A 559,982-nucleotide genomic window follows, 5' to 3' on the forward strand; every position below is an offset into this window, starting at 1 on the left:
GGATTTAATGGTGGTGTGTAGCTGTTCTGATTTTCTTGGGAGCTTTTAGTTCTGTCCTACATATACATCAAGGGAAAGAGAGAATTCTAATTGTAAGATGCTCTGGTGGTGCTGGACATTCAGTTTCATTATTTGGTAGGAAGGTAAAAGGTATTGAATTGCCTGAGCTGGACACTTTCGAGCATCTTCTCTCCCCCTTTCTCTTACTCTTCACATTTGATCAATCAACACAGCCAGCCACTCTGCTTCCTCTCCATCTGTGTCCATGTCCTCACCCTATTAGCTTCTCTGGTTCAGGCTGTCATCACTCTTCACCTGAACAAATGCAATAGCCTCCTAACAGATCTGTCTCCAATCATCCTTCACATAGAGCAATCTGTCTAAAGCCGTGTCATCTTCCTGTTTAAACACCTGTAAGGACGCCTGATTGCCTACAGAATAAGAATCATGCTCTTGATCCCAAAGATAAGGGTATTGTCTCTTCCTCCTGCCACTACTGCTTCCTTTCTATCACCCTGGGCCTTATACCTCATAAATAGCATGCTATTTACTGCCCAAACATCATTCTATTTCTTGCCTCTAATTTGCTCATTCCCACTACCTAACACACCTTTCCTTCCTCTCTGATAATGATGGGGTTACACCTTTTTCCAAAAACAGTAATTGCCCCTCCTTGGGATCCTATCACATATCAGGTTTGGACATATGATTTGTTTTGGCCCATAACATGTGAACAGAAGTTATATTTGTCACTTCCAAGTGGAAGTTTGAAGAGTCGCAGTGTGGCTTGCCGTGCTCTCCTCCCGCCCCACTCCTGCTACTGTGAGATCAGCAGTGTTCCAGGTAGAGACTGCATCATCAGCCTGGGTGCTAAAGTGAAGACAATATGGACAGTCTGCAATGGACATGAGTGAGGGATAAACTTTTGTTGCTGTAAGCCATGGGGAGTTTGTACTCATTTGTCACTGCCTCCTACTCTGAATGATGAATCCTACTCTGACAGATACAGTAGCCATCTCCTAATTATCCTTCACCCCAGGTACTACCTCTAATGAGGTTCTATAGTACATGTATGGCTGCCATATTTGATGATGCAAATAGACTTCCTATTTGGGAACCATCATCACATGAGTTTGGGCAGAAGGCAGTGTCGGCCACCAAGGAGGCCGAGAAGAACCAATACTTGTCCCAGATTCCTCACAGCTAGGGAACAGGCTCGTGACCTAAGGTCAACCATCTGGGAACTCCCTACAGGATTTGGAGTCTTGATACAAGGAAGCAAGAATGGCATATTACAGCTTTAATTCTGGTGCTGGTGGCAGCATCCGGTGGAGTGACAGCAGTGAGAGCAGAGTTAAGGGGTGAAGCAGTGAATGTCCACTAGCCACAAGATAAGCAGACTGTTCCGGTGGTATGAGCCAGCTGTGTTCCAGACTGTCCCCTTAGTTCCTACTCATTTTCAAAGCTCATTTTGCCAGTTTTCCTACCAATTCTTTGATGTACCCCAAATGTCCTTCCAATCAATCTATTTTCTTAAATTATTTACTGTTTAGTATATTGTCTTCAAGAATCTTATTCTTACTCATCCCCAGGGCTCAAAGTGACCTGGTCTCCACATGGAGTCACAATATAAAAGGCCAGTGTTGCATCCAAAAAGAACTTTAAAAAGAATTCCAATATTTAATTTCTCTGAGGAGTATTAAAAGGAATCCCATTTCTGATCCATATTCACCCACACTTACTCATGCTTTTTCCTCACCCACCTCCGCCCTGCGAAGGGTTCTCACTCTTGGAGTGTCTCTGAAGTCTCAAACTCACAACCCGCCTACCTCTTCACATCCGGATTGCCCAACTCCAGCATCTCTTTTCCTCTTATCCTTTCTCTCTCCCAGCTCTTTGTTAGCTAGATCATCTTACCTCACTTGCTGAGGTCCTTCTGTATTTTATTTTACCACCCAGACCTTGTACCTCTCTACTCATTTTCTCAATTCTGCATTGTCAGTTCTGCAAAAAGGTCTGTCGCTGTTGTCTTAATATTTAGAATATTTAGTTGCCAACATTTAACAGTGGGAGAATTTCAACACAAAACCTAGATTTTTCAAAAGACCTGGCAACATTGGGATCCCATTGTTCCACAGTAAGAGTCAAACTGAAGTTCAGTAGCAGCTGCCCCCTTTGACGGGGCATCACTCCAGGTCTCCATGATCTCTGCCCAGTCTTCTCCACTCAAATTATCCTTCTGGCTCCTACAAGCATTTGGATTTTCAATCCCTGCTGTATAATTGTCCAGCACCAAGGGCAGGAAGCCTCTGTGAGATGAGCGTGTATTTCCTTTAGGGATGGAGGCATAGAGTGAAAAGAAAGACAAAAGAAGGGACTATTTCACATATTGTAGATCCAGTCCTTTTACAATAGGACTGATGGAAAAAGAAATGCTCAGGAGAAAGTAAGGCAGCTGCAGGGGGGCCAGGAGGCAAGACAAATGGATTAAGGTGGCTTGTGGGTGATAACTAAAAAAAGTACCATATTTACAACCTTCCAGGAGCTTATATTTTGTTTTGTTTTCATTTTTTAATTAATTTTTTTATTTTAATTCCAGTATAGCTAGCATACAGTGTTACATTCATTTCAGGTGTACAATACAGTGATTCAACCGTTCCATATATTAGTGCTCATCAGGGTAAATGTACTCTATAATCCGCATCACTTATTCCCCCCCCCACCCCACCCCCCCATCATCCCTCTGGTGACTATCAGTTTGTTTTCTGTAACTAAGAATCTATTTCTTGGTTTGTCTCTTTTTCTCCCTCTCTCTCTCCCCTTTTTCCTTTCTTAAGCTTGTATTTGGGAGGCCCTCTCTCTCTCCTCCCACTCTCCACCCCTACCAATCCCACCCCCTTCTCTATACCTGAAAGGCATCATCCTTGATAGTCCTCCAAGCTGCCAAGGAAGACATATAGTGCCTATAATTTAGTAGCAAACTACATTTGATTCCACGTTAAGAGTATACAGGGTTAAGTTTTTGAAAGGAATCAAAATATTCTAAAAGGAATACTTATTTTCCAAAGTTTTCTCATATTTCTTTTAATCCTAATTTACATATGTTAAAGTGTTAAATTTGTTTAAAGGTAGATGGATCAAAAGTACCAAACAACTAGGACTAAAATTTCTTATACCAAATTTATTGTTTTCTTGTGTTTTTTTTTTTTTAAGATTTTATTTATTTATTTATGAGAGACACACAGAGAGAGAAGGCAGAGACACAAGCAGAGGGAGAAGCAGGCTCCATGCAGGGAGCCCGATGCAGGACTCGATCCCTGGACTCCAGGATCACACCCTGAGCCAAAGGCAGACGCTCTACCGCTAAGCCACCCAGGTGTCCCAAATTTATTGTTTTCTTATGACTGTATCCTAGTTCTTCACTGAGAGAACTTACCTGACATCTATATCTCTATATTGTATCTGTATTTGTATATAAAACAGAGTTTCAACTCTTTAATACTCCATGGTTGAGAGTGAAAATAATAAAGTTTGGGCTAGTAGAGAAAAACCTATGGCAATACTTAAGGAAGAGAAGGTCAATGAAATACTAGATTATTAAGGAACTCCACCTTAGGGGCACCCGGATGGCTCAGTTGGTTAAGCATCTGCATTCAGCTCAGGATGTGATCTGGACTCCTGGGATCCAGCCCCTGCCCCCTCATCCTACCACTCACCTCCCCCCACTTCCCCACCCAACGCCACCCTGGGACAGGCTCCAGGCTCAACAGGGAGTCTGCTTCTTCCTCTTCTTCTCAACAGGGAGTCTTGCCCCTCCCTTGCCCATTGCCCCCACCTCCTTAAGTGCACTTTCTTTCTCTCTCTCAAATAAGCTAGGGAAATAAATAAAATCTTAAAAGAAAGAAAGAAAGAAAGAAAGAAAGAAAGAAACTCTACCTTAACATGATTTGCCCTTGTAGAAAGAATTCAAGGATTTTAATATTTATAAATAATATATCACACTCATGCTTTTCGTGGGAGAGCTGAGAGTTCAATACAGCTTAGAAGGAAAGGAGAGCTAAGTTGAGGAGAGGAGAGAATTACTGCTTTATCTCTGTTGCATACACTTAAAAGAGAGAAGTTACAAATGGCAGATTTGGGTTACTTTACTACTCTAGTTTTCATTTTTAGTCACTTCCTTCTCTTATAGTATTTGGTTACTTCATACATTGTTAATGTGGACAGCAGAATTTTTTACAAACCGATTTCTTTTTTTTTTTTTTTTTAGGTTTTTTATTTATTTATGAGAGACACAGAGAGAGGGGCAGAGACATAGGCAGAGAGAGAAGGAGGCTTCCTGATGCGGGACACAATCCCAGGACCCTGAGATCACAACCAGAGCTGAAGGCAGGACGCTCAATCACTGAGCCACCCAGGCATCGCTACAAATTGATTTCTTTTTTTTTTTTAACATTTTATTTATTTATTCATGAAACACACACACAGAGAGAGAGAGAGATAGGCAGAGGGAGCAGCAGGCTCCATGCTGGGAGCCCAATGAGGGACTCTATCCCAGGACTCCAGGATCGCACCCCGGGCGGAAGGCAGGCACTCAACTGCTGAGCCACCCAGGGATCCCCTACAAACTGATTTCTTAAAAATAAATGACACAACATTTTGAAGGATGGCTGGGAATATCCAGTTAAATTGAAGATACACATGCTATGTGACCCAGAAATTCCTCCTGTATGTATATACCCCTAGAGGAACCCTTACATATGTGTACAGGGAGACCTGTACAAGAATATATGGTTATTTTTTTTAATTTTTTTTTTATTATCTATTTATGATAGTCCTACAGAGAGAGAGAGAGAGAGAGGCAGAGACACAGGCAGAGGGAGAAGCAGGCTCCATGCACCGGGAGCCTGACGTGGGATTCGATCCCGGGTCTCCAGGATCGCGCCCTGGGCCAAAGGCAGGCGCCAAACCACTGCGCCACCCAGGGATCCCAGGATATATGGTTATTAGAAAATAAAAATAGTTAGTACTAAAGTGCTAAGATAAATACATGGTACCTGGCACCTGGATGGCTCAGTGGTTGAGTGTCTCCATTTGGCTCAGGTCACAGTCCCGGGGTCCTGGGATTGAGTCCCACATTGGGATCCCCACAGGAAGCCTGCTTCCCCCTCTGCCTGTATCTCTGCCTCTCTCTGTGTCTCTCATGAATAAATAAATTTTAAATAATCTAAAAAAAATACGTGGTACTATTTTTCATAAAGTGTATATTGAGTTAAATTCATGCAAAAAAGACTATATATTCTGTAAGACTATATATATATATATATTAGTAAAAGCAAATATATATGAATGGAAATGAAAATACAGATTCATAATAGTGGTTATCTCCTGGACAGAGAGATATTTCTGGAGCTGTGATGGGTACACGAGTTGTTTTTTTTTGTGTGTGTGTGTGTGTTGTTGAACTATTTCATGATACATTTTAAGTCAAATGAATGAAATATACTTTTAAAACTATCCACACAGTATAACCAAATTTCTTTTTTTTTTAAGATTTTATTAAAGATTTTATTTATCCATTCATGAGACACAGAGAGAGGCAGAGACACAGGCAGAGGGAGCAGCAGGCTCCCCACAGGAAGTCCGATGAAGGACTCAGACTCAATTCTCAGACTCAGGATCATGCCCCGAGCTGAAGGCAGACACTCAACTGCTGGACCATCCAGGTGTCCCTATAACCAAATTTCTGAAGATTTGGAAAATAGAGGGGAAAACACCCCAAATTACACCATCTTAACCCTCAATTTAAAAAATTAAATAAATCTTTGAACATAGTGATGTTGGTGAATACAAATGTTATTTCTGCAGCTATTCATAACATGCAAAATCAACTCAAATGACCATCAATGAGCAAATGGATAAATAAAAAATGTAGTATATCCATACAATGGAAGGAAATTCAGCAATAAAAAAGGAATGACATGCTAATATATGATACAGCTTGGATGAAACTCAAAAACATTATGCTCAGTAAAAGGAGCCAGACACAAAAAAACCACATGTGGTATGATTCCATTTATATGAAATGTCTAGAAAAGGCCAAAAAAGTGCCAAAAATAGATTAGTGGTTACCTAGGCCCGCAGGGGAGGGAACAAGGAGTGACTGCAAATGAGCACAAAGGTTGTTCAGGGGATGATGGAAATATTCTACAATTCAATGGTGGTGATGGTTGCACAACTTTGCATATTTACTAAAACTGATTGAATTGTACACCCCAATGGATGAAAGTTATGTGGTATGTGACTTATATGTCAAAAAAACTGTTTTAAAAAACAGTCACTTAGGGCCACCTGGGTGGCTCAGTCAGTTAAGCACCTGACTCCTATTTTCAGCTCAGGTCATGATCTCAGGACTGTGACATCAAGCCCTGCTTTGGTCTCTTCACTGAACGTGGAGCCTGCTTAACTCTCCTTCTCCCTCTGCCCCTCCACACACTCTCAATCTTCCTCTCAAAAAAAAAAAAAAAAAAAAAGAAGAAGAAGAAGGAAAGAAAAGTCATTAGAGAAGAAACAGTTATGCTTGAGGGAGGAGAAGAAAGGGAATGTTATTTCAGTTTATGGACATGAAAGTGATAGAATATAAACTTGAAAAAGGACCCCGAATCCTAGCCCATTAAACTACGTCGGTTGGAACCTTCCAGGCAGGTGGAGGTGGAGGCTGAAAGCAAAGCTTCCTTTCATCAGTCAGGGACTCTGGAAAGAGGCGCCCTTTAAGGAAGACCCTTACCAACATGAAACAGTCATGGTAGAAAAAATAGTAATGGTGGCCCCGTTGGGTAGAGAGAGATCTGGAGACCGTGTTACTGGTTCTCCAAGTTCTGCGGGTGGTTTGCTGGAAATTCAGAAGTTCCTGCATACCCCGAATTGCGGAAGGTGGGCACTGAGGCTTAGAAAGAGAATAAACTGAAAGAAGACTTAAAGATTAGGAATCCTGGAAGCAAATACCATGTACATACCAATGACCTCCCCCCACCCCACCCCTCACCCAATTTATATGTCTAACTTGGATCTTGCATCTAACTCAAGGCTCCCATCTTTAGTGGCCAACTTGATATCTACCCTTGGGTACTGCCCAGAAATATCAAACTAAACATAGCCCAACATGACAAATTTGATTTCCACAGACCCATACTTCCCTACCCCACCCCCAGTCTTCCGGGTTGCCACTCCCACCCACTTCCATTGTTGCAGTCTCCTCAGGACTTGGAATCTACTTTCACGATCTCTGCTGCCACCACTTGTCATTGGCCACCATCGTTTCTCTCCTGAACGAAGCAACCACCTCTGAAGTGGCCTCTCCATTTCCGCTTTTGCTTTCCCCCAACTATCCTCCACACAGCAAAAATCTCTTAAGTGTATTTATTTTTTTAGTAAACTCTACACCCACTGTGGGTCTCAAACCCACAATCCCGAGATCAAGAATCAAAGGCCCTTCTAACTGAGCCAGCCAGGTGCCCCGCAAAAATCTTTTTTTGTGTGCGTTAACTTGGGTCCTGTCACTCAAGGGCTTAAAACTCTTCAATAGCTCTTCATTGGGGGCATCTGGGTGGCTCAGTAGTTGAGCCTTCAGCTCAGGGCGTGATCCTGGAGACCCGGGATCGAGTCCCGCATTGGGCTCCCTGCACGGAGCCTGCTTCTCCCTCTGCCTGTGTCTCTGCCTCTGCGTGTGTGTGTCTCATGAATAAATAATTGAAATCTTAAAAAAAAAAAAAAAAAAAAAAAAAGCTTCTCATCATACACAGAATAAATCCAAACTCCTCTGTTGGATGGTAAGGCCCTGAATAATCTGGCTCTTGCCTTAAGTCGCCTCTGTACCACCTGGCATCGGAAGAATGCCTACACTACACTTACTCACATTTGTTCTTTTCTCAATTTTCACATTTCTTAAGCTTTTCCCATGTCAAGGCTCTTACTTTTCCTTCCATTTGTACCGATCGTCTGCCTTCTAATCTGCCTCATTTCAGCTTAAATCTGCCCCTCTCACAGTCACCAGTCACTCTCCGTAAGGTGACTTCCCTTTCTATTCTGTCTTTGGCCCGGTTTTGTTTTCTTCATAGCACTTTGTAGTATTTGCAATTATTATGGTTTACTTATATTCTGGGCTGCTCCTCTTCTGAGAATTGAAACCCTATGAGTCATATATGCCGTTTACTACCGTAGCCCCAGCGTGCAGCATAATACACAGAACGTTGTAGCCGCTCAACAAAGATTTGTTGAATGGAACCACTTAGAAAACCACTTGAATATTTCCTCCTATTGTTCAATTTTCAGAAAGAAACACGTTTTCTTGGCGGGATCAGACTGTTTTTGATTATAAGGAATGGGAGCCCTTTTAAGCCTCACTAAAAGGAAGATGTATTGTGCAGACACAGAGTTCTCTCCAGAAGCTGAAGGGGAAAGGTACACATGTGTCTTAAGAAAGAAGTCAAACAAATACCCACCATTTGCTTCAACGTGGATGGAACTGGATGGAGGGGATTATGCTGAGTGAAATAAGTCCATCGGAGAAGGACAAACAGTATATGTTCTCATTCATTTGGGGAATATAAATAATAGTGAAAGGGAATAGAAGGGAAGGGAGAAGAAATGGGTAGGAAATATCAGAAAGGGAGACAGAACATGAAGACTCCTAACTCTGGGAAACGAACTAGGGGTGTGGAAGGGGAGGAGGGCAGGGGGTGGGGGTGACTGGGTGGCGGGCACTGAGGGGGGCACTTGACGGCATGAGCACTGGGTCATTCTGTATGTTGGCAAATTGAACACCAATAAAAAATAAATTTATTATTAAAAAAAAAGATTAAAAAAAAAAGTCAAAGCAGAAACTAGGGTAGTGTAAAAAACTTATGGATTTTGCTCTACGAGCAAACTAACAAGTTAGCCTGCCACAGCTTCATGGACACTAGCAGAAGACACAAGACTCCTGCATTAGAGAGAGAGAACAATATATCATTCAGACCAATAGTAGTAGCCAGAGTCCCAGCGTTTGCACTGGCTCTAAGCTCTGCTTCCCACAGGGTGGGACACTGAAGAGAGCCACGTGGTGCTTGCACATCCAGTGAGCTGTGGTACAGGTGAGAACCCCTGAGTAAGGGGAGCTAAATTTTTTTATAATGGGTAGTACACACGCCTGACCTTGACTCTAGGAAGACGGGTTGGCTTTATCATGCTGGATAGTAAACAGACCTACTCTTTGTTCCCCAGAGACACACCATCTCTATATTCCAAGGCTGTTTGCTGTGTAAACATTCTTGAAAAGATAATACAGAACAAGGGCAACCAGTGCCTCACTCACAAGCTATGCAGAAATGCGAAAGATCTAGGGAGAAACATCTCCCACCAAGCAGGCAGGTGGGGCAGCGGGAAGAGGATGAGCTAAGCAGAAAAAACAACAGGCATCCTCTATATATACATCTCTGGAAAATGCTTTCAGAATGGTGAAGGGAAAAAGTGCAGCACTTTTTACAAGTGAATTTATTCAAATTTATTTACTCATTTGTAGCTTGTAAAACCTCTACCTGCTTTTCTTTTCTTTTAAGATTTTATTTATTTATTCATGAGACACAGAGAGAGAGAGACACAGGCAGAGGGAGAAGCAGGCTCCCTACAGGGATCCCGATGAGGGACTGGGTCCTGGGACCCCAGGATCACATCCTGAGCCAAAGACAGACGCTCAACCACTGAGCTACCCAGGTGTCCGTAGACCTGTTTTTCCTAAGAAAAACATTGATACCTCTTTCTAAAAGGTAGGGAATATTTTGAAAACAATATTGTATTTTCATAACAATTGGTATGGAGAACAATTTAAATTCCTGGCAATGATGCATTTGAAATAATTCTTTAAAAATAGTTTCTCCGTTTTTAAATTTTCTGTGTGTGTCTGTTATTTAGAGCAGATTGTGGCCAAGGGTCAAGGTGGGTATTGTTTTGTTTTTCCTGCTTCAGGGAATGTGAACTATTTTGATACTGTGTGAATAAAAACAAAACCTGGAACATTTATAACTATCTTTCAAAGAAATCCAAGGCAGTAATGGGTGCCTGGGTGGCTCAGTCGGTTAAGTGTCTGCCTTCAGCTCAGGTCATGCTCCCAGGGTCCTGGGATGGAGCCCCTTATAGGGCTTCCTGCTCAGCAAGAAGTCTGCTTCTCACTATGCCTCACCTTTTCCCCTGCTTGTGCTCTCTCCCTCTCTCTCTCTCAAATAAAGAAAATCTTAGAAAAATAAAATAAAATAAAAAAATAAAAATAAAAGAAAGGTAAGGGAATACTAAGGGAGTTAAATGTTCCCTTCTAATTCCCCACAACCATTTCAGATATTTTTAAACTACATCTGTGTATGAATTTAAAAGTCTGGTTACCCAGAATTCTGTGGATAAAGAAAGTCATATAGTCTTGGGAAATAAACCAATAGTCAAGGCTTGCTGCTACCAGAGTAATCTTATTCTATGATTTCTCTCAGATCGATGATTGTAGAGAGGTAGTTTGTAAAGAACTAAGATTTATTTATTATTCCTTATAGTAGTTGTTACATTTGTCTTAGATGATGAATCTATAAAATATTGGGCTTAAACCAGTTTAATTCTCTGTATAGAGAACTTAGCATTACAATTAAGCTTAACTACTTGCTAAACTAAGAAAATAGTCCTAAAAAAAAGAAAGAAAGAAAGAAATGAAGAAAAAGAAAATGGTCCTCAAGTCAACTACAGAATCAGGATTTTAGATCTTTATGAAAGATGAATGTTTAGAAACAACCTTCCTGTAATTCAGTGTGAATGCTTTTTCTTTGTCTTTCTCTGAAATTTAAGAAAGATGATTCCTTTTCCCTTTGTTTCTCCCATTTCTAACCCAAGAGAAAATCAGACCTATTTCAGGTATAGTTAGCGGTGGAGCTAATCTGTAACAGCAAATCTAAATAGAACAAATTACACATTGTTGTTCCTGTGACAAAATATGTCCTTACCTAGGGAACTACTTCAATCAACAAGGGTTCCTTAGAAACTACATGCAGGTCACTAAACCTATCTGCTGGGAAGAGTGAGGAAAGTACAAACAACAACAACCTAACTTCCTTTCTTTAATGTACTCATTCAGAATATGAAATATCATCCACCTGCTGCCATGATTGCAAAATGTAGCTACTATTTGGATAAATGAGTGTGCTATTTAAAGTGCGGAACTGCTTGTGACTAGTGCCTAGTAAGTGCACAGAAATGGAGACCACGCATTCAGAGACTTTTTTAGCACTTTGACAGAGTAATTTTCTGTGTGTTGAATCTAATTAAAAAAAAAAAAGAGGTTTCAGTTGTGTATGTCTTCTTAAATTTAGTTGTTCTAAGAATTCAGCTTCATTATATTTTACAAAAGTATTATTCTCCTTACGGTTTGAAAGTAAAAAATAAGAGAACTGGTCCTTACCACAAATAGTTTTAGAAGCTGTTTCAGCACAGGGCATTATAAAGTCATCTATTATTACTACTCCCTGTAAGCGGTCACTGAGCACTACATCAGTATGATGTGATTATAGGTTTGCTTACTAAATAAGCTAGATTTATTGACTGTTAGGTATGGACTAAGAACCCAAAATATTTGGGGTACCTGATGAAGTTGATGCACCAGCCATTACCTCTCGGTCTATAATCCCTTCTGGGAAATGTTGTGGGATCCCGTTCACATGTGAGAGCTGGCCTCAGCTTGTTCTACCACAGTGGACTAATATTAGTTAGACTAAATAATATGTGAGTCTAACATTATGTCACCCAAGAATCTGGAATTAGGACACTGAGAGACTGAGTGATTAGGTCACAGTTGGGCATATGAGCTGAAATGTCAACGGTTGTTACAACACCAAACCACATGGAAGCTGATGTTATGAAGGGAACACAGAAGCCATGAGTAAGCAGAAGTTTTGCAAGAGAATTGGGGGAATGAGAAGCTGGCAAATGTGCAAGAAGCAGAGAAGAGAGGGATCTTATTCAAATATAAATCAGGTTATATTATTCTTGGCTCAAAATCTTCCCTCTTTCTTCTCTTTTAGGTAAAAGTCAGTCTTTACAATGGCCTACTCAGCCCAATAGAATCTTTCCTCCATCTCTCTGACTTCATCTCTTCTGATTCCCCCCACTCCCCGCTCTTCATTCACTCCAGTTTAGCCACAAATAACTTATTCTTCCTTAAAGCTTGCACATTATGGCCTCAGGGCCTTTGCACTTGCCATTCGGTTCTATTTCATGTTCTTCCCTAGTTACCTGTGTATCTTGCTCCCTTACCTTCTTCACACTTTTGCTCAAGTGCCATCTTCTCAGTGACAGTTTGCCTGGCCACTCTGTTTAACATTGGAATCCCATCCCCACCCATGCCTCTAATCCTCTTTCCCTGATTCATTTTTCTCCATAGCACCATCATCATAAGGCATACTCTACATTGTGCTTATGTGTTTATTGTCTGTCACCTGTCACTAAAATGTAAACTCCATGAGGTCTGGTCTGTTTGGTTCTTTGCTATATGTCCAATTCCTATGCCTGGTTCCTGGTAAATGGTAAGTGCTCAATAAATATGGGGATTAAATAACTGAATAAATCACTAATGGAAACGGAGGACATTACATTGATTTCTTGCTTTGTAGGTCTAGGCCTCAAGGGGCCTGGTCGCACTCTATTTCCTAACATCAGATGTTAGAATACTACCTTTTAATAACTCTTTTCTCTTTAGGTTTTTAAGTCATGTAAATATTTACACGGTTCTAACACCAGAACTATGTTACAAGATGAATTCAAGGTAAATTCTAGTTCTTTTTTCTTTTCTTTTCTTTTTCTTTCTTTCTTTCTTTCTTTCTTTCTTTCTTTCTTTCTTTCTTTCTTTCTTTCTTCTTTCTTTTTTCCTTTGGTAAATTCTATTTCTATGCCCTCTGCTCTGTTTCCTCCTTCCCCATTTGGTTACCATTTTTATTCATTATTTATTGCACTGTTTCTTTTTACAGGTAAAATATGCATGTCTTACATCCCTCCCTGCTTCTTCTACTAAGCTTGGTTCTGAATCAGGTATTCTGGAGACACACGGAGATCTTCTCTCCCTTTCATCGAAGCACAATCCTCCATTGTGTGGACGTAGTATAGTTTTCTCAACTAGTCCCATTCTGATAACATTTGGGTTGCTCTCAATCTTTGGCTGTTATGAATAACGGTATGGTAAATAGCCTTGTGCTGGCTCTTCATATTTCTGCCAGTTTGCTTCTGGTATACATTCTTTGAAGTGAGAGTGGATAACTCCCTCTTTTTGGTACAGGATTTCTTCTCCTTTGGTGCCCACTGTTCTTGGGGTCACACCCCTCCGAAGCATGAAGAGCTAGACCAGACTGAGAGTGGTAGGCAGCAAAGCAAATTTATTGAGTGATAGGATACAACGCTCCTGAAGAGGGAAGGGACCCAAAGGGGTTGCCACTGGAGTTTCTACGTCTAGGGGTTTTTATGGGCTTGTTGGCAGGCTGTTTTAATCTGATGAACCTTCCCTGCGTCTCTCATCCAATCAGGTTTTTGTCATCAATCTATCTCATGGGAAAGGGTGGAGGGCTCCTTCCAGGGTGGGTGTAAAATCCTTTCAAGCGTGGTTTCCTCTTGGTGGTGGTGGGGAGGTGGGGGCAGGGGCTGGTCCCTGCCTGCTTTTCTTCCAACTATCCTTCATCATTTTTATTGAGATGATTCAAGTGGTTTTCTGTTCATTACAACCAACTACCTATTCCTGAAGGCTCATCCCAAATCACACTCCTTCTGGGAAAACTCTTATTATTTCAGGCAGAAGGAATAGATTTCTATTCCCCTAATATTTTTTCAGAGGAAAAAAAAAAAAACATAGGGAAAAAAATCAGAGGAAAAAACACAAAAAAGCCCTCGTAGTCTCTCTTTTCTATGTTGCTCATATGGCACTTTTCACAGGCTGCTTTATATGTACAGTTAGTTACCTAGGTACGCTCATCTCCTCAAATGGATAATAAGCTGCCGCAGAATAAGGAGCACATTCCTTATGATCTTTATCATCTCTGGCCCCAAACAGTGTACCTTGAACTAGCAACAATGACCAAATGCATAAATGTTGACCCAGCATACAATAGTGCCTTATATGAACATGTCCATTTAGAGGTAGGCCTCACATAACACACCAGAGTAAATCTCAGATGAACTAAAGAGTTGAATGTAGGAACTATAGGAAAATATAAGAAAAAGAAAAAAAGAAGTGGTATTTGCCATTTGTTTGGAGGCTAGAAAAAGGACTGTCTGAACTTTGCATGATTTCAACTGGACTAACCCAATAAAAATGAGCCCGGAGCCTCATTTTGGATCTTTTTTTTTTTCTGCTGCCCATATTTTCTGCTCCTGGTACTAATCCTGACTGGTGCCACTGCTAGGCTGACCCTTTAAGGGACAACTGGATGCTCTTGCCCAAATCTAAGGTTCCAGGATCAAGCCCATTGCTACCATTATGTAGAAGAGGTGACAACTACATTATTGTGTTCAGTGAGGACGTCAGCTTCTGCGCGAAGGTGGTGACCTTTGTTAGTCTGTTGACTAAGTGTAGGAGGAGTTGTTCTTTTCTGCTTGTCCTCTAACAGGCCACGCCCACTCTTGGGGGGCACTTTGTGCAACATTATGATGTAGGTCTGAATGCATCTGAGGTGGGGAAGTAAAAAGGCATCTCTTTACTCTGCCTTTTGGGAAAATTCATTGCCATCCATGCAGCCTGCAATCCCATCTTTGACAGCAGCATGCACTTCCAGGCTATCGTATTATATACATACCCTCTCCCTGCCAGGATGATTCTGGTAAACACCATGATCTGTCCTGCTGCCAGTGCACAGCAAAATTTGAGCTGTCTATAAATGATACCGCATCATAATTTGGGTCCAAGAGTCAGAGGATACCTATGCAGAACTGCCCATAGCTGCGTGTGACCTTGTCTAAATACCTGGCCACACCACACGATCAAATGACCTGGGCTGGAAAAATAGGCAAAGGTGAAAGCTCAAAACAATTTGGGAGAATGGTGTTGGTAGAAAAGAAGAAATAAGTCCTGCAGTAACGCTGGTAGACAAACATGCCAGCAGACAGAGGAGCTCTATTTGAACTCTGAGCCACCATGTCGTGTTCAGGTGCCCTATTTGACGAAACCGTCCCCGCTGATAACAGAGGAACCGCCTGTGCCATGCCCTACTGCTCAGCCCTTCCCTGCTCTGACCAAGAGCCTACCCTCATTTCTCTGGACTAAAGCACGGATGTGAGATGAAGGGCTATCTGGTTTCCAAGAACTTTGGGGAGATAGAATCTGTTTACAGATCAACACAATGCTGGACTCTTGTGCATCAGGGAGCTTCGCAGATTGGGCCCTAGTCCAGCATATCTGGTTTCCAATGTGTCTCAAGGCTAGAAGCTCACAGTCCTGCCAGGCAACAACATCAATGGCCCTTTAAATGCAACTGTTTCCCCTACACGTCTCGCTACAAAGGCCGCTACAAAGGCCGTAGAAAGGCAAGTGCCTGCTGTCGCTTAGATTTAGCATTTGCCAAGGATCACCTTCTCATGTGCTGTTGAGACCACTGTTCCTTGCTCTGCTTCCCTGGTTTCTATACTTACTCTTTTGATATCTGCTTTTAGTCTTATGTCAGGACTGGTTCAAATTTTCCTTCTCTCAATTATAGGCCTAGGACTCTTGCCAGTAAATCCCCTTATATATCTTCATGCTTGGTTGATTTAGGTGTACTACTGCTGTGGGTAAGAGACTCTCCCTACTAACTCCTTCCCCATTAAACCCCTACAGGATGGATTAATCCACTAGCTTTTCCCAATGAGAAGCTCAGATGCTGGAGCTTCATCTTAGCAAACTGCTGACTGCGGGAAGAGGGGTAGTTCTTAAGGATTCCTGCATCCACCTCTCAAATACCTGGAATACTGTCCAAGTAAATAGCCTACTAGAAGTCTTTTGAGCAAGAGTTGGAGGAATTGTCTCCCTCTTTAAGGAATGGATTGTTTCAAAGTGTTGGGCTGAGACTTCAAAACCGGCAAACATGCTCTTAGAGCAAGAGGATTGAGTCATTGGGTATCATAAAGGCAATAACCCTTGCCCCCAGTCTCCACTCCGGATGGTAGCTGACTGATACCGGTACACCTATAAAGAAAACATGGGAGAACTCATTTGGTCGTGGATTGTTGGGGGTTGTGAGTGCAGATTCTGAAGTCAGACCACCTGAGTTCAAATCTAGCTCTACTACTTCCTGGCCATGGAACTCGGGAAATTATCTTACCTCTCTATCTCAGTTTCCTCGTTCATAAAATGGAGATGATAATACTAACAGCAGCAACCTCAAAGAACTATTGTGAGTTTTAAATGAATTATTATGTTCTTAAAAGTGGTAAATAATTGTTAGCTACTCTTATTATTGGGCCAATTCAGAAAGACCTGGATACTTACAGAATTAATATTCTAGAGTACATATAACTGTATTTTCATAAGGATGATGATAAATAAGAAGTAACCTTCTAGGCATGCTTGGACAAATTGAATAGTTGATGATGTCTTTCAGTCTGTAATATTCCAGGAGTATCTTACAGTCTCAAGAATGGAATTGTCACAAAAAAAAAAAAAAAAAAGAATGGAATTGTCTACAACTTCTGAGATAGAAGAATATGTAAATATCTCAATGACAGCTTAATTTACTTTAGCCTAATATAAATCTCTATCCATAGTCTACTATCTCTATAGCATCTCTAAGTCAATACTCAGAATAATATTTTTATTTTATTTTATTTTTATTTTATTTATTTTATTTTATTTTATTTTATTTTGAATCATATATTTTAGAGCCCAGATTAGATTACTGGGACTTGTATAATCAACCTGGAGATTTGGATGATTCTTAATAAGTTTTCTCCTTTCCCTAAATGGTAGGTTTTCTAGATCATGGATGCTCAGAAGTAGTTCAAATCTCACTTTTCCAACTATACTGTGCTGCTGATGTACTACTTACAGAGGAAATAGTAAATGTTATTTAGCAATTTTATCTCCCTTTTACTACCACCAAAAGGGTGAGAGATAAGGTATTGTTTCCTTCAGGGCTAAGATAGAAGCCTCTTAAGAGTTTAAGAGAATGTTCACCTCTGCCCTGATCATGAACCTCTTCACCCCTACATCAATACAATACAGGCCTCCAACAGTGTGATAGGGGGCCACCCTCTAGCCAGAGGACCCTCTGGAAGGAAGTGATGCTTGCCATTATGGTCCCTTTTGAGATATCCTGTAACAGTAAGACCTGATCAATGCTGAGTAAAAAAATTCTAAGGTCCAAATCCTTGGTCCCTCTTCTTTTTGCCCCCACGATTTCAGTCTAGAATCTCATCTACACCTAGCCTTTGGAGTTCCTGAGATTCCTTCTTAAAATGGCACGTGCTAAGACAGTGAAGAAGAGGCCCCTTGATAGACCTGAGGAGGTACACCTGGGAGAAGGATGCTGGTGAAGAACAGGTGAGAGAGGACACATAGGAAATGACTAGCCAAGTGGGTGCGTGTGAGGAGAAAATGGATGTGTTGGACAGTAAAGGTTTCTTCAACAAATCTGAGCATGTCTTAAACAAATGTAAATATTTCTCTAAGGGCCTTGTAGTTTCTAAACTACTTTTGGGCATGTGCTCAGTTACACATACACACACACATGCATATACATCTTGATTTAAGATTTTAGGACTGCCGAATACCTTTAAGCCGTTGAGTAATAGTTTTTCACTCTAAATACTTACAGTGCTTTGTAATATTTTCCACTTTGTCAGGAGTTTTGGCAGGAGCTAGCACACAAGTGGGAGCAGGTTATGGAAAGGGCCACACCTGCTGAGAAAAGAAGCAACTCCTTCAGCCAGAAACAAAGCAAGCTTATCATAAAAGACAACACCTGAAATAATCTAGTTGTGATAACTGTGATGCACACTGCAGACACCTACCAGCTTAACTTCTCATATCTCCATGTGAGGGCCGCTTTTAGAGCAACTTTTTAAAAAGATGCTCTGACACTTCTGAGTCATCAGAAAAGACAGTATTGGAGTTAACCTGAAAGAGAAGGATCCGTGCAACATTTAGGACAGGATGGAAATATTCTTGTCCTCATACTTTTAAGTGAGAACCCGAGACTTTCTCTCCTCAGCAATTCTGAAGGGCTGTTGGCACTCAGGAAGTGGAGGATGACCTAGTTTTGAGGATGACATATATAATGTGACATGTTGCTCTTGGGAAGAGAAATATATAATTTTAAAAAACCCAACCATTCAACATTATTAGGAATTTCCACTTTAATGCCTTGAGACCTAACAGACACACTTATCTGAAGTTCTCTGTTAGAAGGCTTCACTTGACCTAAATCCTTCATTTATTCAACATTTATGGAACATCTACAATAGAGTAGCCACTGTTCTAGGCACCAGGGATCCTGCAGTGGACCCTATTTTCACATAGTTCATATTCTACTGGGGAGAGATAGGCAACAAAGAAAAAAGTAGACGATGTGTCAGAGGAAAAATGAAACAAGCTAAAAGCTTGGGGAGGGATCCCTGGGTGGCGCAGCGGTTTGGTGCCTGCCTTTGGCCCAGGGCGCGATCCTGGAGACCCGGGATCGAATCCGACATCGGGCTCCCGGTGCATGGAGCCTGCTTCTCCCTCTGTCTGTGTCTCTGCCTCTCTCTCTCTCTCTCTCTGTGACTATCATAAATAAATAAAAAAATTTAAAAAAATAAATAAAAGCTTGGGGAATAAGGATTCTGTTTTATGAGGGTCATAATCATGGGGATGGTGAACTTAGTTGGTGATATATGAGCTGATGCCTGAATGGAGAGTTAGTAATGTGACAATGTGGAGGAAGAATGGATCCTAGATAGAAGGTATAGCAAGTATAAAGTTCCTACAGTAGAAACATGTTTGGCATGTTTTTTTATTTTAAGATTTTATTTTATTTTTGAGAGTGAGAATAAGCATAAGCCGAGGGAAGGGGCAGAGGGAAAAGCAAACTCCTCACTGACCAAAGAGTCCAATGTGGGACTTGATCCCAGAACCCTGGGATTATAACCTGAGCTACAGGCCGATGCTTGACCGACTGAGGCACGCAGGTGCCCTGGCATGTTAAAAAAAAAAAAAAAAAAAAAACATCAAAAAGGCCAGTGTGGCTGCAGTGGGTGATGGTGGGGAAGAGTGATCAGTAGTCAATGAGATACTTGCACAAGTTGCCAAGTATCCAGTCTTAAGCCAAGAAAAGGACTTGGTATTTTAAGTATGTTGAGAAGCGAGTGGAGGTTCCTAGCAAGGGAGTGACCCGATGCGACTAAGCAAGGGATCATCCGATTGCTGCATGCATCACAGATTATAAGCAGCAAAGTGGCACAGCCCATTAAGAGAGTACTATAGTTAGCGAGACAAGAAAAGATGGGAACTTGAATGGCAGCGGTACCAGTGGAGGTGCCAGGAAGTGTTCAGATATATTTTAATTATACAGCCAGTATGACTTGCTTAAGAATTAGAGATTAAGTTCAAGCATCACATTTGTGGTATAGCTAGTATCTGCCACTGGGCCTTCTTGATTCTCCATTCATTGCCCCATGTCACACCGACCTCTTCTTGTTTCCGTGAAATATTAGTGTTTAACTTCATAATGTCATATGAACTATTCCTTTCAAGGAATATATTTGAGGTGTTCTCATTAGAGAACCTGGGTCGCTGGAATCTATTGCTCAAGCTGTTAAATGCAAGTGCAAAGTGCTATATGTGCAGCAGTCATGATACTGAATCCTCTGGCAACTAGTTCAGATGTGTCAGGGACAGTGATGATATTCAGATGTGCATTATATAGATAATACACAACTATTGTGTAACCAAACAAGACATCTTTTGACCAAGTATACATATCTAGGAAAATACTTCTTTATAAGTAGCAAACTTTGAAAATACTCAATGCTTCTTTTGCTATAAATAAGCATCTAGTCTTTGATCTGTCAGAGTTTACATTCTTCTCAACTTTCAACTAACCAGATATTGAATGTCCACTTATGTCAGACACTATACATGAAAAAAACAAAAATAAATGGTCCCTTTTCATCAAGTATACAAAAACCAAAAAAAGAAAAAAAGAAAAACAGTTTTAAATAAAAACACCTGTTGAAAGCTATTGATCAGGTAATGCTAGAGTAAACAGAAGGGCTAAATCCTGTGGAATTGTCAGGAAAAGTTTTCTTGGATATGTGAGGGTGGGTTTTAAGAAAAGGAATCAGATTTGACAGGTGGAATATTCTAGGCAAGGAAAATACAGCACCGAGAGGCTGAAAGGTAGAAGTAAGCCACGACATATGCGTGCACACCCAGGTGAAACAGGACTGGGTCATTATTAGCCAAGGGTGGAGGAGGCAATCAGAGGAAAGCTGCAAGCGCAAGCCAAATAGTTCACAGCTGACATCTGAAAAATAATGAATGTGATTTTAAAAAGCATTTAAATTTTTTTTGGGGGGGGGGTTGTTCTGCAGTTAGTACTACACATCATAAATGGGTGCGGCTGAAGGCAGATTTTTACATTCACACGTCTCTCAGCCTTCATCAGCACACGTCAACCTATTTATTAAGGTCTTTTAATACACTTTTTAAGAAGTCAAGACACACCACGAAAAAGCTTTTCTCAAGAAAACGATCCAAGGAGATTACGCATCCGTTAACAAAGGCGAGAGGAGTGGTTTCCTACGCCCCCGCCGCCAAGCCAGTGTGCAGCAAACTAAGTCGGAAAAACTGTTTTAATCGATGAGACGCGCCTAAGGCGCTTAGCACGGGGCGCCCGGGGGGCTCAGTCGGGTGAGCCGCCCACTCTCGGCCTGGGCTCAGGTTTTGACCTCGGGCTTCGGGCTCCACGCTGGGTGTCCAGCCTACCTTTACAGAAAAAAAAAAAAAATGCATTGCATAGCGTGGTCCATAGTAAGCACCCAACAACTTCTGGTTATTATTTTGACCTTAGACCTCCCAACCATTTGGGATTCCGTTTTCTCATTTGCAGAGGAAGAAACAGGTCACCCAGGGTCCCTGTGGCTCCTGCCAGCCCTGACAATCTATTTTTTTTAAAGATTTTATTTATTTATTCATGAGAAGCACAGAGAGAGAGAGAGAGAGAGGGGCAGAGACCCAGGCAGAGGGAGAAGCAGGCTCCCTGCAAGGAGCCCGATGCAGAACCCGATCCCGGGACCCCGGGGTCACGCCCTGGGGCCCAAGGCGGGTGCTCGACCGCTGAGCCCCCCAGGCATCCAAACTCCTATTTCAGGCAGGCATCGAGTCATATTTCTTGGACAAAAGAGGCAAAATAAGGGGTCCGGCTAGGCGCCCGCCGGAGAACCAGCCCGGAGAGAGGACAGGACGGGGCGCCGGCTCCACCCGCCAGGGTTCGGGGGTGGAGGACACAGCACACGCCCCTCCCCCAGAGCAATCGGCGGAGCGGACTGAGAGCCGGAGCTCGCGATCGCAGCCGCAGCCGCCGCGCAGCCAGGCCGTCACCCGCCCCCGCCGCCGCGAGCCCGTCTCCCCGCAGCGGCCCCGCCCGCCGCCAGAATCGCCCCTCCCCGCCAGCCGGGCAGCGCCCCTCCTCCGCGGCGCTCAGGGCACGCCCCTTCCGGCATAGGCCCCGCCCACGCTCGTGGCCACGCCCCCCGCGCTCGCCGCTCGGTCCCGTGAGCGCCCGCCGGCGGCCGCGTCCAGCCCCGACGCTCTGAGGTCACGGACCGGGCCGGGCCGCGGGGGGCGGAGGGACGGAGGGAAGATGGCGGCCGCGGCCGGATATTGGCGCCGCCTCCCCCAACGCTGGAGCCGGCGCAGATGAGGCGGCTCGGCTGGGGCCAGCGGCGCTTGGGAACCGGAGCCGGGGGGACCCTGGCGGCGGGGCCTGGCCCTGCTGCATGCCGGCGCCTCGGCTAGAGTGAGCGGCGACGCCCCCCCCCCCCCGCTCCCTCCGTGTCGCTGTGAGTCCGGGCGGGCGGCCGGCGGCGGCCGGGATGGAGGACGTTAACTCCAACGTGAACGCGGACCAGGAGGTGCGGAAGCTGCAGGAGCTGGTGAAGAAGCTGGAGAAGCAGAACGAGCAGCTGAGGAGCCGCTCGGGCGCCGTGCAGGGCGTCGGCTCCCTGGGGCCCGGCAGTCCCGGCCGCGCCGCCGCGTCCGCCCCGTGCTCCGGCGCCGCGTCCCCCCGCGCCTTCCCCTCGGGCCTGCACGCCAAGCCCGGCGGCGGGGTCGGCTCGGGCCCCAGGCGGACGAGCAGCGACGAGCTGCGGGACGCCGCCTCCCTGCTGGCCGCGGGCGAGGGCGGCTTGCTGGACGAGGTGGAGCCGCTGCGGCCCGACGAGCTGGAGCGGCTGTCGGGCTGGGAGGAGGAAGAGGAGAGCTGGTGAGCGCGGGCCGCCGGGCCGGGCTGGGCGGGGACGGGCCCCTGCCTCCCGGGTGCCTGGCTCGGTGCAGCGGGATCGGCCCTCCGACCCGGGCTGGGCGGGAGGGGGGTTGGGGGCAGCTCCTTCGAGGGGCCCCCTGCCTCCTGGGCATCTCTCGCGGTGCAGCCGGATCGGCCCTCCGGCCGGGGCTGAGCCGGCACGGGCCCCTGCCCCTGGGCACCTCCCTCGGTGCAGCGGGACCGGCCCTCCGACCTGGGCCGGGGCTCGGCGGGTGGGGGGGCTGGGGGGGGAGCTCCTTCGAGGGGTCCCCTGCCTCCTGGGCATCTCGCGCGGTGCAGCCGGATCGACCCTCCGACCCAGACCGGGGCCGGGGCGGGCTGGGAGGGCGGGGGAGCGCCTTCCGAGGGCCCCTGCCTTCTGGGCACCTCGCGCGGTGCAGCCGGATCGACCCTCCGACCCGGCCCGGCCCGGGGTGGGGGATGGCGGGGGAGCGCCTTCCGAGGGCCCCCGCCTCCTGGGCGCCTCGCGCGGTGCAGCGGGACCGGCCCTCCGACCCGGACCGGGGCATGGGGGGGGGGAGTTGGAGGGTGGTTCTTGCTTTAGGTCTGCGGGAAGGTCCGCGGGGTTGGGGCTCCGAGGGGTGCAGGAGCAGCCACCCGGGCGCTGGGCCTGCGCGTGTCGGGCCGCGTCCCGGGTCTGCGGTCCGGCGCCGCCCGCGGAGTCGGCGGAGGGAGAGCGCTTTGTAAGGAAGGGGGATCTCGCTTTGTGTGAGATGACTGGCGTGCGTTCGGAGGGTGGCCTGAGCATCCTGGGTGTCGGAGGGGGGTGCTACCGGGCGTGGGGAGCCGACCAGAGTGGCCCGTTGCGGTGGTCGGAGGTTTGGACCCAGTGGGAGGTGATGCGGCGGGGGCCGCGGCGGGGGACCGTGTGATCCGCGCTCCCCTTGGGGGTGGCGGGGTGAAGCTCGCTTTGTGCGAAGAGGGCAGAGGATGGCACCGCTTTGTGTGGGAAGTCGGGGGTGGAACAAGAGCCTGGCTCTTCTTTTTTAAACAAGAATTGGGTCTATCTGGTTTTGTTTTGTTTTGTTTTGTTTTGTTTTTCTGGAGCTGCGGAGTGACAGTGATCCATCCCATCCATCCTTAATTTCCATGTCATCCTAGGGGCCCGGAGAAAAGGGAGCCCTGTTTAAAAAGAGAAACCAAAGCCGTATCGTGGTGAGCTACTTCTTGGTGGAATTGTGACCTGTACCGCAAAACCACCTACATAAAGAGAAAAGTCACAGGAGGGCATGCTCCCTCGTTTTGTCGCAACCCCAGAAAGGTGTATATGAGAAATTGTCTTAATTTGTCCTCTTCTAAAGTCCCGATTTGTAGCTAAAACGTGTCAGCTTGTTTGTTGAAATCGGAACTTTTAACCCAGCGGCGTGGGGATTCTTCATGGGCTCTGATATCACAGAGGTGCGACTTTACGGTCACCGAGATAGTCAAGACCTTTGCCTGGATCCAGGCCCCGGCTCTGCCACACGAGCTGCATGACCTTGGGCAGGTTACTCTGAGCTTCACTTTCTTCCTCGGTTTGATGAAGAAAATAATAGTTCTTACCCGCCTGGAGTTGTGAAGATTACAGGAGATAATCCATCTGTGCTTTTAGCACCGGCTCTGGCACATAGTAAACTCTCCAAAACTAACCAGTTACTCTTAAGCATAGTTATTTAAATCATGAAATATTCAGTAAGCTCTTACAGGCTCTTGTGGGAAAGTCTAAAGATTCGTAACATGTTGATCCTTGTTCATCAAGACAGTTACAGTCTCCAGAGCCAAGTTTTATGCAGTTAAATGGCTAGGACATATACAATGAATTGCCCCTCCCCCCCCAAAAAAGAAAAACAAAACAAGAAGAACAAAAGTACTGATAATGCTTAGAAATTGAGAAGAAAATAATGGTTCAGAGTAGCTGAGGCAAACTTGGGAGGAGAGGTGGATTAGGAGCCTGGAGATGGGGAAAGAGTGGGAAGGGCCTTTATGCTGTGACAACTGCTGGAGCAGAGTCAGATATGTGTAACTCCCAATTAGGAAGGTTTGAATTACAGAGATACACGAATATATGATATCAAGCTGTTATTTTATTTCCAAGTAATACGAAGTATTATTAGAGCTGTCTATGGTAGTGACAGTTTTTCATATTAGTGTGAGATCACGTCCTCCCAAAGGAATCTTGGGTGTGTGTACACTTTAAAAGAATCCAGAATCACTTAAATATCATCACATGCCTCTTCCAAGTGATGATAATGATGCTCTTAATAATGAGGATTAGCTGCACTCATGAGGCCATTTTAGATTATGTATTATTAGAACACATTGACTCCACTTGGGGAAGCTGAATACATATTTTGCTGCTTTGGTTTCTGAGCATAGAGTTCAGGTAAAGCAAGTCTTTTTTTTTTTTTTAAGATTTTATTTATTCATGAGACACAGGCAGAGAGAGAAGGCGGCTCCATGCAGGGAGCCCAATGAGGGACTCTGATCCTGGGACTCCAGGATCACGCCCTGGGCGGAAGGGAGGCTCTCAACTACTGAGCCACCCAGGCATCCCAGGGTAAAGCAAGTCTTAAATACTATGCAGGAGTTTACTTTTGACGAGCCGCTTCCTGTTTACTCTTTTGATTCTGGCTCCATATCTTGATCCTGTCCTTTTTCTAAAAAGATTTGTGTGAATTGAAAATTTTATAAATCATTTAAAGTGCTTTAAAGTATGTTTTTGGAGTACAACTGGGAAGAGGTGGGTGTTAGTGGCAAGGGAGAGGAAGATTTCAAAGAATCAAGAATTTTTTCTTAGCACACAAAAAAATCTACTTTCTGTAATTTACACCTATTGTACCTTCTTTTTCATCTAGAGTAATGTTTTCCCCCAAGTATATACTATAAAATAATGGTTCTGAAGATGTTAATAGATACTGTGTGAAAAATAATGGTGGGTCGAGGTTAAATATATGTGAGAAAAACAAGATCTAACAAAAATAAACAGGTTTCTTTAATACTGGATTTGTTTGATATGCAAATTGTATGTTGAGTATAGTAAATTTCTAAGTGGTTAACGTTTTTGAGCTTCCAAGGAACTAGTACCTACAGAACACACTTGGAAACACTACTTCTAAGCACTGGCTTTCACAGCCTTTTTGTGGGTTTATTTATTTATTTTGGATCCTCCATAATAAATGCATTTTACATCATAGCCTATTAGATATGTATATGTATAATTGAAACAAATGTTTCACAAAACTAGTTACTTTTGGTATGTGTGGTAAGCTCTAATATTTTGTTTCTTTAGGGGGGAAATGCTAGTTACCCATTCAGCTGATTTTGTGACCCATTAATGGGTTGTGTCTGAGTTTTGGAAATCACTTTTCTAGAATAATTTAGAAAAGTCTAGAGAAAGCAACATCATTGTACATCACAGTGTATTGGGCTCTCCCAGGTAGCTTGTAAACATTTTTGCATTTGATTTTCATCCATTTGTGAGTCAGGTATAATATGCTGTTCCCCCTGTATTTTGCTTTTTCCAAGTTTAATCCCTTTTCCACGTGAATGGCCCCTCAAAGTATTTGAAGACTACTATCATGATCTTGCTGACTTCTTCTGCCCAACCATACACACTGAGCATTCTCATCTCTTCTGCAGAGTAAAACAGTCCCAATTTATTTCATCTTTCCTAAGATAATATAATTTTCTAATCTTTCAATCAGGATCATTTTTTTTTCTTAATTCTAAGAGTTGTTCATTGTCATTAAACATGGTACTCAGAACTGTACTCAGCGGGTTTTTTTTTTTTTTTAAGATTTTACTTTTTTTAAATCTCTGTACACACTATGGAGCTTGAATTTACAATCCTGAGATCTAGAGTTGTATGCTGTACTGCCTGAGCCAGCCAGGTACCCTTGTACTTAGCGTTTTAGAAGTTACTTGACCAGATAGCATATTGGTGGATACACCTTGCGTGAGATAAATGTTGTTATTTTTGAAACCAAATATTTCATTAACAGTTTTGGTTTCTGTTTCTTAAGTTTAATATGATCCAGTAGTATCTGTTACACTCAGTATCTTTTATACATAAGTTGTTAAACTAAGTCTCCCTAAACCTGTTTTTGTGTAGTGAATTCTATTCTTTAGGCTTCTCTCTCTCTCTCTCTCTCTCTCTCTTTACATATATTTATGAAATAGGCTTTTATACCTAAATTAGGTTTTTATATTTCATTTGTTAGTCTTGAGTTAGACATTTTTTGTCATTTTCGTATTTCGTATAATGCATCTTCATTTAGGTTGTTGTTAAAAATGTTAAAATGACCAGAGTGAAGGGCTCTGAAATGTGCATTCAGCTAGAATCCCTCCAGATTAACATCAGTCTATTAGTACACATTGTGGTTGTTCAGTAACTGTTCCACTTGTTATTATCAAGCCCATATGCCATTGTGTATGGATATTATGAAAGATTTTGCCAAATCATTTGCTGTAACTAAGCTATACTGTGCCTACAGGGTCTTACCTGCAATGAAGTAAACCTATCAAAAGAGAAATTGCATTTTATTTGGTTTGACTTGTTCATAGTGAATCCTCCGGCTTTTTCCTTTTCTAACTTTACAAATATTTTGCTTAGGGGATCCCTGGGTGGCTCAGTGGTTTAGCACCTGCCTTTGGCCCAGGGCGCGATCCTGGAGTCCCAGGATCGAGTCCCACGTTGGGCTCCCAGCATGGAGCCTGCTTCTCCCTCCTCCTGCGTCTCTGCCTCTCCCTCTCTATGTCTATCATAAATCAATCAATCAATCTTTAAGAAGAAAAAAAACCACATATTTTGCTTAATTCAGTTTTGAATTTTGCAAGAAATAAGTTTGGTCTGGAAATTCTAGACCCACTTATTTTTTTCTTTGGAAATTATATTTCCTTTTACCTACACTTTGACTTTGACATGTTATTTTATTATTTTTAAAATTTTTATTTAAATTTTAGTTAACGGACAGTGCACTATTGGTTTCAGGAGTAGAATTCAGTGATTCATCACTTACGTAAAACACGACTGTTCATCACAAATGCTGTCCTTAATACCTATTACCCATTTAGCCCATCCCCTACCTGCCGCCTCCCATCAACCTTCAGTTGTTCTCTATTGTAAGAGCTTCCTGTGGTTTGTTTCCCTCTCTTTTCCTCCCTCCCATATATCCATCTGTCTTGTGTCTTGAAATTCACATATAAGTGAAATCATATAGTATTTGCCTTTCTCTGACTTATTTCACTTAGTACAATACACTCTAGCTCCATCCACATCATTGCAAATGACAAGATTTCATTCTTTTTGATGGCTGAGTAATATTCCATCGTGTGTGTGTATGTCGCATCTTCTTTACCCATCACTCGATGGATGGGCTCTGTCTATAGTTTGGCTGTTTTTGATAATGCTGCTCTAAACATCAGGGTGCATGTACCCCTTTGAATCTGTATTTTTGTATCCTTTGGGTAAATACCTAGTAGTGCAATTGTTGGATCACATGGTAGCTCTAATTTTAACTTTTTGAGGAACCTCCATACTGTTCTTCAGAGTGGCTGACCAGTTTGCATTCCCACCAACAGTGTAAGGGTTCCCCTTTCTCTGCGTCCTCTCCAACACCTATTGTTTCCTGTGTTGTTAACTCCAGCCATTCTGACAGGTGTGAGGTGGGATCTCATTTTGTTTTGATTTGTATTTCCCTGATAATGAGTCATGTTGAGTTTCTTTTCATGTATGTTAGCCTTCTGGATGTCTTCTTTGGAAAAATATCTGTTCGACCTGACATGTTATTTTAGATTGACATATTTTGAATCAACAATAATTCAGTGATAACATTTCAATTCTTTTACATTATCTGGAGGGGTAGGGCTAAACCTGTTTCAAGCTATATTCTAGGTTATATTCCGACTTACTGTCTATCACCTTGCCTCATTTGAAATTATTTCCTTTGGAGAGTGTTTATTCGGTCTCTCCATTTGAACAAAGTATTGACAGAAATACAGAAGCTAATGAGTATTTCTGCCCATTCTTTGTCATTTAGTATCTTTGTATATTTTGCTCCCATATTATGGTCTATCCCTTTTTTGATACTAATGATCTCAGTATACTTTTTTTCTTCATAAATACTTATTTTCTCCATAAAAATTCACATTCAATAAAACTTGCCCTTAAGTGTGCGATTTAGTGGGGTTTTTTTTAAGTATATTCAGAGTTGTGCCGCTGTCACCACTATCTATATCCAGAACATTTTCATTAGTACCCTTCCCACTCCTCTGCTAAAAAAAAAAAAAAAAAAAAAACTCACCAAACTCATTATCAGTCACTTCCCATTTCCTGCTCACTCCAGCTCCACTTATATACTTTTTGTGTGTGTGGAACTGCCTATTCTGATCATTTCATATAAATGAAGTTATGTAATATGTGACATTTTGTGTCTGGCTTCTTTCATTTAGCATAGTGTTTTCAAGGTTCATGTTGTAGCATGTATAAGAACATTTTTTTTTTCATTCCTTTTTCTGCCTGAATAATATTACCACTTTTTTTTTTCTCCATCCCTCAGTTGATGAGAATTTGGGTTCTTTCCACCTTTTGGTTTCTATGAAAAATGCTGCTATGACTATTTACAGGTTTTTATATGGTCATTTTTTTTGAGTGTATACCAAGGAGTGGAATTACTAGGTCAAATGGTAACTCTGTGTTTAGCTTTTTGAGAAACTGCCAGACTGTTTTCTTTTCCATGGCTGTACTATTTTACATTCCCATCAGCAATAGACAAGGGTTCCAATTTTACCACATTTTCTCCAACACTTGTTATTGTCTGTCTTTTTTGTTATATAGCCACTCTACTTGTGTCTCATTGTGATTCTAATTTGCATTTCCCTAATGACTAATGGTGTTGAGCATGTTTTTAGCTATTTATTGGCCATTTGTCTATCTTTGGAGAAATGTCTATTTAAACCATTTACCCATTTTTAATTGTTACTTGTCTTTATAGTAAGTTGTAAGGGTTCTTTATATATGCTGGATACTAATCCTTTATGAAATACGTGATTTACAGATATTTTCTTTCATTCTCTGTTTTTTCATTTTCTTGGTGGAGTCCTTTGAAACAGTTTTTAATATTATGAAGTCTTATTCTTGCTTGTGTTTTTTATTTCATGTCTAAGAAACCTGTACCTATCCAAGATCACAAGATTTATTCCTATCTTTTCTTCTAAAAGGTTTATAATCTTATATTTAGGTCTTTGATCCATTTTTTAAAATCGTGGTAAAATATACATAATATCAAGTTTCAAGGTTCATTCATGTTATAAAATGTCTCAGAATTTCCTTCCTTTTGATGGTGGGGGGTGTCTCTAAAGCTTTATCTAGTCTTATAATCCTCAGTGGGCAAGAGAAAGCAACACTTAAATCTTTCTATCCCAAACCTGAGATTGTGTGATGCATATGATTTTCATATTTAAATATAGAATTTATATGTATTTTCTATTTTTTGTGTCAAAAACCCCCCACAAAAGTCAGGCATCAAACAGTTTCCAAGTATATAGTTCATTATCATCAACCACATTCTCACTGTGCAAGAGATTCCCTGAACCCTTCCATCCTGCATGACTGAAACTCTGCACCCACAGAATAGGAACTCGTAGCCTCCCCTTTCCCCAGCTCCTGGCAACCACCATTTTAGTTTGTTTCTATGAGATTGGATGCCTCATAAGTGGAATCATATAGTATTTATCTTTTTATTGCTAGCCTATTACACTTAGCATATGTCCTTGGGGTTCATGGTTCATTCATGTGTAGCATGTGATGTGGTTCTTTTTTTTATGACTGAATAATATTCTATATATACACCATGTTTTATTTATCCATTCATCTGTCAGTGGACGTTTGGGTTGTCTCCATCTCTTGGCTGTTGTGAATAATGCTGCTGTGAGCATGAGTGTGCAAATATCTGCTCAAATCCTTGCTTTCACTTTTTTTGAGTATGTACCCAGAAGTGGAATTGCTAGATCAAATGGTAATTCTGTAGGGTTTTTGCTTTTTATTTTTATTTGTTTTTAAGATTTTATTTATTCATGAGAGAGAGGGAGAGACACAGGCAGAGGGAGAAGCAGGCTCCATGCAGGGAGCGTGACGTGGGACTTGATTCCGGGTCTCCAGGATTAAGCCCTGGGCTGAAGGTGGCACTGAGGTAAACTGCTGAGCCACCCGGGCTGCCCCATTTCTGTGTTTAATATTTTGAGGAGCCACCATACTGTTTTCCATAGCAGCTGCACCATGTGGGCAAAAGGGGAGTGTATACGTGAAATACTTTTCTTAATGAGTTTTACATTGTTTATTCATCTACTCTGCTGCACTTTTGAGAGAGTTTAATATTGTATATATATTCATAAAGACTGCATTATCTAATCAGTATTTGTTAGTTGACATTAGTTGTTAGTATCTAGGAGTTTGTCATTTTATTTTTTCCTTTTTTTCTTCTAGAGATTATTGTTGAAATAAATCTTACCCTGTATCTGTAGTAGAGAGAACAGATTGAAAATAGAGATGTTAGGAAAAATTGATAATGAATTGTCAGGCTCTTGGCAGGGCCCCTAGGAAGTTTTGCAGAACATGAAATCATAAAAAATGAAATTAAAAATAGACTTTGAGAACAGGTGTTCATACCTCTTGTTTTAAGCAGTTTAATATTCAAACTGGTGAGGTGGTTATTTCTTCTTAAAAATGTTTGAGGGACCCCTGGGAGGCTCAGTGAGTTAAGTGTCCAACTTTCGATTTCAGCTCAGGTCATGATCTCAGGGTTGTGAGATCGAGCCCCATGTGGGGTTCCACGCTGGATGGAGAGCCAGCTTTAGAGTCTTTCTCTCCCTCTGCCATTCCACTCCCCCCTGCCCTGCAAAAGTTTGAGATTGGAAATCAAATAAGTTCTTCATATCTTGTTAAATCCATTTTACTTTAAATCCGTTTTCTCTTAAGTTTATGAAGACATGTTAAATTCAGTCTGACTTCTTATCAATCAGTTTTATTGATAGACTTCTCTTAGAGGTAGATAGCATGTGGTTTTTACTTTTTTTTTCACTAATAGACCTTCACATCTAAGAATGAACTTTATTACATGACCTCTTTGTTTTATGTATGCTTTTCATGGGAGACCATTGGTTGAATTTACCTGTAATTTTATTTGCTAAGCCTAGATTAATAAAGCAGTTTGATTTGTACAATTATCACTACTTATCTGAATGGTTTGGCAGTTATTTGTTGATTAATATCTTGAAGTTTGTTTTCTAGATTTTTCTGTATGAAGGAGATGTTGACTTTAACATGGCTCGTGTGTGTGTGTGTGTGTGTGTGTGTGGTAAATGAATTATACATCTAGATGAGCATTTTATTCCCTTCTTAGTGGTTTTCCAGTTATAGTAATGTGACTTAAAAATTTTTTTATTAATAGAACAAATACTTGGAACCCTTATGTGTGAACAGCGTAACATCGGGGACACTGAGAAACATGATAATACAGGTTCTTGCTTTCTTAAAAAATGGAATTTGGCCAAGAAGGACCACATAATTTTTTTTTTTTTTAGGACCACATAATTGGTAAAATATACTACCATCACTACTGCTTAATTATGTTCTATATACAAAGTATTGTATAAGGCATTATTTGCATGGCAAATCATTTAATCACAATTTTAAGTTATTATCTACATTTTTTATTGTGGTGACATATACAAAACAAAAAATTGCCATTTTAACCATTTTAAGTGTACATACAGTACAGTGGCATATATGCTGATTGTTATACACTCATCACCAGAAGTTTTTATCTTTCCCTGTTGATACGCTGTATAAACAATAACTCTTCATTCCCCTTGCCCCCGGCCCTTGGGAACTATCATTCTCCTTTCTTTGTCTGTGGATTTGACTACTCTAGGTACCTTATATTAGTAAAATCATAAAGTAGTTGCCCTTTTCTGTCTGCCTTGTTTCATTTAGTATTGTGTCTTCAGAGTTCATCTATGTAATAGCATGTGTCATGTTATCCTCAATTTGCAGGTAATGAAGTTAAACTCAAAGTCACATCACTAATACAGTGAATAGAGATTCATGCTAAGCATGAAAATCCTGTCTCATGAAAAACATTTGATCTTGGTTTATTTAACCTATGGGTATTTAGCTTTCAGAAGAGAATGTTTTTTAAATATTTGAAGGAGAATAATTATTAGACTTATTCTATATAACTCTGGAGATCATTATTAGATCTAATCATTATTAGATTAGATTAGGTATAAATTAGAGACAGGTAGATTTTTAATTGATATAAGGTAGGATTTTCTAATAGAGTTTCTAGATGGTGTGGACTGTCTTTAAAAAGTGTAAGTAACCTTCAGGGGCACTTGGCTGGCTCAGTTAGTAGAGCATATGACTGTTGATCCTAGGGTCATGAGTTCAAGGCCCACATTGGGAATAGATTACATTAAAAAAGTAAAAGCTTAAAAAAAATGTAATACTTAGCAGTGAAAACTGTTGAATAGTCCTGTGACAAAGGATGTTACAAAGAGGTAAAAATTAGTTGAATTAGGTTACCTCTGAGTGGTCTTTTAACTCTCTTCCTGTGATTAGAGTATTGCAGTCTATTAAAATATTGCAGAGTATAAAATACCTTCAAGACAAAGTGCTAAACTTAAATGTGGAAGAGATCTTGAGCAATGGGAGCATCTTAGATTTAAAAAAAAAAAAGATTTATTCATTTTAGGGTGAGCAAGCTTGGGAAAGGGCAGAAGGAAAGAGAGAGAAACTTTAGCAGACTCAAGCTAAACTCAAACCTAATGCAGGGCTTAACCTCACCACCCCGAGATCACAACCTGAGCTGAAACCAGGAGTTGGACGCCCAACAAACTGTGCCACCCAGGTGCCCCTAGAATTTTATATATATGTGTTTGTGTGTGTGTGTGTATGGCACATTTCTTTGGATATCTTCCGTAGTGGAAGATTCTTTTCTTTGTGAGGGTGGGTATGAGTTTTGAAAACTAAAGTAATTATTATGCACATGAATAAAAATGATTAGCAGGATATTTAAAGTCCTGAGCAGTCCCAATTCCAATTCTCCTTTTTCTTATTTTTACTTTTGTCAGCACACTTCATAGACATTTATGCCTGGTGGCATGCATGTTCATTCTGCAACAGAGCAATTTTTTGTTGTGTGTGAAATTCTAAATATCCTACTTGGTTTACTTCCTTTGCAATATTACCTATCACTGTTTATACACCATTTTTAAGTATATAACAGGACAGCCCTGTACTTTGGTCTCTGAGTCTAGATTGTGAGCAGTTTAAGCAGAGAGACCATATCATATTCATCTTCATGTGTCTGAACAGGCTATCAGTATCTTGTATGTAGTAAGACTTCAGTTACATTAAATTATGTTGAATCAATCTGGTTGTCAGTGATGTTAGGCTGAAATGAGGTGAAGCTGGAAAATTATGAGACCAAATTTCTTGCCTAATTTGATGAGCCGTAGGCTAGTTGAGATGGGTTTCCCACACATTCTGAATATTGGCAATACTGAATCTATACTTTCTCATGAAGACTTAAGAAAATACTATATAGATACAGTGCCTTATATTAAAAATCAGCTTTAAGGGACACCTGGGTGGCTCACTGGTTGAGCGTCTGCCTTCAGCTCAAGGCATGATCCCGGGTCCCAGATCGAGTCCTGCATCTGGCTCTCTGCAGAGAGCCTGCTTCTCCCTCTGCCTTTGTCTCGGCCTCTTTCTCTATCTCGCATGCATAAATAAAGTCTTTTTTTAAAAAAATCAGCTTTAAAATTAAAATACAGTGTCTCTTTGGTAGAATAACAGATGCACTTTGTTTTAAACTTTTGTACTTTTTGTCATTTCTAAATTTCCTGTTATGAACACAAATTGCTTTTTTTTTTTTTTTTTTTAAGATTTTATTTTTTCATGAGAGACACAGAAAGAGAGGCAGAGGCAGGGAGATAGGCAGAAGGGATAAGCAGGCTCCCTGCAGGGAGCCTGATGTGGGACTTGATCCCAGGACTCTGGGGATCATGACCTGAGCTGAACGCAGACAGTCAACCATTGAGCCACCCACGTGCTCAAATTGCTTTTATAATTTAAAAAATCCTATTTATGGGGCTCCTAAGTGGCACAGTTGCTTAAGAATCCAACTCTTGGTTTCGGCTTGGGTCTTGAGATTGAGCCCTGTTGTGCACTCAGCAAGGAGTCGGCTTGAGAGATTCTTTCTCCCTCTGCCCCTCCCACTCGTGTGTGCATGTGCTCTCTCTTTCTCAAATATTTTTTTTTAAATCCTATTTATAAGATTTAAGTTAGTTTCATTACTTTGTGGTCAAATAGGTAATATAACATGATACATAAAAAAGCCATTGATGTTTTCCTTATAACTTAGTATAGTAAGATTATATGTCACAGATGAAAAAATTTGGTTCCAATAAGTTTAGATATGTGGGGTTTTTTGTTGTTTTTTGGGGAGAGGTTTAGATTTTTATTTGACAGAGTACAAGCACGGGGAGCAGCAGGGAGAGGGAGAAGCTGGCTCCCCACTGAGCAGAGAGCCCAACATGGGGCTCCATCCCAGGACCCTGAGATCATGACCTGAGCGAAGGCACATTTAACTGAGCCTCCCAAGAGCCCCTAGATATGTGTTTTTGGAAGAACTAGAGCCCAAATCAGCTGATATATATGATTTTATCTATTATTCTTGTTTTTAACTTTGCATTTTAAAAATGAAATTACCCAAGTGTAAATTTTCTTTTTAATTTTTAAAAATATTTTATTTATTTTTGAGAGCTAAGTGAGAGAACATGAGCGGGGTGGATAGGGTGTGCAGGAGGAGGAGGAGAAGCAGGCTTCTCACTAAGCAGGAACGCTGATGGGGGCTCTGTCCTGGGACCCTGAGAGACTTAAGGTAATATAAATTCTTATTTTGCCTGTTGCATTTGCTCAGAATCACATTCTCTGGCATCTTTCATTTGAGAACCTAAATTATGGAGGAAATGGACACCTTTAGGAACAACTTAGCTTATTTAAGAGGAAGGCTTTTAAAAACTAGGTCTTTAAACTGGGTGTGGCTCAAAATGCAAAACCTACAGTTTGCTTTGACTTTGAAAAGCTTCAAAGGCTGGAATAAAAATGGAATTTCTTAAAATTGATAAAGGTCTATAGGGAGAAAAAGGAAAAGGGGCTGTATCTTCACGAAATGTGAAAAAAATAATAAAAAGATAATGAAATTTGTGGAAGTATTTGGAAAGGTAAGGTGAGGAGGGAGATACTGTTTAGTTAAAAATTAGAGGTTTAGAATTCTTGAGGATGAATCAAATTATTTCCCACTGCTACAGTTTTAGAGGGGAACTCCTCCCACACACAGCGCTCCATTCAAGCGCTTTTGCTCATTTTTTTGTGAGAGAGTAAAAAAGTATCAACTATGTGTGGCTGTTAAGAGTTTTGTTTGAAAGATGTGAATAAGAAGCAGGGGTGGGCCAGGCTAAGTTTGTAAGTGATCTCTACGTATGATAACATTAAGGAATGGAATTTAATAGATACTATCAAGTTAGGAGGTTTTAGAAGTATCTATTTAATGCCTAATTAGTATTGTATTTTATAAGTATAATGTAATTAGAGTATGTGTCTTTATTAACATTAGATACAGAAAGAATAATTTAGTAATTTAGGATGTGAATATCTTTTGAGTGGGCTTGCTAATTTCCTTTCCAGGAGGGAGATAATTGACTTGTGTTGACTTGTCATAGTAAAATTCTTGTTTGCCATTAGTTATTCTTAGCTAGGTCTGTTCTGGAGAGGATTAAAAAATAAAATTTAAAAAACTGATGAATCCTAGAAACCTGAGTCCGGAGGCTTGGAACTTGACAAGCTGGCACTGTAAGATCTCAGTGGTAGTACGGCAAGTGAATGAGACAAATAGCACTATGTATTATCTAGTTTTGTGCTGTTTCATCTTTAAATTCCTCTCTAGAACTATGCCTGGCCAATGGTTGCTGCTATGTTAATATTTTTTTAAACGACTAAGTGGAACTTTATAGTAAGCCTTCAAAGTACTTGCAGTTTAATTTGGAAACAGAATGAACACGGAATTTGGTTCTCTCCGAAACCAACAATAAGAGTTCATAGAAGAAGGGCTTATATGGCCTTGAACATGACAGCTGGGACAAAGGATTTAGGTACAGGTGGAAGGGTATTTCTTGCTGTTCTGTCAGAATCAAAAAGGATAAGGTCTGTATTTGAATAGGGTAAAGAGAAAGCCTGTGAAGATACTTTAGTGAAGTATGTTGGGAAACAAGTGAGAAACAAAGTTGAATCATTGGGTTGGGGACCATATTTGTAGGCAGCCTGTGAAATCTAGGAAGAGATTTTTTTGAGTGTTGTAATATTACCAAAATGGTGTTTTGGAAAGACTTGTATGGCAATAGTATTAAAATGGGACTAGAAGGCACAGCTATGCTTAAAGGTTAGAAAACTGAGCCTCTGAGTTTTATCAACTTCTTGCACCCAGAGGCACATGCGACAACTCGAATTCAAGCCAAAGTATTGAGTGATATTCTTTCCATTTCATCCCAAGTATTCATAATTGATTACATAAAAATCATATCAAACTACTAAATGATCAAAGATCAGATTAGTTTTGTTCCTCTTATAAGACATTTACATTGTTTAATAATAGCATTTTGGTCTTACTAGCTTTCTTATATGAGGATATTGACATTTTGGGCCAGATAATTCTTTGTTATGGAGGCTGTCCTGTGTATTGTAGGATGTGTAGCAGACAAAAATGCCTCCAGATATTACCAGATGTCCCCTGGAGGCAAAATCCCCACAAGTATTGCCTTACAGCATACTTATGATACAGCCTCAACTTAACCAGAAATATTTAATGCTATATTGCAGGAATAAGTATTGCATTTTAGTGATTTAGTAATACTTCACATTTCTAAGTCATAAAATGGTAATGTTCTGAAAATTAAGAAAAACTAATTTATTGTACAAACCTGGACACTATTTGAAAGTCAAAGAAGTGCTGGGATGCCAAAACAGGCTTAAATTAGGATTCCCCTGGGCAAACGGGATGTGACCAGTCATCCTAGGAGTCACGCATACTTTGGGTACTTACTATGAGTAGAGAAGTATGTTAAGGTGATAAGAAGTAGGCATGAGAATTATGGTGTTTGGACAGCCTCATGAAAAAAGATAAGCCTTGAATTGGTCTTGAAGTAAGGCTTGAATTAGACTAGGAAAATGGAAAGGAAGTTCTGTCCCCCGCCCCCATAGTAAAAAGAACTAGGAACAAAGACCTCTATGGTTTAACTGTCCAGGATACATAAAATGAACATTTATTTGGGCGGTTTGGCAGGATAAGAAGTTTTTTACTGGTGTACATGGGAGAGAAGATCAAAGGATGTAGTTTTGGATGAGATAACAGGATCTTAAAAATTAAGCTGTAGGCTGTATCCGATAGGAAAGTTTTTGAGCTGTGAAACAATGTTCTACTGATCTGTACTTTAGCTAAATGGTAGTGGGTAGAGGATAGATTGGAGGAGTAAAAGTCTAGTAGGTATGGGGAAACTACTTGAGATTATCATAATTGCTTATGTTGGGTGAGATGAGTGTCTCGACTTGAGTGAAGTCAGCGGAAATGAAAAGGGGGATTTTAGGGGCATGAATGAATTGTTAGGATGTGTTGATTGAGCACATTGAGTATGTGGAGAGAGAAAACAGTCAAGGTTAACATAAAATTTTTCATTCATTGAAAAAAATAGTGGTGCTATTTTATGTTTGTTTAGAGGTACTTGATTTTGGGGGGATATTTGTAGGAAACCCTTGGAGTTCTGTGATACTTAAGAGAAAAATTAGGATTAGAACTATTTGAAAATCACATATGTCCAAAGAATAGCTGATTATGGTGAAACAAAGACTTCTTCAATTTAAGTTTCTGGTAAACTATAAAATAGTAGGAACAAATTTATTGCAATATCTTGTGAGTCAGCAGTTGATAGAATAACAAAAATCCTGTGATATAGAAAATGTGTGAAGAAATAAAAAAGCTCAATTTTTACACTTTGTAATGTGTATTTTCAGACCCTTACGTCATCACTTCTAGTTTTGGTAATTAAACTTTAATAAGTGATACAGAGAAAAACTGATGGGAAAGGAAGAGAGTTAAGGGACTGAAGAATAGGCTAAATTTATCCGCTTGAAGACCCTGGGATAATTTGGTTACTGTCATTTGGGAGAGATCCTGGTTAGTTTTTTGTTATGAGTATTTTGAAAAGGAATGGATATGAATTAAAATAGAAAAAAAATAGTTCCCATCTTGCAACTAGAGTTACTAAGTAGAACAATCAAGAATAACTATGGACTTTTTGTATAATTTTTCAAAAGTACAGTGCCCTATTATGGATTCTTTATAGTTATTTCTATCATTCATTCTGCAGTATTGAGTTCCTTCTGTGTGTGGGGCAGGTTTCTTTGGGGTTGAGAATAGAGCATAAGAAATGGGAAGAAAAAAAAAGAAAGAAATGATGGGGAAGTACTATTCCTGCCTTTGAGATGCTTGGAGTCCCATATGAAAGACAGTTATATAATTATATATAAATTGTATATACGTACATAACTATAAATTCTAACAATTGAGGACTAGATTCAGTTTTCTTTCTAGGACAATGCCAGTTCTAAAAATACTGTCCCTCTCGCGCCTCAAAAATATTTTATGTGTTTTAACCATTTCAGTATACAGTATATGTCCAGGAATCCTCACATAGCCACTCTTATCTTTCTTCTTATGTAACTCAAAAAGAGAAGAGAATGTCTAAGCTGGTCTTAATATTAACTTTAATTCTATAAACCGAGTACAGTGTATCATTCTCACTTCTCTGGCATGTGACATAAAAATATTGCCAGATCTGGGATCCCTGGGTGGCGCAGCGGTTTGGCGCCTGCCTTTGGCCCAGGGCGGCGATCCTGGGGACCCGGGATCGAATCCCACGTCGGGCTCCCGGTGTATGGAGCCTGCTTCTCCCTCTGCCTGTCTTTAACACTTCAGTTACCTGATATTTTAGGCTAATCTATTGTTGGGGATAAACACATATATCTAAATACAAATATTTAAACATATATATAATATATATAACATAAATTGATAAATATGAATAAAAATGAAATTAAAAAATGAACATATATAACATATAGTATTTAGATTCCTCCTATTTTGTTCATATTTTCACAAAGCGGATAAAATATTTTAAATTTATAATTCAAGAAACTTATTTTTAAGGATTTTATTTATTCATGAGAGAGAGAGGCAGAGACACAGGCAGAGGGAGAAGCAGACTTCCTGCGGGGAGCCTGACGTGGGACTCGATCCCAGGATTGAGGCAGGCGCTCAACTACTGAGCCACCCAGGCGACCCAAGAAACTAATTTTAGAACCAGTAGGAATACTGCAAATAGAAAATTCTCTGATAGAAGGGTGTTTAATCTTTTTTTTTTTTAATTTTTATTTATTTATGATAGTCACAGAGAGAGAGAGAGAGGCAGAGACACAGGCGGAGGGAGAAGCAGGCTCCATGCACCGGGAGCCTGATATGGGATTCGATCCCAGGTCTCCAGGATCGCGCCCTGGGCCAAAGGCAGGCGCCAAACCGCTGCGCCACCCAGGGATCCCGGGTGTTTAATCTTTATTGTATTAATAAACCTTTATTACCAGCATATTGTGGATTCTAAGTTTATGCTCTCATATCTTTTCTCAGATATTTGTGCAGGAACTTTCTTCACAATAAGAGAAATGTATTAATTTGTAAAACGTAACCTTAGTTGACAAACTGTTAAAAGTCATTATAGTATGCATTATGATCTGGAACTTGAAGGACATGTCATTTGCTAAAAGTTATGACTCGTTAGCCTTAAGTACCATGGCTCCTATAGATAAAGTCTTGTTTAAGGCATTTCACCAATAAAGTTAGTTATTAACAAGCAAGGTACTCTAAAAGAATCAGTGTGAATTAACATACACTCTCCATATACATGTAACTTATATATGTAAATATATACACATGTAATTATGTTATCTTTTGGCTGAAAAGTTCTGCTACCAGTAGTAATTGTTATCTAGGTATGTGGTTGTGGCTGAAATTCTATGTTTAGTCAGTATACTAAGGACTGTCTTGCTTTTGCAGCTATTGTCAAAATTTGCAGTCTGGTGTAGTTTGAGACTCTCAGCCTTTCTGATATCTTTTCTTAAACAAAACAAAACACCAAAAGAACCTTCAGTTTTTGATTGCTGCACAATAGGTTGGTCTCACTATAACTATTGTTTCTAAGCAGTACGTGGCTATGCCTCAACAGAAGATTGTGTTTTTGAAGAACTAATTTCCAACCTCACTTTTGTGAATTCCAGTGAATATCAAAACTGTTTTGAATTTCTTAAAATTAAAAAACTCTTGCCATGCTGGAATGAGAATTAAGAGAGTGGTACTTCCAATGAAAATGGAAGTATAGAGTGTCACTGTCTAAAACTGGAATTCACCATTTTAAAGCTTTTTTTCAGCCTTTTTGGCTTGCTTGCGTGCTCTGCTCTGTTTTTTGATTCACTGTGTTGTATTCTGCTGTCATACTTTCTGTTTATATGTGTATCCTACCTACTCTGTAGCTAGTGTCACTTTAGTGCTTGTAAACTGTTGTAAAAATTTCTCAATGAATTTGCTTTGCTAATAATTGCCATTATTAGTAGCAATAACAATGATAATTTTCTAAAAACCAGAAGAGTATTTTATATTTCTTTATATAAATGTAGTATATATGTCTTTAAGTCGGCTAATGGGCCAAGTATAATAGTTAATAGCATGATCAATCTAAAATTTCAAAAAGACTGCTATATATATGAACTGAAGATATTTTTCTTCAATTGAGAATTGAGTTGTGATTTTTTTTTTTTATTGTAATAGTGGGATCGATTACAACTTTATATTTTATGGTTGGTAGGGCTTAGGAAAAGAGAACAGAGAACAGCAGGAGCCATTAGAATGATACTACATTGGAGCCTTTTTTTTTTTTTTTTTAAGGCAAATTCTACCCCCCAATGCAGGGCTCGAATTCACAACCCTGAGATCAAGAGTCACTTGCTCTACTGACTGAGCCAGCCAGGAGCCTCATTAGACAGTAAAATATAATAGTTAAGAACACAGGTCCTGGAGTAATCCTGTTTGTCACTTAATAACTTTGTCACTACAGTGACAGGTCATTTATCTCATTGTGCCTCAGTGACCAGATTTATCTGTAAAATGGGGATTACAGTAGCACCTATTCAGGGGTTTATTGTGAAGATTGAAGAGTTAGTATATTTAAAATATTGAAACTGTGCCTAGCATGTAATAAACATTTGATAAAATATGAATAATAACACTTCCTATTGCCACATTGACTAGGAAAGCTTGGTAAATCATTATAAAGTGATGTATTCTAAGAATTTTAGAATTAAATTATATTTAGTTTGGGGTAAAACCAAAGATACTTCTGTTATTGAAAGCTTTTAAAAAAATCATAAAATTATAAAAATAGAAACAAAATTATAATCTCAAAATAGTCACTTTGCTGTTTCCTTTACCTTTCTTCATGTGTATTTTTAAATATTGTAATCATGTTTTATTCAGTCTTCATTCAGATGGCAGATACTTAATCATCTCTAAATGTCAATCACTGTACCAGAGATTATGCATTGAATTTTGTGAAGACTGGGATCCCTGGGTGGCGCAGCGGTTTGGCGCCTGCCTTTGGCCCAGGGCGCGATCCTGGAGACCCGGGATCGAATCCCACGTCGGGCTCCCGGTGCATGGAGCCTGCTTCTCCCTCTGCCTATGTCTCTGCCTCTCTCTCTCTCTGTATGACTATCATAAATAAAAATAAAAAAAAAAAAAATTTTTGAATTTTGTGAAGACAGAGCCTCTGCCTCAAATATGCTTTAATAAATAGAGAAGGATGATTTTGAGGTGTTAAAATCTGATTATTTTCCTTGGCCTGTAAAAATTTTACACACTAATCTAAAATTCATTCCAATAACAATTTTAATGTAACTTTTATTTTTACCTTTAAGTTAAATCTTTGCTGCTGTTAGTTTCACTAGCTTACTTTCAGCTGACTACAATATGAAAAGTGATGATTACTATGGTTACCATAAATTCAGCAAAGTAACTCCAGTTTCCCTTCCTGTCCATTATTTATTTATTTTTCCATCATTTAATTATATGTCTACTATTTATCAGAAAATCAGGAGAGACACATTCCAAATTCTAAATAATTTGGGAGGATAGAACTGGTAGTGAGAGGGAGGTTATTACCACTCCCTACATTTGTACATTCCTATATTACTGAAAGGCATTGTTACTTTTTAAAAAGTAATAAACTTATATCCTTAGCTGTTTTTATCACCAATCATATTATATAGGCATGTGTGACATATGGGCCAAAATACGATTTATTACTGTCAGTTTCATAGTACTCTTGTTTACATTTTTACTAGTTCTCTCAGTCTTTATATATATAAATTATATTTAATGGTGTTCAATTCTTCTGTAATGGTCCTTCTAAGAGAAAAAGTATCTTGAGGGCTGGTTTATTTCTAACAGATTTTTAAAACAACTTTATTGAGATAATTTACATACTATAAAATTTGCCTGTTTAAAGTGTACTGTGGGGTGGCTGGGTGGCTCAAAGGGTTAAAGATCTGCCTTCAGCTCAGATTATCATGCCAGGGTCCTTGGATGAGTCTTGCCTTGGGCTCCCTTTCCCTCTGCCTGCCACTCTGCCTGCTTGTGTTTGTACAATCTTGCTCAAGCTCTGTCAAAAAAAAATATATATATATTAAAAAAAATAGAAATAAAATGTACTATGGTTTTTAGTATTCATTGATTTTTAGTATATTCACAGAATAGTACAATTATCACCATACTCTTGTTTCAGAATATTTTCAACATCTCCCAAAGAAACCATGTACCCATTAATAGTCACTTCCTATTTCTCTTCTCCCTGCCCCTCTCCCATCCCTAGGCAAACACTAATCTATTTCTTTGTCTCATAGATTGGCCTATTCCAGACATTCCATATAAATGATATCATATAGTATGTATGTGGTCTTTTGTGGCTGGCTTCTTTTACTTAGTATATACTATGTTTTTGAGGTTCATCCATATTTTAGCATTTTTATTCCCTAATACATTTTTAAATGTCTCTTTTCAGCTTATAAATACCAACTTAAAAACTTCAAAAGGACAGAAGTGAACAAAGTTGTAAAGTAGGTAATTTTGTAATTAGAATGAATATTAGAGGAATTTCGTTTTTGATAGGGCATGTTTAAATGACTGCAAAGATGCTCTTCTGAGAGATGTTGAAGAAAGATTTCCCTGATGAAGTGACATTTAAGCTGAGATGCAGTGAAAAGTAGGGATGGGCGGACTGAGGTTGGGCAGAGAAGGATGAGATAAGCAAAAAGTAGAATTGAGCTTATTTCAGGCAAAAGAACGACATGCACATGTGACCTAGAAGCAAAAGTGTTGGGCTTTCCAGGAATAGAAATTAGTACCATATGGCTGTTATTAAGATTTGGGTGGTGGAGGAGGATGAGAATTGTAGCTTAAAAAAAAAAAAAGTACCACAACAGATCACTGCTCATGCCTCAGGGGCTGTGGGGGCCATTTTTTGCGGAGGACTCAATCATAAGAGCAAAAGGAATGTGGCACAGAATTTTAGTGCAGGAGTATTAAGATACTCAGATTCATATTTTAGAAAAACAGTTAGGTTTTCTTGTATAGAAGAGATCAAAAAGAAGTAAGACCAGAGATTTTCAGGGTTTTTGTTTTGTTTTGTTTTGTTTTAAGGATTTCTCTTTTTCAAAATTGTTCTGGCCATACTTTGCCCTTTACATTTTCATATAACTTTTAGAATTAGGTTGCCATATCTATAAAAATGCCTGCTGAGATTTTTTTTTTTTTAAGGTTTGTGTTCAGTTTTGTAGATCAGTTTGAAAAAATTGACATCTTGACAGTATTGAGTCTTCAGGTCTCCATTTAAGTCTTCTTTATTTTATCTCAGCAATGTTTGCTTTCAATGCACAACTCTTGTACTTCATTTATTATAACATATTTGAATTGTTCATTGATAAGGTATAGAAATACAATTGATTTTTTGCCTATTCATCTTACATCAACCTTACTAAACACATTTATCCTAGTTGGATGTTGTGGTTTCTGTAGATTCCTATAGAGGTGTTACTAAATACAGGACCATATCACCTACAAAATAAAGACTATTTGACTTCTTTCTTTTCAGTATATCTTTCTTTTTCTTGACTTATATTTGCTACACACTCCAGGATGGCTTTGTTTAGAAATGATGAGTTTGCATCCTTGACTTTGTTCCAGTCCTAGAATAACTCAGCCTATTCACCATTAGATCTATTTTTCTGAGTTGTGTAGAATTGGTATTATTTTTTTCCTTAGTGTTGATAACACTAATAAGTGAATCTGGGCATGGGTTTTTTTCTTTGCAAGATTTGTAATTACTAGTTCCAATTTCTTTTTGTAAACCTCTTTGGATTCTTTTTCTCTTTGTGAGTCCCATTTGGTAACATATCTTTCTATAGAAATTTGCATATCCAAGTTACCTGTTTGCATAAAATTGTTCATAGTATTCCTTTATTATCCTGATCATAGCAGTGTTCATTCTTTATTTCTAATTTTGGTTATTAGTGTTTTCTAACTTTTCTTTGGTAAATGTAAAGATTTACCATTTTTAGAACTTCACAATGCAACACCTTTGGGGTATTTTCCCCCCTCTATTTTTCTATTTCACTGATTTTTGCTAATATTTGTATTTTCTTTCCTTCTGACTGCCTTGAATTTCATTTGTTCTTATTTTTTTACATTTTTTATGTTGATTTGAGATCTCTTTTTCCTAATGTTTAAAATTATAAATTTTCCTCTCCTGTCTTCATTACATAGTATTTGTATATTTTTGTTTTTATTCAGTTCAAGATATTTCCTAACTTCCCTTGTGATATAATCTTTGACCTGTGGTTATTTATAAGTGTTGTTTAATTTCCAAATATTTGGGATTTACTAAATTTCTTTGTTGATTACTAATTTAATTGCATTGTAGCCAGAAAACAAATTTTGAAGAATTTCAAGTATTTTAAATTCAGAAAAACTTTTTCATGATTGAATTGGTCTGACCTGAAAAATGTTCCATGTGCACTTAAAAAAGAACTTGTATTCTATTATTGATGGGTGGAGTGCCCCTTAATTGTCAGTAAAGTAAAAGTGATTGATAATGTTCAAGATTTCTGTATCCTTACTGATTTCTCCAGGTAGCTCTTTTTTCAGTTAGCAAAGGGGAGCTATTGAAAACTCCAAATAAAATTTCTCAATTGTCTCTTCTTTTATTCTACTACTTTTATTAAGTATCTTTATATTTGATTGTTATACCTTCCTGCTGTTTTTTTTTTTTATGTTTCTCTTTGTTACTAGTAATATTTCTTAAACTCCAGCTCTCTTATGGTTACTATTCGCATGGTATATATTCTCATCTTTTAGTTCAACTTACTTGTGACTTTGAATCTAAGATATTTCTTCTATAGATAACATATAATTGGGTCTTTTTTTTTTAATCCAGTCTGACCATCTTTGTTTTTTGAGTAGATTATTTATGTCTGTTCACATTTAATGTAATTAATCATGTCTGCCATTTTACTTTTTGTTTTCAATTTGATTCAAGTATATTCTGTTTCCCTGCTTTAACATTTTTTGGCATAATGAGTGATTTCTAGTTGCATCCTGGACATTCTGTGTGTTATATTGTGAGACTCATAAACATGTTTCTTCTTTTTTAGACGACAGTGTTGTTTAGATGTAGTGAATGGGATAGATGTTGAGCTCCCTGCCAGGTCATGCTGGCATCATGTCAGTAAAAGTGGAGCCCTGGCTCACACTCCCTTCTTCCAGATAGATGGGGTGTAAAGTAAGCTCTATACTGGGCTCTACTGACATGTAGAGGACTGGGAAAGGGAAATGAGGTGCTCATTTCCCCTTGCCTCCTACATTGTTGATGCTGGTTAGGGCTGGAGGCCTTATGACTTAATTTTAGCAGAATTAGGGTAATGAAGTTATAGGTTTTGAATTTTCTTGGCAAGTAAAAGCTTGACTAATCTCAACATGTTGTAAATTGCATTAGCCATCGATACCCTAGCAGTGTCCATCAGAACTAAGTCTCTCTTAATTAAACCAAATATTATTATTCAAAACCTTCAAAAGTGCCAGAATGAGAAAAATGCTTTTAGCAGGCAAAAGTTATTTTGAAGTCTATGTGTTTGTAATAAACAGAAATAATATGTATAGTTACTGAAATGTTTTTTATTTGGGATTTTCTTTAAAATTCAGGGACTAAAACACCTTGGTCTTGATAAAAGAGAATCCAGTTACAAGTTAGAACCCAGTTTATGTGTTTTCTGGTAGGCTTAGAAGTACGTCAAAGATTCCTTGACTGAAGAATAATTTTGTGCCAATACCGTTTGGGCCACAACCCTCCGTTTTTAGATTTCAGACACTAAAATAAGAGGAGAGAGTGATAGGAGATAGTTGGCATACTCAGGGTTAATTGAATCAGTCTTCCTCTTTTCATCACTCTAGGAATGTACAGGTTGCTACATTAACTTTTATCTGTTAGTGGAGGAAAGGGGCAGTCTCTATTGCCAGTTAGGGAAGTAAATATAGGAACAGTGGGTGAAAAGGTAGTTTGTGCATGTAGTATTAGCAAGACTTGGTGACAGATTATTGAAGGTAGGAAATAAAACAAGGAATCCAAAATTGCTCTTAAGCTTTTAGCTTTTATAACTGAAAGAATTATGATGCCATTGACAAAAATAGGAAAGCTACCATTCATGGGGTATAGGAGAAATGATGATACTTCATCATCTGTGATTTATTTTGAATTATTGTTTTATTCACTTAGTTTATAGTAGATTCTGTCTTTTTAAAGATTCTAAAAGCACCTTAAAATTTTCTATCATTTCTAGAGAAATGATTATTTACTCTATTAGTCTTAATTATCTTGATCAGAGCTAAATAGTTGATGTGAGTGACACACCTAAGGGGAGATGAGAAAAGGGATAGAAAATGTATATAGTGTCACTAGAAAGTTCATCAAGTCTGGTGCAGATATATTTAAATATTTACATCAGAAGATGCTTCATTTTATTGCCCTAATTTGATTAATGTAAAATGTGAAATTGCTAACTCCTGATCTTATTGAGATATTTAACTATGTGGGTAAATCAAAGTATACTTTTGTTTACTTCATTAATTCCACTTAAAGTATCTTTTTTTTTTTTAATTTTTATTTATTTATGATAGTCACACAGAGGGGGGGCGGGGGCAGAGACACAGGCAGAGAGAGAAGCAGGCTCCATGCACCGGGAGCCCGACGTGGGATTCGATCCCGGTCTCCAGGATCACGTGCTGGGCCAAAGGCAGGCGCTAAACCGCTGCGCCACCCAGGGATCCCCCACTTAAAGTATCTTAATTTGAAAACCACTCTGGTTAAAATTCAAGTAACTTCACATTTTTCATATGGCATCATACTTGAAATAAATCACTATCAATTGACATAATCTAGATCAATCTGAGGAAAAAACTATGAAGTAGAAAATTTAAGTGTTTACCTCCCCTGTCTTCTCACTTTTTTAAAAAAAAAAACCTTCCACAGGAGCTTATAAAATACTGTCCTATTCTTTCCCAAGACTGAAGTGAATTTTATAGATGGAGTCATACTGTTACCAAGGATTTAAAGTATTACTTTTCTCTGATGTATTATGGTTTAAGAAGAGGGCTACAGAGTGGGTACTGCTTAACTAAAAGGAATGAATTACTAATGGTATGTTTTTGTGTGGTTTGAGGTAGGAAGAGAACTGGGAAGTGGAAAACTATCTCTTCATTCTGCCTCCTAGATAATATTTAATAATATGGTTGTATTAGGGAGTTGGTCCAATACTACTGAAAACAGAAAAAACTATTGTAAAGACACGTTTGTCCATAGTTTTTGTAATGAGGGTAACAGAAAAATAAGATATTTTAGGATTGGACAGTCGGTTTCATTTGGGTTTATTTAATATTTGAAATTTGGGTTAACTTTGCTTGTTTTAGTATCATTTTCTTTTTATGTATAAAGTAAAATATGGATGATTTTAAAGATACTCCTTGGCACCCTACAGTGCTGCCCCTCCCAATTTAAATCTGTCCGAAAGGATCTCTCCTATAACCTTGTGCTTAATAATGAATGTTACTCTTTTTTTGTTTTTGTTTTCTTCTAGGCTGTATTCATCACCAAAGAAAAAACTAACACCAATGCAGAAATCAGTCAGTCCATTAGTTTGGTGCAGGCAAGTTTTGGATTACCCAAGTCCTGATGTTGAATGTGCTAAAAAGTCTCTTATCCACAAACTTGATCAAACTATGTCAGGTATGTCTGTAATTTTACTTGTAAATTCATCTCTTTTCTTTAATCAAAAGCAGGTAAATGATGAGCAGGTATGTTTTTAGGAAGGCACTTCTTTGGTTGGTAGTGTTTTTTGAGTCTCATTGTGCAAGCATGTCATGTACATAACCCTGTGCTGTTACTTAATAGCTTTTTCCTCCCAATCTTTTCATTTTTATTTTTCTTCATCCTAAAGAATAATATCCATGGGGGCACCTGGGTGGCTCAGTCAGTTACGGCCTACCTTCAGCTCAGGTCATGGTCCCGGGGTCCTGGGATTAAGCCCTGAGACAGGCTCCTTACTCAGCTGAAAGTCTGCTGCTCCCTCTGACCCTCTCCCCTGCTTGTGCATGCACGCTCTCTCACTCTCTCTCTCTCAAATGAATAAATAAAAAATCTTAAGAAAGTAATATCCATGAAATAATGGGTTTTATAAAGTAGGTTTTCTTCTACCAATACAAGCTAAAACAAGTAACTATGAAAATATAGGCTTGGTATCATCTAAAATCATCTCACCACCTTTGGGAAATTCTGATGTGATTGGAAGGTACAGGCCGAAAACCTAAGAGACCTCATTCTCATTCTAGCACTTTGTTACCGAGTGACTCTTAGCATTATTTAACTTCTGTGAGCTCAATTTTCTCATAAGAATGATGAACCTTGTAAGGTTATTTTAAGGAGTAGATAATAATGTTTATAAAAGAGCCTAATAAGTTTCTCTGGCTCATAGTAGGTGTTTAGTAAATGTATTCATTTTCCTTCCCTGTTCATATATTACTGTTTTTTGTTTTTAGCTTGGCATTTTAGTTCAGATTGCTTTTATGCTCTTTTGTTTAATAGCATTCACAAAGCTGACAAAATGTGTCTGTCACTATGGTATTTAATATAGCATGCCAGTGTGGATAGAAATTAGGAAAAGTATTATTGACTCCTTCTTGGAATTTCTTTCAATCTCTTCAGAATGTTACTATTTTTTTGGAATACTTATATAGTGAGGAATTGATGTTACTAATCTTAAATAGGTTTTCTGTTTGTTTTGTTGGTTTTGTTTTGTCTTGTGTCTACTTGTGTCTACTTGACAGCCATGTACTTAAAAATTGCTTATTTTGCTTATTAAAACACATGTTCTCTGTGTTATTATTTAGACCTTTAGAACACAGTGTGTTCTCTATGTGTCATTATTTAGACCTTTATTAAAAATATCTTTAGGAATAATTTTCCAGTACTCTATCTCATCTTAGAAATAATTTAAGTATATTTTACAGTTAGGAATTTTCATCATTCAGTACTATATATTCATAACCTACTATATGCTAGTTATTGTTCCCTCTGAGGATATTGCAATGAATAAAATAGACCAGAGCTTATATACTAATGGGGTGGCAGACAATAGATAAATAAACATACAAAAAAAAACATATTTCAGGAGGCACATGAATGGCTCAGTGGTTAAGCATCTGCCTTTGGCTCAGGTTGTAATCCTGGGGTCCTAGGATCAAGTCCTGCATCATGCTTCCTTCAGGCAGCTTGCTTCTCCCTTTGCCTATGTCTCTGCCTCTCTGTGTGTGTGTCTCTCATGAATAAATAAAATATTTTTTAAAAACCGTATTTCAGGAAAATATGAATGATTGAAGGGGAAAGGTGAAAGAGGAAATAAGGTATTCGAGGTAGAGAAGACAGCATGTTTAAAGGCTCTGTGGGAGCATGGGAATGGCCCACACATGAACACCTGGAACAGGCCAGAGTGGTGGCTGGAGAAAACTAAGGAAGGGAGAGATGTGAGATATGACCAGAAAGATAGGTAGGAGCCAGACTTTGCAAGGCCTTATAGGTTATGTTAAAGGTTTTAGACTTTATTCTAAAAACAATGGAGGGGATCTCTGGGTGGCGCAGCGGTTTGGCGCCTGCCTTTGGCCCGGGGCGTGATCCTGGAGACCCGGGACCAAATCCCACGTCGGGCTCCTGGTGCATGGAGCCTGCTTCTCCCTCTGCCTGTGTCTCTGCCTCTCTCTCTCTCTCTCTCTGTGTGACTATCATAAATAAATAAAAAAGTAAAATAAAAAAAATAAAAGCAATGGAAAGATATTGGAGGGTTTTATTCAGGGGTGTGGTGTATATGGTCAGGAAGACATGACCAGGTTTACATTTTGGTTAAGGTCCTGCTTAGCTGTACTATGGAGCTATGGAGGGTAAATTGGAGAAAGCCAAAAGTGAATGAACCTAGGGTGCTTTTGTGGGGAGTTGGTAATGACAGCCAGGCAGCGTGTGTTGATGGTAGTGAAGATGAAAAGATGTAGTAGGAAAAATGAATTGAGGAAATGAGGGAGAAGTATCAACAATGATCTAGTTTTTCTAGTTTTTTCAGGAAGTATCAACAATGATCTAGTTTTCATTGCTTTGCCAATGGTCAGAAATATTGAATAAGCTAGGGATTTTAGAATAGAAGAAAGAAATACTATTTTAAGTATTGATTTTTCTTGTATATAATTACACTCAATATCTTCTACTTTTTATTGTTTCTGTAATTTTGCATGTTGCATGAATGTTATTAATTATTTTGAGGTAAGAAATTCAGGAAGAGAATTCAGTGTTAGTGGGAAAATCATGAATTCAAATTTGGAAATTTTGGCCCTGAGGTATATTTGCCATAGGGGAGACATTAAATGGGCATATTTACCCATAGGGGAGACATTAAATGGGCAGCACACATGAGACCGAAGCCAGGTAAACTTAGGACTGGAGATATAAATAATAGGCTGTTTTTGGAATAGAGATAATTGATGTCAGGGGTGTGAATGAGATTTCTTAGGAGAAGGAGTATGACACAGGATCAGAAGATAAAAGGGCTGAGGACCTCAAATGCTATTGATTAAACAAGTAACCAAGGAGAACAGAATAAGCTTAAAAGGAGATTAAAGAGTAAAGGGAAAGAAATTAGCACCCTAATTTGTGCTCAGGTTGGTATTGCTGAGATTATGCTACATATTAAATGTGTTTAAGTGTGACATACTGTCTCATGGTGAATATAGACAAAACCATAGTGTCCAACTTACTACACCATCCAACTCAACAGAAAACGTTTCCTCCTCTAAAGCACTGCTTTGCCTAGTAGGCAAACCAGAAACTTTAGTCATCTTTTTTTTTCCTTTAGCAATCCTTTTAGTTTTTAATACCCATTTTTTTTAATATTGTCACCTCTGTTGCCTAGTTCAGTCTCACCTATTTAACATAAAAATGTCCATCAGTTTTCTTCCTAAACTGATTGCATCATATTTCTCTTGCTCAAAATTCACTGATGGTGAATAAAATTCATTTTCCTGAGCATTGTTTCCAGGACTTCCATGAACCTAGCCCAGCCGTGTTTTCCTATTTCCTATGTGCTTGACCTTTCTGTGTTACTCAGTCTTATTCCCTGAACACATTGTGTATTGTCAAGGCACTGCTTTTGTTCCTGTTATAAACACAGGTGAAAGTCCACACTTGCCTCATTTTCAGTGGTCTGTCAGATTGCTGGTCATCCTCTCAAGATTGCTCCAGCACCTCATTCCAAAAGGCCTTACCTAGTTTCTCTGTTATAATGAATTACTTCTATCTCAAAAGTTCCACAGCCCTTTGCACCTTTATGATTGTACTCATTTCACTTTGTCCCGAAATCATTGTTTGTTTGTTTTTTCTGCCTGCACTAGTTGGTTGTAAGCCTTCTGAAAAATAGTGCCATGTCACATTTGTGTAAATGTTCTACATTTTGCTTTGCCAATGGTCAGAAATATTGAATAAGCTAGGGATTTTAGAAGAAAGAAATACTATTTTAAGTATTGATTTTTCTTGTATATAATTACACTCAATATCTTCTACTTTTTATTGTTTCTGTAATTTTGCATGTATAGTATACTTTTTTTTTTTTTTCCTTTTTTGGCAGAAGTATTCTCTTTGGGTCAGAAAACTAGGGTAAAGGGGAAACTTTTTATTTTTAAAAAGAGAATTCTCACATGTTTGACGTTAACCTGGACTAAGTAGTCAGTATTGCTTGAGTTTTTCAAAAAATCCAAATTTTGGAAAGACTGTTTTAAATCTTATTATTTCATAGAGGGTTTTCCCCCCTTTTTCTTTGCAATACATGTTTGTTACTGAAAAATGAGAAAACACAAATATACTTTTTTCATTCATTTTATTTTTTAAGGCTATTCAGGGTTGATACAGTTGGAAGAAACTTTCTAACAAGACAGGAGTAAATTAATGGCTCATAATTTGTTGAGATGATATCCTTGTGATACTATTTTTGTTTTTTGTGGTGGCTGCTGTTTTGTGTAGTACAATAGAAGATATTGTTGGAATTCTTAATATGATGTATTTTCTCCCACTACAATAAGGTTTCTGTATTTAAATTGAGATAGATAATGACTTAATGAATTTCCCATTAAGAAAAGTTTTTAAGTAAAATATTAACTTTAAGTAATTAAGTAATATTAAGTAAAATATTTCTCCCCTTCTCATTAACACAGCTCTCAAGAGGCAGAATTTATATAATAATCCTTTCAACTCCATGAGTTACACGAGTCCTTACAGTCCAAATGCAAGTAGCCCATACAGCAGTGGTTTCAATTCTCCATCCTCAACCCCAGTCCGACCTCCAATAGTCAAACAGCTAATACTTCCTGGAAATTCAGGTAAGGAGAAAATGATATGGAATAATTAAAAGAATTTACTGCCCTGCCTCAAAAAATAACTTAATCATCGGTTGTTTAAGTTCTTTTATTTATGAAACTTTTAAGTGGTTAGAGAAAAATATCAGTGAGGAGCATTAGGTACTATTCTAGGCACCAGGGATACAGATAAACTAGATTATGTCCATAAAGTTTTCTTTGGCATGCACTTAAGAGTTTTTAGATATTGCTTGATTAGATTAACAAGTTTGATTCTTTAAACAAGTAGATGTTTACTGAATAGTTTGATTGGGTTATAAAAACTAAAAATAAGAGCTCTTATTTTAACTCACTTTGTTAAACAATTTAAGCTTTATTTAATAAGGTTTAATATCAGACTGAAATAATAGTGTAAGACAGTATGTGAATGTGCTGAAAGAGCAAGCCTTAAATTATAGGGGAAGGATAGACTGCTGTAATTGCGGGAAAGAATGTTTGCTGTGGTTCTGTGACCTGAAAGGTTACTCTCTAGCTTACTGTTCTTCAGAAATCACTCACTAGTAACTAACTGCTGCTGTCATTGGGGCTAATTATTACAACTTCTTTAAAAATTAAGGTTATTGTTAGCCACCTCAGATTTTTGACCTGTGTTTTCTCTAGTCTAATGACTTTTTTGAGCCTGCTGTTTGCTTTATATATTTGTTACTCGCTATTATTTCACCTCTGACTGTATACTAAAAATATTTGTTGAACTTAAAGAATTTTATTTGGACACTATTTGAGCCTGGCCTTGTAGTACTTTTCTTTTCATATCTACTATGTTCTTTTTGATAATATAAACATTAACGATTTTGTTCTTCTTAATGTTCCTTTCATGTTGGAGCTGACTTTTTCAAGTTTTTATTTAAATTCTTGTTAGTTAACATATTTAAAAAATTGATTTCAAGTGTAGAATTTAGGGGTTCATCAGTTACAACACTCAGTGAAATCTGAGTTTTATGATAAAAAATTCTGAGAAACAAGCATTTCAAATACATCTGTATTAGAAATATTAGTGATAGGGCACCTGAGTGGCTCAGTCAGTTAAGCATCTGCCTTCGGCTCAGGTCATCATCCCAGGGTCCTAGGATTGAGCCTGAGTTAGGGCTCCCTGCTTGGTGAAGAGCCTGCTTCTCCCTCTCCCTTTGCCTGCCAGTCCCCCTGCTTGTGCTTTCTCTCTCTCTCTGTCATATAAACAAAATCTAGGAAAGAGAGAGAGAGAGAGAGAGAAGAAAAGAAAAAAGAAAAGAAAGAAAGAAAGAAAAAGAGATATTAGTGACAGTGCTGGAATTTTATTCTTCATTAAAAGTTGATCTGGTGAAAGCACTTCGTTACAAATAAGTTAGACTCATAGATATATATACTATATATCCTTTATTCCTCTGACCTGTCTTCTATCCCCTTTTGTTTTGAGTGATTAAATGCTTTTTTTTATCTTGTTATTTTTCCATCTTTGTGCTTCACTAAAGAACTTCAGAGGATTCTTTGGATCCTCATTACTAGTTTGACAAAAGAATTTTGTAAACATGGCATAATGTAGGAAAAATGAACCTAGTATTCTTTTTTTGTTTTGTTCCTAAATCTCTAAAGAATCTTGATTTTCCTCAAATTATAGTTTTCTTGCTTAGGAAAAGTAGATGCTTTTATTCAGGGGAAAAAAGATGATAGTGTTGGCTAATGACAATGAATTTGAGAGGAAAAAACACATCATAAATTCATCTGTTTATGAGCTTTTTTATTGGCTTTCTTATAAAAGTTCGAATCCTCTAACATGTTATTGAACACCACCTACTTGCAAGGCACTATGATAAAAATGTAATTGTTTCATAAGAAGACAGATAATTCATAGTTAAAATGAAAATATGTTTTGTTTTTATACCATGACAAATGCAGGAGTCCCTGCAGCCCTCTTTGCTCTTTTTTTTTTTTTTAAGATTTTTTTTACTTTTTTAAGTAATCTCTTCACCCAAAATGGGGCTCGAATTGTACAACCCTGAGATCAGGAGTCACACATTCCACCACTGAGCCAGCCAGGTGCCCCATCCCTCTTCATTCTTAATAAGGTCAATTTTTTATTTCAATATTTGGGAATTATATAAACAGAAACGGCAAAATATGGTGAACTAAATCAAAGATTTAGTATCAAGTTAATTAGAACAGATATTTATTCAGTTTTTGTTTCACCGAAGTTCGAATCTTTTTTTTTTTAAGGTAATTTGAAAAGTTCATCAGACAGAAATCCTCCACTCAGCCCACAATCCTCTATAGACAGTGAGTTAAGTGCTTCAGAATTAGATGAAGATTCTATTGGATCCAATTATAAGCTAAATGATGTAACCGATGTACAGATTCTAGCTCGGATGCAGGAAGAAAGTAAGTATTTTAATTGTTAAAGTTGAGGTCCAGCTGAGGTGTAATTTTGTTGGGGTTATTAAATAGGTCTTACGGTGTTGTGGAATAGTAATAGAAATGTGGAAATTTCAGAGGCTTATTCAACATACAGACTTGCTTGTTAATTAACTTATTTTCGGACTTCATTTTATAGAGAAGAGTTTGTTGGGTGAGGAGCAAAGAAAGACAGGTAATAGCTTCAATGACTGGTAACCATACCCTGCATGTCACTTGCGCAGGAACTCTCTAGAGTAGTTATTACTCTATTACTCTGTGTTTTCTTAGTATAGACCAGTGTTTCTCAACCTTTTTCCATTATTGGCCCCCCAAAGAGCCTTTTCAGACATTTTTTCCCCTTTTTTGCCTCCCACCCCCCACCATAAAACTTTGATACCACAGATAATACTCTGCATCTTTTTATGTACATGAGGACCATAAATTACTATGATAGCTAAGATTTTTTTCATACTCAGGAAACAATTTTTCCCCCTTTGGGGGCAAATGTCACCACTCTTAGAATATATGGTATAGACTACAAAAAAAAAAAAAAGAGACCTTTCTGAGAAAACTGGAATTACGATATTAAATGAGGTAAAGCATATGATATTGCTTTGCAGAGTTGTCCTTGCAACTTTTTAGGTCACAGATGCCTTTGAGAATCCAATAAAAATTATATCCCTGTCATCCCCAGAATGTACATATGCACAGAATTTTTCATACTATTTTAAGGGTTATGGATGCCCTGGCTCTCATTGTAAGTTGGTGGTGATAGTATTATTCTTGCCTATACATTTCTTTTTCATACAAATGACCATTTATTCTTATTTATATAGTTGCACTTTTCACATTTGTATATAAAATATTTGAAAAAATATTTCAGCATACAAAACGTGAGTACATAAAGATGAGGAATGAAAAGAGTAAGTGAAAATAGGCTAAGAAAATCGCAGTGTCATCCTTAGGAGATCATAAAAGGATTCTCAACCTGAAGAAACAAAAAAACTTGAACATGTAAAGTACTTTCACAAACTCTACTAAAAATGGTACATATTTTTAAAAGACTTTTAGAGAGGATGGACGTGTCTCATATATTTAATAAAGTATTATGGTTTGCCTGTACATTTGAAATACCACAAGCTTAACTGTGAAGTAAGCAGTCTCTCTGAAGTGACCCCTTTAACCTTGACAATGAAAAGATTCTTGAAGCACTCATTTCAGAGTGTTGACCATTGGCTGAGAGTGATGGAGCATAGCTATAATTTAGTTGAAATACTTTGTTTTAGGCCTTTTTATATAGATATATAGTAAGTTTTAAGTTATTTAGCTATAACATTAAGAAACTGCAGAATGTTATTCTGCAGATTCATTTTCCATTTCTACACAGCTTCTTTTAGAAAAATAGAAAGATTTGGTGCTTCCTTTATTTACCTTGAGCCCTAAAAGCTAATAATATGGTACCCTTTTCTTCTGTAATTTTGTATAACTTCTCATTGAGACTGTGGCATTGTCAGCTAGTGAGGAGCTAGTTTTTATCAGGGATGTGAAAGAACAAAGAATGCTTCCTCACTATGACTTTGAGTTAATTCTTTCATTTCTTCTTTGAACTCTTAACTTTTTAGACCCCAGTATTTTGTTAGAAACTCAACCAGCTATTGGCTGTCACTTTCATACTATGTTTTGGTAATAAGTAAAAGACATTTTAGCCTTATTAATCTTTCTTTTAAGCCATCCACATGCACAAATATTTCTTTTTCTAGCTAATAAAAAACAGGATGCTAAAAATATGTCTGATACTCCTTGAAAATGCTAGGTTTTTTTAAGTGAATGATTTTAGTTTTAAAATACTGTTTCCTCAGAGTTGGGGGTTTTTTGTTTTGTTTTTAACAGAAATGTAGAATTACAGATTTTGGCTGTTGCCTCTTATTTTTAATATGAGAAACATACAATCCTATGGCGATTGTTGCTTCCTTAGGATCCCCCTAGTACTGGAGGGTCTGCTTTGGGATCTGTGTTTTTCTTAGCTAAAACAGTGCTCTTCTTCAGTCTGCTGTCTTTTGTTAGGTGAGTTTACTAATACCATGTTAGTTGTAATGAAACACTAACTTGTCAGTTACTAGTGAAACTTGTAACTTGACTGAAGGGCCAGAAAGGCCCCAGGAATCTGCAGTTTTATAGATACCCTGGTGTGATTCTCAGCCACTACTGTGGGTACCATATTGATAGCACTATCTGTATATGAGTGCCCATCATAATTGTTTGAATACTACTCAAATAGTAGAGATATTTTAAACTAGATTGTCCATGGTTAGCAGGACTTGCTCAAAATATTAGCTAAATTCTCTATTTTTCTTGAATAGCAATTTTTTTCTTCATTAAATATATATCAACATTTGTTTCTGTTTTAGAAGTTTTTATACTATTTGAAGGGCCTAAATTTCCTTGGGTGTTTCTGGAGGTGTCAAGATTCATAGGGGACTGCTCTGAAAATTTGTACTTGATGGCTTAGAGTTTAAGCTTGTTTTACAGAAGTCTCTTGAGTCATGAAGCAATTGAAATTCATTTATGCCCAAGTATTGAATTCCTGAGGATGGGATAGAAGTTTCCTTCATCGATAGTATCAATTCCAAGAATTCAGTATCCAGGGAGTTTATTTATCCACTGGTATATTCTTTTCTTTGGTTGGATAGTATTTATTTTCACTCAGCATTTCTTAAATGTTGATCTCAAATTTCAATTATTGTTTTTAGGAGTAGAAATATTTTTAAATTTATGAGTCTACCTCTAATATAGATTTCAAAATCAAGAAGAAAATGTTGGATTGGAAAAAAAAAATGTTAGATTGGACAAAGGTTTATAGAATTTCATTCATTTTAAAAATATAAGTATTTTAGGCATCATTATGTGGGAGAATGTGTAAGGATGATTCAAGTGGAAAGTGATTTTCCTTTACACTTTATACTGTTTGGATTTCTCAGGGATACTCTTTTGCTTTTAAATTTCAAAAATATTTAAATGTTTAAAAATATACCTAAAGAAATAACATATTCATTGTTGTCAGGTCTCCGACAAGAGTATGCAGCCACTACATCTCGGCGCAGTTCTGGTTCATCTTGCAATTCTACAAGACGGGGTACTTTTAGTGATCAGGAACTTGATGCGCAAAGTTTAGATGATGAAGATGACAATATGCATCATGCGGTATACCCTGCTGTTAACAGGTTTTCACCATCACCACGCAATTCACCTCGACCATCACCTAAGCAGTCACCCAGAAATTCACCTCGTTCACGATCTCCTGCTCGAGGAATAGAATATAGTAGAGTGTCCCCACAGCCTATGATTAGCCGCTTACAACAACCTCGCCTTTCACTTCAAGGTCATCCCACAGATTTACAGACAAGCAATGTTAAAAATGAAGGTAATTAGAATGTTTTTGGAAAAACCATTGTCCTTCATATTTCATATGAAAGTAACACAATTTTTATCAAAGTTTTATATTTCAGAAAAGTAAATCAAGAGTTTAATCAGTGTACTATTTTATTACTACTAGTGAATGAATACACAAAGAAGTGAATTTAGTTTTACTTGATTATGTTAGCGTTGCTTTGTCCTACTCATGAAGTGGTCTGTATATAGATTTTGATTTAATTTGTGGTTCTTTTTAAAGGTTCTACCCATTTATAGAACCTAGGTTGAGTTGTTTATTTTTATAAGACATGTACTTCCTGTTAACTGTACTAAAGTATGCGGAATGCTTAAATAATTTGATTTGTGAATCCCAATTAGTATTTTAACTGTTTTCATCTAAAAGAATAGTTTGATTTTTTTTTTCATTAAATTCTATTCTAGAAAAATTAAGACGCAGTCTTCCAAACCTGTCCCGAACATCTAGTACACAAGTTGACTCAGTGAAAAGTAGCAGAAGTGACTCAAATTTTCAAGTGCCAAATGGAGGAATACCTCGCATGCAACCTCAGGCTTCAGCCAGTAAGTATCTTTTATGTATCAGTTATTTAAAGGAAAATGAAAATTATAGATAGTAATTTTGTGTTGAATAGCTGTATTAAACCATATCTGTAGTGAAATGTAATGATTATTTTCTATAATCATAGCTATATTCAAATTTAAAATTTGTTTCTATAAGATACCTACTTGTATGAAACTAGTTTCACCAGAATTTTAAAATAAGCAAAGTCTACCTGTTTTAAAAAAATAATTTTATATATAATATGTGTGTGTATGTATATTCCTTAAAAACCTACATGTTAAAAATGATAAGATTTTTGTGGGAAATAGTCCTGGAACAGACAGCTTAAAACCCAGTCAGCTTTATTACTAGAACATTAATAAAAAGCAATAATGATCCTGCAAAAAATACTAGCATAATCAAAAACATGTTAAATTTCAATGAATAAAATTCTCCAGCAAATATAGAAATTCATTTTTAAAAATGTTGAAGGTTACCTGATGGAAAAGAAGGGTTGAATCTATTGAATGAAGGAGACATATGCACCATAAACAAAAATCAGAGAATCATGCAGAAATAACTTCTAAGACAAAGTAGCCAGACTGAGCCAAGATGTGATATGGGAATAGATGGATACTGTATACTTTAGTGTACAGGTGATTAAAAAAGAATTAAACACTTTCCAAAGAATGTTACTTGTTAACTCCAGTAGATACGAGCACGTAATCAAAGCAGGTTTAAACAAACTATCACAGTTATTTCTCTAATTTTAAAAGTGCTCAATATGCACCCCTGGTATCCCAGCGCTCACATCAGTGTTGTGGTCTGATTGACCCAGCTCCTTTGTCACCATTTAAAATGGTGGCTGTGATGTGTTCCTTCATTTCCTCAAAGCTATAAAGAAGTGGCACAAATACAAGGTTATTGATTGTTCATTTATGTAACTCTTTTATGGAGTAATACAACTTTGAAAACATTTATTTTTTTAATTCCCTTACACTCTTCCTTGGCTTTATTGTGTTTAGCTGACTTTGTGTATTTTGTGTTAAACTGCTGTTACTTGGTGACTCAAAAATAGGCCAGGAAAAAATACATTTGAACACAAATGATTTGAATTTTTCCTTATTTTCTATTGTATATGATATTATTTATATTACAGAAACTCACATTGTGCTGTACCATACATAGTCCTGTTTAATCCTCAGAACAATTCTATGAAGTAGGTACGATTATTAAAACATTTTGCAAATTAGGAAATAGAAGTTTTGAATAACTTACCTATGATCATACAACTTACAGGTGGCAAGTTAGGATTCACACCCCTGTTGATTGTGCTCAAGAATCCAAGTCTACCAAGAGAGATTTGTCACATCCATGATTTAGAACTAAGATTTAAAACTATCTAGAAATTAAAATGAACCCTAAAATTTAAGGCACTGTGGAAAATTGTTACCTAGAGATTTTGTGTACCTCATTTATTCAGATGGATGTGTGCAACATGTTTTTGAACCAAATCAAATTAAATTTTAAACTAGTATTCCAGGCCTTGCGAACTACTTTAAGTAACATTGCCATTATGATGCTCATATGGTATATTTCATAAATGCTTAAATGGTATAGAAAATAGGGAATCACAAAAACTTTAAAAATAAAATTACAATTTGAACTCTTACGTTATGTTGAAATGGTGAATGATAACTTCTGTGCCTCTAAGTCTGCAAATTAAGTTAATTTGGCCCTTGAGGATATTGTGTTTCTGTTTTTTTCCTCCCTTGGTATATTTGCCTGAAACAAAAAGCAATCCACGATGTTAATACAACAGGAAAGAAAATTTCATCTCATTAAGGAGAGTAAGCAATAAAAATCATGCATATTATAAGCTATACTTTTATAGCCTATGCCCAGAAAATCCAAAACATCATTTGTATTTGTACTTTTATGCTTAGTTTGAATTGTTCTGAATTTTTCAAAACTTTACATGATTATATCTTCAGACAGCTTACCTGCTCTTTGTTAAAGGTAGCTAAATCCATATTCTCTTTACTTTATTCAATAAATTGTCAGCACCAACTTTTTACTCAGGTTTGTTCCCTTATGCTGCCATGTCTGTTCTTAATTTGAACGATTCTAGCACCTCAAAGCTATATGGAAATTAAAAAAAAAAATCTTCACAAAAATAGAAGAAAATAGAAAAGGTTGAGAACCTAGATTAAAAATGTTAGTAGAAAAATATATTGACTGTATCTTAAACTTTGTGATAACTACTTGCCTTCTCTAATGGTAGCATTACCATTGTATTTACTTGCTGATTCCCTAGAATTTTTTTCTGTGGAGAAACTATTTTATCTTTTTCCCCAGAAATTGATAAATAAGGAAAATATATAGGGAAAAATAATGAGATTCTAATCACTAATTTACTTTAAATAGAAAATATGTATGCAGTTACATAGTGTATTTCAGTATTTGAACAGTGTTTAAGTAAAAGAGAAAGTAAGGTACCATATTTTTTTTTCAGTTACATATATTTGTTTATTTTATATTTATAGCTATAATGAAGCTGATTTACAATTAAAATGCCGCAGACACTTATTTTAGTGTAAAATCACACTAGTCACAAAAATATTTTTGGAAAATAGTAAACCTAGAATATTATCAAGTTTAAAACTTAGTAAAGTTATTTTATAAAAATATTTTAAAGCCTTTTGTTTAAAATTAACATTTTACTTTGTAATGTATTATGTTTTACTTAAAATTTTACATTTATCTTTGATCCATAGAAATGTATTTATGTAAGTGTTCTTTTAATTACTATGAGTGTGTGTGTGTATTATATATTGTTTTCATAGTAGCCTTTTTACTTTAATATAGAATTATTTCTAAATATTATAATAGCAAGTCTTATTTTATCCGTGAATTGGTATTTTTTGTTTTTTGTATAAACCGGTTAGTATAATAGATGTTGCATTTTTGTTTTCCTTTAAGTTTTTATTTTTCCAGCCCTTAAGTGGTAAAGCTTTGGTTCTTACCTGCTGGTCTGCATGAACCTAACTTTGCAAGGTTGCTGTTATTTCCACCTATGGGACCACTTCTTTTGCCTTGTACTATGCCAATCACTGTTTTTATATGCTTATTTGCTATGGCTGCATTATTGTGGATGCTGATATTCAAGTATAAATATTATGAGAGTTCTAATATATTTTCATTTTTATAACTACTACCAATTTCTTTTATATTTGAAATGTGAGTAACTTAAAAAGTTTAAGAAAACCAGAGCATTGCAGAGGTCATGGATATATGTCATTTTCTCAGTTTCTCCATTTAAAGGAAGGAATGCTTGTCAGGAACAGTTTTTCAAAAGACTAATGCCTTGCTTTCTAAGACTACTAGAGTAGAGGTTCAGTGGGAACTTTAGTTTTTAGAAAGATACAGGAATTACTGGTTCAGAAATACAGGGAAAAAAACCCAAGACAACTGCTGATTTAAAAAAATTAGTACTCAAACTCTAGTTAGTATTTTTAATTGTTTACTTTCACATATATTATCTCATTTGAACCTCACAACAATCCAGTTCTTATAGAGAAGCAGAGATCCATATGTATTATATGTGCAATGGCATATAACTAGAAAAGTGCAAAACCAAACCAAATTACTCCCTGCTTCCCACCCCTCTTTGAGTCCCCTGATTCCCTCCCAATAATTATTTGGATTACATCATGCTGACCTAACTACAAATGAGTAGGCATCTTGGAAAATATTCCTGGATGACTCTGTTGGAGCATTATTGAACTATAAATACTTGTGATTTGTGAACTACCACAAAAGAGTAATGCAGTGTAATATTTATCCACGTACTTACATTTAGTCAAATGGAAGAATATTTTTTGCTTAGGATACAGAGTATTCCTCCAGAAAAAAGATATATGGTCAGTTTTCTACTCTGGACTACTCTGGACTCCCTCACTGAAGAGGGAGTAGCCAAGGCATGACCAGACTGCCCTGGGGCCCATGAGGAAGGAATTCTCATGCAGATTTCACTTGGAACCAAACATTAAAAGATTACACTTGAATTTTACAGAATTATGAGATATAAATTCAAAAGAAATAAATCATGATAAGTCTGTGTAATGGGCTAATCTAAGAACGAATGTAATATTTGTAAAATTTCTTTTTAAGAACAAGCAGTCTATGGTGGGTCGATTATCTAATTATAAAGAGATTTTATAAATGTAGTTTTTCTGGTACTTCTGTAAATTCTGAGTGAATACATCTGAGATGGATACCCAGAATATATATTTTTTAGAAGTGTCTCACTTAATTCTGGAGTATATTCAAGTTTTAGAACCACTAGATTAGATCTCTACTATGGAGGATCTTGAATGCTTAGTTCAGATCTCTGGATTTTATCCAGTGATCACTCACTAGTGTCCTTAATTATTCAGCAGATATTATTGGGTATATGCTATGTTCTAGGCAATGGGATTATAAATATAAATGAGACAGCACGTGCCCTTCAATAGCAGGGAATGATTGGTAGGAACTTCTGTGGGAACAGAAGAGAAACATTAAACTCAGCAGTGTAAAGAGGTTTTCAGGAAAGAATGAAGATATCCCTCTGCTGGCTCAGGAGGAGCTCATGAGACCACATGAAGAAAAGACAGACAGGTTTACCTAACAGTGGAATTGGTAATGAAGTCTTAAGAGTAGCACCCCGATTGTAGTGGTTTTGTATGACTAGAGTATAGGGTGCAGCAGAAGGTTAGTGGGTACAGTGATGGAGGATGAGAGAGATACATAGGGCACAGATTGGGAGTTTTCTTAATATATTAAGGAATTTGAATTTTATCCTATAAGTGTAGAGAGCCATGGTAGACTTAGTCAAGGTTACTTCTTAGGAAATCCATTCTGGTAACAATATGAAGAATGGGTTAAAGTTGAAGACTAGAAACCATTTAAAAGTCTATTGTATAGTCATGGAAGAAATGAATATCTGAACAAAGGCACTGGTGCAAGAGGTGATGGATATGGATGAATTCTTTTAAATGAAGTAAAAGATACGTGACTTGGTAACACTGAGAAGATGGGAAGTGGAGAGGAGGAGAGGACTGAAGGGTGACTCTGAGAATTTATAGGCAATAAAAGTTTCAGAACAAAATGTCATTGTAGGGTTAGGGGGAACAGGGGACATTTTACCTGGCAGTGATTAATGTTCTTTTATAGTGGCTTATGCTTGCTTAATATTTGGTATCTGGAGATTATTTTTAACATCTCCCCAGATGACAAAATTATATTCAATAGTAATGAAATAGAATGAATTCTAATAATAATGGCTGGAGAAATGAAAAATATTCTTTTGTTGAACTTTATTTTGTAACTGTCAGTAAAAAATAATTACAGTACAAAAAAGATAGGTTAGTATTTTTAAATCATTTTTATTTTAAAAAGGAAAATGTTTTTTACATATTAGTCTGTCATAGTAATGAATAGTACAGCTTTAGTTTCTAGCAATTTGTCAATAATTCTTCAGAATTGATTTTGTATATTGAAGCTCAAGACAAGGTATAGCCAGATTTATCAATTTCTCTTCAGTCATATTGACTGTAGAGTAGTCTTCAGTTTTTAAATTGAGGAAGTTTTTATTCCCCACAAAGCAACTGCTGTACAAAGGGAAATAATCAACATAATAAGTTTGGCAGAAATTCATAAAATTCCATTTTACAGTAAATTTCAGAAATTGCCATCTTGTCCATATCTCAGTTCCTTTGGGAATCAAATCTATTTTTAAATGTCTTCAGAGTTGAAAATGTTTAATCATGTTTGACAGAATTGAAGTGACTCACATTCTGTTTCATTGACTTTATAATCACTGTAACATCACTGTTTATTTTTAAGCTGTGTTAATATAGGAATATATTTACAGGGTATTGTACCACAGGACTATATTATTGTCGCACATACTGTGCTAAGTGAGCTAGATTTCACATCTCTACGGACTTACTCTGGAAAGAAACACGTAGCTGAACCCACCCATGTTAGGGGAGACCATATAATTGGGAATTCTCTTTATTATTTTTCATGTGAAATGCAATTTACATTAAAAGATAAGTATTAACATTTGTTCATTTAAATCTTACATGTATGCTATGAAAAGGCAACAGTATCTGCAGCAGTTGTTTATAACTTAGGCCAACGAACTATTTTCTTCAGGGAGGAACATTTTATCACCAACATTGATTATTAATCCTGGAACATTGATGATGATTTTTAAAAAAGACCAAGCTGGTTTTTTATTCTGAATTCCTTACAGACTGATCACTCACTCACTGTCTGCACTGCAGTGGGGAGGGGGACAGCACTTCTACTCCTCCTCCCTTGATGTATATGAAAAGTGGAAGGATTGGATGTAGGGAAACCCAAAAGGACACTGTTCTAATCCAAAAATATGGTGATGCAGATCTGGATTAGGTATTTAGGAGACAATAGGAATGTAAAGCAACTGCAGGGATGACAAAATAGAATTAAAGTAAGAAAACTTTGAGCTAAAATGACTTGGGAAATGGTGGTATATGTTTAACAAAAATACAGAGGCTTTTGGAATTGGTTTGTGGAGGAAGACGTTGACCTAAATAATGGTAGCATGAGAGAATAATATTTTTATTGTACCATCTTTACTTTTCATGATAGGGTCTTGCTAATTTGGAATTATGTAAATATTAGAGAAACCAGGGAAACCATGAGTATCTTTAAACAGCTAACACACTGAATTCTTATTAGTGTACTTTGGAGACTTTCAGTTTACTACACTTTATCATTTAAAAAATGATTTTTGTTTTTAGAAGACTGATCAGATTAAGAGAATTCAGATAAAAATTTAGTTTTCTTATTTGGGTAATACACAACTATGTGGTATCTTATGAAAATCACTCATTTCATCAGGTTTATCAGATATGTTGTATCAGACAAATTTAGAGTATATTGCCTGATTCTTTTTGCAGTCTCATTCTTCAGAGTACCATTGCATAGTTTTCACTTGTTATAGATACTATTATTGTGACCCATGAAACTTGAGGGAGAAAGTCCATTAGCATAGCTATTAATATAAGAAGGACCTTTCCAAAACAGATTATAGGTGATATTTGATGTTAAGCCCTCACTAAAAAAAATGGTTAATAGGTACTGTGGATTGCCAGCGTACATACAGATGGTTACTTTTTACCCTCATTTATTCTATTCCAATCATACTCCACTTCCTGTTCTTCAGATAAACTAGATAATCTTCAGATAAACTCTTACCTCAAGTCCTCCACCATTGCTTTTCCTTTTGTCTGTAGTGCTTTCCCCAGATATCTGTATGATGTACTTCCTTTCTTCCTTCAGATCTTTGCACAAATATCATCCCAGGGAAGTCTCCTGATCACTCTATTTATAATTGCAACTTAAATCTCCCATTTCCTCTCTCCCTTCCCTACTTGGTTTTTTCCATAGCAGCTATGACTTTCTGACTATTTGACTTTATTTCCCCTTTCCTTTCAGAATGTTCCATGAAAGTAGGAATTTTGTCAATCTGGTTGGCTACAGAATGAATCCTTTGTACCTAAAACAGTACCTGAAGTAAAGTAGATAATTAACTATTTGAAAGAATGAAAATAAAGCAGCAGTAAATGAGTGACACTATGAATGGTTGAAAGCATGTATATGAATAAATATACAAATAGAGAATATTCAGTGATGATAGGATCCTATATTTCTGTGGGATAGATATGAGGTAATTATAAAACTGATTTTTTTTCAGGTTTGGAGAAGTTTTTAGTAGTCTTCTGGCAATATTTAAGCTGAATTGCTGTATTATTTAGCTAAGGAATGTGTGGAGTACTGTAAAATTTGAAATCAAATAACATTTATTACTCTTTAAAAATATTTGCTATCAGGCAGTGAGAAAACAATAGTTTTTTAAAAGCATTGATAGAGTTAAGCAGTAGAGCAAAAGAGAAATTCTCCTTAATTCTCTTTGATGATATTATCAAGTATTCCTTTGTCAACTCAATGATTGTTTAAATACTGGCCGGATTATGGTTGTGGGATCTCTCTCTCTCTCTCTCTCTCTCTCTCTCTCTCTCTCTTAAATCCTAGAGGTATACAGAGTCCAACTTTCAAATCAGTAAAGTGACGTTTTAGAACCTCTTAAATAGGTAACTGTACTGGTAGGTGTGGGAGTTTTCAGTTCAATGGATCTAGTGAGCTGTAACTCTGGATGGCTCTGAGCTACAACTTACAGCTCAGTTTTGAGAGTTTCATTGCAGTTAATAGGTTAGGAGTTTTAAAGAAAGCTTAGAATTCCTCACTGATCACTTTAAGAAGCAGAAGCTCTGACTCCTCCAACACATACTATGCACCACCCCCCGAACACACACACCCTGTCAGGCCAGATATGTTACATCTGCACAGCCCAGATATGTTACTTCCCAAGGTCTCAAGTACCAATTGGTTTTATTCTATAGCAAGATGATGAGTATATTAAAGCAACTGGATTTCGATTTCCTTGAGGACCTGCCTGGTTCTGAGTTTTCTTCTCCTTTTTGAGTATGGAGATTACGGTTTTATGTTAGGGCAGTTCATCTAACAATAACTGCTTTGCCAAAGTCTGCTTTTTTGCATTGAACAAGTACTACTTTTATTTTATTCTATATTGTGTGCTTGTGTTCATCACTTTTACTTAATTAGCTTTATATTCTTTGCATCCTGTAGCATGTTTGCTGGTGGTTTGTTTTCTCTTTGATATTTTGATTGGTTTACATTTGTAGATTTTTCTCATCTTTAAAAAACTATTTCTGAAAGTATGCACTTTGCACTAAGATTTCCATCCCTTTTCCTTTCCAACTTAATGCACTAAGCATCACTTTCAGATTCCTCTGCTTCTGGGATTCTAACATATTTTCACCGTACGTACGGTTTCTGTTCCTTGATAAATTTTCAAGTATGTATTAAAATATTCAGGTTTACAGAAGCTATAGCCTTTATCTTGTGCTTCCAGGCAAATATTACAGTTCCTTATTTTTCAACAGCTTCGCAAAGGCTGAAAAATTTGCCTCGTACTTCCCTCAAAGCCAAACAGTTGCTTCAAACTTCATCTACAAAAAGAGGTAACTACAGCCTCTTCCTAAATTTTAAATTTCAGGAAATAATCTAACAATTAAATCTTATGCCTTTTGGCATACTGAGTCATTGATGTCTGTAGGGCATGTTTTAGTCTTTTTTTTTTTTTTTTTTTTTAATAAAGTGGATTCATTCTCTGTTACTTGGATAAACCCAGAAGAAACTAATTTTCTGCAGAGGTATGTATTGGGTTGCTCTTCTGAAAGGAATAAATGATAATGTAACATTTTCTATTAGAGAATTAATCATTTTTCTTAACCTAAAACTGAAGGTCATTGTTTTAATGTAGATGAAATAACAAGTGCTTTAAAATGAACCAAATGCCAGACACTTTATATGTGAATTCTTTTCTTCTGACTTTTGAGTTTTAGATTTACTTAACAGTAGGATGAAAGGGGAATGCTTTCTCATTAGAAGTTGATAAACGTTAAATCACAAGTTGTTGTGGTTAACTGATAATGTTTGAACTATGTAATAAGGGAGTGGTAGCTTTTTTAAGAACTGAGACTTGACATATATGAAGGTTGGACACCAAAGCCATCATATTATTTTGAAGAGTTTGGATGTATGGGCAGCTAGAAAGAAGTAGATTGGGGAAAAGACCTTAGAATTGGATAGGACCAGCAGTAATAAGAATGATGAACAGAAGCCTCAGAGGAAATGGGATATAACCAATACAATGAGGAAAAATATTTTCCCTATCCAGGATATGTAGATTTCTTGACAGTTTCAGAACTCAATAAATAACAAAGATATATGAGGGGGATAAAGTATTAAAAGACAATTATGTGGAAAGAGAAGGTTTGAGATTTGATTGTTGAATAAAAAGATTTGGTTAATATGGGTCCAAAGGTCCTGAAGTACACATTTTAGGAAGTTTGTTAATGTATAAATGTTTTAGCAATGATTTGGTGGATTAAATATGATTTAAGGAAACAGTTTTAGATAATGGAATCTGAAGGAAAGAGAATAGTCAAATGGAAATGTTGGATGTGTGAATATTTGCATTTTGAATACTGGAAGTTGATCATAGCCCTCCAATACAAATGTCTTTTGGTGCCACTGTCAGAAATAAGACTGGATGGTGTATGTTCTTTTGATAGAAAAGAAGATGACTTATTTGGAATCACTATAGAAAAAGGTCCTTATAGAAATTATTTGAGGACCATGGGCTTCCTTTTTTTTTTTTTCTTTTTTCTTTTTTTTTTTTTACGTCCAGATATTTTTGAGTACTTGGTGAGAGGTAGGTGAAAACAGGAGCATCAAAGGATTGTGGTGTCTAAAACAGGACGAGAGATTACTGTACCATAATAAAAACAGGGTTTTAAAAAAAAATGGGATTTTAAGTTCATATAAATCTTATTTGTTGTGTGCCTCTATAAGCTGCTTCATAATTTTGGGGGAGGATCGGGTAGGTTTAAATAATTTTAATTTTTTTTAAGATTTTATTTATTTATTCATGAGAGAGAGAGACAGAGACACAGGCAGAGGGAAAAGCAGGCTCCATGCAGGGAGCCTGACGTAGGACCCAATCCCAGGTCTCTAGGATCACGCCCAGGGCTGAAGTCGGCGCTAAACCGTAAGCCACCCAGCCTGCCCTAATTTTAAATTTTTACTTAAGAATTTTTTTTGCTATTTATTAGGTTAAGAAGATCTTAACTTCTGGCTGGTTGGTTTTGGGTTTTGGTTTCTTTGTTTTGTTTGCCTGTGTGGAGGTTACATATTTTTGTTAATCTGAGCCACCAAACTCCCACCCTCCATGATAAAATAGCAGAAAAACCAATCTTATAATTCTTGGTACCTCTGGCTGCCTCGTTGATTTATGGTAAAGGGAAAGAAGTTTGTATGTTTCTGTATTAGGTTTTGTTGTTTTGTTTCTTTTTGTTTAATCTGTTAACTTAATCCAGACTCATATTTTTTTTGGTTGTTGGTGTGATTTGGAGATGATCATTTTACACTACTAGAAGTTCTGAACCAATCGAAAAATGGACACAGATATACCACGGGATTTAAAATATTAGGTTAGGGGTACTTGGCAGGTTCAGTCACATAATTTTTTTTAAAAAGCGTTTTATTTATTTACTTGACAGGGAGAGAGAGAGAAAGAGCAGAAATGTGGGAAAGGGAGAAGCAGGCTCCCCACTAAGCAGGAAGCCTGATGTGGGGCTCAATCCTAGGACCCTGGTATCATGACCTGAGCCTACAGCAGACGCTTAACCAACCGAGCCACCAAGGTTCCCGGAGCATGTAATTCTTGATGTTGGGGTTTTGAGTCCTAGCCCTATGTTGGGCATACAGCCTACTTTAAAAAAATAAAAATATTAGGTTAATTACTGGTAAAATTGAATCAGAGAATACATCTTGGATCCAAGGCCAAATGGATTTTCTAATTTCCCCACATAACTAGACTTTGAAAAAGAGGAGTCTTCACTGAACTGTGGAATTCTCTAATCTTGTTTGGGATGTGAGGCAGATGAGATTCAGACACCATGCGGTAATAGGTACCTTTGTCACTTTAAATTTGGACAAGAGAAACATGGAACTAGATAGCAAATTGCCGCAAAATCCATTGTCCCATCCTGGGGATGAACCTCTAACGTCTTCTAGAAAGTTGAGGTACTTATTTTAAGGACTGATAGAATCGTGGAAAGAGGAAGAAGGTGGTTCCCTTGACAATTGGAGATATGGTCACTATGTTTTAGAGAGAGAGAGAGCCAGCACATTCGAGACTGGGCGGGGAGGAGGAGAGAGGGAGAGAGAGAATCTTACATAGGCTCCATGTTTAGCATGGTGGCTGATGTAGGGCTTGATCTTTTGACCCTGAGATTGTGACCTGAGCCAAAATTAAGAGACACATGCTTAACCAACTGAGCTACTCAGGGACCCTGGTCACTTTGATTTTAATTGCACTTAGTAGTAGCTGGAGTTTGAAGATGAGAAGGGAAGTAAGAACTGTGTTGCCTGGGACACACAAAGGGACACACCATAAACATTTATTGAATGAACATAGTCATGCCACTAACTCAAGCAAGGCTGGACACATTCCCCTTTGCATTTTCTTCTTACAAGGTTTATTGTTTCTTCAGCCCATCCCTCTCTTTGAAGAAAAAAAAAATCCATTGTGTATTGTTAAGGCTTCATAGGCATGATTGCTTAAACTGCTGTGACAAAGAGAGATTCATTCCTGTTTGTTGGGAACTCATTGAAGTGGAGGTAAACAAAGTAGAGACCTCACCAAGTCAGAGGGAAAAACTGAAGACTACTTAGAAAAAAATGAATGCATAGATCAGGACAAATTAAAATGTAGAAGCATATGTTAGAAGGAAAGAGGCAACTAAAGATAAGTTAGCTAGGGATGGTAGTTGAATATTCACTGTATTTTGAATATTCAAAGTGAGATAAACATTTATAAAAGGCCATATTGATAGGAGGTTAAAGTGCTATATGATATCACTCTTGGAAAATGGAGAACCTAGGAATTTTGCCATTACCTTGGATCCTAAATTTAAAATTTCTTGTTTTCCCTTTTCATTAACAAATATTTATTGAATCTATATCATAAACAAGATACACTCATTATTATATCCTTCCCTTTTTTTCCTGCCTCTGTGTCTAGCCCCTCTTTACTTTTTCTTCTATTATAGCTGTGGTCAAAGCCAACCTCTTGTATGGTGTTTTTCGATACAGTTAAAATGATCGGAGTTGGTCCTGAAAGGAGAGGGTACAGGTCCAAACCTACAAATTCCTATTAGCCATTTCTGGTTTTATTGGAACGATAATTGAATAGACTTGACTTATATTTAGAGTTCAAGAGAAATGTAAAAACACATATATTGTTCTCATTCATTTGGGGAATATAAATAATAGTGAAAGGGAATATAAAGGAAGGGAAAAGAAATGTTGGGAAATATCAGGAAGGGAGACAGAACATAAAGACTCCTAACTCGGGGAAACGAACTAGGGGTGGTGGAAGGGGAGGAGGGCGGGTGTTGGAGGGGAATGGGTGACGGGCACTGAGGTGGACACTTGATGGGATGAGCACTGGGTGTTTTTCTGTATGTTGGTAAATTGAACACCAATAAAAATTAATTAAAAAAATAAAAATAAAAAAAACGACACATATATTAAAGAGGCAGATCTACAGTTCCATTACCTGGATGATAAAATCATAAGGAAGTGATTGCTATAAAAATTCAAATGAATGGATACTCTGGGGGAGTGGGTCAAGTGAGGATTGTGTTTGGAAGCAGACAGGTAGTTTCTGAAGTAGCAAGTTATAGTGTCCTGATATAAATGGTGGTCACAAGGGGGTTGTCTTATAAGAATTCATTAAACTCTCTATGCACTATGTGGTTTTCTGAATTTGTGTTATATTTTTAAATAACAAAGTTTAAATAAACAGGTTCATAAGTTAGAAATCCTAAATTTATTAATCTTAAATTCTTAGAAAAATGCATTAGAATATATGGGAAGGACAAGTCAAAAAGTTCTACAATCTCAGAATATGGAGAGAAATATTTTAACAAGGTCAATGTCTCTGCCTCTCTCTCTCTCTCTCTGTCTCTCGTGAATATATAAATAATTTTTAAAAAATTGTTTTATCCCATATTACACACAAAATCTGGGGAAAACATTAGCATAACACCATACAATGTGATTACTGAAAAGTCTATAAAACCTTTTGCCCGGGCATCTAGATGGCTCAGTTGGTTAAACGTCTGCCTTCAGCCCAGGTCATGATCTCAGGGTGTCAGACTCCTTGAGGGGGAGTCTGCTTCTCTCTCTCTCTCTCTCTCTCCCTCTGCTCCTCCCCCATTTGTGCGCTCTCCATCGTGCTCTCTGTCTCTCTCTCATAAATAAAATCTCAAAAAAAAAAAAAGAAACTTTTGCATTTGATTGCCTTTTATTTTTTTATTTTTTTAATTTTTATTTATTTATGATAGTCACACAGAGAGAGAGAGGGAGAGAGGCAGAGACACAGGCAGAGGAAGAAGCAGGTTCCATGCACCGGGAGCCCGACGTGGGACTCGATCCCGGGTCTCCAGGATCGGGCCCTGGGCCAAAGGCAGGCGCTAAACCACTGCGCCACCCAGGGATCCCTGATTGCCTTTTTTTTTAGTAGATACACTGCATATCCATTATCAAAGAGTTATTTGTACTCTTTTATTTAGTCTTAGTTCTACACTTAAATATGTATTTGATGCTTACCTTCAGTCTGTACATTACTGTTTCACCATTTTTCTTGTTTGAAGCTCATTCTCTAGTAGATTTCATATAAAGGAGTTATAGGAGCAATATCCATTCACTCCAATTTTTGTGTATTGGTGACAGTTTGACCTTTTTATTTTTGAAATTCATTAGCTGGATATGAAATCTTTGCTTCACATTTTCTTTCCTTGAGTGTCTTAAATATATTTCTCCATTTTTGTCAGGAATAAAAAGTTGTTTCTCTTACATTCATTTGGTTTTTGATCTGGATGTCCAAAGGATGTTTTCCTTTTCTTTAAAGTTTAATAATTTATTTTTTTTAAGATTTATTTTAAAGACTTTATTTATTTATTTGAGAGAAAGAGCACAAGCAGGGGGAGAAAGGCAGAGGGAGAAGGAGAAGCAAACTCCCTGCTAACCAGGGATCCCAACATGAGATTCGGTCTCAGGACCCTAGGATCATGACCTGAGCCAAAGGCAGATGCTTAACCTAGGAGCCCCTTGGATTTTAGAGAGCGAGGAAGTAGGAGGAGGGTAGAGAATCCTGAAGCAGACTTCCTGCTGTGTGCAGAGCCCAATGTGGGGCACAATTCCAGGACCCCAAGATCATGGCCCAAGCCAAAATCAAGAGTCAGCCACTTAACTAACTGGGCCATTTAGGTGCCTCTAAAGGTCAATAACTTACAAGAATATATCTTAAAAAAAAAAAAAAAGATTTTATTTATTCATGAGAGACACACAGAGAGAGAGGGGCAGAGACGCAGGCTCCATGCAGGGAGTCCAATGCGGGACTCGATCCCTGGACTCCAGGACCACGCCTTAGGCTGAAGGCAGGCGCCAAACCACTGAGCCACCCAGGGATCCCCTGAGAATATATCTTAATGTTGGTCATTCTGAGTTGATTTCCCCAGATATGTAGTGTGTTCTTTCAGTGTGGAGTTGCACATAATTTAAAATGTCAGACGAATTCTTTTGAATCATGGTTTTTAGTATTCTGTTCTCTTGCTTTCACTTTCTTTTTTGTGGGGGCTCCTATTGCACCATTGTTGGATATTCCTTACCTGTCTTCTGTATCAATTACCTTCCCTTGAATCCTTTTTTGTATTTCTTCATTTCTTTTTGTTCTGTAAAAGTTTCATTTTCTATTTCATTTTTTCATTTTCTATTTCTCTTAAAGCATTATCTATTATGTGTGGTAACTCTGGTGTTCTTTCTATCTTAGACTTCATTTTAGAATGATTTAGGTCCAGTTCTTTTCTCTGTTCCATCACCTCATTTTTGAGGTGCTTCCCATTCTAATTTATGATGTTCTTTCATACTTTTATCATCTTCTTGAATGTTTTTAGGATTTGAAATATTATAAAGTTTTATCTTTTGTATGTGTGCGCATAGTGGACATAATTTCTGGCAAGGTTTTACCATTATTAGAAATGTTATTCTCCTTTCTTAATAGTAACTTCATGTGGGATTTGGCCTCATTCCTTCTCTATTACGCATTTTTCTTTGGAATTGGTTTTTCTAAACATTTGGTAAGGGAACTTGATTTAAGATCTTCTAATTTTGTGTCTGTAGAGATCCTTCTTCTGTTTTGGGAAGCTTAAAAAATATAACTGCTTATTTTCTGAGATTTCTTACCTTTGCTTTTCTTCCCTACTTATAAAAATCATCCTTTTAAAGTGTACAAGTCAGTGTTCCTTAGTATATTTACAGAGCTGAGCAATTTTTTTGACGTTAGAGATTTTCATCACTCCCATAACCCATTTCCCACTCCTTCCACCCCCTGGCAACTACTAATCTTTCTGTCTCTGGTTTTGCTATGCTTCTGGCATTTCATGTAAATGGAATCCTATAATATTGATCTTTGTGCCTGGTTTGGCATAGTGTTTCCAAAAGTTCATCCTATTACAGCACATGTTAGTACTTTGTTCCTTTTTGTTGTGATACAGTATTCAGTGTATAGATATACCAAATTTCGTTTATCCATTTCTCAGTCATGAGCATTTGCATTGTTATCACTTTTTGCCTATTTTGAAAATGCTGTTAATGCTGCAGGATTTGCTGGTAGCTTATTTATTCATATCTACCAATCTTTTTTGTATGTAAGGAAGAAAAACTATAGTGAAGACCATTCCCAGCGGGTGTCTTCTGCCTCATATGTTTAATCTCATGATAACTGTGTGCTTATGAAAATAACAGCGAGTCATGTATAGTAATGCAAGAAGAAATCAAAGGCTTCCTTGTCTTTTTAATTTTTTTGTGTGATTACTTGTCAGTCTTCACAAATTTAATAGACCTTGGTATCATGTATTATGAAACCTGCCTAGGGTAGTAGCCTCACAAACATTCTAAGTCTAGTTGAAAATAAACTGGTGAAAATAACATTTTAATTTCTACTCCCAGAGGTGTTTCACTTTCCCAGTAAAGAATACCAGTCTGGGAATCAGGAGATGTAGGTTCAGGTTCTGATTTTCTTGTTTGCTCAGTTGATCTCTGTAATTGTGACAGTTTTTTTTTCTCTGCACAGTGAAAAGGTTGGCGTAGATAATCACTAATAACTCTTGTAGCAAGGTCTTTTGACTCTAATGAGAGAATCATATTTACATCATCCTTGCCATCTTTAATAACAAGGAATTATTTTTAAGTTTTTATTATGTCAGTAACCTGTTACTCTCCTTGATGTGTGTAGACCTCACTAAGTAACTGGGATCATGTAACTTATTGTAGTAAAGGAGAGTAGACAAGTATTTTTGTTCTTAATCTTTTTAATAGGGGATTCCTGGGGGCTCAGCAGTTTAGCGTCTGCCACTGGCCCAGGGCATAATCCTGGAGTCCCGGAATCAAGTCCTACATCAGGCTCCCTACATGGAGCCTGCTTCTCCCTCTGCCTGTGTCTCTGCCTCTCTTTCTCTCTGTCTCTCATGAATAAATAAAATCTTTAAAAAAAAAAAAGTCTTTGCTAAATAATTGAATGGCATATCTATTTTAATAAATGTTTTCTCCCATTGGCCACAGTGGCCAGTATTTGGCAATGTGTATATTTTTATTGTATACTATATATTTGATATTTATATGTTTTAAACAATTATACAGTTAATAGAATTTATAGTTTGGACATATCACTGTGAAGACCCCCATTTGGAGTATCTATTTTTTTCCATACTGCTATGTACATTTGAGATATATTATTTATAAAACATTCTCTGAATATTTATCAGCCTATGTACATTTGAGATATATTATTTATAAAACATTCTCTGAATATTTATCAGCCTAAAAACAGTATAGTTTACTCAGTTTTTCTCATTCTAAAGTGCCTATTGTATTTTCTAAATTTCAGTTAGAAAACTTACCATTTTTATTAAATGCTTGTTAAAAGACAAAAATGAATGTTTTAAAAATAGGAATCCTCATATCCCCTATCATTTCATTTCAGAGGTGACTTAACTTAGACACCAAGGTTAGCATTCTTAGTCATGTCAGTTTTATCATTAGAATTCTGATTCTTGCTCAGAGTAGATAGCACAGCTTCATTTTATGCCTCGATTTAAGTGTAATTCTCGGTATCCAGAATGAGTAAAGAAAAATTATGACCGAGGTGCCTGGGTGGCTCAGTGGTTGAGTGTCTGCCTTTGGCTCGGGTCGTTAGCCCGGGGTCCTGGGATTGAGTCCCACATTGGGCTCCCCACAAGGAGCCTGCTTCTCCCTCCTTATGTCTCTGCCTCTCTCTCTCTGTCTCTCATGAATAAATAAAAAAAATCTTTAAAACAAGGAAAAGAAAAATTATAACCTACTGTCATAATTAATTTGGTCAGTAAAGCCTAATTAATCCCTATGGTTTAGTTAATTTATAAAGACGGCCTAGGAGATAACTGTCTTGAGTAGCATTGTTGAATATCTCTCCAGAGAACTCAGCTGCAACAGACTGAAAGGCTCCAGTATTCCTTAGATAAGGAAGGCACAGGTGGTAGTATGCCTTATAGTTTGCATAATATTATACATGTACCAACTATTTATACGTTACTCATTTGATTTTCACAGCTAACCTGTGATATTTATTAGAATTACATCTATAGATTTCTCTTTTAGGGGAGCAGTACAAATGGTGTTGAATTTTTTGATTTCTGTACATTCATTACTACTATATAGAAATAGTTGTTATGTGTTAATCTTCTATCTTGTGAATTCGCTGAACTCAGTATTTCTAGAAGTTGGGTTTTGTGTGTGTTTATGTGGCTTCCTTCAGATTTTTGTTTTTTGTTTTGTTTTGTTTTTTTGATTTTTTTTTTCCTTCAGATTTTTGATGTAACAATCAAGAAGACAGTTTCTTTCTAATCTAGATGCCTTTTATTTTTATTTTCTATCTTGCACTGACTAGAACTTCCAGCACTATGAATAAGTGGTAAGAGCATGTATTTTTGCTTTGTTCCTATCTTAGAGGGGAAGCATTCTTTCACCATTAGGTATAAGGTTATATTTTTGTAAATGTTCTTTATCAAGCTCAGGTTCCCCCATTCCTGTTTTTCTCAAAAGTTTTATTGTGAATATGTGTTGAATTTTGATGCTTTTTTGCATCCATAGGTGTGATCATATGACTTTCCTTTAGCCTGTTGCTGTGGTGGATGACATTGATTTTCAAATTTTGAACCAATTTTGCATCCTAGAATAATCCCCATTTGATCATGGTATATGATTTATATATGTATGTATATCACTGAGTTCTATTTGTTAATAATTTATTAAGGAGTTTTATGTCTACATTCATGAGAGAGATTGGTCTATTTGATACTTTGATACTGTTCTAATTTTGTTTTTTTCTGGCTGCTTGTGTCTTTCTCTGACACCACTCAGGCATTTGGTAGATGAGGCTTGGGGGCATTTCATTACTGATACATGGGAATAGAAGCCCAGGTTTTCTACTCAGTCTCTGTTGGCATCCAAGGGAAAGGGGCCAGGTGGTGGAGGTGGGGTTTCTGGCTCCCCACTTGGTCTCCACTCACACTGTGGTGGAGGTGGTCTTGATACCACTAAGTGAGCAATCATCAAAGTCCTGACTCTCTACTGGACCTTCTCTGGCACCAACCCATGACGAGAGTAAAGAACATCTAATTACTGTCTTCTCTGACCCCTTCCTAGAGAAGATATTAGGGCACCTTGTTAAACATCACAAGAACAGGAGTCTGGGCATCCCATCAGCCAGCCCTTACTCATGTGGGTGAGAGTAGGACTATAGTGTTTCTGTGGTGTTTGGCTAGAATAGAATAATTATCTGAAAATTTTCTTTCCTAGTTCCTTGGCTAGAGAGAGCAGACTTTTTTTTTTTTTTTCCTCTGTCATACCTGATGGCTTTTTCAGGTTTCCAGTTTCTTCAGCTCCAATTTGGAATATATGTAACAAGAAGAAAAACCTAGCAACTCATTATCATGTCATCCCTTAGGTTGTAACGTCCCTAGGCAGTCTTCCTTTTTCCTCTCCACATCAGAATTTTATGTCTGTTTTGTATATCATGCCCAGGGTTTTAAATTATACTTAAGGGATCCCTGGGTGGCGCAGCGGTTTGGCGCCTGCCTTTGGCCCAGGGCGCGATCCTGGAGACCCGGGATCGAATCCCACGTCGGGCTCCCGGTGCATGGAGCCTGCTTCTCCCTCTGCCTGTGTCTCTGCCTCTCTCTCTCTGTGTGTGTGACTATCATAAATAAATAAAAATTAAAAAAAAATAAAAATAAAAAAAAATAAATTATACTTAAGTGGGTGAAATAGGGAAAAATACATCTGTCCCATTTTCCCAAGTGGAAGTCTTAGAGTCACATTTTTTTTTTTAATTTTTATTTATTTATGATAGGCACACAGTGAGAGAGAGAGGCAGAGACATAGGCAGAGGGAGAAGCAGGCTCCATGCACCGGGAGCCCGACGTGGGATTCGATCCCGGGTCTCCAGGATCGCGCCCTGGGCCAAAGGCAGGCGCTAAACCGCTGCGCCACCCAGGGATCCCTAGAGTCACATTTTTAAAAAATGTCAGGAGACAGTCATTTCCCTGGTAGTACTGTTAATAGTTTAAAAGGTGGTCAGAAGTCTTTCCAGAGGAAAAGATGCCTTTCATAAAGCCTATTTTCAAGATGATAATTGGGTAAGACATTCAAGACATTATAGATATATTCCAGTATTTGTAAGGCTATCACGTAGAAATGAAACACTCTTAGCCTCATTAGTGTAAATGCCTGATTTCACCATGTGCTTTACATAAGTCACCATAAGAAGGAAGCCTAGGATTCTTCCGTCATTCCTCATCTAACAGATTGTCATTTACAATGTCTTAGTGGATCTCTTAATCTGACCTCATTGCCATTTTTCCCCAACTCCCTAGACTTTTCCAGAATACTCTTTGAAGCTTATGATCCTCTGAACTTTACTGTTCTTGCTCCTATGTGAAAACTGTGTTCCTACCAAAACGAAAGGAAAGACTACCAAATATGGGAAAAGCTAGGACTGAAGATGGCCTTTTTTTGGAGTTGGTACTAGAAGGAGGAGGTCCAGACCCCACCCTCATGAAGAGGCTAGATTAGTGCTATGGACCCTTGATTAACCAGGAAACCTCCAGGAAGCCACTGTAACAACTTGGGTAGAGACTGGTCTGGCAAGGGAGACAAAGGCTGGGTGTAGTGAATGGAGTTGTGAAGATATATTTGTAGTCATCTATAGAAAAGGGAATACAGATTATGTAAGGTAAAAAATAATAATCTGTGAAGATCATGGAATTTGCAATTCAGTAGTACTCAGGGCCTGTGGATATCTTCGGCTTTCTACCAGAGGAGACTAACAATTGTTGAGGACCAGGATATGATTGAGTTGAGAGCCATTATTCTCTGCCTTGGCTCTACTATAGAGTCACCTATGGAGGTTTTTTTTGTTGTTGTTTTTGTTTTTGTTTTTGTTTTTGTTTTTTAACATCAACTGTGTATTCAATTGGAATTCTAAACACAGAGTTTGAATTTCAGCAAAAATTCACACTCATGATGCACCTGGGTAGCACAGTTGGTTGGGTGACCAACTCTTGCTTTTGGCTCAGGTTGTGATCTCAGAGTCTTGAGATCCAACCTCCCATCAGGCTCTGCACTCAACTTGGTGTCTGCTTGGAGTTTTTCTCTTCCTCTGCCTCTCACTGCTGTGTTCACTCTCTCTCTGTCTCTCTAACATAAATAAATCTTTAAACACACACACGTTCATGTAATCACCAGTATAGTAAAGTCATAGAACATATCCATCATCCCCAAAAGTACTCCTTCCTAGTCTGTCTTTCAACCTCAAGCAAATATGTGACCTGCTTTCTGTTACCATAGAGTTGCCTTTTCTGGAATTTTATATAAATAGAGTCTTTCAATATGTGCTCTTTCATGTCTGGCACTTAATTCACTGAGCATAATTTTTAGAGTCATCCTTATTGTATCAGCAGTTTACTTCCTTTTATTGCTGAGTAATACTTTATTGTCTGGATACACCACACCTATTGAGAATGATGTTTGCTGTGGGCTTTGTCAATATGGCTTTCGTGATATTGAGGTATTTGTTTACTCACTCACCTACTGATGAAAGTTTGAACTGTGATCAGTTGAGTGGAGTGTTCTGTAAATGTCCAGCCAATCTGATGGTGGTGTGTGTCTCTGTCCTTTCTGATTTTCTACCTATTTTATCAGTTACTGAGAAGGAACAGTGTTGAAATATCTAATTGTAGACTTGTTTCCCCTCGGCTTTCAGTTATGTCAGTTTGTTTCATGTGTTTTGTACATCTGTTTTTGGATACAAACAGTTGGAATTCTTACATTCTTTTCTGAATCGGCTGCTTTAACATATGAATTCTTATCTCTCGTAATAATTTTTTCTGATTTTATAGACATTTCAGCTTTTTCATGATTGGTTTTGTATGTTGTATCTTTTTCTGTCCTTTTATTTTAAACCTGTGTTTTTCTGACTAAAATGTGTTTTTATTTATTTATTTTTATTTAAATTCAATTAACATATATTATTAGTTTCAGAGGTAGAGTTCAGTGATTCTTCAGTCTCATCTAACACCCAGTGCTCATTATATCACATACCTTCCTTAACACCCATCACCCAGTTACCCTATTCTCCCACCCACCTCCCCTCCAGCAACCCTCAGTTTGTTTCCTGTGATTGAGTTTCTCTTTGGGTTGTCTCCCTCTCTGATTTTGTCATTTTATATTCCCCTCCCTTCCTTTATGATCCTCTGTTTTGTTTCTTAAATTCCACATGTAAGATCTTACATGATAATTGTCTTTCTCTGTTGACTTATTTCACTTAGCATAATACCCTCTAGTTCCATCCACATCATTGCAAATGGCAAGAATTCTGGTTTTGATGGCTAAGTAGTATTTCATTCTATATATATATGGCATATCTTCTTTTTTTAATACCATATCTTCTTTATCCATTCATCTATTGATGGACATCTGGGCTCTTTCCATACTTTGGCTGTTGTGGACACTGCTTCCATAAACATTAGGGTGCAGGTGCCCCTTTGGATCACTACATTTGTATCTTTGAGTTAAATACCTACTAGTGCAGTTGCTGGGTCATAGGGTAGCTCTATTTTCAACTTTCTGAGGAACCTCCATGCTGTTTTCCAGAGTGGCTACACCAGCTTGCATTCCCACCAACAGTGTAAGGGGGCTTCCCATTCTCTGCATCCTTGGCCAACATCTGGCATTTCCTGACTTGTTAATTTTGACTATTCTGTGTGATGTGAGGTGGTATCTCATTGTGGTTTTTGATTTGTATTTCCCTGATGCCAAGTGATGCTAAGCATTTTTTTCATGTGTCTGTTGGTCATGTGTGTCATCTTTGGAGAAATGTCTGTTCATGTCTTCTCCCCATTTCTTGATTGGATTATTCTTTGGGTGTTGAGTTTGATAAGGTCTTTATAGATTTTTGGGTCCTATCCCTTTATCTGGTAAGACATTTGCAAATATCTTCTCCCATTCTCTTGGTTGTCTTTTGGTTTTGTCAACTATTTCCTTTGCTGTGCAAAAGCTTTTTATCTTTATGAAGTCCCAGTAGTTCATTTTTACCTTTGTTTCTCTTACCTTACTTCTTAAACAAGAAGTTGCTGCGGCCAACATCACACAGATTGCTACCTGTGTTCCCCTCTAGGATTTTGATGGATTTCTGTCTCATATTTAGGTTTTTCATCCATTTTGAGTCTATTTTTGTGTATAGTATAAGAAAATGGACTAGTTTCATTCTTCTTTGGCTGTCCAATTTTCCCAACACCATTTGTTGAAGAGACTATTTTCTATTGGATACTCTTTCCTGCTAAGATCCATTTCTGGGTTCTCTGTTCTGTTCCATTAATCTGTATGTCTGTTTTCATGCCAGTACCGTACTGTCTTGATGATTACAGCTTTGTAATGCAACTTGAAGTCCGGGAGTGTGATACCACCAGCTTTGGTTTTCTTTTTCAGCATTCCTTTGGCTATTTGGTGTCTTTTCTAGTTCCATACAAATTTTAGGATTTTTTGTTCAGGTCTATGAAAAAACTCCATGGTATTTTGATAGGAATTGCCCTGAATGTATAGATTGCTCTTGGTAGCATAGACATTTTATCAATATTTTTTCTTCTAATCCATGAGCATGGAATGTTTATCCATTTCTTTGTGTTTTATGTTTTTTGGTGCTATTGTAAATTGGATCAATTCCTTGGTTTCCCTTTCTTCAGTCTCCTTGTTAGTGTATAGAAACACAACTGATTTCTGTGCATTGATTTTTCTATCCTGCCACTTTGTTGAATTCCTGTATGAGTTTTAGCAATTTTAGGATGGAGTCTTTTGGGTTTTCCACACCGAGTATCATGTCATCTGCAAAGAGTGAGAGTTAGTCGTCATCTTTGCCAATTTGGATGCCTTCTTATTTCTTTTTGTTGTCTGATTACTGAGGCTAGGACTTCCAGTACTATGATGAACAATGGTGTAAGAGTGATATGCCTATCATGTTCCTGGCCTTAGGGGAAAAGCTCTCAATATTTTCCCTATTGAGAATGATGTTTGCTGTGGGCTTTGTCAATATGGCTTTCGTGATATTGAGGTATATATTTCCTGTTCCTACATTTTGAGGAATTTTAACCCAGAAAAAATGCTGTACTTTGTCAAATGCTTTTTCTGCGTCTGTTGAGAGGATCATATGGTTCATGTTCTTTCTTTTTTTTTTTTTTTAATTTTTATTTATTTATGATAGTCACACGGGGGGGGGGGGGTGCAAAGACATAGGCAGAGGGAGAAGCAGGCTGCATGCACTGGGAGCCCGACGTGGGATTCGATCCCGTGTCTCCAGGATCGCACCCTGGGCCAAAGGCAGGCGCTAAACCGGTGTGCCACCCAGGGATCCCTCTTGTCCTTTCTTTTATTAATGCAGTGTATCCCATTGATTGATTGATGGGTGGATGTTATACCATCCTTGCAGCCCAGGAATAAATCCCACTTGGTCTTGGTACATTAATTCTTTTAATGTACTGTAGGATCATATTGGCTGGCATCTGTCTGCTTATCTATTTATTTATGATTTTATTTGCTTACCTGAGAGAGCACACAAGCAGGGGGAGGGGGAGAGGGAGAAGAAGGCTCTCCACTGAGCAGGGAGCATGAGTCAGGGCTCAATCCCAAGACCCTGAGATCATGACCCCAGCCAAAGGCACCACTTAACCTACTTGAGCCACCCAGGAACCCCTGTATTAGCTAGTATCTTGGTGAGAATTTTTGCATCCAAGTTCATCAGGGACACTGGTCTGAAATTCTCCTTTTTGGTGTGGTCTTTGTCTGGTTGGGGGATCAAGGTAATGCTGGCCTCATGGAGAGTGTTTGGAAATGTTCCTTCCATTTCTGTTTTTTGAAACAGCTTCAGAAGAATAGGTATGAATTCTTTAAATGTATGGTAGAAATCCCCTGGGAGGCTATTGGGCCTTGAACTCTTTTTGGTTGGGAGAGATTTGATTACTGCTTCAATTTCCTTGCTGGTTATGGGTCTGTTCAGGTTTTCTATTTCTTCCTGTTTCAGTTTTGGTAGTTTATACGTCTCCAGGAATGTATCCGTTTCTTCCAGTTGCCTAATTTGTTGGCTTATAGTTGCTTATAATATGTTCTTAAAATTGTTTGTATTTCTTTGGTGTTGGTTGTGCTCCTCTTTCATTCATGATTTTATTTATTTGGGTCCTTTCTCTTCTTTTAGATAAGCCTAGCCAGGGGCTTATCCATCTTATTAATTCTTTTAAAGAACCAGCTCCTTGTTTCGTTCATCTATTCTGCTGTTCTTTTGGTTTCTATTTCATTGATTTCTGCTCTAATCTTTATTAATTCTCTTTTCCTGCTGGGTTTAGGCTTTCATTGCTGTTCTTTCTCTAGCTCCTTTAGGTGTTGCGGTTAGGTTGTGTATCTGAGATCTTGTTTTTTAGGAAAGGTTTATATTGCTATATGCTTCCCTCTTAGGACTGCCTTTGCTGCATTCCAAAGGTTTTGAACAGTTGTATTTTCATTTTAATTTGTTTCCGTGAATGTTTTAAATTCTTCTTTAATTTCCTCATCGATCTATTCTTCAGTAGGATGCTCTCTAACCTCCGGGAGTGTGGTTATCTGAGTTCTTCCCAAATTTCCTTTTGTGATTGAGTTCAAGTTTCAAAGCACGGTGGTCTGAAAATATGCAGGGAATGATCTCAGTCTTTTGGTACTGGTTGAGACCTGATTTGTGAACCAGTATGTGATCTGTTCTGGAAAACGTTCCATGTGCACTCAAGAAGAATGTGTATGCTGTTGATTTCGGGTGGAATAGCTCTGAATATATCTGTGAAACCCATTTGGTCCAGTCTGTCATTCAGAGCGCTTGTTTCCTTATTGATCTTCTGCTTAGATTATCTGTCCGTTGTAGTGAGTGGGGTGTTAAAGTCCCCCTCTCTATTATTATCAATATGTTTCTTTAATTTTGTTATTAATTGGCTTATATAATTGGTTTATATAATTTATCCCATGTTAGGAGTATAAATATTTATAATTGTTAGGTCTTCTTGTTGGATAGACCCTTTTATGATATAGTGTCTTTTTTCATGTTTTATTAGTGTTTGGTTTAAAGTCTGATAGAAAGATTGCCACCCCAGCTTTCTTTTGATGTCCATTGGTGATAAAATGGTTTTCCACCTCCTTCTTTGAATCTGGAAGTGTCCTTGTGTCTAAAATGAGTCTCTTGCAGACAGCATATTGATGGGTCTTGCTTTTTTATCCAGTCTGATATCCTGTGTCTTTTGGTGGAGCATTTGGCCCATTTACATTCAAAGCAACTATTGAAAGATATTAATTTAATGCCATTGTATTACCTCTAAAGTCACTGTTTCTGTATATTGTCTCTGTTCCTTTCTGGCCTATGTTACTTTTGACCTCTCTCTTTGCTTAAAGGATCCCCTTTCTTGCAGGTCTGGCTTAGTGATCCTAAATTTTTTTAGTTTCTGTTTGTCCTGGAAGCTTTTTATCTCTTCTTCTAATTTGAATGACAGCCTTACTGGATAAAGTATTCTTGGCTGCATATTTTTCTCATTTAGTATCCTGAATATATGCCAGTCCTTTCTGGCCTGCCAGGTCTTTTTGGATAGGTCTGCTGCCAGTCTAATGTTTTTACCCTTGTACATTACAGACCTCTTGTCCCATGCTGCTCTCAGCATTTTCTTTGTCTCTGAGATTTACAAGCTACACTAGTATATGTTGAGGTATTGACCTATGTTTATTGACTTTGAGGGGGATTCTCTGTGCCTCCTAGACTCGAATGCCTGTTTCTTTCCCCAGATTAGGGAAGTTTTCAGCTATAATTTGCTCCAGTATGCCTTCTGCTCCTCTCTCTCTCTTTCCTTTTCTTCTGGGATCCCAATTATTCTAATATTGTTTGGTTTTATGTTATCACTTATCTCTCGAATCCTCCCCTTGTGATCTTATAGTGTTTATCTCTTTTTCTCAGTTTGTTTATTCTCCATCATTTTGTCTTCTATATCAATAATTCTCTTTTGCCTCATTTATCCTAGCAGTTAGAGCCTCCATTTTAGATTGCATCTCATTAGTAGACTTTTTAAATTTTAACTTGATTAGATTTTAGTTCTTTTATTTCTCCAGAAAGGGATTCTCTAGTATCTTCTATGCATTTTTGTAAAGCCCACATAGTATCTTTATAATCTTACCTTACATATATCCATACTGATTAGGTTTCTGGCAGTTAATACTGCCTCTAGTTCTCTCTCTCTCTCTCTCTCTAAGATCTTATTTATTCATGAGAGAGAGAGGCAGAGGGAGCAGTAGGCTCCCTGCAAGGAGCCGGATGTGGGACTCGATTCTGGATCCTGGGATCACACCCTGAACCAAAGGCAGACACCCAACTGCTGAACCACCCAGGTATCCCTCTAGGTCTTTTTTTTGAGGTGAGTTTTTCCATCCTGTCATTCCTGCAGAAAGTGATCACTTTTCTATTTGTAGAATTGCAGCGATTCTTAGATCACCAGTTGAGTTCACAGGTGTTCAGAATGATTTGATGTCTGACTAAATTCCTGGGACCTGATGAAGCTGAGGTCTCCTACTCCTCCACCATCTTGGAAAGTCCTCTCTAAAATGTTTCTTTTAGATGGCATGTTGCTCTGGCTTTTCTGTGGGTACCAACAATCATTACCTTTTCATTTTAGTGATTACTATTCAGAGTTAATGCAGTTATCAATATGGTTGGCTTAAAATCTACCATCTTTCAGTTTGTTTTCTCTCTGTCCTTTCAGACCTTTGTTCCTTTATTCCCTCCTCTTTTATTATTCTGGAATAGCTGAGTACCTTTTAACATTACATTTTATTTTTATTGTTGGCTTATTTTTCATATATCACTTTTTTTTTTTTTTTTTTTTTTTTTTTGCAAATTTAGCTCATTAGTTTATTCTCAAGTAATAGGCTACTTCATTATCATGTAAGAACCACATAACAGGGATCTCTGGGTGGCGCAGCAGTTTGGTGCCTGCCTTTGGCCCAGGGCGCGATCCTGGAGACCTGGGATCGAATCCCACATCGGGCTCCCAGTGCATGGAGCCTGCTTCTCCCTCTGCCTGTGTTTCTCCCTCTCTCTCTCTCTCTCTCTCTCTCTCTCTGTGACTATCATAAATAAATAGAAGTTAAAAAAAACCACATAACAGTATACTTCCATTCCTTGTGCCACTTGTCATTTATTTTAATTCTACATAGGTATTAAATCCCAGAGTATTTTTTTTTAGTTTTGTTTATTTATTCATGAGAGAGGCAGAGACCTAGGCAGAGGAAGAAGTAGGCTCCCTGTGGAGCACAGAGCCCAATGTAGGACTCAATCCCGGGAGACCAGGATCACGACCTGAGCTGAAGGCAGATGCTTAACCATATTATCACCCAGATGCCACCAGAGTATGTTTTTATTTTTATTTTAAACTTATCTTTCAGCAAAACTTTAAAATGATTTGAAACTTATTTTTTAATGATCTTTATATTTCCTAATATATTTACCATTCCTGGCACTATTGGTTTATACAGATAGCATTTGGTATCATTTTCCTTGTGCTGAAGAACTTCCTTTAACATTTCTTGTAGTGAAAGACTGCTGGCAATCACTTTTGTCAGCTTTTGTTTGTCTTTAAAAGTCTATATTTTGACTTTAGGGTTTGGATTTTTTTTTTTTAAGATTTTATTTATTTATTTGACAGAACACAAGTTGGCAGAACAACAGGCAGAGGGAGAGGGAGAAGCAGGCTCCCCACTGAGCAGAGAGCCTGATGGGGGCTCAGTCCCAGAACCCTGGGATCATGAGCTGAGGCAGATACTTAACTGACTGAGCCACCCAGGTGCCCCTCGACTTTAGTTTTGAAAAGAAATTTTGAATATATGCTCTCCAGTGTTTATAACAGCATTATCTACAATAGCCAAATTATGGAAACAGCCCCAGTGTCCATTGACTGATGAATGGATAAAGAAGATGTATGTATATTTACAGTAGTATATTAGCCATAAAAAGGAATGAAATCTTCCCATATGCAACATCGTGGATGGAGCTAGAGAGTATTATGCTAAGCGAAATAAGTCAGAGAAAGACGAATACCATATGATTTCACTCATATGTAGAATTTAAGAAACAAACCAAATGAACATGGGGCAAAAAAGAGAGACAAACCAAGAAATAGACTCTTAATTATGGGAATAAACCAATGATACCAGAGGGGAGGTAGGTGGAGGGATGGGTTGAATGAGGATTAAGGAGTGTACTTGTGATGACCACAGGGTGATGTATGGAAGTGTTGAACCACTATATTATACACCTGAAACTAATACAGTATATTAACAGAAATTGAAATAAAAACTTAAGATAATTTTTCTGGATGTAGAACTTTATTTTTTGAATGTAGAACTTTAAAACAGGCTTTTAAGCACTTTAACAATGTTACTGTATTGTCTTTTGGTTTACCCCATTTCTTTTGAGAAGTCCGTGATACTTTATCTTGGTTCCTCTGTTTAAAAAGAAAAGGTCCTTTAAGATTTTAAAATTTATTATTCATCTTAGAAACTTGGCAACAGTGTTCCTTGATACGGTGTTCTCTGTGTTAACTTGTGCTTGGAGTTTTTTGAACTATTTAAATATGTAAGATTATAAAATTTTTACCAAATTTGGAAGATGATTTTCAACCACTCTTCAAATATTTTCTGTCCCTTTCATACCCCTACTCCATCTGAGACCCTGATTGCATATATTAGACTGTATGATCTCAACCTAGGTTACTGAAGTTTTTTGGCTTTTATTTTTTTTTTGAGTCTTTTTATTTTCTGTATGCTTTTATTTAAGTAATTATGTTGTATCTTCGGGTGCTTCTTCTGTGGCATCTAAATTGCTCTTAATTTCCATCAGGTAAACTTAGCATTTTGGATATATTTTTCATCTTAAAAATTCTGCCCAATTCTTCTAAAAACTTTATTTCTCTTTACACTTTTCTTTATATCCTTAGAAATATATATATATTACTCTTGGTTTGGGCTACTATGCATATTATATATAGTATTTATTTTCAAAGTCTTTACCTGCTAATTCAGTCATCCTTATGACTTGTCTGTGTTGACTAATTTTTATCCTGGTTTTGGTTATCATATTTCTTTTTTTTTTTTTAAGATTTTATTTATTTATTCATGAGATACACAGAGACAGGCAGAGACACAGGCACAGGGAGAAGCAGGCTCCCTGCGGGGAGCCCAATGTGGGACTCAATCCCAGGACCCTGGGATCATGACCTGAGTCAAAGGCAGATGCTCAACTGCTGAGCCATCCAGGTGCCCCTTTCTATTTCTTTGTGTGTCTATTGTTCTTTTATTGGATAGTAGACATTGTTGTGAAGTTGTATTTTCTGTGCTGGATATTGTTATTTTCTTTTAAATAATTTTGGGCTTTGGAGCACCCGGGTGGCTCAGTTGGTTAAGCATCCAACTCTTGATTTCAGCTCAGGTCATGATCTCAGGGCTGATTGAGCTTTGCATTAGACTCCACACTGAGGCGTAGAGACTGCTTAAGATTCTCTCCCTCCCTCTGACTCACACACATGCATATGCATGTGCACCCTTTCTGAATAAATAAATAGTGTTGAGCCTTATTGTGGCAAGCATTTATTTGTGGGTCAGTTTGGTCCATGATAGCAGGGATCAACAAACATTTTCTTAAAGGGCCGGGTAGTTAATATTTTAGGACTGTGGGTCATATGGTCTGTGTTATAACTACTCCTCTCTTCTCTTGTAGCTGGAAAACTGCCATAGACAATATATAAATACCATGGGTATTGCCATGTTCTGACAAAACTTTATTTACAAAAACAGTTAACTTGCCTATGAGTGATGGTTTGGTGACCTCTGCTTTAGAGGCTTATTTTAAGTTTTATTAGAATAGATTTTGAGTAGCTTTATTCTAGGACTCAGTTATTCCTTTTGGAGTGTCTCCTGATTGCCCTGGATATTCAGCAAGGATTCTTTAACTGGTTGAGACTCAAATGCTTTTTAGTGAGCTTTGTTTAGTTTATAATGTGTCAGTCTTCCTCTGGTCAGTCTCATGGAGCTTCACTTGGTATATATATATATATAGCACAATATTTAGCCAAAGATTCAAGCAGACACTTCAGCTGAGTTATAGAGGTCATCTGGAGCAGCTCCCTCCTCTAAGATAACTCTGCTCCTCAAATTCCAACTGTTGTCTTCTCAGCTCAGCAAGATAACTATGATCTGCTCAGGATCTTCCTTCTTGTTCTGTATTCCAAAAAGCATCTCCTTCCCTCCCAAAAAGCCAGTGTGCTCACAGGGCTTATCACATTTACGTTCTTTTTCTAGGGAATTATAGTTCTATAACTGCCTGTTGTCCAATATTCGAAAACTTTTGTATATTTTGTCCAGTTGTATAGGTGTTTACAGCAGGAAGGTAACTCCTTCCCAGTTTTGCCCTCATGGCTTAAAGTTCCTGTGGTGGCTTTAATATAAATCGCTGAGTTGCATTCTAGACTAGACTTTCTGGAGGTGGTGCCTGGGTTTCTGTATTCTTTTTTAAAAAGCTCCTTGGGATTCTGATGCATAATCAATTATAAGAATCATGGCTCTAGAGTTTTGGATCCAAGCAGAGATTATTTGAGCCCATCAAGTACTGAGGCTTAATATATCTTAAGCACAGAAAAGCTGACATTTGGGACTTAAACAGGAGGCAAGAAACGTCAATCTTATCAAAAGAAAGGTGAGGGATCCCTGGGTGGCGCAACGGTTTGGCGCCTGCCTTTGGCCCAGGGCGCGATCCTGGAGACCCGGGATCGAATCCCACATCGGGCTCCTGGTACATGGAGCCTGCTTCTCCCTCTGCCTGTGTCTCTGCCTCTCTCTCTCTGTGTGTGACTATCATAAATATAAATAAATAAATAAATAAAAAATTCAAAAGAAAGGTGAGAGGAATTTTGCCTATTGGGGAGTTTTGAAGAAGCTGAAATTTATCCTCTCTTCTTTCAGAGAGAAGAAAATAGTGACCAGATTCATCCATTCTTTCCTTTCCTACTAGCTACTGGGTCAGACCTTACTGTTACCCACAACATTTAGACAGATTAGTAGAAGTGAGGAAGATAGAGTTGTGTAGAATAATCTATTTCTATAGTCTTAGGACCAAGGCTTTCCCTTCAGTCATATCCTCCTCAAACTAATGGAGGGTGAGAGAGAATAGAGTGACCTGAGTCTCCTTCTCATCAGTCCTCCCTTTCATCTTCCCCCTCTCCATTTTCTTCACTTCTCAAATTATTTGTTCAATAAGCAAGTCAAAGTACATTTTTTATTTACATTGTGCGTGTGTGTAGCCATCCAAAAACACTTGAAAAAAGTAAAATTGATGCCCTTTTAGAGTTGACTAGCTAAACCGAATAAACAGGGGATGATGAATTTGTCCCCTAGGAGATCTGAACTTATAACAAACATTAAGGGACAATTGCAAGAATAAAATTTTTTTGAAGTCCTATTTTTTACTTAAAAATTGATGCAAATTTTATATTTTATCCTTTCATATATCAGTATTTAATTTAAAAGTTAAAATTTTAACTTAAAGAATTGCCATTCCAGAAGAATGTACCATCTGTATTCTGTACATATCTTGATATGCCCTTAGATTTATAACTTCTCTGCTTGGTGAAGTACAACAATAGAAGCTGTTTTGTTTTTAATGTTTTATTTACAAGTCTTAAGTTACACTGTAAGTGATACAGGATTTTGAGAGGTATAGTGACCAGATACTTGATACTGTTTACGTGTATTTTTTTTTTTTTTGAAGAGATTATGTTTCAAATTCTAATCAACCATGTGGTAGTCAACCATTTTTTCATTTCTACAGTATGGCCCAGGTTAGTTGCTACAGTGAAGTAGAATCCTGCAGTGCCTTTTCTAGTGTTGTGGGTTCCTAGACACATTTTGTGAAAGATAGTTGCAGTCCTCTGAATAAAGATTTGGTTATTTAGTACTTACCAGTTATCTTGTTTTGTTAGCCCAGAAATACTCTTTATTCCTTGCATTTCTGTAGAGTGAGTTTTCATGAATACAGATGTACTGGTAGCCTAGTCATCAAGTGTAATACAAAGCATTGGTTTCACCTACACTTGGTTCATACTAAAAACATTGATTTTTCTTTGCCATTCTGCAGTACCTTCTCCAGGCAAATTCCGCTCCCCTGCAGCACCATCTCCTTTGGCTCTCCGGCAACCAGTAAAAGCATTTAGTAACCATGGCTCTGGTTCTTCTGGTAGCCAAGAAACAACACAGCTCACACAGACCACCTCCTCACCTGGGCCTCCCCTGGTTCAGAACACAGTCCCAGCAAACCCTCCCAACAATATCAACAGCACTACTCTGACCAGACCTGCAGGGACAACCGCGATGAGAAGTGGCTTGCCCAGACCCAGTGCCCCTTCTGCTGGGGGTATACCAGTGCCTCGCAGCAAACTTGCACAGCCTGTTCGCAGGTAAGTGACACATGTTCTCTTTCAACAATCTTGAGCATAGGAAAGTGAGTAGGTTGGAATTATGTTCATCACTGCATGTGGTAGCAAACCCAGAGAGTCTAAGTAGAACTGGAATAAAACATTACTTTGGGGGAAAAAAAAATTGTTGTTTTAAAGAAATCATCACTTAAGACACTAAGGTATCATACCACTTTGTTCAGCTAAAATTCGCCTGGGTACCTAATGTCATCAGGCATCTGCAAGAATCCCTAGGAAAAATTGTTAAAACGACTCAATTTGGTTGTGATATTTGTTCATTTTGAAAATGTTATTCAATAAAGATAAGCTTATTAGAACTTAGAGTGAGATTTAAGATAAAACTTCTAGCTATCAAATCTGAGTATTATCTAAGAGGGTGGTTTTCAGACTTTGATTATAACACAGAATCTTCTGTACAATTTATATAAATGTAGAGGCCTAAATTTCACCCCCCAGGAAACAGATATAACTAATATGAAGGCCAAAATCTGTGGATAATTTTTTTGTTGTTTGTTGAATCTTCAGGTGATTCTGAGGCCAGCCAGGTTGGGAACCATGCGTCTGTGTAATCGTAGTATCTGCCTTTCAGGATGTGATTACCACCATAACTTAGGAGTCCAAACATAATCAAACTTTAAATATTTATTTGTATGGAAAAAAAAAATGGCTTTCTTCTTGTAAACACTTAAACTGAGTTACCCATATCTCTTTCATTGTAAGATAAATGTATTACAGTTCTGAATTCAGTAGTAGTATATAACAGCCTTTTGCTGTGATCTCTGCTGAATAACTGATATGTATCTTATTGAATTTTTACATTAACATTAAACATTACAATAACAAACATTAAATCCTTATTATCTCTCTTTTTCAGAGAAGAATATTGAAATTTAATGAGGTTAAGTAAATTGTCTGAGATTAGACAACTAATAAGGCTTCAGTTCTAAGTATGTCTGACTTAAAAGTCCACATAAGCCCTATGCCATTTTACCTTTCTAGTGATGGTGACACTAAGTGTCTACTCTTACGTTCATAATTCTGCCCCCCTCAAATTAAGTAATTAAAAGATTGGTGATCTGTGCTGTTGGAAGAGACGAGACAGTCTTTTCCTTTCTTTCTTTCTTTCTTTTTTTTTTTTTTTTTAAGAGAGAGAGGCAGAGACATGGGCAGAGGGAGAAGCAGGCTCCATGCAAGGGAGCCTGACATGGGATTCAGTCCCGGGTCTCCAGGATCAATCAGGTCCTGGGCTGAAGGTGGCGCTAAATCGCTGAGCCACCCGGGCTGCCCTCTTTTCCTTTCTTTTACTATAGTAGCTGTGTTAACAAAAAAAGCTGTTAGTGAAGTCACCTGATGCCCAGTAAAACTTGAAGATTGTGGAAATGCCAAGTGTGGTAAAATTGTGCTAATAGGCTGTTTAGAGTTTTGACCTCAGTAGTCCCCTGGAACAGCCTTCATTGGATCGGGATGCCACTGCAAAGTAATTAATATATGTGGGAAATTGTATGGTAACACTTCATAAAACCTTGCAAATCACCGTATAAAATTGCTTTATTTCAGATCCTTGCCAGCTCCTAAAACCTATGGTAGCATGAAAGATGACAGTTGGAAAGATGGCTGTTACTGACCAGCAAAGATGAGAATGCAGAGATCCACAGCTTCTTGGATACCCCTTCACCAGGCTAAAAGACAACTTTTATATGCAGACTGTTCAGATAAGACTCTTGGGATTTATAAATCCCAGCCCTCTCTGTCTTAATTAGCACAAACTGACAGAGATGATCAAGCAGCACTTTAATGACATTTAACATCAGATGTGTTTGGTAATCATACAATCACTCTTCATGGAATCACATTTAGTTTTGTTTAATAGAAACTAAGTTGATTTTTTTAATATTTGACAGAGGCCAATATCTGGGCAAAAAACTAACGGATGCCAAAGAGAAATGCCCATTTGTAAGTGAGAGAATACCTTTGTGCACAAGAAAATGGTGAATTCAAGCTATCCAAAACTTCACATTCAACCTAATTTACTGTATAAATAGTATCAATAAATATTTGTGTTAATGAGAACTAATATTCTGACTAATTATCTAAAACGTTTCACTAGTGTTTCACTAGTACTCCAAGAAACTAGACTGAGATGGAAGGGAGCATGGGGGTGGGAAGAAATCTAGGCTAGAGATTTCAAACATAATACCTAAATTTGTGAGCATTCTACAAATTATTTTTGCAGATTCAACCGAAAAATTGTCATTTTGTTTAATCTTGAGTTTTGGATGTAGCTCATATATCACCACCACCAGATAATGTTACACCGTGCATCCACCATGTTGCATTGACACATCGGACTTCTGTGTGTTTGTTTTGATTGCCAAAAGGGCTTACTATCAGTTGTACAATCTTTCTAAACTTTATAGCTCCTGGCTCAGGAAAGATAGCCTTTGCTGTTGAAGCCAACTTCTTCACATGCTATTATATCTGTTACAGAACTAAGAGATCGTGTTTTATTAGCAGGTTTCCATGATAGGAAAGAGCAAGTAGTAAGTGTCTTTCTTCTTGATACGAACAACACCGCCTCAGTGCTTACAACCTGGAACAAAACTATGCCATCAGAGAGAGGGGGGAAATCTATGCACTTAACTTACAAAATCTCTGGTAATGACAGTTGTATTGTTACTGTTAATTGATGCAACGGTCTGTTAGGTGGTAGGAAGCTATAGCCTGCTGAATCCTACTTACATTGATCCGCTCTAACCTAGGTAACTGTAGAAAACCTCCTTTGGAATTACTGTCCCTTTTGACTTTGGATTCTGCCTTACATTAATTTTTACATTTTTGGTAACAAGTGAAACCCACTACGTTTGACTCTAACCTGTTAAATGCTTGCTCTCCAGTGGCCCTTAAGTATATCCTGGAAATCACTTATTTCGGTTTTATTAGACAATTACCAGACTAAAACTTTCTTCAGCAGACTTCTCATTTTTCATGGTGAGGTCTGTTTTAAAATATTTTATTTGAATGGCTCTGAAATATTGGCAATCAGGTTACTACCCTAAAGGATTTTAGAGATTTGAACATAAGTTCATTTCCTTTTAGTCAAAGACATTCTGTAAGTTGGCAAAAGAAACCGAGAGACAAATGAGAGACTTAATATTCAGGATAGCATTGATAGGTTGAGAGAATGACAAAATCTTTGAAGCCACGACCCACATTCTGCTATGACACCGTGGTATTTTTTTATCAGCTTGATCAATAGGGAGTCATTCAGTTAGCACACGCAGCTGGAGATTTAAACTGCCAGTGCTAGTGTATTTTGGTGTATAATGCAAGGAAGAAATTTTATCCTTGAATTTGAGGGTGATGGGTGTGGGTCAGGGAAGGGTGGCACCAGAATTCCACATGATGATGAACGTGTTGCTTTTCAGAGGAAGATAAAGAAAGCACCTGCTTCAGGTGGGGGGTATCTCATGTAAAAATCTAAAAGAACTAGCCACTGTCTCTTTTGAAAACCATATATACCCAAAACAAAAATAGGTCTCCGTTTCAGTGCAACATTGCAAAAGAAAAATATGCTGCAATCTAATAATTACAAGGAATTTTTAATTCTATTTGAAACACCCATTACATTAGGTTAGATTTTCTGTTTCAGACGGAGTATTCAGGTTATTTAACTTTGTTTTTAAATGGCTGCATCAGAAAAAAAAAGTATTTTTTTTTTTTTATTAAAATACTTCATCACTTGTTAAAAACATACTTGGATCTGAGTTGGGTAAAGCATTATTTTACCTGCTGTTGTACTACCACAGACTATTGGCTTTTAGGTTCCTAAAGAGAAAAATTGCCTTTTTACTAGAAAGCCTTTGTGTATTGCCAATTTTTCTGTTTGGGAAAATCTAAGGATTCACTGTGGTTAGTCTTACAGAAGAAATGTGGATTTGATAAACTAGTGCCTATGATTTTAACTTATGTTTGATATATAGTAGTAAGGGTTTTATGAATGTTGATTATTTTTCTGTGCCAACAGCCCAGAATTGTCACTTATATGTAAGCAGAAAGCTTTGAGCTCTGCTTCCAAAGTTATTTAATTTTTCTCAGTGTTTGAATGTTATTTTTTTGTAAGTGTGTTAATAAAAGTGTAAAAAATTGGAAAAAATATAAATATTCTTAACTCAAGCATTTGCTGGATCATTTTTCTACAGAACTTGTTTGTATAATATAAAACACTCTCTGAAGAGTTGACTTTTTTCAGTTTTCATTCCCTGGAAATCACATTTTGTAAAACTGGGGACCATTCATAATTGTCAGATACTTTTTAAAATTATCTCAATACATCACTTTTATAAAAGAGTTTTTTTGAAAGGAAATTAGATACATATGTGTCCCCAGACATTTGTATAACTCTAGGATGATCTAGACTATGTATGTTTAAATTTTTATTGAATGTACAGACATCCATTTTTGACATTACGCATGGTCCTTTTAGATCACATGAAGTTTGATTTGCAAACATTTCTATAGCTGAACTTGTATGTGTGGTTGCCTCCTTAATAAAACAGCCTGACCATAATGTTTATCATTAAATTTATATTTGTTTTTTCAAGTGTTTATGAATTTCTGGATATGGTAAGATTTCCCACCCCAACTTGCCTACAATTGGTTTTAATAAATTTCTCAGTTGAGGTTTTTAAACACACACACCCAAGTCATACTGCCCTTTCAAACTTGATCTTCAGGATAGATGTATTCTCCTTGTCCTAGTTATTTCATATTTGAATTATTTGGAGTATATAGTTTACTCAAAATTGGTATGGAAACTTGTCACCTGCTGTGAATTGATACCTACTTTTAAAAAGCATTAAAAAAAAATGCATATGTAAAACAAGCAAAAAGCCATTATGTAAGAGTTTCCAAAAGGGAAAATTAATACATTGTCAAACCAAATATATTTAATTAATCATGTGCATTTTTCTCTTATGGATAAATGGGAAAAAATCCAGAATTATACACTGTTTAATTGGTTCCGACATTCCTTTTGGAAGTTTTTACTGTCCTTTACATTACAATTAGTTTCATTATTACAGCATAGAGAAATGATATCATGTTTGAATTTTCCCTCAAGCCAACCCAAAAACTTCTAAGAACTGTTTGTTTGGTTTTTTAAAAAGATTTTATGTATTTATTCATGAGAGACAGAGAGGCAGAGACCTAGACAGAGGGAGAAGCAGGCTCCCTGCGGGGAGCCGGATGCGGGCCTCAACCCGGAATCCCAGCATCACGCCCTGAGTCAAAGACAGAAGCTCAACTGCTGAGCCACCCAGGCGTCCCTAAGAACTGTTTAAAATTAAATGTCAGTGTTCTTGTAAGTCAACAAATGAGAAATTTTCTTAAATTCCTTACATACCCAGTACAACGGAAAAACCCACATGAGGGTTCTTGTGAGATATTTGCTGTATCAAAGTTTAGCTTTGAGTTACAAAAGCAGAATAAATGATGGAGAAACTAACTTTGAGGTAGGTAGTGAACAGGATGTTCACATGAGCATGAGGCCACAGTTAGCAACCCCTAATGTATTTTTAATGATCCTAAATATAGGATCCTAAATATAAGTCTGAGTGGACTAAGTGGTCCTCTGGTTACTAGTCTGAAAATGGAACAGATTTCACTGTGGACTTTATTTAATACAACTCAGTTTAAAACTGTTAAGTGCATGCCAATTTTAAACCAATTCTTTATCCAAACTGGCTAAACTTAGCATTTTCTCTTTTTAAAGAACAAAAAAATCTTTATTTGATTTTGAAAGTAATAGAGACTCATTGCTTCAAAAACTGAAAAAATAAATATAAATGATCCCACTTTTTTCACCTTGGGTCCTGCAATCCCACCATCCAGAAATAAATATTGAAGTGCTGACATGCTTATAAAATGCTAAATGGAAGAGTAAAAAATCTTCTGTTTAGGATGAGAAAATATTTCAACAGGAATTTGCTTTTGAACAGAGGTGTACATAAACTGATATTGAGAGCTTGACCCACATTTCTCCATTCCTGATTGCAGATATTTCTTGCTGATTTTAAAAAAATCTGTCATATATATTGCTTGTATCTTTATAATGTTGGTTTTTCTTACGAAAAATTATGCTTACTGTAGAACACCAGAGAAATATAAAAGAAGAAAAAGCACTTAATTCCACAGGTAATCAGGCCACTTAAATTTGAGGATATTGTCTTTTGTTTTTTCGTCTTACGAAATTTGGATCATGTTCGTGGTTGACACTGTAAATTTTTTTTAACTCTGGGGTCACTGCCAACATTTAGATGGATTCTGCTGGGGGAAGAGTTCTAGAAAGAATATACAAATACTAGTTCCAAAACTTCAACAAACCAGTATCATAGTTCTTCACATAGTATCTTGTATTGACACTCGAACTGCCCCCCCCACCTGCCGCCAACAGTCTACCAAGCTGAATTGAGAGTATTTATTGAATACAATTCGTTTTAAAACAAAATAGCTTTTAAAAAATAATAGGCACAACCAAATAAAGAATTGAGATAATCTAGATTAGAGTTCTCAATCTTCAGCATCACCTGATTGGCTGTTAAAACACAGATTTCTGCACCCCACCCCAAGCGTGCCTATTCAAAAATAGGATTCTGGTCCTGAGAACAAAACTTCTAGGAATAGGATTCCTCAACACAGTCAGGTACCCATTTCTGGACTAATTGACTGTGGTCAAGTGATCAGGGCTAATTAAAAGCCATGCAGCTCCTATGAGAACATGGATGGAATGAGGGAGGAAGACCATTTTCCATGAAAGTGGTGCTGTCCCCAGTAAGTGGGCTGAGTCTTGGGCAAACAAAACAATAGATGCATCACAAATATCTCTGCACTTCATATATGACACCTGGGTGGCTCAGCCGTTTAGCGCCCCCTTCAGCCCAGGGCCTGATCCTGGAGACCCGGGATCGAGTGCCCCATCGGGCTCCCTGCATGGAGCCTGCTTCTCCCTCTGCCTGTGTCTCTGCCTCTCTCTGTGTCTCTCATGAATAAATAAATCAAAATAACTGAAGTCCGTGGTTATATTTTCCTGGAGGAAAAATCTGTAGTGACAGAAGGCTCTGACAATATTTGAGCCCTTGGCTCAGTTGTCCTCAAAGCCCAGAATCCTTTATCATGTGACCCATGAGGTACCACAGTCCTTCCCATATGATCCTCTTGGTACATAGGTCAGTCTAAGCTAAGATTCGGTCCATTCCCTTGAGAAGGAAGAGTGCATTTTTCAAATGTTTTTTGAAGTTGGTACACAAAATACAGAAAAGTACAGAATGTTCAGCTCAGAATTACTACATATGTAATGCATGGGCAAGAAATCGACTGTTAGCACCCCAAAAGCTCTCCTAATGCCACCTACCAATCACCACTTCCTTCACCTTGGGGGAACCACCCTGACTTCTAACATTTAGTTTTACCTATTTTTGGGCTTTATATAAATGGAACCATCTCCCATATGGTTTTCTTCTGCCTAATTTTAATTAAAAATAGGGCAAAAAATAGAGCTTCTGTCAGACTCAAGCACTAAACAAAAGTGACTTGAGATTCACCCATGTTGCCGATGTCACTAGTTCATTCTCGTTGCCATATTATATGCCATTGTATAAATATGTCACAGTTTGTCCATTCTAATGTTGAAGGACGTTGGGTTGTTTCCAGTTTGGGTCTCTTAAAAATAATGCAGCTTTTCCAACTAAGGCATAGTCAAGATGGAGTAAGCCCTCAAAATCCTCTCTCCCACTTACAACTAAAAATTTTGGGGAAAATGCAAAAGGCAACGACCTGAAGACGGTGAAAAATAGATAAAAGCAGATGGAATGGGAGGAGAGTCCAGCCTGGAGAAGAGATCCATACAAGGGTGAGTTTTCACCCCTGCTCCCCGCTCTTTTCTCTCTTGGCCCCAAGCCAGAAAAGGGCATCCAGGAGAGCTGTCATAAAGGGTCCTCAGAGGAAACTGAGGAAAAATCCATGAAAGAAAATTCCAAAAGACCAGAAAAAATGAGCTCCTGGAAGTAGAGCCTATGGAGGGGTTTTCTTTTCTTTTCTCTCTTGACATGTCACTGGTGAGCTCCTGTAACAAGCAGTGCCAACAGCTAAAACTGATGGAAACTCTCTGGATAAAAGAAATGGATTTTCTGATTATTTTTATTTTTATTTTTTGGTCTTTTATGGTAGACAGAAGAAGTGGGAAGAGAGCACTTGACTTGCAGTCTGAAGAATGTGAGGGTAATCCTCGTTTTTCTCTGTTTACTCTTTGTCCTGAGGGTGGGTTATGCTCTGGGAACTGCACAATGATGGTGGTAAAGCTAACGTTCCAAGAGAACCCCTATGTATCTGGCCAAAGGACAGGCAAAGGAGCCCTGTGTGGCAAGGGGGGATACCAGAGAGAAGAGCGCTAGAAAAGGGACTCTTGTGATTGGCACAAGCTCTAAACTGAGCCTTGAGCTGCACATGCCCAGACCCAAAGCAGCACAGCCAAAGTCTTGGAGAACTGAACTACAGGTTAAAGCGCTATGACGCACCCTAGCTGCTGAGCAGTGCATGTGTGAGGTCGATCCCATGTAGCCTAACAAAGCCTTTGTAAACTGAGCTCACGTTGGAACCACAGCTGCAGAGGATGAAACAGAACTTGCTGTCTGATCCTGTCGTGGTTGGTTATTCAGCAAAAACCAACATCGCCCAGAATAGTGTAACGGGACCTAGAGTCTAACATTAAAAGTGTCCTGCTAAAAAAATAAATAAATAAATAAAAATAATAATAATAAAAAATAAATAAAAATAAAAATAAAAGTGTCCTGCTTATAATCTAAAGTTACTCAACATATAAAGAACCAGGAAGTCATGATCAGTTCTCAAGGAGGACAAGTGTCAATACCAAGATGACCCAGATATTAGAATTATCAGAGACTTTCAGGCAGCTGTTATAACATGAGATAAAGGAAAACGAGATGAACTTTAGAAGTTCTCAAGGGTGGGGGCGGGGGCACCTGGGTGGTTCAGTCATTGAAGCATCCAACTCTTGATTCGGCTCAGGTCTTCTTTTTATTTTTTAATTTTTTTATAATTTATTCATGAGAGACACACGCACACAGAGGCAGAGACACAGGCAGAGGGAGAAGCAGGCTCCATGCAGAGAGCCAGACATGGGACTCAATCCCGGGGCTCCAGGATCACGCCCTGAGCCCAAGGCAAATGCTCAACCCCTGAGCCACCCAGGCATCCCAGCTCAGGTCTTTTAAAGAACCAAATGGAAAGTTTAGAACTGAAAAGATACCTGAAATTTTAATAATTTACTAAATGGATTCAACAGCCGACTGAAGATGACAAGAGTCAGTGATGTTGAAGAAAAATCAGTAGAATTTGTCCAATTGAGAACAGAATAACAACCCCAAAAGATGAGCAGAGCCTCAGGAACTTGAAAACCAATATCAAAAAGTCGAATATTTGTGTCATTGAGAATAGTAAACTGACTCTCAAAAAAAAAAAAAAGTCCTGATTTGTGATGTTTTCCTATGTCCAGATGTAAATATTCCCACCATAGCCATTTTCAGGCTATCGATATGATGTCACTGAATGTGGAGTTGGGAAGAGATATGCAGAATCAACCAGCTGAATTCATACCAATGTTAATCCCAGAAAAAAGAGGAGAAAGAAATAGGACAGAAAAATTATTTGAAAAAATAATGATTAAAATTCCCAAATTTGATAGGCATAAATGTACAGATTCACGAATCTCAATGAGGGCAGCCCAGGTGGCTCAGCGGTTTAGCGCCACCTTCAATCCAGGGCCTGATCCTGGAGACCCGGGATCGAGTCCCACGTCGGGCTCCCTGCATGGAGCCTGCTTCTCCCTCTGCCTGTGTCTCTGCCCCTCTGTGTCTCTCATGAATAAATAAATAAAAATTAAAAAAAAAAAAAAAAAAGAATCTCAATGACCCGAACTGATCTGTATTGATAACCAGATAAACTCAAAGAAAACCACACCCAGACACATCATAATTAAATTAACTCAGGGGTTCCTGGCTGGCTCAGTCAGTGACATGTGACTCTTGATCTTGCAGTTGTAAGTTTAAGCCTCATGTTGGGTGTAGAAAGTACTTAAAATCTTAAAAAATAAATAAATAAACTGCAGGGCACCGGGATGGGTCAGTAGGTTAAGCAATTGCCTTTGGCTCAGGTCATGATCCCAGGGTCCTGGGATCGAGCCCCGCATTGGGCTCCCACATTGGGCTCCCCACTCAGCGGGAAGCCTGCTTCTCCCTCTCCCTGCCACTCGCCCTGCTTGTGCTTGCTCACTCTGTTAAATAAATAAAATCTCAAAAACATAAAAATAAACTGCTTACCTCGAGAAAACAGGATAAACTCAAACACATATCCAGTCAGAACCTAATCAAACTGCTGAAAACCAACAATTAAATATTAAAAGCACCAAGATAAAAACACAGTATATATAGTGGAGCAACAATTCAGTTGATCAGACTTCTGATCAGAAACTCTGGAGGCAAGAAGAAAGTGAACAGCATTTTTAAAGTGCTGGAAAATAAGAATTATCAACTAAATTTTCTATCTACTGAAAATTTTCTTCAAGAATTGAGGCAAAATACAGACATTTTCAGATAAAGGAAAACTAAAAATTTGCTATCTATAGACTTGTTTAAAGGAAATGATGCTAGAGTGAAATTTAGAACTGTAAGAATGAAGGGAAAACAATGTTTAATATACGGGTAAATAGAAAAGGCAATTTTTCTAAGTTCTTTAAAATATTGTGACTGTTGGGGCACCTAGAAGGCTCAGTTGGTTGAGCATTGGACTCTTGGTTTCAGCTCAGATCATGATCTTGGGATTGTGGGATTGAGCCCACGTCAGTCTCCATGCAAGGAGTCTGCTTGGGATTCTTTCCTGCCCTCTCCCTCTGGCCTTCCCCCATTCACATTCTCTCTCTCCCTCTCTCTCTGAATAAATAAATGAAATCTTTAAAAATAATAATAAAATACTATGACTTGATAGCAAAAATGATAACTTTGTCAAGAGAAGTTCTCAGTGTGTTTAGGAAAAATACATATGATTATAAGAAGAATAAAGGCATCTATACTTTACTTGCAGTTGTAAAATATTAGCTCTAAACAGACTGAAGGGTTAGATACATAGTAATTCCTAGTGTGTGTATACTGAAACTGCAATTTAAAGAAAGAATAGATAAATTAAGTTATGAATATGTTCAAATAATCCAAAAGAGGCAGGAAAGGTGGAATAGAAGAATAAAAACAGAGGACAGAAAATATATTAAAATGGTAGATCTAAATCCAACTATACCACTAGTTTCATGAAATGTAAAAAAATGGCCTAAACACATCAAATTAAAAGAGAAGTTTGCATTTAAATAAAAATGATATCCAACTATATGCTGTTATAACTATATATAAATATTTATATTTAAGTATAAGTATGAAGATATAAGTTAAAAGAATGAAAGAAGATATACAATGTAAACAACAATCAAAAGAAAACTAGTGGTTGGAGTGCCTGGGTGGCTGAGTCAGTTAAGCATCAGACTCTTGGTTTTGGCTCAAATCATGGTGTCAAGCCGTGTTGGGCTCCTCACCAGTGGGGAGTCCTCTTTTCCCTTTCCCTCCCCCTCTGCTCCTCCCCACCGTCTCTCTCAAAGAAATAATCTTAAAAAAAAAAAAAAACTAGTGACAATATTATCAAAGATTTATGAACAAGGAACATTACTAGGAATAGAAAGGGAAATTACACAATGATAAAAGGTCAATTCACCAAGAAAATGTAGCCGACCTAAAAAATGTATGCGCTTAATAACAGATCTTCAAATTCATGAGGCAAAAACTGGTAGAGCTAAAAGGAGAAAGACAAATCTACAAGTGTAACGGATAGAACAAGTAGACAAAATTAGGATATGGAAGACTTGAACAGCAGTATAAGCCAACTTGACTGAATTGACATTTAAAGAAAACTCAACCCAATGACAGTATAAAACACATTCTTTTTAAGTACACATGGAATATTCACCAAAACATTATATGCCGGGTCAAAAAACAAAAGGAACACATTTTCTTTTAACAAATTTTATTTGCTGAATGAAAGGGATGCAGATTACAGCAAGATAGCTATCTGGAAAACATAACAGATTTGGAAATTTTAAAACCTTTATTGGAAATTAGAAAATATTTTCAGTTGTATGAAAATGAAGGTTAAAAACATTGAAATTTGGGGGGAACAGCTAAAGCAGTAGAAGATTTATAGAATTAAATCAGTGCTTATATTAGAAAAAAAATGTGGTTGGTAGAAGAAAAGCCTCCCCAAAGATGTCCACATCCTAATCCCTGGAATCTGTGAATATGTTTAGTCACACTGCAAAGGAAATTTAAAGTTGCAGAAGGAATTCAGTTTGCTAATCAACTGACTTTTAGATAGATTATCCAGGTGTGTACGATGAAAAAGCAAGGGTCCTTACTCCTGGAGCAGGGAGGCCAAAGAGGGGGAAGCAGAGAGAGGCAGCATGAGAAGGACTCGGCCTAACAGAAGATGCTGGTTGTGATGTGAATGTTGCTCAGTGATTTAAGCCCAGTGCTAGAGTCCACGCTATGCTCTGTGTTTCTTCCCTGGCTACCAGCTGTCAGCCTTGCTGCCAGAGAGCCGGCTTGGAGGCCGTCCTGACCAGCGTGGTCCCTTTTCTCCTGCTCACCTGAATCGATCACCCACCGATGAGAGTTACACCTACGGGTAGCCAGTGAGCGGAGTTTATCCACTGCGTCTATTTTGCTTGACTGTCTTGGGTCAGCTCTTTCGCAGCCCCTTATGCTTTTGGATTTTGCACTATGTTCGAATGTTTGAATATGCCCTTAGGTGGGCGGGGGTGGGGGGTGCAGAAGGGAGCGGGGCAGAGCGCTGCAGAGCACGGGCCTCATCAGGACCGAGATGCTGCGGCATCTGCGCCCGGGGCCCAGAGGACCACAGGGACTGCTTCCCGCAGGCAGTTTGCAAACAGAGCTCCAGAGAAACAAGAGCTGCTTCAGCAGGATCATGGAATTCCGGGGCACCTAACGGGTGGGGTGGCTGAGGCCCTCCTGTGCCAGGATGCTTACTGTTGGGCGTGTGCGCGGGCCAGCTCCTGGGCCTTCATTTCCCAAGAAGCAGGCCTGACTTCAGTTCATCTCCGCAGCAGCTGGTTCTGTTTCCTCCAGCTCTCCCTGGACCGCTCATCGATGAATTCAATATTTATAGACTTAGACGGCCCCCAGTAAAGCAGTGTTTAGCATGGAGGGAAAATAAAGACTCGTGAAGTAGAGAGACAGCTGTTAAGGATGAAATGGTGCCCACACATTGAACGACTCAGCTTCTAGCTTCACCTGATGGCCACACGCCAACCTCACAGGCTTTGGACATTGACCCTGTCGTGGCCGAGGCCCTCTCTGTCTTCATGGACGTTTTATGAAAAAAAAAAAAAAAGGACGTTTTATGGTTGAGGTTGTTTGCCAAACTTATCCTCCTTTTCTTTTGATGATATTTATTTATTTATGTATTTATTTATGTATTTATGTATGTGTTTGTTTGTTTGTTTGTTTGTTTATTTATTTATCTATTTTAAAGATTTTATTTATTTCAGACAGACCCACAGAGAGCGAGCATGAGCAGAGGAGAAGGGCTTCTGCGGGCTCCGCGCTGAGCAGGGAGGCCGAGGCCGGAGGGGAACCCGAGCCCCAGGCAGCCACTCACCCGACGGGGCCACCCGGGGGGGCCTCTCTTCTGGTGATCTTTAAAGCCTTTCCACAAATCCAACTTTTTTAGGAAGGTGAGTTCTTCCCATGGGCCCTGCCTTGGGAAGTCAAGATGCTATTTTCTACTCTGAACACTAGGGGGAAATCTTGCTTTCTCGTGGAGAGTCTTAAGCCCTCCCTCCCCTCAGCTGGCTCTCAACTCCTTTATTTTCAGTAGAAGTGCATCAGTGTGGGATGCATCAGTGTGGGATGCATCAGTGTGGGATGCATCAGTGTGGGATGCATCAGTGTGGGATGCATCAGTGTGGGATGCATCAGTGTGGGATGCATCAGTGTGGGATGCATCAGTGTGGGATTTTCATATCTATCAAAACCAAACGAGGAGACATGAGGACTAAAGGTAATGCGTTATCTTAGAAGGGATCCTGTGACCCTAAAAGGACCCTGGGCAAAAACCTAAAGGAATCCGAATAAGGGATGGGTATTGGGGGATCCCTGGGTGGCTCAGCGGTTTCGCGCCTGCCTTTGGCCCAGGGCGCGATCCTGGAGTCCCGGGATGGAGTCCCACATCGGGCTCCCGGCACGGAGCCTGCTTCTTCCTCTGCCTGTGTCTCTGCCTCTCTCTCTCTCTCTCTCTCTCTCTCTCTCTCTCTCTCTATGTCTACCATAAATAAATAAAAATAAATCTTTAAAAAGAAAAGGGATGGGTATTAGTTAATGTGTCAATATTGGTTTGTCGGTTGTGGCTAACGCAGCTACTGACGCAAGATGTTAACAGTAGGGGAAACTGGGCACAGGGTACGTGGGAACTCTGTACTCATTGTCTTTGCACGCTTTCTAGAAGTCTACACTGTCAAAATAAAAATAAAAAGGTATATTCTCCCTTGAAAACAGTAGTTCCTCAGGATGTCAAAGGGATTCCTCAATAGTCTTCAAATAACTGGGGTTATTTGGTACTGAAACTCTTGTTTTCATTCTATTTGTGTTCTTTTGAACGTGGACTTTTCCCACTTCTCTCTTTTTTTAAAAAAAAAAAAAGTATTTTCTTTGTCCCAAGTATTTTAATATTTTATTTTTTTAAAAAAATGGGCTAGGGGGCAGCCCGGGTGGCTCAGAGGTTTAGCACTGCCTTCAGCCCAGGTCGTGATCCTGGAGTCCCGGGATCAAGTCCCACGTCAGGCTTCCTGCATGGAGCCTGCTTCTCCCTCTGCCTGTGCCTCTCTCTCTCTCTCTCTCTCTCTCTCTCTCTCTCTCTCTGTCTCTTGTGAATAAATAAATAAAATTATTTTAAAATGGGCTAGGGCCTCAAAAATGTGTTGTTCTGGGCCCAGAGTGGGAATTTCCACCATGGAGATTCATGTTCTTCAATTAAGAATTGCAACTGAGTATTGCAGTTGAGTATGCAATTGAGTATTGCACAACTTATGCACTTAGGAGTATACATTATGCACTTAGGGGCATACTTTGTCGGGCTAGAGGCCCTGTGAAGGCAGGCCCGTGGGTGTCTTCTTCATGGTCATCTGTGGTGCCTAGTGTAGGAGAGGACCTGGAACCCCAAAACTGCCTGACTGCACAGATGAGAGGGCGAGTGGGTGAGTGGGTGCGTGCAGGAGGACATGGTGCTTTGGGGGGAGATAGTGAGCTGAGTCTTGCACATGGGCCTCTGGAGGTGTGAGCTGGGGGTGGGAGCCTGGATCCAAGGACAACCTCAGGGCTGTCCGCGAGGCCCAGGGAGTGAGAGCCCTGTTTGGTAAGGGCACCCTCTCGGGTCATGAAGCGGGCTCCTGGAAAAGCGTAGGGAGAGACAAGAAAACGGAGTGATTCCTTTGAATAAGAAAAAAACTGTGTTCCCTAAATCCTCTAAACACAAGTAAAACTCGAGGAAGATACTCCCCTTTCCCGCAGCTTTGGGGGGGGGCCCCCACGGGAATTCCGTGTGGTCCTGGGGCACCCTGGTCACTGGGCCCGCCTAGGAGTTCACCCCGTTGTGGACCGAATAAGCCGGGTGGTGGAGACACACGGGGGGCGGGAAATGGAAATGGGGGAGAGGGAAAGCTGGGGCCAGTAAGAGTTACAGAAGAGGAATGTAGGCGGACAGTCCTGACCCATCGAGCCCTCAGTCTCCCCTGGGCTACCCAGACCCTTGTCCCTGGGCCCCTGCCCCTGAAAACATCATGCTCTGCCCCCGGCCCCCCAGGCCCAAGTGCCCCCTGCACTCCACCCCTCCCTTAGCAAGTATTTGTATGGCACACGCCCCCCCCTTCCCCTTGCCAGGGTCCCCTTCCTAGTCTAAGGCTCATGTCACCTGCGTGGTTAGCCTTTGTTGAGGTGAAAGCCGTATCCTTAATTCTGGCTGAAGCTAACTTCTCCAAGCCCTGGGTCCCTAAGCCCCCTTGAACTGCCTGTTTCACCAGCCGAACCACCTGCATTGACCCTACAGCTGAGGTCCTGTGTCTCTGCTTCTCCCCCTTCGAATTTCTTGGCAGGCCCCACAACCAGGAGCCCAGCTGTCAGGGCCCCCCGCCCTGGGCTGGGCTCCTGCCAGAGCGTGCCTGCAGATGAGCTCACAATCGTTTTTTTTTTTTTTTTTTAATGCTCAGGGTTTGGGCACCTGCGAGCTAAATTGAGAAGACGCATTGCCCGTGGGATGAGAGGACGATGAAGCCCACAGCCAGCACGCAGGCCTGCAGCTCCACCAGCAGACGGCCTGGCTCGAGTGGTCAAGTGGAGTGGAAAGCTGGAGCGCACACTGCAGCATTTCATGCAGACAGAAATCCGGTTTCCATTAATGATGGCCTAGATAATACGGACCCACCTGTCCTCTAAGATGAAAAACGTTGGATAAAGTCACTTTCAAAACAACAAAGAACTGGAAAGATAGTGGGACCTGCCATGCTGCATTTGGGGGAAAAGCCTAAACCTAGAAGTCAGGGGAAGGTATCTGGGCACCAAAACCACTTTGTGCTAAAGATGTTTGGTGATGGCCAACACTTAGTCTTGAGTTCTCCAGCCCCCTGGCTAAAGGAGACAGTCAAGGCCAAGGTCCACCCAAGAAGAGGAGACTGAGTGGGTAGCATTTCCTAGAGCATAGGGACCCCAAAAGGCCGCTGTGAGATTGTGCTTTACAATAGGAAGTATACAGGTGGTTTCCCTCCCTGTGTCTGGCACAGTTTTAAAAACCCTTGGAGGGATCCCTGGGTGGCTCAGGGGTTTGGTGCCTGCCTTTGGCACGGGGTGTGATCCTGGAGACCCAGGATCGAGTCCCACATCAGGCTCCCTGTATGGAGCCTGCTTCTCCCTCTGCCTGTGTCTCTGCCTCTCTCTCTCTCTCTCATGAATAAATAAATAAAAAATCTTTAAAAAAATTAAATCCTATAAAAAAAAAAAAAAAACCCTTGGAATTTCCAAGGTGGTGGTGAGAGCATAAAGGTATCATTTGTGATATCGGATGGCACCTAGCCTGGGGCTGGTTGCCAGGAGACCCAAATAGGAATAGAGAGCTGGAACTTTCGGTGCCATCCCCTGTTATCTGGGGAGGGGAGAGGAGCTGGAGGTTGAAGCAATCACTGACGGCCGGTGACTTAATCAACCATGTCTATGAAAGCCTCCAAAGGGGGGAAAAAAAGGTACAAAAGGATGTGACTTAGAGAGTTTCTGGGTTGGTGAACTTAAGATTTGGGGAAAGCGGGAAGCTCAGACGGCATGAGAGCTTCGCACCTTTCCCCAGGCCTTGCCCTGTACATCTTTTCATTTGGCCGTTGATTCAGATCCTTCTTAGTAGGCCTGTAATCTAGTGGATAAGCGGGTTTCCTGAGTTCGGTGAGCTGCTCTAGCAAATGAATCACCCCGAGGAGGAGGGAGTCCTGGGAATCTCTATGTTTAGCCAGCCAGTCAGAAGCACAGGGAAGGCCCTGGGCTTGGGAATGGCATGTGATGCGGGACCGGTTTTGTGGGACCAAGTGCCTAACCTGTGGACCTGATGCCATCTCTGGCTAGAGAGTGTCACACCTGAGGTCAACGGTGCGACACCCAGCTTGCACAGGAGGATTGCTTGGTACAAGGGGGTGGAGGGAACCCCCACAATGTAACTGGAGGCAGAAGATTAGCTACACAATAAAAGAAATGGTAAGCCAGTACTAACCCCCCCCCCCCCCCCCAGTAACACAACAGGAGAAAACAAGAAAACAAGCAAACAAAACCAGAAAGTTAAGGGGAGAAAAGTCTCCAAGAAGTCATGGCCGTAGATTCGTCCTTAAAACTATTTGCACCCTAGAGAGGCATAGCCTGGGTGAGCCAGGGCACCTCCGGAGGAGATGGTTGATGACTGTTTTGTCCTTGCACTTGGCAGAAACAAATGTAAAACCTCTGTGAAATCGGGCTCATGTTTCCTAGGCACCAAGGAACCCACCAAACTTCTCCTAAGGGCAATAATCAGTAGGCAAAAATACCCAAGAAGGTGAGGCAGCAAGTCTGAAAACCAGTAGAAAAAAAGAAAGAAAAGAAAGGAAGAAAGAAAGAAAGAGAAAGAAGAAAGAAAGAAAGAAAGAAAGAAAGAAAAGAAAGAAAGAAAGAGAAAGAAAGAAAGAAAGAAAGAAAGAAAGAAAGAAAGAAAGAAAGAAAGAAAGAAAGAAAGAAAGAAAAAGCTAAAACAGACACATCTACATTTCAAATATTAGAATGGTCCAGCACAAAACGTATAGATGACAAGCTTGAAAATATCTGTAGAAAGCCATGAAAAGTAACACAGCAGATCTGGAAAAGAACAAAATAGAAATTCTAGAAATGAATAAATACTACAACAACCAACATGAAAACTCAGAAGACGCATCTGCTTACAGAAGAAGCCGTGAGCTGAAGGATGGAATGACTCAGAACGTGTAACGCAGGAGAGGATGGGGAATACAGGGGAGAGGCAGGAGCCTGGGAAGACTCTGGGGCCTGGAACCCCAGAAGGAGAGGAGAGAGAGGATGGAGCAGACACAATGTCTGCGGAGAGAATGGCAGAGCATTTTTCAGAAGAAAGTATGAAAGACACCAATCCACAGATGCCAGAGGAATACCTTTGCATTCACGTTGCTTAGGCTCTTCACTCCTAAGACATCGTAGTAAGACTTGGGGAAAATAAAGATAAAGGCAGTGAGAGGGGGAGGGGAAGAGAGCATCTTCAAAGCAAGAGCAGCACAGCTGAGCTCTGGCAGAAATAATGGAAACTAGGAGACAATGCCGGGATGTCTCTTAAAAAAAAATTAAATTAATTAGCATATAGTATATTATTAGTTTCATAGATAGAGGTCAGTGATTCATCAGTTGTATACAACACCCAGTGCTCATCACATCACATGTCCTCCTCCACACCCATCACCCAGTTACCCTACCCCCGCAAGCCTCCCTCCCCTCCAGTGACCCTCAGTTTGTTTCCTAGACTTAAGAGTCTCTGGTGGTTTGTCTCTGTCTCTCATTTCATCTTGTTTAATTTTTCCCTCCCTTTCCCTCTTATCCTCTGTTTTGTTTCTTAAATTCCACGTATGAGTGAGATCATATGATCATCATGGTGCAGGTTGTGATCTACATTCCAAGTTTGTCACCAGTTTCAATCAGGCCAGTGAGCACTCATGTCTATATGATTGAAAAATGACGAAGACCTTTGAGTAACAATGTTTTAAGTGTGGGAATAAAGATTGTATTTCAGGAGGCAAAGAAGTCATTATGAGCAAAATAAATTATGATTAAAAAGAAAGAAAACCGGGATCCCTGGGTGGCTCAGTGGTTGAGCACCTGCCTTCGGCCCAGGGTGTGATCCTGGAGACCCGGGATCGATTTCCACGTCGGGCTCCCTGCATGGAGCCTGCTTCTCCCTCTGCCTGTGTTTCTGCCTCTCTCTCTCCCTGTGTGTGTCTATCATAAATAAATAAATAAATAAATAAATAAATAAATAAATAAATAAATCTTAAAAAAAATATTACTCTGGCACTGGTTTTCTGTTATCATGTCTCTATGGCGTTTACATACTCCAAACTCAGGACAATTGCTTATGAATGGCCTAACTAAAAATATATGGTTACTGTTAGGGGCGTAAGATGCCATCTCACATGCAGGATTTCCTCCAAGGGAAGCTCCCCTCCCTTTCAAATGACATTTCTGGTCTTCTCTTTCCTGCTCTAAATACTACATACCTAATACCACCCTTTAAAAATATTTATGGGCACATCTTTCTGATTTTGTCATGGGTGGAACGGCATGCGATTGCTCTTTTCTGCAGGTAATAAATGATCCGATATCAGCGATTTCATGCGGCTTGACCGATGGTAAGCGCAGCTGTTTTCTTTCTTTCGTGAACCACCGGGGAGTTACTAGCATCTTTTGTTTTATTCGGTAAAGTGAACTGGATCACCCTCCCAGACCGCGTACTAGCAACGCGAAGAACCAGAAATTGAGGATGAATCCTGCCTCCTCCACGGTTCAAACTCCTGGAGCTCCTTGACTCTTCCAAGGGGATTGGCTTCTCCGTCTCTGGCCCTCCCTGCAATGATGTAACTGCCAAACCGCTGAGCCACCCAGGGATCCCTAAAGATTTTATTTAATTGATTAATTAATTTATTAGAGAGCATGAGCAGGGGCAGGGGCAGAGGGAGAGGGAGAGAAAGAATCTTAAGCAGGCTCCGCACCCAGTGTGGTGCCCGGTGTGGGGTTCGATCTCTTGACCTGAGCCACAATCAAGAGATGCTTAACTGACTGAGCCACCTACATGCCCCAGTAATGCTTTTTTTTTAAGAGAATAGTCAAGAGCAGCCCAGGTGGCTCAGCGGTTTAGCGCTGCCTTCAGCCCAGGGTGTGATCCTGGAGACCCAGGATCAAGTCCCATGTTGGGCTCCCTGCATGGAGCCTGCTTCTCCCTCTGCCTGTGTCTCTGCCTCTCTCTTTCTCTGTGTGTCTCATGAATAAATAAAATCTAAAAAAAAACAAAACAAAACAGTCATAAGAAGGTTGCCTCCAAAGTCAAAAATTATCTTTTTCTCAATTTGTTTCATGACAGAAACAGAAAGAGGCTCGGAACTCCCCAGACCCGTTCTTTCATCGTGGACACATAGCCAACCCCTTTCCCAGCCCTCTGGCCACTATTCTGGAGGGCCATGTGACTCTGTGGTGTCCCCCAGATGGGAAAAGGCTTCGTCTGCAGTATTTGCCTATTTCCGTGGTGTCCGTATCCCCACAGAGGCCTATTTCAAGCCACCAACAGGATGCCATTGAATGCGGAGTTGGAAAAAAATGCACAGAACTCTCAGAGGTGGAGACCAGATGGTGACAGCACACCCTGGGGTGGCGGCGAGGTCCTGCCAATGGAATGGGAGAAGTGACGTGTCACTTAACAGGCAAGGAATGGTGAGCCCAGGGCTGTTTCCACTGTCACTCTCTCACTGTCTCACAACTTGGTGGCCCGCTGAGGAAGATGGGGAAGCCGTAGGATGGAAGGAAGAGAAGTTTTGGAGTCCCTTCCTTGAGGAGCCATTCCTTCGGTGCTTAGGGATGTCTGCCCTGGACCTGACATGAGTGAGCAGTAAACTTCTACTGTGTCAAAACTCTGGGATCCGGGGACAGTTGTTAGAGCAGTCAGCCTCTCCCCACTGACATACGGCCTTTCGAGAAAGCACGACTACACTCTAAAATCTCTGTTTTTTGGTCAACGGCATGTCTTCCTTCAACTCAAACTCTAACCAAGGAGATCATCATTTAAGTCATGTACCTTATGTGATAATATAAGAAGAAATAGATACCCTGGGTCTCTCCTGTTTCTGGCAAAGAGCTCCTACAATTGTTGGAATTTCCTAAGGGCGGAGTGATGAGGTGTCCTCTGTTAGGTCAATGAGGTGACTTTTGGAAGCTCCTGGTCACCTATGGTTGAGAGCTTTGAGGGCTGGTTGCCAGGAGAACCAACCGACTGATGAGATGGGTGGGACTGAGAGGAGGGAGGCCAGGCCAGAGTTGGGGGGGGGGCAAGAGGGAGGAGGGGCCAGAGATTGAATTCCATCACCAGTGGCCAATGGTTTAATCAATCAGGCCTGTGTAATGAGGCCTCCATTGGGGCCCAGGGCTTAGGAGAGCTTCCTGGTTTGTGAACACCCGGAGATCCCGGAGATCCCGGGAGAATGGAGGAGGCTTGGGGACTCCACGTCCTTTCCCGACACCTTCCCCTGCACACCTCTTCCATCTGGCTGCTTCGAGTTACAGGCACTTATAATAAGCCCGTCAGCTAGTTAGTAAGTAAAATGGGCTGTTCTTGTTTGTTTTCCTTTTTTGAGTCCTGTGAGCTGCTCTAGCAAAGTAATCAAACCTGGAGAAGGGGTGGTTGGAACCTCCAATGGGAGGTAGGCAGTTGGCCAGAAGCCCGGGTGACCCCTGGGACTGAAGATTGGATGTGAGGTGAGGAAAAGTGGGGGTGCAGCCTCACAGGGCCAATCTGGGGAATTTGACCCTATTTGAGGTAGAGGGCGTCAGAAGTGAGTGCAAGTGTGGAACCCCCAGCTGGGGTTGGAGGGTCGCAGGGTGATGCGGGGACCCCCACCACCTCAGAATTGGTGATCAGCATCATCAGCCTCCACTTGCTGGTCTTGCCTTAAGAAAACAAGTCTTCCCTTTGAAATAACGCATTGTTGTGGGGTTTTAATGAAACAGCAAAGTGAACATTTCATAGTTTTGATGAAAGACTTGAAGGAAAACATCCAGAAGAGATATTTTATTTCATCTCAACTTAAAACGACTTAAATAGTAGCACAGTCCTTTCCGTTCTTTAAAATAGCGGGGTGTCAATTAGCCAATAACGATCCAATTCGGTTGTGTAATCACTCTAACCCCTGAAAGTATAGATGGAAACAGATTCACCTGGAACTGTTTTCCCTGCAAATTCCCAGCCAAAGCATAATAATGGTGCGCAAATTGCGTGGGTTGGGGTCCCATTAAGTCACTGACGACTGCAGTAGAATTTCTTGGCCGAATGTCTTCCAAGGGCATGGGCCCCCCAGAAGGAGCTGGTGCGTTGGTGCTGGTGCTTGGTCCTCCCGGCTTTGGCACGCTGCTGAGTGCCCTGGGTCACCCGGAGACAACAGAATGCTGTGACAAACGTCAGCACAGGCTGACATCATGAGCTTTATTTCCTGGAACTACTTGAATCATCAACTTCTAAGCAGCCAATCAGACAAGAGGGGGAAACCATCCTTTCACTGTAGTGTTTTTTTAAGACTTTATTCATCTGAGACCCAGAGAGAGGCAGAGACACAGGCAGAGGGAGAAGCAGGCTCCCTTCGGGGGAGGGACTCGATCCCAGGACCCCGGGGTCACACCCTGGGCCTAAGGCAGGTGCTCAACCCTGAGCCCCCCCAGGTGCCCCTCAGGGTATGTTTTCCAACAACTGATGGAGAGCTTGAATTTTTTTTTGAGGGGGGGGCAGCAAGACAAGGTTTATGGAGCGATGGCATAGCAAGCTCCCAAAGAGGGAGGGGACCCAAGAGGGTTTCCACCCCTGAATTTTTTATGAAGCACCCCTTCTCCCCCACAGAAGTAGCCCTCAGTTTGATGGCAGAGATTCCCAGGAACACAGTGACAGTAGGCCTCCTGCGGCGCGCTTGGCATTCAGCGTGGGGGTGACATCCCAGAGAGTCGGGCTATAGGGCCACTAGCAGACCTCTCTCTGGTGATACCTTCTTGTTAGCAGACCCCCCCCCCCCGGCTTCACTCCCCCCACATCATGCGGTGCAGCCTCTCAATACATGTTCCAGCTGGAGTTGATAAGGAAAAATTTGTTTATGTCCCCAAATCCAACATTGTAAACAAAGTGATACATAGGTAAGGTCTCAGATCACCTCCAAAACCGATTAGGAGGAGTCAGAAGGACGGAGGGTGGTGGGACAGGCGCCAAGGCTGGCAGGCTTCGATGTCGCTGGATCTCACAAGTCCACTCTGTGTGTGTCACTGATTCTAAGGTTCCCGTGAGGGCTGTTTTTTTCGTTGTACATCCTCACGTGGGAGCTTGGCACTCACGGGGAGTGAGCAGGTGTTTTACTCAGTTTGATGTTGGGAAACTGATTGAGTTCTGGGAACTTTTAGGAGGAGAGAGTTCTGGACAACAGCAGACTGACCACAGTTAGGGCCTCGGGCAGGGGCTGGGTGGGACATAGAGATCATCATAAAAAGTAGTATCAAAGGGAGTTGAAAGTCCTGTATTTCTTCTAAAATCATATGGCCTGGGGCACCTGGGTGGCTCAATCGGTTAAGCTTTCAGCTCAGATCAGGATCCCAGGGTCTGGGATCAAGCCCCATATCTGGCTCCCAGCTCAGTGGGGAGTCTGCTTCTCCTTCTGCCTCTACCCCTCTCCCCACGTGTGTCCACTCACATTCTCTCTCTCTCTCTCTCTCAAATGAATACATAAAATCTTTAAAATCATGACCTAACTTCAGCTCTTAGGGGTAAGTCAAAATAACTTGGAATAAATGAGCATCTTAGATGATCCAAGGAACCGGACATGGAGGGGAAAACAGGAAGTTTTGCAGCAACACTTAAGAAAGGTCACATCCATATAAGAATATGAGCAGGCATTTTGTCTTCAGGTAAAAAAAAAATGGGGGGGGGGTGGGGAAGAGTCTAGAATGATGGCAGCAATCTTGATGATGACAGCTCTTCTCAATGTGTCCTCGAATCCTACACTCCCCTGTAGACAGCTTTCCCTTCTATTTGTGCTGGTACCTCTTCTTCACTTTCCTCTTTGAAATTCCCTTTGCCTCCCTCCTATGTTGGATTTTTTGTTTTCCTTGTCTTACTGGTTTACTATGTGATTTTAATGGGCCGCATCCTCCAGTGATTTCATCAGAAAGGGTCCATGGGAGGTAGGGTTTTTCAAAGTTTGCCTATCAAAAACCTCTTTATCCTAACCCGGTAATTTATTAATAATAGTTTAGCAAGGTATAGAATTTCAGTTTAGCCATCATTTTCCTCCTGAGCTTTCCTTTTTTTTTTTTTAATTATTATTATTTCATGTATTTTTCATTTCCGGAAATGATCTTTAATTCTTTTTCCAAACTGCTCTTTCTCACAATTCCTTGTTTCCTAAAGATATTTTTAATTCTTTAGCCCTTTAAACTTGGTAGGCCTACTTGTTTAAAGTTCATGACTGATCATTTCAATATCTGTGGTCATTCAGATTCAGGTTTTATTTTCTGGTGCATGTCTGCTGGCTGCCAGATATTACCTTAAGAAAAAAATCCAGGAAAAAAAAAAGAAAAAAATCCAGGAAGGCTGGATGTGCCTTCCTGAAGAGCTTTCCATTTGTTTCTTCCAGGTACCTAAGGACATTGTCAGGAAGAACCACATTATGGTTTGAGAGTTCCTGGCCCACCCAGGTTATGTATGCACTGAACACAATTTCATGACAAGACCCTCTGTGGGCACAACTTCCCCGGGTTAGCTTCTTCCCTTTTCTTCCCTTCCTGCTCCCCACAGCAGCACCAAGGCCATCCTCCCCACAGTTCTCTGGGGTGCAGGGGAGGGGGAGAGCAAGTCTAGTCAGGCTTGCTGTTACTGCTCTGGTGTTCCCCTTGCCTCTCTGGTTACAAGCTCTAGTCCTGAGAATTCCCAACTGTCAGTGTCTTGGAGGCCTTTGAGGTATTTTTATCTTGAAAAAATGTATTTTATCCAGTGTTTTTCACTGTTTTCAGCAGGGAGATAGCAAAGTTTCCTAGCCTGCCTTTACTGGAAACCTAAATGCTTTGTTGATTTCTTGCTTCCAGTATTACTGTTGAGTCCAAAGCCATTTGGATGCCCAATCCTTTATATACGATCAGGGTAGTTATTGTTTTTACTTTCTCTTTCTGTGAAAGCTAATCAACTTTGATGCTAGTTTTGTGAAATTTCATAATAATGTGCTTCAGTATGGATCTGTTTCATCCATTGGACTGGGCTTCATCAGTGTGACCTTTCAGTCTGCAAATCCCATCCTTAGATTCTGAGAAATGTCCTTGAAAACCTGCACTAATTATTTACTTTGCTCAGTTTTCTTTGTCCTTCCAGGAATGTGTAGTAAATATTGTACCTTGGGGACTGGCCTTCTGTTATGGACTGAATGTTTGTGTGCCCCCCCCAACACACACACACACACACACACACACACACACACACACAATTCATAGGCTAACATCCGATCTAATCTAAGGCAATGGTATTAGGAGGTTGGGGCCCTTGGAAGGTAATTAGGTCATGAGGGTGGGGCCTTCATGAATGGGATTAGCGCCCTTGTAGGATGAGGCTAGAGGCTAGTTTGCTCTCTTTGTGCCATGTGAGGATATAACTATATGTCTGCCGCCCTGAAGAGAGCTCTTCGAAGCTGACAGTGCTGGTACCGTGATCTCGGACATCCAGCCTTTTGAGCTATGAGACACATTTCCGTTGTTTCAAAGCCACCCTGTCAGTTTGGTACCTTTTTATAGTTCCTGAACTAAGATGTCCTTTAATTTTTGTAATCTTTCCAACGTTCTGCCTCTGTTTTTGCTTTATTTTGTAGAAAATGTTAACTTTATGATCCAATTCCATGATTGTTTCATTTCTGGTGTCATATTTAAAATTTTTGAGACCTCTTCCTATTGTTGTTTTCTAAGTGTTCCTTTTTGTGGCATCCTATTCTTATTTTGCAATTGCAATACCTATGTCTGAAAGGGTCTTTTTTAACTTTAAAAAGTTTCATGTCCCTTGCTGGGTCTCTATTTTTGTAGGTTGCTCACTTGTGTGCTTTTTTTTTTTGCGCGGGTCTTGATCTTCCACAATGGAAGTTTTCCATGGTTGTCTAGTAATCTTGTGCATTCATTCATTCATTCATTTATTCAATCTTTTTTTTGTAAGTAGGCTCCATGCCCAATATGGAGCCCAATGCAGGGCTCAAACCCACCACCCTGAAATCAAGACCCAAGCTGAGATCTAGAGTTGGATGCTCAACTGACTGAGCCACCCAAGCACCCTTGGTTGTGTGTTCATTCTTAAGAGAGGGAGACTAACCCCCTGAATAGAAGCTCTGAACAGCCTTCAGGGTGATCTGGGATACACCATTTTATTAGGGAAACCCCTGTGTCCTGCTTTCACTCTAGCTGCCAAGTTTTGGGAACCAAATAGGGGACTGAAGGCTAGGGTGGCCAGTCACATGTGTATCTCATGGGCACACATTCACTTATTATTTTTATTTATTGTATTTGTGCCCTCAGGTATGTCTGGTGTTCCTAGTACAGAGAATCTTTTATCCTCTCTAGGGAGGAAACCAGTGGTCTAGGGGAGGTTGTCTAGAGACATAAACTAGGGAGTCAGTCTGGATATTTAATTCCTCATCCTTCTTCCCTTCATCCTGCTCCCCCTTTTCTCCTTTGGAAAAAAACATCTTTATTGAAATATAATTTACATACTGAGCAATGTCCAGACTTTCAGGGCGGACCTAACTGCTCCATGAACAATCCTCATTTTGGGACACCTGGGGGGCTCAGCAGTTGGGTGTCTGCCTTTGTCCCAGGGCATGATCCTGGAGACCCAGGATCAAGTCCCACATTGGGCTCCCTGCATGGAGCCTACTTCTCCCTCTGCCTGTGTCTCTGCCTCTCTCTCTCTCTCTCTTTCTGTGTCCCTCATGAAAAAATAAATAAAATCTTCAAAAAAAAAAAAGAATAATCCTCATTTTAGTCCATCCTTTACACTATTGTTCTGAAGCACATGGTGCCACTCGCTCTTGGTGAGCCTTGGGAGATTCTGTGGAGTCAGTGGTGTAATCAGACCCTGACTTGAGTGAGAGAAGGGTCACCTGTGGTAATGAAGTCTCTCAGGAGATAGATCTTTTCTTTTTATTCCTGTCCTCAGCACCTAGATGGAAACAGTCAAGTTAGTCTTGACATGGCTTTGCCTTTGCTAAGGGGCCAATAGCTTTCTCTCCTGTCCCTCTTAAGAGGATGTGGGTGACCCTTCAGGACCCCAGACTTTTTGTCGAGTGTCTCATGTCCAGTGTCTGAGTCTCTGTCTCTTGTGTCCTGTCCCCTACGTGTCCCCACCCCATCCTCCCCCAGGACTCTGGGTTCCTGGTACTGACAGACACCCTCAAGACAACACAGGGCTTTGGCATTAGTTCACCATTATACTTTCCTGGTTTTCAAAGGATATTTATTGTATTTAATTCAGCAGTTCAGTGTTTTGTAACTGGAGGATTTTTCAGAATATCTAGTCCACAGTATTGCTGGGAACAATTCATCTTATTAAATCCTATTCGTCTTGAAGGGCTCAACTCAAAGGTCACCTCTTATGTAAAAGCTTCCCATACTTCTGGAGGAGTGACACCTTCCTCCTCTAAGCCTCCACAGCCCCTCATGACACTCCTACTCCATTGCTGCTTGGAAGGTGGCATTAACTGTGTGCTTATGTATTTGTCTCCACCACCAGTTTTTTTTTTTTTTTTCCCCACCACCAGATCTGAGCTCCATGGGGCAGACACTTGCAGATGCATCTCTTATCTTCTGCATCTAGCAGCAAGCCTGCCAGCTAGAGGCCGGTGGGGGCAGGGAAGGGGAGGTATTTAATACTTATTGAATTAAAAGAAAAGTCATTGAGGGGCACCTGGGTGGCTCAGTCAAGCATCCAACTCTTTTTTTTTTTCTTTAAAGATTTTATTTATTAAAAAAAAAAAAAAGATTTTATTTATTTATTCATGACAGGCACACAGAGAGAGAAAGAGGGGGGCAGAGACACAGGCAGAGGGAGAAGCAGGCTCCATGCAGGGAGCCCGATGTGGGACTCGATCCCGGGACCCCAGGACCACGCCCTGAGCTGAAGGCAGATGTCCAACTGCTGGGCCACCCAGGCGTCCCCCAACTCTTGATTTCAGCTCAGGTCCTTATCTTAGGATTGTGAGATGGAACTCCTTGTTGGGCTTCACACTCAGCAGGGAGTCTGCTTGAGATCCTCTTTCTCCCTCTCCAATGGCTCCCCCATCCCCACTCTCTCACTCCCTCTCTCTCTAAAAAAAAAAAATAGATCTTAAAAAAAAAAAAAAAAACAGAAAGTAATTGATAAGGTGCTAATGCCATAGTTCAAATTCTACTGAGGCTCCCAATCATGTCTGCTAGATATTTGCTGTCTATTTATTTCTTTATTGAAGACTACTTTTTTTTATAAAGGTTTTATTTATTTAGTTATTTTGGAAGGAGAGAGAGAGTACACACATGAGCACAAGCAGGGGGAGGGGTAGAGGGGGAGGGAGTAGGACAAGCAGACTCCAAGCCTGACCTGGGGCTCAACCTCACGACCCTGAGATCATGACCTGAGCTTAAACCAAGAGCCAGATGCTCAACCAACTAAGCCACCCAGGCGCCCCACTGATGTTCACATATTTAATGTAAACATGTGTTGGTGCCTTCATTCTGCCCCTGAAAACATGCCAAGTTTTTCTTATCCCAAGGTCTTTGCGCTACTGTCTTGCTTGGAATGCTGTTCCCCTGGATGTGTACATGACTACCACGTTCCCCTTGTGTACATCTCAACTTGAATGCTACTTCTGGGGACAAGTCTCCCCTAACCAACCCCCCCCCCACGTGGCACGTTATTCTATTTTCTCTTCTTCATAGCATGTATTACAGCATATGGTTCTATAATCACCTAAAATTAACTTATTTATGTGTTTAAAAAATAGACATATAAATGCAGTCTCTGCGGTAGCATCCCAGAAACTAAATTAAGCCTGCCACGTGACAGATATCTAATGAGTAATTTGTTGACTGCCTAAGAGGTACAGACACAAGAGATTTTAGAAAATGAATAATTGGTCCCCACAGGTTCATTGAAAAGTTCATTTGATCAAAAATGGATATTCTTGTGAACCATTTTTGAGATTTATCTATGACAACTAGTCATATCTGCCTTTTTCTAGGGCTAAAGTTATCTAAGTTATACTCTGAGGTTCTGGGGACCCCAATGGTCATGCAGTCATGTGTTAGAGCAGATCTGACCTTGCTTCCTAAAGAAAGTCCCGGCTTGGCCTGTAAGTAGTGCTAGCTTTGGTCCCCTTCCAGAAGGGACTTGGTTCGGCCCACCATTTTCTTCTAAAGGATGCCCCCCCCCCCCCACCTATCCCTACACCTCTGCCAAAGTAGTTTGCAAGGTAGGAAGGAAGGGTGAGATTGTAGATGAGGGAGAGAAGCGCTGCAGCAGGCACGTGAGGAGTAGGTGGCACAGGCACCAGGGAGTTAGAAGAGAAGGTGGGTCTAAAAAGGATGGGGCGGGGGCGGGCAGCAAAGAATACAGGCCTCAGAAATAAATAACTTGGGCCAACTTTGATATTCAGTCCAGGGTCAGCTTTGCCCAGAATTGGTTTGAAAAGCTGCAGTAGCTCTTATTTTGGCCAGAAACCTGCATGACAGCTGGGGAAGGAAGGAGGCTCAAGGTCCTGGGACTGAGCTTCTTACCGGGTAAAGAATACAGTGAAGCAGGACATAGGTGTCTTCTTTGATTCTAAAAATTTTATAATCTCGGGTGTCTGGGTGGCTCAGCTGGTTAAGCATCTGCCTTTGCCTCAGGTCATGATCTCTGGGTCCTGGGGTCGAGCCCCGAGGTGCGCTCCCTTCTGGGCAGGGCATCTCTTTCTCCCTCTCCCTCTGATATGCTCTCTCTTTCTCTCTCTCTCTCAAATAAATAAATTAAAATCTTTAAAAAAAAGTTATAATCTCTGTAGCCCAATGACCACGCTGCCTCTCACCTGCTACAGGAAGCCAGGTCATGGTGTGAGCCAAGGTTTGGCTCTGCACGCTAAATAAATGTCCTTCAGAGGTGGCTTGGTCATGTGAGCTGTGCATGCACGTAGCTGCCAGCAGTGTCCTTAGGCTGTGGTGCCCGAGGAGATTGGTTAAAAATGTCCATCCTCCCTCAGATTTGACACAGGGTCCAGGTGTCAGCATTTTAAACTAGCACCACGGTGGTTCTGATAAAGGTGATTTGTGGATCACTCTTATAAAATTGGCTTTTGGAAAATAATAATCTAATATTTACTAAGTTGTTGCTATGAGCTGGGCATTGTGCTGATACCTTATATTGTGGTATTTCTTAATCCCCACAACAGCTCACCAGTTAGAAGGTACAATGGTGAGATGAGGAGATGGGCCGAGAGGTCAGTTATGGTGTGTAAGTGGTGATCCGGACTTAAATCTAAGGATCTTGGACTTCAGAGCTCCTGCTCTTTCATTGGGCTAGGGACATTTTTTGAAATCTTAAAATTATTTGTAGGATTCGGGGGGCACCCAAGTGGCCCCGTGGTTGAGCGTCTGCCTTCAGCTCAGGGTATGGTCCTGGGATCAAGTCCCGCATCAGGCTCCCCTGCTTCTCCCTCTGCCTGGGTCTCAGCCTCTCTCTGTGTGTCTCTCATGAATAAATAAAATCTTGAAAAAAATTATTTGTAGGATTCTGTGATGCCTTGCTACTCAAAGTGTGGTCCTTGGAGTACACGTCTCCTGGGAACTTGCTAGAAATGTAGAACCTCAGCCCTGCCCCAGACTTTGTGAATCAGAACCTCCGTCTTAATAAGATCCCCAAGTGATGTCTGTATACATTAAAGTCTGAGAAGCACTGTTACGATATATTTTATTTATTTATTTGTACCCCATCACATGCCACAATAAATTAGTATAGTTTCCTGTTATATATACTATGGAAATACCTTAGATCTTGAGCATTGTGATTCTGTTATGAGCCTTAATTTATCCATTCAACTAGCTATAGTTGAACTAATTGCAATATTTTGCACCCAGACTATAACAATTATTTATTTGATTTACCTGCCTCCAATCTCTCCCATCTTCTATCCATTGCAAGCCATCTTTTTCAAGGAGCGGAATATCTTATTGAAACAAGATTTTGGTGAAAGGCCTACACTAATAAGATAAAAATATGCTTCCTGTGGTTGAAATGTGGACTTTAGGGTTGAGGGGGCAGGTATCAGAGCTCTGTCCTCTTAGCTTCCCTCCAGTCCCCAAGATATCTCCTGTGAACCCCCAGGTGTCTGTGGAGCACAGATGACCACCTTTGGTCTAGTAGTTCTGAGGCATGGCATCATGCCTCTTTCATGATCAATTAGGTGCACTGCACATAATTTAGTAATAACTGAAGTGCCAAAGTTTGTGATAGGTTTAGTTTAAAATAACAGGAGTGGATTCAAGTCACGCTCTTGCTTGCATTTCATTCTGCTTTTTTGAGGCTGGAAACCCCTGTATTAGTTATGTGTGGGAATTCGGAAGACATGAACATGGTTGTCATGGTGGAAAAGGGCCAAGAGTCACGGATTTGGGCTGGCCTCCCTGTCGCTGCCTTAGAAATATCACCCTCTTTGCTTAGCAGCTCATCCCTCGCAGCCTACAGAATGAAGACCAATCTGCTCACCCCTGTTGAACCCTCTTGCCTCTTGTCATTCCTCCCTCAACTCCTCCAAGAGCCCAGTCCCCTCCTACCTAAACGTAGCAGGCCTTCCATGGTTCTGTGTCTGCGCAGGCCCTGTGCCTTTGCCCTGGAAGTAGGAAAAGAAGTGGAGAGAAAAGCAGATTCTTGACATTCAGTGCCTGCCTCTGATCCCTCCTGGGGTCCTGTTCTTCCTGCCTTTGACTCTTCGGTGCCCTGATGTGGGGCTCTCTCTGATCCTTTACACTTGTCTGTGAGATCTCTTCTTACCTCTGTACCTGGGATCTGGAAGGCAGTGAGACAAGTTAGTCCTTCCTTTTTTTAAAAAAAATATTTATTCATGAGAGACACAGAGAGAGAGGCCGAGACCCAGGCAGAGGGAGAAGCAGGCTCCCTACAGGGAGCCAGATGCAGGACTCGGTTCCAGGACCCCGGGGTCATGCCCTGGGCCAAAGGCAGCCTCTCAGCCCTGAGCCCCCCAGAGGCCCCAATCCTTCCATTCGTAGTGGAGCCAACCCAAGAAAGCTGTCTCACTTGCTAGGGTTTTTATTTTTATTTTTATTTTTATTTTTTAATTTTTTATTTATTTATGATAGTCACAGAGAGAGAGAGAGAGAGAGGCAGAGACACAGGCGGAGGGAGAAGCAGGCTCCATGCACCGGGAGCCTGATGTGGGATTCGATCCCGGGTCTCCAGGATCGCGCCCTGGGCCAAAGGCAGGCGCCAAACCGCTGCGCCACCCAGGGATCCCCTTGCTAGGGTTTTTAGATCCTTCTTTTCCCCTCTTGCTCAAGGTGACACTGGAAATCCTCCTTTGAGTAAATGTAGAGTGCAAGGTGCTCTGCGGGGCTTTAACCTGCCCTGAAGGTTTCCCTGGCTTCCAGTTTTCCTGTAGCCCAGAGGATGATTTAGGCTGATTCCCCCAAGAGGCCGCAGGACTTTGTCACCTGATCACTTTACATTCACGGGAGGGTCACATCAGGAATCTCCCCCTTGGGGAGAGTCTGCAGAGCCCCGGCTTTGAAAAAAGTAATTGAAGAAAGTAATTCATGGGTTTGGAAATAGGAAGCGACAAGAGGTCACTGGTCTGGGGCAGCGGCCCTCCGGGGACGCGGCCTGTATGTAGTTGCCCCACTGCCCCTTTTGATTTACTGTGTATATATTGTCTAGAAAATTTGTATTTTATTTTATTTTCCAATTCAAAGTGGAGGGGGGGGGACAAATTTTAGACCGTTTTAAGCCGCAGCTGTGGAGCCCTGGCACCTTCGGCTCTGCTCTCCCGCTGGCACAAAGGCGCAGTGGGGCCCCCGGTCCCAGCCGTCCCCGCTGTCCCCGCCGCCCTTGCCGCCCGCCCTCCCCAGGCCTCGCGTGTCCTCCCCCCGGCCTCCCCACGGAGGTTTTAATTCTGTTAAAAGGCTCCCACGGCGGCCGTGACTCAGGCAGCTCCGCTCGCTGCAGAAACCCAGCGCCACTTAGTATTCCAGCCGTTGCAGCCCGGCTCGGGGTCACCCCAGGTCACCTGCAGCGGGGACGCACCTGCTGCCGCTGGGAGATGCCCACATCCTGGCCCGGCCACAGCGTGACCCCAGGCCGCCCCCTGGGCCCCTAGGCACCACAGGCCAGGCCACCACCCCAGGGCCCGCAGCCCCCCACCCCACTCATACCCCATCGCCCCCTGGGGAGCCGGACTTCAAGAATTATTTGCAGGTGCAAGTGAGGCCCAAATGGTGACCTGGGAAACTGAGGCAGACAGCACCCGGCTCCAACAGGGGAACAGAGGGGGCTGCTGAACAGAACAAGCTAAAGGGGCTCAGAGGGGAAGAGACACTGGAAGCGAATTTTAAGGGACGGACTGGATGTGTCCCGATGCCGGAAAGGCGTGGATATCCCAGCCCCAGAAGCACGTATGTAGGGGGAGGGATCCCTGATAGCAGCACCATGAACCAAGGTAAAGGCCAAGAGGCACAGGATTGGGGTGCATGGAATGAGCTGCTTTAGGTCATGTGTGCAGCACCTGGGCGGGCGTATGCCTCAGATGACATTTGGGGTTGGAAATAGGAACTCATGAGTCAAGGGTGCCTGGATGGCTCAGTTGGTTAAGCAGGTGCCTTGGGCTCAGGTCATGGTCCCAGTGTGCTGGGATCGAGCCCCGCTCAGCGGGGAGTCTGCTTCTCCCTCCCCTCCTCTCTCTGACCCCCAGCCCCCCGGCCCTGCTCATGCTCTCTCACTCTCTCTCTCAAATAGGTAAAATCTTAAAAAAGAACAAAAAGAATTTCACGAGTCAGTGTCTGCAGTTCGTGGCTAAAGCCAAGTGAGTTAGTGAAATCACCTAAGAATGTGCAGAGTGAGAAGAAGGAGCCTGTGACTGAATCCCAGGAGCAGCAACATTTAAGGATCTGACCAAAGTAAAGGAACCTAAGGGAGTCTCTAGAAGGACTACAGAGCCGAAGTGCCTGGTGGGCAGGAGGCCCTACTCCGCAGAAGCCATCTGTTTCATTTTTGCCTCCCTCGTACCTGACGTTCATTCTGATTATCCAGTTTATCTTAGAAATGAGAAGTAAAGCCAAAAGTTGATGTGTGTCCAGGTTTAGATTTATTTCTCTTTATCCGTTTTAAGACTCATGACACTGCCTGGATCTGGATTCATGTCTTGCTTCAAGTCTAGGAAATTCTTAACTATTACATTTGAAAATACTATTTCGTGTACATTCTTTCCTTCTGGAATGCCCGCCAGGTGTACATGGACGTTCTCCACCGACTCTCTTGTGGATTTGCATGTGCCTTTAAAAAGATGCTGGTTATCCTTTATGCAGCCCGTCTGGGTATTTTCTGTACAAGAAGGATTTCCAGTTTGCCAAGGCAGACCTATTACCAGCAAGTGGAAGGGTAACAGTCCCCTAAGTGTGACTGCGTAGGTCCCTCCATTCCCCAGATCTTCAGAAGGGAGGTCATTTGCATACCAGACTCCAACTAGACATTCCAAACATCCGATACCCAGCACCTCTGACACCTTTGCTACTTGGGTCTCAAACTTGCTCTTTTGCCTCTGTTCCACATCTCAGTTAATATCGTGCCCAACCGCCCAGTCTTCCAAGGGAGAGCCTGAGTTTGCTTTGTCGTCTCTCTCCTTCACCACGAATGTATCTTCTCCTCTCAATTTCCATGCTAATTCTGAATCATAAGCTGCCACTCTTTGCCATTGCCCCAGTCAGTCTCCTTCTTGACTGTCTCCTTATTCTTTTTTTTTTTTTTAAGATTTTATTTATTTATGAGAGACACAGAGAGGGGCAGAGACACAGGCAGAGGGAGAAGCAGGCTCCTCAAGGAGAGCCTGATGTGGGACTTGATCCCAGGACCCCGGGATCACGACCTGAGCCAAAGGCAGACGCTCATCCACTGAGCCATCCAGGTGTCCCTGTCTCCTTATTCTTTCTGCTGTTCCTACCCATTTACCCAGAGCTTGTGAAACCATCTTTCTGAGACTTGAATCTGGATATGTCACTTCCCTGCATGGAGAATTTAGCTAAGTCTCTGCTATCACAGAATAAAGCTCAAGCACTTTACATGGCAGTAAAGACCCTAAAACATTTGCCTTCACTGCCCACTTTGTCCCATCTCGTTTCCCGGCCTCATCACTGTGTATGAATGCTCTGTTCCCCCTGTGCTCCCAGGGGAAGCAATGTGCTCCCACGACTTTGTTCAAGCCATTCTCCTTCTCTACAATATCCTTTGTCTTCCTTTCCATGTTGGAAATCGAGTACTCATTGGTTATTAGGTTTAGGTGCCACAACCGAATTCATCTCTCATCTGGTGTGGACCTGAGTCTATAGAGTTCATCACAATACGTCTTGCATTTGCACACTCATCTCTACACGTCAGTGGAGCAGCAAGGTCCTTGAGAATGTGAAACACCCTATATTCACCTCTATCCTGTCTAGCAAAACATTGGGAGATTAATAGGCAGGGCTTGAATTGAGTTGCAGGGACCCATGTTTACTAGTTACAGACAACTCTGAAAGGTCTAGGGAAATAGAAGAAACTCTATATTTATGCACATTTTGCATATATACGTATATGTGTCATATGTATTCTGAAATACCGGATTTTTGGGAAAAGTATGTGGCCAGGTAAGAGGAAGTCTAGTGCCAACTTTCAATCCCCCCACTTCCAGCCCCCAGGAAGTCCTCTCAGCATGATTTTGCAGAAGTGATGGGGAGAAAGCCGTGACCTTATCCATTCTCTCCCAATCAATATTCTAGACAAAGCAGGGCAACTGACAGCAATGACAGATACTGGTAAGCAGCGGCCATGGGTAATCATTCTCTGATCTGTTGAATGGAAAGACTGATTCAATATTGAAAGTAAGGAAAGAATGAAATATATGAAATAGAAAATATATGAAGTATAAAATTATTAACAGACCCTAGTCTTTCTTAGGATCCTATGAAGCCAGAATTCATTACTATTCTCCAACACATATCGTTACTAAGGATAAATGAGTGAGCAAGGGGGTGATTTTTATCTTTTTGCTTCTCGTGTAATGGGCAAGAAGGTTTCTTTTCTTTAATTTTAATTCAATTTAGTTAACATATAGTGTATTATTGATTTCAAGGGTAGAATTTAGTAGTGATTCATCGGTTGCATATAACACCCAGGGCTCGTTACATCACCTGCCCGCCTTCATGCCCATCACACAGTTATCCCCTCCAGCAACCCTCAGTTTGTTTCCTAGAGTTAAGAGTCTCTTATGGTTTGACTCCCTCTCTGTTTGTATCTTACTTTTCCTTCAATGGGCAAGAGGTTTTAAATTATTCCAAGAGAAATCCACCTTTAACGACTCTTTCAAAATAACATTTCTTAAATTAAAAATGTTAATGGTTTGTCTGCTTTGTATGGGGTGGTATAAATTTAAAAAAAAAAAAAACCACCCAAATCTAAACCAATTAGTGGAATCTAATTTTTAAAAAAACAACTCCTTCTTCTTTCTTCTTCTTCTTTTTAAATAGAACTTCTTTTTATTTTTTTTAAAGATTTATTTTTATTTATTTATGATAGACAGAGAGAGAGAGAGAGAGAGAGAGAGAGAGGCAGAGACACAGGCAGAGATAGAAGCAGGCTCCATGCAGGGAGCCCGATGTGGGACTCGATCCCGGGACTCCAAGATCGCGCCCTGGGCCAAAGGCAGGCGCGAAACCGCTGAGCCACCCAGGGATCCCCTAGAACTTCTTTTTAAAAAAATCATTGTTCCTATTTATTGTATTGTTTGGTAACTTAACAAGAGGCAATTTTTCAGTTGGGAGACTTGAAAAACATCTGGAGATCTTTTTCATGTTTAGATCAAATAAATTCTCAGTTTAATATCCTGCTTGAGCTTTGTAGATATTGTTTCTTCCTTTGCAGGTTATCAGACAACAAATGCCTCCCGATACAAGCCTTATGCCCTACAAAGATCGCTCTGCGATGTCCTCGGGACAGTCTTTCGTGCATCCAGAACACGTTGAAACGTTACAACTTCAAGAAAGCAACGGACCTCTCACCTTTCAGGTTAGTTGGTAGGGACAGGAAAGTGAAAGCAGAGGTAAAAACAAGGATGGAACAGGTTAAAGAAGAGATGATGAGCAGAAAAAAAAAGAAAAGAGGACAATCTTTCGGTACAAAGCACATTCTTGTTAAGTCATTGAAGGGATGTGTGGGAAGCTGAGGGCTTCCCTGGTGTAGACTTGGAGATAATGCAGAAAAAGGAGAATCTGGATTAAATCAAATCTCTCCTGATGGCTTTTTGGTGATCACTCCGAAGCGTGCAGTTCAATCATGTGATTCAAGAGCCACGAGATGGTACTTCGACAAAGATGACTGAAATTTGTTGTGTTAGAAAACACATGGGGAAGGTCACAGGTCAAATTCATCCCAAGACTGTTCTGGGAACTATTGGAAAGTAGGCATTTTCTCCCCATGGGTGGCTGAGAGTGGTAGGATATATGGGAATCCCTCGCTATTCCAAAGTTTGCATTTGGCCACTTCACTTTTAAGAAAGAGCTACATTAGCACCTGTTTCAAAAGACATCTGAAGAGGGTTTTCACTTTTACAATAAAAGGCAAAGGCTAAAATAGCCTTCGGGGTTTGTTTCGCAGTGAGTGGGGCTAGAAGCTGCTCTCCTCCAGCAGTGAGGGGCGCCCTGCCAAGCTCCTTCCCAGAACTAGGCTTGAGCATCTCAGCAAGCAAGCCTCCGTGGCTTTGACCTGCGTCTGTGAGCATCTCTGCTTTGTCTCCATTCACAACGTGCATCTGTCAGCAAGATGTGTCCTAAGGTATCAGGAAAGCCCAGGAGAGGCTACTTGGTTGGGGGGAGATGTCTAGGAAGGCTCAAAATTTTTTTCTTCTTCCCTTCATGGTGTTCCAGGTTGCGAAAGATTTCACAGGAACGCTCTAGTTTCAGATACCAGGGGAATGGGCAATTTCCCCCATGCTGAGCCTCCCTATGGAAAAAGTATACGTGACCATGAAGATAGCAATAGAGGAAAGCAGAGCTGAGAAATGGAGAGAAACTGAGTCCTCATTTTAACTTGGCAGGCAGCCACACCTGGACACTTTTCATTTTCATGAGTCAGTAAATGTCCTTTTTGGCCTTAAACCCATGTGAGGTAGGGTTGCTGGCACTTCACTTGAAACAATTCTAATTTTAAAAAATTTCCAGAAGCAGAATTGCATCATCCAATTGCTTTCCCCAGAAGCTATATCAAATACTTCACCACCATCAAACGTGTTCCGGTGCTTCTTCCATTGCATTTCAGCATTAAATGTTGTTACTCTGAGGATCTTTGTCTATTTAATTTTAAGTTTTGTGTTTATGTAACTACTAGTGAAATAAAACTTTTACTATTTAACAAATAGCATGTCCTTTTTCTATTGCAAATTATCTCTGTCTTGTTTTTCTTTATCAACCAATGGCCTAGAGGTTGATTAAAATGACTTACCCTTTGACACTTGTGGAATTAATTTTTCCTCTGGATCTGATACTTTAAAAAATAACATTTGTATTTTTCTGATTATAAAATACTATTCTGGCAGAAATTCAGAAACACGGTAAAAATAAAACATAGGAGAAAAAACTAAAAGTCGCTTTTTTAAAAACATTTTATTTGAGAGAATGTGCACAAGTGTGAGAACGGGGAGGGGCAGAGAGAGAATCTCAAGTGGACTCCCTGCCGAGCATGAGCCCAACTCCGGGGGGGGGGGGGGGGGGGGGCTGGATCTCACAACCTTGAGATCATCTGAGCCAAAACCAAGAGTCAGGCACTTAACTGAAAAAGTCACCCAGGTGCCCTAAAAATCACTTTTACTGCTACTGCTCCAGTATACTATACATTAGAGAAGCTCCCTCTAAATTTATATATTTATTATATTTAGTAGAATATAAATGTATGTGTGTGTTTATTGCTTTTCAACTTGTTTTATCACTTAAGATTTTATCACAGGAATTTCTCCCTTATCATTATTCCTTTTTTTTAAGATTTATTTATTTGAGAGACAGAGCACAAGCATGGGAGGGGCAGAGGGAGAAGCAGACTCCCCACAGAGCAGGGAGCCCGATGTGGGGCTCGATCCCAGGACCCCCGGATCATGACCTGACGCAAAGGTGGACACTTAACCCACTGAGCCACCCAGGCGCCCCATCATTATTCCTCTAAATGGGTCTCGGACTCTTATCATTGAAGAACATTAAAGAAAATGTTCGTATTGTTTCCTTATACTAAATACCTAGAAATAGAATTGCTGGATCAAAGGAGCTGCACGTTCTTAGAGCTGTTGTTATCTACCAAGTTTCCTTCTAGAGAAAGTAGAGTGTCTAGTTGATAGTGTCTTTGCCAAAATAGCATTATATTTATTTCAATCTTTTCCAGTAGTGAGAAAGTGGCATCTAACTGCTTTATTTCTTTGGTTACTAGTGAGTGTGAATAATTTTTTAGTTAAGTATATTAGTGATTTGCATTCCTCTCTGTGATCTTCTGTGTCTATTCATTTCATTTGCCTTTTTCCCCCCACTGTGTTGTTTTTTCTCATTAAATTGTAAAACTGGGACACACCTGGGTGGCTCAGTGGTTGAGCGCCTGCCTTTGGCTCAGGATATGACCCCGGGGTCCCCGGGGTCCATGCAGGATCGAGTCCCGCATTGGGCTCCCTGCGCATCTCTCCCTCCATGTCTCTCAAGAATAAATAAATAAAATCTTTAAAAATTTTTTGTAAAACTGTTTCATACATTAATATGAGCTCTTGATTTTATGTATGTTTCAATTTTTTTTTTCATTTTATAATCTGCATTTTTTTTCAGTGCTGTTTTGTTTTGTTTTGTTTTGTTTTGTTTTTGCTATGTTTAAAATGTGTGGCCATATCTAGTGAGATTCCCATTAGGATTTCTTCTGTTGCTTTTTTTGCTTAGGAAGATTTTCCTTATGCAAAGATGAGATAAATACTAGCCAATATTTTTCTCCAGTATTTTGTTGCATCATCATCATTTTGTAAAAGATTTTATTTATTTATTCATGAGAGACACAGAGAAAGAGGCAGAGACACAGGCAGAGGGAGAAGCAGGTTCCATGTAGGGAGCCCAATGTGGGACTCCATTCCAGGACCCCGGGGGTCACACCCTGAGCCCAAGGCAGACGCTCAACCACTGAGCCCCCCTGGGCGCCCCACATCATCACATCATTATAGTTAACCTTTCAATCTATTTGGAATTATTTTTGGTATATGGTGTGCAACAGGTTCTACACTTATTCTCACCCCCACCCCCACCCCCAGGCGGCTCCCACCGCACACTTTCCGGGTGCTATGTTGCTGTCTCTCCGCCCTATGTCTTCTTTCCCCCTTGGTGGCTGCAAGAGTAAAAGGAAGGCAATTGAGGCTAAGTGACCCGTGGCAGTGTCATACTTGGATTATAAGCTCTGTTTTCTGCTCGTGGGGTTTTCTCCTCATCAGTGAAGGAGATGGCAAAGAAGAGGGGGGGCACGAACACCCGGCTTTCTCCACAGTGACCATAACCACAGCAGCAGGGAGAGACACATCTGCGGGCCCCAAGGAGCCCTCAAACTGCAGGTTTACGGGGAGCCTGCTGATTTGCAAAACAGATCATCCCTTCCTGCTCCTTGCTCTTTGCCCATTGTACACAGCAGCTCCCAAACCCTTCCCCAAACCAAGAGAGGAGCTGGTCGGAGGAGCTGGCCTGCCTCTAATTACCGCTTATTGAATTTGATGGTGGATTTTAATATCATTAACACGAGGAGGGGAAAACAGGGGTGGTGCCTGCACAGTTCAGCTTTGCCATTAGTGTTCTTGGCTTAGCTCATCTGTGGTTTGACGAATGCACAGGCTCAGCACCCCCCCCCCCATCTTGTCTGTTTCTGCAGGTCTCCCCGATATCCTTATCTAATCACACTGTTCGGGCTGCATGTGTCATTGCGTATCTGAGCATCCTTGCTTTGCTTATGCTTACATAAATGTAAATGAAAACTTAGGTTCTTTTTCATCACCTCCCACTTCCTTCAAGGCTTCATAGATGTCACCGCATAGTTTTTCTCGGCTCGACTGTTTTTGGAACGCACCCGAGGGCACATTAATTATCCTAAGTGCGCAGCTCTGCCCCCATGGGATGTATGGTCGAATGGAGGAAAAAAAAATGATTTGTGCCGGAGAACGCAATACGCTGTGAATGTAACCTTATTTTCCATATCCTCATTTTCACGGGACGTGGGGGAGAGATGAGACAAACGCGGGGCGCGGGCCGCCACTGGGCAAGGGACGTTACACTTTCTCCTCCAGCGTCCGAAGATGGGGGGAAGGAAGGACGAGTCCCAGGAGGGGGGATCCACTCCCGGGCCCTGGCCCCACCCACACGGGCCCTGAGCTAAGCCTGCGGCCCAGGAAATCCTCCCGTGGGCTTGGCACCTCCCCAGCTAGGGCTTCGGGACCCACAGACGCCTGCTCGAGCGGCTCCCCGCCCTGGGACGCGGAGCGGTCCCTATCCCGCGTAGACGCCTGGGGGGGGAGGGGGGCGGCCTCCAAGCCCGTGAGCCCCCCCCCCCCGGGGAGCCCTGCACTTGACCCGTCTGAGGCCGGGAGTCCCAGGCTGTATTTCTTTTCAGTCCTTTGATCCGAATGCCCGGGCTGCGCTCCTAACACTTCGCCGATTTAGGGCCGCTGCAAAGTCCCGAAGGCGGTTCCCCGGAGCCTTGCACGCCGCGCCCACACCTGCGCCGCCGCCGCCCGCCGCTGGGTCCGCGCGTGACAGGACCGGGTTCCGCGGCGTGGGTGGGGCGCGGCGCCGCGGGGGGACTCTCCCAGTCCGCGCACCTCTTACTTGCAAACTCGTAGCTCGTTATTCATTTTACTTAAAACTAAAAAAAAAACAAAAATCATTAAAAAAAAATTGTGCTGTCACATTGAAGCCGGGCTAGTGTGTCCGGCGGGCGGGGAGCGCGGGCGGTGGGTGCGCGCCTAGAGGAGCGGCCCCCGCGCCCCCGCGCCCCCGCGCCCGGGTCCCCGCGTGTCACCAGGGAAGGGGCAGCCGCGTCGCTCGCCTCCTCGTCCTTTGTCAGGTCTTTGTTCCGCCCGCGGCTACACTCGCGCAGAACCACTCACTGCGGCTGGAAAGGCGGGCCCGGGCGGCGGGGCGGGGCCTGCGGGGCGCGGGGGGCGCGGCCACGGGGCTCCCGCGGGGGAGGGGGCTGCGCTCCCGGGACCCCCCGCCGCCCAGACGTCAGCGCCGCGCAGCCCGCGCCGGGACGGGCGGACGGACGGACGGACGGACGGGCGGGCGGACGCGCAGACCCGCAGAGGCGCCATGGACGGCCCCGCCAACGCCACGCTGCTCCCCGGCGCGCCCGCGCCCGCGCCCGCGCCCGCGCCCACCCCGGGGGCGCCCAGCCCCGCGCCCAGCCCCGCGCCCAGCCCCGCGCCCAGCCCCGCGCCCCCCGCCGGCGGCGCGGCCACCCTCGGCCCCGCGCGGTTCCCGCAGCCCTGGGCGCACCCGCAGACCCCGTTCTGGGACACGCCGCTGAGCCACGGGCTGAACGTGTTCGTGGGCGCCGCCCTGTGCATCACGATGCTGGGCCTGGGCTGCACGGTGGACGCGGGCCGCTTCGCCCAGCACGTCCGCCGGCCCGTGGGCGCGCTGCTCGCCGCGCTGTGCCAGTTCGGCCTCCTGCCGCTGCTCGCCTTCCTGCTGGCGCGGGCCTGCGCGCTCGACGAGGTGGCCGCCGTGGCCCTGCTGCTGTGCGGCTGCTGCCCCGGCGGCAGCCTCTCCAACCTCATGGCCCTGCTGGTGGACGGCGACATGAACCTCAGGTACGGGCTCCGCGGGCGCGCCGGGCTGGGGCGAAGGCGGGGAGGGGGACCCAGCGCCGCGGCGGCCCCCGACCGCCCCCCGCAGCGCAAAGGCCACCGGGCAGCTGCGGTGGACTTGGGCCCGCGAGCGGAGCTCGGCAGCCTGTGCAGGAGCGCGCCTGGGAGGACTGAAAACGAAGACCCGCTGCTCGTCGCCCTCGGCATCGTCCGGGCTGCGGCCAACAGCCCTCAGATGCCCCCGCCGCGCCCCCGGGTTCGTGCTCCAGTGGGGCGCACGGGTGCAGCTCTCTGGGCACCCACCTCCCGGGATGCGCCGGGCCCGCGCGCGCTCCAAGCCGCGGCCTGCGGCCTCTTTCTCTCTCCTCCGCCCGACGTGCGGGGCCCCCGGGGCGCGCGGCCCGCTCTGAGTTCTGTGCGTCCCCTTTTCTGCAGCATCATCATGACCATCTCCTCCACGCTTCTGGCCCTAGTCTTGATGCCCCTGTGCCTGTGGGTCTACAGCCGGGCTTGGATTGACACCCCCCTGGTGCAGTTACTGCCGCTCGGGGCCGTGACCCTGACCCTCTGCAGCACTCTCATCCCCATCGGCCTGGGCGTCTTCATTCGGTACCGGTACCAGCGGGTGGCGGACTACATCGTGAAGGTGAGCTCACTCTTCCTTCTGTGGACTTTCACCTCTTTAGAGAGCCCTTGGCCTCCGACCCCTTGCTGAAATGCTAAGAAGTGTGGGAAAGGGAGAGAAGGAAGGAAACTCGGCCGCCTTTGCGTGGGTAAACTTGAAAAAAAAAAGTTTGTGCCGCAAGGATGACCTTTATCTTTCGGAATTTCAAAAACTCATAGCTTTAATTAAGACACGGCTTAGTGAAAAATAGCCCAGGAGAACTATTCGTATTCAGGGGAGGAAACCTATCACAGGGGAAAGAGATGACAGTGCTGTCAATCGGTGACGTATTTTCCACCAGCAAATTGTGCATTACTAAAAATCAGAGCAGGTGAAAAAAATTATATGAATTGAATTTGTCCTGTGTTTTAGAAATGCATTACTATGGTTTTAAAAAGTGGAACTCCAACTTTGAGAAACTCTGTAGAAGTTTCCTTTAAAATGTTTTATTAACTTTCTAAAAATAAGTGGACACTAATCAGACCAAAAGCAATTGAAAAATCACATTAAGGCAATAGAATACATAAAATATTGGCTCTAAAGCACAAAATAAGATTGGGCCCTGGATAAATAATGCAGAATGTATTACCATTCCTAAATTGGTGTTTCCTTTTCCTTCCCCATTGCAGTATTGCATGTGGTTTCTAAAGCTAGTGAAAGGCTGAGAATTCCTATTCTTTCGTGCACTATTTCCAGTATTGCTTTATGATTATTTTTTTAAATTGGTGCTTGTTGAGGAGTAGAGAATTTGTAATAGTTGACTGGAGAAAAAAAACATTTAAAGAATTGTCAACTAAGCTGTCTTTGAAAACTCCAAAACAGTAATAAGAGTAAACCACGAATAGGACTCTTATTTTAGGAAGTTATTCAGACAAAATACATAAGTAATCACTGCTAATGCACAGGCAAATTCATTTGATAAGTGAAATGGATTTCTCCAATGTTTCAATTGTGTAGATTTAAGAAGACGTAATCTTTTGTGTTTTACTTAGATTAATTAAATAAATTTTAGATAAATAATAAATCTAAAATCTGATTATTCAGGGGAGCTAACTTTTATTAATATGAAAAATTAAGAGTGCTTTTATACACATATATCCAATTTTGACTAAAAAAGTGTACTCTAGGGATCCCTGGGTGGCGCAGCAGTTTGGCGCCTGCCTTTGGCCCAGGGTGCGATCCTGGAGACCCGGGATCGAATCCCACGTCAGGCTCCCGGTGCATGGAACCTGCTTCTCCCTCTGCCTGTGTCTCTGCCTCTCTCTCTCTCTCTCTCTGTGACTATCATAAATAAATAAAAAAATTATAAAAAAAAATAAAATAAAAAACTGTACTCTATAATAAACATGTATTTTGGATGTAATAAATGTATATGTGCATATAAATATACATATATGTATAATATACCTGCCAATCATCTTGAAATGCATTAAGAACTTACTAAGCTTAATCATTAAGCTAATACTATTAAGCTAATACTATAAGACCGTAGGAATTCTAAGAGAAAGTCAATCAAATAAGCTATTCCCATGCTAAAAACAGATTAAGTATTTTTAAGTAGTAGATAACTGGTAAGATTGGCTAACTTTGAATTTAAGGTGAACCTATTCCTACTCCTTAACCAGAACACTCATAAAGTATGCTTTCTGACACATCTGCAAACACTTTAAGATGATTTATTCAATGTCGATGTTCACCCCCAAATCACCAAATGATTTAAAATTGTTCAAAAGAAACTTTGGGGCCATTATTTTTACAATAAAGAATCAGATTTCCTGTCAAAGCTTTTAATGGGGACAGATATTTTAATATAAGAAAAGCTTCCCGGGGGTGGGGTGGGGGCTGGCTGGCTTAGTCAAGTAGAGCATGCAACTCTTGATTTCCGGGTCATGAGTTCAAGCCCTTCGTTGGGTGTAGAGTACCTAAAAAGGGTTTTGATTTATAATGGTTTGTTTGGTTTCTGCCCATTGCACCCTCTACAGCATGAGGACTTTACGTAATAATTTCGGCACCCTCTAGCAGACTTTTTGACCAGCCCAGATAACTTTTAAGTCATTTCTCAAAGAGTATAAAGTATATGCCAATCCCACAGACTCCAAAGGGGTTTCCCCTAGATATCCAGCAAACCAGAAGCAACACTTAAATTGTTCTTCTGGATCTCTGGCTTCCTTCAGACACCTCCCCACCCACACCCCCACTCCCATTAAAAAAAGACGAGACAAAACAGAAAAAAAAACTAGCTAACTACTAATCTGAAGGAGAAGTAGGAGAGGAATTTTTAGGTTTCCACATTACCATTTTCAGTTTGTCTTACTTGAATGAGTGAGACGTACCTGTCAGACATCAAGATGATGCAATGTCTTGTAAGAGTCAGTTGTGCTCTATCTAAAATCCATCTATTGAATGTCAGAATTCCTACGCATCATTAGAGATTTTATAAATGGTAGGTTTCTCATGAACAGATGAAAAAGAGGGTGTTCAGAATTGCAAAGAATTCCTCACATCCTCTGATCACACTTTTCACTCACATAATCTAAGAGTTGGTCATTGTTTCAATATTGCTATTTCTGATACAAAGTATTGTGAAGTCTGAAAATATCACATAGTAAGTTTCATACGTTTTTAATAGCTTTTTATCTCATCCATAAAACCAGAACTAATTTCTTATGGAAAACGTGGGGTCCTGTTCAGGGAAGGTAATGTTCATTTGTGCACCTGGGGTGTTGGGCCCCATTCTGTTTTTAGGAAGTACATTCATAAATTTTTTAAAATTAATTTTTATTGGTGTTCAATTTACCAACATACAGAAAAACACCCAGTGCTCATCCCGTCAAGTGTCCACCTCAGTGCCCGTCACCCCTTCCCCTCCAACACCCGCCCTCCTCCCCTTCCACCACCCCTACATTCATAAATTGAACACATGTTCACAACAGTCAGACTCCCACCACAGAGATATGTGAAAGTCTGGAGACCATCAGCCTGAAGAAGAGTAGCCTTCCCCCCCTGTTGTTTGTTTGTTTAGAGAGAAAAGGGGGGCAGGGCAGAGGGAGAGGGAGAGGCCCAAGCAGGTGCCACTGTAGGCCTGGATCCCTGAGATCATGATCTGAACTGCAATCAAGAGTTAGATGCTCAACGGACTGAGCCACCCAGGTGCCCCTTCCTTCTTCCTTTCTTTTTTTTTTTTTTTAAGATTTTATTTATTCATAGAGACACACAGAGAGAGAGAGAGAGAGAGAGAGAGAGAGAGACAGGCAGAGGGAGAAACAGGCCCAATGCAGGGAGCTGCCCTTTCCTTTCTGTTTTTTAAACAGGAGTCTGGCCTGTGCTGCTTCTGGGGGTCTATCCGAGATAATGGCTAGTTGTTAGGGAAGGCAGACTGCCACTAGACGTAAGGACAGGCCTCCAAACAATTAGAACTGTCCACCCAGCCTGGACTCCTGAAGAGGTGACGTACCCATCCCATCCGCAGAAGTTCTCTGTCAAAGACTGCTTATGGCAAGGATCTTCTTCGTTGTGTGCGAGGGGAGACCAGATGGGCCTCTTCTTCCGAGAGCCTACGATTCGCTGGCCTCAATTCCCTTTCAGCTCTCCTACTTCTGACGGTCTGTCCATTTTCTATTACCAGGTTTCCCTGTGGTCTCTGCTAGTGACGCTGGTGGTCCTTTTCATAATGACTGGCACTATGTTAGGACCTGAACTGCTGGCCAGTATTCCTGCAAGTGTTTACGTGATAGCAATTTTTATGCCTTTGGCAGGCTACGCCTCCGGCTACGGCTTGGCTACTCTCTTCCGTCTCCCACCCAACTGCAAGAGGACTGTGTGCCTGGAAACGGGGAGTCAGAATGTGCAGCTCTGTACTGCCATTCTGAAGCTGGCCTTTCCACCGAGGCTAATAGGGAGTATGTACATGTTTCCCTTGCTTTATGCCCTCTTCCAGTCTGCAGAAGCAGGGATTTTGGTTTTAATATATAAAGTGTACGGTAGTGAAATACTGCACAAGCGAGATCCTCTAGATGAAGACGAAGATACAGATATTTCTTATAAGAAACTAAAAGAAGAGGAAATGGCAGATACTTCCTACGGCACGGTGAAAGCCGATAATTTCATCATGATGGAAACCACTCAGACTTCCCTCTGAACGCGGAGATACGGAGCAGCTTCTGTCTGGCTGAGATATTGCTACGTGTTTATGTTCTGTGGTAGTGAATCTGGTTTACGTAAAGGATGACAAATGGTTCACATTATCCTACGTGTCACAATTGTGATCTTCCCAGTGTAAGGGTGCACTGGTGTATCAACCAAGTGTTTTCACAAATTACAAATCAATCTCATTCTATAACTTGCACCTGGGATGGTTCATTGTGGAGCCTGAACATGTTAAATGTGCTCTTTGGTTTTTACCATCACCGATTTCTAGGACTGCTTCAGGTCTGTGAACTCTTAGAAAACAGGGTCTCGGAAATGTAGAATTTTGGTGCACTAGCTCATACGAGTAAAAACAAGCTTTTTTTTTTTTTTTTTGTAAAGCAAAATTGAGTTTAATGTAATTGTCGTAAAAAAAGTGCTTGCTCAATTTATGAATACCTGACAGTGTTGAATTCTGAGCTGTATTGAAAAACTCCCAACACAGTTAACCAATGAAATACAGTATTTTATTGTCAATCCTGTATCCAATCAGAAAAAAAAAAAAACAAAAAACCACCAACCTTAATGTATATCTGGTATCTATTAGTAATGGACCGCTAACATTTTTCTGGGGAAGGAGGCATTTTCTTCTCAGCTGGGGGCTGACTTGGTTTCTGGATTTAGGTAGACACACTGCAAATCAATGATCTTTTGGAGGGATAATTTGGTTAGGAAAATTCGTAGTGCTCTCCACCTCCGAGGAGAACAATAGACGCCATTAGCTCCTGCTATTCACTGGGGGTGGGGGTGGAGGAGCGGGTAAGGGAGAGGGTGGGGTGGGGGAGGGGAGGCCGCGCTCCCGGGGAGAAAACCTTTAGCCCAGGGCCCTCCCGGGTTCCGCCGGGCGCCAAGGGTCGCCTTCCGGGGCGGCTCCGGGATCCCTGAACTAGAGTCCGAGCTCGCGGACACCAGCCCCGAAGCGGCTCCGCGAGGCTCCGCAGCCCCTCGCCGCCCGCGTGGGGCTTCCCGGCGGCGCCGCCCCCGTCCCCCCCCTCCCCCGGCGCGCCCCGGGTCTGCGGAGCACCTGGGGGCACCCGGGTTGCACCTGGGGAGCACCTGGCGGGCCAATCGCGGAGATTGCCCGGGGCTGGGGGCCCCTGCGGCCGGCGGGCGGGCGGGCGTCCCCGCCAATCGGCTCCCGCCCGGGCCCCGGGGTATTTGGGGCGGCGTCGGGGGCGGCCTCGGCCCGGGATGCGCGGCGGGTGGCGGGTGGCGGGTGGCGGATGGGGGGCCGCGGGTACCCGGCGTGCGCCCCGCGCGCGTCCCCGTCCCCGTCCTTCCCCGGCTGCGGGCAGCTCCCGGCCGCCGCGGGCCTCGACGGCTACCAGCGGGCGCAGCTCGTGGCCCTCCTGTCGCAGGTGAGCCCGCGGCCGCGCGGCGCCGGCAGCAGGGACGCGGCCGTGCAGGTGAACCCGCGCCGCGACGCGTCGGTGCAGTGCTCGCTCGGGCGGAGCCGCCTGCCGCGCGGGGCCCGCGACCCCGGGGTCCCGGCCGGGCCCGGCCTGGGGGGGCGGGGGGCGCCTCGCCGTCCCCGTCCCCGTCCCCGTCCGCGCGGCCCGAGCAGCGCCGCCCCCCGCGGCCCCCGCGGCCCCCGCGCCCCCCGCGCACCGCCGCCGTGTACTCGGCCGTGGCCTCCCGCCGCCTGTCCACCTGCCCCCACCGGCCCGGCGGCGCGGAGGACGAGGACGGGGAGGGCGAGGGGCACGGGGAGGGGGAGGGGCGCTCGGCGAGGAAGGCGCCCCCGCGGCCCGCAGAGGAGGCCGGGGGAGGCCAGGCGGACCCGGACGCCGAGGGCCCCAGGTCGTCGCCGCGGAGCCCCGAGCCCGCCACCGAGCGGCCGCGCTTCCAGGTGAGCCCCGCGGCGCGCCCCTCCCCCTGCGGGGCTCTGCTGGCGGGGGGGCCTTCCCCTCCCCCTCCCCGCCTGCGGCCCTGCGGGGGCTGTGCTCTAGGGGGTCCCCTCCCCTCCTCCCCTCCTCCCCCTCCCCCTCTCCTCCCTCCCCTCCTCCCCCTCTCCTCCCCCTCTCCTCCCCCTCCCCCTCTCCTCCCCCTCCCCCTCCCCCTCTCCTCCCCCTCCCCCTCTCCTCCCCCTCCCCCTCTCCTCCCCCTCCCCCTCTCCTCCCCCTCCCCTCCTCCTCCCCCTCCCCTCCTCCTCCCCCTCCCCTCCTCCTCCCCCTCCCCTCCTCCTCCCCCTCCCCTCCTCCTCCCTCCCCTCCTCCTCCCCCTCCCCTCCTCCTCCCCCTCCCCTCCTCCTCCCTCCCCCTCCCTCCTCCTCCCTCCCCCTCCCTCCCCCTCCCTCCCCCTCCCTCCCCCTCCCCCTCCCTCCCCCTCCCTCCCCCTCCCCTCCCTCCCCCTCCCTCCCCTCCCTCCCCTCCCTCCCCCCTCCCTCCCCCCTCCCTCCCCCCTCCCTCCCCCCTCCCTCCCCCCCTCCCTCCCCCCTCCCTCCCCCCTCCCTCCCCCTCCCTCCCCCCTCCCTCCCCCCTCTCCTCCCCCCTCTCCTCCCCCCTCTCTTCCCCCCTCTCTTCCCCCCTCTCCTCCCCCCTCTCCTCCCCTCCTCCCTCCCCCTCCCCTCCTCCTCCCCTCCTCCTCCCTCCCCATCCCCCTTCCCCCCCCCACCCCCCGACGGCCGCCTTCCTTCCTTCCGCAGCCCTGCGCCGCCCGCCTGGGTCCCGGCCCCGCAGCTGCCCGGTGAACGCTGCGGCGGCCCCACGGCCGGGGGCGGGGGCGGGGGCGGGCGTCCCGCGGCCCCACGGCGGGGACCCGGTGGCGGGTCGGTGGCCTCCGGCTGCCCGTCGCCTCTGAGTTCCGTGTGGCCGGAGCCCCGCGCCCCGCTCCCCGGGTGCTGACCCTCGCCCGGACCCGCGACGCCGCCTCTGGCAGCCCCTGCAGCCCCGTGCAGGGGGGGGGGGGGGCGGCGCTGCTGGAGCCGGGGCCGCTGCGCGCCGCAGGTGCAGGGCCGAGGCCGGGTCCCGCCGGTCCCCCTGCTGGCGCCGAGGGCCTCCTGCGGGGTCTGCCCTGCGGGGGCCGCGGGGGGGGGAACGACGGAGGAGGGAGTCGGGGCCGCCAGAAGCCGGTGTGTCCGTCCGTCCGTCCGCGTGAAACGTGGATTCGGGTTCCTCGGCCTCCCGGCTCCTCGCCCTGTTTGGAGGCCGCCCCAGCGCCGCGAGAAGCGAGTCGGAACCTCCACTCTCCGGGCTCCTCCCGGCCTCTGCGCTCGCCCGGCTGAGCCACCGGGTCCCCCGGGTCCCCGTGACCGGCCCCAAGGACCGCAGGGGCGAGCTGGGCCTCGAGCCCGCTTTTCTCCAGGAGCTGGAACGAAGCGGCCAATCGAAGTAGCAGATGGATCCCTCCCAGCCTGTGAGATGAAGGGGACTCCGGGGTCCCAGGAGCCAAACCCCGGTGTCTTGTCTTGTCCAGTTCTTAGAGCAGAAGTACGGCTACTACCACTGCAAGGACTGCAACATCCGATGGGAAAGTGCCTACGTGTGGTGCGTGCAGGGCACCAACAAGGTAAGAGACCCCGTGGAATTGGCACCTTCCCGGCCTAAGTGTCCGGAGGGGTTTTGCTTCACTTTTTTTTTTTTTTTAAAAAAAAAAATAAAAACTTGGGAGTTTGTCATGTAATATTAATACAGGCTACATATGTAGGTGCTTGTAATAGGGGATCAAGTCTAAACCTGAGGTCAGAAGGTTTGCTTGAAAAATAACACATGGGCTAACCTGAAGTTTGGGTAAGTTGAATTAGGAGGAGGAGAAACTTTTCAGACCAAGGTAACATGTGCAAAGGCCCAGTGGTAGAGCAAACCGGAGGAAACTACAGTAGTAGAAAATTCGAGGGACAGGGGTGGGCGTGACGGCGAGTGAAACTGGGAGGACTGGTCTTTGTCCTCGGAATTCACTGAAAGGTTTTAAAGCTGCAGTGGGATGCCAACAGATTGACCTTTAAGAGGAAATAATCACAGTGGACGCCTGTAAACCAGTACGGAGACTTGCAAAGATCAAATGGTGGTGGGGCCAGAGATGAACGACAACTCGAGGCGTGGGGGAAGGTGATGTTCTAACACCTGTTCCTACTGGTTTGGTTGAGGGTAGGGGCAGGGAAAGGAAACTCGACTCAGGTGGCACGCAAACCCACGCCCTAAACACTGGTGGAGCGAGTGAGGGAACAAGAGAAACACCTGTAGGGAGCCCTGAGTCTATGAACTTGGGTGTCAGTCATTCTTTAAACATGAGAGCTTGTCACTACGACTGCTGAGAGAGTAGCTGAGCGGTTTTACAGCCGAGGGAAGCCAGCATCAAAACAGGTTTTACTTTGTTCATTACACACTAAGTGGCACAAAAACATCTCATGTTAAAAGTTGTGGCAACATCCTAGCAATTAGCACTGTCAAACTACAAAGGAAATTTTATATATATCTCCCATGTATTTTTTTTTTTTAAAGATTTTATTCATTTATTCATGAGAGACAGGCAGAGGGAGAAGCAGGCTCCATGCAGGGAGCCCAACGTGGGCCTCGATCCTGGGGTCTCCAGGATCACGCCCCGGGGCTGCAGGCGGCGCTAAACCGCTGGGCCACTGGGGCTGCCCCATGTATAACATATGTATGTTTAGCAAGAGAGACTTTGACTAGAAGGAAATATCCCAGAACACTGTTACCTCTGGGTATCAAGTGATTCTTTTATTTGTTCAGGAGAGACCCACAGAGGCCAGGACAAGGGCAGAGGGAGGAGCGGACCCCCTGCGGGGGGTGGTGGTGGGGACTTGATCCAGGGATCAAGACCTGAGCAGAAGGCAGGTGCTCAACCCCTGAGCCACCCAGGGGCCCCTCTTGGGTTCTTTATATCCTGCATTTGCTAAGGTGACAGTGGATTACTTGGAAAAAATTTTTTAAATGCCATGAAGTGCAATTATGATTACATTGATTCTAGTATTTCTTTTTATTTAGATTATGAGGCATGGTGTAGGAGCAGTTCTCCGGGACCCAAATGAGGAAAGCTTACTGGCTTTGGTGAGTTTGTTCCAAGAGAGTGTTTATTTCTTAAACTTATGGTAGGTTGTACCATGCCCTCTATATCACTGAAAGGAAATATTTTCTAAATTGTGTAAAAGAAAAAGCCAGATCTCTTCTCTGGGTGTTATTTTACAAGCTTACTATTTATTTACTTAAGATTTTAATTTATTTACTCTTGAGAGACAGAGAGGCAGAGAAGCAGGCTCCCTGCGGGGAGCCCGATGCGGGACTCCATCCCCGGACCCCTGGGTCACGCCCTGAGCCAACCACTGAGCCACTGGGTGTCCCACAAGCTTACTATTTAAAAAATGATCAACCTCGTGGGCAAAAGAAAGAGGCCTACGTGAGCACAAACGGCTCTGTGTGGAACTACGTAGGGTATTTAATAAACTAAGCATTTGATATACTTTGTTAAATGCAAACGTTGGATTCAGAGGAGTGAACTAGTGTAGGTTTTAGGAAAACTCAATTGCAAAAGGACAACCCTAATGACTTTATATTTGCATTTTGCTTTCTGTAGGTGCATTCATCTTGTTAATCAACTTAGCTACATAAACAAGAAAAGGAAATTTCAACTGTTCAAAGGTATGGTTTGGGTAATTAGTCAATCTAATTTGTTCTCAACTTTGTTCTTTTGGGGAGAGTTATGTTTAAGAACGAGGGCAATATTTGAAAAGTCACTACATAACAAGAAAAAAAAAAAGAAAAGTCACTACATGATGCACACTATAATCATTCATCCTTAAAATACAACACAAATCAACAGCTACAATGCTTCTTTATTTTAACAAAAAGGATATAAGGAGGGTGAGAAAATAGGGGGATGGTAAGGTAGGATGTAAAGTGTGGGGTGTCTCTGGACACCATCCTGCTCTTCCTGCCCCACACCCAAAAGTTATTAAATAATTTAAAGGACACCATTTACAGTACCAGAACACCATCAAAATAATTTTTTTTTTTTTTATCAGGGTCAAAAAATACAGTGATTATGAATGTGCTGTGACCAGTTATGGAATTTTACAGGTAACATAACTATAGTCAGCAGTCCAACGGCGTGCACAGTGCCTTCAATTAATGCACTTGAGCATAATTACATTTCTGGCAGGGTCCACACCCCCAAGAAAAGGCAAAGCTAAGCATTTCATTTCTACATTCTAAACTCTGGAATCACAGAGCCCAGTTTAAAAGTCACAGTGGATAAGAGATGCCTATAAAAAATACAAGGTGTTCCTTTCAAATCAGAGGAATTGTGGGACTACATTCATTTCTTTTACAAAATGCTATTTAAAAAAGGACAGAGAATCCAGTTCATTGTTATGCTACAGGCTGAGACAGGAGTGAGTATATTGCGTGTTTTGGTAGTCGGTCTTCAGGCTTCCTTTCATTTTCCCCCATAGCCCCAGGTTCCTTTTGGGTGAAACACGTGAGTCCTGAATGAAACATATAAAAATGTGTTTGCATCTCTCTTCTTGAATTCTGCGGACTTCAGAGCCCGCAAGTCATGTATCCTACCATCAGTGACCACGATCTTTTCTTTAGCTTTGTATACCTATTCTTGTAGAACAGTGCATTGCACGAATGTACAATACTGGTTTTCATCTATACAGTTTCTGTAATAATTATGGAGTAAAATAAGTTAACTTTTCTAATGAGAATAGCTGACGGGCAGCATACATCTTTATTTTACATTTTAAAGTCTCTGCAGGCATCTACTTTGGTTAGTTATCAACAATCGTAACGTAAGCACTGATCAGAGAACTGAGCAGCATTCCAATAACATTAACAGATATATTATTTCTTTTCAAAATACCGGGAAAGCCCAGCTTTAAAATATTATTAAAGTGTTCTAACATTTACACACTATGAAGAGTTAGATCTAATAAAATAAAATTTCTTCAAAAATAATCTTGCAGTGCTCTTTTAGGCATGCTCTGACATGTTATCACCAAACATCCATACCTTGAAAATAGGACTATCACATACTCACACATCCCCGCTCACACACACATAATCCCTTATACAGACTAAAAAACAGAAACACCCACGCCCTTATCCCACGTGTTGGGAAAAAAAAAAAATCCAATGTTTTTTTTTTTTTCTTTTTTGCAAATAAGTCTGTGTATATCTATCCGACTGAAGGTTCTTCATGTAGATGATTAAGCGTCAGCTGTAGAGTATGCTTCTGGCTGCTGGAAATCTAGGCAGCTTGGCAGGTCTTCAGCTAAAATGAACGAGCCTGGATTTTAGCCTCATGTCACCTGCTTTCCAACGTCTCAGTATTAGAGGCCATTATTGCAAACAGTCTTGGAATTCTCTTCTTTCTCCAGAAAGTAATGTATTTGTATGCATCACTTTTAGCCCTTTTCTTTTTCACATGGGTTAAGTAATTTAAAAATTCCTTCTTCATATAGTTAATTGTGGGAGGTACTGGCAGCCGTTAGATTTCTTTTCTTCAGATCTTGGGTTTTGCCGTTCTTTATCTTGATAAAAGCTTGGCATTAGTTATACTCTGGTTCTGGATGCTGCCAGGAAAAGTTATCAGTGAACTGCAAGGGTTTATAAAAGGTGCCCGTTAATGTTCTTCGTCATCTTCCCTAAATGCCTGAAGTTTCTCAGAATCCAGTGCTCACCAAATTTCCAATTGGTTTGGCCCGTGCTAAAAGCTGGTATGATTGCACTATGCGTAGAGACTCTCTTATTTCTAGATTAAGTTCCATCAGTTTGTAGTTGGCTTCTGACATGTCCAGGTCAGAGCCTATCACTGCAAAGCTTCCCGTCTGGCCCAGTGTCTGATGATGGAAATATATGTGTAACAGCGTCTGCACGGGGTCATCTTCACAACTGCCAAAGATATCATTGGGCCAGAGAGACCTGAAATACACAATATTTTTAAGTCCTGACACTCAATCGAACAATTATTAAAAGTAAGTACATTTTAAATTAATACCTATAGCAAAATTTCCTTGTGAATCATTGAAGGTCTGTTTTGATATTTGAGCAAATGTATTACTCAGATTAACGAAGCCTGACACCTAAAATTGGTGTCATTTCAGTGATAACTGTAGAAAATATCAAAGTCATACTTTCATAAAGACATACTGAAACATTAAATTGAAAGCCCAAACCCAGTCATTGTAAAATCCCAATCTAGGTTTAGAGATAGGAAATCCCTTCACATTTTACCTGAAAGCTTTTACTTGTGCTACAGCAGATATAAATTCCTTATTTTTCAAGGTTTCAATTAAAGAATGAATGGCAGTTTCTATAGTAGTTTGTGCGGCTTTGGAGATGTCAATTTCTTCATTTTCTGAAGCCGACTCTGCTTCTTTGAGGATATTTTCCAGTTGGGCAAGTTCCTCAGACATGTTGATGACCTAAAACAAATCAGTATCCCTTGAAAGGAGGATCTATTTGTATATTAAGTAACAAAAAGGGCATTTAATTGGCGGTAAAGATATATCTGATGATAGGCATCATTTCTCTTAAAGATTTGCAAATGTTAAACTTAGTGGTTTAAAGGCAGTTAATATTTCAAGTTCTTGATTGGTAGGCTACCAAAGAGTAGTCTTCAAATACTCTTGATAAAGTAAAAGGATATAGGAGCGCCTGGCCGGCTCAGTTGGTGGAGCATGTGACTCTCCATCTTGGGGTCGTGAGTTCGAGTCCCATGTTGGGAAATGTTATGATAGATGTAATAAAACTGGTCATAACCAATGTTTATACTGGTTTTAACGTGATCCATGTTGCACCTTGGATAGTAAAAATCATTTACTGTTATGGGGGGGAAGTTGTGAATTTTTTTTAACATCAAAGGAAAAGTACATTTTAAAAGATTACTTATCCAACGTATTTTATATAAACCAGTATGTATTTTTAAAATTGATTTAACCATTTAACAAAAGTGAAAGCATTTCCCGTTTCAGGACCAGCTCTGACAAGGGGAGGGATAAAAGACTAAAGTCCCTGCCTTTGAACCTATTCATTACATGATTTCCAACATTCAAAGAGTTTTTGACCTGTTGATTCTTATGTACGTTAGTAGAACTACAAAAATATATGGACGAGATGTTAGGGGGGGAATTTCATAATTTAACTGTGTCTTTATTCAGCTGATGTGCTTTCCTTGACTTCTGGTTACAGATGGTCTGTTGTTGCTGCTGTGACCTGTAAGGTCTTGAGCCTGTCAAGACCGCTGGCTATGTGCTGTTTTATTTACTGACAGGTCTTGAAATAGCGCAGTGTTTCTAAAAAGACAATCCTGAACAACAAGATTCCCTATTAAGTGACTTTTGACATCAGCTCTCCTACAAGAACACATTTATGATATTTTAGTATTCTAGAATCAGATTCCTATTAGAACCGAGTATTTACCTCTGCTTCATTTTTTATTGTATTTACTTGGCTGATCAGTTTGCAGTAAGCTTGGAAGAGAAGCAGCAACTGAAAATGCAGTTTGTATAACCTTCGGCAGAGCTCCAGTTCCTAGAAGTAAGTAAACACTGCATTACATTCAGGTGCCACTGTCCATGGTGTTTGATTAGACAGTACATTTCCAATACAAATTTATAAGTAATTATGTTAAAATTGTCTTGGCACTTATTTCTCCACCAGTAAGCAAGTTAATATAGTGTGAAGCTGATGAAAGATGCTTTTGAAGACTGGGATTAAAATACAAATTTAAAGACTGTTGGTTACATAATTCATTTAGTGAGAGGCACATTTTCACATTAGAATTTTTCGGCAGGCAATATATAGAATGCTTTAAAAAGGATTCACTTTAACTCAAAATTCATAATGAAAAAAATGTACAAATACATATACTTTCACCCCATTGAGATGTATATCTCACTGCATTTATCAACAAATGTTTGATAAAGCAGTCAAACTGGATTACCTCTTACAACCTAAAAATGAATTCATTTTTCTAAAAAAAAAAACACACACAAAAAACACAAAACCTTGTAATCTCATTGAAATTAACAATGAAATTAACATATGCACTTTGATTTTTAAAATTAAGTTTAAAAGAGGTTAGTTTATAGATGTATAAAAAAGGTGACTGCTAGTCGTACATATCATAAAATCTCCTCTTTAGAGGACCAACATTTCACGGATTAGGGCTTATGCAAAACTGAAGCACACTTTTACAATAGTCCATGATAAAACACTGCTAGCTCACAAATGGCAAATGAAAATCAGTTTGTCTGACATGGATAAGTCTATAAATTAAGACAGGTCACTTACTGCTAGAATTTCCATTTGCTAAGCAAGAAGGTGATCGGGTCACAAAAAAATACAAAGGAAGAAAAAGACCAAGAATTAGTGTAAGAAATCATTTTAACTAGGGTCACAGATGTCCCAGGCAAACTGAAGAACACTTAATTGCATCTAAAGAAAAATCTAATATTTCCAGAATAAAACTTTTTATACATTTAGAGTAACACTCCGGGGTGTTGTTAACTCTTTGCCAAATAACTAAATTACATTTAGGCTGTAATTTATTTTTTGTGCGAAAGCTACACAGGACAAAACTGAACTAAAGCAAATGTCATAAAATTTCCACAAGTGGAAAATTTCTGATTAGAAATAAAAAATAAATTACTGTTTTTAGAAAAGAATTGGCTTATAATCTTATAAATACTTAACAGAGGATTATATTTGGTGTGGTCTAGGCTTCCCACCCTTACTAATTAGGTCCTATGTTGCCATAATTGGTGCAGTGTCAGAACATAAGCTATCAAAAGCAGATGTGTGTTTTAAAATGCATTCCAAAATGCAACTTGGTGAACTTCAGAAGTTACCCAGCTAGGTTTGAGTCAAATGAGATGATGTGTGTATGTAAAATACATAGTCCATAAACTAAATGTTTTGCTATTTAAAAATTGTTACATTAAAATATTTATAGCAACTTGGCCCTAGTCTCTAGTCCATTCTAGAGAAAGAATAATTTCTAATTAAAATAGCAATCGCTGTAATGTAAATATTGCTTCTAAAAGTCCCTCTGAAGTCTGCTTCTCTAAATAGTGTCCTCTGAAGGACTGTTTATATAACATTTATTCCTATCAATTTAGAAGGGATTTGCTAAGCAAAGGTGAACTTTAGCTCCATACCGCTTCCCATAAATTACATGGATAGTCATTCAGTGAATATCAGTTGAGCATAATCCAATGTTAAACATATTAGCATATCTACATTTGAGGTTCTACTTCAGTTTTATATGGAAATGAACAACCATTTGAGTTCCAAATACATTTTCTCACTTCTATTAGCATGAATAATGGAACTGGCTCTATATGCATACACTTACAGCTTCTACTTTGGGATGTAATGGAAAAGAAATCATGATACGGGCATCTGGGTGGCTCAGGCGGGTTACTGTCTGACTCCTGATTCAGGAGTCAGACAGTAACCCTCAGGTCATAATCTCAGGGTTGTGAGATCGAGCCTGGCGTTAGGCTCCAAGCTCTGTGGGGACTCTGCTTAAGGGTCTCCTCCTCCCTCTGCCCCTCCCTTGCTCTCTCTCTCTCCCTCAAATAAATAAATCTTTATCATACTATTTTTTAAAGTTTATGATCACAATTATAGGAGGTAAGTAATTGTGTAGCTCTCAATTACCAGGAATATGCGCCAACTTTGCAGGCTTAAAATTCTTGATTTTTAAGTATATTGAAATTAGCAGGTATATATATTTTTTCACTTATTTAAAAATTATGCAAAAGAATTCTGGTACACAGGGACAGAACTAGTAAGGTTGTATAACCAGTGTCTCCCATCTCAAGGAGCTGAATATAAAAGGAGAGAGAAGATATAAATGAAATTCTTAAATGTACCATTTTCAGTTTTCACTTAGGAGAAAGCCTTGAGCTGTATTAACTGACCTAGACTCTTGGAGATGGAACTCATCTTCAAGGCAGAGGGCTATAAGAAATCACTTAGTCTAATCACCTAATTTATGTAGGAAAAAAGGGAGTTTATATTATATACTCAAGCCATGCAGTTAAATGGTGGCAAAGATAAAACCCACAGGCTCCAATTCTAGGTTAGGGTCAATTCCTTATTTTCCCTTGTTTCTTTCTTTACACAGGTGATTTGACCATTTCCTTGTTACACAGTGGAGGATTTGGAGTCAGCCTGCCTGGTTTGAATCTTAATTCTCTTTTCTTACTGGTTTTAGATACATTGGCTTCTCTGAGCCTCAGCTTCCTCATCTGCAAAATGGGGATACTAAGCATCTATTAGACACAGCTGTAAGGACAGAGATAAGGAATGTGAAATGCATACTATTATTTTCTCAACATTTCAGTTTAAAAAACTTCACATTTTTATTATCATGCTATAACTTTTACAGGACTAGAAATCCAGAACAGTGCAACCAATGTTGGAAAAGATTGGAATTCTGATGTCAATGCAGAAGTTAATTGATGACTGCGTCTTCTGTGTATGAAGCTGTATTCCTATTAGAATAATTTGTAGGGCTTGATTTACCCTCACGTAGTGTCTTATACACATGTACTTTTCCCTAAGAAAACATTGCCCTTATTTTCATTGACTTTTTATACTATAAAAAAGTTAGTTTATCCAATCAGCATTTCACCTTTAGAAAGGCTACCATGAATGGATATGACATTACTGTGAAGTTTGCTTTCCTGACCAGTCTAATTTTTCGAAGAGGCAGATGCAAGTAGAGTCTAACTTGGCCTGTCCAGATAGCCATCAAGCTTATCTCCTGAATGTTATTAAGCTTCAGTCACAAGCTGGTCGTTCATTTTTATTAAAGTGAATTTTTCATTACTAAGCCAATATTTCACTGAACCTTTGACGAAGGTTGTTCTGATAACAAAAATGAAAAGTGTTATAAATTTCATTCCTAGGATTATCAAATAGGGACACTGGAACACATGCATGGTTTTACCTGTCACAGAAACAGAGCAGAACTAAGAAGAGGACACTTACCTGTGCATCTGTGTTTATCCTATACAGGTCTCCTTTGGCACCAAATGTCCTCTTACAGTTGTCTAACCACTAAGGAAAGAAGTAACCGTAAATTTTAACATAACATTTATATAACGCACAGTGAAATTGGTAACATAACAGCCTGTGTGTATAAGGTCACTTTAAAAGTTAACTTGAAGTTCTGGGATTGGTTCTAGGCAGAGCCTTCAATCTCCACTCCACTCGAGCCTAATTATTTGTAGGCAACAAACCAGAGCAGGATGACATGTGCACAGTGTGGTGGTGTGCTCACAAAAACACAATAGTCTGCTCTTCTAGGGACTTGTGCTCCATTTCAGTAAGGAGAACTCTTCATTCTGCAGATTTTATTGGAAATCTTCACAACGCATACCTGACCTTTGTCTAATGTAAGATGGGGAAATGAAAGATGTGCTTTCCCTTTGGAAGTGCAATTTAATAAAGGCAACTTAAAATTAACCAGGTCTGTTTGCTTATCAGAAGTGTAATTCTCAGAAGACTGGTGTCAATTTTAATTAGTGAAACAGAAACCAAAATCCATTTTTTTTTTTTTTTTTAATGATAGTCACACACAGACAGAGAGAGAGAGAGAGAGGCAGAGACACAGGCAGAGGGAGAAGCAGGCTCCATGCACCGGGAGCCCGACGTGGGATTCGATCCCGGGTCTCCAGGATCGCGCCCTGGGCCAAAGGCAGGCGCCAAACCGCTGCGCCACCCAGGGATCCCCCAAAATCCATTTTAAATCTTGTTTTTACTTCTATTCTTTTTGGAAAGTTAATGAATGACAAACATGTTATCTCCAAAGAATATTGGATATAGATGCCACGCGTGTTTTTTTTCCCTTATCCAGGGACTATTCCTAATATTGGGTATTTATTTAAGGTATTTTTTTCTTTAGTCAAATAAAAAATGAGAGCATTGTAGTTTAGTTGGGGGAAAAAATGTTGGAGTCATGGAATGTCCTAGCAGAATGAAGAAAAGGGCCTCCAGGTGAAGAAATTAGGTTTTAACAGTTTGATATTATGTATTCTTTTTACTTCCTAGTTCTTTATGTGTGTGATAAACATAAAACATATATATGAAATCATTAAGACTTTAAGAAAAACTAGCTCCATTAAGCATATTCACTGAAAATATCTCAGTACAACTAGGCATTTAAAACACTCAACTGTAGCTTAACGTCGTACATGCAAAGAATGCGAATTAGACGTCTCTGTTATTTCAAAACAACTCTTTGACCTTATGTTGCTTTTATTCCAGTCCCTTAGACTGTACAGGCCCTTAGGCTTTTGCTTGACAGCATCTCTGAAGAAACACGTTAAGCTTTCCCTAGTGAGATGAGCCGCTGGCAGCCACTGTCAAAAGCTATCCAGCGGATTTCTTTATATCAGCAGCATCCGGCTGAAATCTATTGTAGGATGCATGTGCTCGTATTTACTCACACAGAATGTTAAAACGTTTATACACCTAATCCTCCTCCCTAATCCAGTCCAATTTGTCCACGTGTACTAATAAATTAGAAGAAAATAATTGAATATCTAAAGGCTTATTGTTACTAAATAAAATTTTTTCCAGTCTATGCCCAGTGATAGAACATTTTGGGAGCCTTATTCAACAAATTATGTTTTTTATGTTTTTACTGTTAAAAAAAACAAGCCCCAAGCCAATAGTCTCATGGCTGCGTACTGGCCTGAACAGCACAGGTCCACACGATTGCAGCCAGCGTGCATAAGACACAGTACTTGGTGTACAGAATGTCCCCCCGTTCACATCCAATCGGTCATCATTGTTTCTTTAGTCAAGGCTAAAGGGAAGGTAAAGGTTAAAAGGGAACTGGAGAGGTTCGGCTTCTGGGCATGAGGGAGCAGCCCGTAGAGCGCCAGCCCTCCAAGGACACCCACAGAAGCAGAATGCGGTCTTCCAGCAGACAGGGAGCCCTGCACAGACCCCAGGCTTAGCTCTGGGGCCTTGCTTACCCAAAGCTTTGCTAGCTGCTCAGGCAGGCAGACAGCAGTGACCTGGGGGGGGGGGGGGACCCACAGCATCACTGAGCTGGGAAAACAGGGTCACCAAAGGTATGCTGGAGGGAAGGGGACTGTAGAGAAGGGCACCCAACAATCTGTGTGCAGCTTCCCTCGGGACACTGCCACTCTAGCATTTAACACGTGCAGGAGGAGAGGCTAGACAACCAAGCAGCAGCACCTGGGAGGATAAAAATGTAAACAGATTTCTGGTCTCCTGGTGTTGAACTGTTTATTTCCTGCCAGGATGGCAGGGGTCCTGATGAAGAACCCAGGCTGTCACTCGTGACTCGCAAGGCAAAATGGAAGAATGTGTTAACTATGATACTATAACGGTAAAAACCATTAGAGGGAAAACCCAAAGAACAAAAAACACTTGGTTGATAGATGAACACAAGAAAGGAGAGTAAGAAAAGTAACAATACGGGACAAGAAAGAGATGACAGCTTAGAAGGAATCCTTTTTCTCCCCTATACAAATATTTGATTCAACACAATTTATCGAAAACATTCTTTTCCCACTGCGTTATAATAGCACCTTTGCTATAAACTGTATGATGACCATACATACACATATGTACCCATGTACATATGGGTCTGTTATCAGATTCTCTATTATATTCCAGTGGTCTGTTTTTCTATTCTTAAGCCATATACTCTTGAATTTTTTAACAAGTCTTACTGGCTGGAAGTCTAACTCTGTTGTTTAGACTTTGTTATTGTTCTTCATGTACAAACTTGGAAGGCTATTTCTGTGAAGGGCAAGGAGTAAAGATTTGCAAACTATTCTCTGTTGCAACCATTTTAACTATGTTGCAGTACAAAAATATGCATAAATATGCATAATATGCATAAACAAATATGATGACTATGTTCCAAAGAAAACCTTTATTGACAAAAACAGGGAGTGGGCCAGATATGACCTATGGGCTATAGTTTGCTGACCTGTGTTCAAGAAGGTTGTTTGTCTTATACTTAGATCTTTGTACTTCCACATAAACTGTAGAGTTAGCCTATCAATTTCCATCAATAGAGAATCTGAGATTTTGAACCTTCTGATTCATGAACATGGTATACAGTCTTACTGAGATAGCCTTTATTTTTATTTTTTTTTAGAATTTAAAAAATTATTTTATTTTATTTATTTAAAGATTTTCTTTATTTATTCATGATAGATGGAGAGAGAGAGAGAGAGAAGCAGAGACACAGAGAGAGGGAGAAGCAGGCTCCATGCAGGGAGACTGACGTGGGACTCGATCCCGGGTCTCCAGGATCATGCCCTGGGCCAAAGGCAATGCTAAACTGCTAAGCCATCCAGGCTGCCCACTGAGATAGCCTTTAATTTCCTTCATTAATATTTTAAGTTTTCTGTGTGAAGGTGTAGCACATCTTTAGATTTATTTGTAGGTGTTTGATTTTTCCTATTGTAAAAGGTACTTATTGCTGTATCATCACTAACCTCTCTAAAACTTAAATGGCTTAAAATAAGACTAATCTGGTTGGGAGTTCCTTCTGGCCTTGCCTAGGGTCATTCCTGAGTCTGCAGTCATTGGATGACTTGACAGGGGCTGGAAGCTCTAAACTGGCATCACTTAAATGCCTGGCATGCTGTCAGTTGGGATGCCTCCATTCTGCTCCACGTGGCATCTAATTCTCCAGTAAATAAAGGGTTTTATTAGTTTTCTAGAGTTTATCCCAATTTACACTGGGACTGGCATGATGGCAAAAGCAGAAGCTGCAAACGGCCTAAGTGCTAGACTGAGAAGTTGCACAGCATCGTTTCTGAATTTGGTCAGAAAAAGGCAAGGATGTCACAGACTTAAGAGATGGGAGTCCAGTTCTCCACCTCTTGATGGAACAGCAAAGCCAAGTTATGAAAGGGTGTGGACACAGAGAGCAAAATATGTATCAAGGTCCTTAACTGTAACTCTATCACAGCTTCTAGGGTAGGCAAATATTTATGAAGACACGAAAGGCACTAACCATAATGGAAAAGGGATGGATAACTTACTTAGTCAAGATTAAAAACTTGTTTTCATCAAAGGATGCTATTAAGATAGTGAAAATGCTAGCCACAGAGAAGGGAAAAAACTTATAAACGTATCCAATAAAAGGCTTGTGTTTAGAATAACTCCTACAAATCAATAAGAAAGCCATAAACCCATTTGCAAAAATGGACAAGATACTTGAAGGCACAATTCAAAAAATATCTAAATGAAAATATCTATTTGAGCAGGTGCTCAAACAAGTCATCAGGGAAATGCAAAATACTATCATAAAATACCACACACCCACCAGAATGACCAAAATTTTAAAAGTTGTAAATACCGAGTGGTGGCAAAGATAGGAAGCGAATGGTAATTCTTGTATATCCTAAACTGATAAAGCATCTTTTAGAAAACCACAGAATCTACTAAAGTTGAACATAGGTAAGACTTCAGAACTGCTGGGGCAATTCTCCTCCTACTCGAAAGATTTGTGAACATTAGTACACAAAAGACATGCTTATAAGAACATGCATGGCAGGGTCACAATCTTCCACCCCCATCTGGGGTTTCAGGCACCCAAAGTCAGTGGTAACCCGGAAGCAGTGATCCTCCTCTGACCTATTATCAGGAGGTCACCAGAGCCTGATGCTCCATCACAAGGCCTGTATCATTCATCTCTCCAGCTCATCCTGAAGGCACAGGGTCATCTCACATCATCCCCAGAGGGTGAGTCCAGTACAATAACATATTTTGATAGAACGAGAGACCACCTTCACACAACTTCTATTACAGTCTAATTGTTATAATTGTTCCATTTTATTAATTATTGGTGTTAATCTTTTACTGAGCCTGTTTTATAAACTTCACCACGTACAGGAAAAAGACTAGTATCTATAGGGTTCTGGTACTTTCTACAGTTGTGGGCATCCACTGGGGGGTCTTGGAATGTGTCCCCCGTGGATAAGGGGGGACTGCTATATTTGTAAGATGAGCAGATCTTGCCCAATACCTTCCCGATGTTGAAAACTCTTCCCTCCTTATCAATCTGTCATTATTCTTTCAGCCCAAATTTGAGATTCCCTCCTTCTTTATAAGGAGAGAGAGCCTTAATGTAAGTATTTTCTCATATTATATTCTTTCCCTGAAAGAATCCCCCAGATTAAAATTACCATCTGTTAAGGGCTGAGGTCTGATCTCTATTCTATGGATTTTTCCTAATAGCTGAAAGTGACCTCTCTTTGGAAATCACAGTAGATTGCATCAGGTCTGTTAGACCCTTTCAATTTTGTGAAGTCTCTAGTTATAGCTATAAATGGATACTTTACTTTTTTTTTTTTTTTTAAGATTTTATTTATTCATGAGAGACACAGAGATAGAGGGAGAGGCAGGCTCCATGCAAAGAGGCTAATAATGTGGGACTTGATCCTGGGTCTCCAGGATCACGCCTTGGGCCAGGGGCAGGAGCTAAACCACTGAGCTACCCAGGGATCCCTGACACTTTACTTTTGCTACTATTTGTACACAGTGTTTGTGCTTTATATTCTTAACTAGTATATTAAGGGAATAAGAGCCAGGTCTTATACTTTTCATAGCCCTTTGCATGTGATCGATACATAGTTTTTTGATTAAATAATTTTTTAAAGAATTAGTTTCAGGTGAAGAATTTAGTGATTCATCACTTGCTCTTAATACCTAGTGCTCATCACAAGTGCCCTTCTTAATCCCCATTACCTATTTATTTCTTGTATTATTTTTATTTTTTAAAAGATTTATTTATTCATGAGAGACACACAAAGAGGCAGACACACAGGCAGAGGAGTCCCCACACTCCCTGTGGGGAGCCCGATGTAGGACTCGATCCCAGGACCCCAGGATCACGCCCTGAGCCAAAGGCAGATGTTCAACCACTAAGCCACTCAGGTGTCCCATAATTTGTACTTTTTAACAACTGGTCTATTTCATCTAAATAATTTGAATTATGTAGCAGTGATGGACATTAATTAGACTTTTTGTGATCCTTCCACAATATATACAAATACCTCTCCTCCAGCAACCCTCAGTTTATTCTCTATAATTAAGAGTCTGTTTCTTGGTTTTGCTCTCTTTTTCCCCATTTTCATTTGTTTTGCTTCTTAAATTCAACATGGGTAAAATCATATGGTATTTGTCTTTCACTGACTTATTTCACTTAGCATTATACTCTCTAGCTCTATCCATGTTGTTGCAAATGGCAAGGTTCCATTCTTTTTTTATGATTCATATTCTGAAGAAATATATTTGTGTGTCATCCTTGCACAGGGACCAAGCTAATCTTCTCTGTATTGTTCCAATTTTAGTACATGTGCTGCCGAAGCAAGCACTACATATGATGTATATTTAATGCTAATTAATGAAAGATCCATCTATTCCAGGAAAAAAAAATGTCTACTATATACATTTTATGTGAAAAGGAGAAAAAAATTTTTTCCTGCCCCTACTAATTGAAAACATTTACTTTCAGGAAACAGAACTAGTGTTGTTGTGCAGTGCCAGATGGGAGCTGAAGAAACATTTTTTTGCAAGTAATATCTATAATCTACTATGTGCTTATTTCTCCCTTTGTTTGCCTACATACACATCACAGGAAAAAGATCCTTGCTCTGTCGCAGGTTACAGATTTTCTAGATCACAATAGGACAGGGCACTCTCAGAAATAATGCTTTTATTTCACCATTTGCAATGTTGACAGCAGCGATGTAGTCTCCACATAGAAGCTTTTTATAAGGCTATTCGTGTTCCATTGTGTTCTGAGGCTCTTAGAGGGCTGATTTCTAAAAGCCAGAGATAGGAATTCACTGGACAGAGAGTTCAGAGGGAGGCCCCACGTTTCTCAGTAAAACCCTGAGGCAAGTGCTAAGAGGTCCTCTTTTCTATCTTGGCTGTTTAGCTGCCAAGTTAACATTCCTAGCATCAAAAGCAAGCTACATTTTTCACATGGTAAAAATAAATAAATAAATAAATAGATAGATAGATAGATAGATAGATAGATAGATAAATAAAAGAGAGAGAGAGAGAGAGAGAGAGAGAGAGAGACTGACCTGCTCAGCTGCTTCTCTTTTGGCATTGTATGTATCCAGGTGTTCTTGCAACTCCAAAACACTGAACTTGAGTGTTTCCAGCAAACCACATGACATCAGCTGTCAAGTCAGAAACATTGATCCAGGTTACCATTTCTCATCAGTCCTAAGACTGACAACTTTTAGGTCATGGGATTTCTGTTAGTTGGTTTTTGGCCTGACTTAGTGCTTAGTGCTAGCGTCCCTTTCCTGCGCTCTGTCCCATACTGAGGGCTGACCTTTCATGGAAACTGAGTAGGAATGTAGTGGGATTTCAGGGATGCCAGCAAGGACAAGCGTGCCTTCAGATGCTTTCAAGAACCGTCTGAGGTGAGAAATGGCACACCAGTATACATCTTAAAGGTAACACCCTTGAAGCTTCTTAAACCTTAATTCTCTAAAAACTATTTTTTTTAAAGAGAGAAAAAGAGGGAGAGAGAGAATCTTAAGCAGGCTCTATGCCCAGCATGGAGCCCAATTCAGGGCTTGATCTCACCACCCTAAGATCATGACCTGAGCTGAAATCAAGAGTCAGATGCTTAACTGACTGAGCCACCCAGGAGCCTCTCTCTAAATATCTTAATACATAATCTGTGTGTTTGGAAACAAAATGGGAAGATTGAGCTCTGGGTTCTTCATGGGAGTAGGTCTAGCCCTCTCCTACCCACTTTTATTCAAGAATCAGGGAAAATCAGAGTACTCATCTCTAGAATAGGACTCTGGCTTCCCCATCTAGGACTCTGGGAAGGGTGAGGACAGGGAGGGCTCAGAATCAGAAACAGACACAAGTTACTGCATATAGATACACTGGAATTATATTTTGCTAGATATTTCTAGCCAAATTGAAAATATAAACCTTTAAACACTTCAAAATTCTGAATTGCCTTAAAAAAATTTACTGACTGGTGCCATTCAAATTTAGTCTTCATAAAAAGCCTTCATATAAAAACTTACTGTTTCAGCATCCACAAAGACTGTTGGGCATTCTGAACACATCATCATCACTTCTAGTGAACTTTTAAATTTGGTACCAATGCGTTGAAGACTTTCACCAAGAAAGCTGACTGCCTCATTAGTTATATCTCCAAACTTTCTTTGAATTGTCTATGGAGAAAAGCATTAAAAAATTTTAGTGTTTCATAAGAAGGCCTTTTTTTCATCGTTAAGATGCATGATTTATAAGTAGGGCAAACTTTATTATAAAACTATTGTAGTGATATACAGAATTCTAATGGCTGGTCTGTAAATCCATGTTTTTAGGCTCTTCTTTAGGAAATGTTAACTTCCCAAAAATGATCAAAAATTTACAAAATAGTACTACTGAAAAAAGCAACTAAAGATACGTGCCATTCATCTTCCCATTCCTGAGTGGTTTTTTTTTTTTTTTTAAATTAGGAGAGATAGAAGGAATATATGCTGCACATCATTAGAATTAAAGTCCTTATATGTTTGAAGAATTAGCTCTTCAAGAGTTGTACCTGAAAGAAACTTTCAGGAAATGTAGTTTACTATGCTTGGCTATGGGCTGCCAGGTGATTTAATTAAAGTCATAAAAATGCATTAAGAGCAATATCTTCTCAAAACTCAAGAATACTCATTAACATAAAATAGATAGTGCCTTACCCATGGTGAGCACTCAGTGAATTAGACTAAATCATCGATGGTATAATTATATGACTAGTTAATGTGTACCTGCCTGTGTATATGTAGCACTGTTAGGTATCACTATGATTTAAAAATAATAAAAGCATAAGCTACAATCTTAGGCATCAGGAAACAGTATCTTTGGAAAGAAAAAAAATATGAATGGGAAACCAAGGAGCAGTGCAAAAGTGCAGAATAAATTAAATGCTCCCATTGATGAGCCTAAAGAACTTTCAGGAGGGAGAGACTAGAGGGTGGAGTGGCTGGGAAAGCTCCACTGAAAAAATGCACTTAGCCAGGTCTTCCAAGATGGGCAACATTTGCTTGGGTCAAGGGTGGTAACCTACCTAAAAGTGGTAGCTAGTTCAGAGCATAAGGACTTAAATGGCATTTCTCTGTGCCTTAGTTTCCCTGGCTACAGAATGCTAAAAATACTCTATATTTCATAGGTCTGTTTTAAGAATTAAATAATGTAAAAGCATTTAAGCCACAATGCCAATACCTAGCATGCAGTGAGCACTCAATAAATGTTACCTCATATTATTATTTCTACAGTTGGAAGCAACCTTAGCTAAAATTTTTAAGGTGTGTGGAGACAAAGCCAATTAATTTAGTACTTAATTATAAGCTGTTTCATGATATTGACTGTAAACTTTTTGAAGGCAGGGACCATGGTTCTTTTTTTTTTTTTTTTCTTGGCATCCTGGATGGTGCCCACTCTACTGCAGAATATTTAGCAGATGTTGCTTTCAAGTTTTATTTTAATGATCTGAAGGGAGACATCTCTACTAGTTATTGTATAAATTATCAGCAGTACTATAGTGTCATAAAATTAAGTAGTATCACTATCTTTGGGAAATTTTTTTTTAAAGATTTATTTATTTTAGAGTGGGGAGGGGAGAGTGAGAGAGAAACCCAGACTCTGCTCTGAGGGTGGAGCCCAATGTGGGGCTTGATCTCATGATCCTGAGATCTGAGTCAAGACCAAGAGTTGGACGTTTAGTGGACTGTGCCATGAAGATGCCCTGGGGGGAAAAAGAGAAAAAAATTCTCTTTTATAGAGAATTGGCACGTATCTCTTTTTATATATATATATATATATATATATATATATATATATATATATATATATAGGCTGCCAGGTGATTATGCCAGCCCATAAAAATATATATATTTATATTTTTTTAAAAGAAAATCGATGGGAAGATTAAATTTTGAGACACTAAGAAAAATAAAAGTAGAAAATAGAATTGGAGATACTCATTTTAGATTAAAAAAAAAATAACCCATAACCTCATCAGGTAATTGTTAATATAAATTCAGAAAGCTTTAAAACCACAGACCTGAAACAGCCTGGAAAACACATGAAAAGTAAACACTGCACAGGACCCATCAGTGTCAGACAGCATCTGGTTGACATGGCAGCGCCAGGCCTCTTCCTCATCATCACATGCTACTGGCTGAAAAGCAGCTATTATGGCAGAAAGAAATGGTGATGGTAGAGGTGATGTCTGGACTTCTGGAAAGCCATCTTGCTCTTCTTCATCTTGACTGTTAATATACAATATCACATAATACTATCTTAAAATAGTTTAAGTCACCCAACATAGATTATTTTTATTCAAGTTTATGCACTGATTTAGAAAATATACAACAACCTAAACTTCATAAAGAAGTACAAATAGCAAGATTTCTGTGTTCTTTCTTAAGACTGTTGCAGCCCATCTTTATAGCAACTCTGAAGGTTAGGCTAATATTAGCTCAGTTTTACCATGAGGAAACAAAAAGGTCAGTGAAATTAAGTACTGTGCCTACAGGTTATTGAGTAGGAAATGACAGTCAGAATTTGAACCCAGAACTGTGGGTCCAAACCTACTATTATCAGCTTTGACACATACTGGCACCTCAGCTATTTAATGAGTATATACTATGTGCCTTGCAGTGTGTCAGTAATGGATTGTGGACTCAAAAAGAAAAAAGACCTGGCCATTTTTTTTTTTTTGAGCAATTTATAATCCCAACATATCAGATAATACAAAAAAAAAAAGGGACAGTGAAAAGAGATGAAGACATGTTTGGGTTGGTTATTCTATAAAGAAAGGGTAATTGTGGATCTTAAAGATGAGGTCGTGTCTGAGTCAGACACTCCATAAAGAAATGCATTACTCAAGGTCTTAAGATTGTGTGTTTCCATGACCACGTAGCTTTATAAGGCTTTACAGAAATTGTGGAGCAAGCAATTCATGTGGAAGAGAGGGATCTAAGTAAAGATGGGGGAAAAGATCAAAATAAAACAGACATTTGAAGTGAAAACTTAAGATATACCTCAAAAATGTATATTTTTATAATGTCACTGTGGTGACTGATTTTTAAAAAACGTGTTTCTTGGAAGCTTGGGCAGCTAGCTATTCCTCTGTATTTAGTAGAAATGCACTATATTTCATCTTTAATACTTGACCGAAGGCAATTATTTGGCTTCAACCTTTTAGAAGGCCTAGTAGTTGAGGATCTACCTCCACATCATCTCTGGCACCCTGACTTCGCGTGTGATGAATGAATGAGTGACTGCACAGGCTACTGCTGTCCCGACTGGTAACATGAACAAGGCATATCACCAAGGTTAATGTCTGAATATACACTTTCGAATACAGGAAAATATTCTAGATATCCTGAAGAGTGAAAGTCTCCTGTGTGTATGTTAAAACTCTATCATCACTTGAGGGGGTGCCTGGCTGGCTCAGCTGGAGGAACACACAGCTCTTGATCTCAGGGTTGTGAATTCAAGCCCCATGTTGGGTACAGAGCTTACTTTAAACACACACACACACACAAACTCTATTATCACTTGAAATACAAATGAATGATTTTTCTTGTAAGACTGAAACTGAAATATTTGATGATTACTAAATGTTAATTTTTATATAAAAATAATTATCAGGAGGCTTGAAATTACTGAATGGGGCACAGATATACAGTGTATTAAGCTACATACCTTTATAAAAAACACAACTTTGAACAACAAATATTTATAAAACTTACATAAAAGAAAAATACTAGGCATTAGATTACATCATAATTCTAATCATCACAGAACTGTTTGCTGGACACATTTCATAATAGCTACCAAGATTTCTTCTAAGGACTATATGCAATAATCGATGATTCAATTTTGTTAGCTCATGCGTCAAGAAAAGGCCCTCTTTGGGAATTCTTGATACTCTGTGGTCATTTTGAATGTATAGAGCTGGAACATTTTAAAAGGAGTCAGCTAACATCTGACGGTACCAAGAAGTGATCACTTCTGCCCATTGTATAAGTCAAACTTTACAACCTCTGACTGCTGATGAGTAAACTATAAAATGATTTTTTGGATACATTTCAGATTCATTTTACTATCACAGAAGTTCATCCCATGATTCATGATTGGTTTTAACAACTGGCCATTTGGCATTTTGCCGAAATAGGTATTTGGTGCGTGTGCTTCTAAATGTAGAATGTTCCTCACTATGCTTTTTCTTTAGGCAAACTGAAGGTCAGTAACAGAGAATAAACCCATCTTAGTCATTTTCTCTTTTAAAATGAAGGTGGTAGGATTATAGGCTAAAACACAGAAATGAAAGTAAGTAAACTGGAATAGAGAGTCCTATTTGGGAAGGGCTGGGAGAGAAGAGGTCATATTACTCTAGTGTTTGTGAAACCATATTCTCACCTAGACAGTCCAGAGAAATCCGCTTCTTCTTCTTCACATCGTTCATCCAATTCTTTCAAAGCTAAGGTAACGTCGTCCTCACAGATGGACTCGGGGTAGCTTTCAGGAGCGAGAGGCTCTGGTATGTCGGTGTCTTCTAAGTCAAGAATCCCCCGACACACAAGAGAATCCTGTTCTTGAATTATATATGAACCTTCATCCTCAAAGGCTGTAATAACTTGTTCCTCCTTTAATACTGAACTTGTATCCTGTAAAACAATCACATTTTTTATCAAGTTTAAAAATACTAACAGTTTTTTATTTATTTATTTTTTACTTCAAGTATTTAAATTCCAGTTAGTTAACATACATGGTAAAATTGGTTTCAGGTGTAGAATTTAGTGATTCATCACTTACATTTAACAACCAATGCTCATCATAACAGGTGCCCTCCTTAATACCCTCCATCCATTTAGTCACATCCCCCACTCACCTCCCTCCATCAACCTTCAGTTTGTTTTCTGTAGTCAAGTCTCTTACGGTTTGCTTCCCTCTTTCCCCCCCTTCATTTATGTTCCTCTGTTTTCTTTCTTTTTGAAAAATATTTTATTTATTTATTTGACAGCACAAGCAGGGGGAGCAGGGAGCCCGATGTGGGCCTCGATCCCAGGACCCCAAGATCATGACCGGAGCCAAAAGCAGACACTTAACCAACTGAACCATCCAGGCGCCCCTCTCTGTTTTGTTTCTTAAATTCCACGTATGAATGAAATCATATGGTATTTGTCTCTCTTACTTTATTTAGCATTATACCCTCTGGCTCCATCCACATCATTGCGAATGGCAAGATTTCATTCTTTTTGATGGTCAGGTAATATACCATCACACACACACACACACACACACACACACACACACACCCACCCACCCACACACACCTTCTTTATCCATTCATCACTTGATGGACATTTGGTCTCTCTCCATAGTTTGGCTGTTGTTGATAATGCTGCTATAAACATCAGGGTGCATGTACCCCTTTGAATCTGTATTTCTGTATCCTTTGAGTAAATACCTAGTAGTGCAATTACTGGGCCATTGGGTAGTTTTATTTTTGAGGAATCTCCATCCTGTTCTCCAGAGTGGCTGCACCAGTTTGCATTCCCACAACAGCGCAAGAAGGTTCCCCTTTCTCTGCATCCTTGACAACATCTGCTGTTTCTTGTGTTAATTTTAGCCAATCAGACATTGTGAGGTGGTATCTCATCATGGTTTGGATTTGTATTTCCCTGATGATGAGTGATGTTTAACATCTTATGTGTCTGTAAGCTGTCTGGATGTCTTCTGCCCATTTAGCTGGATTATTTTGGGGGGTGTGAGTTCTTTATAGATTTTGGATATCAACTCTTTATCAGATTTGTCATTTGCAAAGATCTTCTCCCATTCCGTAGTCAACACTAATTTTAATGTGAATGGATATTAATCAGCTTGAAAATAAGCACTAATGGTCTCAGTTTTAAGAGTGAAGATCAGCTCCTTTTAAAAGGTGCTTAGTCCTAAATTACTAGTTAGTTGTATAGTAGTTTCTTTTCTTCTTGGGTCAAAGTAGAATTTTTCTTCCAAAACATGGAAAGTAGTGAAACAGCACCTCACCTCAGATCAGTCTGGGCCTCAGTTTATACATTTGTAAAATTCAACTAAAACATAAATGAAGGATTTTGACCAGATTCTGGGCTGCGTGCTCTGGAATAAATCAATATCTACAATTAGTTTACAATCTAATGGTGGGGTTAGCCTAATATGCAAACGACAATAGTCTAGAGTACATTAAGTGTATGGTAAATATTATGAGCAATACATAAAGGACTACTGGTACTCAAAGAAGGGAAAGATCACATCTGGTTGAGGCATGGAGACGGGTCTCTTTGGAGGAAACATCACTATGATGGGTTTTGACAAAGATGGGTTAGTGATAGTGTCATGGACTGAATGTTTTTATCCTCTCAAAATGCCTATAGTGATACCCTAACCACCGATGTGGTGTATCAGGAGATGGAACCTTTGGGCAGTGATTAGGTTCCCATGAATGGGATGAGTGCTCTTGCAGGAAGAGGCCAGAGAGCTAGCTAGTTCATTTTTCTACCATGTATGGACATAGCAAGAAGAGCTACCAGGAAGACAGGCATCACAACAGTGAACCAGCTGGTACCCCCTGATCTTGGACTCCTTGGCCTCTAGAACTGTGAGAAGTAAATTTCTACTGTTGATAAGCTACCTGGTTTCTGGTATTTTGTAACAGCAGCTCAAGCTGACCAAGACAACAATTCAGGAAAAAGGACTTCGAAGATAGGAATGGGGGACACCTGGGTGGCTCAGAGGTTGAGCACCTGCCTTTGGCTCAGGTCATGATCCCAGAGCCCTGGAACCGAGTCCCACATTGGGCTCCCTGTAAGGAGCCTGATTCTCCATCTGCCTGTGTCTCTGCCTCTCTCTCTCTGTTTCTCATGAATAAATAAATAAAACCTTAAAAAAAAAAAAGAGGAATGGCATAGAAATATGGGGGGAAAACAAAGTATATTAAGGGAACACTGGTCTGGAGTTAGTTAAACAGGGAAAGCAGCAAATTCTGACTTGGCACAGAACAGCACTCTTTAAATAATATAGTACAATTCATTCCTTAGTCATTTCAAAAACTTATATTCAATATACTGTATTTGCATCTGAAATTTTTAAAAAAAGATTTGGCCATTAAAGTGGTATGCATTAGTTATTGGAAACAGTTTGTAATAGTGCTAGAGATATTTCTACACCTAGAAATTTTATTAGCATTAATTTTTCCTTCTACATCAGTTTGAATATATCATGTTGATTTAACCCACCAAACTTCTTAGCTTAATGTTCTCACTTTTCTTTAGTTTCTACCTGTATTAGGTTGACATCTGTTATTGAATAATACTTAGAAAATAGATGTTTTATCTATAATTATTAACATATACTATATGCTGGAATTTTCTAGGCCACCTAGATTTCATGAAGAGGGTGCTTTATGTACATTATAAGAATTGAATTTTCTTGAACTTTCTTATTACACACTGCTGCGTATGTGTGCATACAGACCACACATACAATTACATTCAAAGACCCATATCCTATAAGGAATAATTTCTGCTATCTATGAAGTGGTAACTATTATAAATACTAAAAGTTGTTGAAAAAAAAATAAATACTAAAAGAAATTCCTCTGTGAAGGTTTCTCTAATAAATGCAAGTGAAGAACTTAATCCTTCACAGCTCAGGGTATAATTTGTATATATTAATAAAGACGAAAGGAGCAAATGGGCCTAAAGTTTCTGTCATGACATGACATGCTTTAGCCTATTCTGTTTTATCTTCTTGATATTAACATAATTTAAGGGGGGGGGAACCCCTCTCAATTCTAGGAATGGATTCTCCCTTTAATTCATGAAATATTTCATCTATTGAAATTAACTCTTCCTCTTAAGAAATTGGTTTGAAAAACAGAATTATGGTTTTATTTCATTATCTTGGTGTTTTCATGCTTTTTTTTTTTTTTTTTTAAAGGGCAGTTTGAGGTCATTTGCTACTGTTTGGCATGCCAGGGTAAAACAAACTAGGCTAAAATTCCTAATATATTCCTGTGGACAGCCATTCTTTGGTGATAATTTTAAAGTCAATAGAACTGTTTCTACATGAAATACTATGGTTTATGAATATCTCCTTCCTCCTCATTCACCATGCCACAAAGCTTATACTGAAAATGAAATCCACGACTGGAAAAGGAAATAAACCTAATAGAGTGAAGTGTTTTTCCTTTATATATATAAAAAATATCATCAGGATCTTAAGAGTGCCTTGGAAACAAAACATAAAATACAGTCCTGTTGCATAAATGGTTGCCCCAACTGAAATAACACAGTTTCCAATATATATGGAAATATATGTGCATTTCCAATTTATCTCTAATAAATATGATTTATCAGTAGTTTGCTGTGATTATAGTTATTTAAATAACCAAAAATAAAAGACTTCCTATTTGTCAAGTAAGCAGAATGACAACAGGTAACCATTAACCTTACTGCTTTCGTTACGAAGGTATTTCTAATATCAACCTGTTTTCCGTTGTTTCTAATGAGACCTTTTCACAGGCCACGATCCAGACCAGACACAGACGACAGATTAGGAATTAACACTCCCGTGACAAGTCTTCCACCAACCAAAAGGAACAGTCTATTTAAGGTGCATCTCTAAGTCAGCCGGTTCTCTCCCAGAAACACCTCATTTTGTGCACTCTTCCTCCGGGCCCCCTCATCTTTTGCCGACACTCTTCTGGTCCGTCTCCCCATCTCAGCCCCCCCCCCCCCCCCCCCGGCCCTGGTCCACCCTCCACACCTCTGACCTCACTGAAACACAAAGCAGACCATGCCTTCCCCTGACCACAGGTGCCTGGCCTGCAGGCTTCATGTGACAGGTACTAGATACTAGATGCTAGAACCTACTATCCTTTTTCCACACACATGCAAAAGAGAGATTAAAAAAAACAAAAACAAAAACAAAAACAAAATCTGATCGTGTCCCTCTTCTGCCTAAAATCCTCCGATGGTTACAGACAGTGTGGCTCTAGGATCGGCCCTCGAACGTCTTGATCCAGCCCCTCCTGCTCGCTATGCTCCAGCTCAAGGGTTGGCTTGTTATTCAGCTGCATGGGGGGTTGGGGTCGGGGTGCGGACGGCCCTCTGTCACTGCTGCTTCCTGAGCCCCGATCATCTTCCGTGCACATCTTCCTTCCCTTAGGTTTCACCTCAAACGCCCCTCTCTCCCTCACCAATCTCACATTACTGTCAGAGTTTCTTGGTATGACTAAGAGGATGATCACTTTCTGATGTATTATTTATGTTTTATTTGTTTTACTGGTTTATCATTTCTTTTACTAGAATTAAGCTCCATAAAGCCAGGAGCCTATGTTCCACATAGTGTCAGGTGCCCAGTGCCTAGAATAGTGACCAGAGGCAGCAGGGGCTCGGTAAGTACTGGTTCAATCACTGACTACTTGCGTGCCCTGTATTCTCATCTTAGGTGCCTGGTACGGTGCTTGTCATGGAACAGCTGTCTCTTGAAACAATGAGAAGTCATGACTTTTGAGCATCTTGAGGTAAGGTCTAAGTCTTCAGTGTGACAGGTAGGAGGACCCTTTGCATCTTAGACCTGCCCAACTCTCCTTTCCCTCCTCCTCTTTCTCCCATTTCGTTCTCTAGAAATACTCAATTTCCTGCTGTTGCCTGAACAAACCATGTTATTTCACGTTGCCGTGTCTTTCCACAGGGTGTCCCGGTTGCCATGAAGCCTGTCCTTTACCACCTTCACCTGAAGGTACAGATGATCAGTCTCTCCTGAGGTTTCACAGAGCCAGACATGGCTGTTACTAAGTTGTTCGTATGGATGTGTCTTTCCTTTTTTTAACCTCGTCGGTCTTCCTTAATAGCCAATGCACCCCCTGAGAGTAGGGGTCACCATGGCTTAGTCATCTTTCAAGCACCTAACTCAATGCCTGGCATGTAGGAAAATCTCAGTATTTGCCGAGTTATATAAATGTAAGCCATACTAGCCATACATTTAAAAATGCTTTCATCTCAAACTCTGATTGCTGTTAAAAAATGTAAAATCCACTGTAAGCTCGATAATATGATAATTCAACTAACTAAAGTAATGAGATCTAATAATATTAGTTTGGTTAACCATAAAAAATGAATATTTTCCTAATATTTACCAAAGCATTAAAGCACATGACAACTATAACAATTACAGTAAAAAAAAAAAAAAAAGAAAGAAAGAAAGAAAGAAAGAAAGAAAGAAAGAAAGAAAGAAAGAAAAGAATATCTAATAATCTTAACAACAACAACAAAAATACCAAGAAAACTAATACTTACTTATTTTTGGTCAGTCATTAGCTTGGAATCTGGCTCACTTCTCACAGGCCTTTCCAAAAATCATAAACTAGTAGTTTTGAAAGGTTTCATTTAACCCACTGCTAACACAGCTGGCCTGAGGTTTTAATCCCAATCATAGCACCAATCACATAAACCCAAACACAAAGCAAAAAGTGAAAGGAAAACAAAAGTGATCCTTTGAAGAAGATACAGCACCAAGGAAGACGCTCACCATCCCCAAGGAAGCGTCTGCACATTGACCTAAATCACACTCTGCAACACAAAATGCTCATTAAAAACACTCCAGATTATTTTTAACCTGTTGGAGGTCATTGCCCTGGTCACTCAACTTTTTTTTTTTTTTTTTTTTGAATGATCAGATTTGACATTTCATGTAAAACAACCCCACAGGTTAGAAATACTGGAAACGAATCAAATAATCAGTATGAGCTGAAAACCCCTCCGGAGGAAAGCGAGGTCGGCAGCAGCTAGAGCGAGCCCGGATTGGCCGTGCCCCCGCCCGCGCCTCGCCCCACCTCAGGCAGCTGGCTGTTAGCAGTATCTAGAGGAGCCTCCACGCTCGGGGTCCCAGCTCTCGGGGTCCCAGCTCTCGGGGTCCCAGCTCTCGGGGGAAGCGCGTCCTCTGCCGAGGCGCTGCCCGTGGAATCCTGCGACTGAAGCAGCAAATCGGGCAGCTCGGGCGAGGCCTCGTCCGCGGCGCCGTCGCTGGTTACCTGCAAGGGGAAGGGGAGGTGAGGCGGGGACACGGCGCTGCGGCCCAGCTGCTCACCTGGCCACGGCCGCGCACCTCCCGCTCCCCCAGCAGAAGCCACCAGCGGAGGAGCTCCACGGCGCCGGGCCTCCTCGGCAGGCGACAGGCGCCGCTCTGCAGTCACCCTGGCGGCTTCGGGTGCTGCGAGGCTGCGGGCGCGGGGCTCGTCTGTGGCTGCAGCGCCCAGCAGCGCCGAGAAGCACGAGCAGCGCCCGGCAGCAACGAGCAGCACCGAGCAGCACCCAGCAGCGCCCAGCAGTACCGAGCAGCACCGAGCAGCACCCAGCAGCGCCCAGCAGTGCCCAGCAGCACCCAGCAGTACCGAGCAGCATGAGCAGCGCCCAGCAGTGCCCAGCAGCACCGAGCAGCATGAGCAGCACCCAGCAGCGCCCAGCAGTACGGAGCTGCATGAGCAGCGCCCAGCAGCACCGAGCAGCGCCCAGCAGTACCAAGCAGCATGAGCAGTGCCCAGCAGCGCCCAGCAGTACCGAGCAGCATGAGCAGCATGAGCACACCCAGCAGCACCCAGCAACACCGAGCAGCATGAGCAGTGCCCAGCAGTGCTGAGCAGTGTCCGGCAGGACCCAGCAGCTCCCAACAGCATGACCAGTGCCCAGCAGCACCGAGCAACCAAGCAGCACCCAGCAGTGCCCAGCAGAACTGTGCAGCGCCCAGCAGCATGAGCAGCACCAAGCAGCACTGAGAAGCACCAAGAAGGACTGAACAGCGCCCAGCAGTGCCCAGCAGCACTGAGCAGCACCCAGCAAAACCAAGCAGCACCCAGCAGCACGAGCAGCACCAAGGAGTGCCAAGAAACACCGAGCAACACCCAGCGGTGTCCAGCAGCACGGAGCAGCACCCAGCAGTGCCCAGCAGAACCAAGCAGCACCCAGCAGCACAAGCAACGCCCAGCAGCTCCAAGAAGCACCAAGCAGTACTCAGTAGCGCCCAGTAGCACTGAGCAGTGGCCAGCACCAAGCAGCACCATGCAGCGCCCAGCAGCACCAAGCAGTGCCCAGCAGCATTGAGCAGCACCCAGCACCTAGCAGATTCTCAAGCAGCAGCATTCACCAGCAAGCAGCCAAGTAAGCCCGAACGGGCACCAAACAGACAACTTTCCATTTCGCTGAAAGCCCCCGCCATCCACCAGCAGATTGAGCACACCCCACACGGAGCCGTGGGGTTCCAGTGACCGGAGTGGCGCAGGTGGGCTCCGTGCGAAGAGGGTACGGCCTTTGGGCTGTGTCAGGGTGGCCCGCCCGATTCCTGCTCACGGGCATCCTCCCCCTCACTCTCTGCGTTTCTGAGCAGACACCCTACTCCCACAGCCTTGGGCACTCCCTCTGTGGTCTCCCCCACCTCGCCGGGGGGCTCCCAGTTGGAACCCCCACATAACTGACTTGATCTGGAAAGGCACCGAAGTTGTGCTCCATCCTTCCGCGCTAACTAGGAAAGAAAAGCGGGCGGCCAAGGAAGCAGTGCTGGTGTCCACACTGATGGCAAAAGCATGTGTCATTCAAGACGAGGGCCTCTAGAAGTGTCCAGAAGGACTTGCCATCACTAGAGGAGGAAACCGTCTTAGCTGCGAAGGGGTGCACAACCTCAGTGTAAATGTGGAGTTCTGTTACTAACAGAACGCTCCGTTAGCGGGGCACTTCTGTATTTTTCCTTTCAGCGTGTGCCCTTTACCCAAAGTGAAAGGAAAATCAGAAAATCGAGAAACGCTAATTACTAAGTTGGAAGTTTAAGAGGAAAGTGAGACCAACTGTCGCTGTATAAGAAGGTAGGGAGCCGTATACCATCTGCGTCCGGGAGAGTATCTGGCTTGCTGTGAGCGCCGCCTCCTCTTCCGAGGACTCGTCTGTATCCTCCTGGTTGGTCAGGTTCAGGCTGGGGGTGCTGCTGGAGCACTGGTACTCCTGGAGGGAGGGGGTGTCCCCTTTGTCAATACTGTCCAGCGAGCGCCTGCGGACTCCCCAGTTGAAGTTGTCCATGCTTTCACCCTGGAAAGGAAAGACGTGATTTCTAAGACCTCAGATACATGTGCATATGGCGAACATAATACACCAGGAAAACATAAACCGAGATGAAAAATACTTAATGCATCATCATAAGCAGAGTTTCAATCAGCCCTTCAATTTCTCAAAACTTTTAAAACATCGTTAAATATTTATACTTAAAGAAGATCAAAATATGTGGTTGATCCTGCTGTAGCTAAATAATTTTCTCGACTTTCTATCTTGTATGACTGGGGACCAACTGAACCTACTACCTAGGCCATTTCTATTCTAAGACACAAACACAAATGAGACCACGAAGAAGACAAATACGTCACAGATGACAACACATAAACATCCACAACACCAGGCTGCAACTTACCTGCAGTTCCTGGTTAGCAAAAAGGAAAACACACAGAATTAGAAAGAACGAAGACAAACATTTAAATATACACTACACTTTGGGGGAAAACTGTGATTTCTCAAACCCAAAGACTGATTCAAGCTCTGGATTAAGCTCTGAGTAGGAAGCCAACATGTGATTCAGATTACTTTTTTATGCAAGATATATTATGAAGAAGTCAGAGACAGACACTTAGAACAACATTTCTATGATACACTCTGGCAACACGAACTTTAAGAAAATCTTCAAAATTTACATGGATTTAGTACTTGATACGATGCAAAACTGACTTAAAATACCCACATTCAGTTGACAACATACAGGGTCACAATTATTTTAGTCTGGAGGATGGTTCTGGCTAAACCCATTTTTTTTTTTACTACAAAATAGTTAAAGCTCAAAGTTACCGAGACATAACCAAGAGGAAATAGGGCAGATTTCAACTGCACCCTACTTAGGGGATTTATAGAAGTGATGGTTCTATTACTCTAAACTGATCCTCCTTTTACAAGGATATAGTTCTTATATTGTCTCTTAATCCCTGTTATGACAAATTTCAGGGAGTTGGGCAGCAAAATAGGATTTGTGTTCCGTTTCTCAAGAGGGACTGTCCAGAATAGAGACTCTCAAAGCTTTTTTTTGTTTTTAAATAAAGCAAAGGAATACTTATTTCAAGTGAAATTTAAAATGGAAATCAACCGTGCAAAAGTGATGAACAAAACCCAATCTGCTCTCGCTGAGAAAAGGTAGCCAGGAGCTCTGCCCATTTGTCTCTTGATCTTTCCCTGTTTCTCAGGGTATTAGAAGCCCTGCAGGTCAAAGTTTGAAAAGTCACCTTCCTACAAGATATCTCAAATATTATTACGTAGCATACCAATGGTAATGGCAATAGCCCTCCATATTTATTTGGTGAATGAATGAATACACACTAGGAGCTTTCAAGATTGGGGGGTATTTTAGAAGTTTAATTAGCGGTTCCATTTGTTTTGTAGCAAAGTTATTTCCTGAGACCATGTTTTAAGCAAGACGGTATTTAGGTTTTTAAAAACCCCTATTATTTGATTTGCCTAATTCTGAGGCATCAATTAACACTACCCTCTCCAAATCACTCTGACTTGAATTAAAGACAAAACTACATTAAGCATCTTTAACTTAATTTGACTAAGGTTCTACTCAAAAGCCTTATTTATTGGGGCGCCTGGGTGGCTCTAATGGTTAAGCATCAGACTCTTGATTTCAGCTCGGGCCATGGTTTTAGGGTCGTTGAGATCAAGCCCTGCACTGGGCTCCGTGCTGGGTGTGGAGCCTGCTTAGGATTCTCTCTCTCTTTCCTTCTCCCCCAACTCTCCCTTTCAAAACAAAACAAAACTCAACCATATTTATTACTACTGACGTATTAGGGTGTAGGATAAACTTGGAAGCATTTTAAACTTGGAAAAAAAAAAAAGCAAATGAAATAAATAACCTTACCATTATACACAAGTCAAGAGCCTATCTGCTTTTAGAAATTTTAAACTCTCAAATGAAAAAAGCAAATAATTGCAACAGAATTTAGAAACTGCTCATGCCCTTGAGGTAGGACAACAAGCCTCTTCAATCCATCATACTTTCTGCCTCGTTATTCAAGTCAGTCCTATTACCTACAACGTGTTTTTCAAACTGGGGATGTGAAATCAATTTTAGAGGGTGATGACCTGCCATATTGGAAAAAAATGAAAGAGAATAGGAAATATCAGTGTGCACAACAGATAAAGCAAGGCAGCTTTTTTTTTTTTTTTAAATATAATCTCTGTGCCCAGTGTGCCCAGACTCACGACCCCAAGGTCAAGAGTTACACACTCCACTGACTGAGCCAGCCAGGTGCCTCACAGCTGCATAGTCTCGAAACTTTAATTTAATTTTTAAAAATAGATTTACTTATTTTATTTAACAGAGAGAGAGAAAGAGTGCACACGAGCAGGGGGGAAGGGGGGGGCAATCTTCAAGCTGACTCCCCACTGAGCACAGAGCCCCACACGGGATTCCATCCCATGACCCTGAGACCACGACCTGAGCTAAAAACCAACACCTGGAGGCTTAACCGACTGAGCCACCAGAATGCCCAGGAACTTTCATTTTAATGCTGTTTGGATTTAGATACTTGGACATGATAGAAAAATATTAACTATGGATCACAGTTTAAAAAAAAAAAAGTTTAAAAGCCACTTCCCTACGAGGTGCTGAATAATTCTGGTTTTGGGGCTCCTGCAAACTGGGTCTTTGGGAACATGTACACAGTGAACCATCCCACGGAAGCCTGCACAGCTCCCAAACTAGCACAAAGGCTTTTGGTCCGACCCCGAGCCACCATGTGCATATCCTCCCATGTGTAAGGGAGGCTGAAGCATATAGGAGGACCCCCCTAACTGGTCTCCTCTCAGCAACTAATGTACGACATGGCAGTGTTCACTTGCTTTGAACACTGCTAAATGTGGACAGAACCATCTGCCAGAGACTCGCATAGAAGGGCAGAGCCTCGCCAACTGCAGAGAAACATCAGAGACCTCGCTGAGCCATATCTAACTCTGGGCTATCTCAGCTCTGTAAGCTTATAAATCCACCTTTTGAGTTAGATTTTCCATTTCAAATCATCTAAAGTGACACACAACTATCAACTTAATCTAGATGGAATCAATTTAGAGGAGAAAGCCCTCCGGTGACTCCGGCTAAATGAAAATGAGTCACTTGAGGGAGCTGGCTACATCATGATGAAGAAAATGGTGAGGATATCGCAGGTACAATCTTGGTCATTTGCCACAGGAGAGAGTTCTAGAGAGCCGAAGCTTTTGTAATCACGTAAGTTCATTTTACTTAGTGTGTTTGTACATATATTTTTAAATGGTGTTTGATAAATTTTAATATAACTTTTTACCACTTTGCTGCATATTCATTTGTTTGGCTCATGCAACACATTTAAGTCTGAGCACACCCTAAATTAAAGACCTACTTTGGAAGAAACCACTTTTCACTTTTTATTTTTTGGGGAAAAAATTAAAAATTAAGATTTCCTCTTTCCTCTTTTGTTTCAGACTATTTCTATTGACTAATGGTACTGGTCACATTTAGTTGCCAATTTAGATTTTTACTTTTTTTTTTAATACTTATGTATGTACATATATGTATATAGTTTCAAGTTTTTGTTTAAACTCCAGTTAGTTAACATACAGTGTAATAGCGGTTTCAGGAGTAGAATTTAGTGATACATGATTTCCATACAACACCCGGTGCTCATCACAAGTGCCCTCCTTAATTCCCATGACCCATTTAACCCGATTTTTACCTTCTTGACCTTACACTGACCTTAATAAGTAAGATCCTATGGTCAAATCCTTAATTCTCATACACTTGCAACTGTAAACTATAAATATGATAACGGAGAGCCCACATCCTTACCTCTGCATCTTCCAATTCAACATCTAAAAAGTCAAAGTCCTTAAAAACGCCAAACTGTTGTTCACTGCTATTATCCTCCACAGCTACTTCTTCCTCTTGAATCATGTCTTCTGTTGTAGAAATTAGGCTGGTCTGTTGGTCACCAACTTCCAAATCCTCATTAGAAGAAAATACAACCTGACCACCAGCCGAAAAAAAGAAAAAGAAAAAAAAAGGCCATCCATCAGCTTTGTCACTGTGTAGGAGACATTGGTGTCCTAAAAGCCACCGCAGGCCTCATCTGTTAGTGAACTCAGAGCTTTCATCTGGTTTTCAGGCTGAAGTCTAACTGGCTAAATACTTAGCTAACATAACTGCCAAGTGCCACACAGACAAGTAGCGTCTTTTTCATTCTTAGTTAATGCTATAAAGTAAGGGGAGTTAGAAAGGCAAACAAGGAGACAGAAGAATTTCCATTTCTTCATGGGCTAACAGGATTTTTAACAGCTTTCCACATGCTGTCATGATTACTCACTGATGGGTTCTTTGGAAGGCCAGATTCTGGACCACAGAGAGATAGCACATTCATTAGCTTTTCTCTTGTTCTTCGCTAAGGAAAAGAAAAATAATTCAAATGTTAGGATTACCAGTAAATAAGACAAATTCTCAAACTGTCATACAACAAAATGGATTCTTCTATAAATGTTCAGTTTTGATGCTGTTTCCATGTACCTGTGATAACTGTGGCCTTTTCCAACTGACAGGAACCAAGGCATTAGAATTAGAACCAGAGGAAGTGGAGGAGGTACTCCTAGTAACGGCGATAACTTTTGGTTTCCCATTTCTTCCAGCTGCGCTATGCTGATCACCATATTTATTTCCAATAATTGGTGTCTGCAGAGAAACAAAAATGGTAGTGTTTCACTCAGATATTTCAACATAAAAGGATTAGCAGTGTATCTACCTATAAGGACATTTTTATTTATTTATTTATTTATTTATTTATTTTATTTTTTTTCATTTTTTTATTTTTATTTACTTATGATAGTCACAGAGAGAGGGAGAGAGAGAGGCAGAGACACAGGCAGAGGGAGAAGCAGGCTCCATGCACTGGGAGCCTGATGTGGGATTCGATCCTGGGTCTCCAGGATCGCGCCCTGAGCCAAAGGCAGGCGCTAAACCATTGCGCCACCCAGGGATCCCTATAAGGACATTTTTAAAAATAAACAACCAAAAAACAAAAGGTGAAAGACACTAAGCATGAAGTAGATGTTACAAAAAGCAAAGATAATGATGTTCTCTTCTTATATGTATTTTTTAAAGTTTATTTATATACTATAAATATATATATTTTATATAAATATATATAAAGTCATCTCTATACCCAACATGGGGCTCAAAATCACAGCCCCAAGATGAAGAGTTGCATGCTTCTCTGAGCCAGCCAAGCATTGCCTGTGAGGTCTTTTTTTTTTAATCAGGAGATTTGACTTTATTGAAAATGACTCTCTGAGAAGACTATCAGAGACCTTATTCCTATTTTAAATAGGGACTGCTTTCTTTAAAATCAACACCTCCACGTCTCCCCCCATGATTATAAAATATATCCTCTTTGAAAGCTCAGAAAATATGAAAATGATTTTTAAAGAATCACTTGTAGTCTTATCACTCAGATTGAACGTCTATTAACATTTTGGTGTTTTTTTCAATGTGTATTGTTTTGTTTTTTTTTTTAAGATTTTATTTATTTATTCATGAGAGACACATACACAGAGAGAGAGAGAGAGAGAGAGAGAGAGAGGCAGAGACACAGGCAGAGGGAGAAGCAGGCTCCATGCAGGGAGCCCGATGTGGGACTCGATCCCGGGTCTCCAGGATAACGCCTGGGCTGAAGGCCGCGCTAAACCGCTGAGCCACCCAGGTTGCCCTCGGTGCGTATTGTTATATGTGCTTCAGTGTTGTGCTTCTGCAAATATTCAAGCTAAGTAACAACTCCAAAGAGGAAGATATCTGTGTAGCCTCTTACTACAAATCTGGTGTATAACAGTTCCAAATTTATATCAGTAAAAAATTCTATGATTATCCAAAACTCATTTATATTTATTTTGGCTTTGTGAAGTGTCTTGAATTTGCATTTGAAAATAATATTGAAGCTCATTTGCATGCCATACGAGTCCCTTTATGATGTGGTTCCTGCTTACCTCCCTAAACCTCAACTTCTATCACACCCGCCTGAACTTCACATCCAGTAAAACTGAACTTGCTATTGTTTTCCAAACACACCATGTTCTTATGGACCTATGTTTTGGCACATGCTGCCCCCCTTTGCGTGGAATATTCACCAACCGACCAAGCCCATGATCATCTTTTAATGGGGACTCCAGACTTCCAAGGAGGCTTTCCCTGATATCACACATCTGGGTAATTATATGTTGACATTTGGCACGCGTTGATTTGTTTATGTGGCCGTCTTCCCTATTACATGTGAGCCCCCTGGACTTTGTGTATTCATCTCTGCTCTTCCACTATGTCTCTACTGCCTGTACATAGCAGGTACTCATTTTTGATGAAACAAATTGAAATTAAGCATATCAAATGTTTTGAGAATTCTTATCACTGCTCTAGACAAGATTAGGAAAAGAAAAGCCTGATTTCCTCATCATATTCCTATGCTATGTGCTCCACGACAGAATTCTGATATTAACTAAAAAGTTAGCAATAAACAGTTTTCTTTCTATCTTAAAAAATAGAGCCCATAAAGCCTTGGATAAATTCTAATACCAAGGCTAAACAGTAAAAAAAAACAATTTTTAATCTATGTGATCCTAATCGACACAAGAGTGATCAGATCTTCCATTTTTATTTTTCTCAACTTCCTTACAATCCTTATTCAGTAAGTTCCTTCTTGAAAAATTCCTTCTTTGGCTTCTAAAAGATGATTTTAATGGCTTCAAGGCCAATAAGAATGGTTTCAGGTACTGGAACAAAAATTGGGGGTTCCCAACAAGGGCAACAATTTTTATGTGAGATTTATGTTAAATATGTGACATAATAAAGGGTCCAGGTTCCGTTTTCACTGGGGCCTTGTGTCTCTCTTTAAAGTTTTGGGTTTCTCAGGTCTTAGTTTATGCTAGTTTTATTTTTCCTTTCACAATTTTAACTGTCCATTTATAAAACACTAAAGACCTTAAATTGTTACTTCCACCCGTTTTCCTCTAAAACTTCAGATCTTAAAATCTAACTGCCTACTAGGCAGCTCCATTGTTGTCTTAGTGCCAGAGTTAGTCAGTGTACCCAAGACTGACCTCATCACCCTCCACCCTCCCCTTCCTGCTAAGATCTGTTCTCCTTGCCTTCTCTTCTCAGTCTCTCTGAAAGGTCCCAACATTCATCTAGTTGTCAAAGCAGCTGTCCTCAATGCCTCTTCCTTAGTACCTCCTCTCCTTCCCATGAAATGCCATTTATGACTTCTTAGTCTTTCTGAAAACCATCCCGACCCTCTTCATTTCCCGTGCAATTGCCCAGAGACAACCAACATTATCTTTTCATTATTCTAACAGATTCCTTATTGACTTCCCTCTCCTCCACCCTGGTACTCTTCCATCCTGTTACCAGAGTAAACTTTCCAAAATGCAAATCCTACAATTTCCACTCCAGTTAAAAATTCTTTTTAAAAAAAATTTTTTTTTCAGTTAAAAATTCTTTAAGAGCTTCTACTGTTTCCAGATAAAACCATCTTATTAAAATGCATGCAAGATCCTCATGATCTTGCTCCTTCCTGTGCCTTTGTTTCATCTCCCGTCATACCCTATACCTCCATTTTCTATAGTCAGCGCTCAAAGTATATTATAAATTGGAAATTTCTAGAACACCAGGCTTTCTCACACTTACAAGGTTTCATTCATACATGCTGCTTTTTCTTGCATTACGCTTTCCTCCCCAAACATCCATATATGCCTGTCTAGGGTTACTTTATCTTTCAACACTCAGATTAGGGTAGATGTGCATGCTGTATTGTATCTTCCTATAGTACTTCTAACTTGACTTCCAACCAAGGCACTTATCACAATGTTTATTTACCCATTTCCCCAAGAGTCTGTAGGCTTTCCCTAAGGACAGGGCTTTCCCACACCCCACCCCATTTTCACAGCACCTGTCACGTGTCCTAGTGAGTTACGAGCTTAATTGACACTTGCTGAATCAGAGAATGAATAGATGAACAAATGAAAATTTCTAATAGAAATTACCTCAGATATATCAAAATGAAAATCTAAAGTCTTCCCAGGCAACTCCTTTGAGACATTATTGAAAATCTTGGTGAAGGATATTTCAGGAGAACCTATATCTCCTCCATAGGTCTTGGGGATATCATTGGGTACAACAAGACTTGCAGAGCGAGACACCACCAGTTTTAATATGTTAAGGGCTTCCTTCCAATAAGGACTCTGGTTTAAAAAAATAGCAGACATTAAGAAGTTATGAATATATATTTAGTATACACTGTAAACAATGAAAATATTGTTTCTATAAAAACTTCTGTAAATCATTTTTACTTTAAGATCCTTAACAGAAGGTCTGAGTTAAAACAGGTAAGAAAATTATTTTTCTATTGTTAGATTTATAAAATATCATATATACCATAATGCTACCAACTCAGGATATCTTGCATTTCTCCTAGTAAATGCTTTGTAAATACTAACTTAGAAAGCGTAATATAGTAATCTGGCAGTCGTGGTAAACAAAGGGGTAGTATATATATGAACTTTATGGATGAATGGAGACAAGACAATTTTTAATGCATACTTTCTTTTTTAGACATAAAAATATTTAAAAAACTAAAATAGTTTTAGATGTTTTTTTGATGACCCAAGCTTAAATCTGAATGGTAGGATTGGTATGATTCCTCATTTTGATTAATCATATCAACTAAAGTGATGTTCTCGGGGTTTACTGATTTGCATAGGGTGAGGTTTTTCCCCTGCATATGTAGCTATATTGCCCTCTGATTTGCCCAGTGGACTACAAAGAGGCCAGGTTGTTTGAGTTATTGAGGTCTTTGAGTTATTTTTCTTTTAGTTTTGTGTATTTCTATCAACATCATTTCAAAATGATTTACATGACCATAACAGATACTTGTAGAGAAGTTTGTTTGCTTGTTTGTTTGTTTCTTTCTTTCTTAGAGTGCAAGTTGGGGGCAAGGGGTGAAAAGAGAGGGGGGGAGGGAGAGAGAGAGAGAGAGAGAGAGAGAGAGAGAGAGAGAGAGAGACACAGAGGGAATCTTAAGCAGGCTCCACACCCAGCATGAAGCCCCACACCAGGCTCAATCTCATGACCCCGAGATGGTGACCTGAGCCGAAATCCAGAGTTGGATGCTTAACAGACTGAGCCACTCAGCACCCCAAGAAGAATCAATTTCTAATAAAGAACGTACAGTTTTTTTTTTTTTTACCATCTATTACAAAGCAGATACATTTTAAAAAAACTTTCTTTTTTCCTGACTTATGGTTAACAAAATCACATGTTAACCTTGTGTTCTATATACTGTGTCACAGCTGACCAGTCTGAGGGGGAAAATGCCACTAAAACAATAACAAAAAGCAAGTAAAATCTTTGGTAGAACTGAGTTATCCAATTTATTTAATAACATCCTGATAGGAGGATACTTAAAGCACAAAATATTTAATAATTATAAAAATGTCCACATAGATGTGACATTTTAAGCACACCATTATAAAAAAAATAGTTTAAGAAGTGACATTTTCTGACAGATATAATTAGAAGCTATGGGCATTGTAAAAAGTTAAAACGTATTCAAATACATTTCTATGAAATATACTGGTAATTGTGCATGAGATATAAAAGATTATCAAGAGTGCAATTCTTTTTTTTTTTTTTTTAAAGATTTTATTTATTTATTCATGAGAGACAGAGAGAGAGAGAGAGGGGCAGAGACACAGGCAGAGGGAGAAGCAGGCTCCATGCAGGGAGCCCGATGTGGGGCTCGATCCCAGGACTCCAGGATCACACCCTGGGCCAAAGGCAGGCGCTAAACTACTGAGCCACCCAGGCGTCCCATCAAGAGTACAATTCTGTGAAATGGTTAATGTCTGAATAAAGCAGAAGTCACAAACTGTGATGGCCCATTAGCTAAAGATACACTTCAGTTCATACAATATTTAAAAAGAAACTTGAGTCAACATTTTGAAATTAGGAGATTTTAGAGAAAAGCCCACATTTCTAGCTTCTCTTCAAAACTTAGAAGTTCTTGCCACACTGGATCTGTCCTGGCACACTGGCAGCCACTAGGGGAAGCTAAGTTGTGCTGTTCCTTATATTTTATTTATTTTTAAAAAGATTTTATTTATTTGAGAGAAGGAGGGTGAGCAAGAGTGAGAAAGAGGGACAGAGGGCAGGGGGAGAAGCAAGCTCTCCGTTGAGCAAGGAGACCAACACAGGGCTTGACCCTGGGACTCTGGGATCATGACCTGGGCGGAAGGCAGGTGCCTAACCAACTGAGCCACCTAGGCATCCCTGTGCTGTTCCTTTTATTTATTTATTTTTTAAAATTTTTTTTTTTAATTTATTTATGATAGTCACAGAGAGAGAGAGAGGCAGAGACACAGGCAGAGGGAGAAGCAGGCTCCATGCACCGGGAGCCCGATGTGGGATTCGATCCCGGGTCTCCAAGATCGCGCCCTGGGCCAAAGGCAGGCGCCAAACCGCTGCGCCACCCAGGGATCCCTGTGCTGTTCCTTTTAGATGGGGAATGTGCCATTCACTAGTCAGAAATCAATGCCCTCTTTTTTTTTTTTTTAAATTTTTTTAATTTTTATTTATTTATGATAGTCACACACAGAGAGAGAGAGAGGCAGAGACACAGGCAGAGGGAGAAGCAGGCTCCATGCACCGGGAGCCCGACGTGGGATTCGATCCCGGGTCTCCAGGATCGCGCCCTGGGCCAAAGGCAGGCGCCAAACCGCTGCGCCACCCAGGGATCCCGAAATCAATGCCCTCTTATGGTTAGTTGCTTGCCCAGTAGACATGTGAGCTTGTGGTTCTGAACATTAAAAAAAAAAAGGCATCTACATCTTATAATTCAGCAAATATCTGATTAGTTAACTTCTTTTTGTAAAAAAAAAAAAAAAGTATTTATTCATGAGAGAACAGAGAGAGAGAGAGAGAAAGAGAAAGGCAGAGATACAGGCAGAGGGCGAAGCAGGCCATCTGTGGGGGAGCCTGATGTAGGACTTGATCCCAGAAGCTTGAGATCATGACCTGAGCTGAAGGCAGATGCTCAACCACTGAACCACCCAGGTTCCCTTGGTTAGTTAGCTTCTTTATATCTTAAGAAGAAAAAGAAATGTGCTTTAGAAAAAGAAAAAAAATGTTATTTGGTGAAGCCTTGCTTATTGAGAGAGAGAAGATAGAGAAGATGAAGAGGGTCACTAAAGAATCTTAGTTTTTTTTTTTTTTTTTTTAATATTTGCATCCACTGATTTTCAAGGGAATATAAAAAGAACCTAGATTACCAAATAGAATAATGGAAACCAACCCAGCTTTATTACTTTCAGATATGGGCTAAGACAAACTCATTGCTAGCCAAGTATTTCCACTTGTAAGTTCTGCTTTAGCGAATGCAAATATAACTGGATAGAAACAATTTTTTCATCTGTTAAGGTTCTCAGAGAGTTTGCTCTCTTTGATAAATTGTATACACAATACTGATCTGCTCAGCAAGGGCTTTCTTAGCAGATAAATCAAAGGTGAAATTCAGTACAGACCAGACTGACTTGTCATCATTTACATGAAGCCAAGTCTGATTTTCTATTTTCTAAATATCTGGGCTCGTTTTATCAGACACAGAGAGCAACTCTAAAATACAGACTCTACAAAGAGCTCTTCTGTTTCTAAAAGTAGTAGCTATTTATTATGTAGAATCTGGTTAGTAGCAGAAAGATACAAAAGAGTCACAAGTGTACTGTTCAGAGGTGATAACAGCTGCCATTCATATACATTCTTTCCAGTCATTACTGAAATGCATATTCATAGATATAATGATTAATCAAAATTAAGAATCATGCCAACCTACCATTCAAATTTTGTTTTTTGTCACTTAAATTAAGAACATGCTTTCCATGTTGTAAATATTCCTGGAAACATGACTTATGGACTAATAACTACTTCCCTACTCTTGGACTTTAAAGTTTCCTTTTTATGATTATAAATTGTTTGCAGTGAATAATTCTATACATAAATGGCCAAATTCTATATATTTATGGTCACTCACCTGTACATATTTGCCAATAATCTTTATGATTTCCAGATTAAACTGCTTGACTGGGGCAGCAGAGAGGTCAATGTGACTCAAAAGACTATAGATGATCTGTAGTAATGATTGTTGCATGCTGGACAATCCTTTCTCTAACAGCTAAAGTAATATTAAAAAGTAAACTTTCATTAGGTTAAGGAAAATTCAATTATTTATATTTACGATGTTGAAAAACATAATAGATTTAATCCATGATTTTATGGTCAGATGATTAGAAATCCAGAGGCTAATAAATAATAAACATAAAAGATAATTATTTCTATTAGCTGTCCTTGGTTCAGAAACGATCAATAATCAGTTTTCATTTTAATCTTAGTTGTTTTCTTTCATTTCCTTAACTAATTTAAGTTGACCACCATTTATTCTAGGTTAATATACCAACCATCACCAAATTATAACTGTCTCCAAACCATTCATACCAGCCACCCTATTAGCTACGAGATCTTGGATAAGTTTCTCAACCTGTGAACCATTTTTAAAAAAATAATACAGTAATCATACTAGCTACTTCATATTGTTCACAGGACAATTAAGGTAAATATACGTAGTTCTAAATACATGTAAGTAGTTTCAGTACTGTGGTTCGTCATTTCAGAATTAACAATAATAATAAAACAAGGAACATTTACATACTGAGAACATTTGGGACAAAGCATTCTCCCTACAGAGTGAAAAAATGTCACTCTATGAGGTGCCCACAGGCTATCCTATGCCACTTCCAACTCGATCACCTCGACGAGAGAATTAGTGCTACCTTAGCGGTGAGCTTGATGGTGGCACCAGTGTGAAGCTGGTCTAAGGAGCTGGAATTCAAAACCAATTAAAGAACAGGCTTAGGAAGTTAGCCTTGGTTTTATGTTGGCTTCTGTCCTAAAGGTATAGGAATGAGATAAGCCTAGAGACTTGCATTTATTCAGGTTAAGAAGCTGCTATACAGATAGTTCCCATCATCAACTTTTTTTTTCTTTCTTTTTTTTTAAATAATATTTTATTTTTTAAAAGTACTCTCTGTACTCATCATGGGGCTCAAACTCACAACCCTGAGATCAGGAGTCGCAAGCTCTACCAACTGAGCCAATTCTCCAAAATGTAGGGCTGATGGGAGCAAACCAGTCAAAAGCCAACACCTTAAAATTGCACACCAGTACTAAAGCATTTTATGATAGTCAACATCAGTGACATAGCTAGGTTAAACAGTGTTAGGAGCAATATTTAAAATGTTTATTGAGTTAAAAATAATTTCTTTTAAGCTTATACAGTCTTTTAGGTTTAATTTTTAGAGTCAATTTTTAAAAAGGAAGGTGTCATTTGATTGTAGGCTGACAAACATTTTTAGTTTTTAGTGACTAGGACTTCTTCCTTTTGAGATTCTTTTTAAGATTTTATTTATTCATGAGAGACACAGGGAGAGGCAGAGACACAGGCAGAGGGAGAAGCAGGCTCCCTGTGGGGAGCCCAATGTGGGACTCGATCCCAGGACCCTGGGATCACGACCTGAGCCGAAGGCAGATGCTAAACCACTGAGCCACCCAGTGTCCCTCTGCTGAGATTCTTTGTGGATATCTACTTAGTACTTTTTTAGGCATGAAGTTACTTCTTCAACAAATAAATATTAACTTTTTATGCTGTTTTAGGGCTGATTTTTTTTTATATAATTCCATCGTTAGCCACTCAAATCATATTTTAGATCAGGAAGCAAATGTATGATCAAAATAAGAACTTACTCAGCAGAAATGCCTTTACATGCTGTATTATTCTAGAATTGATTTCAAAGTCAAGAACCAATGTTTTGGAAGCAAAAATTATGACTATTGTCTAGGATCAAGATCCCTGAAAACTCATTTCTTTAATATTTGAAATAAAGGTGAAATTTATATTATTTTGAGTTTCAGGTCACTAACAGACAGTGAATGAGAAAAATCTATGTAAAAACCCATTTTTCACTTTTTTTAAAAAAAATATTTCATTTATTTATTTGAGAGACAACATGTGAGTGGCTTGGAGGAGTGAGGGAGAGAGAGATGGACAAGCAGACACTGTGCTGAGTGGGAAGCCTGACACGGGGCTCACGCCCAGGACCCTGAGATCACAACTTGAGCCAAAACCAAGAGTCCGACACTCAACTGACTGTCACTGACACTCAATCCAGGTGCCCCAAAATGCATTTTCCATTTTTAAAAAAAGTTGAAGTTTACCTTATTTTGAGTTTCTATCACTTAGGGACAGTGAATGAGAAAATAAACATGAAAATGAAAATTTAAAAAGAAAAGAAACTTCATGCTTAAAAGTATACTTTAGGGGATCCCTGGGTGGCTCCGCAGTTTAGCCCCTGCCTTCGGCCCAGGGTGTGATCCTGGAGACCCGGGATCGAGTCCCACATCAGGCTCCCTGCACGGAGCCTGCTTCTCCCTCTGCCAATGTCTCTGCTCTCTCTGTGTATGTGTATCTCATGAATAAATAAATAAAATCTTTAAAAATATAAAATCTTTAAAAAAGAAAGTATACTTTATACTTGAAAGGAATTAACCATTTTTTCCTTTAAAAAAATAGATGAGATCTATATTCACTTTCAAAGACAACTTGAAGATTAGTATCAAGACTGCTTCTAGAAATAAGTCTATCAGAAAATTTTGCCACAAAACTGTTAAAAAGTACTTTTGTTTTCTTTTGGTAAATTTACCTCTGCAAGGTAAGTCACAAGATTAAATGTAGTATCTGAGAAGGAGTCATGTAGGTATCTACATACTACATTGATCCAGTTAGCACAGTCTCTGGAATATGTGTGTGTACTGTACAAACTCATCATGTGAGCCAGATTGACGAGTGCAGGGCATTTTTCTTCTGCACACACCTGAAAAAGACAAAGACGGTTTAAAGTTTAAACCTGATTTTACACTTGAACGTATTTATTTAGTAATGTAGTGGTAGAAGCTTTAATGCATTTTGTTTCAATACAGTAGGAAAGTTAAATAAGAGAAGAAAAGCCCAGGGCATCCTGAAGAGAGGAGTTCAACAGGTACCATGGAAGGATGATCAGTAGGTCGAGCGCTTCCACAGGTGTTAGGGCTTTTGGCGGTCCAATGCTTTGTAAGGCTGCCTCCGGTAAAACCCTACATGGTTTCTACCCATAGACGCTACATGTCATCTTGTAACTGCTTTGTAAAGAGTTGTGTGCAGTAAAGTCCCTATGGGGCTCAGCGCGCAGTAACTAGGGGGCAGGCTCTGCCGGCCAAGAGAGGGCCAGGGACGCTGGGCCAGAGGCCACATGCTCTAGTCTCAGGCTCCCCTGGTTCTGAGGAGGGGTCAGCAGCACTGACGCTGCCATGTGGGACACATGTGGGGAGCTCAAACCCTTGAGTCCCGCATCTCGGGTGAGGGACCACCTGCAGGAAGGACCCCAGACCGCTCTTCAGGAGATTGCCCCAAGCTCCCCAAGTCCTTGGCCAGCAAGTCACGGCCACTTCCACATGTACTGACTTCGAGAGTCTGTTTGCTACGGCCTTATGGAACCCGAATCAATAAATGTTCTGGGAGGATCTTACCACGTGCACACCTTGTTGGTCACCCAGTTCCTGGTGAGGAAGGTCTCTGGCCTGCTCTGGGGGAGCCTCAACAGGGCCACACTCCTCATTTCCCCCTACATGTCAGAGCTGTGGTGGGAATCTCACCTAGTTTTTCTTTTCCTCATTTATCCTACCATCTTACTGATGTTTTGTATGTATTTTCAACAAAGTTCCTGAAGCATTTGGTAAAGAAAGTACCGCAGACCCTAGGACACCATGGGATTCAGCTGTGCGGGTCCACTTACATGCAGATCCCATAAATGCAGGGCAGTACTATAAGCGTCTTTTCTCTTCCTTGGGATTTTCTTAGGAACATTTTCTTTGCTCTGGCTTACTTTATTGTTAAGAATACAGTATATGATACATACTGTACACAAAATCCATGTTCACCAGCCTGTTTATGTTATCGGGAGGGCCTACAGTCAACGGTAGGGTATTGGTAATGATGTTTTGGGGGAGTAAAAAGTCACAGGTAATTTTCAACAGTGCAGAGGGCTGGCGCTCCTAACAAGGTGTTGTTCAAGGTCAACTGCAGAATTGTTACCTTTTCAAGTATATGTATGTTTCAACTTTCAGAGGAACAGAACTGTTACTTTGATTCATCGTGTGGACATTACCATTGGATAGGCCTGAAGTAGGAAGGCAATGCAGGACTCTACAGACCATTTAGCAGTACCTTGGAAGTCATTTTATAAAATTGTTAAAAGCAGCTGATTTCATGCATTCCCCTTTTACCCATACAACAGACGGCAGGAAGAAAAAAAATTTTTTTGTCGATGTTTATTTGTATTTCAAAATATAATAATATTATTTTGTTTAAAAAATCACATAACTTTATCATTCACAACTTGTTATTTTCTAGCAATCACTTTAATATTTTAAAGTAAGTTCTTTTCAATTTTAAAGTATTTTTTTCCTGAAAAATAAAATATTCCAATAAAACTCTTATTTCTTTCAAAAATATATTTTTCAAAGCATGATTTTTTAAAAAAAAAACCTGTTGTTGAAGAGGAAGAAAATCCGTAGGGATAGAAGCAGTGTAATTTTATAGTAAGGAAAATGGCTAAGGTTTAATTTTGGAATTTCTGAATTACCAGGTTAAAGTATGACCCCAAAAGAGTGTATCTTATAAAGCAAACACTTTCAGCATACTATTTTTGTTATAATGAATAGCTTAAAAAGACAATATTTGTCCTAAGTGTTGCCTCACTTTGAAATTCTGTACTCTCCAAGGGCACAAACAGAACCAGGGATATTTGCATAATGAGGAAGCACATAATGGCATAAAATTACTCTCAACAGTTTAAGTGAGAGGATAATTAAGGAATCAATTTAATTCACATCCTGCAGGTTTCTGAAAGCAGACTGAGGGAACCTTTGTGTGCCGCTCAACAGGAAGAAAACAGACTTAAAAACAATTTATGACTCATAGAAAACCATATTTGATTTCTTAAAAACAGAAAGATATCTGGGAGTGTCCTGTGCTTTGCCTTGGTCAAGACGGCAGAGGTTTGACCATCTGCAGGGCCACATGCCCTGGACTGGGCCGGGCTCCTCTCTCACACCTGCATTCAGCAGGAAGTTCTCCAACACGCTTCTCTTGCCATCCTGAATGTTCCTACTTCTTTACTAAAGGACTCCTGCTTTTTAGGTCTTGAAATACCAAAGTAAGCCAATATACTTTTATCCTCTTCCATACGGAAAAAAAATACTTATTTACCACATTTTTCAAATGATGGGTCATTAGAATATTAAAATGAAAGGTATTTTAACAAGTTATTTTATACCAGTTTTAGACCTCACTAATGCAAATACATGTTGTTGGGTATTTTTTTTAGGCAGTCATTTTCAAGATTAAGATATGTTTTCCACTAACTGTAATAATGGTTCTTTTTAAAAATGTGCTTTTTAAAACGATTACGTTAAAAAAAAATAAAACGATTACGTTAAAAAATCCCTCCATATCTAATTTATTTAGAAGTTTAACCACGGATGGATTCAACAGCATGCTTTATTAAATATTGTCATTTATTAAATATTACCTATCAAGATAACAGAAAGGTTTCTACCTCTGTGACTATTAATGTGATTGATTAGTTGGGCTGGGATAACTCAGAGATAAATCTGCACTTTCCAGCCTTGGGATTTGGGTACTGGTGAAGTGGGTGTTATATTTGGCTTTCCGCATGCTTGCTCTTTGCATATACTGTTGTGCTACATGTTAAATGACCATCAGCTTTTAAAAGTTTGCTTATATAAGAAGCTCTTCCAGAGAATTTCAGTTATTCCCTTTTGTTGCAAATTTTTCTGATTTTTCTCCCTCTGCTTTGGCTAGGTTCTCTTATTCATACTGCTAACTCACTCGTCTCCCCCAGTTCACCTAATTTCCTATTGTATGTACAGGACTTGTAAATTTATATAACTCCTCCTTATAATTGTTTCTATTTTCAGTCGGTAGAGGCTTTTTTCTAAGAATCAATGACTGACCAAAAAAAAAAAAAAAAAGAAGAAGAAAAAAGAATATTAGGAATTAAGTTTAAGCAGAGGCATGTGGGTTCTTTGTTCTTGAGAACAAAGATTTAAAAAATCATACTTTTTAAAAATTATGATTAAGAGCTCTAACATGTTCAAACAAATGTCAACAGATGATCTAAAAATAGGTACATTCCTGTTTCAGAAATGATCAGAGGGAAAGAGCCAAACAAGGAAAGAAGAGAAAAGAATGAAGCCAGCAAAGAGAGATGAAGAGAACATTAAAAGGAAAAAGGCAAAGTAAAAGGAGAGACAACTTTTGGAGTTACAAAATGTATTATGCCCTCTTCTTTTCAGGGCCTTTACACATGCAGTTTCTCCTGCCTGGAAACCTACCCTCACCCTGCTCTTTGTTTCTCATCCTATTCAGCCTTCAGAGCCCAGGGCGACTTTTGCTCTCTGTTCCCTTAGGGTCCTGTCCTTTCTTTGCCCTTACTTACCAGACTCAGTGGCCACTGTTTACTGACTTGCTTGCCCCTACTCCAAGGCCCACTAGGCAATGCAGTGATAATCACTGCATTTCTGGCATGTAACCCAGTGCTCCACGATATTTGGTAGTAAACGAATGAATGAATTGGAGATTCACAGAAAGGTAGAAGATAAAGTGGGGAAACGGAGCAGAAAAAGACTCAGACTCAGAGGAGCATTACTCTAAAGAAATAATTTTATTCTCTGTGATGTGAACAGTGGTAGCTTACATCATTACTGTAAAACTCCTTCATATGCATGAGAAGAATAAAAATTTAGATGTGAAATGCATAGAGGAAGTGAGAGTAAAAAGATTTAAAAGATTCCCCCCCTTTAGGATAAACTCCAGAAAAATTTCCCTCTGGCGTTATCTGTCAGCATAACATTTGCTTACCTTTGCTATTCGACTAGCTGTGTCTTTGCAAAACTGAGTTGGGCTGTCAAAATGCTGGATTAAGTGAGGCAATAAGCAAAGGATGTTAAGAGGAAAGCCTATCAAAAAAAAAAAAAGCAAACAATAACCAATTTTATTGCACATTATTTTTAAAATTAAAGTTTGTTTTTTTTTTTTTAATGGTTCACAAAAACCATTTTCTTTTTCTTTCTTGGAGTACCTGGTCTTCTAAATTCTATTGTTGCTTTTACCAAAGAACTTAAGCTATCTCAACATATTAAAACCAACCAACCAACCAACCAACCCATGACTAATTGGGGAAAAGCAGAAATTAGTAGACTTCAAAACAAATCGGTTTACATTTCACTACATTAAAAAGCAGAGAGTTGGTGCAATTCTATTAGCATCACCTGACAGCTGGGAAGGATCCACCAGCGTGTGTTTGGAGACAGCGATGAGCTTACTGAGAAGGTGCACGGTCATCTCTTGTGTAGATACTGAGGTAAAACCCTTAAGGAAGAGCTGCTGAAGGCCTGGAAAGTTACTCCATTTCAATTTGCTCTGCACATTTTCAATCTTCTCTCGACTTTCTGATTTATCCAAAGGCAAATGGATAAGCAGTTTGTTGAGAAGCCTGAGAGCCAGGAGGTATTCATATTCGTAATCTGATTCTAATAAAGATGCTGCTATCCAAAAAATGGTGGCCATCAAGTTGGTAGGCTCAGTAGTGGACTGCACATCATACATTCCCTTCTCCCTAAGGGAGGAAAGGCTTCTAGTCCTTGCTAAACTATTGCTATGGTTTATCCGTCCATCCATGATATCCAGTGTGTTACTCCGCCGCCGGTCACCTCTTCGGTCACCAATTAAACTTAATCTTAGAGAGTTACTTCTTGCATTACTGTTATAGCCCAAGTAACTGTTACTATTAATGGGACTTGTGCTTAGATTGAGTTGTCCAGTGCTTTTCCTGTTAGCTGCATACTTGTTTCCCATTATAGGATCATGGTATGAGGTTCTTTACAAAAGAAAAAAAAAAAGAAGGAAAGATAAATGCATGTACAATCACTTCCTCTGCTACATTAATTTTACTCTTGAAAACACTGAAAAAAACAGTCACCAGGAAAAATTATGCTTGAGTATATCTGACTTCGCTTCCTCAAATTTCAGTTCTTTCCTCCATATTCAAGCCAAACACACAACAGTGTCTTTCCTACGGTGGCCAACCCGCTTCCCGTGAGTTGGAGGACGTTGATTGGAAGTGAAAACTCTGCCACAGTTATCCCTGACAACTTTCACCTCTGGGATTTAGTAAACAGTACGTCCAAAGCAGACCTCATGGGTCTTATTCCCAAACTTGATGGTCCCATGTCCTTATTTTGGTCAATGCACACGCTTTCTCTACGCCCCCCTCCCCCCAAAAATCAAGCTACAAAATTTGTTCCATTTCTCCTTCTCCCTCATTTCCAATTATTGTTGATTTAAAAATAAGGACAGAATGCTGCCCGCACGTGCCAGCAAAATGCAAAGTGCTAGGAATATGAACTCTGCTGGGGGAGATACAGATGTAAAAATGGACAGCTTGTTAACTACTGTTATTAAAATATGGAGAAGACACTGCTAAGAATCCCCCCCCCTCCAATGGAATAATTTGCACCGCCTTTGGGAATTAGAAATGCTTAGTGAGGTGGTGATATCTGAGGTGCGCCCTGAAGGATAAGTCAATCTGGGAGTCACAAGGAAGAGAAAGTGGGAGGGGAGGAACAATTTGCAGAAGACGTGGACGCGGGAGGGGGCTGGCCTGCTGGGGGGCAATGGAATCATAGTGAGCGTAGCAGGAATGGAGCTGAAGCCGAAGCCCAGTGGAGCAGAAGCAGGATCTCTGACCAGGACCTCAGGGGAACAACCTCTGAAAACCTCTTCACACGCCCTCACTCTCTGAGGCTCCTTTTCCCCACTGGAAATCCATCTGAATTGTTTGGTATTACTCCCACTACCAATATTAGAACAATACCACGTCATAGTTATGCGTATTTAGCTGTGGAAATTCTATATACAAATCTACAGTTTGGCTCAAATTCTTACTGAGAAAGGGCAGAAAGAAGATCATAATGCTTCATGGTTTCAGCCAAAGTATCAATTGCAGATTCCAATGTGAGAAGAAGCTCAATCACAAATCCCTAGAAAAAAGGGCAGATTTTAATTATGCTCTGAAAAAAAGAAATTGCAATGGACTTCCCGACGAGATTTAAAATTAGAACCAACTCGACATTAATATTACAAAATGATTAAACTCTCGAGCAACATGATCTTGCTGATTGATGAAAACTCATCAAACTAATGGCTATAATGGCACCACAATTCACCCAAAATTGCTTGGGCCCAAAATCTGAGAGTCATTTTGGTTTCTCTCACATCTAAATTAAACTCCTCAGCAAGTCTCGGAAATATTACTTTTAAAATATACCTGAAATCTGACCCCCTCCCTATACCTCCACAGCATCCCTGAATCAAACTACTGACATTTCAGCATGGACTTTCACAACAGCCTCTTACCTGACCCCTACTGCCCTCCTGAGGACTCCACCCAGCCTGTGGAGTGAATTTTCTAAGTAGCAAATTATATCCATCACTTTCCTCTCAAAGACTATATGGGTATCATTTGCCATGAAGTAGACCTCGCACCAGGGTCCACTAGACCTCACATAACCTGGACCTGCCCAGGCAGGTTTCCTGACGCTAGACCCCCCCATCCAATACACCAGCCATACTGGTCTGTGTCATGCTCCTCGCAGAGAGGCCTGTTGCTTCTGCCCCAGTGCCTTTGCACTTGTTAGTCCGACTTCTCTGCCTCAGGTGTTCTTGCAGATTATCACAGGGCTCACTTCATTTACCTATATGTTTACAACTCACCTTCTCAGATGATCATATATAAAACCACCCCTCTCCCCTGCCACTCTTTAACTTGTTACTCTACGTTATTACTTTCACAGCCTTAATCACTAAATAAAATCGTGTTACATATTATTGCTGGATTAGAAGCTTATTTCTCCAATAGAATGTGAGTTCTAGAATGCCAGGAACCTTCTCCTGTTCACTACTCTCTCCCCAGGGTCTAGAACAGCATTAATAAAATCACGAGTCTGTATAGAGTTAAGTTCTCAATTGCATTATTTCACTTAATCCATCTTAAAAATTCAACATTCTACATTTAAATTTAACTTCCTATCTCTTTTACCTTGTGGTCATCCCAGGATAATATCCCTGTGTGTGTGTTTATGTCAATGTAAAGCTTTCTCGGATAGGCACTGAATATTTGATTCAGTTAGTATGTTATTAAATATTATTTACAACACTTTGTTTCATAAATCTTTGCCTGCTTGTTAGCATTTGACACGCTTGTAACCATTAGACCTGCTGTGCTCTGTACTTGGCAAATGAGTCCTTGACAATCAGTAACTGTTCAATGGCTGCTGAAAAGAATTTAATGCAGTACCTGTGCATCTTCCCCTGGATCCCCTACGGTTTCTACAAGTCTGGAGAGAACATCAGAAAGTGTAGTTGCAGATAGAGGCTGCTTTAGGGCCCTGAAAATCTGGAAGGATCTCCCAGCATAGTGTCGAGAAGAACAAGAAAGTGCTGTTTGCAGAGCAACTTCACTGAGATGATGTTCCAAATGCATTCCTTCTGTGAAAACAAAGGATACAGTGAGTGCTTCTTGTGGCTTGGAATGCAGGGTTAATGTCAGAAGTTAACCAGTTTATTTTATTTTTTTATTATTATTATTTTTTTAACCAGTTTAAACCCAGTTCCCAGCACACTACCTGGCAAACTGGCATTTTATAAGTGAGTGCTTTTTCTTTTCGTTAAACTCCATTTGCTTGCCATCTCTCTCTCTTAAGATTTCATTTATTTATTTGACAGAGAGAGAGAGAGAAGAAGCAGGGGGAGTGGCAGGCAGAGGGAGAGGGAGAAGCAGGCTCCCCGCTGAGCAGGGAGCCCAGCCTGATGTAGGGCTCCATCCCAGGACCCCTGGGGGATCACCACCTGAGCCCAATGCAGACCACCTAGCAGCCTGAGCCACCCAAGCACCCCCATTTGCTTTTTAGATGGCTCCTCACTCTAATCTAGAGGGGAGTCATCTTTGAGAGCAGAGTTTCTCAACCTCAGCACTGCTGTCATGTTGGCTATTCTCTGCTGTGGGTTGTGAAGGTGCCCATGCAGCGTACTTGTCTAGCAGCATCCTGGCCTCTGCCCAGCTGGATGCGGATAATCCCTTGCCCCCCAGGTTGTGACAAAAATGGCTCTGGACATGTCTCTGGACATTGCCCAAGGGGGCAAAATCACCCCTAGGTGAGAATCAGTGCTTTAGACACATACGTTTTTACTACAATTTATAGAATGTACGTTTTCACTATAATTTACAGAATGTGTTAATTTTAGATCATAGAAGCTTGTTACAGTATTAAAAAAAAGAATTCAAGTTTGTCATTTCCACCCATGTTCCTTTAATGTAACTTTTTCCTAATACATAACTGCGTTGTAACTTTATGCTGTAGTATATGAAACAAAGAACCGCAGAATGTCACAAGTGGCTTCCTACTTTTATAAGGAGTAACTTAATTTTTCTTGAGCCAAAACAAATCTGTTATCACAACTAAGTTGAAAAAGAAAACCTGTCTCGGGGCATCTGTGTGTGGCTATGTCGGTTAAGCGTCTGCCTTCTGCTCAGGTCATTATCTCAGTCAGGGTCCTGGGATCCAGCCTTGAGCACCATCCTGCCTCCTCTTCCCCTCTGACCCTCCCCCTGCTTGTGCTTGCTTTCTCTCTCTCTCAAATAAATAAAATCTTAAAAAAAAAAAAGAAAAAAACCCGTCTTAAACTTTTTAACATGGACATGTCAACTCTTTCACGTCAATTCTTTGCTAAGTATTATCAGAAATTTTCATATCATATTAAAATATCTCATTAAGGGCAACCCCGGTGGCTCAGCGGTTTAGTGCCACCTACAGCCTAGGGCATGATCCTGGAAACCCAGGATCGAGTCCCACATTGGGCTCCCTGCTTAGAGCCTGCTTCTCCCTCTGCCTGTGTCTCTGCGTCTCTCTCTCTCTCTCTCTCTCTCTCTCTGTGCCTCTCATGAATAAATAAATAAAATCTTTAAAAAATATATAACTCATTAAAAGTATTATCTGAAATATTTAATAAAATATACCTGAGCTTGACTGCTTAAAAACAGAAACCACATGTTTCAAAAATGTAGTTAACTGCTCAGCACTCTTTATGCTAGGATTCTTGGCAGAGACATCCTCATGGTTCCAAAGAGGCCCTCTTTTTCTGAAAACAGAGAACAGACATAACTCCTTTGGTTTTAAACTTACATTAGCAGTTTTACTCATAGTCACGTAAAAGGGCCGTAGCGGAATAAATCAAATAGCAAATAAATCAAATAGCATCCCCTACAGCCTACTACTCTTTATGTACTTGAATGTGTGATGGTCTGTGTCAAGTAGAGGAAGATCCAGGTTACATGTAATTTCAGCTTATTACAGTTAAATTCTCTCAGAGATGGTAGGAAAAGATGATAATTTTTGCCCAAGTGAGGAGAGTACTGGTTACTGCTTCTGTGTTACAGGTCACAACATTATGATTTGGAGGCTAGACCATTATTCAGATTGTAATGCAAAGAAAATAGTTTACTAGCTAAAAATATAGGGCAAGTTTAAGACAGAACAGTTTCCTGTTGATTCTTTCTTTAAAATGCCTTTGTGTTCTCAAGGCTGCGACCTTGGTTAGCAAGGGGTAAACTCCCCAAGTGGCCTGAAAACCTCCTAGGTGGTCACCCAGCCACCAGTCTCCAACACCTTTAATTCATTCCGTTCACTGTCATGAGACTGATTATTCTCGAAATATTTAAATGTGCCTCCCACTCATCCCATCCAGCTCAAGGATTTTCAATGATGTCTGTTTTCTGGAAAGATGAGAGATCTGTAGCCCATGGCCTAGGTTTCGTGGCCCTCCAGTTTGAATTCTCCCTTGCCTAACAAAGTTTTCTTGTCAAGAAACATCTCCCTCAGCATTATAGTCAGACTGGATTACTCACCCTTTCCAAGCACATTTTACTTCTCATGCCCCTGATGATTCTGTTCTTACCATGGAACACCAGCCCCCTCATCCCCGCCCAGGTTCTTCTTTACTTATAGCGCCTTGTGAAGAGTAGGCCATAAATAGACATTTGATGACTGAATGACAATATAGCTAATGAAGGTGGAGTATGTCGTGGAATAGAAGAAATAGTGAGAGGGATTATAAGGGAAAGGAGGGAAACAGAGTGGGAAAAATGAGAGAGGGAGAGAAACCATGAGACACTCCTGACTCTGGGAAACAAAGGAAGGGGAGGTGGGGGGGGTTGGAGTGACTGGGTGACGGGCATTGAGGTGGGGGCTTGATGGGATGAGCACTGGGGGTTATACTATATGTTGGCAAATGGAATTTAAATTTAAAAAATGTTAAATAAATGACTGAATGAATAGATAGAAAGGAAAGGAAGGGAAAGGAAGGAAGTGAAGGAAGGGAATAAAGGGAAGGGAAAGGAGGAAAAGAAGGGAAGGAAGGGAAGGGAAGGGAGGGAAGGAGGGGAAGGGAAGGGAGGGAAGGAAGGAAAAAGGGAAGGAAGGGAAAGTAAGGAAAGGAAGGAAGGGAAGGAAGGAAGGGAAGGGAAGGAAGGGAAGAAAGGGAAGGCAAGGAAGAAAAGGAAGGGAAGAAAGGGAAGGCAAGGAAGAAAAGGAAGGGAAAGGAAGGGAGGGAAGAGAGGCAAGGAAAGGAAGGAAAGGGAAGGGAAGGAAGGAAGGGAAGGGAGGGAAGGGAAGGAAGGAAAGGAAGGGAGGGAAGAGAGGCAAGGAAAGGAAGGAAAGGGAAGGGAAGGAAGGAAGGGAAGGGAGGGAAGGGAAGGAAGGAAAGGAAGGGAAGGGAAGGAAGGGAAGGGAAGGAAGGGAAAGTAAGGAAAGGAAGGAAGGGAAGAAAGGGAAGGGAAGGAAGGGAAGAAAGGGAAGGCAAGGAAGAAAAGGAAGGGAAAGGAAGGGAGGGAAGAGAGGGAAGGAAAGGAAGGGAAGGGAAGGAAGGAAGGGAAGAGAGGGAAGGAAGGGAAGGAAGGGAAGGGAAGGGAAGGCAGGGAAGGGAAGGAATGGAAGGGAAGGAAGGGAAGGGAAGGAAGGGAAGGAAGGGAATGGATGGAAGGAAAGGAAGGAAGGGAAGGAAGGGAAGGCAGGGAAGGCAGGGAAGAGGAATGTATTTGGCTAATCGGTGTTCTCTCTGGGCCCTACCTGGTAGCAGACGCATTGAAGGCCCTCCTCAGGGAGGGATAACTGTGTGAGCACAAAAGAAAGTCTTCGGGGGCGTCAGATTTCTCACACACCTGACCCAGACCTGTGTTCCGAATGGATGGCACCCCAGAGTGGAAGGCGGGCTTCACCACTGCAGCTGCCCCGGGAAGACCCCTCAGCACGGCTCGGCCACCAGGATGGCGAGTGCCACCACTTACCTCGAGGTGATGAACTCCATGAGGGTCTTGACTTTTCCGTCCTGCTCTACTGTGATGTCAACCTCGTTGAGGATAGTGGTGTGCAGATGGGACACGGCGGCGCTGTTGTTTCCCAGGCTGATGCTGGAAGAGGTAGAACTTGAGCTGAGCCCTGAGTCGGTCATCGGGGAGGGCTGGTAGTCAGGGACGAAGTCACTCAGGCCTGCTGGAAGACAAGGACGGCCGTTGGTTCGCGCAGAGCCCACCGCACACGCTATACGTTTTGAATCTTTTCTTTTCTTTTTTTTTTTTTTTTTTTAAGGATTCTATTTATTTATTTGAGAGAGAGAGAGGGGCAGGGAGTGATGGGAGAGAGATGCAGACTGGCCTCACAGGGAAGGGCTTGTCCCAGGGCGGCCGCTGAGCCCAGGGAGCCCCCCAGGCACCCCCTCGCTCACTACTCGGGGTAAAACTCACCCTCCTCACAGCTGCTAGGGCCGTGGGGGTGGGCCAAGGCCGGTTCCCATGGTCTAGTTTTAGGACCTCACTGTCTGATCACTGCGGAGCCTCCTGCTGCCTTTCATCCTGTGGTGGGGCTTCCAGAAGTTGAGAGACTTGTTCAGGATCACATTGTACAGGATGGCAGCTAGAACCAAGACCCCTTGACTCCTGGCTGAATGCAGTTTATCCTGATTGTAAATGAAGATTATTTCCACAGCACTTCCAGTGTTCTGAGGATTCCCTTCTCTAGAGTTTACAAGTGACAGAAGAAAACCCGTCACACTGCTTTGTGGTCTTACTTTATATTTTAAAAGGCTTATCTAAATACAAAAAAAAAAAAAAAAGAGTCCACAGTGGCTCTTCCCCAACATCCGGGCCCAGGGCCTCAAACCGGTGGGGAGTCTGGCGTTTCCACAGCCTGAACGGATTTTTTTTCTTACAGAAAGGAGTCTCATTTTACTCGAAGACAGAAAGTGTTCAAATCTTTGTAATATTTATATGATTCTGACTATTAAACTCTTTTACAGGTTATTAACTAACACCTACCTTCACAAAACGGCAAAGGGAGCCTAGAGAACACAACGGAAACAGATATGGAATTTTAAATGAAGATGCTTTAACGTAAAAGAGGCATGAATTTTATTCTATTGATATTTTAATCACATTTTAAAAGGTGCAGTGTTTCCTAATAATTGTTTTCTTGCTAACTGCATGGTTTTAAGTAAATAACAAAGTTTTAACTAAGTGACTTGAACCCTGTGTCTGACATTATATGACCAGCAAAAGATGTAATTTTATTTCTTTTTTAATAAACAATTATTACCTAGATCGTCTATTATTAACCTGATGGTACAAATGTAGTGAGGGCTATTATGAAAGATGAAAATATAACTTGCAAACAAAAAAAATTTCACACCAATGGTGAAATAACTCTTATATTAAAGTCTCAGTAAGTTGGACCTCATTACTTCAAAATGTGTAATTTGGAACTTACTACACTTAAAAATGCATAACATCCTAAATACAGCAAATATAGGGGCACTGGGCTGGCTCAGCTGGTTAAGGGTCTAACTCTTGGTTTAAGCTCAGGTCATGACCTCAAGCTCCTGAGATCGAGCTCTGTGTTGGGCTCTGCACTCAGCATGGAATCTGCTTGAGATTCCCTCTCACTCTTCCTTTCCCTCTGCCCCTGCCCACATGTGCACACTCTCTCTCTCAAATAAATAAAACTTAAATAAATAAATATATGAATAAAAATCCAGTAATGGAAAATTTTTAATGTCTTCCTTCGTCCATTTTTCAGATCTTGAGAGTATGAGGAATCTAATACACGTTCATCATCTTTTCCATTAACTGTGCTCAATAAGCTAAGCACTCATTCACTGATCTTCAACTTATTTGTTGAGAACTTAAAATTTTAATGACAAAGACCCTTAAAGGCAATATAGACTCAAATACTCCCAGCTTAATTCCTTCTTTTACTAGTTAACAAATAATGTAAATGGTAAACTGATACAGTAAAACTATACTTAAGAAAAAAGGATTTCAACTTCTATGTAGGCGGTTTTCCCCATTGCAGATTTCAAACTAATGAGGCACAATTCCACTGTCAATCAAATTCGACATTTGAAGCCAGTACCTGTGAAGGTGTAATCTAAGTGTGCAATCTGTTTGACTGTAAGAACCCTGGGCTCATTAAACTCCTTGTTCCTGAGAAGGACAGAAGCAACAGTGCGGATGTTACTGTTGGATCCCATCACTATTAGTAAGTGCAGAAGCAGGCGTTTACAATGCTCATACACCTCAGGGTGGCAGTGGTCAAACCCTAAAAAGGACAGTAGAAAACAATCATCAATAAAGAGAAATAATGAGTACTCTTGCTCCCAAATACATATTTTAAAGAAAAGCAGAGATTACAGAAAAATACTTTGTAGATGATGTACCACGCGAATATACTTATTGGCCCAGAATTCTCATACCCTTTTAACAATAGCCTATTGTCAGAGTTGCAGGGAGAATCAAGACAAGTTTTCAATGTGTTTTATGTGTGAAATTTAGTAATTTACTAGAAATGATTACTCTGGAGATGCCTGGGTGGCTCAGTTGGTTGAGTGTCTGATCTTGGTTTCAGCTCAGGTCAAGGTCTCAGGGTTGTGAGATAGAACCCCACTTCGACCTCTGTGCTGGGTGTGGTCTGCTTGGGATTCTCTCTCTCTCTCTCTCTCTCTCTCTCCTTCTCTTTCCCTCCCTCCCTCCCTCTTTTTTTTTTTTTTAAAGATTTTATTTATTCATGAGAAACACAGAGAGAGGCAGAGACATAGGCAGAGGGAGAGAAGCAGGCTCCATGCAAGGATGCAAGGACTCAATCCCAGGACCCCGGGATCATGACCTGAGCCAAAGGCAGACGCTCAACCACTGAGCCACCCAGGTACCCCCTTTTCCTCCTTCTCTTAAAAGGAAAAAAAAAAGGTTATTACTGTGTTACATTACTGTGCTACATAAAAAGGTTATTACTGTGTTACTTGCTATAAATAAATTTCATAAAGGCAAACATTTTTTTGTGTCTAGTGCATAATAGAAAGTCAGGGGATATTTGATTACTGAAGAAATGAAGTAATATATATAATATACGTGGATATCAGGAAAACTTTGGAGATGAGGACTACCTTGACTTGCTTCAGGAAGTCAATTCTATGAGCATGGAAAGTACTGGCGATGTGATGGATCCCACGTGTCTGTTACGGAGGGCCCAGTGGAGTTTCAGCTGTAATAATGAGACTATCCAAAAATCCCATTCTTTTGGGAAACACTTAGAATCCATTCTAATTTTCCATTTACTCTGAAAGTTTCCAGTTCCAGAGATAAATTAACTTTACTCTTCCTATAGCTACCAAATTTTTCCCGCTAGAGAGTAAGTATGTTTATGAGCAGCGGAGGGGCCGCAGGACAAGACTGGGAATGAAGACAGAAGACCTATTTGTGGTTAAGAACGAGTGAGGACTAGCTCCCTTCTAGACCATGAGAATCACTGTAAAAAGTGTCATGGAAATAACACACAAAAAAATGGTAACAGAAACACCGAAAAACTAGACTGTCTTTAAATTATCACAGAAACATATTGCGACATTGAGTTAGAAGCAATATTTATTACCTATAAAAATTGCATGAAGAAGAAGATGGAGGTAGCTTCCCCATTCCACCTTCACACTGTGATCAATGATCAGATCAGTCAAAAGGATCACGGCTATGTTACACCTGTGACAAATGAGAGTGCTATTAATGTTCTATCAGAGTAAATGTGGAGAAACTCTTATGCCAGTTACTTGAAGACTTTAATATTGTATTTTGTGGAAAAATACAACTTCAAGAAAAAAAGAAGAGAAGAAATATAGCTGAAGAAACCATTAAGTGATAGTTTTAGGAAAAAAACATTACCTGCTAAGGCTCCCCAAAGTCAAGGGCCATAATTTCTTCCACCTAGCACACTGCTTGCCACATAGTAGGTGTTCAGTATGTGTTTGATAACATTAATCAATTTTGAAAGAATGCGGTAACTGTTCTATTGTGATTTTGCTAAGTAGAATTCAGTTTAACATAATTCAAAGTAATAGTGCCTAGTACCAGAAAATATTTTTCAGATGTAGTAACTGGGTCCCAGAAAGGTCAAGTAACTATGCCAGACACCCAGAAAAGCAGCAGCAGAAGTAGATTTAATGATATTAATTGTAAATAGAATTCTGAGTTTGTAGATTTCTTGGAATCTAAATACATGGATCTCATTTACTACAGTATCTAAAGAAAGAAATTGCTTTTATTCTGTGTTGTCAGATAGCATAAAGAAAGCTGAAAGTGTTAAGCAGCAATTTGGCTCATATGAAATAGGAATGACACTGTAGTCCACCTGTGAAGAGGTAATCCAGGTGATGACGTTTCAGGCAAGTAATCCACCAGTGGTGACCAGCAGCCTCCAGCTGGTGGGAAGGGTAGTGGCTCTCCTTGATTATGCTCCATCACTTTCAGTCGCCAATTAGAATAAAGTGGCATTGAATCACCTATCAAAATAAAATGATCTCATTTTCTACACCATCTATTTTCTGCCGACATAAGCAAACTCTAGTTAAGACACCAACTATTCATACCATTGGAAAGTGATAAAAAAAAAAATAATACCTTCCCACTCTTTTGACATAGGTTTGCTAGGAAGACCTGAGTACAAATATTGTCAAGCTACACAAATCAGAGAGAGAAAGAGCTTATCAATTCAGGCTCCAGTCTTTCTATCAAAGCAACACTACAGTCGCGCTCCATTAGCTTCCATATGGATGTCCAAGCCACAAAACCACATCACAGGTAAAGCTGCCTGTAACAAGGGCCTTCTGGTAAGTTACTCAATTCTAAATTTCCTGCGATAGGGCCACCATAAACCCATGTTAAAAGGAAATCTGCTCTACCGCAGTGGGGCTGCAGGGTGCAGTAAAAAATGACATCAGGAAATGTGAATTCTGTGTGACATGGGTAAGTCACTTAACCTCTCTGGACCTCAGTTCCATCATGTGCAAAATGAGGAGATTGGACCAGGTCATCTTCAGAGTCCCTTCTTAGCCTGAAGGTTTGCGCCTCTGATTCTACTCTACCCCAGCGTTAGAGTGAGACCTGGAGAAATGATCACTTTGCGATTTTAAGGGAGAGCTTTTCAGTAAAATGTGAATCCACAGAAAAAGACCAAACTCGTTTTTTTTTTTTCTTAAAAAAAAAGAAAAAAAAAAAAAAGCAGGCTGTAGCCGGTGTCTACAGTGCTTCTTGAGAGCCAATTCTTATGTTCCTTTTGATTTCTCTATAGGGAACCTGTGCTTTTAAAAACCAATTTCCCCCATTCCTGCTGCTGCTTAAAATCAGGACATTTCAGATTACGTTGGAACACCACTAGTGGCAGTTAAAATACTCTTCTTAAAAACAATTTATCAGAAAAATACATTCACTAACATTAATATAATTAATAATACACCTCGCCATTGTAGTTATAAAAAAAAACATTTGGAATTTATTACTTTTTTCTTCTTCATAAGATCCTCCAGAGCTGCTACTGTATCGAGATTCTAGTCTGTGATGTTGACGATTTAAATGACTGCTTAGTCCACTGTAGATGTCTAGGTGCGCATAGCTATGGGAATGATCATGGTGGTTAGTCACAGGTCACAGTCAAACAGTATTTGTACTTTTGGTTTCACTTTCTACATTTAAAAAAGAACACGGTACATAAGATATTAACAAAACTCCCTATGACATATATTAATTGCCACCTCACGGTTCAAAAGCTTAAGCTTTTAAGTCAATCATTTCTACTGGAAGACTTTTCTTAAATTGTTGTAGTAATCATGTTCCAGTGAAACCCAGTTTATAAAAATACCGGGCAGAGTAAATAGCCGTTCAGAAAAGTCTAAAAATGTCAATAACACAAAGAGGGGCTGAACATATTCCATTTATTCATCCATTAGAGTACAGGAAAGAATCTAGCACATCAGCATGGTGATGATGAAACAGTTAATTGTGGAAAATTTCCAAAATGGAAATGTATTTTTTCACTAGAATTTGGAGATGCACATTCAATGAAACATATAATTCCAGTGCAGAAAGATCATTTATTCTGATGATAATAAGTATCTGTCAAACTGAAAGGCTGATGAAGAACAGAGAGGTACTTACCTCTCTTCAATATTCTCTTTTATGGGCTTATTATCGGGATTGCCATCGATGGGAGCTACCATTGTATTGCTACTGGAAGTAGTTCCTGCAATCAGAAATAAAACAGTAGCTGTGAACTTAAAACCTGAAATAACTCGGTAACAACAAAAGCTTTCAAAATGATAGATGCTACTACTCCACTAAAATGAGAGCAAGGTGATTTTTAAAAAGGAATGTACTCATATAATGACCCAGAAGGAAAGGAGAGAACAGCAACAAAATTTTAGATGCTTAGAAACAAATGGACAGGAAGCAATTCAGCTATAAGAAGGCTGAATCTATATTGCTGAACCCCCAAAAGACTCAGGAATCAGCAGCTCTGAGTACCCCCTGGGAGTAGGGATAGTAGGGGTTGAAACTTGCTAAAATGGCAGGCATGGTTGAAAATCTATTTCAGAGGTAAATGGTCCCCAAGATCTGTGCCCCTCCCTCTTGTAACTGGGTGGCTGTGTCTCTCTACTTCCAGAAATCTTTTTTCAAGTTTATTCATTTAAGTAATTTCTATACCCAATGTGGGCCTTGAACTCATGACCCCAGAGATCAAGAGTTGCATGTTCTTCCAACTGAGCCAGCCAGGTGGCCTTGGGAATCTTTTCTTGTAAGTGTAAATCAAAGATTTCTAGACTAGGTTACATTATGTACAGCTGAAGGAGGAAGAACTTCATTAAGAATAGTGGGATTGTGTGAAAATACACATACTAAAATTGGAGATTGTATCCCCTTGAAAGCTTCTCACCCCATAAGGCTACCAGAAGACCATGTTGTGTGTGTATGTGTATCTATGGATTACATGTATTTGTACATTCTATGTATGTATTTGTACACACACACAGCTCTGCGCCCTCTACTTTGGGTAGATGACTCATAGAGTTTTGTCTGGGGAATCTGATCAGTCCAAGAGAAGAGACCCATAGACATCTTCATCGATAAAATCATGGTGTGACAAATGACAAAGTCAACAAGCTCCATCTATACCTACAAAACATCCCATCAATATTCCACTCTCTTATCAAAAAAACAGATCTAGAATTGGTAGGCTTTTGAGGAAAGCTTTTACTAAGACAAATCAAAACAGAGCAATATAGAGAAAATAGGAACATCTGCCAGGAGAAGCGAGTCAGATATAGAAGACAGTCCAACCATGAAATAGAAATAAGATGCTCCTAAGAAAAAAAAAAAAAAAATCAAAAAACCAACTCTTTGGAATTTAAAATGTTCTGGCAGATATGAAAAACCCAATGGAAGTGTTATTAGAAATCCCTTAGAAAGTAGAACAAAAAGAGCTAAGAGATGAAAACCGATGACAAAAAATAAACTATAGAAGATTTCTAATTATACAGATGTTATTAACGTGTCAGAAACATTCAGTATAAACTGAGTGACATTCTCATGGAAATGTAATCTAAAATAGTCCCAATATTATACTGATTTTCAATGGCAGTTATTCCCTCAGGGACATAGTTTCTTCAATGCAAAATATTACAATAAGTCTATCTGTATAGACATCTAACACTCACATGTCTGGATATCCTGTATAATATATACCCAACTAATTATAATAATAAGAAATTACAGACTAAGTCAGTAAGTCTTTTCTAGATTTAAGCCACCAACTCTATTTATTTTAAAAATGCTTGTTGTATAAGGATATCTAAATCTATATTCCGGTTCCAGACACATAAAATTTTCCCTCTGTAATACTCAGAAACCTGACATTGTCAAACTTCTTCACTCATATGAGGATTTACAAAGTCCTGTCGGGGTGATTACCACACGTGACTCATGTTGGCTTTTGTGTTTCTTGATGCTGTTTAAAGCAAATGCTTGCAGAGATAAACAGTTATCCAAAACTTCTCTTTTGAGACAAAGTTATCGGTTTTCAGTAACTTCTCACCTGAGGTGACAGAAGGGATTTTGCAGCTGGAGGTGATGCGGTAATACGGGGGGTTATCCATGTGAGTGACCCCGGAACTGACAGGATCGGTCAGCTGCAGTTCACTCACCAGCTCTTCCAGCAACTGCATTGTTTTGTCTCTACCTAAATAGACAATGACTTTCTTCACCTGTCACAAAAGAAATTGTTCAGAAAAAAAAAAGCAAAATTTTTACTTCATGAATTTGTCTTGAAAGATTTTATCAGGTAAGATCAATCTGAAATGGGAGATGAATAAGCACAACTTCAATTTGAATCTCGGGTCAGCAGCACGACATTAGTTGGCTTTAATTGGGATGACTTAACTGTTTAACAGTTTCCACATTATTGACTTCTTTAATATTTTGCTTTTTTTTTATTTTTAGGAAAGCAAAAGATAATTGCTTTCCTATAAATCAGTTTCTCTTTAATGGAGACATTTCAATTAATAATGTCATCCCAAATTTTTCTCTTAGACTTCAAACAATTAAAACTAAATTGTTTTAATTCTGCTTTCTCTATTAATACTCTATACTTAACCCAGCAGGTACAGAGCAGTGATTAAAAGCAAGGAATCAGAACTAAACTCGAACCCAAATCACACAACCTGGATCGGAGGGTAGATGCTTAGTAGCTATTCAATTGGACAGTTACTCTCTGTTTTCTCTTCTGCAAAATGAGGACAAGAGCACATACTCCAACAGTTGTTAGGATTAAATAAGACTTAATATTAGCTCTTTAAACACGGATGGCATGTAGTATGAATTAAATATGTGAAAAAAACATTTCAGTAGTACGCCTAATAATACATATTAATGAACCGCTTACTAACTAATCAGCCTATGTCATTTTTTTTCTTTGTACTTCAATCCTTGCAATGAAAAAAAAAATGTGGTCCTGCCAGCATTAGACATCATCACCGGGAGTGGCCAGAAATCTAGAATCTCAGGCCCTGTCCCAACCCCTGACCACCCCCTCCCACCAGAGCCAGAACCAGATAGCCTGGTGATTCGCCTGTATACAGACAACTGAGCAACTCTGCTTTACATGACCCCTGGGAAAACTTTTTTTTTTTTTTTTAAAGATTGATTGATGGACTTGTATTTGGGGGGGGGGGGGGGAAGGGCAGAGGAAGAGGGAGAGAAAGAGAAATTTTCAAGCAGACTCCCAGTGAGTGCCGAGTACTATATCTTATGACCTGAGCCAAAAATCAAGAGTTGCATCCTTAGCCGACTGAGCCATCCTGGTGCCCCATCCCTGGGCAAATCTTAAAACCTGCTTTATTATATCATATCAGAAATCTTATAATGACTACCCAATTATAACTGACCTACCCACAGCACTGCATCTACCCAACCTGCTTGAACCATCTGCTAGTTCTGTTCTCAGATCCAGGGTACAGTCCTGCCTCTGTGCCTTTAATGTGTCTGACTGTGAGGACCGACCGCTCTCTAATCCTGTTGTGTCTTCAAGCCCCAGCCCCGCCCCAGCTGCACTGCCTTCTCCACAGACTGGGAATTCCACTCTAAGTGACAGAGCCAGTGGCTGTGTAACACTGAAGAAGTCCCTCTTCTCTCTGCCCTGTTTCATTCACCCGTAGAACTGCCGGCGTCTTCACATGCTCAGACCTGAGAATTCAACGAGATGGTGTAGGTGAGGTGCTTACACCATGCCTGGCCGACAGTAAGTGATCAAGAAATGATAATGAAGAAATTATGCCTGGCATTCAAAGTAGCTCCTTTTAAGTTCCTGGCAAACGGTTATTCTCTGAATTTCATCTTGGCTTCTTGGATTTCTTACTTCACGCCTGTCTCTTCTTTCAGCCCAACTCGCGTTTATCCATCCAATTATTTGGTACCTTCTCTGTGCTGGGCACTATTTCGGATTCCGGGAAGAGGGTGATGACCCAGACAGAAAAATTCCTGCCCCTGAGGAGCAGCATCAACCGTGCTGACCGAGGCCAAAGCAGTGAGGCAAAGAGGTAAAATACGTGTTGGATGATGGCAAGTGCTGGGAAAACCAACAGGGCAGGGAAAGGGGAAAAGAGAGTACGTGTCGGGACAGAGCATCTGCAGTCCTCACGGGAGGACCAGCACAGGTCTCAATGAGAAGGGGCACTTGAGGAAAGATGTGAAGGAGGCAGGGGAGGGAGCAAGGTGGCAAGGCCCTAGGGCAGGGCAGCGAGGCTTCGGGTAGGGGGCTCTTGGGGGAAAAGAGGAGGAGAGGAGCTCAGAGAGGTAAGGGGGGGGCCTTCTTGTTTCCCACCACACCTTCCTCTCCCTAACTGCTAACAGAGTATTAATCCTATGGCAGGCCTTCAGAACAAGGCTGCCAGTAATCGAGGTAAGTGGGGGGATGTTAGGCCAGGCAAAGCCATTCAATGGCTTGTTTAAAGTAGGACCTGTAACATTCTGCAGAGCTAGTCTCCTGTGGAACAGTCAGGACACTGCTGTGGGCCTGACGTCCATGTCTGGACACACACGTGTGCACTTGCACGCCTGTGTGAATCCTGTTTGACCCTCCTGTCTCATAATCTACCCTCGTTGAGAATGTGAGACTAAGTATTGCTTTCCCCTGTAGAGGGTAAAGACTGTGACATTCCTCGCTGAGTTACCTCTTCCTCTGCTTTCCCTTGCTTCTGGAGGTACAGTTCTGCAGGCGCTGAGCTCCCTCCCTCACCATTCTGCTCTAATATCCAGCTCCTGCCTTGAAGAAATTATAAACATTCTCAGTTTGTGGTCTCACTTCTCTGTCACTTCCTTGAGGTTCATCTCTAGTCCTCCCAGAGAGCTGTGGTTCCTCAATTATTTGCCCTCCGTACTCTGCAATTTTCCTTTGTAATCCTTATCAAGACTGGGCTTTATTAACTTGCTGATTTATTCATTAAATAGATTAGGTGAAGGTTCAAAGAATAAAATCTCCATCTCCCCCAGGACTGAAATGTCCAGAACCTAGAAGAGCACCTGGCCTGTAATAACAGCCAGATGATATCGGTAGACATAAAGCAATGAATAAAGGCATGTGTGATTTCCTGGCAGGGTCCTCACTCTAGCCCTTGCTTTGCCTCTGCTGCTTTCCTGCTGCCCATACTCTGGTACCACAACAAACCAAGTAAATACTATTAAAAAAAAAAAAAGAAAAGAAAGAAAGAAAGAAAGAAAAGAAAAGAAAAGAAAGAAAGAAAGAAAGAAAGAAAGAAAGAAAGAAAGAAAGAAAGAAAGAAAGAAAGAAAGAAAAAATTAAATGAACCTGAATACGTACATAAGGCAAGAGGCTTGGTTCACTATTCACTCCACAAATGCTGATCAGAAAGTGCAAAATTATTTTCAGGTTTTTCGGCCAGCCATCTGCGAGCGTGGTCCACACATTCTCCACCTCCGACCAGGCCAGCTCATCACCATACTAGACGCGGTACACACAACGCACACTTCAGTGATGGTTGCTTATTGAATCCCCAACTTGTCACACCATGAAATACTAGAAAGTCATGTTTTTATAGACAACTTCAATCTCTTCCATACTCTAGAGGAATAGTCATTTCTTTGAACAACTCTAAACATAAATATAATTAATCATATATGATTTTTATCTTGTCTTCCATAAGACATATTTTCTATTTAATGAGAAGTATCTAAAAGAAAGGAATTTGGTTTTTTCAAACCAGTATCTGTTTGGCGAGCCCAGGATTATCTGATCTCTTCATCCACTATTTCCAACCTTTTCTCCTCCCCTTAATTCTGTGCAGTAGGGGTGAACACAAGCTCCACTTTACCTTTGCTGTCATATACATCAGGTTGTTCAAAACCATCGCAGTGGCTTGTGGGGACCCCCAGCCCTCTCCTCGCAACCAGCGCCTGCTAGTCACCATCAGTTCCCGGTCCTTTAAGGAGTCGTCTTCATCATCATGCCGCCTCGCCGTGGGCAGAGGTTTTAGGTCCACCAACTCGATGTTGTTCATCCACGGCAGGAGATAGTGCAGCATTACTTGCCTCCCGGCGGGGTGGGCAGTCTGAATTCTCTGGCTTATCTCTGCGATCAAAAACAAGCCAAAAGAAGGAACAACCAGTATCACTTTGGTTTCCTTTGATTTGTAATTAGTATTTCAACATCTCATTCTTAAAGAATAAGGAGTCAAGATTTTACTCATTACTTTAAAAAGATTTTACCCATTTATTTGAGAGAGAGGCAGCGAGTGTGAGCATGGGGGGACGAGGGGCAGGGTGGGGGGGGAAAGCCGCCCCCCTGCTGAGCAGGGAGCCCCATGGGGGCTCGACTCCTTAACCAACTGAGCCGTCCAGGTGCCCCTTGACTCACTGCTTTAAAAAATTACGAGTGCTGTTTCCCCTTTTAATAAATTTCATCTCGATGACATCATAAAGAAAATTAACAACAAAAATCACATGCTTTTATATAACAATACTCTTGGTGGTTAAGACATATAAATGCTTATGCATTGTTGCTGGGGTTGGAAAGTGGCGCAACCACTACAGTAAACAGCATGGCAGCTCCTCCAAAAGTTAAAAATAGAACTATACCATATGATCCAGCAATCCCATATATATATATTCCAAAAGAACTGAAAGCAGGGTCTCAGAGATATTTGCATACTCCTGTTCATGGCAGCACATTCACAATAGCTAACAGGTAGAAAGCAACCCAAACATCCATGGACAGATGGATGGATAAACAAAGTGGTGCACACAGAGACAGGTTTGCAACGGAATACTATACAGCCTTTAAAAAGGACATCCTGTCATGTTACAACATGGATTAACCTTGGGGACATTATGCTAAATGAAACAAAAACACAGATACTATATAAGAGGTATCTAAAATAGTAAAATTCATGTAAATACAACTACAGTGGGGGTTTAGCAGGAGGTAAGGGGGTAGGGGCAAAAAAGGAGTTGTTTAGTAGATGGTTCCAGTTCAATAGGATGAAAAACTTCTGGAGACCTGTTTCACAACGATATAAACATACCTAACACTACTGAACTATTCACTTAAAATGATTACAGTGGTAAATTTCATGATATGTGTATTTTATCTCAATAACACATAAGTACATGAGACAGTCCTTATACATAGATTAATTTAAACTGACCCATGAAAAACCTCACCTATGTTGGTTCTCTGTAGGGGAGACTCCTAGGAAATGCTTGTTACTTTTACACTCATCTTATTTAGTGCTCATGATAAATGTGTGAGGTGGCCAGAGGCAAAGTAACCTGCCTAAGTCAGAAAAGTACCGAGTGGCAGAGGATCCAAACACTAGGTTGATTCCAAGGCCCATGTACTTTGTGCTTTTATAGTTTATACCCTGTTAAATTTCTGTAAGTCACTTTTAATAAAAACCTTTTTTCTCCTTGGCCCCCTCTTGCCCGCTAGGCTTTGTGGTTATTTACTCATTAAAAGGAGTAAATCTAGAAGTGTAGTGATTTGAAAGGTCATTCTGGAACTGCACACACATGGGTCTGAATCCCAGCTCTACCCGGTATAAGCTGCTTGACCGAGGGCCAACCTGTCAACCTCTGATCCTCAATTTATTATCAGTGAGAAGAGGGTAACAAAAGCAGTTGCCTCATGGGATTATCATGGCACATTGGAAATAGCGCTGATGAAGTGCTCAGTCCAATGCTTTCTGGTTATATTTAATTCTCACTTTTTACAAGAATCCCTTCTATTAACACATTGATGTTACTGCCTCCGGTATGAAAGGAAAGACCTGAAGCTCTGTGAGTAGTTGGCTGAAGAGGTTCTGACCAGGGGAGAGGTGGTCATTTGTGGGAGCTGGGGCCACAGCAATGGCAGTGACCTCTCTCTGGGAGACAGGGTCTCCTGAGAAGGAGGCCTGGGAACACGAATACTTAAGATAGAAGGAAAGAATCCACCAAAAGTGACAGAAAAGGAATAGCTCACAGCAGAAGGACAACCAGGAAATATTAAGTTTCTAGAAATCAAGAGAGGTCGGTATTTAAAGAAATGTAAGGTGACAAACATTAACTGCCTGGAAAAGTAGCCAACAGACTGAAGACCAAATGTTGATGATTAGACTTAGCTGTTAGAATGTCTTCAGTAAGTTCAGAGAGGAAGCTCACACGAATGGAGTCTAAAGGCCATTTATGAAGACGTACGAGGGCTGAGAACACGGAAAAAGTGAATGTGGATAGTCAGGCAGGTAAGGGGGGTGGCGGATGGGCCTGGGGTGGGTGTAAAGGAGGAAAAGGACAGGAGGAAGCCAGAGAGCTAAAGACATTTAAAGATTACCACAACTGGTTCCAGAGAAAGGAAGGAGCAGGACCCTCAAATTTCAAAGTGGGGCAAAGCTTATATCGACAGCGATCCCATACGATCCCCAACAAATACTCTGCTCATCTTGCCTTGGAAACAATAAAACAGAAAACTGCCCTGAGCAGGCTTACAGGCTATATTTTGGTTTAGAATAAACCATTTTAAGCAGAGGAGTTATAATTGGCAGATCCTAATGACAAGTGTCTGTAGACAGAAGCGAAGGACACGGCATCTGAGCTGTGGGCATGGGCCACCCCCACCAATTTCTTGAGCATTGAGCCTCAGTTGGATGGCTTCGCCTTCTGCGTGGGAGCCTCGAGAAGCAGCCCAACTGCAGCATCAGTGATCATGGCAGCCACGGCTTTGCACTGCTGCATGGCTTTCCCCCATTCGGGTCACTGAGGGACGGGAAACTGTTTCTACTGTGGAAATGGGTGCTGTGGAAAGATGCTCAAGGAAGGTTCAGGTGACTAAGTCTCTAGGCCAAATGAAAGAAAGGAGCCACAGCAGGATCCTGTCATCTCCTAGATGCCTGTTTTGGTGCGTGTCCAAGTTTCAAACTAAAATAAGATCTTGTCACAAGTGAAAGGCAGAAAAATGACCTAAGGGTTAAAATTAAATTTTCAGGAAAAGGATAAAGCACATTAGGAGCACTTGCCATAGTGTGTTCACTGGGCAGAAGGTTAAACTAGATTTTAAACAAAAACTCCTAAATCTGGGTCCTGGGAGATCCAGAGAGAAAGGACACCTTGCCTGACCCATAGTCCTGCTGTTTTAGAAACCCCTGGAAGGAACTGTTGTCGGCACAAGAGAAGGAAACTGGAACGGAAAGCAATGTGGGATCCTGGCAGGAGTTTTGCTCAAGGCAGTACAGGACCTTTCCTATGATGAGAGGTTTCACTTACAGAAAGAAACCTGTATCTTTATCCCTGCTCATTTTTATTATTAAAGATAGACCAATATGCAAGATAAAGTGTATGGCAAGATTTAGGAAGTTCTGTGTCTACTGAAGAAACTTTTTTTTTTTTTTTAAAGATTATTATTTATTCATGAGAGACACAGGCAGAGGGAGAAGCAGGTTCCCTGGGGACTTGATCCCACAATCCGGGGATCATGACCTGAGCTAAAGGCAGATGCTCAACCACTGAACCAGGCATCCCGAAGAAACGTTTTTAAGTTGCATGTGAAGCCCCCTCCCTTTTTTTCCCCCCTGGGGTGGAGAAGAGAAGGCAAAGTGAGAAGCCTTACAGTAATAAGAAATGTATGTATCAAGATAGATTAGTATTAAATCTTATTAAAGGAAAAAATTCTCTTTCATAGAGACACGTTCTGTTTTGAATCAGCCTCAAATTTCTTATTTAAGCAATAAGAAATTTAAGATTTCCTAAAAGTAGTTTTTTTTAGAAATGATTGCTAAAGAAAACCCAATAACCGGTTCAACGCTCATACCTGAGAATATGGCGAGAGTGAGCTCAGGATAGGCCCTTGCTAATTCCTCAGACAGCTGATAATACGAAACAGAATACAGATGCGGGAGAGGAGACAGCTGGCTGAGCACTCCGTCTGTTCTCTGAACTTCCAATTTGTGAGCATAGCGAAACATCTTCGGTTCCAGGATCTGCAGGAAGGGAGATTCAAGATTTTATGAGTCCTCTACATTTCAGCTATAATTCAAAAATAAAATCTCCTGAGAATTATTCCAATTTAAAGGCTATATAGTTATGTATCTCGTAAAGTATCTCAGATGTTAGTTTCTAATTCCCAGGAATGTTTGCAAAAGATCTCTAACTGTTTACAAGGTTTACACTCCTTGGGCTTAATGCCAATGGTCTGGGTTAGTGACCGTCTGAAAATGACTTTAGCAACTTACTATACAATTACTTGCAGAAGATTGACCACTTTCCAGTTCAAAAACAGGATTATATGAAAAACATGTGTAAGTGAAACAAAAAAATCTTCAAGCAGATCTTGGTGAAATATAGATTAAATATGTAATATGAGCTAAAAATTATTTTAACATTATACTATGTAAAGAGACAGCACTGAACTTTCTTCTCAGTTGATAAAGACATGAGGGTATAATTCCTAAGATGACCACAAACCGGCATCAGTACCACTTCAAACCCTCTGGAAATATCTGCATCTACTGGAATCTTGCTTTTAACTTGGTTAAGAGTGAAGAACCTTATCCTATCATCAACTAGTTAGGTATTGGATAATAATGTTATCTCCAGGCTTGGTAAGTTAACTTTCTTGGTTCTTTTTCTTGGTCTAATAAAGAAAAATTATACAAGCTCATCATAAAGGGGCTATTACTTTTTACTTGGTTCTCAAAAAAAAAAAAAATTGGCTCACATTATTCTTACCTGCTGAACAGAAATAGTTACATGCACAACGTAGGTCCCGACTGCTCGACATTCATTGGTACATACACATATGTGGGAGTATATACATAACTCCTCTGTAACACACTTCTGAATACTCTGTATTATTTGTAGACTCAAGTGATCTATATTATCTTTGTTTTCTATTTGTAGTTATAATTAGGAATTGATACCATGCCTCCCTATTAAAAATAAAGCTGAGGGGCTCCTGGGTGGCACAGTCGGTTGAGCACCTGACTCTTGGTTTCTGCTCAGGTCACGATCTCAGAGTCATGAGATCGAGCCTGTCAGGCTTTGCACTGAGAGCAGAGTCTGCTATAGGTTTTTGCTCTCTCTCTCTCTCTCTCTCTCTCTCCCTCTGCCCCTCCCCACCTTGTGCTCTAAAATAAATAGATCTTTAAAAAAAAGGCTAAATATTTACATGCTTTATTAAATTGTCAACAAGAGATATTTTGACTAACATTTGCTTACAAACCTGTAACAGTTGCATGGCAACTTCATAGATACTTCGAGAAGAATCAGCTGCTTTAAACAGTATCAGATTCAGGAGCATCACTGTGTCACACTGATAATCCCTGGGGACAAATTTTACACGTTAGAGAAATTTTAGAGGCTTTCATACCATTAATAAATACAACATACAAAGGGCAAGGCTGCAAACCAAGTTTTTAAGCCTATGACTAGGTGTTTTTTATTGTTGGGTTTTTGTTTTTGTTTTTTAAAGGCAAAAAGTCCAACAACAGATGCATGGTACTCATTATTTTTAGTCTGGTCCAATTTCATTAGAGGTCAAGGAAAGAAAATACTGGTTTCTTACTATTTCTGAATTCAAAAGGACACATTTTCTTAAAAACAAAAAAAGAAAAGCTAAATAAAATATGGAAGACAGTAGCTAGAGTACCTGTTCTGGAATACATTAGCTATGGCTTTAAAGCAGCCAGCTGCCACTCTGGTGGAACCAGTGTAACATCGATCCACAGCCCAGTACATGAGGTTGCTCTGATCCGGGTTCAGCTCCAGCAGTAATGTAACTGCTTCACAGCCCAACTGATGAACCTAAGTAAAGGTCACAACATTGCCCAGGATAAAGAAATTTATACATTTTACATATAAAATAAACTACTATATATATACATAAACATATATATATATATAAAACTACTTTTATATAAAACTACTTTTCTATAAATATATATATATAAAAAACTACTTTTCTACATTTTCATTAACAAACATGGTATATGCTTATTTAATGTATTTAAGCACAAAACCCCGTCTCCTTTTGTTCAACTTCTTCTCATTTTATTCAGCCAAAAGAAAAAAAAAAAAAAAGATGGCATGGATAAATTATACTTGGTCTCCTGCTTTTTACACAACATTCTAAGTAGTACAATTCTGTCCTCCAGCAGAGCCCTGAAGGCAGTTGATGAATATGAACGGTGATTAAGTGCTTTCAGAAAAGTGAGTTATTAACCTCTCCAGTTATTTTTATCAAGCTTCATTCTTGTTTTTGATAACCCAATAGAAAAATTATTCTGAGGGGGAAAAAATGTAAGTCCTGTTCTAAATTGTGAAGTCTGTGCATGTACAGAATGAGAACAAGAAAAAGGGAAGGCAAGAGTCATTGGAGAGGGGTCAAAAAAAGAAAAATGATATTAAACATAAAAAATAACAGATTTCTTCCATGGAGCTCAATGCATTCCATCTTAATATTTTCTTTATAGATCAAGAACCCTATCATGAGAAATATATATATTATATATATATGTGTTATATATAATATATATGTGTGTATGTATATATATACATATATACACACTACTGTATTAATCTTATAAAAAAAGAGGAAATTAACATTTAAATAATAAAAATTAGAAATTTCTTAAATTACTGCATCCTTTAATTTCACATAACATGCTTTTTGCATATAATTCTAAACCTATCATACATATAATATATATGTTATATATATAAATATATAAAGACTTGTGTTCAGTGGATCATACTGTAATTCCAGATAATGCAGAGCGATTTATGTGAAATTTTAAAGGAACTGTCATAATCACCTTTTTGTCCAGAGAGTCCAAAATGTTATCCAGCCATTTGTACAAATAGCCATCTGATGAAAGTCCTACATTATCTGCAACAGGGCCACAACATAGGACAGCAGACATAGCCTTCAAACAATAATATTAGAATTACATTTAAAACATTTAAGAGGTTATAGGTTGGCTGCTTAATGAGAAGAGGCAGGATATTTTTATTCATGCTCAGGTAGCCACAATATCTTTAACTTTTTCCTTTATAAAGAAGAGTATAATAGCAATTTTTGAAACTAAGTCATTTATTAGGAGTAATAAGTAAATACATGATACTGGGTAAGGCATGGAGTTTGAATGGTACTGGAAGAGAAGAGGAAAAAAAGGACCCAGAGAAAGTACTTAAGTGGGGAAAAAAAGAGGCATTTCTCAGTTCTTTAAGAAGAAAATGGCATTTAAATTTTGGGTAGATTCTGTAACTTTTTTGCATTGTGTTTTATGTAGTTAAATAAACGTAGAGTATAAATATTTGAATATAGCAGGCAAACATATATTCTAATATTTGCCGGTACTCAGAAGAAGTCGATCCTTTTTATAATAATAGGCACCAAGAGACAAAGTTAACTGCACTCTTCACATAAGAAAAAAACTCAGATTTCTAAGTAGTACCTTTAGTGCACAGTACTGATGTCTGTTGATTTGCATATTTCTGTCACTGTATCTGTCCAAGGGTGTAAACATGATGCTAAAAGGACCTGCCCAGTGACTGAACAGCATAAACAAACTGTGACGAAGGCTCTGTTGAGGGAAGATACTTCTTCTCTGGTGCACTGAAAAAAAAAATAGAAGGGAAAAAAATTTATTTCCATTTCTTTTCATTTTAACATGCACATCAACTTACTTGGTATTGAAATGTAATATTACAAAAAAGAAAGCAAAAGTTTTCCTTTGAACCTACCGAAAACCTCCTCAGTGACAGCAATCACTGACACACACATGCAAGACCCAGAAAGAGGGTTGCAGTCTATGACACCACGTAGCGCAGCATCATGAGAGACACAGGTTCTCTGCAAGCAGAATTTCGAGGCAGGCACGGTACTGGGAGCCAGGACCCCGCTCCTCCCCAGCTGTTGCTGGCTACATGGTAAGCTTGGCCAAGACCTCAACATAAACACAACTCGATCTTGGTTCATTGCCAACACAATGCTTTGGACTAGGTAGGGCATCTCTGAGCTTTGTCTGTGTTCAGCTACACAGGTGTCTTTATAAAAGAATCCTTATGTGAAATCTTGATATACAGAACAAAGGAGTAACCAGTCTACTTGAGGTAAGAGGTGAGGCCTAGAGTTAAATCCATCCTGCTGCCTCTTGCTGCTGTGACCGGAAGAGAAATAACATACTTCGAAGACCCCTGGTTGAGATGATCTCCAAGAATTCTTTCCACTTGAAAAATTCCATCTACAAGTTCTCTGCATTTAATCCTTGTTGAAGAAACTCAACAGTATCCTAATGAACCAAGGCGGAAGCTATGGAAGAATGCTTAGTGATGGACTAAATTATATCTTTGTGTTAATGAGCTTCAGATCAGAAAATATGGAGGGAAAGAATACTCTTCTTCTCTAAATAGCATCATTTCCCTCTAAAGTTCAAAACAGGGCTCCTGTATTTGAAATTAATGTGCCTAAAAAAATGCTTACAGGTTTCTCTTATAAAACACAATCCATGCTCTCACTTTAAGGAGTCACCTGTTTGCATGTTCTTTTAAAGGTAACAAAATGATTCCTTTGCAGAAAAGAGAAAGAAACATTTGCATTTACATTGTATACCCAAGAACACAGTCACATTTTTATATCTATACTTGCAAACAATTTCTGTCTTTTTAAAATGTAACTGCATAGACCAATATTTCTGGAGCCTAACCCAGTACCTGGCATATAGCATGTACTGGAATCATAGGTACACACACCTTAAAGGAATCAATCAATAACACTGTATACCCGCTATACTTTGTACTGTGGTCTAGGCCCTTCTTTCATTATTCAGAACCACCTGGTTAATTCTACTTTCAATTACCATTTGGAACAGAATTGTGTTTTGCTTACTGCCTCTAGAAGGAGTTTGTCTAAAGTAGCTTCTATTGATTTCTTACTTTTTTTGGTGTTAGTGTCTTATCATTAAAAAAAAATCTATGTGGGGTCGCTTTCTGATTTCTACTCACAACGCTAACTAAAGGTAAAACAAACTCTTGCCATCCATGTTATGCTGACATACGTTTCCACTATGCACATAAGCTGCTTTTTATCACCTTAGACTTAAAACCCTCAGGGGAAAGAAATACATGATGGTCCCTTAATATTCAATAATGTTTTACGAAACTGAAATTACCTGGAACATTCTGAATGATATTCGCCACTAAGGCACTAAAATGGCATCGTATATCCTTCAGTGTGTCAGAGTCTTTTTCATTTTCTGCTTCCAGGAGTTGTCTAGTTAAATCTACATATTCCAATAAAGTGTTGTTGAGGAAATGTGTTTCATTATCAAGGCCACCACTTGCACTGAAAATAAGAAAGAAAAGGCGATTTTAAATTATAATTTAAATCAAAATAAATTCCTAGTAATCAAAATCAGAATAATATACAGACCCTTGAACAATGTGAGGGTTAGGGGCACCTACCTCCGCTACCCCAGCATATAACTTTTGACTGCAAAACTTAGCTACCAATAAAGAGCCTGCTGTTTGCTGGAAAGCTACTGATAAACTGTCGATTAACATATATTTTGTATGTCACACGTATCATATACTACATTCTTAGAATGAAATAAGCTAAAGAAAGGAAAATGTTATTAAGAAAATCAGAAGAGAAAATACATTTCCAGTACTCTACCATTAAAAATCCACATACCAATGGACCTATGAAGTTCAAATCCATGTTCAGGGGCAATTGTATATTAAACATGGCACAGTTATGGTAGTGTGCAACTTAATATACAAAAATCAAATGAACATGATTTTGGCTTACAAATATAAAATAGATGGTGCTTCTTAAGAAACTGCTACTGTAATATGTATTATTCAATTCCATGCATACCTCTAATCAACTACTCTGAGTGTTAAATGTTATTCCCTCCCTGGCAAAATTTATAGCTTCTTAAAATAAGGAAAAAAGGAGGCCTCAGCAAGAGGCCTGATAGGGAGAATCAGTTTAGAATCAGGTAGAAAGAGGAGGGGCGCCTGGGTGCCTCAATCGGTTAAAAGCAGCCGACTTTTGATCTCAGCTCAGGTCTTGATCTCAAGGTTGTGAGTTTAACCCCCATGTTGGGCTCCACACTAGATATGGAACCTACTTTAAAAAAAAGGATGGGTAGAAAGAGGAAAGACTAGTTGTATATATTCTCAGAGATGCCATGCAAATTCACATTATGCCTTTAGCACAACTAATCAAATATCCATTAGGTACTTATTCTCAGCAAGATTCTAGATAGGAGTACTTGGGATACAAAAATTTAAGAGCATTCAAGTAAGAGTTCTGGTTTTCAAGTCTTCTATCTATAGCTATAGAGTTGCCTTAAAAATCTCTGTAGTAATTTTTTGAGGCAAGGGTTCTGTGCCTGGAAACAATGACCTGGAAGAAAGGAGGTCATTTGGTTAGTCAGAAGTCTTAGATTCCAGTTTTGTTCCCTCCCTTGACTAGCAGCTACTTCAGAGCATTTTAGTAAGAATATGTTAGTTACTATATAAAAAAGGATTAAACTGTAAGTACTATTTAAATGGTTAGCTATTATTTACATTTATTTTGATCAGTTTTTCCTTGTTATATCTGAAAAGTACTTCTAAAATATATGACTTTTTAAAAAATTTTTTTATTTATTTATGATAGTCACACACACAGAGAGAGAGAGAGGCAGAGACACAGGCAGAGGGAGAAGCAGGCTCCATGCACTGGGAGCCCAATGTGGGATTCGATCCCTGGTCTCCAGGATCACGCCCTGGGCCAAAGGCAAGCGCCAAACCGCTGTGCCACCCAGGGATCCCAATATATGACTTTTATAAGCAAAAATAATTTTTAGTAGTTGAGGCCATGAAAACAAGAGTAAGTACAGTGGTACTACAGTATATTAAAAATATCAGTCTACAACAGTAAAATATGTTGAACGAATTCATAATGAAATGTTCTCCTTCATTCTTTAAAGGAATGTTTTTAATTTCTGACTAATGATTTATTACTGGATGGGAAACCAATTTAATAGATTGCAACCTGGCTTAGAATAAAACATTCATTCATTTAAAAACTACTCATTGAATACCTCTTATGCATCAGGCATACCGGAGTAGCTGGGTGAACCCTGCATCTTGGCCTTTGGAATTTATTTTTCCCCCTTAATCGAGGAAATGAAAAGTCCATAATACTAACAGCCTTACAATATTACCTTCTCTTAAAAAAAACAAAACCAAAAGCAAGACACATAATTGTGTTCAAAACCATTACTGCTCAATAGTGACTACAGCTTTTGTAGTTAAATTTTCAATATATCAACATTCCGCAGTTCCTCCAAATAGTACCATTCAAAGATTCTTCATTCACGAACATTAAAAGCAACACAACAGAAGAAAAAAAGATACAGATATGTACTAGGTTTGATTTTTTGCATTAAGCCCAGCATGTTTCAAATTCTCTCTTCTTAACTTCCACTGTTTTATTTCCATGTAGGACCAAGAAAAAAAATGTTTCTTTTTCTCTTTCTTTTCGTTTGCTTTTCAGCTACTATAAAAGAAAAGGTAAGTCAGCGGTCTAAATTCTCTTTAATTAAAGCTCTGTTTTGAAAGCACTCGTCAAGAGCATTTGATGCTCACTGTGGAAGGTATGAGGTACATTAAGAAATAATCAAGACAGGTGCCAGAGTCACAATACTGCATTTGTTTATTAACACTCTTTTTTCCTAAGATCTCTGTTCAGTTACCTTTTTTTGGAGGTGATCAGATCTACCTCCCCACCGCTTCCCCCCACTTCTTCTATAGTCAGGCAATACAGTTACCCCTCCAAGGGAAAGAGTTATTTTCTCAATTCACAGCTGATGGGGTTTTCCTGAAGGAGCTGGTCTTAGTGTAAACATGCCTTTATTCTAGCAATAACTCCAGGTTTTATGTTCTCATTGGTGAAGGGTGGAAAGTTACAGACTATGACTTATGTTCACAGATTTCACGATTTTCCCCAACAGGAGAGATTAACAGTTGATTGGATTAATCTGCAAACCTTCTAGTGTTTAGCCTTTATGTATATGATTTTACAATCCAAAGGAAATAGATCTTTAAGATGAGGTAAGAAATTGTTGAGTCAGTCACACAAAAAAGGCTACTGTCCACTTGCTTGAGCTACTAGATTCCTACAAATATCAAAATCCCAGGAACATTATAGCCAATTTTTGCCTGAACCAGTCTAGTACTGGAGGTAGATTTTCTTCAATACAGTTTCTGGCCACGGATTAATGTACTGGATGCATCTTTGGTAAATAATGCTCAGAGCGTAGCATTTTTTTTTTTGTCATTGTTGCAAAGGCGCTTTTCTGTTTTTATATGTTTCATAAGAGAAAAAATATTATATCTAGTTCATCCCAAAGTTTTAAAAACCAAAATCCATTACTGACCTGTGACTAATGACACCAGCATCTGCCAGCAGTTCAAATATTCGTACCAGTTGTACTCGTAAAATATCTCGACGCCTGCGCCGTTTCATATTCTATTTCAAAGATAAAAAGGTAGTAAGTAAAAGTCCTTCAGAGAAGTTGATAGAAAACTTTCTGGCATAACTTGGAAAGAATAAAAGTACATATCTCTGGGCATTTAGGGCTCATCACAATTATTTTGCTTGTGCAATGTAGACTTCGAGCATTTTAGTGGCTGCTAAATCGAAGAGTTATGTGTGGAACTGTTTGAAATTAATGAGCCAAATAAAATCACATGATGCTTTATGTGGCAATACTCCTTGTGTGGGGAGAAAACAGAATCCTATAGTTACTTTACAGTTACTTTAGGTGATTTGCTAACCTGACAACTTAGAAGAACTGAAACAGCTAAGTAAACTGTTCTCACTGTATCATTAAGAATCCCTAAAATATCCCCCCAAATATAACACAAAGGACAAATAACTAAAGGGGGTATGAAGAAATCCCAAGGATTTTGCTCTGCCAACATTTTCCACTCAATAATTTTGACATAAAAACTAAATACAAAAGAAAAAAATTCTCTGATCATTACAATACGAATAAATCTGTCTTACTAAAGCCAAAATAGTAATGGTTAGCATGGGAGCCATAATATCTCTACCGGATTCAGATTCGGCTTCCAATTCCCATTGGAAGGAAAAAAAATGTTTTTCTTATTGTAGGAAGTGACAGATCTGCTGTATCACTTTCTTCTATGGTCATTATGTCACTATGATGTAATTGTCACGGTACAGAGCAACTGGAAACTTCCTTACTGGTCTTTCACTTTCAAGTCCATAATCCAATTTCCTGCCTTCTGCAAGGGGGCCAATTTGCTAATGACTAACTCATTACATTTTATTATGTCTCTTTTTAGCTCTTTATAAAGTTTATGGCAATTTGTACTGAACAGGATGGTTTTCTAAGCAAGGTTTGAGGATTTCTGCAAAGTTTTAGATGACTTGTTTCCATTTTGTCTCTACAGAAGGATTCTGAGTTAAAGCACTAAAAATAAATCTTACATTCAAGGCACATCACTGTACTTATCTATTCACTTGCTACGATGACTTCTTTCCCCTGAAATTCTGAAGTATAAATATTGCTACTTAATTTTGTTTCCAGTTCCACATCCCTCTAATGAATCATCCTGTACTGTAATCAACATACTCATTCTGAAACAAAAGTCTAATCAATTACTAAGTGGGGATACTATCACTACTCGACAGGGCTGAATTAAAGAAAGGAAGTGAAGAATGACAGATGCTGTCTTCTGCTCTTTCTAAAAGAGCAGCTACTGTCACCATGTCCTTCTGCTTTAACTCCTCTGTGACACTAACAGCAGTGATTCTCAGTCTACTACACCAGGCTCATCTAAGATGGTTTTTAAAAGACTTCTGGGCTCCATTTCAGGGATTCTCTCTCTCTCTCTCTCTCTCTCTCTTTTTTTTTTCTCCCCATTTCAGGGATTCTCATTCAATAGGCCCTAGAATCTTTAATTTTTTAAGAAGCTCCTCCAGGTAGTTCTCAGATGCCCACGCGATATGATCACCACTGGTCTACTGGATAAAGCCAAGACCAGGACAGTCTCCTGGACCGCTTTGCAACCCAATCAATCACTTTCTCCATAATATAATCTTGCACAAGAATCTGCAATGTCCAAATTCTTTTATGAAGTTTGCAAATGCTGTTTCTCTTCCTAGAATGTCTTTCTCTTGCTTGTCCACTGGGCAACACGCTTCAAATTTCACCGCAAATATTGGTGCTTCGTGTCCACTTTTTCTCCATGGACAGAGCCAGCGGCTTTCTTCTCTGCAGTCTGCAACCTCTCACCTATGATTTTATTCCGGTGAGCAGTACATTGTTGTAATTATGGTTTGCATATCTGCCTGTCCCACTAGACCTGTGGTTTCTGAAAGTGGCTCAGAACCTGACACAGATCTATGGATTTGGGGACATAGACCCGGGGTTGGCAAAATACGGCCCTCAAGCCAACCCTGGCACATGGTTGCCTAAAAAAATTTTTTTTGGAATATAGCTACACCTCTTTGTTTAGTAGTCTATGCAGACTGAGTAGTTGCAACAGAGACAGTAGGGCTTGCAAAGGTGAAAATATTTACTATCTGGCCACTTACAGAAAAGGTTTGCTGACCCAGATCTAGACACTGACTGTCCCCACTTTAGTTAGAGTAGTTTGTTTTTTTGTTTTAAAAAGATTTTATTTATTTGAGAGAGAGAGAGAGAGAACAAGCATGGGGAGCAACAGAGGGAGTGGGAGAAGCAGACTCCCCACTGAGCAGGAAGCCTGATGCAGGACTTGATCCCAGGACCCCAGGTTTACGACGTGAGCAAAAGGCAGACGCTTAACCAACTGAATCACTCAGGCTCCTCCAATTAGAGCAAGTTAATGTTTTATACAATGAATTTCTGCCTAAGATCTTCTGTGAGGAGGAAAAGAAAATATTAAAAAATTATTGAGGAGCACCTGGGTGGCTGAGTAGGTTGAGTTTCTGACTCCTGATTTTGGCTCAGGTCATGATCTCAGGGCCATGAGATTGAGCCACAGGATGGGCTCTGTGCTGGGTGCGGAGCCTCCTTAAGATTGTCTCTCTCCCTTTCCCCCTTCCCAGCCTTGTGTGCGCTCTCTTAAAAAAAAAAAAATGTTGAAAACTGCTTCAGACGATCTTTTGCATATTTATTTCTTAACTTCTAACTTTTGGTATAATGTATTGATACAGAAGGCAAATAAGTATCTGCCATATAAATATTTAATGATTGAAAACTACACAGCTTACCTCTGGCCTTCTTTCGAGTGCTTCTTTTATTATGGGGTGCAATTCCTCTATTAGTTCCCTAGAAGGAAAATTATACACATTTTTAAATTAATAGCTGAACAGATAATCTGATATGCAAATATGTAAAACTAATATAATGATGTGAAATGACGAGTGTTAACACTAATTTTACTGTTTTAAACACAATCTTTATTATTTTGGATTTATTTTATTTATTTATTTTTTTAAAGATTCTATTTATTTATTCATGAAAGACACACAGAGAGAGAGAGAGAGAGAGAGGCAGAGACACATGCAAAGGGAGAAGCAAGCTCCATGCGGGGAGCCCGATGTCGGACTCAATCCTGGGACTCCAGGATCAACCCTGGGCCGAAGGCAGGCGCTAAACTGCTGAGCCACCCAGGGATTCCCTACTTTGATTTTAAGTAACATGTGCACACTGTAGAACATTGGGAAAGCAGAAAAAAAATGGTACAGGCCACCTATTCTATTTTATTTTTTTTTTTTTAATTTTATTTATTTATGATAGTCATACAGAGAGAAAGAGAGAGAGGCAGAGACACAGGCAGAGGGAGAAGCAGGCTCCATGCGCCGGGAGCCTGATGTGGGATTCGATCCCGGGTCTCCAGGATCGCGCCCTGGGCCAAAGGCAGGCGCCAAACCGCTGCGCCACCCAGGGATCCCCCAGGCCACCTATTCTAATTTGCAGAGGCAAATACCATCAAGATTGTTATTCCATCATTTGGCAACCCACATACATCTTATATAGTTGAAATCCTACCATATATGAGATGGTACCTATTTCCCTTTAACACTAGAATAACTTCCACATGCCTTTAATTAACTCATAATACTCTATTATAGGGTAGGATACCATAATTCTTCTAAACATTTATTACTGGTTAATTAACTTTAATCTATTTTTTAAAAATGATTTTAAGTATAATCTCTACACCTAATGTGGGGCTCTAGCTCACAATCTCAAGATCAAGAGTCACATGCTTCACCAACTAAGTGAGCCAGGTGCCCCAATTTTATCTAATTTTGTTATTATAAATACTGTCTCAGTGAGCATCTTCATTTCTGATTATCTCCTTAGGATTAATTTTTTTAAATGGAATTAATGAATCAAAGGGCATCAACTTCATGAAAATGATAATTTTATCTTTGCTTATATTCTGATTTTAAATAGAAAATGTGCTCATTGTAGATGACTGGGAAAATAAAAAAGGATAATAAGAAAATGAATCTATAATTTCATCATCTATAAAACTACTGCAGATATTTAAAGTATTTGCCTCCGGATTGTTTCTATTTACAATAATTTGTTTTTTAAGAGGCCGAGATCATTTTTGTAACCCATTTTTTTCTATCAGAATAATATATTTACTTGCCATAAAAGAAACTTCTAAAACTTCACTTACGATGATGCCATCCCACAAATATAGACCTATTACAATTCACTAACCTAGTCTCTGTTGTATGTGTTATCTCAGAGATGAAACATCAAACATCACCTTAGTTCAATAGAGGACAATGTCAGAAGAACAAATAACAGGCTCAGCAGGGAATAACAAAGCAGAATCTCAGGTAAAAATGAAGGATTTGCTTTGTTAATATCAAAAAAACATCAGGATGTTTTTGATGGATGCCTGGGTGGCTCAGTGGTTGAGTGTCTGCCTTCAGCCCAGGGCGTGATCCTGGAGACCTGGGATTGAGTCCCACATCGGGCTCCCTGCATGGAGCCTGCTTCTCCCTCTGCCTGTGTCTCTGCCTCTCTCTCTGTCTGTCTCTCATGAATAAATAAAAATAAAAATCTTTTAAAAAACCCCAAAACTTCAAGGATGATATAAAATATGTATGTTAATTATTATTTTTTTACAATCTAATTCTCTTGAACAAGGAGGGGAAGAACTATAGTTTTGTTTTGTTCTTTTTTTTTTAAAGATTTTATTTATGTATTTGAGACAGTGAGTGAGACAGAATGAGAGTTAAGAGAGAGAGAGAGAGAGAGAGAGAGAGAGAGAGAGAGAGAGAACAAGCAGAGGGAGGGGCAGAGGGAGAAGCAGACTCCCCACTGGAGCAGGGAGCCTGAGGCGGGGCTGGATCCTAGGACTCTGGGATCATGACCTGAGTGGAAGGCAGACACTTAACCGACTGAGCCACCCAGGTGTCCAAAAAACTACAGTTTTAACCAAAAAGACAACACTGTAAAATAATCCCATCACTGTATAAATAAGTATAAAAATATTAAAAATGTACCCGGCATTTTATTATTTTTAGAATGCATTTATACATAGCATAAGTGATTTTTATAGTAATCCTGTGAAGAACACTGGGGAAATCTTATTTGCACAATCAAAAAAAATAAATAAATGATTAAATAAATTAAATGACCCGTTAAATGTTACATGGCTGGTTAACTGGTAAATGTCAGGACTGATATGAACTGTCCATATTCTAAGTACTCTATCACAATTTCTCTCCAGTAGTACATTTACTATTTTTGTGCATAGAGAAAACATATGAAGATAATTACCTAAAAGCTCCGGGGTTGGTCCTGCCAAGACCTAGAACAAGGGATTCTGTGATTTCCATGCTCTCAGAGCGCATCATTGGAACTATGTGCTTAAACAAGGATGAAGGGGATGGGATGCCAATAATCTGGAAAAAAAATACATTTATAGCAGCCAGTAATCATAGCACATGCAACTAAATAATTTGGCACTCATGAATATTTCATCAAGGGCAACAGATAGATGAAGTTTTAATGTGAATAGGACTTCAAAATTCACCTGTGAGGACATAATCTAAAAACATTTAGGGATCTGTCCAATGGTTCACTGAAAGTTTGTTAAGAGAATTTGGGCTCTGTGGCTCTCTGAATTTCTTACAGATATTTACCATGACATAACAGGCTGACTTCCCTCATTTGATATTCTATGTCTTTTGATCCATAAAAAGGAATTAAACAAAATTATTTCTAAGTCATTGGTGTTAAAGTAAGACACTCAGATGTTACTCAGTTTTCTAAATTTTCTTCAACCACCTCATAATATTTTGTGTCAGAGCCTGAAGACTATAGAATGGTTCTTATCAAGTATCAGATTGCATCACTACATAATTTAGGGAAATTCTACAAAGGTATTTAATTATTTAAATGATTTCTTTCAGATACTGAGAAGTGTGAGAACTATAGGAAACCAACTAAGGAAAAATGGGGATGAAAATGCCTCTAAAAATATTATGATGTATTTAATAAGCATGACTCTCTTTTCACCAAACTCTCTCTATATATAATATGTGTGTGTGTGTGTGTATGTGTGTATACACACATATATATATAAATAATTGATTCCAATCAGGAATCCATAGTAATAGAACTCCTTGAACTATTTTTATCACTAATACAAGTAATACACTTTTCAACCAAATTCCTTCATTGTCCTGGAAAAGAAATTTTAAACATTATTTTATGGTGCCATTCAGATTCAGTGGTAGACTGGGAATTCTAAACTTACTTTAGAATCAATGCTATAGCCACTATCAGGGGTAGATGCCAGCGTCTCAGGAGGAGAACACCTCACAGAACCTGTAGATGTTGAAGATGAGGTGGATGTCGCCGCACTGCAGCAAAGGAGCAGATAGTTTCTCCATAGGCCAATGTAGGAGTCACTGCTTGTGGTAGTATTTACTTTCTTAGCATTGATGGGGCTACTAGGGGGAAAAGAAGAGAAATAGGCAGATGTAAATAATACAGTGTGTTTTGAAGGTTTCTTTTAACTAAAGCTAAAGATCAGGTAAAGTCAGGAACTCAAATTCAGGTTCAAAAACTCTCTAATTATATTTAAGAGCAAGAAGAAATAAACTGTACTTCATGAGGACGTTGTCCCACACTATCACATCATCAGTTACTCCAAATCTTTACCATTATCCTCCAAATGAAAACCCAATGCCATTTTCACTAATCTCTATTGACAGGTGGCCTTCCTTATAATGTCATCCTGAAAAGTCAGGTCACTGAGCTTGGCATCTCTTCCCTTTGCATACTTCTACAAACCCACCTATATTCATATCCACACTCCTCTTTATTAATTCTTTCCTCTTTCAATAGATTCCCCAGACACATACTATGCACAAAGCACTTTGCTATGACATAAACTAACAATTCGGTGAGACTGAATTACATGAAAACGATGAAGGAATTATAAAACTACATCCTTTACATCTTTCATCTCCCTCTTTAGTACATCAATACGTTGTGGCATGTTATTTATTTGTGGAATTTCCAACCTGTGTGACTTTTTCAAATATGTACTTGTAAAAACTGACAGTCTACACATTTTTATTATTTACTTATTCATGAGAGACATAGAGAGAGAGGCAGAGACATAGGCAGAGGGAGAAGCAGGCTCCCTGAGGGGAGCCCGATGTGGGACTTGATCCCAGGACCTGGGGATAACGTCCTGAGCCGAAGGCAGATGCTCAATTGCTGAACCACCCAGGTGCCCCACATTTTAAGATTTATACTAAGAAAATAACTTACTTTATATCAACCTGTGGGGATAACGACTGGAGCCTCGTGTATGCAAACATCCAAGCATAGCTCACAGCTGTACAGCAGTGTTTGGGAAGGTTTTCCTGCTTTAAAAAACTGGAGAGACTTATAATCCATGGGTCTTGGCCTTGGGTCACATGTGCAAATATCCATATGTGTGATGGACTAATCACATCAAACTGGTGGCTGATGGGAGATGAGTTCCATTCTGCTAATGTCTGTAAATCTATTGAACTAGGGCAATACAGCAAAGTAGTCTACGTAGAGAAAAAAAACAATGGATTATCACACATTTCAGTAACTTTCAAAGTTCCACCATCTGAATTGCATTAAACTGTAAGTGGCCTATTGGTAGTTTCTAGGACCCCCCCCCGCCCCCCCGTCCAAAAAAAAACCCTCTGTTTTAGAACCCAAGATGGTTTAAGGGAGTAGTACGTTCTTGAAATTGCATAGAACTTTTTTTTTTTTTTGTACATATGTGCACATGTGTTTTTCTGGAGAGAGACTGCATAGCTTTCACTAGTCTCAAAAGGATCTATAAACCAAAAAGGTGGAGAATTCATATAGGAATATGTAACTTTCATGGGTGTACTAGAGCTGCCAAGGAAGTAGAAAATGGACCATTAACTTCATGCTGACGTGCTCAGAATAGGCATAGGCAGAAAACAGACAGGAAAATGATCTCCTCCACAGAGGTACATATTCTTAATATTTGTTCAACAATATTCTAAGCTCTTATACTGAAGAGATGAAGATTTACCTTCAGAGTAAATTATATGTCATTCGAACAACAAAAACAAATCGAGTCTTAAACTGAACAGAGGCTCAATTCACTCTCCTAGCCAACAGATATTTACAAAGCACCTGCTATGAGGCAGGCATGGTTTTAGGCACTAGAAGAGAATCATTCGTTAGTCTTTTTTCTCGTTGAAATCATAGTTAATATTCTAAACCAGAATTCTTTAAGTTGTACAGATTTATAATCATCACTTAGGTTTATACAGTCTTTTTATTATCTCCCTTGGTTATACATTAAGTTGTGAGTTACAAGAGTCAGGTGTTACAGAGAGCCCAGACACCTTGTCCATGTATTCCAAATAGGGAGAAAAAACTTCAAATAGTCAAGTTTGATAGTTACATTTATGGCCATACTGAATTTTTTTTTTTAAAGATTTATTCATTTATGATAGAGAGAGAGAGAGGCAGAGACGCAGGAGGAGGGAGAAGCAGGCTCCATGCCGGAAGCCCGATGTGGGACTCGATCCCGGGACTCCAGGATCGCGCCCTGGGCCAAAGTCAGGTGTTAAACCGCTAAGCCACCCAGGATTCCCCCCTACTGAAAACTTGATGTATGACCTTTCTAAAAAAAATCAAACCCGACTAAGAAGGCTAAGTGTTTGCTGATAAAGTATTATCTTTATCTTAAGGAGTTAATTACTTATGACTTGGGCATAAAATACTTTCCGATGCATCAAATTTATAAGGGAAATTCATACACGTATGTCTGTCTGAATTTCAAAAACAAGACTAAATAGCATGAAATCATTACAGTTACCTGATCGGCCCCAGTGAGATGTATGAAGCTCTCAAGAATGGATGGGCTCAGCCTGTCCATCACATCTATGGCTAATTCATCATCACCCTATAAAAAAGTTATCATATGTCTAAAAACACTTAGGAATGACTAAGAACAGTAGCCAAACCTAAGAAAACATTAACAAAGTTCACATTAGTACTATTTGTTACAAATAGAATTGAGGGTAGGTGGGTTAGTTTAGACCCCATGGAGAAGACTCTGTTACTTTGTTATAAAGGTAAGTTCTATCTGCATGGTAACAAGAGAAATGGGATAAGAGTGAACAACAAGATAGTTTTTAACTACTTTCATTAGATAATTAAATGATAGATCTAAATCTTACCTTAGGTATTTCCAAAAGTGCAAACAAAGCTCGTATTTCTCTAAGGACACTGACGGCTAATCTCCTAGTGGCAGGTCGACTGCTACAGAGAATGACAAGTGCAAACCCTTCAACCACATGGAATACATTGGAATACGGGCTCCTTTCCAGAGGAGGGGGGTGAGAAGCTCCATTAGCCACACCATGCTTGAAAAATAAACAGAAGTTAAAAATAAAATAATATGTGTAGACACTCCAGTACAACCATCAACAAAGAGTACAGCAAATCATATAAATTATAGCTACAGGTCTGCCTCAGCTTAAGCAATTTAAATCGTATTTAATTTATAAAAAATTTTAAAAGTATACACAGAGAAAACAAGCATTTAGTTAGCAGTCCAAATATGAATTCTGTACCGAACTTCTACCATCCTCTGGCTACTTTGTAACCTTGGAGCTGACACTGTTAATCACTCTTGGTCTAACTTTTCTTTGTGGAAAATGAGGGGATTGAATTGGACCGTCTGAACTCAAAGTGTAGACCAGCAGTATGGCATCACCTAGGTGCTTGTAGAAAACAGAGACTTTTCAGGCCCCTGGTGATTTCTTTTTTCTTTTCTTTCTTTTCTTTTCTTTTCTTTTCTTTTCTTTTTCTTTCTTTCTTTCTTTCTTTCTCTTTCTTTCTTTTCTTTCTCTTTCTTTCTTTCTTTCTTTCTTTCTCTCTTTCTCTCTTTCAGATTTAATTTATTTGTTTGGTGGGGGGGATGTGGGCAGGGGGTGGGTGGCCAGGGAAGGACAAGCAGACTCCCTGCCCGGCAAGGAGCCCGACTTGGGACTCAATGCCAGGACCCCGAGATCATGACTTGAGCAAAGTCAGACACTTAACCAGCTAAGCCACCCAGACACCAAGGCCCATGTTGATTTCTATGCTCACTGAAGGTTGAGAAGCTGGACAACTTAGATGATCCAGTTCTAAAATTCCAAGGTTCTAGGACAATATATTATCTTAATCAATAATCTGAGCACCTAGTAAAGAGCCATACCAACTGTATATGCGAGGTAGGAACTAGTGCCATGGATAAAACAATCAAATAACTCAAATGGAATTCTACCAAAAATTATTATATCAGCTTTAAATATATTGGAAACAGCCTAAATGTAAGCTAGCATTGCCACTACTCTCTGTGTTCATTCAAAACTAATTGTTACTAAAAAAAAAGGGGGTGTGTGTGACTGGGTGGTTCAGCAGTTGAGCGTCTGCCTTCAGCTCAGGTTGTGATCCTGGAGTCCCAGGACCGAGTCCCACATCGGGCTCCCTGCATGGAGGGAGCTTCTACCCTGCTTCCAGGGAGCATCGGGCATGCTGCATGGAGACTGCTTCTCTCTCTGCCTATGTCTCTGCCTCTCTCTGTCTCTCTCATGAATAAATAAATAAAATCTTAAAAAAAAAATAAACTAATTGTTACCAAAGGAAGGTTGGAAAGGTTGGACACACAAACACTATGTTTAATATCTGAACTGCACGAAGATTCAGTTTAAGGGATTATGAATACTTCCAAAGCAAACAAAACTAATCAAATGTTTAGTTTTCAAGAAATCAATATGTATTAAAATCACTGTTGGTCATTCACCACCAACCACATACAAACGGACAATACAAAAGAATTTGGTACCTGGGAGTCCTGGTTTTTGTTATGCACTTGGGTTGCTTGTTTCCACTGGTTTATTAACTGTACCAACATCTTTACAGCATTATCAAGAAGCGTGGGATGGACATCAGTCACCTCACGAACAATAAAATAAACAAATCCTGAAAGAACATCCTCCCGCCAATCTGGAAAATCAAGCATTAGTGCCTGCAGGGTATTGAAAGCCAGAGCACGCAGTTCTTCATCCATATGAATTGTGAGCCTACCAAGAACAAAATTCCATTAGGAAACCTCAAAACCTTCTAAGTAGTTTATCATCTACACCTTAAAACTAAGAACTCAAAAAAAAAAAAAAATATATATATATATATGTCCTCTTCACTGGTTTGTAAGAACTATGAAAATAAGAACCAATGTTCACTTTATGTTTATATTCACCCCTACGTTATTCTATATTCACTTGTTTAAATTCATATATGAATCTATGAATATTAGTTGTACTTTTACTATAATTCAGATAATAAGTTTGATCATAATTAATTTGGTGAATTTTTAAAAATACAGATTGACATATCAGAATTCCATTTAAAAAATTCTTTAATCCTTAAGATGCTGTATGTTACCTTGTAATCAGTCAAAAATTACATCCAATCATATCCTAGCCCTATCTCACATTTATTTAGTCCTTTACTATCACTAGAAAGAACATGATTTATCTGTCATTTTTTTCATGCTGCTGAGGTTACAGTTAGATATAAGACAGCTGATTGTAAACAAGAAAAGAGAATAAACCAAGATGAAACCAATTTAACAGAAATAACTCCAAGGTATGAGAGTAAATTTTGGAACAACATCATAAATAGGGTGTACTTAATAAAGAATGGGGAAAAAAGTGTTGATTTAACACAGAAGTCCCTAAAAAGACTTAAAGGAGAAGCTATGTAAAATTATCTTTTAAAGATATCAAAACAATAGGAGGACATGAAAGTAATATTAGCTAAAGGATTTTACCAAAACATAAAAAAGGGACTGGTAAACAAGAAAACCATAAAAGATGGTCACAGTAGGACACTGCCAAGATATAATACTCTATGAGCAAGAGTTTCTGATTCGGGGCTGAAGAGGATTCTTTTAGTGACTGACCATTCAAGACACACGCATCAGAGTTAGGAACAGCCTGAACGAATAAGGGAAGCAGGTAATATTAACCACATGTCACAATGACGTGCTCAGAAGTTGGGAGGGTGGGAATGATCCTCCCTGACAGAGGAAGAAAGCTGTGTGGTTTAGGTGGAAGGAGATCTCGCCGTCTCCACCCTGATGAACTCAGCTCTGGTCTTCATGAAGCCAGCCTTCCACTGACAATGACACCGAACAGAAAATTTATTACAGCTAGAAAGTCCTGGAAGCAAGCCACGAACCCGCACAGCAGCAGCAGCAGCGGCAGCAGCACATCAGAAATATCATATGGGGCCAGATTAAGGATCTCTAGCCCACCGTCTGTCTCCAATAGTGGCACCAGGGGAGGTGCTGTGGAAGAAGAGTGACTATCCCCATGATGCTGACTTTAAAGACTTCAACAGCCCTTAAATCCAAATGTACACATGTCCATCTTAGACCTATCTATGTAACTCGGCAGATACCCATAGGAGTTAACTACGCACTGTGTAGACAGCAACAACGTAACCTGGCTAATTTAAGGCAGAGGAATTAACTTTCCTTATGTCTACTACCTAGCATACAGGTCTACAAATGCATCTTTGTTTTACTTGCTTTAATGAAAAAAACAAAAACAAAAACAAAACGAAGATTTAGAGATCATTAATTCCAAATGATAGGAGATGGGGACAAAAGAGAACAGACCCTAGAATCTTCTTTCCTGCTGAAATAAATTAATTGGTAAACAAATCTCACAGGGGAAAGAAGCAAAGGAAGTCACAAGGCGGTCGTTCACAGTTCAGATGTTTGCTCCCTTCCTTCACTGGGCTCCCCCATCCGTGCCCCCTACACATACAGTTTCACTTTGGTGGGGGATATGGGATCACCATCCGCAAAGGTGTAGGTGAGGTAAATTAAGGGGAGAAATAAGAGTTCACCCGAATGAGAGCTGCTGATTCTTTCTCCAAGGAATAACATTACAAATCATTAAACTCCTTTTCCTTCCCGAACGCTGACATGAACTTTGTAACCCTTTAATCCGATTCACAGCAAAAATTAAGAGACTGGAAAGGGATGAATTTATCTCCTGGTGCAAAGTCTCAAAGTAACTCCTTTTCTCCCCTCATGATCCTGAATGGAGACAAATGCCATCCTGTATCTTGATGGCAACCTGCAACGGCTGAGGATAGGGGAGCGAAGGATATGGGAAATGCTAGGTGTTTTCCAGGAGGAGGTAGAAAAGGTTGCCGAAGGTCCATTAACTGTTCACCATGAATTTTAACTTAAGTCTTAGTGATAAGTGCTTGGCAACGTCTTTCAATACAAGTCAAGTGTCCCTCCTCTGTGATAATCATGATACTTGGGTTTTTCATTTACAGCAGAAGTCAGCAAACCATAGCTCAAGGGCCAAACTGCAAAGGGCACCATGGGAACACAGCCATGCTCCCTCCTTTACATGTTGTGCGTAGCCGCTTTGGGGCTCCACTGGCACAGAAGAGCAGTTGTGATGGAGACCATATGAGCTGCAAATCTTAAAATATTCCCTCCCTCATCCCGTCCTTCACATAAAAATGTTTGCTGACCCCTTCTCTACAGAATCCCTAAGTCCAACAACAGAAAAGTAGCTATTTCTTCCTTTAAAAAAAAAAAAAAAAAAGATTTTACTTATTTATTTATTTGACAGAGAGAACTAGAGAGCACAAGTTGGGGGGAACGGCGGGGGAAACAGAGGGAGCAGGATAAGCAGGCCCCCCGAGGAGCAGGGAGCCCAATGTGGAGCTCAATCCCAGGACTCTGGGATCATGAACTGAGTCAAAGGCAGATGCCTAATGACTAGAGCCACCCAAATGCCCCCCCAAAAGTAGCTTTCAACAAGCCTTCACCCTCAACTTCGAATTAGCTTTGGGAGCAAGTATTTAAATTTGGTTATCATGTTCTTTCTTATTTTATAAAGCTATGACATGCCCAACAGAGGAAAGAGAAGCAAAAACTTGAACCCAATAGTCTCTACCATAGGAGAAACAGTGACAGTGAGATCTGGTCACCACCTCCAGTGCTACAGAAATGACTACAAGAGTTCAGCCAACAAGTTAACTGCCCAATGGGCAGCAGTACACATCTGTTAAGGAATAGTGTGTTATCTAAATTCTAAGAAATATACCAGATGGAAAGCTCGAAAAGAGAAAGATTTGTAGAGGAATCCAAAAGAACTTTAAAAAGTTAAAAATGAATGGGAAGAATGTGTTTAACAAAACATAAAAGACAAAATGGAAGTTTAGAAAGTATATCAAGAAAAAGAAAAAAAAAAGAAAGTATATCAAGTAAAGAATTGAACATGTCTTTATTATTCTGTTCCTGAGAACAGTAACAGGGGTGTATTCATAATTTCAAGGGATTGAAAGAGGTAAAAAATAACATAGCAAAGAGTAATTCTCATTTACCTTGCTAACAGTTCAATGAGGTCAGTTCTGCTCATACCATCAGGAATCAACCTTGGAATAGCAGCAATACAAGTCCTAAACAAATCAATTTTGGGTTTTCTTTCCCCCCTGAAAAACACATTAACAGGATTTAATAAGCTCATTACATAAGCTAGACCATGAAAGCAAAGTTGGAAAAATAACTGTAGAAAATAGGCATCTCTTCCCCCTCAAAAAGTTTACTGTATTTAATATAAAAAGAATTCATACAAATCCAGTAAATAATTATCAGTTTATAAGTAGACAAAAGAATAAAGAGAAAATTCAGGAAAGAAAACACTGCTAGCAAGCAAAAAAAAGATTTTCAGTAATTAGAAACCACAGGAATTACTATGTTTAAATAATAAATAGTATTTATTTAGAACACAAATTAAAAATTAAATATAATTCAATCAACACCTAACCTTTAATAAAGAATATTTAATTATTAAACCATAATAAATAATATTGATATTAAGTAACCAAACACTGTTTATTTTAGGAGCCTAAAAAATTAACAAAAAAATGCTTTTCATTTAATATTATACATTACCAAGAGTTTTAGAAAATACATTCTCATATTCCTCTGTTGGTATTGCCTGTTCTTTTTATTTTACTTCAGAATATACAAACATAGACATATGCAAATATACATATTTAAGTTTTTATATAATTAAACATCAATTTTGAAAATCTTGGCTCCTTCAATGACTCGATACAATTTATTTCTATTGTATTTTCTTCTAGTTATTCAGTGATTTTTTTAAATTTTTACTTTACCTAATCTTCTTAATGCACCAGTTTTTGTTTTTATTTTGGTCTGTGTTTCAAAGTGAGGATTTTAGTTTATTTTATCCACCTTGTTCTTAAGGTCGCTAAAGAATTCTCATGTAGAAAAGAATTTAGATGTTTTAAGTATCTTGGGTCGTATTCATTATAGTGGCAAAAGACTTGCTACCAACTGTTAGAGATTTTATATAGTCAGTCTCCTCTTTAAATGGTTCCAATATGCATGAATTTCAGTTACAATAATTTAGTTAAATAATATCAGTTTCCTTCCTTGCTCTTCAACCAACAAATCACTACCTAAATAACAGATGTACATCATAATCCCTGACTAATCATGTCACTTTTTCCTTTTTAAGTTTTATTTATTTAAGTAATCTCTACATCCAACATGGGACTGGAACTCATGACCTTGAGATCAAGAGTCACACCCTCTTCTGACTAAGCCAGCAAGGGGCCCCCAACATGTCACTTTTTCAAAGTCTGTTGTGATTGGTTACTGTACGCTTGTTACTCATTCACACAGACAGCAAAGTGTGGAACCATGTTGCTTCCTTGTCTCCAGTAATAAACGCAGATGACATTTTACAAACACAGATAATCAGAAGAGGACACTGGTCGACAAAGACTCAAGTGCAGCAGAGAAAGAAAGTGAGGTCACTGGAAGTGAAACTCAAAATCAAACATTGATGGAGTTACAGAGGAAAGAGCTGCAGGAATGCTGCCACTGTGGTGTTTGCACACCCCACATGTACAGCCAGAGGAACCCACTGAGGGCAAATTCATTCACACAGTAAGGAAGGTAGTTGTGATGAAGAGGACAGAGACTTTCCAGGGAAATGAAAGCAAAGGGGACAAAATGTCAACACTGGAGAAGTTCCCAGAGATGTTAGTATATGCTGGTATATAATAACTGTATGTTAAATAAATTGAGATCAAATATCCAATTTAGTGTTCTAAAATCTAGAATCCAGATATTAATATCTAACAAAAAATGTCCTCCCTTATTACAGGATATATAGATACTTTACTAGCAAATAAAACAAGTTATTGCCATACAATTCACCCTCTGGAGGAGAAAATCTCTAACAAAAAGGAAAAAAGATGCTGGGATGACACGCAGAGAAAAGCCTAGGGGGGTAGGGGTTTGAGGTACTATTTCAAAAAGCTACTCATATTTCCCTCTGTACTTCTTGTTACAGGGAGGGGTTTGTTTTTTTTGTTTTTTGTTTTTTGTTTTTTTGGTTTTCTTTTATATTGGGGTCCTGGGAATTAGAATATGTGTTTGACGTACTAAACCAACCACATCCACACATATGGAGTAACCAGGATTTATCTGTTGGTCATGGAACAAGTAAAGGGCCTTGTCATTGACAACTAGACTTAGATCCAGGATGACTTTTGCTATTTAGTTTGGTAGCATTTTTTAAAGAATAAAACTGAGCACATGGTAGGAAACACTGTATTAAAAACTGCAGCAGATGGCAACATGGGAACACTCCAGAGGAGAAAGGAAGGAAGCAAGTGGGAATCAACCACATACACTTTTTTTATGAAAACTGAAACAGCAAGGAAGAGAAATAGTTTACTACATACGTAATCATGTCTTCAGGCTCCTTATTGGACATCTGCACACTAGTCATACACATTGGTCTCCCGACTTCTTTGTCCAAATGTCTGAGAATGCTATCTAATGCTTTTCGCACTTGAGGATAGTACACTGACATTCCTAGGGAAAAAACCCACAGTTATCAGATGTCAGAAGTTAGATAAGGAATAACCGTGCTGACTTTCCATAAAAAAATAAAAGCCCATCTTTCAATGATGTCAGCTGTTATTGTCGCAAAGGAAGAAATTTCAACTGTGAATGCAGTGACTAGTATCATGTAAGGAAATAAAGACTGAATTGGAAGACTCTTAATATGATTTTGATATTACCAAAATTGTATTGATTTTTGTATCACTCTATATGGGAATAATAACCGTATTGAACAAACATTCATTTTAGATTTGATCATAAACTTTCTTTTTTTCTTAAAATTCTTTTTTTTTTTTTAAGATTTTGTTTATTTATTCATGAGACACACAGAGAGGCAGAGAAGCAGGCAGAGGGAGAAGCAGGCTCCCTGTGGGGAGCCCGATGTGGGGCTCAATCCCAGGACCCTGGGATCATGACCTAAGCCAAAGGCAGACACTTAACAACCACTGAGCTACCCAGATGCCCCTTGATCATAAACTTTTTCAAAAGTATATTAAACTGTATCACAAAGCAATTTATTTGGCTTAGTTAGCACTAACCTATGACTTTTGCTTCTTCATCTGTCAAGGTTTTGTTGAGAAAAATTTTCTTTACACGTAGAGTGTTTCCTGAGGGAAGAATAACCCCCGTTGTGGGCATGGGTGGCTCCCCATCTTTCTGCTGCAAGCTGTCTGCTATTACAAGGAAGACTCTGAGGCCTATGTTCATTCTCTTCAGGAAGAAAAACAAGTTACAGAATGAAATCTGAGTGTCAGAAATTATCCTTTTTTCATGTTAAAAACATCTCATCAATTAACACTGGGGGGTAGGGTGGGAGGGAGGATGACAGGAGGAAAACTAACCTTTCTGTCCAATGTTTTTAAACTATTCTGGCATTATTGTTATTTTCAAATATGGCCCCTTCACTTCTGAGGCCAACTGGCTCTCCTATTCTTGATAAAGCCTATTTCAAACCCCTTCCCTCAGAACCCTACCCTCCCTCCCATCCTCGCTCTTCTCTAAGCAGATGATCTGTCTCCTACTCCACAGAAGGAAAAACTGTCAAATGTCCTCAGTCTCTCACTAGGTAACACCTCCTTCTCCCTCTCCTTTGCTCTTCTGACAGTCAAGGGGGTGCCGGGCTTCCTAGTTCTTAGGATCCTGTCTGCTCTTGCTTTCCCCGGAATGGTACACCACCAATTATCCCTTCTCTTGCTTTCATCTTCAACATTTCCCTTTCAACTCGATATAGTCTCTTCATTTCCGTTAACTATGCTCAATTATCTTAACGGAGGAAGTCCTCCCCATAATACTTCCCTGAAGCAACTCTCACTCATCAGTGACATTTCAGCAGCCTAGGACACCGTGGACCATTCCTTGTTTCCTGAAGCACTCCCTTCCTCTGACTCATCTGTGTCACGGCTGGCTGGCTGAGTCATCTCTGCTGGCTCTTCAGGTTCAGCCTCCTGCAGCCACACAGTCAATGACAGACTGCTGCAGGGCGAGGCCTTCTCTGGTCATTAGGTTTTCTCTCCTGAAGTGACTCTGTTTATCTTACGTGGCTTAAGTGACCACCCACACCACGTATCACTTGCCAATGTGAAGCCTCACTTCTCTGCACTCGGACCCTCAGACCCACTTGACAGCTGTACTTGGTTGTCACAAAGATGCCTCAGGTTTGACTTGTTCAAGCCAAATGCACTTTCCCCCCTAAGGCTGATCCCCTCTCAAGGCTCTTTTCCACAGTCAACAATCTCCTCTCCTCTCCACTGTTCTCAGCCTATGCTGCCATTTCTCTGCCCTAAGAGTGGTCTCTAAAGTGGCCCAACGGGCATGCAAGATAGCTCACTGGAATACAGGAAGAAAATAAAACTTGTATTTATATATTTTTAATCTAAACAAGATTAAAGTTTTAAGCTTTACTCGTTTTCACATACGATACAACATAACAACAGTGTCCTCCCTTAGTCTAAACATCACATGGTCGTGTCCCACAGTCATAGAAAATATCATGACCAAGAGGAAAAGCTCCATAATATACTTGGGTTCACAAAAGTATCCCCACTTACTCATTCTTCTAGTGTATTGCAATTTGCATGTATTTGATTAAATGGGTAATTTTTTCTGGCTTTAACTAAACTCGTTCTCATAAGCTTAAAAAGATTCTGAAAATAGGGATTGAAGATAATCCTAATAGAGTACGCCTTTGGAATGAGAAAACAAAACAGCAGAACTCATCCTTTTCCTACTACTCTTATGAGAGCTTCAGTGAGGAAAAAACATATTCAGAAATAAACTTGTTCAATGGAGAGGGCATTTTTTGAAAATGGATGTTCAAGAAAGTCTCTGTCATGCGATTTTTGACACTGGAAACTGTATTAAGTATGTCATCTATAAAAACACTCATTTCTGCTCACTTTATAAACCTAGAAATAATTATTAATTTATCTTAAAAATCTTATGAATGAGAAGCTTTAGTAACCTTCCAACTCCTTTGTTAACTACATGAATATATATTTTAGGATTGAATTATGAAAAGGAGCAGCACAACAAAGAAATAAGAAGCGATCACCTTTTTATATTCTCCAGTATAATTTGATTCTAGTAAGTACTTAGTTTGTAAAATACTTTTGAACAATCTGAAAGTGTAATGTCTAAAGAGTGAGAGTTTACCACATGAATAGCGGCCACAGAAGTGGGAAATGTTTAATATTTAATTCTTTTGCCTATTTATTTATTTATTTTTTTATTTTTTTATTGTAAACTCCATCTAGGGAAAAGGATTTTTGCCTGTTTTGTCTATAACACCTAAAATAGTGCCTGGCACATTTTTGGTGCTCAGGAAATGTTGAATGAATGATATCTATTAAAAAATCTGATATTGATGTTGATAAAGAAACCTGAGCTCATATCACCAACTGTAGAAGTCAGCTGAGCTGACCAGTCTGGAAAACTTCCCTCTCTTGTTTTTCAACCATGCTTCAAGCTACTAAACCATTCAGCTGGCCATCAGAAGGGTGAAGTAACTGGTCTCAGATCTTACTGGTAATTAAGAGTAAAGCTTCTAACTAGCAATTTCAGTAAACCTAACAGCTCTGATTCCATTAACTGGTCTTAGAAAAAAAAAAAGAAAAGAAAAAGATTACATAGGATAGGGTATTACTACATTATATATATATATATACATATATATATATATATATATATATATATATATATACACATATATATATATATTTTTTTACCTCTGGATTAATGGTGAAAGTTTTAGTAGATTTTCCAACACTGAGAAGATCAAATATTATTTCTTTCATTGCAAAATCCAAACGTTCCTAGGAAAAAACAACAATAAAGAAACCCTTGTAACTTTCTACTTCTGTGTGCTTGGTGGTATGTTCAAAGGTATACACATAATGTTAACAACACAGGTCTATGCCCCTAAGAATTTCATAAATCTAGCTGGACAAAAGAAAAATACCTATGAATTAAGGTTAAAAAATACGACTATAAATACATTACTTAACTATTAAATGATTTGTTTCATATCCCAACAAATAGGATATACATTTTAAACTCATTTTAAACTCATTTACCAAAATCACATCCAAAAATCTAAGTGAAGGAATTCCCAGAATGCTGACAAAAGGGACTCCCAAAGCAATGGCTATGCAGCAGGCCTAGAGAGCAGTGAGTTCATATTGAGACATGCAAATTGGTCTCCAGAAAGGAACCCTCCAGGGGGGAAAAAAGATTAACAAGATTAACTGAGGTTTTAGAGGAGTCACACAGTTCTCATGGAGTGTTGATGTGAGCTGATTAATCCAAGGCAGTTGATAAGACCAGAGGGGAAAGAAAAAAGAAAGATGCGCACCAATGACAAAAAGTTCTGAATACAAGATCTAAAGCACAATTTGCTTTCATTCACCTTATGGACACATTTATACCCATCTAATCATCATTAGTTCTGTGCTCCAGTAAATAGAAATGTGTTCATTTTATTGAAATACTCCTTATTTCTTCACAGAAATAATTGCATTATAGATGATCTAAGCTGTCAATGGATATTCTGAAATCACAATATTTTCCTTAGTCGAGGAGGTAACCCTATGCTTCTCCAAGGCTGATGTCCCCATAGGGAATGTGACCAAAACCTGGGATTAGCTTACTCAGCACCTGCTGAACTCCCCTTCTAATCACCTTCCTTTATTGCAGAGACTGGAGAGCTAAAATCATATTTCCCAGGGTTCCTCAGAACAGTGGGCTTCAGGGTGTGATTCAGACCCTGCCAAGTGGAATACTCATGTGGGAGTATGGCATACATGAGGAAGAGGACAGGACGGAAGGAAACTTCTACGGATGGAGACCATGGCAGCAGCAGGGTTTTTTTTTTTTTTTAAATACTTTATTTATTCATGAGAGACACAGACTGAGAGAGGCAGAGACACAGGCAGAAGGAGAAGCAGGCTCCATGTAGGGAGCCCCATGTGGGACTTGATCCTGGGACTCCAGGATCACACCCTGGACCGAAGGCAGGCGCTAAACCACTGAGCCACCCAGGGATCCCCAGCAGCAGGATTCTGAAGCAACTGTGGTGACTTTCTAATTTGGCAGCTTTCTGTTTGTGGCAGATGCAGCTACCTTGAGAGCCTAATTCTGCAATTTCCTCTTAGTTGATGCTGGAAACCATCCAGATTCCTTCAAAGATCCCTTTGGGGTCAACTAGCTACAGTGGATTCTAGTACCTGTACCTAAGAAACTAGACAAATGCACGAGAAAACACTTCATCAAAATCTTTCGGAAAAAAAAAAAAAATCTTTTGAGATACTCAAGAGGTAGTCAATGGCTTAACAGAAGGATTGAGAGAGACCTCCCTGAGCCTTTGTAAACTACGTGCTCTTTCCACCTGTGGGTCTCACTGCCTTCTGCAAGGGTGTGAATCAAAGACTTAAACAGACTTTGTCACCAAAAAATGGTTAGTGTACTTTCATTTTTCACTATTCAATATTAATAAATGTTTTGATATCATGCTTTTCAAGGTGCAACAAAGTTTAAATAAACTCCAAATTAGAATAACAGATTACCCATAAATTACACATCTATGTGTACTATGAGGGAAAGCAACTCACCTGAGCAATGAACTGAATAATCTTCACAAATATATTGAGAGGTGTATCACGAGGAACCACACTACGTGAACCTTTTGGAAAAAGTGCTGACACTATGCTCATAAGACGACTATACAGAAAAAAAAAAAAAGACTGAGTCACAAAGAGATAATGACATTAACAACAAATATTCTTCTTATTCTTCATAAGACCTCAAGAGAATTCATATCCCTTCTTAAGGTCCTTATAATATTAACTAAAATTCCATCAGTGTGATATTTTTTTACCATGATTTTTTTAAAATACACTTTAATACAAAGGCACTTACCTTTGAGTTACAGTGTTGCTTTCACATTTTATTCTAATTACATAAACCCACAACAATCTATACAAAGATTCCAGTGCAACTCGAGACATTTTAGGATCTTTATTCTGTTTAAAAACAAAAGAGAATAAAAATAAATTTATTAAGCTACTTGTAATCATTTAAGATCAAAGACAGTCTATCAACTAACTGCCCTCACCCTGTTCCTTTCTGTCTTCAATCTAAAGCAGGTTTAAATATGTAAATATCTGTTCGGTATACAGGAAGTACAGAAGGTTGAAAGGTAACCATAAGTTGGGAAATTCTGAGCCATTCCTTATACTCTCGAACAAAATAGTGAAATATTAGTATTACAGTAATATTTTAAAGAACTCCTAAATTATATATGCATCAACTTACTTGAAAGTAAATGGTTCACACAGTACTGACATCATGATGGAAGGATTACTTATCTTTGGAGTAATTCACTGCAGCCCATGTACATTTAAAATTTAGAACATCAAAAGTTATTACAGATATTTGCATTTATGAAGTAATGAAAAATATTACTGAGTGATTATCCTTTTAAGAGGGAATACTGAATAGAAGGTGAAGAGCATGGACTCTGAAATCAGGAATGACTGGCCAAACCCCATCTTTGGGCACTGTTATATCACTTGGTGCCACAAGTGGTTTGTCATCTCTAAAACAGAGATAAAATGGTACCTACCTCACAGACTAAGGACGTTATTATATGTGAAAAGCACTTGGAACACTACCTGGCACATGTTAAATGCTCAATGAATGTTAGCTCTTATATCGTTAATTTTATTTAGAATGAGAAATTATTTAAATTAGCATTTAGAATGAGAAAATTATTCCGTTTCAATCATAATTTGATCTGTAAACTTTTTCTTCATACTACTTATTAAAAAGTAAAGTTCTCAAATGATCAGAGTCATGTAATGAGATTTAATTGTGAATTTTGAAAATGTAGCTAATGATCACCTTCATTAGGAGCATTTTTTAAGGGAGGGCAGCAGAGGGAGAGGAGAGAGAAATCCTAAACAGAGAGAATCCTCCATGGCCAGGGCAGAGCCAGACATAGGGCTTGATATCATGACTCCTACATCATGACCCAAGCCAAAATCAAGAGTTGGATGATTAACTGACTGTACCACCCACGCAACCCTAAGAGTATTTAGGCATGCTCATTGGTTGAGGATGCACTGATTGTTATAAATTAGCATTCATTTAATTTGGTCTGAGGGACTTGTTATTGTTAAACAATAAGCAACCAAAAAAAGGTAGTTTAAAAATACTAAGTAGTTTAGCCAGTCTATTTTATGTTTTCTTAAGATACATAAAAATGGACAACTACATGTTTAAAAGCAATGCAAAATGATAACAATTGAGGATTTTTTTTAAAAGCCACTAGAAAATATAATTTTGCACATCTAGGAAGAATTGATATAACTGAGAATGAAATATTGAGTGCCTGGGAGGCTCAGTCGGCTAAACAACTGATTCTTGATTTTAGCTCAGATCATGACCTCAGGGTCCTGAGATCAAGCGCCAAGTAGGGCTGGGTGCTGGGTGTAGAGCCTGCTAGGATTCTCTCTCTCTGCCCCCACTCTTAAAAAAAAAAAAAAAAAAGAATGGAGTATCCATTATTCTATTCTACTGGGTCAGTGTCTCAACATTAATTCCTCCTTCTGGGCAGCCGGGGGTGGCTCAGCAGTTTGGCGCCGCCTTCAGCCCAGGGCGTGACGTTGGAGACCCAGGATTGAGTCCCACGTCCAGCTCCCTGCGAGGAGCCTGCTTCTCCTGCCTGTGTCTCTGCCTCTTTCTCTCTTTTTTATTTATTTATTTATTTATTTATTTATTTATTTATTTATTTGCCTCTTTCTCTCTGTGTACACATTCTCATGAATAAATAAATAAAATCTTTAAAAAGAAATTCCTCCTTCCATTGCCAAATCCATAATGATACCAAATTTCAGATACACTCCCCAGTACTTACTAATTTGTAACTAATGTAACTAAAGTAACATATAAAGTATTATGTAATATATGCATGTTACTAATAACAACCAAGCTTTTTGTAGTACTTACTTTTCTGTCACATAATTTTTTTGTTATTTAAATACAATATATCAAAATGTGTACATTTCAAATAGTATTTTCACAGTATTAAATTATGTTTCCAAAAAAATAATGTTTTCAAAATACGACTAATACAAATTAATATATGTTATATGTTAAAAAATATTTAAGTCCAACTCCACATAAAAAATGTTCTTATATAAATGGTTAATAAAGTATTTGGGTTATTTTATGTTAAAAGTTGAGGTATCTGGAATGAAAAACTTGATTTTCAATTTTTCTAAAATGGACTATGTTTACAAAGCAGACTTACTCTATATTGAACAAACCCAAAATCAGATGAAAAATGACAAATCAATGATCACTTATTCAATCACTAAAATGCTGCTATACATGTCTGAACAATAAAAATACCCTAAATTGATCTGAGCCTTAAACAAAGATATATATATATAATTCCCTAGTCATAATTTTGGTATAATATGAATAATCAGATTGTTACATAAATTAAAATCCAATAAAGTTTTGATATGTCCAATATGTCTGGCAGCAATCATGTTACTGTTTCTTTCCCTTTTCTCTACTGTGAACCAAAACCAAAATATTTTGTTTAAAACCCAAACCAACAGGATAAAACTTTTAAAAAGTCATGCATCATAAATCATACTCAAAATCTAAGCTAGTATATCTCCTTGCTTTCACTGGAAAATGTCTTTTAAAGTTGCATTTGTAACAATGTAATTAAAGTTGATTAGAGAATAAATTAAATAGACTATTTTAAAATTGAGGATTTGGGTTAAGAATCAACATTCATTATTACTTCCAGCCCATAAATTCATCTTCTTGGGGCCATAATATTAACCCTGTAGAGTGTCCCTTTTGTGTGCTAGTCTTTTACAGGAGGAAAAGCAGGTTGGAATAAATACATTAGACATGCAATGCAACAATGGGTAAAGGAAAAAAAAAAGCCACACTTAAAGGAGATAAAGCAGTATTTTACTTTGTAACATCAACACAACTCACCTGGAGTGTTTCTATTTGTTTTCTGATACTGTTGTTAGATGGCATCTAAATAAAGCAATGTGAGACAGCAAACATAAACATGAGATGCAGCACATGCATGTTAGATGAAAATAAGCACAAAACAAGACAGCTCTTCACCAAGGTCTCTATTTAGAAGAAATTTGAAATTTCCAAGACAGTGGCCAGAAACACTAAGGAAAAAAAAAATCCTATAACTCGGACATCATAGGATATATCTACAATACTCAAACTAAGAGAAAATAGTCAAAATTTTAACTACCTATTATATTCCTCTCAAAGCACTGCATTAAAGTTTGAGCAAGTTTAAATTTTTAAAAGAAAATCACTATGCACTGTAGAAAAAAAAATTCTTCAAATTATCACTACAGGAAATCTATTCTTATTATTCCCTCCACCCCTTTCTAATTATTCTTTAGAAACTTTACAATAATTTTTCACGCAATGACTTTAGCTGATATAAAGATAGGGAAATAGGAAACTATCAACTTCTGTTTAGGACAAAAATAACAAATTTAACATTTTCTGTAAATACAAGTGTATGCTTTCTCATGCTGTTTATGGGCCTATAGGACTAAACTCCACTTCTCATGGTCACCAACTTCAAAAACTGGTATGGTAATTAAAAAAAAAATATCGGACAATTTTAAAGTGTTTTGAAAATGTGTCATATTTATTCTTATTTTTAGGACTCTAGAGAATGATGCCTTTTTTAATATCACAGAATTATAGCCAAATATTTTCTGAAGATATTCAGTACAGCAAAATTCCTTACAGTCCATTAAAAGGTAACAACAGGTAGACCTCGAAGGCCAAAGTTATGAACTGACTACATCTAGATGCAGATCCCATCTCTATCACTTTTTGGCTCCCTGAACATGGGTTACTTATTTATCTTCTTTCAGCCTCAGTTACAGTAAGAATTAAATGAGATACTAGAGCATCTAACATATGGTAATGATTTTACCTATATATAAAACAAATAAATTACATCTGTTACAACAGGTAACTAGTATAGTTTTTTTTCCTGAATACTCAATGTCTTACTTCAACTGCAGTGTAGCCACAGTATCTAAAACTTAATAAACAGGAGTCAATTCATAAAATTTCTGCTGAATAGAGCCTTAATGTAAGTTAAGTGTTAATGGCCAAGACAACTATATTCCAAATATTCATGCTAAGGTGGCTCTTATCTCCTTTAGCCTGGCAGACTGACATTGCCATTAATGAAAATGGACAATATGCCAGAAATATTTAACAGGAGGTAAGGGTTCAAAGAAAATAGCATTTTAAATGAAAGCCTTAAGACAAAAAATAAAAGTTAAGGTACTGCGAAAGAATTGCAAATATGTTAGGTGAAAACGTATATATATAAAAAAATTCCAACAAGCAACAGAAAAGTATGAATTGTAATGAAATAAAGCAACCTTTCAGAAAACACTTAAGTGCATGTCTTAAAATATTTTATTAAAAGTATGGAAAATCATACCATCCAGAAAATGATCAATTCCCTTTCAGTACCTATATCTGTATGAATTTTTCAAAATGAGGACAGAAAACAGTTTAATGTGATTAATTAAAACATATTCTGGTTGCATGACATAAAAAATTTAATGAACTTGATTTGGTCCTGGGAATTTTCATAAATAAAGCAAAGAGAGTATATCAATTCTTGTCCAAGTGTGAATAAATCAATGTGTATCTACGAGAAAAATAACCAAAAAATGTTTCTTGAAGACTTTTATTTTCTGTATACTTCTTTAACTAATCAAGGCACTTCTGAAAATGATAAAGTCATGGAAAAAATATATTGGATAATGCTGTTCAGTGGACCATTCTCAAAGTGGGAAAGAGGAGTTGGTCCTATTTCTCAAATACCACAATGACCTATAGGGCCTGGGAAAAGTCATTTAATCTATCTGTGCCTTGACAGTGACAAGGAAAGCTTCCAAGTATAAGATTTTTCAACGTTATCCCTAACTTGGAGGAATAACAGGAAATGAAATGTCATGTCTGTTATGTTTCTAGAACTTGGAAACAAATATTCAAATATATTCAGCTATGCATCAAAATAGTATTCAAATCAAGCATTTACACGACATGCAGGTGACGAATAGTCCCACATTCATGAACGGAGCCCCTATCCACAGAAGAAAAGAGTATCCTGGGAAGATAAAGACCCTACCATCGCACAGGTTGGTTTACAACATTAAGAGAGACTAGACATGGATGTGCCAAATAGTGTTAGTAACAACTATCCCTTGATTCAAGGCAGAATCATTTCAGGAACTTTTGTATCCATGTGGATCCAACATCAGGCTTTTAGATTTGGCTGGGCATACTTACATTAAATGTGCTTTTAGGGACATTTTATTATCAAGGCTTTTTTCATTTTCAGGCTTGAGCCAACATTACTTAATTTTCTCAAAATGAAACACAAAATAAGTATCTGAAGGGTTCTGTAAGACTGTAAGATTAACACTCTGCAATTCTAAAGGAATTTATTTATTAACAAATATTGCTAGATCTAAGATAATGTAAACAACAGTTGTTTAAAATGTACAATTTCACGTTAAGACAAACTAAATTTTCAATGAAAAGTTTATTCATGTCAAGACATGATTCCCCTCAGAAAGAATAATGTATAAGAAAAGCAATATGGTCAAGCATCACTATTCAAAGATACCAATAATAATGAAAGTTGTATTACATATTGTTTAATACATATGCACAAATGGATATGCTATGGTTAAAATATTTACAGATCAGAAATGTGATTACATCTTACCTTTAAATGTGACAAACAGTTCTGTAGGAAAATATGCCAGTTATTTAAAAAAAATTGTTTCTGACTGACACATAAAAGGCAGGTAATTAGTGGATATAGAGCCTATAGGAGACAGGGAAAAGGGGAATTAACATTTTTTTTTCATGAAAAAGCACTTGATTTGTAAATTACATTTATTCTCATAAACAAAGAGAAGTAAATTTTTGAGGCCATGTTCCCATTTGTCATGAGAAATACGATCTCAGAGTAATGTAACAAAAAATGATAAAGGGCAAATTTTCTGCAAGAATAATTGCTGAATCTATCTCATCATGTGCTTTTATTCTTCCTCAGACCCATGGCTCCTTCACCAAGCACAATGGTTAGGAACGAGGCCCTGGGATCAAGGACAGATTGGCATTAACATTTCAGCTATTTTTCTATGTATTTCCTACAGGGTTGTGTGGATTAAAGCAAAACAAAGAATGCAAAGCACTTAGGTTCAACGCCTGGCACAATCACTGTTTAGTCACTATTAGAACTCTACCTTAAGTGGTCAAGTATTTGTGTAATTCTCCACACTCTCTCCAACCTGCATAAAAATTTACAGAAACTCCTTCAAAGTTGTATGAAGTGGGTGGTTGAGTGATAAAAATAAAAGCCTTAAATCTCTGAGTAGAAATGATGTAATTAGATGGGACAATGGTTCCTAAATAATCTAATACTTCTGAGTACAATTTATTGTAATGTAAAATAATTTATGGTTTCCTATGAGCATCCTCAACCTTTCACATGGTATAATACATAATGTAAAGCATCTGTCAAACAGGTGAACACTTAGGGTGAAGTCTGAATAACCTATCAAATGTAGAGCTAGTCAAATTAGGAATAGGAGGTTTTAAAAAAAGAGCAGGAAAAAGATATAAAACTTGCCCTTATGTTGCATTTTGGATATTTTAAAACTTCAGTTTTGATAATTCTTTTAAATTTCTCCTGAATTCATAAATTAATTACTATAACTCCTAATTAAATATGTAAAGGTTGGAAGTGTTTTTCAATACCAATGAATGCTTCTTTCTGGAGCTCAGTTCAAAAGTAGTCTGATAAAGCATCTCCACAAAATTTTTCAAACAGGGAACATTCACTTCATTTTTAACAGCCTAGGTCAAAAGATAATACAAAAAGAAAGAGAATGGTTACACACACTAGATGAGACTATACAAGAATTACAAGAAGTTTCTGTAAGGTTTGAAATCAGTTAATAATTCACAACCATTTAGCTCAGCGAAATGCTATAAACTGCCAAATAACCAGATGCTAAGTAAATACGATAAACTCAGTCCCTGCCCTGAGAACACAGGTAAAGGAAGAGGCAATAAGCATGTGCTACAACAAACAGATGCTGTAAAGAGGAAATTCTCTGTGCTCTGGGCAGACACAAGGGGCCGCTATAGAAAAACCCTACAAGGAAGTAACACCTAAGCTGAATCCAGCCCCTCTTCCCTGAAAGGCTGCAATAGTTCCCCATGTAACCTCTGGCCTTGTCCTTCACTGGATCCAGCCACATCAGCTAGCTTCCTTGCAGGTCCTAGGACATTTTCGTACATGGTCTTGCTTCAGGGCATGTGCTGCACTGGTTTCTTCTGCCCCAGAAACCCTTCCCCAAGATACAGCACACGCCTTACTCCCTCGTTCCTTCAGTTTTTGTTCAGTGGAGACCTCAGCTGATCACTTTATCTAAAATTCCCACTTCCTCATCCCCTCAGCAATTCTTTTTTTTTTTTTTTTAATTTTTTATTTATTATTTATTATAGTCACAGAGAGAGAGAGAGAGGCAGAGACACAGGCAGAGGGAGAAGCAGGCTCCATGCACCGGGAGCCCGACGTGGGATTCGATCCGGGGTCTCCGGGATCGCGCCCTGGGCCAAAGGCAGGCGCCAAACCGCTGTGCCACCCAGGGATCCCCCCTCAGCAATTCTTATCCCCCATCCTACTTGACGTCTCTCCAGAGTACTTATCACCATCTACATACTATGTGTTTTACATCCTAGATTACAATCTCTTTTCTGCACTAAAAGTAGCTCCATAAGAGCAGGGAGTCTTTCCTAGATTGATCATTCTTGCACTCCCTTTGCATAGAAGAGGCTCTGATACAAAGAAAGTACTCCATACGCGTCATGAACAAATAAGTAGAGTCCAACCAGGCAAAGGGGGGAAGGAGGCCATTAAAGAGGCAAGAATGTTCCAGACAGAAGGAGCTCTATGTGCAGAGTGGATGCTACGGATTCAAACGTCACCTCTCCCGCAACCCAAATTCAGATGTTGAAGTCCTAGCTCTATGTACCTCATAACATGACCTTATTTGGATGTAATCTGGTCACTGCAGATGTAATTAGTTAAGTCAGGAGAAGTCATATTGAGGTAGGAGGGCTCTACTCCAACGTGGCGGATATCCTTAAAATTTTTTTTTGGACAAAGACGTACATAGAAGAACACCATGTAAAAATGAAGGCAGAGCTCAGGTGATGGTTCTATACGCCAAGTAATGTCAAAGATGTCAAGAAAGGAGGTGAGAGGCACGGAACAGGTTCTTCCTCCCAGCTCTCTGAAGGAATCCACCTGCCACCACCCTGGTCTCAGACATCCAGCCACCATAACTGTGTGGCAATAATTTTTGTTGTTTCAGCCATCTAGTTTGGGATACTTTGTTAGGGCTGCCTTTGCAAACACACTGCAAAAGCAAACATGACATAAAAGAAAAATAAGGCAACAAAGCATTAATAGACCACAGTCAAGGATCTTTCTTCCTGAAATCTGCTCCTTTTAATTTTAAAAATACAACCTAATCCCAGTTAGGTACCTGGCAGGAACTGATTTTCAGACTAGGGGGAAGAACAAATGACAGTCTGGGATGGATAAGCAATAATTCTTTTTTTTTTTTTTAAAGATTTATTTTTATTTATTTATTTATGATAGACATAGAGAGAGAGAGAGAGAGAGAGAGAGAGAGGCAGGCAGAGACACAGGCAGAGGGAGAAGCAGGCTCATGCTGGGAGCCCGACGTGGGACTCGATCCTGGGACTCCAGGATCGTGCCCTGGGCCAAAGGCAGGCGCGAAACCACTGAGCCACCCGGGGATTCCCCAGATAAGCAATAATTCTAACCACTTCTAGAAAAATAAGTTGGAAGTACATGTACTAATGATAATAGCCTAAAACTGATGGTTTTATAAATGATTTTATAAATTATACCATCTTGGCTAGGAAAGGAAGTTAATAACTTTCCATTTATCCAGGCTTTATTTTAGTTGAAAATTTTAAAGGAGAAGAAATTTATTTCCATGGTGAGAATCAAATTGCAGTTTAGATTTTCATTGTATAGTACTGAACTAAATGCCTGGTGATCTATGTAATCATAGGAATGATTTGTGGTGTTCAGGTCCTGACTAGACCGTGTGTAGGAAAGATGGACAGGGAAGTGAAGAAGTTCAAACATTAATGACAGTGATTGGCAGGATTTTTTTTACACCGGTCTTGAATATTTACTTATGAATATTTGAAATTTTTAAAATAATGGCTATGAACAAAAGTCATGAATTACAGATTTGCAGGTAGTTTGAGTCAGATAGATTCCCACTCCAGTTTTTAGCCATGTGAATAGTCTGTTTTCTTTTTGATAAAATAAACCTATCATTTATAAAACCATTATGGAACATAACAGAATCAGATACATAGACCCCCACACATACAGCCAACTGATATTTTAAGCAAAAAGCTAAGCTACTTGGAAAGAATTATTTTGTCAACAAATGGATAAATGGTGCTAGAACAATTGGATGTCAATATGTAAAAACAAAACAAAAAATTAAATAAAACAAAACCAATTCATACTTCAACCGTATACAAAATTAACTCAAAATGGACCTCTGACCTAAAATTAAACCCTAAAACTGCAATATGGGAGAAAACCTTTGTGATCCTGGGTTAGGCAAGGCTTAATATAAGAAAAGCACAATTTATGAAAGAACAAATTGATAAATCAGACTTCATCAAAACTAAAAACAGTTTTTAAAGACAGTTAAGAGAATGAAAAGGCAAATCATCGATTAAGAGATAATATTCACAGAGCATATATCTGATAAAATATCTGCAACCAAAACATATTTTTAAAATATATTAGGGCACCTGGCAGCACAGTTGGTTAAGCTGACAACTCTTAATTTTGGGTGAGGTCATGATCTCATGGGTTGTGGGATGGAGCCCCAGTTCAGGCTCTGTGCTCAGCACAGAATCTGCTTAAGACTCTCTCTCTCTCTCTCTCTGCGCTTCTCTACCCCACCTCCCTTTCTTTCTCTCTCTCTCAAATAAATAAGATCTTTAAAATATATATATATATATATATATATATATATATATATCTCAAAATATATACCTTTATTTTTTTTTATTTTTTTTATACCTTTAAAACTCAATCAGAACACAACCTCCCTCCTCCCCACCCCCCAATAAAGAACACAACCCCATATAAAAAATGAGAGAAAAAGATTTCAAAAGACATACTGCCAAAGAAAATATATGGACAGCAAATAAAAGACATGAAAAGATGCTCAAAATCATTAGTCATTATGGGAATGCAAATTAAAAAAACCACAGTCAGACACCACGCCACAGTTAGTACAATGGCTAAGACAACTGGCTAAAGCAGGAGGTGGTGAGGTTGTGGACAAACCAGAACTCTCATATACAGCTCCTTGGAATGCAAGATGGTGCAACAACTTTGGAACATAGTTTGACAATTTCTTTAATAAACACATAGCTACCATTCGGTCCACCAATTCCAGTGCTACACATTTGCCCAAAGGAAATAAGAGCATATGCCCCATACACAGAGTTGCTCATAAATCTTCAGAGCAGCTTTATTTCTAACAGCCAAAAACTGGAAACAACCCAATGTCCAAAAACAGGTGAACATGTAGGGTATCTATATAATGAAATATTACTGAAAAAAGGAAAAACCCACTGACATATTCCACAACATACTTGGAACTCAAGATAATTATGTAGAGTAAAAGAAGCCAAAAGATGGTTTTGTACTGTAAAATTCCATTGATATAAAATTCTAGGAAAACCAAAACTAAGGTAGGGTGATAGAAGATTGACAGTTGCACTATCCAAAGATGGGGTGAATGGAAGGGGGGGGGCAATTAAAAAAATAAAAGGAAACTTTTAGGGTGTGACAGATATATACATCATCTTTTTTTTTTTTTTAAAGAGAGGGAGTGGGGAAGAGTGGAAGAGAAAATGTTAAGCAGGCTCCATGCCCAGAGCATCAGAGTCAGATGCTTAACCAACTAACCCAGTCAGGTGCTCCAGATATGCACATCATCTTGACTGTGGTGATGGTTTCCCTGATGCATACATATGTCAACACTGTATACTTGATGCATAGTCACTACATGTCAATTTTACCTCAACTTTAAAAAAATGAAATAATGATATATATGAAAAGAATATTTATGCAGCAGAGTGTAGCATACTGAAAGTTGAGTAGCAATATCACATATACAGAATGACTGAGTTGGATTTAAGACAAAAAAAAAGTGGGAAAAAACCTGGCATCTAAGTATTATAAGATCTCTTAATCCTATTTATAGCAGGCTGTTACTAGTAACTGCAAAATTATTTTCAGATAACACACTGCTTTTATACCAAGAGAGGCTTTTATAAATTGGCTTCCCTAGAAGTTAGTGCAATCGTATTTATAGTAACCCTATTTCTAAATAATTTAGAATAGATGTTTGGATAAATATGATGATGAACATCAACAGCATCTACAGAAATGAACATTTAAAATCGAAACAGTTCTATAAATTCCAAGGTACTTGTTACAGTACTTTTCATTTCCTCAGAGGCTATTAAAATGGCTACCACATTGCAGGAAGCTAAAGTCCTGAGTAAACATGGCATGTTGCCCTGAGCTACTTCGGGAAGCCATTACCTAGAGGCATAACCTAGACTCAAGGTTGCAAATTCTCTGCCCTCCTAACAGACTCCGGATTTTAAGGGCCTGGGCCTATTCTTTTAATGACAAGACTAATCAATGTTCTACCGGCATTTGGCTAATAACCATTTTCCCTGAATCCATGTTACATTCAAGTTTTCCACTTAGGAGTCTATGAAATTACCAGAAAGTAAGAATATTTCACGTAGCAACTTCTTCAGCAAAAAGGTACTTTTAACACATTAATACAAAAATTAAAAGATACTTACAGCAGCGACAGGGATAAGGATCTCCACAAATAAACCAGCAAGTGCATGTTTTATGTCTTTATCTTTTACTTCCAAGAAATACTGAGCACATTCCTTGAAGGAGAAAGAGGTATACATTAGGTTAACAAGAGAGGAAGATTTAAAGAAATTTGAAGATCATGATGATTTTGTAAATACTGTCCTTTTACCAAAAAGCTAAGGTCAAAACATGCTCAAATTAAAAAGGAAAGTTAATTCACACTTGTTACTACTTAACTAACACTCAGAGAAAGGAATTGATAATGATGTCATTAATTTATACACATTTTGTTTCTTTTAAAAAGTCGCGAAGAGCAAGAATAACTACTGTTAGGCTAATTCTAATCCCTGCAATAGAGAAGATAGATCACCTGCATGAACTGAAACGATGCTTCAAAATCTTCTACAGGATACATTTTTACTCGAAAAAATTTCATTCCCATTATTAAGCTGATGATGCTTTGTACCACATGTGGACTTTGCTCCTTTTGCCGTAGTTCTTTCAACTCTGTCACAAACTTCTTCCTCACAGCCTGAAACCTTTAATATATGTGAGTACATAACATATGAATTCAAAACACTAATTTCGAAAAATAAAAATAAAAAATAAACACTAATTTCCCATATGATATTCAAGGTGGAAATCTAAAGATATTTTACCTAAATATCATCTCTTTTATCTGGCCTCATTAAAATTGCCAGAAAAGCAGAGAGAAAAACAAAGTTATTTGTTATTCTAAATCTGCTGTTCATTTATTTTAAAATGGGAAGTTCCATAAGGACAGAAAGTAAGATTTCTTTATTCCTACAATAGCATCAATGCAGCTCCATTATCATTTAATAAAGATCATAATAAAACCAAATAAACCACCCATAAAACATCCCTCTGTAAATCAGAGTGTCTCTAATTTTTAAGGCTGCTTTTTATATAATCTGTAATTTGAATTATAAGGAGAACACATTAGGGACTACAAATTTGTTAAAAGACATGAACCAGTCAATTTTAGACTACCATCACTTAAAATTAATTTCTCCTTACACTGGAGAAAAACCTGAAGGAAAGGAATTTGAGGACATGGTTTCATATAATGTGAAGAAAAAGAACTGAAATGCTTTCAAATGTAAGCACCATCCTGGATTCAAATGACCACAACTGATAAGGTGACTAGGTTTCTTCTCTGCTTATGTTGCAAACCGAACAGGTTAATAACCAATAATACTTAATTTCCTCCGCCTATATAATATGAAATAGCTAAAGTATTTTACTATTAATGTTACTTGGCAAAACCAGTTCCTAAAAGCTACAATGACGAATGAAGCATATTTTCCAATTATCACTGACTATAGGAGGGAAAAAAAAATAGTACATATTCGTGAAATACGGATACACGACAGGAAATACTATTTATCCACTTCTATTTGAGTCTTGGAGAGTATAATACCATTCTCCATGAATGTATTCTTTTGCATTTGATAAAGAAAATATATTAGATTAAAAATCTTCCCATTACAATAACACTAGACTCCAAGGGTTTTTCTCCTTTATTAAATTCCTCATAATAATTATTAGTCACTATAATCATAGGAACTAAACATTCACAAGAATTGTACTTGGCGGGCAGCCCCGGTGGCACAGCGCCGCCTGCAGCCCAGGGCATGATCCTGGAGACCCGGGATCAAGTCCCAGGTCAGGCTCTCTGTGTGGTGCCTGCTTCTCCCTCTGCCTGTGTCTCTGCCTCACTCTCTCTCTATGAATAAAATAAAATTTAAAAAAAAAAAAAAAAGAATTGTACTTGGCTTCTTAGAATGATGGTTCAAAATGATTCAATGAGTTTAGCTCCTAATGAACAACACCCTTATGAAGTAATCTATTATCTCCTTTTTCTTTTTTGGGATCTCTTCTACCTACCCAAAACTCTGTTTGGTGCTAAAACAAATAAGATAATTAGGAGGAAGACACTGAGTTGCTACCCCAGAAATGAAAGTACTCAACCAGAAAGTATTAAAAGTCATTATTAGCTCTGTAGAGTTCTAAAGAAAGAAAAAAATGACTTAAAAAAGAAAGGCACTTCTTACAGAAGAGTTAAAAATAAGAATAAGGTAATGTCCTTGGCTATTCCTGGTCATTTCCAACTTCCTCAATTCAGATATTTATGGAAAACCCCAAATAAATGAAAAGTTGTGAAATTAATGTATGGATGTAACTTTAAAATCCCCTAAGGAATAGAGCAGCTAAGTAATAAAAGGTGGAGTAGACTTCAAAATAACTATGAAAAAGAAATAGATCTAAAATGGTGTCTACTATATTAGCAATGAAGCATTCTAAAACACAAACTGAGGTCAGTGATTTATAACACTTACTTTGATTGGGCAAGAACCCCTATCACCTCCGCATATAAATCTGCAATAATATGCACATTCCCAGTGTTGGTTCCTGAATATCTAAAACAAGAGAACAAATGTATTATCAACTTTTTTTCTATAAACTCTCCCTAATAAATCTGAAAATTTCTTATTAGGATGTTTCACAGCTTTTTTTTTTTCCTCTGATGATTCATTGATAGGACAATAAAATCCACATGAATTTTCTTCTATCTCTGGATTTTACTTTGTCATGAGATTTAACCTTCAAATTCTTATAAATCCAATCAATAGTTTTAAGAATTATTTCAATAAAATATTTCCTATGGGGGCACCTGGCCACCTCAGTCAGTATAGCATGGGGCTCTTGGTCATGACTTCAAGCCCCAAATTGGGCACGGAGCCTAAGAAACAAAACATAACACCTTTCCTACAAGCATTCTGTGTGGATTAAAAAAAGAAAAAAAGATAAGTGCTCTGACTCTTTTAAAAACAAATGATCAATGAGAGTTTGAATTATATTTAAACGTAGAGAAAATCAATAATCCCCAACTAGTATTTTACTTACCCTTCCTTATGTTTAAAGTGCTTAAAAGCTAAGTTTAGAACTTCGTGGACTAAGGGATCGGGCACAGGATGAACGGGAATCTAGAACAAAAAAAAAAAAATCAAGTCAGCAAGAGCTAAGTAGGTTACAAATCTTTTCTGAGTATTCTCCACATTTCAACTAATTAAATCAATAAGCAGTTTTCATTTCCATGATGTGATCTATTACCATTTAGTCAACCTTCCCCTTTTCTAAGGATGTTATATTTTCCCTGAGAATTCAGTTACCCATCTAATTTAATAAGCTCTAAATTTAAGAACGTTAAGCTTCATAGTCACAAATCCTTGAACTATGGCCCAGAAAGGGGAAAAAGTAGCAGTTGTTGCTGATGTGACTGTCATTGTTACCGTCGGGAAATTAAGACAACGACCACATGTACTTCTCTGTAACACTTGATAGGCTGAGCCAGCCACACATTCCATTAGTCTGATTTTCTATCCTAAATAGTAGGCCAAAACGACACCAACTTTTCCAACAATTTAAAACTATTTGTGAAAAAATAAGAGTAAAACTATTTGTGGCCTTATTCATGTTAGAAATTTGTCATTTAAATATTTTTGTTTTGTTGAGTTCTTCAAAAATTATAAGCTACCTCCTAATATGGGAAACAAATAAAAATTTTTAAGCCAGAAAGTAAAATCCTTGCCCCTTCCCCCTTTTATAATCACTATTAATAGTTTGGTATATATCCTTCCAGATTTTTTCCTACATGCACCCACACATACCTTATTTTTCTTAACAGGATGATTCATATTTCTTTCTTTTTTTCTTTTTCTTTTTCTTTTTTTTTTTTTTTAGGATTTTATTTATTCATGAGAGAGAGACAAAGAGAAAGAGAGGCAGAGACACAGGCAGGGGGAGAAGCAGGCTCCATGCAGGGAGCCCGATGTGGGACTCAATCCCAGGACTCCAGGATCACGCCCTGAGTCTAAGGCAGGCGCTAAACCGCTGAGCCAACCAAGGGTCCCTGATTCATCTTTCCATGTCAGTACTTAGAGCTCCTCCTTTCTTTTCAACGGCTGTATAATACTCAGTGTATTAAAATGTATTTAATGAGCTTCCTATTGACAAACATTTCATTCCAGATTTTCAATAACCAATATAGTGTTATACAATAAGTATCTTGTACACTTAATGTTATATACTTGCATAGTCCAAAAGGACTATGGGAAAGAGTCCAAAAGGAGGAACTGATGGATCAGAGATTATACAAGTCACCACTGATAAGTAATCAAGTTCTATATATGTGTGGGTCTGTTTCTGAGTTCACTATTCTATCAACTTTTATATGTTGGTAGTGAAATCATACAGTCTCCATTATTAGACTTTCTGAATAAGTTCTGATGTCTGGTCCTGAAAGTCCCCCTTATTTTCCTTCAGAGAGAGCGTAGCCATTTCTGGCTCACTGTTCCTCCATATTCAACTTTGAAGGTACACAAAAACCATCAGGATTTTTATTGGAGTTGCGATCAATTTGGGGATAACTGTGCTCTTTCACATTTACATGGAGTATCTTTTCACTTCTTTGAAGGCTTTTGGCCAGGCTTTATAATTTTCTGTTTTTGTCCTTTGTTGTGCTTATTCTTAATAAACATGAAGATTTGCTTGATTTAATTAGTTATAAGGAGAATGAAAATATACCTATTCAATGGGGAAAAGTCAAGTCTGATAATACCAAATAGGAGAAAAAATGTAAGTGAAATGATGTTTCAGAGACATTGCTGGTGTGAGTTCAATTTTTTATAAAGCCCACAACCTAGTGAAGCAGATCAAAGTATGCCGCCACAAAATATGGCACTTTGGCATGAGAATTATTTTGAGCTGAAGGCAGCTGAGAAATAGCAGGTGCAGGCAAAGCTCTTCACCCTCCCCCTTTCTGCCTCTAAAAGCAGTCTTTTCTCCTCTTTCCCATACCAAGAAAAGGGCAACTGTTATCATCAGAAAGTTGACAATAAGGTAGGTCTGCACAAAGCTTACTAAACAGCCCTTATCTCCCATTAGTTTCCCCCATATATTTTCCTTCCCCCAGTTTACTACCCTTTGCCACTTTCCCTTTCCTTTGTCTGGTCACTTCACAATGTATTGCTCTTTGTTAAATTTTAGGGTCTAACCATTCTTTTGTGTCTTCGACTTCTTTTCCAAGAAGGCCTCCATGTGCCTTTGCAATAAACCTTTTCTCCTGTTAATGTGAGCTCCAGCAGCTTAATTTGCAGGGCTCCAGGAATGAATTTAAGAGGGTGGAGCTCCGCTACACTAGCAATTATATGCGTAAGAAAATGATAACGTATAGCTATACATTTCATGGATTAATCCCTGCAACATAATGTTGAGTGAAAAAGTAAGTCCCAGAGGAAAAATATACAGTAGGATACAATTTTTTTTTTTTTTTAGGAAATTCAAAGATGAGAAAAACTTACTATTCAAACATATATGAAAACATTTTTAAAAGAGAATAACACAAAAATAAGTATAATGGTAAGAGGATAGAAAGGGAGTAAACTAGGAGAGATTTACATAATTAGGCGTAAGCTATGGTATTTTGGGGCCTCACAGGTAACCATTATATTGTAAACAAAAACACAGGTAGCCACATAGACACCAGTGATAACAGTGTATCTTGAACCAGGATCATGATTTATCCTATTCTGTGGCCCTGAAGTCCAATTAAAACAAAACACACAGGAATTCCACACTTCCTTAAAATTTGTAACAATATACAGTAGAGAACATCTTATCAATAGGATAAAATTGTAATAGAGATTTATCAAGAAAGTCACAAACTCAACTAGGGAAAAGAATAACAGGAAACTAATTATTCAGAGATGGTCAGAGAATGTTTCTTGAGGGTTTCATAAAGGAGAGATTTTTATTTAAAATAAAGATATTTTTTACAAAGGTAAATCCGGAATCTATCCATGAGGAGCTGAATTTAGTTCTGAATAATGATCAGGAGCTGGTTCAAACCTAGTAAATAGGAGAGAGCCATTAGAAACAGTAACTACAATTACATTGTAATGAGGGACAAGACAAGAAATCCAGTAAGTAACTACTCATTGGACTGGTACTCAGCTCAATGAGAAAGTGACTAAACTTGCACAACATAGGGAGAATCCTAGGACCATTTTTAAAATGCTGTCTGAGCAGAGGGAGGCAGGCAGCTAACACAGCTTCGAAAGGCTCATGGTGAACTTCTACTCCAGGATGGAAGGCTAGAGCTTTATCTTGGCTAGGCATATTGATATTTGCTGTTGACCAGAGGAGGATGAGAGAGAGCATTCATCTCAGATTTCCTAGAAACTGAGACCATCCTCAAGGCCTGCACCCAGAATCCAATTTGAAGAAAATGTGCTCCGTCACAAAATCAAATAGGGATTAGGTGAGGAAGCAACTGTAATCCAAATGCTACTTTTCTTAGTTCTCAGTGAACCTTGTACTAGTAGTAGCCTGATGATATAAGAAAGAAGTTTATTTGTCTGTTTAGAGAAGCAGCGATTTGAAGATCCCACGTTAATAAACTGCACAGAAACGGAATTTACTCTGCTTAGTAAGGTTCGAGAATTCAGACCCCACAAGAATAATCTTAACCTTTGTCCCACACACTGGAAGACTGAACTTTAAACCCAAAATTTCTTTAGCAATTAGAAATACTTAACTATGAATTTTATGCTTGACTATATAATTACAGAAAGCTTTTCAATCTTTTATAGGCAGACACATCCTCATAAAAGTATAACATCATGTTTTATTCATATAGGAATTTCAGAATATTGGCTGATCAAATAAGCAGAGGCATCTTTTACTTGGTACCCTGAACACCTTTTTGGGACAATAATGTTATTCCATATTAATAAGGAACTCAAAACAGTATCCCCAAAGCGCTCCTTGTATACACATCAAGATGATGAGTTTATTATAAGTAAACTATACTCAAACCTTTATACAATAAATAAAAATGTTTTCTTCACTACAATAAAAAAGTGTAGAAAGACCATAGATTTTGGTTTATTTCAATCAAGCCACAGTTTCTCTTTTTACTAGTTATATAACCTTGAGGAAGTTCCCACTTCCCACCTATAAAACATAGACGACACACCGGAACCCTATAATCACTAGCCCCAAGAGAATGAAAAATCGAGTATATTACAATTGGAGATGGATTCTTTTGTCTTCTCACCTTTTCTTTTTCTAAAAGGGACACCAAAGTTCTTATCTCCTGAGAATGTAGAGAACGTGAAAGGACTAGAAAATATGGATGGAGATACTGAGGAGAAAGCTTGATAGGAAAAACGGCAGGAAACAAGGGCCCATTGAGAAGCAAGGAGGGAGATATATTCCCCCAGCCTGATCTCCCCTCCACTGAGCCCATAAATAGGCCCTAAGGTAACAACAACAACAACAACAACAATTACTATCATCAATGCTTCTGTCCTCTACATCCCATTTAGCCCTGTGGCTACCCACTGATGGTTAAAATGGAGTCTACATCTACCACCAGTGGATGACAAACTTTGGTCAGGAATAGGCTGTAGGCTGTACCTGGAGCCTGCAGCCTGCAGCCTGACTTCAAGAACCTATTCCAGAATTCATGGCGCTAATCATACAGGCTGGCCCCACACATTTCACTGACCTTGCAATAATAATGCAACACTGCATTTTATGTGATTTAATTGTTTATATTCCACTTACTGTGCTGTGTTGTGGTTTTACCATATTGATTTCTTCACAGGGATGTTTAATGTACTCTAGGCTAGAGAGATGAAATGCAAGCTAACTTAGACCTGAAATTTCTCCTGAACTGTCTTATTAGGTCCAGCTGTGTCTGAAGTCTAACAATGACAGGTAGGGCACTACGCCACGCTGTATACTCTTTATTACTACCCTACTGTTGCCACTGTCAACGCTTTTTATGTGTTTATGTGTCAGGCATTAGGTAGGTATTTTTGTAACACTTCATCTTACAAGGTAGATACTTGTTCCCTATTTTACAGATGAGGGAACTGAAGTTCAGAAGCTGATGTGTCCTTCTCTAGAACATACTGTATGCCCAGTTTCTGACATATAAAAATGCATTTAATAAAGGAAACAAATAAGAAAGCTTTCAATTTTATCATATGGTAGTCAGAAGAGAGACACAAATAGAAGTGAAAGAAGAAATATGTCTTATCCTTAATTTTTGGAAGGTAAAAGTAAAACTTCCAAACATTTTAAGAATGAACGTTATCAGGATGCACATTCTTAATATCCCTATTTTCCCCTTTATTTTCAATAATAGTAATAAAAATGAGAACACTCCCGAATTGAATCTCAGAAAACGGACATGGAGCAGAATCCCATTTCGGCTTATAGATAAAAAGCTCTACTTTCAGGGAGTAATATCCCCACCTACAGTATCAAGACTTTTTCAAGTCTTGTCATCTGTGATTTTAGAAGCAGCTCTAATTCTACTTCAACATTCCAAAAGGCTATATACCTAATAGACTCTAAAGAATACCAAGGGATGCTCAGCTGGCTCAGAGGATCTCGACCTCTGGGTCATGCATTCAAGCTCCACACCTTGCATATAGAGATTACTTAAAAAACTTAAAAAAAAAAAAAAAAGAATACTCAAGTTTTATTTCAAGGCCATTCCCAGCATTGCCTCCCAAACTTTATTATTTTTTTTTTAAGATTTTATTTATTCATGAGAGACACAGAGAGACAGGCAGAGACACTGGCAGAGGGAGAAGAAGGCTCCCTGTGGGGAGCCCAATGCGGGACTTGGGACTCAATCCTAGGACCCCAGGATCACGATCTGAGCCAAAGGCAGATGCTCAACCAATGAGCCACCCAGGTGCCCCCTCACCTCCCAAACTTTAATGCTTTTATCACATCATGAAAGTGAAAAACAACAAAATCAGGTTAAGATATGGATATTGTAGAGTCAGTGAGGCTCATTCATTACCACATAGATCAGCTTTCAATGGAAAGGGGAATGAATACATTTAGCCTCAGAAAAATAACAAGTATTTGCATGAACCTTCAGGGAACTCATCTACATCTACAACAAAAATATTAAATCTGAAAATACTAAGGATGTACTTACTCCACCTTCTGATACTTCACAATAGCAGTAGTAAAACTAAGCCAAGAGCTGGAAGTGGCTCACAAACCAAGTTTCCCAATGAGTAAATGTCTGACTAAAATTTACATGAAAAGAAAATGGTTTCAAACTTTCTAAATGTTTATGTCACTGTTTAAACATGCTTTTACATGAATTTGAAAGCCTTTGGTATTAACATGCTAAAATCTGTGTTGGTCATGACCCTCAAATTATGTTTGACTTTCTTGAAAATAAAAAAAAAAAAAGTCCTCCATCATCTTGAATTAATTTTGTTCCTACAGTGAATCACACTAATTTCATCACATTTATACAAACTCAATTCTTTGTCCAATTTGTTATGATCAAAACTTTAGTTTTCCAAGATGCTGGTCCTCTCACCTAATTTTGTGTCACTGATTTTACCAATATTTTGGTAAAACTTGGAGTAAAAGAGTGAACTAGCTTTATGATCATCAGCAAATCACTAAATTAAGGACATTTCTTCATCTGCAAAATGAAAATAACAGATAACGTTTATGGAGCACTTTCCATGTCCCAAGCATTACTGTATTTAATGCTCATGATTCTACAAAAATAGATACTATTATCATCCCTCTCTTACAGAGGAGGAAAGAAGTGATGGATAATAACTCACCCAAGTTACACAGCAAGACAATGGCAGAGCTAGGATGAAAACACTTGCCCTGGCTGTCTCCTAGTTTTATTACAATGACCAGCTGATACAAAGGATATAGAGACTTTATGCATCATGAAGAGTTCTAAACATGAATGAAAGACATGAAAAATTATTCAAGACAAAAAAATTGTAATATATGAGGTCAAGGACTAAACCATAAGGAAGATTTACTCCTCCCTAAGACTGACCCAATCATGTATCAATACTTTAGTACTCCTGGGACTGTCCATCTCATCAAAATAAAACTGAGTCATGTTTTAATATGTGTCTTTTATGTGGGGCAAAAGTAAAAGTCCTATTAAATTCAAGATATATTACATTGATTAGTCTCTGGATCTATTAAACTCTACATCACTTTGTCATGGTAGAAAATTGGTCATGATATTTTAGAAAGTTCTATTGATTTTTACTTCATTTTCTCTGGTTTTATTAGTTTTGAAGAAGCTAAAAAGACTTCCCTTTTACTAGAGGGGGAAAAAAAACCTCATGTAAGATTTTTAATAAATAAAGCATCTCTGTGTTCTTTGGGATAGATTGTATTCTTTCATAGGTGCATTTGAGTGAAAGTATGAGGATAATGGTAAAGAGAGAAAACAGGAGGTGGAAAGGCCACTGTAGACTGGAACAATACGGTGACAGAACCAAAAACAAAAATTAGCTGTTAAAGCTGTTGTATTTCTTTTTTCATTTTCCCCCCCACACTTTAAGAGTTCAGGTGAAAGTGGATCTGAAGGGATTTTGTGGAATGGACTTGAAAAACGAGTCCAATGGAAATTTACAGATCCTATGGTTTTCTCCACCAGAGGAGCTATCTGGATTATTTTTGAGAGGAGGAGGAAGGAAGGAGGATAAAGAGGATGGGGAAAGGTAAAGGACAGGGAAGAGGAAGGGGAAGAGGAGAGAGAAAAATATAGGGTTGTCTGTGCACAGAAGCTCTGAAATTGCAATGAGGAGCAACTTTCAGAGGAAACACTGATTGGCAAGTGAAAATGGAACCATGATCAGAGAGGGAGAGAGACCTGAATGTCTAAGGGAATTTATAATCTCTCCTGCTAAAAAAAGAAACCCTGTATTTAATTAAGCAAAGAAGTGCAGATGGTGGTTACCAAACCACTCACATGATCTACATCAGCAGACAGGAGATGCAAGAGGTCAACCACAAGGAGTCCTAGGCAAAGTCCAGTCATGGTCAATGGCGGCTCTGGTCCTAAATTCTTCTATCCCTAACTACTCTGGCCTCAGGGTCTCTGGATACCAGCAAAACTGACTTCACAGAAAGCAAACCTCGCTTGTTAGCACAACTCTCAGAGGAATTTTCTTTCATACATCTAAAGAAAGACCTTTATGAAAGGTACCAATTAATTTAAATGATTTTCACCTTTGATTAATTCATTCATCTGTTTTTCATTTTTCAAATTGTTGTGGATTTTAATGATTTTTCACATACATTATAAAAACATGCAAAGTATAAATACATAATTCAAATAATTTAGCCTCTGTCAAAAAAAATAGACTATCAGTTAACTTTTACATCTTACATTTGTTGTTTTCATATTATATATTCTATTCCATTTTGTGTAACAAAAACAAAACCCCTGTCCAAACATGTTATATATGCAGAATATGATTTTTTTTTGTTCTTTTAGGTTTCCTAACTTTTTCAAAGCGTTACAATGTACATGGTTGGAAATATGTGGCTCATCTTTGAATGATAGGTAACTTTTTAAAGACTACAAACTATAAAGAAACACTTTCATGAATTTGAACAAAGTAGTTGATTTTAGTAAATAAAAAAACAAAAATTGACACACTCCCCCCCCCCCCCAAAAAAAAAAACCTTTCAAAATGAGTTCAGGTATTTATATGTATACCTATACTAATTTTGAATAGTAAAAATATACATAATACCAGACATTATATGTTTATAGCTTTACTGCTTATGTTATTCAGATGTTAAACCCATGAGTGCAGTATGAGCACAATGCCATTATCCCAAAGGTCATTCAATAAAAAATGTATTATCCTGAGGTGTTTTCCCATTTACACTTGACAATTTGGTGCTACCGAGGTCAAACTGCCCCTCTTCCTTAATTGTAACTGTGCAATTATTACATGTTGGAATGTAGGCTTGATGGCTTCAGAAGAGAAATTCTTTGAAAGTAGACTGAAGTAGATGAATGACAGGCGGACTACATTCATAGCTAAAAGCCCAGATGTAACCCAAATTCTGTTCAGCTTACTTTTGCTAACAAGATCTCCTATCTTAGATGGCATGCAAAGGTAAAAAGAATAGGAAATGATAGGTAAAGGCCATGAAAGCCCCAGGCAACTGAAAGAAGTGCAGTTATATTGCAGAAATCTAGCTAATGTGGGCCAGAATTTAAGACATAACATCCTAAATAAGGTAAATGAAATGTGAAGGCAAAATAAGAATAAGAAACACAAACACTACAGACAAAAGAGCTTCTTACCTGCTTTAGGACTTCAACTAAAACTAAACAAAAAATGAAATCTACTGCTAAGTCTCTCCTTTCAAGAAGATAATCTCTTTCACGTTGCTGTTCATCCCTGAAACAAGAACCCCAAGTTAGGATTGCATTTAAGACCATGAATTTTAAAATAGCTTTTGGTTAACAGTTCGGTTACTTACGGAGTTCAACTGTATGGTGTCCTATAGCAACTGTTAATACAAGTTGTTTTTAAATTATCCAATATATGTACACTCTCATTTTCTTTCTGTTGTTGTATATTTTATACAGTCTTTATAAACATGTCACTATTCTGACAGAAATTAAACCCATTCTAAAGGAATCGGTTAAGAAAAATGTTTTAGATTTTATTTAGAAAATCTAACATTGCTCCATATTTGATTAGTATTTTTTTAATTAAGAACCAAAAGTAATAACTTTTCTGATGAAAATACAGTGTTGGGTAACTTTTTTCATTTATCTAAATTGAAATATCACAAGTGGCATCAATGAAAGTCCAATTCCAAACTATGGACCATCCCAAACACAGATAGAGGTTTTATGCAAAGCCAATACCTTCCTGGAAAATTTGAAGGAGGGGAAGACAAGTTCTGGGATTTGAGCACCAAGGATAGTCTCATGGTAACAATATAGGGTTTGGCAGTCCTCCTGTATACCAATTGCTTCTCTTCACAAACCATATGAATGGAACCTTCTTTAAATATTTTTCCTAACTTCTAGAATTATTAAAGGTCCTCACTGAACTACCAACACGGCACTCCTGAAATTCATTTTTGCATGATGACTATGCGCTTGATGAATACCGTGGAGTTCCATCTACCTTAACTGGTACCCTCCCTTGATTTACAGGTAAGTATGGACTATGCTTTCCCTTTACCATCAGTTTCACAACAAAAGTAATCAATATTTTTGCTTAGAAACCAAACAATAACTGTCTTTGGTTGAGAACAGTATCACCCCCTTCAATGAAAGTGTTTCCATTTTGGGTAGAAGAGTGGACAATGAGCTACTTACCCCTTAGACTTTGTGCTAGATCGAGGCCTGTACTCGTAGGATTCATCTTCAGTTCCATTCTGGCGTCTGTACCAGTCAAACAAGGTGCGAAGTAAAGAAGGGAGACAGTGCTCTGCTACTGAGCTCATAGAGCTTATCAACTGAAAACACAAGATATTACCAGAAGATAAAATACATGGTCGAAGTATCACACTCCTAATTCTACTAGCCATCATTTGGAAATGATTACCATTTCTAGGATAAACATGGCGGGATGAGCAACTGCTATTCAATTTAAGGCATTACTCAAACTATCTGAATTCTAGGTGAATATCAGACTCATTTCATGAAGGAAATCAGTGTTCCTATAGTGGCAGTAAGAGGCCCACCAGCTATCATTAGCAAGCAGTCCCTAAGATCTCTCTTCATCTGGAGGATCTCGAGAAAAAAAAAAACCAAACCAAAATAAAACCCCCCCAAAACAAAACTCTCCAAAGGAATTTCTGTATCTGATGCAACTCACTTCTCATAAAATTAATATCTTAAAGTATACAGTCAAACATGCTTCACTTTGTTTTTCTTAACTAAAAAGTGATGGGTTGCAGGAATACTCAAGGTCTTGTTCAGGTCCTGGATTATAGAAAGCATCAGTTGATGAAGATAAATTGATACTTCCAGGAATTAAACATTTAATTTTCCTCATATTTTATATTTTTCATATAAACTTCAAAATGTACTTCATCCAGGGAAACAGAAAAGAATAAAAGTTTATTTGATTGCATAAGCTTTTTCCCTTTTTCATTATCTCTGCCTTCCTTTAATCATGCTTTTATTTATAATTACCATAATTTGACAGGTAAATAGTTTTTAATATAGGAAATTAAAGTAAAAACAAGATTCTAATTTTATTTAACCAATTTTTCAAACTTATATTAACAATGATCAGTATTACTCAAAGGAAATCCTTTTAATATCTAAAGAAGAAAAAATAATATACCATCTTCTGATTTAGATGTATACTAAAACAGTTTCTACCACATTTGGCTCTTTACTCTGGAAAAAAAATGAACTATGGGGCATGATCATTTAAAGTTTTATTAATCGTTTACATAAAAAATGGAAATATTCCTTAAAATCACCGTTTAATAGGATTTCAAATTCTGATTATACATTTATTCATCATTAGTGGATTTAAGACCTGAATATCTTTCTTTTTTTTTTGAATATCTTTCTTAAAAAAAAAAAAAAGACCTGAATATCTTTAAAACAATATATTAACAAGTAAAGATTAATAATTAGTAATAATATCTTTTACAGTAACACTGAGATTTGAAGAGCCTTATATAAAGTGTCTTAATATTGCTAACAGAGAACTAGCCTTTCTATCTATGGTTTCTTCTTAGGCCAGTGGCTACTCAGTAAGTGTATGCGTCAGAATACCTCGGGAGTTATTGTAAAAAACAGATGCCAGAGCACTGCTCTTGGTAATTCTGATTCAGAATTGGGCTAGAATCCAAAAACACAATATTTTGTTAAGTCTCTACCAGGTAATTCTAGCCAGTCACCTTTATCTAGTCAATTAGACTAATATGAACATTAATTTGTTTCCTATACATAATTATGAGAAAAGCAGTACAGGAAAACTAGATACCAATAGAGAGCTAATCTGGGTTATTGGTTTTTGCAAACAATCAATACATAATAAAATAATTCTTGAATGAACTGAATTATGATAAAAATAAACTTGATTAAACATTTAATCTCAGCAAGAGGAAAGAATTAATGCTATAGGAATATCACACTCAATTTTAGATATTAATGTTCTATTTTAAGGTTCTGATAGCCCCCACAAGAAAAAACAAAATGTTAAAAGGTAAAATATTATGGGGTGCCTGGGTGGCTCAGTCGATTAAGCATCTGACTCTTGATTTCCGCTCAGGTCACGATCTCAGGGTTGTGAGACCAAGTTCCATGTCAGGCTCCACATTGGGCATGGAGCCTGCTTAAGATTCTCTTCGGGGCACCTGGGTGGCTCAGTGGTTGAGCATCTGCCTTCAGCTCAGGGCATGATCCCAGGGTCCTGGGATTGAGTCCCATTTCAGGCTCCCTGCATGGAGCCTGCTTCTCCCTCTGCCAATGTCTCTGCTTCTCTGTCTGTGTCTCTCATGAATAAATAAATAAATCTTTAAAAAAAAAAATCTCTCTTCCTCTCACTCTGCCCCTCACCCACCCTCCTTCTCACTTAAAAAAAAAAAGGTAAATTATTATTCTGTTAAATTTGTATGATTGGTACACAAGGAAAGATTGAGGCATGTAATTGGAAACATTTTAAGAAAATTTCAAAGGGCACATAAAGAGATTACCAATGAAAAAAAGTTTTAAGATGCTAAATGAAGAGAAACCAATCAACTTCACAGATCATTCCATGAACTATAAAGCTCACAGTTAATAGCTCCTTCAATTTACTCTGTTTAAAAACAACCAATTTCAGACAGAATCTAATGTGTAATGACAAAAAGGATCACTAAACAAAATAATTGCTTAATATTGGATGTATTTGGACCAGACTTAGGATAAACATTTTCTTTTCAGGAAAAAATATCCCTCCAAAATTGGCATACCTGGTCAAATTGAAGATCTTCACCTCTTTGAAGAGATCTAGACAATGGCTTCTCCTATGATTTAAAAAAAAAAAGGCACATATACAAAATATTAGAAATCTTATATATGATAAGTAGATACATTAATTGGTTTTGTTTTCATTTGTAACTAGGTTTGTTTTAAACACAGGTAAGACTCCCTCTTCCCCAGGGTCACACAACTAGGATTCAAGCCCCAGCAGTGTGGCTCCAGAGCCACAGCTCTCTCTCCATGATACCCTCCCAAAGAGTAATCACATGATTGGGGGTCAAGGCAGGAGATGCCCACAGGGGACCGAAAACAAATGTTGGTGGATGATTCCTAGGTTTCCAGTTTGTGCATGGATGGATGGATAGTGGTACCATCCTTTGAAAGTGGGAACACAATGGGAAGACAAAGCTTGGGTGGAAGAATGTATTTTGGTCATGTTGAATTTGAAGTCCCTGTAAGCCACAAAAGAGAAGATGTTGACTAATAGGGGCTTGAAGAACATGGGACAGATTAGACTGCAGATATACATTTGGAAGTCATTCGGTGTACAGAAAGTAATCAAGTTCATAAAACAAAGTCAATTAACTAAAAAGATGTAAGAAGAGGCCCTAGATGTGAGTTTTGAAAAACTCAGTTAACATTTGTGCACTCAACCACATGAGATATCAATGTTCCCTAAACTCTATCAATTTAATATGATCCATTTCTTAAAATAGAAAGTTCATATGGAGAAATGATCAGGAATAATAAGAACTTACAACACTATAGATCACTATATCAGAAAAGAAAACACACACAAATACACATGGGAAAATAGTAAGGGTAGAAATTCAAACACTGAGGGAAAGTTTTAACAAACTGTGTGGGACAATTAGGTTTTCTGAAGGATAAATTAAATGGGCTCATTACCGCAGTGAATCCTAAATGTTTTAAAGACTTAAACATGAGAAATAAAATCACTAAAACACTAGAAGAAAAAGAAGTCCTAAAAGATGGTAGTTTTTTTTTTTAACAAACTCAGATATTTTTAAATATGACACCAAAAGCAAGATCAAAACAAAAATATTAAATTCAACCACATAATGAAAAAGTATATGCATAGTTAAAATAACACGAAAAAAGGAAGTCAAATGACAAAATAGGAAAAAAACCCAGATTTTTAAAAATTGAAACTCAATTTGCCAACATATAGTACAACACCCAATGCTCATCACATCACATGCTCTCATTAATACCTATTACCCAATTACCCCATCCCCCCCACCCCCCTTTCTGCAACCCTTTGTTTCCCAGATTTAGGAGTCTCTCATGGTTTGATCCCTCTCTAATTTTTCCTGTTTCCCTCCTTTCCCTTATAATCTCTTTCACTATTTCTTATAATCCACGTATGAGTGAAACCATATGATGATTGTCTTTCTCTGACTGACTTATTTCACTCAGCATAATATCCTCCAGTTCCAACCACGTCGATAAAAATGGTCAGTATTCATTCTTTCTGATGGCTGAGTAATATTCCATTGTGTGTGTATCTCAGTTTTCTTTATCATTCATCTATCAAAGGACATTTCAGCTCCTTCCATGGTTTGGCTATTTTGGACATGCAATTTAGACTAAGGGCATAGTTTCCTTAACATACAAAGAGTTCCCACAGATCACTGGGGCAAAACCCAACAATCCAACAGGAAAACTATACAAAGAATCAATGGACAGTTCACAAAAAGAAAATGTTTAGAGCTCATAAATGTCTGTTCATATACTTAACCTCACCCACAAGAGAAAGACAAGTTAAAAACACAAAGAAATACTACCTATCAGCCCTTTAAAGTTCAAAAAGTCTGATAGCACAATGTGTCGGTGAGGTTACCTACTAAACAGAACTCTCAAATGATGCCAATGAAAAGTCAATAGGTAACAATGTCCTTAAAAAACTATTTGGCAATATTTGCCAAAATGTTGAAATGTATACATCCTTTGACCCAGGAAAAATTTCACTTACAAGTATTTGTCTTATATAGTCACAAATCTACAAAATGATGTTCATAAAAGAATATATGCTACAGCTTCATTTGCAAAAGCAAAATTAGAAATAAATAAAACCCTGTCTGTATTAATATACATCTATAGAATACCATAAAGACTTTTAAAAGAATGGTACGGTTCTGTACGTATTAACATGGAAAAATCGGCTATAATGAGTGCATAGCACACACACACACACACGCACGCACGCACTTGTGACTACATATAAAATACCTCTTTAAAAAAATATATGTGCTTGCAAGTGGGGAAAGAAACTATTTAGGAAGAGGGGAGGGTTGGGGGCTGGGAGTGGAAAGTTTTTACTATATAGATTTTTGTACCATTTCAACTTGCACATCACAGAAGCCAAGGGAAAAGAGCACTACTGAAAGAAACAGTGTATTGACAGTGAAACACAATACTTTCATGAAGTGACCTTTCAGTGTGTGCTTCCTATTAATTTAAATGGCATCAGGAAGAGCTTCCAATTTAGTGTTGTGTCTTCCTTCAGCACACAACAGTACTGGAATCTTTTTTTTTTTTTTTTAACTTTCCATTTGTTCTGTTAATTTGTTTGATGAAAAAACACGTACTGAGTTCCTACTATGAGCAAGCAAAAATTGTGAACCAACAAGGGTTCAAAGGACTTGTTAAGGAAAGCACAGGTCCTTTACCCTTCAACCAATGGGTCTGGGGGACATCACTGATAGTAAATTCTCTCCACCCTCTCTCACCTGCATGTGCACTCCTTGCTATATGAAGAAATGACCCAGAAAGAGGTCAGCCCAGATCACTGTCTAAAGTTATACAGAAAAGTTATCATGGGGTGGGGGGTGAGGGGCACCTGAGTGGCTTAGTCAGTTAAACATCCCACTCTTGATTTCAGCTCAGGTCATGATCTCAAGGTGAGAAGACTGAGCCTCACGTTGGGCTCCCCCCAGCTCTCTCTCTCTCTTTGGAAGGAAGGGAGGAAGGAAGGAAAGAAGACGGAGGGACGGAGGAGTCAGTCAGTCATTGGGCCATAAAGGGGTCTCCACTCAGTAGAAAACAAGGGGGTGAAGGAATGGGTTGTGATACTATGCTGCAATGGGCTGAGGGGAGGGGAACAAAGAAAATCCTAGTCAGAAAGAAGTTTTGATGGGCACTGGCTACTGTGATGGTTAATTTTATATCACAGGGTACCCAGATATTTGGTCAAACATTTTCCGGGTAAGGATGTTTTGGGATGACATTAACATTTGAATTGGTAGTCTGAGTAAAGCAGGTAGATGAAACTCCCTAGTGTGGGTGGGCTTCATCTAATCAGTTGAAAGCCTGAGGAGAACCAAAAGGCTGACCCTTCCCAGAGTAAGAAGGAACTCCTCCCTGACTATACTGGGACATCAGTCTAGCCCTACCTCTCTTTCCACGTCAAACTGAAACATGGGCTTTTCTAGAACTGGCTTGCATAATGGAACTTAATACCATTAGCTCTCCTGGGTCTCCAACTTGCCCACTGCTGATCGTGGGACTTCTCAGCCTCGGGGATCATGTGAGCCAATTCCTTCTAATAAATCTCTTTTTATACACACATACACTATTGGTTCTCTGGAGAACCCTAACAACTAATAAAAACATCACTTCAGATTTTATTTCCTCTTTGATCCAAAGAAAGAATATGTCTGGGGCAGGGAGGGGGGAGTCCCACATTCACAAAAGACATTATAGAAGGGCATTAAATAAGCAATTTTAAAAAAGAAGCAACAGCAACATCCCCCAACAATGGGGAATTTGGGTCAGAAAATCATCGTACAGCTACACATTAGAGTATTGTGTAGCCAGTAGAGTGATAGGTAGAACTAAATTTGTAGAATGACTGATATAATACTCTTATAAGGATAAAATGTATATATGGTAGTATATACACATCGATACATTTACAGCTCTAGAAATCTGTTTACCACACACTAGTAATAAGAAACAGAATAAGAGGTTGTTTTGTGGTTGTACCATCAGCTTACTTTTATTTTCTGAATTTTCTACAAAGAATGCAGATTACTTTCTCTCATTCTTAAACTTGAGGGTTATTCTTGAGTTTCCTGTGCTTGGTGGCATCCAGCAAATCCATTTAAGCTTAGAACAATGGATGGAGAAGATGAAGATTATGGCTACAGAACAGACATGTTTTAAAATATGAGAAAGAACAATGTAACTAAACAAAATCATGAATTGTGAAGAAGTGGTTTAATTTCCTCATTTTCAAATCTAGTTGTCACCAAACCTCCATGTATACATGACTGCATATTTGCTTCTTTACACTTAACTTTAAAGATTTAAGAACTATTCTCTCTATAACAGAAGGCATTACCTGAAATTCAGAAATTAAATCATTCTAGTTTCAGTTTTTGTTCTGTTTAATGCAAACACAATTTAACATAATTAGTTTAACTTAAAATAGCATACACAGCATGATCCCTTTCGTTAGTCTTCCTACTGCCTTGCCCTGCTCGAGACCCCAAATATACTCACCTAGGTTATCTGTTGAATATAAGAGATGGCTGGGATTATGTTCATACAATGACTTTGTTGAGATTTTTAGGATGATTTCCTAAACTGTTATGCTTTTTAATTAAATTTAATATTAAGTATGTATCAAAGAAAAAGGAACATCACCTTTCTATGAAAGAAACGAGAATTTAGAAATACATATATTTTCAAGCTTCTTTTTCCGGTAGAGTCCCATCTCCTTCTGCCATTCATTACTCATCTCTATGAAAACAAACCCACAAATGTATTTGCCACTGAAACGTAAAAAATGTCCAGTGAAACTTGTCTCCAACTAACTTAAGTGGGATCAGGAAAGCACCTGTGGCACTTTATTTTCTTAACAAGGATAGGTTTTTGGCATGTCTGTGGCACCTGGGCCCTCACAGGCTAAGCATACTTAGGTGATTATCTTGCAGAACAAGTTTTGTATTTCTAAAACCAAGATACACATCATTTACAATGCAAAATGATGATTCTACACAATATACATGTCCAATTAGCTCTAAAATTTAAGTAAATCACAAAGTCCTGTAGCAAGTTCCACAGAACACTATTTCTAAAAGTTTGAAAAATAGGAAGTTAAATAAAGAACCTTTATTATCCTAATGTGAACTATAGATTTAAGATGAGAGGGTGGGGGGCACCTGGGTGGCTCAGTGGTTGAGCGTCTGCCTTTGGCTCAGGGCGTTATCCCAGGGTCCTGGGATGGAGTCCCGCAACAGGCTCCCTGCAGAGAGCCTGCTTCTCCCTCTGCCTAGGTCTCTGCCTCTCTCACTATGTTTATCATGAATAAATAAATCAAATCTAAAAAATGAGAAGTTGGAGGAGACAATAAGCAGCTTTGTCTCACTCATGTCAGCCCCTTTCATACTGTAAGTCTAAAAGTCTTCAGTGAGGGGCACCTGGGTGGCTCAGCAGTTGAGCACCTGCCTTTGGTCCAAGGTGTGATCTTGAAGTCCCAGTATCGAGTCCCACGTCAGGCTACCTGCATAGAGTCTGCTTCTCCCTCTGCCTGTGTTTCTGCCTCTCTCTCTCAGTCTCTCATGAATGAATAAATAAAATCTTAAAAATAAAATAAAAGTCTTCAGTGATATTTTGAGGACTGCTGATCTAAGTGGTTTATGACTCAGAAAGCATGTTTATGCATTAGAGTAATGGCCAAGCAGAATCAAGAGCAATAAACTTTTCAGAAACACCTACATATTGTTTTATCTTTACATATTTTATTTCTCAACAAACTCATGCTTCCTCAAAGATTTCTAAAGATCTGGAATCCTCACTGAGCTTTCCCTAAACCTGGAAGTGGTGGCAATATTTTTTCCATAATAAAATGCAAAAGGATGCTCAAGTTACCATAAGTACAAAAACAGAAGTGTACTGCACTAAATATAGATTACTAATCAAGAACTCTGTACTAACCTCTCAATTTAATTAAAGTGTGATTGAGGATGCCCTCATCATTGCTCAAGCAGTTGTGGTATCTTCCAATATGACATTTTGAAAAGGTACACCATTTAAAAATGCTTGAATAGAAATTATTCTCTGAATTTACATATACATGTATGCAAAGACTCCTGTGCAAGAACATTTACCACAGCATTTATTTTCACAGTAGCTCCAAATTAAAGTAGCTCCCAAAGGGCCTATCAATAGGAACTAGTAAAGACATTGTTACATTCTTTTATTAAAATAATATTCAACTCTTAAGAATGAGACAAATTTATACAGGGTAATATAGAACAATCTCCAATTTACATTGCTAAAAATATCTAGGTACAGAAAGACACACACACACACACACACACACACACACACACCACACATAAAACCTCCCATTTATGCCTTAAAAAAAGGTGGCAGGTACTACAGACTTGGGTAACAGACATGAAAAATAATCGACTGAAAAACTGTGGACAGTGTTTATTTTGAGCCAAAATGGAAGCAAGAGTCATTACTTTTGTTATATAAAATGCAGAACTATTTCCACTTTTTATAACATCATTATTTCATAATAATATAAAAAACTAATAATGAGGGGTGCCTGGGTGGCTCAGTTGGCTGAGCATCTTAATCTTGATTTCGGCTCAGGTCATGATCTACAGGTCATGAGATAGAGCCCTGCATTGCTCTCTGTGCTCAGCAGAGAGTCTGCTTGGGATTCTCTCTCCCTCTCTTAGGCCCCTCCCCCACCTCAAATCAATCAATCAATCTTTAAAAAAAAAACTAGCAATGATTTAAAGGCTACAATCCAAGACACCTGGGTGGCTTAGCGGTTGAGCGTCTGCCTTCAGCTCAGGGTGCGATCCTGGAGTCCTGGGACCGAGTCCCACATCGGGTTCCCTGCATGGAGCCTGCTTCTCTCTCTGCCTGTGTCTCTGCCTCTCTTTCTGTGTGACTTTCATGAATAAATAAAATCTTTAAAAAATAAACAAATAAAGGCTACAATCCTTCTATGTTCTAATTTGATTCTTCAACTAGTATATGTGTAGAGTACCAACAGCAACATGTAGCCTCCAGGGAAAGCAGAGCATTTATTGAAAAGATTTTGGTAGCATAACAATGATGTGGAAATAGCTCAGGAATCTGCAATTAAAGAGAGTAGGTTGGACACACACATAACCTCCATTCTCTCTTAAACCACGACCAGGACAACAGTGAAAGAATTTTTAGAAGACTTAACACCAAGAAGGCAGAGAGAAGGGGAGATGGTAAAGAGCCAATGGAAAAGCCCAACCAACACATTTTTCACCAAACAAGAACTAGTCCTAAATAGGCAAGGGGAAAAGTCAGGCGTCTATTCATCCACACAGCCATTCACGCATTTATCTAAATGATTTACTGAGCGTACAGTATGCTGGGCACAGTTCTAGGCTCTAGAGACACAACTATGAGCAAAATGTCAGACAATCCCCGTCCTCATGAGGCTACAAGTCTAATGAGAGAACAGCTAAAGTAACTGTTATCCTACAAAGCAATTGGGCTCGATCCCAGGACCCTGGGTACCATTTGTCCTTGGCTGCTACAGTCCATAAACCATTGGTATGTCAGGAAGAGTAAGTAGGGAGTGCTGCTCCTCTCTGAGTACAATGGTGGGGTAAAAACATCAATTTTCTGATGGAATCCTCACCACTACTCACCAAATTTTATCATCTCAGATTACACAGCAGAGGTCTCTGAAAAGAGCTACAGAATTACAGGATAAAAAAAATATAGTCAGCATCAGGCTGTTCTGAAAGGACTATTAAACACTCCAGCTAGAGCATTGACAGTATTATGTTTTGGTGGAAAGACAAAGGGCACAGGCCACAGCGATGCTCTTTAAGGCTAAAGTCAACTTAAAGGACAAATCTTTACTAAGCATCTACCACCACAGGCAGCGCTATAGACCTGGCTCCTGGTATCATCAAGTAGCTCACATCAGAGGAGATAAACATGCAAGCAATTAATAGGACAATGTCAGAATCTACGAGTATGAAAAATTAGTATCATAAAGATCCGTACAGCTTGAAGAGGACTGCTCCATGAGAGGGAACATGTGGGAAGTCTGGAAGGATGAGTACAGGCGTAAAATACAGAAGACTTAGAAGTATTTTGGATCAAGAGAAAAATGAGGGCAAATACACCAGGACAAAAGAATATATAGAGAATTCGTTAAGTGTCATATCACACATCAGGATAAGAGAATCATGAGACATTACACAAACTGTGAAAAGACTATGAAGAGGCTGGAATGACCCACAGGACCTTGAATTCATTCCACAGCAACAAAAAGCGAGCAAGATTTTTAAAGGAAAAAGGTAATAATATTTATTTTTTAAAGACTTTTTTTAAAGATTTTATTTCATTTATAAGAGAGACAGAGGGAGAGAGAAGCAGAGACACAGGAAGAGGGAGAAAGAGGCTCCATGCAGGGAGCCCGACGTGGGACTCGATCCCCGTCTCCAGGATCACATCCTGAGCCGGAGGCAAACGCTCAACCACTGAGCCACCCAGGCGTCCCAATATTTATGTTTTACATGAAGCAAAGTCTGGTGAGAGCAAGGCAAACAGAAAGGTGATAAACCACTTATTTACTGGTTATTGCAATGATCTAATATGAGTGAAGCTGCCTCTGAATTAGGACAATGACAATGGCATTGGAAGAAAGAGAAAGAAGATACAAAATCACCATTTTATAAACTCAGTCAAGTTAGATAATTTCACCCATATTTTCTTTTAATGCCTTTACCCTCAAGAACTTAATATTTCAAAATAAAATTCCTTTAAGAATACATAATATTTGAGAGCTGACACGACCATACCATGTGTTGCTATTAACTAAATATTTTTATAAAATAAATATTTTATAAAATAGGTAGTTAGGTTTTGTTTTGTTTTGTTTTGTTTTGTTTTTTTAAGTGCTGTGTGAGTTGAAAGTTGCTGAAGGCAGGAGCATCTGGCTGGCTTAGTCGGTGGAAGGTGTGACTTTTGATCTCAGCGCTGGGAGTCTGGGCCCTATGTTGGGAATACAGATTACTCACAAACCAAAATCTTTAGGGGCGCCTTGGGTGGCTCAGTCAGTTAAGTGTCTGTCTTCGGCTCAGGTCATGATCTCACAGTCCTGGGATCGAGTCCCACCCTGGGGCGAGGAGTCTGCTTCTCCCTCTTCTTTTGCTCCTCCTGCCCCCACTCATGCTCTGACTCTGACTCTCTCTCTCTCTCTCAAAGAAATAAAACCTTTAAAAATAAAATAAAATCTTAAAAAAAAAAGTTGTTGAAGCCAGGTGAAGGGTCTTGGAGGGTTCATTACCCTATGATACATACTTTTATACAAACTTGAAATTTTTCATAAACATTTTTTCAGTTTTATTGATATATAATTGACAAACGCAAGTATAATATATAGTACAACGTTGATAATTTGATGTATATACACATTGAGTTAACCTGTCCATCACTGTAAACATTTACCCTTTTTTGGGAGAACATTTAAGTCCTACTCTCAGCAAATTTCAATTTTACGCAGTATTATCAACTAGTCACTTTTTTTTTTAATGTATTTTTTTTTAAGTGTTTCCCTCTCTTACTATATGCTGGTTAAGCAGCATATAGTATTTTTTTAATGTATTTTTTTGTATTTTTTTAATGTATTTGTTTTTTAATGTATTTTTAATGTATTTTTTTTAATGTATTTGTTTTTAAGTGTTTCCCTCTCTTACTATATGCTGGTTAAGCAGGTTAGCATAGCACAGCATCAATAATTCACAGACCACTGATGAAGAAAATAACACTTTATAGATCAAGCGTATTTTATAATCAAGCTTCATGATCATTAATTCATATCTATGAGTTCTTGTAATCCTTATTTCTAAGGCAGAACTTTACATACATGCTGTAAATATATACACACTGATAAAACCCAAATCATTAATTTGTTACATAGAAAGCAACTATGGAATGATTTAAATTGAACATAGTGAGTGGCACAGTTTTAAAACATCCATTTTCACTAATGATCTCTTACGTATGATTATTTATTAGACTGCAAGCACGTCTGGCAGAGATGCTTTCTTCACAGTAGTTTCTTCTCTACGTAAGGACAGCAGGAAATTCACTCGCAAGGCATGCACGTACCCACTCAAAGGGCTTTGCAATCTTAGCAATGTTAATTTTCTTAGTGAAGTAGGACTTCAGAACACAGAACAATACCTCCTTCAACTTCCCACCTTTCTTAGGTCATCACCTAGTCTGTCTTCTGTTCCTTTCACTCCTTCCTTCCTAGAAGTACAGCAGAGTGAGTAATCATATAGGCTCTGTAGCCATTTCTGTGCCAAACTCCTCATGCTGCCACTCAAGTAAGCCCCTGGGTCCCCCATCCCTCACCCAGCTGCTCCATCCTCCACCTTCCATCTTCATTATGATCGTTCTGCTTTTAACCGACACGGTGATATGCAGCCCCTCCAAACTCCCAAAGTTATTTCCCAAAGCTGTATCACCCTAATTCTGCTCTCAGGCTGCTTAATTCCCAAGTCCAGTAACTTCTGGTGTTGATTGTACCCTGCCTCTCTATAACATTTGACAATAACAATGCTATTCTAGACTCTCTTTCTCTTGATCATCATCTGCTCTTTTAGCTTTATCACCCTCTTGTAGACGATGCCAAAATCTCTACTTCTGGTCACCATTTCTGACAAAGAATTCCCAGCTACCAATAACATAATTCCACATGGTTTAGATTACAGGTATCTCAAGTTTACTACACACACAAGAAAAATGATCTTATTCTTCTTTCCTACCCCATTAATAGTCTCATGTTCTTTATCTAATATCATCTCTTCTAATACTGCAAAGAACGTTTAACCTTCACTTTCCCTCAAAACACCTACTTCCATTTGTTGAGTTCTACTAATTCCATTATCTACCTTACTTTCTTCTCCAAGCCCATCCACTGTTAATGTCCTAATTCAAGACTCTTTTCATTCCAGCCTGAATTATATAAAATAGTAAAATGGTAGTCTCTTGCCTTTAAAGACTTTTTTTTAAAAGTAATGTCTACCCCCAACATGGAGCTCAAACTCACAACCCAGAGATCCAGAGTCACATGCCGTTACCCACTGAGCCTGCCAGGCGCCCCTCTAGTCTCCGCCTTTAATCTCTTCTCCCTGAGAGGGTTCAACCACTGTGTTGTCTCTCACAACATCCTTCCAACCCCTTAGAATCTGACTCAAGCATTTGTTTTCAGTCTTTTTCTTCCTTCCTCCCACCCGTAAGCTCTAATCACATGGAACTTCTCTCACCACGTAAGTATGTCTCATGCACTATCTGTCTAAAAATAAGTTTATTGCTTTTATTATAAGTTTGGTGACTACCATGTCATCAACTTGCAGAATATTCTAGATTTTCCTTTATGTTCTCTTATGTTTTATCTGTCTCCACAATTCCGCCCTGGTGAAATCCATTTCTATTCTTTGGTGACCTGCAGTAACTTACCAAGGTGGATTCTAAAGCCATTACAGCTTTCTAGATCACCATGTTACTAACCTCTCTCTTAGTTTTTAAGACTTAATTTTTTTGAGAGCACTTTTAGGTTCACAGCAAAATGGAGTAGAAGGTACAGATTCCCCATATACTCCATCCCATACTTGCATAGCCTCCCCACCAGAGGGGTACATGTGTTACCACTGATGAAATGACAGTGACACTTCCTCATCATCCAAGTTCTATAATTTACATTACGGTCCACTCTTGGGGTTGTACATTCTGTGGGTACGGGCAAATGCACGATGACATGTGTCCACCACTGCAGAATCACACAGAGGATTTTTATTGCCCTACAAATCCTCTTTTTTGGGCCTATTCATTCATCCACCCCCAGCCCCAGGCACCACTGGTCATTTTACTGTCTCCATAGATTTACCTTTTTAAAAATATCATAGAGTTGGAATTATACGGTATGTAGCCCATTCAGATTGGTTTCTTTTTTCTTTTTTTTCCAAGTACTTTATTCCCTTTGGACATTTTGTATTATAATGGTTAATACAAAAGTTAAGAAAATATTTCAGATTTATAGGTCACCTCTACTCACCAAGGGTTCAGCCATTACAACTTCAATTTTCTTTTCAGCCTGAACAGCAAATTCTGCAAAGAGGCTCTTGATGACATATTCACCAGGCTTGACATCTGGGTCAATTGTAATGCTTGACATGATGATATTCTTTTTTCCCAAAGTGGAATGAAAGTTAGAGGAAGCACAGTACTTATTCACTTTGCTGACTGGTGCTGAAGCTAAAAGTAAAAGAAACAAAAGAACTCTAATTATCAACACAATAATGAGACCCATCATAACCACCCTATCTATCTACTTACTTATTTTCAAATATTTTATTTATTTATTTATTTGACAGAGAGCACAAGCAAGGGGAGTGGGTGAAGGAGAAGCTTGGTGGGGAGCTCAATGTGGGACTCAATCCCAGGACCCTGGGATCATTACCCAGGCCCAAAAGCAGAAACTTAACCAACTGAGGCACCCAGGTGTTCCATAACCACCCTATTTAATATGCATCCTGTCCCTAAATCCCATCCCGATCTCCCAATCTGTATTTCAATACTCTATTTTTGTCTATTACACTTGCTACTTTCTAACAAATTGCCCAACTATAATTTAGTTATGTGTTTTTTTTATTATGTACTGTTTTTCTCTTGATCCTACTAATGTGAATTTCCTAAGAAAAGGGATTCTCTTCTGTGCATTTTGTTCATCAATGAATCCCAAGTACCTAAAACAATGTCTAGCATATACTGGGTATACAATAAATCCATAATGAATAAATGAATATGAATTCTAAAAGTTATATGTAATGAAGGAAATAAAACAAATGTGAATAAGGAATAGAGACTGGCATTGATAGATACTATTTTGGAAAGCATGAGCATGAAAAGGCCTCACTGAAGAAGCTACATTTGAACTCATCCAGATGATGAAAAAGAGGCAGCAAGGCAAAGCACCAGGAACAGAAAGCACTAAATTGAGTGTGCCTGTCTGATAAACTAAAGGACCAGTGTGGCTGCAGCTCAAGGGAAGAAGCAGGCAGGAGTGATGGGTAATTTGAGATAAGGTCAAGATCATTAGTCAGGGATTTAAAACCTTGTGGGAAAATCAGATCTTATTCTAAATGAAATTAAAATTCAGTGGAAAGTATTAACTTGGAGAGGGATAGGATCTGGCTTCTCTTATCCTCCCAAGAGAGAATGGATGGGAAGAGGGCAAAGGGAGAACCAGGGAAGCCACTATGCAGGTCCAGGAGAGACGATCCCACCTCAGGCTAAGAGGATGGAATGGCACAGGAGAGGAGAGGACCTGACATTTGTCACGTGTTAGTGACTTTGGCATCAAGGTAAAGGAAAGGAATGAACAATGACTTGTAGGACTTTCGTTGCAATCATACAAAGGACAGAGGTGCCATTTATTCAGATAGGGATGTCACAGTGCCTGGCATATAACACACTGCACCAGCTGTGGCACAAAAAGAGCACACGCTGACTGCTACACGCTTTTAATCTTCATAGGTTTTGTTCTCTTGACTGCCTGGCTTTCCATCTGTGGTTTATCTGATCACCTCGCTCTTTCAGCTAGCTGCTTAATACAGACCCTTCCATTCTCCTACTTCAGCTGATGTCATCCCCTGTGGCCTAGACTATTCACTGAAAACTTGCAAGTTTGCACTTCTCTACCCCAACCTGATCTCCAAGTAATGCCCTTTTGTATGCTGTTCTCAAAGCAAACCCTTCCATGAAGGGGGAAGCAGAACACAATCGAATGCGAAATATCTATTTGTGTGTGTGTGTACATAATTGCAGTACAACAAATTTATTCTAAATATATACTCTCCAAAATCATAAGTTGTTCTATCAAGGAAACAAAAAGCAACTAACCGTACTCTACCAAACACAGTGTGCAAAGATAAATAAAAGTGACCTGTGATAACACCAAAAGAAAATTTTAGAAAGGAATACAAAGTCAGATTACAGCAGTTACTTCAGAAAAAATAACTGCAAATTAAGAAAAATATTTTTGAAAGACAGCATTTCCAAATAATTGGCTTCCTTTCATGCCCTAGTCATTACATTTATTTACTTATTTTCCACAAAATGGAGTATTTTTCCTCCAAAATTAAAATGAAAAATTATTTTTTAATATCTAAGCATCATGTGTGACTAATCTAAAGAATATTACAAATTGTTAATATTGTGCCTAAAACTTAATATCTTTGTATCACAAATTAAAATATGGTATGTATTGTATTCTAGAACTAAAATTATATAATAAGAACAATTCAAAACAAAAATTCACAGTCCTTTGAACACAGTACACACTATTTATTTTAAACAATGACCTATTTGTTTACTCTGTTTCATGATCCAACATTGTGTATTATAAAAGAGAGAATCTGTTAACTGTTTTTGTGCAAAATGGAGATCTTAAAAGAAATTATTTTGGATCATTAAGAGAACTCTATATATTTTTTTTTTTAATTTTTATTTATTTATGATAGTCACAGAGAGAGAGAGAGAGAGGCAGAGACACAGGCGGAGGGAGAAGCAGGCTCCAAGCACCAGGAGCCTGATGTGGGATTCGATCCCGGGTCTCCAGGATCGCGCCCTGGGCCAAAGGCAGGCGCCAAACCGCTGCGCCACCCAGGGATCCCAGAACTCTATATTTTATATCCATATGATGTTGGATAACTTTAGGGAATCATAAAATAGTAAAACAACTACTCAGAATTTTCAGAAGTTTTATTTACATTTGAGACATAAAAAGGAAGATATAATATTTTCAAGACTTCGACCTAAGGTCATGGTTACAAAATATATCTTTTCTTTTAAATAAGATTTGTAGGGATCCCTGGGTGGCGCAGCGGTTTGGCACCTGCCTTTGGCCCAGGGCGTGATCCTGGAGACCCGGGATCGAATCCCACATCGGGCTCCTGGTGCATGGGGCCTGCTTCTCCCTCTGCCTGTGTCTCTGCCTCTCTCTCTCTCATTCTGTGTGACTATCATAAATAAATAAAAATTTAAAAATAAATATAAATAAATAAATAAGATTTGTAAGCCCTGAAATAAGATTTATAAGATCATAACAGTTACAAAGTTTCCTTGGGTTTACTTTACAATAAAAGTGACCAAAGAAGTCGCCTTGTAATAGACTTGGTACTTATATTTTAGGTGAGGTATAACCTCTAGGTATATTGATGAGGTATAACCTTTTTTAAATGACATTATTTTTAACAATTTTCTTCAATAAAGAAAAAAAAAACTTTAGTTAAAACCTCTCAGATAATTTGCCTTTACCATCTTATACTTCCTAAAAAGTATAAATTAAGCATAAATAAATATTCCTACATATCAAAATTGCATATTTGCCAGTTGAAATTTGCCAATAAAGCCAAAAATTTTAGGAAAACCTGCACCTGTCTTCCAAATAAAGATTTCTCTTCCAAATAACTGCACTATCTTCCAAAATAAAAATATTTCAAGTTTGGAAAAAGATCCAATCTTTATTGGATTTTTAAATCAAATAAAATCAAATTAATTTATTTCAATTGTATTTCTATTTATTTATTTATTTATTTATTTATTTATTTATGATAGTCACAGAGAGAGAGAGAGAGGCAGAGACACAGGCGGAGGGAGAAGCAGGCTCCATGCACCGGGAGCCTGATGTGGGATTCGATCCCGGGTCTCCAGGATCGCGCCCTGGGCCAAAGGCAGGCGCCAAACCGCTGCGCTACCCAGGGATCCCTCAATTGTATTTCTTAATATTTCATGAATGCTGGTTGACTACTCCTACCAAAAAGTAACACAGAACAAATCTACTGATTGAAATTTCAGGTCATAAAACAATCTAATGTTGATGTTATGGACTGGCAAAATAAATCATCTTTATAATCTAATAAACAGAATGATCTATAGACTGTTGAAATGGCATTATCAAAAAATACTGAATGACGTGGGAAAATGTTCAATATATAGAATTAAGTGCAAAAAGGTCATAAGACAGTAAGTATATAAAACCAAAATAAAATTAAAAGGCAGGAAGATTATCTGCAGCATAGAACAGAGTTAATCAATTTACTTCCATCCAGAAAGCACTAATGAAGTCAGTTAGAAAAAGACCCTCACCCTCAAACTGAAAACTAGATAAAAGATGTGAACAAGTTAAAATACTTTGCCTCGCTAATGTTTTTTAAAGAAGTAAAAATTAGATAACATTTTTCAAAGTGGTCTCCCTCCCCCTAATTTTGTGTTTCACTATAATGTTCAGCTTCAATAAAGATGTGTGAATTTTTCTCATATTCTGCTAATAGTTAAAAAAATAAGGGTGATCACTCTAAGATTAAAAGACTAGTTTCCACATAACTAGATTAATTTGACATCACCTGACCACTTGAATTAAATATTTTATAAATGTAAAGTAGCAGTATTTCCCTACATATTATCATGAAATTTTGAAAACTTTATGTAAGCTTATGAGAGAACAAAGACAAAACTGTTAGAGCATAATTCTTAAGAACACAACTCAGGCATTGAATTACAAATTGTAAAAACCCAATGTCATATTAAACACCCTTGGAATATAAATCTGCTAAACCCTAAATGCTAATAATGAGAATAAAGTAAGACCTGAATAATTAAAATATGGGAATATAAACTAGCATGCCTATTCTTTCTTTGGGATAAAATACAGGTAAAAAATCATTTATTTTTGTATTTTTGTACAGCTCATTCTATATAGCACTATATTTAGCATATTTACTAAAATCATTATGTTTTTCATGCTCTTAAGACTCCTATGCCTTTATAAAATAAATTTAAGTTCAAAGAGAGCAGACAAGTGAGAAGAGACATAACCTCTAAAATGAGACATGTTTGGATTTATTACTTTATAGCATTGATTCTCAGACTTTTTTTTCTGCCTCCACTGTTATTATGCAAGCACTCTCAACAGTAACATCTCTCAAAATATAGATTGATTCTCAACAATTGGGATATTTCAGATAGGGACTGGTGGGGGCAGGTAGACGTAGTTTAAAAAGATCCCAGTGGAGTCTGTGAAAAATGTCTACAGCATCCTTACCCCCAAGAACAGGTCTTTAAGAATAAAGATTGTTACTTTATAGTCAGTCACAGCCTATATATGTACATGCATATGTTTATGTATAGAAATGCAGAAATATAACAAAGTTCCATACAACTGCTTACTATTATAAGTATTACTTACTCTGTGGGGCATCTGGGTGGCTCAGCCTATTAAGGGTCTGACTTTTGGTTTTGGCTCAGGTCATGATCTTATGGGTTTTGAGATTGAGTCCCACCTCCATTCTCTCTTTCTCCTCCTCTCCCCCAACTCATTCTTTCTCTTTCTCTCTCTCTCAAATAAATAAATCTTTTAAAAATTATTATTACTATTATTACTTAAACTGGCTAACAATAAAATTTTTGATGGCCACCCAAGGAGGGAAAAAAACGTATGAGGTAAATGGCCTTGGAACAAGGACAAATGTAAAAAAATATTTCTGCATTAAAAAAAGCAAAACCAAAATTCTCAGTTTAAAAAGCAAGCCTATCTGGGATGCCTGGGGGGGCTCAGTGGTTGAGCGTCTGCCTTTGGCTCAGGGCATGATCCCAAGGTCCTGGGATCGAGTCCCACATCAGGCTCCTTGCGTACAGCCTGCTTCTCCCTCTGCCTGTGTCTCTCATGAATAAATAAATAAAATCTTTTTTTTTAAAAAAAAAAGGCAAGCCTGTCCCAACAAGTTCTTCTGTGGATAGCAACCAGCTGATTCTAAAGTTTATATGGAGAGGCAAATGACCCAGAATAGACAACACAATCCTGAAAGAGAACAAAGAAACTGGAGGACTTACACTATCCAACATCAAGGCTCACTTTATAAAGTTAAAGAGACAGTGTGGTATTGGTAAAAGAACAAATAGATCAGTAGAACAGAACAGAGAGCCCAGGAATAGACCCACACAAATCAAGTCAACTGATCTTTGACAAAGAAGCCAAGGCAATCAATGGGAAAGGAGACTTTTCCACAAATGGTGCTGGAATAACTAACTGGACATCCACAGGCAGAAGAGAAAGAAGAGGAGTCATTTACAAATGACAATGTAAAGAGAATGAAAAAACAAGGACCAGATGGGGAGAAAATCTTTACAAAACACATATTTGATAAAGGATTGGTATCCAAAATATATAAAGAATTATTCAAAGTCAACAAGAAAATAACCCAATTTTTTAAAATGGGCCAAATATCTGAACAGACCTCTCAAGAAAGAAGGCATAGAGATGACAGATAAGGATTTGAAATGGTGCTCCAGATAGATCCTCTGTCTTCAGGGAAATGCAAATTAAAACAACAATGAGGGCAGCCAGGGTGGCTCAGCAGTTTAGCAACGCCTTCGGCCAGGTCATGATCCTGGAGACCTGGATGGAGTCCCACATCGGGCTCCCTGCATGGAGCCTGCTTCTCCCTCTACCTGTGTCTCTGCCTCTCTCTCTCTCTGTGTCTCTCATGAATAAATAAATGAAATTAAAAAAAATAACTTAACACTTACCACTTTAACTTACCTCTACATGTCTATTAAAATAGCCAAAAATCCAGAACACTGAAAACACCAAATGTTGGTGAGGGCACAGAACGAGAGGAACTCTTTCCTCATTGGTGGAAATATGAAATGGTACAGGCATTTTGGAACATGGTTTAGAGGTTTCTTACAAAACCAGACATCCTCTTACCATACAACCCAGCAACCATGCTCCTTGGTGTTTACCCAAACGAGTTAAAAAATACGGCCACACAAAAACCTGCATATGGATGTTTATAGCAGCTTTATTTGTAACTGCCAAAACTTGGAAGCACCCAGGATGTCCTTCAGTAGGTGAATGTGAAAACGCAAACTGTGGTACATCCAGACAATGGAACATCGTTCAATGCTAAAACAAAATGAATGATCAAGGCAGGAGAAGACTTAGAGGAAACCTACATGCGTAATATTGAGTGAGAGAAGCCAGTCTGAAAAACTACATGCTAATGATTCCTGATGTGACATTAAGGGAAAAAGCAAAGTAGGGAGGCAGTAACAAGATGCGAGATTGCCAGGGGTTGGAGGGAGAAAGGGATGAAGAGGGGAGCACTGGTGATTCTGACAAACCCCAAACTCTTCTGTATACTGTAAAGATGGAAACATCATCCTATTTGTCAAAACCCATAGAATATACGAGACAAAGAGTGAACCCTAACGTAAACTACTTTCGGTGATTATATGTCAAGTAGGTTCATAATTGGGGTGGGGGCAGGATAAAGGGGTACACAGGAACGGTCTGTACTTTCTGTTCACATTTTCTGTAAATGTGAAACCGCTCTAAAAAATACAGTCTGTTAAAAAAAAAAAAATTTTTTTTTTTTATAACACAGAAAGAAAAGCCCATTCTATCCCTGTCAGCCAGAACCAAAGATGCCTGGGAAGAGTCAAAACAAACAACAGCTCAAGCTAAAGCTTAAAACAATAATGTGCTTGGATCAAGCTCAGAGAAAGGAAACGGATTATAAGTCAATTAAAAATAAAATGTCAAAAACACAAATCAGGTTACATGGTGGACTGCAAGTAGAAACAAAGCCAGCAAAATCAGTATCAGGGAATAGCAGCAAATTTCAACTTTCAGGGAGGCCACTTAGGTTGGTACAAGCTCTCAAAAAACTATCCAGAGAAGAGCTGCACATTTGGAAGCAACTATATCTGAAGAAGAGATAAAGAGAGAGAAATAATATGCACCCGCTGGGTGCTGAGAGGTGCAATACGAAAGCATTATTTGACGACTTCAGTGCACACACAGTGTGTTGTTGGGTGAGGTAACCTCAAAATTTCTTCATACATGAAGAAAACCCATACCTGGGATCCCTGGGTGGCGCAGCGGTTTGGCGCCTGCCTTTGGCCCAGGGCGCGATCCTGGAGACCCGGGATCGAATCCCACATCAGGCTCCCGGTGCATGGAGCCTGCTTCTCCCTCTGCCTGTGTCTCTGCCTCTCTCTCTCTCTCTGTGACTATCATAAATAAATAAAAAATTAAAAAAAAAAAAAAAAAGAAAACCCATACCAGACACTGTATTTCTGACAGAAATGAAACATTATTTAATACATCAAGGCATTTTGCATATTGTCTTATGTTACCCTAATAAACCTATTTTGCTTTTTCCTTTATTTTTTTGTTAAGTTTTTATATTAATTTCAGTATCACTGACATATGGTTTATATTAGTTTCAGGTGTACAATACAGTGACCCAACACCTCTATACACTACTCAGTGCTCATCACAATGACAACTGTCCTCTTAATCCCCTTTACCTATTTCCCCCTTCAGCCCCAGCTCCCCTCAGGTGACCATCAGTTTGTTCTCTGTAGTTTTTATAAGACTATTCTTATTTCAAGTGATAGGCTGGGGGATCCCTGGGTGGCGCAGCGGTTTGGCGCCTGCCTTTGGCCCAGGGCGCGATCCTGGAGACCCGGGATCGAGTCCCACGTCGGGCTCCCGGTGCATGGAGCCTGCTTCTCCCTCTGCCTGTGTCTCTGCCTCTCTCTCTATCTCTCTGTGACTATCATAAAAAAAAAAAAAAAAAAAAAAAAAAATTAAAAAAAAAAAAAGTCATAGGCTGGTAAACGTCTCTTAAAAAGTGTCCTGATTTATAGCATTTGCCGATTCCATTGTGTAAATATAGTCATCTTGGCTGATTTTAAGCCATCAAGGGTTTAACAACCAGCTGGTAAAATTCCTAGCAGGAACTAGGTATAGAATATACTACTTCAAGTTACAGTCATTTATGATGAGGAAACTGACTTCTAATTAAAGTCACTTGTCACACAGGAGTGAAATACGAACTCCGGGTCCTGAGTTTTTTCTTTTTCTTTAAGATTTTATTTATTTATTCATGAGACACACAGATAGAGAAGCAGAGACACCGGCAGAGGAAGAAGCAGGCTCCATGAAGGGAGCCTGACACGGGACTCGATCCCAGGACCTCGGGATCACTGAGCCCAAGGCAGACAATCAACCGCTGAGCCACCCAGGCATCCTAGGTCCTGAGCCTCTAAGAACTTTCAGATCAGTGGTTTTATTTTCTCCAGAATCACCAGATTTTGAAAATCCCCCCTTTTTTTTCTTTAAAGGTCTAGATTATTAACATACTATTCCTTTAGAATAAGTACTTCCTAAATCAAATATTTTGGTGGCATCTTCAAATTCATTTCCATAAAAAGCACTAAAAAGACAAAGCTTTTCCCACGTTGATACGTATTGGCCTATATTTTCTTTTAACTCTTTTTTACTTAGTTATATTTTTCCTATTTAAATCTGTCACCCAACTGGAGTTTATTTGGAGTGATATTCAATAAAGACATTTATTCCCCTAATATTTAATCAATTCTTCTGGGTTCCTTTACTGAAATTCTATCACTGATTTTATTCACTCATAAACTAAATCCATACTCAAATTGTGCTTTCTATTCTGCTCATTAAGAATCTGGTTTTGGGATGCATGGGTGGCTCAGGGGTTGAGCATCTGCCTTCAGCTCAGGACGTGATCCTGGGGTCCGAGGATCCAGTCGCACATCGGGCTCCCTTCAGGGAGCCTGCTTCTCCTCTACCCGTGTCTCTCGTGAATAAAGGAAATCTTGAAGAAGAGGAAGAAGGAGGAGGAGGAGGAGGAGGAGGAGGAGGAGGAGGAGGAGGAGAAGAAGAATCTGGTTTTGGGAGAGGGTGCACTAGTAGCTCAGTGGGTTAAGCACCCAACTCTTGATTTTGGTTTAGGTCATGATCTCGGGGTCCTGAGATCAAGTTCCATGTGAGGCTTCATGCTTAGCAGGGAGCCTGCTTGAGAGTCTCTTTCCCTCTCTGCCTGGCACACACACATGTATGCTCTCTCTCTCTTTCTTTCTGTAAGTAAATAAATCTTTAAAACAACAACAACAACAAAAATTCTACTTTTGGATGCTTCCCCACTTGGTTATATACATACAGTGCGGAAGCTGGGAAAAGAAATTCCTTTTTTTTTTTTTTTTTTAAAGGATGGATTGATTGATGAGACAGCCAGCATGCATGTGTGCAAGGGGCGGAGGGGCAGGGGGAGAGAGAATCTCAAGCAGACTCCCCACTGAGTGCAGAGTCCCACGCAGGGCTTGCTTCCCCCCTCATTCTGAGAGGAGACCAAGAGTCTGGTGCTCAACTAAATGAGCCACCCAGGTGCCAGGAGAAGAAAATCTTTTGAAAAGGAAAGGGATTGGAAGTGAATTAGGCCTACAATGTAGGCGGAAGAAAGCTCTTAGGCCTATCTGTACTGGACTGTCACTTTAACTTGTAGCTTGGGTACCAGTCTTTTTGAGGAGTGATATTCTGCTATGCCTTTCTTGATAACAAATTTAACAATGATAGAGTGAAACCACAGTCTCATAATAACAAATGTAAAAAGATCATGGTGAGATGGTAAAACATAAGCACAATCAAATTTTTAAAAATCTGTTTTTATACCAGGATCTCCTTTTAATTACTGTAGCTTTCTAGGTTTTATTATCTGTTGGCACAAATACTCCTATTTACTCATCATCTTCAGTGATTTCTCAGCTATTGTTTTTCACTCATTCTTCCAGGCTTATGCAGGTCTTCATAAATTAATTGGAAAAAAAACTGATTCCTTGGGGCAGCCCAGTGGCTCAAAGGTTTAGCGCCGCCTTCAGCCCAGGGTGTGACTCTGGAGACCCGGGATCGAGTCCCACATCGGGCTCCCTGCATGGAGCCTGCTTCTCCCTCTGCCTGTGTCTCTGCCTCTCTCTCTCTCTCTCTGTCTCTCATGAATAAATAAATAAAATCTTAAAAAAAAAAAAACTGATGCCTTAATTAAGACTTCTTGTCTAGAACCTGCCATACTGTCATTAATTTCTCTTCCTTTGTGTACCCGAAGAAAAATGCATACTTTATTTCAAAAGGGATCTATATAATTCTTTTTTTGGATTGGAATTTTTATTCACTCTTTGAGTTACTAATTTTTAAAATCAGAATATGTAATTCTTATTAGTTCTATTCGTAAATACTTTAAATTTCTATTCTGTGTGAATGTAATCATTTTTCTTACTATTCAGTCCAACATTTTTGCTCTGGTGGAATTTCAATGGATAGAAAAATTAAGACTTTTGCTTGTTCTTTGGACATCTGTTCCTAAAATGTTTATTTATCCTAGTCTAAACTATTCCTATTGAAAACAGTTTCTAAACATAGAAGTCCTATGACATCTTTGGCACATTTCCAGTTTTTTTTTACTTGAAGTCTACTACAGAAATATCACTTATTATAAGGCTCAAGAAAAATGACCTATCTCTAAATAATCCATTATTCACTCAGCTAGAATCTCCCTGAGGTTATTATTTTCTTGTACTCTTTGAACCTTCGGAGACTCAACTAAGGAACTATTCTAAAAATCTAGAAATGATGTGGTATTTTTAAAATGTGCATGAACCCAGGAGTCAGAAGACCAGGGCCCCAAACTTGACTTGGCTACTTAGTTATCATTATAATCGTGGTCATATTATTTAACCTTTCTAAGCTTCTGTTTTTTCACTAGAAAATGAATGGGTTGAATTATATCTCAACCATGGGTATGTATCAGTAGCAACAAGAAAGTTGTTTTTATTTTTGTTCTCCTCTCCTCCCATAAAAACATTCGCAGCCAGTGCAAAAGCTATTGTGGCAGACTTTTCTTCTCTAGCGAGACGTGAATCTGAGGATCAGCATAGGATAGCCCTGAAATGAAAATGTGAATGTCAGTTCCCTACATACGTGGGCCCAGGGCCTGAGGGAAGTCAACAACTACATATGGGTATATAACCATCTTCCCTGCCTTCCTAGAAGCTGAGCATAATCTCATAAGGGGGCTGAATCCTCCATACCCATGAGGCTGAGATGGTGGGAGAAGACAAGGACCAAAGGGGCCCCCTCCTAATATCTTAACTGGGAGCTAACTAACAGAGGCTCACAAAGGCTGAGACTACTTTCCCTTCTCCCACTCTTGGGATTACTCTTTAAAGCACTAACTGTATGGCACACAAAGAGATGTAACTGCACACTATAGATACCCAGCAGCCGGAGATGAAACAAAAATATTTACCAACTTAAATAATATAGGTTTCAACACACCAAATCTATTTCAATTAAAAACAGAAACTAAACAAGGATGCAGACTCTTGCCTTATTTAATGTCAGGAGGTAAAGGGATAATATAAGTAAATGTAAGAACACACAAAAGTTAAAAAAAAACACACAAAAGTTAAATTATTGCTATAAATACTGAAAAAGAAACAAAGTTTTCTAAATCAAAGCAATAATCACTAGAAAGGAAAATGGATACAAATGTATTCACAAATATAAAATCAGTTGCGATAGATTTTTTTTTAAAGATTTTAATTATTCATTTGAGAGAGGGAGAGAGGGAGAGAGGGAGAGAGGACCCGAGCAAACAAGGGCTTGATCCCAGGACCCAAGCTAAAGGTAGATGCTCAACCAACTGAACCACCCATGTGCCCCTAGTTGTAATAAATTTAATAAGGAAAACCTAGGACTTACATAGAGGAAACTGTAAGAACCTTTTTTTTTTTTTTTAAAGTAATCTCTACACCCAACCTGGGGCTTGAACTCATGATCTTGAGATCGAGATTCTCATCATGCTCTACTCACTGAGCCAGCCAGGTGTCCATACAAGAACTCCTTAAAGGAAATAAAAGATTTGAACAAATGGAAAGACCTATTTATGGGTAAGAGCATTTTTATGATAAGGGTCAATTCTCACAAAATTAATATATTAATTATGACAATTTTAATTAAGATTTCAATACTATCTTTCTCAAGTTGTACTAGATAAAACCATCTTAGAGTGTACATAAAGAGGATTAAATATCTCCCAAATGGCTAAACAAATTATTTAAAAAAATAAAGAATATTTTCTAAATCAGAAGACAACATGACTGTAATCAGAACACATTAGAAACATTCCATCAAAATATAAAATGACTATACCAGAACATAATACAACAGTATAATAAATTCAGTAAACCTAAGTACAGATAAATCAGATTAATGTAAAACATTAGACAACCTCCCCAAAATCCCAGAATAAGAATTCAACCTGGGCAAAATCTGAGGGAAGAGGATGATTTGTGTAGTAATAATGTTAGAATATCACCCGACTATTCATCTGAAAAGAATACATTATATTCAAAAACCAAAGTCCAGATTAACAGGATATTGAAAATTAATTTTTTAAATTTTTTAAAGTTTTTTTTTAAAGAAAAAAATTAGGGGTCAACACACAGAATCCAGGAGAGAAAACTGTTGGCCCAGATAGAAAACCCAAAATTATTTTTAAAAAGACGAATGCATTCAAATAAAAATTTTAAAATTTAAATATTTATAAGGCAAACAATGCCATAAATGAGCTAGGAAATAATTTGGTAAAGAATGTAACGTAGGTAGCAGCTCATAAAAAGTATCCTCTTAGAAATTGACAAGATAATAGAGAAAAATTGGCAAAAGAATATAATTAGGCAATTCATGTAAGAACAAACCTAAGAGAGACCATATGTGAAAAAAATATTAGTATCCAGAAAATGCAAACCAAAGTAGCAATAAGCTTTCATTGTATACACATCAGACTGGCAAATATTAAAACAAATAATCAGCTCTATTGTTGGCAAGGTACAGGGAAACTGAACACTTAACCTATTGCTGGCGGAAATGTAACGTCTGCCTCATACAGCCGAGTAAGCCGAATGAGAGCAACATTCCAGCCCCCATGGCACGGCATCACAGATATTAATTTCTTTGATCTACAAGCTTTCCGTGCAACTTTCTGATTATAATTTAGCTTTGTACGACCTACCCCACAAGGAGAGGAAGGGACAGCCAGCCAGCTCCAGCATTAACACCCACTTGGCATATTTCTCATTGTAAATTAGTCAATTGGCAAACATAAAAACTTGATTCTGTCGGACTGTTTATTATAATTCCGCCTCCTGAAAAAGATTGCATATCCCTTCTCAGCATTGAGGCAAAGTCAAGTTTTATGACCTGATCCCAGTCTTCACTGGCCTTCTCTGGCAATTCCTTAAATCACAATCAAAATCTTTGGAGTGAGGCCCGGGCATCTGTGGGTATCTGACAGCTCCCTAACATGATACTAAGGTGCAGCCAAGGTTGAGAATCCTTGCCTATTCATTTTAAGTGGAACAATTAGTTCTGTACAATGATTTTACTTAAAACTAATTCTGATCAATAACAAGTTTCAAAAATACCATAAACACAGAAACCTGTTTATAGAATAATCACAAATAACATTCATCAAGCAATTTGGAGAGTGTTCAATAAACGCATGTCAGGGGCAAAGCTCTAGGAAGCAAAGTGAAAGATCAATAAAACAACTCAAAAACCTAATTTTAAGAAGTCATACGTGGTTCTCTCCCAGTTTGAACTAGAAATCTCCACGAACTGATTTTTCTCTCATGGTTTCTGCCACTAGGCTTTCTTCGCCGAACCGTGCCCCAGACCACATATCCTGGTGCCCATCAATCCTCTGCCTTTCATTATCCACAATCTCAAGGGGTGAGGTTTCAGTGATGAGAACTCAAGAACCATTGTCAATTCCTCCCCATGACTTGTACCCTATAACTGGTCTAGTCACCAAACCCCATGGTACTGAAAGGAATCCCCCCTTCTTTTTTCTGCATGGTTAAGTTTTGAGTGCATAAGAATAATCTATGCAGAATCCCGAAAAATCTTCCTTCACATCCCTGCTTCTTAGCAAATGAAATAACAGCTTCACATAGCAGCCAAAGTGACTCTCCTCTATCGGAACCTCGCTAGGCCCTACATAGCAAATCATGGAAATGCATGCCTCTGTATGCTGCGTAAAAATGCACCACTAGCCTTACCTTCAGGAGTGTTACTAAGGCCATTTTTATTGGAATCATCATTTTCTTTTCTTCCACAGTCTCCCTATAATAAGAATGACTCATTCATATATTGCTCCAAAATTTTATGTGAAACTTTTAGTTTTTCCATTTTTTTAAGACTTAAAAAAAAAAAGCAGTTTTAGGGGGCACCTGGGTGGCTCAGGCGGTTAAACATCTGCCTTCAGCTCAGGTCATGATCTCAGGGTCCTGGGATCCAGCCCTGTCTGCTTCTCTCTCTCCCTCTGCCCCTCTCCCCCCTCCCTGCTCATGCTTGCTCTCTTGTTCTCAAATAATCCTCTCTCTCAGACAAATAAGTAAAATCTTAAAAAAAAAAAAAAAAAAAAAAGCAGTTTTAGGTTCACAGCAAAATTGAGAGAAGGAACAGAGATTTCCCGTATACCTTCTGGTCCCAGGCATGCATAGCCTCCCCCATTACCAACATCTCCTACCAGCAGGTACATTTGTTACAGTCGATGAACCGCCACTGACACATCATTATCACCCAAAGGCGATCGTTTACCTTACAGTTCATTTCTGGTGTTTTATATTCTATAGGTTTGAACAAATGCATCCATCAACATAGTACTATTACAGAGTAGTCTCACTGCCCTAAAAATCCCCTGAGCTCTACCAACTTATCCATCCCTCCCCTCTAACCCCTGGCAACTACTTTTCTAACGGCCTCCAGTTTTACCTTTTCCAGAACGTCCTATTGTTAGAATCCTAGAGTATGTAATATTTTCAGACTGGCTTCTTTCACTTAGTAATAATGCATTTAAGTTGCCTACAAATCTTTTCACGGCTTGACAGCTCATTTCATTTTAGTACTTAATAATATTCCATTATCTGGATGGACCACAGCTCATCTACCCACTCACCTACTGAAGGGCGTCTCTGTCACTTCCAAGTTTTGGCAAATATGAATAAAGCTGCTCTAAACATCAGTGAAGATTATTTTAAACAAAAAATATACATTTAATGTACGTAATATAAATCTGTATTTTTGTTATACTGTTATTAATAGATATTAGTTCATCCTTCATTTTTATGAATATTTTCACTACTTTCTGTACCACGTGTCAATAAATATATGTATTGTCTCTAAACTATCCGTATGATTTTCTACTATGAACTGCCATCACATTTCCAATTAATTATCTTCTAAAAGGAATAAGTTGGACAGTTTGGAATTTGGCTTCTACAGTTTTCCCCAAACAGATTTCTCTTGAATTCTCTTTTCTAAAAACCCTTAACACTTTACTCATTTTAGCAAATTTTTTAAGTTGGGAAATAGCATGCTTAAACCAACTAGTAGACTCAGAAGAAAATTGTAAGAAATTCCACTTAAGCAGTGTCCTGGACATCACGCATTAAATATTAGGTGGAAGGGGCACCTGGGTGGCTCAGTGGTTGAGTGTCTGCCTTTGGCTCAGGTCATGATCTCGGGGTCCTGGGATTGAGTCCCACATCAGGCTTCCCAAAGGGAGCCTGCTTCTCACTCTGCCTATGTCTTTGCCCTTCCCTATATAACTCTCATGAATAAATAAAATCTTAAAAAAAAAAAAAAAGACGAGGAGGAATAATCAAGAGAACAAAACCCATTCCATCCTGCAAAAGGCCAGCAAACTATGTCTCATCAATGTGATGAAATTGTAAGCATGGTTACTTCAAGAAAGGAACCCTAAAAGAGTCTTATGGCCAGTAATGGAACACTGGAATAAGCCAGAACCCAATGATTTGGCGCCTAACTACTAATGTATGCCAGATACCTATCAGTTGTCACATTTAAAACATTTAGCAGGAATCCCTGGGTGGCTCAGCAGGTTAGCGCCTGCCTTTGGCCCAGGGCGCGATCCTGGAGTCCCAGGATCGAGTCCCACGTCAGGCTCCTGGCATGGAGCCTGCTTCTCATTCCTCCTGTGTCTCTGCCTCTCTTTCTCTCTATCATAAATAAATAAATAAATAAATAAATAAATAAATAAATAAATAAATATTTTTTAAAAATAAATAAAACATTTAGCAATCAGCATAGAGGGGCAATTGGAATTGACTGGCTGTAAAGATCAGTACAGCCATAAGGATGCATAATGGCTTAACATCAGCAATGCCAGAGGTAATGAGAAATCTAGGAATGGAGGCAGAATGTGGTTTCTAAAGAATCTGACAACAGGTTAAAGGCACCATGAAGATCCATGAAAGAACAAGAGTTATGTTAGCAAACATGCAAAGTCTAAGAAGAGGAAGTACAAGGGACATGCCGTAAGAGAGGTGTCTTGAGTCTTTGAGTCCAAATTGCTCTTTTGGGATGAGAATTTCATTCTCTTGAGGAGCAAAGCAGTTTCATATTTGAAGGAAACAGAGTCACCGAAGAGTTTGATAAGGCAAGGCTCAGGAAGGCAGAAATACCAATTAGTAGAGGTGAAGGCTCTGATCTCCATTCCTTGACACGAGAAAGAGAAGCAGCCCAGATACTAGAACATAAGAACTAAGTCAGGCCAAAGCTTATAGTGAAGTTGGGCTGATGCTGAGTTGTCTGGACTAGTGAGCTAGGGCTCTCCAAAACTCAGTATCTTTGCATTGGAGAGGACCCAGGGCCTAATAATAAGACAGGGTTTGGGGGGTTTTTTAAAGAAGATTTATTTGAGAGAGAAAGAGAGCAAGTGTGTGGTGGGGAGGGGCAGAAGGAGATGGAGACAGAAACTCAAGTAGACCCCATGCTGAGAGCAGAGCTGATGCAGGGTTTGATCTCATGACCCTGAAATCATGACCTGAGCTAAAAGCCAAGAGTTGGGTGCTTAACCCACTACACCACCCAGGCACCCCAAGACAGAATTTAGACACAACTACAACAAAAGGTACAAATGGGGAGGTTATGACATCCACGTTTATATAACAGCAAGTCTGAAACTTGCCACATGTATTACACTGTCTTTAAAAATATATATATTTATTTGAGAGAGAAAGTGATTGCTAGGCCACAAAAGCAGGGAGAGGGAGAAACAGACTCCCTGCTGAGCAGGGAACTTGAAGAGGGGCTCAATTCCAGGGTGGGATCAGAACCTGAGCCAATGGGAGACAATTAATGGACTGAGCCACCTAGGTGCCCCTACACTGTCCTTTTTTAATAATCTTAGACACCTATGAATATTTTGACCATTCATCTTAGATTTTCCCCATCTTGAATTTTCTCATTAAATTATATGTCTTTATTCTAATATTTACCAATATAAGATCTTCAAACCATAAAACCAAATATTTAATGAGAGAATCAGCTTACTTCTCACAACACAAAATGTTCAGTCTTGAGAATTAAGTATATGTGTCAAATGATGTAAACCTAGCTTCAGGAGTTAAAAATCTGTATATTTTTTAAATGGATAAAGCAGGCTCATGGTTCCTAAATTCAATGACGTCTGCAGCTAGGAACTCTAAATTCAGGGACCATCACAGAGTTCATACTGTTCACTTAGCACAATGAGTTGGCTTCTTTATCTAGGCTTCATTTCCTAAAACAGACAGATTTCTCTGAGGGATGAGAGAGTATTTTGGCAATAGGCAATAAGTGATTCTTTTACAATGTGATTAATTTTAACTCTCAATGGTTACATCTCTGAAATTAATGTCAATGAGAATATAAATTACCCTACCAAATTCATTTATAGAAACCTAGTTCAAAATCTCCTTCACCCCCATATCTTTGTTCCTGCCTCTTAAGTATTTCTCATATCCATGATTAAATGAGTTAATATTTTGTGAAGCACTCAGAAGAGTACCTATTTATGTAGTAGGCATTATATTACATTTGCTTAAGAAAAGAATTTTCTTTTCTTCCTTTCTTTTGTTCAACCTTCATCTCATGTCTCGTCTACTGCAGTCACATCCCAACTTTCCTCCCACACACATAGTACGTCCCTCTCTCTCCACGCCCACCCCATTCCATGAAAAACAGAAGTCTGATGAAATTATCCCAACTACTTTCACAAAGTCCATCAATGGTTCTGCATCTGTTTTAGGTTTAAGACAAAATCCATAGGAGGCTTCAAGATTCCATGTGCTCTGGCCCCTGCCTACATTTCCAGCTCATTCCCATGCTTCTCTGCTCCAGCCAAATTGGTCATATTTCCTCTACTGACCAACATGCCATATCCCTTCTCCATCCAAACTGTTAACTCTGTCTTCCCTCAGATTTTACAGAAGTATCACCAGAGATCAGGGAAGACTTTGAAATATGAAGAATTAAAGGCTGTTGGCTAACAAATTTGGCATGTAATGTACAATAACTATACTCTGTTGAAAATACTGGGTTAACATTACTGTGTTGTATTTTTGAAAGTTACTAGCAGAGTAGATCTTAAAAGTTTTAATCACAAGGAAAAAAATTCTACCATGTGAGGTGATGGATGTTAATCTCATTATGGTATTTGTATTTTGCTATACATACATATATATATATATAATCATTATATTATATGCCTTAAACTTATACAATGTAATATGTCAGTTATATCTCAATAAAACCAGGCGAGGGTGTTGGGTGTATAATGGGGTGGGTGTTCTTACTGCTTTTTCACTTATCTGAACCCCAATTTACTCTTCTATTTAAAAAAATAACACTATCTACCAATAAGTAGATAAACAAAATGTGGTATATCCATACAATGGAGTATTAGTCAATCATACAAAGTAATAAGATACTGATACATGCTACAAATAGATGAGCCTCAGAAACATGGTAAGTGAAAGAAGATGGTCACAAAACAACACCTAATAGGATTGCATTTACATGAAATGTCCAGAAGAGGCAAATCCATAGAGACAAGCAATAGATAAATAAGTATGAGGCTTCTTTTGGGGATTATAAAAATGTTCTACAACTAGAGAGTGGTGATAGTTGTACAACTTAGTTAATATACTAAAAGCTACTGAATGATACACTGTAAAAGGATGATGCTATGGTATGTAAATTATATATATGTTACATTATATCATAAACCTATTATTTCTAAAATGACAATAATAGCTTGCCCCATTAGATTTTCAAGATGCTTACAAGATATTTAATGAATGTATATACACATAATTTGACTGTGCACACATACATAATAGGTACTTACCACAACACCAGACTCATAATTACTTCAATAAATGGTAGTAGTATTATTTTAATCAAGTGACACACAAATTTTAACTAAAATTTAGATAAATGCATAATTGTGCTTTTGGGAGCTGGCATTTACTATTTTTGCAATCTAGGAAAAACATCTCTGAGCATTAAAAACTCTGAACTTTGCTCATTGTGCAAAAACCCAAGTAATTTATGCAGATTGTTTCTTAACATACCGTATCTTATTCATATTTTAATTTATAAAAACAGTGGTTAAAATGTTAATTCATCTCTTCTATGTCTATGATAACAACTTAATTTTTTGAAACACTAGCTGTCATAAAATTATATATGCAAAATAAATTCTATAAATATGTTTACAAGAGTATTATATGGATAATGCATATGTGACCTTAATTAACATTGCAGATACATAACTGGATAGATCTCAGTACTGAATCTTGCATTGTCTTATCAATTTTAGGGAACTAAGCCAATCTTTTAATGATAACATCCTCACTACACAGCTGGTTTAACAGAATGTTCCTGATTCAGTTTTTAAAAGAAGTAATGCCTAAAACTGTTGGCACAAAGACAAAATCCTGAATTTAGGCCATATGAATGTCACTTCATTGTTGTTACTGAAAGAAATAAGCTCAACTATAATCAAACTTCAGCAGCACTGCATCAACATTCCGCCAGCTAAGCAGGCCTTGAAACCAGAGGGCCTCTAATGATTAATATAAAACGTAGCATTAAAAAAAAAAAAAAAGGTAGGATTTAACAATAATACAAATCGTGGGAAATGCATCTTATAAACATGAAACATTATTATTTAATGATAAAGAATTATAACATGCACTGCTATTAAATTATGCTCAATGACAAAAATTTAATTTTCCTTTTTCCTTTTTCTTTAAAGAGAGTAGGGAAACATTTGAAATATATAGTTTATTTAATGGGAAAACAATTTGCCATTTCTATTTTTTTTAGACAAAAGCTATTAATAAATTGGGGTTTTCTCTATTCTTCCTGAGAAATTCACTAAATAGATTTTAATGCTAATTTTTAAAAATTTACTAAGGTATCATTTTATAAACTCCTGCTTTAGGAGTTACTCTCCTTAGAGACATCACTAATATAATAATAAACACATAGTAGAAGATATGTGCCATATATATGCCATATATCTATCCTTTTTCCTATTATTAGTCCATTCCAACAAAAATGACTACATCTCCAAGTTTGATCTTAGTTGCCCGCACAGCTACCAGAACTTAATCAAGCATTAAGTGTATAAAAAAGTATTAAGTATGCAAAGAACAAAAAAGACAATCTATGCCCTCCAGGAGCTTCCACTCAAGTAGTGGAGAAAGTCATGAATGAGGTGATAAGCATAATGATGATACCGTGGTGATACCATGATGTTTAAGGTGAAGACCAGAACAGATGAAGCATTAAGTATCCCATCTGGAAAGGATGAGTCTTCAAAGACAAGAAGAATTGATCGTGAAGCAGACAGAGGGCTGAAGGGGTTAAAGGAAGCGCATTCCAGGCAAAGGTAGCAGCAGATACAAAGGCATGGCATGCTCCAGGAACTGGGCAAGCACAGCAAGAAAGGAAGGCACAAAATGAGCAAGGGCTGGATGACAAAAGGTTTCATCCCATGGGGGATAAAAGACGGAGACGGGAAGAGCGGGCTTTTAAAAGGAGCCTTTGGTAGCAACATGGAAGAGGCTAAGAAGACAAAAAGGAAGCTCTGGCAATAATCCAGATGTTAATGAAGAGAGGCCTGAATCAAGTTAAGTGGCTCTGGGAACAGAAGGCAGGAGAGACTAAGGAAACTGTAGAAGGTAGGACAACACATTTTGATAAGTGGCTGGGGGCAGGGGAGTAGGGGTGGCGGGTATAGGTGGTGTATCCGTGAGAGAGGGCTGTTGATCCACACCTGCTTTCTGGCTCAGGGAGACTGTGGGTGCAGTACTGTCTACCATGGTGGGGAACATCCTGTCATTCAAAACTGAACTCAAATTCCTTTCCCTGTAAGTCTTCTCTGTCCCCTGTGGTTCCATAGGATTCCTTTGGTCTCCGTACTCCCCATTCTTGTCACATGTAACAGTCACGTGGTAAGTCATGATGCATATGCAGCACCACTCGGTTAACTTCTCACTGTTAACTTTACATGCATATTTACTCTCTGACAAAACTAGAAGCTCCTTATGAGCCAAGATCACATTTAGTGGTTTCAGTACAGTATATGCTCAATCAATGTGAGCTGATTCAAGTGCTGGATTATGAAAACAACCCCTGGAAGAGAGAGGTAACTACCGTCCTTCTCTAGGGTCTTAAAAATATTTTTATCTTCTCTCTCTCCTTTTTAAATACAATAAAGGGCCAAGGGAAGATTTTAAAAAGACTTCCACAGATACTGGTAAAAGAAAAACAGTCTCCCACTTTTGGGGCTAGAACGACCTAGTCAGGGTCTTGGTGAACAGTGAGACTTGGTGAACAGTGAGAACAGTCTCTCCTCTCCATATTAACCTATTGCTTTACAACAGTAAAAACACCTTCACAAGATGTGGACCATGACTGCCCAAGGGCAACGGGATGCCCACAAACTGAATCATTAGAGTACTAATAGCTAACGACAAAGACTTTACAAACATCTGTTTTTGGTTCACTTCTGGATTCAGGGAATGTGATTACATGAGATTTGGCTGTTGCTGGTTACAGGGTTAGGGCAATGACATGTAGAAATGTTTAAATGGTCACAAAACAAAATAACCACATAATTCACAAGTATCTAAGCAAACTAAGTTTTTACAAGTCAAGCTGCTGTGATATAATCTAATGCACTGTTCTGATACAAGAGCCCATTAGTTAGAGCTTTATTATCACTATAAACCTGTCTTACTATTTTTAAAAAGTACCTGGTAAGGATGGAGGAAGGAGGGACAAAGGGGCAAGAGAGATTAGAAACTACAGTCGGTTTTAGTAAAAATGCATTCTGTATTACCCTTTTAAGTAGTAAAAGTACTTCATTTAAATTAGTAATTACAATTCAATTATAATTCTCCCAATATTTTAATTCACTTAGAAACTTTCCTAGAACTAAGATAACTTTCTGCCATCTGGCACAACAACATATCCATATGGAAGAATTACTTACAGATCAAAAATAAAAGAAATACGGAGATTGTAAGTGCAGTATATTTGGCAAAATACAAATCTCTTCAAATTCTATTCTGTAAGGCTTTCCCTTAAGGGGTTTTCTCCCCCTATATCAACATTTGGCCTTTTACATTATTTGCTTACAAAACTATGCTAAGTAAATATTTGGGTAAAGAGTTAACTGGAAAAAATTAAATTTAGGTCTTTCATATTTTATTCAGTAGTTTGCTCAGACATCAGCAGCACAGTTGGGAGCAAGAACAACTCAGTTCTAATTCCAGTTCTTTGCCACTGTATGACCTTGGTAAAGTCACATTTTTTCCCCTATGTTTTAGTTTTCTTTGGCCAAAACAGACATTACAACAGAATCTTTGCTTGATTACTCCATTAGTTTGATATCATATTATTATGATAATTTTGACCAAAAAAACACAGATTGTGGTAATAAATCATTTCTAGAAGTGCTTTCAGGTCTTCAGAGAAAAGTACCACTGGAAAATACTAGAAATACTGAACAAAATCAGGATTTCTGCCAAATTCACATATTGGGAAGGGAGTTATGGACAACATGACAACTCAACGACATTAGTTTTACTGACCTACCTGAACTTTGAATTTGAATGTTCCTTATCAGAAAATTCACTACATACATGAAAAATCCTCATAGTAACTTCAATTACAGGAGTAGGGGAGAACTTATGAGAATTATATTAAATCATCTGATGCTTTCAGACAGCTGATGTTGCTTCAAACAAACATTCTGTCCTAACAGAACTGTGGAATAGTACTGGTATCTGAGAACCCTGCAGAGGTCGGAGTCTATCTGTCATTTCCCCCACTATGTCGGACCAATGGAGAGAAACTTTGCCAGAACCATACAAAAAATTAACAAGAAAACCAACGCTGGTCAATTTCAGTCAAAGACTATTTAACCGCCAATAGTACAACTGCCCAGTGTGTACACATCCAGATTTTCTAACCCTCTCACTGACTACCATCCAAGAAAATACTCCTCGTGTTATTTTCAACAGCTCTGATTCTATTTGGATTGGTCTAAAGGATTAGCATGCAAGGAATGGCCATGATCATACATCAGCATTTCTCCCATTTAGGAATATATATACTTACAGCTGCTGCTCCAGGACTTTAACAAGGACTTTATGCTAATTTCAAAAAACACAGAATCCTGTAGGCTCAACATTGTGTCTCAACTGGGCTGCTACAGCAGCAGCAGCAGCAGCAGCAGCAGCAGGCTCCGGTTTGTTGATCTATCTCTCCAAGCCGCTGTCCCTTCTCCTCTCCCAGGCAGCAGAGTTTTGGCCCACAGTGCTTTGGCTTCATTACCATGCAGTCTCGCAGTGACGCACAACTATAGTGGAAACGCTGCTGAATGCAGATGAACTATCCAGTTGAATAAAAGCTTACAAGTTTATTACAAGTGCCCTGAAGGACATCATCACCTTTCTTTAGGTAGGCATACACGTGGCCGCAAGAATCTTTCTCTGCTTCTGCTCCCGGGCTTATCAGTTTTGATGAGCTGTGTGTCTCGGGCTGCCTTCCCTGTAGTCACTACTGACTGCTAGTAAACACACAAGGGTAGAGCTCTGCCCTTGGATGCCAACTTTTCTCACTTAAGGGCTTAAGGAATAAAAATAAATTCAGGTCTGGCCTAAGAGCTTTAAATCTCTTCCTATAACAGCTGACCAAAAAGAAAAAAAAAAAAAAAAAAAGACTCAGGGGTATTTATCTCACTCCAGTATCAGTTTTCTCTAGGTGATTTTAGTAGTACATTCTCTTTGCCCTTCTACCTTACTACCCCCCGAGCAGTAAGCAGTGACTTTCTCAGCAGGGTTATGATACCGAGTCCATGGCCTCACTGAACCCACCAGAGAGAACGCTGGCTAAATGGGATGAAAAGATGATGTAATGAACACTGTGGCTGAGCCCCCATCGGCCCTCTAAAAACTGCTCAGCTCAGGACAAAGTTTCCTCTGCTTCATGCAACTTATTCAAAAGAGGGAATTCTGTTATAGTAATGGGATTATTTCAAAATATAGGGCCTTCTATTCTTAATATAGCACATAATTCCCCTAGAAAAGCTTACAGTTGGAATATCAATGAATAGCGAGAAATCTTCTGGTCAAATAAAATGCACATTTTCAAAACTTTATTCTATAGAAATGGTTTTGAAAACTGAAAACTGGCACTGTTAGGAGCCTATCTTGCTCTTCAAAATAGTAGGAAAATTTCATCATCAAACCCAATAAATAATATTTTATGCTACTGTCGGAAGAAAAAGGTCTTGACCTCATAATTAGTTTACTGTGACTCTGAAGGTCAATGGAGCATGTTTTTCCATATGTGGCAATATATTTGTATTGACCCATTTATGCTACTGTATCCTTCAAATATCACAAGGAATAAGTAAATTCAGTGATCAAAGTCACAACTGAATAAATTTATTTGTAGCCAAATGGCTAGGCACTGTATTAAAAGCTAAAAGAACATCCTTCCACACACTAAGAGAAAAAGATAATCCTATCCATTAAGACAAATTCAGTGGTAATAGTACTGTTGGGAGTTTCATGTAAGGTCTGTACTACTTCTGAGTAGTTTAAGAAATATGGAATAAGTGGGCCATTCCTACTCCTGAACAGATCCCAAACCTAAATTCAAGCCAGGGCTGCAAAGGCTAATCACACAGACCCCTAATACCAAAACACATTGTTTGGGTCCATATTCTTGATCGGAGACCTCTCCGAATCAGCTAAGAGCAGGGTTTCCCCTGGTCAGAGGAAACACAAATGACTCACAGTGTTACATGAATAAAGGGCATTCCACAGTCCAAAAACACTACCTCCTACATTCCATTCCTGTACATTAACAATGTATTAACAAAAGGCTCCGAGCTGTACACAGACCAGTTTAATTTTTAATTAAAGTATTCTCCAAAGTGATTTGACAATACAACCCTCTTTTCATCACAGTTGTTAACACATTAAGGGAAGAAACTGATCTAGACCCAAGCAAACTATACTATTAAATGTCAAGGTTCAGAACTGAACCATGTCAGCAAGCAGACAAGTTGGGAGGCGTACCATATTTTTTCTACCCTTATTGAGCTAAGCCTACTTAGCCTCATATAAATCTTAAAAGCTACTCAACACTATTTGGCCACAATGGCCCACCAAAGTAGCCAAAGTTCATTCCTAGCAAACCTTTAAAAAGTGTAACTAGCAAAACTGTCATAGAACACATCAGAGTATGAGAACTTTTTTGAGTGGGGGTAGAAGTTAAATAATAGGTGATTTTCTCTAAAATCCTTAAAAAAATGTATTTTCTTTTGCTTAAGTTTTGTCTATATGGATCTAAAAGAATATATCAGGGGCACCGCAGCAGCTCAGCAGGTTGTGCATCTGCCTTGGGCTTGGGTCTGATCCTAGGGTCAGATGGAGCCCAGCATCAGGCTCCCTGTTCAGCAGGGAGTCTGCTTCTCCTTCTCCCCTGCTTGTGCTGACTCTCTCGCTCTCAAATAAATTAATAAAAATCTTAAAAATAAAATTAAATAAAAGAATTTATCAGATCCTAAAGTTTCTATTATATCTAATCAGTCTGTTACTATGTATATACAACTACAGAAAATAGTTTCTCTGGGACACAGATGTATAAAATTATTTACAGGGCTTATTTTTCGAAGTTTTACTGTACATCAGGATTTCCCTATAGGCAGAGGGTGGGTGAAAAAGGCACTTTCCATTTATATGTGAAATAATTCAACAAGCCTGTTATATGGGCAAAGCCTGGGCTCTGAACTTTATTCTGAAATACAAAGGACAAAATAAGTAGTACTACTATTCCAAATAGGAATCACAAATTTACCAAAGTTTAATGAAATAAGTATTTCTTTTCTAACCCTTCCCAAAATTTTTATCACCCAAATCACTTAAATATTAATCAGAACTACATATCCACCCATAACTACATGAGCCCAACAATCCTTTTAGAAGACTAAGATAGCAGAGACCTATAGTATTCTGAATGTTTTCTTAATCCCTCAATTACAAATCATACTTTTATACACAGATAATAATATTCCCATCATTCTTCAAATGACTTCTCTATTTTTAACCTATCGATTAATCACAGAAACACAGAGCCTCGAGCTTCTTGCAAGCTTGCCAAAGACCAGTCAAAATATCAGTCTTCTATTTTATTCCTTCTATAAATTCAGAATTCTCCAAGTTGTATTATATATATACATTTTTTTATATCCTCACCATAGAAAGATAGCCATGGGTATCATTTCTCAATGGTATATACTAGGAAAAACAGAAAAGTCTACTTTGTATAACTTCCTTTAACTATATGCCTCTCTGTCTTTTAGGTTATAATAAAAGACTGCTTTTAAATGATAAGATTTAAAAAATATAAATAAAAAATAAAGTAAGATTTAGAATATTTTTAAGAATTTCACAATTTCAATATTACCAGCCTTTGTTGAGATCCCCTTTGCCTAAGCCAGATAATATAAAGCGATGCATACAAAAGATGACCATGGCAGTTCTCTTGCCCTCAAGGAGTTAGAAAGTAGGTTTGCCTCTTCCATTTAATCAATTTCCGCTTAAGTCTATGTCCTTTTCACTGGCATTTTAAGGATTCATGGAATTAGTCCCTTGCTTTATATTTCTAAGTAGAAGGAAGATAGAGGTACATTCTAATATACCAAAAGAATGTGTGCCAGGAGAAATTCTCAATAAATCCTTCAAAAATACTCCACTTAGATATAGGACCAGAACAAAATGTTCCCCAATATACAATGAAGTTTGGATTTAATGGAAAATATCATACAATTCACCGAAATTTATCCAAAAAGAAATAAAAGTCTTTAGTTATTAACATCCTTAAAAAGGGTGAAAATATAAGCATTTTATCCCTTATATTAACACTTTTTAAGGTATCTCAAAGTAATACACTGATATCCAAAACAATTATAAAATGACAAAAACCAGAAACTTGGCAAGTTCTTCTATATAAAATGTCAACCATCCCATCACTCCTAGAGGCTTCTACAGCCCTAGAAGTTTTGGCCTCTTCAAAAGTCCTTGTCTTTCCTGGAGTTTAGAAAAGAGACCGAAAGGCTTAAGGAATGGAGAGAAAGATGCTCTCAGGGCTATTAGGTAATTAATACTACACATGAAATACAAGGAAGAAAACAAAGTGGGGAAATGGAAGAAATAGGTGATGGAGATTATGGAATATACTTGTGAAGAGCCCTCGGTGATGTATGGAAGTGCTAGATCACTATCTTGTACACTTAAAACTAATATAACACTGCCAGTAAATTCCACTATACTGGAATATAAAATGAAAATAAATAATTTTTTTTAAAAAGAAGAAAAAATGGTTTAAAAATTACTTTTATTTTTCTTTGGATTCTTGTTAAGTAACACAACAAAATGTTAACAGTAATTATCTATAATTATATCAGTAATTAACATTTACTTCTTAGTGCTTTCTACTTACTTCTTATACATTTTCCAAACTTTCTACAACGCATTTAACATCTTAAAACTTCACTACATAAAGAGAGCAGGGTTCCCTCGGTAAATGGCTGGTGCCTAGAACTAGAGCACAAACACACATGATAAGCCTACAACATCTTTTCTAAGGCCAGGAAGTAGGAAAGCCTCCAAACACAAACTAAAGTAGGTGTATCAAGAGGATATGGGAGCCAACTGATAGAGCTGCCAAGAGCCAAAGCTGTAGTAATTTGAATAACAAAATAAACAATGTAGTTTTGGAACATAACCCCAAGTATAAAATAAATATCCATGAGTCTACACTGATATAAATAAATAAGTAAGTAAATAAGAGACAGGAGACAAATCTCACACTGTACAGAAGAGTTAATCTAGCAGGTCTGTTATCCTTTGACATGTTTGCTTACAAGGTCAGCTCTTAGCTAGCATTTAAGAACTTCGATTTTAAACGGCCCCACCATTCCCAGAACTAAAAAGCATGTTCACTATGCCTAAACTGTCAGTACAAACAATATTAGTTTATACTAAACATCTGCTTTCTTTCAGGGAGCCTAAAACTTGGGTATGTGCCAGGCAGCAGATGCCTATGTGACCAGTCCCAATAAAAACCCTGGGCACTGGGATCCCTGGGTGGCGCAGCGGTTTGGCGTCTGCCTTTGGCCCAGGGCGCGATCCTGGAGACCCGGAATCGAATCCCACATCAGGCTCCCGGTGCATGGAGCCTGCTTCTCCCTCTGCCTGTGTCTCTGCCTCTCTCTCTCTCTCTGTATGACTATCATAAATAAATAAAAATTATAAAAAAAAAAAAAAAAAACCCTGGGCACTGAGTCTCTGATGAATTTCTCTGATTGGTAACATTTCACCTGGAATGTTGCAGCACACTGCTGAGGAATCAGTTGCCTTCTCTATAATGCCACTGGAAGAAATTCTGGAAGCTGGCACCTGATTTCCCCTGAATTTTGCTCCATATGCCTTTTCACTTGCTAACTTGCATAGTACCTTTCTGCTGTAATAAATCACAGCTGTGAGTACAACTATATGCTGTGTCCTGTGAGTCCTTCTAATAGATCATTAAGTCTGAGAATGGTCTCATGGACCTGAGACATATTCAGAAGAAGTCCAAATAATTTATGTAGATAATTCACCCTCAAGAAGAAGGAGCATTAGTCTCAACCCTTAAAAGCATGAGCTATACTTGGTGACTTCCTTCCAAAGGGTACGATATAGAAAGCAGGGAGAAAAGAGTAATTTTATTGTTAGAGACACCTGAGATCAAGGTTTATACCATCAGTGATGAGAGTACAGAGTCTTGATATCATCATGATGAAAAGGGCACTTTACCTCTGTGCTCTTCCTACCAAAAAGCCATTACCCCAGTTTAACTATGAAAAAAAAAATTAGATAAACCTAAACTGAAGAATCTACAAATTACCAAACCAATACTCTTCAGCATTATCTAGGTAATTAAAAACAAGGAAAGCCTAAGAAACTATAATAGTTGAATACCTAGGGCATTCTGTAGATACTTCAGAAGGGCAATGGGCTAAGTACTACATTAAATCCTTCTTAACATGGTTTCAAAGGATCCAAAACAAGCCTCAAAGGATTAAGCTATCTGTGAGTACTGCCTTCAAGAACAAAGAATTACATTCATTAAAAGAATGTAACAAAATCTAGCTCTCAACAATGTCACATTTATAATATCCAGTATCCAATAAAAAATTGTATTTAAAAACTATTAAAAATTACCATTAAATTATTTGTCAAGATGTAGGAGAATGTGACCCATAAAATCAGTCATTAGAGATCTAGAAATAACAAAAATGATGGATTTAGCACATGTGCTCTTTAAAAAGCTATTATAGGGGGGCCTGGTTGGCTCAGTTGGTCAAGTGTCTGCCTTCAACTCAGGTCATGACCCCACATCTGGCTTCTTGCTCAGCAGGAAGACTGCTTCTCACTCTGCCTGCCACTCCCCCCTGCTTGTGCATTCTCTTTCTCTCAAATAAATAAATAAACAATTTTTTTAAAAAGTTATTATAAATAGGCTCAAGGACTTAAGAAAAAATAAACATAATGAGGAGAAAATAGAAGACATAAGAAGCAGACTCAAAGGACACCAGAGCGGCTCAGTGGTTGAGCATCTGCCTTCAGCTCATGGCATGGTCTTGGAGTCCTGGTATCAAGTTCTGCATCAGACTCCCCACAGGGAGCCCACTTCACCCTCTGCCTATGTCTCTGCCTCTCTCTCTCTCTGTCTCTCATGAACAAATAAATAAAATCTTAAAAAAAAAAGAAAGAAAGAAAAAAGTAGACTCAAATAGAACTTTGAAAGGTAAAATACAATCTATCCATAACAATAAATTCACTGGATGTGACCAACAAAAGATTAGATTTGGGGGAGGAAAAAAAATCAGTAAACTTGAAGAAATGGAAATAAGTGAAGAAATGGATCCAAAGTGAAGTGCAGATGACAAAACAATAGAAAAAAGAATGCTCAAAGCCTCAGTGATTTTTGGAACAACACCAAACAGCCCAACTTATGTGTAATTGAAATCTGAGATGAATGAACAGAAAATACTCTTTGAAGAAATAATAAAAAACTTTCTAAAATTGAGGAAGACTATAAACCTACAAATCTAAAACTGTTATCAAACCTGAAGCAAGAATAAATATACATACAAGAATAAAAACAAAAAAAAAAAACCCATGCTAAGAGACACCATAATCAAACTGTCAATAACCAATGACAAAAAAAAATCTTAAAAGCAGTCAAAGAAAATAGTATATTACATATAGAGGAAAAGGAAAAGTCAACACAGATGTTTCAGCTGAAACTATACAAGGCTCTATCCTGGGCACTAAGTCTATAATGAGTTTCTCTGGTTGGTAACATTTCACCCATAATGATATTGCTGAAAAGCTTCAATCATAAAACCAATAACCTACAATTTGTTTTGACAAATTTTACTTACTTATTCATGAGAGAGAGAGAGAGAGAGAAAGAGCGAGAGTGCACAAGCAGGGAGAGGGGCAGAGGGAGAGAAGAACACAGGAAGAGGGAGAAGCTGACTCCCCACTGAGCAGGGAGCCCTGCTCCATCCCAGGACCCAGGGAGCATGACCTGAGTCCAAGGCAGTCGCTTAACCGACTGAGCTACCCAGGCAGCCCAATCAATAATTCTATACCCAGTGAAAATATCTTATAAAGATAAAAGCAAAACTTTTCTAAGACAGAGAAAATTGAAAAGAGTCTGTCACCAACAGATTTGCATACAAAAATGTTAAAGGAAGTTCTTCAGGCAGTAATAAGATTATATAAAATGAAAACCTGAGTTCACATAATTGATGAGGAATGCCAGAAAGAAAGAGACCCTTTCTTTCTCATTTTAAGTTTCTTTAAGTTAATTGCTTAAAGCAGAAGCGGTTAACATACTGTCAGGTCTATAACATATGTAAAAATAAAAAATGTGACTACAATAGCACAAAGGATAGAGGGGAGAAACAGAAGTATAACATTTTAGGATCTTACATTATATAGTAAATATTATGCTATAATTTGAAAGTAGACTGGGATAAGCTGAACTTCATTTTGTAAACTCTGGACCAACTAGTTTAAAAAAGAAGAGTTTTTTTTTAGAAAGTCAATAGTGAAATTATAATACTAAAAAAATACAATTAATTCAAAAGAAGGCAACAAAAGGGGGAGAAAAAACAAAACAGATGGGACAAATAGAAAATAATAACAAGATACATTGAAGCCCAACCATATCACTAATTACATATCAATTGTCTAAACACTGTTTGGAAGCACCATGCCAAGTGCTAAATGAGAATTTAGTAAATAAAACAGATCTTTGTGCCCTTGGGAAGGTTACGATACAATGGTGCAGATAAAGAGTGGGGGGGGGGCAGGGGAGTGGTGAGTCCCTACATACAAACATGCAAATAAAAATTACAAATTGTGATTGGGGATGTGAAAGCAATAAATTGGGTCTCCTAACACAGAAAAACAGACGAGGTCCTGCTGAGTTCATGTGGTCAGGGATGGCCACTCCAAGGGGAAGAAATTGAATCTCAAATCTGTTCAGCAGGGTCTCTCCTAAAGAATGAATCTTTGCTTAAACCCAAAAAGGAAAATAGATTAAAATCAAAGTAACTCTGGTTGACCAAGGATTAGGGTACCAACGTCATACCCACTCTTTTTCTTTCACTTAAGGTTTGCAATGAAATACCCAGAGGGCTCCAAGAAATACTGAAATCGTTAACTGGATATTGTAGAAGAGCTCTGAGCAGAAACAAGGGGAGACAGACCAGTTGTCTGGTGAGGTGGAGAATGGACTTGAGGAGAACCTCCCCTGAAGAGAAAGACAGTGACTAAAATAATCCCTAGTACACTTAAGTAGTTAGGGAAAAAGCAATAAAGACAGGAATGAGAGATTCCAATTTTTTCCTACCAGATACTTCTTGTTGGTGACTAATAGGATGATGGGGGTGGGGGGAATAAGGCTGAAATACTTAAAAGTGAACCTGAGCTTTACTAGTGACTGTGTGGACTGTGGCACTGAACATGGAATAGCCAGACATATGTCACACCAAGAAGAGCTCAGTCTAGATCAATCCAAAGTACAAAAGCGACGTCAGGACTATAGATAGGAGGAAGATACAGACAGAAGAAAGCAGACAGACCCCACCAGCTCTCTCACTGTCCTCTCCGTTGATGGAGGGGGAGGAGGGAGGACAAATTCATTATTTTCAAGTACCTGCCAGCCAGCAATAACCATAAATTAATGGATTTACCTGAAGTGAAGAAAAATCAAACCAAACAGAGAGAGAGAGAGACACAGACAGACAGGCAATAATTCAAATACAGCACTATGAAAGAGCCAACAAAATAAGCAAGTCAGTAATGAAGGGAATCTGCTCCTGAAACGGACCGGACCAGAATTCCATCTAGGTTTCTGGGTAGTAAGGTGTCAGGTTTTGTCCACATTAACTGCTTATTTTAGGAATGTAAATCAAGTTTCTGAATTAATAGTTATAAAAGGTTTTCTAATAAAGGTAAGTTTTATACAAATGTCACAGACTGAACCAACGCATCAATATATTCACAAATTAGCAACATGAAATCTATAAAGAAGCATTTTAACTACACTCTATCATTTTGGGAGTGGTTACCTATGAAGCAATTATATAACTTGTGTATGCTGTAAGGTACAATTACTGTTACCTTCCCAACATGAGATATTTATTAATAGTCCAACTTGTTCTTAGCTTTTGGTTTATTTTTATATATTTCACCCATTAAAAAAAATTGCTTCCTCTGCTTAAAATGAAACAGCCCAGACCCTGTAATCATACTTTCTTGTCTTCACAAACCATACCAATTTGCTATTACGTGGTCCAGTGCTAAGATATTATTATTTCTTGAATGAAAATAAAAGTTTGTGAATATATTTAAAATTGATTCCTGAGATCCTTATCTGGACATGAGAAATTATTTTCAATTGCCTGAAATAATTTTTAAAGATACTGTTAATAAAAACTCAGATTTAGAATTTTATAGGGATGCCTGGCTGGCTCAGTTGGAAGAGCATGCAACTCTTGATCTTTGGGTCATAGCAGTTTGAGTCCCGTGTTGGGTATGGAGATGGCTTGAAATAAACAAAACCTTAAAAAATAATTAAAAAATAAAATTTTCCATTCTAAAGGCTACTCGTTATTAGATTTGTATTTTTGGGCAGCCTGGGTGGCTCAGTGGTTTAGCACCGCCTTCAGCCCAGGGTGTGATCCTGAAGACCAGGGATCGAGTCCCACATGAGGCTCCCTGCATGGAGTCTGCTTCTCCCTCGGCCTGTGTCTCTGTCGCTCTCTCTCTCTCTGTCTCTCATGAATAAATAAAGTAAAAAATATTATAGATTTGTATTTTTTTTTTACAATACACATAATGTATACTCACTGGCCCCCAACAAACTACAATTGCTATTACTAAGACGCTGTCACTGTCAATATATATTGTAAGATGTATTGGGAAGAAAAGGGTATTCCATGCATTATAATCGGTCAATCCTACCGGCAAAGGCTAGATAAAATTCTATAAGCTATGAATAGGGTGAACACAAAGTGACCAAAACCAGACTTTGAGCCCAAAAGTAGGCCCCATTAATGATGTGCCAAAACTGGCCAGGGTCTACAGAGACCTATGGTCACCGTACCCATGAAGCACCCATTACCAAGTAAAGGCTCAATATTTCCTGCCAACACCCACCTTTCTGGATTTTTCCTGCACTGCCAGTAGCGTGAACATTTTCAATCAACTACAAGTGTTCATCATTAAAGCCACCTTTGATAGCATTCTTAGTTTCACAACAAAGGGGTGAGTCAGCAAGGCTGCCACGAAACAGAGTCAAAAACAGAAAAGGAAAGGTGTCAACTGCACGGGGAACCAAATGTACAGACAAAAACCACACTTAGCAAGCAGAATGCCAGTAAGGGCAGGGAGAAAAGATGAAAAGATCATCCAACAGAATTAAATGGGCAAGCCCAAAACACAAAAAACATTTCTGCACGAGTAACCTTAACATATACTGTGTCAAAGGAATTTGGAAAAACCTGCCTTCTTAATCTTTACATTCTTTAAAGCCCCCACTCTAAACCCAGTAAATCAGAATCCACATTTTTGTAAGTTCCCTAGGTCACTCTCAAGCACATTAAAGTTTAAGAAGAGTTACTTTAAAATATACTAATATAAAAACATCATTATCTTGTTTATGCCATTTTTAGCACACATCTATACTTATTTAAAAATAGAAATTGGAAGGGAGGCTGGGTGCCTCAGTTGGTTAAGCATCTGACTCTTGATCTAGGCTCAGGTCTTGATCCCAGGGTCGTGAGTTCAAGCCCCCACTGTGCTCCACACTAGGCGTGGAGCCTACTTTAAAAAAAAAAAAATAGGTGATTAGGAAAATTTAGAGGCGCAAGAAATAAATTCTCTATATTCCTTACAAAGAACTTTTCAGTTTTTTTTTAAGTTTCTTTATCAAGTAGGCTAGAAGTATATACTGACTTAGACTTCTTGAGAACAGTGTAAGAGGATCATCACACAGCTTACATAGTCTTAATAGTTTAGAAACAAAAAGCTATCAAAAATCTAAGAAAAAGAAGAATTTAGGATTCAGTTATGGTGACTATAATTTACATTTGATAGTTTATCTTTAACAATTTAAATGAATAAATCAAATGATGGATGTTCACGTTACTGATACAGAACTTAGAAAAATTCTAAACAAGACTGATCCTTATCTTAACTGTCATCTTTCTACAAAGAATCACCTGAGGTTATCTATGGACCTTTCTAGCTAATTTATTCTTTTAAATAACAATAAAAAATGACGAGGTTTAATAAATTTGATGATTAAAACAGACAAAATGTGTATTCTATTCACATATATGGTAGGATGGAGTGAGAGAGATGGGGGGGGAGGTATAGGTTATAGCCTAATGAACAGGGAGTTCCCATGCGGAAAGACTAAAACAAAACGACTGATAAAAGCAACCATTTCAGAATTCATGAGGATACGAAGGGCATACGGGAAATGTAATAAGCCAACAACTGTTATCTTTAAAGAATAAACCATCTGGCCTTCCACAAACAGTCGGTGAGTCACAGATTTTTTTTTTTTTTAAACTGGAGAGACTTTAAAGATCACATAACATAACCCATAAAATTTTACATGAGACAACTGAAGCCCAGAGAGGACAAGTGACACAGCTGGATCCGGAATTGAATCAACAAATATTTATTGGACATGTACTATCGATAAAACACTATTCCAAGGGCTATAGAAAATACAAATAAGTATGACGTTAGATCCCTTCTTCAAATGGATCCCTTCCATTCTCTGCTTCCCAGGTAAGTTCCCTGCCCTCTGATGTTAGCAATATTCTTTTCCATATTCTAGTTTAGGGGTCTGAATGTTTTGGCCCACAGGCCAAGTCCAGTTCATCACCTATTTCTGTAAATGGACTTTTACTGGAACACAGCCACACACATTTGTTTGCGTATCATCTGGGCTCCTTTTGCTCTAGGAAGTCAGAGCTAAGTAGCTGTGACAGAGAGTCGAGGCCTACAAAACTTAAAATATTTACTATCGGGGCCCTTTACGGAAAAGGCTTGCTGACCTATGCCCTAGAACATTGTTTGCACGATTTGAGGATTTGGGGGGAGAGGGGGGTTTGGTTTGTTTTCATGTGGAAGCTACTGTGAAAGGTTAGTTTTGCCTCAGGAACCACTGGCTACTGAGCACTGTGCTAGATGGTTTTGAAGGAAAAGTCAATCGGCTAAATATGGCGACTGACAGCAGCTCTCAGGGACAAGTGAAAACGTGCTCTGGTACACAGAGGACAGGAACCAAGGGAGAGAGGACTCCAAAATCCAACGAACTTTTACTCGCTGCTTCCTAAGTTCCTGCCATTGGGCTAACCTCTGGGGCTCCCCACAGAAGTAAGATCAACTCCCTTCACAAAGAACTCACCATCTGGTAAGAAGAAACAGTACTTTTACATTAAATGGAATAACGAAGCTGGTGGACAGTGAGGTAGAGTCCTGATGCAAAGAATACCTGACTGAGGTTGAGGCTGAGGGAAATGATTTAGACCCAAGCGTGGCCATGCCGAGGCCTCTGTGACCCCTGCAGAGCTCCAGACCCAGGACCTGGCCAGGACCAGAAGCTGAGATCCACGGCGGCCTCCACCCAAAGGCTCCCACTTGTATGTGGGTGGAGTCAACCCTTGGCCCTTATGCTGCTTCCAGAACTCCTTTTATGGCACACTCCTTTTATTTTTTTGTTTAACTTTTTCCAGTATATTCCTTTAGTTACATTTTAAACTTACATTCAGCTTTAGTCATCTGCACCTCTTCTACATTTTTCTAACATCATCTTCACTGTTTTCTTAATGTTTTCTGATATAGATACTATCTATTATCTTATTCACCTTTTTATGCCTCTATTATTTTGGGTTATTTTGCCTACTATTTAGTTATATATTTTCTTTATCTACTTTGTTTCAGCTATTTTATCCTAGATACAATACCTTCAATGGATAGGAGGAACTGTGGTATTTTAACAACTAGTATCACTGTACCAGTGCACACTGGATGAGGATCAGTTCTGTGATCTAGAAGCAGAACAGAAAACAGGGAAAGAGGGGAAGCTATTCCAGGCCCTTCAGAAAGGGAGACAGAAGCATCTTTATTTCAATTACGTTTCTTGCAGGTCCTTTCTAAAGGCCATGGGAGTGAAGCCCTGACCCTAACTCAAGCCATACCTAACTGTGCCAACTTTAAAGAATATACATCCACGAAACTTGAGGAGATGGTCTAAAACGATCTTCCTCGTGAAGTGTTAGGCTGACTCTAAAAATGACCGAGAGCAACCGTGAAGCCGTGGTGCTGCGTTAACTGCTAAAAACCTTTGTATCTGAACCACACAACCTTTTTGGCAGTGGTTATCTGGAGGAGCACATGCTGTGGACAAAGAAGGAAGCACAAGAAAAAGCACTGCAGCTCAAGCTCCTGGGAACTGTCATGTGGCTATAAATCACAAGCTAAAGTTTTTGGAGTTATGCACAATAAAAGACCTAGATCCAAATTCCTAGAGTATTTTCAACAATGCAATGGATCCAAGGATAAATTCTAGTTCTACGTGACTCATCTACCTCCAAGTTCAAAACTCCAAAACGCTGGGCAAATAATAAAAGCCACCAAATATTAAACTATGTGTCAATCCTGCTGTCATGTTTTATAATCTCAAAAACAATTCCACAAAAGGAGCTATCCTTTCACCCTGATAGGTGAGGTTCAGTGGCCTGGAGAGACGAGGTAACCCATGCAAGGACACACAGCCAGTCACCGGGCGACCTTGGCTCAGTCCGGGTCAAAGCCCACTCCACTCCTCTCTGGGTCGTCCATCCTCCACTGCCTCCTTCCTACACCACCTGGAGGTCTTCCTGCTAGCTCTCCTCCATCTAGATGCAGAGAAGGTGTGAACATAATATCCAGTGAGGCTTCTTCTATGCCCTCCAACGATTATAGCCTGAAAAGTACTCCAAGAGCTCTCTTAAGTCAGGGACGCTGCTTGATTCCATGACACTATGAAGCCCAGTGCTTCTAAATCCCACTTGTACAAGCATGAAAAACTCTTGAACCTCTTCACATATTTACACAAAGTATTATTTGGGTCAGGCTAGAAATTCCAGAGCAGATGGATTATCACCTGGAGCTCAGGTTCTTCCCACACACTGCCTTGCCCACCATCCTTTTTATCACACTTCAGAATTCCAGACAATTCTCCCATCCCCGTATGTCTGTTCTCACTACAAGCTAGAGAAGTGCTAGAAGAAAACCTCATCTCCGTTATCTCCCAGGACTTCCTCTAAACTCCATAATAATAGTCCAGTCTCTGAGGAAGACTTCAATTGCTCATCACCTATCTCATTCCCTCCTAAAAGGAAACTAGCCTGCCATGATGTTCCTCTACCCAGTATGGGATGGGGGGGTGGGGGGGGGGGCAAACACAAATGAGCTATTCTGGACATAGGAAATCTGACCACTGAGAGCAATGGTTCTGCAAAAACAAAACTGGAAAGATCACTCAATTAAGATTACCTTAATTAGGTAATCCAGTTAGTAGCAGCTCCCCTTTTTCTTTACTGGTCAAATAAAGAGTAGCCTTTAAAAACTCAACCAAGGGGATCCCTGGATGGCTCAGCGGTTTGGTGCCTGCCTTCGGCCCAGGGCATGGCCCTGGAGTCTTGGAATCGAGTCCCACGTCGGGCTCCCTGCATAGCGCCTGCTTCTCCCTTTGCCTGTGTCTCTGCCTCTCTCTCCCCCTCTCTGAATGAATAAATAAATAAAATCTTTTAAAAAAATAAAAATTAAAAAAATAAATAAAATAAAAAATAAAAACTCAACCAAGAGGCATTTGGAATTTTATACTAAGTGCTACATTCTGATTTATCCCTGCTAGTGAGCCCTGCTGAATAATACCTCAAGAGAGGTATACCGGTATACTATTTAAATGTTTATTATCCCACGGAGTCATTAACACTTTGTAATGAAATGGAATGGTATCCCAATGCGTGTCTCTTAATTGTTTTTGTAAAAGTCCCATGTAACAGCTATCCACTTCTTCAGCTGATGTAACCAGAGTGTTATAAAAATCATCATCAACTGTTTGTTAAAGTGAAACACCAGATCTCAGAGTAATGCTTTATGGGACGCCTGGGTGGCTCAATGGTTGAGCATCTGCCTTTGGTTCAGGGCATGATCCCTGGGTGCTGGGATCCAGTTTCGCTTCAGGATCCCCGCAGGGAACCTGCTTCTCCCTCTGCCTGTCTCTGTCTCTGTCTCTCTCTCTCTGCTTTACATATGCATACACTGCTGAGCACAAAACTAAAGGCTGAACGACTTACAAATTTAAAATTATGACACACCTAACCATCAGTGCCTCAGCTCTACTTTATCCACCAAAGTAAGAGCATGAAAACTTACTTCTTACCAGTACACTGTAAATCCAACATATCCTTCTTAAAGATCCTTCCCCTTTCTTTTACATATTTGACAAAATATATGGCTTCTCATAAATATGAACTCATTTTTTTTAAATGACAAGAGAGGGAATCCCTAGGTGGCTCAGCAGTTTAGCGCCTGCCTTCGGCCCAAGACGTGATGCTGGAGTCCTGGATCGAGTCCCACATGAGGCTCCCTGCATGCAGCCTGCTTCTTCCTCTGCCTGTGTCTCTGCCTCTCTATCATGAATAAGTAAAAAAAATCTTTAAAAGTAAGTAAGTAAGTAAATAAATAAATAAATAAATAAATAAATAAATAAATAAAATCTTAAAAAAAAAAAAGAAAGAAAATCTTCCATTTTTAATTAACAATAAGTTGGCAACTAATCCAAGTACAAAGCTATGAGATTTAAAAAAAGAAATAGTTCCTTCTTTGCATTAGTGATATGAGATCTCTTCATAGTCTTGATTTCTCCTTTCATTACATGAACAAAACTGTAACACCCCTTAAAAGAACCGTATCCAGTCATATTTGCAAAACTTCTGGGTAAACTACTGTATTATCTCTATCTCAGAACCACCAGTAAACAGGAAGTAAAATTCATTCAAGCTGAGTTCCAAGCAACCTATTTGCACACTGCTGCGAATCATGTGTGTCTTATTCTCTTGTACAATATAAATTTAGTATCAAATCTTGAGATTCAAGAAAAGGAATTTGATCAGTAAATTTAAGAACCAAACATTAATATGCTTTACATATGCATACACTGCTGAGCACAAAACTAAAGGCTGAACGACTTACAAATTTAAAATTATGACACACCTAACCATCAGTGCCTCAGCTCTACTTCTTAAAATATTCGGGTAACTTAATATGTAAAGGAAAAATGAAAAAAAAAATCTATCAAAAGCAAAGAAAAATTTTCAAGATATCAACAACCCTGCACCTCCCACAAAATTCTATGCATTTTTTTTGTTAAGGAAACCCTAAGTATCTATAAACACTTCAGAGTTTAAAGTAGCAAGTAAATTTCTCTATATTTCAGACTAGCTTATTTTCAATTGATTCTCTCATGAAAGTATAGTTACCTATCCATATTACAATCTTGTCTACTACCCTTTAGAGATTAAATATTCCAGGGCAGCCCGGGTGGCTCAGCGGCTTAGTGCCACCTTCAGCCCAGGGCATGATCCTGGAGACCCAGGATTGAGTCCCACATCAGGCTCCCTTGCATGGAGCCTGCTTCTTCCTCTGCCTGTGTCTCTGACCCTCTCTCTCTCTCTCTCTCTCTCTCTGTCTCTCATGAATAAATAAATAAAATCTTAAAAAAAAAAAAGAAAGAAAATCTTCCATTTTTAATTAACAATAAGTTGGCAACTAATCCAAGTACAAAGCTATGAGATTTAAAAAAAGAAATAGTTCCTTCTTTGCATTAGTGATATGAGATCTCTTCATAGTCTTGATTTCTCCTTTCATTACATGAACAAAACTGTAACACCCCTTAAAAGAACCGTATCCAGTCATATTTGCAAAACTTCTGGGTAAACTACTGTATTATCTCTATCTCAGAACCACCAGTAAACAGGAAGTAAAATTCATTCAAGCTGAGTTCCAAGCAACCTATTTGCACACTGCTGCGAATCATGTGTGTCTTATTCTCTTGTACAATATAAATTTAGTATCAAATCTTGAGATTCAAGAAAAGGAATTTGATCAGTAAATTTAAGAACCAAACATTTAAAGACCATGTCTCTCTACAGAAATTGCCAAAGAAATCCTGTCATTAATTTTAAGTCGCTCCATGAAGCTGAATTTTATTCTCAAAGAGAAAAATTGAGCAAAAGTTATCCTGCAAAGAACTTGCAGCCTCTGAAATTTTAGGCAACAGATTTTTCAGTACTCCATGAATCTGCTTTGCTTTGATCGTCATTGGTAAAAAGATACTATAGAAAATTTTTAATCATCAAATTGAGTGTTTATTGCAAATTAATATAGATTACGAATCTAATTATTACACTTTTTTTTTTGAGAGAAAGACAGGGAGAGTGTACAGACGCAGGAGTAGGGGGAGGGGCATAGGGAAAGAGACTCTTAAGCAGGCTCCATGCTCAGCACAGAGCCAAACACAGTAAATTCAAGAACCAAACATTAATATGCTTTACATATGCATACACTGCTGAGCACAAAACTAAAGGCTGAACGACTTACAAATTTAAATTATGACACACCTAACCCATCAGTGGCCTCAGCTCTACTTTATCCACCAAAGTAAGAGCATGAAAACTTACTTCTTACCAGTACACTGTAAATGCCAACATATCCTTCTTAAAGATCCTTCCCCTTTCTTTTACATATTTGACAAAATATATGGCTTCTCATAAATATGAACTCATTTTTTTTAAATGACAAGAGAGGGAATCCCTAGGTGGCTCAGCAGTTTAGCGCCTGCCTTCGGCCCAAGACGTGATGCTGGAGTCCTGGGATCGAGTCCCACATGAGGCTCCCTGCATGCAGCCTGCTTCTTCCTCTGCCTGTGTCTCTGCCTCTCTATCATGAATAAGTAAAAAAAATCTTTAAAAGTAAGTAAGTAAGTAAATAAATAAATAAATAAATAACTGACAAGAGATACTGTTAGGGAGAATACAAAAAAATAGGGACATGCCCTGCTCTGGGGAGCTTAAACTGAGAAATATTTAAAGGTAACTTGGCATTGTCTATCAAAATTTAAAATGCACATAGAAATTTATACTGAGAAGTAATTATACAGAAGTATAAAGTGATATACAAAAGGATATTTATTATATAACTATTTTTAATAACTAAAACTTAAAATCACTCTAAATGTTCATCAATAAGACACTGATTGAATAAATTATTATATCCACACAATGGAGAACATTTTAAATGAGATAGAAAGATGTTTATGGTGGAATAAGTGAAAAGGCAAGTATCAGAACAGCTGGGCAGTAAATCTCATCTTTAAACTCTATAAATAAAAATGTGTATGTACCATATTCAAAGATGCATAGAAAACAGCTATAAAAATATGTATCAAACTTGCAGAGAGCTTACAAGAAACTCTACTTTCTACTAATATTACTTTAATTTATATGAGCACTTATTTATTCCCTGGGATTAAAAAGCTCATAATCACACAGAACATTATAACATTTTTTTTTCATTATAACATTTTTAAAGTGGTTTAGTCAAAAATGTAAAAACTTAAAACTTCTTCCTACATGATTTTCCTGTCTTTTAATATTTGCTGGTTACTATGTGCAAAACTGATTTTTCTCCTAATACATAATAAATACTATACTCTCAAATTTTAAAAGACATTAAAAAAATAAATAAATAAAATAAAAGGCATTAAATTCAACTTTGTAGGACTATAGGAAACAAAGATACTATGACACAAAATAATAATTATATTAAAATATGTGACTCTTTGATATTTCATTCCAAATATTTACTATCTTTAGAACAAAAGAATGGGATGGATATATATATATAACAGAGAATATATATATATACACATACACAAACATACACACACATATATATTTTTTAAGAATGGGATATAGTTTTTTATTTTTTTTATTTATTTTTGGGGGGGATATAGTTTTTTAAACAAAATTTAAGTGGCTTCTATAGTGATAGATAAAACTCATATCTTAATTTTCATTTACATATCCCATAGGTTGTACCAACATCATTTTTTCAGTAAATATAATACTTGTTCATCAAAATATTTTCCCAAAGATCACCAAAGTTTTTATTTTATTAGTGGCTTAATGACCTTGATTTATAACATCAACATTTCTCCATCTAAACTCAAAATAATTTGGATACTTAAAAAAAAGTTTAGATCAAATATACATTTACTATATTAAACATTTTTTATATTTAGACTTAAAGATCTATGCTCACTAGACTTCATACTTGTAAAAATTTTATTTTCCTAAAATATTTTAAAGAATTTAAAATAATACATTTTTACTTTACCTAGTTGTTGATGTTGGTGTCTGTCATAATTACTATGACAGGAATAGATTCCATCTTTCTCATCTACAATCTTCTCTGATGAAGGCAAACTAAGACGTCTCATCTTAAGTAATCTTGGGGAGCTTTCCCGAAAGCTATCTATAGTATCCAAAACCACATCTCCCGAAAGAATGGGAGGAACAACTCTCTTTAAAAAATCCATCTTAAGGTTCTCCATTACTGGCCCCACGAACACATGGGAAGGTGCTAGTACCAACTTCCTGATGGGAAGGTAAGGTATACTATTCGTGTCAAAGAGCAAAAAGAAATGTCATGTGAACTTAGGTGGTGCTAAGAGCCAGGAGGTCAACTGCCAGGTGTTTTGAAGCTGATTTTTAAGACATACACTGTTCTTACTGATAACAAACCAAACAGCTATAGACCATGAAACTGCACTTCATACATTCATACACGTACGTGTACATGTACAATGGGTGTTAACAGCAATAATGAGACAATAAAATGTTTAGCACCCATTTGGTTTAACATTTAGACTTTGAAAATATAAGCCGTAATAATGTTAAGACCAATTTACTTCCATTTGGGGCGTGTCTTACTTTTAAAGAAACTTACAGCTGAAGTGCAAAACAGTAACTTGTATTCAAAAGATAATTCTTATCATTCTGAAAGTTCACTGAGACCTCAGAAACATCAAGTTTTATTGGACATTAAAAGCAGTAATTTAAAACTTTATACCGTATTGTGAACTTTCCAATGTACTTTTAAACACAAAAAAACTCATTATCATCAATCATAATTATCAATAATAGCAATGAAAACTTTGTCATGAACTGCCAAAAAAAAGGACGGATAATTTAAAAATATATGGATCTAAGAACATAAAATTCAAGAATTTAAAGTATAAATATTTAGTTCTATAAACCCAGTAAATCAACCTTACATAATTCAATTTCAAAGAACTGAGCATTCTACTAAATATTTTAACATAGCAAAAGCAGCTGATTCTACTGCCTTAAAGTAGTCCAGAAGCATGACAAAATACACCAGTGAAAGGTGCTTATATAAAACTTTGAGAACTGAAATTAGTATCTTTTTTTTTCTCCTTTCCTTTGCCTGCCCTCTGGTGGGGGTACAAAGTGAGCAAGAAGGAAATTAAAAACAATGATCAAAAAAAAAAAAAAAAAAAAAAAAAAAAAAAAAAAAAAAATGATCAGGTAAGGCGTAAACTCCCTAAGTAATCAAATTTTTGACTTTGAAGGATATACATTTTAAAAATAAATCTGGTTGACTCAGCAAAAATACAACCACAATCTGATTCTTCTAATATTCAACATGAAGGAAATAATTTAGATATTTTAAAAGATGAAGCATAAAAGAGTAAATAGATAGCAGGAAAAGTTGTAATGAAAAGGGGTATGCGGCTGGCTCAGTTGGTAGAGCATGTGACTCTTCCTCTGGGGTTGCTAAATTTGAGCCCCATGTTGTGTGTAGAAATTATTTTTAAAAAACAACAACAAAAAAAAACCTTTAAAAAAGTTGTAATGTAAAAACAGGCAAATTCCTAATTCTGAATTGCTGTGTGGGGACCCCTGGGTGGCTCAGCAGTTAAGCGCCTGCCTTTGGCCCAGGGCGTGATCCTGGAGTCCCGGGATGGAGTCCCACATCAGGCTCCCTGCATGGAGCCTGCTTCTCCCTCTGCCTGTGTCTCTGCCTCTCTCTCTCTCTCTCTCTCTCTCTCTCTCTCTCTCTGTGTCTCTCACATGAATAAATAAATAAAATCTAAAAAAAAAAAAAAAATTGCTGTGTGTTTAATCCTTATTTTACCACACTAATTATGAAGTCAATTATTTATTTCATTCATTTAAAATACATTAATTGAAGGTCCTCTACATGCAAAGTAATAATATATTATTAAGGTTAGGGGAAAACCTAAAGGATTTATTGATGCATATCCTATCTCAGGGAATCCTACAATAAAAATTAAGGAAAAACAAGGAAATCAAATCAAAGACTTAAATTTCTTCCCCTACCTAAAGCAGGACCACACTTATTAGAAAATAAGGTTGACTTTTAAAAAAATGCTTCTAAGAAGGAGATGCTCCCTCAACCATTGAGGATAAAAGGATAAAAACTCTTATCAGAACAGCCTATCCTCCCCCCCACTCCCCGCCATGAAAAAACAACTGGTTAGAACCATAATCCGTATGGCTTCAGAGCTGAACAGTTATTGCTGTGTCTCCCAGGGTCTTTTCCCTCTCCTCTTACAGGCAGGATCACATATTCTTTACAACTTCTGTTTGTGGTTCTCTTTGGGTCCCGCTGCAGGTCCCCCTTAGCTCATGGAACCAAGAAACAGTGATTTATAACAGGCTGATTATCATCATGCTTGTTCAAGATATACAAGACAACCACCTGTGTCTCTATTAACCCCCCTGTTCTCAATGGCACTTTCAACTGAGGAAAGGCAAGGCAAGGGGTAGGTGATATAGAGCCACAAGATTTTTCTCAGATTTCTTTTATTCCACACACGTTTGCTGGCCAGTGTCTATCATGGCCCGTGCAACGTGCAAGGGCATCGAAAATATGTCTCTATTCCCAAGGAACTTACTATTTATCTATGAAGGGAAAGAAATTCTCAAAACTACAGTTCTTCCTGTAGGCTTGGCCAAGGCTTTGTTAAGCCTGAATTGCAGCTCCGTTTCCTTTGCCTAATCTGCTTCCTAACCTCCTCTCTTAACAGGTGTTGATCCCTAACAAACATCCTGGAAGCCAAACTATTTCTCAGCACCAGCTTCAGAAGGCCCCACCCTGAGACATGGAGCAAGAGGAAAGTATGGCATTCCAGTGACCAGACTACCCATCACTAGCTGAATCTACGAGGAGGAAATGCTATAAAGCCTTGTTGTACTAGATCCCTGGTTGATAACCACAATTTCCAATTCCTGGTGCAGTCATCAGGATGAAGAAATTATAATAGAAGCTAGTCACTCAAACATAGACTCCATACTCACTATTTAGCCTTCAGAATATTTATTATTATCTTACCGGAGAACTCAAGACGGTAATTTCTCGGTGGTAACTTGAATCATCTGATCTTGACTGTGGGACTCTGGAGCAGTTTTGAGAGTTAAGCATTTAAGTGTTAATCATCCGAGATTCAGATAAATGGCTTCAGCTCTAAAGGAAAGCAAAATACAAGGTTTACACATATGTTTTTAAGTACGTTTGTATTGCTCATCACTATCTTCACTTCTGAATATATTATATAGCAGTGTCACCTAGTGCTGCCAGTTATCTTTCAATAATGTTGCATTATTTTTTTAATCTTTATTACGAAAAAATTCAAACTAATGCAAAATTATGGAGAATAGTATAATTATGCCCACCATTATTAACTCTTAGCAAATCATGTTTCATTAATATCTCCACCCACTCCTTAACCCTTATCCTACCACTCTGGTATCCTGGAGCAAATTCCTAAGATTATACCATTGCATCTGGAGAGAATTCTGTATGTATCTCTTTAAGACGTAGATGGACTTTTAAAACATAAGCCAATAACATTCTAATATCTACAATTAACTAATAACTTACAATACCAAATACCAATCAGTGCTCAAATTTCCCCAACTTTATCAAAAGTGGTTTGTTTGTTTGTTTGTTTGTTTGTTTAAGTTTGTTCTAATCCAGATCTAAATAAAAAACCCATACAGGCAATTGTCACTGGGTCTCTTAAATCTCTTTTAATCTATGATTTCCCCCCTTCCTTCCTTCCCTTTGCAGTGATAAATAATGCTTTTATGAGCCAATGACTGAACTAACATGTCAATACCTTCATTATGCAATAGCACATTTAATATATTTTTATTTTATTCATGAAAATAAACAGATTTGCTGAACAGCTCATATATCCACAAGGCCTAATATTTATCTCATCCACAGAAAAGTTATGAGATACATACTTTTCAAAGTCCAGTTCTATTAACTGAAGGAGTCATGGATTATGAATTACTGTACCACATCTAGAATGATTGGATGGTTACTAAGAATGAAACTAATGACCACAGAGAGTTATCCTTTTACTATATATACTAACTCATATAATTGTGCACATTCCATGTTTTTATTACCATTAGAAATCTTGGCATTTTTCAATAGTTAAATAGGCCACATCTTAAATCTGGCATTGAAAATTCAAATTAACTTCATTTGAAATTATAACTGGTTTCTTACTATTTTTTTTTTGTTTAGTGAATTTAATCCCCAACCCAAGAGAAAGGACTAACTACTCTGAAATATTAATTCTGTACTTAACCTTAATTCAAAGTTCCCTTAGCCAACTTAGAAAAATATGATATTCCATTTGTTGACAGGCATAACTGATTAAATCATGATTAAAACCAAATCTTTAGAGTCAAAGAACTGGTTAAGACAAATAAAATACTAATTCATATGCACTTATTCATAATCAATATCACTCAGATTTACTGGAATTTTTGACTGCCCTGCCAAAAATTTCTGAATCTGTAAACAAAAGGATATCTACAATTCTGCCATAATTCTTGACACTTTTTTATCCTCTTAGGTTCATGGAATCATTTCTCCCTCAAAGTAAATAAAGCTTATATGACAAACTGCATATCTTTTCTGTCTATAGTGAATAGTACAGTCCCACAAGATTCTATACTTAATGAAATTTAAACTTTCACTTCATCTTCTAAGACAAATCATAAAACCAATTATTACTAGAGTACAAAGCAGTTTCAGGAATACTACAACTTCAAAGAAGGCTGATTTGTACCAGCATGCCCAGGTCTTTCGTTTTGCTTCACTTTTGAATAAGGTTCTTGTTCAGACATAGCAAGAGCTAATGCATACTTTTTGTAAAAATGTGTTTTCTCTACTTGTAACCACATTGTCAGAGCACTGCACCATTTTAAGACTTCCCAATGTTTGTCTAGAATTTTCAATACCTCTTCTTAATTGATACATAACTTTCCTGTTTCCAACTTTCACTTTTGATAAAATAAACATAGGTCTTTTGTTACCCTGGGAAATAGTTGGTTTATACCTCTCTGGCCTTAATTTTGGGTTATAATCATTTTAAGCAGGGGTAGGTTTTATTGTTTTTGGTTTGGTTTGAGGTTTCTTTCTGCATGTTGATTGTTTTTTCCATCTTGTGTCCATATATATTACTTAACATGGGACTCATTTTAATTGTCCTTTCACTTGATTAATTTGGAGGACATTTTATCTGCAAAAAGTAATTTCTATTACTACTTTGTTAATACTACTTTTGACATGGTTATGGTCAAACAGGTTAGGTAACTGTAGTCATAGTGTACACGTAATCAATATAGTTTCAAATCAAACATAGTTTATTTTAAAAGAAAAAAGTCATATAAACAAGTGTTACTTGCAGAGGTCAGTCAGTATTTGACAATGCTGAAGAAACTGTAAATAGCCAAATGGCACAAAATTTGAAGGAGCAAGGCTTTAAACCTGCAGCAAGAAAAATGGTCTACAAGCTTCCATGTGCAATAAATAAAGAGAACAGTGACCCAGCTCTGGTGCTTGGGAGGATCTCAGGTCAAATGAGGTCCTCCAAGGACAGCCTTGTTTCACTTCAGTCCAAAAGTAAAAGAGAAAGTTGAATGGTTGTTCAGATAGCATGTTAACCTCACTTCCTCTCTGAACAGAATTACTAGAATTGTAAAGAACAGAAATGTACAAATTTAATGTATCTTAGTTGTGGTAAGACACTTGAAGTATGTGTCTCTGATATACAATGATTCAGAAAATAATCTCAAGCAAACAGAGCAAAAATTAAGAGCAAATGAATCTCCGTGATGTTGATTATAATTTTCTTAATATTTGTCTGTATACTTCATAATTTGAAAAGGAGAACAAGGCAGTTTTGGTGTCTAGCACAAAGCAGATTTGAACTCAACATAAAGAATAACTTAATTATATAATTGATGCAAATTATCCTACTTCATAAAGAAATGAAGTCCCTGATTACTGTGATTTTAAGGAAAAGGCTATTAGAAAAGGTCAAAGAAATGGTTATTCCACTGGGTAAAAAGATTAGGCTAAGTTACTTCAAAGATTCCAACTCAAAACTAAATTTGACTTCCAGATGTATTTTATACTTACATAGTTGACCCCTGAACAACATGGAGGTTAAGGGTGCTGACCTCCACACACTCAAAAATCTGCTTATAATCGGGATCCCCAAAATTAAACTACTAAGAGCTTACTGTTGACTGGAAGCCTTACTGATAACAGTTGATTAACACATACTTTGTATGTTATATGTATTATAGACTGAATTCTTATAAGAAGGAGAAAAATGTTAAATCATAAGAAAGAATACATTTACAGTACTGTACATTTATTCACAAAAATCCATCGTTCAGTTGACCCGCACACTTCAAACCTGTGATGTTCAAGGGTCAACTGTGTATGAATACTAAAATATGTAGTTGCTAGAAATTCATCACATTTCAACCAAAGAAAGAAACCAGATTGCAAGATATGTAATCTATGAGGGCAAATTCCTGCCCTTCTATTAAAATTATTCTGGGAATCTCATAAAGCCTCTTAAAATGATGCAAAAGACCAAAATGATTCAAATGTTCTGACAGCCTTTTAGAATAAGGATGTGATCGTTTTCAAATAAATTTAGAATAATCACAGCTCCTATTCACAGTAGCAAAATAATTATGGAAAATATAAAAATCTAGTAATTTTTTTAATTTGCCAAAAATTTTATAAAGTATGAAAAATCTATTCACATATATCAAGTGCAGGCAGCAAACAATTATTCAGATATCTTTTATTTCTGACTGGTAAAAATCATTAATATAAAAAACTTATAATCATCCCCTTAATTAACAAAGAAAACTGATGATTCACAAAATCTACAGCTTCCATCACAGTTCAATTTTTAGAAATTCACTTTTCCTCTTATTTTAGAAATGCTATCATTTTTACAATTTTTAAAGCAGGCTTGCATTTTACTCTCCTGTCATTTTTTTTTTAACCTTCTCCCAAATTTCAACTTTAAAGAGCACACAAACTTATTAAACAGACTATTATAATCACAGATTATGCTATATCACCTGCTAAAAATGCTGTATAATGGCACTGAGCTAAAATAGGGCTTCAATGCAAAAAAAAAATCTAAATTTCTTGCTGATAAAGCAACGTTCTCTGCAGGTAAATCTGTCAAAATTTTGTTGATTTTACATTTTTAGCCAGAATAGCAATTGTTATCATACTACTTGATCTAATGAAAACAACTGGCAAAATTTTCCATTCAAAAATTTAAGGGGAAGTTTTGTTACAAAGGTTTCATTCATTGAGTCAAACGAAAATAGTACCAGAGCACAACATTTTCTAAAATACCAATGAATGAATATGTATGGTTTAGAATAATTTTCCTATTACATTTCCATGTTGGCAAAAGAAAAAAAAAATTAACTCAATCACAAAATTATTATACAACTGTTGTATCTACTCATCCAAATTTAAACACAAGAGAAAATTTTTAAATAAATGTAGACTCGACCAGTGAGACATCAACCTCACTAAATCTGGAATGTATTCCAATCTCTAATTTCTACAAATCTATTACGGTACCCATGCCATACATAAATGTACAGAAATCATATACTCAACAAATACTGATTAAGCAGACCTACATGTCAGGAACCAGAGACAGAGAAGTGAATAAAACAGACAAAAATCCTGACCTCATGAGGCTTATCCTCTATTAGGAGGTTGAGTTTTTTGGAGTCATTCCTTTGAGAATCTGAAAACTCCTGAAGGCCTCTCCTTCCAAAATGCACATATATACCTAATTTTGCAATGTATGAACCTTTCTAATCCAATCATTAATCATGGGTTAAGAACTCCTGATGAAAATCCCCCTTGTGTTTATTTTCTATTTCTGCCATTTATAGGAGTTTCATAATTTTACTATTCATAGTAAAAAATAATATTTTTCTTCATTAAAATACTTATGGCCTTCAAATTTCAATATTTTTTTAATTTAATCCAACTGTACCTCTCACAGATTTCTAGGCTATCAGATTACCTTTTATCAATATTGGTCTTTCTAGAAAATTCGATTTGGTAGCTTCACTGGGAAATTTTCTGATTTCATTAATTATTCTCTGGACCCCCTTAAGTTAAAATCTCCCTCCCCCTGCCCAAATTATCTGTTAGTCTTTGAAGCAAGGTTACCTACAGAGTGTCTGATAGAAGATATGCTCAAGAGAAACCACAACAGATGAAACTAGAAGATATTACGCTAAGCGAAACAAGTCAATCAGAAAAAGACAATTATTGTATGATCTCACTCATATGTGGAATTTAAGGAACAAAACAGAGGATCATAGGGGAAGAGAGGAAAAACTAAAACAAAACAAAACCAGATAGGGAGACAAACCATAGAAGACTCTTAATCAAAAAAAAAAAAAAAAAAAAAGGAAACAAACTGAGGATCACTGGAGGGGAGGAGCGGGTTGGGGGTAACTGGGTGATGGACATTAAGGAGGGCAAGTGATGCAATGAGCACTGGGTGTTCTATAAGAATCACTGACCTCTGCCTCTGAAACCAATAATATGTTAAATGTTAATTAACTAAATTTAAACATAAATAAATAAATGGAAAAAAATAAAATTAAAACAAAAACACAGAAAAAAGAGAAACCACAATTAAAATTTAATCCTTTAACAGAAACTATCAACTAATTAACCAGAAACTTTTCTGCTTTGGCTTATCACAAAAAGAGTGACTTGGGAAAAACAAAGGGGGGGATGTCTTTTTTACTTAAAAATGCAACATCTAAAACACTTTCTAGGGTCATTACAATCTCTAATCAATGGGCTATGCCTTTTATGTGTATAATTTTTAAAATTATACAATGGAATTTGCAACTAAGTATGACCCTGAGGTCCTATCGGGTAAAATATCAAAGATATTGCATGCAAATTTGATATGAATATTTTGTACATTTTCATAAAAACAATTTTCAAATAAAAAGGTTGCTGAGCTAATCCAAGTTTTAAGTTGTTCAGAAAAATGAAAAGTAAATGGCTGCAAAGTTATAAAACTAAATGGTCACCAAATAAACCCAGTCGGTCTCTCCTTTTTTTCTCTGTTTATGGTCATGAACAGACTAAAGAAGCCTGACTCTTACAAGAGCAACTATGAAAGTACAAATTCTCCTGATGTTTAGATAATCTATTTCTCCCAAATTTATAGCCCCAAAACAACTTAAGTTTAAGCAGTGATCATTTGTCATCTGCAATCTCACTATTTGTATCAAAAGCTTTTAAAATGTTTTATATTCTTTGATCCAAGAATTCTACTTCTAAGACCTTTCTTCTAGGAAGATAATCATAAGTATATATACAGATTTATTTGCAAAGATGTTCACTGTACCATTATTTCTATGAGCTGAATGCTGCAGAGGCAGCACAGAACAAACCCAAAGCACCAGCTGAAAACAACCACGGCATATTCATAAAATAAAGCGTAATCCATCGGTTAAAAAATCCTTTTTAATACTACATCACAATAGTCACCATATATCTTAAAGTTAAAAGTAAAACAGAACAGTATTTATATATCTTTCCAACAGTTGGGAGTTAAAGTACATTTAGAAGCAAAGAATATGGTTGCCTGGCTTTCTCAGAGCAACGTGTGACTCTTGATCTCAGGGTCAAGCCCCATGGCGGGTGTAGAGATTACCACAAAAAATAAATACTTAAAAAAAAAAAGGAAGCAAACAATAAACGTAGAAGGATAGAATCAAATTGTCAAGGGACTCAATCTCTCCATGTCCCCATTGCCTTATCTACAAAATAAGGACAATAAAACCTCTTACACCCATTAAGAGAATTAAGTATAAAAGACAAAAAATGTTTAAATAGTGACTGACACATAGTAAGTACTCAATAAATGCTTACTATTAATTTACATCACATATTCTGACCGATGTGTAACACTTTCAAAGAAAGTAATAAAGAAGTAAAAAAATCAGTCATAATTCTAACACCTAGAGAGAGCTGCTACTAATTCATGTTAATATCTGAGTTAATTTCTTTCAGGTCTCTCAATATGTACTAGATGTTTTATAAAATTGGTGTCACATTGAATCATCTCTAGCAACTACAAAATATTATATTTCATAAGTGTGTACTTTTATCATTTCACTATTTATCATTTCACTATTAATATTGCGCTAAATAGTGCTCGCTTCGGCAGCACATATACTAAAATTGGAACGATACAGAGAAGATTAGCATGGCCCCTGCGCAAGGATGACACGCAAATTCGTGAAGCGTTCCATATTTTTCCTTTAAACAGTGTGACAGTACATTATTCAGATATGTGTGAGACTGTTTCTGCACAATAAGATGTATGAAAGGAGCAGAAATAAATAATTTTTCTAATTAAAAAAAAAAAAATATTGCGCTAAATACCTTAATTGGCAGTCTTTATACACATCTTTTAAATTCCCTCAAGAAAAAAATCTAGAACAGAATCTCTATCTCAAATGGTCTGAAATACACTTGGCTTCATTTTTCTACCGACCTGTATGTAAAAATGCTGATTTCTCCTTTTTCTCCAGGGGGCACTTAAAAGATATTAATTTGCTTTTTCACTATAACTTCTGTATTGTTTTTTGGTACAACTGCTTATCAGGTATTTCACTTTTTTTCATTTAGTCCATTTAAAGGATCTTACACCCCCCCCCCTTTTTTTTTAAGATTTCATTTATTTGCAAGTGAGAGAGAGTGGGCACAGAGAGAGAGTGAGAACAAGGGGGGGAAGCAGACTCTTCGCTGAGCAGGGAGCCCAATGCAGACTCAACCCCAGGACCCTAGGATCACCACCTGAGCCAAAGGCAAGATGCTTAACCTACTGAACCATCCAGGTGCTCTCACTTTCCTTTTATTTCACTCTAACATCCCAAACACAATTTGAATATTCAGAACTTCAGTAAATTCCCCAAAAGCTGCAAATTCTATCCTATAGGTCTAGAAATGAAGTCCTAGTCTTTCAGAAACGCATCCTGAAATATTTACGGATGCTGTTTCAAGACCAACGGATTCCCTCAAACTACCTGGGAACTGGAGAAATGAAGTGGGGAGAAGTAACAAAGAGTTGATAAATGTTGAAGCTGAGGATGGGTACATGAATATTCATTCCACTATATCCCATTTAATTTTTTTTTAAATTATCTTTGGTGGGAGAAATTGTTTTTATATCTTTAAAAGATATAATTATTAAAATCTATAAAACAATTATAGGTTTAGCTTACACTATAGATCCAGAATGATTATTAAAAAAAAAAAAAAAAGACCAAACAAATTTAAGCCAAATTCGAAAGTGAAGTAAACAACTACAGTATTTGGAATCTCTCAATTATACTTGCCAGTAATTCCCACAGATAAAAACATACTACAATGCCTTTTTCCAAACCATGGCTTCAGCATACCATGCTGATTCTCCAAAACAATATTAGTATTTATATTGTGCATTACAAGAATACAATTATGCCTCTGTATGTGCCCACATGAATATTTGATAAGTAGTTTTATTATGTACTAGTATTAAATAATCCAAATTCTCTTGGTGCTTAAATCACATCCTGGTACCACGTTAGGCACGTTGTAAACAACACTTACAGATTAACAGATCCACCGAAATGTGTTTTATACCCAGAAGCACGGTAATGGAAAAAAACTACCTTACCATATGTCTTTTATTCAGATTAACTGTGGTAAAATATCACCTGTGTATGTTTCTACCTGTATAGAAAACAGTTTACCTTGACGTCAGGTCATGATACAAGAGAGCACTGCAAAAAGAGTAAGTCACATGGAAAAATATTCCATGCTCATGGATTGGCAGAATTAATATTGTAAAAATGTCAATGTTACCCAGGGCAATTTATACGTTTAATGCAATCCCTATCAAAATACCATGGACTTTCTTCAGAGAGTTAGAACAAATTATTTTAAGATTTGTGTGGAATCAGAAAAGACCCCGAATAGCCAGGGGAATTTTAAAAAAGAAAACCTTAGCTGGGGGCATCACAATGCCAGATTTCAGGTTGTATTACAAAGCTGTGGTCATCAAGACAGTGTGGTACTGGCACAAAAACAGACACATAGATCAATGGAACAGAATAGAGAACCCAGAAGTGGACCCTGAAATGTACGGTCATCTAATATTCGATAAAGGAGGAAAGACTATCCACTGGAAGAAAGACAGTCTCTTCAATAAATGGTGTTGGGAAAATTGGACATCCACATGCAGAAGAATGAAACTGGACCACTCTCTTTCACCATACACAAAGATAAACTCAAAATGGATGAGAGATCTAAATGTGAGACAAGATTCCATCAAAATCCTAGAGGAGAACACAGGCAACACCCTTTTTGAACTCGGCCACAGTAACTTCTTGCAAGATACATCCACGAAGGCAAAAGAAACAAAAGCAAAAATGAACTATTGGGACTTCATCAAGATAAGAAGCTTTTGCACAGCAAAGGATACAGTCAACAAAACTAAAAGACAACCTACAGAATGGGAGAAGATATTTGCAAATGACATATCAGATAAAGGGCTAGTTTCCAAAATCTATAAAGAACTTATTAAACTCAACACCAAAGAAACAAACAATCCTATCATGAAATGGGCAAAAGACATGAAGAGAAATCTCACAGAGGAAGACATGGACATGGCCAACAAGCACATGAGAAAATGCTCTGCATCACTTGCCATCAGGGAAATACAAATCAAAACCACAATGAGATACCACCTCACACTAGTGAGAATGGGGAAAATTAACAAGGCAGGAAACAACAAATGTTGGAGAGGATGCGGAGAAAAGGGAACCCTCTTACACTGTTGGTGGGAATGTGACCTGGTGCAGCCACTCTGGAAAACTGTGTGGAGGTTCCTCAAAGAGTTAAAAATAGACCTGCCCTACGACCCAGCAATTGCACTGTTGGGGATTTACCCCAAAGATTCAGATGCAATGAAACGTCGGGACACCTGCACCCCGATGTTTCTATCAGCAATGGCCACAATAGCCAAACTGTGGAAGGAGCCTCGGTGTCCATCGAAAGATGAATGGATAAAGAAGATGTGGTTTATGTATACAATGGAATATTACTCAGCAATTAGAAACGACAAATACCCATCATTTGCTTCAACGTGGATGGAACTGGAGGGTATTATGCTGAGTGAAATAAGTCAATCGGAGAAGGACAAACAGTGTATGTTCTCATTCATTTGGGGAATATGAATAATAGTGAAAGGGAATATAAAGGAAGGGAAAAGAAATGTTGAGAAATATCAGGAAGGGAGACAGAACATAAAGACTCCTAACTCGGGGAAACGAACTAGGGGTGGTGGAAGGGGAGGAGGGCGGGTGTTGGAGGGGAATGGGTGACGGGCACTGAGGTGGACACTTGACGGGATGAGCACTGGGTGTTTTTCTGTATGTTGGTAAATTGAACACCAATAAAAGTTAATTAAAAAAAAAAAAAAAAAGAGTAAGTCACATATCGAGGGATAAGAGTATCAGTGGTTGCTCCCCAGGTATAAAACAAGGGTGAAATGGACAGGTTAGAAAGATGTTTCCCAACTCTTCACTGTAGTAAAAAAAAAAAAAAAACAAAAAACCAAACATCATTGTATATAAATGTACTTATAATACATTTTATATAACTCAGTATATATGTGTGTGAATGTATATATATACACACCCACATGATACTCTTGAAATAATAATCCGCAATACACTTTGATGTGTCTCCAAACTATTTTTAAAAAGTGTTATATTCTAGTCACTCCACTAAAACAATTTCTTGAGTTCCTAGTTTTAAATCCCTGGACGTAAAAGAAGGCCTGCATCTCCTCCTGCTTACTAACAAAGAAGAATGAAGAAAGTACTTGACCAGTGATTAAGTGATTGTCACCCAATCATCTGCTTGCTTGAGCTCTTCTCTCCCCTGCACAGAAAATGACACTATTACATGTCTGGAAGGATGGGGACGTGGGGAACAGAAGATACTAAAGTGGGTTGGAATCAGAAGACTGCTGCTTGCACACATGCATGCATACATACATACATCCAAGAGAAGATAATCTCTTAAATTTCTCCCTGTTCTAAAGTTTTGTGGTTCTAAGAACTGGCTCTGAGAGTATGAGTCCCTAAAGGGTAAGAAATTCATCTTACATCTTACAAAGGGTAAGAATACATCATTACATCTCCCACAGTGCCTAGCAAATGGACTTTCATAAAAATAATAAAGCACTAAATAAAAATTAAATTCTACTAATATGCAAACTAGCATATTTCTGTCATTAAATGTATGTTGTTGACACACTATTAAGTATAAAAATCAATGCTACTGTATATATTATTTGGAAGCTCATAAGCATAAAAATGTTAATATATATTGTGTATATATGAATGTATGTGTCTGTATATATATATATAATATCTATGTCACCAAGCAAATACTATTCTTGTTACATTGTCCAAAGTGGTATAAAACACTGTAAAATTATCCTAAAACTCATAATCACTTAAACACTTTTAGTTTTAATCATACCTTTTTCTCTCCCTGCTTAATGATATTATTAATTAATTAGCAAAATATAGGCCCTGTACAAACAACAAATAACAGCAGACAACTGGTCAATATAAAACTTTCATAATTCAACCATGATTTATAGTATTCCAAAGTTCACGAGTTCTCGGTTCAAATGGTCTCCTCTGCTTTTGTCTTAGAAGTTTTCTCCAAAAAAAATTGCAATGACATCAAAGTTTTTGCCTATATACATTAACTTTCAATAAATTATTATAGTTTAACTGAAGGGGGGGAGGTTTAAAAGGAGCCTACCTAAAGAATTTCCAATTTTAAATCCCAATAAAACCTTTTATAGGGGCACCTAGGTGGCTCAGTCAAATAAGTGGCCAACTCCTGATTTCAGTTCAGATCACGATCTCCAGGTCCTGGGATCAAGCACGGCATGGCTCCATGTTCAATGGGGACTTGTGGTTCTCTCTCCCCCTCTCCCTCTACCCTTCGTTCCACTCATTTGAGGACTCTTTGTAAAAACTCTTAAAAAAAAAAAAAAACCTTTCATAAATAAGGACAATAAAGCCAATACTTATACTTTTTATAGGATATTATAAAATGCCATGAGATGCAATAAAGACCTCTTTCTTATGACAACCTGAAAATTATAACTTTCATTTTCTTTCCATAAGATTCACCTAAAAATTCCTATTACTTTGAGATTCTGAATTATTTGGGGAAAAAAAAGAATCTTGCCAACATAATTTCTGATTTTCAAACGAGGAAAAGGTTTACAAATATGTTTTCATTACTAAAATAATCATGTATTTTTTAAAAAGAGGTATTTATTTGAGACAGAGAGAGAGAGTGCACAAGCAGGAGTGGCAGAGGGAGACAGAATCTCAAGCAGACTCTGTGCTAAGCACAGACGCATACCTCACAACCCTGAGATCACAACCTGAGCTGAAACCAAGAATTGGACACTTAACTGACTGAGGCACCCAGTTGCCCCTAAAAGAATAATACATGTTAATGAGCAAATCCACATTTCCAGTTCTGGTTGACATTTCTCACCATTTCCCAGATTTCTAAATTTTAATTACCACTAATTTTTTTTTTTTTTAATTACCACTAATTAAAATTAAACATACCTTGAGAAAGCTTCATGGAGAAGGATTTGAAATGTCCCTTGAAAGAAATAAAGAAAATAGAGAATTTGCACTGGCAGACAAGAAGGAAATAAAAATGTGAATGATGGGAGTCATACAGTATACAGGAGGGGATTAGCTTCTCTAGAAGATTTTCATTAAAGAAATGTTAGAGATGGGGCACCTGGGTGGCTCCGTCAGTTAAACGTATGCTTTTTGATCAGGTCATGATCCTGGGTCCTGGGATTGAACCCTGCATCAGGCTCCCTGCTCAGTAGAGTCTTCTTTTCTTTTCTTTTCTTTTCTTTTCTTTTCTTTTCTTTATTTCTTTTCTTTTCTTTTCTTTCTTTTTCTCTCTTTCTCTCTCTTCCTTTCTCTCTTTCTTTCTCTATCTTTCTCTTTCTCTCTCTTTCCCCCTCCTCTCCCTCCCACCCCTTCCTCACTGGCTCTCTCAAATAAATACAATCTTTAAAAAAAAAAAAAAAAAAAAGAATTGTTAGAGATAACATCCAACAATATTAATGGACCAGTTAAAAAGGAGTCTCCACAAGCCATGGGGAGACATGCACTTAGTAGTGTCTAATGGTCAACCCCAAGCTCCCAGAATCTGCACTAAGTGCTACCTACACAGACACAACCACCGCCAGCGAGGAGCTTACAGACCGGCCAAAAGAGAGACATGTGTGATGGAAAGTTTCAGGTGCTTTGAGAAAAGTTGCCTAACTATGTTCAAGCTACCATCAGGTACAAACAAGGGAGACAACCATCAATTTACAAAGAAGAACAGGAAAGACCTCGCCAAGAAAGTGGGGCTCACTGCCTCTCTTGCCAGAAGACTCACCAAATCGACAATGTACAACTAGATACACAGCTTTTTACACTCTCTTTGAGGAGCTGGCTAGCTGTTGATAAAAACAAAAACCCAACCATTTAAGTAATATATGAAGGCTCAAAAAAACATATCTATTTCACTGTAGGCCTGTGAGCCACAATGTCCCAGTGTGACAGGCTCCAATGCCGGGTGCTACCCCACACTATCCTAGTTACACAACGGGGCCTGGCTTTATCCCAGAAATGGTTATCTTGAGGACGCCTCCTCCCCATGTTTATGAAAGGAAGTATTGTGTAGGGTAAGGTCTACACCAATTGACAGCTCCTCTCGCTCTAGAAATTTATAAAAGATAATAAGCAATGTATTCAAATCAAAATCCTCTGTATGGAAAATAACACATTTCAAAGTTAGTATCAAAACAACATTCCAAATGAGTTTGGTCACTATGGATGACCATATAGAACATGCCACAAAGCTTAATCCTTCACATTCCAGTACACCCAGTAACTCTAAAAGGACTTTGCACAATAAAGTCCAGAACCCCACCCTACTCACCAATAGGCTTTATTCTTCACAGCAGTTAAGTCAGTCTAAACAAATTACAAATATAGGAGGGTAGAATTCAGAATTGGTTCACTATACCCAAAGAAATGGTGCCCTAGAAATCCAAATTAAGTAGCCAATAATAATAACAACCACCACCACTAATTACTGAGGGCCTACTACTCATAAGGAACTAGGTTAGGTGCTTAACACACATTACTTCATTTTAACCCAAACAAAACCATGATTTCTATAAATGTTCAGGTTGGCAGCTATGGAAACTGACAAAGCTACTAAATGAACTAAGAATATTGCTCTTCTGGACTCTTATATTTTTAAAGAATAAGCTGTTATACAGAGTTCCATGCAACAAAATTCTCAAATTAAAATGTAATTATAATTTCAATATTTTTATACTGATTCTGAACCTCAGAACAAAAGTGAGAGACCTCTCAAAAAAGAGTTAAGCATAGTTAGGTAAATTGTGTGTGAATTATTTCTTAAAGAATAAATTTGCCTTATCAAAAGTAAAAAAGAAAAAATGGAAGGAGGACTGTGGTGGTAGGAAGGGTCATTAGGAAGAGAAATCAGGTGTTCCCTAAGATAGCCTGATATAAAGGACTCATCCTTCTAGCCTCCCTGTGCCCCCAGAGATGCCCTGTGGGTGCCTTGTCTTTCAAATTCAGGGTCTTTTTGAAGTATCAGGAATAAGAAGCAATGTGTCCATCCCAATCTGGTAAAACAAGCCACAGTGAGTTGCTCACAGGTTAGTGAGAAGCACTGGGACCAAACTGTTCCTGAAGCCATGTCCCTGGGCCTCCTTGGTGCCCCTGCCTAACATCTCTGACCTATGTCCCTATTCTGGCTGACATCACCTGGACTGCTGCAGATGAAGAGGAGACATACGCCCTGGTCAGGAGTGACATGATCCCTGAGGCATACCTGGAAGTCTAGATTGTCATGAACTACATTGCCTCCATGCCCAACCTGCATGGGTCCAAAGAGAGGCTTTTGACCTTAATAAAGCCAGCCATGTCAGTGCCCTTAAGCAACACCACAGAGCTGCAAGATGAACTGAGCCACTTGCACAGCCCAAAATGCTGAGATAGTGGCAGTTTATAGAGCTGTGGGTTCATTAACAACAGATTTATTATCTCCAGGAAGTTTAAATGCCTCTTCTCCCTTTCCTTGTTTTAGGATCCTCAACCCACTGTACAACTTCCCTTGTCATTAGTGACATCACCAAGGAGACCAAGGTAGAGGTCCCTGAACTTCCATCAGTCCCCTTGCTTTGTTCTGCTAGCCCTGAATGATGCAAACTAGAACACAAGGCTCCCTGCAGCTCATCTGAAGTCATCTGTGTCTCTTTGTCCAAGGCCAGCAGCCTTGCAGATATGATGAGGATCCTGAAGGACTTTCACCAGATGGAACAGAGCCCAGATCTAGGTCTTATAAAAACCTTGGAAGAAAAAAAACCCATAATGATAACAGAGACAAGTAATTTACCTGATAAAGAGTTCAAAGTAATGGTCATAAAGATCCTTACCAAACGGAGAAGACAGAGAAAAGAACCGATGAACACAGCAGAACTCCAACAAAGAGATGGAAAACATATGGACACACTAAACAGAAGTCACAGAGCTGATGAACACTATAAGTGAACTGAAAAATACACTAGAGGGGTTCACCAACAGACTAGATAACACAGAAGAAAGGATAAGTGAACTCAAAGACAAGGCAGTAGAACTCCCCCAATCAGAGTGGCAAGTAGACCAAAAAAAAGGGGGGGGGGGAGATAGTTTAAGGGACTTATGGGACAACATCAAATTGACTAAGGTTCTCATTATAGGGCTCCCAGAAGAAAAGAGGGTCAGGAATCTCATTTGAAAAAAGAATGGATGAAAACTTCCCTAACCTGGGGAAGGAAACAGACATCCAGATCCAGGAAGCCCAGAGAGTTCCAAACAAGATAACACCAAGGAGACCCTAAAAGCAGCAAGAGAAAAATAACTTGTTTTGTAAAAGGGAATCTCTACGAGGCTATCAATACTTCTTTCAGCAGACAGTTTGCGGGCCAGAAGGGAGTGACACAATATAGTCAAAATGTTGAAAAGAAGAAAATTTTCAACCAAGCAAAGTTTATTATTCAGAATTAAAGAGACCATTTTCCAGATAAGCACAGGCCAAAGTTTATCACCACTAAATCAGCTTTACAAGAAACATTCAAATGACCCCTTTAAGCTGAAAAGAAAGAGGGCTAATTCAGTAATAGGAACACATATCAAAGAGTAAATCTCACTGGAAAGATAAGTACAATAATAAAAATAATGGATTCATCACCTATTATTAAGATTAAAAAGACAAAAGTAGTAAAATAACTATGATTACAATAATTAGTTAAGGGATACACAAGATAAAAAGATGCAGGTTCTTCTGGTGCATGACCACCCACTGCCATGGGCTGCTTTCCACTGCCTGAGTGCCTTGTCCAGAGTCAGGGTCTTAGGTCCAGCCTCCTATGGGGTGCACAGCACATGGTTTCCAAATGCCTACAGGAAGGAGCTCTTTGACAAGGCCAACAAGCCACACTTCTTACACAGCCTGGCCCTGTTGGGGGTGTCCCATTTACTGCTAGCCTCTGGAACCACCTTATTCTGTACCAGCTTTTAATACCAGGCTCTGACTAGAGACCTCCGTGCCCAGACTTTGGCCCCTGTGGGAGGGAGCCTGCTAATCTTGGGCTGGCTTAACTTGGCTCTTTGAGCTTCCTTGCATTTAATCTCTGGGTACTTTTTTGAGTGTTAGAGCAGGGAGAGGATTAAAAGAGAAAGAAAAAAAAAAGATGTAAAATGTGACATCAAAAACATGCGGGGGAGGAGTAAAAATGTTGAGCAAATGTGATCAAACTTAAGTTGGCAACTATTTTATCAACCTAAAATAGACTGTTACAGATATAAGTAGATATAAGTTGTTACAGTTAAAGCTAACCTTAACTACAAAACAAAACCTATAGTAAATACACAAAAGGTAAAGAAAAGGAATATAAGCGTACCACTAAAGACCGTCATCAAACCACAAAGGATGAGAGCAAGAGAAGAAAGGAACAGAGAGGAAACTACAAAAACATCCAGCAAACAATTAACAAACTGGCAATAAGTACCTACCTATCAATAATTATACTTTAAATATAAATGGACAAAATACTACAACCAAAAGGCAGAGAGTGACTAAATGGACTAAAAAACAAAAACTACATGTTGCCCACTACAGACTCCCTTATATTTATAATTTATTATTTATATTTCGGCAGACAGTTTTATTATAGACAGTAAATTTATTATTTATATTTATATTTATATCCCTTTTCAGTGAAGGGATAGAAAAAGATATTCCAGAGGCACCTGGGTGGCGCAGTTGGCTAAGCATCCAACCCTTGATTTCAGTTTAGGTCAGGATATCAGGCTCGTGGAATCGAGCCGCACATCGGGCTCTGAGCTGGTCATGGAGCCTACTTAAGAGTCTCTCTTTCCCTCTCCCTCTGTTCCCCCCACTGCCCGAAGCACACACTCTCTAAATAAAAAAAAATTTTTTAAAGATATTCCATATAAATGGAAGCCAAAAGAAAGCTGGGGTAGCTCTACTTATATCAGAAAAAAATAGACTTCAAAACAGAAATTGTAAGAAGAGACAAAGGGCATTTTAGAATGATAAAGGGGTCAATCCAACAAGATGATATATAACATTTGTGAATAGTTATGAACCCAACATAGGAGCACCTGAATATATAAAGCAAACATTAACAGATAGGACTGGAGAAACAGCCATACAATAATAGCAGGGGTCTGAATACCCCACTTGCATCAATGGGTAGACCATCCAGAAAAATCAATAAGGAATCGTCAGTCATAAATGACACATTAAGCCAGATGGACTTAATGGATATTTACAGTACAATTCATCCAAAATCAACAGAATACGCTTTCTTCTCAAGTGCATATGGAACATCCTCCAGGATAGATCACGTGGCAGGCCACAAAACAAGTCTGAACGAATTTAAGGGATTTAAAAGCATCTTTTCTAACCTCAGTGATATGAAACTAGAAATCAAGTTTTTAAAAAAAAGTTTAAAGAGAAAAAGAAGAACTCATTGTTATGCCAACGAATCACAGAGACACTTTAAGACTAAATTCAATCTTCTGTTAAAGTCTTACTATTAATTTAAAAGTCCTAGAGCAGCTTTATAAAGGAAAGTGACATTCCTCTGTTTTAGTCAGAGTTCTTAAAATAATCTTTAACCTCAAATGGTTCCCAAAAATGGATGCTCACAGTTTAAACACCAGTGATAGTTCAATCAGGTGCAAAATTCAGTTAGCGGTCTCTACATTTATAGGGAAAATCTGACAAAGTATATAAGGATCACCTGCCATATCTGTGGTTTAAATGAAACTTTCCCCCACTCCACCTAAATCCTCCTTTTTCTCCTAGGTCCCTGGTATGCCTCTTTTCCTTTATTCCTGCTTTCTGTTGAGACAATATATTTGGTCCCTGGCTCAGTTGAGTGGAGAGTTCAGGGTCATCAGAATAATACCCTTGGAATGCTGTCTCTGAACCAGCTTCCCAATTTAGGTTATGCTCCTCTTCTTAAGAATTTTGATATACATCCAAGCCATTATAAGGCTAGATGTAAATACCAACTGAAGGAAGATTTGCTGAGCCCAAAGGTTTATCAAGCTAAGGTACTGAAGGGCACAAACAGTGAATAAGATAGATCCATGATCTTATGGAATCTGAGACTCATCCAGTCCTGAGACCATCCCTCCTCAACTGTCCTGGAAAGAGAGTGGTGTAGAAAGTTCCAATATGGCACAAATGGGACTTATTACAACATAACAAATGTTTATATTTTAATAGATCGGGCTTCTGGATTAAGGTTGCAATTGTATTTGAAGGTGGAATACTGATGTAGGATTAGAAAGGAGAGAGGAAACAGAAGTGGAGAGTGCAAATCAAGGAACTGAATCACCTCTCCCATCTCACCAGGTTTTTCACCCTTGCTACTCGTTACATAAATCCTATGTGGAATGCAATATTTCACTTATGACAACTTTGTCGCTTAAGCTTTTCAATAAACCTGTCAAACCATGAGCCACATGAAACATTTTTTTGTTTTATAGGTTCTTGGTTTTAAAAATAAAAACTTGCATCACTCCAAACTAAATGCAATATGATTGAAGACCACACTACCAAATGATAACTTGATTCTTACCTACAAGCACCTGTCCCAGTTAAGGTTTCGAATTAAAAAAAAAAAAATCCTATTGCAGAAACTAAGACTTAATGTCCTAATTTCATCTTACGCAAGCTTACTAAAAATTTCCGTGAAGATACTTTTACCCTAAAATAACCAAAACGCTTCTCACTAGTTAATATTGCTGAAACACCAAAAACTTGAAACATGACTTTAGGAAATTTAATTTTAAAATAGATTTAAAAGGTTTAGTCTCTACTGTATTTCCAATGACAAAAAGAAAGCCGATTTGGGATTGTTAAAATTATTATAATCTCTCAACTGTTTTTATTGCATAAATATGTATAAGAAGACAAAAAAGAGTCACTTATTTCAAGAGGTGATCAAAAGAGACTAAAAGTTGCATTAATATCTGAAAAGTCACATGTAAACCAATCTATATAAACACCATTTCCATTATAATTTCAGAGAAAGGACCTCATATGAGAGGGCAGCACAATGTATGTAATAGAGTTCACAATACTAAGTTATATTAACAGACAAGATTAACAGACAAGGTGACTTAACCTCATTTATAAGAGGAAAGGGAGAGAGGCAAGGGAAAGGAGAAAGAAATGAGAAAAAGAGGAAAACCTGTAAGAATTAAAAAAAAAAAAAGATGGAGCACTTTTATATCATTTTGCAAGTCTGCAGGCAGTAAATGATAGTTCTCTTCCCTTCACAAAAGAAAGATGCTGGGGATCCCTGGGTGGCGCAGCGGTTTGGCGCCTGCCTTTGGCCCAGGGCGCGATCCTGGAGACCCGGGATCAAATCCCACATCAGGCTCCCGGTGCATGGAGCCTGCTTCTCCCTCCGCCTGTGTCTCTCTGCCTCTCTCTCTCTCTCTGTGACTATCATAAATAAATAAAAAATTTAAAAAAAAAAAAAAGAAAAAAAGAAAGATGCTGGCTGGCCCTGGTATACAACAGAAATCACATATGAGGATCAAGTATACTAATATTTGTCAACATGCAGACTAGTACATGCAACCTAGCAAGAAACTAGATTAAAAAAAAAAAAACATAGCCAAATATAAGATTAGTCCACAAGAAACCACAGGTAAGAGAAGAGATTTAGATATGCTACATAGTCATGATTTTATTGGCCATTCTCCATCACCATGGAAATCAAATACTGAATGCTCTAAATATGCCACACACACACACCCACAAGTCATAAGAGCTCCCTGATATTGCCATATTAACATATTTTTGTCCAACTAGTGCAGAGAGTATGACTTGATGTTCACTGAATTGTAAAGACCATTTCAAAAGGGAAGATGTCCTATCCCTGAAGGTTCAATACAAGATATTTTTTAAATTGTACTTGAGACTTGTCTCTTTTACAAGAGGTTTTGATAAGTGATCTACCTCACTGAATGTTCCCTAATTTCATGCAATTCAACAAATATCTATTGAGTTATCAGTTACAAAAATGAAAAATATTTCTTTGCACTCCAAATAAATATGTGAATGTTTCTCATACAACACACACTGTGACACATCTTAGAATTGACATATCAAAAAACAAAATAGGGTATGTGGGTTAAAAGTCAACCTGACTGAGGATTTTTAAGGAGGACTGGGGAACAGTTAGGATTTGAGGACAGCCTTTAGGGAAAAAAGAGAGAGAGAATATAGGATTCCAGAAGCAGAGATGTCATGACAGAAGATGAACATGAGCTAAAGAAAAGATGTAGAAACACATCAGTCTGGTTGCCTAAAGGAAAGCTGTCTCAGAGGAGCATACTTGGAAGCTTAAAAAAAAAAAAAAAAGATAAAGCCTTCAAATTTCAGGTGGGCTTTCATTTTTCCACAATGAGGGAGTGTATTACCCAGGGTTCAGAGACTACAGAGAAACAGAACCGAGCAGATACATTCATATATAGATATGTAAGAGATTTATTGTGGGAATTAGCTCACATGATTATGGAGAAGTCCCATGATATGCCATCTGCAAACTAGAGACCATGAAAGCCCACGGTACAATTCAGTAGGAGTCCCATGGGGGATGGATGGAGACCCAGAGGAGCAAATGGCGTAACTCTTGTCTGAGGCCAAAGATTGGGGCGGGGAGAGGGGGGCTGCTGTATGTTTAAGTCCTGGACTCCAAAGGCCCAAGAACCTGAAGCTCAAATGTCTGAGGGTAGCAAAAGATGGAAGCCCCAGCACAAGGAGCATGAGCAAATTCGCCCTTTCTCTGCCTTTTTGTTCTATTTGGATCCTGGGAGGATTGGTGATGCCCACCCACGGTGGTGAGGGTGGATCTTCTTCACTTAGTCTACTGATTTAGATGCTAATCTCTTCTGGAAACACCCTCACACACATACCCAGAAATAATGCTTTCCTGACTCTCTGGGCATCCTTTAGCCCAGTCAAGTTGACACACAAAATTAACCAACACAGGAAGCCCTCCATGACTTTTTGAGAAAGGAGGTGATGTGAATAGACCTGTGATTTCTAAAAGTTACCTTTTGAAACAGATAGGAAGAAAGACTGAAAGAGCAGGACCAGTTTGTGAAAAACCTTTGGAGTAGTCAAGAGATAACTTCCTGAACTAAGGCTGTGGGAGGCAGGAACAACGCACCAAAGTAGAGCTGAAAGGATTTCACAACTGAGCAAACAGGGGACCAACACTTTTCACAAATACTACCACAGCTTCCTAACCAACTTCTGCATGTTCCCCCTCCCGTGCATTCTCCCCATCACAGCCAGAGTGATTTACAAAGTAGATCAGATTGCATCTCAAGGTTCTCCACCCTCTTGCCCCCCACCACGTGCCAGTCAAACTGGACTTTTCATTTCCTAGAAGTTCCACGTGGGTTTGTGTATATATTGGATCAATACCTATTCCCCATTAGACTATTCCCTGAGAGGTAGGATTATGACTATTTGTTCCCCAGTGCCTTGCCCAGTAGCTGACACCTGGCAGGTGCTTCACAAACACTTGCTGAATAATAAATAAACCACAAAAGAGCACTTGAAGTGCTGGACTGGGCAAATGATAATGCTATTACCTAATAAAGGGAACAGAGGAACATCAAGTCTGTGGATAACATGGAATTCCATCCGGGGAACGTTGAATTGCAGAAATCGTAGATTTGGTCAGTCTGAGCTGGAGATGTGGAATCACCAAACAGTGAATGATCACTTAGCCAGAAGAAGAAATGTAACATTATTGGAAAAGGAGAAGCAAAATAAAGTAAGCTAAAAGCAGGTCAGAAGAACTTGTATTTAACTGGCAGGAAGAAGAAAACAGGCAAAAAAAAAAAAAAAAAAAAAAAAACACTGGTATTCCTAATGTGTGAAGGGCTTAGAAAATAGAAACTATCAACAAACCTAAAAAAAATAGGGCTAGAAAAATAGTTAACTGAGAAAGAAACGCACATGCCTCTTAACCATATAAAAATATATTCAAAAAAAAATATTCAGTCCAACGCATACCTCAAGGTGAACTCGTTATGATATTATCTTTAAAAATTCATTGTTAAAAAAATAAATAAATAAAAATTCGGGATCCCTGGGTGGTGCAGCGGTTTGGCGCCTGCCTTTGGCCCAGGGCGCGATCCTGGGGACCCAGGATCGAATCCCACGTCGGGCTCCCGGTGCATGGAGCCTGCTTCTCCCTCCGCCTATGTCTCTTGCCTCTCTCTCTTTCTCTCTCTGTGACTGTCATAAATAAATAAAAATTAAAAAATAAATACATAAATAAATAAATAAAAATTCATTGTTAAGGGATTCTAAAATGTCAACAGATAAATTTTAAAAGTTAAAAACAGATACTCAATTTCACTCATAACGAGATAGAAATTAACATGACAAGGATATTCCATTCAGCAAGGAAAACCCACAAATTTGACAACATATTCTGTTGCCGAGATTATGTACAGCCACGTAGGCACTCTCACACATTACTGATGGGAACATAGAGAGATGCGAGGATAAATCTGGCAATGTCTAGTAAGACTGCATACTCATTTATCCCTTGACCCTGCAATTCCACATCTAGGAATCTGCCCCAAATATACAATGGCAAAATATCTAAAAAGCATATATATGCACAAGGCTATTCATAGCAGTACTATGAACAAAAGTACTGCTATTCATAGCAGTACTATGAACAAAAAATTAGAAACAATTCAAATGCCCACCAATTAGGAACTGGTTAAATGAACTACAGTTTATTCACTCAATGTAGCTATAAAAAGGAATGAGTAACTTACTGCTAAGAAGGGATCACCAGGATATACTAAGTGAAAAGAGCAAGGCATACAGTATTCTATATGAGAAAGGCAGAATATGAATATATATTTTGCTTATATTAAAAAAAGTGTAATAATAAACAAGTTTTTAGAATGCAATTACTTAGAAGGGAAAGCAGAGAAAGAGATTAGACTCCCTTGAATAAATCTTGTTTTGCGGGTTTGACTTTGGAATTTCCACACGAAGCTGTTATACAGTTATAAAACAAAATTACATTTCAGTATTATTAAGTATCAAAAATCATATATAAAAACTTAGATGTATATCCATTTGGTGGTGTAACTGTACAGAGAACAATTATGAAGAATGACTTAAACAGTATGGTAGGCAGGCTCTGAGAGGGGCCTCATGCCCCCCACACTTCCTGGTGTTCACACCCATAGGTAATTACCTCCTCTTTATTAAGGACTGTATTTAGAGACTTGCTTCTAAGAATAGAAATCAGCAGAACACCCATATCCACAGCAGTTATTCAGTGGCCAAAAGGAGGAAACAAATGTCCATCAATAAATGAATGGGTAAATAAAACGCAGTATATACATACAATGCAATGTTATTCAGCCTAAAAGGTGGAATGAAATTCTGATGCATGCTGTAACACGGATGAACCCTGAAGACATTCTGCTAAGTGAAATAAGTCACGAAAGGACAAATACCATATGATTCCACTTATGAAGGACCCAGAATAGGCAAATTCAGAGACAAAAAGTACAATAGTGGTTGCCAGAGACTGGGGGAAGCGGGGAATGGGGAGTCAGCAATGTTTAATGGGTACAGAGTTTCGATTTGGAAAGACAGAAAGAGTTCTTGAGGTGAGTGGTGGTGGTGATTATACAAAAATGTGCAAGTACTTAATGCGAATGAACTTATACTCAAAAATGGTTAACTTGGCATATTTCATGTTATATATTATATTTTATATATATTTTTGTTTTGTTTTGTTTTTATACCACAATAATTGTTTTTAAAAGAATGCAATGGAAAAAAAAAAAAAAAGAATGCAATGGGGATGCCTGGGTGGCTCAGCGGTTGGACGTCTCCCTTTGGCTCAGGGCAGGATCCTAGGATATCAGATTGAGACCCGCATCAGGCTCCTTGCAGGGAGCCTGCTTCTCCCTCTGCCTGTGTCTCTGCCTCTCTCTGTGTGTCTCTCATGAATCAAGAAGGAAAGAAAGAAAAGAAAAAAAGAAAAAGAAAAAAGAAGAGAAAAAAGAAAAAGAAAAAGGAAAGGAAAGGAAAAAGAAAGAGCAGTGCATGCGACAGGTTGTCACTCTAAGAAGAGGTTTATGAAAAGGCCATGGCTCCCGTTTTGGTTACCCTTTCTCCCTTGCTCCAAGCTAACAACCAGTTGCCATGTTGTTAAGTGCCCTGTGGAGAAGCCCAAGGAACTGGTTTCTGGCCAACAGCTAGAAAGGATTTGAGACCTACCAATAATCACCTAAGTGGGCTTGAAAGCACCACCAGGTTCCTTTGTGCCCCCTCCAACTGAGTGTTGGGATGAATACAGCCCCAGCTGACACTGAGAGTGCAGTTTTATGAGCTAGAGGCATCCAGTTAGGTAGGCTGCATCCTAAGAAAAATGACCCATAGCAAATATGAGATAAGGATTGCTATGTTAAGCCACTAAGTTTTGGGGTGATTTGTTACATAGCAATAGATAACTAGCACACACAGTATTTTGACTATACATTTCTAAGGGAATGTGTCCTATATCAAAAAAGAATTGCAAACTCCATCGCTGGGTACATATCCAGGAAAAAAAAAATATACCTATGCCCAGCAAAAGACATGCACAAGAATGTTCACACCAACTTTATTCATAATTATTCCAAACTGGAAGCAACTCAAACATCCATCAACTGGAGAATAAATAAACTGGGGGGATCCCTGGGTGGTGCAGCGGTTTGGTGCCTGCCTTTGGCCCAGGGCACGATCCTGGAGACCCGGGATCGAATCCCACATCGGGCTCCCGGTGCATGGAGCCTGCTTCTCCCTCTGCCTGTGTCCCTGCCTCTCTCTCTCTCTTTCTCTCTCTCTCTCTCTCTCTCTGTGACTGTCATAAAAAATTTAAAAAAATAAAAATAAAAAATAAATAAACTGGGTCATTTCATACAATGGAATACTACACAGCTATGAAAAAACAAACTACTGTTTCATACAACATGGGTAAATCTCACAGACAACATTAGCAAAAGAAGGCAGAGACAAACCTTTAACACTGGTATTGCTATTCTAAGACTGCTATGTGTAGAACACACAGAGGTACTCAAAATGAGGAATTATGAAACGTTCTAATTATATTACTGGTGTCTAAGAACAAGGATTCTTAGCTGAGAAAAAGATAGTTTTTTATTTTACAATAAAAAACACTGAGAAAAATCTTAGAGAGCTGAAACAGAATTTGAAGTATCAGTATGAACTCGTGAGGCTCTCTACCTTAAAAAGTTTCCCCTAATTTTCACTACTGAAAAGACTTAGAAACAATGATCAATTCATCAGAAATGAGAACCCTCAGAGCCAAGACTATAGTCTTGAAATCCTATTCCCCAGTAAAGGAATCAGGGGTCCCTTGGGTCCAGGTGTACCAGGTGTAGGGAGGCAATGTACATGATGTGTCTGGAACTCCTTGTCATACCAGATAATCAAGATCACTACCAAAAACTACTAGAGTCATGTCAAAATAACGCGATAAGCAACTTTAAAAGGCTTCCACTGGCCAAAGATTAAATAATTTAAGCATCGATAAAAGTAATGACAATGAATTTTTTAAAATCCATTATATTTAAATCTAAGAGTATCTAATGAGTCTAGAGGAGAAGGGGCAATCCTGAGGGCTAATATAACCAACTCATTGTTTTGAAATTGGTAAGCCAGGGGAAACTATCAAGCTTTTTCTGATCTTTCTTAATCAAACTGTACTAGTAGGTAAGAAATAGTACATGAGGAACAGTTTCTCTTTATAGATTTCACATGGTAAATAAACAGTAAGGTTATAGTATTAACACATCAGTATCTTGCAACCTCTAATTATTTAATAGGTCTCCAGCAGGGAGTCCATCACCTGTTTTTGTAAATAAAGTTTTATTAGAACACAGCTATGCCCATTCATTTACATTTTGTCTACGGCTGCTTTCCCATTACAAGGGCAGAGTTTAGTAGCTGCATCAGAGGAGACCAGATGGCCCACAGCCATCTAAATTATACACTCTCAGGCCCCTTATAGAGAAAGTGTGCCATCCCCTGATCTAAAACACTGAGCACAAATGGCAACTAATCAACATTAGAGGGAAAACTAAAAACTGTGTGCACCAGACAGACACTTGTCAAAACACACAGACTTGCCAAAAGAAATTGAACCTGAATCTGAGCAAGTTTCTAGATCCAACTACCAATTAACAAAAAATACAAAGGACAGAGGAGTGGGTTTAATCACTTCATAGGAATGTAATCAGGATTGTCCACATCTACATCCCAATGTGCTCAATAAATAAATTTTAAGGACCAAGTGGGTAGGGGGATGACAACACACCACACAACTTAGGAGAAAAATTATCTAATTGCAACGGAAGGGAGGGCTTATCTAGATGCTGATTCAATCAAGTCAACTGCTTTGAAAATACACAAAAGAATCAAAATTACCGTCAACTGGATATTTTATTATGTTAGGACTGTTGCTGTTTTTTTAAAGGTAATAATGGTATTGAGGTTGTATGTTTTAAAAGAAGCTCTTCTATTTCAAGAATACATACTGAAATACAAATAAATTTTATGAGGTCTAGGTTTGGCTTTAAAATGATACAGGAGTGGGGATCCCTGGGTGGCGCAGCGGTTTGGCGCCCGTCTTTGGCCCAGGGCGCGATCCTGGAGACGCGGGATCGAATCCCACATCGGGCTCCTGGTGCATGGAGCCTGCTTCTCCCTCTGCCTGTGTCTCTGCCTCTCTCTCTCTCTGTGACTATCATAAATAAATAAAAATTAAAAAAAAAAAAAAAAGATACAGGAGTGGAAGAGAAGTTGGTGGGAGATAGACAAATAATTTGCTCATGACTTGGTAATTATTAAACCTGAGTGATGAGTACAAGAAGGTTCATTACATTAGTCTGTTTACTTTTGTATAAATTTTGAATTTTCCATAATAAAAATAAAAAATAAAGCAAAACATTCTTATTCCAACACAGAAAAAAATCTGATGTAAAAAGAATAGGTCAGGAAGTATGCTAGATCACCCCAGAAAGGCAAATGGACTGTGACAAGGTGTGGGATCTTTTAAAGGAATGGTAGGAAGCCAACTTTGAAAACCAGTTCAGAGATCAAGTACATGATTGCTGAGTAAATCCAAACTTAGTCATGTGTCTGTTTCCAATTATATCAAGCACCCAGAACTGGAGGGAAAAGGATACATATGGCAAATGAACTTAGGTTTGAGTTTTGGTAAGACAGTTCCTCAGAATTTTAAAAAGGCAAGAGAATATAAGATGCAAGAACAATCATGGAGTTTGAGTAAGAGGAAAGCTAATGAGGCTAGGAAATAGCTCACTTGGTTAGAAAAAAAAAACAAAAAAATGCCAAGAAACTGCAAGTCATAATAAAGACCAAGAACAGATTTGAGAAGTGGGATGTGACAGAGGGAGATGATCATGACAAGAAACTTCCCAAAGCCTCAGAAATAGAAGTGTTCCAGGTGATGGTGAAGTCTAAGGAAAGAAGGGATGGGTGTGAGCAGTACGCAGAACTTTGGGGCTCCAGTCCTGGTGAACTAACGCTGGTTAACTAATTGGTTCCAGCTACCTGCCAGAGAATCACACCCTTCTCCCAAGCTTATTTCAATACATATCTGTAGGTGTAAGAGTCTCAGGACTGGAAGCTCTGGTCTAAGATGTAGTGATCTTGGAAAACTAGCCGGCAAAAATAATGGAGGCTAGGCAGGTCAAAGAAGCATAAGGAGAGCCAACATGATACAAGAGACAGAAAGGGAACATCTGGGTCAAATAACAGGAAAGTCTAGATGTCAATAGAAGAGAAGGATAAAAATGGGGAGAGAAATACATCAAGTTCAAAACAAAATGATTAATTGAAAGATGTTCTGTAAGTGGAAGCCTTGTTGTAACCCTGTAATTCATAGAGCCTAAAAATCTCTCAAAAGGGCTACAGAAGAAAATTATCCTCAAAAGACCAACAATCTGCCAATTTGTTCATTACAATTATTAAAGTGTTAGATGTATGAAAGCACTACAATACCTTATAAATCATTTAGTTTTAGTTCACTCATTGCACAGATGAGAAGACTGAGGTCTACCAAGGCTAATTAAGTTGCGCTCAAGAACAGTATGCAATTAATGATTAGAAGTAGGGCCAAAATGTACCCCATTCTTCACTCAACCTCCCTACCTCGCATCCTCATCTAACACCATGGGTTCCATTTGGCGACTGACTTCTCTACCTTGCTAAATGTCATTATGCATTTTCAGGCATCAACAGCAGGCATTAGGTAATTATTTGTTGAGTAACACTTAAAATGAGCCTACTTCAATGATTTTCTTTTAAAGGTCTCCCAAATCAGCAACTGGTTCTGCTCAATGTTACTCCTCTGTCCCACCCCAGCCAAAAATGTATTGGGTAAATCTCAGGGATGTTCAAAAAACATGTTGGCTAACTAGCATCTATGCTTCCAAAAACTGTTAGAATATGAAAAGGCACACACAGTACCAGGCTAAAAAAAGAAGAGTTGGCATCACACACCTCTCTTATCATCTCCATAAATATGTAATTACATAATGTACATCAATAGGAAGTAGATGATGTTCTTGACCCAATGGACTCAAAGTACCTAAATAGAGAGGAAAAGACAGTAACAGGATGAACTACCTCAACCTTCCAATAAGGGATTACAGAGTACAGTTAGAGTGTATAATGAACATACACAGTTGTTTACATATTTTTATTTTTTTTTCCTTATAAATATCAGATATTATACTGGACCTAGAATCTTCTATGGAAAGACTGTTTTGAAACCTCCAAAAACCTGATGTTACTGCTATTTTTAGATGTGATTTTTAAAAATTGGGGGGAAAAAGTACAGGTATTACTCATATGTAAGAAGAGAAGGCATAATAAAGGGGAAGGCAATCCAAACAAAAATTGCTTTTACAAATTTCTATTATTCTGTTAAAAAATACATATCCTTGGGACACCTGGGTAGCTCAGTCAGCTGAGCAACTGGCTCTTGGATTCGGATCAGGTCATGATCTCAGGGTCTGAGGCGGGAGTCCTACGTTGGGCTCCACATTCAGCGGTGAGTCCACTTGTCCTTCTCCCTCTCCCCCTCCTTCCCCTTGGGTTCTCTGTGAAAGGAAGGAAGGAAGGAAAATAGAAAAAATAAAAAGCACATATCCTTACCACTTAGAACAGGTTGTTGAGGCACAGAGTTTGCAGAAAAGACACCAATTTTGGAAAGGATCCATCTAGAAGCTTTTTCAATCTGGAGCTTGTACTTTAGAGGCACACAAGTGGGCACACTGGTGCAAAGCAGTAGTGATTCACCATGTACAAAGCAGAATATGGAATGTTAAAGGCTGGAAGACAAAAAAGAGAAAAGAAAGAAATATGGTTGGTTATTAGTTAACACTCATGTTTAAAACAGAAGTTGTAACATCTTAGTTTTCACAGAACAAATATCATTATTGAAATTAGTTTTTATAATTGAGAATCTGGATAAGAAGAACTTTCTTTATAAAAATCTCGACTACAAGGGGAAAGAATCGATCTGGAGATAGAAAACTAAAATATGAGAATTCATCTTTGGCAGGTTCTAAATTAAAGATTTTTTTGGCCACCCATAACATCTTTCTAAGATGTATTATAAATTATTTTCTTACCATCTAAACATAATCAACTGTTTCTTAATGACACAAAGGCGATTATAAGAGTGCTTCCATAGTACTTGAGGACATATACCTTATGAGACTTGGGGAAATGACCCCAGAAACTGCCTTTATTTCCAAAGGTACACCCCAAAGTACCCTAAGAGATAAGCACTTTCTGTTGCTGGTGGTAACAATCCTCTTTTTGGGACATTCTGCCTAGATATACTTATATAGTCACAAAATAGTGTACAGCAAGACTTGTGGGATTATCCATAAAAGTAAAATACTCAAAACAGCCCGAGTTACATATGACCCAGCAATTCCACTCTCAGGTATATCCCAAGAGAAAAGATAAACTATATCCATGTAAAAATATGTGTATAAATCTTCATACTAGTGTTATTTGTAATAACCAAAAGGCAGAAACAACACAAATGTCATCAACTGATGAATGAATAAATGTGGTATATCCCATCCAGGGGAATACTTGAGTATTTCTGCCACAAAAAGGAATGAAGTACTGATACATGCTTCAGCATAGATAAATCTTAAAAACATTACGCTAATCATTACGCTAATCACTACACTAACATTACGCTAGTGAAAGAAGCTAATCACAAAAAGCCACAGAGGCCACATATTACATGATTCTATTTATACAAAATGCCTAGAATAGACAAATCTACACACACACAGAAAATAGATCAGTGGTTGACTAGAGTGGGGGTGGGGGGAGATGAGAAGGGACTGCTAATGGGTACATTGTTTCTTCTGGAGATGATGAAAATGTTCTAAAATCAATTTGATGATGGCTGCACAGTTTTGTGACTATTGTACACTCCGGTGATTTGCCTGGTATGTGAATTTTATCTTAATGAAGCTGCTATATTAAAAAAATATATACCTATATATATATATAGTCTGCAATCTTCTTCACCACTAACCAATATTTCCCGTATTATTCCTTATCACCTTGCAACACTATATAATGAGACAGGCATTGGATTCAAGATAAAACAAGACTCTTGCGAATCCTCAACTATAAATGAGTCAGAACTTTTGAGTTTCAATTTCCTCTTGGGGGAAGCAGGGTGTCCCTCTGTGTTACACCATCTTATTTTTTCCCTAGCAATTGAATTGCGAGTAAATTTTATATGTCCCAAAATCTGTTTATGCCGATTGTATTTGCAATAATTATTGTAATATAGTTAAAAGTTACATCAAAAATATGAGTGCAAAAAATATTGCTTTGTCTGATTTTCTGTGTAGCCAAGCCAACTACTGGTTGATTATACAACCAATATCATATAAGAGAAAGTCTACTCTATATAAGTAGTTTGTATAAAACACTGACAAGTGTACCGCTATTCCTACCATTCTATCTCACGTTCTGAAGAGTGACCGTTGACCTACCAAGTTCCATCTCAGAGAGGCTGAAACTTTTCTCCTCTTTAAGCTCCCAGGCCCACCACAGGCCTGAACGCTATAGATAACTTGTCCCTTAAATTGAAGAGGATGCCCAATGTAAACTCTTCAAATTTGATTCAAGGGTGCTGAAATCCCTCTTTCTATGCTCTTAAATTCCCTAAATCCTCCGTTTTCAAAATTAAACTTATATCTGACCTGCATATTCAGATGACCATTAAACCAAAAACAAATAATTTTTTTCACTTATACTCATGCACCATAGACTCCTCTTGATTTCTTCTTACCACACATTTGTGCCTCTCCTTTCTCACCTATCAACTTATCCTCAATCCCCAGTATTTCACAGCCCCAATACTAAATATTAAAATACTCTTCCTTATTAACTTCAAAAGAATTCTAAGTGCCCATTCTATCATGGATCTGACCTTGGATCCTAGTACTCCAATGCACCTCAGAGATTGCTGCCAAACACACAACTATGATCATGAAATCTTGGTAATCTACAGTGATACTCCTAATCCCTACAGAATAAAGTCCAGAAATTCATTAGCCTCAAAGTCAAGGGCTTAATGGCAGAAAGTAAACTGCTAGCACATCTCCCTAATATTCTCTAGACTTCAGTCAGGCTGACCTCTGCTCTGTGCAAACATATCCCATTCCTACACCCACATCATTTTTTCCAACCGGAATGTCCATTCTTTGTTTCTATGCACTGAAATTCCTCTAAAATCTTATCCAATCAGAGCATTGGATTTCTCAACTGCCATACCTTCAAGGACTATTTTATAATCATAAAGTGCTACAAATATTATAAGTATTATTAAGTGTAAAATAAGAGCATATATTACTCAACGAATGTTGTTACTCCTATTCACTCAACAGAATTAAGTGCTGAATAATTTTTTAAATTGACATAGAAAACCAAAACTAGTATTTTCCAGCCATACTACACTCTGCTCTAAAAGCAATAGATTAAGGTTTGATACCTCTAAAAACAATAGTTTGAGGTTTCATACCTCCAAAAGTTAATGAAAATTTCTGATAACCAATGCTTTTCAGTGGATGGGAATCTCATACAGATTCATGATGTAAAAAGAGCAGTTTCATTATTTAGTCAAGAGCAACTTGATTCATAATCATTTCACAATATATGTCAAGTCATTATGCTGTATACTTATGTAGTGTTGTTAATTATATCTCAATAAAATGGGGGAGAGGGGACAACTTAATTCAGTAATATCTACTACCAAGAATAGGAAAGGAAGGCATGCCTTATCAAAAACAGTAGTTTCAACATGTGCTTTTTTTAAATGGTGGTAAAATACACCTAACATATAATTTACCATCTTAACCATTTTTTAAAAGATTTTATTTGAGAGAGAGAGATAGGGAGAGGGGGCGGGGGGAGGGAGAACCAGGAGGGAGAGGGGCAGAAGGAGAAGCAGGCCTCCCACTGAGCAGGAGAGCAAGGCAGGGCTCAATCCCAGGACCCCGGGATCATGACCTGAACCGAAGGCAGATGCTTAACCAACTGAGCCACCCAGGCATCCTCCATCTTAACCATTTTTAAGTGTACAGTTCGATGACATTAAGTACATTCATACTGTTGTGCAAATATCACCACTATCCATCCATCTCCAGAACTCTTTCCATCTTGCAAAACTGAAACTCTGTGACCATTAAACACTAACTCTCCATTCCTCCCTCTCCCCAGCCCCTGGTAACAAGCATTCTACTTTCTCTGTCTATGAGTCTGACTACTCTGGGGACCTCACGCAAGTGGGATCGCACAGGATTTGTCCTTTGTGACTGGCTTATTTCACTAGGCATATATCCTCAAGGTTCATTCAGCACCTCAAAACCACACAAAGGACTTGAACACCATGAGTTCTAGTTTAAACTTATGATTTACACATACTCTATATCCTGGAGATTTAGAGGACTTAAACTACCAAAAAAAAAAAAGGGGAAAAGGAGAACAACATACGATGGGTAGTTCGGTATATGATACCAGGCATTTTCTAGGTACGTTTTACAATTAACTCCACACAACTCTGAGGAGGTAGCGGAAATGAGAAAAAGGCAGCTGGCTCAGGGACCACGCAGTATCAGGTAGGCCTCCTATATTACTTTCCTATTTCCACTTTGTTTTATCACAGAATTTATCACTACCTGACATATATCCATATATACATTTATCTCCTTACGTGCAAATTATACGTAGACCAAATAAAGTTGGAAATCACTATATTAGCACAAGGGTCACATTTATATAACAAAGTTGTGTCTATTATACAATATAGTTTACAATCTAAACATTTTACAATCTCTGGCTTTTCTGAGATGCTTTTCGATTGGTACATTTCATAGATACTCAGAAATTGGGAGACTTTATTACTGCTAAAGATGTATTTAAGAGGTATTTCCCCCCAGTGGGGATGAGAAGTGGAGGTCAATAGAGGAATTCCAACGGAAAAGTCCAAGAGGCTTGGTCTTCAATGACCCCAAATCTATTATAACATCCCTATGTTCTACAAATTTCGTTGTTTCTATGAAACTTTACCTGAGGACTTCTCTTCTAAACATGAGTTTACAATAGAAGGGGAGGTACGAGGTTATGAGATAGTCAACTTACACCTTAAGTATATTCACTATAATATTAGCTATATGCACAGTAATTTGATTTCCTTCTGCTTCCGAATGAAAGTAAATATTCCTACCAACCTGTATTGCTATGTTTTCTCCCTCAAATGAGTTAAAATTTTTATTACATTTCAAGAAATTAAGAATCAAATACCGGAGGGAGGGGGGAGGGAAAAAAAAAAAAAAAAAAAGAATCAAATACCTAACATTTAAGCTGCTTAAACTATATTTTTTCATAACTTAAAATTATAGCAAATATCTCCAATCTTAAATTAGAAGAATTTTAAAACGTTATGAAGTGAAATCTGATTTTTAAGGGCCCTCTCTACATAAATCCCTACTTATAACAAAGCCTACAATTCCCATTAACTTATTGTTTTCATAAAATTTCGAGCACAGGATGAAAAATGTTACTCGTAAAAGAAGTACTGTGTTCACAAAAATAATTTTATCTTCACTGATGTAGTAAGAAGTCAGTGGTTTCCTTTTTGTGGTAAACAATGGGTCTTAGGAAACACATTCCCCGCTAAATGTCTTTTACATTTTCTTATACACAATTGGTTCAACTTCCTAATAATAATCACTATTTACCAGAAATGAAAAAGATAAAAATCTATCAAGATACACAATAAGATTAAGCAAGCCAAAAAGAAAGAAAGAAAAGAAAGTTACAAAGTTTCCCTTAAGAGGGTGGGGTAGAGAAAACTCAGCCCAACACCAACCATCTCCAAGCCACACTTTAAAACTGAGAATACTGGTTTCAAGTTGGCAAAAATCTACATCTTTTTTCTCCACTCACAAGGGACCATGCCCGTCTGCATACAAACATAATGATGCCCACCTTAAGGAAAGGGAAAAAAGAGCCCTCCACACTGTGATTTGTGATAAGAAATACGTATTTGGTCTTCATCCCATTTCTGGCACAGAACTCCTAAAACCCTTACAATTTCCTAAGTGATGAGAGCCTTAAAGGTATCTTTTGTTGTTAATGAGAGGACACCTACGGATTAGAACTAGTTGCCAGAAGAACCAACCATGTGATTAGAGGGTTGGAACTTTCAGTGTCACCCTGCCTCCTTACATGGTGTCAGGGGGAATTGGTGGAGGTTGGATCAATTGCCAGTGGCCAAAGATATAATCATCAAGCCTGTGTAATGAAACCTACAAAAAAACCACAAAAGGATGGAATCTGTCTGGAGAGCTTCTGTGTTGAATACATGCAGGTGTGGGGAAAGTGACACCCTCTGAGAGCATGAAAGCTCTGGGCCCTTTCCCCATACTTTGCCCTATGCATCTCTTCCATCTAGCTGTTCCTGAGCTGTATATCCTTTTATAATAAATTAGTAACCTAGTAAGTAAAATGTTTCGAGTTCTGGGAGCCACTCCAGCAAATGAATCGAACCTAAGGAGGAATTTGCTGAAACCTCCAATCTATAGCCAATAGATCAGGAGCATAGGCTGACAACCTGGACTGGCATCTGAAGTGTTTCTGTTAGGGCTGGGGGTTGAGGAGGGTGGAGATGGTCTTGTAGGACTCAGCCATTAAACTGTAAGATCTGATGCTATCTCCAGGTAGTGTCAGAATGGAGTTGAATTGTAGGACACCCAGCTGATATCTAAGAATTCCATATGGTGTGGGAAAACCCCATACACATGCATACTGGAATTGGTGATCAGAATGTTGACCTCCCTTGACCACAAAACCCCTGTCAGTGTCAGCAGCATCTCTATGCTCCCTCTTATAATAAAAGTCATCCACATAGTTGCCTCTATGCAGTATTTCACTTGCTTCCCTTCTTGTTTCTATTTTCTCTTCTATCTAATGTAAAGCTTTCTACCTTCCACTCCACAGGACCGTCTGTCAATGTCATTGATGACCTCCACACCTTGTGAAATCTAAAGGTCAATATCAGGCCTCACCTGAGTTGACTCTACAGCAGCATTTCTCTCCCTTCATTTTTTTTTTTTTTAAGATTTTATTTATTTATTCATGAAAGACACAGAAAGAAAGAGAGAGAGGGAGAGGCAGAGGGAGAAGCAGGCTCCATGCAGGGAGCCCGACATGGGACTGGATCCCAAGTCCCCAGGATCACACCCGAGGCTGAAAGGCGGGGCTAAACGCCTGAGCCACCCCGGCTGCCCTCTCCCTTCTTTTTGAAAGGCCTTCTTCACTTGGACTGCAAAATGAGCTGCAATTCCTCTGCCTCTTTCCCACCCCACCTCTTGTCCACTGACATTTACGTCTAAATGACCTTACTTTTCCAGTTTCGGGGCCTTACATTCAAATTTGGGATTTGTTTGTCGCATACAGATAATACTCTAGGCCCATTCTTTTTCCTGAGAACAAACCTCAAAAATTCAACCATCCATTTGGACACCATACAGGACCTCAAACTCAACTCTTAATACACCCCCCCTAAATCTGCACTGCCCCCCGCACTGCACCTCAGTAAATAATACTTCTAGAAGTTACCATTTCATCCTAACGTGAAGTAAAAAGATGAACTGAAAAAGCAACAACTCTTCTTAGATGCATAAAAAAAGTGTAGTCATAGGGCAAATCACTACTCCCAGCATTGAAGAAACAAACAAATACAGAGAATCACAATTTAATGGAATAGAAACTTCCATGGAGATCAGTGCCAGGGTAAGAAAACCTGTACTTTTAAGATTTTTTTTAAGTAATCTCTAAATGCAACATGAGGCTCGAACTTACAACCCTGAGATCAAGAGTCAAGTGCTCTACCAACTGAGCCAGCCAGGCACTCCCAAGGAGTCTGTTCAGTACTCTTTCCCTCTCCCTCTGCTTCTTCCCCTGATCACTTGCTTTCTAAAATAAAAAAAAAGAAAAAAGAAAAAACTGAAAAGAAAAAAGACTGGAAAAAATAGAATATCCTAGAAATGTAGGACAACTACTAAATATGTAACATATACATAATAGGAATACTAGAAGAACAGAAGAAACATTTGAAACAATAATGGCTGAGAATTCTTCCAAATTAATGTCAAATAACAAATTACAGATCTAGGAAACTCAGAGACCACCAAGCAGAATAACACCAAAAAACTTCAACCATGCATATCACACTCAAACTGCAGAAAATCAAAAATAAAAAGTCCTGAAAGAGGCCAGAGGAGGAAGAAAACACACTATTTACGGAGAAGCAAAGATAAGAATTACATCTGACTTGTCAGAAACCACGCAAGCAAGAAGAGAGTTAAGTAAAATATTTAACAGATTGACAGAAAAAAAACCATCTAGAACTCTGTACCCTGCAAAATCATCCTTTAGAAATGGAGAAATAAAGACTTTCTCAAACAGAAACCAAGATAATTTATTGCCAGTAGACTGTTCACATATATACAGAAAGGAGGAGCATCAAAGGAGTAAGGGAAGGCTAAAATTAAAGCTTTTTCTTATTCTTAATTGAGCTAACAGCAGTTTGTTCAAAGTACTAGCAACAATATATTCAATTATGTATGCTTATACAAATGAAATGAAAAACAGCAATGATAGAAAAAAAGGGAAGGGTGAGAAGAATTAGGATTACTTTATTATAAGGTAATTGCACTACTCATGAAATAGTATAGTATTATTTGAAAGTGGATTTGGATTAGTTGTAAATGTATACTGCATACTCTAGGGCAATGACTAAAAACAATTTTCCGAAGTACAATTAAAAAGCAGAATTATATAAAATGCTCAAATTAAAACCATAAAAGGCAGAAAAAGATCAGAATAAAAGAAAAACATGAAAAACAAGGCCACAATTAGAAAACAGTCACAAATATGGTAGTTTTTAATTCAGCTACAGCAAAAAATCAATTTGAATATCAACTGTCTAAAATGCACCAATTAAGAGACTGTCACAGTAAATCAAAAAGCAAGGCAGATTGTACTTTAAATGTAAAGACACAGATGCCAGGGTGCCTTAGTCAGCTAAGCATCTGCCTTTGGCTCAGGTCATGATCCCAGGGTCCTGGGATCAAGTTCTGTATGGGGTCCCTGCTCCTCCAGGAGCCTCCTTCTCCCTCTCCCTGCCATTCACCCTGCTTGTGCTATCAAATAAATAAATAAAATCTAAATAAATGAATGAATGAACGTAGAGACAGTTATGGATTAAAAGTAATTGCATGGAGGAGCTCCTGGCTGCTTCACTCAGTACAGCACACGACTCTAGATCTCATGAGTTCAAGCTCCACACTGGGCATAAAGTCTACCTAAAAAAAGTAGCAACTTCATAGAGAAAGATACACCATTCTAACACTAATCAAAAGAAAAATGGAACAGTTATGCTACTTTCATACAGTGCAGATTTAAAAGCAAGGAAAGTTATCAAGGATAGAGGACCATTACGTAGTGACAAAAGTGCCAATTCTCCAAGATCTAACAATCCTCAATGTGTATATGCTTAACAATAGAACATCAAAATACATAAGCCAAAACTGATAAAATTGCAAGCAGAAATAAATGTCACTACTATTACAGCTGAAGACATCAACACTCCTCTTTTAGGAATGAGCGGATTCGGCGGGCAGAAAAATCAATAAGGACATAGTTGAATTCTATAACACCATCAATCAGCTGGATATAATTGACATCCCTAGACTACTTCATTCAGCAAGACCAGAATACACATTCATCCCAAGCACAAAAGGAACATTCACCAAACAGACCACATTCAGGCCCACAAAATATAACTTAACGAACCTAAGATAACAAAAATCCTACAACGTCTACTGTTAGTTCACAGTGGAATTAAACCAGAAATCAGTGACAGAAAGATAACTGGAGAGGTGCCTAAATGGCTCAGTCAGCTAAGCGTCTGCCTTCAGCTCAAGTCATGATCCCAGAGTTCTGGGATCAGGCCCCATGTAGGGCTCTGGGCTCAAGAGAGAGACTGCTTCTCCCTTTGCCCCTCCCCCTGCTCATGCTCAATCTTTCTATCTCTCAAATAAATAAATAAAATCTTAAAGAAAAAAAAGAAGAGGGGTGCCTGGCTGGTTCAGTGGTTGAATGTCTGCCTTTGGCTCAGGTCGTGATCCCTGGATCCTGGCATCAAGTCCCACATCAGGCAAGGAGCCTGTTTCTCCCTCTGCCTATGTCTCTGCCTCTCTCTTTGTGTCTCTCAGGAATAAATAAATAAAATCTAAAAAAAAAAAAAAAAAAAAAAAAATGACAACTAGAAAATCACAAGATACTTGGAGATTAAAGAACACACCTCTAAATAATACACAAAGAAGAAATCTCAAAAAATATTTTAAATTGAAAATGAAAATACTTAAAATTTGTGGGATGTAGCAAAAGCAGTGCTTAGGTAGAAATTTATAGTAGTTAATGTGTATACTAGAAAAGAAGAACTAAAATCAGCAATCTAAGTTTCCACTTTAGGAAACTACAAAAAGAAGAGCAAATTAAATTCAAAGTCATCAGAAAGAAAGAAGTAGTAAGAATTAGAGCAGAAATCAATGAAATTGAAAACATGAAATCAACAGAGAAAAATCAATGAAACCAACAGCTGGCTAAGAAAAACAGGAGAGAGGACACAAATTACTAATATCAAAAATGAAGGAGGGGACATCACTACAGAGCCCATGAAAATTAAAAGAATAAAGAAATACAATGAACAAGTATATGCTCACAAATTTAATAACCTAGATGAAATGGACTAATTCTTCGAAAATATAATCTGAATGGCCCTATATTTATTTTTCAAAATTTGATCAATAATTAAATGAACTGGGGCAGCCCGGGTGGCTCAGCGGTTTAGCACCACCTTCGGTCCAGGTCGTGATCCTGGAGACCCGGGATCGAGTCCCACGTCAGGCTTCCTGTGTGAAGCCTGCTTCTCCCTCTGCCTGTGTCTCTGCCTCTCTCTGTGTGTGTCTCAAATGAATGAATAAATAAAATCTTTAAAAATAATAATAAAAATTAAATGAATTATTATTCTGAAACTGAAAACACTAGGCCCAGATGTGTTCACAGGTGAATTCTCCTGAACATTTATGGAAGAACTATAACAATTCTCTACAATAACTTCCAGAAATTAGAGGCAGAGGGTATACTTCCTAATTCATTATATGCAGCCATTAGAGGCCAGCCAAAAGACATCTGAAAATCAATTAATGTACTCTATCACATTAATAGGCTAAAAAAGAAAAATTGCATGACCATACCAATGAATGCAGGAAAAGCATCTGACAAAATCCAACACACATTCATGATAAAAACGCTCAGTAAAATAGGAATAGAGGGCAACTTCTTCAACTTGATAGAGATCATCTACAAAACACTACAGCTGACATCACACTTAATGGTGAAAAACTAGAAGTTTCTCCAGTAAGATCAGGAACAAGGCAAGATGTTCATTTTCACCACTCCTTTTCAACATTGTACTGGAAGTCCTAGCTATGCAATAAAAAAATAAATTATATACAGATTGAGAAGGAAAAAATAAAACTGTTTACAGATAACATGATTGATCACCAAATAGAAAACCAAAATACACACACACACACACACACACACACACCTGGAACTAATAAGCAATTATAGCAAGGTAGCAGGATACAAAGTTAATATATAAAAGCCAACTGTGTTCCTATATACCCAGCACTGAACAAGCAGAACTTGAAATTAAAAACACAAGACCATTTACATTAGCATCCCCCCAAAATGAAATACCTAAGTATAAATTTAACATAGTGTTCACAAGACCTATATAAGGAAAATCACAAAACTAAATAAATGGAGACAGTCCATGTTCATGGACAGTAAGATTCAATATTGTTAAGATGTCAGTTCTTCACAATTTAATCTATAGGTTCAATGTAATCCCAATCAAAATCCCAGTATGTTATTTTGAAGATATCAACAAACTGACTCTGAAGTTTATACAGAGAGGCAAAAAACTCAGAATAGCTAATATTGAAGGAAAAGAACAAAGTTGGAAGACTGACACTATCCAACTTCAAGATTTAAACCTAAGAAAATCAATATTACAGTATAATATTGGGGAACATTAAAGGAACAGAATAGAGAACCTAGAAACAAACATAAACACAGCCACACTGATCTTTGACAAAGGAACAAAAGCAATACAATGCAGCAAAGAGTCTTTTCTACATATGGGCTAAAACAACTGGACATCAACATGAAAAAAAAAATCTAGACACTGACTTTAGCCTTCACAAAAATTAACTCAAAATGGATCACAGACCTGAATGTGAAATAAACTATAAAACTAGAAAATGACAAAAAAGAAAACCTAGATGACCTGGGATATGGCGATGACTTTTTAAATACCTAAGGAACAATCTATGAGAGATATAATTGATAAATAACTTAATTAAAATGAAATCATACTGTGCAAAAGACAATGTCAAGAGAATGAGAAGACAAGCTACAGACTAGGAAAAAATTATTTCCAACATACACACACACACCCCTAATAAAGGACTGTTATCTAAATTACACAAAGAAATCTTAAAACTGAATAGGAAAACAATCTGATTTTAAAATGGGCCAAAATGGGGCAGCCCTGGTGGCTCAGCGGTTTAGCGCTGCCTTCAGCCCAGGGTGTGATCCTGGAGACCCAGGATCAAGTCCCACATCAGGCTCCTTGCATGGAGTCTGCTTCTCCCTCTGCCTGTGTCTCTGCCTCTCTCTCTCTCTCTGTGTGTATCTCTCATGAATAAATAAAAATAAAATCTTTAAAAAAATAAAATAAAATAAAATAAAATAAAATAAAATAATAAAAATGGGCCAAAGGGGGCACCTGGGTGGCTCAGTCTATGAAGTGTCAGACTCTTGGTTTCAGGTCAGGTCATGATCTCAGGGTCATAAGATCAAGACCTGCACAGAGATTCTCTCTCCCTCTCCCTCCCCTTATCCACTCCCTCCACACACACTTGTGATATCTCTCTTTCTCTTTCTGTCTCTCTCTCTCTCTCTCTCCCTAATAATGGGCCAGAGACCTTAACAGACCCCTAACTAAAAATATGCATACTGCAAATAAGCACATGAAAAGATGCTCCACATCATATGCCAACAGGAAAATGCAAATTACAACGAGATGTTGCTGAACTTCTATTAGAGCCAAAACCTGGAACAACTGACAACAACAAATGCTGGGAAGGAAGTAAAGCAACAAGGTCTCTCACTCACTGCACGTGGGGATGCAAAATGGAAATACTGCTTTGGAAGACAGTTTGGAGGTTTCTCAGAAAACTAAATATACTCTTACCATATGACCCAGAAATTGTGTTCCTTGGTATTTACAGGAAACATGTCCACACAAAAATCTGCACACAGATGTTTAAGGCAGCTTTATTCACAACTGCCAAAACTTGGAAGTCACTAAGATGTTCCTCAGTAGAATGGATAAACTGTGGTACCTCCAGACAATGGACTATCATTCAGCGCTAGAAAGAATGAGCTATCAAGCCCAGAAATAGGAGCTTTAAATATATAATGCTAACTGGGAGCAGCAAATCTGAAAAAGCTACATACTGATTTCAACTGTGGGACACCCTGCAAAAGGCAAAACTATGGGGGTTAAGGAAGAGGGATAAACAGCAAGCACAGAGGATTTCAGGGCAATGAAAACAGTCTGCATGATATGATGATGGATACATATCAATATACATTTATCCAAATCCATAGAATATACAATGCCAAAAGTGAACCCTAATGTAAACTGGGGATTCTGGGTAATTATGTGACAATGTGGGTTCCTCAATTATAACAAAGGGATCACTCTGGCAGGGAATACTGATAATAAGGGAGAGGACAGAGGAGTGTGAACAGTGGGTATATGGGAAATCTCTGTACTTTCAATTTTGCTGTGAATCTAAAGCTGCTCTTAAAAAAAAAGTCCCTATAGAGAATAATGTCCTTAAAAAATAGATTTTTTCAAAAAAATTTTTAAAGAGGGAAAAAGAAAAAAACCCTCTTGTCTTATCTGATCTAGCTCTGATTCTAATTGTTCCCACAAAACAAGTGTTCAGCTTTGGTTGCCATTAAAACTAAAAAGAAAAATGTTTGGAAATTTTTTTAAATAACATATGTATAGCTATATCAAAGACAATGCCAGACTTTCAGCTTAATCATAAACTGGGCTTTCCATTAAAATTAACTTTCAAAAATAAAGGTTATTTTGTCTTATCAAAAATGTGGGTGGTTTTTTTTCCTGGATGTAGCAAATAATTTTACACAAAAACGAGATCAAAATCTTTACAAAGATGGGTTTTCTGTAGCCCGTGATGGAAAACAATTTACAATACAGCATGTTGCATGGAAAATGTTAAAGCATGTGTTTATAAACATCTTCCCGTGAGAGGTCCAGAGTTACCAGATTCTCAAAGGGAGCTGTTATCCAGATAAGCCCAAAAATGACAAGTTCTTAGGTATAAGTTAAATCAAGACATCCACCCACTACTTAATACTAAGGGTTCTATCACCATTATTTAGGAAATATTCCATCCTGTGTATGGAGCTCCTTCTCACAGACATAAAAATAATTTACTGTCATCCAAGTATTCAGAAAAGTACAAGGGAACAACCTAGGAGCTCATGATTAGATGAAAGAGGACAACTAGAAGTCAATTAAATCACCCCAAGCTTTGTTTTTTAAAGGATACATTCACATATGGTTGACGAGATCCTGGAAAATAATTGGGCTACATGTGTCAAGACTATTAAAATGTTCATAACCTCTAACCCAAAGGGAAATTTATGAAATAATCCAAAAACAGGTTAAAAAATTGCTTATGCAGAAAGATGCTTAACTGCAGTGTATCAGCTAAAGAGCTCAGGCTCCAAAGACAGCCTGGGGGGGGGGGGGGGGCGGGGATTCACTCAGGACTTTTGCAACAGGAGGTAAGTTTCTTAAGCTCTCTGTTTCCACACTTATTTAAAAAGGAGGTAATAAAAGTACCTATTTTCGAGAGGGTTTCATGAAAATTAATGTATGTTAAGACACTCAGCACACAGTAAGCCCTTGGTAAAGGTGTGCTCATTTATTTATAAATACTAAGCATCGGATCCCTGGGTGGCTCAGCGGTGTGGTGCCTGCCTTCTGCCCAGGGCATGACCCTGGGTCCTGGGATCCAGTCCCGCATCCGGTTCCCCACAGGGAGCCTGCTTCTCCCTCTGCCTGTGTCTCTGCCTCTGTGTGTCTCTCAAGAATAAATAAATAAAATCTTAAAAAAAAAAAAAAAAGAAGAAGAAGAAGAAGCAGCAGCAGCATCAGGATGCCTGGGCAGCTCAGTCAATGAGAATCAGACTCTTGATTTGGGCTCAGGTCATGATCTCAGGGAGGTGGGACTGGGCCGGACTACCACCTGGCTCTGCGCTCAGCAGGGAGTCTGCTTGAGGATCGGCTCTCTCCCTCGTCCTCTGCCCCACACCCACTCTCTCTCAAATAAATCTTTAGAAAAAATACAGAAAATGAAAAATAAAACTATGAAGCATCAATGATGCTCTAGGTACTGTCCCCAGCAGTCGGGCTATGACAATGAAGAGTAAGACACCTAAGAAGGCTGGCCTCCTGTAGCTCACATGTAACAATGGGAGATGATAAATAAAACATAACTACAGGGTAGGAAAAGGTGAAAGAAGCTATTAAAAAAAAAAAAAAAAAGAATCATGGATTGTCAAGCACCAGGCTGGTAGGAGTTGCAATCTTTAGTTTTTAATTTATTTTTTAAGATTTTATTTATTTATTCATGAGAGACAGAGAGAGAGACAGAGAGAGAGGCAGAGACACAGGCAGAGGGAGAAGCAGGCTCCATGCAGGGAGCCCGACGCGGGACTCGATCCCCAGACCCCAGGGTCACGCCCTGGGCCGAAGGCAGCCCTAAGCCGCTGAGCCCCCCGGGCTGCCCCGGGAGTCGCAATCTAACTGGAATGCAGGTGACTGAACAGGTGTACGGCACACACGCGAACAAAGAACGAAGAGTCAGCCAGGTGGGGATCAGGAGAGCCGCTCCAGAGCCGCTCCAGCCCCGGGGAGGCCGCCCGCGCAGCAGAGCAGGGACAGGCGACCCCAGCGGACCAGCAAGGGCCAGAGCCCAGAAGGCGGGTGGGAGAGGGCGCCAGGGGCCAACCCGGGGGGCCCCGGAGGCGCAGGCGCAGGCGCAGGCTCAGGCTGGCTGTGACCCCCGGTCAGGGAAACCCTGGTCCTTCGGCCGGAGAAACTGCTCTTGGATTCAGTTAACTTCCTGAAAGCTCAGTTCCCCGGGAAACCACGGGATGTCAGTGTCAGCTGTGTCACTAGGCAACAGGGCTCAGGGTAATAGTGACCCACGGGCGGGCTGCTTGGGCCTGGGAGGAACCCCGAACACCTGGGGGCGCCTGCAGCTCGGGGCTGCCCGCGGCGCAGTCACCTGAGCCCGCCGCACCTCGCAGGGGCCCTAAGCCGGGTGAGCGACGGACCCGCTCCTGGGCGCCCATTACCCACACCTAAGCTTCACCTGGAAGGAGAGGCAGAGGATAGGATAGTTCTGGCGTTCTCGTTTTCTTCTTTTTATATAGATTTTGTTTTAAAGTAAGTTCTAGGCCCAACAGAGGACTTGAACTCACAACCCCGAGATCAAGAGCTGCTCGCCCCACCAACTGAGCCGGCGAGACGCCCCTGCTCTTCTTCCGCAAAGCTACAAGGACCGCCCCCAATCCCCGCAAAAAAAAAAAAGAAAGAAAGAAAAAAAAAGAAAAGAAAAAAAGAAAAAAAAAAGGACGTTTGTGCCTCTCTGCTGGTAAACTGGCCCATATTCTCCTAGGTAAATGTGATGTCAAAGATGGACATAGGCCCCAGGTCTGACTGAATCCCAATAAAATCCCCTGGGTAGGCACTGCTCTATTGCAGTAACTCAGGCCTGAAACAGTGGTAGCTTGGACCACGATGGTACTAGGGGGTAAATAGGAAAAAGCAGTAAAACTGTAAAGGTCATTTGAAGGAGGAGCTCACAGGATCTTCCAATAAACCAAATGTGGAATGTAAAAGAGTGAAGTTAGGCGTAACACCAAAATTTTGGGCCTTAGCAACTGGAAAGATGGGAGTGAAAAACTGGGGTGGGGGAAGGGCTGGAGATCAGGAGTTCCATCCTAGACAATTTTGAGGCGAGGGTCATTCTCAACTCACTCTCTTCAACCCAAGATGGCTGCAGCAGCTCCAAGTATCATGAGCTCATATGACAACATGCAAAAGGGCTGTACCTTCATATGTCAGAGGAAACCTGACTCCCAACAGACTTCCTTGATGTGTCACTATTCTGAAATCAATCATGAACAAGAACGGAATTAACACATTTGGCCTAAGGCTGAGCCACATTATTAAATACATCGTCTGTCAAAGGCATCTGATGAACCATCCACATTGGTGGTGAAATTGCCCAGAAAAAAAGATTGGTAATAAAGGACACTTATAAGACAGGGAGCCAGGTGATAAATGAGGGGAAGTGACCTACCTTCTGTTCCATGAAAAAAACATCTAGGCAAATCTTGGGAAATTACACAAACACCAAGCAAAGATTCTAAATGATTTGAGGAAAAATGACTAAAATGAAGAATCTGACTAAAATCAGAAACTCTCAATTGCAGAAGACAGAGCAATGCCTCAGAAATTTCTAAAGTGAAATAATTCTGACCTAGATTTTTAAATCCAAATGATCCATCAAGTAAGAAAGCAGAATAAAGACACTTTCAGGCAAGTAAGGACATTATACTTGAGGGTATTCTCTAGCAACAAGGATGAAAACCAATAAAATAGATGTGAGAACACAAGAAACTGTGGAAATGATCCAAGAGTGAAATGAAAAAGACGTCCCAGGATGGCAGCTGTGCAGCAGGACTAGACAATAATTCATCCTTTTAAAACAGAAAATTAGCAAACTCCATAAAAGGAAGAAAGGAGTGGATTCCATTCAAAAGACAGAATAACTAAGAAGCTAGTTTAATGACAGGAATGCATATGCTTCTCAATAGAAAAAAAAATGCATATGCAACATAGAATTCCTACAGAATGCTGCTAATTGTCTGCCCAGTGTTCCTCCCTTCTCCCTTACTAAAGAAACCTAAATTTTTTATTTTTCTTTTTTTAAGTTATCAGGTGAGAAGCACATGATTAGAAAAGGTAGCCTCTCTCAGATCCAGGGGATGAAGTCACTGCAAGTCTAAAGCAAGCCTGGAAATCCCATTCTCCTTTGCCAGCAATTGGCCTGAGCAATCTCTCCTGTCCCATTGTAGAGAAGTGATTCATTTCAGGCCAATGAGACTACAGGAAAATAACCTGGGGAGCTCCTAGATTTTCTAAAATGAAAAAGAGCTCTGATGGGGAGGAAATGTGCTATAAAGGGTCTTATCGGGCAACTGGTGAATCTGAATATAGACTGTATATTAGATAACAGCACCGTATCATGGTAGACATGGAAATGTACCACCCACATCCGAAGACTCACCACCAGGTGTGACGAATGTAAGCTATTAGCTTCATCACAGTTGGCTTCAGCTGTCAGGAGGTCTCAATCTCTGAACAGCTCAAGCTCATAACTAAGAAAGGCAAGGTAGAGGCCAAGGAATTTCTAGCCAACACAGAACTCTTCTAATAGACAATCTTGACTCCAGATCTGCTGCTGCTTCTGGCAGACAGGCCATCATCACAATCTGACCGCTCCACTTGCCCATTCCTGCTTCTTTCTTTTACTTCTGTGCAATCCTACTCCTGACCTCAGCATCTGCTTCCCAGGGAACTCAGGTGTTATATTTCTTGAATATAATCATTGTTCCATGATCACTTGAGAAAGTCCTTTTCACGGGTGATACGCAGTAAAGCATTTAAAGAGTTATCTCTCCAGTGTTCTAAAAGATTCCCAAAAAACAACTATATAGAGACAAAGGGAAAAGGAAATATAGCAAAATGTTTATAACTGAGGAATCAACATAAAAATTAGACAACAGTGCACATTACTATTTTCACAATTTTGTAAGTTTAAATTTTTCAAAACTAAGTTTTTTTTTAAAAAAAGGGGCGGGGGGGGGCGGAAGATCTAAAAGAATCAGGGCCCATCCTATCCCCTTCTCAGCTTTTAGTGAGAAAAAGATGCCTGGAGCAACAGTAACCACCAACAGTAAAAGAAAGGCCAAGACGATCAGCTAAATCACCTATGGTTCGATATTCCGCAAAAAACATTGCCAAAAGAACCAAAGTAATATACCAGGGGGGGAAAAAAGCTATTCAAGAAAGTCATGGTTCTCGGGGAACCTGTGTGGCTCAGTTGGTAGAGCAGGACTCCTGATGATCTAAGGGTCATGAGTTTCAGCCCTACATTGGCCATAGAGATTACTTAAAAAATAAAAATACTAAAAAAAAGAAAGTCCTGGTTCAAGTGTGGAAAAATGTGACAGGACTTTGAGCAGCATCTGATGGGTTACGGGAAAAGAATCTATTTGTCTTTGATGCTATGAACATCCCCCTCCTATGGGCATGGGGTCAAGACGCTGGCATACAGAGAAGGAAATGTCACCTTAACTTACTTCTTTGCTCCGGAATATTTGCACAATAATTAAAAGCCATCAGACCAACATAAAAACAAAGCACCAAAGACTTCATTAAGGTTACAGAACAGAATGTAAATATTCTCAAACTTGTCAGTATAAAAAGCACCGGGGACAGAAATTGGAAGCTGGAGTGCAGGAGGGCAAAAGCAAAAAGCAGCAGCAATGGGGAAAGAGTAGGATTTTTTTTTTAATATTTTATTTATTTAACAGAGAGAAAGGGAGAAAACACAAACAGGGGGAGGGGCAGAGGGAGAAGCCTGCTCTGCGGGGAGCCACCAATGTGGGACTGGGCACTTGTTCCCAGGATCATGACCAGAACCAAAGGCTTAACCGACTGAGCCACCCAGGTGCCCTAAGTGTAGGATTTTGAATCCCTTATGACTAGAAATCTCTATCATTTTTAACTGTTTTTGAGATATAATTCACATACTATAAAATATACCAGTTTACTCATCATTTTTAGTTAGATTGTCTTTTTTTTATCACTGAGTTGTTAGAGTTCTTTATAGACCTTAGAGTCAAGTCCCTTATTAGATAGAAACTACAAATATTTTCTCCAATTTTATGGTTTGGCTTTTCACTTTCTTAATGGTATCCTTTGAGGCACAAAAGTTTTTAATTTGATAAAGTCCAATTTATCTATTTTATTCTCTGTGGCTTGTCCTAAGGCAGAGCCAAGGTCATTAAGATTTACTCATTTTCTTCTAAGAATTTTGTCATTTCTGATGTTATTTAGGTCTATGATCCATTTTTAGTTAATCTGTGTGTATGATGTGAGGAAGAAGCAATTCAAATTTCTTCTTTTGCATGTATATCTCAAATCTCAAGGTGTCTCAATACCAAAAAGACCATTCTTTCCCTATTGAATTTTCTTGGCACATTTGTTAAAAACTAATAATAAATAAAATAAATCTATTAATCATGGGGCTTATTTCAGGATTCCCAGTACTACCCATTTGATTTCTTACTGACACTGTAAGGTGAAAACCAGATAAGTAACCACTTTATTTTTTTATTTTTTTTTTTAATTAACTTTTATTGGTGTTTAATTTACCAACATACAGAAAAACACCCAGTGCTCATCCCGTCAAGTGTCCACCTCAGTGCCCGTCACCCATTCCCCTCCAACACCCGCCCTCCTCCCCTTCCACCACCCCTAGTTCGTTTCCCCGAGTTAGGAGTCTTTATGTTCTGTCTCCCTTCCTGATATTTCCCAACATTTCTTTTCCCTTCCTTTATATTCCCTTTCACTATTATTCATATTCCCCAAATGAATGAGAACATACACTGTTTGTCCTTCTCCGATTGACTTATTTCACTCAGCATAATACCCTCCAGTTCCATCCACGTTGAAGCAAATGGTGGGTATTTGTCGTTTCTAATTGCTGAGTAATATTCCATTGTATACATAAACCACATCTTCTTTATCCATTCATCTTTCGATGGACACCGAGGCTCCTTCCACAGTTTGGCTATTGTGGCCATTTAAAGTGCACAGCTCAACACCAACCACATAGGCCACACACAATGTTTTGCAACTAATACCTCTATCTAGTTCCAAAGCATTTTCACCATCCCAAGAAGAAACCCATATCCGTTAAGCAGTCATTCCTTGTTCCCGTGACCCTGGCAATCACTCAATCTGATTTATTATGTGTGGATTTAACAGCCCTGGATATTTCACATCAATGAAATCACATAACAGATCCGCTTCTGTTTCCAGCTTCTTAGCATAAGGTTTTTGAGGTTCACACACTCTGTAGCATTTATCAGTACCTCACTGTTAGGGCTGAATAATATTCCATTGAGTGGATAACCAAAACATGGCATATCTCCATTCATTAGTTGATGCACACTTGGGTTGTTTCTACCTTTTTGCTAATGTACACTGCTATGTAAGTACAGAACTACGATAAATATTCATGTACAACTGTCTGAATACCTGTTTCCAGTTCTTTTGGGTACATACGTAGGAGTGGACTATCTGGTTCATATCTTAGTTCTACATTTAACTGTCTAACCACCGAACTGTTTTCCACAGCAGCTGTACCCTTCTACATTTCTACCAGCAACGTACAAGGGTAACAATATCTCCATATCCTCACCAACAGGTCTGATTTGTGGTTTCCTGATTCATTCTCAAACATGACATCCAGAACTCAACACGATATTCCAGGTGTTGTCTGGATGGTACAGATTAAGCCTACCACCTTCCATCTTCTGAACCTTCTCCTATTAGTCCACACTAGAAGTCTGTGCAGCCTTCCTCCTAGTCACATTACATTTTATATCCATACAGAATTGATTACACTAATTAAAATATGTAAGTTGTTTGTATTCAACCACATCTTCTTCGTCCCAATAATTACTGCAGCTGTTTTCTCAACCTGGAGCTTCCTATCAAGCTCCAGTAGGTTATCATGTTAGCATTGGCCCACCATTTCAATCAGAAATATTTTCAAAAGTTAACCCTAACAAAGTCATTTCATCCAAAAATGTGATAAACATAGTATCTATGTTTCTATTCATGTTACAAAAACATGGACAGTAACTTTCAGGAAAAGAAATTTTTCTCCAATGGTCATCAATTCACTATTCACTAATTTTTAAAGTGACTTACTCAACTAATCACATCTCCACCTAATTTTATGGTCATCTAGTCCACATTCTTCCACTCGTCCACAGAAATATTATAGAATGACTGGCAGAAATTCGTTTATACGGTTATCCTCTACACTCTCCTGATCCAAAGTTTAATAATCCTACTTAAGAAGAAGGTAAGTCTAACATAAGTCTCTAGTGAGCCCATATAATACTTCCCTTTAAAAATGTAATCAAGGTTTTTATTTTTTTAAATTTTTATTTATTTATGATAGTCACAGAGAGAGAGAGAGAGGCAGAGACATAGGCAGAGGGAGAAGCAGGCTCCATGCACCAGGAGCCCGACGTGGAATTCGATCCCGGGTCTCCAGGATCGTGCCCTGGGCCAAAGGCAGGTGCCAAACCGCTGCGCCACCCAGTGATCCCATGTAATCAAGGTTTTTAGTGCATAAAACACAATGACCTGAGATTAGGTCATACTACATTTCAAATCATATTTTCAGATTTATATAGTTAACATCAAACATAATACAATGAAAAAGCAGTATGTATCACTCAAGGCAACCGAGGAAATAAAGATCTCATGTTATACTTGAGATTATCAAGATAAATGTGTTGTAAATCTACTGTAATTCAGAGCTATACATCTTTTAAATTCTCCAGGGGTCTCTCCTCAACCATTAAAGTTCAATGGTAAAAAATATATTTTCCACATATGTTCACAAAAAAATGAGTAAATTTTAAGAAGTTTTGTGTTTCTAATAACACGGGTTATGTTACTGAAACTAATTTCCCCAATTCCTGTAAGAGTACATTCCTCACTCAAGAAATTCTCCTATAAAGCCTTCAGAGGGGGATCCCTGGGTGGCTCAGAGGTTTGGCGCCTGCCTTTGGCCCAGGGCGTGATTCTGGAGTCCCGGGATCGAGTCCCACATCAGGTTCCCTGCATAGAGCCTGCTTCTCCCTCTGCCTGTGGTCTCTGCCTCTCTCTCTCTCTGTGTGTCTCTCATGAATGAATAAATAAAATCTTTTTTTTAAAAAAAAAGCCTTCAGAGGTTGTCCCAGTCTAAAACAGCCTCTCCCTACCTTGCCCTCTAACGATACCTAGTACTGTCCTTACTGCTCACCTTGACACCTGATGCTTAGTATTTACTGCTTATTACTGTTTACTAATTTACTTATTGTCTGCAATAGGATCCCACAGAGAAGCGAAGCGTTCTCATTCTTTTTCTAAACTCATACAAACCAACATAGTATATAATGCTTATGGAAAGGTAAGCACTCAAATTCTTATGTGAATTTATATCACATATAATAGTTATAAACCTGTACACAAACAGAAAATAGGGGTGCCTACGTGGCTCAGTTGGTTAAGGGTCTGACTTCAACTCAGGTCATGATGCCAGAGTCCTGCTCAGTGGGAAACCTGCTTCTCCCTCTCCTGTTCCCCCTGTTTGTGTGTGCACGCTGTCAAATAAAGAAAATCTAAAAAAAAAAAAAAAAATTAAACAGGAAGTTATCTGATAAATGTGAAGACATTTTAAGGTCCTGTGGTTCTCGGGAGTGGATGACAGTGTGGTAACGAAAAGGGAAAGCATCAAGCAGAGACTTCTCCAAGAGGTGATAGCTCTGTGTGTATTTTAAGGTAATGGGCAAAAAGACAAGAAAAAATGAAATTACAGGAGGGGACAGAAAATGGGGAAGGAAAGAGATCCTGGGGCTCCCGTGGAAAGAAGATAAAGGGCATTTGTCTTTCTGAAAAGAGAAAACTAGGTACAGGGATATGTTGAAGTAGATAAGGATTAAATTCAGCAGGTGGTTTTGAGAGAAAGAGAACGTTTAGTTAACCCCTAACATTTATTAAGCAAGCACTATATCAGTTTCCTGCAGTGCAATCAATTGCTGCAGTGACAAATGATCACAAACCTTAAAATAACAGAAATTCATTATCTCAGAATTCCAGGAGTCAGAAGTCCAAAATAACCCAAGTCCTATTGGGCTCAAACCAAAGCACTGGCAGAGCTGGGTTCCCTTCTGGAAGCTCTATGGGGAATCCGTTTTCTTGCATTTACCAATTTAGAGAGGCTGCCCATATTCCTTGGCTCTTGCCCCCTCTTATCTTCAAAGCCACCAGTAAATGCTCATTTCCTTCTCCTGACGCCATCTCTTGGGTCCTGACTCTTCCCTCTCCTGCTTGTTTTAAAGACCCTTGTGAGGTATGCCTGAGTGGCTCAGAGATTGAGCTTCTGCCTTTGGCTCAGGGCGTGATCCTGGAATCTGGGATCGAGTCCCACATCAGGCTCCTTGTGGGGAGCCTGCTTCTCTGCTTCTCCCTCTGCCTCTGTCTCTGCTTCTCTGTGTCTCTCGCAAATAAATAAAATCTTAAAAAAAAAAAAAAAAGACCCTTGTGATTACAATAGGCCCACCTGATAACCAGGATACTCTAGTTTAAAATTAGCTGAGTAGCAACCCTAACTCCACCTGAAATCTGAATGCCCTTCAGCTGTGTCGCGAAACGTTCACAGGTTCCAGGGATGAAGATGTGGAAGGGACGCAGGCCATTCCTCTGCCTGCCACAAGCACAATGCCATGTGCTTCATTTGTATCTTTTCATTTAATCCCCACAAAAACTCTATGAGGGAAATCATGTTTTACTCATTTTATACATGAGGAATCTGAGACTACCCATGGCACTTGGGAGACTCTGAATAACAACCCAAACTGCCAGGCTTATAAGAGATACTCTTATAATAATGTTTGTGGAACCAAACCAGTGGAACCAGGATTCAGAGAGCACAGCCTCCACTGGACTGTTTCTAAAGCCCTCATTACCCTCTATTTGCACGTATGCATGTGCACATGCGCACATACGTGTGTGTGTTTTGGGGTAAAGGGAAAAAGCCTTTTCTTACCCCCTTCTTCAATCAAAACCATCTCTCCTGTCATCATTAGAAATTTCTGTGCATGATTTTGTTTAAAGTTTTTAAATCTCTCCACCCCATGCTTTGGCATATGAGAAGAGGTCATATGATAGTAAGTTAAGAAATAAGTCTAAAATCACATGATTTTTAGATTCCTTCCAAAATTGTATAATTCTAGGCTCCAGATTTGAACATGTAAATTGTTTTTATAACTATTTCAAGCATTCAGATAAATTTCCCGAGGCATAATATATTGGATGAGAGATTATCAACATTTTAATATATCTTGACATATATAACAAATCATTTTTCAGGATCCCATCAACCATATAGGAATGGATCCTATTTGAAAAAAATGTTTACTGGAGCAGTATAATTGACCTCCAGGTATCCAGTCTCATTTAATAATGAACTCTTACGGGGATCCCTGGGTGGCTCAGCACTTTAGCGCCTGCCTTCAGCCCAGGGCTTGATCCTGGAGTCCCAGGATTGAGTCCCGCATCAGGCTCCCTGCATGGAGCCTGCTTCTCCCTCTGCCTGTGTCTCTGCCTCTCTCTGTCTCTCATGAATAAATAAAACCTTTAAAAATAATAATAATAATGAGCTCTTAAGATGTTCCTTCATTCTCCCCTAAACACTTGGGAAACAAGAATTTCCTTTTTATGTCCTGAAAAAAAGGCTGCAGACACAGGATGGAGATCAGGGAAAGGGTCTGTGATTGACAGCAAAAGCCTTGGTGTTAAATTGTTGGCAAATGTCTTGATTGAACTTTTACCTCTGGAGCAGCCATTTTTAATCTTCTCGGGATCGTGGCCTCTGCTTTGAAATCTGATGAACCTATGGACCTCTCACTAGGAAAATGCATGCGAACACATACTCAAAATTTTTCATACAACTTATTTTATTGCACATTAAAACTACTGCCATTACAGGCCATATAAAATTAGTCTTTGCAAGGATAGTTGTATGTCTCACTTTTGATTTTGTGCCAAAATTTGCAACACCCAGGAATAAAAATCTAAAGTATGCAATAAAACAAACCAAACTTTAATTATTTTTGTCAAATAGATACCAAAGTAGTGAAGACTGCTGGCTGAAGATCCTCTGGCACCAAAGCACAGTTCTTAGGAAAAACCTGCCTCTTTTACATTATTCTCCAGGGAGAGCTGGGAAAACATGGGTGTTAGAGAGAAGGCCCAGGTCCTAACAGTAAGGAAAATTAATATTGACTGAGTTTAATGAGTGTTTCCCAAAAACAACACATTTATAAAAAAGGAAAGATATGAGGGTTGTTTTTGTTTTTTTAAGTCAGTTCTATGCCCAATGTAGGGCTTGAACTCACCACCCTGAGATCAAGAGTCTCAAGTTCTACTGATTGAGCCAGCCAGGCACCCCTGGGAAAGATACGGTTTTAGAAATTGGGAAATGTTAAGATAAATTTAAATATTTGAGAGAAAAAAATCATACCAGACCTACTCAGTTCCTACTATTTAGAGATTCAAAATGTATTAAGTTCAAAGTGGAGTACATACACCCACCAGAGGGTTCTCCCTCTCCTTCTCCCTGGGCCCCTCCCCTCTGCTCGTGCTTTCTCTCCCTCTCTCTCTCTCAAATCAATAAATAAAATCTTTTTTCACAAAAATTAACAAAGAAAAAAAGAGTCAAGCCAAATAACACTCAACTCTAGAGTACAAACTGACAGCTACCAGAGGGGAGGTGGGTGGGCTGATGGGGGAAATAGGGGATAGGCATTAAAGGAGTACACTTGTCTTGATGAGCCCTGAGTAATATATGGAAGTGTTGAATCACTATATTGCACACCTGAAATGAATATAGCACTGTATGTTCACTATACTGGAATTAAAATGTTTAAAAATATTTTTAAAAAGCTATCAGAACTGAATACTTGGCTATATCTGTAATAGTTATTGCAAAGAAAGGCAGAGTAATATAATAAAGCAAAATACAACCATGCAACAAGAAAATAGAACTGACAAAATTTTATCAAAATTATGAGGTAATGGGATCCCTGGGTGGCGCAGCGGTTTGGCGCCTGCCTTTGGCCCAGGGCGCGATCCTGGAGACCCGGGATCGAATCCCACGTCAGGCTCCCGGTGCATGGAGCCTGCTTCTTCCTCAGCCTGTGTCTCTGCCTCTCTCTCTCTCTCTGTGACTATCATAAAAAAAAAAAAAAAAAAAAAAAAAAAAATTATGAGGTAAGAGTGATTATATTGTAAATTGTAAAACTATACAACTTTTAGAAGAAAACATGAGAAAAAATTATCTTTGAAAAAATTATCTTTGAAACATAGGACTAGATGAAGAGTCCTTAGATGTGACACTAAAAGCACAATTCATAAAAAAAAAAATGATTGAATGCACTACATGAAAACTTCAAACTTTTTTGCTCTGTAAGATACCCAATTAAGAGGATGAAAAGACAAGCTACGGATGGGAAGAAATTTTTGCCCATCACATATCTGACAGAGGATTGAAAGGGTTTTATACCTAGAATATAGAAAGAACTCTCAAAGCTCAACAATGAAAAACAATCCAATTTGCTCATTAGGGAAACAATTTGCCCATTAGGGAAAGGCAAATCAAAACCACAATGAGATATCACTACACAACTATTTAGAATGACTATTATAAAAAAAAAAAAAAAAAGTGAAAATACCAAATTCTAACAAGTTATGGAGAAACCAGATCTTTCATACATTGCTGGTGAGAACATATAGTCTGGAACATAGTCCAGCGGTTTCTTATAAAATTAATCATACACATACAACATGACCCAGCAATTCCACTCTTGGGCATTTATCCCAGAGAAATGAAAACTTAGGTTCACACAAAAACCTATGTATAAATGTTCACAGCCGCTTTATTCCTAACAGCCAAAAACTGGAAACAATTCATATGTTCTTCAACAGGTGAATAATCAAACTGTGTACTGTGGCACAGTCATACAATGATACTATTCAACAATAAAAAGAAATGAACTACTGATACGTTCCATAACTTGGATGGTTCTCTAGGACACTGTGCTGAGTGAAAAAAAAAGTCAAACTCAAAAAGATACATACAGTAGGACTCCATTTATGTAACATTCTCAAAATGACACAATTATAGACATAGATCAAATTAGTGGTTGCCAGTAAACAGGGATGGGGGGTGGGGAGGAGACCTTGAGCTACATGACGGAATTCTTGGCAGTAATGGAATAGTACTGCATCCTGACTTGGCGGTGGTGAAATGAATCTAGACATGAAATGTTATTAATTGCACAAAACTACATACACAGACACATGAATAAGTGCATTAAAAACCATGAAAACTGAATATGGCTACTGAACACTCTTGTACAAATGCCAGCTTCCTGATTTAATGTTATTAATGTTATATTATGTGAGATAATACAACTGGCAGAGCTGAATGAAAGTGACACAGGACTCCCTACACTATTTTCACAATTTCCCATGAGTCTATAATTATTTCAAAATAAAGCATTTTTTTTAATTTTTTTTTAATTTATTTATGATAGTCACACAGAGAGAGAGAGGCAGAGACATAGGCAGAGAGAGAAGCAGGCTCCAAGCACCGGGAGCCCGACGTGGGATCCGATTCCGGGTCTCCAGGATCGTGCCCTGGGCCAAAGGCAGGCGCCAAACCACTGCGCCACCCAGGGATCCCAATAAAGCGTTTTTTAAAGTGATATTCAATCACACTCATTTTTTAAATTACTAATATTTTGGGATGCCTAGGTGGCTCAGTGGTTGAGCATCTGCTGTCGGCTCAGGTCATGACCCCGGGGTCCTGGGATCAAGTACTGCATCCGGCTCCCCCTCCCCGCAGGGAGCCTGCTTCTCCCTCTGCCTGTGTCTCCGCCCCTCTCTGTGTGTCTGTCATGAATAAATAAAATCTTAAAAAAAAAAAAAAAAGTTTTACTTAGGAAAGCATATACACGAACAGGAAAGACGGCAGACTGAGAATCAAAAAGAAGTCTATTCTATCCACAGCTTAAACAAGCCACAAGCTCACTGTCATCCACAAAATTTAAGAGTGGTATTAGATTATTCCCAAAGACATTCCAGCTCTGAAGACATTGTAACTCCATGAGTTCTATAACAGGAAAGTTGCAGCAACCATAAAGAAATGTATGACTAAACTGTAACCAATATTTACTGAAAGTATACCAAAGTTTCAGTATTGCCAGAATATTAAATACAAGACATAGTCTAAGTTATCATTAACATAAACATAGAAAACAGCACTTACAAAGACAATTTTACCTCAAAGAAAATCGATTACCAGAGGTCCAGTTGAAATATAAATATCCAGATAATAGGCAAAGGTGGCTATTTTGCATGCAGCCTCACCATGGTCAAAGTCCTCTAACTTCTACTCATGGGCTTACATTAGGCTCTGTATCCCAACAAACAACACACCAGTGCATTCAGGAATGCTGGTGTACAAGCTGGGGATCATGATTGTTCTCTCTCTTTTTTATGATTGTATTTATTCATTTGAGATAGAGTGTGCATGCACAATGCGGGGCTCCATGCAGGGCTCAATCCCAGGACCTGAGATCATGACCTGAGCCACTCAATGGACTGAGCCACCCAGGTGCCTCATGATGGTTCTCTTAAGAACTAAGAATATCAAGACATCCAAGAAAAAATTCTTTTCCTTTTTTCTATCCACTTACTTTTTCACCATCCACTTGAGTTAGACTTAATAAGATAGAATTTTATTTTTTTTTAAGATTTTATTTATTCATGAGAGACACAGAGAGGCAGAGACACAGGCAGAGGGAGAAGCAGGCTCTATGCAGGGAGCCCGATGTGGGACTCGATCCCAGGACCCCGGGATCACATCCTGGGCCAAAGGCAGATGCTCAACCACTCAGCCACCCAGGCATCCCAATAAGATAGAATTTTAGAGGTCTATTATTCAGGGGAAGCTAAACATCTACAAGGTAATTATACCACCCTGTTACACCACCTGCTATCCAGAAACATCACCTACCTGAAACAGAGTCCAAAAACCAGGAAAGAAGCAAGAGTCCTCTAAGCAGCAAAAATCAATATAGCAAGGTCCTAGCACTAAAACTCCATGCTTCCTTGGCTCCTTATTCAGAACCTTCTAGAATTTTTATCGACTATTCGTTCAACAAGTGTGGTTATGGATTCTACTCTTATATAGCACACTAAACATATCATATTAGAAAGGCAAGGAAAGTACAATAAGCAAGTGTAATGAAAGCAAAGAGATACAGCTAACAATAAAGTAATAAGTAAATCAATCTCCAAACCAACATGATTTAGAAAGGAATAGTTTTACCAACAAATGAACAAAATATGGTGATCTGTATATTGCTGACTGAGGAAACTAATGGCTGGAGGCTCTTCTGCAAATAAACCAGTATGTGTTCACTAGTGCCCAAGACATATGAAAGGAACCACCAAAGTAATATTTTTTTAACTAGTATTATAGACAGTATAAACCATCTTATTTTTTAAACAGGGAAACAAAACTGAAAATTGCAGTTAAATTATCTTTCCAGCATTCTCTAGTATTGAACTAAGTTACATCACATCTGAATTTTACCATAAAATAGAGACATACCAAAATTCAAAACAGAAGAAAACAAAACATGGAATCCTGAGAAGTTGAAATATCATGCTGAAATTCATTCAGGCAACAAAGCATACATGTGAATATTTTATGAACTAAAAAGTGAGGCTGCATTACAGTGAGTGAACAAACTAATATCCCTTCCTCATCAATTCCCAGATGCCCTTTAATAAATAAAACAAACAAAACACAACACTTCAACCTCTCTAAAATATAAATGCTCTGAAATAGAGATGTATCTACAATTGCTGTCACCCAACAGCAGGATGTAGTTGGTGAAAATCTTATCTCCCAGAAAGATCAAGAAGGCAGCGACATGAAAGTGCCTTAGATCTGACATAAAAAAACGGTCATTCAAAATAATATTAAAAAGACAAAGAAATGATCAGAAACCTGTCAAACCAGGGCAGCCCGGGTGGCTCAGTGGTTTAACACCTGCCTTCAACCCAGGGCATGATCCTGGAGACCCGGGATCGAGTCCCACGTCGGGCTCCCTGCACCGAGCCTGCTTCTCCCTCTGCCTGTGTCTCTGCCTTTCTTTCTCTGTGTGTCTCTCATGAATAAATAAATAAAATCTTAAAAAAAAAAAAAAGCCTGTCAAACCATAATCAATGGAGATAATTACAGAAAATTCTCAAAAATAAATTGCATCCTTTTACCTTAAAAGATAGTACATTTAAGTACTTATCACAAAACTCTCAATAAACTTAGCTGTTATTATTACAAGATGACAAATACAGACTAGTAGGGCCAATGAAAATATCTATGATCATAGTGATCAGGAATCAATAAGCATGTATTAAGTGCCTACAAGGTCGCCAGCACTATGCAGTAGCAATAAAAGTTCAGTGCCATGAACTTATGCAGCACTAGTTTTGATCAAATAAATGGTGAGTGGCACAATAGGAGTATAACATATTGAACCAGTAAGGTAAAGCTTCCCATTACACTCAGCAATGATCAGAACTTACTAAGGGGGCACCTTGCAGGCGCAGTCAGCACAGCACGTACCTCTTAATCTCTGGGTTGTGAGTTTAAGCCCCACTTGAGTACAGAGATTATTTAATAAAGTCTTTAGGGGCTCCTGGGTAGCACAGTTGGTTTAGTGGCTGCCTTCCGCTCCGGTCGCGATCCTAGGGTCCTGGGGTTGAGCCCCACATCAGGCTCCCTGCTCAGTGGGGAGTCTGCTTTTCCCTCTCCCTCTGCCCCTCCATCTACTTGTCTGCTCTCTCTCTCCCTCAAATAAATACATAAAATCTTTTTAAAAAATAAAATCTTTTTTAAAAAAGAACTAAGTATGTTTAACCTTTTTTGTTTGTTTGTTTTTATTTTTATTTATTTATGATAGTCAAAGAGAGAGAGAGAGAGAGACGCAGAGACACAGGCAGAGGGAGAGGCAGGCTCCATGCACCGGGAGCCCGATGTGGGATTCAATCCCGGGTCTCCAGGATCGCGCCCTGGGCCAAAGGCAGGCGCCAAACCGCTGCACCACCCAGGGATCCCCCACCTTTTTTGTTTTAAAGATTCACTTATTGGGATCCCTGGGTGGCGCAGCGGTTTGGCGCCTGCCTTTGGCCCAGGGCGCGATCCTGGAGACCCGGGATTGAATCCCACATCGGGCTCCCGGTGCATGGAGCCTGCCTCTCCCTTTCTCTCTCTCTCTCTCTCTCTCTCTCTCTCTCTCTCTCTCTCTCTCTCTATCATAAATAAAAAATTAAAAAAGATTCACTTATTTATTTATTTTAGAGAACGCATGAGCGTTCTGAGGGGAAGGGCAGAGGGAAAATCCAAGCAGACCTAAGTGCAGAGCCCCATGCAGGGCTCTATCCCAGGACCCCAAAATCATGACCTGAGCCAAAATCGAGTCGGACGCTTAACTGACTGAGCCATCCAGGTGCCCCCCCCCCAACTTCTCTTAAAGTACTGTTCTTTATTTAGGCCCAATGGCAGAAGTTGAAACATAAATTGTGTACTTGTTGAGAGTGACCAAATAATTAAATGAATATAAAAAACTGTCAGCAAAATGAGTCTTGTGATTTTCCTAGGGAAAAAAAATCTATTTTCCCACTACTTTCCAGGCTTAGGTAGAATAAGGGATTTTAGATTAACTGCCTCTTAAAATCCTTCTAAACTTGGAGCTTACACACATGATGAAGGAAACTCTCCACTCATAGGATTACACACATGGAAAGGAACCAATTCATACAGAAATGCACATTTATTAAAACGCTATCTTTCATTTATATTAAATGTTCAGAACAGACAAATAGAGATGGAAGGTAAGTCAATGGTTAACTAGGACTGGTAAGGGAGGTGGGGAAGGTGAATGAAAAAGTTCTAAAACTCATTGTGGTGGTGGTTTACAACTCTGGAATATACCAAAAGCCACTGAATTGAACACTTTAAATAGGTGAACTGTATGGTATGTAAATGACTATTATCTCCAAAGAGCCGTTTTTTTGTGTTTTTTTTTTTTCTTTAAGATTTTATTTTTAAGCAATCTCCACACTCAATGCAGGGCTCAAACTCAACAACCCTACGACTCCAGCAACCGAAACAACCAGGCACCCCTATTACTTTAAAATTTTACCTTTCATGAGATTTGACAAATCATAATTACTGCATTATGATCAAACTCCATAGGCTGGTACCCCTCGGTCGGATATTCTTCTTGACCTGGCTAACCTCATCACTGACAGGCCTACACGGTACAGTCTCTTTATTAACAATCTAATTCTTTCTCAATAAATACAAATATTAAGTAACTGGGAGTAGGGAGGCAGTACATTTTATATATTTTACTAATGTTAAAATTCACACAGTATTTTTATATAAGTGGCTTTTCAAAATAATTATTTTCATAATATTTTTTCAAAAATTTGAAAAATTGATTATTTTTCCAAAAAAAATCCTGAGGGCGCCTAGGTGGCTCAGTCAGTTGAGGGTCTGCCTTAGGCTCAGGTCATGACCCCAGGGTCCTGGAATCGAGTCCCACTGTCAAGTTCTCTGCTCAGGGGAGAGAGCCTGCTTCTCCCTCTCCCTCTGCTTCTCCCCCTGCTTGAGTGCACGCTCTCTCTCTCTGTCAGATAAATAAAATCTTTTTTTAAAAAATCCTGATAAAAGCATCTATTATAGCATTCTGATTTTAAAAGACTGTTACTACTCTATCAGGAAACTACCAGTTATCAGCTAGCATACAGATGTAGTCTCATAACGGCAGTCTTTGAAATGGATGACCCTTGTAGGGTATAAGGAAAGACACATTTATGTTTGTAGAATCTCAAAAATATTCTGTCCCATAAGAACAGGGTTTAAATTTAAAAAAAAAAAAAATTCTAGAGTTCACAGATTTATTTAACAGTCTGCATGAATCCAACCCACCTCGTATGGAAGACTATGCTTGTTGGTTAGCATGCTTTGGAAGAAGTTACACAGAATAAACAAGAGTGAATAATAAATTCACCTACGTGTGCATTTGTTTATACTACTTTTAATCCACATGTACCACTCTATTTAAGGATCCTACTCAGAGGAGCTCGCTACTTGTGGTAGAGAGGGACTTAATCTTGTCTTCAATGCTAGGCACGATGGCACACAAAGTAGATGCATTTCTCAATAAAAATTTGCTGAATGAATGGAGATTTCTCAGCTGATTAGGCCAACTGGCTGCTTACAACTGCATTTTCTATTTAGGAACGTTTGAAAAACCTTTTTTTTCCCCTCTAGGCTGGCTTAAAGAAGCACCTAGAACAACAGAATCTTACTACCCACATCATCAGCCCAAATTGTAGCTCCCTTTTTATGATGAGCAACATAAGGTTTGAGTAAAACCTCTGTATGTGATTTGATCATGAAGAAATGTCTTCCCACATTCCGCCTTGGACTACTATGAGGAGCGCCTTTTGGCAGTCTCAAAGCCATTTTTAATGCTCTCTAGTGAGTAAAAGAATCAAGAAATGAGATTAAGCTTAGGAGTATGTACTCCAAAAATATTTTAGGGTGATGGCAGGTAAACTGTTCAGGAATACAAGTCTTGAGCAGTTTCTGAAATGTTTTGAACACCAACATACTAGTGGCAGCCTTATAATCAAGAGCACGCAAATATTCTTATACTGTGCATGCAAAGCTTTAGTGGTAAGGGAAAAAATAGTTTACCTCTAAACATACATACACAACACACTTTCTCCAAGTAAAACAATTTGAACCTCTTTACAGCTTATGGTTTTTCAGAATACTGGTGTGATAACAAAAATGCTCCAGTACTATAGGCAACAGTAAAAGAAAAGGTGGGGGACGACGGAGGGGGGGAGTACCTCCAAATTTGTTAATGATTTAGCAAAGTCTACAATCTAATGAAGAAAATACAAACATAACCATACCGTAAGAGCACGGCTTGTGCTGTAAAAGGGTTGTAAAAGGGTTTTATAAGAGAGTGATCACTTGATTAGGAGAATAGAAGAAGAGCTCGCAGGCAAGGTGACATTTGAGCTGGGTTAGATGGATGATCCCTCTAGTGAAGTAACAACAGTTGAAATTCAGAGCACATGCTCTGCCCCAAAAAAACATTTTATAGATAAAAATAGTTCAAGTAGAGAACATATATCCAGCCAAGCCCCACACATACTTTATCTTTTAAAATATAAAACCTACTATATAAAGCAATGAAAACTTTCCCACTTCACCTAGATTTCTTCTATTATTCCACTATTCTTTTACCACATGAGCATGAATCCTTTGCACTTGTTACTGTGCTGATATACACTTTTTCCTAAGGATGATAATTTTACATCTTTCCATTAAACTGTTATACCTTGGGAGGCCTGGGTGGCTCAGCGGTTGGGGTCGTCTGCCTTCAGCCCAGGGCGTGATCCTGGGGCACTGGGATCGAGTCCTGCATCGGGTTCCCTGCATGGAGCCTGCTTCTCCCTCTGCCTGTGTTTGCCTCTCTCTCTCTCTGTGTCTCTCATGAATAAATAAATACAATCTTTAAAATAAAAAAATAAACTGTTACACTTTTGAGAGCAATGGCTGTAATCCCTTTCTATTTTACCTTTCCATAATACTTCTTAAATAAATACATACTCAACAGATATCGTTGACAGGTTAAACCTAGCTCTGATTATTGTGACAATAAGCTATCACTATAACAAAAGATGTCTGCGGGACAGATATTACAAACAATTATATATTCGTACACAGAACAGAAAACATCCAGATTTAATATCTACCCTAGACACTGAACTAATTGTGCTTTAGTGTAACTTGTTCAGAAAGGGTGCTTATTTTAAAAGAACAAAATTAAATCTCTCAAGCAGCCTTCATAGAACATTATCTCTTTGTCACAAAGTCTTAAGACAACACATTTATTGTGACACAGTGAATTTGCAGAGAAATGAAGGACAGTCCCAGTTCCCAAGGATCTCAAGGGACAGTTCACAGCTCAAGAAATGGCTTGACAATGTGTATACATAAGACAATGTGTTTAAAACAATATGAAAAGCACACAGGAAAAAAATGTTTTCCAGGAAGCACAGCCTAGATATTTCAAAGACAATTCTTTATGAATGTGCTCTTTTAAAAGTTCAGAAATTCTTTCCTCTATTGTTTAAACTGGAAGTAAACAAAGATAGAAATTTGGAAACGTGTTTTAATCTTCTACTTAGCTATAGTAGGAGATGGAAAGGGAGATTATGCCTGCAAGCTGGGCCTGACATCCTTATCACAGAAGAGGATCAAAGGGGAGGGAGGAGAGGAATATAGGTGTAACAATGCCAGATACCATCAGGATTACTACAAAAGAACATGGTTTTATGCGTCTGCACTTCCTAAATTCTGTGGGAAGAACAGACTACTTCTCAAAACATTATTTTTGTTTAATTTTTTTATTTATTTATGATAGTCACAGAAAGAGAGAGAGAGGCAGAGACACAGGCGGAGGGAGAAGCAGGCTCCATGCACCGGGAGCCTGATATGGGATTCGATCCCGGGTCTCCAGGATCGCGCCCTGGGCCAAAGGCAGGCGCCAAACCGCTGCGCCACCCAGGGATCCCAAAACATTATTAATCGAATTTGGCTTTCAGTTTCCCTGTTTATTGTTATTGCCAGCCTGTGAACTAATAATGTTCCACGCCACTCAGAAAGTTACTAGACAGTGAGTTAATCAAGGAATGCTTCAGGAAGTTGTTAGTATTGCTTTAAAGAAAAAAAAAAGAAAAGAAAAGGAAAAAAAGAAAACCCACTGAGCCAGGCATTCCAACAAAATTCACTCTTCCAGAGAAGTAATTTTACAAAATAACTCAGAATGTTAGAAAAGACAGGATAGAATGCTATTTTTGATCAAGAGTAGCAAAAAAAAAAAAAAAAAAAAAAAAGACTACAGAATAACACACCCACTGCTACTTTGTTTATAGGCTTGTAACTTGCACATGCAAGTACTCTCTACAAAGTATTGCTCAAGAAGAAACTGTCAAAAATGAATGCTTATGAAAACATTCCTTTTCTAAATAAGGTCTCTAACAAGGGATGTGCCGTTTCTGAATGATTTCTTTAGCAAATATTGACAGGTATAGCACAGCAATAATGGTCAGGATGAGAAAAAAGTCTCTTATACTTGCTTTATCAATAGAAAAAGTTGTTACTAATTACAATACCTGCGAGATTCAGTCCTAGAAATTACCTGGACGGCAGACATCTGCTAGGCAGAACGGTATTTTACAAAAGTAACTTTATTTCTTTAAAAAAAAAAAAAAAGCATTTTTTTTTCTAATCCTACAGACCCTCGCAACCTAAGAGGCTGGTTCGTTGTGGTCTTCCTTCCACGAGCACCTCGGGCAGGAGGTCGAGGGAACTTTGCGCAGTTCAAACCCCGCTCCGCGGAGCTCCCGCGCGCACCGACGCAGCTCCCTCGGCCGGCTCCTTCGCCCTCATCTCGGGGCCCGAGAGCCTCCTGCTCCCGAACAACTGCAAACCCAGGAGGGAAGCGAGGGGAGCGGGCCAGGGACGCAACTGGGACGGCAGGAGAGCCGGGCATCAGCGACCCCGAGCCTCGAGAGCCTCCTCCAGAAAGGACGGAGAGTCTGTGCCCAGAGAACCTGCTGCCCGGAAGCCGCCACTTCCCGCGACCGGCAAAGAAAAGTTGCACGACGAGCTCGGCGCCCAGGCTGCGGCGGCCGCGCGGACCGGGGAGGCCGAGACTCGCACCGGCCCGGCCGGCTCCGGGGCTGCGGGAGCGACCGCGAGGAGCGGGCGGAGACCCGAGAGCCGAGCCCGAGGGACGGCGCTGGACCGGGCGGCGGCGGCTCGGCCGCTCCAAGGGGGTCCCCGCGCCTCTTCCCGCCCGCGGCCGCCAGCTGCCGCCAACTCGGCTCCCGGCCCTCCCTCCGCCGCCGGCCGCCGCCGCCGTCCTCTCCGCGGGGCGGCTCCCGAGAGTCGGCGAGGAGCCGCGGAGCAGAGGCGGCGGCGCGCGAGGGGCAGCCCCGCGCGCGGAGGGGAAACGGGCCGCGCGAGGGGAGGCGGGCGCGAGGGGAGGCGGGCGCGCGCGGGGCTGGGGGCGCGCGGGGTGCAGGGGGCGCGCGGGCGGGTAGGGGGCACCGGGGTAGGGGGCGCGCACGGGGCAGGGGGCGCGGGAGCAGGGGACGCGCAGGGGGAGCCGGGGAAGCCGGGCGCGCGGGGTGTGAGGGGGCAGGGGGCGCGCGAGGAGTACGGGGCGCGCGGGTCAGGGGGCGCGCGGGGCGGGGGGCGCGCGAAGGGAGGCAGGCGCGCGGGGGGCGGGGGGCGGGGGGGGGGCGGGCGCGCGGGGCAGGGGGCGCTCGAGAGCCGGGCGCGGGACGCGGGGGGCGGGGGGGTGCCGGGGGCGCGCGAAGGGAACCGGGCGCGCGGAGGCAGGGGGCGCGCGCGAGGGGAACCAGAGGCGCGCGAGGGAGCCGGGCGCGGGGGGAGCCGGGGGCGCGCGGGGGGAGCCGTGGGCGCGCGAGAGGAACGGGGCGCGCGGGGTGTGAGGGGGGCGCGGGGAGCAGGGGGCGCGCGGGGAGCAGGGGGCGCGGGGAGCAGGGCGCGTGCGGGGAGCAGGGGGCGCGGGGAGCAGGGCGCGCGAGGGGAGCCGGGCGCGCGGGGAACAGGGGGCGCGAGGGAGCAGGGCGCGCGCGGGGAACAGGGGGCGCGCGAGGGGAGCCGGGCGCGCGGGGGCAGGGTTGCGCGAGGGGAGCCGGGCGCGCGGCGCTCCCCGAGGACCCGCCGCGGCTCCGGCGGGCTTTCGGTTGAGGCGGGGGCTGCGCGGCCGGGCGCCGTCCGTTGGAGTGTGTGCGGGGCCGCAGCCCGCCAGCCATCCTGGCCCGCCTCCCCTCGGCTCCCACCGGGAAGGGAGCCGCGCGCGGGCCGGCGACCCCGGCTCCCGCCAGGGCTGTGGCCCCGGTCGGGCGGGCATCCCGCCGCCTGCCCCGGGGGCTGGAAGAGAAAGTGAAATGAGGCGTCTTCCCCCGGGCAACACCTACCCGTCCCCAGTCCAAGTGCAGCTGCCTCGCTCCTCGGGCGCCGCCGGTCCCCGCCCTCGGGCCCCGGGCTCCGTTCTCTTGACAATGGCGCGTCCCCTTTAAGGAATAATCCGATCGGAACCGATGAGCGGTTAAACCTCCGACTCTGATTTTCACCGGATTTCTCTCTCTCCCCCCGGAGCCCGACGGACGCCCGGCGCTGCTGCGAGCTCGTCCCACCCCTTCCCCGCCCCGCCCACTCCCTCGCCCTCCCGATTGGCGAGAGACCCTACAACAGGAACAGCAGCCCGCGCGCCCCACTGGCCGGGCGGGCCGCCGCTCACCGGGGCGCCCGCCCCCGGCCCGCCCCCTCCCCGCGGTTGGTCCTTCGCCTCGTCACTCTGCGTCCTCTAGCCTGGCGTTGCTTTGGAGAACTGGCAATCAAGGCTCACCCTCCCGCCCCCGGAAAGCGAACTTTATTTTGATTGGTAAGAGGACATCTTCCTGTGCGCCTGATTGGGCAAGGCAGGAGGGAGGCCGCACGCCCCGCCCCTTCGCCGCGCTCCCTTCGCGGGGCTGGGAGATCCAGCCGCAAAGTCCTCCCCTGGCTTTGCCTCCTTCCCCGCGCCTCTCCGGTCCAGCGAGGCAGGGGTCGTGGACGAACTCACCGGCCCGTGTGGGAGAAAGCGGGCAAGGGGGGAGAGGAGCGTGCAGCATCCTCCACCGGGAGGCTGTGCCCGGAGCGGGGATCCCGGCGCCCCCGCGCGCCGTCTAGCCGGGGATGGGCAGGTGAGGGTGCATCGCAGCACCTGAGATCCTGGGACTAAGTCCTGCCGACGTCGGCCCAGGTGTGAGCGTGCACGGGCGTCTCGCCACCCCGAAGAGCTTTAGTGAAGGTGTCTGCAAACCTGGACGTGTCACCTCGCAGTCGGTCACAAAAAAAAAAAAAAAAAAAAACTACTTAAATCGTTTCCATCAAAAAGTCCGGCTTCATCCACGTCCCCTGTTGCGTGGGCGTTCGTCACCAAAGCTAAGGGACTCCTCCGAGAAGACTGAAGACGCGGTGCCTCTCCTGCCCCCTCCGAAGCCGAGGACGTCCGTCGCCCTTGCTAGAAGCGTCGCAGGGGGCGCCCAGGTTGAGCCCACACCCGCAGCAGGAGGCTGTTTCTTGAGAGGAAGAGGGCGTCTGGCTCCGGAAGCTTCACCTTGTGCCGCAAAACCTCCCCGCGAGGGGAGGAATTCTTGGACAGGCCCAGCCCGGCGGGTCCTGACGGCCCCGGTTTCCCACCAGAGCTGCAGGAACCGAAAGGGTTGTAAGGACGAGAGCTGAGGACAGTTCTGCTTTGGTCCCCATCTAAGACTTTTAGGGGGGGAAACGTCTAAGGGTCCCGGCCCTCCTCCGACTGCCCCTGCACTTGGGGAGGCCTGTGGGCCTCAGGCTGTTTAGCGCAGGTGCAGGGTAGTAGCCCAGGGGAACCCAGAGGTGCCCTGAAAGTGGGCTTTAGTACCAGAAAGCGGGAGATAAACATCCATTAGGTCAAGAGTTTTTCCGTGAGTTCAGCTCAAAAATCTTAGGGACACACACACACAAAAAATCTTAGGGACACAACCTTAAATATTGAAAGGTGAGCAAAGGGGAAATGCTGTCGGTCTTTCAGGTAGTTCTAGTGAGGGCGCAGGACAAGCAGCTAGGTTATATGGCCTTCAGAGATGCTCATATAAATATCTTGTTAAGTGCAACTAAATCCTCATTTTCAGACCATTCCATTTTGATTTGGGGTTGTTAGCTTTTTTTTTTTTTTTTAACTATAGTCAGGATAAATTCCGTTTTTCTTATTTACAACAGTCAAACTACTGCTGGGTTCTGATATTCTATATTAGAATATAAGAATATTCTATATCCTAGGGGCACCTGGGTGGCTCCAGTCATGATCCTGGGAGGGAGCCCCACATTGGGCTCCCTGATCAGTGGAAAGTCTGCTTCTCCCTCTGCTCCCCTCCCGCCCCCCGCTTGTGCTTTCTATCTCTCTCAAATCTTTTTTTTTTTTTTTTAAGATTTTATTTATTCATGAGAAACACAGAGACAGAGAGAGAGGCAGAGACACAGGCAGAGGGAGAAGCAGGCTCCATGCAGGGAGCCCGACGTGGGACTCGATCCCAGGTCCCCAGGATCACGCCCTGGGCTGAAGGCGGCACTACACTGCTGAGCCACCTGGGCTGCCCTCAAATCTTTAAAAAATAATATTCTATGTTCTAATATCTAGTATGATCTAGATATTTCAGATGTGTCCACAACTAGAAGTTTTGTTTGAGGTCTAGGTGATATTTTCAAGTTCTTCGTAAAACACCTGTTCTGTGATGTCCAGATTATTCTGTTACACGAGCACATTGGGCTCGTAATTCCCAAAGGCAGTCTGCAGTAACCTCTAAATTCTCTTCCCTATACTTAGCCAACCATGCTGAGATCATTACCTTACAAACATAATTCATATTATTTTTTCTCTATTTCACACTTGCCCACAACAGGATTGCTTATCACTTTTTAGCTCATACACCCAGCCCTCTACTAGCTGATACTATTATTAGTATTCACATCAAGGAAAAATTTAGAAACCTGCAAACCTAGAGCTTCCAATATGCAGGTCATTCTTAAGAATATTCAGTGTTTGAGCACCTGGGTGGCTCAGTCAATTGAGCATCCAACTCTTGATTTGACCTCGGGTCATGATGTCCGGGTCATGGGATCAAACCCTGGGGTCAGGCTCTGTTCAGCACGTTGTCTGTCTACTTGTCCATCTGCCGCTGCTCCTCCCTGTCATTCTCTCTCCCCCCCCCCCCGCCCCATAAATAAATAAATAAATAAATAAATAAATAAATAAATAAATATCTTTTTCAAAAAGGTAAACGACTTAAAAAAAAAAAAAAAAAAGGAAGGAAGGAAGAAAGAATGTTCGGTATTACTGAAACAGTCCCTGGAAAAATTTACAATCTGTACTTTCCCCTTCAGAGAGACTTTATCTCCTGGAGAAGTTTACAATGTGCACTTTCCCTTCAGAGGAACTTTATCCCATACTTTTATTTCTCATCTCCAAGCTAGATTCCCCATCCTTTAAAAAGAACTATTCCCAGAGGTGCCTCGCTGGCTCACTCAGTAGAGTATACAATTCTTGTTCTTGGGGGTCGTGAGTTCAAGGCCCACTTGGCTGTAGAGATTAAACAAATAAAAAATGAAATATTCTACCGATGTGCCAGCATGACTCAAGCTTTTTAACATCCTTGTATATGGATCTCTTTTAAACTCTGTTAAAGGGTGAAATACATTAGGATCATTTATCCTACCCTGTTTACACACAAAGGTAAACCACATCAGAGAACTACTTGTGAAGCCAGTAATTCGTTTTCCTTAGAAAAATTGTTACCATTTATAATGCAAATTCTTTTCAGTTCACTGTAAATTTATATAGTAACTATTATGTGCTAAATAAAGAATAGGGGGGGAAATGACTGTCTCCACTCTCCAGAGACAGAATCTCCACATTCTATCCAAAAGTGGCACAACTCTACCCCTCACTTAGCATGTAGGTGGATACTATCTATTAACTAGTGGTTTTCTGTCTGTAGTAAAATTAAGAAAAATCCAATTCCTAGAAACTGTCCACAAAAATTTCTTCCCCCAGCCCTTTATTAATATTAACAAGAGCCACCCCTAGGTGGCTCAGCAGTTGAACATCTGCCTTTGGCTCAGGTCATGACCCTGGGGTCCTGGGATTGAGTCCTGAATCGGGTTCCCTGCATGGAGCCTGCTTCTCCCTCTGCCTGTGTCTCTGCCTCTCTATGTCTGTCATGAATAAATAACATCTAAAAATATATATATTAACAAGAAGCAAATTAAGAGAAAATACGATCCTAGTAATTTGATTTTATAAAGAAACTTCAAAGAAATATTTCCAGGGCACCCGGGTGGCTCAGTCAGTTAAGCGTCTGTCTGCCTTGGGCTCTGGTCATGATCTCAGGGTCCTGGGATCAAGCCCCATGTGGGACTCCCTGCTCAGCTAGAGTCTGCTTCTCCCCTGTTCCCCTGCCCCTTCCATTCACTCATGTTCTCTCTCTCTCTCTCTCTCTCTCTCTCTCTCAAATAAATAAATAAAATCTTTTTAAAAAATAAAAAAGCTTAAAAAAAAAAGGAAGAAATATTTCCTGAGTCTCTATAGAGGAAGGAGGTCCATGTCCTTTACCTTCCATACTTAAGAGGGTCCCTCTGTAAAAAGAACACTGATATTCATTGAGAATATCACTTAATGACCTTCAATCATCAGTAAAAGAGTCATTTTTGTTCAGTATATTCTATCTACTGAGGCAGAAAGGAAGAGATACTAATACATTTTTGGAAAGATTTCCAATTCTCTCCTGTTCAAAATCCTTTAAAGATTTTCAAGGCACACACTGAATAGAGTCCAAGCATTTCAGCAAAATATACATCTCCCTTTATAATCTGACTCCAGGCTACCTCTCAGATTTCTTCTCTGACCACTCGTTCATTTGACACTTAAAATGGCTCCTCTATTGATATCAGTGATCCTGTTCTTTCAAGCCTCAATGCTTTTGGGTATGGGGTTCCCTTTGTGTCCTTCCCTCCTTGCTCACCTGGAGGATTCTCATATTCCTGTCCACCAACATCCAATAGAACCATTAGCTTCTTTGTGAAAACTTTTCAGATTGGACCCCCTTTCCTGGCATGATTATTTCTCTACCACATACATACAACTATTAGATTTCAAATTGAAGACAGGACTTAAGTGTTTCTTTTTCTGTCTCTTGCGCTAATCTGATTTGTTCTCCAAGATCAAAGGCCTTACTTAGGCACTTTTGTATCAGCATCACTTGGGTCAATGCCTGGCATAACTGATGCTTTAAATAAATGCATTTCAAATTGAGTCGAACGAGCAAGGCTGAAACAAAAAGGTTAACTTAAAATGTGAAGATCTAATTAACCAGAATTCTATTCTAAGAACATTTGAATTACTTATATTTTATGGTAAATATGTCTTATCAATGAGTCTAGATCACCGATTTCCAGACTTTATTTCATGAACTGAAAATTTGCAAGGAATTTTTGGTAACTGACATAGCCTTAATAACTTTTGATTTTGCCAAGTAAAGGTATCACAGTAAGTCTAAATAAATATCTATTCTTCCCATTATGCCATAAAATAAAAATATTTTAAAACCAAAACTTGAGGGGTGCCTTGGGTGGTTCAGTTGGTGGGGCATCCAACTCTTGATTTTGGGTCGGGTCATGGTCTTAGGTCCTGGGATCAAGAACTCGTATGGGGCTCCATGCTCAGAGTCTGCTTGGGATTCTCTTTCTCCCTCTTCCTTTGCTCCTCCCCCTGCTCACATTGTCTCTAAATCAATCAATCAAATCTTTAAAACAAAACTCTGGGGCACCTGGATAGCTTAATCAGTTAGGTGTCTGATGATCTCAGGTCAGGTCTTGATCTCAGGGTCATGAGTTCAGGCCCCACATTGGTCTCCTTGCTGGGCACGAAGTCTATTAAAAACAAAAACAAAAACCAAAAAATCACCAAAAATCGGGATGGTTATAATTTCAGAATAAAAGCTCTTTGAATAAATTTGACATTAAAAAACTTGCACAAACTTCTGATTGAGACTAGAATATTCTTTGCACTTCAAATTATTTGATCTGATGCCTCTTTTCATCTATTTTTAAAGGATGTTGAGAAATGAAAATATTCCTAAGGTTTTCTTTTCCTCTCTGATGTCCGGGGTGGTGGTGGGGGGTAACTATTTGATTTTTTGTTACTTTTCACTCTACCTTCGAGTAAAGGTCATAGCATCACACTAATTGACTTGCTAGCTTCCTACCAGATTATCTGTAGAGAAATTCTTATTTGTGAACGTGCTTACAAAATGCTACTTGAATTCCTTTCTGTATCTACCATGTTATATAGAGCTCCATTCCTTTTCTTTTGGGAACTTACCACTTTTTTTTAAGCTTATCACTTTTTAAAAACCATCATTTAATCCTTAGAAGGCTCCCCCATTGTTTGTCAATGAATCAAACAAGAAAAAAAATTTTTTTAAGATTTTATTTATTCACGAGAGACAGAGAGAGAGACGGGGGGGTGGGGGCAGAGACATAGGCAGAGGGAGAAGCAGGCTCCATGCAGGGAGTGCAATGTGGGGACTCCATCCCCAGGACTCCAGCATCATACCCTGAGCTGAGGGCAGACACTTAACTGCTGAGCCACCCAGGCATTCCAAACAAGAAAAATTTAAATGCTTTTTAAAGAAATTTCTTTCCCATGCAGCACATTCCTGAACTTCCAAAAATTTTGTTTACGTGCCTGGTAACCATCAGTAAATATCATAATGTCTACCCTGTGTCAGTTATAATAATCATAACATGAGCCATATTAAAACATATAGAGAAGTGTTTGTGTTATATTAATGGAAATATATATATATACACATATACACTCAAGTATAATTATATATAAAAGTGCCCTTTTAAATAGTGCAACCGAATCAGACATAAATTCTTTATAATGGGCTAGCTCATAACAGGTAAGCATCCTGCAGAGGATTTTCTGATGCTATGGTAAAAGTCTAGAAAAATCACCTCCTAAACTATGTCAAATAATTGATTTCTTTTTTCTTTTTTTTCAAATAATTGATTTCTTGTTCAGTGGAATGCATGATTAATGTATTTGAGATCATCTTCCATTAATAAAATACTATATTTTGTCTTCATTTTCTATACATATTTTAGATCATTTAGGAGCTTTATATTTTAATACTATTTTATTAATTGGGATACCTTTATCAAAAAGATCTTAACTTTGTCCAAAATATCTTATCGGTGGTATGTTAGTACTATGCCATTTAGGTTTTTTGTTTTTGTTTTGTTTTGTTTTGTTTTGTTGTTTTTTGTCATTACAAAGGGGCTTCTATTCTAAACAGATCCATTGTGTGAAAATGTGAATTTAAAGAAGAGATAAGTCAAGGATTAAATACTGACTTTATAAGTGGATTACTCTGAGGGAATTTTTAGAATTTTATTCAACTAGATCTATTTCCACTCAACAAACTGCTTTTCAGAAGTAAAAGGCATGACTTAAAGCAAGACACCTATATTCATACAATCCCCTTTGTCTATTTCTCAGTAAAAATATCTTTGAATTCAGCAGCCAAGAACCTGTAGAGTGGTTACTTTTCAGATTCGATTTTTAAATTAAGTTATTTTAAAAACGAACACATCATCTGTCCTGGCTGAAATGTTTATCTAGCACTCTGGTGAAATCGCTTTGAAATCACCTTAAAACCTTGTTAGATTTTAATGTGTATTTTAAAGTGTTGCTCTGATAAGTACGAATTTGTAACTGGAAAGAGATACCTTTAAAAGAAGACAAAAAACAGTTTTTAATCTGTTTCCAGTTTGTAATTTGAAGGAACGTGGATGGGAAAATGTAGGCACTCTATTTAAATTCATCACTACCACCTATCAAACTCTTTCTCTCATTTGGGAGAGGAATTCATGAATTATCCAAAGAACTGGAAAATCTGATGGTGGGAGACAGTTACATGATCATACCACTAGCAAAGGAGTATGGCATATGACTAATCTCCTTTGGGGGCTTCTGTCTGTTGATAGAAAAACAGAAAAACAAAGCACAAAGGAAAGTCTCTTTAATTAATCCTACCAGTCAAGCAAAATAAATAGATCACTTGTTTCAGCAACAGAGGCAAACTGTTAACAATTGAGAAAAGCCACCTGCAGGTGCTTTTGAACACAAGCTGCCCCAGAGCCCAAAATTACTATTGTTTAACACGGGGTCAGCAAATTTTTTCTCTGAAAGGCCAGATAGTAAATATTTTTGGCTTTGTGGGCCATCTGGTCTCTGTCACGACTAATGGGTCACTGTAGCACAAAAGTAGCCACGGAGAACCCGTAAATGAACCTGCAGAGCTATGTTCCAAAAAAACTTTATTCATGGACATGGAAATGGAATTTTACTTAATTTTCATGTGTCTGAGAGACTCCTAACTTTGGGAAACGAACAAGGAGTGGTGGAAAGGGAGGTGGGTGGGGGGTTGGGGTGACTGGGTGCCGGGCACTGAGGGGGGCACTCGATGGGATCAGCACTGGGTGTTATGCTATATTTTGGCAAATTGAACTCCAGTAAAAAATAAAAATAAAAAAATCTTCATGTGTTAAGATATATTATTATTCTTTTGATTTTTTTTAATCATTTAAAAATTTAAGAAAAAAAAATTTAAGAACCATTCTTAGCTTGCAGGTCTGAGAGAGAGGTAGTGGATCAGATTTGCCTACTGACTTCTGGTCTAATATACTCTAATTCATCAAAAAAAGTTTTTTTGGTTGATTATCTGGTATGTGGTAGGTAGGCCTGAAGACTTTAATGGTTGACAAGATAGACATGGGCTCTGTCCTCATGGAGCACATGGATGTATAATTAAAAACTGTAATAAATGAAAAAAAAAACTAATAAATGGCTATGAAGGAAGAGTACAGAGTGCTCTTAATCATGATTTATAATCTAGACTAGGAAGGGGATGCCTGAGTGGCTCAGGTGTTAAGGGTCATGCCTTCCTCTGGGGTCATGATCCCAGGGTCCTGGAACAGAGCCTATGTAGGGCTCCCTGCTTAGCAGGGCATCAGCTTCTCCCTCTCCCTGTGCCCCTTCCTCTTGCTCATGCGCATAGGCTCTCTCTCTCTCTCTCAAATAAAATCTTTTTAAAAATCTAGATTAGGAAGTCAGGGAAGTTTTCCCTAAGGAAGTAGCCTCTGACTGAAAAATTAACATGGAGAAGTGGGGGTTGGGGAGGAGAAAAATCTTTCAGGTAGAAGGCACAGCATGTGCATCACCCTGATGGCCCTGAAAGTCTTCTGTGCCTGGAAAATACAAAGTGAATGAAAAGAGACAAGCAGTCAAATTAGAGAAAGAAATAAAAGCATAAACATTCAGGGCCTAGTCGGTTTTTATTCAGTCATGGAAAGCCATGACATGATCAGATTTGCATTTTTAAAAGATCACTAGCGGGGCACCTGGGTGGCTCAGCTGGTTGAGTGACTGCCTTTGGCTCAGGTCATGATCCCAGGGTCCTGAGATCAAGCCTCCTGGGGGGGCAGGAAGGAGGACCCCCCCTTCTCAGCAGGGAGCCTGCTCCTCCCCCTCTCTCTGCCTGCTGCTCCGCCTGCTTGTGCTCTCTCTCTTTCTCTGTCAAATAAATAAATAAAAATCTTTATTATTTTTTTTAATAAAAATCTTTTACAAAAAAGATCAGTAGCTATAATACGGAGAATAGGTTAGTGGAGGGCAACAGTGGGGACTACAGGTAGTCAGGCTACAGGAAGTCAAGAAAGGCTTCTTGACTCTAGACTCCACACCCTGGAGCCAAATACTTCTATTTCACCTATGCCAGGCACTGTTCTTAATACTTTATATGTATTGACTCATTGAAACTGCACAGCAACCCCATAAGAAGGCACTATCACCCTCCCTTTATGGAAGAGGAGACTAACCACATCTCAGTTTCCTGCCTTAGCATACCCTCAGTTGTCTCTAATTTATAGGATAATGGGAAGTAATTGCAGAAGAAAGGTTAAGAAGGAGGAGGAAAAAAGAGAGGCAGAAAGAAATGAAAAAGGTGTGTTCTACGGGACCATAGCCATAGCTCAGATCCAAGTCTCTTTCTCAAGACATTGTTTACAGGGAATGAGGCCCAAATTCAAGGTCACTGCCTTGGGTATCGGTGGGAAGCCCTTGTGAAGAATGCTCATTGCTACAGAAAAATACTCAACGTAATGTTTGGGACATACTTACCCTAAAAAGGTCCCCTCGAGGGACACCTGGGTGGCTCAGTGGTTGAGCGTCTGCCTTTGGCTCAGGTCCTGATCCCGGGGTCCTGGGATCGAGTCCTGCATCGGGTTCCCTGCATGGAGCCTGCTTCTTCCTCTGCCTGTGTGTCTGCTTCTCTCTCCGTGTGTCTCTCATGAATAAATAAATAAAATCAAGGAAAGAAAGAAAGAAGAAAGAAAGAAAGAAAGAAGGAAAGAAAGAAAGAAAGAAAGAAAGAAAGAAAGTCCCCTCTGTGTATCTAAAATTCAAACCTATCTGGGTGTCCTGTAATTTATCTGGCAAGCCTACCCTGTATAAACAACACATTCCGTTCTATAAAACCTAGATGTCAGCTGGAGACACCTGGACCCTCAAGACTTAGAAAATGAGCCTGATGCAGCGCCTGGGTGGCTCAGTTGGTTAAGCACCTAACCAGCTTGGGTATCGGGTGGTGATCTTGGGGTCCTGGGATGAGTTCCACACCAGACTCCATGCTCAGTAGGGAGTCTGCTTATCCCTCTTCCCCTGCCCCTCCCCCAGCTCAGGCTCTCTCTCTCTCAAGTAAATAAATAAAGTCTTAAAAAACAATGAGCCTGAACACCTTATATAAGTCCAAAGGCCTTCCCAAGGAGCTTTGTGAATTCCCTGGGCAAAGGTGTGGAATTGGGGGTTCTGATTTCACCTTTGCTTCTAGGCTCATTCTTTCTCACTGAAGACTCCCTTTAGGGTTCTTTTAACATCAAGAAAGCCAGCAAACCTATGGAACCTTAACAAGGGTGGAAGACTTCACGAGAGAGCAGAGTGTTGAATGGAGCAGCCCCATCAGGTACAGCCTCGCCAGCAGCTCAGAGTCCTTTCAGCCACCTACCACCTACTGTCTCAGGCCCTCTGCCATGACCCCTGGGTCCTGCTCACCCCTTTGTCGTGCCCCCCCCCCCCCCCCCCCCGTCCTGTTTGTGCTCACAGCCAAGAATTTCTCTCCTCCCATAGAGCAAATTCCCCAATGAAGCAGGTTGGATTTCTTTTCTAAGGCTCTGTCACCAGCTGATTTTCCAAGACCCCAGGTTCTCAATCACTTGTTTGTTCTTTCAGAACAAAATCTGAAATTCTCCCTGAGAAGAACTCTGATGCTAGCAAATGAGGCAGTAATCACCTTTTCTAAGCTGTTGCAATAATTTTCTGCCAGCATGCAGGAAAAAGAAGGCTATCGCTTTTGGTTGTATCCAATGGGCCCTGTTTTACGAGTTATCACGTCATTTTTCTTGGGAGAAGTTTAACTGCTTTTTTACCCTGCGACAACATACATCAAAAGTTCAGGAAAAACTGAATAGACAGCATTTTGAGTCCCATTATGGATTCCAGATAAACCCGTGTGGTTTTTTTTCTGCTTTGAAATCTAATTTGAAATTAAACCAGTCACTATTCTGAAGGAAAAGAAAGAAGGTTTTGGTAAACACATCACCATTTCCTGGAGCCTGCTCTTTTTTGGGAGGAAAAAAAAGAATGAAATATAGTATCATATAAATTCCTCAGGAGGCAGAAAGATATGGGGAAAGTGGGCTCTGGGGAACCATAGCCTGGATTCACATCCTATTCCATTATCTTGTCCAAGGATTATCTTCTAACCTTGCCTTTACTTGCCTATTTTCCAGGTGGTCCCAGGATACTGCAAAAACCATGTGCAGACACACAGTATATATGGTGATCCTGCCAGCCAACAAGAATAACGTTATGAAGACTTACGAGTACTTGTTCCTGTGAGGTCATCTTCAGCAAAATGAAATAGAGAACTTAGACATACAGGTACTTTTAAAAATAGCTTTGCAAAAAAATAAATAAATAAAAATAAAAATAGCTTTGTTACAATTATCTTGATATTTAGCTGTTCATTGATGGGGGAGGGAGGTTTGTTCAAATATCCAAATAAAAGCCTTGATGTTTTACTACCTTTCTGCAAGTGTAAATTTGGCCTGAATTTCAGTGTATCAATAAACTGAAATAGAGACATATAAATCTAGGTATATATCATGTATATTAATTATGTAAGCAGATAAGCAGATTAGTAGTATAGTAGCTACTCTGGTCATATAATCACAGAGAAGCACAGGCTCAAGTTCAAGGAGCAGAGCAAAATGCAATTGCTTTGTCATTTTTTCAGAAATGATCTACATGTAATAAAAATCACCAACATAGTTAAGTAGTTTTATAAGCCAACTGAAAAAATAAAATCATCTTTCAGTAAACTATTCCTTTAACATAGAAAAAGTCGCAACAATTGAGCACTATTTTAAATTATCCTTCAAAGAGACATCTTACCCTTAAAGAATTAGGCTCCTTCACTTGGTCAGTAAAACAATGTAAATCTTTATCTGTGAGGGGTCATTTCCCCCCTCAAGAAAATCCCCAACCGTCTACATCTTGGTATTTTAGCAGGTCACTTTTTCCAAAAAAAAAAAGAAAAAAAAGTTTTACAAACCATATGTAGATATCTGATCGCTGTTGTAAAATCCCACTCAACACAATTTAGTAGTTTAGGTCTATTTATAGAAGTCCTGCTATGTGAACATTTTTAGCCTGTACGATGTCAGCCTGGTAATTTTCATGCAAGTAAGAAAACAATTTGTTCCAGCCTCCAAAATGGTACTGACATCAAAAGTGTCCTTCGCACTGGAGAACTTGTGACTGAAGAGCTTCCAGCAAAAGCTGTGGAAATGGTGGCAATCGCATGTTCAAAGTGGTGGTGCTAATGGGAGGGCAGTGGCTCTTCCTGCCCCGGGTGATGGAGGCAGCTGTCATTGTTGAGTGATGGCGAGAGAGAAAGCATCTAGGCTTCAAGTTAATCTCTGCCCTGACTTGGAGATTCTCCCAACCTCAGGGAATCTGACTTGGTCTTGTCTGTAATGGCAATGCCATTACAGACCCCAACCGATTTTTCTAGCACCAACTTCCACTGTTATTTGGACCAAATTGGTCTATTTGCTGTTCCCTAGGTTCCTTTATGCCCCTTGCCTATAGCACTAAAAAAGTTCTCAGAAGAGTAGGGTCCAAGGTTAATGGAGAAGTCAAGAAAATAGCTCTTAATCATAGTGGCATTAGAGCAGCTGAGATAGAGACGCCTGGCTGAGGCCCCTGTAAACTGCCCTAAGAAATCTATAAATGAATCTGAGGAGGGTGAGAATTAGATAGACAACAGAACCATTAAGACTATTCACCTTATTCTATGCCCATGTGCCAACGAGCCAAGTGGAGCATAAATTATTTTCAGTGTTTGGAGACAGCATTGAAGTATCTTTAAGGAATCTGGAAATGAGAGGCATCTAAAGGTCATCTTGAAGTTCATTGTACAACCAGCACAAAATGAATCATAGAAGAGAAATCCAAAGTCACTAACACTCCGAGACTTGTCTAAAAAGGATAAGGAGAAGAACCATAGAAAACTATTGACAGCCTTCATCCAAGCCCTTGCGGGGAGAGAACACCATGACTGAAGGAGTCAATTTGTCAATCCCAGTGGCAGGAATGCTATCATTACACATGTCCTACATGTGCTACTTACTTTTTAAAAAAGATTTTTATTTATTTATTTATTTGAGAGAGAGTGAGCGCATGAGCCGGGGGAAAGGGAGAAGGAGAAGCAGACTCCTCACTGAGCAGGGAGCTGGACTGGGGGCTCCATCCCAGGACCCCAGGATTGTGACCTGAGCTGAAGGCAGATGCTTAACAGACTGAGCCACCCAGGTGCCCCCAACTTACTGACTTCTTAAAAATACCGTGTAGTGCTATCTCATTCAAGATTTTTTTTATTGCAAAGAACGGACACTGACCCTAACTAGCTGATGCCAGAAGAGGAGCTTTATGAGAGAACACAGGGATGTCTCCAGAAAGGGTAAAGCTGCTGAGCCTCTGATGGACCTGGAATAGGGAGCCAGTGGGCACGGTTCCAGGTTCTCTCTGGTGCCTATGGTCCTGGTTTCTGCTTCTCTGGGCAAGTCTGCTTCATTCCCCCATCCCTCTCTCTACAGACCAGCCTCAACTGGTGCTGGTGGCACACGGACAGGCATCTTTCCTCCACGGCAGCCTCCTGGCCAACGTTTCTATCACTTCATTCAGGCAAACAGACCAGACCAGATGGAATCTCTGAATCTAAATTGCAAATTCCTGGGGCGCCTGGGTGGCTCAGATGGGTGGAGCGTCTGCCTTCAGCTCAGGTCATGATCTCAGGGTCCTGGGATGGAGTCCTGTGTTGGGCTCCCTGCTCAGCGGGGGAGTCTGCTTCTCCCTCTCCTCCCAGCTTGTGTTCTCTGTCACTATCTCTGTCTCTCTCTCTCTCAAATAAAAGAATAAAATCTTAAAAAAAATAATAATAAATTGCAAATCCTTGGGTGAGAGAATCTGATTAGCCCCACCTAAGTAAGGAATCCACTCCTCACCCATTTTCCTGTGCATCAGGTCATAACATAACATGTGTAGCAGAGGCCCACGTTTATGGAAGAAGGTAGGGAGGGCGACACAGAAAGTGGTTATTCTTAGGGGGAGTGAACTGTGAAGATATTCCAAAAAGTATCTTCTACAGGCACGGATTGTTATTATCCCCATTTTACAGGTGAGAAAATGAAGGTATTTGAACTTAAATGACTTGCTCCGGGTCACAGAGCTAGTCAGTTGCCATCTCAGGATTTGAAGTCTGCCTGAGTCTTAATCACCAAGTGGTAATGCATCTCTTATCCCTATTCATCAAGCAACCATTTTATTTACTACACCTTCTCATGAAGCACTACAACAGGCATGTAGTGATTATACAGACTCCATATTTTCGAATTCTCAAGATGATTACAGCTCTCACAATAAACTAATAAGTTGGCATTCTGGTTCATACGTCATTATTAGATAATGTCAGTCCAGTCATAAGAAGTGGATCTGTTCTTAGCATGTTGCTAAAATTGGATTTCAGAGCCTATTAAGGCTAGGACCAAGTCCCTTGACAATCATGGCTGTGACGGTTATAAATTCCATCCCAGGGTGATGCACACTCCTGGGAAGTTTCTTAAAGGAGAGTTGCTGGCCTTTCTGTCATGACAATCCTCTTCTTACTGAAACATGTTGATTTCTACAAAGATTGAATCTCTTTCTCTATTATCCTAACAACAACAACAAGACGCTAAGCTTCTGTTTACGAACTGGGGTATTTCTATTTTCCACTCATCTCTGCAGTCCACAATTATTATTAATGCCAATTATGTGCTAAGCAACGTGCTAGGTACTGTGACTGCAGTGAACAACACAGCTGATAGGACTTTGCCTTCAGGTTGCCTGTAATGTAGACTAGCTTAGAATTAGAATTTGAGGCAAGTAAAATTTCTGCTACCAGATTTTGGGAGGAAAATGAGAATGAAGGGGAAAAGTAGTAAATGGAAAAGATATGTGGGCCTTTTCCCACAGGAAAGATGAGGAACAAAGAAGGAGAGAAGAAGAATGCTGGATTGATTAAAATATAACCCAGAGATAGATTTCACGAGTGCTTATTAATACATCAATCACGAGAGCAGCATCCTCCGTCTCACATTCCACTGGAAAAGAGAAGTACACTGTGACACAAATAATCCAAACCAAGGCAGTCTGGGCTGGAGAGTAACTACCATCAGCAGTGGCTGAGGAGCTATATGATATGATTATGAGCTTTCAGACATGTCCATGGAGTTCACTACCTCATCAGCAACTAATCAACAAATATATATATAAGATTGCAAATGCAATTTGACTCAAACAATAGGTCTAGCTCTGAGACCCAGCATGCTTAATCAACCACAACACTGCTAAGTTTTTGTCTATCCTGAAAGCAAATTCAGGGGCACCTGGATGGCTCAGTCGGTTAAGCATCTGCCTTTGACTTAGGTCATGATCTCAGGGTCCTGGGATCAAGTTCCTCTCTCTCCCTCTGCTGCTCCCCCTGCTTGTTGTACTTTCTCTCTCTGTCATATAAATAAATAAAATCTAAAAAAAAAAAAAAGGCCAACTCAGATTCTCTACAAACCCTAAGTCCCCTTATGACAGGAATAAGTTTGGCATGTTCAAAGAAGAGCAGGAAGTCCAAGTTGCCAAATCAGAGTGAAGGAGACGGGGAGTTACAAGGATGAAGCCAGTGGGGTGGGCCAAGTCATTAGAGCCTTGTAAACATGGATAAAGTTTGAGTTTGTATTCTTAACTGCAATGCAAAACCATTGTAGGTCTTGACTCTGATGAATGACATGATCTGATTTACCAATTAAAGAAGATCATTCCAGATTCTGTGTAATGAATGAACTGTGTAAGGGTAAGAATTGAAGCAGGGAGACCTGTTAGAAGATGATTGCAAAAGCCTGGAGGAGAGATTATGCCATCATGGACTTGAGTGGGAACAATGGAGGTGGTGAGATTTCATTAGATCTTGGATATATTATGATGATACAGCTGACAGGACTTGCTGATGGACTGAATACAAAAGGAAGGAGTTCAGGATGACTTGCAGGTCAGTGGAATGAAAGGTAAGTGCCAATTATTGAAAAGGAGAACACGTGGAAAGAAGATTTTTGGGTAAAGGAATCAAGAGTTGCAGTTGGAGATACCAAGGAGAGTTATCAAGTTGGAGATAGATTATAAGTCTGGAGCTTAGGGGAGTAGTTAGGGCAAGAGGGATTCATTGCAAAGCTCCAGTGTATGGATGGTATTCAAGGCCATGGGATTAAGTGAGAACATCTAGGAAATGAACACAAAGAACATAGATGATTTTTTTTTTAATATTTTATTTTATTTTATTTTATTTATGATAGTCAGTCACAGAGAGAGAGAGAGAGGCAGAGACACAGGCGGAGGAAGAAGCAGGCTCCATGCACCGGGAGCCTGATGTGGGATTCGATCCCGGGTCTCCAGGATCGCGCCCTGGGCCAAAGGCAGGCGCCAAACCGCTGCGCCACCCAGGGATCCCATAGATGATTTTTTTGAAAGCCAACGACTGAGCCCTGATGTGCTGATCTTTAACACAGGTGGAAGAAGGACTGGCCACTGAAGTAGGAGAAGTCGAAAAGAAATGTGATCTTGAAGCTAAGTGAAGAAATGTTTAAGGAAGGAATGGTGGTCAAATGAAATGCTATCGAGAAGTCATGCAAGGTCAGAACTGAGATATGACCACTGGATTGGGCAAGATCGAGGCTATTATTTGATTCTGACAAGAGTGTTCTTAGAAGAATAGTCAGTGCAATTGCCAGAAATGGAATGAGTGGAATTGAAAATGCGAGGTGACAAAGTGGAGACAGTAATCATAGACCATTTTAATGGGCTACTGCAATAAAAAAAAGTAGGAAAATATGACGTTAGTTGAAGGGGACAAGAATACTAGGGAGAATTCATATCCTGCTTGTATGCTGATGGGAATGATTAAGAGGAGAAGGAAAAAAACTGTGGATGTAGAGGGGAGAGAGGATATCATTTGATTGAAATCATTGGTGAGCCAAAAGGGCAAGATCTGATACACATATGGAGATGTTGGCTTCAGATGGGAGCGCTGAGGGTTATGCGAGGTAACAGAAGGGGAGGTAAAGTGCACAGGTACAGATCCTGGTAGATGCATTGATTTAATGAAGAGAACAATGGGGCAATTTTCTTTCAATTGCTTCTATTTTCTCAAACTAGAAGAGGGGTCATTATCTAAAAGCAAGAAGTGGGGTGGGGATGTTTGAGGTTTAAAGATGGAGGAGACACTGAAACAACTATCCAGGAGAGGGGAAATGTAACACGACTGTTGAACAGCGATGCCTGGGTGGCTCAACTGGTTACGCATCTGCCTTAGGCTCAGGTCATGATCCCGGGGTCCGGGGGTCAAGTCTCACATCAGGCTCCCTGCTTAGCAGGGAGTCTGCTTCTCCCTCTCCCTCTCCCTGCTCATGCTCTCTTTCTCACTAATTCTCTCTTAAGTAAATAAATAAATTCTTTTTAAAAAAAAAATTTATCTATTTATTCATGAGAGACACCGAGAGAGAGGCAAAGACAGAGGCAGAGGGAGAAGCAGGTTCCCTGTGATGAGCCCAATGAGGGACTCGATCCCAGGACCCTGGGATCACGACCTGAGCCAAAGGCAGATGCTCAACCACTGAGCCACCCAGGTGTCTCAATAAATAAATAAAATCTGAAAAAAAAAAAAAAAAGGCTGTTGAACAGGGTAAGAATGACCAGAAAAAATGTTTGAAGAGCTGTCGTTATGTTTCCATATTGTCCTTTAACCATATTCAACTGATCGGTGCTGATGTGAAGTAAGGAGTTATGTTTAAGGCAGCATTGGGTTTTTCTAGTAGGTTGGAAAGTGAGAGGGGCAAGGCACTTGTGGGTATACGCAAGAGACCTGATTACAGTAAGCTGCACCAGGAGGAAGGACAGTAACACACGTGGGAACATGGACAGTGAAGAGGTGATAGACCAATCGATTGGCTGCTCCAAAGGGATTGATTGGGGTGGTGGTTATGGTACAGCTAAAAGGTAGGAGAAGTTTGGTCAGAAGAACATGGAATACCGAAATTCAAAAATCTTTGAAGGCTACTAAGGGATATGGAGGAAAGTTCTTTGGGACATATGATCACAGCAGCATTTTGCTGAAATATAGTGGAGGAAAATAACATTGAAGATGGGAAGAGAGGATCCCTGGGTGGCTCAGCGGTTTAGCGCCTGCCTTCGGCCCAGGGCTTGATCCTGGAGTCCTGGGATCAAGTCCCACGTCAGGCTCCCTGCATGGAGCCTGCTTCTCCCTCTGCCTGTGTCTGCCTCTCTCTCTCTCTCTCTCTCTGTATGTGTCTCATGAATAGATAAATTAAAAAAAAAAAAAGATGGGAAGATTCAGGAACTCGGAGGCCAGTGAATATATGGACATGGGCACATGGATCATTTTCGTGGACGTTGAAGTCACCCAGCAGAGGAGCATAGCACAGGGTAGTGGTGGAGAGGGGGACAGAAGGCCGGAATCTAAAGTCTTCATTGTCTAAGGAAGTCAGCGAGAGGTGAGCGATGACTCAATACGGTGGCTTAGTGGTCTGACACCAAGTGCTTCCAAGACGCTGAACTGGTGGTTGTGGCAGTGGCAGTTGTTATCATGTTCTGAGAGGAAGAATGATAAAAACACCTAAAGGCGGCAACGAGACACACAGGCCTCACCTCTGGGTGCTCCTCGAGTGCAGTGTGTGAGAGAAAACACCACTGCCGTGTGAGGGCTGAGGAGAAGCGTCTTCAAAGGCTAGCCAGACTTTAATTAAGGAAAGAGGAACCATAAATTCTGAAGCACAGAGTGGAAGGGTTTGGCTGGTGGGAGAGGAGTGGGGGATTGACTCAGACCAGGGGAGGTACCGGAGCCTATGAGTGATCCTGAAGGGCCCGGGGCCTTGGACCTGTGTTTGTACAGCTGTGTGTATAAGGCTTTTGGCATAATGTGATTAATTCTGAGGGTGGCTTGAGGTGGGTGTCAGTCTTCCTTGTGGTCTTTGCTTTGTTCCTGGTTTCTTACTAATGCTTGGGTGTTTGTTTGTGTTTGAAAGATTTATTTGTTTATTGGAGAGAGAGAGAGGGTGTGAGTGGGGGCGGTGTGGGGGGGAGGGTCAGAGGGAGAAAGAGGAGAGAGAGTCTCAAGCAGAGACTCTCTGAGACTTGCTGAGGACGCGCCCCCCACCCATGTAGGCCAATCCCACAATCCTGAGATCATGACCTGAGTCAAAATCAAGAGTTGGGGGTCAACCATCGAAGCCATCCAGGTGCCCCTTTTATTGGCACTTTGTAGGGGAGAGGCAGGTGTTTTCATGGTCACTAAGAAGCCGCAGCTTTGCAGTCCCTCTTTTGATCCTGCTGAAGGCCGGATGACAGGAGGGAGGAGGGCCAATGAGTTCTCCCGGCCATGCCTAAATCCTCTGGGCCTTTCCACAGATAATTCCATTAAGCAATCAAGAACACATTCTCTTAGAAAATTCCTTCCTTCGGTGTCCAAAAGCATATGCTGTGGCTCCCAGGAGCATCCATCCATAGCTTCATCAGTTCTACGGCAGTCTGTTTACCCTGTGAATCCTCCAGTATTGAGAGGAAAAAGCTTGATCTAGGAATGCCATTGGCCTTTCCTATTACTCCAGTGAAAACTGATGTGATATAATGGCTCCACCCCAAACGACTTAAATCAGATCACTAAAAAAAGTTGTATGATGGGGTCACCTGGGTGACTCAGTGGTTGAGCATCTGCCTTTGGCTCAGGTAGTGATCCAGGGGTCTTGGGATCGAGTTCCGCTTCTCCCTCTGCCTATGTCTCTGCCTCTCTCTCTCTTTCTCTCTGTGTCTCTCATGAATAAATAAATAAAATCTTAAGAAAAAAAAAAGTCATATGATGGATCTTCATTAAATTCCTTAAATTTCATGATAAAAATAGTATATATGAAAATAATAACTGTTTAACATATATTATTTTCTCTTTGACAGTTGCTGTCTTACTTTGTATACTTCAAACACATATTAGCAGTTACCATTAATGTGGATATAGTTTAAAAATACAAAGCAGCTTAGGGCAAAATAAGTTAGCAACAGTTTTGAAGAAAGAAAAAAAGAAACAGAAAAACCTAGGGGCTGCTAGGTGTTTATCCAACAATGAACTGTTCTGGATAAATAGGAGGAGGACAAGAGTTAAAGTATTGAAACTCTTGTCCCAACAAGCTAAAAGCTATTAAAAGAGCCTGAGTAACAGGCCTTCACCCCTACCCCGACACCTCTTAACACAAATTCATGACACAGAATGATGTTTCAAACAATAGGTGTTTTGTTCTAAAATTTCAAATCCAAGGTGTTAGTTCTCACTACTGGAGTTTGGAATGCCCAGACGGTTGGGCTCGACAACTGATTACACATGCCTGAGTCTTGTTAGGACACAACCTGAGGTTGACACAGGTGGTCAAAGCACACAGTCAATTTTAAAATGCACTGTTGTCATAGTGATTGCAAGGAAATTAATGAAAGCTAAATGCAAAATTATAATGGAGAGACAGGTGAAAAATCAGATTTTGATTAAAAGGACTTGAAGTAGAAAGGTTCCATCAAAATTTAAAACAGATGACTCTTGTATACTCAAACTTTTCCATTTTTACAACTCTACCTATGTCCATTGTATAGTCCTTACTCCTTTTGAGAAATGCCTCTTCTTCAGACTTTTTTCCTCCTCAAGTCCTTTCCCAAAGCTGCTGCCAAAATCAACTTCCTCTGTTGCCCTCTCACAATGTCACTCCCTTCCTAAAATTCCCTTTAATGGCCTTTGCTGGTCTTTGTGTGAGCGGCAGACTTCTTGCCCTGACTTTAGGACAAACACGCTATTCCTGCCCAGATTTATTTAAGGCTCCTACCTTTTTTTTTTTTTTTTTTACAAACCCACATGCCATTTTCTTCTCTATGTAGATTGAGTCATTCAGCTTCTCAAACTTCCATTTAATGTTTAGATTGTAAACATTCAATTCAGTTTTGGTTAATAATAGTTCCTCATTTTTTTTAAATGATTTTTTTTAAGATTTATTTATTTATTCATGATAGACATAGAAAGAGAGAGAGAGAAGCAGGCTCCATGCTGGGAGCCCGACGTGGGACTTGATCCCGGGACTCCAGGATCGCGCCCTGGGCCAAAGGCAGGCGCTAAACCACTGAGCCACCCAGGGATCCCCCCTCATTTTATCTCTACTCTGCACTTAACCCCCTCCCCAACGCAAATACAAATGCACTAAACATCTCCAGTGCTATTTGCCTTATTCAAATTTTTCTTGAAATTTGTTATTTTTGTAAGAACTACAAATAAGCATCTGCATTGAAAATTTTTGTCCAGTCAAAACCAAACAACATCAAAAACAAAAGACTCATAAAAGATGAAAATAATGTTGTGGAATTTCCCTAAGGAGTGAACAGATTTTTCAGAATGAGTCACAGGAAAAAATATCTAATATTATTATCATAGGCAACTTCTAGGAAAAGGTTCTGAAACAACACCAGTGCTATGCTCTTTTTTCTTCTTTATTTTTTTTTTAACCTAGAAGAACTAAATTCAAGTCCCAGCTTGATTGTTTACAAATTCTGTTATTTTTGTCATTTAATCTTTTTGAGCATCATCTTCTTGTTTGTAAAGTGGAAATAACAGCATCTAAATGAGGGACGCCTGGGTGGCTCAGCAGTTGAGTGTCTGCCTTTGGCTCAGGGTGCGATCCCGGGGTCCTGGGATCAAGTTCCACATCGGGCTCCCCACACGGAGCCTGCTTCTCCCTCTGCCTGTGTCTCTGCCTCTCTTTGTGTGTCTCTCATGAATAAATAAATAAAATCTTTAAAAAAAAATCTAAATGATCCTTTCTGACAATTCAATACCACTTGTTAATATGCTTTGTAAAGTAAAAAGTGCTACACAAATAAAAATATTATTATTACTTCCTTTAAATTTTCCCTTTTGACTGAGAACTTACCCAGGATTTCCCCTTTCCCACACATTTTTATCTGGAGACAAATCTGATAGTGTAGTCATAGGCCTATCTTCTAAATGGGGAAATTGCAAAATCTTCCAGAGATACTGAATGTTGTTTCTGATAATTTCTTCCATCATTATTTTATTTTACAGGAAAGTAGACACATCTCCTTTTCTTTCTTTTTCTCTTCTCTTCTCTTCTCTTCTCTTCTCTTCTCTTCTCTTCTCTTCTCTTCTCTTCTTTTCTTTTCTTCTATGCCCAGTGTGGAGCTCAGCTTGGGGCTTGAACTCACGACCCTAAGATCAAGACCTGAGTGACCTGAGTGGAGATCCAGAGACGCAGTCTTAGTTGACCCAGCCACTCAGGTGCCAAACATTTTTTCATTATTATAATTTTTATTTTTTAAGTAGACTCCATGCCCCATGTGGAGCCCAACATGGGACTCCAACCCACAACCCTAAGATCAAGATCTGAAATTAAAAATCAGTCGCTTAACTGAATGAGCCACCCAGGTGCCCCAATTATTGTAATTTTTAAAACATAGAGGGCCACCTGGGTGGCTCCGTGGTTGATCCTCTGCCTTCTGCTCAGGTCATGATCCCGGAGTCTTGGGATCGAGTTTCATGTCGGGCTCCCCATTGGGAGCTTGATTCTCCCTCTGCCTCTGTCTCTGCCTCTCTCTGTGTGTCTCCTGAATAAATAAGTAAAATCTTTAAAAAAATTTTTTAAAAACAGAAAGTATATAGAAGAAAATAAAATTTATCAGTAAGCTCATATCCAAAAAAAAGCAACTATTTTTGGCATATTTTTCTTGTTTTTTCTAGTGCATACATATAACCTTTATGGAATATTTGCTATGTGGCAGATGTTTGCATTAATGATCTCATTTATTCTTCATAACAACTTGCAAGGTAGGTACTATGAGCATCTTCTACATTTCCCAGATGAAAAATCAGTTCAGAGAGATAATCTTGCCAAAGGTAATATAATTTACTGTGAAGCACTCTGTTATCCTATCCACAATACTATGTTCCTACTGTACCATTTCTGAACTATCTTATTTACTGTAAAATAGTGACCATCATACTATGTTATTACAAATTCATTAAAAACATGATTTTTAGGGCAGCCTGGGTGGCTTAGCGGTTTAGCGCCGCCTTCAGCCCAGGGCATGATCCTGGAGATCCAGGATCAAGTCCCACGTCGGGCTCCCTGCATGGAGCCTCCTTCTCCCTCTTCCTGTGTCTCTGCCTCTTTGTGTATGTGTGTCTCTCATGAATAAATAAATAAAATCTTTAAAAAAACAAAACACGTGATTTTTAAAGATGAAATCGGAGAGGCAGATAAACCAGAAGAGACTCTTAACTCTAAGGAACAAACTGAAGGCTGCTGGAGGGGAGGTGGGCGAGGATGGGGTAACTGGGTGATGGGCATTAAGGAGGGCACGTGATGGAATGATCTCTGGGTGTTAAATGCAACTGCTGAATCACTGAATTCTACCTCTGAAACTATTAATACACTATATGTTAATTAATGGAATTTAAATTGAAAAACATGATTTTTAATAATCTTTTTTGTTTGGATGAGTCATTATTTATTTAATTACCCCCCACCCCCATTGCGGGATATCAATGCTATTTTCAATTTTTCACTGTCATATTTATTTTCAGCAATAAGTATATGCTCAGTATCCAAAGTTTTGTTAAATAAGGAAGTATATAGAAGGTAAAAATCCCCTGTGTGCCATTACCCAAAGAGAAACTCCAGCTCTCGATTTTTTTTTCTTTTTGAGATAATCACTTCTAACAGTTTTGCATATATTCCTCCAGGATTGTTTTTCTGTTCCTGGTTTGTTTGGGTTTTTTTTCTGGATTGTTTATCTTATTTCATTTTTGACCAAAAAATGAAATAACCCTATATGTACTTTGCATCTTGGTTTGTTTTGTTTTTGTTTTGGTCTTTGTAGTATCTCATGGGCAAATTTCCATGCCAATCCAAGTGTTCATTGGGACTCTTTCTGGGGCAAGAATTAGATACCGATTCAAACCAAAGTAGATTAAAACGGGATTTCTTTTTTGCTCACGTGACTGCAGAGTCCACAGGTAGATCTGTACCTCCTGGGAGGCTGGATTCAAGTAGTCTAAAGATAGTCTCAAACAACCTCCTCTCTCTCTCTCTCTCTCTCTCTCTTTCTCTCTCTCTCTTCCATTCCGGTGTCTGCCCTCCTCTGCGGTGGCTTCTTTCTCTGGCAGGCACCAGCAGCTTAGCAACCCCAAGGGAGGGAGTGTGCCTCTCCCCCAATACTTTGAGGCACAGTCCCAGAGTAGACAATAATCTACTAGCTGGTATTGTAGGCCCAGAGTTAGAACTGAGGGGTACCAGGCTCAACCTCACCATACTGACCTGAAGCGAGCACCCCTTGGCTTCACAAAGGAAAATCAAGGCACTGCCTATTTTCAAAAGAAGGAAGAAGGCCAGCAGTTACAACAATGGATGTGTGCTGACACAGGTAGATTTGTTTCACAAGGTGTGACAGTTTAGTTTCTAACTTGCTGATTGGATCATAATTTGTTTAAACTCATCTATTAATGCGCATTTCTATCCTTTTTTCTTTTTTTCTTTTTTTAAAGATTTTATCCATTTATTTGATAGAACGCGCACAAGCAGGGGGAGTGACAGGCAGTGGAGAGGGAGAAGCAGGATCCCTGCTGGGGCTCGATCCCAGGACCCTGGGAGGCAGACGCTCCACCCACGGAGCCACCTAGGCATCCTGAGCATTTCTATTCTTTATTCAATAGCCTAAACTAATATATTTTATACTTACACTACTTGCTTTTTACATTTTAAGCACCTCTAGTACTCAGTTGATTTCATATTTGGTATATAAAGTATCACTGCCTTCTCATTAATTTGTCAGTGCTTCACAAGAAAATAAACACAGCATGTGTTATGGCCGGATTTGCATACCCCCAAAGTATGTACCAGTTCCAACCCCCAGTACCTCAGAATGTGGCTTTTTTGGGGAAATCTTGTTTACAGTGGTAAACAAGATAAAATGAGACCATTAGGGTTGACTCTAGTCCCGTATGACTGGTGTCCTTATACAAAGGGGGAATTTGGACACAAAGACACTCACACACACACACACACACACACACACACACACACACACAGAGGGAGACCATGTGGAGACACAGGGAGAAGACAGCCATATGACTGAAGTGATGCATCTACAAACCAGGGATCACCTAGGGTTGCTGGCAAACACCAGTAGTTAGTGGTGACCCTGCTGACACCTTGATGTCAGGCTGCTAGCCTCCGGGACTGTGAGACAATAAATTTCTGGTTTTAGGGCCCTAATATTTGGTACCCTTTTATGGCATCCTTAGGAAGTTAATGTATCCTGCTTATCTTTCCTGGACAACTCTACTTCAAAATGTCAATGAAATGCAAGAAAACCGAGATCATTTACTTCATGTATAAAAGACTGACAAAAATTAGAAAGCTGGATAATGCCAGGAGTTGGTGGGGATGTGGGGATGTATACAGGAAGTCTCATGCCCTGTGTGGGTGCTGGGACAGTCATTCCGGAGGCTGGCAGGGCTTAGTCCCATTAAGAACAGGCATGCGCATTTTCCTGCTGGACACATCAGTTCCAAAAACTTTCCACAAAGGTCCATGTGTGGGTGTTCAAGGAGTTTTGTTGTGTCACTGCTTGCGGTGGTGAGAAATTTGAAGTAGTGTGTCCATGCCTGGGTAAGTGGGTGCAAAGGTAAACTGTGGCAGATGTACACTGTGGACCACCAGGTAGCGGGTAGAAACAGTGGGTTAGGTATACACACAGGCAACATGGATGGATTTGGAAACACAGCGCTGAATCTGGAAAAAAAAAACAACAACACAGAATTTATGTCAGTGTGAAATATGAACACATATGTGTAGTCAGGATTGAGAACCCACTGTACCCGGATTACACAAAACTAGGAAACAGTATCTTGTCAGATAGGCACAGTGAACAATGTGAACCCTTATATGGCTAAAGTAGGACTGACTTTGGGTAGATTTGAAAAGCAACATTTGTAAGATTTATCAGAAATCTTCCTTGTGTCTTTTATCCAAGTTTCTCTGTATATTCATGTACATTTAGTTTGCAGTTATTTAGAAGAAAATGACATCATTTAAACTTGAGTGGTGAGAAATTTTGGTTTTTTATTATGTGGGTTTGTGGGTGTATGCATTTCATGCTGGTTTTAGGGATTGATGATCTCCAGAAAAGAAAATATCCCCATCTTCTAAAATTAGAGCCACCCACATTTTATTCATTCACAGTTTAATGTTTGGCTTTAGCACTTGTCATTTAAACGAGGAAACATATTTAAAAGAAAGTAATCGATGTTTCTTGCTTCCATTAGAACATTGTCAACTTTGAACTTAATACTTGGCTGGTTTTCGTCCTTTCCTTAGATGACTTTTATTTCTTTATCTTCACTCAGAAAGGCTACTCTTTTCTTTATTTTTTTTTTTTTTAATTTTTTTTTTTTTAATTTTTTATTTATTTATGATAGTCACAGAGAGAGAGAGAGAGGCAGAGACACAGGCGGAGGGAGAAGCAGGCTCCATGCACCGGGAGCCCGATGTGGGATTCGATCCTGGGTCTCCAGGATCGCGCCCTGGGCCAAAGGCAGGCGCCAAACCGCTGCGCCACCCAGGGATCCCTACTCTTTTCTTTAGAAATGTGTTTTAAAAATCATTTTAAGTTGCAGCTTAAAAAAAAAAATCAAACCACAGATTTGGACCATGGAATCAGATTGATTTGATTAATCATAGTCTTTGGTTGATGACCTAGTATCTTCACTGTTTTCTCCCCCATTTTAAAGAAATTAATTTTAGTCACTTTTAGTGCTCCATGCCCACCTCCCGTTTCTCCCCTGCCAGGATCCCACACCCAAAGATTCTGCTTGGATTAGTTTTCTGTAGGGGCTTCACTGTTTAAAAAAAAAAAAAATCTATCGAAGTGATTCTAATATGTAACCAAGTTGAGAACCAGTGTTGAAACCTTGCTCTTCCAACTGTCGTCCGAAAGCTAGCAACATTAGCTTCACCTGGGAGTTTTTACATAAACACAATCTCATACCCACTCCATCAGAATGTATTTTTTGGAACAAATCCGCAGGTGATTCTTAAGCACGTTAAAATTTGAGAAGCATTGATGAGGAGCATGTGTCACATTCTAATCCTGGCTCTCTCACTTATTAGCTATGTGACCTCGGATAAATCACTCAACGTCTTTGTGCCTCCAATTCCTCATTTGGAATAATAAATGGAGAAGAAGAAGAAGAAGAAGAAGAAGAAGAAGAAGAAGAAGAAGAAGAAGGAGAAGGAGAAGGAGAAGGAGAAGGAGAAGGAGAAGAAGAAGAAGAAGAAGAAGAAGAAGAAGAAGAAGAAGAAGAAGAAGAAGAAGAAGAAGAAGAAGGAGAAGAAGAATGGGAAGGAGGAGGAGGAGGAGGAGGAGGGGGAGAAGGAGGGGAAGGAGGAGAATTAGGATAGTAAGGTGGGGGATGGTAATAGGTCCTACCATCTATAGAGTGGTGAGAATTTCCTCTGATTTTGCACTAAAATATTTAGAACAGTGCCTGACTCACAGTACATGCACAACAGATGTTACGTATTATTATTACCATTTCTTTTAAGTAATACTTTTTGGATTCCTCGATCCATCATTTTGATCAATGGTTCCCAATTGCCTCTTTGGCACGCTGCAGGGTAGTCCCAGCAGAATCAACTGGAAGATTTTAAAAATTTTAGGGACTCCTGGGTGGCTCAGTGGTTGAGCATCTGCCTTCAGCTCAGGGCATGATCCCGGGGTCCTGGGATTGAATCCCACATCAGGCTCCCTGCAAGAAGCCTGCTTCTCCCTCTGCCTGTGTCTCTGCCTCTCTCTCTCTGTGTGTCTCCCATGAATAAATAAATTAAAAAGCTTTCAATAAATAAATAATTTTTTAGCTCCCCCAGTCTCATTTCTGAAGACGCTGATTCAGTAGGTTTAGGAACAGGGCTCCACAGAATCTATATTTTTAGATCTAAATTTTAAAACACACTTAAATTTTTAGATCCTGAGGTGATCTAATGCTCAAAATCTTTGGATTGTGAATCACTGCTTTAAGTGTTGGAGCATTTAAATGCATACATTCCATGACATAAATTTCATCAATGGCCTGATGACTCTAGCCCAGACTTTTTTCTTTTTGTTTATTTTTTAAAATTAAAAAATTTTTAAATATAAATTCAGTTAATTAACAGATAATGTATTGTTAGTTAATAGTTACCTATTCAGAGGTAAAAGTCAGTGATTCATTAGTCTTATATGACACCCAGTGCTCATTACATTCTCCCCCTTAATGTCCATCACGCAGTTATCCCATCCCCCGCTCTGCTCCCTTCTAACAACTCTCAGTTTATTTCCTATGATTAAGAATCTTTTATGGTTTGGGGGATCCCTGGGTGGCTCAGCGGTTTCACGCCTGCCTTTGGCCCAGGGCGCGATCCTGGGGTCCCGGGATCGAGTCCCGCATCTGGCTCCCGGCATGGAGCCTGCTTCTCCCTCTGCCTGTGTCTCTGCCTCTCTCTCTCTGTGTCTATCATAAATAAATAAATAAAAATAAATCTTTAAAAAAAATAAAAAAAAGAATCTTTTATGGTTTGTCTCCCTCTCTGATTTTGTCTTGTTGCATTTTTCCCTCCCTTCCCCTATGATTCTGTTTTTGGCTTTTTTTTTTAAAGATTGTATTTATTTATTCATGAGAGACACACAGAGAGAGAGAGGCAGAGACATAGGCAGAGGGAGAAGCAGGCTCCCCGTGGGGACCTGCCCTGAGCCAAAGGCAGACAGACGTTCAACCACTGAGCCACCCGGGTACCCCTGATCCTCTGTTTTGTTTCTTAAATTCCACATATGAGTGAGATGATATGATAATTGTCTTTCTCTGGTTGACTTATTTCACTTAGCATAATACCCTCTAGTTCCATCCACATCTTTGCAAATGGCAAGATCTTTCTTTCTTTCTTTCTTTCTTTCTTTCTTTCTTTCTTTCTTTCTTTCTTTTCATCTTCGTCATCGTCGTCTTCTTCATCTTCTTTTTGTTGGCTGTGTAATGTTTTATTACATATATCTACCACATCTCCTTTATCCATTCATCTGTCAAGGGACATTTGGGCTTTTCCCATAGTTTGGCTATTGTAGACACTGCTGCTTTTAATATTGGGGTGCAGGTGCCCCTTCAGATCACTACATCTATGACTTTGGGGCAGATACCCAGTAGTGCAATTGCTGGGTTGTAGGGTAGCTCTATTTTCAACTTTTTGAGGAACCTCCACACTATTTTCCAGAGTGGCTGCACCAGCTTACATTCCCAGGAACAATGTAAGAGGGCTCCCCTTTCTCCACATCCTCATCAACATCTGTCATTTCCTGACTTGTTAATTTTAGCCATTCTGACCAGTGTGAGGTGGTATCTCATCATGGTTTTGATTTGTATTTTCCTGATGCTGAATGATATTGAGCATTTTTTCACATGTCTCTTGGCTATCTGTATGTCTTCTTTGGAGAAATGTCTGTTCATGTCTTCTGTCCATTTCTTGATATTTGTTCTTTGGGGGTTGAGTTTGATAAGTTCCTTATTGATTTTGGATTCTGGCCCTTTTTATCTGATAAGACATTTGCAAATAAATACCTTCTCCCACTCTGTCAGTTGTCTTTTGGTTTTGTCAACCATTTCCTTAGCTGTGCAGCAGCTTTCTATCTTGATGAAGTCCCAATAGTTCATTTTTGTCTTTGTTCCCTTGCCTTTGGAGACATGTCTAGAAAGCAGTTGCGGTTTCAAGGTCACAGAGGTTGCTGCTTGTGTTCTCCTCTTGGGTGTTGATCTATTCCTGTCTCACATTTAGGTCTTTCATCCATTTTGAGTCTATTTTTGTGTACAGTGTAAGAAAATGGTCCAGTTTTATTCTTCTGCATGTGGCTGTCCAGTTTTCCCAACACCATTTGTTGAAGAGACTGTCTTTTTTCCATTGGATATTCTTTCCTGCTTTGTGGAACATTAAGTGACCATAAAGTTGAGTGTCCATTCCTGGGTTCTCTATTTCTCAGATCTATGTGTCTGTCTGTTTTTGTGCCTGTGCCATACTGTCTTGATAATTACAGCTTTGTAATAGAACTTGAAGTCCAGAATTGTGATGCCACAAGCATATGGGTTTTCTTTTTCAGGATTGCTTTGGCTATTCAGGGTCTTTTCTGGTTCCATACAAGTTTTAGGATTATTTATCGTAGCTCTATGAAAAATGCTGTTGGTGTTTTGATAGGGATCCCATTCAATATGTAGCTTACACTGGATAGTATAGACATTTACAACAATGTTTGTTCTTCCAATCCATGAGCATAGTATGCTTTTCCATTTCTTTGTGTCCTCCTCAATCTTTTTCAAAAGTGTTCTATAATTTTCAGAGTACAGATCATTTACTTCTTTGGTTAGGTTTATTCTTAAGTATCTTATGGTTTTTGGTGCAATTACAAGTGGGATCGATTCCTTGATTTCTTTTTCTGCTGCTTTGTTATTGGTATATAGAAATGCAACAGATTTCTTTTTTTTTTTTTTTTTTAAGATTTTATTTATTTATCTGTGAGAGACACAGAGCGAGAGAGGCAGAGACACAGGCAGAGGGAGAAGCAGGCTCCATGCAGGGAGCTTGATGTGGGACTCCAGAATCACAACCTGGGCCAAAGGTGGCGCTAAACCACTAAGCCACCGTGCTGCCCCTGCAACAGATTTCTGTATGTTGGTTTTATATCCTGTGACTTTGCTGAATTCATATTAGTGCCAGCAAATTTTTGGTGGAATCTTTTGGGTTTTCTACATAGGGTATAATGTCATCTGCAAAGAGTGAAAGTCTGACTTCTTCCTTGCAGATTTGGATGCCTTTTATTTCTTTTTGTTGTATGATTGTTGAGGCTGAGACTTCCAGGACCATGTTAAATAGTAATTGTGAGAATGTTATTCTTGTCTTATTCTTGATTATAGAAGAAAGGTCTCAGTTTTTCCCATTAAAGATATTAGCTGTGGGTCTTTCCTATAGGGCCTTTATGATGTTGCGGTATGTTCCCTCTATCCCTACTTTGTTGAGGGTGTCTTGAATGAATGCTGTATTTTGTCAAATGCTTTTTCTGTATCTATTAGGAGCATCATATGGTTCTTATCCTTTCTTTTATTAATGTGGTGTATCATGTTGATTGATTTGCAAATATTGAACAAGCCGTACAGCCCAGGAATAAATCCCACTTGATACTGATGAATAATTCTTTTATTATTGAATTTTATTTGCTAGCATCTTGTTAAGCATTTTTGCATCCATGTTCATCAGGGATATTGACCTATAATTCTCCTCATAAGTGGGAGCATTGTCTGGTTTTAGAATCAAGATAATTCTGGCCTTGTATAATGAGCTTGGAAGTTTTCCTTCCATCTCTATTTTTTGAAACAGTTTGAGAAGAATAGGTATTAACTCTACTTTAAATGTCTGGTAGAAGGATGCCTGGATGGCTCATCAGTTGAGCATCTGCCTTCAGCTCAGGGCATAATCCTAGAGTTCTGGATATAAAAATGTTGGCACAGATATAGAATTTCTAAGGGGAGAGAGAGGATAGTGTGGGACAGAAAAGCATCAAGGATGCCTCCAAAGATTTAGCTTAATACATTGGAAAGAGAGATTGCCTTCATTTGGGATGGAGAAGATTGAAAATAAGAGGTTCTTTTTTCCTGTTGTGGGGTTTGATACCAGGATTTGGTTAAGGGGATATAAAGTTTGAAGTGTCAATTAGATATATGTATGCAGATATATGAGTTTAGAGTTCCAGAGGGAGAGGTCTATACTAGAAATCTAAAGTTGGAAGTTATCAGAGTGTAGATGTACTTAGAACCTTGAAACTGAGAGAGATTACCAAGGAAGTGGCCATTGAGATGTCCAAGATCTGAATCCAAGGGCACTCAAAAATTTAGAAGCCACAGAGATGAGGAGGAACCAGCAAAAGTGACTGAGAATGAGATGCTTATATGTAAGATGGAAAAAAATGTAAACGTGAGATATTTTGGAACTAGGTGAAGAAAACATTTAAACAGGAAGTGATCAACTGTTGTCAATTGCTTTAGGTCAACTAATACAAGAATTGAGAAATGAAAAAATCAGTTTACTAACATGGAGGTCACAGAGAGTTTACAAGACCATTTACCATGGAGAGGTAAGGGTAAAAACACGCTTGAGGTATGTCCGAGAGAGCCTATTGGAGGAATTGGAATTGGAGAGGAATTGGAATTGGAGGAGAGGAATTGGAGACAGAAGTATAGACAGTTCTTTCAAGGAGTTTTGCCATAAATGAGTCAGTAAATGGGGATGTGGGGGTCAAGAGAAGTTTTGTAGTGTCTGTTGTTGTTAGCAGTATAAAAACTGTAGCTTGTTTATAAACTGATGGGAATTTTTTCAACAGTGAAGGGAAGCCAAGGATGTGGGAGAGGGTGAGTAGGACTGCTGGAGACATCCTTGAGCAAATGAATTGCTTCACAAGTGTAGGGCTGGTCTTGGAGGGGAGGCCTGCCAGAAAAATCTGTAGTAACAGAAGGAAAGAGAATATCTGGGCACCAGTGCAGGTAAGCAAGCAGGTGTGATGAGCCTGTGGCTTCTAACTACATCTATTAAAGGCCCTTTCAAGAAAGGTCTTTCTTGAATACTTTAGAATACTTAGAATACTTTTAGAATTCTAAAATTCTAGATTTTTATTAGAATACTTTTCAATTACATACATAAATCACTTTAGTTAAATAACTAAGCATTTTAGTATGCATGAAACTGTTGATAGGAACATGGGGGATTCCCTTTTCTTGCAAGGAACAGTATTGTGGGTAAAATGGGTAAATAGCTGTGCTGTAGTAAGTGTTATCAAAAAGACATATGAAAATGTTGCAGGTGCTAGTACTGAGAAAAACACGGAACAGAATTTTTAGTGTATGTAAGCATGCAGCCAGGACTAGTTTCCTTTGGTTTAATATTCTGGGTCAGTAAGCTTTTTAAAAGTTCTATGACATTGTAAGAATGTGAAAATTCTCATTTCCTGCATAGAGAAATAAGTAAACACGTGTTTGCCTTTTGGTCAATTTGAAGTTGATATAGGGGAACTGGCCTGAAGGTGGTAATACTTTAGAGCTCTAGCCAGCAGACTTCTGGCGTCTAGATACCGAATTACTTCCATCTCGTAAAGCAGTTGGCTCTTGAATCAGTCTATCTCTTTCTCTCAGGTTTTTGCTTTTTAAAAAAATATTTTATTTATTCATTAGAGAGAGAGAGAGAGAGAGCACATGAGCAGAGGGGAGAGGCAGAGGGAGGAGAAGACTCCCCACTGAGCAGGGAGGCTGACTTGGGGCTTGATCCCTGGACCCAGAGACCATGACCTGAGCCAAAGGCAGATGTTTAACCATCTGAGCCACCCAGGTGCCCTTCTTCTTCTTCCTTTTTTTTAATGACAAATATTCCACCTGCTTTATTCTCTCCAGCCAGGAGTTCTTTGAAATGATGCCATCGGCCTTGGCCAGCTGGAGGATACAGTCCTCTGCCTCACCATGCCACGAATGGCCCCACCCACAGCACAGGCTTTAAACTGGCCACTGAACCTGCCTGTAACCGTGCTAAGCTCGGCCACGTTCATCTGGATGGACACCGGGTCCTTGCACAGATGATGCTGCTGCTGAGGGAGCATGCTGGTCTGCATGTCCAGAGCGCACCTGCTGCCACAGCCACCAGCATGAGTGCAGAAACTCTTGAATCAGTTTTAAAAATATTTTTTTCCCATGTGATACTTTTTTTTAAAGAGGAACTTGTGAATAATTATTTAAATATTTACAGTTGGCTTGGGATGCCTGGGTGGCTCAGCGGTTGAGCATCTGCCTTCGGCCCACGGTGTGATCCCAGGGTCCTGGGATCGAGTCCCACATCAGGCTCCCTGCGAGGAGCCTGCTTCTCCCTCTGCCTGTGTCTCTGCCTTCTTTCTGTGTCTCTCATGAATAAATTAATAAAATCCTTAAAAAAATAAATGTTTACAGTTGGCTTACATTTTAAGCATTAGGTGGGAGTTTTAAAAATATGTGTCATTTTAAACTATCAGAGAAAAAATTTTAAGGCCCTAGGAGTTATTATTATAAAATAAATTATATTCTTTGTTTTTCCAATCTCATAAAAAATAACTTCAAAACTGAGAGGGACATGTGGAACCCAGCTGCAAAAATTCAAAATCAGCTACATGCAGCTGCATTCTGGTTCCCCGCATTCATCTAACAGCTTTTAGTGGGTTCTATAAGTGACATTAGAAAAGGCACAGCAGATGTGCAAGGTGGCTTCTGAAATCTAAAGTGGGACAGATGGTTCTCTGATTGATTGACAGCATGAGGAGCACCGCGAGCAAGGGTCATCTCCGGTTGGGGGTTCCCCTCCCCCTTCCTGCTTCTGCCTACAAATGAAACTTTCATACAAGAAAGACAAGCAGAGGTTGGTTAGTAAGAAAGTCTCCTCTCTCTCTTTTTAAAGATTTTATTTATTTATGAGATAGCGCAAGAGAGAGAGAAAGAGAGAGAGAGCAGGTGCAGAGGAAGAGGAAGAAGCAGCCTCCCTGCTGAGCAGGGAGCCCAATGCAGGGCTCAGTCCCAGGACCCTAAGATCATGACCTGAGCCAAAGGCAGAGGCTGAACTGATTGAGCCACCCAGGCCCCCAGAATATCTTTCTCTTCAAATATGCATTATAGTGAAAAGATTCTCAACAAAAGAGAGTCACTTAGATGTGGAGAAAATTATCCTCTTTTTTTTTAATATATATTTTTAAATTTATTCATGAGAGAGAGAGAGAGAGAGAGTCAGAGACACAGGCAGAGGGAGAAGCAGGCTCCTCGCAGGGAGCCCGACGTGGGACTCGATCCCGAGTCTCCAGGATCAGGCCCTGGGCTGAAGGCTGCACTAAACCGCTGAGCCACCCAGGCTGCCCGCTCCTCTAACTTTTGACAGAATTGACTTTGCATAGTTAAAACAAAGTAGACAAATTCATGTTCGAATGCGATACTCAAGAATACTGTATTGATCTGAGATTAATTACTATAATTGGGATTTATTAGCCCTCAAACAGCATTGATTAGAACTGAAATATTTCATCGTTGGAAGCCCTATAGTGCCCTTAAAAATAAAGTGCTTGTTTTAAATTTTAATTAGAAAGCTGGACAACATATTTGAGGTTGTTAACCAGGAATTAATAGTCTAGGCTACATCACCTGAAAGCTTACTTCTCTCTTTCTTCAAATTCCTTTTTAACACCTCAAATCCTCAAGAAAAGTAAATAATTGCATCTAAGCTAAGTGCTGCACCCAGTGCTAGGAGATTCTTATAACTTTATATGATTTAGGATCCCAGGGATTTTGACTTTTCTTAGAGTCATATTAATATAGAAACATAAACCCCTAATTTTACTGATGCTTCTCTTCATCTCTTCTGCTGTAAAAGGGAAACCAAGTACAAAATGCACCCCAGGGAAATATGTCCAAGTGTAAGTTCAGCTGCAGGCTAGGATCTGAAGGTTCCTGAAGTTCTTTCAAACCAGCTGTAGAAGAAATTCACACAGTCACAGATGCAAGATTTCACCGTAGAAGAAACTCGAGAATGGTAATGTGTTTGCAAGAAAGAGCTGGGGGTGAATCGTCTTGAAACTTTCGCCTAAAACGATGCTTATTTGGAGTCATCTGCCAAATCTGCCAGTGAATTCACATCCCTTGGCAAGCCTGCCTTGCAGAAGGTCTTCAAGAAGTGCTGTACTGTGATAAATTCTGAAAACAGTAGCGGGTCTTACATTAAACCTACACTTTACTCCTCAGGCTTGTGAACTAAACTGGGTGCTGACAATGTAAGCAGCAATCACCTGGGTACTCCCTTTCACCCCTAAGTATCACTTCTTCTGATCTTGTTAAACCCTTAGACTCTCACTCTGAAGGCCAAGAGGAATGGAACTGGCCCACAGCTCCACACCTGCAGCAACCTCAAACCTCAGACTCTGTTATCCTTCCTTTCGTTTCCCATCACCTCCATTTCAACGATGACAAAGTGTTTGGGGGTATTGGTGTACATCCATCAAATATGAAAACATTTACATTCCACTCTCTGGTCAACACCATATTTGTCCTGCTCTCCCACATGGATAATTTTATGTACAACTGTACTCTGATAACACGGGACTGCCGGGTCTTTGAGAGCCCTAACGTTATACCTATCTGGCTGTTTTCACTCTTTTCCCTACTTTGATCCCATTGCCCATAATTTCAGACATTCTTTTGCCAATATCCTCAAGTTCCTTGTCTTTCCATCACAAATGTATAAACTGGTATTTTGTACCTTTCATTACTTTTTTCCTTCCTTGTTTCATTTCTTTTTTTCTTTTTAAGATTTTATTTATTTATTCATGAAAGACACAGAGAGAGAGAGAGAGAGAGAGAGAGAGAGAGAGAGGGAGAAGTAGGCTCCATACAGAGAGGCCAATGTGGGACTCGATTCCAGAACTCTGGGGTCACGCCCTGAGCCAAAGGCAGGCGCTTAGCCGCTAAGCCACCCAGGCATCCCTCCCTCCTTGTTTCAAAGGATGAGTCAGTCCTTCTCCCATATATACCAATCCATCTACCTATTCTCTATCCTCTCTCTCCCCTTAGAAATTCTATACCTGTCCCAACCTTTTTTACATCATGGCAAACACAGAAAAATGACAGTACTTGTGCTATTCACTAGAATAAACTGGAGGGCGTTGAGGCATCTATACAGGGTAAAAATATGTATACACACACACATCTATTTCTATGTTTAGGTACATATTTATTTATGGCATAACTGTGATAAAAAATAAAATACCAAATACAAAGGAAGAGAATAAAACAAAATACTGACTCTAGGGGATCCCTGGGTGGCGCTAGTGGTTTGGCGCCTGCCTTTGGCCCAGGGCGCGATCCTGGAGACCCGGGATCGAATCCCACATCGGGCTCCCGGTGCATGGAGCCTGCTTCTCCCTCTGCCTGTGTCTCTGCCTCTCTCTCTCTCTCTCTGTGACTATCATAAATAAATTAAAAAATTAAAAAAAAAAAATAACAGAACCATCCAGGCACCCCGTGGTGGTTCTTTTAAAAAAAAAAAAAAAAAATACTGACTCTATTTGCATAAATATTGAATTCTATAAAACCTCCAGATAGTATCTTTTAAACTTGAACTTGCTTCTCTAAATGTAACTTTTAAATATTAGGTTTAAATTTGAAATGGCTGGGCAGCCCGGATGGCTCAGTGGTTTAGTGCCGCCTTTGGCCCAAGGTGTGATCCTGGAGATCTGGGATCGAGTCCCACTTTGGGCTCCCTGCATGGAGCCTGCTTCTCCCTCTACCTGTGTCTCTGCCTCCCTCTCTCTCTCTTTCTGTGTCTGTCATGAATAAATAAATAAATCTTCAAAAAAAACAAAAACAAATTTGAAATGGCTACTCAAATTTCCTTTTTAATGATTATCTCTTTGAATTATTATTATTTTTTTAATTTTTTAAAATTTTATTTTATTTATTTATTTATGATAGTCACACAGAGAGGGGGGCAGAGAGAGAAGCAGGCTCCATGCACCGGGAGCCCGATGTGGGATTCAATCCCAGGTCTCCAGGATCGCGCCCTGGGCCAAAGGCAGGTGCTAAACCGCTGCGCCACCCAGGGATCCCCTGAATTATTATTTTTTAAATATATTTTTAAAATTTTCTTTATTTATGATAGTCACACAGAGAGAGAGGGAGAGAGGCAGAGACACAGGCAGAGGGAGAAGCAGGCTCCATGCACCGGGAGCCCGATGTGGGATTCAATCCCAGGTCTCCAGGATCGCGCCCTGGGCCAAAGGCAGGCGCCAAACCGCTGCGCCACCCAGGGATCCCTGAATTATTTTTTTTATTTAAAGTTTATGTACTTCATTTTAAGTAATCTCTACGCCTAACATGGGACTTGAACTCATGACCCTGAGATCAAGAGTTGTATGCTCTTCTGACTGTGCTAGCCAGGTGCCCCTCCCTTTTAAAAAAAAAGTTTATTTATTTATTTATTTTTAAGTAATAAATTCTTAGTTCTTATCAATGAGAAACTTTGAATGTAATAACCTTTCACTGTTTACAACTGAAATTTTATCTAGACTCTTAACAGTTTTCTTATCTTTCACAAATGTAACACAGAAATGTCCTGTGATAATCCAAGTAAATTTTGAATCCAAATGAACTTTTAGATTTTAAGTATACCAAAATAATGATGAACTCTAATTTGCATTGAGCAGTCCACCTGCAGCTGACCCAAACATCACAAAAAGGATATACCAACTACAAAAGGCCAAACGTGTTGAATTAATTTGAAGACTGAGATTTGGGGCTGCTCTGTGGGGCTACTCCCTGGAACTACACCCACCAGGGCCCCTGCGCTGTCTCTTTGGGTCTCCACCCAGCTAGCTGCACCTTAGGATGCCTGTCATGCTCCCTGGGGGTTGAGACCATAAATATCTCTGGCAGCCCCAAGGGCCCCTTGCCCACAATTGGCAGCAGTGTGCCCTTCAACTGAATTTTCTGCCACGTAGGGTGGAGAAGAGCTGAACATTGCCCGCCATTCTCATCATTTGTGGAGTACACAGGGATGCCATCAGACTTTATTCCATACTAGCTACCCTCAGAGGACCTTAAAGAAGATTGCTCAGTTCTGCTCATAGCTCATTCCAAAGGCTAAGTGGATCAATGGCTCATGGACTACCTATAACATATTCACAGAACACCAGTTGGGAAATCTGCCTTATGCTATTATTGATCCCTTTTCTTTTCAAGATTTTATTTATTTATTCATGAGAGGCACAGAGAGAGAAGTAGAGACACAGGCCGAGGGAGAAACAGGTTCCCCACAGGAAGCCTGATGTGGGACTCGATTCCAGAACCCTGGGGTCATGAACTGAGCCAAAGGCAGAGGCTCAACCACTGAGCCACCCAGGCGTCTCGTGATCTCTTTTCACTCCCGTATTTTCAACTCTTTTCTTTACTTGTTTTTCCCCTCTAACAATTATACTCAAGTCTCTATGGAATATAAAAACAAAAACCAAACTAATCTTCATCCATGCATTATTTTCTCTTTAGCTACCACTCCATGGCCTCCTTTCACCGAACGACTAAGCTTTGGGAAAGAGCAGTCACACTTTTTTCTATATTGCACCCAATCACTCTTTTCTAAACCATTACCTAGGTATGAACCTACTTTTGCAAAAATTGTAAATAACTTGTTGCTCCACTTAATGGATAATGTTCAGTCTTTATCAGCATTTTATATGACTGACTATTCCTTCCTTTTTGAAACATTCTATTCCCTTGGCTTCTGTAACATCACATTTTGAATAATAAATGTGTTGAGCACTGGAAAGTCTATGGTGAACAAATAAGACATAATCTCTACTCTCATGGAGCATAAATGGAAATATGCTGAATAATAATTGTGATCAAGGAGTTTTAAGAGTTCAGCTGAAAAGACAAACCTTTTCTTGACACTGAAATTAAGGAGGGATTTATTACATGGGTTTCATTCCAATGAATTAATGAGTACCCTAAACAACTCCTTCACAATGAACTTTTTTAAGTTATGCCTAACAAGTGGACATTTTTTATGGTGACATTTCATTAGATCTTACCACAGTGCAGGTAGTTTGAAGTGAGTTGATTTAATTTAATACAAATAGATTGATCTCTGGTGATCTCACAGTTCAAAATTGAAGCACCAAAGTTCTCAATTTGCCAAGAAATCCCATAGCTTCTATAAAATGAGAATCAGCTTCTAGTAAAGGCTTTGGATTTTACCCAATCTATGTTTGAATTCTTTGTTGCATTATCTAAGTTGCCAACAGACTCAATAAACTCTAAACCACAGAAAATGACAGTTTACTTTCAATGTTTAAAATCTTATTTGTTCCCACAGAAAGAACACCATACCCTTTCATCAACAGAAATCCAACTTACTGACTTGATTTCTGAGAAATACATGGGCAATGGAACATAAAGTCATCAAAATGCCATGTGCCATGTGTTAGGCCTGGCTCAGTTAAATATAGAGAATATGATAGAATTGGATTCCGGAATCTTACAATCTAGTCAGAAAGTAAAGATCAGATTTTTGCTTTAGCATAAAGCTCACCCAGTATGTCTTCTAATTACCTGTTTCTTTTCTTATAAAAATGTATTCGATGAATTCATTGAAGAAATATTTATTGATTGCATACTATATGTCAATCATTTTGATGCCAGACAGGCTCCAACTCTCACAGATCTTTTATTTTAGTGAGTGGAGAGAGAAAAGCATTAATAAAACCAAATAATTGTTTTAGAGCATAAGTGATATGAAAATAAACATGGTAACATGGACAGTGATTGGGGTTCTAATTTTAATTGGATGATCAAGGAAGGCCTCTTGGAGGTGGTGACATCAGCTGCAACCTGAGACTGGAGGCATGTGAGCCCCCGGAAGAACACTGTTCTAGAATAAAGAACAGCAAGTGCAAAAGCCCTGGGCCCGGGCTCAGCTTCGCATGTCCCGGAAACAAAATGGATATTAATTATTGATTATCTTGGGAGTATAAAGATTTATCAGCCAAGGTCTCTACCTAAAAGAGTTCTGCAACAGAGATAGACCTGTGCAAAAAGATCACACTATAATGCAGCACTACACTGAAATGAGAAGTATAAATAAAGAAAAGAGCCGCTGAGGAAGAGGAGTGATTAATTTTCCAGAGTGTTTCAGGGCCGGCTTCACAAAGAAAGAGATGTAAAAGTAGAATTTGAAATACCAACAGAGTGAACCAAGCAGGGAAGAGGGTTAAGCTAAAGGGAAGACCAACACACAGGGAGTGAGTGCAAAGGGCCGCCAGCTGTGTCTCTTATCGAACACTACAATACAAGAAAGCGAAGCTCAAGAGGAGAGCCTGACCCGTGCAGGGCCTGCATACTCCGGGCATGATGGGAGCTATCAAAAGATTCCTTCTGTGGAAGGAACCACAGGATTGGATTTGACTGTTAGATGGATCACAGTAGGCCGTCTCTCTTAAGTATGCCTGTGGGAAAATAAATATAGGGCAGCTCTACAGGCAGCGAGAGGGGTGAAATGAGGCCAGTGGCAGAGGGGCTCACAAAGAGGGAAGAGACCAGACAGGTTTCTAAGGGTTGATGAAACAAAAAACAACCAAGCAGAGCTAATTGGTCACTGCTGACCCTCCAATAAGTCTCAGTGTCTGTTACACAGCAGGCCCTCGAGGGATCCCTGTAAGAAGGGGACACCTGGGAGGCTCAGCGGTTGAGCATCTGCCTTCCCATCAGGTCGTGACCCCGGGGGTCGCAGGAGAGTCCTCCATCCAGCTCCCTGCAGGGAGCCTGCTTCTCCCTCTGCCTTGTGTCTCTGCCTCTCTCTCTCTCTCTCTCTGTCTCATGAATAAATAAAAATCTTAAACCCAAAACCGACTTCTAAGCTGAATGCATGGATGAACGGAGGCCGGGGCGGCGGACACCTGCTGAACCCAAGTCACGAGGCCCGCATTGGGCTAGGGGCGCTCCCACTGAGAGAGCCCTGAGCGCCGTCTCTGCTCAGGCGTGGGGCTTTCACCCTAACCACCCTAGGCAACAGGTGTAGTTTCCATCCTTCCAGGTGAGAAACACCTGACGCCCAGGGAGCGCCGGCGCGGGCCCGAGGTTCTAGAGCCAGGCGGCAGCGGGGCTCCAGACACCAGACCCGACCCGAGTGCGCATGCTCAAGAGCCTCCGGGGCTCAAGGAATGAAGTCGACTGTGTAGAGCCCCAAACCAGAGAAATGCAAGAAAAATCGGTTCCTCTGAACAACGGGATAGAAGGGGGCTCCCGATCCGGACAGTCAGCGGGCCACGGGACGAGGCCGGAGCCCGCGGCCAAGCCTCCCGCGGCGGGCGGGGCGGGGCGGGGCGGGGCGCGGTCCAGGCCGCCGAGGGGCGCGCGCAGCCGCAGTGCAGCTCGCGAGCGCCGCGACCCGGGCGAGCCGCGAGGAGGGACCGGGCGAGGGGGGCGGTGCAGACGGGCGCAGGCGCAGACGCAGGCCCCCGGATTCCGCAGGGAGGGCCTGACATCACTTCCTCCGCCGGGCCGCCAGTGCTTCCGGGTCGCGGTCCTCTGGAGCCCGTATCTGGGTGGCTTCCGGGAGGCCGAGCGGCGCTCCGCTCCCCACCCCCACCTCCGCTGCGGCGTCGCGCGCCCGCCGGCCCGCCCGCTCCGCGCGCTGTTCTTCCTCCTTGACCCGCATCGGGTCCCCCTCCAGGCTCGGATCGCCGCGGCTGCCCGCGCCGTCGCTCGCCGCCGTCGCCCGGAGGTGGGTGAGGTGACGCGGAGAGCCGCCGTTCCGCCCCCCACCCCCGCCCGGCCGCCGCCTCCGCGCCCTCCGCCATCTTCCCGCCTGAGAGGGTGGGCCGGGCGCGCCCGGGGCCCGAGTGCCGCCGCGGGCGGGGACGCTGTGGCAGGTGGGGACGCGCATATTGAGGCGTGCCGTGCGGGAGACGGTCGTGGGCCGACGACGGTTCAGGGTTTTTTTTTTTTTTTAATTATTTATTTATTGACTTTATTTTTTTTTAGCTGTGCGTTGAGAGGTTAAGAGTGGCGTGGTGTGAAGGGCCCTCGTTGGCCCTGCTGCAGGGTGTCTGAGGTGGGGTACGCTCACGCAGCTTACTCGATCTTTAGGCTGGAAGCGGCCTGTCGAGCGACCTCTCCGTCCGGGAGTTCACGTGAGCCTGTTTGTCGTAGCGGGGGCTGGGCGGCGGGCAGGCCCTACGGTGGCCCGCGGGGGGCCGACCTCCTGCCCCCCCCCACGCCCGTGCCCGTCGCTTGGCACCGTGCCCAACGCTCATTCCAGGACCTACGCGGTTCTCTGACGTGTTGGTCTCAAGTCCCGAGCGAGGGGTCGGGAAGAAAAATAATAAAAGAAAAAAGTATGTTCCTGAATTGTGTGCATTTTTTGAATTTATTTTTAAAGATTATTTATCAGAGACACAGGCAGAAGGAGCAGCAGGCGCCACGCAGCGAGCCCGACATGGGACTCGATCCCGGGACTCTGGGATCACACCCCCAGGCTGCAGGCGGCGCTAAACCGCTGTGCCACCCTTTTTCTTTTCTTTTTGCTTTTTATTTTTTTATTATTCTCTTAAATCGTACCTATTCGTGAGTGTCTAGGGAGCGGGGAACGTGGAGGAGGACACCGGATTTGCCGTCAGCTTTAGCGGCGGGGGCAGCGACGTGACGTCATTGTCCTTCAAGGTCTGTGGCGCAGTGCTTTGTGGGAAAGGCGGAGTGTCTCCGGTGGCCATTATTTGCTTCTTTTGAGAACGGAAGCCCAGCAGTGAATTTTGGGGCTGCCTCTTCTGCCGTTTTGGAAAATCACGGTTATCACGCACATACTTCTGAAAGGTCCAAAATCTAGGATGACGTGAAATAATCCAGCTTTAGGAGGAGAAATAATCCATGTCTTTGATCTCTTTTTACATCTTAATTTGACCTAGTCTGTCGATAAATAATGATAAAGGATCTATTTTCTTTTCCACTTAAGGGACCTAAGATGAGTAACCAGTTCCAAATTAGTTAACAGGTCTGTTGCTTGTTGTATTTAGGTCACTATTTTTATTAATGTCAAGTCCTCCCGATGTAGTAAGAAGTGTTTAGTTAATGATTGGTGCGTGCTTGCCTGCTCTGTTGACCAGTGATTTTACTGTACTGTGTCCTAGTTTATTTTGGTCTATCTAATGATTCCTGATACTTAACATAAATTTTTTTGTTTTTGTTTTTTTGATGCAGGAAAGATGAACGGGAGGGCTGATTTTCGGGAGCCAAATGCAGAAGTTCCAAGACCAATTCCCCGTAACTATCAAATAAATGTTTATAATTAGAAGCATGTTCAGTGTAGAAAAACTCACTGCCTTGTGTGATAGCAGCTGAACTGGCTTCACCCAGGGGCTCACGTGGTTTAATGATCTCTTACCATCTTGAAATTCCTTTTTTATTTTTTATTTTATTTAAGATTTGTTTATTTTAGAACTAGCGTTGTGGCAATGGGGTAGGAGAGAGAATCCCATGTCACATGCTTACTGTGCCACCCAACTGCCCACCTTGAAATTCTTAATAATTTGAACAGATGGTCCCACATTTTTTTTTAAAGATTGTATTTATTTATTCATGAGAGACAGAGAGGGAGAGAGAGGCAGAGACACAGGCAGAGGGAGAAGCAGGCTCCCTGCAGGGAGCCAGACATAGGACTGGATTCTAGGGCTCCAGGGGTCACGCACTGAGCTGAAAGCAGCGCTAAACCTCTGAGCCACCTGGGCTGCCCTGGTCCCACATTTTCATCTTGCATTGGACCAATATACTACATTATGTAGCCAGTCTTGATAGATGGTGGCTCTGACTTCTCTTTGAAGTCAAAGTTTGCTTTTTAAAAGTTACCAGCCTACTGTTTAGAGACTCTTAACCATGGGGAACAAACAGAAACAGGGCTGCTGGAGGGGAGGCGGGTGGGGGGATGGGTAATGAGTGATGGGCATGATGGAGGGTCCGGATGTGATGAGCACTGGGTGTTCTATGCAACCGATAAATCCCTAAATTTTGGTTTTGAAACTAATAATACACTATATGTTAACTAAATAGAATTTAATTTTTAAGAATTGGTGAGCCAGTTTCACGCATTTAAAATTTTTTTTTTTTAAAATTGGGTGTGTTTTGTTAATGTTTAGACTGAATTAAATTTTTAGGCTTAGCTTTTCCGTGGGCATTTTAATGTTTGCCAATTTTCCTTGGTGAAAAGACATAGGGGCTGATTACATTCCAACAGAGGAAGAAAGAAGAGTCTTTGCGGAGTGCAATGATGAAAGCTTCTGGTTCAGATGTAAGTTGAATTTTCTAATCAACAAAATTTGACCTTTATAACTGAAATTATTGTGACATCATATAGAAAAAATTGGCACACTTTGGTGTGTTGGTTATTGGTAAAAGAGGTTGATTAAGGGAAACAAATTGTGCATAAAGTAATGATTTCTAGAACTTTATTCAAGACCATAAGTTAATTTTGTTGGTAACAGTGATAGCTAACATTTATTGAGTATACATGGATTATATAAAAACAACCCAATTAGGTTGATAACTATTAACCCTTCCTTTTCAAATGAAGAAATTGAAGTTTAGAGATGTTAAATGAATTACCTAGTGTTACACAGCTGGTAAATTGTTATGTCTGGATGTGAAGCTGGGTCTGAGACAGAAGCTTGTGATTTTAAATTCTTAGACTTCTGACTATTATGTGATAAAACCTAGTTTAAAAAAAAAAACCTAGTTAGTTCCCATTTTATCTTTGTGAAATATTGTTACACTGTTAGCTCCTGATTTGTGACTAGAGAGCTTCTACGTGAAGATTTTTTTTTTTAAATACAGAGAATGTTGAAGGCATTAAACAATCTTACTTTTGAACAGTCATGAGGGATCCCTGGGTGGCGCAGCGGTTTGGCGCCTGCCTTTGGCCCAGGGCGCGATCCTGGAGACCCGGGATCGAATCCCACATCAGGCTCCCGGTGCATGGAGCCTGCTTCTCCCTCCGCCTGTGTCTCTGCCTCTCTCTCTCTCTGTGACTATCATAAATAAAAAAAAAAAAAAAAAAAAAAAAAAATTAAATCAACCTGCACAGCCAGGGGCACCTGCTTTGGGATCCCTGGGTGGCGCAGCGGTTTGGCGCCTGCCTTTGGCCCAGGGCGCGATCCTGGAGACCCGGGATCGAATCCCACATCGGGCTCCCGGTGCATGGAGCCTGCTTCTCCCTCTGCCTGTGTCTCTGCCTCTCTCTCTCTCTCTGTGACTATCATAAATAAAAATTTAAAAAAAAAAAAAATTTGAACAGTCATGAAGTTGCTTCATGTGGTCACTACAGTCCTTTCAAATAAAGTAATTTTTTTTTTTTAATTACTAGCCCGAGCAGGGGGGTGGAGGGTCAGATGAGAGGGAAAAGCAGAAGCAGACTCCTGCAGAGCATTACAGCTAGGACTTGAGGTAAATGAAGAAGAATGTCAGAGAACATTTAGATGAAAGGAACAGTGAGCAAAGGCAGAGTCTACAATAACTTGATCTTTACTGGAGTCCTGAGGGTGAATTGATTGGAATAGGAATCTTCTGTTGGAAGTACAAAATAAACATAATACCAAGAAGTTAAAGATTTGATTCATAATATACTTTTGGTTCAAAGGCCAGAATGGTTGTAATTTTTTTTAAGGATTTTATTTATTTATTCATGAGAGACCTGCAGAGACAGAGGCAGATGGAAAAGCAGGCCCCCTCTGGGGAGCCCTATGTAGGACTCGATCCCAGGACCCTGGGATCACTACCTGAGCCAAAGGCAGATGCTCAATCATTGAGCCACCCCCGTGCCCAGTTTGTAAATTTTTAAGAGGAAGCTTAGGTAGCAGTGTGCAGAATGGGTTAGAATGATGAGAAGTTATGTTTTTTGAAGTCTTACGAACTTTTGGCAGCAGCTCAGGCTTGCAGTTATTGAGATGTTAATCAAAGTATCATTTGGACAACAGAAGATGGGTGGTATTGAAATATTTTTTTAAAGGATACATAGTAGGATTTTTAAATAAACAGAGTATAAGGGGTATTAACTTCAAGATATCTAGCTTAGGAAACTAGTGATGACTTTACTGATTTAAAGATGATTAATTAATAGGAGTTACAAGTTTAGTTTGGACACTTTCCTCGTGTAACATCTGATTGCAGAAGATTGGTAAGCAACTAGAGAGGAGCAAAGGTGTATGAGAAATTAGGGTTTGAGGTATAGTTGTGTTGGTGAATTCAAGGAATTGGGTGCAGAAATAAAAATATAAAACTGGTATTATTTGTCATGTGGCTAAAATGTGGGAATGGAATACATGACAGAAGTTTGGGTAGCATGTGTGGGTAAGGCAACAAGAGGTAGGGAAAGAATCAACAGAGACCAAAAAGATAATAGGACCTTTCATAAAATCCTGGGCATTTTATCTTTCGTTCAAATATTCAGAGACTTACAGAGCTTTCAAGCTAGAGAGAACCTGAGTAAGAATTAGATGATGGTGCACATCTGCAGTGAGAATAATTCTTTTAGATCTATAGTTGTCATGGATCAGAGACCTGTAAAAAGTGTCGATGGCTCATAGTTTGGGAAAAATTTCTCAGGGAACTCAGTTGTACTCTGGCAACAGATAATTGATCTTTGTGGATTACCTAGAGTAGATAGATAAAACAATCTATTTTCAAGTCTATTGTTGGCACAGAAGAAAAAAAACAAGTCTGGTGGAGAGAGGTTTGGGATCGTTGTAATGTTGGGCTTATGGCCACAAAGCTACTATGGTGTTTAGATTAATTTCTGGCTGATAAACTTATGTTACTGTACAAGTACAACATTCTAAATAGCTAAAACAGCATTATGCTAGAAATATTGAAGGGCGGTGATCAGTAGGCAGAGTACTCATGTATCCTCATGTTAGAAGTAGAACATGTAGTATATGAACAACAGAAGCCTTAGTAATTCTGTGTATTCAAACAGATTATATATGGGGAGCCTAGCTGGTTCATTCCGTAGAGCCTGTGACTCTTGATCTTGGGGATGTAAGTTTGAGCCACACGTTGGGTATAGAGATTAGTTAAAAATAAAATGTTTTTAAAAAACCCCGGATTAATTACAAGTTTGAAAGCACACAATAAAGAGAGATTAAAACCCAGCTTATTAGCTGTATACCATATCTGGATTACTGGAAAATTACTGAATAACTTACGTATTACTACATTAATAAGTAATGATTACTTTTAAAACACATAGGCTAGGTGTTGCCTATTGCAGCAACATCAAACATGGAAAACAGAGAACCTTGGCTATAACCGCAGAGAACAGGCATTTTAGCATACAGTTATCAGGAGAACTAATAGTCCTGCATTAGAAAATTTTGTACATTAACATATCTTCCTATAAGGATGTGCATGTTTACATATTTCAAATGTGCAGTATGTGATGTTAACATTTATATAAATGAGTTAATGGAATCCGTGTTTGGAGAGTATCATCTTACGTCCATTGTGTTTTTTTTAAAGATTTTATTTATTTATTTATACATGAGAGGCAGAGGGAGAGGCATAGAGAGAGGCAGGCCCCTCGCGGGGAGTCCAATGCAAGACTCCATCCCAGGACTCCAGGATCATGTCCTGGGCCAGAGGCAGGCACTCAACCGCTGAGCCACCCAGGTGTCCCATGTCCACTGATTTTTAAAAAGGTGTGATGAAAGTAGGAATGAGTAGAAAAAGTACTTACGAAGGTAATTTTTACACATTTTTTAGATCTATTAAAAATATATTCATCTTGGTTTAAAATCACATTTGATCTAGAGTTTATTCTATTTAAGGTAACTTGTTTATTTCTACTTTAGCTACTTTTAATTTTAAAATGTAATTGTGAAGGGATCTTATTTTCAGTTGCTTGAAATTGTGGTCCTGTGTAAACCACAAACTGGTTGTATCTGTGCCCAAACATATAGGTAATGAAGGAATCTACATAAAAGGGTTGGGGTTAGCTTAATATGTATTAATGTTAGAGTAGTTCTCAACCTCTGGAATTACTAAAAAGGTACACGAATTCATATTGATTGGTTTTATGCATCATTTATAGATTTTGTGAATAGTATACATGTGTACTAACTGGTTTTCGTTTTCCTTTTAATTTTTTTTTTTTTATTTTTTAAGATTTTATTTACTTATTCACGAGAGACCGAGAGAGAGAAGGCAGAGACACAAGCAGAGAGAGAAGCAGGCTCCATGCAGGGAGCTCAGTGTGGGACTCCAGGATCAAGCCCTGGGCCAGAGGCAGGCACTCAACCTCTGAGCCACCCAGGTGTCCCTAAAGACTGTTTTTTTAAGATTTTATTTTTATTTATTCATGAGAGACAGAGAGAGAGAGAGAGAGAGAGGCAGAGACACAGGCAGAGGGAGAAGCAGGCTCCCCTGACGTGGGACTCAGTCCCGGGTCTTCAGGACCAGGCCCTGGGCTGAAGGTGGTGCTAAACCGCTGAGGCACCCGGGCTGCCTAAAGATTTTATTTTTAAGTAATCTCCACCCATCATGGGGCTTGAACCCACAACCTGAAAATCAAGAGTTGCAAGCTCCACTGTCTGAGCCAGCCAGTGCCTCTGTACTAGTTGTTTTTTTTTTTTTTTTTTTTAAAGATTTTATTTATTTATTCATGATAGTCACACAGAGAGAGAGAGAGAGAGAGGCAGAGACAGGCAGAGGGAGAAGCAGGCTCCATGCATCGGGAGCCCGATGTGGGATTCGATCCCGGGTCTCCAGGATCGTGCCCCGGGCCAAAGGCAGGCGCCAAACCGCTGCGCCACCCAGGGATCCCTGTACTAGTTGTTTTTAATGAGACAGTGTAGTGAATGATGAGTATAGACTTTGGTGCCTATCTGGATCCAAATCCCAGCTCCATCACTTAGCTTTGAGATTTTGGGCAAGCACCTGCTGTCTGTGCCTCAGTTTCCTTATCTATATAATGGGGATAACATTTCATGGGATTATTATAGGGATTAATTCAATTTATTTATTTTAATTCAATTTGTTTTTTAATGTTAAGTTTTCTATATTGAATGGGTATTAGTGCTACTGTGATGGACAAAATACAAATTTCAGTTGAATACAGTTATGAATTTAAAATAGCATTTTGAAAAAAAATAAAATAGCATTTTGTTGTTGTAAGAGTAGAAGGAATTTTAAGGAGTTTAAGGAATTTTAGGGGTCCTTGTATTGGATATGGTTCAGACCAGGGTCATGATGCAAAATAGCTTTTGGTTAACAGTATTATTGGTTTGCCTAAAGTAACATTATTTAGACTCAGATAGGAGTCACATACTGCAGTGGAAAATGCCATGGACCTGGCTGGGGGTCAGGAGACTTGGGGTTTTTTGTTTTGTTTTGTTTTCTTTTCAAGATTTTATTTATTCCTGAGAAACATAGAGAGGCAGAGACAGAGGCAGAGGGAGAAGTAGGCTCTCTGTGGAGAGCCCCATATGGCACTTGATCCTGGGACCCCGGGATCACTCCCTGAGCCCAAGGCAGGGGTTCAACCACTGAGCCACCCAGGTGCCCAGGAGACTTGGGTTTTAGTTCCAGCTCTATCACAAACTATCTGTGTTGCTTTTAAGCACATGACTTGTTCTTTCTGAATATCCGTTTACTCTGGTTAGAATAAAGACTTGATAATCTGTGAATTTTAGTTCAGTTTTAGCATTCTCTTTTACTGTGACATGAGTTAGACTTTAGTTCTAATCCATTATCCTTTATAGCATGAAAATAAGTTGAGATTTATGCAAAGATACAGTAGTGAATGACAGAACTAGTACTAGAATTTTCTTGACCAAACTGCTACTCTCTGCATTATACCATCTTGGCCTAAGGACGAAGTGAAATGGGAACAGCATTGTCCATTGTAGAGATGGCCAACTCACTCTCGACACCTTTTTTTTTTTTTTTTTTTAATTTATTTATGATAGTCACAGAGAGAGAGAGAGAGAGGCAGAGACACAGGCGGAGGGAGAAGCAGGCTCCATGCACCGGGAGCCTGATGTGGGATTCGATCCCGGGTCTCCAGGATCGCGCCCTGGGCCAAAGGCACGCGCCAAACCGCTGCGCCACCCAGGGATCCCCTCTCGACACCTTTTATCCTTGTATGATTCTTCAGTGCTTCATGTTGCAATCTTCAAATTAAACGGAAGGGGAAAAAATGATAAATTATATTGATGATGCTATAATGAAAAGGGACTTGTCCTTCAAAAACTTTAAGTGGTAATATGTAAAGATATTTTAACCAACCAACCTTAAAGAAAGCATTTTTCTTGCAAAAGTAAAATCCATTCATAAATAGTAGACCAAGGATTCAAATGTTGGGGTTTCTGTATATTGTGTCTGATGGCAAAGCTAATGCCCTACTCCAGAATTAGGGATTTTAATTATGAAATCTCTAATAATAATTTGGATGTCTTATTTTATTTTATTTTTTTTTAAATTTTTATTTATTTATGATAGTCACAGAGAGAGAGAGAGAGAGGCAGAGACACAGGCAGAGGGAGAAGCAGGCTCCATGCACTGGGAGCCTGATGTGGGATTCGATCCCGGTTCTCCAGGATCGCGCCCTGGGCCAAAGGCAGGTGCCAAACCGCTGCGCCACCCAGGGATCCCTGTCTTACTTATTTTAGTTCTTAAATTGCTCATATAGTCTGGACCAGCGTTGAGCAAACTATAGCCTAAGGGCCAAATTTGTTTTGTATGGCCATGAGCTAAGAATAATTTTTACATTTTTATTTTAGATGGTTGAAAAAAATCAAAAAGATAATATTTTGTTACATGTGAAAGTCACATGTTTATATTTTTGCATCCATAAATTTTTATTGGAACACATCTATGTTCATTCGTTTACTATTGTCTCAATGCTTTTGCTTTAAAATGGCAATTGAGTAGATGAGGCAGAGAAACCTGTGGTCCACAGAATCTAAAATATTTACCATCTGGGTCTTTATAGAACATTTCCCAACCCCTGGTCTGAAACTGTGCAGTCCAGTGTAGCAGCCACATGTAGCTATTTCAGTTTGAAATAATACATAGCAGAAATGATACACAGTAAAATCAGCAAAAGGGAAGGAGTGTGGGGTAAAGTCCAGAGGAGACCAGACACAGGCTTCCATAACTTCTCTGCTAGTAAAGTCACACACAAAAGGACAACTCCAGCTATGAGTTGTGATAACATGAGTGAAGTGTTATCTACCAAGGAATCTCAGTAGAGACTCAGTGCCTGGGGTTCTTCCTGGGGACTGGTGGGTCACATACGCTCAGCCTAGCAAATGCCAAAATTCCAGACTCCAAAAGAAAGCAGGTATTCAGGATAAGCTGTATTTGTTTAAGCAGTTTAGGCACAGTGAGCCACTTATCATTCAGGTCAAGTTTTATATCACTTGTAGGGAACTGTTTACCAGTCATGTTCCAACACATCAGTCAAAGACCTAGTAAGGGGATCTTTTTAAGGATAGCAGCCTCAGGGCTCCTATTTTAAATCTTCTGCACACTCCTTAGCCTGGGAAACATGGATACAGACTACTACCATCATCACAGAAAATTCTGTTGGACAGTATGGGTGTAGAAAACTGATTTTTAATTATGAGCTCCTTTGAGATTATGATGTAGAATTTTGAATTTTTCACTCTGGGTTAATATGTGTATATATTTTGTAGACTTTTTAAAATTAAGAATAGTTGACACACAGTGTTACATTATGTAATATTTTTACCTGGTTTTAAGGAATTCATTGGTTTAGAAGAAAAAACATTAGTATTTAAAATATATACTTGTGTATTCTTGCCCCCATCACCATGTAATTGTGGACAAGTACTTCTTGCATTTTGGTTCACACAGTGTACCACAGAACTTAAAAGCTTGCGCTCTGGTATGAGACTGTTAGAATCTGGAACTGCCATTGAAGTAGTTATATGGCCTTGGGCAAACTACTTAACATCTCTAAGTTCCAGTTTCCTTATCTTTAGAAGGGTAGTAATTAAAAGAAAGCTCTACCTTAGAGATATGGTAAAAAGTAAATGAAAAAATGTATATAAGGCACTTGACATGGGCCATGGAATTTAGTTATTGTTCAGTAGTGGATCTTATTGTGTATAATAATACTTCTTGCCTCTCATTAATTTATTTCCCTTTACTCTAATTCAGAAATGACTTTTGGTCCTTATTTAGTATGTTGTCTTAATTGATGATATTAGTGAATGGCTCTTTTAAAGCCAAATCTAAATAGTTCTTGAATTACATTGTTCAGTATTTGTAATAGTTTCTTAAATTTAAAATGTTTCTTTTATATTTCTGACTGTATGTAATAACAGCTTTTAAAAATGAAAAAATCTCTTAAAATCTTAATTGTGTGACATACTGCCTAGATGATTTTACTGACACTTAAGAACTCAAATTTTTTTCCTTTTGTTGATGCTGACAAGTTCTTTTTCCTTCTTTAGCTGTGCCTTTGGCTGCAACAAGTATGTTGATTACTCAAGGATTAATTAGTAAAGGTAAATATTTAAACTTGAAGTTTATTTGGCATTTTGGATATCATTATAGTTTTATATATTATCTTCCTGATTTTTAGATAAAGTATAATAATGTATCATTAAACATGTCATTGATAAAGTTCTGCAACCTCAGGAGAGTTATGTCTCCATGAACCCACTGACTCAGATATACTGATTTGAGAATTTGATGCCCTCCAACACTGTAGCAACATTAACAATCTATAAGAGCAAAAAAGTAACAAAACCTGCAGAAGGTTTGTAGGAGGTAGTGACATCATCACTATCATCATTGTTACCCTAGGATCTTGTTAGAAATACAAATTCATGGGCCCCATTCCAGACCTTTTTTTTTTTTTTAAACAAAAAAGATTATTTATTCATGAAAGACAGAGAGAGAGAGAGAGAGGCAGAGACATAGGCAGAGGAAGAAGCAGGCTCTCCGTGGGGAGTCCAATGTGGGACTCGATCCTGGGACTCCAGGATCACGACCTGAGCGAAGGCAAATGCTCAACTGCTGAGCTCCTTAATCAGGATCTTTGAGGATAGTGCTTAGGACTCTGTGTTTTAACAAGCTCCAGGTGATTCTTTTGCACTGGTTTAAAGATCAGTAGGTGCTAGCTCCTTAAACCAGAGCTTTGCCTTGTACTAAGAGTGGTGGGGACACTTTGTCCCAAATTTTCTTGGTGTGAATATTACAGTGCTTTGCTCCTACATATAACTGATTACACACAAAATAAGTGAAGCAAAAATTCCATTTTTTTAGTTACAGATATGTTGTGATAGAACGGTTTTCAGGTAGAGTGAATGAAAATGTTAGAACCTGTAACAGGACAAATTTTTCTTACAGCTAAAAATACTCCTGGCTGCTTGGTCACCATTTGGTGATTGACTTGTCATCAATGGCAGTTTATGCCTCCATGATTTAATCTACAAAAGTCATACCATGATCAACAATATTGTTCCAAAGTTTTCCTTTGTAATTGTAAGGTCTGAGCCTGGAGTAGATTTCAGTAATCCATTTTTTATTTTTAATTTTCAATTTTTCAAAGATTTTATTTGAGAGAGAGAGTGAGGGCGAGCTTTTGCTTGCATGTGAGTGGAGGAGAGGGGCAGAGGGAGAGGGAGACAGAATCTTAAGCAGTCTCCACACCCAGCGTGGAGCCTGATGCAGGGCTCGATCTTGTGACCTTGAAATCATGACCTACGCAAAAACCAAGAGTCGGACACTTAACTGACTGAGCCACCCAGGTGCCCTTCCATTTTTTTTTTTTTTTTTTAGAAAGAATTGCTGAAAATTATTTAACCTGGTTTATGGAATAATGTTTATTATATAACTTTGTCCAGGTTGGTTGTTGTTACTGTTGGGATTTTGATAATTTGGAATAAAAATACAAAAAAGAACATTATTATTTACGTAACAGTTTCCCAGGATTAAGTTTTTGTTTTTGTTTTTTATTGTTAAATTGTACTGGGTATTTGTTTTGGATGTAGTATTCTAATAAAGTCAGTCTCAAAAAAAGAAATTGGAAGACTTTAGAAAAGGAATTCAGAATCCACCAAAACATTTTGAAGATTTTATTTCTTCATGAGAGACACACAGAGAGACAGGCAGAGGGAGAAGCAGGCTCCCTTCAGGGAGCCCGATGTGGGACTCCATCCCAGGACCCCAGCATTGAGATCTGAGCTAAAGGCAGATGCTCAACCTCTGAGCCACCCAGGCATCCCAAGTCATTTTGCATTTAATCAAAATGCCTGATACTTTGTATACGCATTCATCCACAATGTGTCATACTTAACATAGTCTTAGCTCCATCACTACTTGTTCCCATTCTTTTAGAACATTTAAACATGCCCAGGTCTGTTCTAACTTGAGAACACAAAAAAGAAAAATCTTCCCTCACATCCCTTTTCAACTGTTGTCAGCTGTCTTGCATTTGAAGCCAGACTTCACGAATGAGTACTTCACTTTTTACTTCTTTTAACCCAATGCAGTCTGTGTAAAGAGATTATGCATATGTTCTGACATTTACCAGAACTTTTAAAGGTTACCAGCACAACCTCCTTGTTGCTTAAATTCGATGGGCAGTTTTTGTTCTTGATGGATGTTGGACTTTAACAACCAATCTTTGAAACAGTTCTCTTCCTCTGGTTTCCTTGACAGCGTATTCAGATTTTTCTCCTGCCTCTGGCAACTCCTCCATTTTCTCATGTTTTGTGTGTGTCTGATAGATATTATACACTGTTTTTGGTTGATAGCACTAGAAGACAAAAATTCATGGCCTGTTGGTACTTGTATTTTAATGTGGGTTTTCATCTTCCACTTGTTCTTCAGAGTTCTACTTTGACTCTTAGTCTTCAGTCTGTGGAAACTATTACCCAATGATAATGTCACCTTCAGTGATCATTTACTACTCTAAAACCCCCATGATTATCCCTAGCCTACGTATCTGCTCCAGAACCATATTCTGCATATCTTCAGATGAATGGCCCTCACAGGCTCTTCAGAATGACTGACTTCATCTCAAGCTGAGTCCATTTCCCCCCAAACCAGTTTCTCCATTGTCCCCATGTCTGAATGGTATCCCTCTTCGTTCAAGAAACTGAGGCTAATATTATCCTTAACTTCTGACCCTTATTTGCCTTACCCAGTGAATGTTCATTCTAGTCCAGCTCTTAAATATCTCTGTAAACTGTCTGCTTCTGTCTATACTACCACTATAATCAATGCAGCCGTCTGTTGCCAAGAGTATTGAATTAGCCTTCAACAAGTCTGTTTGCCTCTATTCTTGCTACTTCCCCCTTAGGAAACAGGCTATCTCTGGCACTAATCAGAGGGCAAAACTAAAAACTCTGAGGGGTAAAGAAAACATCAGGTTTACTGTTATATTTCTACTTTGTAGTGTTTGTTGTAAATGGTCTGTAACTATTTGGGACAGAATGAAGGAATAGTTCTTTTGTATGAAAGTAGGTATTATCGTCTTCTCATATTAGTTGTATAACTAAAGCTAATAGCATAACTTGTTTTTATATTTCATATACATGAAATCCTACAATTAAACATTCTTTTGTATACGTTATAAGATTCATCCGGTGGTATGGTGGAATTGGCTTGTATCACTTCCAAAAAGCTGATTGTTAAATTTTCAAGAACTTGGCAAGCCAGTGTTTAATCCCTCGGTAGCTCGAAATAGGTCTGGTGCAAGTATTTTCTCCACAGAAATTGACCAATGTTACAAATCTGGGATTTTTATTTGGAGAGCTGGTTTTTGAGCATGTCACTAGATTCATCCACAATGATGCCTGTAATTGTAGATTGTATATTCTTCTTGCTGTATAGTTTTCTGTTGTGTATATACGACAGCAGTTTTATCCATCCTGTTATATGTTGGCAATTGGGTAATTTCCAGTTTTGACTATTACAAATGTTCTGTCCGTACAGCATCTTTCAGTAGACATTTTTCTGGATCATAGTTTATGTATATTTTCAGCTACTGCCAAACTTTCTAAATTGTTTGGACTCATTTACACTCTCACATCAATGTATTGGTGATAATGTAACACAAACATAACTACTAACACTTAACCTTTTCATGTCCCTTGAACTTTTAGCCATTGTGGTGAGGGAACAGTAATACTGATTGCATTGTGATTTTAAGTTACATCTCCCTAATGAAGTTGAGGACCTTTTCTTTTGTTTATAGCTCACTTAAATATATTCTTTTTTGGTGAAGTATCTGTCCAAGTCTGTTGTCCATTTTTTCCATTGGATTGTCTTTTTCTGTTTTGTGAGGGTTTTCTATGTCTTCTAGAAGTGAGTCTTGTTAGATATATGCATTGTGATTACTTTTTCCCACTGATTAACTGTAGTTCTTAATATGATAGAGTCTAATTTATCATGAGGGCATTTTGTGCTCTGAGATCTTTGTCTATTAAAAGGATGCAAAGAATCTCTTCTTTTTTTCTATAAGCTTTGTTTTTTCTCTCATACTTAAATTTTCAAGTCATTTGGAATGGTTTTTGAATACAGGCATATCTCGTTTTATAGTGCTTCACTTTATTGTGCTTCACAGTGGTTATGGCAACTCCGCTTTGAACAGGTCTCATTGGCACCATTTTTTTCAACAACATTTGCTCAGTTTTGTGTCTCTGTGACACGTTTTGGCAATTCCCAGAATTTTTCAAACGTTCTCCTTAACATTTGTGATGGTGATCTGTGATCAGTGATTACAACTCTAAAAGCTCAGATGATGGTTAGCATTTCTTAGCAATAAATATTTAATGTATGTATATCTTATTTTTTTTTTTTAATTTTTATTTATTTATGATAGTCAAAGAGAGAGAGAGGCAGAGACATAGGCAGAGGGAGAAGCAGGCTCCATGCACCGGGAGCCCGACGTGGGATTCGATCCTGGGTCTCTAGGATCGCGCCCTGGGCCAAAGGCAGGCGCTAAACCGCTGCGCCACCCAGGGATCCCTGTATATTTTACTTTTTAAACATAATGCCATTGCACACTTAATACATAACTTTTATATGTGCTGGGAAACAGAAAAATTCATTTGACTACCTTTATTGTGACTCTCCCTTTACTGTGGTGCCATTGAACTGAACGTGCAGTATTTCTGAGGTGTGCCTGTGTTGTATAAGGTAGGACTAAGGTACATTTTTCCCCCATTATGAAAATGAAGGTGACCCAGCACCATACTTTGAAAGGATTGTCAGTGTTTACTGCATGCAGTGTTGCCTTTATCATGTCAATGTGTGGATCTGTTTCTCGACTCTCTTCTGGTTTTGATCAGTTTATCTACTCTTATAACTGTCTTGATTACTACAGTTTTTATTGTAGATCTTGATATTTGTTGGTAGTCAGTTTTCCAGTTTTGTTTTTCAATATTCCCTTGGTTCTCAGTTCTTTGTGTTTCCACATGATTTGTAGAATAAGTTTTTCAACTTTTAGGAACACTTTCTTTGATTTTTTTAATTGGGATTGCATTGAATTTGTAGATGAATTTAGGGAAATTGCCATATTGACAATATTTAGTTCTTCATTTTATGGACATGGATATATTCCTCCATTTAGCTTTCAGTTGTCTCAGTAAGTTTCGTAGTTTTCAGTGTATAAATCTTTAATATTTTTCATTAGATTACTTCCTGGTTCTTTGATTTTTTTTTTTTTTTTTTTTTTTGGTGCTGTAATTTGTATCTTTCAAAAAAGTTTGGTTTGTTTCTCGTGTGTAGAAATCATATAGGGATCCCTGGGTGGCGCAGTGGTTTGGCGCTTGCCTTTGGCCCAGGGCGCGATCCTGGAGACCCGGGATTGGATCCCACGTCGGGCTCCCGGTGCATGGAGCCTGCTTCTCCCTCTGCCTATGTCTCTGCCTCTCTCTCTGTCTCTCTGTGACTATCATAAATAAATAAAAATTTTAAAAAAAATTAAAGAAATCATATATATTTTTCATATTGACTTTGTATCAAGTGATCTTGCTAAATTCTTCTAAGAGATTCTGTAGTCGTTTATATTTTCTTCATATTTCTATTGATGTTGAATTTATTTGGTTCTCTCATTTATTTCTTTAAAGATTTTACTTATTTGAGAGCATGCATGCATGCACATGTGGGGCGGGACAGAGGGAGAAGCAGACTTCCCGTTGAGCAGGGAGCCCATTGTAGGATTCAGTCCCAGAACTCTTGGATCATGACTTGAGCCTAAAGCAGACACTTCACCAACTGAGCCACCTAAGCACCCAACTTTTTAAAAACTGCTTTTGTCTCACATTAGAAGAGACTAGATTATGACTCACAGAAATAGTTTTCTTGCATTTTTTACCACAGTTTGTGTCATTGTCTTACATACCTTTAGCATAAATTTGGCATAACCCTATTTTATTTTAATAACAGCTAAAACATATTAATTATATAAATGTGTCTGTTCTAACAATGTGACTCAGAAATATATACTCTTATCTTTAGGAATTCTTTCAAGTCATCCCAAATATGGTTCCATCCCTAAACTTATATGTAAGTATGGACAACACTAGTTTTCTTACCTAAGTAAAATAGTTTTAGTTAATGTTTTGTTATGCCCAACTCATAACAGTTTTTGATTATTTGTTTTGACCAGCTTATTTAAGCTTTTCATTAAATGGACTAGTTGCTACTTGGGCATTTTGTTGTTAGGATTAAGAATTATAAAGTATTTGAAAGAGGATTTTTTTTCTTTTATAATATAATAAAATTACTCTAAATAATCTGTAAAGATACATAGTATTTTAAAATAAATTCTCTGGTTTATGAGGAAAGAAAATAGTCCAGATATATTGATTAATCAAAGTAAAATGTCTTTTAAAATTAAGTCTCACTTTAAAAAATCTCTTTACGTTTTAAAATGTAAGCATAATTTATATATTATAGTATGGTTTATAGGAAGGATGCTTAATTGCTTTAAAAAAGAATACTCCAGTCTTTTTATGAATCTTTCCAAGTTAGTCTCTTTTTTTTTTTCCAAGTTAGTCTCTTTTATATTGGAAATAAACACATAAGACAACAGTAGCTACATTTAGATACCACTTCATAATTCATTACTTTAAGGGATTTCTTGCACGTAATTTTAAAAAGTCTTATGAAATTAGCTGGGTAAATAGTATGGATTCCCATTTTATAGGAAAAGAAATGGCCTGAAATCCCCATGACTAGGCTAGAACTCTCTTTTGAGTCTCCATTCCATTATACCTTTACCACATCTTTCCTGTCTGTACTAATAATTAGTAAAGTGGAATTTATGTAATATGTTGCTGTTTTATTTTGGATTATTTTGTCTTGTGAAAGTGAATTAGATCTACAGAATCTGTGTTTTAAGATCACATTTCTTAAAAAGTGTCCTTTTAGGAAAGATTTTTATTTAAATGGGCACACTGAGTAACATTTTTTGTTTGTTTTTACAAATAAGTTGCTTGTATCATGGGATACTTTGCTGGAAAGCTTTCTTATGTGAAAACTTGCCAAGAGAAGTTCAAAAATTTGGAGAATTCCCCTCTTGGAGAAGCTTTACGCTCAGGACAGGCCCGGCGATCTTCACCATCTGGGTAGGCCAAATTCTTTTTTTTATTCAAGGTTTTTAATTTTAGCTAAAAAAAAAAATTGTAACTGGATATTGCTATAATTTAGGGCATGAAACATTATGTAACCTGAAGGATCATTGGAAACTTGCCGTTTTTGCAGCAAGCTAAAGCTATTTTGTTTTTAAAAGTGGATTAAAATTTGTCTACCTTTGTTTTATTTTTATTTATTTATTTGAGTAAACTCTGCCCACAACTTGGGGCTTGAACTCAGGACCCCAAGATCAAAAGCCGCCATGCTGTACCAACTGAGCAAGCCAGGTTGCCTCTGCCTTTGTTTTAAATACAGAATCGCATCCTGTTGCGAGCATTTATACTAGGATTTTAATTTGGCAAACACCTTTGATTACTATATTTTGGAGCTTTGAATTTCCAAATTTTATCAGTCATTTCTTAACAAATTTCAACTTTTTAATCCTGTTGTTTAAAATACTAGGGAAATTATCTAAGTATATAGTATATTGTTTTAATTATCTAAGTATAAATAAATGAATCTGTCCACCTGGATAGGTAGATAACTAATAATGTAATTAAGTATAATTAGTTGATAAATTATTATAAGTGGTAAACCCCATGAAAGATAGTATTTCATATCTGCTTTATCAAAATAGCATTTACAGCCTGCTAGCTGTGGAAGTAACTTCCCAGTTAATGTGGGAACTGGACACGTTTTTCATTTGAAATACTTTATTCTTTGCAAGTACTTTTTTAAAAGATTTTATTTATTTTAGAGAGTGAGAGAAAGCATACATGAGCAGGGAGGGAGAAGGAGGGGAAAAGAATTTTAATTTTAAGCACGGGACTCTGTTCCATGACCCTGAGAGTTGGACACTTAACTGATAGAGCTACCCAGGCACCCCTCCAAGGACTTTAAACACATTAAAATGATCTCTGAAGTAGGGCGCCTGGGTGGCTTAGTTAGTTAAGGAGTTGATTCTTGATTTTGCTTCAGGTCACGATCTCAGGGATGTGACACGGAGTCCTGCATTGGGAATCTCTGCTCAGTGGGGAGTCTGCTTGAGGTGTCCCTCTCCTGCCCCCTCCCCACTGGCAGATTCTCTCTCTCCTCTCTCTCTCTCTCAAGTAAATCTTTTAAGAAAATGATCTCTGAAGCTGAGGAATTAGAAAATTGAATATACACGTTTCTTCTGTATTAAGGGTGATCGTTTTTAAGTTGTATAAATGGGTCAAAATATTTTTAAAATTTTTGTGGCAGAGAAAAACAGATTTCATTTAATTGTAATAAGTAACAATGTTAAAGTTACATAATTCCTTTAAAAAGTAAGATAACTAGTTTTCATATCAGAACACTTTTTTTAAGGGTATAGGCAATAATTTGCATTTCATATACAATATGATTTACAGGCACTATTCTCAGAAGTCAAAATATGACTCAAATGTGAGTGGTCATTCATCTTTTGTGACGTCTCCAGCAGCAGACAACCTAGAAAAAGAGATGCTTCCTCATTATGAGCCAATTCCATTCAGTGCTTCTATGAATGAATCTACTCCCACTGGTATTACTGATCATATTGCCCAAGGTAGAAACTTCTCTTGAAATGAATTTCAGCATTTTATGGTCCAACGTATGTATAAACTTTATTTGATGACTTTTTCTTCTGGATATCACCTGTATGTTTCACCATCAGCCTAAACTTAGCATGTTTGTTCATTTGTTTCTTCATTCATTTAACATTTTATGACGTCCAGTAGGTGTCAGGCACTCAGCTAGGTTTGGAAGAAGTACAGATGAATGAGACCTGGTTCTTGTCCTTGAGAAGCTCTCTTAGACTACTAGAAGATATAGAAATATAAGGAAAAATTGCTAATGTGTCTCATTAATTGAAAATACTAACAAAGTTAGTGATTGTAGCAAAGAAATGATAAATGGGCCTCGGGGAAGCTTCAGAGAGGTTACATTGTTAGGCTGGTCTTAAAGGCTTTCGGCTTCTTTGTCTATAATTTGAGAAAAATAATAATTACCTGCCTTACAGAACTGTTGTCAAGTGAGAAAATCCATGTGAAAATGCTTTGTGAAGTTTGTGTAAATACTAGCTTTGAAGATCGCAGAATGTAAGTGCAACATCAACTTTGGATTAAGGCCTGGATTTGAAAGAATGACATTTGTTAGCTATGTGACTTTAGGCAGGTAATACTTTGTGATCCCTTCAGTTTCTTGATCTCTCCTCTCTTAAAGAACTTTGGGAGTGAGATGAAATAATCAGAGGTAATGCCTTGTCAAGTCATAGGCTCTCAATAGTTGTTTCCTTCCTTTGTTTTTTCAGTCTAATTTGGGGTGCCAAGTGAAGAATTAAGAAGTACAATTTGCAGTTCCCTATCTAAAAATCCTAAAAACCAAAAAGCTTTGACAACCACAAAACTTTATTTTTTAATTTATTTTTTATAACCTGCAGCTTGAACAACCGACCCCAAGATAGGAGTTACACGCTCTACCAACTGAGCCAGCCAGCCACCCCTCCAAAGCTCTTTTCTTTTTACAGTTAAACTGATGATCACATCTGACTTAACTGATTTCAAACCCTGACCTAAACTGACATGGTTATTTAGAATCTTTATCTTAATATGATTATTGCTGCTTCAGACCTCTGAATGGTTAGATATTAAGTAAAATATGGGCTATATACTATGACCTCTTTCTAAAATCTGAGAAACTGAATTTTGAAACATTTCTGACTAGAGTTTTGGATAAGGAATTGTGGATAGAATATTCTTCTAAAATGTTGGCTTTAATGCAAACACCATAAGCCAGTAAACTATGAGGAACAAACAAGATTAAAGGAACATTTGGGTTTTTGCTGTTTATGAAGGGAAAGATTTGGATCTAGGTGTAGCTTAAAGGGAAGGAATGGAAACAGTGGGGAGAAATTGATTATAGGTCAGTTCAGGTTCTAGAGGTTGTAGAAGGGGTTCTAGGTAGGTTAGAACGTAAAGCAGCCACTAAATGTATATGGCTATTTAAATTAATTAAAATTTAAATCAGATGGCAAATTCAATTCCTCAGCTTTGTAGCACTTCAATTGTTCACTAGCCACATGTGCTAGTGGCTACTCTGTTGGAATGATTGCAGATAAAGAACATTCTCATTGCAGAAAATGATATTGGACAGCATTGCCTTAGAAGTGGGGACAGTGAGGATGAACATTTTGGAAAGGAAGAAACAGAAGAGAATGGAAATTAAAGTAGTTAGACATTCTTAAGTGGATGAAAGGTGTTGAGTCTTGACACCCCCCCCTCCCCTTTTGGAAACCAAGACCTTCCAGTTAGTCAGAAAGGGAAGGAGGTAGGAGGCAGGTTAGGCAAGAGTGGTTAGTTATTTTATGTTCAAAGGCAGCTGTTCTTACTTCTCACTGCAGCTCTCATTTGCCTACTCAATTTCAAATCCGTTCTTCTTGTATTCTAGTCAAGCATCACTTCTTCCCTTGTAATTTCATCTTTCTTCCATTTGCATTAGAAAATTCCATTCCATGTTGCACAATTCCTTTTCCAAATAAAAGCAGAGAGACAAAAAGCCCCTCGGTGTCTGCCCACAGACTACAGCAAGGCCCATATTTTAATATATTTTATGGCCTCAAGAGCAGCCATCTATTCATCCACTGCTCTGCTTTCTCCACCCCTTTTCTAAGTCAAGATTGTGCTCTTTGACTTACTTCTACATGGGCCAGTCCTGGCCTCCCCTGCTTTGCCTCAACTGCTGTTCTCCCTTAGCAGGATGCTCTCCCCTTTTGTGAAAGTCTTATTTGCCCTATTTGGTTCTGCTTCCTTTTCCCAGGAATTGAGTTATTAATCTTTCAAAGTAGAAAGCGCTCCTTCATTGTGTTAGGAGACTTATCATAGTTTATTACAGTTAGATTTAAATCAATGCTGTTTTATATTTTATTCCTTCCAGCTCTTTATAACCTTCCCAAAGTAGTAAATCATGCTCCCTACACAATGCAGAATATTTTCATTGGGCTTTGTAAAGTGGAAAAAATTCTCCCTAATCTTCTGATTTATGTTTCCATTATTTGTCACAGCATTTCGGAACCAAGAAGTATTTTTCTTTTCAGTGAGAAAAAGCATTAGACCTGGAAGGAACTTTAGAGATAGATCATCTGGGCAGACTTTTGTGTTTCACAATTGAAAAAACCAAGATTCAAAGAAGTTTAGTGATTTGCCCAAGGACGTTCACGGATTGTTGGCAAAGTGCAAACGAGAATTTAGGGTTCCTAACGAATAATCTAAGGACACACCGTTTCCTTCAGAATTGTAAAAATATCATTGTGGTGAAGGAGTTTGATCAAGTATCAAATGAGTTTGATAATTACTACTAATGAAATGCGAGTGCTTTTTAAACCCAATATATGGCTATAATATTTTTCTTTGCATTCTTTTTTTTAGCAAAAACTTAGTTTTCAAGAATGGTATACTCTAATTAGAAATGTATTACTTGGTGTCAGTGCAGTATACTTTGTAGCAAAATAAAAGGTTATGCTTGAAAACATTTAACATGTTATTATAGTGGTTTGAAAATTCTGATTATTCACTGGGACCTTACTGTAGAGTTCTAAAATACCACTTATAAAAACTGCTTTTTGAAAAATTATTTTAATTAATATGATTATATTAACAAAATAATATGCCCAATTTGTATGTAAAAATCTCTGAGAAATACTACTTCTGGAGTAGTATTTTAGATTTGTAAGTTAAGTAGTTGACGGAATGTTAGGTTAGCATGAGTTCATTTCTTTTGGCTTTTTTTTTTTTTTTTACTGGTTATACATTTTGTAAACTGATACTTGCTTCTTCCATCTAGTAGTAAGAGTAACCACTTATCTATTTTTACATCAGTACTTAACTCTTTGATGATACATAATGCTACCTTGACTTTGTTTGGGAGAGATAAAGAATAAATGCTGGTTCCCCGGCCAAAATGATCATTGCCACTTTTTTCTACCTCAGTATTGCTCCGTTACACCTGAGTAAAAATGATGCCTGTGGTGATCGAAGGCTGTGTTTTATACTTTTCAACAGCTATTTTCAAGTGTGTTTAAGCATAAAGATATTCTTTAATAGTTATTTGTGTATAGCCTCTGGTTATAGGAACATTCAACTATGGAAATACTACTAAGTAAAATATATACACTGTCAAGTTTTGTTCCATTGTCCCTAGTAGGATATATTTCTAATTGTATAAACATTATGAATAATTTTTTAGTTTAAAACACTAGCATTATAGTGAGTATAAACTGCGTTGGTATATATTACAATATCCATTCTTCTGGCCATGGTTACCTTTTAATTTTTTATGTTGATTTTAAATTTTAGAAATAAAAGCTTAAAAGTGTAAGAGAAAGGCAGTTTTTGTTTTGTAATTATCTTGGGGAAAATCTGGTACCTTTGGAATGGTGGTAATGATTTGGTCTTTCATTTTACTTTATTCTGTTTTATTGTAGGTAAGAAGCATTTATAAAACTTACTTACTTTGGGTTTATTCAAATCCTTTTATCACCATTTATTAACTGTTTGTTGTTTTAGGACCTGATCCCAACCCTGAAGAAAGTCCTAAAAGAAAAAATATTACATATGAGGAATTAAGGAATAAGAACAGAGAGTCATATGAAGTAACTTTAACACATAAGACTGACCCCTCAGTCAGGCCTATGCAGGAAAGAGTGCCAAAAAAAGAAGGTATGGTAGTTTAGTCTGAAATCACTTTACTCTCTAGGGTTGGAAACTGCAGCATTAGTTAAAAATGTTAATTATACTAATATGTGATTTAATTCCTCAAGCAATTAACCAAAATAACATATTTTTAAAAGACTAGTTCTGTCACAATTACCAGTTTTTCCTTTTCTAAGGTATTTCAAAGACCATTTTGTGTTAGAAAATAATCAAGTCCAAATAGTGGCATGACTTAAGACAGTAGGACTACTTTTAATACATTGTAGAAATTATAAATCCATTTGAATATTTTCTTTTATCAGGAGTCACTTTGGGATATAGTATTTTTTAAGTGATGCATCGATTGCATAAAACCAGATCTGATTGCCGAGGTGGATAATAGGCTGTAATGCCACTTTGAGCAGAGTGAGAGAATCCTGATTGAGAAATGAAATTGATTGTCTCATATGTTTTGTGAAATTGAAATAGAGTTATATGCATTACATACCAGCTTTTAAGGCACTTCCAAGAGAGGAGTTTGACCTTTTTTTCAGTAGTACTTTTGCTCTATAATTAATTACAAATTGAAAAATCACAGTTTGTGTTCATTCCTTTTGGAATAGCTATACATTAACCAAAGGAAATTTTCTGACACAGAAGTTTACCCCTAATAAAAGAAGGCATTTGGAACGGGTTCATATCTGTTTCAGTGTAGAATTTTATGATGTCTTTTTTGAGGAATTTTAGAGAGTGTCATTGTTTAAGGTTTTTTAGTTACTACTTTAAAAAAAAAGAAGTGGAAGGAAGAGGTCCTTGGTACCTTCTTGAGAGTCCTATGCCAACAGAAAATGCAAAAATACATAAAAACCTTGCATGTTTTTTATTTTGGTCTTTTAGAATCTTCTTTCTAATCGTTAGTGGTTGCTTCTTTTAGAATTCTGTTTTTATTAATTTATTAATTATGGATAATACCGCTGTCATTAATGTTTAAAAATTCAGCTTTAAAATAGATTTGTAATAAAAAATACTGGATGTTTTTCATTAATAATTAACCTTTAGCATAAACATTTTGCATTTGGTGGCCATTACTTTGTAATATGTAGACTTACTGGTACATTGTTCCACTAATTTGAGGATTTAGACTGTAAGCTCCATAAGGGGCAGGCAGTAGCATTTCTCTCATTTTTGTAATCTTTTCTGTTACATGTCTGCATGGCTTAGTACTCTGCGCTGATGTAGCAGATATGAAGTGTTTTGGTTGAGTCTTAGTTATAAAGGTTAACAAAAGGAAATGAGGTATATATCTTTAGCATTTGCTGGGTTTTGACATTTGTGTTTTGACTGAACAGTCGTAAAGTTCTGTTACATGACACAGTAATGTGAAATAATTTTTTTCTTCTTCCTCAAGAGAGCTGATTTTTTTTGCGTGTGCTTTCTATAATTTAAAGAAAAAAGTTATGAAATCGTTTGATTATTTTTTTTAGAATGTTCTATTTTGGAATTGACAGAAAATTTGACATTAGTACAGTGTAGATTCACTTGGTCAGAAAGTGTCAGAGTTTTCAGCTTTAGTTTGTGTCGATTGTGTTGGTTTACATTCTGTGTTTGCTGACATTTATCTAAGCTAGAAATTAAGACTGAGAAATCCCCAAAACATAAGCATATTATCAATTAGCCGTCAGGGCAATGATGGCAGTGCACATGATAACAGCTTCTAGAAGACTACCTTAGACTCACAAGGGGATGAAAACTAGGGGAAAAGGCAAAATAGGAGAAAAGTATATAATATCTTAGTAATAATGAAATAGTTAGACTTAAACAGTCTCTCTGAAAGAATCTTGAGGAAGGGGTCCCTGGTCCATACTTTGGTAACCGCTCCTTTATGTCGTTATGAACATTCGAGTCTTCCAAAGAATTGTAATCCGCAAGTGAAGGCTATGTAGAAGAGAGGTTGAAAGTAAAAGAGTAAAGAAGACAAAAGAGCTATTTTAAAATGTAATTTTATGTAAAATGCAGGGATATTGGAAACCCATTTCCTTGTATAGTATTAACAGCTCATGGGGGAGAAGAATGAATTAACTACAACCTGAAGACTTGATCATTTCTGTTATGGTGTTTTTTGTGAAAAACAAAATTCAAATGCTTGTTACTATTTTTTATTTCCCGGTAATTTTTTCTTTTTTGATATGTGCTATATAATATATACCACAGTATGGTGAAGTTGTAAAGATGTCCGTGCTTTGGACCTAAACAGACCTGTATTCAGAGTTCAGTTCTATTTGCTTTATTAGGCTGGTACCTTGGGCAAGTTACTAATCTGATTTCTCACCCTTAAAATGGGGATTGTGTTTATTTTATAAGGTTGTTATGAGGATCAAATACTTAGGTAAAGTTTCTGATAGAGTGCATCATTACTTATATCCAACCTTCAGTTCACAAAAGTCTCGCTAGCCCCTTTCTCTTATGTGCATTTGCTGGAAATGAGAGAGAAACATGGTTTTCATCATACTAGCAAATTAGAATAGTATCTTTCACTTACTACTATTTGGAATCATCAATTATTTGTGCTTTTTTCCTAGTCAAAGTAAACAAATATGGAGATACTTGGGATGAGTGAAAAATTGCATCATTGGACCTACTGAAGGAGTTTCAATATCCAGCTTCATCTAGGTGGTCATGAATATCTGCATGCTTTGAGCTCAGCAGCAGTCTTCATAAACACATTTAAAACTAGAACCTGGGTTCTTGTGGTTTGGCTTATTAAAATGATGTTTAAAAACAGACTTTAATGTGAATATTGTGTGGATGTATTCACCTTGAGGAACTATAGGAATGATGGTATTATACCATGATCACATACAGTTTGTGAAATCATTTTTAAGTTACAGGGTAAGGATGCTTTTATGAAACTGTAAAGAGATTGTAATACTCTAGATCAGCATATATGAAAATACAGATCTGCATGTTGAATGGGGGGGGTGGGGGGAGCAAGTGTAATTTTAAGTGTTAAGCTTCACATCCAAAAACTATTAAAAATCCTTTCTCCAGTGTTTGCTGTATTCACTTATTAATGTTTATGATAAATAAAATATAAAGGAACATGCATCTTCATTGATTTCATGGTGTTACTGTTTGTAATCTCTGTATAAGTGGTGTTTTGTAGGGATAGGGAATTTGGTCAGATTGTGACTCCTGTAAATAAACATAGTAAATAGTTCAACACCTTAAAGCAGTGGTTGTATTTGAAAAATTTGCAGATTCCACATCTTCATTATTACCTAATGTTTGTTTCTGGTTCAGGTGAATGGAAAATGAAACTAGTCTCCTCTGAAGTCTACTTACTCATGTTGCCCGCCTACCAGAAACCTGGCAAACCAGTTATTGTAAATCCCCAAACTCGGTGGCTTAACAGTGGTCATGTATTACCTCCGTTTTCCCTGTGGGTCCTGATTAAGGAAGGACTCAGATGACTGATGTGGCTGTGTGTCTGAGGTCCTCCAGGTGCTGGATGCTTCCTACAGCAGGGAACTAGAGCAGCTGGGGTCTCGCCAGGGCATCTCTCCCTTCATTTGGTTTCAGGACCTTGCTGTGACCCTTGGGTGGGTTTGTGGGCTCTTCACAACACGGTGTGCTCAGAACAGACTGTTCATGCGACTACTTAAGGCTCTAATGGTCCAGCAACAAGTCAGAAGCTGCATTGCCTTTTATCTCTGACCTGGCCTCAGTCCTATAGCATCACTCCTTCACCAGCCTGCCTATCAGAGGGCAGAAACCTAAGACTCCCACTTAGTCACATTTTTAGAAGAACGAGTCAAGGAGGCTATGGGCACCTGGGTGGCTCAGTCGATTAAGTGGGTTGTGTCTACCTGCTGCTCAGGTCATGTGGATGAGGCGCTTGGGTGAAAGTCTTTGAAGTACCGTCCTCAGCCTTAAGACTTGTGACCCGAGGGGATCCCTGGGTGGCGCAGCGGTTTGGCGCCTGCCTTTGGCTCAGGGCGCGATCCTGGAGACCCGGGATCGAATCCCACGTCGGGCTCCCAGTGCATGGAGCCTGCTTCTCCCTCTGCCTATGTCTCTGCCTCTCTCTCTCTCTCTCTCTCTCTCTCTCTCTCTCTCTCTCTCTCTCTCTCTCTGTGACTATCATAAATAAATTAAAAAAAAAAAAAAAAAAAAGACTCATGACCCGAAGAGAAGCTACCTGAACTGTTCATCCCAAATACTTGCTGGCATGACCTCCCCACTCCCATTCAGCAGGGGGACGTGAGCAGTACCTGCAGTCTCTTGCCCATAGCACTTCTGAAGTCCAACCAGCCTCACACCAGTTCTTTGTGAGGGCTTAGGCACACCCCCAGGGGCGCACTGTGGTGCGTAGTCCTGCCTTTTCCATAAAGGTAGCTCATATTTGCAGTGGAGTGATTTTCTCAGCCTGCCTCTTGCCCATAGAAATCAGAGGTCCCAGGGCCTCTGTTTATACTATCCCTGTCCAAACTAACACAATTTTTAATTTTTTTTTTTAATATTTCAGAGAGCACATGTGTACATGGAGGGCAGGGGAGGGAGTCAGGGAGAGGTGAGAGGGGTAGGTAGAGGGAGAAGCAGACTCCCCACCAAGCAGGGAGCCCAATGTGGGATTCGATCCCAGGACCCCCGGATCATGACCTGAGCTGGAGGCAGACGCTCAACCAACTGAGCCACCCAGGCGTCCTTTTAGTTTTTTAAACCTGTGGCATTCTGAAGTATCCACTTATAATCCATTCCATTACAGGAAAGCTATAAGTTTGTTGGAGACCACCCCCCTCCCTTTTTAAGGAGGCTCCACACCCAGTGATTGGAGCCCAACACTTAACCGACTGAGCCACCCAATGGCCCCTGAGAGACTTCGTTTTCTACACTGGGCTCCCTGTGAGGCTGATGAACAGCAACCCTGAGATTCTTCGAAACCTTGCACCGGGTCTACAGGGTTATGCCTGTAAGACCTATAGAGGGCCCTTGTGTGTCTGAAACGTCCTATGAAGGAGGCACTGTCCTGTGCTCTTGAACAGAACTTTAGGCCCCACTTTGGGTTTGATCTTTGCCTGGAAGCCATTTCTTAGTATGAGTTTTGCTGGCTTAAGAAACTAATGAGCCTTTACATTGTCTACAGGTCACATTTGGAATAAGTTGTTCATATTACATCTCTTCTCATTTTAAACAGCTAGAAAAAGCCAGGTGTCGTCCTCAACACTGCCCAGAAGTCTTAGCCAGATCATGGGGTTTGTTAGGTATGTTTTCTATTCTTTGTGTTGGCTAAACTCTATACACCTCATTATCAAAATCTCTTCCAACTTCCAAGAACGTTTCCCTCTCTCTTCTGTGAGCCTTTCTGGATAGCCTCCTTGGCTAACTTAGGCTTCTGCTAACACCCTACCCCGGCTTTTTAGGTTTTCACTAGCCATCTCCCCGAAGTCTTGCCAGCATCCATCTGCCCTGTTCCCTAGACCAAGGCCACGTGTTTTAGGTCTGTGCTAAGGCAGCACTTCACGTACAGCTGCCTGGTTGCTATGTTAGAATTTGATAGAAAAGAATTGCTCTGAGCATTAGAGTAGGGATTGGGGCCGCCTGCGGGGCTCAGCGGTTGAGCACCTGCCTTTGGCCCAGGGTGTGATTCCGGGGTCCTGGGATCAAGTCCCAGTTGGACTCCCTGCATGGGGCCTGCTTCTCCCTCTGCCTCTCTCTCTCTCTCTCTCTCTCTGTCTCATGAATAAATAAAATCTTAAAAAAAAAAAAGGGATCAGAGAGATTAGATCTCAGGCAACTGTGGAGCTGGTGGCTCGGTGTGCAGGCTGTTGGCCCTGCATCTAGTCTTGGGCCTGATCTGATGGCCCTGGAGAGACCTAGGAGGAAGCACAGGGCTCTTCAGGCTTAAGTTTGGATCTGGCACACCTTCGTTCCTGCCTCATGTCTCGCCTCCAGCAAGTCACGTGGACAAACCCAAAGTCAAGAGAAGCTAGTTTGCCCCACTCACGGTGGGAAGGAGATGCAAAACTACGTGTCAAGAGGCATAGCTGTAAGGAGAGGTAAGGATGAGGCTGGTAATCCAATCTCTAAGGGAGCCAAGGTGACCATGCTGCCCCAAATACAGTGGCCGTTGGTTTGTTGTCCCTCTACCTCACACAGACACCACATCACATTGAGGTAGAGCTGTTGATTCACACATCTTTTCTCCTCTATTTGCTGCTTTGAGGGCCAGGATGTACAAATACCCCTATTTTTTTCTAGCACATTGCCTTGCATATTGTAGATCTTGAAAAACATCCTATCGAATTAATGACTGAAGTCGTTCTGGGCTCCCACATCCTAAGGCCTGTGGTGACAGCCCTGATTTTCACAATCAGCGAGGTATTCAGGGAGGTGCCTTCTTGCTCTTCCTTCCCCACCATCATTCTCCGGCCCTTCCTCTGCCATCACCTCCCCATCCCGACCCTCATTCCTGCTGCTCACATCTGGAGACAAGAGATCCTCTCCTCCAATCAACCCAACCACTCTTTGGGGGTGTGTTTTCCAATAAATTCTTCAAGGCCATCCCTCAGTCGACCAAGAGTCTTCGGGCACTCACTATCAACGCCGCCGGTCCAGAAGTCGGAAGGGTGAACGGAGTATTTCCCAGTGCACTCGACACAATACTCACCTGTCGAATCACGCGTCTCCAAGTGCAAAGGCCCGAGAAGAGCGTCGTGAACTCGGAAAGAGCCAAGAGTGGAATGAGCTACCTTCAGGCTCAGAGCGACCAGCTGCGTGAGCCTATCAAGGGGAGGCGACTTCAGGATGGGTCATGTGGAAGCCTAGCCCAGGCCAGACGGGTGACACAATCACGTATTTTTGGGCTCCACCGAAAGTAGTAGTAATAGTGGTGGTGCTGGTGGTGGTGCTGGTGGTGGTGGTTCTGGTGCTGGTGGTGGTGCTGGTGGTGACAGCTAACGTCTGACAGCTACCGTCCCTCCCAGGGCTGTCGGAGCCGTGCCCTAGTGTGGCATTCTGTATTAGATTTGATTGTCGTGAACGCCCCGTGGGGGAGCCTCCAGTGTCTCCACTGAGCACAGGAGGAAACGGAGGCCCAGGTGGCTGACTCCATGTGGGAAAGCGGTGGAGCCAGGGAGGAGCCCAGGGGGGCTGGGGGGGCCAGGGCGCTCCTGCTGGGACTGGAAAGCACCTCCATCAGCCAGTCCATGCTTGCAGGTGTAGAGAGGACAGTACGGACCTCTCCAGCCGTCCCTAGACCAGCATGAGACAGGCTGGACACCGCGCTCCAACGGTTGAAGACACTCAGAGGAACCTGCGCCCCAATATTTAAAGCCCATTCTGTGAAAGAAGAATAAGAATCCTATTTCGGGGCAGCCCGGGGTGGCTCTGCGGTTTAGCGCCTGCCTTCGGCCCAGGGCCTGATCCTGGAGACCCGGGATCGACTCCCACATCGGGCTCCCTGCATGGAGCCTGCCTCTCTCTCTATGTCTATCACAAATAAATAACTAAATAAATAAATCTTTAAAAAAAATAAAGTGGAAAAGTTTTATTGGATGAACAGATCGCACTATTTGAAAATTGAGATGATCTACATGACATTTTCATTGTTTTAATCGAGTCATTCAAGATCTTTTATTACTTTCATAATGTTAACAGAAGATAGATAAGTCATCTATCCTGACAGCAAGAGACTATATTTGCCTAAGTGGGAATTTTAAGATACACAAGCATTATATACATCTTTTTTTTTTTTTAATCACGAAGGTACTGCTTTCACGAGCTGATGACCAGTGTGGTAGTGTTGGTGACTTCTAAATGCCGAGAGACAAATGCCACTCCTTCGACACCTCTTCCTACAAGAAACCGACATCCTCCCCCAGATACGCACTTCCTAATACATGCAATAGATAATGCAGCAAAATATTTGAGATTTGTTGGGTGACCTTCCAGGTTTTTCTTTATTGATTTCCTTTCACCGTGTGAAAGCAGAGATCACTGTGATAAAATGTTTCAATGAATAACTTAGGAAAAGCCGAGAGCCCGAACAATAAATCCAGTCTGAGTTAGAAGAACGATGAAAGTGTGGGCTGTGAGAACAATGAGCTCTTCACCAATCATAGATTCATCTTTTCCCAGTATCCCCAAGACTGATCTCAACATTAACTCCCTGTGCTTAGCAATGTGAAGACGATCTGATCCCCGGGAAATCAGGTTCTGGCTTGCAGGACATAAATGTGCCTAATTTTGAATTTTGGCCAATCACCGACAGAACCAAGGGTCACCAATGGCTAGTTGTCAGAGCCAGGCCTTCAGCTAAATCCGTGACGCTACGATGTTGGCTCTGGGTTCTGATTTACAGAAATAGTACTCTACCACCTCAATGACCAGAATGTGTGATATCAAGGAGATGAAGTCAAAATCACTCCATTTCAGATGCTTAATATTCACACAAAAATAAAAACTCCCAACTATTTTTGATATTTAAAAAAATATTTGGAGTGTCTGGGTAGCTCAGTCAGTTAAGCATCTGCCTTGGGCTCCGGTCATGATCCCGGGGTCCTGGGATCAAGCCTTGCATCGGGCTCTCTGCTCAGCGGGAAGTCGGCTCTCCCTCTCTCTCTGCACCTCCCCCTTTTCACGCTTGTGCTCTCCCTCTGAAATATTTACTTTAAATCTTAAAAAAAAAAAAGCTGATGTTTTATATCAATTATTAACTTCTGTTGAGATTTCCCTTTTTACCTGCATGGTATAGATTTCAGGATGTATTAAGTAAAACACAAACACATACACACACTCACACACACGTACACACATGCACAAACCTAGTACATAAATGATGACACGTACATAAAGCATTTTCCTGAGAAAATGTAAAGATGCAAGGGCAATTTTCATGTAAGGCTCAGACAACTTGCCATAAAACACAAGGTCCTAATGGAAGAGGTTGGTTGGTTGGCGGGCTGTTTTCATGCAAAAAACCTAGCAATAGGAATCCAACCCCTAGGGTTGGGTTGACTGCTTCTAAGCTCCTTATAGCCCTAAAAGCTTATCATTTCCATGAATTAATTCTTCCCGGGATTGTTCCCATAAACAAACTGTTCCTAGGGAGAGGAGAGACAGTTTGGAAAGTTGTACATATTTATATACAGGCCACTAGCAGTACCTACAAGAACCCAGTTCTTTAGGGCCGACGATGAGCATGCACACGTCAGCTAAACAAGTTATCTAAAGATGACAGGCTTTCCCAAAACTTTACCATACCGATGAGGAGAAAGTCACCTAGGTCACTAAAGGAACGTGGGGTCAGATTCCAACTCTTTCAAGGGAAACATTTTTTTTTAAATTACATTAAAAATCTTAGTCTCTACATTTTAGAAAGCGCTTCTCAAACCTGTAAGACACAATCTCTCTTGCCCGGTGTTCCTACCTCTATACACATGGGTTTTCTGTGGGCCGTGACTTCCCAAGTTCCTCCTTACATTCATTCCCATCCTCTCTTAGAGACCTGAACACCCTGAACAAATGCAGAGTGAGAAAGAACGCATCAGGGAAGGCTCTAAGCTCTTTTCACGTAGCTGTAAGCAAGGGAAGGGGTGCCACGTAATTTCTTTTTTTGGTGTGTGAATGCTCCGGACATGTTCTCAAATAGCAGACAAACATATACCGCTTGGTTCAACTGAGAATCTCCCATGGAAAGCATTTCAAAAGAGTGAGAGGATCACAATGTGTCTGTTCCACTACACGTGTATTATTTTAAAGTACACTTAAAATTTTGAACGTGTTCAAATTCAGAGGTTGGAGAAACTCCAGAAGCCGTAGATACACGTTTAGGAAGCTGAAGGCTGGGAACTTCCCTTCTCGTATAATCCGTGCTTAATTTTGCACTCCTCACAGGTAAGCAGGCAGTGCCTAGAACAGAAGCAAAAACAGAAGTTTGTGCCTTGACGCTGGAAGGTCTAGTCTTCACACAACATCATTGGCTGACACTTTCTTTCTGTTCTTTTTTTGTTTGTTTGTTTGTTTGTTTTACAGAGAGCTCGAGTGGTAGGGGAGCAGCAGAGGGAGAGGGAGGGAGAGAATCTCAAGCAGACTCCATGTCCAGCACAGAGCCCAACATGGGGCTTGATTTCACGATCCCGAGATCATGACCTGAGCTGAAATCAAGAGTCAGGTAGCTTAACCGACTGGGCCACCCAGGCGCCCCGGGAGACATTTTCTATGTTAAAGTCCACAAGCCTAATTTTTAAAAGAAAAATGGGAGCTGTTTCGTGGTTTGAGACGCCCCCGGAATTTCATCCAAAAAAAGTGCCAATAATGATCTTCATGTCCAATGTTCTTCTCACATTTTTCATGCTGCCTCTCAAATAGAAGCCACCGTGACAAGTGAGGGTCTTTATAGAACTGTGTCCCCACCATTAGTCCTATAAATACTCTTGCAGAAATAGCTATTCTATACTGAGCGCTTCCTGCCAGAAATCATCATTCCTACTCCTTAGCATGCCACAAAAACAGTCCCGATCACCATTCTCTAGGGAGGAGAAGTCTGGAGACCAGGGAGTGTCAGAGACTGGTCCGAGGTACTCTAACTGCGGAGGGAATGTCCTTAGGTCCCACACTTCCTTTTTTTTTTTTTTCCTTTTTTTTTTTTTCTCCCACGCTTCTGAATGAGAACCATGAAACATAATAACCTAGGAGGGTCCCAAGAAGTCTTGCAGCAAAGAAGCCTGTTCACGTACCGTGCGGCTCCGTGATGGTAGAAGGCACGTCTGCTGATGAAGATGTTCTTTAGAGACCTGCACACTGCCCTGAACATGGTAGGTGCTCACGGAATGTGGAGCAAATGAACTAGGTAACTGAGTCATAATTATTATTGAAGTTGAATTGCAACAGCTCAACAATTGAGAGCTAAAGAGGGTCATTTTCCAACAAATGGATATGCAGAAAATTGTTCAGTGGTATGAGGCGTGAAAGGGCCTTCGTTTGACTTTTTATGATTGTCTTCATTACAATCCCTCAATCAAAAAGATCATGAACCTGTTGCAACTACATGGATGGAGCTAGAGAGTATTACGCTGAGCAAAACAAGTCTGTCAGGGAAATACAGATACCATATGATGTCACTCATGTGGAATTTAAGAAACAAAACAAATGAACAATGGAAAAAAGAGAGACACCAAGAAACAGACTCTCAGCGCTAGAAGACAAACGGATGGTCCCCCAAGGGAGGTGGGTGGGAGATGGGTGAAGTAGATAATGGGGATTAAGGAGCACCCATCATGAGCCTGAGTAATGTCTAGATTGTACACCTGAAACTAACAGAACACTGTACGTTAACTATACCAGAATGAAAATAAAAAACAATAAAATTTTATAAACAGTCACAAACCTGTTATGCCCTGGACCAAAACCAGCCCCGCGTAGCTGATCTTCAACGGAATGGAATTTACTCTGGCATACTCGTATGTACGATGCCTTCCCAAGGGCAAATCCCAAGATACCCGCAACTGCAAAAGCAGGGTAGGAAAGATCATTGAAAAGTTCAGAATCTCCCCCATTAATTATCTTCTAGAACTTTCTACAGGAACAGTAGTCGTATTTACACGAAAACTACCAAGATAAATCAACCAACACAACCTCTGGGGATGAATCTCCCCGTTAAAGAGCAGGATGGGGAAATGGAGACTTTGTGATGTCGTCACTTTTGAGCGGATGGTCAGGGGAGAGCGGGACAGAGCAAGCAAAGGTGCTGTCTCAGAGACCGGTGGCCAGAGGGAGACCCAGTTGGCAGATAAATGTCTGAGGCCACCAGAGAAGGAAGGGGTGGGGTTTGGGTTGTGGCTATAGGTAGCTTCCAAATTACTTGGCAGGAAATCCCTTACATTCTCTCTATGGGTTGGAGTAGGGGGAGCAATCCATCCTGCCTGCAGGGGAGAGAGGGCACGAGTCAGAGGGAACCTCCCAGGGGACAAACAGCCAACCTGCTCCTCCTGCTGGGAGTGACGGTTCAGGCTGTACACTGGGGTGCATCCTCCCTACACAAGAGGTCCATGTATCATGAGTGGAATAGGAGGAGGCCCCAAGTTTAGGGTCAGGATATTATTACAAAGTCCCCGATTTTTAAGCCATTTCTCATTTGCTATGTCCATTACAGAAACTATTTTGAAAAGGCTAGCCAAAAGGAGAATTAAAACCCCTGATGGCTCCATCATTCAGAGGCTCTGCTGTCGGTTTCCTCTCGTTCATCCTCTTCGTCGGGCTTTAAAAAGAGGCTTGTTGCAGCTGGAGGCCCTACTGCTCAGCCCTGTATCAGAAAGTGCTGAATGAACCAAGAAGGGCAAAGTGACAAAAAACAGAGACTGATCTTTCAGAGTCAACACAGGCAGTTGGTTAGCCTGACGTCCCTATCGCCAGTTGCTATAAACAGCTTTTTAAAAAATGAATCTTTTCTTTTTCGAACTTCTACGACTTACGTGCAACTTTGGGCAATGATCCAAATCTTGGGTTAGATGCTAAATAACCTAAGGAGCAATATATAAATACATTATTATTTCAGTTTATGACTTCAGGTTTACAAAGTATAAAGAGACCTTCAAAGTTTAATATATATAGATTCTCCATCTAAAGAGGTGATTTTTTTTTAAAGATTGTATTTATTTATTCATGAGAGACACAGAGAGAGAGAGAGAGAGGCAGAGACACAGGCAGAGGGAAAAGCAGGCTCCCTGTGGGGAGCCCGATGTGGGACTTCATCCCAGGACCCCAGGGGCACACTCTGAACCGAAGGCAGATGCTCAACTGCTGAGCCCCCCAGGTGCCCGTGAAGAGATGATTTTTTAATTTTTTTTATTTTTTTATTTCTATTTTATTTTATTATTTTTATTTTATTTTATTTATTTTTATTTATTTATTTTTTTTAAGAGGTGATTTTTTAAGAGTTAGAAGTCGATTCTTGATTGAACTTAACTTGCAAATAACCATTTTGGGCAAGTAGCAAGTATTAGCTTGCTAAAATGTCTAGAAAAAAGAATATGAAACAGAAAATTCAAGTCTGATTTAAAGATATCGAGGCGGGGGTGTGTGGGGTGGCACCTGGGTGGCTCAGCTGGTTGAGTGCCACCTACTGGTTTCAGCTCAGGTCATGATCTCAGGGTCGTGAGGTCAAGCCCCACGTCAGGCTCCATGCTCAGAGCAGAGTCGACTTGGGATTCTCTGTCTCCCTCTGCCCTCCTCCAGTTCTCTCTGTCTCAGTAAATAAATAAAATCTTAATAAATAAATCAAGATGTCAAGGCAGGGCTCCTGGGTGGCACAGTCTGTGGAGCATGCGACTCTTGATCTCGATGTGGTAAGTTTGAGCAACACACTGGGTGTGGAGATGACTTAAAAAATAAAATATTTATTAGTTTTTTAATTTTTTCCTTTTTATTTAAAAAATAAAATCTTAAAAAAAAAAAAGCTATCAAGGCAAAGGTGGGGCTAAGAACTTAGTTGCAGGCAATGAGGCATCGCCCCCTTGTCTTTTTAAGTAATTCAACAGAGTCCCAGTTTAGAGCTTCACAGTATATATCTATCTATCACAATTTTATTTTATTTTTATTTTTTTTTCTATCACAATTTTAAAACAAAAACATTAAAATCTGTTGTAGGCAGAGTAACGGTGTCCTAAAGGTGTCCATACCCAACCCCTGGGAACTAGGAAGAAAATGGAATTAGGATTGCTAATCATAGCTTCAATATAGGAAGATTATCCTGGATTATTTGGGTGGACCCAATGTCATCAAGACATATTCATCTTGAGAGTGGAAGAGAGAGATTCAGAGCCAGAGCCAGAGCCAGAGGAATTTGCCTCAGTGGTGCCGGCTTGCAGGCCCAGCAAGGGACCATGAGCAGGGGATGTGGGGGTTCTCTAGAAGCTGGGAGGGAAGGGAGGCCCCAGACCAGCCTCTCCCCCACTCGCCCCGGGGAGGCCCGCAGCATTACTAGCACTTTGATTTCTGCCCCCGAGGCCTATTTTGGGCTTCTGACCTCCCAAACCGTGAGATAATAAACTTGTACTGTTTTAAGTCACTAACTAGGCTTGTGGGAATTTAGCAGCCATAGAAAACCGATACACCAACCTGAAAAAGTACATGTGCACACATGCAAGAGACTGTAGATTTGAAACTGTTTGTATCTAGAAAACATCGTCCCTGTAGATGTTGGGGCCATACGTTTTTGTTGTCAGAAATGGTCTGAAAACGGCTTGCTACTGATTGATGAATATACTTCTATAAACAGGCTCTCTTCCAGTTATAAAAATGAAATCCGGGCTCCTAGGCGGTGGAGTCAGTGGAGTAGCCAACTCTTGATTTTGGCTCAGGTCATGATCTCAGGGTCTTGGGATCGAGCGCCGTGTAAGGCTCTGGGCTCAGTGAGGAGTCTGCTTAAGGACTTCTCTCCCTCTCCCTCTGCCCATCCCTCCACTCATGATCTCTCTCTCTCTCAAATAAATAATAAATCTTTAAAAAATGAAATAATATTTAATAAATCACCTTTACAGACAAGAGTAATACTGAGTGAATGGGATTCTCCTAGATAAACGACATATGTGGTCTTTGAGACCCCAAAAAAATGAGAACATTTTCCCTCATGTTTACTGGGTATAAAACTCTTTTGAAAGTCCTGGTAATCAGCGGCCTTCAGGATGCTGGGCTGCAGCAAAGTCAGGTGCCTTCCTGTTACCTGGGCACCAGGCAGTGACTCTGGGGGGCCCTGGTAGACAGAGATCAAAAAGAAGAGGGCTACACAGGGAGAGTGGGAAACTCTAAGAGGCAGGGAGAACCTATGGGGCAGATGCGGGGCGGCTGCTAGTTCTCTTGCTCTGTTGTTCAAATTAGGGACTCAGGCACAGAGAAAGGCACCACACCAGTTTCCCGTGCTGTAACAACTTAACCACAAACCTCATGGTCTAAGGAACACGGATTGGTTACTTTCCAGTTCTGGAGGTCAGAGGCTCCAAAGGGGTCTCACTGGGTGAAGCCAGCCCATCTGGGTGGCTTCACCAAAATACGGCACCCTGGATGCTTATAAATAACAGAAATTTAGTTCTCAGTCCCGGAGGCTGAGATCCAAGGTCAGGTGTCAGCATGGTCGGGTGAGGGCCCACTTGGGGTCACGGACTTCTTGTTGTCTTGACCTGGGATGAAAGGGGCTAGGGAGCTCTGTGGGATCTCTTTTCCAAGGGCACTAATCCCCTTCCGGAGGGCTCCACCTCCCCTCCAAAACCCCATCTCCTACCACCATCACCTTGGGTGTTGGGACTTCAACATGTGAACCTGGAGGACACAAGCATTCGGACCAGAGGGGCATGCTGCTTTCTGGAGGCTCTAGGGTCTCTTGCCTTTGCAGAATTCCTTTCTGGAGGCTCTAGGGTCTCTTGCCTTTGCAGCTTCTGGAGGCCCAGCCACATCCGTGGACTCAGGGGCCCTTGCTCCATCTTCACAGCCAGCAATATTGAGCCGAGAGCCCTTCCCAAGCTGCCATCCCTCTGGTTCCATCTTCTGATCCACTCTTGCATTTTTAATGACACTTCTGATGACACTGGGCCCAACCCGATAAGCCAGATTTATCTTCTTAAGGTCGGCTGACGGACAACCTTAATTCTATCTGCAACTTTAATTTCCCTTTGCCACATAACCTAACATAGCCACTCATTCTGGAGATTAGGACATCTTCGGGGAGGGGGGGGGACTTCATCTGAAAACAAGCAAAAACCTGCATAAATAAATCCTCCACCAAGAAACAAATGCCAGGGGCCAAAAAGCTGTCCGGAGCGTCCGTGAAAATGGGGCTTTCTAAAGTTTAATTATGAAACAGATACAGAATCTTACCTTGGTGGACGAGCCCTTGGGTGGCAAGCATGCTCACGAGAGAGAAAGGCAGGGCTGTGAAAGAAATAGGCCCTTCAATATTGCAATTTTAAAGCTTGGCACCTCACCCAGAAGTCAGGGGAAATTAGTCTGCGTGTTTTTTCCCCCTCTCTCTTATCTACCTTGGCGATAAGTTTTCACTCATTTGTTATTATACTTTCTCAACAAATATTTATTAAACACCACATGCAGAATTTTCTTGAGATCTGCCCCAGTCACTCAACCCGAAACACAGGTTCGATATGACAACCTAGCCGCATGCCCCTCCATCTCCGACATCCACTTTTACTGAATGCCCACCGTGCACCAGCCTCTCGGTGTGTGCGTGCACACTTAGCTGTGTCTTGTGAAATTTTCAATCCTACATTAAAAAAACCAGCATAAATAAATAAGTGAGTAAATAAATAAAATAAAATAAAATAAAATAAAATAAAATAAACCAGCACAAGAAAGCTCTTTATACCCTATCCAGGCCTGTGTCTACCTTTGGTCTTGAATGACTTGACTTGGGCCAGTTGACTTGGCTGCACAATTCGGATCTGCCTAGTTTCTGAAGATTACAAGATTATCACGTTCCCGTTAAACATGGGGTGGTGCTGAGCTATGATTTTTTTAAAGCAGGCAAGTTAGTCTGGCCAAGGCGTATCCAGTTCTATCAAAATGCAGCCCTCGTTCCAAGAGTAAGAGAGCTGATAAACATCAGGCTCTTCCTAGCAACCAAGAAAAATCGAACAGCAACCGATTTCTCCCCTCTCATCTACCTGATGGTTCTCGAATGGGTCACACTGAAATGTTAGTCTGCTAGCGCTTAGCTAAGTTACTGATTCATAGGTGCAAAAATTTTTTTAAAAACCATGGATTTCTGGGAGCACCATCAATAATGACAATAATGTATGGTGACTATCAAAGTTCTCAAGTATCACTTCCCAAACGATCGACCCTGAACTTGAACGATCTGAGAAATCACAAAGTGCATTTCCAAGTATAAATCATCCCCGTGCTGCAGAACATGGGGGGTAGATCTGTGGGCCTATCCTGACATTTACAAATGACAAATCGTGAAATTTTTTTTAAATTGGAAGAGACTTGAACACACAGCATGAATTCACACCCTCGTCCCTGTGAGGCGGGCCTGGAGAGAGGAAGGGAGTCAGCAGGAAAGGTCATTTCAGAGCCTTCGAAGAGAAGCAGCCGCGGAATGTTGGCACATTTTTCACTCATCCCGCAAATGTTCAACAGGGGATTTCTCCAGGGGCCGCACGGGCTTGGCTCCGGGGTGAAGCCCTGAGCCTGACATCGCTCCTGAATCCAGAGGAGGGGAGAGTCTAGCAAAACCCAGGAAGGTCGAATCTTTCAAGAAATTCTAAATAGCACTCTTGGGACGTGTCCTGGGCCCCCAGAGAACAGGCCCCGAGTGTGCCTCACTTCTGGCTAAATGGGGGAAGGCGCTCCGGACTAAGATGCCGTCCGGGCCCCGAAGAGGATCTCGGCGGGGTTTGCCTCTACACGGCCCCCCGACGTGGCCGTTCTTCGGGGGTTGCTGGGCAAAGGCCCCGCTCGGAGGTGAACCATCCCCAGAATTCTACCGTGACACGTGGGCAGTTTGTTAACAAAGAGTAAGAGGGGACGCAATTACCTCTCTTCCAGAAACTTTCTTCTTGACATTCTCGGATAATCTTGGAAATCTCTCCCCTGTGGATGTGCAGTTTTGATTTTGGACAGAATAACAGGCTCTGTAAGGAAAGGTACACGGTGAGTGGACTGGGGTCGTTAGCACGGCGTCTGCTCTGTTTGCCCCGGAGGAGGGAGGAGGAGGAGGGAGGAGGAGGAGTATGGGAGAGGAGGAGGGAGGAGGAGAAGGGAGGAGGGAGGATGAGGGAGGATGAGGGAGGAGGAGGCAGGAGGGAGGAAGAGGCAGGAGGGAGGAGGGAGAAGGAGGAGGGAAGAGGAAGCAGGAGGGAGGAGGGAGAGGGAGGAGGGAGGAGTGGGAGAAAGGAGGGGAGGGAGGAGAAGGGATGAGGGAGGAGGAGGGAGGAGGAGGAGGCAGGAGGAGGAGGGAGGAGGAAGGAAGGAGGAGGGAGGAGGGAGGAGGAGGCAGGAGGGAAAAGGAGGGAGGAGGAGGAGTGAGGAAGAGGGAGGAGGAGGAGGGAGGAGGAGTGAGGAGGAGGGGGAGGAGGAGGAGGGGGAGGAGGAGGGGGGAGCACGGGGAGGGCTCCTGTCTGCCCACACAGCTCACTCTGCAAATGCTCCTCGCTCCCTTTGCCTGCCTCAGTGTCCCTAAGACCCAGGCCGGTGCTGCCTCCTGGGTGATGAAGAGATTTCCCCTCAAGCACACGGTACACAGCTGGGATCCCCTTCCGAGCAGGGTGCTCCAAGGTGGCCACGTACAGGTGCCGTCTCCCCACTCACCCATTTATACTCCCCCAACGCAGTTTTGGGCTCCGAACTCCTCAACGGATTGCTTTTTATTTGTCTGCATACGCTGCTTTCTATCTTCTCAGGGTTTGTTTTTTGTTTTTTTTACACATTTTTAAGTGCTCTGCACGTAGCTTCATGGAACCAGTGACATGGTTGACACGATCGTTTTTACTAGACCTGCAGTAGCCTTTTGCTCACGTCAATACGCTACACGCTGGACTGACCGCCGTCACTCGGGCCCCTCGGGATGCTCACTCACGCTCACCTACATTTTCCCTTCTCACCCCCCCACCCCCACCCATCGCTGCCATTCTGGGGGGTTGACGTGCATCATTTGTTGGTACCCGTTGTTGCAAGACGTTCATCGCTGTGGGTGCACGCATCTTTCTTAGGCAAATGGCTTTGACTTCTATATGTCATTTTGCTTAAAAAAATGGTTTCAACTCAGCTCTGTGCTTTTCAGATCCACCCGTGTTGCTCACCCACCCAGTTCCGTGTCCTCACGGCCGGTCGATTCTCCAGCAGGCCTCCAAGTCCCCACCGACACACGTCTCCTTACAGTCAGTGCCCCTGCGAGAATGTCTTTAGGTACAAACCCAGAAGCAAAATACAGGACGGGTGTATTCCTCATCTGACAAAGTCTTTTTATTATTATTATTATTATTATTATTATTATTTTTACAAAGTCTTGCTAGAGTTCTCTCCCCAGTGGCTATGTCACTAACCACTCACAGCAGCAGTGCCTGAATGTTCGGTGCCTACAGAGCCTGCCTAAGAGCTGTAAGCTGGATCCTTAGCAGATTAAAGAACAGATTTTTATTTTTTAATTTTTTAATTTTTTATTTTTTTTTAAAGAACAGATTTTATATTTGGCATTAACCAGTTTTCTGAATTTTGACAGTCTAATCAGTATAATGTAATATTTTCTTCTCATCTGCATTTCTCTCATAACTAATGTGTTTGAGAATCCACCTATTTTTCAGCCAGAATGCCCTTCTTCTAGAATGTTCGGGCAATCCCTCAACTGCCTGGGTTGTCATCTTGCATCATACAGAGGCTCGGTACTTTTTCATGGTGCTAAAATACACATAATAGAATACTTACCATTTTAACCATTTTAATGTATACAATCCAAGGCACTAAGTACATCCACAGGGGCTGTACAGCCGCAACCCCCTTCCAGTTCCAGACCTTTCTCATCGCCCCAAAAGGAAATTCCATATTTATTAAGGGGTCTCGCCTCATTCCTTGCTTCCCCCCGACCCTCAGCAACCTGGCACACTCATCTGTTTCTGTCTCTATGGATTTGCCTACTTTGGATGCCTAAGTGGCATCATATACATACCATACGGTCCCTTTCGTGGCTGTCTTCTCCCTGTGCATGTTGTCAGGGTTCATCCATGTTGTAGCAGGTGTCACTAATTCATTCCTTTTTGTGTCTCAGTAATATTCCCTTGAATAGATATACCACTTTTTTTTTTTTTTTAATCCAGTCACCTACTGATGGATATTTGAGTCATTCTCACCTTTTGGCTATTGTGAATAGAGCTGCTCTGAGCATGGATGCACAACTTTTGTTTGAACACCTGTTTTCAATTCTGCGGGGCCATCCGGTAATTCTCTGCTTGACTTGCTGAGGACCTGCCAACCAAACTGTTTTTTCCACAGCAGCTGCACCATTGTACGGTCTCCCCAGCGAGGTATGAGAGTTCCAGTCTTCCCACATTCTTGTCAACACTTCTCATTTTCTCTTTTGTTTCCATTCTTTTCAAATTAGCACCTTAAATTTTTTTGGATATAAATTTTTTTATTAATTTAAGCGAAATGGACTAAATTGTCTCTCTCTTTTTTTTTTAAAGATTTTATTTATTCATGAAAAACAGAGAGAGAGAGAGAGAGAGAGAGAGAGAGAGAGAGAGAGGCAGGCAAGGACAAAGGCAGAGAGAGAAGCAGGCTCCATGCAGGGAGCCCCACATGGGACTCGATCCTGGGTCTCCAGGATCAGACCCTGGACTGAAGGCGGTGCTAAACCGCTGAGCCACCCAGGCTGCTCTGTCTCTGTTTTTAATTATGGTAACGCTAGTGATTGTGAAATGGTATCTCACTGTGGTTTCGATTTGCATTTCCCTAATGACCAGTGACATTGAGCATCTATTCATTTGCTTGTTGGCCACTCATATAGTTTTCCTTGGAGAAAAACCTATTTAAGTCCTTTGCCCATTTAAAAAAAATTGGGCTGTCTTTTTGTTGTTGAGCTGTCAAGCTCTTTGTGTATTGTGGATACTAGGCCCTTATTAGGCGATTCGAAAATAATTATTTTTTCCATCCTCTGGGTGGTTCATTTTTTAAAAACAAGTTTTATTTCATTGGTTCCTCACTATACAAGTCACACTTGTATTTCCTTTTTTGTGAATTATTTACATAAGACCTCTGTCATTTACCTCTTGGGTTTTAGTGTTTTTCTTGGGGCGCAGCTCTTTGGCTTTTGAGTTTTGCCTTGTCTGATTTTGCCAGTGTTTGTTTTTGGACTCTTTGTAGTACTTTCCCATCATGTAGGCACTGTACCAAGCACTTTATATTGCACGATGACAGGGTGGTAGGACCCCTTGGCACCTATGCCTTCTGAGTTGTATAAATAGCTTGAGTAGGTAACCTTTGTCTTCGTTCTTTACGACTCCCCACAGCACAGCACACAGATGACAGTGGTCAGAGAAGGAACACTCCACTTACCTTTGTTCCTCAGCAAGCACTCCTTATCTCAGTGTAAATACCTCTTCTTGGTTCTGCCTATGGCTGTGGCAAACGTAGGGAACGCCTACGTCCCAAACATACACCTATATACACGTCCAGGATCAGGGATGCAGATGATGACAATAGCTGTGAGTCCTGAAGTCAAGCCTGATGCTCTTTCCCAAACATACACCTATATACACGTCCAGGATCAGGGATCCAGATGATGACAATAGCTGTGAGTCCTGAAGTCAAGCCTGATGCTGCCGCACAGTCTCCCCAGGGGAGCTCTGGTGCTCCTTTCCTGTACAGCCATAAATGTTTCATGGTTCTCTATTTCACAGAGGCAACTCGGGTGTCTGAATTCTTTTCCTTATGACTTGCTATCATTTGTCTGTTTGATTCTCCCAAACTTTGCTCCTTAAATACCACCTCTTTCATTAAATTATTTTTAGCTGGAAAAGTTGACACTAGAGACCATGAACTCCGTTTACCCATCATGATACTTAATCTTTGCTTTATGTTTGTGGCCCCGAAACATATAATATTCATTCTTTACACTTTGAAAGACTGTGCCCATGTTAACACTAGGGTTCTCAATCTGATTGCTAATTTAGTTGTTAGGGAATAGCAGTCAGCAGCATATACTTAGTATGATTAGCCTTGGCAACAAAAATGTAAAAAACAAGAATGATGTATCATCCTGTCAGATTCAGTTAAGAGTTTTGCTCTGCTAAATGAAATTTTTCCAGTCATTGACAGCCTACGTAAGAGCGAGTTAGGCTAGATTCTGAGCAGGGAAGAGTAAAGAAAGGATTTTATAAATTAAAATTTAAAAGGCTCTTTTTCAAGGAAGCTAAAAAAATATTTTCCTTCCCCATCCCATTATCTTTGAACCCACCCAACAAAGTGCCAGGCTGAAAAAAAGCAAGGTGACCATTCAAGGATGAGGCTTAAGGGACGTTATATGATAGTCCTCTTCAGTTGGCAGACTTCCGAATTAAAAATATACCTGCTTGCTTGGTGGTGGCAAATGGGGGCCTTTATCTTGGTTTCCATGAGTAGACACTGAAGCCATGATGCCTTCGTCTTTGCTTCTCTTCTGGTTGGGTGTACTCAGCTTACTCGTTGACCCGAGGCCTAAGGAAAGTAGAAGGGAGTCACTATGCTGTGGCTAAATTTCATATCAACCTTAAAAACACCCTTAGTATCAATTCACCAAATTGGAAAACTTATTTTTATTTTGTCATCAGTCTTCATCTGCCACCACCTGCAAACTCACGTCCTAATGCTTCTCCCCCACTAACACACACAAATTAACTCACTATGGTGACGGATCAGATTTAGAGTGAAGTGACACACTATGCACAGTATTACTACTTAAAAAAATTGTGTCCTAATCAAAGTTTTAATTCATTACAAGGTCACTAACCACAACAAATACTTATTGAGTGTCTACTGTGTGTCGGGCCAAGGAACACAAAAATGGATAAGGGAAAATCAGTGCTGCAAGAGCTCTTGGTCTAAAGGGGAATATAGACAAGTCGGCAGTTACCCAACATGCAAGGGGCTCCCTTACAGCTTTGTACAGGGTATTAAGGAAGGAGAAGAAGAAAGGTCTATTCTCTCTGGTCAGTTCTTTTTTTTTGTTTGTTTTTTTAAAGATTTTATTTATTTATTTATTTATTTTTTCAGGAGAGATACACAGAGAGAGGCAGAGGCACAGGCAGAGGGAGAAGGAGGCTCCAAGCAGAGATCCCGATGTGGGACTCGATCCCAGGACTCCAGGATCACGCCATGGGCCAAAGGCAGGTGCTAAACCGGTGAGCCACCCAGGGATCCCTCTCTGATCAGTTCTGAAGGCACTAAAGACTAAAACTCTTGAGCTTTCAAGGGGTAGATGGACTCCAGAGACAGGAAGATCAGTTTGGAAGGTGCTGTAATAGTTCAGCCAAGGACCTGAAGAGACCTGAACGAAGACCCTGGGGAAGGATAAAGATGATAAACTTGAGCTTGGAAGTGTTGGATTTGGGTGCCCCGTGGGGGCATGCACTGGAATCCGCCAGTAGGAATTAGAATAGTTGATCATTTGGGTCTGGAGTTACAGATTAGGGACAGGCGGGGAACAGGAGCTTGGGAGTTGCTGTCATAAAAATGATAGGTAAAGCGAGAAACACGAATACAATTGTCTACAAAGAGTGTTGGAAAATGAGAACATTGAGGCCGAGGGAATACCGACAAAAGAAAAACAAAACAAACAGGCCAAGGCAAATGACTGAGAAGGAATAGTATATTCCTTATTACACTATTATAATAAGGAACAGAGGAGTGGGAGTTTCTGAAGGAGAAAATGAGTTATTGGTACCACATGGCTCAGAAGAGTGATTTGGCAAGAATGGGCGTATTTCCAGGTGGACCGTGGACCCTCCCTGCCCCGCCCGGCCCCAACGATGGCCACTGCACTCTGCTGCCCGCCCCCCCTTGGACTACCACCAACTTCCCTACACAGTGACAACCTTGTCACACACGATTCTGTTTCCCACTCAACTGCCAGGCATGTGAACCAAGGGGACCATTAGCTGGGCAGGGTTTAACCTCAGCTGTGTTATTACAGAGGCAGCCTGAAGATGCCCTACACTGGAGAGGCCTGGAGTCAGAGGCCTGAGTTCAGGTCCTGACTCTACTCTTCCTAGCTCTGTGCAAGTTTTTTTTATTTTTTGTTTTCTTAAGATTTTCATTTATTTATTTGACAGAGGGAAAGTGAGGGGGAGGGAGAAGCAGGCTCCCCAGCGAGCAGGGAGCCCTATGTGGAGCTGGACCCCCAGGTCTTGGGATCATGACCTGAGCTGAAGGCAGAGGCTTTAACCGACTGACCCATCAGATGCCCCTGGGGCAAGTGATTTAATGTGTCTGTGGCCTCAGCTTTCTCACCTGTGATGTGGAGGTAATGCACAGAGCGAGGGGCTTGAGGGGCTGTTGCAAGGATGAGGGATGAGGACGGGGGGGGGGTACTGAGGTCCATAGAGCCCCAGCTCAGTGCCCTGCACGGGGGAGCACGAGCAGCTGTCACATTGACCCTATTTCTTGCTGATCTCCAGGAAGTCTGCGCTGGCCTGAAGTCCTGTTAGATAATCTCGGCTCAGGCGGCAGGTCTGCCGCGGCCTCAGATCAGGGGCAAAGATCCCGGCTCGGGCGGTCAGGCCCCTGGCGCCCAGGGAATCCCCAGCCCACCGAGCAACCCTCCGGGAAGGCCTTGTCTCCTGGGGGCAGCTCCCACCACCAGGCCCGGGTCTGGTTTGGGGTCCCTCTACTTTTTCAGTGGTTGGGGCTGCAGGACTTCCGACCCCCGGGCAGGGGGGCAGGACGCGGGCTCAGGTCACAGCGGAGGGAGTCAGCCCGCAGGAGTCCGCCGTCCCCAGCCCGAGGCCCCCTGCACGACCCCAAGCCCCCCCCCCCCGCACCCCCACCCGCCCGATCGGGGCCGGATCCCGAGCCAGGCCCCGAGGGGTTAGCAAGGGGCGACTCCGGATCCCCCCCGCCCCTGGGGACCCGGGCAGTAGAGCGAGAGCACCCCCTCCGCCCCCCGCCCCAGCTCCCCGCCCTCGCTCCCGCCGGGCCCCGGGGCGGCCTCACCTGCTCAGGTGCGGATCCGGACCAGCCGCGCCGAGCCCGCCGCGACCGCAGCTGCCGCGGGACCCGCCGCCTCCCCGCGCTCCGCCGCCGGGCCCGACTGCCCTCCTCCCGCCTCCCTCCCTTCCTCCCTCCTCCCTCCCCTCCCCCTCCTCCCTCCCTTCCTCCCTCCTCTCTCCCCTCCCCATCCTCTCTCCCCTCCCCATCCTCCCCTCCCCCTCCCCTTCCCCTCCTCCTTCCTCCTCCCTCCTCTCCCTCCCCTCCTCCCTCCCCTCCTCCTTCCTCCTCCCCCTCCCTCCTTCCTCCCCCTCCCTCTCCCCCTCCCTCTTCCCTTCCTCCCCCCTCCTCCCCGCAGCTGCCCCCATCCCCGGGGGCGTCCTCCTCCCTGGCTCCGCCCCCTGCTCCCTCAGCACGTGCACCCACGCCGGCCTGCGGCTCCTCCCTCCCTGCGTGACCTCAGCGCCCTCCCACCGGCCGCTGGGGCTGAAACCCTCCCTCCCCTCCTCCCTCTCCTCCTCCCCCTCCCCCCTCCCCCTCCCCCTTTCCCCTCCCTCTTCCCCCTCCCCCCCTCCCCCTTCCCCCTCTCTCCTCGCCCCTCCCTCTTCCCCCTCCCCCCCTCCCCCTTCCCCCTCCCCCCTCGCCCCGGAGCCGCCCCCGGGGCCCTACCTCCAGCTGTGCGCGCCTCCGCCCGCCCGTGGGCGTGAATGCACAGTTGGCAGGTCCGGCTGAGTGTCAGCTGGCTCCTGTGCCTAGGTATGTGTGCACCCGTGAAATGACTCACGAGCCCGCCTAACGCCCCTCACTCCGCAGTAACCCTCCGTCCCCCCAGTTTTTTCCCCTTTGGATGAAGACTTTTAAGATCTACTCTCTCTTAGCAACTTGGTTTTTTTTTTTAAGGATTTTATTTATTCATGAGAGACCCAGAGAGAAGCAGAGTCACAGGCAGAGGGAGACGCAGGCTCCCTGCAGGGGGGCATGATGTGGGGCCGATCCCTGGACCCCGGGGTCACGCCCTGGGCCGAAGGCAGGCAGGCGCTCACCTGCTGAGCCACCCAGGCAACCGCAACTTCTCTTTAAAGTTTTATTTTATTTAAGTAGTGTCTTCACCCACGTGGGCCCCTCGAAGTCCCCGCCTCTCTCAGCAGCTTCCAACCACGCAGCGGCTATCCTTGGCCATGGTCAGCGTGCTGTGCCTTCAATGCCCACGATTAACTTATTTTATAGCCGAAGTTTGGGCACTGTCACCCATCCGCGTGCAATTCCTTTTACAGCCTTTAGAGTGAGTACCATCCGTCTTCATTTTAGAGAGGAGGCAAGTGAGTTGTGCGCGGCAACCCTGGGGGTTTGGGATCCAAGCCAGGTCAGCTTGGTCCCCAGCCTTCTGTATTGTTCTCTGTCCCTGTGCCCTGGTTTCCTGCCACTGGGGGGCAAGCTGCTGGGTGCCTCTGCCATCTGCGTCCCTTACCCCAGCCTCAACTGAGATTCCTCCCTGGGATTGGGGCCCGGGGACTCAGGGAGGGTGTTGAGTTGGAGGACAGGTTGCAAATCGCCTAGAAGGCCCCCATCATTTCTCACTGGTTCCTCCTGTCCAGATTGGTCTCTATGCCTCTGGCCTCTGCTGCTCCGCAGTGCTCACCCCCTTGGGCCCCTCCACCTCCGACTCCTGCCACCCCTCTATTCCTCCCTTCTGTTCCTCAAGATCGCTCAGCCCTGTCCACCTGAGGCCTGGCATAGGGCCTCCCCCCAATGGGAGTCCCCTCGTCATCGGTCCCGTCCTGGCTTTTTCCTACTCATCCTTCTCTGACTCTTCCTCGGAAAGACCCGCCTCTACCCAGGGAGGCCTTGACCCCCACCCGGCCTGCCTACCCTAGGTCTCCCTTCTCCCTCATAGCAGGCTGCCTGTGGTTTTTTCCCAGAGCACTTATCATGCGTTGTTACTACATACTTATTAGTGAGCTTATTTTTTTAAAAGCCTGTTTGCCCTGGTTCAGTGTAATGCTCATGAGTTATGGAAAAGATGACGTCTGTTTTGTTCATTGTTGTAAACCTAGCATCTGATGTAGAGGAGGGGCTCAAAAATAACTATGGAATGAATGAAGGGATGAATGAATGAGCCCGGATTCAAAGGCTGTCTGTCAAGATACTGCTGTTTTGGAGGATCCGTGTTCCCCAGTGGATCCCCCAGACCACATTACTCTTTGCGGTTTATCAGTTTCTCTTGACCCCCTTTTCCTTTCCAAATAGAAGGGGATCTCATTCTATCATTAGTTTACATTGTGTTACCAGAAGTCAGAAATAACCCTCTGCCGGGGCCCCTGGGTGGCTCAGTGGTTGAGCCTCTGCCTTCAGCTCAGGTCGTGACCCTGGGGTCCCAGGATCGAGTCCCGCATCAGGCTTTCCGCAGGGAGCCTGCTTCTCCCTCTTCCTGTGTCTCTGCCTCTCTCTGTGTGTTTCTCATGAATAAATAAATAAAACCTTAAAAAAAGAAAAAAGAAATAACCCTCTGCCACTTTGAAAGAAGAGCTTTCTAATTGGTTTTGTTAAAAAAAAAAAAAAAAAAAGAGCATCCTCCGCACTACACCAAAGTCTAACTTCCAACAAATAACGCCAGGGGCATCTGTGCTTTAACACCCTGCTACAGTGAAGTCCATGTCCCAACCCTCATTTCCACTTTCCATCACAATGTTCAGTTAATTGCCTCAATTAACTAGGAATTATCTGCATATAATGTGCAGGGATTATATGAATTTCTCACTTAGTATTTTTTGGACAAATCTGGTGTGCCAACAGATTGTTCTAGACGCTTTCGGAGATACAAGAGAAAAGACGTGGATCCTTCCCACAGAGAATGTATCATTTCCCAAAGAATTAGAACACAATAAAATATTCTTGGCCCTAGAAGAATAGAACACTGAACAGAGTCTTTTTTCAGGCTTTGCTTCAGCATCCTACAGGGCTTCGGGATCATGACCACAAAGCGGATTATTGTTGGCTAATGCTATGAAAAATGTGGTGTTTTAGAAAGTGCCAAAATGTTCACAGCAGGCTCCAGCTCAGCCCTACACTGGCCTTAGGCAAGATCCAGATTCGTTAGCAGGGCCTGCGTGATTCAGCTCCTGAGTCCTGAGTCTCCAACAGGGCTAGCTCTGCCCTCCACCCCGCACCCCGCACCCCCCCGCACCCGCGGCCCCATGGAGTGGCCCACCTTTTTCCTTCTCAGGCCTTTGCCTGTGCTTCAGCCTTCCCCTGCTCCCCACCCCTCTCTCCCTCGTTCTTAAAGACTGAGCCTGGGGGGGGCGGTCACCCCCTCCTGGCAGCCCTACTGGACTCCGGCTTACTTCCTCACTTTCTATGCCCTCCTTGCGCTCTGCAGTGGGTACTTACTACGCATAGGTGTGTGTACATGTGTGTGTGCCATGCGTGTAGATGCACGAAAACTCAATACTCGTAACGAACGTGTATGAAGCACTGGATGCCTGGCACTGTGCTGGTCCCTCTCCCTCTTGCAAGCCCACCCCCACTGCAGCCCCGTGACCGAGGTGCTAGATGCTTAGTCACATAGCCAGGAAGTGAGAGGACCAGCATTTGAACCCAGCTCTTGAGCCGTGTGCTTCAGGGCAAGGCCACCCTGCTGTCCCTCAGCTGTCCCCGCACTGTGTTGCAACTACTGATGTCATTCGCTGTCGCCTCTTGACCGTGGGCTCTTTGAGGGCTGGCACTGATTTTTTTTTCCAAGATTTTATTTATTCATGAGACAGAGAGAGACAGAGAGAGACAGAGGCAGAGACACAGGCAGAGGGAGAAGCAGGCTCCATGCTGGGAGCCTGACGTGGGACTCATCCGGGATCACGCCCTGGGCAGAAGGCGGCGCTAAACTGCTGAGCCACCCAGGGATCCCCGATTTTGTTCAGCAACCAGGCCATTGTACCCACTCGGGAACAGATAAGTGAATTTAATGGGGCGCAGACTGAAACATGACCAATACCCGCTCCTTTGTATCAAGGCCCCCCCACGCCCCGATTTCTTCTTTCTCCTTTTTGCCTTCCTTCCTTCCTTCACAACACGGTCGTGGGGCCTTTAGTTAAATTAGCAACCAAGTCTGTACCAGGAGAGAATAAAATTTAGTTCCGTATGTAGGGGGCTGAGATTCCTGCAGCGCCTTTTAAACATCCTGACAAGTAGCTACGATCATTCCCGGTTTACAGGCAAGAAAAATGAGGCCCCGAGGAGGTCACAGCACGGCCTGGCTCCCACTCAGGCTCTTGGCCCCTGCCATCCGCGCGTCACCAAGAGCCTCGCTGGGCGAAGGTGACACGTGCACTGATCCCAGTACAAGAGAGGTACAGAGAGAAGTGGGGACCGGGAGAGAGGGAGGGGGAGCCAGACCAGCAGGGCTGGGGGGTGGCGGCAGAAAGCAGGGTGTGGGGTTGGCTGGAGAGCAGGCGCTCCCTGGGCAGGGGCCTGGGGGGGAGTAGGGGAGGAGGGACTAAATACGCAGGGAGGACTCTGGATCACACCCCAGGCATTCGGGGCCCACTCAGACCTTCCCCACTCGGTACAGGGGTTCTGGGGGTTTCCAGGCGGCAGGGGGCAGTGGGGGGAGCATCTCTGATGACTTCTGAGGGACCAGAGCAGCCCTGGGCCTCCTGGCACCGTCTCTCTTGTCCCAGCTCCTACTTGCCATCTGCCTCCTTCTGCGAGAGGCCCCGGGAATCACGCGATCTTGTGAGTCACTCGTGTCCTCTCTGAGGAATCAATACCGTCAAGTCGCACAGAAGCAGAGCGGTGGGGGATCCCTGGGTGGCCCAGTGGTTCAGCGCCTGCCTTCAGCCCAGGGTGTGGTCCTGGAGCCCCGGGATCGAGTCCCACCCACGTCGGGCTCCCTGCATGGAGCCTGCTTCTCCCTCTGCCTGTGTCTCCCTCTCTGTGTGTGTCTCTGTGAATAAATAAATAAAATAAAATCTTTAAAAAAAAAAGAAAAATACCCACAGCAGGGTGTAAATCTGAGCCCAGCCGATCTCCTCACAGGGCACAGTTCCATTCTGGGAGAGAGGCACCGTAATCAAAATCTAGTTGGCAGAAGGTTGGGTAGGACTTACTTAAAAAAAAAAAAAAAGAAAAAAAGAAAACACTTTATTTTTCAGAGCAGGTCTAGATTCATAGCACAGTTGATTGGCAGGGACAGTCCCACGCCCCCCTTGCCCCGTCGCCCCAGCTCCCGCGCGGCCCCCCATCACCAACACGCCCCGTCGGGAGGGTGCACCCCTTAGACTGCTGTCCCTGCGGGCCGCGTCCCCGTCACCCGGGCTCACAGCTGCGCATCACAGCTCGCCGTGGTGTCCGCTCCCCGGGTCTGGAAAAAGAGCGAATGACACGCATCCACCATTGGGTGGATGGTATGACACAGAGTGGCTTCGCTGCCCCCAAACCCCTCGGGGGGCTGAGTGAGCATCCCTCCCTCCCCCTGACTCCTGGTGACCCCTGACCTTTCTTCGGTTTCCAGAATGCCCATAGTTGAAGTCGTTCAGCGTCCAGCCTTTCCAGGTTGGCTTCTTTCCCTTCATAAGACGCATTTGTCTCGTCTCTGCCTTTGCAAGACTTGATAGCTCATTTCTTTCTTAGCACCGAATACTATTCCCTTGTCTGGTTGTGCCACAGCTTATGTATCCTTTGGCCGACCAGAGGGCATCTGGGCCGCTTCCAAGGTTTGGCAAGGATGAACAAAGCTTCTAGAAACATCTCTGGGCAGGTTTTTGTGTAGGCGTGAGTTCTCAGCTGCTGGGGCCGAGTGCCGGCTAGGTCATGGGGGAAGGAGAGTACGTGTTGTTTAAGCTTTGTCCAGACTGTCTCCGAAGTGACTGTACCGTTCTGCATCCTGGCCAGCGAGGAATGACACTTCCTCTGGCTTTTACACCTTGCCAGCACCTGGTGTTGTCAGCAAGGATTTACTTTTGAGAGGGAGTTTCTAGAATGCTTTCATCACCCTGGTCAGCTCTGCCCACCTGATTCACTTCCCTCCGCGTTAGGGAAATGAGCCTCCGTGTCCCGGGATCCGCTTCTGAAGAGTTGCTGGGGCAACCAGGTGAGGCCTGGCTTCCTCGGTCCTGGCCCTCCCAGGGCTCCCCACTGCAAGGCCACCTGACCGCCCCCCCCCCCCCCCCGCCCCAGACGCCTGCACCTTGCCGTGGCCAGCTGGCACTTGGCTCTGCAGGCCTGGAGACAGCAAAACGGAGTCTCTCATGTCAAGCAGGAGCCTGTGCCACGTGAGGACACACGCAGTTAGGGTACTGCAGCTGGGAGACACCCGGGGCCAATGTCACCTGGACCCCCACCCCCCCGAACTGAGAAGGAGCAGAACCAGAGGAGGTCTGCAGCAGCCCAAGACCAGTTCAATCCCTTTATTTATTTTTTTGCTTAAAGATTTTATTTCTTCATTTGAGAGAGAGAGAGAGCGAGCGCGAGCGTAGGCAGGGGCAGCGGCGGAGGGGGAGGGAGAAGCAGGCCCCCCGCGGAGCAGGGAGCCCAGGACCCCGCGATCATGCCCTGAGCCGAAGGCCTACACTTGACCAACTGAGGCCCCCAGGAGCCCCCGTTAAATCTCTTTTTTAAAAAGGGGTGGATTTTGGCAGCAGACTGTCAGACCAGGCAGGCCGGGGCCCTCTATGCGCAACCACCTGAGGAGGCCCCCGGCAGGGATCTCGGGGCAGACCTGAGACCCTTCGGGCCTTGAACAGCCGCAGCAGGAGGTGCCAAGCGCTGACCGGAGCAGAGCGAGGCCTTGTCCCCAGCGAGCGCCCGCACTGGCTCCCCGGCTGGGCCCTTAGCCCCGCATGCACCCTGCTGTCACCTTGTGTCCTGCTCCGTGTGCTGTGTAAGAAGCCCAGGTTAAGCACGTGGCCAGACGCCCTTGAGTGTGGAACCCTGAACCGATGGAGAGCCGTGACTTGACTTCGTGATTGGATAATGCCACATGGGGAAGGACACAGCTCGGTGTGCACCTGCACGGCGGGCTCGAGGCAGGTCTCACTGGGCCAGCTGCAGGGTCTAGGGCTCCAGGAGTGGACCAGAGCCCGCTTGCCTGGGTCCTGACCAAAGGAGACACATGGACTATTTGGCGGGTGGTTGAAGGCGGGAAGTGTCTTGAAATGCATCCAGTCTATTTTAACAATACCATAGACACAGTTTTTGTTTACCTGCCTTGAAGAAATGTTTTTCAGGGCTATTTCCTGAGCCTATAAAGGGCATTCAAATGAGATGTCTTGGAACAAAGATTCCAAAGACTTTCGTGACTGCAAGTTAGCAACAAGTTGGATTTATGACTCATCAGTCTCACATTATTGGTTGCCTAAGCAACTAAGACTAGCTACTTTGCACTTTGACTCTGGAAAGATTGGAGTCTCCAATCAGAACTTGTATCACCAAACCCCACCTAATGTAATAAAGCTTGGTAGGCGAAAACCCCAAATCCTAGTGTGCATATTGGCATCCATTGCACAAAGTTGCCCTGTGCCTGCAATGACTAGTCCTTGCTCAGAATGAAAATTGTTGAGGCTTGTCCTTTTCCTTTTTTTTTTTTTTTGTTTAAAAAAAAAAAGATTGTATTTATTTATTTGAGAGAGAGAGAGAGAGAGAGAGAGCACAAGCATGGGGAGGCAGAGGGAGAGGGAGAAGCAGACACCTTGCTGAGCAGGGAGCCCAACATGGGGCTTGATCCCAGGACCCCAGGACCCCAGGATTGTGACTTGAGCTGAAGGCAGATGCTTAACCAACTGAACCACCCAGGCATCCGTGTTCTTTTTTCTACTCTCAATTATTTGTGTTCATTCATCCAGGTATCACTCAAATGAATTAAATCCAGAAGGAACCCAAAGATGTTACTTTGGTCATTTGTTTCTGCTCATTCCCCTCTTGAGTTTTCGGAGACTTGTTTCTAGTCTGTTATTGCAGTCTGCAGATTAAAAAAAATATATATATATATGTTTTTTGCCTCTCTAAGTATCAGAAGAGTATCTAAAACACAGATAATAAATGGAAAAAGTAAGAACAAGCTAAACACTGTGACAAAGCCTTCAGGCAAATCTCAAAGGTGAAGAAACATTCCGTGCGTCCACGGTCCTGGACTCTCAGCAAATCATCACACGAAGACAGAGGCTGTTACAGAGGAAGAGAAACTGAAGGGACCCAATTTTATTTTATTTTATTTATTTATTTTTAAGGGACCCAATTTTAGATTAGAGCCTAGTGTGAACAGTTTTGAACAGCAACAAAATCTATTTTGGGAACAATTATGGAAATTGGAATATGGCTTGGGTCATAAATGGTATTAAAATTCATTAGGCTGATTAATATCGTGGCATGTTAGGCGTAAGTATTTATTTTGGTTATGTAGGATGTCCTCATTTTTTCTGAGTTGCAAATTGAAGTATTTAGGGGTGAAATGTCATGATATCTGTGATTTAAAGTAAAATACTTTAAGGATCTATTTTTTTCAAGTAAAATAGTTCAGCATAAAAAATAATATGAGTGTGGGAGTCTGATGGCATAGCCAGTTAAGCATCGAACTCTCGGTTTCAGCTCACATTGCGGTCTCGGGGTCATGAGATCGAGCCCGGTGATGGACTCCTCGCTCAGCACAGAGTCTGCTTAGGTTTCTCTCTCCCTCCGCCCCTCCCCTGCCCCTCTCTTTCCAAAAAATAATAATATGAGTGTAAAAGAATAAAATCTGGAGGAACTGCACCGATCTGCAAGATCTCACATTAGATCTTTATTACTTGACCCAATTAACTTGAAAGTCTGCTTTGCTAAATAAAATACTTGGGCAAGGAGACAGGACATGTGTACCTGCGTGCACGTGTACCAGTAACTGTTAGCCCATCAAAAACAGTTTCTCGACCTGGGCAGAGAAAGTGCAGGAATCTGGAGCTATTTAGCAACCGTGTGATCTTGGCCAAGGTACTTCATCACTCTGTGCCTCAGTTTCCCCAATTGTAATATAGGCATAATATTAGTAGACCTACTGCATAGAGTAAATTGCGAGGTTAAATGAGTCAGACATTAAAACAGTTCCTGGCACAAAGTAATTGCTAAGTGTTAGCTATTATTATTATTGTTACTGTTTTTGTTATTGAGGAGCATGACCCTAGAAGATGCTGGGTTGGCATGAACTTCTATAATCAGTGCAGCTTCTAGAGTTTTCGGGTATGTTGTTAGCAGCCGTGGGAGCTCCATATTCCTGGGGATCCGTCTTTTGAGGTCTTCCTTACACCACACTGAGGAATATCCCAACAAATGTTTTAGGGCTGGTGAGCAGTGATGAGGCCTAAAAGCATTTTCTCTTCTCTTTCTAGGCAATGAGCAGTACTTTTTAGAATTCAGGAATGCCAGGCCGGTGGACTATTTCTCTCTGTTCCAGATACCTGATTGCGACAATTTCCATCAATTCCAATAAAAAAGGACATCACAGAGCATGTCCACAATACAGTGACCTGAATCTGCTGGGAGAGCCTGTACTTCATCAGGTAAGGCTTTAACTCCCTTAGCAACCGAACTGCCCTGGTGCTACAGCGTATAACAATCCCTGTAATGGCCTGACCTACACGGGGAGCCGAAGCATGCGCTGAGAAGCCCACGGTCCCCACCTCAGAGCCATATGCACATCCATCCCACCATTCATGGCTCAAGCTGCTGCTTGTTATGTTACACAGGCAAGTAGTTTCTGATCAGGAATCTTAATTATTATTTTTTTATTTTTAAGATTTATTTACTTATTTGAGAGAAAGAGAGCGAGAGAGAGAGAGAATGCAAGTCCAGGGGATGGGGCAGAGGGAGAAGGAGAGAGAGAATCTCAAGCAGACCCCACACTCAGTGCAGAGCTCCAGGCAGGGCTCGACCTCATGCCCCTGAGATCATGACCTGAGCCAAAATCAAGAGTTGGAGCTTAATCAGCTGAGCCACCCAGGTGCCCCATGGATAGTCTCTGTACCTACATAAACTTTCTTTTTTTTTCTTAAAGATTTTATTTATTTATTCATGAGAGACATACAGAGAGAGAGAGAGAGAGAGAGGCAGAGGGAGAAGCAGGCTCCATGCAGGGAGCCCATTGTGGGGCTCGATCCCTGGACCCCAGGATCATGCCCTGGGCCGAAGGCCGAAGGCAGACGCTCAACTGCTGAGCCACCCAGGCATCCCCCTACCTAAACTTTCTATCATTTAAAATGCAGCACTAGCTTTTCATATTAAGCATTGGGATAAACAAATAAATTGGATGCCTTCAGCAGCAATTATGGATCTACACAGGAAAAAAAGTCATTGCTATCATTATACTATGTATATTTATAATGTTGAATATATTCTTTACTTCTGTTTTCGAACATGATGATTTATGATCTTTATTGGGCCCTACTTTATGGCCTTAATACATACATACATATTGCATTATAGGAAGCAACAGGATTTTGAACTAAGATGTCCCTCTCCTTCAGGATTCTGAAGATAGCATTCATTTCTTTTACTATTCATTGAGAATGAGCTCATGTGATTCATAGTAATGCAGGATCCTTTTTAAAATAATGCCTAGGAGGGTTTGAGCTGTGCATAAATAATTTAAAACAGACGTCATTAGGATATTGAGTTTATATTCACATAAAAATCTATCTAGTTCTCTTGAATTTTATGAAAGTAGAAGGCTAAGTCTCCCTGAAGAGAGACTGAGCTAACTAGAGCACCATGGATTTAGATAGATGAAAAATTTCGATGGAGGGTATCAAATCACGAAAGACACAGTGAGAGTTGATGAGGCCCTCATTTTCCATCATTTAGAGAAATCGCTTCTGTCTGTTTCCTAGAACATTTTGTGCCCCCACTGCATAGTCTTGGCTGTGAAATAGGCATGTGTATTATATTATATTTTTGTTTCTCATTCTTGCTGTTTTTTTTTTCTTTTTTTCTTTTTTTTCTCTCTCTCTTTTTTGACACCAGGGACAATTTGATGACAAGCTGAAAAACAGGTCCCTGGGTAGATAAAGCCTGTGGATTGAGGGACAAAAAAGGACAGGGGTTTCACTTCTGGCTCTGGGTGACCGGCCTACATTTCTGTGGTAGGAAAAGCCTATTTCACCTCTCTGGGCCTTAGTTTCACGATCTGTAAAAAGGAGAGCAGTAGGCTGGATTAACTTTGAAGTTTCACTTTGGGGCTGTGAAATTCTAGGATTTCCATCTAGGTTTAGCTGTGATAACTATGAGGCAACACGGTAGCTGTAGGTTGTTGCATATTCGTAACACCGAGTTCACAGGGCAGAAATGTAACTGAAGTTCCTTTGAGAGCCGTCCAGGGGCCGCAGGACACTACTGTTGACGTTATAAGGTCATCCTCACTCTTCATGCTTCCTTCCACTAGGAGGGGGTTTGTGTCCCTCCTGTGACGCTCCTCACATCTCTGCACTATCACCCACTCTTTCCTTGCAGTGACTTGTGTAGCTAGTGGGTTTGATATAGGAAAGATGTTGGGGTTGGAGACTGAAGGCCAAGAAAGAATTCTTTTTTTTTTTTTTTTAAGATTTTATTTATTTATTCATGAGAGACACACATACAGAGAGAGAGAGAGAGAGATTGAGAGAGGTAGAGACACGGGCAGAGGGAGAAGCAAGCTCCATGCAGGGAGCCCGACGTGGGACTCGATCCCGGGTCTCCAGGATCAGGCTCTGGGCTGAAGGTGGTGCTAAACCGCTGAGCCACCCGGGCTGCCCCCAAGAAAGAATTCTTGAATGCAAAAAGAATCTTTGGTGCAAAAAAGGTGGTTTTATTTGAGCACAGGGACAGGACCCGAGGGCAGAAAGAGCTGCCCTGGCGTCTTGTGACGAGAGGCCCATGATATACTTTCAAGTTGGGAAGGGGTTAGGGATGGTGTAGGTCTCTAAGGAATTTTGGAAGCAAGGTTTCCAGGGCCCAGAGGGGGCTAGCTATGGTTGGGAAAAGGCCGTTTACCACTGTCTACCAAAATCTGAGTCATGAGACCTTTCAGATGTGTATCAGTGGGTCATGTGCTTGGGGAATGATTGCCAACTGGATCTGGGGGCTAGAGATAAAAGAAGTTTCCAAAGGAAATTTTTAAAAAGATTTTTATGTATTTATTTATTTGACACAGAGAGGGAGAGAAAGAGAGAGAGAGAGAGAGAGAGAGAGAGAGAGAGAGAGAGAGAGGAAGCACACCAGCAGTGGGGGGTGGCAGGCAGAGGGAGAAGCAGACTGAGCAGGTAGCCCGATGCAGGGCTCCGTCCCAGGACCCCGGGATCATGACCTGAGCTGAAGGCAGATGCTTAACCCACTGAGCCCCCCAGGTGCTCCTCCAAAGAAATTTTTATGTGTTAAGTAGACTTACAGGATCCCGAGGGTTGGGCTAAGATTGCCTTTTGCTCTTAGCAGAGTGTTAATACGGAGGCAGCAGAGATCCTAGAGGAAGGTCACTCTGCCTGTTTCAAGGACTTGTCAGTGGGCTGTAAGTAGTAAGGAAATTTCATTTTTCCTTTGTCTTTGTTTCCCACATCACGTTTCAAAGGAGCTTCTGGATAGAGTTAGCCAGCCCTTCCCTTTGGAGTCCTCTTGGAAGCTGGTGGACCCACAGAGAGTGTGCATCCTGCCCTGTTCCTTTGTGTTCTAGGATCAAAGGGCCAAGGCCCTGCTTGGCGAGGTCTGTAGTCATCCATGGGTGAGTTTGTCTAGTTCTGGGGTTTAGTATTAGGAAAACATTTTACTCTTTTTTTTTTTAACTAAAAAATAATTAAAACATTTATTTATTTATTTGAGAAAGACTGCATGTGCATGCAAGTGTGGGGTTGGGGGGCAGAGGGAGAGAAGCTCAAGCAGACTCCCTGCTGAGCAGAGCCTGGTGCTGGGCTCGATCGCATGACCCCGAGATCACAACCTGGGCTAAAATCAAGAGTTGGACACTTAACCAACTGAGCCACCCAGACACCCTAGGAAGACATTTCACCCTTAAATCCAAGCCACACATTCTGCACTGTCAGCTTTCTTAGCAGTAAACATGATAGTTTGGTTTCCTTGGGTCTTTTTTTTTTGGTCTATTTCTCAAGTAGTTCAGAAATTCGATGAGGTGCTATTTTGGGTGCCCTCTGCAGTCACCACAAGCACTACTAGATTGAGATAACAAGTGATGTTGGCCATGAACCTTCATGAACTTTCCCCCTAGATTCATGTAGGTCTTCTCCCAGCCTCGATGGTCTCTGGTAAGGCCTTGACAGTGTCACTGCAAATTCTGGCAAGTCAGAGACTATGATCTTACTTAGCAATTACACAGCTGTGTGGCACGTTCGGTTCTTAAATGGAAGCCAAATATTGAAACAATCACCATGTGCCTTAAATATATTGCATCCAACTTATGACAGAGCAGAATCAAGATGGGAAGGAAGAGGTTCTTATTTACATGATTGGGGACGTTGGGTGAAACTCACGTAACCAATCTACCCTTATTATAATTTGTTTCCCCTTAAATCCGGAAAGAAGGGCTTGAAGTCACAGGAGCAATATAATTTACTATTTCAGGGCCTGGTATGGTACCTGGACTTGGGTAGGTCCTGGGGGATCCAGCTGTGGACCTAGCGGCACAAAAATCAATATTCTCCAGGAGCTTGTGTTGTAGTGGGGAGGGGGGTACGCAATAATCAAAACAGTCAGGTAACTAAAGTAAATAATGTAAGAAAATAAATCAGTGTAATACTGCAGTGTGGTGGCCCAGTGTTTAGAATCAAACAGCCTGGAGTCAAGGGCCCATCATTTGCAAGCTGTATGACCTTCGGGAGACAGGGGGCTGGCCTTCTGTACCCTTAGATCAGTGACTCGTTGGCAGTGGGCTGCCAGGTGAGGCGGCTTCTTGGTCCCCTCGGGCTGCCCTAGCAAAACCACAGAGTGGGGAGCTAATACACAACAGAAATTTGTCACGGTGCTGGAAGCTGGGAGTGCAATATCAGGGTATGAGGGGGGTCGGGTGAGGGCCCTTTTCTGGGATGCAGACTTCTCATTGTTTTTGTTTTTAAGATTTTATGTATTTATTTGTTGGTGAGAGATGCGGGAGAGGGAGAAGCAAGCCTCCCGCTGAGCAAGGGGCCTGATGTGGGGGCTCAATCCCAAGACCCTGGGATGCTGACCTGAGCTGAAGGCAGATTCTTAACCCACAGAGCCACCCAGGCGCCCCCCTCACTGTATCTTCACATGGTGAAAGGGGCTAGGGAACTCTGCAGGATTGCTTTGAAAGCACTTAATCCCATTCCTGATGCTTCCACCCTCATGGTCTAATTTTCCTCCCAAAGGCTCCACTGACAAACACCTTACATTAGGAGTTAGGATTAGGATTTCAACATATGAACTTGAGGGGCATATAAACATTCAGACCATAGCAGGTGGCTCCCATTGGCCAAGGGCAGTTCCCAGAACGAGGAGCAGCCCTGAGTTGCTCGAAGCAGCTGGAAGGGGGTGCATTAGCCTGGGGAAGGGCGTCTAGGCGGGACACAGAAGTGTCCGCTATAGGAGGGTAATAGGAGATGAAACCACTTTTTCTAGGGGACCTGTAGGCCTTTCACATCATAGTCCCAAACTGGGACTGGAACCTGAATGCAGTAAGAGTCCGTGGGTCTCCACTCGAACAGAATGCAGGCACCGTGAGGGCTGCGGTCTTTTCTGAACTTCTATTCTTCTGCTTCTAAAAGCCTGTGTAGGGAGGGCAGCGTGGTGCCTCTACAGATTCTTGGCTTCTGACTTCTGAAACGGCCAGAAGATCATCCTGTGTCTCCCTGGTTCTCCCTGGCTGTGGGCCCAGGACAAGCCCAGGCTAAGGAGGGAAGGAGCGGTTCCTCAGCAGGCAGAGGCTCTCGTTTGCAGGCGCCCCTTCTCCAAGTGGGGTGAGGAGTACAGACACCACCACTCCACGTCTCTTTGGAAATGATCCCTCTTTTTTCAGACTAGCTAGGGAGAGGATGCCAGGAGTCAGCCTGAGACCCCTCCCTACGTCATGGGCTTTTCTGGGAGGAACAGAAGCTTGTGGCCATATGTGAACCATTACTGTGGGACCTTGTTTCCAGGCCGCCACAGAGAACTTCACCAGAGGTGAGCTATCTCAGTCCTACACTCTTAGAGGGAATCCCAATGCTGCTAACCTCTCATAGGAGGAGAGGCGAGTTGAGGACACCCCAGACCCAAGAAAATCTCCCTGGAATCCTCTTTGGAGAAAAAGTGAATCAGATGGGTAAATTCTGTGTTGGGGGGGTCTCCTAGGAGGATTCCTACAGACTAGTTATGGGCTTGCTAAGCAATCACTGTCTTACAGAGTCTCAATGGAAGATTCAAGACTACCCGGTCCCCAGCTAAGATCACATCCAGAGAATCATGCTGAAGATCTCTCCCTGAGATCTTTCTTTAAAGATTTTATTTATTTATGCATGAGAAGCCCAGAGAGAGAGAGGCAGAGGGAGAAGCAGGCTTCACGGGGAGCCTGAGGCGGGACTGGATCCCAGGACCCCGGGGTCATGACCTGAGCCAAAGGCAGATGCTCAACCACTGAGCCACCCAGGCGCCCCTCTCCCTAAGATCTTGACCCTCCTGTGCAATAACAGATAAAGAAGTAAATGGGCTTCTAGGGTCCTTTCTGTATGCTAAGCACTATTCTAAGCACTTCAGACGTGGGAACCGATTTATTCCTCTTAACATCCATCCTAAATAAGCGTCATCATTATGCCTCATTTTACAGGTAAGGAGCCCGAGGCACTGAAAAGTTAGGTGGCTCACCTAAGGTTGCCCAGCTTGTAAGTGGTGGGGCCATGTTGGAGCCTCTGCAGGTGGCTCCGGAATCTGTGCTCTGCGGCTCGTCACAGTCCTGCCCTCCAAACTACTCCGTCCACCTGCCGGCTGGCATTCTGTTCACCCAGCTTCTCCCAAATCCAGCGGTTGGGTGAAGTGGAGACAGGGTCTGACCTAGACTCCGGCTGTTCCAGGCAGGCTAATACTTTGATGCTTCTCCAAATTCTTCTCCTTTTTCTTCTCTTTCTTTGAAGGCAACCTGAATTTAATTTTAAAATTTACTTATTTTTAGTGTTTCACATATTCAAACACTAAACATGGCTCAAAAATCCAAACATCATACAAACGTATACGTGGGGACCTCTGGTTCCCATCCCTGTCCTCTCGTCCATGGCGTTCTTCCCCTCCATCCCAGGAGAAGTCTGCATCCCAGAAGGGGGCCCTCAGCCAACCACGCTCGTAACCACTTCTCATTTCTCGTGTCTTTTCAATGCTTTGAAGGTCTGAGCAAATCTAAGTGTGTGTAATTATTTTCCTCTTTGCCTTATAGGGAAGTCGGGGTACTGTAAACATCACTCTGAACCTTTCTCTTTTTCTTTTTCTTCTTCATTTGTTTCTCTTCTACTTATCCCAGAGATATTTCTACATTAGCACAGATTTTTCTTTTTCTTTTTCTAAAACATCTTATTTACTTATTTGAGAGGGAGAGAGAGAGCACAGGCAGGGAAGAGAAGAGGGAGAGGGAGAAGCAGGCTCCCTGCTGAGCAGGGGGCCTGATGTGGGGCTCAATCCCAGGACCCCGAGATCATGACCTGAGCTGAAGTCAGATGCTACTGAGCTACCTGCGTGCCCCTAGCATGGAAAACTTTCTTTCATTTTTCCTGGCTTCATAGAATTCTGTCCCTTGGAGGTGCCACATTTTATGTAACCAGGCCTCCATAGGTCTAGTTTTTGCTTTATGCTCCGATGAATGCATCAGTAGCAGAATTTTGCACATCTGTAGGTACGTGCAGGTTCACACAGTTGGCAAGGGGTGAGGGCGAACGTCTCAGCGGTGGGATTGCTAGCCCCAAGAGGAAGAGCAGTTACAATTTTAACAGCTAGTGTAGGTTTCTCCCCAAACCTAAATTCTAGACATGGTTCCAGGTTTATTTCCAGGGAAGCTGAACCCCACAGGAGGCAAAGGCAGCAGAGAAGTGCTGTAAGGAGGCCCCTTGCAGCCTCACCTCCAGGGTTCAGGTCCAGCCCCAAACTGGAATATTCCATACACAAAGCAAGAGCCCTGCAGGCAGGTGGACTCACATCCTCAGAAGGCAGCATATCTATCATGGGTGGAACTGGAGCTAGAGCCTTGGGAGTGGAACTGGAGCTACCCCAAGCAGCTTTTCAAACTTGCTTCCAGCTACATAGTGTTGGTCCCTGAGAGGAGCTGTTGGTGGCTTCGTGCAATGTCGACCTAGCTAGAGTGGAACTGCCCTTAAGATCCCCAGGTACAGGAGTCCCCTGGAGTCCTCCAAGAGACACTGGAGAGGCAGAGATGAAGCAGCAGCCACTGTGAAGTGAGCAGGGGCAGTTAGGCACAGCCGCAGAGGGCCCAGTGGGTTCTCTTTGGTTCATGCTTTTCCTCCTCTGAATCCAGCCTTTCTCCCCGACTGCTGGCCCTACAACCCAGCGGCGATTCCAGACCCTCCAGGAGATGCTTTGCTGTGAGCTCACAAGGAGCTGACGGCCTTCCAGAAGCTGCTACAGCGGCCTCCTCTGTGGCTCCTCTCCAGCCGTTGGTTTCACCCAACGGCAACAAGCTCTGACTGGCCCACCCGCACCAGGGCTGGCTAGGGCCCTTCTCTGCTACTTTTGGAGACGTTCCTTCCTCAGCTCCTCCCCAAACTGGGTAAGATCTAATCTATCCCATGAACCCTCCTAGTGCTCCTGCTTCCCTGATTGCACTCCAGCGGTAGGAGCGAAATAGAATCATCTTCATCTTATTACATTTCCAGGGACATTTTATCATCCTTTATGCACTGTCACACCAGACACCTTGAATAGAATCAACATATATCAATACAATCCATGTGGCGTTGACTACAGTGTCCTTGAATGCCTTGGTGGAGCAGGCACAAGAGAACTCTTCTCAGGAGAACCTTCATCAGTCAATCTAAAGACCCTTGTCCATGAGACAAACAGTAACTGGGGACCAGAGACACAGTGGAAAGACAAACTGTCCCCCCTCGTACTTTGCAAAGACTCAAAAATCTCTCATCTCCGGGGCTAGACCGGTCACCTCTGGACTGCCCCTTGCTTTGGCTTGAGTGTTTCCGCCTCATCGTACAGCACCAAGCTGAAGGGAGGCCAGCAGGACTGAATTCAGTCACAAAATTGCTAAATTTACTCATTCATAATCTTGTGGTGCCTTGAGAAGCATGTTGGCCTGAGGTACAGATGATCTGGTTTCTGGTCCTAATGGCCAAGAGCCATCTGTGGTATTAGGGGAAAGTCATCCAGCTTCTCTGGGCTTCATGTTTTTTTTGTTTTTTTAATTTGTTTTATGATGGCAATACTAATTGAAGAGATTATAGATCTTTGCCACATACCTGAATTCATCGCTCTTGTAGAAGCCTTTGCAGAAGCCTACGTTTTGGTTGTTTATACAGTGTTCCTCCCTTCTCTGCGGTTTTTGCTCTTGTGGTTTCCATTACCCATGGTCAACCACAGACAGGAAGCAGATGGATGATCCTCCTTGTGATGCATTGTCAGGTCAATAGTGGCCAAACCGTATGTCCCCACGCCTGCATCACTCACCTCACTCTGTCTCATCACACCAGCATTTTATCATCTCATGCCAAGAAGGAGGGTGAGGGCACCATACAGCAGGATGTTTTGAGAAAGAGAATGAACACGTTCACGTAACCATGATGATATATTGTTACAGCTGTTCTATGTTGTTGTTAATCTCTGTGCCCCATTTGTAAGTTAAGCTTTATTGTTTGTATGTCTAGGAAAAATCCACAGTGACCATGGAGGTCAGTCATACCCGTGGGTTCAGGCGTCCAATGGGGTCTTGGGGGCCTATCCCCACTGATAAGGGGGGATTGTATCAGAGTTCTACGGAGCGTGGCATGTGTGTCCCAGAAGTGCTAGGGATTGACATGGGCAACCTCACGTGATCCAAATGTCGGATGGTCTCTTGTCCTGGTTGCATCATATGGAACCACTCTGAAGAGACACGGAGTTCCAGAACACAGAGAAGGTTGAAGGTGGTCTCCTCACTCTTGCGTTTGCTTTTGGACCAGTTTGATGTGTTACAGGTCAGGCATGCCCAGCTCTATTAGCATAGCCATTTTTGGATAATAGTCACCGGTTTCAATGAAATTAACTCTCATAAAATGGACAAATGACTGAAAAGATTTCCTGCAAGGAAACCATGGATGGAAGTGAAAACAGTAGCACGTGTGCGAGCAAACAACAAAGATGACAAAACAGACGCTTTTACTTCCCTAAAACAAGCTCTTGGCTCTCCGCATTAAAAGGTAGAAATAACATGGGCCAAATTAGATCTGACCAAAAAAGCCAGGCAAAAATACTCAAAATTATCAAGAAGTTTACAATTGGGCTCATATCTACCATCATTAATGAGTAGCCTTTCCTTTTTTAAAATTTTAGGTATTTTTAAAAGATTTTATTTATTTATTTGAGAGAGAGAAAGAACACAGGGGCAGGGGGGAGAGGCAGAGGGAGAGGGAGAAGCAGACTCCCCGCTGAGCAGGGAGCCCAACACAGGGCTCGATCCCAGGGATCATGACCTGAGCGGACGGCAGATGCTCAACCGACTGAGCCACCCAGGGGCCCCAGTGGGGTACCTTTCCTTCAGGGCATATTGTGTCCCAAAAGATTAACTAGTGTTTGATGATGCCATTATGATTACCTAGGCATTTAAAAGTGTTACTGATTTCACTTTTATATTATCTTTTTATTTTCTTTGTGTGTGTGTAGGTATTGAAATGCTCGGAACACTTTGATAAGTGCACATACTGGAGGAATTTAGTTACTAGAGACTTCTTACCGTTTAGAGGGGCAAGACCAAAAAGCCGGTGACCCTGTTTGGGGCTGAGACTGATGTGTCCACATGTCCATCTGACTTATGAAGAAGAGATGTGGGTGATGGTCCAGCTTGGACTCTGCATTTCAAGGTTGTTAGAGATTTATCGTTCTGCTTTTTATGACTTTTAACATAATTACAGAAATCAAGAAAAGGATTGTATTTGGAAATTCAATGTTTTCATTTCAATGGTCAGACCCCCCTCTCCCTACTTTGAGGAAAAACAAGACTAAGTTTAATTATCTTTCAATGAACCGTTTTCTCTCTGACTTTCATCTGGTTCAACATCTAAGTAGATCCAAGTTGCTAACTTGTTAGTTTTTTTTTTTTTTTAAGATTTTATTTATTTATTCCTGAGAGACACAGAGAGAGGCAGAGACACAGGCAGAGGGAGAAGCAGGCTCCATGCGGAGAGCCCGATGTGGGACTTCATCCCAGGACCCCGGGATCATGCCCTGAGCCAGAGGCAGACACTCAACCACTGAGCCACCCAGGTGTCCCAATTTATTAGTTTTTTGGAACAAAGGGAATCTGTGAAGATTTTTTTCAGATTCAGAAAAGACTTTTTGTTAGGATCTGGAATATGTGCAATATTTGTTTTTAGGTCTACTTTACAGTTCCAAAGTTACTTTTGTTCAGGAACAACAACAACAACAAAAAAGCTCCTTGGTTTCCTCATGGATTGATGATTTATGGGTATACTATTTTAAAGTGTACTTTCTGCAGAAAATAGCCATATTTAATACTTCTAAGTTATTTTTAAATTTTGCAAAATATAAACAGAGACAGAAAAGAAACAGGGTGTAAATGTGGACTCGATTGTGCACCAGGAACAGATAAGCCCCTAAATCTTAGCAACTCAATGCCGTAAACATTTATTTTTCACTCCTACTACATGCCTAGCACTGCTTGGCAGGTGGGGCTCTGCTCACTGTAATCTCTCAAGGACTGAGGTAGACAGAATAATGGTCCCTGAAGATATCCATATCCTAATCCCCAGAGCCTGTGACAATGGTACCTTGTGTGGCAAAAGGCTCTTTGCTGATGTGATCAAGTTAGGGCTCTTGAGATGGGGAGACTGTCTTGGGTTAACCAGGTGGGCCCGATGTAATCACAAGTGTCCTCGTAGGAGGGAAGCAAGCAGGTCAAAGCCAATAGCAGGAGATGTGACCATGGAAGGAAGAGGCTGGAGTGACGGAGGGACAACCACAAGCCAAGGAGTGAGGAGGGCAGCCTCTAGACACTACAAAAGGCAGGGAAGTGGATTTTCCCCTGAAGCCTTTAGAAGGACCCAGCTGTCAACACCCTGACTTTAGCCCAGTGAGATGGATTTTGGACTCTGACCTCCAAAACTGTAAGATAATCAATTTGTGTTGTTTTAAGGTGCTAAGCGTGTGGTAATTTTGTTATGGAAGCAATAGAAGACTAATCCAGGGACCAGGGTTCCATCTTGACAGATTTCGTTCATGCTCCCTAAGACAGGAAATAAAAAATTGGTGAATTGTGTGTCTGCTCTTGAAGCTTCCACCAGAAGCTTCTGCTTGCATTTCTTTGGCCAGCACGAGCCACATGGTCACACTGGGGGCCAGAGGAGGGGCAGCGTGCGGGGCTGCCACAGGGCCTCAGAGCATCCTGAACAGTGGTCAGAGAAGAGCTGATCTGGAAAGAATAGGAGAGCAATAGCGTGACTCATTACAGGAAAACTCAGGTGACTTAGTGGACACAATCAGAAGGTTTTTTGTTTGTTTGTTTTTAGAGAGAAGGAGGGGCAGAGAGAGAAGAAGAGAGAATCTTGAGCAGGCTCCACACCTAGGAGCTGGTGATTGAGGCAGTGGCTACCAAGGCTTCATCTGAATCCCACGGACAGGAGGATCCCTCCTCTCCTGGGCTCCGCGGAGCTAGAAGACAGAGCCCACCACTGATGACCAGAGTCGGTGAACTCAGACTGTTCTAGACTAGCTACAGTCCGCAGGTCTCTGAGCTACTTTCTGGCTGGCTTTGGCCCATGGGAGGAACTGGGAGGAAATCGGTTGGTGGGAGGAGCCAGGGTATTTCTCTTCCTCTTCTCCTTGGGTGGAGACAGGCACTGGATTTCTTCTTGTCACCTGCTTCTGCAGTATCCGTTTTCAACTTCCTCGTCTACCAGGTGACCTCTTGGCTCTAGTAACTCCACCTCCTTCTTTTGTCCCTCCAGCCTGGGGATGGGAATAAATGTTGTGCATTTGTCAATCTTGCCAGTTACTTCATTACTTTCTGGCTTTTTCAAGCCTCTTACATCATCGGTAGAGCCAATTCCCTACATTAAAATTCCAATTGAAAATAGAATAATTAAAATAAAATAAAATAAAATTCCATTTGATTTCTGGATTCCTGGTTGGACCTTGGCTGAAACCCCGAGTAGCCCAGAATTTGGCAGGCACCCTGCCCATAAAGGCAACTCTGGGCAAAGCAGTGTCCTCATGGTTCTAAGTAGTACATGGGAGAAGATGCTACTTCTTCTTGAGAACAACACGCATCAGCAGGTTCAAGACCAGAGTGGATAGAGATGCAGGATGGCCAGATAAAATGTAGGTGTGTCTCATGCAATCTGTAGACTGTATAATTCTTTGTTGTCGGGGCTGTCTTGCATATTGTATGGTGTTTAGCAGCATTTGGACCCTGTTTATGCTAAAAGATTATTCATTGCTTATGTGAAATTCATAGTAAATTGGGTATCATGCATTTTTATTTGCTAAATTGCCAAACTTTTAAAAAAGATTTTATTTATTTATTCATGAGAGACACATAGAGGCAGAGACACAGGCAGAGGGAAAAACAGGTTCCCCGAGGAGAGCCCCATCCAGAACTCGATCCCAGGACCCCAGGAAAATGCCCTGAGGGGAAGACAGATGCTCAACCACTGAGCCACCCAGGCGTCCCTAGATCTGGCAAACTCAGTAGAGAATAAGCTCATGGTGAGAGCTGGCTTCAATGCTGGACTGTGCAGGAATAAATATGGGGGCATGAGGGTCAGTTTTGGAAAAAAGTTGGGCGCTGGAATCATACCTCGTTTGGAGTCTTTTTATAAGCTACAGTTATTGCGACTGAGGCAATTACAAAATACGGGTTAGTCCAATCAGGGGACTGTGGAATGAAAGCTCAGAAAAAGGCCTGTGCATATGTGTTTGCGTGGTCGAATGTATAAATGAATTACAGAAACTTACCTGAAATAATGGCCTACATCTAGCAGTTGCTAGAGCAACGTTCTCAATCATTTGGGGGTTTAAAGATAGAGAGATGGTGGGGGGGCACCGCGTGGTGCAGTCAGTTAAGCATCTGCCTCTTGATTTCAGCTCAGGTCATGATCTCGGGGTTGTGAGGTCAAGCCCTGTGTTGGGCTCTGAGCTGGGTGTGGAGCCTGCTTAAGATGGTCTCTCTCCCTCTCCTTCCGCCCTTCCCCTCTAAAATATATATATATTTTATACTCCTGGTTGGACCTTGGCTGAAACCTCGAGGAGCCCAGAATTTGGCAGGCACCCTGCCCATAAAGGCAACTCTGGGCAAAGCAGTGTCCTCATGGTTGGGCGCTGTTATAGAAGCAATAGGTGCTCCTGGCAGCTGGTGGGTGGAGGCCAGCTAACCATCTTACAATGCCTGGGACAGCTCCCAAAGAATCATCTGGTCCAAGAGGTCAAAGAGTGCTGCTGTTGAGAAACCCTGGTGTAAATGCGTTTGGAAAGGAAGTAACCAGCACAACACATTCTGTAAAGGCCTCTACAAAATGTGCCATCCTAGAAGCGAAACCAGATAATATGGCTGGAATTCCATGGGATTGTATTCCAAACCGACATAGGTGCAGCTGGCATCACCCCTCATAGGTGAGGGGCCCCTCACTTATCATCCTGTATCTGGGATTTAGCCACCAATCCAGGCAGACAATAGATCATCACTGTAGGTGGCATCGTGTGGCTTCGCTCTCAGGTATGATCTGTATCCCTAAATAGCTGGAATACAGTGCCATTGTTCCTTCAGGGTGATTTATTTCTGCGTCAAGAGATGGGTGTATGTGTGGCAATATGGTTCATGTTCAAGGGCTTCACTGGGGACGGTTGTAAGCTAACCCAGGCCAACAAGGTGCAAAAGACATGCCTGAAAACCAAAGGAATTCTGGTTCCTGGGAAAGGTAACCAAGTGCTTTAATCAAAGCTCTGTCAAGTCCAGGGGACAGAAAACCACCCCGGTTGATCTAGAAGCAGTGGAGGATGCACTGGTCCACGTAACTGGGCTGGTTTCTGGGGTAGTTCATAGGAGTAGAGGAGGAGCTTACACGCACCTCCAGAACTCTCTCATTCCCTCATTCTGTGTCTCTTCTCCAATTTCATTTTGCAGACATGCTTTCTCCCCAGTGTCATGGTTGGGAAGAGGGCTACAGGCAGCTGAAATGTCACAGCCTCCCACCTTGGAACTTCATTTTCCCATTATCAGACTCAGGAAAAGTCTTTGGCTCCACTTGGGTCATTGCCCACTCCTGGATCACTCGTTGTGTCTAGGGAAATGGGATTATGATCGGCCAGGTGGGTGTCATGGGCCCCCTCCCGACATCAGGAGTGAGGTGACACTTTCAAATTGTAGAAATGAGAATCACTTTCCTGGCACCACATTATGATGCTTTTTCTAGTGCTGACATTCTTGAATGTTGACAGCTGGCCCCCGACTGCTGGCAGGAGCTGGACTCGTGACAGCTTTCATCCCTGGCTGAGCAGGGCTACCGTGGAGACACTGTCTGGAGCTGTTCGGCTAAGGAGCCAGCCCTCTTCATGTGGGGAAACTGTCCTGCACTAATGACCCCTTACATTAAAGAATCACAGAATCAGAGTCACATGGTAGGAACTCACTAATACATGGTGATGGGTCAATGGCACTTTCGGTTGGTTTGTTTTGGTTCCCAGGTTTTATTCAAGAATTGATGCAAAACATTCCAGGTCAATGAGTTTTAGTCCCATCTTCCTTCTCTTCTTCATCCTCATTTATCTAGAAGTAATGTGATCGGTAACTCTCCGTGCTGTTAGTGGCTATGTGCAACGGAGCCTGTTGATTATTCTTCTTCAAAGATTTTTTGGGGAGATACCTCAAATACCATGTAGAAAAAGTCATGTCAGAAGTTATTATAACTTTGCTCTTTACTCCTTTCAACGTATACAACCCCTCCACCGAGACTTCCAGCTTTTCCGTTTACTTTGATTTCCCCCTTCCCCCCCAAAATTGTTCAAGATTGGTGGCATCCATGATTCCACCTTCTAGAGGGTGAATTTCAGAATGTGCTTCTTTTTTTTTGGGCCCCCACAGGTTTTTTTCATGGGTGCCAATGTGGCAGTGGAGGCAGAAAAGGACTAATGGCATTTCAACTCTACAGATGATGCGTGAGGGTTGTGGACAACACACCCTCTCTGCAGGCTCCTGGTGGCTAGTGGCCTCCCACAGTCATTGAGAATGCAAGAGAAGAAGCACAGTCTGTGGGGTCCAGTAGACCAGTAGACTGAGTCCCATCGCACGTCCACCACTTACTGAGTGACCTGCTAGGCTTCTCTAAGCCCCCACCTTCCTCACCTGTAAAATGGGTCAACAATCCCACTTCTCAAGGATTCTATGAGATAATCTGTGAGATTGCCTGTGTATAGCACCCTCATACGGTAAATGCTCTGAAATGCTTCTTTCCCTCTCTTCTCCTCTGTAGATCTTGGCTTGCTTTTAGCAAAATCTACAGGTGCTGGATTTATTTCAGTTCATCAATATATAGCTCCACTTGTAGGAGCAATTAGGAATGTTGAAAAGAACCCTCAATATATTTGAAAATATCTAAATATACTTTAAAGTAGAAGACATTAAAATATAATAAATAAATAAATAAATAAATAAATAAATAAATAAATAAATAAATAAAATAGAAGACATCCCACATGGTAATTTGGTAAGTACATTAAACTAATCGCAATTCAATCTTTTTGTTCCATCTAAAATGACTTTATATCTGAAAGGATACCAAAAATAAATATTGGGAAAATTCCATTTCACTTCACCCCACCCTTCTAAGGCCCAAATGCTATCTTCACTCTGACGTTTCAAAACACCTATAAATTTCTCTTCTCCAGTGGATGAACTACCACGAGGGTGTAAATGGTTTACCAAATGCTAACTCATGGGGCTGTCTGTACACCATCCAAGTTACTAAGAATAAAGAATATAAAGAATGTGGAGCCTTTCTAGAGCAGTGCTATTTGAATAAATATTCTGGGGAAAGTACTTCGAGAACTGACTGTATTTCTAAAGATTTCTTAGTAATGATAATTTATCCCAGCCTGAGCAAGAATGGAGATTTGTACTTCAAAATAAATGGGTAACGTATCCTAGCAACCTGGAGTTTAAAACTTTTTATTACTCTTCCCCTGCGCTTGGCACGTCTAAGGGGAGAAACCCAAACATCATTAAATTGAGAGTTTACGCATAACGTGTGAGATATAAGAGATCTTAATTTTCTATTGCAGCTGAGAGTATCTTTGTCTGGAGTGTTGGTTGGCATACACAAGATGAAATAGACACTTAAATTATGGCTCGACAAGTTTTGTTTACCCAAGGAAGGTCTTAATTCTTGTTTTTTTTTTTTTGTTGTTGTTGTTCTGTTTTGTGTTGCTGTTTCAATTAGCTTACTTGTAAAGCGAGTATGCTTTTATTTATTTATAATTTTTTAATGCAAGTATGTTGAACTTATGAAATGCAATTCTCCTTTTATTTATCACCCTACTTCAAACAAAGAAAGAAAATGTACAAAGAATGCCTACAATTAGTTGAATCATTTATTTACCGGCACAAAAGTCAATAAGAGAAAGTCATTGATAGGGATCACCTGGGATTCTTTAGTGCCTTACTTTCTACAGGGGTTGATTTTTTTTTTAGTTCCTAAGGAAAGATGTCCTTTCTTTCTGAACCAAAAACTGTCATGAAGATGAAATGAGATAACATATAGTCGATATTGACATAAAGCAAGTTTTCTGTGACTCTTGGTCATGGGGTTTGGGTTCAAGCCCTATGTTGGGTATAGAGATTACTTTAAAATAAAAAAAAAAAAAGAACTGCTGATCATAAGCAATTTCAGGGTTGATTTCTTTGCCTCCCATGTGTTGAATGAATTCCGTACCAATTATAAAGAGAAATTTGGAGCTAGTAAGGAAATAAGAGAGTATTTATTCTAATTTCATCTTTTATTTTTTATTTTTTTTAAGATTTTATTTATTTATTCATGAGAGACCACAGAGAGGGAGAGAGGCAGAGACACAGGCAGAGGGAGAAGCAGGCTCCATGCAGGGAGCCCGACATGGGACTCGATCCCGGGTCTCCAAGGTCACAGCCTGGGCTGAAGGCGGCGCTAAACTGCTGAGCCACCCAGGCTGCCCTAATTTCATCTTTTATAGCTGAAACCGAATGCCAGAGAGGTGAAGTGACTCATTAGGGACACCCAGTCAGTTGCTGTGCATGGGGTGGCTGTCCCTGGACCCACCCTGTCCCACACCAGAGCTGGCTTCAAGCATGAGGTCCTCCTCAGTTTTATGCAGTAGAATCATTTTCTTTGGGATCAGATTTTCCTCCTCTTGCTGCTTATACATAGGTGGCTCCATCCTGAATATGTCACCCTGATCCTGTACTTTGTATAAAAATAGCTTCCCCGTTCTAATGGCTGGCTATTTCTCACTTTTATTACCTCATATAATTACCCCTTGCCCAGCCTTCTGTGTGGTTCATGTGATTCATGGCTGTTATTAGCAGCAAGCCTGAATGCACTTTGGAAAGAATATTATGAGCAAGGTCATTGATCAGGTGCTGTACAATCTCATTTGATTATTTTTAATGTCTCAGGAGCAAGAGAGATTTAGGTAGATATCTTTTGAAAGGATTGTTTCTTTTTTATAGCTTTGAGGCAAGTTGGCTTTTGGGGAGTATAAAGTTGTCCCATTTTTCAAACATAGGAACTGAATTTTTATTTTTTTTATTTTTTTAAAATTTTTTTAAATTTTTTATTTTTTTTAGGAACAGAATTTTTAAAGGACCACCCACCTATTTAAGGATTGTACTATACGAGTTCGGGATGAAAACCCATCATGTATGATGTAGAGTGATGTTTTTGAAGTTTAATCCCCAAACTGAATGAGTATTTCAAGACCAGGTGTAACTGATGTGGCTCTCCTTTTCCATTATCGGAATTGAACGATCTGCTTGGAACTCAAATTCTTATTATCGGCAGCCAATCCCTTGCAGGCTGCCCCTGAGTGATTTCTGAGCCATTCCCGGGTTGTACTTCAAGTGTCCTCTCACCTGGTCTTCTTGCTGTGACCTTGTGCATGGCTGACCCTCGCCGGGGTCTTTTCTGTTGGCTGAGGTGGTCTCCTACTGCTAACCGATGGTCGTTAGCAGTGACGGGGACACTGCTTACACCTGTCTCTTCACTCCCCATGCCTCTGTTTTAAGGATAGTCTCCTGAAGCGATGATAATAATGAAAGGGATGTACAACGCAGCAGAGAAAGACCAGAAAGACTCAGTTTCTCTAATAATACTCTGGCCTCCCGCCTACTCCTGGGTATCCCTTCCCTCGGCTGGAACCACCCACTACTGAAGGTCGTAAGTGCTTGTGCCAACCGTCTCCCATCCCTAGAGATAAAAAGGAGTTTCTTCCTCACCTCTGTCTTTGGCCTACTCGCTCAATTATTCTATTGCATGAATAAGAATTGAAAATGTTCATTTCTTACTGGGGAAACTGTACGGGAGAAGATGGTCTGGTCCTATGGCCTCAATAACGTAATCCTATCATGGCCCGAAGTTAGTACATTTCCCAAATCTGGGTTATTCAATCTTAAAAACTTACGTATGATCGAGCAAAAACTCAATCCAGGTTGAGTTGTTCCAAGCTCAATCCGGATACTCCCATCTCTTTTCATCAAGCGTTCACAAGTGGGTAGGGTTAGAGGTCTAGTCTTGCCTGAAGTTGTGACTTTGTGATGCAAACAAGCATTTCTCAATGTAGCACTTTCCAGAGTATAGATATAAAGGTGCCTTCACTGTGAGAGCTGCCCTCTGGGGATTCCTCCCCTGCCTGGCTGATATTTGATTGTCCTCTCCTCCCCATCCCTCCTTGCACACTCCTCTCGAAAGCTGAAGGCCTAGATGGACAAGTGAGCCCAGTGGGCAGGTCCCTGGGGGTCAGCCTCTTGGAACGCAGAGCATGGCACAAAAGGGCAATGGAGGGAGTTGATGGGGCAGATGGAGGATCATCAGCACCGTGTCTGAGGTGAGAGTGTTTAGGGAGATTCTGATCCCCGTTGGGAACTCTACAGATTATCACACAACCAAGAGCTCGGGTTTTCCTTGAAGGAAGGATTTCACAACTGTAACCTGGTTGTGTCTCTCTGTGTGTGTGTATGTGTATGTCTCTGTATGTATCGTGCCTCCCTGTGTCTCTCTCTATATGGCTGTGTGTATGTGTGTGTGTGTGTGCGTGTGTGTGTGTGTGTGTGTGTGTTTCCTTGAAAGCAGGGGCTTGGGCTGGGCCAGATAAGAGAGTAACTTCTGAGACAGAGGGGCCCAGAACTCACATACTGTCATGGTCCCGAGTCCATGAGGCATGGATACCCAAAGCTGGCCTGCCCCTGCAGCTTGGGGCTGGGAGGAGGATCTTAGGGGCCTGAATGACTGTGATTTTGGTTATGCAAGGCCAGATTTGGTGTGGCACAGCAGGGTCATCCTGCTTAGGAGAACCATCAGGTCAGGACTGCCCCTAATATTTGAGGGGCTCATGCAATAGTGTAAATGAAAACCTGCACACTGTATCTCTAAATATTCAGAAAGTAGGGGCGCCTGGGGGGCTCAGTCAGTTGAGTGTCTACCTTCGGCTCAGGTCATGATCTCAGCGATCTGGGATCGAGCCCCAAATCAGTGGGGAGCCTGGTTCTCCCTCTCCCTCTGCTGCTCCCCTTGCTTGTGCGTGTGTGCTCTCTGTCTCTCTCTCCCTCTGTGTCAAATAAATAAATAAAATCTTTAAAATAATAAATAAATAGATAAATAAATATTCAGAAAGTGTAAATCAAGCTACACAACAGCCTCACCTGCGTGCCCAGAGTGGTCACAGCCCTCCCCAGGGATGATCCTCGCAACCTGGGAGCCACACGGTCCCCCTGGGTCCCCCTGCAGGCAAGTGGTTAGCCCAGCTCCCCTGGGGTGGGCAGGACAGACAGGCCCCGGCAGAGGAGGGTCTGGGCCCAGACTTGCAAGTGAATTGACCTGCCTGGACCAGGCACAGGTACTGACCTGGATCGTGGTTCCTGGGGGGAGTTCTCAGCTCCCAGGGCCTCTACCATCAAAGCAGAAGGATTTCATTGTCAAATTGCTTTGGGAAATGCTACCTACCAATCTCTGTGCTCAGTCCTTTGGAGAGTCACAATTTCTATTATAGCATCAAGGTTGTGGCAGATCATATGATAAGAAAATGTGCTCGACATTGTTTAACTCAGCATTTCCCAGATGGAGCACTCTTTTGGGGAAAGCTTCCTTTTTTTTTTTTTTTTCTTTCTTAAGCCTTAGTAATATCCCAGGGCATCAGGGTTCTCACCTAAGGAACTACTTTTTTTGGAAGGTTTTTTTGTTTTCTTTTGCAACCCTTTTAGCGTGTATATTTATTTCTATTCCGTGTTTTTGAAAACTGTGTATTATTGCTTTGCGTAACGTATTTTTCATTGATGTGGTGTTGTATTATTCTGTTCCCTGAATTTTTCACTAACACCCTGGTTTTAAGATCAATCCATGCAGCTATAAGGATGTCCAACTCTGTTTCTCCTTGCTGCAAAGTAATCTGTGGCATGCCCACGTTTCACCTTTCATTCTCCCAGTGGTGTGCGCTCAGGACTCCTGCTCCCTGCCACCACCACGCTGCAGGGACCCATCCTGCCTTTTCATGGACCTGGGTGGGAATGTCCTCAGGATATATGCTCAGCAGTGAACTCCTGAGTCAGAGGGCACACATGTCCGTAATGTGGCCAAAAGGCTCTCCAGAAGAAATGCTGTTTGTGTATTTTTCATTGTGGAGGCTAGTCATGTCAGGGTTTGCTACCAGTTATGTTATAGAAGAAATCAGGTAGTTCTATTTTATTTTATTTTTTTAAGATTCTATTTATTTATTCATGAGAGACACACAGAGAGAGGCAGAGACACAGGCAGAGGGAGAAGCAGGCTCCACACAGGGAGCCCCATGCGGGACTCGATCCTGGGACTCCAGGACCATGCCCTGAGCCTAAGGCAGATGCTCAACCCCTGAGCCACCTAGGCGTCCCGGGTAGTTCTGTTTTTTTTTTTTTTTTTTTTTTTAGTTCTGTTTTATTTTTATTTTTTTAAGATTTTATTTTTTTATTCATGAGAGACAGAGAGAGAGAGAGAGGCAGAGACACAGGCAAGAGGGAGAAGCAGACTCCATGCAGGGAGCCCGACGTGGGACTCGATCTTGGGGGTCTCCAGGATCACACTCTGGTGTGAAGGTGGCCCCAAACCGCTGAGCCACTCGGGCTGCCCTTTAGTTCTGTTTTATATGCTGGAGCGACTTACATTGCTCTGAAATGACTCATTCTTTGCAAGTGTGAGAACCCGGTCAGTTTGACCGCTTGGAGTTAAAGTCCATTTAGATAGCCAATTCTCTGAAAATGTTTCCAGTTTCTTCCTTGGGTATTGGGTCTAATAAATTCCAATGGGTTTTTGTCCAATGTTGGCACCTAAGCAGGAATAACTAGGTCTATGTGACACCGGGATGTGTAGTTCTATTATTTGTTACTTTAGAACTTGTCGTAATACCTGACAAAGATGCTCTGTGCACAATAATTGGCTCCAAATACACAGACTAGGATTTCATGCTCTATGTGTTGCATAAGATTGCTGTGGTCAGTGAATGGGGTTGCTGTTTTTATTCTCAAATTTTTGCTTTTATTTTGTTTTATTTTATTTTATTTAAAATTTATGCTTTTAAATTGATGGCGATGTCATTCACCTTTTGGCATTAGCTTTTGCATATAATACATATAATTACAATATATATTACATATTATACATACAATTACTATATACTGTGTCTCAAGGATTTTTTTCCTCCTGAGAAAGCCAAGGCTGGCCAATTACTGCTTATAAATCACGTGATACTTTTGGAGTCTGAATCATTCTGACTACCCAGAAAACATTTTTTCTTCCTTAATAATAGTCATTCCAAAATTGTGCTTGTATCACAAAACTGTCCTTTCCTAATTCCTATTCCAGGAATGACTATGTGCCCCATTCCTGACTAATCACTGCAGTTAAGATTAGAATGTTTCCAAAAGGGAAGCTGTCAGTAAAAATGAGTTACATGTTTTTCATTTCTCAAGTTCACTTGGCAAGTTATGTTATACAGATATACCCCATTTTAAATATTTATTTATTTATTTATTTATTTATTTATTTATTTATTTATTTAGTAGGCTCTATGCCCGACACAGAGCCTGACAAGGGGCCCAAGCCCACAACCCTGAGATCAAGACCTGAGCCAAGATTAAGAGTCGGATGCTCAGACCAAGGCACCCAGGTGCCCCCAGATATACTCCATTTAAAATAAACTTACTGTAGCTGCATTAAAATTTCTAGAATTAAGCAGGAGGAGGCTCATGTATCTTTCTAAAGAGACTCTCTAAAGAGTCTTCTATTGGATCTCTCCATAAATGATTTCTCCAGCCTCTCCAGGAAAGACACCACTAATTTTGCTAGTCATTGAAAGAATAACATTTCCTTTTCAGATAGGACCATTATCACATATTTTGCTGGCATGTAGCTATCACCAAAAAGACAAAGTATGACAATCGGATACTAGGATCCACAGTGACTTGGAGGCCCAAGTGTCTTCCTTTCTCTGACATTTTCCAGTGGTGAACAAAATCCTAGCTATTGAAAGGTTTCCAGAAGAAAATCCAAATATGAAAACAACTTTGTGGACTTCATGTCATTAATTCCAGGGAAGAAAGCACAAAGGGTATTTTCTAATCTTAATTTGTTGTACTTGAGTATTTTATGGTTTCTTCTGGTTATCAGCGGGAGGTTGGTGCTTTAATCTATTAATTGATTCAACAAGCTTTAATTGACGTTTATTAACTCCATGCCAGGGATACAATGGTGAAGAAGTTCAACCCAAAACCCGGTTCCTGCCCTCTTCAAGCTTGCATTCCAATGGAGGAATTAGACCATAAACAAAGTAACAGGGGCTGTTTTCATTCCCTGGGGTTGCTGTGAGGAGCATGGAATGTGATGGGGCAGGGAGGAGAGAAGGGTAGTGGCCCTGAGAGCAATAGCAGTGGAGATGGAGAGAAATGGGCAGATTTGGGATATAATGTGAAGTAGAGCTACAGATCTCCAACAAACGATGTCAGGCTACCTAGATTAGACCCCGGAAACAGACTCTCAGATGGAGATTTGGGAGGAGCAGGAGTTTCCTATGGAGTGCTCTCAAAAGTGGGAAGAAGTGAGGAGCAGAGGGTGGGGCAGACAGAGACGGGGACCCACACGTACGGCCATGGCCTCAGACAATCGCAGAGGGAGACCTAAAGCTGAGATGGCCCCAGCTGAAGCAAGAAGAGGTAGGTCTTCATTTCCCTGGGGGGCCAGTCCCTGGAAGGGGACTGCTGCCGGAAGGAGGACATGACCGTGGGCCCCGTGGCTCCCTTCACAGGAGGGCAGTTCCTGGAGAGGGACTCAGCTGGGAGCTGCCCAGGGCCAGCACTCTCAGTGGCTGGGAAAATGAGTGCTCAGGTCACAACGCAGGCCCTTGGATGGTGCATCACACCCTCCATCAGAGTCCACGTTATCCTCACTTCCATCAAGGTGAATATCACGCCGTATTTTATCCCATGCTGCAGAAGTACTAAGCTCAGAGTTTAGATTCTCAAATTCTTCCAAAAGGTTTTATTTTTAAGTAATCTCTACACCCAAAGTGGAGCTCAAACTGACAAGCCCGAGATCCAGGGTCACATGCTCCTCCAATCTAGCCAGCCACGCGCCCCTAGAGTCTCAAGTTTCAGTGAGCATCAGGATCATCTGAGAAGTAAAGAGAAGATTCATAGACCCAGTGCCCGCAGAGATTGGTTCAGGGGTCTGTGGTGTGACCTGAGGATCTCCATTTTTAACGAGTGTCTTAGGTTATTCTGCTTCAGGAGTCCGCAGGTAACACCGTGATGGAACAAACCCAAGAAGCTGCCCAGATGTCCTGTCCTTGGCATACACATCCTACAGGATCCCTGGATTATGAACTAGGTGGATTTTACTCCTGTGATTAGATTAGATGGTACCACACAATTGATCATCTGAGGGTGGCCGAGCCTAATCACGTGAACACTTTAAAAGTGGAGAGTTTTCTCCAGCTTGTGGCGGAAAAGGAAGCCAGAGATTAGAAGCACAAGAAAGATTGAAGCGATGGTGGTGGCTTGAGGATGATGGAGTTGACAGGGAACGTGGACAGCGTCTAGTGGTCCCCAGCTGACAGCAGTGAAAAGGGACCTCAACCCCAGAGTGGCAAGGGCCTGACTTCCACCAATGACAAGAATGATCCTGGAGGGACGCCTGGGTGGCTCAGTGGTTGAGCGTCTGCCTTCAGCTCAGGGCGTGATCCCGAGGTCCTGGGATCGAGTCCCTCGTCGGGCTCCCTGCAGGGAGCCTGCTTCTCCCTTTGCTTGTGTCTCTGCTTCTCTCTGTGTCTCTCATGAACAAATAAATAAAATCTTAAAAAAAAAAGAATGATCTTGGAAACAAATTTTCCTTGTGTCAGGCCAGCTGGCACCTTGATTACAGTCTCATGCTACCCAGAGCAGAGAGCCCAGCCACGGCTTGTTGGGCATGTGACCTACAGAACGATGAACTAATAAATAGGTGTTGTTTTAAGCTACAGAGCTTATGGTATTTGTTGTCCAGTAATAGAAAAGTAAAGCAAAACCATTACATTAAGCACATCCTGGAGACAGAACAGAGAAGAAATAGAGTACAGAGACGTGGTTCTGTCCCTGGTTTGTCTAGGTGCCCAACCTCCCTCCCTGATGGGATTTTTGGGGGCTCCAAGTCAGGTATAAACATGAGAAACATTGTAACAATATGAGCTCCAAGGGGACACCTGGGTGGCTCAGAGGTTGAGCATCTGCCTTTGGCTCAGGGCGTGATCCTGTAGACCCGGGATCGAGTCCCATGTTGGGCTCCCTGCATGGAGCCTGCTTCTCCCTCAGCCTGTGTCTCTGCCTCTCTCTCTGTGTGTTTCTCATAAATAAATAAATAAAATCTTAAAAAAAAAAAGAAAAAGAAAAAAAGAGCTCCAGGACTTTTATAGGATTTTTCATAGGGATTCTTCTAAATTGAATATATACCTTTTTGAATGAAACCTTTTTATTCATTCCCCAAAGATATATAGAAAGCACTTTCCCTGAGACCAAAACAAATTCTAGAGCCCCAATTCCACTGGGGCTTGCCTGCCAAGTGCCAACGGACTGTGGTCCTCTGATGAGCACAGACTCATGTGTACTCGGAGCCTGGATCTCCTTTTCCTTGCATCTCGTAGGGCTAGTTCAAGGCCCTCTTAATGGGGGCAGCTGGGGTGGGCAACGGGAAGTGGGGCTCAGGTAGCAGGTGGGGTTCAGACAGGAAAACAAGCCACATTGGCTATCACAACAGAGAGAATTTACTAGAATAGGTGTGGGAGGGCCAGAGGAGCAGAAAGGGCCGGCAACAGGTAACAAAGAAACAGGTAAGAACTACAGGAAGCAGTACTCCTCCCCCCAAGGGCCGCTGGAACAGAAGGAAGAGGTTGGGATGATAGAACCCAGAAATTCAAAGGATGGGCCTCTTGGAGCTGAGCTGTAGATAACTGAGAAAGAAGCCGTGTCCCGGTGGTACTGGCACCGCCAAAGGGGGTATAATGAGGCTGGTTCTGGGCACGTTGGAAAAAGTGGGAATCTGGAACACTCCAGCTGCTGGAGTAAAAGGCCACTGGGAGCAGTCTCTCTAGCGGCAGAACCCAACAGGGGAGCAAGCAGGCAAAAGAAAAATACTGTTCTTCGAGTCCAGCCACCACGTCACCACTTTTGAAAAGGTGGCTTTGGACCTGAGAAGCGATGCTGTAACGTCCAGCACGGTGGTTCCCACTGCAGGCCAGGGAGGCCCAAGGTCATCTGAAGGACTCGAAGACAGCGGCTGAAGACTGGACATGAGGAGGGTGGCCTATTCTCAACTCCTCTTTGGCCCTAAGCAGAGATCCACGAACCAAGGCCATCGGAAAGGACAGATTTGTGTTGCGTAGACACCCCGGGATGGAGGGAGAGGCGTGGGTGGGGGGCTAGAGAGTAGCTGTTAGCCTGTGCCTTGTGCACGCTGCTCTCCAGCAGGGCTGGGTTTTGCTTCTCCCACAAGGGTGCTTGCCCCCCCGGAGGGACAGAGGAGAGTCCCTGGAAGTGCATGAAACTGCAGGTTATCATGGTGCCTCTTAGTGGAATGTCAATGGTTTCTGGAAGGTTTTTAGGGGAAATAATTTTTATGTGGAAAAAAATGCATTATGGGACGGGATGCAAAATCAACTTTCTAGATTCATTTTTACTGTCACCCATCCTTCCAGAGTCCTTGGAAACGTTTAGGAAGCATTCTTTCTCCTTATGATCTGTTACCAGATTTTTTTTTTTTTAATGCCGTCTTTGTATCCGGAGAGGACTATTGACTTGTTTTTTTGTATTTGAAATCCAACTATTTTAAAGTCATAAATATTAAAATTTCTTTTTCTTAAGCCTTTATGCTAAATTTAGAAATCTTGTCAGACTTTTTATAAGCCTAATAAAACACGATCAGGGTAATGTTAGACTAAATCAGTTTGACCAGATTAATTTACCCCAAACATTGATCCCACTTACACAATTAAATTCCCTTAAACAGAGCAGCCTGGGTGGCTCAGAATTTAGCGTTGCCTTCAGCCCAGGGTGTGATCCTGGAGTCCCGAGATCGAGTCCCACGTCGGGCTCCCGGCACGGAGCCTGCTTCTCCCTCTGCCTGTGTCTCTGCCTCTCTCTCTCTCTGTGCCTCTCATGAATAAATAAACAAAATATTTAAAAATAAATAAATAAATTCCCTTAAACATTTTAAAGTCTATTTATAGATGTTATATATATGTATTTAATTTTCTAATTAATATAATGTCTAATATAATTTTAATATATACATTTAATTTTTAATTTAAAATTTTTTGATTTTTATATATATGTATATAAAGAAAACTTTTCTAAGTGCTTCAAACATCTGACAAGACACATTTATACGACCTAGCCAGCAAAACCTTCCTGAGCACTTAGATAACTCTTGGACATTCAATTAGTTAAATCTGTAAACATAGTTCTCTTTTTATTCTTTTAAACATTTCAGCACTGGTTAAATATTTCTTCAAGTTTTCTTTTGCTTTTCATCTTAAAATCACTAGTCGTCCCAAATCTAATCCTTTGGATTTTCTCCTCCACCATATTTTCTACCCCTTTTAAGAACACCTGCAGAGATGGTCGGAGGAATTACAAAACACCCATTTCCAAAGTGAGTACAAAGCTGTTGTCTCTGGTTTTCATTTGCTTCTTTATCTCTATTCAAATCCGATAGTTTCTAGGGTTGAAAAAGCATTTACGTGATTGCCTGGAGAGATGGATTGTACCATCTTGATGTGGGTCCAGGTTATAGGAGAGGCCATTCCTGCCCACGGTGCTGGAATTTAAAGCAGGGCACAGACCTGTGGGCTCCATGCTCCATGTTGCAGAGGATCATGTTAGACTCCTTCTAGAACATTTGCAAAGGTGGAGTTTTGCGTCCCCCTTTTGGGTTACATTTAACAAATTTATTTTCTAGCTGATTCATTTCTCTACTCTTTCCTTTTCTCCTCTTGTCTGATGTCTTAGTGCCTTCTCTTGTCTCAGTCTGGTCGCCACTTAGAGATATTTTCATTTCTTATCTCCTGGCTCTTGCAGAAGAGCATTATATTCTTGCTGGTAGCAAGATGGCAAATGTGGGTACATGTGGGAGGAGGCCTTGATCGCTCCCTCTGGATATAACCTCAGGTACAGAAAATAGATGCTTGGTGCAAAAAAACCAGTGTACGTTCTGGAGGGGCAAGGAGAAGCATGAGTCAGCAGCCCTCACCACCTCTCATTTCCCCTCCTGGCATTGCCTTGGAAGGGATGTGACATTTGTGCCACCCAGACAGGAGGCTTGCGCTCTAAAAAATGCCCCTTGACATCTCCATCCCATGAGTGGTTATGAGCTTGGGGTATGGTCTCAAACAGATTTGAGTTTGAATCTTACCTCCACAACTTAAAAAAAAAAAAAAAAGACAATCAGGAAAGTTATCCAACCTCTCTGATCCTATTTTCTCAACTTTAAAGCATCCAACATATGGGGTTATTGTTTTAATTAATTGAAATTGTGTACATAAAGCAGACAGCACTGTGCCTGGCACACAGTTAACTATAATCACCAACTTATTGATTCATTTTTTTTATCATCCATGCCTATTTGCCCAATGGGCTTTAACCTGCCCCTAGCACAGGGCTTGGCTCCAGGACTTGTTGAATGACTTCCAAGCCCTGATAATATTAGGGCTACTGTTCCTCAGCTGCTGGAGCTGTCGATGTTGGATGTTACTTGTGCCCGAATGATTAGGTTGAGGGCCATACGTGGAGCATTGGTGTTATGCCAACGCATCGATGGTTGTTCTGCATAATGTGCACTTACGTCGTTGGACATAAGAGTAAAACCACTGTCATGGGATAAGGAGTGAGGTCATACCTAAAGGATAAGATAAGTCATTGTGTCATCAACTGGGCAAGCGGCCTTGATACCAGAATTGGGTGGGAGAAGTGTAGGGGAGTAACAGAATGGAGATCTTTCTTTCTCTTGGACGTGCCAACTGAGATGTCAAGATGATAGGGAGAGACTATGAGAAGGGGGTCTACACGACGCCCTCCCTGAGCTCACTCTGCCTCTGAGTCCCAGCCCTCTGATTCTAACTGCCATCTGAGATAGCTGTCCTCTGACTCCCTCAAAGGGCTGGCACTTTTCTTTCTCTTGGTTCTTAACCAGTGACCAGGGATTCTCAACTTCATCACTATTGGCTTTTTGGACTGGATAGTTCTTTGTTGCAGGGGGCTATTGGGGGCACCGTGGGAGAGTTAGCAATATCACACCGGAGGTACTGAAAGCAGGGAGAAAGCCAATGCTCTACTGCCAGGTATCAATAGCATCTCCCCAGTTGTGATAGGAGCCTGTTTGAGAACTGCTGGGCTCGACTGTTTCTTATGGTCTTTTTTTTTTGTACTTACTTTCCTTGTTTGCCTTTTGGCATTTTGTAAACTCTTCTTGAAAATTCTATCCTGCCTCAGCTGCGCTAAGAGGTGAGGAGATGTTTCTTGGATATGCATCGCACAGATTCTTTTTTTTTTAAATTTATGTATTTATTTGAGAGAGAGAGAGAAACAGAGTGAGAGAAAGAGAGCATGAGCTGAGGGGAGTGGCAGAGGAAGAGGGAGAAGCAGGCTCCCCCTTGAGCAGGGAGCCCAACATGGGGCTCCATCCCAGGACCCTGGGACCATGACCTGAGCCTAAGGCAGATGCTTAACTGACTGAGCCACCCAGGTGCCCTACAACACAGGTTCTTAAAGGAGGAGCAAGCAGACCCTGGAAGCTGCTGGGATTGAGGATGGCAGTAGAAATCAAAGCAAAAAAAACCTGTAAGCAGTCACGAAACTCAGTGTTGTCCCACCTGGAGATTCAAAGTTTTTTCTTTCTTTCTTTCTTTCTTTCTTTCTTTCTTTCTTTCTTTCTTTCTTTCTTTCTTCCTACCTTCCTTCCTTCCTTTCTTTCTTTCTTTCTTTCTTTTTTTTTTTTTTTTGAGATTCAAAGTTTCAAACTTCAAATGCTCACTGCCGTAAGAAGGGATGATGGTTTTGCCCATATTATTCATCCCATAAATAATGGATTTTTTTTCCTTTTTTTTTTTTTTTCCATCACCACGAGGCAGGTGCACTTTTCGGAAGTTCTGAATAAATGTCACGCCACTTTATTGAGGCCTCATTAGAGCTGAGTTTTACAGTTTTTAACGGAGAAGGGAAAATACAAAGGGTAAAAGTTTAACGTGGCTGAAAGCCCGGGAAATAAATTTACAAAGCACTTCATGGCCTTTCCAACTAGATCAGAAATTAAAAGGGAATGACGGTGCCGTTTGCTGATGGCCAAGCATCTGGAAGTGTTTTTCCCTTGTTTTCATGGGCACCATGGCTGAGTCACCAGGGACTCTCCCTCTTGGCATCTTTTTACATGCAGCGCTAGTTGCAACTTGTTGGCACAGGTAAGATTTAGGATCTTTCAATTCCCTCCAATTTCTTTTCCTTGTCTTTTGAAACGTTCTGTCCCAGACCCTAAAATGCAAGCCAATGGAACACAATGGAGTGACTGGCAAAGCAGGTGCGAAGTTTTGAAAAACCTTTTAACACAGCGATCTCTGGACAAATGACAAACCAATACACGCCCTAGAGCTAATTTGCCTTTTTAAACTTGAGATATTGTGGAATAGGTAGGGGTATCCATAGGGGACAGTTTGCATGGTAGGTTGAGTCCAAGAAACATTATTCAATGGTGGATGCCAGGGATTGGACTAGACATTGGGGAGGGGCCAGGCAAGATTGCTGTCAGGAGCATACGCATTTTGTAAGGGGAGGAAGTCCAGCTTGAATATATATAATTATGATATGCTTTAAACACCCTGTAGATGCCCGAAGGCCATGGGAGAGAAGAGGAGGGAGAGACTCTTTCTGGTCCAGAAGGACATGGGATGGCCTCATGAATGAGAAAGCTGTTGAGCCAAGTCCTGAAGTTGTGTATTATTTTAATAGATGGAGATGGCAGGTGGTAGCAGGGAGTGGTACTCGGAAGGAATGGAGTAGTATGAGCAAAGGAACAAAGATGAGAAAGATGGAAAAAGCTCTGTTCCAGTTAAAGGGATTTTAGGCATTAGGGAGCAACATGGGGAAGACTTGTGGGGCGAGACAGATCCTAAAATCCACCCCCCCCAAAATATATATTTTTTGCTGTGGAGAGGTAAATGTTATGATCATTTTAGAGAAAATTTGTGGGGAGGGGAGGTAACTAGAAAGAATTGTCCTTAGTCTCTTTTCTCCAGGGGCAGCTGCTCACCCAGGGGACCATCCCACCCCAGCTCCAGCTGGAGCTCACGCCCGCCTGCATACACACCAGCTCTCTCTCCAAGCACACGCAGGGAGCCACATACATATCTGTGGTTACTTCTGGGGTAGGAAAGTGAAGGACAGAGGCATGGGAAAAAGAAATCCTTTCACTGTACACCCTTTTGTATTTTAAAAAATGTTTTTATTGAAGTATAATTAACATACAGTGTTATATTAGTGTCAGGAGTAGAGTACAATGATTCAACATTTCTGCATTATCCTTTTTCATCTTATAAATTCATTATGATATGCTTGTATTTTCTATTTGAAATCGCACATATTAAAAATTAAAGAACCACAAGCTCGTATTCAAAAGTTCGCAAAGCCTATAATTCTACTTCTGTTACTGTTTTGAGCATCTCCCTCTAGTCTTCGCTTACATATGTACATATTTGATAAAGTTGGGATTATGCTTTGTAAACCGTATCTTCTTTGACATTTATGATAACGTCATGAACATTTTCCCATATTGCTCTATATCCCCTCAAAAATATTTTTTCCATTGGGAAGTATACGCTAATTTAATCATTTTTAATGTTTAACTTTTAGCTTGTACCCAATAGTTTGGACATTGTCGAAATAGCCTCTATTTTTTTTTAAGATTTTATTTATTTATTCATGAGAGACACAGAGACACAGGCAGAGAGAGAAGCTCCTGCGGGGAGCCCGATTGGGGACGCCATCCCAGGACCCAGGCGGATCACGGCCTGAGCCAAAGGCAGATGCTCAACCACTGAGCTACCCAGGTGCCCCGAAATAGCCTCTTCCTTAATAGAAGCACTTTTGCAAAACTTCTCTGCTGTTGTCTGACTTAATCCTGGAAATGTAAATGACCTCTTCTTTATCCAACTAGACTGTAAAAGTGAGAAAAGAAGTTATAGCTAATCAAACGTTTGTATTCTTAAAGACCACTTAACAGATCAGTAAGTAGCTTAGTTAAGAACCACAGACTTTAAAGATGGTTTCTTGAGTAGAAAGAAAAGTCTCCCTACTTTTCGTTTGAAGTATTAGCATTACAATTGGCTAAGTAGGGGATCCCTGGGTGGCTCAGGAGTTTAGCCCCTGACTTCAGCTTTCAGCTTGGGGTGTGATCCTGGAGTCTCCGGATCAAGTCCCATATTGGGCTCCCTGCATGGAGCCTGCTTCTGCCTCTGCCTGTGTCTCTGCGCCTCTCTCTGTGTCTCTCATGAATAAATAAATACAATCTTAAAAAAAAAAAAACCCAAAAAACAAAAACAAAAACAATTGGCTAAGTAATTCGTGCTGTTTTGGAGTTTGATAAAGGGTAGGGTGGTGAAGGCCTTAGTGGGGTGGAGAGAGGCCTCTTTGCCTGGATATTAAATTTCTAATTGTCAAAGATAGTTACTTAAAAAGTACAGCTTTATTGAGATAGAATTTACATGCCACAAAATTCATTTTCTTAAAATGTACAATTTAGTAAGGTGGTGTTTTTTTGTTTTTTGTTTTTTGTTTTGTTTTTGTGTGTGTGTGTGTGGTCACAAAATGACACAATCGACAATACTCATTCCAGAACATTTTTGCCACTCCAAAAAGAAATGCCATACCCATTAGCAGGTACTCTCTACTTCCTCCCCCTTCCCCCCAAGTGCTAATCCCCTCCCCTCCCCTCCCCTCCCCTGCCCTCCCCTCCCTCCCCTCCTTTTCCCTCTTCTCCTTCCCTCCCCTTCTCCTTCCCTCCCATCCCCTCCCCTCCCTCCCCTCTTCTCCCTCTTCTCCTTCCCTCCCCTTCTCTTCTCCTCTCTCCCTTCCCCTCCCCTCCCCTCCCCTCCCCTCCCCTTCTCTCTCTTTCTCTCTCTCTGTTCCCCCACTTCTCTTTTTCTTGTGGAAAATAACCATCTGCCTGTCAGAGCTCTTCAGGTCTTCTTAGCACATCTTAATGATCACATCCTTCACTTCTTCCCCCTTCTCTGCTCCCGTCCTCATTCCTTCCAGGGTAATTTAAAAAAAAAAAAAAAGGAACAATCTCTTTTTTTAGTACCTGGCTTTCTCATCTGTATCTGCTGACTGATCGTAGGAAACCTTACCTTATTCTGGGAGTGATGGTGGAGGACTTCCTGTCTGGACAACGTGGTAAGAAGGGCAGGCAAACACTTTTTGTGCAGAAAGTCAGAATTTTCTTAAATAACCTAGAAACATGCATTTGCTCAGTGCATAACACCACAGAAGATGCTCTGTGGGAGTGTAAAGATGAGAAAACCAAAGACTTGCATTTAGGTAGCTTATGTTCTACAAAGAGATCTAAAACAGGGCAGCCCGGGTGGCTCAGTGGTTTAGTGCCGCCTTTAGCCCAGGTCGTGATCTTGGAGACCCGGGATGGAGACCCAGGATCGAGTTCCACGTCGGGCTCCCTGCATGGAGCCTGCTTCTCCCTCTGCCTGTGTCTCTGCCTCTCTCTCTCTCTCTGTCTCTCATGAATAAATAAATAAAATCTTAAAAAAAAAAAAGAGATTTAAAACATTCTTGATGATAATGCTCCACAGTTGTTCGTTGGACTACACTCCTAGGTAGTAAACTCTTCAAAGACTGGAACCATGTCTGTTAACCTTCGCAATACCTGTCATGCGTTGCACAGAGTCGGTCTTACTTTTTGTTAGGATGCCCTAAAGGAAATGTACCTGAAGTGCTGAAAAAAGTCAGATGAGGGATGGGTTACTTCTGGCTGGTGAGGTCCCAGAAGGCTTCATGGGGAAAACAGTTTCTCTGGTAAGTGGTGAAGAATGAACAGAATTCAGGCAGGTGGACTTGGAAAGATAATTCTAGAAAACAAGGAAGTGTACAGAGGTGAAACAGTGGGAGGCGTGGAAAGGAAACCATGAGTAAGGGTGACGATGAGTTAACTTTGAAATAGAAAAGGAGGAAGTTGAGGAGATCACAGCGGATGGCCTGAACTTTCAAGTAAGGGACGGAGGAAGCAAGAGTATATTCAAAGGAGGAAAGAAATGGGGGTGGAATTTGGGTCTAAGGAGTGTGGAAAAGGTTTGGCTGTGGCATATGGGTTGGAAACTCAAATAGACATTAACAGGAAATCTTGAGGTCTAATGGGTCACACAAAAATGGAGAGATCTGCAAAATTGGACCACAATTCTACAAATATTAGAACTACAAATATTAGTTGAATGAAGAAATTCAACTAATTTCTTAAGTCTGTTGGCGCACAAATTTTGCATTTTAATGATTTATATTCTATTAAAAATTACAATGTAGTATACCTTCCTTATTTGTTACCTAGTCAACAGATATTTTTAAGCAATACTTTACATTCTGCAGACACAGCAGTGAGCAAGACAAAATTCCTGCCTTTTTGAACATTTGCATTCTGGTAGGGGAGACAGGCCAAAAAACAACGAGAAAACCCAAGAAACAGACATGTGTCTAATAATAGCAGAAACACGTATAGTTAAACATCATTAATTCAAAACAATTTATTCAAAATAACACACATTAACAATGGCCTGTTTTCCAACTAATCAACAACCATTTTCTAAAACATATATTAGAAAAATCCAAATGGTGCAATCAAACCCTATTTTCTCTGGTGCTTCATACATCGCATTGATAAAGTTTTATTGTCTGGAGGCAGGAAGTTATTTGGCACAACATGAAAGGCAGTCTGAAGATGTTGGGGACACCTCTACATGAGTGTATTCATAATTAATTTCCAGGGAATCACGCTAAGAGTCATAAAGTCTCGGCAATGATAGGTAACACTGTAGTTTTTTCCTCTTGGCTGTATTTAGGTGCACATTTAGGTGCATCCAATGCAGATACATGGGACGTCATTCCTATTTTCAAAGGAGCTCTTGGCCTAAAGGAAGAACCCAGTAGAAAACCAACAAAATCCACAGCATAAGATGGGTTCCAGGTCCTCCCCCAGGCCTCACCGTCAGGCTCAGCCCTCAGTAAATGTCACAGATCACTACTGAACCGCCTTGAAGAACAGAGGTGGGGGGATCCTGCTCAGGTAAGAAAGCACAGGGTCAACAGAGGTGAAGAGGCAGGGGGGTGGAGGGAGGGTGCCAGGGCCTATTCCATTCTCAACGGGGACCAGGTACTCTATCAATATTTGTTCAGTGAATAGGCCTCCTTGTTAGAAAACCATTACAGCAGTGTTGGAGATAAAGAAACTAAGACCCAGAGAGATTAAACTATATTTTGGAGGTCACCTAAGCCAGAAGGGGTGGCTTTAGATACTGGCCCACGCTGTCTGCGCAGCACGCTTGTCTCCGTTGCCAGCCCTGCGACTGGGGTGCTCACGCATGGCTGATGCAGGCGGTGGCCAGTGAAGGATGGGGTGGGCGTTAGAGGCAGAGGGGGGACCAACGGCAGCTGTCCCTAAACCGATGACCTCAAGGACCCACCGGTCTTCAGGGACAAGCCACCAAAGATTTTCAGGTGGGACACTGAGACCAGCGGTCTTTATTTCAGGGAGATGGGTGGGCACCTGGTGGGAGCAAGAGAGGGACCCGGGCAGTTAGGAAGCACTGGTGCGCTGACGAGGACCCATGTGAGCCTGCCAGGGGCTGTGGCAGTGGGACGGAGCCCACGCGGAGGAGTCCTGGAAATGCATCTGGGGAGTCGCAGGTGCTCACTGGCAGATGGATTCACGGGAGAGGAGGGGATGGGAGACGGGGCTGGGATCTCTAGCCGGGTGCACGCCCACGCCCTTAGCTGCAGCAGGGATAGAAGAAAAGGAAGGGGGCTGGTGGGCAGGAGATGAGGTTTGGGACCTTCTCGGTGGGCACATCCAAAGAGGGATGTACGGTGGCCAGCAGGAAATCAAGGGGAGCAAAGGAGAGCTGTGGAACCGACAGGCTAGAAACCTCCAGCCGGTGGGGGGGCACCTGGGTGGCCCCGCCAGGTAAGCCCTTAAGCTCTGTCCTTCAGCTCAGGTCATGATCCCAGCGTCCTGGATGGAGCCCTGCATCGGGCTCCTTGCTCAACAGGGAGTCAGCTTCTCCCTCTCCGTCTCCACCTCTCCCCTCCTTCTGGGCTCTCTGGCTCTCTCTCAGATAAAGAAAATCTTAAAAAGAAAGGAAAGAAAAAGAAAGAAAGAAGAAAGAAAGAAAGAAAGAAAGAAAGAAAGAAAGAAGAAAGAAAGAAAAGAAGAAAGAAAGAAAGAAAGAAGAAAGAAAGAAAGAAAGAAGAAAGAAAAAGAAAAGAAAGAAAGAGGAACTTCCACCCTGTATGAGGCAGGTGGGGTCAGAAGGAGCAGAGGGGGTCAGGGAAAGGGGTGGAGAGAAAGGGGAAGAGAAGAGAAACAAGGCCAAGGAGGGAAGGGCAGGGCTGCAGAGGAGGCCCAGGCCTCGAGGGCTGCCCCAGTCCCGTGACCAGACACATCCTCGTTTATTGGGGCCCATGGAAGGTTCTTGATGACCTTGGTGACCTCAGCTTCCCAGGGGCGGATGGGGCGAAGCGAGGTGAGGGACTGAGGTCTGTGTGGGTGCTGAGGCAGCAGGGGATGTGAGCACCGCCTGTTCCATCTGAGGTTCGAGGCTAGGAGACGAGGGACTCGGGGGGGCCCGAGGAGGGGAGGACCCCGAGGGAGAAATGTCAGCTGGCGGGTGGTTCTGTTGCCAGGCCGCTCTCCGGCGGTGCAGGGGGAATGGGACCGAGGCCTGGCATCCTTGTCATCATCGGCAACAGACGGCAATATTGCAATACTACGGATCTCGGGGCGATGTCCTACTACTGTTCTGCAATGATGTTCTCTTTGGAAGGGCTGAAAGTGGGATTGGACCTACAGCAAAGGCAGTAGCAGGCAGCGTGAGCACCCCCATTGGGGAACCCCGCTGCCCAGGCTCAAAGCCCAGCTCTACGCCTATTGCGTGGCCTGGGCAAGTTACTTAACCTGTCTGCGGCCCAGTTTCCTCACCTGAAAACCAGAGTAATGACAGGACCACCCGATTCGATGGTTAGGAGCAGGATTTAAACTGATGAGACGATATGATGAATGACTTGGAGCCAGCCCCGTGGAAGTCTTTCGCTGCTGCTGTTGCTATGCCAAGGGTGTTGGGCATCAGCGCTGGAAGGAACCGTGGATTTAACTGACCATGATCTTTCCACCTGCCACCAGCCTGTCTGGCTGCTGTGATTGTTTTGGCTGTTCTTCATCAACAGGAAATTTCTTTTAAATCTGCATGTAACAGACCGTGGAAACTAATATTTGCTCTTCCAGATTGAAAGAGGCTGTTATTGTTTGTTTGTTTGTTTTTTAAAGATTTTTAAGAATTAATTGGAGACCAAGAGTGCATGAGGGAGAGCAGGAGCAGGGGGGAGGGCACATGGAGAAGGAGGGGCCGAGGGAGAGGGAGAAAGAGACTCCCCCCTGAGCAGGGAGCCCCAGGACCATGACCTGAGCTGAAGTTGGACACTTAACCAACTGAGCCACCCAGGGGCCCCAAAAGAGGCTGTTCTTAAGTGGAAAAACAACCTCCTCTCCTGCAGGGCAATAAGGAAGAGAGAAACTGGTTTTGCTATAGTGAAACTCTGCAGCGCGGTGCTCATAACGGTTTAATGAGATCATTCTAATACGGGGGGAGGTTCTATAATCTATTAAGGAAGCGATATTCATGCTTCATATCTTTCTTAAAACATTCTTCCTCCAAAACACTCCAAAGCACCGAAATAAAAACATCTGGTGCCAGGCAGTATGCAAAAAATAACCTTTTATCTTGCGGCTATTTCTGATGGCAGCTGGGGTTGTCATTCGGAATGGCTCTCCCTCACTGCCACCTGCTGGTCAAAGCCCGGATGACTTACAGGCCCATGACCACGCTGGTTGGCTTCTGAGCGCTCCCCAAGGGTTGCAAGAGGATGCCCTCATTCCTTCCTAGTAGGAACATACGTTTTAAATTACATCCAGGGACGCCTGGGTGGCTCAGGGGTTGAGCGTCTGTCTGCCTCCGGCCCACAGAATGATCCCAGGGTGCAGGGATCGAGTCCCGCATCGGGCTCCCTGCATAGAGCCTTGAGTCTCCCTCTGCCTGTGTCTCTGCCTCTCTCATGAATAAATACAATCTTAAAAAAGTAAAAAATAAAAAATAAATTACATCCAGGGCCAGGTCCTGGTATCGTGACACCTGAAGCTTATTCAATTTGAGGGACCCTCTTTAAGATGACAGACTCCAGGGATCCCTGGGTGGTGCAGCGGTTTAGCGCCTGCCTTTGGCCCAGGGCATGATCCTGGAGACCCGGGATCGAATCCCACGTCAGGCTCCCGGTGCATGGAGCCTGCTTCTCCCTCTGCCTGTGTCTCTGCCCCTCTCTCTCTCTGTGAGTATCATAAATAAAATAAAAATAAAAAAGATGACAGACTCCAAAATTGCAAATACAAAATTAGGTATGGAAGAGAGTATCTGTTTTAAGATGAGACAACACATTGCAAATCCCCCAAAACCTGACAATTACCTCAAACACCACACAACCGAGAAAAATAATTTTTTAAAATTAACTGTCTCACATACCCCTCTAACACTCTCTTTCCCCGACATTTAAGACACTGTCTCTTCACTAAAAATGATTCTGTGATATTTTGTAGGTAAGAATAGAAAGATAATTCAGATTTTCCTCAATCATGGCTCATCAAAATTTGTTTACTCTTGGTAGTTGGGAGGAATTTTCCCCAGCTTCACAATTCATTTGTAGTGTGTAGCTAGGTACTGAGGTTTGTGGTCAAATCTGGGGAAGTCTACTGTTAATGTACCAGCTGTAAGATTTCAGGACATGTTCTAGAACACAGTGTCTAATCTGGACTACTGTTGGAAGGGACAGCACTTATTAATCATTGCGGCCCTGGGAGCCCCTTGTAGGCGTTTACTATGTAGGAGTATACACACCTTCCGTTACCTTTTTAGATGGCACTATTTCATGTCAAGTTAGCAAGAAATTTTTTAAAAATATTTTATTTATTTATTCATGAGAGACACAGAGAGAGAGGGGGGCGGGCAGAAACACAGGCAGAGGGAGAAGCAGGCTCCATGCAGGGAGCCCGACGTGGGACTCGATCCCAAGACCCCAGGATCATGCCCCGAGCCAAAGGCAGACGCTTAACCTCTGAGCCACTCAGGTGTCCCAAGTTAGCAAGAAATTTAAATATTTTTCCAACTAAGTGTATTTTTGCTCCTCTTCCTTCTTGGGATTATCAAACAATCCAAAAAAACCTATTTATGACTTCTATCTGAAATGTATCTCTTTCTCTTGGGGAATTACTGCTTTGGGTTTGATATGAAATTTTTTATCACACCCCTGACTAATTTCTGTTGATGTCATTCTTCGCTGTAAGCACTTTGGGTTCATATTCTACTAATTTTTTATCTGAATTTTTCTTTCAAAAGGGTAACTATGTGAGATGATGGATGTGTTAAGTAACTTTATTTATTGGGGGTAATCATTTCACAATGTACACGTATGTCAAATCATCACTTTGTACACCTTAAATTTATACGATTTCACATGTCAGTTACACCTCAATAAAGCTAGATGATTTTTTCCTTCCAGTTATTTTTTTTTATGATAGTCAGAGAGAGAGAGAGAGGCAGAGACACAGGCAGAGGGAGAAGCAGGCTCCATGCACCAGGAGCCTGATGTGGGATTCGATCCCGGGTCTCCAGGATCGCGCCCTGGGCCAAAGGCAGGCGCCAAACCGCTGCGCCACCCAGGGATCCCTCCTTCCAGTTCTTTAATAAATAAATAAGAAGTCCAGTGATATCTCACTTAGCTGAAACTTTCCAAATTGCAGGTAATGTGACACATATCCCACCCAGTTTCTCCTTAGCAGGATCCCAAAAGTTTGTGCAGATGTTCTAATGCCCTCGGCAGGTGGGAAATGTGACAGACAGGAAGCGGGAGTGGAAAGGGACAGCTGCCTGCCCCAAATGTGGCTAAAATAGTTTACTTTTGAAAATTGTATGTACATGTATGCCCATGTGCACACCTTGCGGGGACCTCTTGCAGGGTCATTAGGGCCCCTGGAAATCTCCACATCTTACCGTAATTACTTCTGTTCCCAGGAAGTGCCACGGGTTGGGGGCAACTTTGTATTACTGACATTACTGACTGATTCTGTTCTGTGGTTCCTATCTGTACAGAAAACTTCCTTTTTTTTTTTTTTTTTAAAAGATTTATTTATTTATTTATTCATGATAGTCACACACAGAGGGACAGAGAGGCAGAGACACAGGCAGAGGGAGAAGCAGGCTCCATGCAGGGAGCCCGACATGGGATTCAATCCCAGGTCTCCAGGATCGCGCCCCAGGCCAAAGGCAGGCGCCAAACCAGGGATCCCGAAAACTGCTTTAATTTAGGTCTGGTGGCTAGAAAGTCCATCTAAAATAGAGAAAATTCCAACTTAGGAAATATTTTTAAATACACATTTTACGGTATAAGCTAGAAAACAAGAGACTGGTCTGGTTCTGTCCCTAAAACAACTTGACCTTGATTCATCTGTTAAGTGATTTTACTCATCTGTAAAGTGAGAGTACTGGGGTATCCGTTGAACTAAATAACTAGATGATTTTTAAGATCCTCTTTGACTCAAAACCTCTGTAAACGTGATGTACATATATACACACACATTGGGTTCTTTCTTTCTTTCTTTCTTTCTTTCTTTCTTTCTTTCCTTTTTAAGATTTTATTTATTTATTCATAAGAGACACAGATAGAGGCAGAGACACAGGCAGAGGGAGAAGCAGGCTCCATGCAGGGAGCCGGATGTGGAACTTGATCCTAGGACCCTGGGATCACGCCCTGAGCCTAAGGCAGGCGCTCAACCCCTGAGCCATCCTGTTGTCTCCAACTGGGTTGTTTCTAAGGAGACAGCAAATCAGACCTTTTTCTAAAAAATGAACTTGCAGTAATTATTTATAATTAGGGAGATTATTTATTTGTGTGCTACTAGGCTTGAATACTTCGGTTGTAATAAACGGTCTAAATATTTGTTTTAGTCCCGACCTTATACATTATTAATAGGCTTAGAATCCCACATTGTTCTGTTATTGTACACAATTTAATTACAGCCCAGTTCCCTGGTGATTACCACTGATTTAATGTTGTCCAGTGAATATTGTAGGTATATAGCACTAGGCAAAAAATCATTGTGTCAAGCTTTTTAATTGTTGAAAAATGTGTCACCTTCCAGGGGAAAAAAATATTGTTTTAAAAATAACTTAAATAGGGATCCCTCGGTGGCTCGGTGGTTTAGCGCCTGCCTTTGGCCCAGGGCCTGATCCTGGAGACCCAGGATCGAGTCCCACATCAGGCTCCCTGCATGGAGTCTGCTTCTCCCTCTGCCTGTGTCTGTCTCTGTCTCTCTCTCTCTCTGTGTCTCTCATGAATAAATAAATAAAATCTTAAAAAAATAAAAATAACTTAAATAAAAGATAAAAGCCTTTTTGCTTTATTCTGCTTTGCATTCCTAAATGTTATGGTCTCTTAGAACCAATTGATGCTATTTCCACCACGGCCAGCCAGTTTACAAGTCTTCAGATTTCTGAAAGCAAGTGTTAAGGCTCAAAGTGTTGGGTCCTTGGTTTATTCTCTCCTGGAAGGCCCTGGGCCCATTGTGCAAACTCATTTCATCTTCTCCAGCAACCTGCTTTGGACTCTAGGGATCTCTGGGAGAACAGTGCCAGGATTCCTTCTGATGCAAATTTGCCTTCCTCCTGTGCCTCCTGGACAATGTGTGTCATAACTAAGAGGGGCTGATAAGATGACTGTTCCCAAGACAAGAAAGTACACTGCAGCTTCCACCGCCAGAGGACCACCTGGAATAACTGAGCACCTCTGTTCGATGGGCCTCTTATTTCAATCTGGCCTTCGTAAGTTCCCCCACGACATCCAGTGCACACGTGGTTCATAATGTCACATTTTGGGGGAAGGACTTCTTGGCCCCTAGGGACCCCTAATAGGTAACACATCGTGCCACCCTCCTTAAGTCTCCCCAAGCTGCTCTTGATCTGGGAAGGAGTTTCTGGCATACAGTGCTCAGTCTTTCCTCCTGCCCTTCTCTCTGGAATCAACCCGCTGACAACAGGTGCTCTGCTCTGCAACTGGCCCCGTAATAAAGGATCTACCCAGTGGGTTGAGAGTTGTGGTTTTCTAGGGTGCGTGTAGCTGGATGGGTGAGTCTATCTCCTTCTTGAATTGTGAGCAGGACACCCATTATTGCTGCGTATCTCAACCACAGGCTCCCATTCAGCCCTCACCAGTCATTAAGCCGCTCCAATCTGCTTGTTTCCTTTGTACTTCTCAGTGGAGCGGGTTCAGGTACTGGGTGGGGAACAACGGTGCTATTTATTGGTTCCTTCAAACTGCCACGCTATGTGCCAAGACACAGGGAACTGCATGAATCGAGACAGAGTGGACCTTCCCAGGGGGAGTGGCCCACCTAGCATCTATGAAGATGTAAAAATTACAAATTCACCTGGGTAACCTACGCACCCCCCCCCCCAAACTGGGTAGTTCCAACTCTTTCCCCTTCATCCACCAGCACAAGCTCTAATTCCACCTCTGGATGAGCCATCACACGGGACTGCTCTTGGACTGAACATGATGCAGCTAAGGGTGTGGGTGGAATTGTAAAACGTGTTCTGCATGTGTGTTAGAATGGGATGGGATAGACAAGGAGATGGGAGAAGAGGAGGAGGCTAACTGGAACTGCCCCAAGCTGATTCTGCTGCTGCACTCGTCTTGACTTGCCGGGGAGCTGCGGAGGACCTCACCACGCCTGCTCAGTCCTTCTCACGTGCTTGGCAAGCGTCACTTGAGGATGTGCCAAGTGGCAGGTACATTTCACGTTCTTGGTCGTTGGGATCAAGGTTTCTTCAGTAGACTCCCGGCGGGCTCGGTGAAGCCTCTGTTTAAATCAGATCACTCTCTGAACCCCATGGACAACTTTGCTTTTCCTTTGTCCCTTTTCTGGGCATCACTCCATTTATCCGGAACGGGCTTCTCCCAGTCCCTGCCTTTGGTAATCCTCTCTGTACTTCCAGGCGCATCTGCTTTGATCACCTTAGTGGTGTGAGATTTTTCTCTACATTACAAGGACCCTTTCTTTTCCCTGTTTGTTTTTTTCTCTTTATTTATTTTTCTTTGGACTCTTTCTTTCCTCGCTTTAAATCTGTTTCCTTGATAAGCTACCTGCTGAATTCCATTTTCTTCTTGAAGTTTCTCTAGCGGAGCCCTGAATTGGTTTTTCATAGTCCTGTCATGGAGAGGTCTAATAGAAAATGATTTCACACGGAACTGATCTCTCACACTTCTTAATAGACACACATGGGGAATATCTATTTGGCTCATTGGTTCAAGGATTTTGTTTCAGATCGGTTTGTATACTCTTGGAGGGATCTTATTTTGCATATTCTAAGAGGCTTATTTAACAACCAGGGTTTAATTAACAGCAGAAAAAAAATAGACAAATCTCCTGCCCCCTCTGCCAAATTCTGAAAGACATGTTAAAGAAATCTACTATGAGCCCTAAATGCTCTATCCTAAACTTCATATGCATTTTGCATCCTTCTCTGTAGTATACCCATATTTATTTTAACATAAAAGTGTTCTGAAATACTGACACTGAGTACCCATGATGCTCTGAGAAGATGTGCAATATTGAATTGCTGAGTCTACATAATTCTCTGATACACGGCTGTTCGTGTATCAGAGAATTATGTTATATATTCCAGTTATATATTCCAGTTTCAGAAGCATGGCTAATAGATGTTCAATAAACACTGACCTGATGAATAAATGATATCCAAATCTGAAAACACCAATGAAATTCTTGTATTTAGGTAATTCCTTCCAGAAATTTATATATTGGGTCGCAGTCTTCCAAGGGAGCTAACTCGAAGCATAATATATTTGATCTGTATCTCTTTCAAGTCAGACCAGTTAGTGCACAGATACCATCATTTTATATGTCTTATAATTACTCTCACTTTGTAGGTGGGAAAATGGAGGCTTAGGCATGTAAATGAGCATCACATTATTTCATGAGTACAGAGACTGTAACAACTGTGATTTCAAGGGCCTGCAGGTCTACTCTCTCCTGTGAGGGAATGCAGCACTTTCTACATTGGGTCATGGTTACCTGAGCACTTCAGCTCCACCACCAGACCAGGAGCCCCTTCCTTGCTGGGACTTTGCCTTGATGCCCTCTGTGCCCTCATGGATGATGACAGCCCCTCCCACCCAGAGGGCTCCTAGGAAATGTTCAAATGACTAAGTAAAAATGTAGAAGTCCAAGAACATGCTGAACGATTCTTGATTTTCCAGGCCCATCTTCTAAGTAAGTCTTTTCGTATCCTGTGCTAAAATAGTGCTCTTGATTATAAGCCTAAATGAAAGAAAACCTAATGCTTATATGACAATGTTAATTCAATATTTCTCTAGACTTTCCTATTCTCTTTTACCATTTGAAAGTGTTCACTCAAGCACTTCTGTACTTTGGCCAACATGATGGATTTCCTTTTCATTCTCTGAGAAACCCTCTTGGCCCATACCACAGTAATTGTTTCTGTTGGTGTCTGAGAACAGGCACTTCCTGCTCTGCTGTTGCAGGAACACAACCTGCCTTGTCTCCCATGGGGATGACAGTTATCATTTCCATCACTACTCCTGCAGGTCTCTGAGTAGAAATTGGCTCCAGGTAGATACAATGAGAATCCCTTGCTAACTATTTGATATGCACAGATTGAAATTCTACTTACTTATAAGTACCCTTATACTATTTTTTTTAGATTTTATTTATTTATTTGAGAGAGAGAGAGAGAGAGTGTGTGTGTGTGTGTGTGTGTGTGCATGGGGAGGGGCAGTGGGTCTATGGTAGAAAGAATCTGAAGCAGACTCTGCACTGAGCATGGAGCCCGATGTGGGGCTTGATCCCACGACTGTGAAGTCATGACCTGAGCCCAAACCAAATCAGGTGCTCAATCAATTGAGCCACCCAGGTTCCCCTATACTAGTTTTTATTTTTATTTTTTTAAAAGATTATTTATTTATTTATTCATGAGAGACAGAGAGAGAGAGGCAGAGACACAGGCAAAGGGAGAAGCAGGCTCCATGCAGGGAGCCTGATGTGGGACTCGATCCCAGGCCTCCCGGGTCACAGCCTGGGCTGAAGGCAGCGCTAAACTGCTGAGCCACCCAGGCTGCCCCCTATACTAGTTTTTAAAAGCAGCTTTATTGAGATTTAGTTCGCATGTCATAAAATTCCTGTTTAAAGTACACAATTCCATGGCTTTTGGTGTATTCACAGAGTTGTGCAACCCCCCCCCCCAATTCTGGAACATGTTTCATCACCCCAAAAAGAAACTCTGCATTCTTTAACCATCACTCCCTATCATCACCACCCCCCACCCCGCCCCGCCAACCTAGTGTGCACAAAGAGAAAGCTCTGTTGCAATTACAAGAGGCTACTTTGTTTGAATATGAGCTGGTCAAGATTATTGTGTTTTTAAGCGACAGAAACATGAATCAAACTGGCTTGGGCAAATGGGAGGATTTATTGTCCAACACAATGCATGGATGCATTGAACGAGCAAACTATGAGAAGGGTGCAGCTTGGTCTTAGAAACAAATAGAAAGGGAAACTTGAATACTATTAGGACCCTTCTCTCTCTCTTTTTAAAAGATTTTATTTGTTTGTCAGAAAGAGGGAGAGAGAGAGAGAGAGCACAAGCAGAGGGAGCGGCAGGTAGAGGGAGAAGCAGGCTCCCCACTGAGCAGGGAGTTCAATGTGGGACTGGATCCCAGGACCCCGGAATCATGGCCTGAGCCAAAGGCAGACACTTAACTGGCTGGGCCACCTGGGGGGCATCCCTCTGCCCTTCTTTTCATGTAGTCATTTGTCCCAGTGCAAACCACTTTACTCCACATGGAAACAAGTAGCATTTCCCTGCCTTACTTGCATGACATCCACCACCAAGGTGGAAGCTAAAAAGCCATGGACATGGACAAAGTTCCCCTGGAACACAACAAGCCAAACTTCCAAAAATCTTTATTGATTTGTGTGGTGAGGTTTTCTTCTAGAGGATATGATGGTGTTGTACTTCAAACTGGGTATAATCAATAAAATGGAAGTGCTGGTTGATGAGACCCAACATCTGGGTTGCAAATTAAAGATATAAAAGTAATAAAAATTAAGATGCATGTTTACTTCACACCATGTGCTTAAAATAACAATAGTCATGATGCAGATATATAGGTACAATAAAATCTGTGACAGGTACCATAAAAATAAGGTTAAAAGAAAGGGACGCCTGGGTGGCTCAGTGGTTGAGAGTCTGCCTTCAGCTCAGCTCATGGTCCTGGGGTCCTGGGATCGAGTCCTACATCAGGCTCCTTGCTTAGCAAGGAACCCGCTTCTCCCTCTCCCTATGTCTCTGCCTCTCTCTCTGTCTCTCAGGAATACATAAATAAAATCATTAAAAAAAGGATAAAATATGGAAAGAACATCAATGCAATCGTACGATGGAGTTCATATGAAATATAAGTGGAAGTAGTGTTTGCAACTTTTAGGAAATGTCTTTCAAAGGCCATCTTTTCCCGTTCTCCTTCTCTTTTCTTATTCTTGTTGGTCTGAAGGAGGATATGAAGTCTAGCACTGAAACAGCTATCCTGAGTCATGAAGTGGAATCTTCTTGTTGAGGATGATGAGCAACAAGATAGAAAGACCCTGGGTTCCTGATGACTGCAGAGCCATCGTCCCAGCCCAGGATTACAGATGCCAACATTTACGTGAGACAGACAAAGCCTCAACTTGTTGAAGTCACTGTTATTTTGGAATTTGTATCATATTTGGTCAAAGCTTGGGACGAATACTTGCAATGACGTGTTTTCTATTCCAATAACTTCTCAATGTCAATGCATTGTATTGACAGGATACATAACAACATTTGCAAATAAAACCTCAAAAAAACTACTTGCTCCTACGTACTCTTTCTTAGGAAGCCACTGGAGTAAACCAACAAGAGGAAGACACAGGATCCTGGAAACAGACGGTCCAACACAGAAGAGAGGTGAAAGCAGTTTCTCAAATGGGGCTGATGGGAAGCTCCAGGACAAGAATTCTTGAGCGAGCCTTGGAGAGTAGCCTGTCCAGATTGGAGCAGCAGGGCACCAGGAGAGATGATGGGGGAGAGTTTGGGAATGAATTTCTGGTTGTCACAGCTAAGTAAATGAAATCAATCGATCAAGGAATTACAAACTAAAGAGGACACAAAAACTATGTGAAAAATAAAATTGCAGTCTTCCGCAGGACGCAGCGGTGACATAATCCTAGCACAATAAACACACTACTGACCTATGAAAAATTTGTGAAATAACTGTCACAACTATATCGGATAGAAAGCAAGAAATGCATGTGTGTGTTTGTGTCTATGTGCGTAGGGAGAAGAGATTTAGAACTCCATGTTCTACAATTTAAAAAAATCAACAATGTCTAATTAAAAAAAATGAACAAATAGAAATATGGAAGTAAATCCCCCAAAAATAGTTAAGGAGGGCACATGGGTGGCTCCGTCAGTTGGGCAGCTAGCTCTTGATAGCAGCTCAGGTCATGATCTCAGGTCCTGGGATTGGACCCTGCCAGCCCTGTGTCAGGCTCTATGCTCAGTGGGGAGGCTGCTTGAGGATTCTTTCTCTCTCTCCCCCTCCCTCTGCCCTCCTCCTGCTTGTGCACACTCTCTCTCTAAAATAAATGGATGGAGCTTTAAAAATACACACATACACACCCACTATACAAAAAACACAGCTGAGGAGTTGAGGCTGGTTGTCTCTGATGAATGGGGATCAAGGGTGAGGAAGGGCATTGCCCCTGGGAAAGATGTTTTGTCCTTACCATGTGACTCTTAAAACTATGTGTTCTATTACTCTGATAAGAACAAAGACTAAATTAATGAAATAAAATAAAACTATTTGACTATATAATCCCTAAACTCTTTGCAAAGCCTGGATTGCATCCAAGAACATTAGGAAAAAATAAGGGAAGACATAATTGGGGAGAATTAGTCTGCAAAAGAAAAGGTGATTGATGTTGCTTTCTCTTATCTATCAATAAGAAAAAATATATCCATTCGTTCATTCATGAACAAATACCTCTGGAAAGCCTGGCATCTGTCACACTTCGTACCGTGCGCCAGGCCTACAGGGATGAACAAGGCACTGTGCCCACCCCCACAGAGTGAGTGTACACCGTAACCCTGGTGCTCCTTACTCTGTTCACTACTAAGTAACTACAGCTTTGCTATTTTTCTTGGAGCCTACCCTGAGCCAACCACTTTCCATATTGTAATGCAAACCCTCATGATGACTCTGCAAAGGAGGCTATACAGATGCAGAACCTGTCGCTCAGAAAGGGTAAGTCACTTGCCCGACTGCACTGGAAGGCAGGGATCAAGATTTGAATCTAGGAGAGACTGAACAGTGTCTCTCCTTCCATTACCTCCCCTGACATTTTTGGGGCGACGAGTGAGGAAAACAGCTTCCATTCTCCCATTGGGCTAAGTGCTTTGCATGCTTTACACTCATTTGTTTTGACCTATATTTAAGGAGACTATTTCCTCCTTTGGTGCTTACGATGCCAGTCACTTGCAGGTGGTCTAATCTCCATCAATCAGACTTTGGCTCAGGAGCCAGTGATGCCAGAAGAAAAGATGAGAGCAATTCTCTGGCAGCAGGGAGGTGTGCCCCTCAGATCTCCCTCAAGAGAACCTGCTGCGAGGGGTATAATTAACAGACGGCCTCTGGCATCCACAGGATCTGTGTCTCTGCTCTAACCGGGCAGCTTCATTCAATGGATGGTAAAAGAGGTGTATGGGAGCTGGGTTATTCCTCCAGGGTGCTGGATCCAATAGGCTCCCATTCCCTTTAATTGTAATACCCCGCCTTAACCTCTGGGGAGAAAACTGGATATGGGCATATTGGTTGGAGCAATGCTAGTCCTCTAATGAATGAACTCAGCATTTCAGTGGCTTAATCACATACACCAGTTCAAGGTCGGTGTTCCCAGTCAACAGGCTAGGACTTGTAATGAGTCAAGGACCTGCCCTCCCATCCTCTTGCGGCTCAGACTTGTAATGCGTCCTTGTAATGAGTCAAGGACTTGGATTCCCATCCTTTTGGGGCTCAGAGTTTCCCTAGGACCTCATCACAAGCAGAAGAGGAGAGAAGGGGAGAGAGGCAGGACATTTCAACCTCCTTGTCTGGCGGTGACAGGTCACTTGGTCACATTCCACTGCTGAGAACTAGTCACCTGAGAAACCGTGGAGATGCCAGAGAGCTGAGAAGTGCAGCCTCCGGCTGGCAGCTCCTTTCTAGTAACAGCTCTATTCCACGGACAGCAGAGGACAGACAGCAATGTTTGGGCAGATAGTTACCTTCTCTGCCATTGGGAGCTTCTACTTTGTTTCCACTCCAGGAAGGAAACTTAGCCATCTAAGCTGGAGGGACGTAGGCAATGAGTACTCCTCTGTTCCTTCAGAGCCACAAGATGAAGTCTGCTGATCTCAAGCAAAATCCAGTGCCTTGAAGACTTTGGCTAAAACAAAGCCAAAGATCATCAGTTTTTTAGAGAAGCTCATTACTTTTTTCATTTTGTTAGAGACAGGTAGCCTCTCTCTTTTCAATGAACTGATGGGGGAAAAATGTTCATGTTTTCTAGCTAGGAGTCTGTTTATTGAGTATTACCATAAGCAAAGGCACCTAAATATCCATCAAAAGGGGAATGCTTAATCAATTATATATAACCATGCTATGCAAGAATATAAAGCCATTTAAAGTCACATTGCAGAAGATTGGTTATGGACATGAGAAAATATTTGCAATGCATTAGGTTAAAAAAAAAGAAGCAAATAATCGAAGGCAATTAAATAACTACTAATCAACTACTAATTAAAATGAAAAAAGATTAACAGAACTATAAATTCTCTCTCCCTTTGCATGTGTGTGTCTGTGTGTGTGTAAATATATACACACACACACACACACACAGGCTGTCATAGATTGCATTATTGTTCAAAAACACTTCTTGCTTCTTTTGTATAGACTTTGCTCCACTGAGGTTGGCTTGACCACTGGTATGTTTGGAAGACGTGGTCTTCCATGAGATCTGCAGGTAGAGGCTGCTCCTTCAGCCAGAGTTTCGGATTCACGATGATGAAGAGCACCGTGCACATGTGATACGAGGGTGTGATAAACATTTGCCATTGTAAAACATGAACCTAGCTTATACTAAAGTGGCACAGATGCTTTAACAAAATAGTGGGCAGATCTGAGAGCTTCAAGGGACACAAAGGGGTTTCTTCTTATTTTGGCTCTTCAAAGAAAATTATTTCTGTTATTTTTGTTGTTGTTGTTGTTAGGCCAGAAGATCTTTATTATTCCATAAAAAAGTATGATCTCCTTGTAGAGACTCACGTCTTCTGATAAAAATAGTCTTAATATGTTCTGACTGACCTTGATGTGTTCATGTTCCAAGAAATGGAGAAGGAAGAAAGAAGCAGTGGGCAACCCCATAATGGGCTTCATTCATTTCCATGTAAAATAAGAATGCAAATGGTATTTGGACATAGGGAAGAGATACAGGCAAAAATGAAAAGACTGTGGCCTTTGAAATTAGATTAAAACCAGGCAGATTGTAAATACAAAGATAGAGGTAGTGTCAGCGAATTACATATAATGGATGCATTCACAGAGCAGATCAACCTGAATGATGCTGACATCAGCTATATAGTAATTTATAATCTGTGTGTAATGAGTAAAAGTTATACAGTAACAGAAGTTAAATAACAATGAAATTAAATGGAGAGTAAGGTACTTAAAAATTCACATAAGCGTTCTCTTTGACTTAAGGGCATTTGGGGATGAAGTTAAAAACGACTTCACAATTAACCTGCTATAGGAACAGAAATTCAAACAACACTCCCAAGCTACATAGGAAGGGATCAGGAGTCATGATAGATTTTCCCACAATGTCCCACAGAGGGACAAAATAGTAAATCTTCGATTGCAAACTATTGCAAACACAACTGAAATATTATTGTCCCTTTGTAGAAGGGGGGGGCCTCTGATGGGGGCGCCTGGGTGGGTCAGTCGGTTAAGCATTTGCCTTTGGCTAGGGTCATGATCCCAGGGTCCTGGAATCGAGCCCCACGTCGGGCTCCCTGCTCTGCAGAGAGCCTGCTTCTCTCTCTCCTTCTGTCTGCTGCTCCTCCTGCTTGTGCTCTCTCTCTTTCTCTCTCTGACAAATGAATAAAATCTTAAAACAAACAAACAAACCTCTGATGAAATTCTCCTGGGGATACTGATGCCATTCTTCTCTCTGCAATTGGAAAAAAGTCAGAATGAATTAGAGAATGCCTAGAGAAGGCAATTAAAATGAGCTCAGAATGGAGAGCTATTGACGTAATGGCCAAACAAGTACTCACCTACAATATACTTAGCATACGGTCAAATATTATGAAGGGACAGACAAGTTATCACTTACTAAATGCTGTAAATACCACAGGCAATGTGCGGGGCGCCTTAGTACTCAATCTATTTAAACCTCAAAACAACTATGTATAAAGTAGGTGTTTATAGCAGAGACAGCTGCTCACCACAACTTGGATTCTTTCCTTTTTGGTTCATAGCTAGACTGCTTTTTTTCCAGACTCCCTTGAAGTTAGCTGTGATCAAATGGTTAAAGAGAAAAATATATATTAAAGAAAAGATTTTATTTATTTATTCATGAGAGACACACAGAGAGAGGCAGAGACACAGGCAGGGGGAGAAGCAGGCTCCCTGCGGGGGGGCTTGGTGTGGGACTCGATCCCAGGACCCCGGGATCACGACCTGAAGGCAGATACTCACTGAGCCACCCGAGCATCCTGAGAAAAAAATATACTAAGACTAAACACTGAGCTCTCAGTGGAAGGAAAACACAATGCAACCTTAATAGAGGCAGTTTTGCCTAGAACTTAGCTTTGAACAGGACACATTTTACAGAGCACCTACGCAGCACTCATGGCACTAAATAGGATGCTTTTCATCTGGACGCATGAAAAATAAATGAAGGTGGGCAAAGAGGATGGAAAATGCAGTGTTTGATGTTGATATTCATTCAAGTCCTTCA

General features: G+C 40.4%; 5 protein-coding genes, 2 non-coding genes and 2 pseudogenes across 18 annotated transcripts; 5 read left to right on the top strand and 4 right to left on the bottom strand.

Moving 5' to 3' along the window:
* Positions 1-21,796: 21,796 nt before the first annotated feature.
* On the top strand, positions 21,797-98,600 carry SLAIN2 (SLAIN motif family member 2). Of its 2 annotated transcripts, XM_041725184.1 has the most exons (9): positions 21,798-22,478; positions 48,916-49,064; positions 53,582-53,746; positions 55,973-56,134; positions 59,211-59,570; positions 60,002-60,139; positions 69,179-69,256; positions 93,697-94,015; positions 95,591-98,600. In XM_041725184.1, the coding sequence occupies exons 1-9, from the start codon at positions 22,090-22,092 to the stop codon at positions 95,655-95,657; spliced, it is 1,827 nt and encodes a 608-aa protein (XP_041581118.1). In that variant the 5' UTR covers positions 21,798-22,089; the 3' UTR covers positions 95,658-98,600. The 2 variants fall into 2 exon arrangements, with proteins under 2 accessions (XP_041581119.1, XP_041581118.1); XM_041725185.1 differs by lacking the exon at positions 69,179-69,256 and having other exon boundaries at positions 21,797-22,478.
* A 38,503-nt stretch (positions 98,601-137,103) lies between these two features.
* Positions 137,104-142,953, top strand: SLC10A4 (solute carrier family 10 member 4). Its single transcript, XM_041726870.1, has 3 exons — positions 137,104-137,606; positions 138,039-138,249; positions 141,893-142,953. The coding sequence occupies exons 1-3, from the start codon at positions 137,104-137,106 to the stop codon at positions 142,403-142,405; spliced, it is 1,227 nt and encodes a 408-aa protein (XP_041582804.1). The 3' UTR covers positions 142,406-142,953.
* Positions 142,954-148,222: 5,269 nt separating this feature from the next.
* Positions 148,223-406,802, bottom strand: FRYL (FRY like transcription coactivator). 7 transcript variants are annotated; one of them, XM_041724310.1, is made up of 65 exons: positions 406,562-406,802; positions 367,822-367,997; positions 337,780-337,911; positions 290,384-290,583; positions 278,265-278,318; positions 275,665-275,804; positions 274,633-274,729; positions 265,347-265,426; positions 264,779-264,859; positions 262,789-262,957; positions 262,400-262,492; positions 257,192-257,290; positions 256,152-256,253; positions 253,346-253,390; positions 250,241-250,344; positions 249,934-250,042; positions 248,053-248,139; positions 245,368-245,539; positions 244,666-244,798; positions 242,266-242,373; positions 238,691-238,928; positions 237,039-237,224; positions 236,675-236,761; positions 235,108-235,376; positions 234,083-234,278; positions 233,101-233,225; positions 230,562-230,619; positions 227,713-227,804; positions 224,452-224,624; positions 222,736-222,896; positions 222,094-222,204; positions 220,929-221,083; positions 220,503-220,602; positions 219,093-219,261; positions 215,125-215,381; positions 214,614-214,754; positions 211,335-211,503; positions 209,402-209,486; positions 208,747-208,859; positions 207,600-207,750; positions 206,850-206,953; positions 205,338-205,523; positions 203,219-203,423; positions 200,894-201,015; positions 199,175-199,365; positions 197,764-197,858; positions 196,089-196,696; positions 195,679-195,776; positions 191,402-191,572; positions 188,680-188,820; positions 184,640-184,837; positions 181,125-181,286; positions 180,928-181,002; positions 180,414-180,590; positions 176,381-176,584; positions 174,346-174,543; positions 167,889-168,136; positions 165,523-165,730; positions 163,490-163,639; positions 162,518-162,616; positions 155,415-155,483; positions 152,706-152,723; positions 151,833-151,943; positions 150,645-150,835; positions 148,223-150,332 (listed from the first exon to the last, which is right to left on the bottom strand). In XM_041724310.1, exons 4-65 carry the CDS (start codon positions 290,501-290,503, stop codon positions 150,074-150,076), a joined length of 9,117 nt encoding a protein of 3,038 aa, XP_041580244.1. In that variant the 5' UTR covers positions 290,504-290,583; positions 337,780-337,911; positions 367,822-367,997; positions 406,562-406,802; the 3' UTR covers positions 148,223-150,073. The 7 variants fall into 7 exon arrangements, with proteins under 7 accessions (XP_041580244.1, XP_041580241.1, XP_041580240.1 ...); XM_041724307.1 differs by lacking the exons at positions 337,780-337,911; positions 367,822-367,997; positions 406,562-406,802 and adding an exon at positions 314,750-314,962 and having other exon boundaries at positions 203,219-203,420; XM_041724306.1 differs by lacking the exons at positions 337,780-337,911; positions 367,822-367,997; positions 406,562-406,802 and adding an exon at positions 314,750-314,962.
* LOC121474300 lies at positions 161,699-161,800 on the bottom strand. The gene has a single exon (XR_005983321.1). It is a non-coding gene; the product is annotated as a U6 spliceosomal RNA (small nuclear RNA).
* Positions 344,998-345,104, top strand: LOC121474410. The gene has a single exon (XR_005983399.1). It is a non-coding gene; the product is annotated as a U6 spliceosomal RNA (small nuclear RNA).
* Positions 352,530-353,537, top strand: LOC121474046 (annotated as a pseudogene).
* Positions 406,803-449,174: 42,372 nt separating the features above from the next.
* On the top strand, positions 449,175-476,052 carry OCIAD1 (OCIA domain containing 1). Of its 4 annotated transcripts, XM_041725127.1 has the most exons (10): positions 449,175-449,381; positions 450,236-450,319; positions 450,854-450,916; positions 451,857-451,937; positions 460,120-460,173; positions 466,142-466,189; positions 467,118-467,253; positions 468,652-468,827; positions 472,822-472,974; positions 475,527-476,052. In XM_041725127.1, the coding sequence occupies exons 3-10, from the start codon at positions 450,859-450,861 to the stop codon at positions 475,562-475,564; spliced, it is 744 nt and encodes a 247-aa protein (XP_041581061.1). In that variant the 5' UTR covers positions 449,175-449,381; positions 450,236-450,319; positions 450,854-450,858; the 3' UTR covers positions 475,565-476,052. The 4 variants fall into 4 exon arrangements, with proteins under 4 accessions (XP_041581061.1, XP_041581060.1, XP_041581063.1 ...); XM_041725126.1 differs by lacking the exon at positions 450,236-450,319; XM_041725129.1 differs by lacking the exons at positions 449,175-449,381; positions 450,236-450,319 and adding an exon at positions 449,441-449,529.
* Positions 476,053-482,675: 6,623 nt separating this feature from the next.
* OCIAD2 (OCIA domain containing 2) lies at positions 482,676-497,768 on the bottom strand. Of its 2 annotated transcripts, XM_041726627.1 has the most exons (7): positions 497,635-497,768; positions 495,014-495,141; positions 490,490-490,586; positions 488,815-488,868; positions 485,418-485,465; positions 484,334-484,451; positions 482,676-482,856 (listed from the first exon to the last, which is right to left on the bottom strand). In XM_041726627.1, the coding sequence occupies exons 2-7, from the start codon at positions 495,077-495,079 to the stop codon at positions 482,775-482,777; spliced, it is 465 nt and encodes a 154-aa protein (XP_041582561.1). In that variant the 5' UTR covers positions 495,080-495,141; positions 497,635-497,768; the 3' UTR covers positions 482,676-482,774. The 2 variants fall into 2 exon arrangements, with proteins under 2 accessions (XP_041582561.1, XP_041582562.1); XM_041726628.1 differs by lacking the exons at positions 495,014-495,141; positions 497,635-497,768 and adding an exon at positions 491,758-491,820.
* A 24,725-nt stretch (positions 497,769-522,493) lies between these two features.
* Positions 522,494-526,013, bottom strand: LOC121474047 (annotated as a pseudogene).
* Between the last annotated feature and the right edge of the window lie 33,969 nt (positions 526,014-559,982).

Source organism: Vulpes lagopus, chromosome 12 (genome assembly GCF_018345385.1).
Source record: "Vulpes lagopus strain Blue_001 chromosome 12, ASM1834538v1, whole genome shotgun sequence".
NCBI classification, from domain to species: domain Eukaryota; kingdom Metazoa; phylum Chordata; class Mammalia; order Carnivora; family Canidae; genus Vulpes; species Vulpes lagopus.

Bases quoted from the DNA above. Each gene is read 5' to 3' on its own strand.
- SLC10A4 (XM_041726870.1), top strand. From the start codon at position 137,104: ATGGACGGCCCCGCCAACGCCACGCTGCTCCCCGGCGCGCCCGCGCCC. The intron at 137,607-138,038 runs GTACGGGCTCCG...CCTTTTCTGCAG, and splicing joins GACGGCGACATGAACCTCAG to CATCATCATGACCATCTCCT. The intron at 138,250-141,892 runs GTGAGCTCACTC...TTCTATTACCAG, and splicing joins TGGCGGACTACATCGTGAAG to GTTTCCCTGTGGTCTCTGCT.
- SLAIN2 (XM_041725184.1), top strand. From the start codon at position 22,090: ATGGAGGACGTTAACTCCAACGTGAACGCGGACCAGGAGGTGCGGAAG. The intron at 22,479-48,915 runs GTGAGCGCGGGC...GTTTTCTTCTAG, and splicing joins GAGGAGGAAGAGGAGAGCTG to GCTGTATTCATCACCAAAGA. The intron at 56,135-59,210 runs GTAAGTATTTTA...CATTGTTGTCAG, and splicing joins AGCTCGGATGCAGGAAGAAA to GTCTCCGACAAGAGTATGCA.
- OCIAD1 (XM_041725127.1), top strand. From the start codon at position 450,859: ATGAACGGGAGGGCTGATTTTCGGGAGCCAAATGCAGAAGTTCCAAGA. The intron at 460,174-466,141 runs GTAAATATTTAA...TCTTATCTTTAG, and splicing joins TCAAGGATTAATTAGTAAAG to GAATTCTTTCAAGTCATCCC. The intron at 466,190-467,117 runs GTAAGTATGGAC...TTTACAAATAAG, and splicing joins TTCCATCCCTAAACTTATAT to TTGCTTGTATCATGGGATAC.
- OCIAD2 (XM_041726627.1), bottom strand. From the start codon at position 495,079: ATGGCTTCAGTGTCTACTCATGGAAACCAAGATAAAGGCCCCCATTTG. The intron at 488,869-490,489 runs GTAATTGCGTCC...TTTCTTTCACAG, and splicing joins AGAAAGTTTCTGGAAGAGAG to CCCTGCCTTTCTCTCTCGTG. The intron at 482,857-484,333 runs GTTTGTGACTGT...CTTCTGTTCTAG, and splicing joins TTTGGTCCAGGGCATAACAG to GCACTGCCTGCTTACCTGTG.
- FRYL (XM_041724306.1), bottom strand. From the start codon at position 314,822: ATGTTGAGCCTACAGGATTCTGTGTTTTTTGAAATTAGCATAAAGTCC. The intron at 222,897-224,451 runs GTAATTTCAGTT...TTTTTTTTTCAG, and splicing joins TATCATTCAGAATGTTCCAG to TGCACCAGAGAAGAAGTATC. The intron at 206,954-207,599 runs GTGGACTACAGT...CATTTGTCACAG, and splicing joins CCTGGATTACCTCTTCACAG to GTGTAACATAGCCGTGATCC.